Source organism: Mesocricetus auratus, unplaced genomic scaffold (genome assembly GCF_017639785.1).
Source record: "Mesocricetus auratus isolate SY011 unplaced genomic scaffold, BCM_Maur_2.0 Super-Scaffold_100008, whole genome shotgun sequence".
NCBI classification, from domain to species: Eukaryota; Metazoa; Chordata; class Mammalia; order Rodentia; family Cricetidae; genus Mesocricetus; species Mesocricetus auratus.
The window spans coordinates 8901445-9448563 of record NW_024429192.1 but is presented as its reverse complement, the minus strand read 5'-3'; the positions used below and the strand labels follow the sequence as shown (position 1 = coordinate 9448563).

Below are 547119 nucleotides of genomic sequence, written 5' to 3'. Positions count from 1 at the left end.
TTTTTAAACGAGAAGATTTGACCATAAAATGCATTAAAAACAATCCTCCCAAACTCCACAAGGTCAGGGGCCCACATCAATTGGAAAGAGCTCACTAGTTTGCAGTAGACTGGGTGCTGATGGGCATGGGCCGCTGACAGATGACTAAGCAGTTGCTGTAGGGGGTTGTGAGGTCAGCCGGAAGAGGCTGTGCTGGAGAAGCAGCTTCCAACACTACTCTCGCTATTCCTCTTCTGCCCCTTGGGAACAGCAAGCAGAGGGACCAGTACGGTTCCCCCAGATAATTAAAGAACAAAATCGGCGTGTGGCAGCTAACACAGAGAACTTCCTCTAAATTTCCCAGGCAGCCATGCTCGTTCTTCACCTCACCGGGTCAGCAGAAATCTGATCTGGCTCTCAGAAGCGACTCCAACAAGTCCGACGCTCTCAGCTGGTGTGTAATGCTCCATAGGAATTCCCCAACTCATCAATCTAGATTTTGAAACAGCTCTGTCAGATGTCCAAGCCACATTGTTCCCACTGGTTCGTGGCAAAACCCCATTACTGCTACTGCTGTGAAATTGTTAAGCTGTTTGTGACACTTCAGAAAGCACAGGGTCCAGCCACTCATATTTGCCATGCCGGTGTAAGATGAGGACAGGACGGTCCCCATAAGGAGTGGGCAAAGCGGACCAGTTGTGCCTGAGGACAAGGGGGAGGAGCGTTGCTGTGTGTCAGGTTTCTGTAGAAGATACTCAGGACATTCTATATCATGCATTCCCACAGGGCAGGTCCAACTGCCTCCCCCATCGCTTTGCAAATGAGAACAGGGAGTCCCTGCAAAGTGTGCAGCTGAGAAGGTGGCCAGGAGACCTTTGTGTGAGATGATGGGCTAGGAAAGAGTCAGCAGTGGAGGAAGACAGTGGAAGGATGCTTACATGTGGAGGGATGACATGTTGCGGGGATGGGCTGAAACAGCATCATATGTGCGGTAGGAAGGACAAACCAGAAGCCACTAGGTGATCTGTGAGCAGTCGCACCTCAGGACGGTTCCACAGGCCTCAAGTCTAGTTGCCAACCTGACCGACCAGAGGTGGAGACAAATCCCTTTGTCATTCTATAAGACTTGGAGGGCACTGGCTTTCTGGCTGCCATCTTGAGAGATAACTTGTTAAAATCTGACCTAGCAGGGGTGTAAGGAGGGGAGGCTGAGAGGAAGGAACTACCAGAGGGCATCGGGCCTCATCTTAGCAGGCCACAGGCTGAGTGTGAGAGAAAGCCCACCGGTAAGCCGGAGGTGGCGGAGGCTCGGCTCAGGGAAGTAGATGGTTGGGCATGGGCCTCCTCAAACTGACGAACCCTGGAGCTGGACCTCTCTGAGCCTGACTTCATTGGGAGGATCGGTCTCTGGAACTGCCAACCCGCCTTTCGCCTCTGCCGAACCAAAGGTGGTGGCCTTGGCATCCGTAGCTTCGTCCCTCCAGCAGGGTGACCGACACTCAGCAAGTCTTGGGAATAGACAGGAGGGTCCTCTCCCTGTACGAATCTCAGTTACCCTGCTGCTTCTCACACTCCATGTGGAAGAGGCCTCCTCTCCCCCAGCAGGAACGTTAGTTACCCCAAGGAGTATGACCTGGGGAGTCTGCCTAGCCCCCCCCCCCCACTGCAAAGCCAAGTGTGACAACAGAAGGACCTGGTGGGAAAGAAGGAAACTACCAAAGTGAAGACAGCTGTGGTGGACATCAGCTGTTTCTCCAGCACAGACTCAGCAACAGGAAAATAACCCCGGAGACAAGACTCGAGGTGGCCCTGTGGGCATTTACAGAGAGATAGCTTCAACTGTCCACACCTCCAGTTTCCCTCTTCTGACCTCCTGGCCTCCGTGAACACCAGGAAGACACGTGGTGCATAGACATACATGAAGGTAACACACCCATACACACAAAACTACATAAATCTAAAAGTCATTACAAAATATATAGACTATATAAGAACTGCAAAATTCAAACAACAAAGCCATCATTAAGTGGGCCAATCAGTTTAATAAACCATTCTCCAAAGAGGTACCAATAGCCAATAAGTACATAAAACATGGTCAACATTCTCAATCTACAGGAAAATGAAAGCTAATACTGCTTTGTGGTATCATCGCGCCCCAGACAGAATGGCTACCATTAAGCAAACAAAGGACCATAAATGCTGGTGAATTTGGTAAAAGGGAACAGAGAGTAGACACATAAACTGGTACAGCCACTGTGGAGACCCTTGTGGAGGTTTCTAAAAGAATTAACAACAGCACTACCGTGTGACTCAGCTAGATAAGTAACTCTTGGGTGCATGCCTGAAAGTTTCAAAGTCAACACAGCGTAGAGATATTCACACAACTTGCTTATGCCTTCATCATTCACAGCAGGTAGGCCCCACATAGATGTCTGTAAACGGATGAATGGACGAAGAGGATGTGAGGCCTGCACTACTGGAATTTTATTATGCAGTGGAAAGTGAAATCGCGACATTGACAGGATGTTGCATCTGGAAACCGTGTTAAGTGAAATAAGCCCGACTGTGACAAACGCTTCAGGCTGCTTGTCTCCCGCGTGGGTCCCAGATTTAAAATATGTATTCATGCATCCGAGTACGGGTTATGGAACTAGACAGAGGATTATGAGAAGGAAAGAAGAGCTCTTAAGGAGTTGGGGGAAGTGAAGGTCATGGGATAGATGTGTCGTGAAAACAAGGATGGGAAATATTTGTGGGGAGGAAGGGAATGACTGGAGAGGAGGGGAGGCAAGTTCACCAGGGAGGGCAGTGGGGAAAGAAGAGCAGGAAAAGCCATGATCACACGAGTGAGTGAAATGCCCAGTGTAGGCCATTGCTTTGCGTGATAACTTTAACGAGGAAAGCATAAACTCAACACGGCCATCCCGTGTATTTAGAAGGAAGACCTGATGTGCTGGTTTCCCACGTGACCTTGAACTCTCCAGACACTCGGAAATTACAAACATTATTTCAAATGATTCTTTTTCTCTGTCACCTGACATTGAGCTATGTTACTTGGTTTGATATCGAGGTGTGTTAGTTGGTCTGATGCATGACCATTTTTCAGAGCCACCAGCTCTGGCTAAATCTCATGGTGCCATTAGCATTGAATGCCTTGTGCATGGTGCCCCCTGGTGGGATATAAAGAGAATATCACCAGCTTCCTACAGTTGATACATTTACCAAATGTGTGTCTTCCTCAAGACTACTTCATTCATATTAAACTAGCAAGCCTGGCTACCAGGCTTATACTCCAGTGAGAACACACCTTCTGAGAGGCCTTCCTTCAGCAATGCTTCAGTTGACCCGAGATCTTCATTTCAAGAGTCAAGCAAACACGGTGGGAGATGGTTTACGCGAGGTGTCTCTCCTAAGTTTTGTTAGATGATGTTATCACACTGGGAGACTGCAGAACATTTAGAATGTGACGGCCTGGCTGACGGAGGTGGGCTTCTGGTGGTTGGCCACCGACTGTTGGATCCTACCACATTTCTTGCTGATTAGTCCTTGGTGGTGTGACTAACCCCTGCCACACACCCCATCTTTGTGGTCTCAGCTAACTGTGCCAGCGTGCTTTCCCTGTCGTGATGGACTGGAACTTCTGGATCCGTGAGCCCCAAGAGGCCTTTCCATCTCGACCTTGTTTCTGGGACACCTGTTGGTCACAGTGACATGCAGGTAATGACAAAGACTCCTCACGTAACCACACAGTGGGTAGAGTTAGGAAGGCGTGCCCGGGAGACAGAGGAGATCGGCCATGCAGTATGAACTCTGGAGGTAATAACTGCTCGTGGGTTGTCGGGATGTATGATTCCCAGCTGTGGTAAAGAAGGAGCTGTGGTCACAGGGGTCGCGTTTCAGGGAGAGAAGCTGTGTTGTTAGCTCATATGAGACTCACACCCCCTCCCTCTTATGGGTCATCTTCTTCTCATAAGAGTTGTTTATCCTGCTGTTTGTAGACAGCTAGGGTTCAGAAATCAATTTATATGGGCCAGGGACCGGCATTGAGAAAACAGAATATAAACTATCCGTGTGGATTACACATCATAAGTAAATATTGCCTTTTGAAAAACCTTAATAGATTGTACTTGTCCATGCTCACAGGGTCACTGCATGCCATATATATATATTTTTTTACTTTGGATCTTGGTAGCAAGCTTTTGGAAACCTAGATCCTATGTCTTTACTAGGGTGGAGTTATTGTAACCCAGGCCACCTGGCCCTGTCACTTGGGGACCTGGCAAAGGGTGCCCACCCCTGCGTGCAGGTGCAAAGGTCCCTTTTTAAGAGACAAGCTCCACTCACTACCACTCTCTTTTTCTGCCATCTCTCTGAGGAGGCTGACAGATTTCCCTCTGCCCCTCCCTCCCTCCCTCCCTCTGCCCCTCCCTCCCTTCCTCTCTCCCTCCCTTCTCTATCTGTCTCTGTCTCTGTCTCTCTGTCTCTGTCTCTGTCTCTCTCTGTTTCTTCCAGACAAATCTGTGTACACCTCTTCCTCCCTTTCCCCACACTTAACTAATAGACCTCTTAGTGGGTTTTGCTGTGTATTTTGTGGTCTGGGGTCTTATCATGCTTGCTCTTGCCTGGCCTCTTGCTAGATGCTTTTCCAAGTTTCCTTTTCTTTCTCTGGTTTGCTAATGAAGCAGCTGAACCAAGTATCTTACATGCCACAGAAAGTCGTTTCTCTCACCTCTAGAGGCTGGGAAGCCAAGCTCAGGGGACAGTATGGTAGTGGAGTCCGCTTCCGGATTGAGCCTCCTTTTGGATTGCAGACAGATATTTCCTTATTGTGTCTTCCTTCACATGGAAAAACAGGATAGAGCTCTCCCCTCCCATAAACCCTCTACTCCAGGGACCTGGTTACACCTCTAAGGATCCGACTCTAAGCTCCATTGCTCTGGGCGTTAAGATGCCAAAATACAGAATTTGGAGAGATGCGGTTACTTTGTGACACTTGGTCAACCCAGGACCTGCTTGCTGCCCATCCAGTGGGTGCTGGAGCTCAGGCCACGCACCGTGGTTTTGTCTCCTCTGGTGGAGAGCTAGAGAGGTGAGCTTGGAGGGTGGGGTGGCAGCTTGAACGTGGGGAAGCTGCTCTCTCTTTTATTTTGTAATTTATCCGTTTTCAACTTGATACAAATTATACTGGAGTATCTGAGAAGCTATGAAAGAACAGATTTAAACAAATCTCCCTTGCCCTACTTCTTCTGAGCCTGAAGGGAAAACTGTCCTGGAATGTCACTCCATAAAGACCTCCCTCCTAGGTGCTATGCTTCCAGCCCCCGAGGATCATATCCTTTGTTGAAAAAAGTCTCTTCCAAGTTTAGCACAGCAATTATTTATTCATGGGGAGGTTTTGTAGAAATTTTGCCTTCTATCCACAGAATTCAATAATTTAAATGATTAAAAAATCTACCACTGAATATTGAAAAAAGGTAGTCAAGTTTGAGCTGGTCTGAGGCAGGAGGATTATAAGATCTTGCCTGGATTGCAGAATATTTGGGCTACTTAGACCATGTCTCAACATGAAATGTGAAAGCAGTGCTGAGGACGTAGCTTAGAGGTACCCACTTGCCTGCCATGTGTCGTGACCTGGATTGAGTTCCCAGTAATGGAAAAGAAATGAGGTGCTTACATCTTGGGCTATGTGGGTGGGGTGCATTGCAGGCTGGCTCCTCCTTGGGGTTCACTGTGTGTTCTTCCTAGGCTGTTTGGGGTCAGGGCATGACTTCTTCCCATTTCTATCCAGTTCCCTATTGGGGAGGATCTACTTTGTCACCTCTTTGAAATACATAAAGCAGTTGCCATCAGTAACGTACCCCGCTGTCTCCTGTAGCTCAGGCTCCCACCCTGGAGGTGACCTTGTTTCGGGTGCAAGACAGCAGCAGTGTGTACTGGGCACCTGGGCCCAAGCTGTAATGACAACTGTGTAAGCACCAGGAGGTTTGGCTTCCCCTCAGCTGTCCTTTCTGCCATCTAAGGTCTCCTCTCCTCTGCTTGGAGCCGTGAGGAGCGGGAAGATGAACGCGTGCCTGACTCCCGATCAGCTTCCCTGTGTTACGGCACACAGGCTCAGTGGTCTCCCCACATGTTGCGACAGGGCGTTTCAAAAGGCAACACAGTGGTGGAGAGAACTTTAGGACAACAAGCTAGTTGGTGGAGATATGGTGGGGACTCTCTTTCTTAACGAATCTTCTCGCTGTCACAGTGATTAAGGGGATGAGGGATAGCAGACGGCTGAGCATCTTCACATGGGTAGAGGCTTGTGGCAAGACAATGTGAATTACTATTCATCAACTGTTCTTAAGGTGCTTTCCAGTTCTGCAAACCTCAGGGCAAAGATATCTCATACGCAGCTCCTGACATATCGCACAATGGACAGGTTGATGGTGACTGAACGTAATGGCATCACTTTAATATTTTCAGGGAGTGGGACACAAGAACTGGGCTCCACCCAGGTGCCCCCTCCTCTTTTCTTACCCCCCCAGGTCAGTGAAGTCCCTGTTCTCACTTGCTCTCCACCCCGCTGATGATGCACACACAGGCAATCTCTCTTCTCTCTCCTAATCTCCAAGGTATCTCAGTAGAATGAATGCCGGAAGCTCTCCTGCTCCCAACCACCCCTCATACACCATTGCTGTGATTGTAATACAATATTAACACAATATCACAAGAGATTCATATCCTCCATCCTTATCCACACCTTGAAGACTTGGGTCAAAGGCTCAGAAATGTCTGTAGACATGCCTGAACACACGGATGATGACCTTAGTGGATGAGATAGTGGGTCTATCTGGTTCATAGTCTAGCTGCAACACTAGCTCCCTAGTAGACACCTGTAAAAGTTTAACGGGCAGGAAAGAATCTAAAAATGCACAAAACAGAGAGGAGCTGTCCTGTGGTGAAGGCAGCAAAGGAAGACACTTTGTCTGTAATGCTTCTCCATGAAGAGTCAAGGGCAGCGTCCCTGCTCTGAAATGGTCTCAGAGCCTTCCTCTTTATGGTATTTTTGCTGCACTGTGGGGGAACTCGGACACTGAATGAACAGTGTGTTTTTCTGAACTAATTAGAAATTAAGTTGACTCTCTTCTCTGTCCCTCCCGCCATCCTGTGAGCACCAAACGTCACGGCTGTCTCTGTCTTTCCTAGTCCCTCCAGAGAGCCTCCAACTCTTGTGCTTCTGCTGTGGTCTGAATGTTCATGTCCTTCCAGAATTCACCTTGAAGTTTAACCCCCAGCTCAACAGTGTTGACACTGAGGCTTCCACGTTATTGGATGTGCATGTGTTGTCCTTATGAAACACAAAAGGGGGAATGTTCAGCCTTCCATCCTGTTCTCTCCTGCCTTCCACTGTGTGAAGACAAGGCGAGAGGCTCCATTATGGAAACAGGAATGTGGGCCTCACCAGACAGCATATCTGCCAGCACCTTGAACTTGACTTCCCAGCCTTCAGACCGGTGAGGAAAAGACCTCTGTGATTTGTAAGCGTCCCACTCAACTTGCATTTTGTTGGAGCAGGAGGCCTGCACTGAGAGACTTCCCTTCCTGCAGTCTGCCTGGGTGCCAGACACAGGTCAAGACAGAGCTCCCCAATGAGCTGTTTGTCAAGGAAAGCGGATCCTTGTCCCACCAGGAGCACTTTGCTTTGACTTCTTTAAGGTTCTCGTGCACTCAGGTAAAGCTTGACACAGCTTGGCCAGTCACTAGACCGGGAGTAAGTGTCAGCACGTCTACAACACTGTCTTTCAAGCCCTCAGTCATGGCAACCGCTAATTGTGGACATCTCAACTCTCCCATTCTGGAGTGAGGTGACATCAAGAGTGCCTATGTGACAAATATGTGCCTTGGGCGCCGTGATGAAACTGGGGGCTCTCTGGCCAGTGTGGACAGACCATTGCTTCCTGACTGAATAGCAGAGTGGACTGGGTCATGAATACTCTGGCTTCTGGGTCATATGCCCTGGAACACATTTTCATCTGGTGCTCACAGAAGCTTGATGTCCTTTTTTTTTTTTTTAACAATTTGTGTCTGTCCAGGGTCTATCAGTCTCAATTTTTTCAGTGTGTCTCCACTTGTTCAGACCCTCACACAAGTGGGATGATAAGAAATGTCCTCTGGATTTGGGGTCCTGTACCCACAGAGGTAAACATCTTCCTCTGAGTCCAAAAATTAGGATATTTATTCCCACTTCCAACTCTGGGCCACCGGAGAAAGTGGGATGCCAGGTTTGCAGTCAGTGGGATGCCTCCAACTTCCCCTAGCCATGGCTCTCAACAAGAGTGTGCACAGGACTCCTCATGTCCCCATTCTATAGCCCACCCCATGCCTGGCCTTGTCACTCGGAAGTCAAGGGCTTACAGCCGGATTCTTTTCGGCAGCAGGAGCTCCGTACACGGTGCCTTTTCTCTTCTCGTTTGTCTTTGTTTCCACAAAAACTGCCACAGCCCTATTCAGATAGCCCAAATAATAAAGGCCGTCAACAAAGTGCTGAAAATAGAGGGAAAAAGATGAGTCCATTATATGCAGTAAAAGCCTTAGAGGGGTCAGGCAAGATGGCTCAGCAGGAAAGACACCGGCCAGCAAGCCCGGAGCCCAGGGCCCACATGACTGCACAAGGAGAACACAGACTCCAGCAAGGTGTTCTCTGACTGCCACGTGTGTGTAGCGACACACACACACACACACACACACACACACACACACACACACGGACGGACGGACGGACAGACAGACAGATGGACAGACAAACAGACAGGCAAGCGGCAAAAAAGGTCAAGAGGGGTTGTTCTCCTTGAGTGTCTTCTGTCAGTAATTTTTCCAGGTTTTTTTTTCTGTTACCACAGACAGGAAGGAAACAACCTACTTTCAGATGTTAAATTTTGCTGCTTTGAAACTGAAAACTTTTCTTTTGAGGCTTAAGGCAGTTATTTCTGCAAAAAGATGGCTTTTGGGTTTATTAATTAAGTAGAATGTAGGGAGTGTTTGAAATATTATCATCTGGGTGACTTTCCTCTACATTTATAAATACTCTGCAGTCTCACCATAATTAAGATAATATGAAAAGCTTTTGAAATATGGTGATCGCTTAAAACCTGAAAATAACTCTTGTTAGTGGGAATCATTATCTCACTAGTTTTATAACCTAATAAAAATAAAAGACAAAGAAAAACCCTGGGCATTTTAACTTTGCAAAGTTGTATGTCTTCTGGGGGAAATGGCAGCATTTCCAAATTCCTGCTTAAGAAGCCTCATTATAGACATCGTCTTCTTTGAGATGTTCCAAAGACGTGAACCCTTCCATGCCCTTCTCAGCAGGAGCCAGAAGATGCAAAGTTCTATACAAGGAACACTTGGCTTGGATGGCCTACTTCACACTGGAACTGAGACGCATGGTAGAAATCCATAGTCTATGAATGTGTTCATTATTCGTCTCTCCAAGGACCCTTCCTCTTCTCTCTAGTTGGAAAGGAAGCACACAAAAGAATGTTGTAGAAGTTGTCAACCCTTCTACGTCTTCAGGAGTCATGTTAGAGTCTTTTGTGGTGTCAAGTCTGCTTATGGATATTGCTGCATAGTGTGACTGCAGCGTCATAAATCCTTTGGAGAACTCTCCAGATCTTCCTTTTCTGGGTGTCACCATTGTTTGGTATATTTTGAAGAAGCAGATACTGGAGTTGCTTAATGAACACTTGCCGGCAAATTGGTGAATAGCAAAATTAGACTCTCTGGAGGATTAGTATGGTGCAGCAATCACCCAACACACATTTCTGACCCCTTCACCCTTACCTTATCCACGGTTAATTCACATTGATTATGTCTTTTGACTTCTTCAAGGCTCTTCCTACCCTGGGCTAAAAGAGAATATCTTATTGTATTCTGTTCTAGGTTTTAAGAGTTAAAAGGAATCATGGTATTCCCTCAAGTCTCATTTATTCTCTCTCTCTTTTTAAAAATCAGAATTGTTTGGCTCAAACATGGAGTGCTAATCCCTGACCTGAGTTTCTGGTTGTGTAGGTGTAAAGTAGAGCTTACAAAGTTGTGCATATAGAATATATTCCCAGGATGGGAATGCTACTGGACTCAAGAACACATCGTTAGATTTGCTGGTATTGGAGTATATGCAACTTCCTAAGAACCAACCTTCCTCCCTGCCTCCCTCCCTCCCTTTCTCCCCCCCATCCCGTGTGTGTGTGTGTGTGTGTGTGTGTGTGTGTGTGTGTGTGTGTGTTGGGTTTGGCCAAGATAATATTTCCAGTGCAGACTATTGTAAGACAGCCATGGCAGTTCTGTTAAGGTCCCAGGCCCTAAAGATGTAAATAAAGGAGAGAGGAAGAAACAGAATTTCTGGTGTTCTTTGACAACTATGTGCCTCTCCCATTTAGATGTATCTGAAGTGAAATCTAGGGATGCTTCAGCATCCTATAGAGGCTTCTTAGCTGCCTTGTGCTTGGTGTCTACATGGTATGCTCTCAGATTGGGCTCTAAATTTTATGACCTGGTGGGATATGGTTAAGTCAATATTTGTTCATTCTGCAGCACACAGATACTTGCTTCTTACGTTTCATTGTTCTTCGTCATAAGGAACTCATGTGAATCCACTGGTTGAACTGCTTGCTGTGAAGTAATTGACTGTGAATTTTAATCCCATCACAGTCACTCACCTGCTGAAAGGGTGAACTTAGGTAGATACTTGAATGGATTCTAGAAATGTGTTCTTTTCTCTGCCAAATGATAGTGACAAGAAGCCCTTGCAGGTGGCTGGGTGGCTCCGTTTATTATAAACCTTGGAACAGAGAATGTCAGCTCAGGCAAGTAACAACACAGTGACATTTGGAGCACTGTGTGTATTAGGAAGTTGAAGGTTGATTTAAGCTTCTGAAAGGGCTGAGTGTGCCCCAGGTCTCAAGTCTTAGGTTTTAATGCCACACTGTCTATTTCATTTGATTTAATGTTTCCATTTATCACGTTTTCAAATATATCTAAGAAACCAAAGAATAGTAGGACATTTGATGATGCTATGAACCTTCCCCTAAAATCATCAATGCTGCCACTTGTGTTCAATCAATCCACATGCACCATTACAATGATGTCTCACCTGTGAATACTTCATATGACACTATAGACACAGGCTTTAAATAACATAATCACATATTATTATCATACCCGGTAACATTCTTATTTTAAACATGCTGGCCTTCTATGTTTTAATTCCTTGATCTTATTCAAAATAGCAACTTATTCAAGTTAGCACCTCCAAAAGTTCCTAATTAACTTTGATTTACATATCTTGTATTTTTAAGAGTCACTATTTTTATAATTTATAAAATGGGGTTGAATCTTGATGGTGACCTGTCTTTGATCTTACTATCTAACAGTATCTCTCCCCCTTTCTTCCCAAGCCATTTGTCTTGGTTGCTTTTTCATTGCCATAACAAAACACATGGCCAAGGCAACTTATAAAATAAAGCATTTGATTTGGGGGTTCACAGTTTCAGAGGGTTATAGTCCATGGCCTTCATGATGGTGAGAATGGTAGCAAGCAGGCAGACATGTTGGCTGAGAGTTTACATCTGACCCACAACCCTGTGACATACCTCCTCCAACAATGCGGCACCCCTAATCCTTCCCAAAACAGTTCCATAAACCGTTGACCAAGCATTCATACATGAGGAAGATATTCTCACTGAAATCATTGTACCATTTATCTGTTTAGCAGTTTCCTTTTTGATTTCCCACATCTTGAACTTCATTTCATCCAGTTGTGTTATTTGACTTGTTTGTATTTATATTTTTGTTTGTGCTTGTATGTGTATGCTATATATTCAGTCTTGATCCTACCATTCTCTTGCCTCAGTCTCTTCGTTTCTGGGATTATGGGGGTGCACTACCGTGTCCACTCAGCCAATGCTTTCTACTTCTTATAAACTGGTAATAAGTCTAAAAGCTGTATTGTATTTTGTTTTTGTTTTTATAAGGGCGAAAACTATTTAATGGTCATTATCAGGTATTCACTGTTGTATCATATCATCAGCCATGATTTCTTTGTGTTTCACTCTGAAATTGGTTATTGGTCTAATGTGATTAACGTTATCTATCCATTTTAAGATTTACCACCCACAGTCACTGATGACTGTTGCCTATGTCCATTCTTTCAAAGGGAGTTGCAAGATGGTGTTTTTTAAATTCATCTCTCTCTGAATCGATTGAAATTCTTGTGTAGGTAGAAACTGTATTTACTAAATTTCAGAATGAGCCCAGAAATGTCTAAACACTATTTTAGGTTTTCAAAAATATGATTTGAATATGAAATTTTCGTACTTATTCTCCATGTTGCTTTTTAATATTAAGCATCTTCACATTTTAAGGCATTTGAATATTTAATATATTCTAATCAGTGCGTATCAGCAAAGCAACCCGTTAACTGAGTGTTCCTTTTTTAAAGATTTATTTATTTGTTATGTATACAGTGTTGTTTCTTAGCTCCCTGCTTTGTTTCCTTTCCCACTGTGTTCCCACTTCTCCCCACTGGAGCTGGTACCCTCATTCCCAGCATCCTCCTCTCTCTCCCCACTTGAGCTGGTACCCTCATTCCCAGCATCCTCCTCTCTTTCCCCACTCGAGCTGGTACCCTCATTCCCAGCATCCTCCTCTCTCTCCCTTCTCGTGCTAGTACCCTCATTCCCAGCATCCTCCTCTCTCTCCCTTCACTCTCCTTTTTCTTGGGTGACTCCATTAATCCATGGCTTGTACAATATCACTCTGACTCAACACTCCAACCCTGACCTCCAACCCAGGCAAATTTTTTTAACACCATTGCCAACTGACAGTTCAACCTCGAGAAATCTGTCAGAACCTCGTGTGCTTTTTCCTAATAAATAGCACAACTGCTTCCAGTTGTTCAACCCAGAAATCCGAGTCACTCCTGATTTTTTCCTTTTCCCGTAAAGCCTTACCCTAAAGTATCTCGGCCCTGTCACATTTAATGTCTCTACTGCTAGCTAACTTTGGTCATGGCCCTTCCCTCACCTGGGCTGTGACAGCACCTCATGGATGTCTCCCAGCTCTCTGCTTGTTGGTCTAGGGTTAGGAGAGGTTCTTTTTCTCTTGTCCCCGCTGGTCCGCAGCCTTCCCTTGAGAGCCCCAAATAAACACACAAGATGCATGTTAATTATAAAACTGTTGGCCGGTAGCTTGGGCTAGTTCTGTCTTAATTATTAACCCATTTCTATTAGTCTATGTATTTCTACATGCCTTATCTTACCAGAGAATGCCAGGCAAATCCTACCCTCACTGGCTCCACATGGCAACTGTGTCTGGCTACATTTCCCAGAGTCTAGGACCCATTTTCCACCCAGTGCTTATAAGCAATCATCTTCTCTACATCATTAAGGACATCACATTTGTAAGCCTTCAGTGGCTTTTCATTATACTTATAATAAATGTAAATTCACACAGGCTGGATTGACTCTGTGTAGCTCTCTAACCCGAGGCTACCATAATCTCCCATTGTACCAGAGTCACTTTTGAAAATGCAATCAAGCCTTGCTTGCCTCAAGGTGTTTGTGTAAGCTGTTTCTTGGACTAAGGATGTTTCTTTCTGGCATTGTTGTGTACGAGTTCTTTGAAATCAGCTTCAGTATTGCGACAGTGGTGTGTTTTCTGACCAGTATAGCTAAAGGAGGCCTCTGGTAGTTAGTTTCCTTCTTATTGTGCTGAGATTATGTCCACAGCCATTTCAGACTTCATACAGATGTTTATGTGTTTGCTATTTTCTGTCTTCCCCACTGAATGCATTCTGCATGACGGCAGAGAATATCATGTTCACCTTTGAGCCCAGTGCCCAGTTCTACCACTCAGTAGTTATTGTATGGGTGAAGGAATTCTGTTGTTGTTGTTGGGTTACATATACTTCTTGTAAGAAGCAGTTCCTAAATTTTACTGTCTACAGAGCCAAGCAAGGCTCTGTAGAGTCCTCTGTGGAGCAAATCAACATGTTCCTGTTTCCAAAGCTCTTACATCTACCAGAGGGCACCACTGTGCATGCAGAAAATATAATTTGAGCTTTGTTTTTGTATAATATGATTCAAAATTAACACACTTTGCTTAATCTTACTGCAGAAGTAGAGAGCACCTTTGGATAGAGGAAGGGACAATTCTGGTTGTTGTTTCTGAAAGCCTCCTTTCGTCTTGAAGGCTGGCTGCAGTTTCCTATCACTTTTGTACATCTCTGTAGATGTTTTGTGTATGTGACATACATGTGCCCTAGAGTAGATTCTTAGAAGGGGCCTGGTTGGGCCAATGGGCAAGGGAAAATTTGAAGTGTATTGCCGAGTTGCTCTTTTTCCATAATGGACCTTCATATTTCAAAGCACCGTTGCAATTTCCTAGTACCATGATATCTGAAAATTTTACAATTTGATATTAGAAGTATCTCATTATCTTAATTTTAATTTCATTCACTATTACTCAAGTAAAGTTTCTTCTTCAATCTGTATTTACCAGTTAGTAGTTCTTTAAGATGAACCCTTTAAGTTCTCAACTCATGTTTATATGGAAATATCATATCTTTCTTTTTAACTTATAATATTTCTTTATTCATTATTGAAATTAAGTTACCATTATATATATGGTCAAAGTATAATTTCCCAGATTATCTTTATGTTTAATCTTTGTTATCCTTATGGTTTTGATGTTAAAATTGGAAATTTAAACCTTTAAACATCAAATTAATTAAAATTTTCTTACATATACTCATTATGTTAAAATTACTTTTAAAAAATACATAACTCAAACTTACAGTATTTGTTTTCATTTCTCTCATAGTTAAAATTGACTTCAGTGTAAAAACTGAAGTGGAAATGCAGGTTAGTAGATTTTTATATTTGCTTAGCCATAGTTTGCCAAATTTAAAGGCCAGTGCCAGGTGTGAGTTACCTCTTGCTGAGTTGTTGGTCAGGGGTTCCAAAGGGGACCCCCCAACAATTTAGGGTATTGCCATTGGTCTTGGCTAGACAAGAACTTGATGGTAAAAGCCTCTTGTTGAAGACATCACACGAACACATCGGTCACTGGACATGAAGGAATCAAGCTGGTACCGACCCAGAAGCTTCCTCTCCCTGCCGACTAGCTCTCAATACCAGAAGGTGCCACAAGAGCCTGCTGGGAGAGAAGAGTCACCTGTAGTCTAACCCAGCCGTGAGTCTTGTGAGCTACAGTTAAGACTGGCTTGGTAAAGCTATGCCCATGGATACAATTGTGGCATGGGTGTTTTGGGTGGGGTCCTCAACTGGTTTCTGATTAGATTTAAGACTCCATTGAGCCATCTTGGTCATACTCAAATACTATATCCCCCTCTCCTTGATTTGACTACTAAACTTATCCAAACATTAAAAACAGCATCCTGGCCGGGCGATGGTGGCGCATGCCTTTAATCCCAGCACTCGGGAGGCAGAGGCAGGCGGATCTCTGTGAGTTCGAGGCCGGGCTGGACCGATAGCCTCCGAAACAATATAGAGAAACCCTGTCTCGTAAAAACAAACAAACAAAAAAACAAAACAAAAAAACAAAACAAAACAAAAAAAAAACAGCATCCTGGTGTTTATAGGGACAAAGGCCAAAGGGTTACCCTGAATGGTAACTATTCATTCATCATTCATCTTGTATCCTCTACTGTGTGGTACATATTTGGCCTGTAAACACATTACAATTGGAGGATGAAGGTTGAAGAGATAGGGGTAACTTTCTGGAAATATGTTTTCAGAAGAACATGGGTTTTATTCTTTTCCCCCTTGCTTCGAGGTAGAATAAAAACACGAGACCTTGAGCTATAACACCCACAGTAGACAGGAGCACCACTCCTGGGGATCAGGGCAGAGGTGCCACGAGATCTGGCCCTGGTGCCTCTATATAATCACCAACCTCACCCAGGAGGTCTACTCTTGAACCTTTAGAGAAACAAACCAAGCCACAAGTGTTGAAGCCAGTGCTCGTCTGGTTGACCTCTGACCCAGGAGGCAGCTGTACCCTTGTCCCTGTCACACTTCCGACTCTGAGCTGTCCCTAAAGTCACTGCACTGAAAACGTGAAGACACCTTCATTAGCAGATGCCCTTCAGCTCTCAGGGACACCTGATGGTTTGTCCTTACCCCCTGTAACACTTTATGCTCATAGCATCTCCATGTTTGCTCCCTGTTAGAGTAGACTCCGCTTCACTGTTCTGAAACTGCAGGAAACATCTGCATTTTTCTCGCTTCTACACTTTTTATTATCTGTATCTGGATTTTTTAATGTTACTTAACCATTGAGACTAAATTCACCTGTGGTGTGGTTTTAAGTTCTTTGTAATATTTATTTCCTTGGGATTGTGACCTAGCTTCTCCTATCATAATGGCAGTTATCACTGGGATAGTTCTTTTCAAGGAAGGTGTGAGATACATGACCTTCAGTATCACTTTGCTTTCCTGTTGATAGTATAACAATTCTCAGATTTCAACATTTTCTTTATAGACGTCTATGCTATTCACATAGGGGTATTTGACCATCTTGTCTTCACTGGAAGCAGGTTTTATCTCAAATGAATATCTCCAAGATGCACTTTATCCTAAGTTGTAAAGATACAAAATGTGCTGTTCAACTGATTTATTTATATGTTCACCTACTTATTTTATGAATCCTGGGGGAGTGAGTCATTTTGCTTACATACTTATGGGGTTATAAGCTCTCAAACATTGGTTTTTGGTTTGCTTCTCACACTGTGGCCTAAGCTAGCCTTCTCCTGTCTCAGTTGCACAAATGCTGATATTTAGGGGCGTGACCTGTCACCCCAGCCTAACATTTTAGGCAGTTTCCCAACCCTGCCTCAAGATTGCACTGCTTGCTGGGCAGTGGTGGCTTACACGTTTAATTCCAGCACTCAGGAGGCAGAGGCAGGCGGGTCTCTGTGAGTTTGAGGCCAGCCTGGTCTACAAAGGGAGTTCCAGGACAGGCTTCAAAGCTACACAGAGAAACCCTGTCTCAAAAAACCAAAAGGAAAGGAAAAAGAAAAGAAAAAAAGAGATTGCACCACTCATCTCCTCATTTTGCCTTCTCCCCACTCTAAGATAAGCTGTGATTTCCACTTCATAAGATGTATTGGAGATGTTGTGGTGACATCTGCTTCCTACAGATTTTCTTTTCTGCCATTAATCTTTCAGTCTTTCCTCCAGCCCTCCCTGTGCCCCTCATCTGTCTCTATATAGCAGCCGTTTTACTTTAAACTTGGAGTTACAAATTTAACTCAATTTGTGCTTTCAATCTTTTCTTTGGTTCAGTTCAACCACCTACCTTGTAATTTTTTGTAGGAGTCTGGCTATTCCTGTGATATTTTGAAAGTTACCCATTTCCTGGGTAGCTTTCTTTTAGCGGGTAAGCTCTGTCTTTGAGGCTATAGTTGATACTCTCCTTTCTCTTACTCCGATGTGTCACAAGACCCCCAGCTCTTGTTCCTCTTCCTTAGTCATCACCGAGAAAACCATTCAGGCTTGATGCTTGCTGTAGACAATAGGAGCGGGTACCTTGTGTCTTCTGTGATATGTAGCGGAAGGCAGGCCTTTGTAGGTGGTACCTATTCGTTGTGTCTGCAATACTCACTGCTATTTTCTGTGTGATGAGGACACAGTACTTGTCTTGATGTGATGACCTTCTGAGAGTGGGATGCTGAAAACCTAAAGCGTATTCTGCCACTACAGTTCTTTTTTACCTTTTCTTTTCTTTGTCTCTCTGTTTGTTTATTTTACTCACTGGCTGCAGTTTCCCCTTCCTCTTCTCCTTCCAGTCCCTCCCCCATCTTCCTTCCGTTCCCACCCCCTAGTCCAATCCTCTGTTTCTGTTTAGGAAAGGGCAGGTCTCCCATGAGTATCAACAAAACACCAGTGACAGCTCATGCTGGAGAGGATGTGGAGCAAGGGGAACACTCCTCCACTGCTGGTGGGAGTGCCAACGTGTACAGCCACTTTTGAAGACAGTGTGGTCGTTTCTCAGAAAACTGGGAATCAACCTACCACAAGACCCAGCTATACCACTTTGGGGCATACACCCAAAGGATGCTCAGTCATATCACAAGGACAGTCACTCAGCCATGTTCATACAAATTTTATTTGTAATAGCCAGAACCTGAAAATAACCTGGATGCCTTTCAGCCGAGGAATGGATAAAGAAAATGTGGTACATTTATACAGTTGAGTATAACTTAGCTGTTAAAAAGAAGGATGCCAGGAAGTTCGAGGTAAATCGATGGAACTAGGGAAAAATCATCCTTAGTGAGATGTCCCAGACTGAGAAAGACAGACATGGTGTGTACTCACTTATATTAGTTGTAAAATAAAGGATAACTGTGCTATAATCCACAGATCCAAAAAGACTACGTAATGAGGAAGGTTCATGGGGGAAACACCTGTATCTCCTGGGAAGGTGAAATAGAAGACATTTCGTGAGTGGACTGAGGGAAGGTGGGGGTGGTGGGAACATGATTTTCGGTTGGGGGAAGATTGATGGGGTGAGTACTGAAAGAGACTACTGAAAAAGGGGGGCATTTCAGGGTCAGGAAAAAAAACTGGTATAAGGGAATCTCCCAGGAATCTACAAGGGAAACCCCAGCTAAGACTCTTAGTAACAGCAGATATACAGCCTGAACTGGCTGGCCCTCTCCTGTAACCAGATTGGTGCCTAGCCTAATTGTCCTCAGAGAGGCTTATCTAGCAACTGATGGAAACAGATGCAGACCCACAGTCAAACATCAGGCAGAGTTTGAAGAATCCTGTTGAAGAGAAAGAGGGAGGATTGTAGGAGCTGGAGGGGTCAAGGACACCACAAGAAAACTCACAGAATTAACTAACCTGGGTTCATAGGGGCTCACAAAGACTGAACCAACAGCCAGGGAGCCTGCATGAGAGTGACCTAGGAGATCTGCATATATTTTACAGTTGTGTAGCTTGGTCCTCTTGGGGGACTCCTAACAGTGGAAGCAGGGTTGTCTCTGACTCTTTTATAGGCTTTTGGGACCCTACTACTCATACTGGGTTGCCTTGCCCAGGCTTAATACATAGGGAGGTGCTCAGTCTTATTGCAAAAAGTTCCTTTTTTCTGGTTCCTATGCTCTCTATTTTGGGGAGTGATAGATTTTAGAAGTATCTAGGAAAATGACAGCAGAGGAGAATCGTTCTGATAGCATCAAAGCATGGTACCTGCTCTTTAGAGAAGTAGCAGCTTCCTGATCTATAGCCCAACACCTGTTGTATTAGTTCCTTTCCTGTTGCTGTGATAAGACACCATGACCAAAGCAACTTATAGGAGGAAGAGTTTATTTGGGCTTACAGTTTGGGGGGAGAAGAGCCCATCACGGTGGAGAAGCATGGTGGAAGGCAGCAGCTGTGGTTGCAGGAACACGAATTGGAGAGCTCACATTTTGAACTACAAGCATGAAGCAAGAGGGAACACTGTAAGTAGGCAAGGCTTTTAATTTCAAAGCTTGCCCCAAGTGACATACTACTTCCGGCTAGGCTTGACCACCTAACCCTTCCTGAACAGTGCCACCATCTGGGATCAACTGCTCCAATGTCTGAGACAAATAGGAAGTTCTCTGTGATGTCATTCCTGACCTAAACCACACAGTAAAGATTGTTTTCTGCATTTTCAAGGTTTTCCTGGTACAGCGCTCGCTGTTTGATAGATATTATCTAATTTGATCTTAGTCATGGCCCTATGATGTCATTGTTCCCTGATGTCCCTTTATGAGTGAAAAAGTTGTGTTGGAGACTTGGATAACCTGCCTAAGGTCACTGAGGAAGGAGGCCACAGGTCAGGGTTCTTAAGGCCTTCTGGGAAGCCAGGAAGGAATTTCTAATGACTCTCTGCTGCCATTAATTTTGGGTGAATGAGTCTTTGGCTTACTGTAATTTAAAAGTATGCATTATTGGGCAGATGTTCCACTTATACTCTGTTTTATAAAGGAAAGAAAAAAGCTTGCTTTTGTCATGGTATTATGGGATAGTTCTTTTGTCCTAGACTCTACTGTAGCCTCTGACCCAAGAGAAACCATCTAAGCACAAACACTCATTTTTCCCTACTTCATTTAAATTCCATCACCTGAAAGGGTCCAACTCTCCCTCAAGGTGAATTGTTTCTTTTTAATATTTTCTCCTAGGAAAACAATTTCTTTCCCTATTATAAATTCCGGTGATGTACTCTTAGAAAAATCAAACAGATATACTGAGTCTGATGACAGCATTGTAAGAGTGGATTAGGATTCACATTTCAATCCGGACCAAGTCATTCAGAGTCAGCCTTTTCACTCTTTATTTATTGACTAGCAGACAGACAGTAAATCAGAATAAGTGTTTTGAAGAGGAGGTGTAGGACAACTCAACGTTTCCTGCATTTGGGGACGTGGAACCATGAAGGAGAGGGAAAGACATTCCTTATCTACCTGGTGTTTGCCAAGTACAGGTTGAATGCTTTCGACCAGAAACAGTTCAGGCTTCAAAGATTTCAAATTCGCATGGATGAAACTAATTGCACATTCCTCGTTGGAAAAGTCTGAAATCTAAAATGCTTCAAGGTCTAACATCTTTTGAACATTAGAAAAGTTTGTAGCTTGTATGGTATGTTAATCTGTCTCTGCATAATTTCTATCCACTGTCACTACATCTCTGCTTTACGACCAAACAGAATATGATGAATTTCTACCTTAGGCATGGGAAGTTGACCATCTGGTAGCCTTCAGGTCACAGGTTGTTAAGGTGAATTTAGACTTATATTTAAGTGTAACAAGATTGACTGGTCATGTCGTGTGTCTAGAAGCCCATTAATCACTACATTTTCTTCAGCTCTGGATTAGGGATAGATAGCCGAAATTCCTCTAGATAAGGACTTCTTTAGTCATAAGGATGCTTTTTATCATTACTGTGCACAAATCCTTACCATCTAAGTGTATGCAAGGCACACATGCTTTATGTATGTTTTACTCCACGTAAAATACAGATATTAGTTTCAGTCTTCTGACGTTGCAATTTTAATAGGTCTCATGGCTGCATATCATACTGATTTTATAGGTGGGCAAGAAAGGCTTGAGAATGTTACACACTCTGTCCAGTTTCTACGGGAGCAGCCTGACGACTCCTCCCACCTCTAGAGCTGGCTTGTTCTGCCTTGCCTGATCTCCCTTGACCTGTGTGTTTGTGTGTGCAAAGACTCAGCATAAGGATGGAAAGGCCACCATCTTTTGTGCTGCATCATGACCAAGTGGGAAAGAGAAAATTTTAGCATTTATTGGCTTGATAAACACATCTTTCTCTTCTGTTTTTTTTTTTAAATGTGTGTGACCTTAAGAATGTTATTGAACTTGAGACCCAATTACCTTTTAAAATGGGGGTCATTAATGTTTAACTTGCAGTACTTGTGTGGTGATTAAGTGAATTAGCACTGGTCATTGTGCCTTGTGCCTTTGGCTCCCGGCACAGTACAGTGCTCTCTCTGTCGGTTCACTAGCTCACTCTGCTCTGCAAACCAGCTTTGTCATGTGTCAGGGATCACAGTAATTTTTAGAAAACTCCCAGATTTTTGAGTATGAATGAAATTGCTGTATAGATAAATATTTAAAGGATTATGCTGCTTTAGTAAAATGGCAGTTGTAGGTTTTCCTCCAAGATTTACAACTTCACTAGCTCCAGATACTTGAGTGGGCTTCTCTTATTGAGTGGGCCTTAGATCCAATTACAGAGCTGTTGGTTACCACCAAGACATACGTGTCACTATTGCATCCTTATGGATATCATGCTACGTTGGTCATTGTTTTAGTTCATAGGTATCATAGCTGCATTGCTTCCCTCCCTTGGAAGCTTGCATAGCACCTTCTACTACCATAGGAAGCTTTCAGGTCTGATCCAGTGTGGGTCCTATGGGTCCTGTGTTGGAAATATATGAACTCTTCATCAATAGAAACTTAATCTTACCTTCGACCTCTGGGTGCAACCACAGGCAACAGCAGTACCCTATAATGTTTTGGGAGGGATTTATCATAGTGGATGTTGAGTTCTTTTGTTATTTTAATGATCTGTACCTCTTGCAGGGAGCATTGTCAGCCCAGACAAGAAAGTTTAATTTAAACTATATATATATATATACAGACTTGTATATGTTAAATGTAATTGTATGTAGATGGATAATAAATAGTATGATTCCTCATAACATTTTCAGACGTCTTTACCTTCTTCTGTGTTCATCTCCCTCCCTCTCCTTAATTCAAGTACTCGTGTTTCTCTAGTTTCCCCCTTCAAATCGTGTGTACCCTTCTAATCCCCTCTCTGTGGCTCCCTGCCCCCATCCCATGGTCTCTTTTTACTGTCCTTATTTCTTCAATTACTCCAGGTCATGTGCTCACATCTGCAGATTTGGAGTTAGGAACTACAGATGAGAGAGAATATTTGTCTTATTGGGTCTGGATAACCTCACTCAATATGGTCTTTTCTGAAAAGGTCATGGTTTCATTTTTCTTTACTTAAAGCTGAATACTATTCCAAAGTGTTCATTATCCATTTGTCAGCTGAAGGACATTTAGTTTGTTTCCATTTCCTAGGTACTGTGAATAGAAGAGCAACAAATATGGCTGAACTTGTATCTGTGGAATAGGATGTCAAGTCTTTGGGCATATGCCAAGGAATGGTGTGTAACTGGATCACATGGTAAATTTATTTTCAGCTTTTTTGAGAATTGTCCATATTGACTTCCACAGTGTCTGTACCAGTTGTCGATCTCAAATAGCAATGGATGAGACTTTCCCTCTCTAGTGTCCTCTATTGCATTTGGGGGTGGGGGTAGGATGAAATCTCAAAGTTGTCCTGATTTGCATTTCCCTAACTTTTGAGATACTTTGGACTTAAGAAGCTCAGGTGTCTCAGGTGACTAAGCCATTTGCATCCTCTAGTAACTCTTTACATTTCCTTGTCCCTCACATCCTCATCTGTCTACAGCCTTAACCATCTTTACCTCCGCCATGTCCAATCTCCCTCCCGTAAGCAGATCCTGATGCTCCAGGCTTCCAAATGTACCCATCTTACTCCTCATGCGGCTGCTTTAAAGATTAGCACATTGTGCAATTCCATCCAACTCGCCCTCATATGTCTTTAGATTTTTTAAAAAACAGCTTCCTGCTGATGCCTTTATCTTCTTTCAGAGTTTTCTCAACATGTCAGTCAAAACAAACCAGTTAAGGCCCCTGGTCTCATGTCATATGAAACGCTGCGGCCCCTATAGTGTCATCTGGCTCTCCCATGTATCGTTCCTCCTCCTTTCTCCTCTCCTGCCTCCCTTTCCATTTCTCAGTCCCAACCGTGTGACATGCTATTCTCTGATCACAGTGAGCATGCTCCTGTCTGGGGCGCCTTTGTACAGACTGTCCAGTTGCCTTATTCCTTCCCAAACGCTTGTACGTGGCTTCAGAGATGCACTCCAGTTACACTTCCTGAGGCTATCCTTGATGCTCTCATCTGAAGCTGTGTCCCAACCCTTCCTACTCCATGTCTCTACAATATTTTTCAATGCCCATTTACCGCCATTTGGTAAAGAATATGACTTCCTACCGTGTGTCAATGACCAGTCTAGGCGTTCGGGATGAAACAGAAATACCTACCATCACAACCTGGCAAGTAACTTGTTAATTTATCTTGCTTTTTGACTGTCTCTCCTCTAGGAGAATAAAAGCTTCCCTGATAACTGGGGTCTGTCTGTTTTGGTCGGGCTCCATGGATTAGACCTTGAAGAATGCCCGGTAAATAACAGGTCCGCAGCAAACCACAGCTGTTCAGTGCCTCCCTCCCCTCCCTTTTTATTCTTTTTCTAAATAAAAAGGCGGCCTCTGCTTCCAAACTTCATTGACTTGGCTAGATTCCTGCAGTGCCCTCTGTTGGCCCTGGGAGAAACTGCAGTTTATGGGCACCTAAGGTGCAATTGAGTTCTGGTTAGTAATTCTATGATTCTCTGTGAAAGGGATTTATAAATCACGTAGCAACATTAATTCAACTTCTTGAGTATTTATTAAGCACACCCTAGCCCTCCATGATCATCTTCTTCCAAGACCAGAGGGTTCATAAGCAGCTGCCTGGGTGCTAAGGGCTGACGTTGGCGGCTCCACTAATCGCCTCTTCCTTAGGATGGGCATTTAACATTGCCGCTCTAGATTAGGGTTTCCCAGTGTCTGGCCTTTGACTTCCACATCCGTGCTAATCCAAGGAGTCATTCTCTGGAGGCAGTCCCAACGTCTTCACTCTTCACACTCCCCTAGGGAACTGGTTAGTGTTGAGGTTTGCTGTAACTTGCTGTACAAGATGTCCGTGTTAGAACAACTAGGTGCAGTGTTGGATCCCTGCATGAAGGCAGTGTGCCAGCATCCTGTGAGTAAGATGTTTGAAAGGAGATTAGAATCTTGGATTAAAGCCCAGGGTCTTGAGAGAGTTGTATTTCCTACCTGCTAGAATGGGAGAAGCCCTGACCCACAGGAACTCGGACTGTGACCTGATTTGGAAACAGGGACAGTATGAGTATAATTGGCTAGGATGAGGTCATCCTGGAAGATGGCGGTGTCTACAAAAGATCTATTCAGGGGACACAGAGAGGACACTTTGGGAAGACAGGGAGTAGGAGTATGCAGCCAGAAGTCAAGGACCAAAGATTGCCAGCAGATCACTAATAGCTAGGAGGATGCAAGGCAGGAATTTTCTACAGCTTTCAGAGGCGATGTGGCTCAGCCAACACCACGCTTTTTGTCTTCCAGATTCCAGAACTGTGAGAATAAGTCCCTGTATTTGAAGTCACCTAATTCACGGTAGCTTGCTACTTGAGCCATAAGAAACCACTAGCGGGGGCTCACCCCCCTTTAGACTTTTCTAACAGATGAGTGACAGCGCTGACAGGGAATGTGGATGAAAGATGAGGCAAACTCAGCAGCTTCAGGGAGCTTGAAATGTTGGCTTGAAGTTTCCCGGAGAATAAATAGGTCAGTGGAGGGACAGGAAGCCAAGAACAATGTCTACAGCTACAAAACTGATGTGGGACAGAAGGGCATTGTTGGACCATCGTTGAGGGGGTGGGGTGGGAGAGGGGACAGGGGAGCAGCGGGGAAACTGACTGCTCACAGGCAGAGTTCAACTGATACGATGATGGCTTTGCACACGACAATCGCATCAGTGGACTTAGTAGGTGTTTTAAGCACCTTGGCAACTTTGTGTATTCTAAGTAGGATTTGCTTCTTGCCTGTGCAGGTGTTGGGATTATCTTACTCATTTCAGAGATGTTCAAGAAGGTTAAATGAAAGTTGAGATGCTAAGCCTGGCTTCAAGCTCCGTGCTCCACGTTTTCAGTCACTATCCCCGTACTCTTTTGGGCCATGTATGGAAATGAAGCTAAGTTCTGACCTGAAGCAATGCACTGAGCAAAGGCAAACTTGAAACAGTTGGAAGCTTAAAAAATTATAATGTAGCAAACAAACAAACAAAATTATGATGTGCCTGAATAAGCATTAAATAAAAATAGAAAAATACAAATTGTTGTATGTGTAATATATACTATAGTGATATCTTGTTAATTAATTTAGTATAAAAGCATATCTTATTTATTTATTTAGGGTTTTTTGAGACAGGGTTTCTCTGTGGCTTTGGAGGCTGTTCTGGAACTAGCTCTTGTTGACCAGGCTGGTCTTTGAACTCACAGAGATCTGTCCACCTGCCTCTGCCTCCCAACTTCTGGGATTAAAGGCATGTGCCACCACCGCCCGGCTACAAACATACAGAAACATCTGGCCTGAACAAGGGGTTGCTCATGGTCCCCAGACTGATAGCTGGGAAACCAGCATAGGATTGTTCCAGAACTCCTGATCGTGGATGTCAGTTTGGAGGTCTGGTTAATCTATGAGGCCTCTGGTAGTGGATCAGTATTTATCCCTAGTATATGAATGGACTTTGGGAGGGATACTCTCTCAGCCTAGACACACCAGGGAGGGTCTAGGCCCTGTTCCAAAAGATACAACAGACTTTGAAGATCCCCCATGGAACGCCCCACCCTCCCTGGGGAGCAGAAAGGGGATGGGATAGAGGGTCAGTGGGGGGCAGGGGAGGAGGGGAGAGAGGGGGAACTGGGATTGACATGTAAAAGAAGCTTGTTTCTAATTTAATTAAAAAAAGGGGGGGGGGAAGCATATCATAAGATCAAAGCCAGACAAATCATATGTGAAATCAATAGAGGATTGCTACCCATTCTGTGTAAAATCTCTACACACCAATGGGGGGGGGAGAGGGGGGGAGCAAAGAAAGTGCACCAAAAAAGAAGGAATATCACAGGCAGCAGAATACAAATGACCATTAGCAATTCAAAAGGCTGCTTAATTCCATAGGAAGGAGGTGGAATCAGAAGTCACACCTCACTTACCATGTTGGTGGAAATCGGGACATCTGAGGGAGTTAAGAGTTGACGAGGATGCCAAGCTGTGGCTGTGCACTTGGGTCACAGGTGTGTCCATGGTGCAGCCACTTTGAGGTCAGTTCACCGTACTCGGCACCATGGGACCTGCACCTGTGTCTATGGTCAGTTCATGGTACTCGGCACCGTGGAACCTGCACGGAGCATGTCATAGCTCAACTTAAAAGGTGGTATTTCGCAAGTTGGCGAGGACCTTAAGTCAAAGACATTGATGAAAGAACTACATAAATATAATACTGCCTGGGAAAGCAGCTTACAGAATACATAATAACTAAAAACAGACAAAATCTGTTTAAATTAGAATTAAAATTGTACAATTAGAAGGAACTGTACAATGGGGCTAAAAACATACAACATAAAATTACTTGGGGGTACTTTTACGTGGCGTAAAAATGCTTCGGAGGTTTGCTGAATTTGAGATGGGAAAACAGGGCTTTGGCTGTGACCAGCTGGAAATATCTTCTAAAACAAGGTGATGGGGACATAAAAACATAAGTGGGTGACATTCCTCATTTCTTCTTTGGTGTCTCAAATATTTCCAAGTATTACTTTTCCTTTAGAAAGGAAAGGGACTGTCTGGGAGCCACCCAGTTTTGTGGAGGGAGACGCACACCTGAGGGTAGACTGTTGGGCTCCAGCTTAGCAGAGATAGGTAGTGGCCACCGTCTTCCCTTGGCTATTCTAGAATGAAAATGGGAAAATGATGAGGCCCCCTGGTCACCTTTGCTTCCTGTTGGCATCAGGGTCCTCATGGCTGTGTCCTGTGGTCCACCCCTCCTCATGGCTGGATTGGCTTCAGTGTGGTCAGTCCAGCTCTGGCTCTGAGGCCTGATAGTCTCTGTAGTCTTTGTGTTTGCTGAGCCTTCTCTTTCTTTTTCACTCAAGTAGCTTCAGCCAGCCCCAAGCTCTTTATGTAGCTGAAGGTCACCTTGGCCTTTAGAGTGTCATGTTACCACCTCCTGAGCTGTGGCATTACAGGCTTTGTTTCACCTTGTGTGTCTGTGTTGAGTCTCAGATGTGGGACAAACTGCTAACTGAGGTGCCTGTTTAGCATACCAAAGCAGACCTGGCTGTTCCCCCAGCATCCCTCTGTCCCTACCTGTTACAGGGTGTGGCTGGCATACCCCACCCTCTTCCCTGAAGTCTCCAGCCCAGGGGCTGGGCTGGGCTTCTCCCAGCAGAACTTCTCTTCTGGCCTCTGGGTCTCCTGGCTGTTCTCTCTTACCTCTTCCCCTTTCTCCTCACAGGACCCAGCTCAGGGTCATGGTCGCTCTGGACTCTCCCAGACGTCTCTGCCTCTGACTATGCTCTCCTTCTTATCTACAACAAACCCCTCCATCATGACTAGGAACAGCCACGTCCTTTTATATTTCTTTATTTCAGTCTCATTACATGCGGTGCTGGGAATTGAACCTAGGGTTTCGTGCGTGCTAGGCATGCACTCTGCCAACTGAGCTGTAGACCAACCCTGCCAAGTCAGTCTTTATTCAGTGTTTCTATTACCCATTTAAAAAAAACCTACTAGTGTGTGTGGACAAATGCATACCACAACCCAGCTCTGGAGGTCAGAGGACAACTTGCAGATGTCCGTTCTCTCCTTCCACCGTGTGGGACCCAGGGATCCAACTCAGAGTGTTAGGCTCGGCCACAGGCACCTTTACTGGGTGAGCCACCTTGCTTGCTCTGACAACCCTTATGTTTACGTGTTCTTAGCACACAACATCGTTTCACAAATAAGGTGCAATTGACACATGACTAATGGTCCCCTTCTCCCAACCAAGGAGTCCTTGAAATAAATAGTAAATATAAATGAAGGAGTGTGGTGTCTGGTGTCTCCCACCGGCTTTCAGCATACCTCTGGCAATCTGTCTGGTCTCAGCCAAGAAGAATAGTGGGAAGAGGGAAGCCTTTTCACTCTGGTTAATAAACCATCTGGGAATTGCTTACAGTCTTGCATACACCAGTGTCAACAGAAAATATTGTTTTCATTGTGGAACTTGCCACTTAATTTTTTTTTTTTGCCATGGCGAGCTTTGCCCAATATCTTAGTGTGGCGGACACAGTAAATCTGAGAACGGAATGTGACTTTTTTCTTTTAAATGTCAGTCTACTGTCACGTGACTCAGACTCAGTCATTCTCAATGAAGGGTCAATGGCAGGAATAAGAAGGAGCCTGCCCTGCCTCTGGTCACACATTTAGAAAGATCTGACGTAGGAAACACTTTCAAAAACAAAAGCATGTCTCTTGCTTAAGAAGATCTGTATTTTATAAAACCAGCTATTATGGTCACAGTTACAGGTAGATGCTTTCTAGGTAATTCATTAACTTTCTTTATTGTGGATTTTTGGGTTGTGCTGTCAACTGTTGATTATTTAAACCTGGTTCCTTTACCTGCATTGATTTTGGATACTGAAAAATGAAAAAAAAAAAACAGTCATGTTTTTGAACAGATTGCTTTAAATGGAAATAGGAGGGAGGCATGCGTTACCTGGACTCAGTGGGATGTGGTCAAGGGAAGTAATGTCGCCTTTGGGATGACGCCACACTGCCCTTGCCTTCTCCAGGGACTCTCCTTTGTGTGGTGCTGTGTGTGTGTAGTGCAGGAAGGCTGGCTTGCTTCTGGAGTTCTGTTTGCTCTTCAGGAGAGCTGCGTGAGGCACCGTGTGGCTTCCCACATTGCCCAACTAGGTGATGGGTTGTATCCCTGGCTCCCACTCCTTTAAAAGGATGCGAACTCCTTCACCAGCTATGGAAGAGTCCCATGGTGAAGAGTTCATACCTCACCATCTCTGAGGCAGGAGAAAGATCCCTCCATAAAAACCGTGCTTATTACCCAGAATCACTTGCGATTAACAGAGAAAAGGTGAGAAAGTCCTGCTTGGAATCTGAAATGCATTCTGTAAAAATAGATGTGTCCATCTTGTTCATGCTTCACATTAACACGTAAAACAGAGGCTGATAAGAAATAAATAGATGCTCATTAACCATGGAGACAAGAATTAATAGATGCAAGACTGACACAAAGTGTTAACTATTGTGTTCTTCATATTCATGCTCCTAAAGTTTCAGAATACGGTTTTCCTGTAGCAGAGGCTTCTGGGGAATAAGAACAGTGGGGAGTGCCTAGAAGCAGCTGGGAAGCTGGCAGGCCAGCGGCCCTAATCATCTTTTGTTTTATACGTACAAGATTAAAGGTTCCTTCCGAGTTTTGATTAAGGATGCATGGTTACAAGATTAAACGCTGCTGAGTCAGATTAGAAAAGGTTTAACTCCAATCTCAGGACTCATCAGAGCTCTGCCTGCCAACCCCTCTCTCCTTAAACTGCCTTTGCAACAGTGGGATTAGAGAGAACCCAACAGAGACTTCCTGTCCCAGGAGCACACAGCTCCTTTTGCTATTAAGCTGTCCTCATTCAGCTCACAAACAGTTCTCTTGTCAAGAATCAAAGCCCATTTCCCCTTGAAGTTCCTCTTTATACCCATGCCTGAATTCATTCCAGTGCCTCTACACTTATTTATTTATTTTGGCGACCCGAGGGGTCCTACATCAGGAGCAACACACACTCCTGTCTTATGCATCATCACGAAACGTATTAAACTTAGTACACTCGTCTGCTTCAGAGAAACACCGTCTTAATCATTCTAGTAATTATGCAAACTCTCCCACGGGGCTGACTATAGACATGCACTTTCCTTCTCCAGAAGCTTCTTGTCTTTCCGTGGAAGCCACACCGAAGGGATGGGGGCAGAATGTGCAATTAATAACTCCGCTGAGGAGAGGTTAATACGGTCGTCCTGCTCCCGAGACGTAAAGCTGCCATGACTTTATTAAGGCAGTAATTCAGGCACAGGCTTGCATTACAACAATATGGCAATTTTGAAAACATTAAAAAAAAGGGCCAGGGGGAGAAAAATATTTAATTTTGATTTTAGACCGGATCCTAGATTCTGAAGATGCATTCTCTTTATTTCCTTTTGTGTGTATGTGGCATGAGGGATTGACCCTAGAGCTTCTTGTGTGCTAGGTTGGCACGCAGCCAGCAGGCTATATAACTCCACCCCTTTTATGAATTTATTTTGAGAGAGGGTCTCTAGGCTGGCTTCAAACCTTGTGGCCCAGGATAGCTTTTAACTTGTGATATCCCGTTCTCTGCCTCTGAGCGCTGGGGTTAAAGGGAGGCGCCACTCACTAGGCCCGTCTTACAAATGTATTTTCTTTGCTGTTGAAGAATGCAAAGGACCAGGCTTGGCGGCAAAGGCCTTAACCCTTTAACCACACTCCTGCACTCGGGTGGCAGAGGCAGATGGATATCTGAGCTCCAGGCCAGCCAGGGCTATGCTACACAGAGAGAACCATCCTCAAACAATCAAAGGAGCAAATCAACAAATAAAGCAGCAACAACAAAGTATATGACCGATACTGGCTACCAGATAAATGAAAACAAAACAAACAACAACAAAACGAAAACCAAGACTGAGAGCTGAACTGAAGGAGGAAGGCTCAGAATTGGAGGCGGCTGAAATAAGATCTCCCTCCTCATATCCGATTTTGAGCTGCTGCTGTTAGATCAGGCAAGACCTCTGGTCTAGGAAAGAGCTGTGGTTTTTTTTTTTTTAATGCGATTCTTTCCTTTCTGTCTCCAGCGCCTGGCTCTTCTAGGGCTGGGGCCTGGGGAAGTGGAGGTTAGGACGAGAGAGAAGAGGTACTTTTACTTGGTTCCGGTTGTTTGTTCCTCTTGGCTGCTGATATTTTGATATTTCAAGCTTGCGGATGCTGGCTCACCGTGTCTCTGAGTGGGCTCTCCTGAGGGATGTTGTGGCATGAGATGCGACATCATTGACCTCGCCCGTCTCTCTCCACACTCTGCCACTGTGACTGAATTGCTCCTCACATTCCGTGAAGATATCTCATGCCTGGGCTCCCAGAACTCACAGAACACGTGGCAGGTGTAAGCACCCTTGACAGTCCAAACGCAGGCTGTCCCTACAGCTCCTTTCTCCCCCACACTGAACACCCATCTTCTGTAGCCTCCGGGAGCAGGCAGGCACAGGCTCTATGTTCACACACATCCCTCAACTCCAGTCCCTTCACATCAGGCCCAGATCCCCATGCTTGCACAGCAAGTGTCCTAAGCCACTGAGCCAGCTGCCCAGTCCTGAAATGTTAGCCCTGGAATTCGATCTTCTCCAGGGAATTAAGATTTTCTCAGTCGAACCCTTCATCCAAGGAGGGAAACGCTGCTATGGCCTGAACTAGCTCCACCCCTCACCTCTGCAATTCATATCCTTCCCACCTTAAAATGTTTCCATCAGTGTTTTTGTTTTGTTCTCGTAGCAATAAGAAAAGTGGCTCTTGCAGACGAACGCAGACGAACCATTTCCTTCTGGTTTCAGAACCTCATTTCCACCAGCTGGCAAGTGTCAGGTGGCTTCTTGGTTGCAGTCCTGCCAGTGCTTAGTGTACTCAGCTTTGCAGATTTACCTGGGAGAGAGAGACCACAGGAAACAGCGAATCATATAACACCCTTAGACATCCCAGGTTTCTGAGTGATGCATCGTGCCATGCCAGCCCACCCGATTTCAGAGCAGCCGCTCCACATGCCTCCCAGCATCCTCCACCAACCCCCTGGGAGGAATCTCTCTGAAACGACTTCTTCAAAGTCACAGAGTTCCCTTTAGCCTTGTTTAGGTGGGCCCAGACTTTCAGGGGAGCTTGCACCTTCAGAAATAACCTCTAGCACAAGGATGCTGCATGGTGAGTGGCGAGGAAAGGTATCTCAGACTCGCATTTTCTGAGTGTCGTTTCACCCAGGTGCCCCGAGTCTGCGCCCACCCAGTTCATTAACTTGCTAGTTACAGCCCTAGTTTTGTTCCTGCGGCTGTGACCAAATGCCCTGAAGAAGCAGCTTTAAAAGGGAAAGACTTTATTTAGCTCACGATTCCATCAGTACACGGAGGTCAAGGTAAGAATTAGCTACACCCACTTTGGGAGGAGAGAGAGAATGGATGCACACATTCCCACTGCTTGGTTTATTTTCTCTGCCCTTGTAACAATCCAGGGCTCAACCTGGATGATAGTGCTGCCCACGTGTAGGCTGAGACTTCCTGCACCAATTAGCAGTCAGGACAATCCCTGCCAGACACACCCACAGGCCGACCAGATCTACACAATCTCTCACCCGATCTAGACAATCTCTCATTGACGCTCTATCCAGTGGTGTCACATTGAGAAAACCATCACAGTTATCATCTTTCCCCTACTCTTACTTTCTCAGGTCCTTTATTGCAGATTCTGGAGATTCATGTAACTATTTGCATTTATCTTTGGGCTTGTTTCTTTGACAACCCTAAGATAAATGCTTTGACTGGGGGTAACTTTGCTTGGGTTTCATTTGGGATTGGATGGATAGATTGTTGCTTGTCACTGAAAAAACAAATCGCAGGCTTGATGAGGGTATAGGCAACTATTTATTGTGGAAGGTACTTACAAGAGAAACTGGCAACCCAGGCGAGTCAGCAGCTTTCCGAGACCGGACTAGAAGGCCAAAAGAGAGCATGCATCTTCCCTGCACAGCCCCTTATTCCCAAGTCCCTGCACCTGCAGCCACGCCCAAAGTAGGCGTGGTCAACGGCACAGGCATCTAAGATCCCTACAGTTGTTTATCCCTTTTTACCTTTTACTTAATTAAGAAATTATGCATGTATGTGATACAAACCTAGGACAGCGCCTCCACTCTGAAAAAGTTTGCACCTTGAGAAGTTTATATCCCATGCAAATTCACCGTCACAGACATCATTACAAAGATCTTTAAAATTCTTTTGTGGTTCCTCATATGTTAGGAGGAAGGGCATGGGCACTAGACAGCTTCCCGTACAAAGAGACTGTGGGTAATTTGACATTGTCTTCTCTACTTCAGGTCTAATATTGCACCGATAAAACTCCTTTACCCTCTGCTCTTATGCTATTTTTGAGTTCCAGCTTGGGTCTCTAAGGCAGCGCCCTCACACTTACTGCGGTGGCTTGGATGCAATTTTATTTTGTTTTGTTCTGAGAAGGTTTACTTCTATAAGAACAGACTCAGAAAGTGTACAAAGCTATTATCTCATGCATGATGGCAGCGGGTGCTTAAGAGTAGAGAGTTCAAATCCTGACCCTGTCACCACCTGGTGATCTTGAGCTGTTTGCCAGAATGTCAGGCTGTGGACTTATTTTATAGGCGGGTTTTCATAACTGCTGGCAGAAGCCGTTAGGACAGATAAGGCAGTGCATATGCAGTTCTTAGCAGAGTTTCTGGGACATGAATTAAAACCCAAGAGTATTAGTAATTATTAGTAATGGATAATAATGATGCAAAGGTATTTGGACTTTCTGTGTGGTCCCAGAAGATGAAGTAGCTGGTATTGGGATGGATCGGGAGACAGCTGAGAACAAAACACTTCATTTTAAATTTCTATCTATTCTTTGAAAGTTTCATATGGATATATAACATGTCTCATATTCACCCTTTTCATTCTCCCTCTTTAGTCCCATCCAGGCCCCTTCATCAAATCTCCTCCCCAAATTCATCACCTTCCCACTTTCATGTCCTCTTTATTAATTAATTGATTAAACCTGTTGAGTCCAGTTAGTGCTACTTATATGTGTGAAGGAGTTATTATTATCTTATGAGGCAGATCTCAGAAAAGTTTGCTGGTCACTCATCCAACTGAGAATGAGCTGGGACACTGGAAGAAATTGAGAGAAAAACCCAAGGACAGAAGACCGGTAAGTCTGTAAGGTGGTAGCTTGCCTAGGGTCTACTGCTTTTTCCCAGGGCATGTAGGAAATATCAAGTAAAACAGAGATCCATTGAGGCCTAAAGGGAAGGATGCAACTTGGACCTGTAGGCATTTGTGTCCTTGAACTCAATAGCAATAACCAGTAGACACGGACCTACTTGGGGTTGTGACCTAAAGTCCAGAGGTTTGGAGGTTTGGACCCAGACTTGACTCTTTAATTGACCACAGCTCTCTGGGAGCAGGGCTCAGGTTTATGCTTGTCTGTATTATTTATTCTACTTCACCCTGTCCATCATGTGTATATTTGTTTATCCTTCCAACTAAGACCCCTGTGTTTGTGTTTGTTTCTATTTCAGAAACAGCGTGGACAGGACTTTCCTATGACTGTCAGGCGGTTAAGGAGAATTTTCTCTCATTGCATTTATGTATTTTCTCTTTCTCATTTCTGAGATTCTAGCTTAAAAGGATGCAAAGAAAGGAAACATTGATTTGAATTTCAACTCACTGTAGTCTTCCTTTTGATTGTGAGCCTATCTTGAAAATTACAATTTGGATGGCATTTGTTTCATGACTTAAAATAATTTAGGATTATTTCAGCTGAAAATGCGAAATCAATGCCTTTTTGATGAAAAGAAGCGTCACATCTGAATAATAAATAAGCTGTTCTTTGTTTTCATAAACAGCTAGAGAAAAATCATAGACCGCTGTTATCGCTTGTCATTAAACTCATCCTGGAGATGTGCGGGGCCTCTTTTAAAAATACTTACAAAAAATAAGTTCATAAATGCAGATTATCCGCAGAGAAAAATGAAGTATAAATATAGAGAGTATGAATAATTTATCTGTTGTATAGAATAGCAGCGAAACTCATGGGATGTGAGGAAGTGAACAGCGCTTACAGTAATTACCAAATAGGAGATACTTGAATAAAGTCCTTAACTCTTATATTTATCTCAGGATAGTTTTCTAGTTATCACATGGGTGGTCCACCATCTCCTAGTGCCCTATAGCTTACATCAAGTATGAGTGACACATGCTTCCTGATGGTTACCTTGGGAAGGTGGGCAAGCACACCCCAGGGAAATCAATACTATAGCTTGCATCATTATAAAAATAGTGCATCTGATTTGAGTGTCATGACCGCAGCACTAAGTAGACTCATTTATAGCGAGAGATCTAACTGCATCTTGATTCCCACATGTGACACTCACTAATAAAAGGTATATCTCACTGAAATAGAGCTCTTCTCACCAAAGCTGGGCTCTGTTTGGCTTTAATTTTCTCACCTTTCCTGGAGAGAGAGGACGCATTGATTGTCTCGGGGGATTACTTGCATTTCAGCAGCTTCTTTCTGGACCATTAATTCTAGCAGGGTGTGCTAAACTTGCCGACGTCGAGTAGAGTCCTTCTGGTGAGACCAAAGGGAACAGAATTCTGGATGCCGACTGCCATGGAATTAGTGTGTAGACCTAGCAGGAGCTATGGGAAGCACCGGCAAGGAACGGCCCTCAACTTTTGCTTCAGGTGTGGACTGGGCCGTTTTCTTTTTCATCACTTTCTGTATGTAGATGTTCATTTTTTTCTGCACTTATATTCAATATGTGACTTATGTCATGAATATTTTATTTTTTATTTTTAAATAATTACCGAATTACAGATAGTAAACACAAGTCCCATGCATCCTTCATCCTATTTATTCCCAAGGCGGTATCTTGCATAACTACAGTATAAAGCCAAAGCCAGAAAATTTGTGAATCTCTACCACTACCAACATGTGCAACTCATCCGACTGTCACGAAGACTTCACTCACGCTCACCCCTCCTTGAACCACTGCCCCTTCTTCCCCCACCCTGGGAAGCAGCGTGGTTTTACTTTTTGTTGTTGTTTTTGTTTTTCTGTGCCTATAGTGTCGGCACTTTGGGGATGCTCCATAGCCGGGGAGTGGCTAAGAGGCCAGAGGAGGACAGTGGGTGCCCTGCTCTGTCACTCTGCACCTTGTCCCCCTGAGACATGGACACTCAGTGAACTGGGGGGGGGCCAGGCTAACAACCAGGCAGCCCCAGTGACCTCCACATGGTGGGTTATGGGAACACTTGCAACCACACCTTATTTTTTCTTTTGAGGGTTCTGAGGGTTTGAACTTAGGTCTCAATGCTTGCACAGCGAGCACTGTTACTTGCTGAACCCTCTCCCGGCCCACCGCTCTTTCATTGTAACTGCTCTGATACAGACGAATTAACATCTCACTACTGTGGTCTCATATATATATTTCTCTGAAATATGGCTTTCATATTGCCTGTATCCAACCAGCCTTTACTGGAGACCTACACAGATGAATTTCCTTCTGCGTCACCATAAGCAATAACTGACTCAGTGAATGATCTGCCTTCAAGGGTTCTATATTCACTCTGCTCACTTATTGAGCCATTAAGTGGCTGTGGAGAGTAGCCTACACATAGTCTCCTTTAGTTAAAGCAAATCCTCTGTATTTTGCTTCTGTAGAGGGAGGGAGAGTGGGAGAGAGGGAAGGATGGGGTGAGGGAGGGAAGGAGGGGAGAGAGATAAAGATAGAGATAAAGGTAGATAGAGACATATGATATAGACAGGCAGAAAGACAGACAGACAGACAGATTTTTAAGCCTGGGAATTGCATCCTGGCACGCAGTTTTTCACTGCTGCACACAATGTATTCTCGTCATCATCATCATGTGGCTGAGGCATCATTCATCAGAAGCGAGGATGCGAGAGAGGCATCTGCCTTTGCCCTTCAGGATGCTACTGAAACTCATCATCTGCACCGCCTTTCTCTGGGGAGGGCTTCAGAGGGGCATTCGGGATGCTGGACCTGGTGGCTTTGCATCAGTGATTAATGTAGCTACGTTTCTGTATGAGAACAAAGTGCTGCCTTCCGTATAGAAGACAACCAAAGAAGAGCATTCAGTGTGTTTATGAAGCAGGGGCAGATCGATAGACACCTTAGCAAAGCTCTGATCCTAGGAAGAAACAAGTTGAACAAACCTGATGGCACGGCAGTCAGTTTGAAAAAGGATGCTAGAGCTGAAGAAAATTCCATGGCCACTAAATTGTAGTGGTTGCAAAAGAAAGGTAAGTAATTAGAGCATAGATTAGGCTGTGACAGCACATGGTCCTGGGGAGATGGACTCACTGGCCTGGGGCTGATCTCAACAGCTGGGCAAACAGAACGGGGCACCCCAATCCTGGCACTACAGATCATCCTCCTGATATGTGGAACCTGAGTGTGACTTCCCAATGCTAGACTGGAGGCCTAACGATGCCATAAATCGCCGGGAGCCAGTCTTTCTGATTGACCAGTTACTTAGTAAATACATTTATTGAAGATCAGTGGTGTTTTTAGAAGTCAATTGCTAATTAGTGAAACAGACAAGAAGATGGTTAGGCAGTGCTGCCCAGCTGTGGGAAAAAGGTATGGGAAAAGAAATAAATGTTACTGGATAAGGACACCTACTGAAAGGCAGGTAAGATCTGAATAAAAAGCAAGTCAGCCATAGGAGATGTGTTTAGGTCAGACGTGGGGCGTGGAAGGTTGTTCACTGTCAATATGGTACTGTGAGCAGTCTAAATGCCTTCACGTTCTTCACATCTAGTCTCCCTCCCTCTCCTTCTCCACGTCTAGTCTAGATGCCTCCAACTTCTCCATGTCCAGTCTCTCTCCCTTCACATCTATATTTGCACACAACACTGGCTTTTAAATTTTTTCTCTATAAAACTCTCCCTTTGAGTTAAGGTTTAAATTGCTCTACCAAACCATGGTGTTCCTGTAGCAAAATACTTGAGGCTTATTATTTTGCGAGTAAAGACATTTATTTGGCTCATCACCTTAAAATATTTATTTTTATTTCATTTATATGAATATTGTATATCTGTGTGCAACATGTGCGCAGTGTCTGTGGAGGCCAGAGAAGGTGTCAGATCCCCTGGAACTGGAGTTACAGGTGATTGTTAGCTGCCCTGTGGGTGCACCGTACAGAACCCGGTGCTCTTAACCACTGAGCCATCTCTTCAGCCCTGGGCTCCTTTTTTGGGTGGGTGGGGGGTCTGTCTTGCATGTCCTGACAGCATGGTATTAATGTCCCTCCTCCCTGGCATTAACATTCCAGTTAAAGCACCATTAATTGCATCACAACATGCGGAGAAGTTGGAAGGGAAAAGACCCACGCATGTGGAGTGGTCTCAACTCCGTGCTTGCAAAGATGAACTCTTGCCTTTGCGGAAATAAGCATGGAGCATGATCCGTTCCTGGTTCTTGGCATATGGTCCCATGGCTTTACCTAACACCTCAATGCTGCCGCATCATGAAACAAACTTTTAGAACATGAACTTTGTTGTTGTTGTTTTTCAAGACAGGGTTCCTCTCCGTAGCCTTGACTGTCCTGGAACTCCCTCTACAGAGCAGGCTGGCCTCAAACTCACAGAGATCTGCCTGTCTCTGCCTCCCAAGTGCTGGGATTAAAGGTGTGTGCCCCCAACACCTGCACATGAATGTTTGAAGAGACAACCACATTCAAATCATAGCAGCTGTTTTGCATTCTTTACTCTTCTCTTGTTGGCAGGGGATTCCTTCACCCCCGGGGATGAGGGTTGGTGGTATGAGGGAGTGGTTACGGGGAAAAAGTAAGTCTTTTAAAATTAAAGGGTTACTGGTATCTCCATTTTTTTCCTGTGTTTTGATGACAAACACACAGAACACGGTCTACGTATCTTCCTGCCTAGTAGCTAGGTGAACACAAACATGAGGATGGACAAATGAAGAATAACCAAAAAGCTAATACTTCACAGTATCATCACTATGTGAGTATACGCTAATGTTGATCTTCTGTGACAACTTGATGGGTTTAGAATCAGCATGGATACAAACCTCTGGACCTTGTGGTGAGCCTGGGCGTGGATATCCAAGAACTCCGAGAAGGACATTCCTGTAGGTATGTGCGTGGTGATTCTGTGTGGTGGGCCCGGCATGAGGATCAGTGTTTACGGTGAGTTTCTGCGTCTTGGACTAAGAACGGGGTCAGTGAGTGCTTAATTGCAGAAGTAGGGGTGACAGGAGAGGCAGACGGGCAACCAGGATGTGCTCAAAGGAGGCTGCAACTCAGGCCCACACATGACTTTTTGCATTCATAAACCAACTGATTAATTGATTGATTTTTTTTAATTTTTGAGACAGTGTACAGAATTCACACTGTGATTTAGGTGGCAATCTTTCTGACCCAGAATCCCCAGTGCTGAGGCAGAAGTGGACCGCCATGCTCACCCTGGCTTTTGCTAAGCTCCGGAAGGCCTTGGTGCTGGGTTAGCCAAGCCCACCCAAGCTTTGGGGATGATCTTCCTTAATTAAAGTCAACTGAGCGAGGACTTAAACTGAATCTGCCAAATCCTTCCACAGCAATACTCAGATTAGTATCTGATTGAAAACACCAGTGCAGACAGGTTGACATAGCCAAGCTCCACCACAGAGGGTAGGGCTCTGCCGATGGGAAGGGACAACAGTGGTTTTGAGGGTTAAAAGCATGAATCCGCTCCAGTTTTACATTTAAGTCTATTGTGTATTCAAGAATTGTCTTTTAACAGGCTCGGGGAGAAAAACAGAGGACAGAAGACTTCAGTGGTGGTTTCTCCAGGCGTGGGAAGCTGGGTGTGAGCAGAGTTGATCTGAGGAATGGGGGCTGGCTCACCTTTGGAAAGACAGCAGCTGCCTCTGGCGGGGTGGAATTGGATCACGAGTAAATGTATCGCTGAGCTGGCCGGGGGGACATTGAAGACTTAAAGCAGCTTTGGTTGGCAGGTCCGGGGTGTAGTCTTCCATGGAAACTGCCTACCTTTTGGTAGTCTGAGCAGGTGACTGGAGGTGGTCAGGTGGGCGCCTGTTTATTTAGCAAATAGTGAAGATAATGGTGGGTCTGAGAGAAGTTCTGTGCGTTAGTGATTAAAGATCCAGCCTTCGTGTAAAATTCCAGGATCGCCAGGGATTCTACCCATCCCGCAGCAACATCAGATACATTGGTAAGAAGTGGGACGCGGCTTAGTCCTCTTTGCAGAGCCAGAAGTGGGTGTGGCATCCACGGGCTCAGCTGGTGCCTGGTGAGTGTGAGTTCAGAAAAGCTGAGTGTGGCCCTGTGTGAAGCTCTGGCGTTGGTGAGGGTGGCAAGCCAATCAGGTCTATCCCCGGAGTTTGTTGGGCGGCCAGTCTAGCTGATCCCCGAGCCTCAGGTTTAAATACGAGACCTTATTTCACAACGTAATGATGGAGAGCCAGCCACAGAGGAAAGGCACCCCACGTCCATGTCTGCCATCTATGTGTGCATGTGCGCATAGCCACACTGACAAGTACATATGCACACATACATTCCATAGAGACACACACACTACCACACACACACAATGGGGGGGGCAGATACATGGAACAAACTAACCAAATAAATAAGCAAAAGAATACTTCACTCCCTGAGCAAAGGTGTCTAGACCGTGCTGGTGAAACCCACAAAGACAGCTGACGGGACAAGGGGGAGCTCTTAAACCCCAGACTGATGGCTGAGAGGCCAACAGAGGACTGATCCAGACTCCATGAATGTGGTGTCAGTGAGGAGGCCTCAGAAATCTCTCGGGCCTTGGGTAGTAGATCAGTGTTTACCATGGCGTACGAATAAACTCTGGGAGCCCATTCCACATGGAGGGAGGGCACTCATGGGGAAGGGCCTAGGTCCTGCTCTGGATGAAACGACAGACTCTGGAGATCCTCCATGGAGGGCCTCACCCTCCCTGGGGAATGATGTTGGGATTGGATGGGGGGCTGGGGGAGGTCTGGTGGAGGGACAGAGGAGGAGGGGTGGGAGAGGGAGCTGGGATTGACATGTGAAGCATGCATGTATCTAAGACATAATTTATCTTAATAAAAATAAAAAAAGAAAAATGAAAATAAAAGAAAGTCATATGATATTGTATTACTGTGACAGATTCTATAGGTATGCCTAAATCCCAGCATTGGTTATATGCAATAAAATCCTATCTTTAAAAAGAAGAAAAAAGAATACTTCACTCCCAGAGGAAGAAAACGCCATCCTTGGCTGGTTGTGATGGAATTTCATGGCTGTTCTAGAACAGTCACTCTGTGTGTGTGTTTTCATTTCCATTACGTTTATAACTAGGAGCTAGCTTAAAGGTCTGTTTTTGACATTTGAAGAATGATGCTAGTGCCAAGGCTCATGACATTTATGTGAGTTTCCCAGGATCACATGGTCCTGCGAGACGTGAGCTACACTACTAAGAAGTACGAGGGGTATGAGGAAATGAATGAATCTCTCCCAGCAGTGGGGTGCATGGCTGCTGACCGTAGCACCTGGGGGACCTTTCTGAAATACTGGGAGTCATATAAACACACGGCACTCCTCCTTCTCTCTACAGACTTGCTCTGTGGGCACCACACAAAAGGAAAAATAGGGTGAAGCTACTCTCAATATGAGATTCTGTTTCACCAGCCTTTGAATTAGCCAAATGCTGCATGTCACTTGAGGTATAGGTCAGTGGAATTCTGCTCATCTGTATCCTCTTCAATGAGTCACTTAGTTTGTATCGAGTCACATGTAAAGGAGGAAAATGAAAACACCTTTCAACCCTAAGGTTCTATGATGATTGTGTAGCTCCTTGTGGGTCTGGAGAAATGGCTCAGTCAGGAAAGAGCTTGCTGCATAAGCGTGGAGGCCCGAGTTCTATCCCTGCTACTCACAGAAGGGCTGAGTGTGGTGTTCGGTGTCTTAACCTAGTACTGGAGAGGTGGAGATGGTGACCCCTGGTTCACTGACCAGCCAGCCTCGCCAAATCAGTGAGCTCCAGTTTTACTGAGAGACCACACTAAAAACAAGTGTGGGGGCTGGAGGGACGGCTCAGTGGTGAAGAGCACTCAACTGCTCTAGCGGGTGATCTGGGTTTAATTGCCAGCACTCACATGGTGACTCAAAACTGTCTGTAATTCCAGTTTTAGGGATCTAACACCTTTTTCTGGCTTCTTTTCACACCAAGCTTCCACAGTGGACCCACACAAATACACAGGCAAAAACCTCAAACACATAAAATTTAAAAAAAAAAAGAAGGCTGACCACAGTGGAGGAAGATATCTGCTTCCACATGTGTACATACACACATGTAAATATGTATGTACGCAAAATATATAACAATTTTGGGAAGTAATGGGAGGTATTGAATCAACAATTATTATTTGTATTCCAGGAAGATTTATTTATGGGTAAAACAAAGGGCGATTCAACTACTCTTGACAGTGGTTGAATTGTGTTAAAATCACCGGAGACAGAACTACGGCTTTTTGTCTTTCTGGGATATTCGAATCATTTCAACAGAGCTTGTAATTCCATTTCAAATCATGACTAACAATGAAAGGAGTTCGGGGGGTGAAGGATTATCAGAAGAGCAGAGAAGGAATCTGTAGCAAATCCTCAAGTCAATGATGTACCCAGTGTAGGAGTGTGTGTCTCGGGAGTGTGTACGGAAACCATCTCTTGGGACGGGTCTGATCCTGCCCCTGAGAGAGGGATGGCAGTCCACAGCTTTCCCAAAGCTGAGCCCACCAGCTGGTTAGGCTCCAGCCCCACCCAAATTTCACATATGTGGTCCTCCTACTGTTCCAGCCGTGGTTGTTTATGTTCCCAGATCCAGGATCTCCCCAGGCTCTCTTTAGGCATGTGTCTGCCCTGACTTGTTGTCTCCATGCCTCGGTGTTTGAGGTGAGCCTAGCAATCTCTATTGCTATTTGTCTGTGTTGCTAAAGACTGTGGGAAAATATGTGGATTGACAAAAGTAGTATGTCTCAGAGAAGGAATCCTAAATTACACAAATGTCAGCACGCTTAGCGTTCTCCAAACTATAAGTGGGGCTTGGTGCACAGTGGGCAGGATTCTTGGCAGACTCTGAATATCCCCTGCTTCTTAGGTGGTGGCTTTTCTTTCCCCTGCCAGGCTATTCATGTTGAGAACTTGCTGGGAGAAAACAGCACAGAAAAAAAACCAAAATAAAACAACAACAACAGCAAAACAAAAGCAAACCACCCTGACTCACACTGAGAAGAGACAATGGCAAGACCAGCTCCAAATATGTACAGACCATGTGGCTCTTGAGTTCTCAGTCAGCAGAGTCAGGCAAGTGGCCTTCATGGTCCCCTTCTGTGTGCTGCAATGGTGCTGTCTTCCTCTGTGGAGTGTAAAGTATTGAAATTGTGTGTGTGTGTGTGTGTGTTGTGTGAGTTCCTGTAACTAAACATAGGTACTGTTTCATATGAAAAAAGAGTGGAAAAGCAGAACCTGACCTTGAAACAGAAATTGGAACCTCTTCCTCCAGCACACACACACACACACACACACACACACACACACACACACACACAGAAACAGACACACAGATACACACAAACAGACACTCGGACACAGACACACAGATACACACAGAAACAGATACACACACACACAGAAACAGACACACAGATACACACACACAGACACTCTGACACACAGACACACAGACACACAGAAACAGACACACAGACAAACACCAGACATCAGACACACACACAGACACACACACACACACAGAAACAGACACACAGATACACACACACAGAAACAGATACACACACACACACAGACACACACAGACAGACACCAGACATCAGACAGACACACACACACAAACACACAGACAGACAGACACACAAACACACAGACAGACACACACACACACACACACCGTGGCTATAAGCCTGGCACAGACTGTGCCTTCATCTCTTGGAGAAATATCCTAGGTCCCAGGTTCATGCTCACAGGGATAAGCACTGAGATTGCCTTCATAACTATTTTTTCCTTATGGTTGTTCCGTTTAAAAATTCCACCCCACCCCAACTCCCCACAACAGAGTGGAAGCAATCCACATTCAGTAAGTGGGAGCTGCACTCTGAATCTGGGTCTTCCACCAGGCTAGTGATATGCTTTTGAATTCTCTCTCATGATGCTGGGCAGTGCAGCTGTCGGAAGCTCTGTCAGCTTCCCAGTAATGGGAGAGAAGCAGTCAATATTCTACTTTGCCCTGTTGCTGGCCCATGGCGCTCAGTAGGCAAGGTGCCTTCTCGTCTTTTATGTGCACAGTGGAATTAATGGGACAGGACTCCCAGAAAGCCAAGAAACATCTGTATTTCCTCACCATGCTTTACTCCTCTACCGCTACCCATGATTCTTTTGTTTTCTTCAGTGATGGAGGATAATGGGAAGTGGGAGGAAAGGTACCATCTTCTCATCTTGAGCAGAGACGGCAGATGTTTCCAGATGTCTCTTTCTCTTGGGAGAGATATTTATGGCTTCAATGCATATTTGTGCCCGAAGATCATAGTTCCACTTTTCTATCAAGGGGTTCCTCTACCAACTGGATGTTTGTACCTGTCACCTCCTGTCTAGATAGTAGACACAACACCTCGCGTCTGACTTCTTTATTTACTTTTGTCCTATCTTACCTCTAGATGTCGCTGCCAGTAACATCCTGTGTTTGCGATTTTGCACCCCAGCAGGCTACCACAACCAGACTGCTCCGTTTGGATGTTCTGTGATTGGCAAAGGGCCAGGTGTTCTCTGATTGGCTCCCTGCAAAGCCATCCTCCCGTCACTGCAGGCAGACCGGCAAAGTACGGGAGTATAGAAAGTCTGAAGCGTTTAGTGCTCCGTCCCCCCAACCTCCTGGTGTGGATCACTTGTCCCACAGGCCTTTGTGGTCCTCAGAAGGAGAACTTCCCCATGGGCTCATTGGGAGTGGCCTTATTTGGAGGAAGTGGGGGTGGGTTTTGAGGTTTCAGAAGCTGAAGCTAGGCCCAAGTTTCTCAATCTCTTCCTTCTGATTCAGATGTGGAACTCTCAGCACCATACCTGCCTGTGTGCCGCCATGATTCTGACCCTGATACTAATGGACTAAACTTCTAAACCTGTAAGCCAGCCCCAATGAAACGTCTCCCTGTGGTCCTGGTGTCTCTCCACAGCAGCAGAACACTGGCTAAGACAGTCTTCCCTTTGAATAAATAATTTTGTTACACGGAAATCAACCATGTACAATCAGGTCCAAACAATGACAAAGCTTAATGCTCAAAAATACTCTTCTATCCTCTAGAGAGAGGGTGACTGGCAGAGGCTTAGGGACCGACTGCAGGCATATCTTGGCATCTTACATAGATGCCACTCAGAAATCATGAGAGTGCTTGATCCTGGATCCTGCCTGACCTCTTTATTAAGTCTACCTTCTGCACATCTTATTATACTGAGTCCTTTCTGTGAGTTATTTTTGTGCTTCCACAGGTGTCTAAGCAGCCTTCTGCCTTCTGTACCATGTCGTCTGTTAACCCTATGTCCTGAGTTCCTGGTTGAACTAGAAATGATCCCCTTTTTCCATTTTTACCCATATCTGGAGCCTGCCCAAATATTCTATTTTATTATTTAAGGGTTAGTATCTATACCAAGTTTATTAAAATCAATCTTGGCATAAGTGGTTATTATTCGATGTAGTTTATGATTTTTATAATTAATAACAAAGTAAAAAATGTTTTTTGCAAACCTCCTCCCTCAGCACCTTTCAAAAATCTTACACATACTAACCATACTTTCCAGTTTGGCTCAACTGAAATGCTTTTTGTAACTGTACTTTTGATTGTATTCACGCGATGCATCAAAAAATGGGCTTGCATGAAGCACTTTCTTCGTATGGAACTTATGAATTGCAGAAGGAGCCTTCATTTTATTTCGAGATGCTTCATGTTTCAAGGAGAATCATTTCTGCTCCCTGGGAAGTAACTTGCTTTTTGCATACATTAAAAAGTCAGTTCCCTGGCTTTTTGGAGCCCACTCCCTATGGTGGGATACCTTGCTCAGCCTTGATGGGGGGGGAGGGGCTTGGTCCTGCTTTTACTTTGTATGCCAGACTTTGTTGACTCTTCAAGGAAGGTCTTGCCCACTCTTAGGAGTGGATGCAGGGAGTGGGAAGGGTGGGAGAAGGGGGGGGGAGGGGAGCTGGGGTTGGTATGTAAATGAAATTAATTTTTTTATTAAAAATGTGAGTTCCCATTAAATAAATTTAATCATAACCTTTTATGATTTTTTCATTAATCAGTTGTCATAGATGTATAGAAAGGCTTCTGAATTTTTATGTTGCTTTTGTATTCTGAAACTTTGCTGAATAAATTAGTTTTTTTTGCTTCTTTTTAATGGAAACTTGAGGTTTTTCTACATGGAGAATACATGATTTGTAAGCTGAGATGTTTACTTCCTCTCTTCCTATTTGTATGTCTTTTCTTTCTCCCTGCCTAAGGGCCCTAGCTAAACCTTTTAGTAATATATATATATGTATGTATGTATATATACATCTCATACGTATATTCATACATACACATATATACGTACACATATATAGTAAGTATATACATACCCTTACTTCTTACATACATAGGTCTATGTAAGAGGTATATATGTAAGAAGTAACACATACATATATACACATATATGTATATAGAAAGAACAATGTGGGCGAAAGACACAATGACCTACAACTTTCAGACTAGCCGAAGAAAACATACAAGGACTCTTAAAGATATTAGTATAGAAATAGTTTTCCGGTATGGGACCTCAAAAGTGAAACCGGATGACTGGGATTGCACCGAGAAGCTTCTGTGTGGCAACAGGGTGACAACAGGCCAGCAGGGTGAGCTGGTTGGCATGGAGAATGGGAGAAAATATTTGCCAGCTATTCACCCAGCTGGGGAACCAGGGATTTGTAGCAGGATGCTTGGAACTGGAGGCCATGGGTAGGTCCCATAATCCACACAGATAAACCAGTGCGGAGTGCTCCCTCCTGTGTGTGGAAGCTGAAACCACTGACTTGAAAATGCAGGGTTGACTTAGTAGATATCGGAAACAGTAAGGGGAGTTGTGTGGAGAAAGAGAGGTTGACACTAACAAAGGCATGGCATATGCATGCATGGAAATGTCACACTGCACCTCATTGGTATGTACAGTTACTGCATGTTGACTCTCTAAAGCCCGGCGATAAGGGCAAAGACAGATTTCAGCAGTATAAGAATAAAAATTTCGAGGCCAGAAAGAGGCGTCGGATCCCCTGGAGCTGTAGTTACAGGCAGTTGTGAGCCACCTTACGAGGGTGCCAGGAACCCAACTCAGGTCCTCTGAAAGAGCAGTCAGTGCTCACAGCTGTTGTGATCCATCCCCAACAAAGAAAAATTCTGCTGCAAGATAGTGTGTCCAGTTTTTAGTTTTAACATTCATATGGCAAAGTAGTTTATAAGGCAAGTTTTACCACGTAATGAAATATAACTGTTTTAGAGTGTTTTTTGAATAGACAATAGAAGTAATACTTATGCTATAATGTAAAGGGAAGCCTTCCCACCAGCCTGGTTCCAGAGCCGCATCAGTCCCAAATAAACACACAGGAGGCTATATTAATTATGAAGCTGTTGGCCTTGCTTGTTTCTTACTGGCTAGCTCTCACTTAAGTATTTATCCCATAATTGTTAATCTAAGTATTTCTCTTACCGGAGAACTTTCTGGGCGTCTTATCCCTATGGCAGTTACATCTTGACTCTGGGTGTTTCTCCTACCCAGAGTCCTCCTCGACTCCTAGTCCCACCTATCTTGCTTCCCTATTGGCCAACAGTGTTTTATTGACATATACCCAGGACTCCCCCATCACTATAATATTTAAATTTTTATTATATTTGTATATTTAGGGAGGGGCACTGCATGTGTGGCTTTGCTTTGTGTAGAGGTCAGAGCACAGCTTGAAGGAGTGGGTCTCCTACCACATGGGTCCTGGGGATCAAACTAGGGAGACAAGGACTTTCATCTGTGGAGCCTGCGCACCAGCACTCATACAAACGTATGAATCTGATATGCAGAAAATCACAATTATGTGTAAAAAAGTAAAGAAGGAGAAAATAAAACTGCAGATTCCATTTAGACAAGCGAAAAAGAAAATCAATTTTGCAGATGGTAACAGTGATCCTTCCTGTCTTGGTTAGTGGGGGTATGTTTGACTGATTTCCAATTTTTTATTTTTGGTATTTTCCACACTAAACATGTATTTCTTTTAAAATGTACAAAATAAAAAAATTAAAAATAGGGCACCCATACACAATGGTTCCCTTCTGCTGATTCACATAAATGTGTGATTTTTTTAAAGCAGAAACCCATTTGTGTAAAACCCACTTTTCCCATTACAGTTTGTCACTCCAGGCGGTTATTAAAGAGCCTTCCCACCTTCAAGAATATAAACCCATTCCTTCAGTTCTGCAGCCCGGAGTTAAAAGGTGGAGAGAGTCCCAACATTTCTTTTCTGAGAAAGAACATCAATTTCGGCACAGACTCTCTACCCAGCACTGAAAATGTCACAGGGAAATTGTAGTCCTTAACCTAAAAGCTTAAAATCTAAATTATATGGATGAATCAGTTCAGACTCATGAATAGTATGAAAAGGTCTTTTAATCGTAAAAACGCTGGACAATGGAATGAATAGTTGTGAGGTTGGCTATTTCAGTAGAAAATGAGATTTGCCCACCCTCCTCAGAAATATTTGAAACAGTGAAAGTTGCCTTTGGAAGTCTTTCAGACAGCGTGGAGGAAAATAGAGCTGGGCACGGGATGAAGATGCAGTGAGTGCGTAGGAGATGGAGGGTCAACTCCGGGCGACAGGAGTGGCTGGTGAAGTGTAAGCAGAGCTCTGATCACCAGTCTGTGAGTTCTCTCTACAGATCCTGTGACATAAGGACCACGTGAGAGGTTTGTAAGTTAGGGTTCTCAAGAGGCAGCTATGCTCACCACTATGCCTCCAACGCAGACAGTTAGGGCCTTTGGAAAGGAAGAGTCCACCTACTCATGGGGAACGGCACAGTCATGAACAGTAGGGGTCAATTATCTTTACTCATGTTGTGATCATTCAATATCAAAACAGAGGGTGTTTGCAATGGGTCCTGAGTGCTCTGTGGTGCTGGGCAGTAATTAATACAAAGGGAGTGTGCATTTAAGGAGTTCACCTAAAGGTATTACGTTAAACAAACAAACTCTCACCTCCAAATCACAAACCATCTAATCGTGTCTCTTTTACTTTTGAAAAGACCTTCCACAAATAGTACCCAGATGTTGGAATTGATGCTGCAACTTAGACAGGTGGGGGAAAATGCTTTTTCCCGGTGGCAGATTTTTCCTTCCCTCAGAGAACTCATCTACTGGCTAGTGAGGAAAGTGATCTCAGTGTGCAGTTCAGTTTAACCTTTGGGCTACTCTGAATTGCTGGACAGGCTGCCCAAGCAGTGTGTTGACCCTATATAGCATGGTAGTCTCAAAGGTCGTATGAAGTCCTTCTGCCCTAGACCCTGCCCTGAGATGCAGTCTAGTCATCTGTGGTATTTGTAACAGTGATCAGGGTGCTGCAAGTCATGTCCGGTCCTGGATTCTGCCCTCGATGATCTCTAGAATCTGTCTTGGGTGCTCCCTGGATTCTGCCCTGGGTACTCTCTCTGTTGGCTTTTGAGCAGATTTCCATTTTCTTTGAGTCTGGTTGGACCTTGTGTCTTTTTCACGTGATTACTTTTATCCTGAGTGGAGAATTGACACTTTTCAGGCTTTAAGTAGCAGCCCCATTTGTAGGCCGATGTTTCTCTCCTGCCCACCTGCTCCTGCAGCTGCTTTCCAAATAATTGACTTGCAGGCGTAATATGAATTATAAATGCTCAGCCAATAGCTCAGGCTTGTTACTAGCTAACTCTTACACTTTAATTAACCCATATTTCTATGCATGCTTTGCTACAGGGCTCGGTACCTCTTCTCAGTACGGTGTGCCTAGCTTGCTCTCTCTGTGTATGCTGGTGACTCTCTGACTCCACCCTTCCTGCCCTCCCTACACTTCCTGCCCGGCTACTGGCCAATCAGGGTTTTACTAAACCAGTTTGAGTGACAAATCTTTACAGTGCACAAGAGGATTATTCCACAGCACCATTTCCCTTTAACTCTCAAAAGCACACAGGAAATTTAGCTACTTGAACTAAATTTCCATGTGCCTACTTGTGTTGTGCGTGTGTGTGTGTGTGTGTGTGTGCGTGTGTGTGTGTGTTTTGTGGTGGTAAGAAAGTTGAGGAGAGAAGCCGGGCGTTGGTGGCGCACGCCTTTAATCCCAGCACTCGAGAGGTAGAGGCAGGTGAATCCCTGTGAGTTCGAGACCAGCCTGGTCTACCGAGCGAGTTCCAGGACAGGCTCCAAAACAACACAGAGGAACCCTGCCTCGAAAAAAACCAAAAAAAAAAAAAAAAAAAAAAAAAAAAAGAAAGTTGAGGAGAGAAAACAAGTTAATAAAATCAGAGTCTGTTAAGTGCTAGGCTTTCATTTGCTTCATAATCATATTCAGTCTCCATAAAATTCAGTGTTAATTGTTATGATCACTTTCTATTGTTCTTTAAAGGATTTATTTTTATTATTTGTCTATGTGTGTGTGTGTGTATCTGTGTGAGTAAATGCCATTTAGGTGTAGCTGCTTGTGGAGGCCAGAAGAGGGTTTCAGATCTCCTGGGCTGGAGTAACAGGCAGTGATGCTTGCTAGGAGTCAAACTCCCGTCCTCTGGAAGAGCATCAGCCACTCTTGGCTGCTGATCCATCTCTCTCCGATCCGCTGGAAGAGCATCAGCCACTCTTGGCTGCTGATCCATCTTTCTAGCCCCCTTTATAAACCATCTGGCATGTGTGTGAGTGTGCATGTATGCATGTGTGCCTGTTTGCATATGTGTGGATGCACATATGGGGTTGGTATCCAGCATCTTTCTTACTTGTGCTCTCCTTTGTTATAGCAGACTCTCTTGTTAAACTTGAAGCTCAGTGCTTTTGGCTAGTCTGGCTACCCAGGATGCTCCAGGTTTCCCATCCCTTCCCCTTACACCCTGGGAGTGCAAGCAGGTTGAGGGCGCCACTAACAACCAGCTTTTCACAAGGATCTGGTGATCTGAACTCCACTCCTCAGGCTTGCATGGCTTGCCGGCTGAGCTATCCTCAGAATCCTACCTTGTAATCAGTGAAGACAGATGTGACACACACACTCACACACACACACACACAGACACACACACACAGACATACACACACAGACATACACACAGGCACACACACAGACAGACACACAGACACACACAGACATACACACTCACACACACAGACACACACACAGACACACACAGGTACACACTCAGACACACACACAGACACACTCAGACATACACACAGACACACACAGACACACACTCAGACACACAGATACACACACAGACACACACACAAAATATAATAAGTAAAATATTAACAAGACAAAAAACCAATTTGGAGGAAATATTTATCAAGTCTAAATTATACTTGATTTTTAAAGCTTTTCTTTATATTTCCTACTTAAAATTCTTTGCTTTTATTTTTATTTTTTTGTTTTTTGGAGATGAGGTTTCTATCCTGGAAATCTCTCTGTAGACCAGGCTGGCTTCGAACTTACAGAGCTCCACCTGCCTCTGCCTCCCTCCCATTGAAAATTCTTATAAAAGTTCTGTTCCACCTTTCCAAGAATGTTTTCTAATTTTATCTTATTAAGAATGGGTCTCCCTTATCATGCTTGAGCCAGCTGCCTTTTACAGAATATATGACTTCTGTGGATTCCTAAAGTTATTTTATTGCCTCTAGTACATTTTCTTTAATGGATTCATTTGGCTCTTTTGATTATGCAATTATTCTCGTTACTTATAATGGATTTTTCAGCCCATGATATTGTTTTTGCATCTTATGTGAATCTTAATATTTACTCCTACAGATGTATTAGCAAAACAATTGTAGAAGAGGCATCGATTAATTTGGCTGTTCTGTGCAGTCCCCCTTCCTAACGGCACATTACATGGGTACTGCTGAATGATGAAAATACAAGCACTTGCTCAAGAGAAGCCAGAATACTGAGAGCAGACAGTTCTCAGAAGATCTAGACCAGGGCTTCTTTAGCTTTTGTAGGAGTACAACATGCAGTTATTAAGAATGGCATATGATATATATAAATGCAGATGTATGCACACATCTATTGCTAGTAGCATAATGGCCCCTTGGACCATCCTTTCGAACAGACCTGATTCTCTCATGTATTCTTAGTATATACTATTTTATCCAAACTGGTCTTTTCGTAATTTCAGAATCTATTAGAGTTAAATATCCGCTTGCATAATGGTGGGATGGAGTGTTGCCGATGGATACCTCCTCTGGTACTCCTGGATTCAGTACCATAGCTGAAGCAGTAGGATCAGATACTTTCCCAGTGACACAGGCAACACCATCCTGTAAGCCAGCTCAACCATCCCTACAAAAAACATCATCACACGTGTTACCTCACTTAACCATTTCCCTCCTGAATTTAATATAAACAACTTTCTTTTTTTCACGTTTTAGTTGTTTTATTTCTTTTTTAAATACTTTTTATTTTTAAATTTAAATTAGAAACAAGGTTGCTTCACATGTCAATCCCAGGTCCCTCTCCCTTTCCCTCCCCTCCTCCTACACTCTCTCACCAACCCCCAATAACCCCTCATTTCCCCAGGGAGGGTGAGGCCCTCCATGGGGGTGTCCATAGTCTGTCATTTCATCCAGGGCAGGGCCTAGACACTCCCCCAAGAGTTCAGGGTGAGAGTGCATCTCTCATTGTTGGATGGGAGTCCAAAGTCCATATGTATACCCTGGATAAATACTACTACCCAAGGCTCAATAGATTACCTAGGCCTCCTCACTGACACCAACATTCAGGGGGCCTTATCAGTCCCATGCTGGATTCCCAGGCATTAGTCTGGGATTCAAGAGCTAACCCTTGTCAGGTCAGCTATTTCTTAATAGTCTTAATCCCTTTGGTCATCAGTCCTCCCTCTTTGTCACTGGATTTCTTGAGTTCAGCTCAGTGCTTAGCCGTGGGAGTCTGCCTTTTCTTCCATCAGCCACTGAATGAAGGTTCTGTTTCCCAGACTCTCTGGCCATGGGATTGTAGGCTGGCACTCCCCAGATCTATGTCTAAAATCCATATATGAGAGAGTACATGCCATGTTTCTCTTTTTGTGACTGGGTTACCTCGCTCAGGATGGTTTCTTCTAGTGCCATCCATTTGCCTGCAAATCTCAGGATTCCATTGTTTTTTTTCTGCTGAATAGTGCTCCATTGTGTAAATGTACCACGTTTTCTCTATTCACTCTCAGTTTCAGGAGGTCCCATTTATTAATTGTTGATCTCACTGTCTGTGCTACTGGTGTTATGTTCAGGAAGCTGTCTCCTCTACCAATTCGTTCGGGGGTACCACCCACTTTCTCTTCTAAGAGGTTCAGTCTGGCTGGATTTGTGTTGAGGTCTTTGACCCATTTAGACTTAAGTTTTGTGCATGGCGATAGACATGGATCGGTCTGCATTCTTCTACATGCCAGCATCCAGTTATGCCAGCACCATTTGATGAAGATGCTTTCTTTTTTCCATTGTACATTTTTAGCTTCTTTGTCAAAGATCAGATGTTCATACATTGGTGGGCTAATATCAGGGTTTTCAATTCGTTTCCATTGGTCTACCTGTCTATTTTTGTGCCAAGCTGTTTTCAGGACTATAGCTCTATAATAGAGCTTGAAGTCAGGGATGGTGATGCTTCCGGACCTTGCCTTGTTAAACAGGGTTGTTTTGGCTATACTGGGTCTTTTGTTTTTCCATACCAAATTGATTACTGTTCTTTCAAGGTCTGTGAAGAATTGTGCTGGTATTTTAATGGGGATTGCATTGAATCTGTAGATTGCTTTTGGCAGGATTGCCATTTTTACTACATTGATCCTACCTATCCAAGAGCATGGGAGAGCTTTCCATTTTCTGAGGGCTTCTTTAATTTCTTTCTTTGAAGATTCAAAGTTCTTGCGATACAGGGCTTTCACTGGTTTGGTTAGCGTTACCCCAAGGTATTTTATGTCGTTTATGGCAATTGTAAAGGGTGATGTTTCTCTGATTTCTTTCTCAGACCTTTTATCATCTGTTTATAGTAGGGCTACTTATTTTCTTGAGTTGATCTTGTATCCTGCCACTTTGCTGAAAGTGTTAATCAGCTGTAAGAGTTCCCTGGTAGAGTTCTTTGCGCCATTCATGTAAACTATCATATCATCTGTAAATAGTGAAAGTTTGACCTCTTCCTTTCCAATTTGTATCCCCTTAATCTCCTTTTGTTGTCGTATGGCTCTGGCTAGAACTTCAAGTACAATATTGAAAAGGTATGGAGAGAGTGGACAGCCTTGTCTTGTTCCTGATTTTAGAGTAATTGCGCTGATTTTCTGTCCATTTAGTTTGATGCTGGCTGTTGGTTTGCTGTATATAGCTTTTATTATGTTTAGGTAAGTTCCTGTTATCCCAGATCTCTCCAAGAACATTCAAGAAAGTTTGCAAGATTGTGCCATATATTTGATACTTAACACCAACTCGTCAATTTCTAGTTTTAAACTTTAATTTGCCTGTGAGGTAAATAGATTTTCTTTCAGTAAGACGTCCATGGATGCACTCAGACTTTAGTGTAGTTTCTTTAGGGGAACATCTGCCTGGTGCTTCTGAGCAGCAGCGCTGCCCTATGAAAAGAGTTCTTTCGGAAGATAGTTCTTTTCATTGGACCCGAATCATCCCAGCATTCCTCAGAATGGTGGATACAGCTAAACCCTGAATCATTTTCCCTTCTTGTGAGTAATTCGTGTTATTCGTTGGATGCTGTACTGTTTACTCTTCACGTTTGATAGTCTAAGATGGGTCTGTCACGACGGATGTGTTCAGCCAAAGGATGGACTATTGCTATCACGCATCAGTTTAGCTTTCAATCTGGGGCTTTATTTTCCTTGTATTTCAACTTGTACTCTATTTTCAGCTCTACTTGCTGGATTCTGTGTCTCCAGACACCAAATTCCTTTTTATGGTGTGTTGCCTTTTGCTCCCTGTAATTGATGTCCTTGAAAAAAATACATTCTTTCTTGTTAATTTTTCATCTTGTCGGTGTTCAGTTGTGAAACGATACTGATTTAAAGCATCAGTTGATCGTCTCAGCTATACAATTTTTTTGTTTCACCCCGCCCTGTTTTATCATGTTACAGTGCCTGTTTTTGTTGTTGTTTGCTTGCTTTTTTTTTCCTCCTAAGTGTGTTGTAGAATAGCGCAGTTGAAGAAGAACTTCTGTCTCTTTGAGCTGTTTTTCTTCCAGGCATAACTGTCTTTTTGATCGTCTGCTTCTTAGACCACACTTGCCCTTTCTTCTGTCACACGTTTACACAGTTATTACCATCCTCTGTCTTCCCATCCTGCCCGTGATTTGACAGGCCTGTGCGGATACTCTTTGGTCTGATGTGGAGCTGGTGAGCTCTAAACCCTTGTTCTGTCACCTATATGACAATTGTGTTTCCTCTGTGTTCTTCAACTTGAACACACATTTTTTTGTTTGCTTGAGTGTTTTTGTCTACTCAAATTTTAAGGACTAAAGAATGCTGGCAGAGCAACTTTTGTTTTGGATACTCACCATGTATTCTGCCTTCAAGACTTTATTAAAGTATATCTTCAACAATCCAGCTTGGGGAACAGCCATATTTCCCTAGGAAGGTCAAAGGGGCCTTAAACTTTATTTTGTTTTTTTTTTTTAGTAAAATGTATTTGGGGCACTGGGGAGATGGATCAGTCAGTAAAATGATTTCTGTGCGCATATAAGACTTGGGTTCAATTCTGGCATTCACACAAGAAGCTGAATGTAGTAGCAATTTAAAACCCAGTGCCACTAAGGCAGAGACAGGTGTATCCCAGGATTTGCTTAGCCTAATGGAGCGCCAAGGTCCCAGGGAGAGGCCTTATCTCATTGGGATGGATTGTGGGGACCAACTGAAGTTGAATTTGTACAACTCTCTCTCTCTCTCTCTCTCTCTCTCTCTCTCTCTCTCTCTCTCTCTCTCTCTTCTGCAATGTGTACTTCATTAAAGAGAAGTACTTATGTTTTCTCCATTTAATTTGTTTCTTCTGAGGAGTATTTTACTTTCCAGTTATTTGATGGGAAGAATGATACAAATATATATTCAATCTCATTCTGTTTATGGTCAGGGGACTTGGGGAAGACTTTGCATATTTTGTGAGCCCATGAATACTTCTAAAATAGTGCAGTGCTCAGCAGGAGGAGATTGGTTAGGAAACTATGCTATGGTCCTCCTCTCCACGCTGGAGTACTGTGTCCCCTATAACCGTCCTTCCTTCTACTGCCTTGAAAATGCACAGCCCTACTTGTGCCTTTTATTACTGTTGGTCTGTCTGTTATACATGCCAGCAAAGATGCTGGAGATGTGAGAGAAGCTTGCATGGCAGGGAGTCAGGGATGGGGCAGGGAGTCTGGTATTCCCTCCTTATTGTATAGACAATGAGACAAACTACAAGTTTGTCTCAAGGAAGCTGGCTGGGCCTTTCCAGATCTCTCTGGCTCTTTAGAATCACTGCCAGCATGAAGTTCCAGAGCTAGTGCTCTGCGCCATGTCCAGATGACTGATATGAGCTTCTACAGACAAGACTCCACAGCTAAGGGCAAACTGGCCCCATTGCACATGCCCGCAGCTTCAAGTCAGTAACACAAGCTTCCAAGGCATGCGTAAATTGTTTGTTATGTAGCCTAATTATTGTGACTAGTTAAATAATCCCCAGTACCACCTTATCAATATCATCTGTGCATTCATAAAATGTCCTGCCTCAACCCCTCCACATCCTCACTCCTAAGGCCATGCTGATATCAGTGTATACACATCATGCTTTTGCTTCCTCATCTAAATGCGAGTCTTATGCAGTGGCCTTGTGTGTCTGCCTGTAAAATTTTTTGTTGATAAGGACAAGAACCTGGACCAAGACTTTGGCCTTCTGGGTCACCCTCTCCTACAACAGAAAAAAAAAACTTTTGGAGGCCTTCTCTTTCCATTCCAGACCATTGCTTTTTACGTGGGCTACCTTAACTCAGTGTTAATTAGCTCATGAAATTATCTATCTATCTATCTGTCTGTCTATCTATCTATCTATCTATCTATCTATCTATCTATCTATCTATCTGAGACAAGGCCTATCCATCCATTCCTGGCTGCCCTACAGCTCGCTATGTAGACCAGGCTGGTCTTGAACTCATGGAGATCTGCCTGCCCCTGCCTCCCAATACTGGGAATTATCTCATTAAATAAACAAACACCCACAGACATGAACACACAGGCATACACATACATTATTTACTGTGTTTGATACATTTTGAAAACTACAAGATGAAAGGTACTTTGGAAAAGACTTAACACACTTCTTTTGGTTTAACAGGCATGTTCTTGGATAGCTGTGTATAGAATCACATCTTGTAGATGGAAGAGTATTTAAAATACACGCTTATGTTCACTAAGGATAAAGGATGCCAAATATTGACCTGTGGCTATTATATTAATATATGATTTTTTCCCAAGGTAGAATAAAATTTTAGTAATTTAGTTTATAACGTGTGCTTTTTGTGCTTGAGTTTTGAGTGAAGCACGCCTATGCTTCAGGTTACTGAGAGGCCATGTAAAGCCTCCTGTGTAGAAAGTTAAGCCAGAGTGATATGTCATGTTGTTGTGATGGTTTATTGGGACTCTGTGGATCAGGAAAATGGGCTTGACAACACTGGAGTTTTCTAGATCTACAAGTCCATTTGAAAGCCCATTTCTCAAGCTTTTGGAATTTTGCTTTTCAGAGTGGCATTGCTCATTCCTTTTATGGCTAGTTACTCACTTAACTCATGTGGCTTCTAGTTAAGAAGGATGGTATTCTAAATACAGTGTCCTTGATGGAGTGCCCTGAGCTCCCCACAGGGGAGCACTGTGAATAACACAATTCTCCTACTGTTGACAGCCCAGAGTGAATCATTTTGCATTATGTATTTGTTCCCTCTTCCCCAAAGTCATCTTCTGAAGACATTTTGTGTGCTTGGTTCCCACTTCTGCTGGTACTGGGCATTTATTTGTGAGACTACAAGTCTTAACGCCTCTTTTCTTTTGTCATATCTAGTGAGCTTTGTTTTTGTTTCTCTTGTTGATGTGTGTTCTTTTGTTCCTGGAGATATGCAGTGCAGTAGTGTTAGCTCCTGAATATCATGTATGTATTCATTGTTTTAATCTTCTAGTTCCATGATTATTCCAATATATATTATACACAAATATCGATCAGTGACCTACCATGATAACTTATGATTTAAATCCCTTATGTGGGACTTAGAAATATGCATTTTAAAGCTCCTGATTAATTCTTAGGGAGATAATTCATTGACCACACCTTTAGAACCATAATGTAAGAACATTGATGATTTGGGAAAAGTAAGCAATAAGAGTGTACATTTTATCTCATTAGCTTTTAATTTGGCTAACATGCTAGAAGGTATGCAAATTGGATATTTGAAGGTTTTTTTTTATTAAAAAGACCTATTTTTTGTTTCCTGTCCTATATGGACCCATAGAAAATAGATTCATGTGAAAAATTCAACCACCACTGATGTTTCCCACCATAACGCATTTGATATGAAACAGCCAGGTGCTCTCAGGGTCATTCCAGGAACTGGTAGTGCAAGGGTCCTTATGTCAATTTTGCATGTAATCTTTATTTCATGCCTGTGTTTCTTCTCCTCTTGCATTCGGCAAATCAGAAGCTACATTGAAGTTTGCCATCCTGACTCAGATATTGGCAGTGTCTTTGAAGAATGTTTTCTTTCTCTGTCCTCAACAGGAATGTTCATGTTTTATTTTCCCATGTGGACTCTACAAGATGGAGCCAGATCTTTTTTCTGTAATTACATCTAGAGGCAGTTTGGCAATTTTCTTCCACAACTCATCACTAGAAATATATTCTGGAAGGAGACCACTTTTGCTCACTCCACTGGTTGCTGTGACCTCTATTTTCCTTCCAGAATTTGACTTATTAATACCATTTAGAAGCACCAGGAAGGCACACTGTGCATATTAATCAGAAAATACAAGCCGTACATCCTCAGAAGCCAGCATAGAGCATCTCTAGTTTGGATGGAGCTTGAGTGGTTTTAATGATTAGTCCTAGTAGCTTAGCTTCTGATTAGTAGATAGATCTTTATGGCTGCACTGAAGGGAACTGGCTTCTTTTTGCTTCTGCCTTCCTTAATGGAAACTAACACTAAGGTGCTCCTACACGTTAGTGTAGAAGAGAATGTGTGTCAGCACGCTATTTCTAATCCTGCCACCAAAGCCCCTTTAGATTGAGATTTAGATCGTCAAGCATTTGACTAACTTGCATCTGTTTATCTCTGGAGATAGAAGACTAGGAAAGAATGAACATACAGTCAATATAAGGCAATTTGGGGACCTGGTAGATTCAATGAAATTATTTTTGTCAGGAAAAGTCTGCTACTTAATTCACAGGCACTGAATCCCACATTTATCTGTGACACTGAATCCATCCCTAATAAGTGTTGTCTTCCCTGAGGCTTTTCTTGTTAGTCTGGCCTTCTTGCTCAAATTTCAAAGTTGTCATCCTCAATTCTGGCGAAGCTGATGCTTCATGTGCCTCATTCAATAAAGGTGGGGTGTGAGCAGCGTGAGCTATGGGTCCAGCATCTAATGCTTCATTAAGTATGCCTGGAAGAAAGTGTAAGAGTTTTATTTAACTTCATAGCCATCAGATACATTAAATCCCGTGAGTCTTAGTAAATTATTAAATAGCTATTGATTTTGTTGTGGTGAACATAGAGATGTATTGACTTTCCCCTTAGTCAATAGCTTCCAACAGCATAATAAATCTTGATGTTTACCGAAACATGCATTTTAATCTCAGTGTGTTGTATATATACATTTCAATGCACAGACATTTATTTTATGCTTCCTTTGAACGTTGCTGCAAAGACTATTTCCCCCTAAAGATCCTATTAATTTTGGGCTCATTTGTTCATCTCTTATGCCCTCTTTTTTTGTTTAACTACTTGATTTCAGTTTTTTTCCCTTGTTTGATAATGGGGGAGATATCAAGGTCTTGGAAGAAATCTATTTACCTTTAATGAGCAAATTGGGGATCTGTCTTCCTGATGAACCTGTGATTAATTGTGAAATGTGGCTGCCTGTCTCCTTCTATATTAAGCTTCAATGGAGGAAGAACTTTGAAGACCTTCACTCTCCAACTCTACACTATAATGCTTTATTCTGATATACCAGAATAAGACATTGATGGGGGGATGTCCTTTTGTATATGTCCCTCTTATTGGTTGATGAATAAAGCATAGTTTGTCCAATAGGACAGCAAGATAGGCAGGTCAAGGAGATGAGGAGAATTCTGGGAAACATAGTCAGAGTCAGATGCCATGGGAGACTGCAAAGGGGTAAGAGGTCCAGACCCTTCTCTGGCAAGATAAGAATATGTAGAGATATATAGATTAGTAAGTGTTGGCTAATAATTAAGACAGAGCTAGTAGATAAGAAGTCCTAGTCATCAGCCAACAATTTTATAGCTAATATAAGTCTCTGTGTGCTCATTTGCAGGATGACATGGCTGTGGGACCAGGCTGGTGGGAAGAACCATCCATAACAAAACACAATGAAGAACCATGTCTGAGAATCTGCCATACTTAGTTGTAGTCACTTTTCACTTAGGTGGTAATAACTAAACAGAAAGTGGAACTCATGTTTGGATAATATTAAATAATAAGCTACAGACTATAATGTAATGGGCATAAAAAGAAATCTTAATCCTATCATTTTTGCAAATTAAAACTCTACCAATAACATAATTGCCTTCATGAAAGACTCAAAGTGTTTCTGTGTAACTTAGAATATCAGTTGGTTGTTCAGTTACCATTCATTGACCTTGTACTATGTGTCTGTACACTACTGTCCTCTTGAGTTGCCTGTGTACTTGGATTCTCTCTGCTTCTGTTCTTACCTTCGATCCATGCTCCTTTACTTCTACATTCCTCAAATACTGTGTACCCCGTGATCAGTTGGGCAGCGGAAAGGACACTTGTTCAGCCAGTGGGATTTTCCTCTGTCAGTCGAAAACTGCATTCCATGTAGAAAAGACATGTTGACATGTGAGGAGGGTGAAAACAAAGGGACAAGGTTACAGGAGAGTACCTTGCCATGTTTTATACATACAGTCTGGGGAATGGAGGACTCAGGTCCATGTAGAGTGGGTTGCTGTAACAGCCAGCTCTGCCTACTAAGAACCTTGGCTTTCTTATCATGCTGCAGTTATAGACATTCTGTAGTCACCTACTGATGCAACGGTTCCCCGCCAGTGTTCTTGGAGCCATCTGTGGAAGCCCAGGGAGAGGTCTGCACCTTGACGGCTTATACGCTCACCTTCAGTGAACTGTGAACGCGACTGCATCTGCAAGTTGCAGTTCACCACTTGAAAATGAGCTAAGAAACTTGGAATTTTAAACCTGTGATGATCATCTGCATAAATGTACATATTTTGATAGCAGCGGAAAGTAAATGCCGAAGCTTGAGGAAGCTGTAGATTTGTCTGTGAAGAGAGGCCAGGACAAAAGTTCAAGTTGGCAGAGTGTCCCAAGGTTGTAAACATTCATGAAAAGGGCTGGGCAGCACATCCAAATCTTGCTTCATAGCATGTTGAAGCAATACCAGAGGGAAAGGCTTCCGAATTATTCCATTTAAGTATAATTTATGGCAATAAACCCAATGGTTTAGTCTTCCTACAGGAAGCAGGGAGTAAACATGAAAGCCTAGGGAGGTATTCACATAGAAAGAACTCGAGTCTATTGAATAAGAAGATACGTAGGTGGCTCCTGGTATTTAGAGCTGTTATGGTCCTATGGTAACTAGTTTCCTCTGGCCCTTTGCATTTAACCTATTAAAATAATAAATAATTTAAAACTTAGTAGCTTCGTCATGCCACCCACAATGGAAGTGAACAGTGGCTATATCTACCGGATACCATGTTGAAGAAGGAAGATGAAGAACATTTATTTCAGGAAGTTCTCTGAAGTTGTTTTGAGTTACAGCATTAACCGCTAGAAAAATGAACTATTTCTAATCATTTAGGAAGGAAGGGGTCACCTGGGTCATTGGCCCACTATGTCAAGTCAGTAACTAGACTCTACCTGTGGCAACAGTGAGGCAATTTCTATGCTTTAGACCCTAAATGCCCCCCATCCTGACTAAGATACTAAAGGTTTGGTTGGTCGCCAGGCTATGGTGTTACTGGTGCTTGTGAAACTTGTACGGGCAGTGTAGAAGAAAGCTAAGTCATTGGGCCATGTCTTGAAGTAGATGTTGGGACTTGAACCTATGACTCCCTCTTTGCTTTCTGGTGTCCACGAGATGAGCACCTTCCTCTAGCACACATTCCTCCAGGATGTGTGGCACTGACACAGGCCCAAAGTAACTTGGACAGACTTAAGCCTCTGGAGCCGTCATCTGAAAGCAGATCTCCCTCCTTTCTTGGGTACGTCATCCCCATTGTAGATGTTGACTAGGTTGACCTGGATGTGTTCTGGGGGGTTATTCCTTCTGGCACAATTGCTAACCTTTCTGGAGGGAGTGGTGATGGGAGGGTTGACCTCCTTGTCTTTCACCTTCTTATGGAACGCTCTCTTGACTCTAACAAGAAGTTTAAAGATTTGACTTCTCCCCTTGTCTTCCTCATTTTGGTTTAATATGTTGCCATATAGCCCATATCTCACTGTAAGGCTTGGTCTGGTGCTTCGTAGACCTCACCAGCAACCTTAGGCATATGCTTGAGGCTTTTTCTTGCATAAAAGTGCCTTTGTGAATGTCCCTGTCAGCCTCCAACTAAGTGTCACTTTCTGGAAGGATATCTCCCTCAGGATTCCTTTCACCACAGATAAGGATGCCAGAGTTGTCCCACAGTGTGAAGTGGTTGTTACCTAAATGGATCTAAAAAAAAAGGCTTAGGAGAGAGGGAGCTGCCAAGTATGCATTCAAGTGCTCACATAGAAAGCAGAGCACGAGGAATGGGCTTAAATTAAGGAAGATTTAGAATGGATTTCTGGAAACCTTGAACGACTTCTAGCATTTTTTTTTTGATCTGGGGGATGTTACTAAAAGTTCTTTTTGTCAATTTCACACATATGTACAATACATTATGTTTATATCCAGCCCCCTTCCTCTTTACCCTTCTCCTTCATCTTAACTAGTTTTTCTCCACTGTCATGTCCTGTTCTCTGTCTGTCTGTCTGTCTGTCTGTCTGTCTGTCTGTCTGTCTGTCTGCCTGCCTGCCTGTCTGTCTCTGTCTGTCTGCCTGCCTGCCTGTCTGCCTCTTCTCTGCCTCCCCCTCTTCCATCTCTACATGGAGTTTGATTACAGTTCCTTCTGTGTCTTGGGTAAGGAATAACTCATTGGTATTCAGGCAAGTACCAGTGGTTGCAGCACTTAAGAAAATGGAGTCCCTTTCCTTAGCACCTCTTTCCCTGTCAAAAGCTCCTCAGTGAGGAGTTCTGACTCATGGGTGCCTCCTGTATCCATGATGGAGCACCGGTATTTCATTGAGAGAAGATGGATATTTACTGAAGAGGTCCCATCCTGTCGCTGGTAAAATATCTTTCGAATAGGCCGTGTTTAGCACCGAGCCTGAATTTCTGGCTTCCAGAGCTGTGAGAGAACAGGTTTCAGTTATTTTTAACCATTAATTTTGTGGTAATTTTCTATAGCAGCTAGAGAAAACTAACATAGACTTTCCCTAAACCATTTTAAGAATTATCAGATAAGGCATTTATGTAAAATACAAAGTCCAAGTTGCTCAGGAGAGTTTCTCTTCTCGGAAGGGTTCCCTGATCTTTCCTCTTACACGGGCCTCTGGCATGGGCATTACACTAATCAAGATTAGGATCCTGTACTGTCTGTTCCAGCCTACCGTTTCTTTGAGAATGCAGTTGTTACTGTCTGCAGCGATCTTAGAGGCATGCCTATAACTTTTGCTTTGGATCACGTGCAGAAACCCTGCTTGCTGTCCTTTCCTCTAGAGACAGGTGACCTGAGATTACCGTCTGACTTCTCCATCCTCATTTGCATCTTAAACATATATCCATTTTGACACGTATGATATTATGTTTTTTTCATCTCCATTCATTCAACGGTGAAACTAAATTTAGGGTTTTGTAAGAAATATACTTGTATATTTCAAAACTGCAGAAGGTGCCAAAAGGTGTTTGTTGTGGTTTGCTATGTAGTTTTCCCTTTAAGTTTGTGTTTGAACGCTTGGCCTCCAGATGGTGGCGCTGTTTGGGGGAGGAGGTTGCGAACTCTTCAGGTGTGTCACTAGGGGGTAGAGCTTGAGATTTGGCATTCTGGGTGCACTTTCTGTTTGCAGATGCAATGTGACCAGCCAGCTTCCCTCTCTTGCTGCCATGCCACCCTGAAACGTACCCCCTCAGACTATAAGCAAAATAAAGAATAAAATAAACCTTCCTCCTCTAAATTACTTCTTGTCACAGTAATGGAAACAGCTCCCATTCCAAATCCATTCCTTACTGGTATCCATTTATAGGAGTAAAAAAAAATGGTTCCATTGTTCCTTTTTAGAAATCTATACATTTTCTTATACAAAGACAGGACAGGTAGACTGTATTTATTGCTACCTATTTACCATCTATCATTTGACTGCAGTCATGATATTCTGAGTCAAGCTATGATTGACCTCGTTACCAGTCAGAACTCAAAGATAATAGATGCATGCTGTTCAAAACTGTTAACCTCATGGCAATTGTTCAGGAAGAGGAAATTATAACAGCAACCAACCATATTGGTAAAAATACAAATATACAATGGCATGTAACATCTTTCCTTGTGAGATAACCATTCACAGATATGAAATATATTTTGTTATCTTTCTTTCAAATTTCTAGATTTTCTTCAGTGAGTGTGACCCTTTTCTTCCCACTTTTCCTTATGCTGTTTTTAATGAAGCGTTTAATAGTCTTGTATGACTTAATCCAACAATCTCTTTCTTTTAGCAGCTTCCTGTTTCTGACTCTTGCTATTGATAGTTCTTCTAAGTTGATAAAGGAATTCAGCTACTATATGATTTCCTTTACATCTAAATCCTAAATCCATTTAGAGATTCCCTTTGATATGATGTATGAATCCAAAAATCTTTTTTTTTCACATTACTAGTCAGTTATCCCTACTTTATATAATAAAATTTACATTTAAATCATATATCCTCAGGTGCTTCCTTTACCACTTAACAAATTACTATGTAAATTAGGATACATTCATCTTCTTTTAGATATATATATATATATACATGTATATATATTATCTAGAGACTATTGTTTTGAGTCTCAAAAGTTTCTAATATATACATACTGGTTTATAGGATCAATTTCAGACATTTCCCAGTTATTATGTTTAGTAAGTTATTATTAGTTAATTTTTTTTTGGTTTTATGAGACAGGGTTTCTCTGTTTTGGAGGCTGTCGGTCCAGCCTGGCCTCGAACTCACAGAGATCTGCCTGCCTCTGCCTCCCGGGTGCTGGGATTAAAGGCGTGCGCCACCAACGCCCGGCTATTATTAGTTAATTTTAAAATTAGCTTATACATTTTAGGACAATATGCTCTTATTGGGATTGTTTATGAATGAATTTTATGAAGTTGCTTAAGGAAAACTGGTGTCTTCACTGTACTTTTTGTAACTGGCAAACACAGTATGCCTTTTCATCAACTCAGTGACTCTGTGTTGTTCAGAAACATGTAGACTGTTTTCCTCATATGTTTTGAACACTCCTTGTTAGGTTTATTTCCAGATATCTTATCCCTTTTGGAATTATTGTTATTGCCATTATAAATAAGTCTTTTCCATTATACTTCCATAGCAGTATTATTTATACACATAGTAGTACTCTTTTCTGTACATTTTATGTACGTGTGTGTTACCATCTAGAATATCATGGATGTCTACCATAAGGTTTCTGAGCCAGCAGTGAGGTCGCAGTCACAGGGCTTGCCCTAGAGATATAATGGCTTAGTACAGAGCCAAAAATAAATGTGAAAACACAATGTGTAACTGCTCTTTGTAATAAAGGGTCTGAATAAAATGAAGCATATTTAGTAACATAGCATCATAATCTATGTGGATCTATCTACCCAAATTATGGAAATCTTAAAGCTTGAAAATGTCATGTCTTATTTCTGTAAAGTTCTGTAGAGTCAAGCAAATGCCCAGAAAACAAATATTTGTTGAACTCTCTGCACTTAATTTTCTGTGAGCTTTGGACTAACAGTGTCTTGAGTCCATTGGTCACCACAGTTACGTAGCCTGTAGTTGTTGTCCTCTTCTTCCTCCCCCTCTTCGTCTCCCTCCTCTTTCCTCTCCTCCTTTTTCTTCTTCTGATGTTTTGTCTCCATGCATCTAAGTGCACTGTGTGCACACAGTGCCTGAAGAGGTCAGAAGAGGGCATTGAATCCCATCAAGCTTGAATTATAGAAAGCCGTAAACTGCCACATAGGCGCTGGCACTCAAACCTGGGTCCTCTGAAAGAGATGCAAGTGTTTTTAACCACTGAGCCTTCCTGAAGCAGCCCATATTTTTCTTTTTCTTTCTTTTTTTTCATTTTAATCATTTTATTTCAAGTATATTTTAAAAATCATAAATGGGGTTTGTAATCCAAAGCTGAAACATGTATTCTTCAGAGTCTGACAGGTAATTCCAGACCATACTTTCCAAACCCAGGTTCTTTGCTATTTTTCAGATTTCTGAGGCCTTGTATTTAAACTGCTCTATTCTAAATGTACACGACTCTTGTATACTTGCTGATAAAGTTTTCTGAAAACTGTCCATCAAATATAAAGAATGGTTTCTATCCAAAGATTATCAGTGGAAAAACATGAAACATTATCAAGAATACAATTCTGTCAGAAGCAGTGCTGTTCTCTAGAACACAAGAGAACACAGAAGATCAAGTTAAACTATGCTCACAGGTTTTGGTAATACAGGCCTCCACCTACTTAATCATTATGCAAAGTCATCACTGAGATTTACTGGAGCACTCGAGAGAGCAACAGGTTACTTTTGAGGTAAAAAGCTGCCTTGGTTAACTTCTCTCAAATGTTTTAAATAAAAAGTTAATGGAAACATTTTTTTAATGGTTTGGACACTATATAGCATACTACTCATCACACAAGGAAATCAAAACTGTCCTCTTAGGAAATTTTCCATCTTTAAGATTATCATTTATTCACTTTTTTGGTTTTCAACCGCCTAACTCAATATTTAAATTTTTTTGTATTCTGTACTTCAATGCTGTAAAATTTCTTTTTTTTTTCAAATGATCTTTACAACCCAGACCAGACAGCAGCCCAGTGCTCTCAAGTCCCAGTTTACTATAACGCAGAAATGAAATGGACGGAAAGCTGAGGAGACTGCCTTTGCTCCTCAGGTGAGCAAACTTCCACTGTGGGAACAATCCAGAACCTCTGACTGTCCCTCACAATGAGAATACTTCCACTAGTAAGTCAATATATTATTCTTAAAAATTAAAGTTTGGTCACTACGAAAGACTGAACAAAAATGATCCTCTCCCACCACAAACAACCCCCCCCAGCTCTCTCTACTCACCCCTCCACTCCCCACACAAACAGAGGAGCAGCAGGAGCTGAAGCCTTTCCATTTCAAGTCTCAGTTCCTAAGACACGGCCGCTGCTTGCTTCAACTGAAGGTCTATGGACTCTATTCTCCGATGCGCCCCATTTATAAGTTTATTTCCATACACACATGCACGCACACACGCACACACTCATTCACTCTCAAGTAAGACACTTTTTTGTGTTTGTTGATAAATTATGAGGAATATGAACTAGGTGTGTACAAGGTTTTATAGGTACTTTGTAAACATCAGAGTCAATTGGGTCCTTTTCTCCAAAAGCCTGAAATCCTGTTATGCAACCAGAAGCCACTACTTTCCCAGACGCTGTTCACAAGCTGCATACTGGCGAAGCGCGGAGAAAAAGTCCTCGTAACTGATGTTCAGGTGAGAAGGCAAAGAGACGATCTCAGTCAATCTGATTTGCCAAGGAAGAAAGCCTAATGTGCTGTCCACAGGACCAAACTTCAACACTAAATCAGGATCAGGGAAACCATATGAACTAAGTAAGCTGTCTAGCAGATCTACATCCAAATCTGTGGGTCTTCTCTGCTGCTGAGCTACTAACTGGCAAAAGTCCTGGGCAGCTCGCACAATGTCTGCTTTGCCATCTTCTGGGGACAGCTCCTTCACAGCTGAAGGGCAATTTAAAACTTGATCGTCTTTGTTGTTACTATTTGCAAACTCTGGTGAGTATTTGGAACAACCTAGGCCCAAAAGTTCCTGCTGTTGTTTTAAAATTTCATCCATCAATCTGGAATTATTTCTCTTGAAAATACCTTGGTGGTCGTAGACGCTAATGTAGGAGATCCCCACGGCCATACACCACACCACGAGGCTCGCGATGTCCGAGAAGCTGGGCTCCTGCTCCACCTCGGTGATCACCAGGCCCATGTGCACTGGCAGCTTCTGCAGGGAGCGGCCGTCCGCGCGCCAGCGCAGCCAGGGATGGGTGGCGGCCGGCCCGGTTCCCCCGTGCGGGTGCCGGTGATGACGCCGCCCATATTTTTCAATCAGCCTAAATATTCTCTTTCTATTGCTGTGTTATCACAACGCTGGTCCACGAAGTGTGTGGAAAATGGCAGTTATGACTTGTGTCCAGGGCATCCTCAAGTGTCTCAATCCCCGGACAGTAGGCTTCTGATGCTCTACTGCAGCCCCGAGGATACAGATGATGCTCTGCTACAGTCCCGAGGATACAGATGATGCTCTGCTACAGCCCTGGGGATACAGGTGAGCTGAGTCAATGCTACCTTTGTAAAAATTTGACTGAAGTGCCAGCGTTAAACTTATGTTACTAAGCCTAGTTTCAGCTCGCCTTCTTCTGGGGATGGGTGTTAAGATTTACCTCTTTAATAACACCAGGGAAGCAAGAGGACACTATAATAGAGAAGATTCTGTGTGTAGGACTTTTAGACAAAGTTAAATAAAAATTGAGGGTTTGTTCTGTTTTTATATATTTATAGCCTGTGTAGCTCTGGAGGGAGGTTAGGTCCATTTGTAGGACTATATAATACGCAGCGACGTCATAAAGCACCGGAGAGGATGAGAAGAGGGCCCAGTTCAAAGCTGGAGTCAGTGGCAGACTGCTGGTAAGGAGGCTCAGGTGTAGTCTCTCATCTGTCATAAAACATACTGAGTATTAATATTCCTCGCAGTACAAGAGTTTGAAAAGTTCTAACAATGGCACATATATATTTCATGCTCACTCTGTTGCAGGGAATCTGCTTAAGCTTTGATGGAATCTCTGTAACTACTTAATAAGATGGGTAGGGGCGCTATTCAGTTTTACAGAGCAGCTATGACTAATGTTGGGAACTAGACAAATTACTCAGTGGCGTCTTTGAAAGGCAACCCCGTGCAGTGTGAAGAAGAGCCTTCTTGGGATCTAGACAGTGAACGCTGCAGTGGATATCGCATGTCTTATCTTTTGTAGCATCTGTGGACCCGATGGCCCCATGCCAAGCTCAGAGTGGTTGCATCAGGTCACTACCACAAGGAGCTATGCTGGCAAAGTATCATTTGGTGTGGGTTTTAGAGAAGAACATAAAATTTGCAAGCCTTTATACACCTAAAAAACAAACAAACAAACAAGTTGCAACTTATAATAGCAACTGGTTACTTGGGGACTTGGAAGTAGGAAGAATAACGGATGTGCTGATTGTAAGTCGGGGAGCTTTTGACACATAAGGATAACCACTGCCTTCCTCATCCTATAACTGCGATCTGTCCTAGGTGGACAAAGTGAGGTACGTCAGTCAGGTTATGCAGTGCTGTGCTTTGGAAACAAGTAAGTTTCCGAGCTGCATTACTTTGCACCTTTCCCAAGAGCTTTTTCATGTTCATTTAAAGGCTGACACTCCTGATAGCTGTTCTCCATTATCCAGTCATGACCTGGGGCAAGAGACTTCCAATGTAGCAAGGAAAAGAACAATTTTGGTAGTGGAAACCCACTCTTACATCATTCGAATGGGAGCAGAGAATGGGCATACTGTTCCTGCTCGCTCAGGTTCTGAGGCTGGGCCTCCATCACATAAATCCTCACTGAGCTCTGACCATCTGCACCTTACGGAGAATATGGCCTTTTTGTTTCTACTGGAAATTTATCTCCTTCTACCTTTTTTCCTTTTATTCCTTCAGACCAAATTAGGCCTCCTCAGGCAGCTCAGTCTTCACAGGGAGTCTTCTGAGAGTAAGTGATGGGGGTAGGCAGGAACAAAGAACAGACAAGGTAGATCCTCTTGGCCATCATTTCTCACTTACCTACCCCTAGCTTTCCCTCTTTCTTCTTATCAGTCATGTTAGAAAACAGTGAGTCTGTCCTCAGCAGACTTGGGTCTCTACAAATGTAAACTGTAATGGCATTTGTATTTCAGGGTTCATGATGAACACCAATGATGGGGAATGTTCTTCTGTACATATGTTTCTCTTATTGGTTAATGAATTAAACACTGATTGGCTGATTGGCCAGGCAGGAAGTGACACAGCTGGGCAGAATCAGAGTATAAGCAGGGACAAACAGGAAATCGCTCTCTTCTCTTCTCTGTGGACATGCTGAGTCAGTCACCATGTAGGACACGAGAGGAGTAACAGGTCCGGACCCTTTCCCCACTAAGAGAAGACCACGTGGAAATACCAAGATTTATTAGAAATGAGTTAATAATTAAGTCAGAGCTAGGGAATAAGAAACCATAGCCAACAGCCAATAACTTTATAACTAATATAGCATCTGCATGTTTCTTTGGGGCAGAGAAGGGCAGTGGGACATAGTTGGGACAAGAAAGCTCACATTACACACTGAAGACTGATGTGGTAGAGAGACTGTGTAATGCAGAAACACAAGAGAGAGAGAGAGAGAGAGAGAGGGCATCAAGATGAGGCATTCAAGGTGTGAGACCAGAGAGCACAGGTGTCTACGGGTGTAAAGAGGGGAAACCCTCTTTCTCAGGACCAGACCAAGTTCTGCGGTTGGACTCTGTAATCTCCCCAAAGGCCATGTGTGCACAGCTTGCCTGGCAGCCTGTGGATGCTATTGGTGGCTGTTGCAACCATTGCACAGTAGGGTCTACTTGGAGGAAGTGGGTCATAGAAGTAATTGAGAGGTTTCTAGTACCCTCACCCTCCTTCCCCCTCTCTTTGTATACTTCTAGGTGGACATGTTGAGCAGCTTTAAAATTATTGTTATTATTATTATTACTATTATTTCAATCACTCCTACCTGATGTGATTCTCTGCTTCACCACAGGCCCAGAAAACAGTGGACTTGTTACCTTCGAACCTCTGAAGGCATGAGCACAAATGAATATTTCCTTCTCTAAGTGGCTTTTCTCAGGTGTTCTGTCACAGACATGGGAAGCTGGCTAACACGGAAGGCAAGCGAACAGTAAACAAACGTAAGAGGGGATGCAGAAGTTGGAATTCTCACCCCTCCACCTCCAGTACTTCCCCCCACCCCTTTCCTAAACTTTTGACTCTCTCACACCTCGTGATATGAGTTCATTTCTATTCTTTGCAGCCTTTAGTTAACTTCTGCCTTTAGCCCTCTGGTCCCAGCATGGAGTGGAGGTATAGAATATCCCTAATTTGTGTCTGTGGCTGCAGGAGGTATGTCAATGTAGGTGGCACCCCAAATTGGTGTTAGTTTATAATTCTGTGTTTTCATAGAAACATAATAGAGTTGGAAAATACTGGGCTTCTATGTGCTCAGTACATGTCCGGCGCTTCATGTGTAAATACAACTGTTTAATCCTCTTCTAATGTTATTTACATGGAAGGGGTGTCACAAGGCAAGATTAAATGTCAGATTAGCCGCTGACCTAAATGGTCGCTGAGACTCCAGCCCAGAGCTCTTATGATCCTGTTGGAATATTTGCTCTACATTTTAGACAGATGACTCCAAAATGACAAGTTTAAGCAAGGAATTTCCTGAGTTGTGGCAGACACTGACTCCTTTCATCTCTCTTCATTCTGAAAATTTTGCTTCTATTTAATTCTATCATCTTCCCCACTCTTTCTGTATATTAACATAGGAGTCTCCCCCAATATCACATGGCTGGCTTCTTCCATTACAAGTAGCTAATGAGTCTTCATTCCTTATTTCATGAGGCTAAATAAATATAGATAACTCCAACAGGGCAGAATGAACTTCTCAGTGGTTGACAAGGGAATGTTTTATTAATTTGCTTTTAAATCATTGCAATCATGTCCGTTTGAATGTCTGATTCTTTTCTCCCAATAAAATGAGAAATGGTTGTTAAGTTTTTTTTCATGTCTCCTGTAAATAAACTGCAGCATCCTAATGGATGTACAGCCAGAATTAATCTCAGACAGAAATCACCAGAGACATACAAAGAAGATTATGCAAGTTTCCCACAGCATTTTGTCAAGAAGTACATTTTCATGAAGACAGCTTACATTTACATTCAATTGCTTTTGTGCTCTCTGCCACACATTTTCATTCTTAAAAATGAGAGGGAGAGAAAGAGAAAGAAATAAACAAAGCCTACTTGTATGCCACTTGGGAAAAATAGTATCAGGTAGTATCAGGCTTGTGGAAGCCATTGGAGTCACCTGCTGCTTCCTCCTAGCCACATAAGAATTCATCTTGCAATTTCATCCACTCAAGGGCATGAGCTTCCGAGTCTCTCCTTAGTAACTGATTTTGCTATCTGACAACACTTTCTGTCATGACGTTTTCTCTTACCAACAGTGGAACTGAGCCACCTCTTGTCTTTGTTTCCAAACCTCGAGGACCCAGCTGAATAATTGGTTTTATTTCTCCGTAATATCATCAGCGTTTTACAAAACTCATCAAACTAAGGATGCCTTTTGTTCTTTTTGCTTGCAGTCATTGTCTTTAAAAGGACTCTCTCTCTTGCTTCATCAGATTTTTTTTGATCAGGGCCAAATTTATTATTCCGCATATTTAGAAAAAATATATTTTTTTGCAAAGAGATGAATGCAAAATAACATGCATTTAAAAGCCAGGGTCTTTGCGGGAATTTCTAGGGAGTGGGCTGAGGAAAGAGACCATTCATGGAGAATATTAATGGCTGTGATTACAAAGAGGTGAGTAGCTGATCTAGGGCACAAGCAAATAAAGAGGAAAAGAGCTAACTGAGCGATCACATGTGTCTCAAGATTAATGGTGCGTATGTTAGAAGTGGATTTTGCTTGAAAACGAAAGCCACTTTGACTCTGAGCAAAGAGAAGTGAGTGGAGGGATAAAAAGCCATACTACCTACAGCCCGTGGATTAATCACCTAGCTCCTCGATGATCTCAAGGAGATTCAGGTGCAAGTGGGCTCCCAAGAATCCTGGTAATGAGCTGAATTTATGGTACTGTGTGAGGGTAGGACAGTTATTAGTCAGTAACAGGGATGGTGGGCCAATGACCTGATTGCTGGCCTATAATCAATCAGAGGTTGACTCCTGTGTACAGTTCTCCTGGGAGATTATTAGAAGCAATACATTGCTAAGGTCAGCCATTGGCTCATTGGGGGCCCATTAGTGGCTCACAGGGGGCAGGTATTCTATTCCTGCACATAGAGAAATCCTGTTTCCTGGAAAAGCAAAGAGAAATGACTGAAAGATCTATGCCTTTTTCTTGTAGTCTAAACCCAATACATCTCTGAAGCATATCTTGTTTAATTTAAAATAACTGGAGAGAAACTAATAGATGGTAAGGAATTCATTTATCAAATGTGTTTGACGATAATGTGTATCATACATAGGCTCATACTCATGTAGTAAGTATATTTTCAAAGAGGCTCAGAACATGGAGAACTCTGACTTAGATGCTAGGTGTAGGTGTGCACAGATCATTTGCCAACATAGTAAGTAATACTTAAAATGTGATTATTTTTTCCTCCCTGGCCCAGCAGCCTCGGCATTTAATACATTTTACTACCTTATACTTGTGAGTTTGTGGTTGTGTTTTCATGTAAAGTTTCTTGTCATAGTTAGGGTAGAATCTAATTGATGTGAGGAGACACCATGACAACAGAACCTTTAATAAAGGAAAACATCTAACATCTTAACATCACAGGTTAAGTCCGTTGTCATCACGGCAGGAAGCATGGTACTGGAGAGGAGCTGAGAGGTCTACATCCAGATCAGCAGGCAGCAGGAACCGAGAAGTGACACTGGGCCTGGCTTGAGCATTTGAAGCTTCAAAGCCTACCCTCAGTGATGTACTTCTTCCAACAAAGCCACACCTACTTCAGGATGGCCACACCTCTTAGTAGGCCACTCCTATGAGCCTATGGGAAGCTATTTTCATTCAAACCACCACAATTCTGTATGCAGTAGGAGGATAGCTGAAGGATAACTTCGTTTTATGGAAATATTCATTTTACTTTTAGTTATGTGTATGTAGTGTGTGTGTGTGTGTGTGTGTGTGTGTGTGTGTTTGTGTATGAGACTGTGCCTGAGGAGGCCAGGAGAGCAAGTCAGATCTCCTGGGGCTGGAGTCAAAGGTGGCTGGGAGCTACTGGGAATGGAGGCAGGGAAAGGAACTCAGGTCTCTGCAACAGCAGCAAGCACTCTTGAATTCTGAGCCATCTATTTTTGAATAATGTAAAGAGAGTGGCGGAGCTTATATAAAGATGCTTAGCACTAGGTTACGCTTGTAACTGTTGTTTTCTTTGCATGAAGTAAGTCATTTTGTTTCATTGTGCTCAGTTGAAGTAGCCTGGGCACTTTTAGTGTTGGAGTTCCCATAGCTTCTATTCACATTACAATGTAGCAAATCTATAATATGGGGTTCAAGTTGCTTTCACCAGCTTGGCATCCTGGCTCAGGTGTTGTTGGGAGAACTGATCTGCCAGTGAGAGCACTCAGTGTTCTGCTGTGTGTGTTCCCTCTCACTAGCAGAGGCAGGAGAGAACCAACTTGTCCTGTGAAAGCTGATTTAGCGGGATCAGTACATATACACACACAAAACAAAGCAAAGCTTACAACAAAGTCCCAGGAGTAAAAGACAGAGTCCTTAACCCTACTGAATCTCGGTTAGTCAGGGCTCCCTGCAAAACTAAAATACATCAAATCAAGCCAACAGAACAAAATATCCCCACCTTCTAGAAACTACCGCTTCTCCTCCTCATTTGGGGATTTGTAAGTCAGAGGTATTAGTGTGTTCTTAATTATTATGTTATCTGGCACTTGGCCACCCCTCCCTCCCCTTTCCTTCCCAAGGTTAAATATCAGTAGGTGTGTACAGAGGCCCAAATGAAAACCCATCACCCCCTTTCTGTCAGATGAAGGCATCCCCAACCAAGGTTATTTGCAAGAGAAGTCTCTGCTAAATTCTCTACCTGACTTCCCAGCAGGGGTCCAGGAGGGATGGAGATAACGCAGTAAAGAATGACCAGACTTTTAGAACAACACTTTGGGGCCCAGGGTTTCATTTGTTTAGCTTCATGCACGACAGCTCTTGGAACTATCTGCATGCATAATCCTTGTTTAAATTTTCATGTTTTCCATGTGCATCCTAACTGTTCCTTTTCAATGCAAGACTGTAATCCCACTACACACACACACACACACACACACACACACACACACGCATGCACACACGCACGCACACACACACACCCAACAACTATGAGGTAATGCACTTGCTAATGAGTTCCATTCACTCATTCCACACATCATCCTATACTGTGAAATATTACATTGTACTTGATAGGACTGTACAGTGCTGTTAATTTAAAAATATGAAAATGAAATTCCTCTTTGAGAAGCCTGTACGCTGAAGATGATGAGCTGGGTGCATGAAAACAGGCTGTCCTGGCTGACATAACTGAGCTGCCATCGCCTCTGCAGGCTTTTACGACTGGATTCTTGGCGGGGAGATCACAGTGTATCCTCATCAATTAGATTTTTTCAGTTACCTGCCGGGAAGTCTCACACACACTGGATGGGACAAGCAAGTTACTCTGACCACAGTGTGCTAAGGTGGCTGTGAATAGGGATGGCATGTTTTGGAATAATGTAAAGAGAGTGGCTGAGCCTATATAAAGACGCTTAAACCCATCCTGTCTTTGTTGCACCGTGCTGCTGCTGTGCTGTGGATGTCAGACGCAGGAGAGGAGGGGAGAGGAGGGGAGAGGAGAGGAGAGGAGGGGAGAGGAGGGGAGAGGAGGGGAGAGGAGGGGAGAGGAGGGGAGAGGAGGGGAGAGGAGGGGAGAGGAGGGGACAGGAGGGGAGAGGCAAGCCACAGGCGACCCCTTCCCTGCGAGTCTGTCTGCTTTCATCAGGGAAGATACATCTCTCCAGAGCCTCTTTTAGCTGCTCCGGCGATGTGACTTGATCCGTCTGCCAACTTTACAAGAGAGACCCGAGCAAGAAGCACGTGAACAGAATGGGAGGATTGTTAATTACTGTGACTCGGTCACTCTGCAGCGGACACCTGCATCAATGCACCGTCTCAGGACCTGTCCTTATGTGGCACGCCCCAGGACGCGTTTGACATCTAACTGATGTGTGGAAACCATATGATGGTCGAAGCTATGTCTTCAAACTCTGAATCCTGAGCTTTTCCTAGCAGGGTTCAGTGTAAGGCTTTTGAAGGTGGGTAGTGAGGGTGAGCTTCTGCTCCTTGGCAGCCGCGTGACCACGGACCAGTGGAGCCAATGCTACAGAGGTGGTCCCAGGCTTGAGGTGGTTTCACTGTTTTCTAGCTACCTGATGCTGTGAAGGTGATGTGTTACCCGTTACGCTACGGTAACCATGGCACCAGACAGTGTCTGCTCTTTGGGACGGGGCCTGTTGCCACCACAGGAGCCATCGGTCCTCATTCAATGAAGCACGAGTGGGAAGAATGGACACTGCCTACGGGCTACACCACAATATGCAGAGGAGGTGGTCCCGGACCCTGGAGATAGCACGTAGACTTATCTACACAGACCCCTAAAGGCTACAGGGGAAAAGATGCTTTAGGGATTTCATGGAGCAAATGAAAAGATGAGGGGATGGATGGATGGTCAGTCAGTCTTCCAATAGAATCTGAAAAGCCTTAGGCTGGCCTCTGCCTCTTTGTCTTACAACAATGAATGCCCACGTGTTGTTCCTCATGAGCCACGTATTGCGTGGGGTTCTTGTAGCATCCTGTCCAGGAAGGCTGCCTAGATAGGCAATAAGATCTCAGAAGAGAGAGCTTTAGGTATGGGCGGGTGCCTGGGGGCTGGAGACTGGAGCGAAAGTATCTAGGATAAGGTGCACGCACCAGGGGTCTTAGTCACTTCGGGCTGTTATCACAGGCTGCTAACAGACTGGGAGGCATAAACAACACACAGCTATGTTCTGCCACTAATGAGGTTGTCCTTTGACCCGCCGGAGAGCTATTTTCTCCCTTCATCACCGTGACAGGGCTATTTCGTGCTGTGTGTGCAAAGAGGGGAGTGGTGTCCGTGTCTTTGTGTAAGGACAGGAATCACATCCCAGCATCATGATCATAGCTAACACTAATGACTTCCCGCAGGCTCATCTTGAAGCAATGTCCTGTCGAGGGTTAGGACGGCCATCTAGGAATTCTGAGGTGGCACCCGGCTGGAGAAAACAGGCAGAGATCCCCACAGGGAGTATGTTCCCAGAATTCACGCAGGCATTCAGGACCGACTGCAGGCTAGACTTTCATACCTCCATTACCCTCCTGGAATTCAGCTGCGGAGTTCTGAGAAGCTGAAGCTAGTGAGATGGAGGAATTTAAAATGCCACGCAGGGGTAGAGAGAATCATCCCTTCTTCCTCCGGCCAACAGCTTCCTGCTGAAACCTGGTCCTGCTAGGCTGAACCAGCGTACAACACAATGTAATTTACTCAGAAAATATTGAGATCCTATGAAATAGCTCCACTGAATACATTTTAAGAGACGGTGAGAATGAACTATACAATTAAATGGTTTAAGATACGCTCGTTCAACCCAACCATTAGGTCTGTTTTTCCATACAATCCGGTACTAAGGGAAAACTTTAATTTTACAGAGCATTTTTTGGTGAGAAAATTAATGAGATGTCCCAGAACACAATCTAGATTTGAGAATTTTTATGGCTGGTTTTCTCTGTGCAAATACTTGAATTTAAAATGTTGGAGGATGTTGTAATGCCTAACGTGGCCGCTTGGTGGCAGCCGAACACGAGCGGTGAGGACTAGAGAGCGTTTTGTATGAGAAGCATTTTTATTCGACTTCCCAGGGCAGCGCTTATTCCTGTTACGGTGGAGGATCTGTTTTCTCCAACAATGTTTGTTTTGTGGCTGAGCCCTTGTTGGTTCCTCGATGCCACCTTTCATTCAGCTTTCCGGATACTATACTCCCCGGCTGTCTTCAAATTAGAGCAGTTGGGGCTCTCTTTGATGGTGTGGAGGGTCTACCGCCCTTCAGAAGTTCCTCCCTCTGACTCCTCCTTCCATTCCTTCATTTCTTCTTCCCCTCGTTTCCTCCTTTTGTTTTATTCAGACGCCGACCGACACGTGGAGGACGGACAGCCGTTCTTACTTTTCCCTGGTTAAGCTTTTGCAATACTACAGCTTTCCTGAAAATTCCTGCACACGTCAGAGACTATGATGTCTTCCCGCCCTTTAGTGTTTACCTACGACGTTATTCATGTCTACACACGTCATTAGCAGAACGGGCTCTCTCTCAATTTTTTAAATTTAATTTTATTTAATTAACATTTCTTTTCGTTTATTATACGTACCGACCACAGTTTCCCCTCCGTCCTCTCCTCCCGTTCCATCCCCGCACCCCACCTACTCCCTCCCCATCCGCTCCTCCTTAGACTCCATTCAGAAAGTAAAGGGTTGAAGGACTCCTGAGTGGATTTTAATGATGATAATGACATATTTAATATTTAGAACTAAGTGAAGTGCAGATCTCTACTACAGTCCTACCTAGTGCAGAGGACCATCCTATGCACAAACACAAGTGACCTCGTGACTTTGTGACCCAGGCTATGCCTCCAAGCCTTCTGGACTGAGAACTTTTGAGCTCCTAATCCCAACCAAAGTATATTGTAGGACTCCTGCGGGGGTTTTAGGAAAGCCGTTTATTCTTTAAGACTCATGTCTTGGCACTCGCCTATGGTTAGTTAACAGTGCTGTGGGTTGGCATTTGAACTTCTTCATGCCTTGAGTGTTCCCTGTCCCAGCAGGAACAGATATGCAGCCTATGTTGTGATTTGATCTTTTATTTTTATCCCTCTCATATAGGTTGTGTCTCTGGTCATTTCCATTCACTCTTGGGATTCACAACTAACTAGAAATTAAGCTCTATCTCGGACCATGAAACAGAGCTGTAGAAGTCTTGGCCGTGGCCACATTAGAACAGGGACTCATCATCAGTTGAACCACCCAATATATATTCAACACAAATACCCACATGAGTATGTGTGCATATGTACATACACATATGAATGTTTACAAAGAACTGGAGTGGAAAAGCAAATACACTGATGGTCAATGAAACCAGAGCTCCAACTGTTTCTCATTACATGTTTGCTGATGTCCAACTTTCCTTTCTAGACAAGAGTGTAAAACCCAAGGCAGGAAAGATATAAGGGTGATTATTTTACTTCTGATTTACATAAATGGAAACTTCTAGAACTGTGTTCTTATCAGTCTCACACGAATGGTTCATTGTGACCAATCTAGAATATGTATTTAATAGCAGCTTCTGGAGGACACTGGGATTTGTAGTTCAACAGACAAGAATCTCCACACTGGCGCTTATGATTCAAGTCCTGAGAGCAGCATATATCTGCCTTGGAATCTTGGAAAGATTAATTTCAGTTCCAATAATTTCTTTTCAGTTTCCTTCAGGAGCTTTGTGTGAAGTTTCAATATGCTGTCTGGGTTAGTGGGCATGGATACAGATTTATGCATTATGATACAGATACCTTTTTATTGCACATTAATACTGGGAGTATAGAGTTACCTTTACTATTTATTATATTTTTAGTAAGAGTGTCTTTAACAGCCCTTTGCATTGTTTTTGGTAGAAAGTTACTTTTGCTTTAGGGCTTCATTTTCCAAATAAAAACAGAGAGAAACAAAGACCTTAATGGGTTTTCTTATCACTAGACTATATCATTCTTTCCACGATACCCACCAACTGTAAACTCAATGACATTTCCTCATGTTAGCTTTCTGTTACACAGCAATGTCTAGAGAAGCTAATAAACAATTTGCTTTTTGTTTACAAAATACTTCAGTGGCCCAGGGTAAGACTGTGCCTTGGCTGAGGTGATTAGCAGGCAGGATGGATAAAGCTCAGAACATTGTTCAATGTCTAGATCAAGGTCACATTCTCAGAGCCAGCCTAAGTGTGCATGCAAATGACAGCTATTGCCTTGTCTTTCGCTTTCACACAGAAAAAGGCTTTGTTAACTATGATAATCAGACAGCTGGGAAGGTAACGTTTCCCTGCAATAATGTTGATGTCTTCTAAAGATTTGTTAAGGAAAGCATCCACCATCACTCAATTAAGTGGTGTTTATCTGCAGCAATCGTAACAGTGAAAGCAAAGAAATCAGGCAAAATTTTATTTTTATTAATAATAATGAAGGCTCCACTTACTGAATTCCTTCGTTTAACCCAAAAATTAGCTTTGTGATCTCAATAGTCAAATAAAAAAAAGACTTAAAGATTGTGTTTATGGCAATATATTTATTTCTGTGAAAGATGTCTTAGCAGGGATGGGCTGGCTGGAATTTTAGCAGTGTGGTTCCTTATTTAGACACAACGAGGAGTCTCTCCCTTAGTCAACATATGGGCAGCTACCCTCAAGTCATCTCGATGACACAGTGTGAAGTTGCTCTTTTGTTGAAAAATAAAAACCAATCGAACACTCAAACTGATTTCATGTCATTATCGACAGAGGGAAAATCTCTGACAGGAGACTGGGTGGGTTTTATTTGCTCACAAATCCAACCTGATGTTTTCTGTTTGTACGGCTTCTGTGAGCACTCTCAGAAAGTTTACTCAATTCACTTGTACTTAAGGTAATCCTGCGGGGGGTCCATTCCTGTTTATGCTTTATTAAAAATGTAAAGACTTCTGGAAGTTATTTACTCTGTATTTATGTACTGAATAAAGTGAATTAAATCTTTGCACAATACCTCATACCTCCCCAAAACAAATCCACAAAAACCTCAGAACTGTTAACTAAAGGCCAACAGAATGAAGTCTCAAATATCTCACAGATTACGTAGCCTTTAAGAACCCAAAGCGGTGGTGGTGCAAGACATGTGTATTGGGTACTCATTGTAAGGCCAGCACTGGCCCGCTAAAACCCACGGACAAAGATGCACACAGTAGAAAAGCACATTTTTTAAAATTTATTTTTTAGCATCGTTTTCCATTCATTTACATTTCATATCATGCGCTCCAACCCCGCCCCCCCCAGTCTTTCCATGTCCACCACCACTCCTGTATCCGAAAAAGAAAGTAAAAAATACAAAATTAAAATAAGCAATCCATCCCGCTGAAGCCACCGGGCACGACCTGCTTCTCTGTCAACTGCAGTTTCCTCCCTTGCACTCATCACGCCTGTCTTCTCCAGTGCTGTCTTGCGTCTGCCACTTGGCTCCTCGGTGTTTCTGGCCTCTCCATCACATATTCGTTTGTCGTAGGGGCTTTGGAAGTGGCGGTGTGCCCCCATAGCACACCCCTTTGCCCAGACAGCTTTACTTGCAAGTGTTCGTTGCAATGAGTCATCGGTCTGGTTCAGGGCCACTGGCTTCTGCTACACCATTGCTACTGGACCCTCCCTGTCCCGGCTGGTTTTGTGTGTCAACTTGACACTAGCTAGAGAAGAGGGAGCCTCCATGACGGCCAGGTGTAAGGCATTTACTCAGTTAGTGATAGACGGGGGAGGGCCCAGCCCATGGTGGGTGGAGCCATCTCTGGGCTGGTGGTCCCGGGCTCTGTACGAAAGCAGACTGAGCAAGCCAGGGTAAGCATCCAGGAAGCAGTTGCCCACCATGGCCTCCGCATCAACTCCTGCCTCTAGGATCCTTCCTTGTTTGAGTCCCTGTCCTGACTTCCTTCTAGGGCTATAACCCTGTGGAAGTCCAAGCTGAATAAACCCTTTCCTGCCCAACTTTCTTCTTCGTCATGGTGTTTTGTCGTAGCGATAGAAACCCTGACTGGGACGAATTGGTACCAGCGCAGTGGGAACTCTGCTGTGACAGAGGATCGATCGTGGTTGGACTTTGGAACTTTGGGCTAGAAGAGCCATTGAGTGTGAAGAGCTCCGTAGGGGGCTCTGTGGGAGCTTAGAAGATGAGAATAAGAGCCCTGCAGAGGATGGAAGAGGGTGGAGGTCTGGCTTGTGAGGTTTCAGAGGGAATTTTAAAGACGATCAGACCCATTTACTGTTTAGATCTAAGAACTTTTTGGTTCCCGTTAGCTGGGGCTGAAGAGTCAGCGCCACTAAAGCGGAACTTTGTTTTGCTGGGACAATTGACACTACTCAGGGGGAGCTAAGAAATTAGCGGTGACTTAGAAGAGACCAGCTTCACTGACGTGAAATCTTCTGAGAAGTGTCTTCTGAGAGCGCAGAGAAGCTATTTCCTGAGGTGGCTAAGGTGGTACCTCGTGCTGGCAGCCGGGCTTGGAAATAATGTGTTAGAGTCACCCTGATAATCCTGATTTGGAAGGCACAAAGGGCCACGGGGAGCAGATAAGGCTTGACACTGTGAGAGGCCAGGAGAGGCCATTGGTGAAGTGTAGCCTCAGCGGCAGTTGAAGGACTGAAGGGGTCATGCAGAGAAGTTGAGGAGAGCCTGAGAGGCCACTGGCAAAAGCGCAGCCCGGTTGCAGCAAGGAACCCCAGGATTTTGGAGATGCTGCTACCACGGGGAGACCATCAAGGACTAGCCTCAGTAGAGTGGAGCCAGCCGGAGCCTAGAAGAAGACAAGCTGTGTGTGGTGCAGGGCGGAGCTGGAGAGGTGGCCCAAGCCCCTTGGAGGAGCCCAGAAGATCGTGACCTAGTCCCCAGATGGTTGGACACTGAGTTATTTATACTGCTGGAGTTTGGTTTTGCTTGGTTCAGATTGCAATGGTGCCTTGGCTCTTCCCTCTTTCAAGAAGGTGTTTAATTCTGGTTTTTACAGGACCCCACAGATGAAAGACTTGAACTTTTAAAAGAGATTAGATGTTTTAAAGGAACTGAATTTGTAAGGACTGTGAGACTTAAAATTACTTATGATTTTAATGTGAGATCTTGGGGACGACTAAGAGAGGAAGGCTGCGGCTTCATAGTTGTGTGTTTGTGTGAAACTGACAAGGGGTCAGTTTTACTGGCTGTTTTTGTGTGTCAACTTGACACAAGCTGGAGTCATCAGAGAGGAGGGAGCCTCAGTTGAGGAAATGTCTCCATGAGAACCAGCTGTAAGACATTTTCTCAATTAGTGATCAGTGGGGGAGGGCCCAGCCCATGGTGGGTGGTGCCATCCCTGGGCTGCTGGTCCTGAGTTCTGTAAGAAACCAGGCTGAGCAAGCCAGGGGAAGGAAGCCAGTAAGCAGCTCCCCTCCATGGCTTCTGCATCAGCTCCTGTTTCTAGGTCCCTGCTCTGTTTGAGTTCCTGTCCTGACTTCCTTCTGTCCTGAACAGCAATGTGGAAGTGTAAACAGAGTAAACCCTTCCCTCCCCAACTTGCTTTATGGTCATGGTGTTTTGTCACAGGAATAGAAACCCCAACTAAGAAACTCACCAAAACTCATGTCAGATGTTCTTTTCTTATCCAGAGTCATAAAGATCCTATGGCTATGGTTCCACAGCATGGGTCCCTTCATGTACTCCAGAAGCTCACAGATGGGGTAGGTGTCGGGGTGAACCAACTCAAAGCCCCGGATCTGGGCCTGGGTGGTAGCTGAGTTGATCAGCCTGGGCCTCCAGCCGGGGCACTGCCCCTGCTACCAGAGTACGTATTAAAAGAATGTGTGCATACTATAAACTTTATGAATGATGGAGTTCCAGGAGGAGTCTAAGGGCAGAGGAGGACACATCTTAGAGTATCTCAGATGGTCACCAAATACTCACTCAAAAATGGAGACAACAGCATCTCCTTCACAGAGTGTTGTGACAAACACACAAAAAGGCTCATACATTTGAATATTGGGTTCCCATTTGGTGGAACTCTTTGGGAAGGGCTAGGTGGTGGGGACTTGTTAGAGGAGGTGTGTCACATGGGCCAATTTTGAGGTTTCAAAATACTCACATCATTTCCATTGAGTTCTCACCCCCTCCTGCTTATGGTGGTTAGAGACATGAGGTGTCAGCTGCTCCTGCCACCATGCCTTCACTTCCCTAGCAGGGACTCCAACCCTCTGAAACCACAAGACCAAGTAAATGTGTTATTGTATAAGTTGTCTTTACTGTGGTGTTTTATCACAGCGGTAGAAAAGAAATACAGCGTGTTTAATTGGGAAAAGGTAACCCAACTTGAAGGTTTAGAAAGAGTAGTTCTTGTCAGTACATCAACAAAATAGTGCCTGCCGTACTTTGAATTTCCTGGTCCTGGGAAGATACTCTTTGTCACGGAAGACCTTGTCTGGGATCGTGAGTAAGACTTGGAGTAAGGATGCAGAAGAGAGTGGTAGATCAAGAGGAGTGATGCTTCAGCCTGGCAAGATCTGTTCCATGGTGCAATAGTGGTACAAATGTTATAGGGGTAACTGACCACTTTTTTTTTTTTTACCGGATTTAAAGCCTTTACCACACGGGGAAATCCATACCTGCTACTGGAAACTGGATGAGGAACCCATAGCTGGGGAGAATATAGACCCTAGGGGAGAATATAATATTATTTTTCTGAATTGCCTTTTTACTGCTTTCCTTGGTAACCGTAGATCTACATAGGTCTCAACCCTCACCAGATAAACTCCTTTTTGTAGTGGATGATAGTGCAGAGAGACACAGTTGGTCAAATTACAGAGAATAGGAGGCTGTGTAGCTCTCAGTTCTAAATGAGACATCTATGTTACAACTCCTCCCCCCACCCTCTGCAAGGCTCAGGGATCACAGAAGCAGATACAGCACGAAGATGGTAAGAGCCTGGGGATGAGAAGGACTGCTGTAAAACAGTGCCTTCCAGACATGACAAGGCTGTCACACACATGAACTCAGTGATGTTACTGAACTGGCAAGACCTGCCCAAAATAAAGTTATTTGAAATTTCAGCATGGTTGGAAGAAGGGCTCAGGAGTCCCCACATCTAGATGAGGAGTTATTGTCAGTTTCTGGTTGCTTAGGGAGGGATGCTGCTTGTGTTCAGGGATGTGGTCCTTCCATGCTTTAGTAGTTGGCCCTATAGCCATGTGTATACCATCATCACCAACTGGACCCAGTGGGTTAAAATAAAAGAGCGTGAAGCTGGGAGGACAGAGTGATGTGAAGTCTGGAAGGGAGTTGGAAGGAAGTTATATCAAAATATATGGTGTACATGTACGGATCTCTCAAAGAATAAATGCATTTTAAAATGAAGACAATAGTTTTGCTCTATGCAAATGCTTAGACTCTAACTGTAGGTTCAGTTTTACCATCTGCCACCTACCAGCTTTGTGACTTTGGGTTTAATCTCTTAGCTTTGATTTCCTCATGTATAAGACTGGGTAAGATATTCATATATGCTCAGAATAGCTTATCCGATTAGAATGAGATTGATATCCAAAGAACTTAGTGTAGTTACAGGCATGCAGTGAACTTTCAAAGACAGTAAGCCGTAATATTCTCAGCGTCACGGACGTCAATCTCCTCCCACTCTGCTCTCCTGCACGTCTCCCGGAGTTAACTTTCAGTCTTCTGTGAATTCAGAGACGTGGCCAGGTTTCCCATGCTTTAGCGATGGTTCTGGAATTCTTTTAAGCTGTTATTATAGCGGTTTTGAAGGTTGATTTTGATGGTTCAAAGTGTCTGGTGGCTTTGATTTCTGAGCTCAAAGTGTTTAAACATCTTTCTGGGGGATCTCCACCCCTTCATCTTTGCATATCATCCATCATCCACAGAATCCTGTCTTGACATTATATCTAGAGGGTACTTGATCAAGTTTTGCTGATTTGAAGAGAGCTGGGTAAAAGAACCTTTAAAGAAGAAGCAGTTGTGGTGACTCAGTCTTAGGCAATCACAGAACCAGGGCAACTAAAGCCTGGGAATCACCAGGCTAGAAGCCAGCCTAGGCTACAAAGCGAATGTTAGGCCTGTTCAGGGTAGTGACCTTGTTTCACGAAAACTAAAAAGTAGGGGTCTGGAGTGGTCACTTGTTAGCTAAGAGTAATTGCATTGCTCAAGAATACCCAGGCTCAGTTATCAGCACCTAGATTGCATCTTACCGCAAGAGGTAGCATGGCCGAGTGGTCTAAGGCTCTGGTTTTAGATTGCATCTTACCACCATTTGTAACTCCTGTTCTAGGAAATCCGAGTCCCTTTCTGGATTCTGTGGATTCTAGGCATGCTCATGGACGTGCATATGGATGCATGCAGGCAAGCACTCATATACATATAATAAAATAAATAATTTAAAAAGTAGAAAACAAAAGTCAATAAAGAGAACACAAATTTGCCTCCCAAAATTTAATGTCAAAATGTAGGGCAGCATTCTAGATCACTCTTGGAAGATTATATCCAGAAATAGCATTTTGGTGTCATATGGCTAGGTTAGTCTTGATTTTACAGAACATTTCACTCAAACACAAAAGAACATGCCTTCTTCTTAGCACCTCATGAAGCTTTCTCTAAAATTGACCACATACTCTGACAGAAAGCAAGTCTAAGCATCTCAGCAGATACAAGAAAATTGAAGCAACGTCCTACATCCTGTCTGACCACCACTGATCAAAGCTGGGTATCAACAACAATAGAAACAACATAAAGCCTACAAACTCATGGAAACTGAACAACTCACCGAATAAAAAATGCACCAAGACAGAAACTAAGAAAGGCATTAAAGACTTTCTAGAATTGAATGAAAATGGATGCATAGCATACCCAAACTTATGGGGCATGAGAAAGACAATTCTAGAAAACAACTTCATAGTACTGACTGCCTATACTTAAAAAAAAGGAAAGATCTCACTCCTAGTAGTAATTTAATAGTGTAATTGAAAATTCTATAACAAAGAGAAGAAATAACACCCAAAAGGAGTAGATATCAACTGTTGGAGGTATCACCATTTCTGATCTGAAATTATACTGCAGAGCTATAAGTAGTAAAAACAGCAGGTATTGACCACAAAATAGAAATGCTGATCAATGGGATAAAACTGAAGACCCAAACATAAATCCACATGCCTATGAACACACCTTATTTCAGATAAAGAAGCCAAAAATAAACACTGGACAAAAGACAGCATCTTCAAAAAATGATGCCTGTCAAACTGGATGGCTGCATGTAGATCCATGCTTACCACCCGCACAAAATCAACTTCATATTTATTAAAGACCTCAACATCAGGTCAGGTACATTGAGCCTGAAGGTAGAGAAAATAGGGAATATTCTTGAACTTGTTGGCACAATTTCTCTATTTCTGCCTATCGACAAAGGAGCCTCAGCCCCCAGACCAGGGTCTGTGAATACTTCACTTCTTTTGTTCTGTTCTGTTCCAATTGCTTCTCGATACATAATGGCCAAACTGTAGGCAGAGGACATCATTCAGTTGAAAGAGTACTTGTCTAAAATGTGTAACCCTTGGATCTGACCACCAGAACCTCATAAATGGGTGTGGTCTACACGTATGTAATTACATCATGTAAAAGGAAGGTGCAGGAAAGTCCAAAGTTCAAAGTTATCATTGGCAAGTTCAAGACTACCCTAGGGGTTGGGCAGCTGACACTTAGGGATGGAGGGTGGCTGAGGAAGGAGTAGTGCAGTGTTTCCCCAGTCTCTGCTTAGTCGCTGGAAGCAGAGAGGAAGGAGAGGCCACAGAAGGGAGTCGGCTTAGAAGTGGGGATGATGCTGGGCCATTGAATTTCAAGAAGAGTCCGAAGCTGATTGGATATGGAGGAGACCGTGGAAAGGTGGAGGTCTGCCATTAGCCTGTCTGCTTCCTGGGTTGCCAGGGCCTGCGGGTTCCCAGAGAATGACCATTATTATTTTTTTAAGCTTTGAACTTCAGAAAAGTATATATTAAATTTATGATCAGAGTAGAAGGTTAAAAATGGATGGAGTGAGTTTTGGAGGAAGCAGTGGAAAGCTAGGCAGAGGGTCACCCATATGTTAACATAATGCTGATGTATTTCTTCACTTTAACCAATGTCAAAAACCAGTTTTCATTTAGGGGGAAACAAGAAGATAAAAGATTGCAAGCAAGTAAGGTACAGTAGAATGGATTCTTGACCACCTGTCAGGAGGCCTCTGGGGCCCAATGCTTTTGACTAGTGATGAACTTGGTTGAGCCACACAATTTCCTCTCCCACTTTGTGGTTGTAAGTGGTGATAAAAATAACCAGCCCCTTAGTATCTGAAGTAAAATAACAGTTATGACAGCACTTTAAGCATATAAAGATAATGCATGTTAAAATTATCATGGAGTGGGCCATTTTCAGCTCACAGTGCCTCTGTATGTCCCAGGCTATAAAGGAAAGTAGATCTACCTGCCTCTTTTAGGCCAGTGATTTTCTGACTATGGGTTTATGATCCTCTTCATCCCGGAGTGTGCAAGAGATAGCTTGTTTTAAAGTTAGATTTTTTTGGGAGGCTTCTGAAGATCTAAATTAGAATCCCTCACAGCAGGTTCACGCTAAGTAAATCTCAATCTCTCTCTTGATTTCTCTGTTTCTGTCTTCCTCTGTGTCCTTTTTCACTTTCCTTCCTTTCTCTCTCCCTCTTTATCTCCCCCGTCTTTCCACCTCTCTCCTCCTCTTTTCTCTATGTCCTTTTCTCTCGGTTCCTTTTTCTTCCTCTTTCCAGTTCTCTCTGTTGTCCCCTTCTCCCTTTTGTCTTTTCTCTCCTCCCTTCCTTCTCCCCACTGTAGTATGAGAACCTCGTCTGTCTGTCTGTCTGTGTGTGCACCACCCCCTTTATGTGAGTGACCATTTGCCCTCTGTCAAGGGAGCTCTCCTTGTGGAGTTCACTTCCAACCCCCACTCCTTGAAGCTGGTATAGGTTATTCCAGAAGTTCTCATTGAACTTCCTTTTGATGATATTTTAAGGCGCTTTAACTCCATGAGAGCTAATACTTAAACTATCGGCACTGGAAGGTTTTGAGAACTGTATCGTATGCTAGTCTTCCTTCCCCAAATAGATTTCAAGTTTCCTGAAGCGCAGAGATCTGGCCAAAGCCCCCACTGTCTGGCAAATGTTGAGCTCAGAGTCGGTGAATAAAAACTGAGTAGAGAGGACTGGAAGGGACAGGCATTCCAAGAGATGGATTATCTGTAAAAACAAACAAGCAAACAAACGTTCGTGTTCCCTCTACTCTTGGAGGTTGTCCTTGTTTTCACTAATATTTTACTTCCTTAGACTTTCCCATTATCTCGGAAACTTTCTGCTTAGCTCTTGTAAGTCCAATGAAATGCTCATCCGTGCATGAGCACGATGGGGAGTCTGCAGATGCAGACTGGTGGTGTGTAGGTTGCCTTTCAGGAGCTTCGGCAGAAGGCACCACATGGTTAGATCTGGGTACAGACTGTAAAAGTCGTTTTCTGGTTGTGCCTTTGTAATTTTACTTTCAGCTGAAATGTGCTCATTTCTGACAGTCTGGCTGCTGTAGTACAGTCACATCCTGGTGTCATTCTTCATCAATCTTGATCTATTTAAAAACACATTGAACTGGGTGTTGGTGGCGCACACCTTTAATCCCAGCATTCGGGAGGCAGAGTCAGGTGGATCTCTCTGGGTTTGAGGTCAGCCTGGTCTACAGAGTGGGTTCCAGGACAGCCAGAGCTACACAGAGAAACCCTGTCTTGGAAAACCAAACCAACCAAACAAAAACATATTAAAAGAAAAAACAGAGTATGATATAGTTTGAAGAACAGATAGAAGGATATCTTCAAAAGGCCGTTTACAAAGGATTGTGGTAAAGAGACAATGGGCCAAGGAGGTTGATGAGTGGCTGAAGTGCTTAATGTGCGTACCCAGACCGACGGGAAAGCAGGACAGCAATCGGCCTGCAATCCCAGCACCAGGGGAGGATAGACAGAGGGAAAAGGGTTCTGAGGACTTGCTGGAGAGGGAAGAAGGAGAAGCCAGCCCACATTGACCTTTTGGCCTCCACATAACATGTGCACCCTTCCCTCACGTACACACACACACACACACACACACTCACACACTCACACACTCACACACATACACACACTCATACACACACTCACATACATATACACACTCATACACATACACACATTCACACACACACTCACATACATATACACACTCACACAAATACACACACATACAGATACACACACACATACACACTACACACTTAGTAATAAACAAAGTCTTCCCTCTTTCTACTGCAAGGAGGCTCGGTTGAGGGCTGGTGTAGTCAAATATGAGTACCAGGGACACCTGTGGAGTCTGTGTGAAGTAGTGTGTGTGTGCCTGTTGAAATGGGTAGCAGAGACTGGAACCAGGAAAACGGAATCAGTAACAGTCTTCTGCCACAGTCACTTGTTATTTGGCTGTTGAGAAATCCCTTACCTATGAAAGCTGGTATTGAAATTTTAATTAGAAATTGTCTGTGTACCTGAGGGGCCAGCCAGGGTTTGCAGCCCTAGTATGTAGTTCACATATAAATGGTTTTGAATTAGAGTAATGAGTGTCTTACTCTTAGTTTCTGAGATCATGATACCTCACCCCATCCCCCACAACTCAATCTCATTTTGCTTTAATTCCCATAACTGCCCCATTAAGCTCAGAGGCAAGCATTGCTAACCTCAGGCACCATATTCCATGCTAACTTCCAAAGACTCCCAGGTGACTTACCTCATAATGAGTCATCAGGACCAATGCCTCTCCCCTCTGCCTGTCAGGAAGTTACTGGGAACATATGTGAAGTTTCCCATCTTTATAACAACTCTGTGGTATGTTTAGACTTTAATTACTGTAAAAGAATGTGTTTTTCATACATCAGGTTTAGTTTGAGGGCCCCCCTGTCAGTTTTTAGGGAAATTTGTTCCAATGTAGCCTGCCATTCATTCATGTAGGAAACTCAAAGGGTTCTTTTCAGAATTATTTAAGATGACCTTTTGTCCCTATCTGTGTCAGAGATGCTAGGAATGCTTTTGTTGTGGTAGAGAGGAAGAGTCAGTAATTTTGTACAGGACATTTAGTTATGGAAGTATGATGGCTCTATGTGTCAGTGAGGATTCCCAGAGACCCCTTGTTTGTATACCTACTCATTACCACCCAGAAAATTCCTGGGGGGCCACGCTCTGTGGAGCCTTTGCTCTGTTGTTACACAGAGCTCTGCACCAGCCATTTGGGTTTGGATTGTCGGTCTCGCAAATAAATGCTGAGCATCTGCCGTGCCCTTGGAGGCCGTGTACACTCCGCTTCCTAGATCTTGGGAGTAAGCCATAGCCGAGACACATTACTTTCCTGGTGTTGCCAGCTGGGGTTCTGAGTAGTTGGGCTGAGATATGAGAACTGCATAGAAACCAAGACAGAGCCTACATCCATGGCTGCTTAGTCGCATGCTTTCTTTAAGTCTAGAGGATACTCTCATCATCTTTTCTGGGCTTCATGCCTTGTCCTCCTTCACCCTATCCGATCCTCATTTAGACCTGCCAGCTCATTTCAGTGTGTTCTTGTACTGTACCTGTGACCTCAATGAGTGAATAAGAAGCGTATTAAATTCTGGAGCTTGGGCTTTATGGAGGCCCATCAAAAGCCAGATTTATAATGTAGTTTCGAAAGTATACTTCTGTTTTAAGAGGGTTGTCTTACAAGTACGGGACATGACTAGAGGAAGAATAAGGAAAAAGGGAAGAAGTTGTTGTTTGGAGTTTGCATGAAGGGAAAAATTCCAATACATTTTTGCTTGAGAGAGGAGCCTGAGGACCTCGGTGTCACTTGGGTGCCAAGCAAGCAGTATGGGAAGACCTAGCAATCTTTCCATTGGACATTTAGATATAAACCAGAAACGAGGGTCTTACAATTCTTCACTGTGTTGGGTTCTTTTGCTTGCAGGTAGAGTGAGATGGACTGTAATATGTGGGGCAGAGAAAAAGTCAACGAATTTTGAGTAAAACCATGCTATTTCTAATTATCTCACTTTAATTTTAGCTGAAAGAAACCCAGGAAATATAGTGTTTGAGCTCAATCAATACCAGAAAATTGGTTTTCAGTAGACACTGTTTCTTGATTCGTATCCAATTAGGATCCATTCGTTACAGAGTTAGGTAATGCCTGTTCTCCTGGTTCCCATTTGTCTCAGTCTTTGTTATGTAGAATCAATGGGCTAATAGACTGTGGATTCTGGATTAGGATGGGGCTTCCTTTGTTTCCCAGAACTGCCAAAAGTTACCACAGATTTGATGGTTTAGGACAACAGAAAAGCTTTCTTACAGTTCTGGAGACCAGGAATCCCAACGAAGGTCCATCTCTTCAAGACCATCGCCCCCCAAGAAGTCTTTCTTGTCTCCCAGTGTCTGATGGCTCTCTGGTGTTTCTTACTTGTGGCAACATGACTCTAATGTTTACCATCACTTTCACAACACCTTCTCCCTCTCATATACAGTTATTCCCTTCCTTTTCTCCTAAAAATAACAACACTCATTGAATTCAGAATCCATTCTAAATCCAAGATGTTTTCATGCTAAGATCCCAAACTCAATTAGATTTTCAGAGAGCTGCAGAGGAGTTATTTCCAAATGAAGCCGCAGTGCAGTTGTAAAGGTTACAACTTGGGATGAGCCTTTTTTATGGGACATCACTTACAGTTTCGTTTCTGTTGCTTTGAGGAGAAAGGGCTTATTTTAGCCCACAGTTTTGGATTACTGTCCATTACTGGAGAGAAGTGGAGGGGCAAGAACTTGGAGCAGCTGGTCACACAGCTCCACAGTCAGGGACAGAGGGAGAACACATGCAACCATGCTTAGCGCTCGGTTAGCTTTTCTCTAACCCAGGGAAGGTGCCACCCACATTCAGGTGGGTCTTTCTACCTTAATTAACATAGTGAAGGAAACCTCTCACAGACATATGCAGAGATCTACCTGATCTGACAATCCTTCAGCAAGACTCTCTTCTAAGGTGAGTCTAGGTTGTAGCAAGCAGTTATGCTAACCACCATGCCATCAATTCCACTGTAATGGCAAAGACAATTGGAAAATAAAGAATATAGGAATATGCAAGGAATAAGTAGCATTTACATCCTATTCCTTTTCTAGATTCTTACAGAGCCAGTTGTCCACCTTAAAAAGACTAGAGTAGGTTAACTAAGAATGTTAAGGTCTATCCTGTTTGGTTTTTATTACCAACTGACATAAATGGGAGTAACCCGGGAAAAGAGAACCATAGCTGAAGAATTGCCTGGATCAGATTGGCCTCTGGGCAAGTCTGTGGGCATTGCCTTGATTGTTAATTGTTATAGGAGGGCCCAGCCCCCTGTGGGCAGCACTAACCCTAGGCAGGTAGTCTGAGATATTGAAGAAAACTATATTTGCATGAACTAACCAGTGAGCAAGCCAGTTAGCAGTGTTCATCATGGTTTGTGCTCCAGTTCCTGCCCTGTGGTCCTTCAACGAGATTGAGACCGGGAAGTGCAAGCCAAATCAACCCTTTCTTCCCCAAGTTGCTTGCACAGTGTTTATCAAATTAGAGCATGGCATCTCTCTCTTTCTCTCTCTCCCTCCCTCCTTCCCTCCCTCTCTCCCACTCCCCCCCCTCTCTCTGTGTGAACTTGAGCACAAGCAGAACAACTTTGGAGTGATGTAAATTGTTATGCTGGGATCATTTAGGCAATATGGAACTTTAGAATGGTTACTAGGTAAGAAATGTGTTAACAGGATTTGAAGCAGGATAGACCTGTGACCTCTCAGCAGGTATAGAAGCCGGTGTGTTAGTTCATTCTGAAGGTATCTGTATCCACACAGGTAGTCAATACAGTGTATGCAAGGCTGGATGAGAAGTTCAAGAGCAAATTTCATCTCCGTTACGTAAGAAAAGCCAAAAACAGTCAAGAGATACTGGAGTGTGTCTAATGACGTTGCCATTAAGTTGGTAGGAACTAAGAACTATTATCATTTTGCTATTTACATTAATAAATCTTTTCCCATACTCCAGGAGCCTAGGAGGGTTTACTGTTAAAGATCTAAGAAAACATGCAGATCTGTCTCCAAAATGTGTGGAGAATCCTATGTGAGTGCTGCTCACTTGAGAGCTTAAAGTTACAGATTGCCTTGTTTGGAACACAACAACCTTGAGGAACTGTTGTGAAAGATGGTCACAGCCTAATGTCAGGAGCTTTGAAAGACTTTGGTGAGTAGGAGAATCATGAGGAATGGTTGGGAAGGAACAGTAATGGAAAGGGAAAATATTGTCTACAAATAATAACAGTTCATGGCCTAACAGGCATGGATTCCTGCAAGCCATTGTGCTTTAATTGGTGAGAGACATGAGTAGGACATGCGTCAGGGTGTGGTGCACCTTGGGCTGCTATCCAGTAAGAGTAAGTATTAGGAGCTTATGGCTCACTAGCAAGCTTTAGTACTGCAGGGTTTCTCTCAAGGCCACGAGGAGGGGGCAGAGCCTGTGGGAAAACCTTCTGCAGAAAGCACAAGGGTCCATGACAGGCACTCAGTCCTGACTTGGGTTTTGTTCTGCATCCCATTTTTGTGTCTTCAGTGTCCTCTCTTCTGAAGGATTCCTTCCTCCACCCCTGCTGTGAGCTGTGACACTTCTGCTTCTGGATTTATTCTTTACTCTATTTTTTTAAGCAGGAAAGAGACAAAGAAGTCATTGGCTTGTTCAGTTGAAAAAAATAGAAAATACCAGCACAGCATCCTTTTATATCTACCCTGCTGTCACTTTATAGGAGACAAGAACGGAAGGTCAATGGGTCCTAACAAAGTTTGTCAGTGGGGTTCAGAAAACTGTTTCTCCCTGGGGACTTGAGAAATTGGCTTGGTTGCTTATCAAGGAGCCCTGTTCACACAGAAGGAAAAGAGGTCAGCCAGTGGCTTGCACCCATGGGTAGTTCTTCAAGCCATCTGGGGTTCCTCCGATTTACTCCTTGGGCAGCTGGTTGTGTTTAGGAATTGCTTTTTAAGTAGTGGAAGATGAAGAGATATTTATAGGTCAAAGGAAAAGTTCTTGGGAACAGATGATGCCTGGGAACTCTGTAGGGAGAAGAAGGCAGAAGACAGGGCTTTCCTGGGTCAACCTGGACCATCACACGTCCCGGTTCTACTCTAGAAGGTTGGGGACAGTCTGATTCAAAAGAAAGAGTGAAGGATAGAGTGGAGCAGAAGGGTCGCTGTAGCTCGGGAAGTTCAGATAGATCCATCATCTTTGTAGCTGCTCTTGTAATGTTTTGCACAGGCAGAAGGGTCACTGTAGCTGGGGAGGTTTGGATAGACCCGTCATCCCTCACTGTCTTTGCAGCTGCCTCTGGAATGCTTTGGAGGCTCCAAGAGTGATGCCAAGATACCTTATCTCTAGTGTGTAGGTTGCTTTCATAGTTACTTATATACAAGATATTTCCTTCACTTGATATTATTCCAGGCCAACGCTGCATTCCTTAACTTTGGGTTTCTAGGCCCAAACACAATTATAGAGACACATATGTAGCTCAAAAATATTTGCGGTGTGATAAAAGGAAAGACGGACTACTTGGTAGCCCGTTTTGAATTTCACAGTTGTTTATCCATCGTTCATGATCGGAAATTCTTTCAACTATCAAGGAACGACATAGCTAAGTTAGGAGAAATAATAAAAATGTCCATGCCAAGGTACCATGAGACAAGAATATGTTAGATTTGAGTTTTTCAGATTCAACATCTGGTCAGGTGTGGTACTTTGGCTCTTGTTATACTACTGACCAGGGGTAAATTTACTGAATGGAGAGAAAAGGAGATAAGATGCAATAGCACCAACTCTGATTCTAGCCATCTTCTATGTGACTGACCCGAAAGAACAATGCCGTAAGAGGTTGCCTGCCAAGCTGCCCATTCTGTCTCTTGTTATAGAGAGAAAGGGGAGCTGCTGTCACAAGGGTTGGAGTATTCTTGGCCCATTATGTACCAGGAGATACTTTAGACTATGATGGGAAACCCTTTTGCAAGAGGGCCTTTGCTAAAAGACAAAAGTACAACAGATGTAATAAGAAAAAAACCGTCGTGGGCTTAATTGTAGCTCTAGAGCGCAGTCAGAGTCTGCACCTAAAAGTACTCAGAAGGCTCCATTGACCAACAGGAGCCAGCTATATTTACAGATAGATGGACAGAAGCGACATGCAAAAATGGGAAACATGGGAGAGCCAACACAGTTTCTTAAAGCTGTGTTTGTCCTGCCAATGTATGCAGTTGGTGCTTGCGATTAGATTTGGCTTAGCTATTTTTTTTTTTACAAGAATAGAGGACATTGTCTGCACATCAAGATAGGTTACAGCCCACTGTACACAGAAAACCCTTTAGGTTAAACAGTGTATCTGGGAAGGTGGCTGAGGTCAAATTTAACTCTGGGAAAGAACAGTAAGTCATTAGCATGCTAAGGCGCAGAACTATTTAGTGTACTTCGGCACCATCCATTACAAAACCAGTACGAACTGTGCATTCTTCAGGCAACCCTGGAGGGTGGCATGAGACAGATACTCAGTGTGTCCAGGATAACATTTGCAGGGCATCCTGTGTTCTGTACAAACCTCAGTTTTCTTTATATATTTCACCTCACTACCCATATTTCCACCAAGAATGTAAGTTACTTGATTTTTAGTTATTCACAAATAAGCATGGTTCTCATTTTGAAAATTTTCTTGCTTTTTTTTTTCTGTTGGGCCCAGCACTCACGGAGTCTCTGTGAGTTGCTTGTCAGCTGATAACCACAGGTGCATCCTGTTTTCTAGTCCTGGCTTACAGCCCCAGGCTTGCCCCACTGGCATCAACCTCTAATTATGAAAACACGAGCTCGTACACCTGGGTTTTTTTCCACTGTGCTGTAAGTCTGCATATAAGGCTGCTCCCTCCTTACAATACACACACACACACACACACACACACACACACACACACACACACACACACACACGGAGTTTATGAAGGTGAATTGAAAGGAAAAGACAAGTACGTTTTGTCTTTCATTTAAATCTCCAGGCTTTTTGCCCGATACATTAGACTTGCTTGTGGCGTAGGCACCACATTTTTCGCCTTTAATTTGCTTTCCTGGGAAGATTCCTTTGGCATAGGACAGCAGTATATTCTGTCTCACTTGTCATTTGTAGTAGGACATATATTATGATACGCTATGTAAGCAATAAGAAAATAGCATACGTTTACGTTTATCTTGTAGTGATATATAATTTATGATTTATTAAAGCTTGCCTGGGGTTTTAGAAAGCACAATCAGTCACAAGCCATAGAAGGTGGTGGCACACACCTTTAATCCTAGGACTCAGGATTAAGAGATAGACAGATCTCTGTGAGTCCAAGGCCACCCAGATCTACACAAGACTGATCCAGTCCTAAAGAGAAACAGCTCACACAAAGATGATCTCAGCACCTGGGATCACAACGCCTTTAATCCCAGCATTAGAGAGGTATAGAAGACATGAGCAAGGTCTCAGTATTAGATTAATTCTCCAGCCACATTGATAATAGGAACACTCCAGCCCTTTTAGAGATCAGAGCTCTCTGGAAGCTTGGCTGTGTTGTTTCCCTGATCTTCAGGTTGAACCCCAATATCAGTCTCTGGGTCACATCTATTAATTTGTGTTACAATATCTATTTTTTAACCTTTGTGAATAAGAGACTATACCCATTAGTATATGTGTTTCTGCCTCATCAAAATACATTGCTATGTTTGTGAGGTTAAATAAGTAAGTACATGTTTAACTGAATTATAGAAATAATCTGACCATCTAGCTACGGAAAAAAAAGAACCCTCCTGCACATCTCTGTTGTATTACATGCATTACATCCATACTCCTTTTGAGGGCGCTGTTTGATAGACGCTCCCACCCCCTTCCTGTCTCATACCAGTTCATCTTTCTCTTATTACCGTTTCTATTTGTTTAACCTAGAGTTGTATTCAGTAACATAGTGGTTCTATACATGCAAATCATATTCAAAACCACAGAAAAATAGCTTTTCATGTGAGGGGTGAAGTAGAGATCCCCTTGACTTAATGTCTTCAAAGGAGAAAAATAATGGGTAAGTTACACAATGCAGCCATTTTATTAAGCAAATGGTAAAAGGAAAATTAGACTTAATGTTCATAACAGCCTTTCCAGAGTGCTGAAAAGGGGCGGCTTGGGCACTGCCCAAGTCCTTGACGGATCTGGCATTTAGGCTTTATTTGTTAGTCATTTACTATGTCTATTTATATAGATTTTTATTTTTTGCTTTTCAGTCCAAAGCACCACCAGAGAGTATTTTCTTTAGGACACCAGCTGGTTCCTTTTCTCCTAAATGGGCACAGTGTTCCTGAAGATGAGGTCGCTAGCATGGAAGTGTGCCCTCTTTCTTTGTGAAGACTGTCTAAAATTGAAAATAACTTTTTTTCAAGTAGCAATTTATCATAGCAGGGGCCATGGCTCACCAACACTTATTGAGGACTGGGAATAGGGAAAAAGTATGAGGTATTATTTTCTGAAGAGCCCAGAAGATGGGGAAACTTTCGGAGATTGGCCATACTCTTTCTCTCACTTTCAAAGGGAAAAGGCAATCTTATTTAGTGGATAAAGAACTATAATGCTGTAATGTTTGTGTCCTGTGTATGTCCCACGGCACCTTCATGTGACTTTTCAGTGAACGTGTCTCAGGTCACACAGCTGCTTTAGGGTTGAGTTGTCTCCTTTAGGAGCAGATCCACGCTAACAATATTGCACTTGTGACATACACTTACAGAACAAGAGAGTGATGCGATTAATATGAAGCTCAAAGACAGACTAACTCTTCAACAGTCTAGGCAGAAACAATTTCATTTTATTGTTAATGATTCAGAAACTGTATACACCATAGTGGGGTAGCCAAAGGAGATGGGAGTCTTGCTAGTTCTTTAAGCAGATAACCACTCTTTTAGAGTGGATATTGCTAGTAATTTTAGTTCATGGAGCTGAAAACCTACAACTCATGGAGCTGAATGTCTTCTCTGAAGAAATCTGATTGGCCACATATTTCTCTAAACAGAGAACTGTTTGTTACATGTGAATCTTGGAGAAATCCTCACATCTGAACTTGTTGTCTTGAGATTCTGCTGTTTACTCTTATAAACAGTTGTTTTCCCCCAATAAACTCATTCATTTACTTCCTGTGGAGGAAGGGCAGTGGGACAGTGGTTTGTTTGTGTGTCTATATGTGTAAATGTTTAGCATATGTTTGTGTAATTATGTATATGTCTTCAAATGCATATGCATGTGGTGTAAGTATAGGACATGTCTGTGTAAATAAGTGTATAGTATATGTGTAGATATAAGTATGTATATATATGTATACACCCACACACACGTGCGCACGCACGAGCGCATGCGCACATACACATACACATTGATAAGTAAGTTGTGTGTGTGTCTGTGTGTCTGTGTGTGTATTTGGAGGGGGATGCTATGGGTCACCTTGGGAAGTTGGTCTTACTTTCTGGCAGTGTCAACCTGTAAGGACCTCTTAAATCAGCAGGAATCAATATTCCTTGGAAATACCTGAGAAGGAGCAACTTAAGAAAATTTGGTTGAGGTTTAAAAATCCACTGATGTTTGGAGCTGAGGCTGTAACCAGGTTGCACAGATGTATACATGAGAGATAAGGGAATTAAAAAGTATGTGTTCCAGAAGTAAACTGTAATGACTTGAAATTGACAAGCTTTCTGTGGGCCTAAGTCCCTGGAAGATAGGGTGTATTTAGGAAAATACTTAGGGACATAATGCCAATTTTGTTTGTTTATTTTTTCTCCTCCTATTTCATTTTTCTCCCTACTGCCTGTAATTCAATCATATCCTTGGGCCCGGGTGTATTGCCTAAGGGGAAAGAAGAAAAAGCAAGTGTTTCAAAAGTCTAAACCTTAGGGAAATGCAGAGGATTTGAAGCGAAGAAAATGTTATGAGAAAATACTTTCAGTTAGCCTTTGCTGCATGACAAACTTCTCCAGAATTTCACAGCTAACATAAACACCATTTATTGTTGCCTCAACTCTGCTGATATGAATCGGCCTAAGATGACTGTGGCTGGCATAGATTCTGGCTCAGCAGTCAACTTACACAGGGTTGCATGAGCTCTGTCCATGTCTAGGGATTGGCTGGTGGATGGGGGGTGATAATGAGGATAACCTTGAGCCTCCATCATTGTGCATTCTGGCTTTGATTTCTTCACACCTTATCAAGTGAGCATCCTCCCATCTGTCAATCACCTGCCTCCTCAGGCCTGCTCCAGAGCCCCTACAGCATGGCTTTCATTGGCCATAGGAAGGCATAATGGCATCCTGGATTTAAGGAGTGGCGAGGCAGCATCCATTCTGAAAGGAGGAGCCAATAAGATATCATTGCACAAGAGGGAGCCAATAAGACGTCTCACAAGAGGGATGCTCCTAGGGAGGGAAGGAGAATTGCAGCCGTCTGTCTGATCTGCTATACATATCATGAAAGAGCACGTAGCCCTGACATTGAGAGCTGGATGAAGCCGTATCTACAGCAGCGACACTGGAAGAAAAGACAGGTGTTCCCTTTCCCATTTGGGGAAGAGTGAGAATCAGGATGATGAGTGATGGTGTCAGTGCTTGGAACAATGTTTTTGCAAAAGAGTTGTGAAAAATATGTCGACTCCCATTTGTATTTGTGGTATCAGAGAGAGAAAAATGCCTGTAGAACCCAGATGCCCCTTGGGAAAGGGTGACAGGATTTGCAGAGAGGCAAATGGGCCATAGAGGCCACAACAGAACTACTTTCTCCCAGCAAGCCATGGCAAGTTGTGGATAGTTGGAGTCACTGAAGCAGGACATCTGTGACCAAGCACAGGTGACATCAAGGAAGTCCTTGGGGTGATGGTTCGGTGGGTTAACATTTGTTATGCAAGTGTGGGGACCTTGGTTGAATTCCAAAATTTCACCTAAACAGCCGGGGGTGGTGACAAGCTATTGGCGTCCCAGTGCTGTGGGTGTAGATGGGTAGAGACCCTGGGTACACTGGCCACCTAGCCCAGACTAAGTTATGAGCCCCACGAGCCACTGAGAGAGCTGATGCTGACCTCTGTCTCCTCATGCACATGCTCTCACAATGCAGACGTGCACTTCTTCCCCCAGGACACAAAGTTATTGAGTGGATCGGCTACTAGAGACAGAGATATCTCCTGTGCTCTTGACACACTAACACTTCGGCACAAGGAAGCCATGCATACAACAAAGACACATCCATAGGCGTGGGGCACTGAGGACAAAAGACATTGCGAGATTTTATGTTTGCCGTCCCACCAGTATAAGCCTTGTAAAGTGGTAGCTGAGATTCAGCCTGTCTTTTGTTGGAGTAAGACAACACACGTACAGTTTTTTCTTTAAATGACTATTATTTACTTGAAGATACTATTAAGGGGCAATAAATACATAGAAAGCATTGTCCCTGGGGCTCTGGCTAGTTGCTGTGGACAGTATGATAGGACAGGTTTCCTTGGCTTCAAGTCTGATCATTGTCCTACAGTCAACATATGACTCCATAGAAGACAATTCTTCCTGTCTTAGAAATATTCAGTGTGACAATGTTGTGCTATTGCTCTAGCCTTGAAATGAGGTATCTGAGGTATAGCTGGAGTGACTGAGGCCAACAGGGAAGGAGTGACGAGTGCCAAGTGGGACTGGAGGAGTCTGTGAGGAGTCTCAGCAGCGCCATGCTAGAAGTGATTTGTATTCAAGATGAGCGATGCTTCTGACACCAAGGCCAAGTCTTTGCAGAATGTGGAACCAGCACGGGGGATGGTGGGAATTTCTAGTTGTTTTTCATTATGAAGGTGCCAAAGTGTCTGAGCTTATGTTAAATCTAAAGGCATTGTTGCTGGAAATGGGAGGCAATGAAGCAGAACATCAAACAGACATTGATCGGATGCACCTAAAGAAGGTGAAAGGCGGAGCACGCTAAAACACACGCGACTTATAGAGCCCGGGCTCTGTAGAGACTTCCAGTTCGGGCTGGGGTGATGGGTTGAAAAAGCGAGAAGCGTTACCTAGCTGAAAGCAAGCTGTTTTATTCTTGGGAAAATGCAAAGCCTTGGTGAACAATAAGAGTTCTCAGTACAGCCCTGCGGGATTGAAAAGAGACAGACCCTTGGGCTGACTGAAGCAAAGACCAGGGAGGCACTCTTAAAGGAACAGGGCAAACCTGCCTGTGGGAAGCGATTGTGGACACAGCAAAAACCAGCATCGGGTTATTGTGTGTCAACTGTGGATTTCTTCACCTCTCAAGTCTCACCCCGCCCCCGCCCGATTTTCACGATGTATAAAATGGAGGTAAATAGTAATACGAGTGCTCGGCCCCTTGCTTGTCTTGGCTAGCTGTCTGGAAGGCTGCTCTTCTTAGTGGAGGTCTTGAGAGATGGAGGTTGTACTAAGACAGAGTGTGTTGAAATGGTGTGTATAAGTATAGTACTTAACGTGGGCCACAGTGAGGGGAATAAAGTACTTGCCTCAGGTACAACATGAAAGGGGTACCCAAAACTCGGTCTTCAAGGTAAACACTATTTTAATGTAATTTTTAAACAGGAAAAAATCAGTACAAAAAACAGCAGGATGAACAAACTTCCTGAGTTTTAAGTAAAGATGGGATCATGAAAAGCACCACGCTGAGCTATGTAGGCAGAAGGAAAGCCAGGACACTGACTCTTCTTTATCTGAAATTTTGGTATTTTTTTTTAACCAGGGCTTTTTGTATGATGGCGACTTTTAAAAGGTATGTGCACTTGTTACTTCCTCTGGTCACTGAGTTTGGACATCTGTTTACATTTTAAACCTTCATTTTGGTTTCCCTAGTTTTGCTGCTTGGTTTTGTTTTTGTCTGTTTTGTTCTTTCTTTTGAATTTAATCATTCTCAAACCCACTTTCTCAGCTCCTACTGTAAACTACATTTTTATATTTGAAAATACCTAGGCCAAGAAAGAATATGTATTTGTTTTGTATGACTCCTGTAACAAATTGTCACAAACTTGGGAGTTACAGACAGCTCATATTTACTCCTGCAATTATGGAGGTCATACATCTCCATGCAATTTCCTTGGGCTGGAATCCAGGTGTTGACAGGGTGATGCTCACTCTGGAACTTTCGAGAGAGTTCCCTTTTCCTGCTTTTCTAGCATCCAATGCATTCCTTGTCTTTGGTCTCATTTCAGTATCAGAGCCTTCATGGTCACATTGTCTTCTGTGGTCATCACCACTCCTGCTGTATTTATTATTTATTTATTTGTTTATTAGGGAGCAATTTTCCCCATCTTTTTTTCCAACTGTAATTCTTTGACAGAGCAAGTGTGATTAAGTTTAGGGTAGTCACCCAGATAGCTCATAATATTCTTCCTATCTCAATGTATGTCCCTTAATTGTATTGGGAAAATCTCCTCTGCCTTGTACAGTGCAGGCTGTGGTGACTGTGGCTTGGATGGCCTTGAGGACCACTGGTCGACCTCTCATCAGCTGGACAGCACAGGTTGGTTCCACTGATGTAGATCAACTTCTGTGCAGACTACTGATGTCTTACCAGGTGAGGAGAAGGTGACAGAATAACGTTCCACTTTCTTTGTGGGCCTGCCGAGTAGCTGGGGACATAATGAGGGATGAAATAGGTGAGATGGATAGTAATTATTATCCCTTTCCTTCATGCAGAGCCCTGTTTGAAAGATAAGGCAAAATAAAGCTTAGCATTTGGAGACACACAAATCTGACTCTTTTTAACTGAAGTTCCAAGGACAACAGCCTTATATACGGGACAGATTTTATGAGGCTGACTGCCTGACTAGAAATTTGTGATTGTGGAGAAGGGGAACGCATCGGAATATCTTTAGCCCTCGCCATAGCCATTCATTGCCCACTGTGTCTGACCTGACATCCTTGTGGCTATCGAGTAAAACCTTTTTGAATGTGTTAATAGACCACTAGCTCCTACAAACCCCAAAGCTAAGAATGTCATCAGGTGAGATCCGAGACTTACAGCGGGGATTTCCCTACACTTCTGTGACACACCTATGTGATATTTCATGCATTTGTAAAATGCCTTGATTTATGATTTCCTTTTTGTCTGTAACTGTAAAAACTCCATCAACTGTTTCCACATCGGAATGTGTTATTTGTGGGCAGGCTTGCCAATTGTGAACCCTGCAAGACACAATAATAACTTTGTTGGTAGGATAGGCCAGCTGGTGTAATAATGGCATGTGCATTACAAGAGTGACCAACCACTTTCTGAATGGCCTGCTCCACAAGAGGGACCTCATACCTAGCACTATTGTTGGGACAAGAATCTGTGACCCTCAGTCAGAGCATCCTACTATCATTGTGTTAAACCAACATAGTATTAGACCAACTTGTGATGGCTTATTACTATATCCATAGATTGGTTCATCTCTCAACTATCAACAGAGAAGCCTCTTCTTACAGGAGGTGATTAACATACATACCCACAACTGGTCAACATTCAGAGAATAAGAGAGTTCAGAGTGCTCAGTCTTAAGTGGGACATCTATACAAGCCTTCCTCCTCCAAAGGCTCAGGTATCATTGTGGAAGAGTGGGCAGAAAGAGTATAAGAGCCAGAAGGTTTGAAAGAGTGTAATGAAACTGTCTTTAGATCAGGTGCACATATGAGCTCACACTAGCCGTGAAAACATGCACAAGGTTTGGGCAAGATCAAGCCAGTCAAAAACTCTAGCATGGGAAGGGAGTTGATCATGAATCCCTGCCTCTAGATGAGGAGCTACTGACAACAGAAAATGGCTTCTGAGAGAGAGAGAGGAACTTTGTTTTTTTGATATGCAAGCCCCCATGAGGCTATCTATCCCTCATGCCTAAACAAAAAACGATAGTGCTGAGCGGACTAGTGGGTTAAAAACAATGACAACAACAACAGCAGTAACAATAACAACAAAACAAAAGCAAAACAAGAATACCAAGAACGCATGAAGTTGGGAGAGAATAGAGGTGGGGTGATGAGGGAAGAATTTGAACGGAGGGAATAGAGAGTGGGTTTGGTCAAAATACACTGTATGTGTGTACAACATTCTCAAACAAACAAAAAGCAAAATACTACATCGGTTCTGGGGAAATATGATTGTATTTGCTGTTTGGCATGCATATATATATGTATGTATACACACACACATATATATAATATATATGTATATCTATGACTGAGGATTATTTTTCTTTCACCCTCTCCTTTTCAGGGTCATGCCACTTAGGACAAGGTACAGTCTGTAGAGGGAGAGACTGTCTTTCAGGCTTTGCAGGCCACACAATCTCTGCTGCAGTGTGTATCTGCTCTGCTGTTGTATTAGTAGTTAAATATTATGTAAAGAAATAAACCTAACTATATACTAATAAAACTTTATGGACAAAGAATTTCCCATTCTTATATATTTTATACACACAATGAGATACTTTTTAAAAAATAATTATTATTATTTTTATTTAGGTTAGAAACAATCTTGTTTCACATGTCAATCCCAGCTCCCTCTCCTTCCCCTCCTCCCCTACCCTCCCCACCAGGTCCCCCAGTCCTCCACTCAGTCTTCACTCCAATCTCCAGGGAGGGTAAGGCCCTCCATGGTGGATGTCCAGTAACTGTCATTTCATCCAGGGCAGGGCCTAGGCCCTCCCACAAGAGTCCTGGTTGAGAGAGCCTCTCATATTGTGGCATGGGCACTCAAAATCTATTTGTATGCCAGGGATAAATACTACCCAAGGCCCCATAGATTACCCAGGCCTCCTCCCTGACACCAACATTCAGGGGGTCTGGGTCAGTTCCATGCTTTCCACACAGCCATCAATCTGGAGTCCAAGAGCTCCCCCTTGTTCAGGTCAACTGTTTCTGTGGGTTAAACCAGCCCAATCTTAACTCCTTTGCCCATCAGTTCTCTCTTTCTGACACTGGATTCTAGTTCAGTTCAGTGTTTGTCTGTGGGTATCTGCCTCTCCTTTCATCAGTCACTGGATGAAGGTTCTGTTTCCCAGACTCTCTGGCAAGTGGGATTGTATGCTGGCACTCCCCTGATTCATGTCTAAAATCCATAAATGAGTGAGTACATAACATGTGTCTCTTTTTGTGACTGGGTTACCTCACTCAGTATGGTTTCATCTAGTGCCATGCATTTGCCTGCAAATTTCAAGATTCTGTTTTTTTTTTCCGCTGAGTAGTACTCCATTGTGTAAATGTACCACATTTTCTCTATCCTCTTCAGTTGAGGGGCATCTAGGTTGCTTCCAGTTTCTGGCTATTACAAATAATGCTGCTATGAACATAGTGGGGCAGACATCCTTGTTGTATGAATGGGCATCTTTTGGGTATATGCCTAAGAGTGGAATTGCTGGGTCTTGTTGTAGACTGATTGCCATTTTTCTGAGGAATCTCCATACTGATTTCCAAAGTGGCTGTACAAGTCAGCACTCCCACCAGTAGTGTCCCTTTCTCCACATCATCTCCAGCACAGACTGTCATTGGAGTTTTTAATTTTAGCCATTCTGGCAGGAGTGAGATGGTATCTCAGAGTTGTTTTGATTTGCATTTCCCTGATGGCTAAGGATGTTGAGCTCTTTCTCAAGTGCCTCTCAGCCATTTTAGACTCCTCTACTGAGAATTCTCTATTTAGTTCTGCACCCCATTTTTTTATTGGATCCTTTGGTGTTTTGGAGACTTGCTTCTTGAGTTTTTTGTAAAATTTGGAGATCAGCCCTCTGTCAGATGTGGGGTAGTGAATGTCTTATCCCAATCTATGGCGTGCCTTTTGTCTTGCTGACTGTGTCCTTTGCTTTACAAAAGCTTCTCAGTTTCAAGAGGTCCCATTTATTAATTGTTGATCTTAGTGTCTGTGCTAGTGGAGTTATGTTCAGGAAGCAGTGCCCTTTAACAATTCATTCAAGGGTGCCTCCCACTTTCTCTTCTAACAGGTTCAGTGTGGCTGGATTTATGTTGAGGTCTTTGATCCATTTGGACTTAAGTTTTGTTCATGAAGATAGACATGGATCTATCCCAATTCTTCTACATGCCAACATCCAGTTATGCCAGCACCATTTGTTGAAGATGCTTTCTTTTTTTCCATTGTATATTTTTAGCTTCTTTGTCAAAAATCAGATGTTCATACATGTATGAGTTAATATCAGGGTGTTCAGGTTGATTCCATTGGTCTATCTGTCTATTCTTTGTGCCAATACTAAGCTGTTTTCAGGACTACAGCTCTATAATAGAGCTTGAAGTCAGGGATTGTGATGCCTCCAGATGTTGCTTTGTTGAATAAGGTTGTCTTGGCTATCCTGGGTCTTTAGTTTTTCCATACAAAGTTGATTATTGTTCTTTCAAGGTCTGTGAAGTACTGTTCTGGGATTTTAATGGGGATTGAGTTAAATCTGTATATTGCTTTCAGTAAGATTGCCATTTTTACTATGTTGATCCAACCTATGCAAGAGCATGGGAGATCTTTCCACCTTCTGGTGTCTTCTTTAATTTCTTTCTTTAAAGACTCAAAGTTCTTGCTATACAGGTCTTTCACTTGTTTAGTTAGCATTACCCCTAAGGTATTTTATGTTGTTTGTGGCTATTGTAAAGGGTGATATTTCTCTGATTTCTTTCCCAGCCCTTTTATCGTCTGCATATAGTAGACGATTTTCTTGAGTTGATCTTGTATCCTGCCACTTTGCTGAAAGTATTTATCAGTTGCAGGAGTTCCCTGGTAGAGTTTTTTGGGTCGCTTATGTAAACTATCATATCATCTGCAAATAGTGAAAGTTTGACCTCTTCCTTTCCAATTTGTATTCCCTTGATCTCCTTTTGTTGTCGTGTTGCTCTGGCTAGAACTTTAAGTACGATATTGAAGAGGTATGGAGAGAGTGGACAGACTTGCCTTGTTCCTGATCTTAGAGAAATTGCGTTGAATTTCTGTCCATTTAGTTTGATGTTGGCTGTTGGTTTGCTGTATATAGCTTTTATTATGTTGAGGTAAGTTCATGTTATCCCAAATCTCTCTGAGACCTTTATCATGAAGGGGTGTTGGGTTTTGTCAAAGGATTGTTCAGCATCCATTGAGATGATCAGGCAATTTTTGTTTCTCAGCTTGTTTATATGTTGGATTATATTGATGGCTTTTAATATGTTGAACCAACCTTGCATGCCTGGTATGCAGCCTACTTGATCATGCTGGATGAGTTTTCTGATGTGTCCTTGGACCCGATTTGCCAATACTTTATTGAGTATTTTTGCATCAATGTTCATGAGGGATATTGGCCTGAAGTTCTCTTTCTTAGTTGTGTCTTTGTGTGGCTTGGGGATCAAGGTTATTGAAGCCTTGTAGAAAGAGTCTGGCAAAGACCCTCTGTTTCTGTTGCGTGGAATACTTTGAGAAGAATTGGTATAAGCTGCTCTTTGAATTTCTGGTAGAATTCTGCACTGAGGCCATCTGGCCCTGGGCTTTTTGTTTTGGTTGGGAGACTTTTGATGACTGCTTCTATTTCCTTAGGGGTTATAGGTATATTTAAATTGATTATCTGTTCTTGATTTAATTTTGGCAAGTGATATCTGTCCTGAAAATTGTCCATTTCCTTTAGATTTTCAAATTATTTGGAGTACAGGTTTTCAAAGTAGGACCTGATGATTCTCTGGATTTCCTCAGTATCCATTGTTATGTCCCCCCTTTCATTTCTGATTTTGTTTTTTTGCATGTTCATACTCTGTTGTTTGGTAAGTTTGGATTAAGTTTTGTCTATCTTGTTGATTTTCTCAAAGAATCAACTCTTCATTACATTGGCTTTTTTGTATTGTTTCATAGTCTCTGCTTTATTGATTTCAGCCTTCAGTTTGATTATTTCCTGGTGTCTACTACTCCTGGGTGAATTTGCTTCTTTGTATTCTGGAACTTTCCATTGTGCTGTTAATTCTCTAGTGTAACTATTCTCCAGTTTCTTCATGTGCGCAGTTAGTGTTATGAACTTCCCATAAGTTTTGGTATGTTGTATCCTCATTCTAGGAAGTCTTTAATTTCTTTTTATATTTCTTCATTGACCCAGGAATGGCGCAATTGTGCAGTATTGAACTTCCCTGAGTTTGTAGGGTTTCTGCAATTTGTGTTGTTAAATTCCAATTTTAACGCATGGTGGTCTGATAAGGTGCATGGAGTTATTTCATTTTTTTTGTACCTGTTGAGATTTGATATGTTGCCAAGTATGTGGTCGATTTTTGAGAAGGTTCCATGTGGTGTTGAGAAGAAGGTATATTCTTTTTTATTTGGGTGGAATGGTCTGTTAATCCCCATTGGGTCATAACTTCTAGTTCCTTTGCTTCTTTGTCAGATACTTTTGATATTTTTAATTATTTGTAAGTGCTAATGTAGAGTGTATTAACTATTTCTAGTATGTTGAAAATGTAGGGACTGGTGGGCTGTGTCTTCTGGTCCCTTACCTGCTGAGATCACATTTTTATAGCTTATTCAGGGAGGAATGAGGAATGAGATGAGATGGCATAATGTTATCATATTTGGAGGTCTAGTTATATAGGCAGTATCTTACCCCTAATCTCATCTAGTCTAGGTGGCTAGTGGTCCACTAAGTTACTAAGTTCCAGAAGATTTTGCTTGATAATTTAAAGGAATGTTAGACACAGGGGTGAGCAATGAATGATAATTTGAGAGGCTAAAGATTTTATCCTTCTGCCTTGAAGTCTTTGGTTAGCTGAAGTATCAATCTTGGCCTGAGCCCTCCATTATCTTTATCCTTTTATTTTCTCGTACTTCTACTTTGAGTGTATTTCTTCCTCTTCCTTTCTCCCCAACAGAGTGTAAATTCCTTGTTCATCGTTGGCTCTTCAGCATCTTCTCACAGTGGTCCTCAGAGCTCCACAGATGTTTTCACGGGTAAACAATTATCTAAAATTGCATATTGACATTAGATACACTTAAAAATAGTGATACAGTATGATCTATCGTGCTTTCACATGCCACATACTTTTTGATCCAGTTAACAAGAAGGAACAGTTAGAATGTCTGCACTGAAAGATCCTTCTGTGGGGGAACAGGTCTTTCCTCTCTCATCCATCATGCTGACTCTATACTCTGCTAATCTGAAAATAAAGCAAACAAAGCATCATGCCCTGGAGATAAAACAGAGCACGAGTGAAACCCTGTCAGTGACCAGGCAAAGTTGAACACCCCAGGCAAACAATGACACCTTTGCCTTCTGATTACAAAGTGCAGCTTCCAAAGAGACTCTTCTTGATAAAACACCGCTGTTCACCGAGGAGGAAATGAGATGTCAGAATATTTAAAATGAACTTCTTACTATTTAAAGATTATATATATATATATGTATATATATGTATACATATCAGCAAAACAAATAATGCATTCAGAATCATGGAAAGACTTAGAATTTCTCTAGCACCCCTTCCATTTTGTTTAAGGTTTGGGCGCCATCTCTAAAGAATGTCTCTCTGTCTGTTACATTGTCATGGGAGAAGTTAATAGGATGTAAGAGCAGTTGCTATAGCTTTGAGAGACCCAGATGCCATCAGTGCTTGGTTTGGATGATTGTGGCTGTGGGATGTGCACACAAAATACTGTGCTGATGTTAGGTCAATGATGTCAAAGAACAATTGAGCAACTTGGCTTCTGTGTCAAGGGGAGTCACTTCTGCCATGCAAGCAATAGTGCATGAAGGCTGGGAAATTAAAGGGCCTAACCACCCGTCTACAACCATCCAAGCTACTTTATTTTTTCAAGTGAAGTGAAATCCAAACACAAATAGCCAGAAGGGTGAAATTTAAATTAAACTTCAGAATCGTTTTGTGTTTGAATCATGTATGGTGTTTCTAAGCCTGTTGATAATGTTGCTTTCCCAGGGAGCTTAAAAAAAATAACAGAATGCAAGAATCTCCCTTGATACTATAGTCTCAGTTTACATGCTGTGCACAGATTCACTTGGAAACACAAGAGTGTGATATAACCTTCTAGAAGGAGTTTCTTAGCTGCGACAGCCACATGTGAATTTCTCTATGATACCAACCTGATAGGCAATAGGAACTTAGGCTGGGTTAACTTGGGGTTTCTTATTAGGTAGCTGCACTTAGAAATACCAAGTTAAACACACACACACACACACACACACACACACACACACACACAACCACCCCGAGTATGTAGAAACTTGCTTGTAATTTTTATGCTAGTGAGATGGAGACAAGTTGTGTTATTTCTAGCCAACAAGTCTAGTTTTTTTGGGGAGTTTCAGGCCAACCAGTGACTTTGTCTCAAACAAGAACAAACAAAGGAACACATGGACAGAAGAAAATGACATGTGGGATGGCATTCTCATGATAGATAAGCATCTTGTTTTCTGTATTCTGCTTTATGTGTTGGATAAGCATCCCCAGGCTGTCAATTTCTCCCCTTAGGTCTCCTATCAGGAGATGGTCTTAAAAGGGAAGAGTGTTTCTTGCAACAATTCAGATGAAAAATCTTTGAGAACTATTTATTGTTTGAATCACAGACAACCTGCAGAAATTTGACTTTTAGGGAAGGTTGGAGTCTACTTTGGTACCATGCAAGCAATGACGCTGCTACTTGGGTAATTGCAATTATGAGCTTTTTCTCTGAGTCCAAGATTCTTTCTGTCTGTCTTGATGGGGGTCATTCTAACCAAAATGATCTAATATCTAGCAGTCTAAATTTTTATATACAATTCTTTTTTATTTTTAAAATAATCTTATTTTAATACCAATCCCAGCACTCTCTCCCTCCTGTCCCCCCACTTTCTCCCCACCCATCCACTCCTCAGAGAGGTTGAGGTCTTCCACGTGGAATTATCAAAGTCTGTCACATCATTTGGGGCAGCAGTCTTTTAAGGTAAGAAACTAAAGGGAAAAGGCTGGGTAAAATATATTCAAAAATCAACTCCTCCTGGGAGGAATCAGCAATGCCACTGATGTCTAAAGGTTCAAAGTAAAAGTCGTAAGTTTCTTGTCCCCTTTAGTCTATGTATAAATACATTTTTGTTTCAAATACATCTATCAGGTTTGCTACATAGATATATTTTACTTCCTTAAGAAGATTTAAGAAAAATATTGATACAGGATTTTATATAAGGACTTTAAATAGGAGGAAACTAGGAAAAAGGGATAAAAATGTGGAATCATAGTCTTTAAAAACAGTTGCTATTTCTTCAGGCAATTCTAGTGACAGGCACTGCTCAGACTCTTTTGAGAACACACATTCACTTTGCCCACAGCAGATGACAGCGCCAAGTCACTCACAACTTCTCCTCAGGCCAATGGCAATTTCCATCTTTGAGACTCGACTTTGAGTTTTTGCCTTGAAAGAAAAATTCCCTGTTTATTTCTTGACCAGAAATTGTCTTCTCTCCAGAGAGAAGCAAAGTGGAACAAAAAAGTTCTTATTTCTAGTCAGAAGAAACAGAAAGAATTTTCTTGCTGTTGGTAATCATCTATGATGACTTAAATCTTTCTATAAATGTTTGCATACTCTCCATTGTGAAAGGTTTCCTTGGTATGAGCAGAATTTATGTTTGATTAATGAATAGGTTGGAACAGTGTTCTGTTGAATAACTTCGAAGTCTTGGTCAAACAGTACTGAACAGAGTTTCCACTGTGGGAATCCTAAGTGAGTCTTCAGCCACGGTGTTGGAAGTCTGTCTACTCTTAGATAATGTGTCTAGACATTGGATCCAAGCTGCTAAAATCTGTGTCTTCCGAAGAAAAGCTTGGATTATCTTTAGCTCCAGGCAGGGAACCTCTGTATTCTTGAAATACATTTTTCTTTTTTGCTTTTACCTGAAGCCGTGAGCTATGTCAGATAGTTAATGTATCAAGGTGATTTTTAGCAAAGACTGAACTATGGTACCAGCTGGCCTCTGGAAGGATTGGCAAGCTGGGGTCAAGCATATGGGTGGTCTACAGTGTTTCTGTGACTGACTCTCTGTAGAAATGCTGGCTTTCAGGGTTTGGATGATGGTCCTTCATTGGCAGTACTTGGTACATACAGCAAAATGTTGGTGGCAGAATTAAACACTATCTGTGTGACATCACTGGAAGAGACCAAGTAGAACATTTGCTTGGTAGAGCCTGGGCTCTTGACTGCATACATTTTCCATCACTGATTTAATTCTTTATTCTTTGCTGTACATACAATGACTATGAGTGTCACACCTGGCCTGACTTCTCTGAGAACTGAATGTCTAGATGAGTTTGGTCATCTATACACAAAACTAGAGAGGAGATGAGAAAGGATAGAGGAAGAGGGATTCATATTAAATCTTCTTTCTTTGACAACCCGCAATGTTCCTGCTTCTGTTTGAGTCTTACTTATTACAGATTCCAGACCTGTAGATGAAAGGACCTCCATGATGAACCCAGTCTCAGCCACTGTTTAATTTCAAGTATGTGAGGGATTCTGAGCAACAGTTACCTAGCTGACTCCAGCCATCCCCAGATTTGTGAGTAAAGTAAATGATAGTCTTTTTGGGCCACTGCTTAGGCAAAATTCATCACTCTATAATAGATACCCAGAACAGGTTAAGGGGCTAGGAATGGAGAGGTATAGTCTTATCTTTGAAGACATGATTAGCAGAAGTTTAATAGCTTTGAGGCCATGCTTGGTGATGACACAAAGGATGCCAAGAAAAAGTTGTTGGATGTTGGAGGGTTTGCTGTTGACCATAGTCACCATGCTGTATGGTATATCTTTTAGACTTGCACTAGTAGAATTTTTGTCTTGGCAATCTTGTATGTGTTATCTGAGCTCATTGGAAAGATGGCTCTGGAAGTGTGGTTGACTTTCACATTTCAGACCCAAGTATGATTTTTCTTTTTGTCTTAGTCTCTGTCATTCTTTTTTAACAGCAAAGACTCAGGAGCTAGATGCTGGGGTGAAAATCTGCTAGCTCAGAGAGGCAGAGAAAGCAGCTAGCTGACCACTGATCTTCCTCCTCTACCATCGTCCCAGAAAAAGACTTTTCCTTATTCCATCTCAACCAAAAACTTCTCCAATCGGATATCCCTCCCTTCTACTTCCTGTGTGTCTCTCTCTTACCGCCATACTCCCTCTCACTCTGTAGCTCCTCATTGATTTTCTGCTTCTTGACCCACGATACAATATCCTGTTTATAATAAGCAGAAAGATCTTGAATTAGATGTGTGTGTTTAGGGCCAAGCCACGCCACAGCTAGAGGCAGGTTCCTCCAGTAAACCTTGCAATCTTGGGGTTCACAGTGTGATCAAATATCCTGTAACATGTTTGTTTCTATGTGTTCTTAAAGGCCCCTTGTCTATTGCTGAGACAGAGAAGGAGAACAGCCAAGCAGCTTAAGAGTAAGAACATGTTCTTGAGGAGAGCCAGTCGGTGAACCATTTCTAGTAGTTGTTACTATTGATAACCCTGTGATATAAAGATGCCTGCAGTTGGAAAGAAGGAAGAAAGGTCCACTATAGGAAACTCACCCAGAGCAAGAGAGTCCAGTTAGGAGCTCTGGCTGATGCCTTACTTTCCCAAGTTGGTTTCAGAGGGATGTTGTGAGCATTCAGATGGTTGATGTCATTTCTATATGTTGCTATTTGTTCCTTCACTTGGAAGCCTCACCTGAGGGGTCAGCCTGCTTTTCCCTGGACATTCTCTTTTGGAAACTTTAATTGGCTTGGTGGTGGGGAGGGCTGGGAGAGGCAGCTTCCTCAGTCAGTGTATGCAATATGGTATGTTCTGAGTACCTGATTTGATGTTTTGTGTGCTCTCTCTATTTTTTTTACTCTAGCTTAAAATATAATTAATAAATTCACTCACTCAAGACAAATATACGACTCTCATAAGTTCTCTGTACAGTACCGAGCACAAGCAGGGAAACCGGCTGTGAATTTGGTGGTGGCCTTAGCTGAGGTGATGAGGCTGGTCTTTTATACACAGTCCGCTCATTGGATCAAGGCAGGCTTTCACTCCAGATCATTTTTAAAGAACTCTCGAAAGCTGAGGCCATCCCTGCACTCACCCGTTGTGGAAGTATATCATTCAGTCTTGACATGGAGACGTAAGTAGCATGCTAAAGCATCTACTACAGGTGTATTGGTTGGTAGCTAGGGCAGGAGGACTCCCTTTCAGGGTGAAGCAGCCCCAGGGGATGAAACTGGGTGGATGTGCATGGAGTAGAAGCTCTGTTTGCTAATGAAATAGGAGGGTCTGGTCCCCTCTGGGTAGCACCATCTTAGAGCATGGGCTATATATATAAGAAATATTGCTCAATGTGAGTGAGTCTAGAAGCAAGCAAGTAATCAGTGTGCCTTCATGATTTTTGCTTCTGGCACTTTTACTGGCTTCCGTTGATGATGGTCTGTAACCTGTAAGATGAAATAAACCTGCTCGCTCCAAGTTGTTTTTGGTCACAGTGTTTGTTACAGCAGCAGAGAGCAAACTAGAATGACATTATCCTCTGTGCCCCATTCTGAACACTCTTACCATTGTTTTCTAACATGTTCTTTTTTGGTTTTGTCTGTCAAGGGATGAGCATACTGAACCATTCTCAAAGAGTAGCTTGACCTCCAGAAAGAACAATTGGTGTTATCAATAAGCAGCCTAGAACTGCTTTGGCAATTAAGTATCCATGTTTGTCAGTGATGGGAGAGGTTTGTTGTCAGAGATAAACACACAGGGAGGCATTTCATAGACTGACAATTTCCTCAACTACTCTTTTCTCTTTCTATGAAACATAAAGCTTCCCATATAAATTAGGAATCTAATCAGAATGGTATGCTCCATTCAACTGGGACGGGTTTAATTGGGAAATCCGCTTAATCAGGACATCTCCCAGGGAACTGATTTAAGTCCAATGATACATAATGGCTATGATTGCAGCTTTAAAGGGGGTGGTAATTCTCTTTAATTGAGCACTTTTGGATAGTTTAATGCTAGGTGTTTACAAATGTGTACACATGTGTGGCCTCTATGGTTTGACTTGTTTTCTTCTTTAGTGTATAAACACTGACCACTGGCACTTGTTCACATTTCCAAGACAAAGGGACTTAGGTCCCCAGCAATGTCCCAACCATTCCTTAAAGCAATCTGGGATTTGGCTGTAACAACCCATTTTGGAGTTTAGTTCTGGGCTGCTGAAATGTTTTCAGATAGCAGGATAGATCTCATTTCTGATTCTTGATTCTTGGCTCTCCTTGGCTTCCGAGAGAACTTCCTCTAGGACCTGATGTGACACAGGTTGACCTAATTTCTGGCAGCTGAGCAACATTTGAGAAGGACACATCACAATATAATGATAACTATGCCATGTTTTTGAGATATCCATTTGTCAGGGAAAGAAATTAAAATGAAAAAACAGGTAACTGATGCTATCAACCTTGACCATAGTTGTCTCTATCCTCTGCTATGCTTTTTTACAATGTTTAATTCTGTGATTTTATGGATGTAAAACTGATCATAGCTCTTAACTTCATACTATACTACACTGTTGATCAAGCATGCCAGCCTGCAAATTTATTCTTTACTGCTTCAGTCACAAGTCTATTTCTTCTCATCCCATGCCCACTGTCGTCTTCTTCCTGCCACTATAATTAGCGTGTTTAACATATATGATGATTAGCATGGCCGTCAACCTGACATGTCCAGTACTGCATGTGCCATGTGGGTGCTGGGAAATGAAGCCATGTCCTATGTAAGAACACTGCCAGAAAAATACTGTCTACTGAAGATTCATTAGAGGCGTAACTGCTACTTTTGCGTGTGTGTTTTCCAGGCAAGCAAAGAGCCATTCCTAAAGTTAGGTTTGGGATCAACTTCAATTCATATGTATTGAAACCTATTCTGCTCTTTGAACCAGGGGCTCAATCAGTTCTATTAAGACAGCATTCTCTCTGCCTCTCTGTCTTTTCCCTGTCTCTCTTTCCCTCCCTCCCTCCCTCCCTCCCTCTCTCCCTCCCTTCCTCCCTCTCTCCATCTCTCCTCCCTTTTTTGGGCACATGATCCCATTATGTAGATTTTTCTGGCTTGGAACTCACTGTGTAGATCAGGCTGGCCTTGAACTCACAAAGATATGCCTGCCTTTGCCTTCCGAGTGCTGGGATTAATTGTTTGTGTCCTGCAGATTCTGTTGTAATTATCTAGGTTAGAATATGCCAGAGCCTGCAGATCGCCTGGGAACTGCACAGAGCTCCCAATCCCGGCGGGAGCATCAGGTAAACAGGCCAGCTTCCCGGCCTGTGTTCCAGAGCCTGCAGATCGCCTGGGAACTGCACAGAGCTCCCAATCCCGGCAGGAGCATCAGGTAAACAGGCCAGCTTCCCGGCCTGTGTTCCAGAGCCTGCAGATCGCCTGGGAACTGCACAGAGCTCCCAATCCCGGCGGGAGCATCAGGTAAACAGGCCAGCTTCCCGGCCTGTGTTCCAGAGCCTGCAGATCGCCTGGGAACTGCACAGAGCTCCCAATCCCGGCGGGAGCAAAGCACCCCAGACTCCAGATCTTCTCTCCCACCAACGATTCCAGGAAAGGAGAGGAGGCTGGGAGTACAGGGAAGTAGCTGTCCCTCTGGCATCATCAGGTAAACAGGCCAGCTTCCCGGCCTGAGTTCCAGAGCCTGCAGATCGCCTGGGAACTGCACAGAGCTCCCAATCCCGGCGGGAGCCAAGCACCCCAGACTCCAGATCTTCTCTCCCACCAAAGAGACCAGGAAACTACAGGAACCAGGGAGACCAGGGGAGTAGCTGTTCCGGATCAGGTACAACAGGACCCAGCATAGGGTCCAGGGGACCAGGTAGGAGGCTAAGCGCCCCAGATTCCTGTTCTTCTTCTCTACCCACGGACCAGCATTTGGACAAGGCATAGAAGAACCACCAGATTACTGGATTTACTAGCACCCACCAAAAGGGAACTCTGGTCCCCAGACCAGGAAGGGGCTCTTTCTGCACCCACTAAAAGAAGAGATGGGAAAGAGACAATACAAAAACACAGTCAGCAACAGAAAAACAAATATGACACCGCCAGATTCTAGAGACTCCACACCAGCAAGACCCCAATATTCAAACGCGAAGGAAGCAGAAGAGAACGATCTTAAAAGCACTTTCATGAAAATGATAGAGGCCCTAAAAGAGGATATTGGAAAATCCCTCAAAGAAATGGAAGAAAAAACAAACCAAAAAATGCAAGAAATGGAAGAAAAAACAAACCAAAAAATGCAAGAATTGGAAGAAAAAACAAACCAAAAACGGCACGAAATGGAAGAAGAAATGAAGCAAAAAATGCAAGAAATGGAAGAAAAAGCAAAGCAAAAAATGCAAGAATTAGAAGAAGAAACATACCAAATAAGGCAGGAAATGGAAGAAGCAACAAAGCAAAAAATGCAAGAAATGGTAGAAAAAACAAAGCAAAAAATGAAAAAATGGAGGAAGAAACAAACCAAAAAAGGCAGGAAAGGGAAGAAGAAACAAAGCACAAAATGCGAGAAATGGAACAAAAAACAAACCAAAAAATGCAAGAAATGGAAGAAAGAACAAACCAAAAAATTCATAAAAGGCAACAAACGGACGAACAGATAAACAGAAAATTGCAAGAAGCAATGCAAATGCTGCAAGGGTTGAAAACTGAAATAGAGACACTAAAAAAAACACAATCTGAAGAAAGGCAGAAAATAGAAAAGCTGGACAAACAGTCAGGCACTACCAATACAAGCATTACCAACAGAATAGAAGAGATGGAAGAGAGAATCTCAAGTGTTGAAGATACATTAGGAGAAATGGATTTATCAACCAAAGAAAACCTTAAATCCAACAAATCCTTAACACAAAACATCCAGGAATTATGGGACACCATGAAAAGACCAAACCTAAGAATAATAGGTATAGAAGAAGGAGAAGAAATCCACCTCAAAGGGGCAGAAGGCATATTCAACAAAATCATAGAAGAAAACTTCCCCAACCTTAAGAAAGACATGCCAATGAAGGTACAAGAAGCCTACAGAACACCAAATAGAGTGGACCACAAAAAAAAATCCCTCGCCACATAATAATCAAGACCCCAAACATACAGAATAAAGAAAGAATATTAAGAGCAGCTAAGGAAAAAGGTCAAGTAACATATAAAGGCAGACCTATCAGAATTACACCTGATTTCTCCATGGAAACTCTGAAAGCCAGAAGGTCCTGGATAGATATTCTACCTACACTAAGAGACCATGGATGCCAGCCCAGACTACTATACCCGGCAAAGCTCTCAATCACTATAGACGGAGAAAACAAGATATTCCATGACAAAACTAGATTCAACCAATATGTGTCCACTAACCCAGCCCTACAGAAAATTTTGGAAGGAAAACTCCAACCCAAGGAAGCTAACTACAACCAGAAAAACATAAGCATTAGAGAATCCCTCTCTACCAACAGCCAAAAGAACAAAGGGGCGAAATTCCACCCATAATTCCACCAACAACAACCATCGCAAATCGAAGAAGGATGAGCAATCAATGGTCATTAATATCCCTCAATATTAACGGCCTTAACTCACCCATAAAAAGACACAGACTAGCAGAATGGATTCGAAGACAGAACCCTTCCTTCTGCTGCATACAAGAAACACACCTCACCCTCAAAGACAGACATTACTTGAGAGTTAAAGGTTGGGAAAAAATTTTTCAATCAAATGGACCCAAGAAACAAGCAGGGGTAGCAATCCTAATATCTAACAAACTAGACTTTAAAATAAAATCAATCAAAAGAGATGAAGGAGGTCATTACATACTCATCACAGGTGAAACCCACCAAGACGAAGTGTCTATCCTGAACATCTATGCCCCCAATACAAAGGCATCCACATTCGTTAAAGAAACATTATTAGAACTTAAATCTCATCTAAAGCCCCACACAGTTATAGTGGGAGATTTCAACACACCACTCTCACCACTAGACAAGAATACCAGACAGGAACTCAACAAAGAAGCAAAGGGTCTAATAGAAGTAATGACCCAACTGGGATTAACAGATATCTATAGAACATTTCATCCACATAAAAAAGAATATACCTTCTTCTCACCACCACATGGAACCTTCTCAAAAATCGACCACATACTTGGCAACATATCAAACCTCAGCAGCTACAAAAAAATTGGAATAACTCCATGCATCTTATCAGACCACCATGCCTTAAAATTAGAATTCAACAACAACACAAATTGCAGAAAACCTACAAACTCATGGAAATTGAATAATGCTCAACTGCACCATCCCTGTGTCAAAGAGGAAATAAAAAAAGAAATTAAAGACTTCCTCGAACTCAATGAGAATGAAGACACAACATACCCAAACCTATGGGACACTTTGAAAGCAGTGCTACGGGGGAAGTTCATAGCACTAAGTGCTCACATGAAGAAACAGGAAAACAGTTATACCAGAGAATTAACATCACAGCTAAAAGCTCTAGAACACAAAGAAGCAAACTCCCCCAGGAGGAGTAGACGCCAGGAAATAATCAAATTGAGGGCTGAAATCAACAAAGTAGAAACCAGGAAAACAATACAAAGAATCAATGCAACGAAGAGTTGGTTCTTTGAGAAAATCAACAAGATAGACAAACCTTTGTCCAAACTTACCAAACAGCAGAGAGTGAACACGCAAATTAACAAAATCAGAAATGAAAAGGGGGACATAACAACAGACTCTGAGGAAATCCAGAGAATCATTAGGTCATACTTTGAAAATGGATGACTTCCTGGACAGCTATCATTTGCCAAAACTAAATCAAGAACAGATAAGCAATTTAAATAGACCTATAACCCCTATGGAAATAGAAGCTGTCATCAAAAGTCTCCCAACCAAAAAAAGTCCAGGTCCAGATGGCCTCAGTGCAGAATTCTACCACAAATTCAAAGAACAGCTTATACCAATTCTTCTCAAAGTGTTCCACACAATAGAAGCAGAAGGGTCTTTGCCAAACTCTTTCTATGAGGCTTCAATAACCTTGATCCCCAAGCCACACAAAGATACAACCAAGAAAGAGAACTTCAGACCAATATCCCTCATGAACATTGATGCAAAAATACTCAATAAAATACTGGCAAATCGGATCCAAGAACACATCAAAACAATCATTCACCACGATCAAGTAGGTTTCATCCCAGGGATGCAGGGATGGTTCAACATACGAAAATCCATCAACGTAATCCACCATATAAACAAGCTGAAAAACAAAAATCACATGATCATCTCACTAGATGCTGAAAAAGCCTTTGACAAAATCCAACATCCCTTCATGATAAAGGTCTTGGAGAGATCTGGGATAACAGGGACATACTTAAACATAATAAAAGCCATATACAGTAAACCAACAGCCAACATCAAACTAAATGGACAGAAACTCAACGCAATTCCTCTAAAATCAGGAACAAAACAAGGCTGTCCACTCTCTCCATACCTTTTCAACATGGTACTTGATGTTCTAGCTATAGCCATACGACAACAAAGGGGGATCAAGGGGATACAAATTGGGAAGGAAGAAGTCAAACTTTCACTGTTTGCAGACGATATGATAGTTTATATCAGTGACCCAAAGAACTCTACCAGGGAACTCTTACAGCTGATTAACACCTTCAGCAAAGTGGCAGGTTACAAGATCAACTCAAGAAAGTCAGTAGCCCTACTATATACAGATGATAAAAGGGCTGAAAGAGAAATCAGAGAAACATCACCCTTTACAATTGCCACAAACAACATAAAATACCTTGGGGTAACGCTAACCAAACAAGTGAAAGACCTGTATCGTAAGAACTTTGAATCTTTAAAGAAAGAAATTAAAGAAGCCCTCAGAAAATGGAAAGATCCCCCATGCTCTTGGATAGGTAGGATCAATGTAGTAAAAATGGCAATCCTGCCAAAAGCAATCTACAGATTCAATGCTATCCCCATTAAAATCCCAGCACAATTCTTCACAGACCTTGAAAGAACAATAATCAATTTTGTATGGAAAAACAAAAGACCCAGGATAGCCAAAACAACCCTGTTCAACAAGGCAACGTCCGGAGGCATCACTATCCCTGACCTCAAGCTCTATTATAGAGCTATAGTCCTGAAAACAGCTTGGTATTGGCACAAAAATAGACAGGCAGACCAATGGAATCGAATTGAAAATCCGGGTATTAACCCACACACGTACGAACATCTGATCTTTGACAAAGAAGCTAAAAATATACAATGGAATAAAGAAAGCATCTTCAACAAATGGTGCTGGCATAATTGGAGACTGGCATGTAGAAAAATGCGGATCGATCCATGTTTATCGCCATGCACAAAACTTAAGTCCAAATGGATCAAAGACCTCAACATAAATCCAGCCACACTGAACCTCTTAGAAGAGAAAGTGGGTGGTACCCTTGAAAGAATTGGTACAGGAGACAGCTTCCTGAACATAACACCAGTAGCACAGACAGTGAGATCAACAATTAATAAATGGGACCTACTGAAACTGAGAAGCTTCTGTAAGGCAAAGGACACAGTCAGCAAGACAAAAAGGCAGCCCACAGAATGGGAAAAAATATTCACTAATCCCACATCTGACAGAGGGTTGATCTCCAAAATTTACAAAGAACTCAAGAAGCAAGTCTCCAAAACAGCAAAGGACCCAATTAAGAAGTGGGCTGCAGAACTAAATAGAGAGTTTTCAATAGAGGAGTCTAAAATGGCTGAGAGGCACTTGAGAAAGTGCTCAACATCCTTAGCCATCCGGGAAATGCAAATCAAAGCAACTCTGAGATACCATCTCACTCCTGTCAGAATGGCTAAAATCAAAAACACCAATGACAATTTATGCTGGAGAGGATGTGGTGAAAGGGGGACACTCCTCCATTGCTGGTGGGAGTGCCAACTGGTTCAGCCACTTTGGAAAGCAGTATGGAGATTCCTCAGAAAAATGGGAATAAACCTACCACAAGACCCAGCAACTGCACTCTTAGGCATATATCCAAAAGATGCCCATTCATATAACAAAGATGTCTGTTCCACTATGTTCATAGCAGCTTTATTTGTAATAGCCAGAACTTGGAAGCAACCTAGATGTCCCTCACCCGAAGAATGGATAGAGAAAATGTGGTACATCTACACAATGGAGTACTATTCAGCAGAAAAAAATAATGGAATCATGAGATTCGCAGGCAAATGGATGACACTAGAAGAAACCATCCTGAGTGAGGTAACCCAGTCACAAAAAGAGAAACATGGCATGTACTCTCTCATATATGGATTTTAGACATAGAGCTGGGGAGTGCCAGCCTACAATCCTATTGCCAGAGAGTCTGGGAAACAGAAACTTCATTTACTGGCTGGTTAAGTACTGAGCTGAACTCAAGAAAGCCAGTATCAGAGAGGGAGGACTGATGATCAAAGGGATTAAGACTGGGCTGGTTGAACCCCCAGAAACAGCTGACCAGACAAAGGTTAACTCTTGAATCCCAGGCATCAGCCTGGGAATCCAGCATGGGACTGATCAAGACCCCCTGAATCTGGGTGTCAGTGAGGAGGCCTAGGTAATCTATTGAGCCTTGGACAGCAGATCAGTACCCATCCCAAGTATACACACGGTCTCTGGACTCCCATAGAACAATGTGAGGTGCACTCTCACCCTGAACTCTTGGGGAAGGGTCTAGGCCCTGCCCTATATGAAATGACAGACTATGGACACCCCCATGGAGGGCCTCACCCTCCCTGGGGGAATGAGGGGATAACGGGGGGGGGAATGGGGGGAGGGCACGGGAGGAGGGGAGGGAAAGGGAGAGGGACCTCGTACTGACTTGTGAAGCAACCTTGTTTCTTATCTAAATTTAAAATGGAAAATAAAAAAAAAAAAAGAAAATGCCTTGCATTTTTTAAAAGGATCATGTGGTGGGGGTGGGGTTCCTGGTTTTATTTTGATTTCATAGTGTTTCTGTTTCTCAATATTGTCTCTGTATATATTCTATGTACTCCCTTGTTCTCTTTGTCTACCCAAAGGAAGTGGCTTCTTTTCCAGTGCCACTCCCTCAGGATCCCCAGACCTAAGCCGTTAGATAGGTGTGGCCAATGGGAGGGCATAGCTTGTCTCCTTCCCTGCTCACACAGATGACAGCACAGGATGTGTTCCTCTACCTGCAGCCACAGTGTGCGGTTGGGATTTTCTTTCCTATGATCTAAGCCATCTCTTTATTTTGGTGGCATTTTTCTTTCCTGATGCTCCTTTTGGAGGATGGATGATAATGCCAGCTTTTTGGCTCTCGCTCCATTTCCCCCTCCCCTCTCTTTTCAGGAAACCCTTTCTAAATTCTTGGGCGTGACACCCATTTCATGTTAAGACTGTGGCTGATAAACTTGGTAAATGGTCTGGTTCTAGATTAGTTGGCTTTGGCCAACTCAGACTTGAGTATTACAACTGAAAGATGGCAGCACATGAGGAGCCCCTGAGAGACTTTAGAAGGGGGTACTGCTTTATGACGCTGGGGCAGGCCCTTTGGTTATAGAGACTTCAACCAAACTTAGCCACACACAAGAATCTCCTGGGTACCATTCTTCTTTTTGGATTTGTTTTGAAGCCAGGTGAGGACTTTCTAGTGGAGTTTCATTCTCTGCATCTTAACCTCAGAGTTAAAAATCATAATAACAGCAATAACTGCCAATAAAATATGTGACTTTGTATGTGACATGGCATTTGTACTCTGGATAGACTTATTATTGATTCGTTAGAAAACTGAAGCCCCGAGAGACACAAGTAGGACTTACAAATAAACGCCACCTTGGGTCTATCTCACCCCAAGTCCTGAGCTTGAGGACAGTTCCTTTTTCTTGAATTCTAGACTTTTTACACTAACTTTATTTCACATTTTTCCTTCCCTAGGAGCAGCTTACAACACGAAGGACTCCACAGGAGCTAGAGTTGATTTCAGATGACACATTGGGCTTTGCTTCCATGATATTCTAATTTTGAATGACGCTTGTGTGTATATTTATCTGTACAAATGCTAATATAGAAAAAAACACACTGTTAGAAAAGATGGAAGATGTCTGTCTTCACTCTACATTACTTTCCTTTTTAAATGTGTTCTAGGCGGGGTGACCTTCAGAGTGATGATCACTGGACAATTGCCAAATACAGGTTGGTTTAAGCCAATGTCAGGCATCTGCAGAGATCAGAGAGTTGACCAGAAGTCAAATATGTAGTCCTATTACATTTATCTAATCTGAGTCTCATGTTTACAGTGGATGTGTTTCCTGTCTTGGGTTGAAGCTGCTTAGAAGGCCTCTCCTATAGGGCCTGAAGATCCTGGTAACTTTTTCTTTCCCCTCACCCTTAAAGTCTAGATTACCTTGTTGAGACTACCTTGTTGCCCTCCTCAGCCCTACTCAGTGCTTAAGGACTAATCCTCCACATAACTCTCTCCTATTCCATTTGACTGTGGCACTGAGCGTCTGCCATGATTCTTAGGTTAGAAGATTTTAGGATCTGTCTGGAGTTGAGCAGTGCACACATAAAAATCCTCACTAAAGAATTATCTTTGGCTTTCTGAAGAAAGAGATCTATTCAACCAGAAAGAGAGAAGTCCATTGAGAGGAATAAAAGCAAAATGTCATTTCTGGTGCACTAGCCAGCTTTCAAAATATCTTCTGTCTGATTCCTCTGAAAGTTGCAGAGCCAAAGAGTCAACCCTGAAAACATACAAGTAAGAAACAGTGTGCAAATGGAAGAGGATATATTTATGAGCATTAATGTATATGCATATGCATTCATGAATTCAATACCGATTAGTGGGAAAAAAGAAGCGATGAGTTTGAAGGAAAGTGGAGACGGGTATATGAGAGGGTTTTGAGGGAGGAAAGAAAAGGGAGAAATTATAATTATATTACAATCTCAAAAACCAATTGCTGGGAACCACCAAAGTGAGCTGATCAGGTACTCTTAAACTTTTTAAAATGCTACTTTAATCATGAATTGTTACCACCTGTTCTCATAACTCTCGGATATTGTATAGTAAAGCAAGAAGTGGTCCATTCATTTGTCATTGACTCAGCAAGGTTATCTAATTTTCATGAGTCATAGCTGCATTAAATAATTTTTAACAGCAAAACAAATATGATATGAATTGAAGATCTTAAGGCATAGCTCGGTAGTGGTGAAAGGCTTTTTGTCCTGGAGCCATATTTTGTCTTTGCCACAAACATGAGATGTAATATGCTAATATGGCTTCCTTTGATGCTTTGATGAGGTAATAATGTGTATTTTGAGAGATAACATCACGAAATGATGGAAGAATGCACTCCTGATGAACTCCAGCTGTTTCTGCTGATTAAGTCATTTACTGTCCCCATCACAGTTCTTGTCCCCATGTGGAAAAATGACTAGTCCCAAATCATCCCTTGTGCAGTCTTCTACCTTTTCACTAAGGTGGGCATGGTATTATCAAAGGTAGTTTCTCTCACAAGTACCCAACAGATGCGTGACATGTCAGTTCAGTATTACTTGAAGGCTTCCTTTCTCTCAAGTGGATTTATTTGAGATTTCCAGATTTTGATTCATGATAGTAACGAGTACACTTTCCCTGAATCCATAGAGAAAAGGACCAGCTTCCAATAACCTCACCATCTACCCTGTCTTTGGCATTGTGTCTGATGTAGATCACAGATTTCACAGGTTGAAAGGTTGGAAATGTCAGCAAAGGTTCAACTGAAGTGATAAAAAGCTTGAGCAGCGGACCAGTGTATGTGTTTTGTGACATTTGAAAAGTTGGCCGATGTCTCCTTATTCTCTGCTTCTAACTGTGGTACTAATTCAGTGATAAAGGGAGCAATCATATTTGATAGGGTTTTAAATGGTTTTTGATATAACATAGAGCAATAAGCCTGGCTGGATGTTTGCTAGATCTTATAGCTCATCCTTGTACTTGAAAGAAAGACAATGTCTAAACCTTCCCAGACAAATTGGAACCCATAAAATCCATTCAAGAGACAGTACTGGTATTCATTGATAATTGATGTCAGAATTTTTATCACAGTCATCAGGAATATTCTATGGGGTTACAGCTGACCTCCTTTGGATTACATCAAATTCCTTTCTTGCTGTGTATAAGTAAGTCACCTTTGTGCCTGACAGATTCCACCATCCTTATAATTATGAAGATTGCTGCTCTTCAACTGACCCCAGGGCCTATCCTGCAAGCTTTCCAACCTCCTGCCTTCCAATTTTCATTGCCCATTCCCTTCTGTCATCATTCATTTCCTTTTTTCCCTCAATATATTTTATTTAAATTAGAAACATGCATGTTTCACATGCCAATCCCAGCTCCCTCTCCCACCCCTCCTCCCTTGTCCCTCCACCAGCTCCTCCTCCAGCCCCCCACCCAATCCCCACATCATTCCCCAGAGATGGTGAGGCCCTCCTTGGGGGGAATCTACAGAGTTTGTTATTTCACCCAGGGCAGGACCTTGGCCTTCCCCATGTGTCAAGGCTGAGAGAGCATCCCTCCATGTGGAATGGGCTCCCAGAGTTCATTCATATGCCATGGTAAACACTGAAATACTACCCAAGGCCCCAGAGATTTCTGAGGCCTCCTCACTGACACCACACTCATGGACTCTGGATCAGTGCCCTGTTGGCCTCTTCAGACCGTATAAATCATTTTCCCTTTTAATTAATTATTTTTAATTTTTTTAAAAAAATGTATCTTGTGGGTGTGTAATGGTGTTAATTTACTAACATATTTAATAATTTTAGGGTTTAAGTTAGACTTGTACCTTTTTAAATCAATGATTATTCATATTACTAAGGCAAACACCAACTCTTCCATCCAGAAAGAGTCTCTATAGCCATGGAATCTTGCTTCAAATAGCTGACAATTCAGTAGGTTGTGTATATCTACAACAATAATAATTATAGAAGAGATCATAAATTTGAAAGGAGATAAGCAATGTAGGAGGAGAGAAAGGGGTGAAAAGCAGGGATAAAATGATGTAAATATAATATTCATGTAAGACATTCTCATAAAAATTTTTAAAAAGTTTACAAAATACACTTTATAAAAAAGATCTGATGCACTTGGTGAGTTTCTTGGGACTTAGAGAAGCCTATTGTCTAATTGGGGGGATATGATTTAGAAAACACAGAGGGTAGAGAGGAAAGAGATGATGAATACATGGTCTGTCAAGGAGAGTCTCACAATAAAGTAAATCTCTGCCTTTGGGAGGATAATTTATGAACCTGTGTTGGGTTCATTTGGATATTTAGCAGGTATAAATTCTATACCGTGGGACTTCATCAATGGGAGAAGTGCATGAGAGGCTGACTTAAATATGAGAGGAAATGCTCACCCAAGTTAGCAACACAAACCAAGAAGCTAAAACTATACAATGGAAAAAAGAAAGCATCTTCAACAAATGGTGCTGGCATAACTGGGTACTGCTATGCAGAAGACTGCAGATAGACCCATGTTTATCGCCTTGTACAAAACTTAAGTCCAAATGGATCAAAGATCTCAACATAAATCCAGCCACACTGAAACTTTTAGAAGAGAAAGTGGGAGATACTCTTCAATGAGTTGGTACAGGAGACCACTTCCTGAACATAACACCAGTGGCACAGACACTGAGATCGACAATTAACAAATGGGACCTCCTGAAACTAAAAAGCTTCTGTAAGGCAAAGGACACAGTCAACAAGAGAAAAAGGCATTCCATAGAATGGGAAAAGATATTCACTAACTCCACATCTGACAGAGGGCTAATCTCCAAAATTTACAAAGAACTCAAGAAAGGAAGTCTCTAAAACACCAAAGGATCCAATTAAAAGGTGGGGTACAGAACTAAACAGAGAATTCTCAATAGAGGAGGCTAAAATGGCCAAGAGACACTTAAGAAAGTGCTCAACATCCTTAGCCACCAAAGAAATGCAAATCAAAACAACTTTGAGATACCATCTTACTCCTGTCAGAATGGCTAAAATCAAAAACACCAAAGACAATTTATGCTGGAGAGGATGTGGAGAGAGGGGAACACTCCTCCACTGCTGGTGGGAGTGCCAATTCGTACAGCCACTTTGGAAAGCAGTATGGAGATTCCTCAGGAAATTGGGAATCAGTCTAACACAAGACCCAGCAATTCCACTCTTAGGCATATATCCAAATGAGGCAAATTCATACAACAAGGGCATCTGCTCCACTATATTCATAGCAGCATTATTTGTAATAGCCAGAACCTGGAAGCAACCTAGCAACTGAAGAGTGGATAGAGAAAATGTGGTACATTTACACAATGGAGTATTACTCAGCAGAAAAAAAAACAATGGAATCTTGAAATTCGCAGGTAAATGGATAGCACTGGAAGAAACCATCCTGAGTGAGGTAACCCAGTCGCAAAAAGACAAACATGGTATGTACTCACTCATATATGGATTTTAGACATGGATCAGGATAGTGCCAGTCTGCACTTTCACTGGTAGAGAGCCTGGGAAACAGGAAAGAACATAAAAGATATTCATGGTGCCCAAGAGAAGAGGATTGAGACAAGATCCTCTGAACAGATGGGGAACACGACGAGGGGTGGGAGGGAGTGGGAGCAGGGAAATAGAGAGGGGGAGAAGAGGAAGAGAGAGTAGGTCATGGGGGAACAGGAAGGTTGAGTGTGGGGGTAGGATCGGGGGAAGAGGGAATCATAGGTTAGAAGACAGATCAGGCACCATTGTGACCTCTAATGATCTAAAGGATGACACCAATTGGCAAGCTAAGCAATAGGGGAGAGATCTCCTGGGATGCCCATTCCTGATAATGAACTTGATGTCTGTAACCATCCTGGACCCTTTATCCAGTGACTGATGGAAGCAGAGGCAAACACCCACAGTTAAACACTGAACTGAATCCAAGGAACCCAGCGACAGAGAGAGAGGAGCTATGAGCAAATTGGCAAAGAATGGGCTGGCAAAACCAGCAGATAGAGCTGATCTGAACAGGGGAGAGCTCTTGGACCCCAGACCAACAGTTGGGAGGCCAGCATGGGACTGATCTGGACCCCCCCAAATGTGAGTGTCAGCGAGGAGGCCTGGGCAACCTATGGGGCCCTGAGCAGTGGATCAGTGTCTATCCCTGGTATACAAACAGTCATCGTGTGCCTATAGCACAAAGAGGGATGCTCTCTCAGCCTGGACTCTTAGGGGAGTGCCTGGACCCTACCCAGAGTGAAGTGACAGACTCTAGATATCCCCTATGTGGAAGGAATTGGCAATAGGCTGGGAGGATGGGGGGGATGGGGGGTGCGGGAGGAGGGGAGGGAGAGGGAACTGGGATTGACATGTAAAACAAGCTCTTTAAAATTAACAAAAATATACAAAAAAGATTACACCGTTTCAAAGGAGGCGGAAAGGCGAGTGAACCAAGGGCAGCGTCACGTAGCCCATTGGCTTTGTTACTACGTTTGAGACAAAGTTTTGCTAAGCTGACCACTGACTTGCAATCCTCCTGCCTCAGCTTTCCGATTACAGACACACGACCTCGCACACGGTGACCCTAGGCCTTTAAAATCAAGTCTAGATTTGATGCATTTGAGAGGGAGGAGGAATGTAGAAAAGGAGGGAGGGAGGGAGAAAGATAAAAATGAAGGAAGGGAGGGAGAGGGAGAGGGAGGGAGGAGAGAGAGAGAGAGAGAGAGAGAGAGAGAGAGAGAGAGAGAGAGAGAGAGAGAGGAGAGAGAGATTCATGTAAATGAGAGAGCACGCACACAAGTTGAACATAGTTGCAGATGTTAGTTGGTTGCGGTTTGCCGAAATTAACCTGGTTCATGGCCTCTGATGGTGTTATTTTTAGGAGGAAGTCAGAAAGAAATCATCCAGGAAATCTGTATGATGAGATCATTAAACATTTCAGCGAAAGATACCCTTGCAATTAATTTCATTTGCACCATGCATGCTTATGAACCGCTCTATTTGTTGTGAAAAGGTCAAAACTAATTATATATTTGTTATGATGAGCTGAGAATTCTAGCTGTCATCTGTTACTTTGGGTCCCTGGAGACAATGTAGACTCTTTCCATATCTGCACTGGAATTTTGACTGTGATTTGTTAAAGCTTTAATGAAAGTGTTTCTTTCATCGGTGCAATTTGGTTTATTATGCTTAATGTCACCAAATTACTTTTAAGTCTTGGGATGACTTTATTAAAAAGGGTCTAATTTTAATTTGTCGTTTTGAGTACAGAATTCATCATGGAGATAAGGAAAATCTGCTTTCTTCAGAGATGTTCTAGAAGTTTTGATAGATCACAAGTGTGGAGGATGTGGTTAACACTTTCAGTACTCTCTCTGAGGTCGGTTGCTTAAAAATCTTTAATCTTTGTGTGTTTTCTTTCCTATGTTTTACTGTATGTATTCAGATTCTTACTGGGGAATTTACCTGTGTGTGTTTACTCTGGGCAGATGGAGATGGAAATGAAGGCAAAACTCAACTGCTTCCACAATTATACCCTATAAAAAATTAAGTGTCTCAGTAAAACTTCACCTTGGAAATGTGATTGATATGATTTTGACTTTCTCAAGAAGGACACCAGGTGACACATACAAGAAATTCATTCATTATCTGATGTTTGTTTATTACCTACTGCATGAATGTGGATGACAAACTTATATGAAGTAGCTGAAAGTTAAAAGACATCTTCAGATCATATGATAAGGAAGAGATTCTACTCATTAGAAAGTTTGCAATCTCATTTGTCACATGAGATGGCCATAAAGGGAATAATGCTGAGATCATGTCATCTGTATGTTTTAAGTATGACCTGAATGTCTTGCCTTAGGAATGAAAATATTTAAAGATTATGTTGAGAGTGATAATAGAAGAAATTTGCAGCCCACTTGATGGAAAATGTATTTTATTAAATATTAAAGCTTAGAAATGACCTTTTACTATTTAAATGTCTTAGGAATATATGGCTATGCTTAAATGTTGCTCCTAGGTAAAATCAACATCTGTCTGTCTGTCTGTCTATCTATCTGTCTGTCATCCATCTTTCATCTATCAGTCTCTTTGTCTATTCCATTAAGAGATGGTGGGAAAGGACTAATTACCCAATGAATGGTTCTTTAAAAGTTGAATATAACTTTGGACTTAAGTTAAAAGCTAAGATTGCATTTTTTGAATGCCCAGTTTCTAAGCTCTGAAAGACTGAAGCTAGAAGCATCGTTCTTCTCAATAAGCACTCTGGGTTTTGAAGATACTTATCTTCTTTTCTTATATTAATGGCTTAGCTTCATGTGATAGAGAATATAACTTGATGTTCTGGCATCACGTGTTGAGGCTGATCAGGCACATGAGGGTGTGTATGTTGGGGATGGACTTGAACTTTGTGGACGACGCCTAATCTCTAGGAGTTAGGTGTGCACAAGATATGGTTGTGGCAGTGCTGTGGGCAGAACCACATTGTATTGTCTACCAATTGTATGTTAGTAATTATAAAGAATGGTATTTACTTATGATTGCTACCAATAGTATGTGATCAGTGTTGTTGACTTGTTGTAGAACCATTAAATGCAAGATAGCTAAAATTATAGTTTACATTATCTGATAATACACCTCCGATATGTCACTGAGAGCAGTGCCCAGAAGAGCCTAAGCAATAGGACACACACATACACACACACACACACACACACACACACACACACACATTCATGTATGTGCACATGCACATGTTATGTACAATTTTCTTTTAAAGTACAAATGAAATGTCAAGGTTACTTGGATGTTGGTTCTTGACAACCCTGGCTCATCCTGAGTTATGGGCACTCCTTCACTGTCAGGAGTGAGGTAGGGCAAAGGTTCTTTGGGGTCCATGTGGATGTAACAAGCCATGCTGAGCTTGGGATTCATGCTTGACTCCTGTTTGCCAAGGGCAGGAATGGACTGGTGCCAGGTCCCTGAGGGGCCCAAGCTGGGCCCTGGGGCTTGACAGTTTCCCTGTAATGCTGTGATCAGATTTTCCAGATTCTGAGATGTGGCAATGCTTTGCATACTGGACCAATATGCACCTTGCAGAAGAGGACCTAGAGACTCTGAGTTTCCTGTAATACTGCTGTTTGATATTCTTCGCTGACTTGATTTCTGCTTCCTTGTTGATGGGTATGCTGCAAGGTGAGATACTAAAAAACTCACTGGCTTGGATCATCGGCCCTCATCCCCCTTCTGATGACAGCTTTTGGCAATCTTTCCTCATCCCTGGTCCTCTCCCTCAGAGTCCCAGTATAAACTCAGGAATAACTGCAGGTCTAGTTCACATGTCCTCCTGTTTAATCAACACTACAGGTCTGAACTTCAGTACTTCAACACTGTGACTGCCACAAAGAGATTAATATCCCATGGTTTGTTATCTGAGGACTACTGTGATAGAAAGGGTGCCCTTAGCTGTGACTCCTTAGTTTCTAGCTGTGTAGAACTGTATAGGAAAAATTAGAATGTCTGGCTACTTGGCCATTAGAAAAGTGATGGGCAATAAGGAGAGCAGGAGAATAAATAATATTATTGAAAATAGACTACCTTTTTGCTGTGCAGAGACACCATGGCTGAGGAAACTTATAGAAGAACATTTTTTAACTCTTTTTATTTTAAATTTAAATTAGAAACAAGGGTGCTTCACATGTCAATACCAGGTCCCTCCCCCTTTCCCTCCCCTCCTCCCGTGCCCTCCCACTAACCCCTCCCCAATACCCCCTCATTTTCTCAGGGACGGTGAGGCCCTCCTTGGGGGTGTCCATAGTCTGTCATTTCATCCAGGGCAGGGCCTAGACCCTCCCACAAGAGTCCAGGGTAAGAGTGCATCTTTCATTGTTGGATGGGTACCCGAAGTCCATTTGTATGCCAAGGATATTTAATTGGGGGCTTGCTTGCAGTTTCAGAGGGTGAGTCCATGACCGTCATGGCAGTAGTCAGGCAGGTGAGGTGCTCCAGCATGTAAGCTGAAAGCTTAGATCAACAACTTGGAAAGAGAGGAGGAGGGAGAGAATGGACCTGGCATGGGCTTTTGCAACCTCAAAGCCCACTCGCAATGACACACCTCCTCCAACAAAACCACGCCTCTTAGTTCTCCCTAAATAGTCCACAAGCTGGGAATTAAACCTTCGAACATTGGGCCAACGCGTGCGCGGGGGGGGGGGCATTCTTAATCAAACCACTACACAAATAAACACATCAGACAATATCTGCTCACACCTACCCCAACCCAAATATCCACTAACTGAGGAGGCTCTTTGAGGATTGAACACATTTCTCTTACTGGACATTATGAAGTTAAACTTTAAAAGCAAGGTCCTCAGGTGCACCTGTGGCATTGCAGGAGGGCAGTACTCTACGGAGTCAGCCTACATGTTTCTGGCGTTATAGAAATTTGCCTGTCGGGATGGCGTGGTCATTTCTTGCCCGAGACTTACAGGACTTTGCTTCTGCCTATAAGCGTAGGATGCCCGCCTTCCCTCTGGTGGATTTACTGTTTCTACTTTGCTCTTCTTTCCTTCACAGGGAATTTTAAAAACTGCAACGTGAATGATTTTCTTTTCTTACACAGCAAGACCCCCGAGGATTAAATCTGCTATTGAAGTCCAGTTTTGTCTATTAACCCCCTCTCATCACTGTAGGGAGCCCCTCCCACAGACACGCCCGTACCATGGTGGAAAGGTCTGCTTTAGCTCGGCACAGCTTTGACACTCCTTGCTCTGGGTATCATGGACCACGTAATGTCTGCCTTCCTCTCATTCCTCTACGCTGGAAGAATGAGCTATTAATGAATTTGAGCAAGTACACAGTGACTTTTGCCTCTTTTAGCCGATGCTCCAACTTGGTTCCAACTATCTTGGGGAGAACCTGGTGCAGCATCTAGTGGACCTGATGTGTCCTTAAAGAATCACCCGCGTGGGTAGCTGCCTGGTGGTGTTTTCCCTGGATGGACGCTGCTAATGCATTCGTTTTTTTATTACTTGAAGCCATTGCCGAATCTTTGTGATAACGGCCAACTTTACATCCATTTTAGTAGCACAAAGAGCTAAATTAGAGCCGAATCTTTTGGGAACGAAAATAAAAAGCAGGGCCAAATCAACTTCACCTTTATTTGGTTTTCTTTAGCTGGCCCTCTTTACTTATGCCTTCTTCCAGAGTGAGAAGTCAGAACCCCAGGTGTGTGCTCGGCCACAGGGGAAGCAGCTTGTCACATTCCCTTCCTTCTGCCTCCAGGGCCAGGTGTGAGAGGTGAATGGGAAGTAAATCTTAACTGTGAATGTCACCATCCCTCTGATCCTGACCTTTCTCTCTCTTCCTGAGTCTCTCACCTGGGCAGTCTATTTCTTTTAGCAGAAAGAAATTGCTGAAGGAAGAAATGTTAGACCTAGCTTTTAACTAGCTTTGCCATTGATTTACCCCTAACCCCTCTGTGTGGCGCACTGCTCTTCAATGAGTCGGATTGTTCGCAGGATTTTTTTTTTCTGGACCAGGTTCCATATTCTCTGTAATTTTTTCCCTGGCTTCTTAGTTTCCATTCTTCATTGGAAAGAACACAGACTCACACGGAACCAAGGACATACCCAGAAACCATTTCTTTTTACATTTTTGCTTTTTTTTAATGGATAAAACATCAGGTGATTGTGGCTGCATTTATAGTTAGTTAAAAAATCCCTTTTGCCAATTTTACTTATTTCGATACGTTTTTAGCAGAATTTCACATAGAAAAGTTTATATGTTTTGAAAGAAAATTCAGTTATGAAATTGAGAGGGCAAAGGCTGTCTGACTTAGCGTCAGCTGCCATCTTGACACAGCATACAGCCACCTGAGAAGCAGTTTCAGCAAACATGTCTGGGGGGACTGCCTTGATTGCCAATTGATATAAGAGGGTCTGGGTCTACTGTGGGTGGCACCATTCCCTGAACAGTATAAGAAGGCTAGCTAGGCATGAGCCAGCAAACAGTATTCCGCCATGGTTTCTTCAGCAAACAGTATTCCGCCATGGTTTCTTCAGCAAACAGTATTCCGCCATGGTTTCTTCAGCAAACAGTATTCCGCCATGGTTTCTTCAGCAAACAGTATTCCGCCATGGTTTCTTCAGCAAACAGTATTCCGCCATGGTTTCTTCAGCAAACAGTATCCCTCCATGGTTTCTTCTCCAAAATCTTGCTTGAGTTCCTTCCCTGACTTCCCTCAATAATGGATCTGGAAGTGCAAGCCAAGTAAACTCTTTCTGTAAGTCCCTTTAAAAAATGAAACCGGAAGACTCTGACAATTGGAGACTTGAGTATCTATAAAGCAAGTTAGGCATGCAATACATTTTAAATATTACCATTCTATACACTTCCTCCAAATTACTGTAATAAGATGTGAAAAGATAAATATTTTCAAAAAATGTCTAAAACTGAAACAAAGAAAATTACTGAAACTGCAAAACTCAGTAATTCTGATGTAGTTTTTTAACGAAGTGACTCTTCTACCTTTTCCTTTCTAAAATAGCATTACTCTGCTCGGCTCTGGTTCAGAGGTCCTTTTGGGTCATGGAGGAACTTTCTGCTGTGAGCTTGCTTTTCTTTCTTCCAGTCCTCTTTCCTTCTGGTTTTCCTCAGCTAGAGCTGTGGTTGCATGTTGGGATCATCACATCCTACATTTTTAAAGTACTAAGCTCCATTTTCCACCTAACATTACAACTCAGTTGTTTCTTATGTTTGTGTTTGAACACGGTGCTTCCTCAGCCTTGGGCCCTGTGACCTCCATCTTATACTCCCATATTGTTTGATGATGCCTGGGTCATTCTAACCCTGGGCCCTGTGACCTCCATCTTATACTCCCATATTGTTTGATGATGCCTGGGTCATTCTAACTCTACAGGCAGGCTTTACTGTCCCAGGCTCAGATAAGTGCCTCTGTGTGCCTGCTCAGCTTCTGACGTCACCATCACCATTTTTGATTCTGCTTCCAGCAATAGAAAATTTCCTATTGTTTGTATGAGGATGAAGATCACATCTATTTTTTTCCTCATATGATTTCAGAATGTTGCCTTAGAATGTGGTGGACATTTAGTTTCTTTTTTTTTATTAATTTTTTTTATTTTCCATTTTAAATTTAGATAAGAAACAAGGTTGCTTCACAAGTCAGTTCCAGGTCCCTCTCCCTTTCCCTCCCCTCCCCCCCCCGTGCCCTCCCCCATCCCCCCTGTTATCCCCTCATTCCCCCAGGGAGGGTGAGGCCCTCCCTGGGGGTGTCCATAGTCTGTCATTTCATATAGGGCAGGGCCTAGACCCTTCCCCAAGAGTTCAGGGTGAGAGTGCACCTCACATTGTTCTATGGGAGTCCAGAGTCCGTGTGTATACTTGGGATGGGTACTGATCTACTGTCCAAGGCTCAATAGATTACCTAGGCCTCCTCACTGGACATTTAGTTTCTTAATGTAGTCTCCTTTTTTTTTTAAAAAAACATTCTTTTATAATGTCTTACTGATGTTTAAATAGTATATAAACCATGTATAAAATTAGATTTTGGAACAAAAAGATGAATTGCTTCCCTTTCTATGGCAAGCAGGTACCTCCTGTAAACTGAAAGCAATTATTTTTACATTCAGCCCCAAATGACTGTTTTATTAACAGATTGCTCAGGACATCAAGTTCTATAGCTAGTGATACTCAACACTCATCCCTGGGAATAAGGGGAGGAAATGGGGACAAACAGAGGCTCAAACTTGTTATGAAAAACAAAACCCACTTGTTTATTATTATTTAGAAAGCACACATAGCAATATATTGGGGGGAGAGAAAATGCAAAATAAGTGTGCATACAAATTCATCTGAAAAGAATCAGTTTCACTTCTGAATAGTATCTATGTGAGCTTCAAAAATTGTGCATTTCTTCTACCTCTATCCATGATGGGAGTTCTGGATAAAGATATGTGGAAACAGGTCTCTTACTCCTCAGAAATCCTTCCTCCACATATGAATAGTGGGCATGGCCTTCTTCTTAGACGGTTCCTACAGGTATGTTGTTGGATCACGCCACAGTCTCTTTTCTCTGAGTCCGTCTCTGATGACAAGTAAGGATACTTGTAAAGGAAGATTTGCCCTTAGTTCTTGACTTTTTCTTTAATTTTTTCTGATTCTTGAGTGAGATTCCCAGCTCTTCCATGATGGCGTTGAAAGAGAGACACTAGAGAGTACAAAATAAGAGTGTCAAGTGTCCTGGCACCCACGACCAACCTGCATTGCCTCGTATCTCTTGCCTACCGTTTGATGGACATAAGTTACTGCTTTTAAGGCAGGTTCATAAATAACGGCCAACTCCCATCACCTCCCCCGCCACCCACTGGCCATCTGTCCTTTATACTTAAGGAAACTGAGGCAGAAAGTTAGCTTAGCAGACTATGGTTTATATACAAACACACCAGTATAGACTTTCCCAGTTGAGAAAACAATATAAAATAAAACAAGACAAAACAAAACAATACCCCCCCCAAATCTCAAGACTCCCAAATTGACAACTTACCTTTGCCGAGACAGCAAAATAGAGTTAAATTAAGGCATTTCCCCCACTGAGATGATCCAAACATTGATACGTTTATCAAGGCATACGACACTTCAGTAACGCTATAGAAAATGAACAAACCTTCTCTACACCAAGGCTTTCTGTTTTGCTCCCATGAAACCTTACTTTGTTCCTAAAATAAAATCTAAGTCTTGATGACTTTCCTTTCTGATAAAAAAAAGGAAAAAAAACAATTTTAAATTGTATATTTTCTCGAAAAAACCCCAGAGATTCTGATGGCAGCAATGATGCAGCTGGGGTTGAAATGGAAAATAATGGCATTGAACTGCACAGCAAAAATAATGGTACCACACAAAGGGAGAGGGCAGGGTGGCAGAACAATGTTATGCACATGCAGAAAAATATGTATAGACACGAGTCTCCATCACAATGTCTATTTGCATGCACACTGTATCAACAGCCAACACAATGTAATTTGCTGTCATTTTTTCTATCCAAGATAAACTCTTCAGACACACTTCTGCCTTCAGGGATCTGCAGCTTTACTTTCTCATGAGGTTACTATGAAAATGTTCTCCAACGAGATAAGGCAGCCCAGAAGGACAAAAACTGCAGGATCCACTTATATGAAGTATCTGAAATTGTCCGACTTGCAGAAACACAAAGTAGAATGGTCACAGCTCGGCCAGGGGCTGGTGAGGGAAATGGGACAGCTGCTATTTGCTGGATGTAAAGTGTCTGTTAGGAGAATGAGTCATTTCCAAAGTCCTGCTTTTTGACTTCAGGGTGATAATTTAGATGGGGGGACAAGAGGGAGGAAGATGAGGAGTGTCAAGGATTTTGTAAACATTATTATGTAAGAACCTTATCCACACATTAAGTAGATGATCACGAATTATTACTGGGGATACTAAGTCCAAACAAAAAGGAAGTGCTGTCTAACTCCATTTACAAGGGCTGCTAGCTCTTAGTGACTTCACTGGAAACCATCTATGTTTAGATTTTATTTTTAATCACTGTAAGAGTTTTGTGAACTTTTCTTCATGAAAACATTCCACAAAATTAGAGTCTGGGTTTTATTTTAACTCTCACCAACTTAAATTTAACTATTCATGCCGTTTTGAATTCAAACAGTAAAAATGAACAAAAAATGTAGCTTCCATGAGCAAAACAGAGAAGAAAGTGTCGGTCGAATGCCCCCTTTTCTATTTTGTGTAGAGAAGTGGGTTTTATCCCAACTTTCAGTTATGGTTTTCTTTAAAAGACCATCTTCCTCCAAATTTTAGAATGCCTTAAAACACAGAAGCCTTTATTTTCTGATCAACCCTAAGTGCTCATTCTCTGATTTCAGTATGAGACTGAACAAACCTCATTTTATAAGTGATACTGGTCCCGTTGTCTTTGGTAACAAAAATTTTGACTCCTGATTTGTCTCTGAATGCCAAAAAGAAAATGGCAAGATATTAGGGCTGACCTTTCTGTTTCCAAAGTTTTGATGTGGTCATAAGGAAAGGTGACCTTTCAGGTCCCCTCAGGCCTGAGCACAAACAAAAGATAGACCTCATCCACAAGAGAGGAACCAGTGAAGGTCATTGCTCAGCCCAGAGGGCGTGCCAAGCAGCAAGGGGAGGGCTCTTGTTCATTAGCTCTCCAGCCTTGTATAATCTCAGAATCTTCATTAACTTCTTATTCTGTTTCTGGGTTTGGGATTTTAGGAACTTCCCCCTATTAACAGTGTCATGGAAACATTTTTTAAAGTGATGGTTTAGATCTCTAGATGCTACTTTTGACAGAAAGTTCTAAGCACTCCCACTAGCTGACTTTCTCCAGCTGCAGCAGTGTGAAGTCCGGGATTCCTAGGAGTGGTCTTCCTCTGCTTTGTGGAGAGAAGATGCTGCCACAGTCCTGCCCCCAGGCTTCTGTATTGCTGGCAGGTGGTGCTCACATTTTTAACAGCTCTTCATGGCCATGACTTAGAGTTTGTATTTGGCTGCTAGCACCAGGGTGCTGCAATTGAAACTTAGTTACACTGGAAAAATATTTTCTATTTTATTCAATCTCCTTGTTTATAAAATGGCACTAAGGTGGATATTTCTCAGAGGTATGATGAAAATTCAGTAAGCTGGTGTATGGGGGGGAGATGGAGAGGGAGAGAGAGGTATGTGTTTTTGTGTGTGTTAGAGAGAGGGGAAAGAAAGAGAGAGAGGTATGTGTTTGTGTGAGAGAAAAGAGAAAGAGAAGGAAGGAGAGAGACAGAGGAGATGGAGAGAGGGAGAGGGAGAGAGGTTTTGTGTGTGTGTGTGTGCACGCGCACGTGTGCGAGCATGCGTGTGTGAGTGTGTGTGTGTGTGTGAGAGAGAGAGAGAGAGAAAGAGACAGACAGATAGACACACACACACACAGAGAGACAGACAGACAGATAGACACACACACACACACACACACAGAGAGAGAGAGAGAGAGAGAGAGAGAGAGAGAGAGAGAGAGAGAGAGAGAGAGAGACTTCTCTTTCGAGGAAAGGAAACAAGGAAACTGAGCACCAAATTATTCTAGCAGAGACTCAAATAGTCCACCGGAACCTGCAGCTCTCCTGGCTTTTTAAAGGGAGAATGGTGTGCTTGGGGATTTGATTTTCCAAGTGCCTTCCTCTTTCTTGCTTCTCATGCTTCAAGCATTTCTCTAATATCCCCCTTCCTTCTCTTTCCTGCCTTATGTAATTTCTTTTGCCTTTCCTTTTGGAGAATTTCTTTTTCTAGTTGCTGACTTCATGGTGCCTCCTTTAGGTTAGCCCCAGGTGTTTGATTTCATGATGCTAGCGTGAGCCTGGATGTAAATAAGCAGCTTTCCCTGTACTTCTAGTCATCTTATTGTGGGTGTTGTCTGGAAGGGGTGAGGGCTGGTGCTCTGGCTGTACCTCGCTGGTAACATGAGTCTGGAGGTTCAATACCCAGAACTGTAGCAAAAAAAATCATTTCTCAGATGTTCATGTTGTCTTGCTTCTCAAATAAACTTTGTCAGAAAAATTCAAACAAAAAATGGTCCAGAAAAGACATTTCCCCACAATGTGTCAAGGAAAGTTCAATCAGTATTAGAATGAGTTCGTTCTTCCTTCCTTCCTTTTTTATTTTCTGAGTAACAACACTGGCTGCCCTGGAACTCTCTTTGCAGACCAAACTGGCCTCAGACTCACAGAAATCTACCTGCTTGTGCCTCCCACCTACTGGGATTAAAGGGGTGAGCTTTCTTGAATGGACTTCATCTTGATTATCAATCGACATACATTGTTAATGTCAACTTGGCTTTTTGTAAAGTTAGCATCTGCACATTTAGATGTTTTGTTCATTTGTACATTTAGACAAATGTTTAGGAGAACTATTTTGATGATCAAAATAGTTTTGACTTTTCCCCAACAACTTTTAAAGGAGCTGTAGCCAGGAGTCTAAGAAGTCTAGTCCGTAACACAGTAACTTTTTATGTTGCTATAGTTTTTTCCCATTAATTCAAATGCATAAAGTGCCCCGTGACATTGACATCATTAGTAAATGTTCACATTAAACATTGTTAAGAGAGATGCTATTAATATTGTTATTTTATAAATGTGAAACCATTCACTCTATTTGTAGACTTCCTATAATTTGAAGGCAAACTACGATTTGAAATTTCTTTGGAAACACCATTTCCAGTAAAATTTGAGATATGAAAGTAATAAACTTCTGTATAAATAAATAAACCACAATGGAATTATAGCTTTGACACAATGTGGTCAAGTTTCTGCCTTGCTTTATGTCAAAGTATCAATGGGTTTTTTTTAAAATGAGAAAGTCTGAGCAATAATGGTCTTAGCACGCTTTTATCTTGAAGTCTTCTGGCAAGTGAACCTAGGATGTTCAATATGGTAGGGGCTTAAAGACAGAAAACCTTTAAAAGAACTGGAGCAGAACAACACAGAGTACATGTGTCCTACCACGAGGCTTTGGGAACGTTGGCTGCCTGTTTGTACCAAGGCTTTATTTTGTCAGAGGACCACTACAGAGCAGAGAACAAACTTGAACTCTCCCCACCTCCACCATGTAGCAAAGGAAGGCATGCGAGCGCCATTCTTGGAGTAGTTATGGTAGTTATGCATGCACCGTCTTTTTTTTTTTTTGGATAACAAAAAATATTTTACTAAAACAGAAGTTTCCAGACAAGCCATACAAAATGGTCACAAGCTTTTCTCTTCTTCTTTTGGGGGTGGGGCAGAGAATCCATATTAAACAGCAAAGTCACAGTGTTATTAGTGAGGGCTCTGATGTTTATTTAATGTTCCTAGTTTGGTTCAGACAATGAAGCTTGTCCATCTACAGTGTCTAAAGTTAGACTTGGCTAGAGAGAATATTCTAAAAACCTGGTTAGCTGCATTTAACCACTGCAATTAGATCCCATAAGAAGGGGAGTGGGAAAGGAGAACATAAAATTAAAATAAAACTGTTTCCCCCCTTAAAAATAAAATAAAAACACCCATAGCCCTGGCAGCTACCCCTGACAACTACCTTCATTCACAGAGCTTTGTACTTAAACCATGATAGGGAAACGAATCCAAGCAGAGTCACTGCTTTTAGACATTTCACAACAACCCAGTGTTCTAGCCTCTGCTCATGCTTTGCAACAGTAAATCAGGACAAGACATAGATTTGCTAATGTGCATGTAATCACCAAAGATGAAGATGCCTGGGCTTTTATTCTGTAATGTTTCTAAGACTATGTCCATTAGATGCAAACAAAAAAAGGAAGAGTCTTGTCCAGGCTATCAAGCTGTAAACATGAGCCCTGGGTGCGCACAGGACTGCCAGCAACCTGTGAAACACAGTGACCTTCTTTCTGGTTTGTCTTTATTTAAAACTTGGCGTTAGAAACCTATTTTGCCGTCATAATAAATACACCGTGGGACAGCGTTCTTAATCCAAGTGGAATTTAACATTTTAAAGAAATTATGCACATAGGTTACCTGCCAGGGTGATGAAACCCATAAACCAGGTAGTAGGGGCAAATAACTTCACTCTGTTTTAACACTAGGGTTGATTTCATGGGGGGCATTGAGAACTTAGGCAAGGGAGGCAGCTCTGAGGCAATGCAGTGTTTTGATGTTAATTTAGGTGTTTCTTACCATGTTTATGGCTCTCAATTCTTTTTTTTCAAGCATTTAAAGTTGTAATGAGAATTTTGTAAGCATTGTCCTGGAGTTGGGGATGGTAGGTGTACATGGAGAGAATTTGGATCACTACATTCTTAAATTCACTTTGTGGAACTGTTAGGAGACGCTCTAGTCTTTGAACCTATTAGTGTGTTTGTAAGAATGGAAAAACAACCAAATACTCTGAATTGTAGAAGTCTACATTAGCGATCCAGTGTCAAGCTTTGAGAACACAGCACACAGGTAGGACAGAGAATGGTTCATGAAGGTACAGTTGTTTTGTCTGCTTTCAAAGGATTATAGCTCAACCAGGGGGTGAGCGAAGCTGCAGCTAGGTACTGGGAGTAACTGGGAAGGAGCTCCTTACCTTTCACTACCAACCATGCTTGAGTCAAATGCCCACGGGCACTCTGAAGGGCACTTTTGGGGCAAACAGAACTCTTCTAGCCCCAGAAAGGACACAAAAGCTACTGATGGGTGTATAGCAAAGGACCTGCTTCAGCCCGGTAACTAGAAGTAAAGAAATCTTCTGCAGTGGGAATGAGTTTCATGCAGACTTGGTGTACACACGTTAGCAACTCTCTTCCCTTGAAAGAGGCAGTGATGCGGACTTGTGCTCCAATATAAGCTGCTAATAGTAACTTTCTTGTCTCTGAAATCCGTGTCAGATGCCAGTATAGATAGTTTTTCACACCCTTGGCTTCTCTGTGGCTTCTAGCACTGAATGAAATGGTGGTCTTATAGTGATTGTCTCATAAGGAGGGCTTGTTTTATTTTCTACTGTTTTTCTTTAATTTTCCTACTTTTTTTTAAAAGATGAGGTAGGGCAAAAAAGATAAATTTCCAAAAGCTTTTTCCTCCTCAGTAGAATGGCTGACTCTACCATTGATCTACAAGTAGGGTTTTAATTGCTCACAATGCTTATTCATGGTGTCTTCAATTTTGAAGAACCAACTTATATCCACTGTAGTGGATATGTATTTTCTCAAGTCATAAACTAACTTGCTAGAAATTTGTGTTTTTTAAATGTGGTCCCAGAAAAACAAACAAACAAAAAAGCAAAACCAAAACAACTCAGCTGTATTCACTATGGGATCTTGTCAGATCAAGAAAATCCACTATCGGTTGGGAATATTTTCTTTTTGTTAATGGATCAGCTAACTTAGGCCTCTCTTTTTATGCCCGCCACTCCTTCAGCTTTTCTTTCTGAAGGTCATCTGCAACTAGGAGAGGCATCTTCAGGGCTTGGGAAGCACTGGTCTCCAAGCACTGTCTGTCTCTGGCTTTCACTGGTGTGACATCTGTCAGTTCATGGACACCAATCTATCTCTGCTAGGTACCTGAGATGTTCATTGTTTCAATGGTCACTCAAGGATGCGTGCACTGTATGTCTTTTCATTTAACCTCAATTCATTTAACCTGCTATGATTCTCTAAACATTTCTATTAGTCTTTTGTTTTTCTGAGAAAAGGCATGAGTTTTTTTTAAATGTTGTTTTTTGGTATGAGTTTGAGAAAGAGTTTTTGAAGACCTCCATAGACTTATTACCTACATATTGTTTTCCTGCTATTCTGAGACAGATGGAAGATTTCTCTACAAATCTTACCACTTCCTGGGCTATCCCCAGTGAAATCAGTGAAGGTATTTCTTTTCACTGTTCCCTTAGACCTCTTTTGAGATTTCGATTTTCCTGCCCTGGCCTGAGTTGGGAGTGGACTCTGGAATAGTCTTCAGAAATTCAAGTAGCACCTAAGCATCGGTAGTTTCCCATGAGTGCTCTCCTTTCCCTAGTTGTGAAAATTGTGTAGATGGGAAAATAGAATTGTCTATATTCCTCCAGGCTCTGGGTTTGGGTTCCTGCTACTTACAAACTGTTTGAATTGGAACCATTGATTCACTAAATGAAACCTCCGGGTCCTGCAGTTAAGTCATGTCTTACAAGAGCTCTGTAGTGTCACAAACTTTGAAAAGTCAACTTGGCACTCAAATTCTGAAGGTCTAGCTCCTCTTTAACTTGATAAAGCAAATATAGGAGGGTAAGATAACAAGTGCGTGCTACCCATTTCACTCTTTCCAGCACTCTTGGGTATGTTCTGCTTTTAGACTTGGGCCTTACCATGCGCCCAGGCCCATTTATTTCTCTTTTCCCAAGTTGTGTGCAATCAATTCTATGCTTCCAGGAACTTTCTATGCAGATGACTTCTTGTTGCTGTGTGTGTGTGTGTCTGTGTGTGTGTGTATGTGTGTGTTGATGGAATCGGTAGGTTCATCCAAGTTGAGAATGATCCCACTTTTGCAATAATCATTTGGAACAATTTACATATGATTGACAGTGTGGGCATCCCCTGACCCCTTGATGCTGTGTTCATGGGAGGCCTTTCTTTGAAGTACTAGCAGGGCAATGCAATCCCACTTATCATGTTAAAAATATAATGTATTCAACAGACACAGGCAGCCATTTTAAAACACACACACAAACACACACACACACACACACCCAGTATTTTATTTTCACACCACTTTTGTTATTTTAGTTCCTTTCCACTTTCTAGTATAATTTAAAAACCATTGTGGACATGGTAACCTCAAATTCCATCTTTCTGAAGTTGAGGAAACAGGTGGAGGGAAGCAAATTCACTTGCTCAGAATCACGTGGATGTTTAACAGGAGCATGGAGGACGGAATGATTTTAATTTTCAAGACTCCTGTCTTTTGTGCCACAAAGGACTTTTAGAGTTGGGCTTTTGAGACAGCATTATTTGTACCACAGTGCAGTGCAGGCATTTCTATAAAATGTCTCCTCATTTCTTTGATAACAATGTCTGGGTTTCTAGGCAAAGGCAGTATTCCCACCAATACAAAAATAGCAGGCTTCTGCACCATTTGTTAAATAAATTAATAAGAATGAGGAGAAAAAAATGAATCTGCAGAGACTTCTAAGTGCATGGAAAGGTGCCAACCTTGGTCAAAATCCTTGTATCTTAGTCCCTGTGCTTGTAAAAGACTCATATATCAGATCAGGGAAGACTTCTCTTTAGAAGCTGATTATTTATATATGAATATTTTAAATTTGAAAATGTCGTTCAACTGAAAAAATAGGAAGAAAGACAATTCTGGTTGTCTTAATTGTTGAGGGAATCACAGTAAATTCACCCAATCCCTTAGGTCTTTGTTATTATTTTTACTGCATATACACTGTGAGGACGATGCCCATTATTAGGTAGTTCAGGTCATTAGTTGAATTTGGCTTGACATTAATGAAGTACAAGTTTGGCGAGGTGTTAAACTATGCAGTTGTGCCACTGTGGTATTGACTTGCTCTTCTCAGAATGCTCTAAAAATTGTAAACAGGAACCTTTTGAAGTCTTAAGGAAGACCCTTCCTGTCCATGTTACCAGTTTCTACAGAAGGAATTTTGAAAGCTAAAATGATTTTAATATCTGTGCATCTGGACATAAAATTCCATGGATGTGAGAAGAACTGTGTGATGGTTCCTACATGGGAACTACAATGTTAGCAGCCATCAGAGGCATGGCGCTTCTCTCTCTCTCTCTCTCTCTCTCTCTCTCTCTCTCTCTCTGCAAGTGTTAATTAAAGATGCTATTTGCAACAGCTAGGGGATAGAAAGCAGTACAGAAAGAAGGCACCCTTTCCTTTTGCTTTTACATGTTGTTCAGGCTTTCTAGTAAAGAGGTTTTGTGGGGTAAACACCATGTACTTGGAAATTAATTGGAATTCATTGTGGTATTGCATTATAGCTCGTAAAGCATAAAGAGTATAATATGGTGGTTGTCAAATACAGTGAGGATTTCTGGAAATGATTTTCCTTGGATAAATTTATACTCATAAAAATCCAGTTTATTTTCACATTTCTCATGTAGCTTTGCTGAAAAAATGTTAAAATTAAATTTGTGATTTTAGTCTGTAACAGCATAATACCATAGGAAGCTTTATGTTTTTTCCTCTTTGTATTAGGTGACTGACGGATTTATGAAGAAACAAATTAGCATAATGTTGATATTATTGTTGATGCCTTTGTTCAGTCTTCTAATACCTTTTTACCCGACTTTCAGCAGTATTTTAAAAGTAAAACCCGCAACCTGCTACTGTTTTACAATTCACAACTGTTACTGATTTATAGCAATTCATCTAATTGACAAAACTGTTATGTTCAAGGTAGTTTTTATTAAAAATCTCATCCGTGCTAAGTCCCTTAAAGTGATGCTGCTATACTCAGGATTATTACAAAATAATTCATGTAAGAAAAATTATAAAAAATTCCTAGCATTCAAATTAGTTCAAGACTCATGTGTATGACCTAACGTTGGAGAAAATACATACATCCAAGCTAACTTTAATGGAAACTAATGCATACAACTAATTTTAAATATTCTTTTCCAGGCCTTACCTAGCATGCAGATTCCTGACTGTGTCCACCAAAGTGAACATATGGAGCTTGAGTGTAGAAATTGCAAATCATTCTGCCAGATGATTGTGATTTACACTAAAGTCTCTGACCTAATGATGTAAATACAGTCTGATGGCTTTTGTTCTAAATTTCACTTGAAATGCAATGGACCCTGCAGAGGTCAATATGGCCTTTGCAGTTATTTCCATGGCAACAAGAACTGGATGTCTGAAGGATGGACAAAAGAAGAGAAGAATAGAAAAGCCTTCAAAGGTTCAAAGCAGCAACAAACTTGATAATTTTGAATAGTGATAGCTCTACGTCTTACCAGGAAATGCAGAAATTATCAGCTGAATATCATGAAGTTTCTGTATTAAGATGTGCAGTTTCTTCTCCATATAAAGGCTCCATTGAATATCAGATGCTAAATATATATATATAATCTCTCTCTCTTACAATTGGTAGCTCTATTTTTAGCCCTAGTTATTTTATAAAAAGCAATGATTTATTGGGTCCAATTGCATCTATAAACTAGTGCTTAGATTACTGAATCTTAACTCTTTTTGACTATTATTATCAACAGAACATCTCAAATGATTACAATTCCCTCCCCTAACTTCTAAGAGTAGACTATCTGGAGAGAGGGTTCAGAGTTCCCACCGCATACATCCTCATATCTTACCTACTCGGGCCCTTCTCTAGTATAGTGACTTTGCCATTCATTTAACATGTGTGCAGGGAAACCTGGATAGAGTTTGCATCTCTACATTCATAATCCTGTTTTCTGAATCTGGGTTTGTTTCGAGGTGCTGAATTATTTTCTTATTGCTCATGTGGCCAGAGAGAGATTTAATTTTTCTTTGGGATGCAATATTTGTTGACTAGTATTTATTATCAAGTCTTTATAAATGGCTTTATTTTCTATGCCATTATATGACTTCATTTAATTCTCATGGAAAATATAGTAGTAACATTAGCTCTATTCTATAAATAAGGATATTGAAGCTTAAACAAGTTGAAACTTGACTCCAAATGATGATTAATTGTTGAATGGTTCATAAACCATACACAGTGCAAAGTGTCTTCCTCATCATCGTAGGCATTGATGTCATTGATATTATCAATCATTGATATCAATCACATGTCATTGATATTACTGTACCCGTGTTCCCTAGAGAGTCGTCTGGTCTTGCCAGGTGCTTTACGGAAAAGACGTTATGACCTAAGAGCTTGAGAGGTACTGAATAGGTTGGAAATTCTCTATCCATGACAACCTATTAAATATATTAAGATACCACCTTGTAGAGTGTGGTTCCCCTGGGTTATTTAATAATGAAAGCTTCATTGAGGAATCACTTTTCAGTAACACCTATTTTGAAAAATACTTCAAAGTAACCTTGTATCCTAGAAATTATTTCCTAGTGGTAGATGTTAGAAAACTGAAGCTAAGAAATAATTAATGAGTGACCTACAGTGATTCCACACATGGCTGTGCTTGAACCTGAGTTTGGCTAATTTATAGATTTATTAACTTTATAAATGAATTTTAATATCGTAACTCAAGGTTCAGAACTCTAATATCTGTTATTTCTGATAGTAAAGCTGAATTAAAATCACCAAAAGTGTCAAACCTAACATTGTATGGGCAAACATTTTGAAATAAAATAATGTGTAAATAGCAGAATTAGACATCATACAGTTTAATACAACATCTAAATACCATTTATTTATTTATTATGATGTTTTGAGATGGGGTCTCATGTAGTCTAGGCATCCCTGAAACTCTGTATGTAGTAAAGACTGTTCTTGAATTTGTAATCCTAATCATAGTTTTATGCTTGATTGGGACTGGGATGTACCCCACAGGGCTTCATGCATTTTAGGCAAGCATGATGTCAGCCAAGCTGTATTCCAAGCCTCTTAATGTTAACTCTTGCAGGAAATTACTTCTTTATTCACCTCTGAATCAGACTTTTAAAGGATGGTCTTTTTGGAAAGGTGAGTTTTGCTAATTATTGCCAGTCTAGTTTTCTTTATCATCAACCACTCAGAAACTTTTGTAGCCACTTTGTTATATTAAATAGTCTTCATAGATTCTGAATCAATTACTCATGAAACTAAGAGACACAGAGTCTGTATCTTGCCTGGTATCAGATTCTATTGCATCTGAAAATATGCATTCTGATCATTGACACACAGTAGACTTGTTCTACTTTGATAACAGTAAATAAATAATGATATAATTTTTTATGTATTTTCATAAGAGCTCATTTATTTAAAGAATGAAGCTGAGAAACAGTCAGTGCAGGAGTCAAATTTTCTGACCATGCTTTACTGAGAAAATATAAAGTTGGTTAGGAAGAGTTGTGACTAAAATCCTGGAACCCATTTAAAGCTAAGCCAAAAGGTCATGCAACATGACTATCCAGATGGTGAACAACTCCTTCTCTGCAGCATATTCCGCAGCATATTCCCGGGGGTCACCTGATATGATAAGAGGTAATCTCCTGGTGGAGACCAAAGCCCAACTGACCCCATATTGACAGGAGATGAAAGACAGTTCTATCCCTGACTCTTCAGCAAAGGGGAAATGAACCCAGAGAAAACAGCAGACGTTCCCTGTCACACCAAATTAAGCATGCCATTGGCTTCTATGTCACCAAGCCGAGTTAGTGTTGGGCTTATTCACAGTGCTTTGAATGCGGGTAGAAAATAAATCTTCAGAGATTAGTAAACCAATGCATATGGACATTCTCTCTGGTGTTTATTTTCTCCATCTTGCCCTTCCCCACTGCACCCTTGGAATGAATTAATAATGGTGGTGAGTCCACGGAAATGAGCACATTTGGCAAGGTCCAGAAAAGATGGCCCCCAGAAGAACTACTCTATCTTAGGTGAGTGGGAAGGGGGTGCAATGGCGTTGTGTGACAAGATGTTCATTGTTGCAGAGCGAGTGTGGGTGAGTATCAAACAGAAGACTCTGTGAAGTAGTTCATAGTTTCGGACTCTGCTTGGCTGTTCAAAGAAATGGTACAGCTTGAAAGCGAATATGGTCCTTAGTGGCTCTACACCTACAGGCAACTGCTAACTGCTGTTTGAGAGCCCGATGTAGTTGAGTTTCTGTCCAAATATCACTTTTGACTGGCCTCATCTCCCCGAGTGAGGCTAAAATTAGGCAATCCTGCTTTGCATTCAAGTTCAACCACTGTTTCAGAGATGTTTCCTGAATTTTTAAGACATGACATGAGGTTTGGGGCAAATTTCAAGGGTAAATTTCAAATCTTGTGACTAATTTAATTAAAAAGTAACAGCGTTATAGAGTTACTTGAATACTTATTGAGAAGGCAATAAGGGAGTTTGAAATATATAGGTCTAGAGAATGCAGGAGACAGGGAGAAGGGAGAAGGCAGGGCAAAGTCCACAAAGGTTAAAAAAAGGAGTTCACAAAATTAGCATTTCCCAAAGATGATGATTTTGGACAGAATAGTTTCCTGTATACACATGCATCCAGGACTCTACATTCCCCTAAAACCTGAAACAGGATATAGCACACATGTCTTCCAGAGGCCTGAGTGGGGGCCTGGAGTAGTGGATATACATTTGGCTAGTATCAAGAGAAAGGGCATGATGGCTACTTCTGCCTAGCAGATGCAGGCACAAACAACACTCGTTACAAACGGTTCTACTGGGAACGCCTTTGGAAAAGCTCAGTTACACAGTGTGGACTGAGGACTGTGTCCGAATCCCTTTTTCCTCTCGTAATAATTTGCCACATTCTACGTCTGTAGATAAAGTAGTCCCGGAAGTGGAGTTGGTCGGATGGGTTTGTTTACTCTGAAGTCCATAAAAGAAACAAAAAGCCTTGCATGCAAAAGAAATGGAAAAAACAAAGAGAGTGAATAAATAAAAAGCAGGAATGAATGTTTAAATGAAATGTTAACTAAAACGAAGCAGCAGTTATGAAGCAGCACATTAATGCATAATATATACAAGTTTTTATTTTCAAATTAGTAGCATAACACAAGACACCTCAAGAGCAAATTGAAAGTTAAAGCAGATCAGTCCATTCTACCTATTAATTCAAGACATTTTTCTAGAATGAGGTCCAAGACAGGGCGCTTGTATTCTCATAATTGCTTTTTGATTCTGGGGAGGGTTTCCATAGTGAAACAAGGTGATACTGACTCATCCCCAGTGTTGGGCACTCAAAATATGGTTTTCACATAAAGAAAGTGGTTCTAGTGTTTTGTTGTTAATCAAAACCGTCCATAAAATCTTCAGGACTCTGTGCAAAATGAACACATGAAGCCTTATCTTGAAAACGATTAAGACTTTCATAATGATGGTAGTAGAGCTCTTAGCTTTGGGATTCTAATGCTATCTTTAAACTAGTGGATTAATATTTTACAATGTCCTAGAGCTCTGTATTTTATTTATTTTAGTGAGAAATTATCTTAAATCACAGTCATTTGTGAGGTTTTCCCCCTCAAAGCATCTAAGTTCCAGGTATGGATGCCTTTAAAAATAAAATAGATAAAAATGGCTTGACTATTGAAATTGCCCATCATCTTATATGCAATTTTGAAAAATAAAGTCTCAAATATATTTTATTGTCACTTTGTGTTGTTTATCATGTTCATAGGAAAATTGTATGAATTATCTTTCCACACATTATATCTTGATGTAAGTAAATGCCCAATTTAAAAACACTGCTTTGTATTTTGATAGAAATTATTTTGCAAAGAATGCATGTGCTCAGATTATACACCGAAGGGCTGGTAACACTTCTCACAAGTGTCTTCTGTAATTTTGGATTTATGCCTCTCTTGCTCTTTCTACACTTTCTATCTTAAGAGCAAATAACTGTTGCAGAAATGAACTGAGCTTTGAATTTCTGCACTGTCATTCCAAACAGTGCTAATTAGATTTAGTGTACAGGACTCTTCCTCCTTCTCATTAATAAATGATAGAGCTGCCGTGCCAGCGGCACCTGGCAGGGATCCAATGCTCTTTGCTCTAACTCAGAAATGGCTCTTCTGGGCATCTAATTCAATAGACCCTGACAAAAAGGGAAAGCATCCTTCAGATTCTCACGTAAAGCAGCATGTTCTAAGTAAAAACTAACCAGTCTTAGAAAGAGAGGACTCACCTGCTCAATGTCATTGTTCTTCCGTGATTTGTAGATAAATTCTCCAATGGCTACAAACACGGAGAGGACTAGTCCCGCAGCCAGAACAATGAAGATGCCCCCAATGTTCTCCACTCCCAGAGCGCTGGCTTCTTTACTGTCTTCTTCAGGACAGCCGTTTCCACGCCACCATTTCTCTTTCATCATGTGCAGCTTCCCTTCTTCTTGCAGCTGAAGAATGGCTATCGTAATTTTATCCCGGTACGGAGAGCCTGAGAGTTGGGGGTGATTTAGATGTTGGTCATCAATGGGATAAGAAGGTATCAAGACATTTCACTATCTTAGTGATAAGTACTCCAGAGTCGTGAAACCCTAAGACACTATTAGCCAATGTTGGGAATTTCCAATCTTATATCTTGAAGACTCTAACTAGTTAGAAGAGGGAGAGGGGTGACATGTTGAGGTTCACTCTGGTTCAGGGTGTTTCTCATTCTAAATAAACATTAAGTAGGAATTCTACCACATTTCTGCTTCTGCTGAGTTCCTCGCCAAATCTTTTCTTACGTCAAGGGATTTGTTGTTTGATTCTACCTTTTCTGGCCTCTTGGTGATCTCTTCCTTCTGTTTCCCATCTTTACTGGAGGTCAGCTATGGCCACATTTCTGGCCAAGCTAACATTTCTAGTGGTGGATGAAATTTCTAGTCTTGTGTCCTTAATCTTCCCAGAATGCTCTCCTTCCCCAGATACACTGCAATAGGGAAACACTTTCAAGTCATCGGTGATGGAGGAGCCACGGAGTAGAAGGAACTTGGGCTCTAGGGTGGCTGCATGAAGCAGGTCCTTTCTCTTAGCCCAGATTGAGCTATGACAATCAAGGAATGTTTACTGTGCAAAACACTGAAACATTTCAGACGCTGTTTACAGCAGTTCACCCACAATGATTCATGTTCCAATTAGCATAAAGTACGTTCCAAATAATTATGAGGTGCTATACTATTCTATGGCAAGAACTTGGTAATATGTATGGTCTGTCTTCATGTAATTACATTGAAATTTTAGTTGTGAAGGGTTGCAAAGTGCGGAAGTGTATACATTAGGACATAGTATCTTAATTATCAATTCCTATGTTAATCAATGCAAAAGAGATAAAACAAGATTCCTTTACTCAATTATTTCCTTGGATGGCAACATTTTTGATAGTATTTCTTTTCTTCAGTAGTAGGAAGCTCCCTTTGCTTAAAAAATTTAAAGCCAATCCTGGTGGAGGCAAATTGAAAAGTCAAGGTTCTTAAAAGACAAGGGGGAAATCTTATGAATAATAAAGTCAAGACTGTTTGTTACATAGGTTTAAAAAAAATTAAAATCTGAGCGTATAATTAAGAACCAAGAATCCAAGTCAGCTCTCCTCATTTCTTTCTTTTTGTGATTCTTTTTTATTTAAATTAGGAACAAGCTTGTTTTACATGTCAATCCCTGTTCCCTCTCCCTCCCCTCCTCCCTCCCCTGGCTCCCACCAACTCCCTATCCCATCCCATCCCATCCTATCACATCCCATTTCAATTCCCCAGGGAGGGTGAGGCCTTCCATGGGGGATCTTCAAAGTCTATCACATCATTTGGAGCAGGGCCTAGGCCCTCCCCATGTGTCTAGGTTGAGAGAGTATCCCTCTATGTGGAGTGGGCTTCCAAAGTTCATTCGTAATCTAGGGATTAAATATTGAAGTTCTCCTAATTTCTTATGTCTCAGTGCTATCTGTGTCCCTCTCCACAGATGACTTATGTGCTATGCCACATCTTAAATTCAATAAGCTCAGAGTCAATATTTTGTCATTTATTTCCTTATAAGACTGAAGAAAATAATTGTCAACACTCAAAATCTACTTTAAGAGAGGAGTGAAATGCTTTAAAGGGAGACTATAGCTTGTGCATTTAGAGTATGGATTTTGGGGTGAGAAAATGGATTTTGAAAACAAAAAAAACCAAATAAGAGATATCAGCTATTTGCTTAAACTTTCTCAGAACAATGTGGTTGAGGCAAAATTAGAAGCATTAATAGCCATAGAGGGCGCAAGCAAATGAGAGAACCTGGAGTACTCTGCTTTAAATTTTAAGGTACATGGAGGAACTTTGATGAACCTGAGAGCAATACACCTGGCCATAGCTGCACAGTAGTCATAGTGATATACGTAGTGGGTATGCAATAAATGCTTACTGCCACTCTCCTCCTGCCTTCAGGCTGCATGAGACCTAACATATTACAGACAGATGGAGATCCAATCTCTGCTTAATGGTAGTCTCTAAGGAGGCAATTTCCAGTCTTCTAGTAAGTAACCTGCTTGAAACTTAACTGCTTTCATTCTCTTGAAGTCTGACTTCAAATCCCTCAGGAAGCCCATTTCTAGAGCCTCTGTCTTTAAGCAGCAGTTTTCAATTTTAGCTTGTGACTGAGCCAGCCTTGCCAATCTTCTCTTATGGGAGAGACCTCAGAGCCTCTGGGGACTGAGGGCAAGACTAGACATGGCAGAGACCTTCTCACATCTGCATATCTTTTAGTGTTGATCTTGGTTAATGTTCAAGTGGTCTGGTTGACATCAGAAATGACTTCTTGCAAATCATTTGAGAAAAATAATAGATGTGTACACGTGGGTCTTCCTGAATAGCAACTGATGTTCCTCAAAGAATAAATCCATCATAAAAGAAACATCGCTCAAATGTTCCTAGCAGCTGTAATCCCCATGGATGAGTTCACTCTGAAGCCCACCATCTGTTCCAATTATTCCCTCATTGTTTTTGCTTTAAAAGCATGACAGGTTTATCACCAGTATGAAAAATTTCCTGGAGTATATTTCTTTTCATCTAGGAAGGGGAGATGGAATCTCTTTTAACATTAGCATGCATTATAGGTAAAGTGGGCAAAAGAGAGAATCTGTTGAGGCCTCTCTGAGTAGTAGATATCATAATCTGTCAATGTAGACAGACCCATCACAGAGTCAGCCATTCACAGGAGGGCAGAAATCAATCTACAAAGTGCTGATTTCCCACAATCCCTGCACCACACCGCTGCCACACCGTCAGAAACTTTTGATTTCAAATATTCCATTCTTTTTTATTGTTTTTTCCGAGTTAAGGATAAAATCCGGGGCCTTGCACTTGCTTGGCAAGCACTCTACTACTGAGCTGAATCTTCAACCTCTAAATATTCTTTAAAAGGGATACAGATTAAAATTCTGTCCATGTACAGCTGTTCTCAGAGTGACACACATTCTTGTTTTCTACCATTTCTACCACACAGAAAATGTGGTGTCAAAGAGAGGTGCTGAAGGGATAGGATAGGGCTGTACACAATTCTTGTACACAAGTCTTGGGGAACTTGTGGAAGAGAGCCAGTGAGACTGTTAGTGCCAGAGGGCCAGAATTTCTGCTCTAAATTTGTACCTAGCTATGATGGGAAAGTTGATCCTCTGAAATCTCAAAATGGCTGCCTAAACAAGACCTGAACAATTCCAACACGTGTGTGACACTCCAATGTACATGAGGGGAATCTCATGGATTTTTATCCTAGATTAAGAGCTAATAGCAACTAATAATTCCCCAGGGAAGAGCTCCCATTTGTAATCCAGTAGTGATCAGTCCTAGAAACATACATGCAGGTAGCCCCGAACGTACTCAACAGGCTATATGTATATGTTTACTCATTTGTATGTCTACTTAACAGCAATGGTTATGGGAGAGGATTGGGAGGAGGCAGACATGGGAGAGGGAGGAAAGGGAGAGTTAAATGATGTAATTTACATTTATATTAAAATTTTTAAAATTAAAAAAAATAGACCAGAAAATGGAGCCTGTCTCCTATTACAGATCTTCACAAGCATGTATCCCAGATTGTTCATGGAATGCTGTAACCTTACTCTCCAGAGCTGGAGTCCTACCCTGTAACCAGGTCCTTTGAGATAGCCCAACTGGAGATTAGATACACTGTGGCTCACACTGACTTCCCAGAATTGTCCATTGGGTAATCTTCCTTTGAATGGATCAAATTGCTTATAGGAAACTGTACACTACAAGCTCAGTCCAACTCCACAAGTGTGTTTCCCAAGTGGAGACCTCCAGCAGCCTGTAGCCCTATGCTTCTATACTAGTTACCACCACACCCGGTGTTCTCTTGAAGTGCACGCAGGTAACCTATTCTCTAGCACACCCAGTAAACTATTGTTATACAAGAGCTAAAAGAAGGCCAAGAAGGTAGTTAGACTCCGTAGTGTAACTGTTCTTCTGAAGATGGAGAAGACAAGAGCAAAAATAAAGTTAGTTTGTTATAGGATATGTTAATATTTCTAACAAGGAAATAGTGGGGGAGCCAAGCTGGTTGTGCATTTGTTGTCAGATTATTAACATCAGGACATTTATTTCACCTGAACTACAACTTCGTTTTTTTGGTTTGGAAAATGAAAAATCTGACCATACTTCTTCTGAAAGTCCTATAGATCTACAGATGACCAATGGGAAAGGCTTCCTTTAGGCAAGTCATAGATGCTCACAGCCCGCTATTGAGAGCATTCCCTAGTCAAGTAAACCTTCTTGACTCATGATCTCTACTTGGCTTCTGTAAACACTGAAGTTTATGATCCCTGCCTGACATTGATGGTCACACTGCATAATTCCTGTCAAACACAGCGACAAGATACAAATGCAGGCAACAAGTCAGGTTTGCCCTTGGCTCTTATTTATCTACACTTTCTACTGGGCTAATGCATGGGTCTGGAAGGCCTGATTTCTCTTCTTTAGATTATCAAAGCTTCGCTTGAGAGGAACAAGAGGAACAGGGTCAGTAATAGTCCCCTGACCATAACACCTTTTCTGTCTATTCCTGCTACTGTCACAGAAGAGGATACCATATGAGTTACGTGGTCTTTCTAGGCAACAGAGTCCTGAGGAAGAACAGTGTTATTGAACTGAACAAATAGAAATATCTGCGGGCCAGGGTTAGGTAGTTATTTTTTGACTCTAGTTTATTGTCTGAGAAAAGTTTAAAATTTATTCTCTTTCCTTTTCTTTTGACAGGTATGGCATTGTTTTCTCATTTATTGAGATGGAAAAATAGCCTTCCACAGTTAATTTTCATCTATGTAGAATTAATTTCCTTATATTCTAACATAACTTAAGTCATCAAAGTAGGTATATGTAGATATTATAGGAAATTATTTATGAAGAATAATTAGGAAAATATGTTCTTTACAATGCTGATGGTAAAAATAAAAATCATGCAAGTCTTAAACAGTTATATTGTGGTAAGATCTAAAAAATAGTAGTTGAAAATTTATTTATTTATTTGTTAATTTATTTTTGGTTTTTTGAGATAGGGTTTCTCTGTATTTATTAGATTAAGTATCTGAGATTGCTCAATTTGAATCATGCCTTATTTTCTATGGACATTTCTCTTCCTTGTTAGTCTCCTAAAGACATTGCACACTTCTCAATATGTTGAATACAATCAACATTGCCCAACTAAGCTTTGGCTAATGCCTTGCTCCTCTTACCTATAGGGGTCCCCACTCCATAACCTTTGGAGTCTATGAGGCCCCCAATCTGAGTGAGGTTGCAGTTCCTCTGAGTCACATACTCAATGCTGGTGGACTCCATCAGCAGGGCGTAGTCGGTGGTGAGCACTCTTTGGATCCCTTCATCACTGTTTTTAACCAGTGCACTCTGTTCTCGACTGCTCATAAAAGCCCACATTTTCTCATAGGTGGATATCTTTGATTTCTGTAGAGAGAAAAAAGCACACCCACCAGCAGAATAGTGCTAAGAAAAAAAAATATGGCCTAAAGCCATTCACCCTCCTCATGGGTCAAATGATAAAGGGGAAACATTTTCTGTAGGTGAGGAACTGGACTAATGACAATAGGACTTCCACTTAACAGGTAACTGAGAAGAGCAAATTTTACTACAGATGAGTGTTGGCAGAGTTTTCTTGTCCCATCAAGACCCTCTGCCCTTCTCAGCCCCAAATAAGCACACAGAGACATATATTAACTTATAAACGGTTGACTAATGGCTTGGGCTTGCTATTGCCTAGCTCTGTCTTAAATGTTAAGCCATGTCTTAAATATTAACCCATTTTTATTAATCTAAATATTTCCACGTGGTCTTATCTTAGTGGAAAAGGGTCTGGACCTGTTACTCCTTTGGCAGCCTACATAGCATCTGTTTCTGGACCTTATCTGCCTACCTTTCCCAGAATTATCCTCATGCCCTAGTCCTGCCTATCTCCCTGCCTCTATTGGCCACAATGTTTTATTCATCAACCAATAAGAGAAACATATTTACAGAAGGACATCCCTGTCAGGAGAGAACATGAAGACACTTAGATCACCATGGAAGAAAAGGAGACCTTGTCAGATGGAGGTCATGTCTTAAGACCCTCTTCTTGACTTTGGTTAGGGAAGAAGGATCATGAATATCAACGACAGTGCTTGCTAATGAGCTGTTGACATTTGAGATCAGTACTTCACAGTCCACTAGGACAAAGCTGAGGCTCTCTCCTTCCAGGTCTCTGCTCACTTATTCTACTTCCCTTGCATCACTGGACTTCAGTGGTTGCTTTGTTGTTCCCAGGTATGGAAGCTCCAGAGCCTGGACATCACTAATTTGCTAGAGATAGCCTGGGATATGTCACTAGCATTCTCTCCTTTGTTTGTGGAAGAGGTACATCTGCGGCTAATTTTTCTGCAAACTAAGGAATGGAAATGCTCTTTTCTAGTTAATATTCAAATCAGAAGGATCTCCTTACTTTTTATGTATATGATTTCTCATTGCCAACATATTTTAGCTAGCAAGGTCTGCATATTTCTTTTTAAAGTGTTCTATGATTTTCATGTCTTTTATTCAGCTGTTTTGGTAGAATCAATAATAGACTATGTATATGGTATATTATATTTGCATCTATATATAGACACCATTGCCTCATTATCTTCTTTTCTTTGTTAAAATATACTGCATGCATTTCCATATTGCTTAGATATGAATTTCCATTCTTTTGAATAGTGATCTATGATTAGGCATTTTACATTTCTACTCTGTAATTTCCATAATGTTTCAAGTTTTTCCCCTGAAATTGTCTTCATTTGCATCAGTACACCCTTCCATTTATTTCAAAGATCAATGTCATCATGGGGATTACTGAAATTTTCAGGCTAAAGCTGGTTCTGACACATGTAGACTCCTTGGCAAGGGAGGGGCATATCATCCTATGTATGCAGAGAAGCTTACGACAGGACTCGGGGCTGGAGATGCAGAATGAAGTAGATCTGGAATCAGAGCTCTTGTAGCTTGTTTGTGCCCAAATGTTCTGGGAATTTTCTTGGCTCCTAAATCTATTTAAGACTGGGGTTCATAGAACAGGCCCCATGAATTGGGAGTGTGGAGACAGTTGGCTTTGGTTTTGATTGTTAGGCAATTGAAGAGCCCCATGAGAAAGATCTTATGAGACAGATAACAATTCCATGCACATACCTTGTACATGTGATGTTTTATGGGACTCATTTTGTCATAATGAAGCCCCCAGGACTTACTCTACAGGCCCAGGAGATCTGAAAATTGGAGCTCATGTCTCCACAACAAAGGTGTGTGCCGGGTGCCGGGCTGATACTTCATGTGTTGTGTGGTTTCAGTCTTAAAGAGTCTGATAGGTCTAAATTTTTAGTGAGGAGAAGAGCTATTTATGCAAAAGCAGGGAGGACACTCTGTCTTTTTTTTCTGCAGTGAATATACTATGTCTGGGAAAATTATTCCTTCATCAGAAAACTGTCTTAAACGGAAATCATTTTCTTTGAAGTATGCAAGTTTAAAGTTATCTGAGACTTCAGATATAGATTCATTTAAACTATCACTTTTACAGATGAGGAACTTGAAGTAAGATTGTCTGGAGACTTCAGAAAGAGACAGTGAAAGTTAGCATCAGACCTAATCCTAGTCTCGAGCCGTGTTCCTTCCCCTGCTCCATGTTGACTTGGGTAGGGTACATGTCAACATTGCCAAAGTTGTTTTGACTATGACTTTCATGTTATTTGATCTACAGGCAAAAACATAGCATTTATTAAAGGACTGGCATCCTCTGTACACCTTTTGGCTAGTTAGTCTTATGTTCTTGTTATAGCACAGACATCAGCTTCCATGTAGACATTTCACAGAACATTTATTTCTTCATTATTTTAAATTTTATTAAACTGACCCGTCTTAGTTAGAAAATCAGAAAATTTTCTCTGTAGAGGTAGGGAACAAAAAATAAATTGCCATGAGGAGGCCCTTAAGTCACAGAGTCATTTGGAGATAGTGGATTTTCCATTATTATATGTTTACCAAGAGAAATTTGCTGAGAAGTTTCTCTTACATATTCTCCATGCTCATGGCTCCGTCCCCCAGACCAGGTCCTTTGTATTACAGGTCCTGGGAGAAGTGCCACCAGAGGTCACAGTTGGTAGGCAGATGAGCCACTTCTAAAACTGAGGGTTCCTGCTGAGCCCCTGAGTTCTATCCACCATAATGCTATACTTGGGAAGGTTTATTTTTTCATTTGTCAGGCCCTGAATTAGCATTTTCAGAGTAAATTTGGTGAATGCTTTTTAACAATTTTCAAAATGAAAAAAATCTTAATACTTCTTAAAACTATGAGTATGCTTTACCAAAACTTATTGTAAATGTTAAAAGGCCAAATGAGGTGTTTGAATGAGAAGCCTGGGTGTTCTTCCTCTTCCCAGTCTGTCCCAATCCTAGTCAGCCTTCTAAATCACTCGGTAATACACAGAATATTACAGCATGGGGACAGTGATTGCCTCTCATTTCACTGAATATGTCAAAAGCCAATTAGAACTCCCATATCCTTAGAGGACACAGGCTTAGGTAAACTCCTTGGGACAGTTTAGCCTGATTACACATCTGTCTTTGTGCTGATAAACACGGGTGACAGATAATAAGCAGTTCTGGTCAGGTATCTGTTAGAAGGCAGAGTCAACATAACAATGTTCATGGTTGCTTATGTCTGACTCTGTACCTTACAGTGCATGCTGGCTGCGTGCTCACTCGGTGGTGACTTACGACGTGTGCATGGACAGTTAAAAGTTGTGGAGAACAGTGACAACGATGAGCACTAACAATGTTTACTGTGCAATATGCTCTGTTCTGAGCATGTTGCATGCACTCATTCATTTAATGAGAGAGGTGCCGCTGGGATTTCTGCTCTACAGATGTAGAAAAAGAGTATCACACTGAGAAATTACAAAGCTAGGGTTTCATTCCAGGATTCCTGTTCCAGAGTCTAGGTTCTTAATCAGAAGGAATTAATTATTCGTTTGAATACAAGATCCATTAAACTCATAGTCAGGTGAGTATTTCATCAGACCTAACTCATGTTCTAAAGAAACCACGTAAGTGTTTGTAAGCAGCATTCTGCTGTAGGAGGGATGTTGAAAAATCTTGCAGTTAGTATATGACATATGGAGAGGATTTACTGACTTTCAGCAGATCCTATTCATTTAGACAAAAATTCAGAGTCTCGAGATGTGCATCAGTTGGAATCTGGAAGGCAATGTTCATATTGTTTGTACTTTTCCTTGCCTTTTGTATCATTTTGCTTTCTCTATAGCTCTGTTTTCAGTTGCTGGGTTTTCATGGCAGGAAGTGAGATGGTGAGAGCTTGGCTGTGTAGATGCTTTTAAGATTGATAGGACCTCCATTTTATAGAAATAGCTTTCTGATGTTTCATTTCTATTGAGATAAGCATTGCTTACCACAGTATTTCTCCAACCAAGTTATAGGGCACCCACAGGGAAAATACCTGATCCCATTGTTTAGTAGAATCGATATCTGTGAAATACTGCTTTGGACCACAGTATTTGAAGGCCTTATGTTCACACATGACATGTTTGCACATGTTTCCTTTTAGTTGTTTCATAATCCTACACATGTACACACATTGTCGAGATTTTTCTCTTTGGCAAAATAATTCTGTATTAAGTCTTTGCAGTAGACTATTGAGAAATACTAATCTTAAAAAAGTACTCCTGAATATCAACAAAAGATATTGACAGCTTAGAGTCCAGTTTTATGAAGCCGACATACAGAGGAGAATACTTGCCTGAAAGACAATTGTTTCACTCAATATAATGAAATTTCATTAAATGATAATGTCTCATGTCATGTTGAAACGTGATTTAATTTAACGATAACCATCTGAAGGAAGACGATTAGAAGACATTGTCTGCCATGTAGTGGGGGCCCTGCCTTTCCAGGTATGATCATATTATGGGATTGTACCCTTACCTTTTATCAGTAGAAATTTGTGGCATTTGAAGACTCTCTGAAGTTTTATAATTTCATTGATTCCCTTCAGGGAATTCTCCTGGGAAGACTTAAACGTCTTTACTCAAACACTTCTCATATTTCCCCCCATCTACAGCTAAAGATTGGTGTATTATGAGCAATATGCCAGACTTCTTAAAAGGTTAGCTTAAATTGAACTTACAGACATTTCTTTCCAAGTGAATACATTTTTATCTTTTGACACCTATAGTAAAGGAACTTGCGTTTTCAAATAAGAAGATCTTATAGGAATAGTGTCTTTCTGTGTGGAAAAGGTTGAGGGATTTCTCTCATTTTCTGTTTCCCGGTGGTTTTGTCTGAACTCTGTCTCCCTGCTGTAGCATCAGTTCCATAGGTTCTGGGCTCAGTGACTTCCTTGAAACAGTCTTTGCTTTGCTGATGGCACTAACCACTCACTGGGATGAGATTATACCCATCACAGCTCCTAATCCCCACAGCTGGTCCGAAGTCCCTAGACCATGAAAGCCAGAAATGGCAAGCCTGTGATGATTTTTTAAAACCCATTTTATCCAAGCCATTTTAGACAGATTCTAGATCTAATCTCTGTAATCCCCTGGCTTGAGTCTGGGAAGACAGTGATTTGCTACAAGGAGAAGACTCTACTGAGAAGTACTTCTTACATGACCATTTCATAGCCAGTTTGGCCCATGGGACTTCTTCGTTCACTCCACTTCCTGTCTGTGCAATGTGAGCTTTACTGTATTTGGCAGGTTGTATGTGGCTTGTGTGTCTATTGTAATTCATGTCTCCAGACTTTGCGGAGGGTTTAAAACATTTCCTCCCCTATCTTCTACCACGCATACCTCGGTGCTGACACTTTGGAGACACGGGAAACATTTGGGCTGAGTTGAATTGAATTGCATTGCTGCTGCTCACCAACCACGTGGGATATAGTTCTGGAAATTCGGTGCCCATGCTCAGGAAAGGCTTCCAATGGACTTTCTGTCTGGCAAGGCCATTGGGTGTTTTTTTTTTCAGATTTTGGGTCTTGGTACTTGCTTGGGATTTAAGGGAAGGTGCACGTTCTAGAGATTAATGAGCAAAAAGGCTGAACAAGAACTACAGCAGAGTAATTCTAAGTCTATAGAGAGTGAGCCAGAGAGAACTTTTAGAGTTGAAAATTGATGATAGGGGCTGGAAAGATGGCTCAGCGGTTAAGAGCACTGACTGCTCTTCCAGAGGTCCTGAGTTCAATTCCCAGCAACCACATAGTGGCTCACAACCATCTACAATTCAATCTGGTGCCCTCTTCTGGACTGCAGGCATACATGCGGGCAGAACACTGTGTACAAAATAAATAAATCTTCGAGAAAAAAAAGAAAATTGATGATAATTGTGATAGCTTCTAGATTGCTCACCATTTGCTAAAGAATTACATAAGCATATTAACTTCATTAAGTCATGTAACTCTGAAAATCATGTCATGGTTTAGACGTTAGCTTCAATTTGCAGGCAGGGAAGTTAAGGTATGGAGAATTGAAGTAACTTGTCAAGATCTGCATAGCTAATTCGCTAGAGTCAAGATCTAAACCCAGACTGTATGGTTCTAGATGCTGGAAGTTTGAGTTTATATCCTAATGATTGATATTAGTCAAATTTCATAAAATGATCTATGATATTCCTTATGGGCAAAACATATATTAAAAAATACCTGTCATCCCCAGGATGGTAGTTTACAAAAGACATGGGTAAACAATTGTTTTCCAGTCCTTTATATCATTGTATAAAGATTATTTTGGGGTAATGGTGACACCAGAGTTAAGTCCATACCTTTATTTAATAAGGCAATTAATGGAGTTGCAACAAGGAGAAAGAACAGCCTTGTGCATATGTACCTTTTCTGGTTTCTATGAGAGCTAGAAGGTAGACTATCTTAGTACAATGTTTATGGAAGGAAAGGTTGTAACTGGATGTAGTGGCTATCGGTTCTCTTTGGTAGAAAGTACAGAAACAGGCCGTCTGAGTCCTGGAAAGATACAGCCAAGATGTGTCCACAGACTTGTGTACTGACTATTCTTTGATTCTGTCCCCTGTGGTGTTGACCTTGGCCCCAGGAAATCAGAAGAGCAGTGAGAGTATTACCTGTTTAGAGTATTGCATTGAGTGAAGGTAACTAGACATCTACCAGTAGACAGAGGGACAGCAGCATGGTCCTGGGTTGTTTTTTAACAAGCTTCATCCCAAATACTAACAAAATAGTTCTTCAAAAATTTCTTCTGGTCTATTGGATTACTGATTTATGAGTTTTTCCAGTTATAAATTTCTGTTACAAATAATTAAAGTCTCGATATGCAGAGCACAGTAGTCCTCTGATACCTAATTTCCCAAACAAACTCAAGAGGACACATGGTAAAGTACTTGGCCTTTCCCTAACCATGGCTTGCCATTTGCCCTTGTAATGAATGTCACATTTTATCAAATAGACTATTATATGATCCATGGTGATTAAAAATGTTCAGACTCAGAGTGCCCATGAACTTGTAAAAGTATAGTGTATAATAAGTATCATTAGTTACCTGACCTTGGCCAAAAAAAGTACAGTTGTTATTTTCCTTATAGGCCACTAGAATTTCAGGATGTCTGTTTAAAGCTTTCTGAAATTTTGTGAAATATAAGCTTCTTTTCAGTCTCCCACCACCATATGAATGGTCTTTGATGGTAACGTGTTTCCACATACAAATGACTCAATGAAGGAAAAATATAGAAGCCTCCTTCATCCCAGACATGCTCATGACCCAGTTTTTGCTTAAAAATGTCAGCTAGGGAATTGAAAAGATGACTCTGCAAGATGACACTTGCTGCTCACCCAGAGAACCCAAATTCAGTTCTCAGCACCCATACTGGACAACTCACAACTTCCAGTAATTCTAGTTCCAGAGGACCTTATGCCCTCTTATACCATCTTTTTGTTTCTATGGGCATTTGCACTCATGGACACACACACACACACACACACACACACACACACACACACACATATACACTAAACATATACATATTTAAAAAGTCAGATAATCCACACTTTACCTGAATGCAGATAATGGAAAAGAGAAACTCACTTGGGCTGTTTTAGAAACATAAATTTTGTTAATTAAAAAAATGAGAATTGAATACAGGTATTCTAGAATGTAAGGTATCATGCTGTTTGGAAGAACAATGTAGGTTTTTATTTAAAAATTTGCAAGCAATTTTTGGCCACACTTTGGAGACAACACTTTACTAAAATCATCCCTTGAGAATAGTCTGACAGCAACATTACGTGGAGAGTTTTTGTTATTAAATTGTTACAAGCTGCTTTATTTTAAATTGATATTGTATAAGTTCTGGGTTAGTGAGGTGACTTGGAGGGTAAAGGCTCTTGTCACCATCCTTGACATTCTGACTTCCACCCCTGGGACCGGTGAAAGGAGAGGGATGACTCCTGTAGGTTGTCCTCTGAGCTTAACATTCTCCACAGCATGCATGTACAAGCTCTCTCTCTCTCTCTCTCTCTCTCTCTCTCTCTCTCTCTCTCTCTCTCTCTCATACACACACACACATACACACACACAACAGATAGATACATAATTAAATAAAGAAGTGTAAAATACTTAAAAAAGAAACCTGAACCAAACCAAAACCCTTGCTTACAGCCTGGAAAGCAAATGTGAGGGTTTCAGTGCATTTTGTCTGATTATAGATTTTGTTAACTGTGGCCCCTACATCTGGAATGATTTGAGCCCACCAAGGAAATAAAGGGTCAGGTTGTTACCATTGGGATGCTGCAGAGGGCTGTTCTGTTCTTGGAAAAAGACACTTGCTAAACTGTGATGTAACATGAAAAAGTCTTTTTCGTCTCTCTCTTTCTGCTCCAGGTACTAGCTTGAATGTGCTAGGTTAGACGAAGTCCTACCACTCAGAAGAGGTTCTTGTGTTGCTGACGAGGTAAAGGCAGGGGAAAAGGGAGGCTGGGAGGCACAGCCAGAGTGACGTGGATGGGACTGGTTCCTTGTGCTGGTAACTACTGTCACCCAGTGACTGAACTCTCTGGATGGAACTGTCCAGACAGGCGAAAGGCTGGAATATTTCTTTCCTTTCTGGAACAATCTTGATTACAAGCTCTTAAACATGGACCCTCTGAAACTTTCTGATGGCTTGCCTCTCTCAAGGGGGAAAGCAAAATCAGATTCAGTCCTTGTTTTCTTTTTGCAAATAAATTCCTTCTTGATAAACAGAGTTCCTGGGCCACAGGGCAATGTGTAAAGTGAAGAACACTCTCCTTTTGTGGGTCTGTGTTTGTAGCCTCCTATCCTCCGTGTGTGTGTGTGTGTGTGTGTGTGTGTGTGTGTGTGTGTGTGTGTCTGGGGGTCTCTGTCTCTTGTTTCTTTTGGAGAATTTGATTACATGTTTACTCATTTACCACAAACATGTTTTCTAAATGCCTACTGTATAGCAGTTTGTGCCTTGGATGTGTTTTCCGAGTACCTGCTACGTACCAGTCCCTAAACCGGGTTCTATTGATGTAACAGTAAAACAAAAGACTAAGTCTTCACTCCTGAGGAGCAAACTCCCTAGAACTCTCTGAGGTTTGACCTAATTTTGGTAAAGTTAGGGCTGGTCTACTGTTCAGAGCAGCAGTCCTCCATTGTTGGCAGTGTGCTTCTGGAAGTCCTTGGGATCGCCCTGATTATTTATTGTCATCAGTTTCCTTTCTCCGTGGCAGCCATTCTGACTGTGGTGAGATGGGGCAGCAAAGGTGCCCGTTTCCCAATATTTATAGAGTCGATGATAATGTTGAGCAACATAAACAGTTTTGGATTGCTTTTCAGATACACCTGTTGTACTTTGATGTGTTTTTCTCTGTGTCACGTGCCTGACCAGTGACTTCCCTTATTTATGACAAGAACCACGATGAAAGTTGGCTTTTTGTGCTCTTCACAGTATTGATTTTGGAGAGATACAAAACTTTTTAGAAACTTGGAAAGTCTTGTACTCATGTATAATCCTTACATTTAAAATATCACTTTCTAAGGGAGACATAATCTCTGTGATGCATACATGTGCTAAATTAGTGACTTTGTCCTTAACATGAAAATATATTTTAAAAAATGTTTTTCTTAACACATAAGAAAACTATATGCCACTTTTTTTTAACGTTAGTCTGCTGTTTAACAAACATCTGGGTATGCTTACTACCCATGGGTTTCTGCTCTTATTGCAATTATTGCTAAAATTCTTCACTTAGGTAATGAATGGGCACTGCTGTACAGTGAAGCACCTGCTTTGTCCTCCTTCTGGCCATTTTTGTTTCTGGGTTAGTATACCTCACATGCCCACCCAGCTCCAGGCTGGCGGCTTCATCCTGGAGAACACGGGTGTGAACTTTGCAGAGGTTTCTGCTCTGGTTAAGAATGTTCTGTTTACTCACAACCCCATTTCCCTGCACCGCCAGCCTTTGCTGCCATTACTTCAAAAAATGAATTTATCAGGAAAAGCTGAAACTAAGTATGTCTTGTTGGTTCTGCCACTGTGTTCTCGCCCATCTCACTGCCCCCTTCCTCCCCCTCCCTTCCAGACTCCTTTTGCTCTCCTGTCACTAGCGTCTCAGTGTCCTTCTCCACTCCCTTGACACCTCTCCAGTTTCACAGCCCTCACTCCCCGCCATTTACAAACACATATTGACATTCACAGATAAGGGCACGCATGACAGGCAATATTCCACTGCTGTCATCCAGAATCTGTCTTCGTCCTTGCCAGCTCTATCCATTTTCTCACGAATACCACGATTTCAGTTTTTCTTTACAGCTAAAGGAAATTCCCACTGCGCGTGTATGCCGCGTTTCACAAGCCACTCATCTGTTGATGGCTACCAAGGCTGGTCCATCTCCTTGCTGTTGTGGACAGAGCTACCGTGAGTGTGGATGTGTAGGTACGTCTGGAGTAGGACACAGAGGCTCTTGGGTGTATGCTCATGAGTGGTACAGTTGGGGGGGGGGATATGGCAGTTCTATGTTTAATCTTCTGAGACCCCTATGTACTGATTTCCAGAATGGCTGTTTTATGTTATACTCTCACCTGGGCTGAGTAAGATCTCCTCTTTTCCCACACCCTTGTCAACATTTATCATTGCCTTTCTTTTTTCTTGTTGGCAGCCATTCTAACTGTGGTGAGATGGGACGCTGAAGTTTAGACTTGTATGTCTGTGGTCATCAGTGTTTCTTTTTATTCCTTTGTTTGTTTGTTTTTTTGAGATAGGGTTTCTCTGTGTAGCTTTGGAGCCTGTCCTGGAACTCACTCTGTAGACCAGGTTGGCCTCGAACTCAGAGAGATCTGCCTGCCTCTGCCTCCTGAGTGCTGGGATTAAAGGTGTGCACCACCAATGCCCTGCTCATCAGTGTGTCTTAGTAGAAGGCTTCAGCCCCTTTGCTGGAAAGAGCCAGACACATGACCATGCAAGGGGGTTGGCTCCTGGAACTCTTGTCTTTTCCATTCATAAAGTGAAGGGCCCCACCTCACAATTACTAAACCTACAGGTTCCTTTGGAATTCATTTTATGGAAGTTATAGCACCTGAACTTTGATAATAAAAGTACTAAGGCTTACTTCATAAGCAAGGCAAGAGTCAGTCTTATGACTGTTATCACTAATCAAAAAGACTTGGACAGTGAAATGAACTTGATCATAAAAGCCAACCCAGTTTAACATCATTTTCCTTTGATGCTCATAAAACATTTACGGCTCCTGCAGTGCTTCAGACATGGATAGCTCCCTGGGATACTGTTGGTTTTAATTCTACAACATAATTTCAATATCAATATCCTCTTTTGGTCACATGCTTCTATCTTATAAGTATCAAACAAAATGATGTTATTGAAATCTTCCTTTTTTAGAGACATCATTAGATTGCATCTGGGAAGTGTCATTATTCAATTATAAAGGCCAGAGAAGGGGCAATGCTGCTAAGATTGATGACTTAGTTTCAGTCTCTCAAACCCAGAGGCCTGAGAAAACCAGCTATAAAAGTTATTCTCTGACTGCCACATGTGTTCCATGGTGTGTGTATACTGTCACATGCACAATAAATACATACATACATGTAAAAACTTAAGGCCAGGGGAATATTAATGTGTAGACGTGAATGTATTAAATTGACAACCAGGCTGAGTGTGGTGGCCTATGTCTATAATTCTAACATTGAGAGGTGAAGGCAGGAGGATCATGAGTTCAAGGCTGGGATCAGCTACATACTGAGTTTGAGGCCACGCTCAGCTACAGGAAACTGTTTTAGAAGACAAAAAAAAAAAAGAATAAGCAAACAGACAAAACCAAAAATACAGATGGAAGGAGTGACTGAAGAAGAAGGTATTTGTGCTGAGGGTGCCATTCCTCATAATGGGGTATGACATTAAAAGTTAATTTCATTAGAAACATTGCCAATGTGATCTTTTCTCCAGATGAGGAGGCTTTTACTTCCTCCACCACCATCCCAGCATGAGTTGTGCACTAAGTAGGCTTTGCCAGGTTCTTACCTTGAAGAAGGTCATCGTTGAGCCATCTCTGACTGCTCCATATTCTATCTTGGTTTGTTTGGCCAGATCATCTGCGGAATCGATGGGAGATTCCATTCTCTCTACTGTCAAGAAGGCAGCCAGGTTGGCAGTGTAGGATGAAATGATGATTAGGGTGAAAAACCACCATATGCCTCCAACTATTCTGGTCGATAGAGCTTTGGGCATCAGCTCTGATCCTGTGACAGCACCATCAGAGTTAGGGTGTTACACTGAGTCAACAAGCAGCAGGAGACTCACATTGGTCATTATTCTAAGGGGGAGGGGCTCTTCAAAGACTGTCTTGTATGAAGATGAAATGAATGAGCTTTCTAGAAATGGAGCAAAATCCAAGAGATTCCTTCTTTAAGTCTCACTTATTAATTATGACTTCTGCTCACATGTAAGTAGTCAGAGTTGATGGCCTTAAGATGCTTTCAGCCCCAAGATAGACTGTTTAAAATATGTTCAGCTGCTTAAAAGTGAAGAGCTAATTCTAAGGCTCCTGACCTTACTGTAGCTTAATGCATTATTTAGAGGGAAATTATATTCTAGTTTTCTCTAAAAGGGTAACTTGTTTTTATTTAAGGTTAAACCATGTGGGGAACTTTCAAAAGGTTGCAGATCATTCCAGTTATAACATGCAACTTAAAAAAATGGGAATTTTCAGATAATGGGAGATGGAGATTAGATACACTTATTTGTGGATGGGTCCTATTTTGTTTCAAGCTACTGTTAAGGAAACACATACTTTTGTCCCCTCTAATTTACAGTCTTCTTTGACTGAAATAGAATATATTATTCAAAGGGTACATTTTTGCCCTTAAATAAAGAACTGTTTCAAAAAAATTGTTGTTTTCCCCAGTGCAGATATGTTGTGCCTGATAGGAATACTCATGGTAGTTATCATTCAGGTCACTGTTGCTTTTAAATGGTACCATGGAGATACTTAATATGTGTTTACAAACAAAAGACTCCTCTCTCTATTTGTTCTACTGGTCAATCATCCTGAAAGGAGTCTATCTCAACTTTGAGTTGTAGGTGTCCACATCCCAAGCAGCCAAGTTGGAAGGGACCAGGAGTACATGGATGCACTTCAGTTAGTTCATTTGCCTGGAATCTACTCTTGGCGTTGTGCTTAGTGTTACTTCTATGAACCCAAAGTCATGGCAGAGTTTATGTGTTCAGTTAAAGTGGGTCAGCGAGCAGCTCCCATTGAAAATCTCAGAGACCCAAAGTGTTTGTGTGTGGTGGATTGGACATAGGGTTGTAGTGATTCTTTTTTCACACTAACGATACTAATGGCATGAGATGGAAAGAAAATCTGGAGTTTACTAGTCTGCAAATGAATGAGCTTTTGCTCAGGTTTCATCTACAAGCAGACACACACATCAAAACCAGCTCAGAGCCAGGGCTGAAGAGATGCAGACTGGCAGAGTGTCTGGCCTGTGACTATAGAAATATTCTTTTAATACTCTTAGTGTCTCTGTGGTGTTTGGTTCCCTCTGATGAGATAAATGGTTCCACTGTAGTTTGCATTCTCTTCTTTTGTTTGTTTGAATTTCAGTGTGTAACATTACACAAATTTGTAGCCATTTCCATTAAATTGCCTCCAAGGAGTTAGCAAAATAATCTCTTGCTGTTGTTTTCATCTTCTCGTTTAAAAGGATTTGTATGCCTATGGGTTTGTACACTTAAAGCCCAAGGTTGCCTTGTATCTTTGCACTTAATTGATCTAGCCACCTTGTAGCAATGTGATATTATTTTAGATCTTTAGTTAGCTGCCATTAACATACCATTTATCTTATAAAATGTAACATTAAAGATACATTTTTTCTTGGCTCATAGGTACAAATTTTCTGCTATCATCCTTATGTTATTTTGTTGCATTTATGAAAGGAAAGCTTTCAACTTATCTGTATACATGCATAATTGTGTTTTGTATGGAAATAGACATGAGAAACCATTTGACAGGCAAATATAAATTTATGTTTTTTAACTTTAAAATAAATATTTTTGACTTTAGAAGAAATTCTTGGAAACTCAGGGCAAAATGTAGCAACCTAATGGGATTGCAATCTAAACTCTCATTATATGGTATTAATGAAATTTCTCAATACTCCTTTGCATTTAAAAAAGTCATATAATTTTGGGAATTTCTTAATTATTGTTATCTGATATATTCTAAAATGGCCTTCATCAAGGAGAGATGATTTGTGCATGTTCAGTACCCTATAGGATGAAATCATGAAAACAGTAATAGTATAGAGTAAAACACCACTGGAAAATATTCAGGATGAGACAATACTTGCTGAAGTCTCTTTAGTGCCTTTTATGGCAGACATGACAGCCAATCCTGATCCAGACTTTTCTCAGGCTCTGTAGAAAAGAGAAAGTCTGATCATCACATTAAAAAAAGAAATGAAACAGCGTGGTTTCCAATTTAATACAATGACAGGCTTCTGCACACTGGGGAGAGCATGACAGACAGTAGCTACCTAGTCCAATGCCTCATATCGAGGGCAGATGTACTAACAGTCACAAATACCGCACTTGCAAATTCGTGTTGCACCTGAGGAATGTTTGTCAACTTCTTGAAGACAAGCAGAGTCTGGCTGGGGCTGACTGTCATGTATCCAAGGTAGTGGTAACTAACAGACACCACATCCCACAGTTTGCTGTGGATGCTGGTAAACTCCAAGTGGGGAAAATATGTGAGTGAGGTTTTAAAAATGGATACATGTACACGGCAATAGGTACATACCTGCATAGGTCTGCAGCATGGTCAGTGAAACCTGTGTGTGTTTGTTTCTTATTCTATTGCTGGAAAAGTCAAGTTGTTGGGATGGGAGGAGGCCTCCTTTATCCTCAGAATAATTGCTCACACGATAATTACCCGAAACAATTAAGTGCACTGGATAAGGCGGACATAGCTTCTAATGGGGTGTCTTCCAGAATTTATAGTTCTGTCTTATGCTCTAAATTCATGCCAGTGATTTCTACTAAACCCGGTTGTGTCTACACCCATTTAATAGCCCCCACATAAACTATGCATAACTACAAAAAAGTGTTCAGTTCTGAAATTATGTGGTATTTGCATACTGATGACCAACGTAGATATTAATTTATAGTCTCTGTCTCTCTCTCTCCCTCTCTCTTCTGTCTCTGTATCTCTGTGTGTGGTTTTGGAGTCACAGAAGGTAAACATTTCAAATGATATGATAACAGCATCCTAATGAAAAACCCTAGGTTGACGTTCAAATCACATACATGCTTAATGTACGTCCCAGTTGGTTTTTATTTTTTTGCCAATTTATTTTGTAGCTTATTGTCAAGTGGAAAGATAACCCAAACACAACAGCATCTGTGACTTATGATTTTCTTAAATTAATGCATTTAATCTTGGAAATATTTGCTGGACCATATGTCTGAGATCAAAGCTGAAGAAAACCCACAAACAAGATGGATTTCTTCCAAAGATTAAAACAGCCTCTCCCTCCTCCACAGCAAAAACAAAAATCTCTGCGATTATAGAGAAAGGTAAAGAATATTACATTTCTTTGGTTTCAGTTTTATTTCTCCAACCTCTACAGTTTACTGTTGCTATGGTTACCAGTCGAAGGTGATCGTAGGACGTTATTGGGTGGCTAAGGGGAATCTCTATGGGGTTTCTCAGACTAGTAATTAGATGGAAGGTCTAGGTCCCGTTAGCAACAGGGAGAATCCAAGTGGATTCAAACTTCAATGGGTTTAAATTCCATTCCATTTAAATCGTCCACTTGTGAGTTTATGACTGAGAAGGAAAAGATGGGTATGTCTGTCTATGGAAATGCATTAAAAAAAAAAAGGTTTCATGATGTGTAATCATCCCTGTTAACAAGGTTTAGAGTCGCTTAGGAGACACATCTCTTGACATGTCTATGAAGATGTTTCCTGACAGGCTCGGATGAGAAGGGAAGACACTGAAGGTAAGATGCCCCTTTTTATAGGCCGGTGCTGTAGGCTTCATAAAAAGGAAAACGTCATACAAAAATGGATAAATTCATTGTTCTTTGTTTCATGACTGCAGATACAATGTGACTGTTGCCCCAAGTCCCTGTCCCCATGCTTTCCACGCCTGATTGAAAATACTCTTAACTACGTCACTGCAAACCCTTTAGCCCTTAAATTACTTCTAATCAGTTATTTTATTCCATCAATGAGAAAATAACTAATAGAGGTTCCTTATTCTTCACTACTTTGGGGAAAATGTATGTCCACTCTTTGAAAGAAGTGTTCCTCTTAGACACAGAGCAAAGAAGTGCCATTTAGACCCCGTTTCTATCTTCTGCTTGGGAACTTTTTATTTTCTATCCCTACCATCTAGCTTCATGGTGGAGTTTGCCAGCATGAAAGCTTGTCAGCAGACTGTGGGATGCGAGTGACAAAATGGGCAACCGGTGTACCTTGCTGCATGAGAGCTCCAACTCCAAACCAGAAACTATTTAGCAAAGTGAAATTGTTTTCCACCACGTCTGAGTCGGGGTTGCATGGGTGGGGGTTATACCACTCGTAGGGTGTAAACCTGTGATAATTACAGAAACAGTTTGTAAACATCAGATACACACAGGAAGCAGAGTAAAATCTGCCATGCAATGCAGAAAACCCAACAACTGAGCAGAAGCAACAGGACTGAAGACGGTGTGCAGACACTTCCAGCTCTACTGGAGTAAATGGAAAAGTCTTTGGGCAAATATTTGCCAGCTTCTTTTTTTCTCCTCTCTCTCTCTTTTTAATTTAAATTAGAAACAATCTTGTTTTACATGTCAATCCCAGTTCACTCCCCCGCCCCTCCTCCTCTGGCCCCACCAAAAAAAACCCTATCCCATCTCCTTTCTACTCCCCAGGGAGGGTGAAGCCTTCCATGGGGGATCTTCAAAGTATGTCATATTATTTGGAACAAGGCCTAGGCCCTCCCCCATGTGTCTAGGCTGAGAGAGTATCCCTCTATGTGGAGTGGCCTCCCAAAGTCCATTCCTACACTAGGGATACATGCTGATCCACTACCAGAGGCCCCATAGAATGCCTAGGCCTCTTAATTGATACCCACATTCAGGGGGTCTGGATCAGTCCTATGTTGGTTCCCCAGCTATCAGTCTGGGGTCCATGAGCTCCCCCTTTTATAGGTCAGCTGTTTCTGTGGGTCTCTCCAGCCTGGCCTTGACCCCTTTGCTAATCACTCCTCCTTCTCTACAACTAGATTCCAGAGTTCAATTCAGTGTTTATCTGTGGGTGTCTGCTTCTGCTTCCATAAGCTACTGGATGAAGGCTCTAGGACGGTGCCAGCTTGTTGCTTCAGAGTCAAATCCGTTAGTGGCTAGGATGGCACTCCTCAGACCCATGTCTACTGAATTCTGAGTTTTCATTCATTTCCATTTTACTGAGAAACTAGACAACTGTAAGGAAATGTTCCCACATCTCAAGTTTTGACTCTAGCAAGGTACAAGAGTGGTTTGGAATACATAATGATCACACGGTTGAGCTGTTATGTTGCTAGATACCGTGAGGGTCATGTGCCCTCTAGAGACATTATGGTTCCATGAACATGCACTATACAGAGTCTAGCATTTCACTAATGATGCAGAATAAAGAAAAAAATGAACAAAAAAGAAGGGCTGTATTTGAGAGTATATCACTTATTTCAAAGATACTATATAGCAATGCAAACCCCAATTCTTCAATGAAAAGGCACAGCTTAAATTTGGGAGGATTATAGCCCAGGTATAGGTATATACTATACATACTAATATAGTATATTAGTATTAACTTCAAGGATCAGACTGGGAAATTAGAAGCTCATTCTTCCCTTTTGATTTATTATTAATTGAATTGTTCTCTGAATTATGCCCTGAAGTCATGTAATCACCAACTCTGGTTAGGTGTGCCAAGTGTTTTCTGTGGCACCATTATTGCTCTACCTCCAAGAGACCGTGGCTGGTAAATTCTGGAAATACAATGAATCACCCAGGAAATCTGCACAAAGGATCTGACTTGACTCATGTGGCTTCAGTTTGCCTCTCAATAAAATGGGGAAACCTGTATGCTTAGAAGCAACATTTAGAAATAATAATATGGAGGGATGGTTACAATTTTTACTCCTTCCTATTTCTCTTATTATCTGTCTGACCTATCTAAACCAGAGGAGGCTTATGCTCCAGGGGTCTTCTGGGGAGCTACCCTAGCAAGGTATGCTTTTTTTTTTTATTAAAGACATTGCCAGATGTCCTGCAAAGTCATCTGTAATAATTTAAAATGCAACAATTCATAGCACTGGAAGCTTTGCTATTTGTCACTGTGTCCTTTTGAGGCAAGAAAAGGATTGTTAACGTAATGTTGAAATACTGTAACGCCAATGAGAACATACGGATGCTCTCCAAGCCATAAGGCCTCAGTAGTGAACAATATCAGGTTGCAGAGACATTAGGGAGAACGGGGTTTAAGGTGAATCTATTGTCTACAGTGAAAAGCAGGACATGCTGTGAACCATGCACAAAGAACTGGGAAGAGAGTTCCTCTTAATGAAAAACTTTCTTTAAAGCCCCAGATATTTTCTACAAAGTGTGCAGTGTCTTCTCACAGAGTCTTAGGGGCATTAGGACAGAAGCCTCATTATTTATTATACCATAATGTCATCCAACTCTTTCCTTGGCTTTTCCCAAGCTGCAGGGTACACCATGCACGTTCCTGTAAGCTTATGAACACAGCTTTAATTGACAGTGCATACCAATACATTTTAATTACTGTTGCAACAGTATAATTAAGTTTTGAATTTATACGCTCTTATAACCATATTAGTTTGCTGAGCTGAAAGAACAAATACCAATATTAATGACCCTAATAATTGAAACAGCATGCAGACTAAAGATGCTGTTACTTAAACAATATCATTGTCAGTTGTACAATAATTTTAAAATATTAATTTCAATAAATTAGGAAGATTATACATTTAAGAATACAAGCTCTTCGAATAGACCACAAAACCTGGCAACCACAGCCCCTGGCAGTCTGTTGTTTACCCACTAAATACACTTTGATCTGCATGTCCTTTGAATGCTGCTTTTTAATTTTTTCCATGTATAAACAATTAAATGCAAATAAATAAAAATGTTAAAATACTTTAATGCTGTGAGCAATTAATTGGACTTTCTAAGGAGCAGAGGGAAACTATCTGAACATCAGCACACTTCTCAGCTCTTCAGGAAGTTGCTAGCTCTTTCTCTCCAGGATTCCGAGTGACTTGGGAAGCAAGTGAACAGGGTAATATTGAATAACGACACAAGGCACTACAAGACACTGGCATTTTATGATGTAGAAAGACATGCTTGTTGTGTGGGTGCAGATACTTCAGTTTGAGAATCCTAGAGCGGGCTTGTTATAGCCACTGTGATAGCATGTCAGCACCAGGAGGCCTACAGGAAAGTCTAATAATGGTCTACAAAAGTAGTCATCTGGGAGCTCTATCCCCATATGATACTAAGTCAGGACTGATGGTCAGTAACATGACACATCATCTGAGTGTGCTTAGAATCTATGTCAAAATGTGAAAGTATGATTAAGTTTTCATGGGTATATTGATGTATGTTGCCTGCAACTCTAGCATTTGGAAGGCTGAGACCAGAGATTGCTTCCTATTTGAGATCAGTCTGTCTCCATAGGAAGTTCAAGAACATCCTGGATTGCAAGGAAAAGTCTTCCTTGTTTCAAACAAAGCAAATATAACAAATCCCAGTGTTGTGAATCTAGTGGATTTACACATGTGAACGTTTGCTTTGGGTTGGGGTTTAGACACATAAAGTTTACATTGAGTGCAGAGTTGTGACATAGTCCTAATTGAGGGGACAGTCTGCTTCTTGTGGCTGACAGACATTGCTTGCTTTGAAGATAAAAAGATCCATGTGTTTCAATGGAGAAGAGACTGTTTGAGCTTGTACAACCACTGAGTTTTACTGAAACCTTAGAATTTGCTTTCATTCTCTTTCCTATTTTTGCTTTTTGCTAAATGCCAGCTTTCAGGTCTTGATTTTAGTAAGACAAATGTAGATAACTAACGTAGGCAAGCCCTGTCTTAGGAAGTTTGGCTCATGTCAGTCCGATATCCATCACGAACCTAATTCCTTGGGGTTAAATATTTTTAGAAAGTCATCTGCCAAACCAAAACACTAACACGCACATTTGTTAGCAGTCATGCTTAACTGGCCTTTTATTTGTTTTCCTTAGTGTCTTCCATTAATGCTTTATAACTTTATAAATTCAGTTGAGTTCGACAAATGACTTTTAGCGATCTATTTAGTGAGGGTGTTAGCTTAAATGCCAGCGTTGGCTTTATTTTTCACTTTAAAAAGCATAGAAGAATATTCCTCATGATACAAATTTGAAAGCTTCTTTAGGGCAAAGGATAATTATTAGATCTGTTTTCATTTTCACGCCCCTGAATTCAGTTGGGATGCAGTACATAAGGGTCCCCTCAGCCTGTGAGCTTCTCAGGGCTTCTGGACTATGCTGACACACCATTTTCCTCCCAGCTTTGGCCAACTTTGCTATAGTAAGTAATGTGCTTTTCCATCGACATAACCTTGGCTACTTCATTTGCTAACATTAATTTTTGAAGAAACCATGGACTCAGGACATGAAAACTCACATTTATATTGCCCTCTGCCCCTTTAATTACTTAGTTAGGGGTGAATCCCAAGGAGAAAAATCTAACGATTCAGTATAATGGGGTGCTTTCCTTGTGAGATAATACTTTATTACCACATGGCTATCCCAGGGCAATATTTACTTCACCTAGAAACTGTGGCAAATCTCCAAAGGTCAACAACTGATTAAAAGTTGTTTTCAAGGATTATTTTCTTTAATTATCTTGAACATGGTCTCTTGACTTTAATATGACTGACATTTTGAAGTTGATAATTTTGTGTGTGTTGTGCACTGTGTGTGTGTATGCGTGTGTGTGTGTGTGTGTGTATGGAAATTTAGGTCAACTATTAAAAAACAAAAAATTTGAGATTTGGCAATGACACATTTTACAAAGTGTTAGAACTCCCAGACTTTGGTCGCCACTGAAGCTTAAATGTCCATAGATAGGTCACTTGTTCAGTTTGATTCTGTCTGTCTTGTGGTATAGTGATTTTATCTGAATTGAAATATGGGAAAGTCAAATTAATACAAAGGAGTTTCTTGTTTATTTAAATTGAATCTTTATGGATAATTAACTTTCAATACACACAGTAGTTTTACATGGAAACCTTGAAAAAATGCAGCAATGAGCAAAAGTAAAATTGTACTGAAAACCATGAATTGCTGAAATCTGTGACTGACAGACCATGGTCGTGGATTCAGCATTCTCAGACTCACCTTGCAATCACGAAGAGTACACAGCTGACTCCTAAGCAGGCCAGTAGCACATACATCCAAATGTCTGGAGACAGGGGGTTGAGGAAGGAGAAGACACCGGGATTGGTTCCATTGGGCTTCCGGTAAAGAATGCTAATGCCCAGGGTCATGAAGGGCTTGGAGAAGTCTATGACTTTCTCCCTTACATAAGTGATGGTGAGAGGAGCCACTGCCAGGTCGGCTCTCTGTAAAAACAGGTTCAAAACTGTCAGCTGTGTTGCCTTTCTTCTCTGCAAATGACTAGGCTGAGTACCTCTGTATCTCTATTTTCTAATCTCAACTACAAATGCTTTCTGTGCAAGAACTATAGCAGCGATAGCGTTTATTATCAAAGAGGAACCAGTCAGAATGAATGGGTAGGGTTGGGGTGAGGCACACACACACACACACACACACACACACACACACACACACACACAGAGAGAGAGAGGAGAGAGACAGAGACAGAGAGAGACAGAGAGAGAGAGACAGAGAGGGTGGGGAAAGATATTCTTAAAATTGCAGGACTTTATCAGGGACATGTTAAGAAAGGAAGGAATGAACAACTTGGCTATTATATATGCTGACAAGACGAGATTTTTCTCTGAGTCCTGATTCCCAAGTCCTAGAATTCTTGATTTAATTGGAAACCTCTCAAGCTTTAATATTTGGCATAAACAGTGAATGTGTCCATTTTAATCCCCAGTACTTATTTTACTCACCCTTCCAAAGAGGAAACTTCAAATTTGGTATTTTTTTCATTTTCCTTTTTAAATTTTGTATGTATGTGGCTAAAACCATGGAACACCAAAGTTATTCTTCAAGGCTTTTTGGTATAAAATTATTATTATTATTATTTTTTAATCAACTACCTTTTCCCTCCTCTTCCTTACCTGGGGCATTTATTTTTTCAGACAGTCAGGGGTAGTTTTGCTTACGTGGTCAATGAGTTCTTTAACCATCCCGTTCCACTCTCCTTTGTCATTTTGGGCTCCATATTTGCCGTCAGGAACCAGTTTAACGTCATAAAGGAAGCCCAGGATATTTGATAATTCCTTCAGCAGATCCAGGCAATATCCTTCAAATCTGTCATTTCCGTACAGGGGCTTGTCGGACTTCCTGTACATCACGTAGGGCTCTTCCTGAGTGAAACAAACCAGGTGTGAAAGCTCCATCACCATGAATGGAAAAGTGTGCCATCAGTAGCCTGAAGATATATGACATTTGAGGTTGGCTTTTAAGAGTGGAAAGTATTAAAATCGTTGCTTACATGCGTGCTTCTGCTACCCTGCTACCTTTGTCTATCACTGTTAGAGACTCTGTCATATATTTTTCCTTTCTTTCCCACCTCTTTAGATGTGAGCTTCTTGCACTCGTGTGTGTGTGTGTGTGTGTGTGTGTGTGTGTGATTAGTGGATGGTGCGACAAGACACATTTATGTTCAAATTTTGAATCTGAGAAGATGGAAAGTCTCAGAGGACAGTAGGGTCCCTTGTGCCTCCTCCAGGCATGACCGCATCCAGGCTTCCTTTTCAGAACTCTACTGCCCTTAGGCTTTGACCTAAGAGTGTCTATTTATAAATGAGAAATGGGGACCAGCCAATATAAGCCTTTCATTTTTCAAACAACATGTATACTAAATATTCTAATTTTTATCTTAACTTCATTCCAATTTCAATTTTTCTTTCTCCATATACTATTGGCTATTTCCGTGGTTTCTTCTTTCATCAATTCTATGGTCTTATTTGAAATCACCTTGGACTTCAAATCTGATAAATGCTTCCCTTAGATACTTACATGATAAATCCATTATTTTATAATTATTGACTATCTTGCTACCATGCATCTGTAAGCTTACAAATTCTCATTTGAGTACATAAAGGTTTGTTTTGTTTTATACAATTATAATAATTACTCTACTGATGAGATGTCCTGTGTATTTATGTTTATCATCAAATAAACTGACAGTTGGATCACGCAAATACAACAGAAAATTGTTACCTAGAATGACAATATAGGGGAGTTGCAGGACAGCCAATTCTACACACCAAACCTTGTAAAAAAATGAAACAAAACACCACCCCATCCTGTTTCTATAAGGTGGTTGCCACAAAAATAATGGCCAGAAGAAAACACAGAATAAGCCAACAACAGCAACAACAACAACATAAAAACCAGATCTGCTTCTGATAAACAAGTCTCACAAGGCATCTCCAAAGATAAATAACCGTAATACTAAGTAAAGAAAAGCATGCCTTCAAATGCAGAGTTCAGAGTGCATTGCACTTGCCTACATCCCTTGGGGGAAAGAAAGAGAAAAATGGTTGACCTGTGTGCAGTGGCTAGCTGGACATAAGATCAGGATTGCAATGGGACACAAGTCTTTTGGAGAGCTGTTAGTAGGAGGGTTATTTCCCGAGATGTGAGCTAACGGAGTGGAGCCATTGGAGCAGAGGGGTGGGGTAAGAATGGAAATGCAATGTGTTATTCAGGGACTTATTTGTTATATTAGTAAACTAGAGAAATGGAGGGCAGAGACAAAGAGGAGTCGCAGTGTTGCCACAGTCCAGAGAAGCTAGAACCTGGGTGCAGGGGAATTCACAGTGCAGGAAACATGCTTATAGAATGAAATGGGTGGGACTGACTGACATCACAGAGAGGTCACAGACAACAACCTCTCTACTCCCTGCCACTCCCCTCAGCCTGCTCCCATGCCACTTCCGAGAGTCTCCTCTTGCTGGAAACCCTCCATTAATTCAGCAGGCAGAGGACAATAAAGAGGCCCTGAGGGGGGCAGAGAGAGAGAGAGAGAGAGAGAGAGAGAGAGAGAGAGAGAGAGAGAGAGAGAGAGAGAGAGAGAGAGAGAGGGAGGAATGGAGAAGGGAGCTGGAATTCTAGTAAAATGAAGAGTCTGTAGACAGGGTGGCAGAGCTTACATTTCACTCCTTTAAGCATGCACAAATGCATGCTTTTAGTTTCCCAGTTTAAAAACCACAGGCATATGCAGACAGAACGGGCAGCCTGGAAAAGACAGTGGGAGGATCCTTTTAGGTCTCGCGTGGGAGTGCAGATAAAGAGGCCAGGACTTCACAGCTTACCAGAATAGTGGTGACAATGAGTGTTCGGTTGGCCAGCGAATCAGTGATATTGTTGGACCTGTCTCTGTTGCCATCCGTCATGTTCAGCCCACTGTTGGAGTTCCAAATGCCAATCTGCACAGAACACAGGGTATCAGAGGCTGCCTGTTGCCCACAACAGCACTTACGTTAAGACAGAGGGCCCACTATACCAGGAATGAGAACCAAAGCTTACATCCTGGTTTATCAGGACGCCGCCGTGCAGTGAAGGCTACTTGATACAAGGGAGTGACTCAATAGAAGGATGAGGGTGTAGACAGAAGGGAAGAAATTTGGGGTATTTAAGGCAGGTACAGGAGGCATTTCCATTTTATTTTCAATTAACTAGTTAATTGTTGGTTATTTGTGACAGGGTTTCTCTTTGAGACAAAGGTATCCCTTTATAGACAAGGCTGATCTTAAATTCGGAGATCTCCCTGCCTCTGTCTCCCAAGTATTGGGATTAAAGCTGTATGTCACCACAATGGCTTGGAAATTTTACTTTTGATCATTAAGCTCGTTGATGCTTTTACATTAAAAAATTAGGAGTAAACGACTATCAGATTTTTCCTCTATAGTGAGTTTTGAGTTCCTATTTCAATGTCAAGCAGAGCTGTAGGCATCAGAAGACATGGTGCATAACAGACAAACACTCTTGTTACATTCTGCTGGCATGGAACAGCATGCCACCACACTGTTAACACCCATTCCTTTAAAACATGTGCTTACAGGGATGAAAAGAGCAGGACAGGTTGGGGAAGGACTCAGAATTGGAAAAGGAACGACAGACAGAAGTAACTACATAGATGAGAGGTTGACAAAACTCAGGATCCACCGTCCTAAGGAGCCAGTGCTGAGAGAGGGGTCCCTCCATTGCAAGCCGGTAGGACCCAGGGCACACCTCCGTGCGGGAACCCCATGGCTTTCATTGTTATCACTTGTCTATCTGTCTTTGGTGTCCATTTGACCATGAACTTTTCCCGTCAGGAAATTTTATTTTTCATCTACTTTCAGTTTTTTTTGTATCACAGAGCCAGTGGTGATTACTGGCATCCAATAGACTCCATGACCTAAAAAATGGTGTTCTCTCATTTCTCCAGTGTCCTGGTCACCACTAATGTGTCAGGCCCTGTAAGACACATGCTGATCGTTACTGATGCCCAAATTTAAAGTTGTTCAGCATCACCTGACCTCAGAAAATGTGTCAGAGCAAAAGCAGAGGTGCTGAAAAACAGAACCTCCAAGAAGAGGGGGAGGAGAAGCTGTGGGAGCCAGAGGGGTGGCGGGAACCCAGAGAACACGGCCCGCAGAATCACCTAAGCAGGGCTTATGGGGTCTCACAGAGACTGAAGCAGAAATCACCTAGCTTGTATGGGTCTGCACCAAGTCCTCTGTGTATATGTTTGCTAGCCTGGTATTTTTGTGGAGCCCCTAACGGTGGGAGCAGGGGCATCTCTGACTCTTTTGCCTGTGCTCGGGACCCTTTTCCTCCTTCTGGGTTGCTTTTGTCCAGCACTGATGTGAGGATTTGTACCTAATCCTGCTGTAACTTGTGCCATAAGCCATTGATGACCCTGGGAGGTCTTCCTCTCTCTGTGGGGAGATGGGTGGCAGAGGCAGATGTGGGGTGGAGGATGGAGGAACTGGGATGAGTGCAGGGAGGGGACGTTTTGGTCAGGATGCATTGTATGAGAGAGGAATATATGAAAATAATAATAAAAGATATTACCTTCCAGCTATCTGTGTAAGGTGTGCATGAAATTTCACCCATATATGACATGAAAACAGAGATGATTTAGGGAGAGGTAGGGGACCAGTGGGGATGTAAGATAATGAGAACAGTGTACACTTGCATACATGTATGAAAATATTATAACAAAGCAATTGTTCTGTATGCTAATTCAAAGAATTAATGCAAGATGAAATCTAAATGTCCAGTTCCTGTATATGAAATATCAGCAAATTTCTAGTTTAGGCTTGAGTCCTATCCCGAGAGGTCTCCTTTGCCCATGAAAATATTTAAAAAATTAAAAATAAAATCCCAATTCCCCTTCTCAAGCTATTCTGGTAAGGGATACTCCACCCCTACATTGGTTTATTTAGCATCTGAGAGGATCCAGGAAAGAGCATTGTGCACATTTGCTATTGGCTTTAGGACAAAGAATGTGTCTGAAAATCAGGTGGGAATAGCCAGGCAGTGGCTGTGTGTCCTTAAACAGGATGCTAAGCTTTCTGGGCTCCTACTCTCCGTGGTTTAGGGTTGGTGAGAGATCAAATGGGATGGAAGAACTTGCCCATGTTAGGAGATGCATAAATAATAACACAAGTCATGTAAATGGCTTTCACAACCATCTCTTTAAGCTTACCTTGTTAAATAATTTAGAATTGCTAGTGTTTTTTTTCTTTTAATTTAGAAAACGTGAAAGGAAATGAGTTATGTCTGTGCTTGATACCTAAGTATCTTCCCTCTGTATGGGAATAGGTTTCCTTCTACAAGAAGGCACCCAGCTCGGTAAACAAAGCATGGGCAGTGCAGGGAGACTTTTGTTTAGGCATTGACTTTGCAGTTTACCAGTTATGTGTCCTTGGGCAGTGGATTAGGCCTTCTGTGCCTCAATTTTGTCTCCAGCAAAATGGAGAGGGAAGTGCTGTTAAAATTATTTTTAAAGATTTATTTTTATTTGCGTGTATGTGTGCCTCTATGAATGTATGCTGTATGTGTGTGAGTGTGTGTATGTGTGTGTGTGTAGTGTGTGTGTGTCTATGTGTCTGTGTGGTGTGTGTATGGTGCATGTGTATGTCTGTTTGGGGTGTGTGTATGGTGTGGTTGGTGTGTGTGTGTGTTTGGTGTGTGTGTGTGAGTGTGTGTGCCTATGTGTCTGTGTGGTGTGTGTGTATGGTGTGTGTGTGTGGTGTGTGTGTGTGTCTATGTGTCTGTGTGGTGTGTGTATGGTGTGTGTGTATGTGGTGTGTGTGTGTCTGGTGTGTGTGTGAGTGTGTGTGTCTATGTGTCTGTGTGGTGTGTGTGTCTGGTGTGTGTGTGTGTGTGTGTGTGTGTGTGTGTGTGTGTGTGTGTGTGTAGGAACCTATGGAGCCAAAAGAAGGAGTCAGAGTCCCTCAAGCTGGAGTTACAGGCAGTTGTGAGCATTTTGATGTGGATGGTGGGAACAGAAGTCTGTCCTCTGGAAGAGCTGTAAGTGCTCCGAATCACTGAATCGCTGAGACATCTCTCTAGTCCAGAAGTGCTTGCTCTCTCTCTCTCTCTCTCTCTCTCTCTCTCTCTCTCTCTCTCTCTCTCTCTCTCTCTGTCATTGTTCATAATCTACCTTTGCTTTCTTTTCTTTGATTGACTTCCTTAGCAACATCTGCTTGGCAGGAGTTTTTTTAGAGATATAAATTCTTTGAGAAAATTCTAAGAACTATAACACCCTCACACATGAGTATAAACTATTTTAATCTCCATCCTCCATCAGGGTTAATTTGTTGGAGAAATGAAGAGACAAATGGAGGAACACTGAGGGCAGCCACTGCCTATAGATTGGATATTAGAAGTTCAATGGGATAGGGGCCTGTATCTTCTGGAGCTGCTCAGTACTTTCCGGACTTCTTGGAGTGTGGTGTTCAACCTGTCTGTTAATAGTGAGTGTCTGTTTCCTTTTGTGAGCCACTATCTTGGGAAGGTGAACATATTCTTCTCAACCTTCCCTCCTCTAAGGCAGAACCCTGGCTCTTAGGAAACTCACATAACAGGGTAAACAAGTTGTCCATTCTTTTATCCAAAGCTATACTTTAGGTTGTATTGCATTAGAAAACTGCGTGTAAGGTGGGCCATGGGTACAATTTCAATTAAAGATTGACCTAGGCATTGAGAAGAATAGAATTCAGTTTCTAACTATTAGCGAACATGCTTGTGACTTTAGCCACTTTTGAAGTCCGAAGGCATTTTAACTCTTATTCTCATTAAGAGAATTAAGTATGTGTTTAAGTGAATTTTTCATATTTAAAAAAGGCATTATTGAATGCTGCCAGAATATTCTTTTCTAAAACAAAACTTAACACTTTAGACAAATATAGTCTCCTATTTGGCCTCTGGATGTTCTTCCTTTTCCCAGTGGAGGTAGATTGATAAGTGAAGTGCTAAGATACCATGGTGACTGTCCTGCCATTAACTACCTCTCAAAGTCCCGAGAGTACCGCCCATCCTCCATAAAGTGACGAAGAGGAAATGACTTCCCTGCTAGCTGTGCTGGGAGGAATCATTGACTAAAAATAAACCCAGTATGAGAATCAAGGAAAGGGCACACTGTTGTGCCGACTTTGCTTCTTAATTGAAATAAATGGACTGGCTGTCAGCAAGCCAGTGTCTCTGATGAGGTGGGAGTCTGTGGTGCCGTGATGCATGCCTGCTGGACAGGACTGTGCAGTTAACCAGATGCCGGCCTTGCGGCTGTGCTGTGCGACCAGGGAGGAGTGAGTGCCTTTATGAGGCAGGGCTTCTGTTTTCAGACTGTGAAGCAAAAGCCGACAGCAATAATTCAGTGCTGAGAAGCCATGGATGTGGCCTGGCTTCTCTCGTTGTCTAAATTGGCATGAGGAAGCAGCCATTTGGTGTCCAAGAAGTATGTGTGAATGATTCTCCAGGGAATATAGAGCCAGTTTAAAAAGTGATGAAATGGGGTATTTAAGAGAGAGTCAGATAGGGTAAGGCCTCCAATGGGAGTCAACAAAGCCTGGCACATTAAGCTGAAGCAGGACCAAGCTCCCTCCTCCTGCATCAAGGCTGGACAAGGCCTCCCACCATAGGGAATGGGTTCCAGAGAGCCGGTTCATGCACCAGGGACAGGTCAGGGAGGTGCAGGGAGGGAATGGGAGGAGAGGTGGGCGGGAAAACTGTGATTGGTATGTAAAAGAAATAAAACGATGAATTAGAGAGAGAGAGAGAGAGAGAGAGAGAGAGAGAGAGAGAGAGAGAGAGAGAGAGAGAGAGAGAGAGAGAGAAAGAGAGAGAGAGTCATTAGGAAATCCCGGAGTCACAGGAACAAAGAATCTAAAATGGCTGAATGAAATAACCAGACACGTATGGGAAAGAAAATTAGAGGTGTTTCTGTATCTGTATCTTGAGGCTCCTTAGCATATGTGTGTGTGTGTGTGTGTGTGTGTGTGTGTGTGTGTGTGTGTGTGTGTGTGTGTGTGGTCTTGCAAAGATTACCAGCTCCCAGGCTTGCAAAGAATTCGAGGTGAGCTAGCAGGTGCTTTCAATGAGATCCTGGTGTTGATGTACGCTCTGAGTTGTGACTGTGCCGGAGCGAACTCTTCTCTTAAAGACAGAATCTGCTTAGGGAAACGCAACCTGTTTACTGGGTTTGACTGAGTCCCTGGGCTGGAGCTCCACTGCTGAGAATAGTAGATGAACCCTGATCCACTCAGCTGATACCGTGAGCAGTGAAGGGTTAGCAGAGAGGATGAGGAAGAAAGTCACGGACTAGCAAAGCCAAGTTGTTACATCCTTACAATTCGGATGTACATGTTACAGTGAAATGGTGCCGCTAGGACGGTCCCTCTCCCTTGAGTTTAATGTCGGGGACTAGACTCTACCTCTAGATTATTTAGTTTAAATTAATTCAGCAATGCATAAAGTTGCAGGAGTCTCCAGCAATATGCTGCTTTCGGAGTGGTAGATAGAACCATCTATTTCCTACCAGTGCGGAAGCTAGCTCACCTCCGGTGGGCCTTTTGCAACTTGGTTCATTGATGAAACAGTTTATTAAGCCCATGGCTTTTAATACTTAAAAGGACATTTCTGAGATCATATACTGAGTCCTACCCAGGGGATGATGAGATTTCTGGCTACTAGAAGAACCGGTTTACACTGTGTGTGACTTAGCCAATCATTTGAAAGGTGGAAGCGAGCCTGACCAAGCTGGACAACCTGAAATAATTTAAAGTCCATCCGTCAATCACGAGAGATTGTAGCAGCTGGTTTTAAACAGCGTGAGGCAGGGAAAAAAGAGAGAGGTGGGAGAGAGGAGAAAGAATGGCGATAATGCATCGCTTGCCTGTCACTGGGGCGTTTCTCCATGGGAACCTTCCTGGGTCTAACATCTGCTTATGGAAATCTATGCACAGTCACTGGCAACAGGATCATGTACAATAAACTATGAAATAGTGGCTGCTAAAAGTCACAAGATAATCTCATTTCCCTTCAAAAGTTTTCCGATGATTTGTCCTCTGGAAACTGGTTCTAAAATAAGTTTCAAGACAGTGTACTCTGACAAACAAAGACAGCTCAGAAGAAAGGGGAGTTTCTGAAAACGGCTCTTATTTCCCAGTGATGACATTGAAAGGAAGTGCCCTTGCCTATCTGACTAGCCTGATGGATCATTCCCCTTAGGGGAAATACTCCGTGGCCCGAGAAGGTCTATAAATGGACCTCTGTCTATATCGCTGTTGCCTGCTTGCAGTCTTCACAGACACAGATCCTGTCCAGGGTGGAAACTAATCTAGAGGGGATATTCACCCACCCATATCATTAACCCACCTAATGTCTACTTGCATTTCCTGATAATGCTGAGGGCAAACACACTCTGCTCCCCACATCTGAGGAGTCTCAGCCCTGGTCTGCAGCTGGCAAGCTACCGATTTAGTAAGATGGTCAGGGTGCAGCCACCCCATCCCCAAGTGGCCTGCTGTTGTTATCAGGGTACAAACCTTCTTCCACACTTTATACAAGTGCTTAGACACTTCACCAGCAGCCTTGGTTTTCAGAGGGAGAAATAAAAACACACTTAATTAAAATGCAGCATGGAACCCATGAAGTATTTAGAGTGTATTACGCTCCTCACCCGTGGTTTGGAGCTTTGCATTTTAATTCATATAAACACCAACAATAGGTACAGCATGGAAAGGAAAATGCAGACTGGGTACCACAGAAGTTACTTGCTCCCTTCACATAACAGAAAGTAATTAAAACACATTTGCATGTTTACAGGTATGCTGCAGAGCTAAAGGCTTCCATTATGTTTAAAGAGAGTGTTGAAGGAATTTGGCATACAAATCAGTCAGTTATTCAGGACACACCCACCCACACACACACACACACTTCCTAAGCTACATGGAGAAATATGTTGAACGATGTATCCTTTGATTATGAATTTGCAGACAGTAGAAAGTTGGGTGTGAGTGATGGATGGTCTTTTGATAATGGTTCGCCTGTGAGCCCAGAGAAGCTGGCATGGAAAGCATGGGCATGTCTTCCCTTGGCTCTCCAGGGATATGTGTTAGCTTCCCCCATTGCCTTCAAGGCTCAACCAGCAGTCTCAGGAACTGAGCCAGAGTCACCTGAAGAAAAAAGTTATTGCAAACATTGAATAGATAAGAAACAAATAGAAAGTACTTTCATCAAAATTTGATTTTGCTTTTAATAGAAAAAACATGAGTAGAATGTGCATAATATCACTGTGTATATAAGTATACACATCACAATAGTTCCATCTCGTTCATCACCTATCTGAGTCAAAAAAAAGTTTCCTTAGGAGCAATACTTCTTCTGAAAAGGCAAAAAGGCAGAAAGGAGTGGCCCAGAGAAATATATATCCCTTTAAATGACCACAAGATTTTAGGTTATAATGAACACTCTTTTCTGTTCCTTCTGGTCCAAATACGCAGTTAGGTAGGGCAGGCAGATGTTTTGTTCTCTGTTAAACCAGCAGAGGAACACAGCAGGATAAAGATGATCAAAACTGGGGAGAGGGGAGGCAGCAGCATGTGGGAAACTCATAACATGTGTACTCTCGAAGCTGTGAGCTAATTGTTTTTCTCAAACATATCCACACCAGCCATAGCCTTCTAAAACATCCAGACTAATTAATCTTTGTTTCAACTAATGATGCTTGGGGTTGGAGTGTGAGGGGAAAAAGCAGTTGGAATCTGCCAAGGGAGAAACTTGTGTTCCAGTAAATGAAAACAATGACACAGACATGAAAGCTACCTTGCTTTAAAAATAAACTCAACTATTTTAAATTAAACAAGCAATAAGCTGTCAGAGTGCTCTTTTATACTGAGTACCATGCTTTGTGTGTTAGCCACTGCCACATGAACATGCATTGGCTTATGGAGTTCCGATGTCCAGGTAGCTACTTTGGGCTTTCAAAATCTTTTGTTCTATAGGATTCTGAAGGCAAATTCTCAAACTATAAAAGCCGATTGTAACTCAATGGACATAGAAGATATTAAATTGAAATAAAAATATATTTAGCAGCCAAATACTTTTATCATTATTACTTAACAGTTTACACTCATGTTAGTATAAATAATAACTAAAATAAAACTTCAAACTTGGAAATTGAGACTTCCAGCTAAAATAATCCTGAAGTGAGAATCCAGCATTAAAATTAAAATTTTAGCATTTGTCCTAAATTAAGGATGCAATGTTAATTTGCTCCAGTAAGCCTTTTCTAGACTATTTTATTCCATCCCTCTGTCTCCAGTCTCAAAATAGAGTTCAGTTAAAATTAATTTCTGAGTAACCTTTGGATGCTTTATCGTGTTACAAACCAGTTACAATTTCCACAGTTCCAAGTGTATATTCAACTTTGTAAGATCTCTGAGAAACAGGACTAAGGGTGCCAGTGTGTAAGGTTATGTAGGCAACAATACATATTTGCTTTATAGACCAACCATCGATGAACAATAGTTAATATTATTAGTTCTGTTTATAAGTTAAGAATCTGTCCCTTCCATGCTTACCTTCCAGTGTGAGAGAATGATCTAGAATGCAGAATGCTAAGGAATATGCTAAGAAAGTCATTTTTAAAAATCATTCTCCCACTTGTCTGTGCCATTTAGCTAAAACTCCTGAACAGTGAGTGCGCTTTAGTGAGTCCATTGGTGAATTTATTCATCATCAAGGAAGTTACCTTTTCAGTTCCTTCCTCCTTGAGACTGATAATGTCCAGGTCAAAATCCTTTCTCAAGCCATCGGTCTTATTGAAGGTGATACGCCCAGTTAAGCCATCCCACCGAGCCTGAGGACAGTTAGAGTATAGTGTTATTTTTAACAGTTACCACAATCATAAGCCCATCAACAGTGCAACGCCTCAGATTCATCCCAGTATCCAGCCCCTCAGCTGCATCGTGAATTCTAACCGTTGCTTTGGTTCACTGACTTGAAAGTGGAACACTTCACTGTTTTATTAGTTCTCATTTATTGTACCATCCCTAACATTTAAAAACAGTCAGTCCTGTAATAATGGCAATCCAGATGGACAGGAAGCAAAGAGTCATTCTAGGATCATCTGTTCGTCGATTGAAAGCATCCAAGAGGTCATAGCATTCTCTTTTCCAAGGTCAGTTTAAACACCCTCCAAGCTACTGCTGAAGGGAAATGACTTCCCCTGTTAAACAGATGGACAAATGTTGCATCATTGACATTACTGAAGTTTTAGGGTAGTCATAGTTTATATCTCTTAATATTTTGCAATTTTAGTTTCTTATGACTGTGATAGCTTGTAGAAACAACCAATGACATATGTAACTGGACACTTCCTGGAAACGCATTTCTCCACCCCATAACATATCAACTTTCATTTTTGTGTTGTAGTCACCATTTTCTTATTTTTTAGCCAAAGGCCGCCTTTGTGGAAATAAAAGCTACAAAATCAGCTACGGTGTTGAGGTTACTGCAAATGCTCGGCATTCGAGGGCAATTTATCAAAAGCTTTGGTTGAGTTGAAATCTGTACTGTGTTAAGGTTTGGGATTAAGTTCATTGTAGACAGTGAGCAGTCCTAACCCACCTCCTGATCTGTTTGGAAGGAAGTAGTTATTTTCATTAAGTTCTACAAAGTTTGGGGAAAGCTTTCTCCTGAAGGTGGCTTTTCTTTCATGGAGGTCATGTTGTGAATCAAATTAGCCCATTGTGAAGAATTTATGGAGCTCCCTGAAAATGTAAAGAACCAGTAGCATTTACCTCTTGATGTAGCCTATAGCTTGTAGCATAGTCTTAAAACCCAGCTTGGAAATCCAATTTTATTTCTATAGAGTGTGCCCATTGTGTAGCTTTGCTTGGGTTCTGTAGCATTAGCTTTATTCTTGAACTGAGTGTTTGTTCCAATCATCGCAGCAGAGTAATTTCCACTCCTTGCTTTCCTCCCTGCACATCCAAGCAGCATAAAAGTTCTCTTTTTATGTTCTGACAATGCCTCCTTCCCTGCTTCAAATATCTACAAAGACTCCCTGCCTGGGTTTTTATTGAGCTGTATCTTTTGACCTTCAAAGTCAGCGTTGCCAACATTACACATGTCTACCTGCCTTCCGTCCACAGATAAATTATATTTGTATGTATCCTTTGGACTTTGGAGATAATTACTGCTAATCATTTATTAAACACCAATTAAACTATTGATCAAGGTGAACATGCAATTTTTGTATGCCATAAATAAGTCCCATAAGGAACCCACATCTTGAAGCAGGGCTGAACCATGTACAATTTAGATAATGATATGCAATTATATTCTTCATAACTGTAATTTGCTTGCCTTATTTAGATGCATTGCTGAGGGCACGATTATAGTATACTTAGATGAAAACAATACTTATATAATTGTCCCATTTTAGGAGATAGCTTTAATATCTACCTTGCTAAATCTTTTGACAATTACCACTTAATAGCAAGTAAGTTAAATAATTTTATTGCCTTATTTTCCTTTGGGCATACCATCTAATGGACAAAAGTAAGAATGGAAAACTGAAGCCAGGTAGTGGTGAGCATGTCTTTAATCCCAGCACTCAGGAGGCAGAGGCAAGCAGATCTCTGTGAGCTCAAGGCCAGCCTGGACTACAGAGCGAGTTCCAGGACAGCCTCCAAAGCTATAGACAAACATTGCCTCGAAAAACATAGCAAAACAAAAAAAACCGAGAGAACAAAAATGTTTCACTAACCATTATGCCTTATCGTATGTCTTTTCTCAAGAAATTATTAGTTGTTATAGTTAAATATGTATATAGTATATGTATGTATACATGTGTTGGGTCTGTAAATGTCTAAAACCCGATTCTATGCTCTTAGAGTAGACAACTATAAATACCAATGAGTTAAAATGACTTCTTTACTTACTTTGTCTAGAGGTAATTTAAATATGTAAAGGCCTCCAAATCCTTCCTTAAATTTTCTCAGCACAGTCATTCTCCTATGCTATGGCGAATATTGTCTCCCATAGAAACACAGACAGTTATTTGATAGTAGAATGTCCCCTTGTAGGGAACATATTAAGAAAATAGTTTCACACACCTATGCTATGGCGAATATTGTCTCACATAGAAACACAGACAGTTATTTGATAGTAGAATGTCCCCTTGTAGGGAACATATTAAGAAAATAGTTTCACACATTTTTTCTTACTTTGAATGTTATAAACTATTATTTTTCTGAGGATTGGGAATAGAAGGTTCACAAAAATTCCCTCCTTAAATTAAAGGAAGAAAATACACACCCTGTCTCCACCCCCTCATTGCTGGTATCACCAGGCCTGGCAAGAAGTCATTCCTACATGACTATTATACGTGTCACTAAAACTTGACTGGAATTGGAAACTATGTCAAAACATTGGTATGATTTGAATTGATGCTGAGGAGAAATAATATTATTTTTTAAGTTTACTATGATGTAGGGTCCATATTAGCATTTCCATTTGAGGTATTCTGTGTAATAAATCAGGTGATTATAAAAGTTGTCATTTCATTGTTCCACAGGACAATGTCTTTCCTGGCAGCTTCTGAAACAACCCTTTTCTACCATCCTGTTGGTTCATATGCAACTGATTTGATATTGTACACTGTGTTGGAGACTGTCCGACAAAGGCACTCAAATACCCACACCCAATAGAGTAAGCGGTGTAGGTCATTCACACCTAGAAACATCCTTTTATATTTTTCCTAGTCCTAAGGCAAAATCTAAACATTTAATAGCTCCTAACCTCTGTCTGTATTGCTTTTCTATTCTTCCCTTCTCTCTTCTGATTATGTGCTCTAATTCTGAGCTTTGGTCAAACCTGTCAGTTCAAAATGAGTTTGGCTAACTCACAGCTTGAAAAATGTCTCCTCTGAGATTGAGATCAGAGGCTAATCTCAGCTCACTGGCCAGCCTCATTGATGGTTCAGAGAGCATTTAGTGTCTCAGGAACCTCTGGTTTGACCCACAACCAGGTGTACACAGTACTGGGTATTTTCCTGCTGGGATAGCCTCAAGAACATAAACAGGAGGTGTATGTGTGGGGAGGGTGTGTGGGGGGGTGTGGGGGTGTGTGTGTAAGCAGTTATTCTCCATCAATAGTAAGGACAATCAGGAATCTGGCACTTTGTTGTCAGATGATTATCTATAATGTAAATAAAAAGCTACAATATTAAGAGATGCCTGTGGGGATAGTAACTAACAGCTTCCTGATTAGATGTGATACCTTCTCCACAGGGGGAAAACATACTTAGTATTGTAAATCTGGCCAAGAAGCCAAGTCTGGGGAAGGCAGAGGCTCCAGAGTTAAATCTACCATTATTTTTCAAAATGGACATGGTATCAAACTTTTGGAAGAGGGAACAGAAAGACTTTAAGAGCTGAAGTTTGTCCAGGGCTGTTTTGTTGTGAAATAATGTTTTCTGCACATGACAGGACTGGTATATTTATATTTATAATTTCACAGCATCTATGGTTGCATGCTAAGACCTTCCTAAGACAAATCCAGTCAATATTCTTGCATAGAAGGTCGAAGGGCTCATGAAGCCCTACCCTTAGCTGAGGAGCTATTGAAAGTTGATGGCTAGTCATGGGAGGAGGAAGAGTCAACTTTCATTAAGGGTATCACTGTGGTTGGTCACCCATGCTAAAACGGTTGGCTCCACACTAATGGAATATGGCAAGAATCAACTGGACTCGGTGGGTTATTTCTTTTAAAAAATGACAAATTTTACATGGGATGGGCCTGGATTTAGAAGGAAATAGGGGGAGAACATACAGATGACTATGATCAAAATTGTATGAGTGTACGGCATTCTCAAGAGCATTAGTAAGAATCTATTTTAAAATATCACAGATAATGTTACCTCAGAAGCATTTTTGTGCAAAGATATAAGTTCAATGTGCATTTTGATCACATGAAATTGTTTCTTAAAAATTAGCTAATGAAATATTATGTGTCTTTCCTTTAATTCTTCTGGTATGAATTATATAGTTCAAACATACTAATTTCCATTTTTTTCTGATTGTCATAAATTTCTTATACTGGTCTACTGATTAGACTGGCTAGCATTTCCACACAATAAATAAAAGTATAAAGTTTTGTACACAATCTACTAAGTTAGAATTAGGACAGAATTTTATGTCAATACTAATTCTGTTCTGTGACAGATCCTTTAAAACTTAATTTTCAAGCTTCTGATTGATTATCAGATCTTGAGATATTAAATAAAGCTTGCTTGTGAATAATTGTTACGTATCTGGAAAATCACTCAGTAAAATATGCTGACACGTTTATTTTCATGTGCGCCATAGAGGTGATATACATTTATATATTTTTATGTCATAAATAAGATGCCACCAAGGGTTGTGTTAATTCACATGCTGATCATTGTTACGTTTAGGAATTCATTATAGGCTTGTGTGCAGCAAGGGAGTTGCATTCATGTATGTAAGACAATTAATGGACTGAACTTTCAATGGTGAAAAGATACATTACATTCCAAATAATGAATGAATACGAGCGATGGGAGAGCATGGGTGTGTATAGGACATAGAATTTGAGGAAATAGAACATCAAGAACTTAAATTTTAATACCTATATGCAATCTAAGTAGATGCAGAGAAATATGTTGAAATATAAGCAAAGCTTATGTAGTTTTTAAGGTCTTAATAAGATGTTTTGTGATACTTTCTCCCAATTACTCCAAAACACGAAATTTGAACTTACTCCCTTTCAAAAATGATTATCAGCCTTTGAGTATCTCTCCTCTCTTAATGAGAATACATAAAAATTAGTGACTTACCTTCCTTGTGATCTACTCTAACAGGATTCCATTCCTACTCCATTCCACCAGTTTGGAAAGTGCTTTTGACAATGAATGGAATATGAATCTCAGAGTCTCAGGGGAAGATGGGGTCAGATGCTCTGAACACCTGGTGTTCTGGGTAGTTATTGGTACAGTTGAGCTTTGATACTTAAGGCAACCTCATTTTGACAGATGCTAACATATTACATCTGCACATATAAATACATGGCCTCCCATTGGGTCATATGTGGGGAACCTTGGGTGATGCATCACTACTGTGATAATTGAGAACAAATGTAATTTAATCAAAGACAGCAAACCTATTGTCAAGGGTCAAGTGTTCAAATATGGAACTAAGGTCTAGAAAACCACTTCAAGGAACTGTTCTCTCATTTGCCCTATTGTTTTCGGGATTTCAGACTTATCAGAGGTAAGGAAAGTATTTTTCTGGCAAGTCATGGAATCTCCCACATGTTTAACACCTTGAAGAAAGCTAATCTCATCAAATTGTATAGAAATGCATAGGGATACTATACTGATGCGGTTCTTGGATTACTATAGTATACTTATACTGTCGAATGAATAATATTGTCCCTTTTCCAAGGCCCATGTGTTAATTCTATATATAGTCTGTGTGATACACTATGTCAAAGAGCTGTGATATAACCAAACTAAGAATGGATTATCTGACTCTGCCCACATAACCATGGAGATCTGTATCAGAAGGGCCCAGGAGGGGCTAGGCCAATACAAGATGAAGTGATAACAGTTGCAGAAGTCAGAGAGAGTTTTGAAAGATGATACACCACTGGCCACGAAGTCACAGGGAAATCTCTACAAGATGGGGTTTAGAGGATGTCTCCCAAAGCTGAGAAAGGTGAAGACATTCAGTTTTTCTTACAGACCCCCCAGAAGAAATCATGCTTCCAACCCTTGGTTATGGCTCCATGAGACCTGTGTCAGATTCCTGACTTCCATAATTGTAAAACAATGAAGTTGTGTAGCCCTGAGGTGCTTCAGTGGGTAAGGTGCATACAGCCAACCCCAACATGAGTTCAAAACCTGGGGGAAAACAAGCTGAAAGAAGAGAGCAACTCAAACCTGGTGTCCTGTGGCATCCACATGAACCCTGGGGCAGACATGCACGCACACACACACATACACTTATACATTCATACACTCAAACACACACTCACACACACTTATACATTAATACACACTCAAACACACACTCACACACTTATACATTCACACACTTAAACACATACACTCACACACTTATACACACACTCACACACACTTATACAGTAATACACACTCTAACACACACTCACACACTTATACTCATACACACACTTATACATTCATACACACTCAAACACACACTCACACCACTTATACACTCACACACACTCAAATACACACTCACACACATTTATACATTCACACACACTCAAACACATACACTCACACACTTATACACACTTACATCCACACACACTCACACACTTATACACACTCACATCCACACACTCATACAACAACACACTCATACACAATTATACGTACTAATACACTCATATAATTACACACGTTCACTTACATTCACACACACTCATACAACACACACTCACATACAATTACACGCATACTTACTCACACACTAATACATTCATACACACTTATACACACACTCACACACTCATACACTCATACACACACACTTATAGTCAGACATACTCACAAACACTAATACAACATGCACTCATACACAATTACACACACATACACTCACATCCATACAGATAAATAAATAAATGTAGGGATAACCTTGAGTTGCAATAAATCAAATAGTTTGTGGTAATGCATTTAAACATCAACAGGAACTTTAATCACTTTGTAATAAGAGAGTCAGTGAAAATAGCAAAAGTCATTTCAGGAAAAGAGAGACTTTTGAAAGTCAAGCTAAATACTAATTAGGAAATTTTCTCATAGAAATTATTTTGTGAACTCAGTAACTGCTTGAGGCAATGGCTTTGCCTTTGCCACCTAGTCTCCAATAGCCTATGTCGTTAATTAACATCTTATGCCTCCACATAAATTAATCAAGCCCAAATTCAGTGACAACAGACTTCCTGCAACATGAATAGTCCTCTGACATTATTTATGATGTAACCACAGACTGGTGAATTACCTAAATCTTGACAATAAAATGAAGGATGACTCTATGTTCTCCCAGTGCCCTATGGGACCACTAACAGCCCTGTGTACTAATGATGTAATTCTAGAGGCTTCTCCCTTTGTTGTTGTATTATTTTCTGTTGTTGAGGGTCCAGACTATGAAATTACATGTTAGCTAGTTATTGTTTTGTCTAACAGAAATGCAAGTAAGTAAAGTAAGAACACAGTTTTGACTTTAACTCAACAGGATAACTTCAGAATCTTCTGGAGGAGATACTGTTACATTGCTACTCTATGAATCAGCTTTAGTGTCTGGGTGCTCCCATCATTAAGAAGATCTGGGGTGTCTCTTCACTTTGGATTTGCCTGAGAGTCATATTGATAGCTTTGGGAGATGTGAAGAAATGTACTGTGCCATCTTGCATGACTTTTACAGGAGCTGAGGGCGTACATCATGTTAGCCCAGGTTCTTCAAGAGGACAGATCCTACAGGCAATGACTATCCCTGGAGAATCCAGAGACAGACTTCCTCATGCTTTCCCTATGTCACACTGCATGTCTAGGACGAGGTTGTGAGAAAATCATGGGACAAGGTTCCTTTCCTCACTTTAGGTTGTGACAATGAACTTTGCATATGCCATGAGGAGAGAGCCCACTCCAACCCAAAGTGAAAGAAGAAATAAAAAAAAAAACTTGTGAGTCACCACTGCAATCCTGAATTTCATTAGCTCGGTTGCTTGTTTCGTATCTGAGTTGCCCAGATAGTTGCCCAGATAGACTTATCTTAGCTCTCAAGGAATTACTCAGAGAGAAAACAAAACTTATCATCTGGCTCCTGGTATCCCATTTCTTTGCTTTGTCTAGCACAGAGCAGCTTGCCCGCAAAGTCAAGGCTAAATGGAGTTGTCTGCAGAAGGAGAATCAAAAGGAATCACTGTAGGGCAGCCCTTTCCCTTAGGGTCTTGAGTCTAGTCACCTGGAATTCAGCACAGGATTCTAATCTGCAAAGGGAAATTCTTAAGAGAAGTGTCTGAACTCTTGGGCTTGTATGCCATTGTGGTTGAAGTACTTCTGATTTGCTGCCAGACTGTTCTTGGTGCCATCATAACCGCTTCTGTTTGCCAACTACTTGGTAACACAGGGCTCCTGACAGACTTGCTCTCTGGGATTTTGGGTTTTTGAATCTAGTGTTTCAGCTGAGGGGCTTTTTACCAAAGACACTGGTGGCTTTTGCTGACTCAAAATTTTAATTGTAAGTGTAGGCATTTTGGACGGATTGGATGGGACAGGTGTTCGTTCTGGCACTTGGGAGTCACAGAATACTGAGTGTTACACAGCTCAGATGGGAAAGTATCCTGGAGCTCCGGAGCCAAGGACCACCACAGGCCACAATAAGTGTAGCAGCTTAAAGTCCTGCCTCAGGGAAAAGCTTCCCCAGTGTATCAGCTCTGCTCTGGCAGGAGAGGGTCTTCCAGGTTGGGATGTTTGCCCAGTGTAGTAGTAGTTTTGCTCTGGAAGGAGGGAGTTTCCTGGGCGAGGTTGCTACAGTTCATCTTTGCTCACTGCAGAGTGGAAAGCCTGCGGAGTTAAAATGTCCTCTGTATTTACCCCACACAGTCTTCCCTCCCCTGTATTTATTTTGACAAGTTCAAAATAGCCTCTTTCTTTTATTCTTTTGTTTTATATTGTCTTTACTTTTGCAAGGCACACCAGGTCCATGATATGACAGACTAATTTTAAAAAGCTAAGTGGGAAATTAGGTACTTTTCAAGTTTAGAACAGGAGGGGTTAGTAACGATAGGTTTCCCTTGTCTTCAGATCTGACCATTGCAAGCACACTGCACTGAGAAATTAAAAATCAACAGTGGCAACAACAACACTGCTAGGAGGCAGCTAATTGATTGTAGAATGCTGTTCAGAAACAAAGGTTTGTCATAAACCTGGCATTGTAAACAAGGTATTTTCCAGTGTAATGACAGCTAACTTAAAGTGTTAAAAATGTCAAACAGGAGCATGGTATTTTGGGGGGAATTTGACTTTGACATCAAACAATGTGAATTCAATGTTTGTCCCTTAGGTTGGTTAGCTATCGCCTCTGGGCAAAGTGTTTCGATCTTCATTCACAGCAGAGAGTGCTGTCTTTACCTAGATATTATAAAGACAAAACTGTGTAGTGCTTCAAAGCCTTAACAAAGAATTATTAGCCATGGAGCTCAGTAGAAACCCACTTTGCTTATTTTCTTGCTTTGTTTGTCCCTTGCTGACGTCTGGTTACTCATAGAGAAGCTCACAGTGAACTTGGCTCCATCTCCAGGCCCTATGCATGCTGCTCATTGGCCCTCCCAGCACATCGCTTATGTTAACAGAGTGACTCCAGTCTTTAAATGAACACATCACACTCGAGGTGGAGTCCAAAGATCCGAAGCTTCTTACATTAGTCCCGTTAGATGAAGGTTGGTCTTTTCGGCACACGTTGAGAACCACTGAAATATGACAGCGATGCTTGGCAACTCCACAAACCTGATAGTCTTTGCTATGTTTGTAGAACCACGACAACAAAGAATTAGCAATCAGATATTAGGCATGGAGCATTTTGATGATTAATTTCCCATCCCTGTCTCCTTTCCTCTGTCTGTCTATCAGTCAGTCTGTCTGTCTGTCTATCTATCTATCTATCTATCTATCTATCTATCTATCTTCTATCATCTATTAATACAGACATCATAATACTGAGAACGTATTGATAATGCTATGGAATTGAGAAGGTCAGCTACAGGTGATATGATCTGTGTTATATTTAGAAATTAGACACTGAAATATCCACTGGAGCTTAACAAGATTTAATAATTTTTACATTTTCACTGGCAGCATTGTGACCACAGTATTGGACATAAGCTCACTGAGTCTCATCATCCTTATAATCTAAGATATTATTTAAACCAATGCAAGCCACTCTGGGATAAATTATTTTGTTGAATTGTAAGCAAAGGAGATTTATGGAGTCTTCTCAGAGTCTGTTGTCTCTCAAAAGTAGATATGCTCACACTTGTTGAAGATGTAATTATTCTTGGATTAACTATTGTTTTCATGGTCCTTCTTGGACAGCTAGGTTGCCTTTCCTTACATAACCCAAAACTTACTTCTTCCTACTCCAACCCCAGGATTCATTCAATGGAACACTAGTCAGGTGATAGTTTAGTTTAGTGGTATGCCCCCTGAAGTCCAAAGTCTGTATGCTGGTGTGGGTCTGAAGGTGACTGTGTCCCTGTCCAAAGATCCCTGCATGTGGCTTGCAATGGAGGTGTTTAGAACTACCAATGACTACTACCTACGAACATTGTGTTCTAACATGAATTCATCCTCAGACTCTGTGCACACACATACTGTATACATTTGTTTCTTCAACTCTGTTTACTTGAAATGCCCTCAACCACCATGTTTTGTAGACTCTTCATTACTGATATAAAGCAGATGTTACAACAGCAGAGATGGGGAGTTTTCTACTGATATGTTTCAACAAATAAGGGGAGTGTCAGTCCCTAGCAAGTACTCGTGACATACTTGTTGAGTTAACAAAAGAATCAAGCAGGATCAGTTCAGATTCTATGGTTGGATGTTGTCTGAATAATTCCATTTGGAACATCTAGTTTTTTATTCTAGATTTTTCTTCTTTTTCCATTGTCATGTGTAGATGTGGGCATGTGCAGAGGCACACTTGTGTGAGAGAGTATGCGTATGTGGGTGCTTGTGGGATCCTGTGGTGGGAATCATCCTTGACAATTTTTCTACTTTCCTCAATGAGGCAAGGTGTCAATCAGATTCAGAGCTTGCTGAGAAGCTAGTCTTGCTAGCCAGCTTGCTCCGAGGATCCCCTGTTTCTACTTTGCTGGAATGGAGACAAACTGAAGATAGTCACACCTACTCAGCCTTTTCATGGGTATTAATAATCCATTTTGGTCTTCACCCTTGCCTGTCAAGTGTCTCAAACAGTGAGTCACCTCCCCAATCTATTATTATAAAGGTTTTAATTGTGTTTTGTTTATAGCCTATAATGCTCCACATAGCAGTCCCTTGTTAAAACTAATTGTGTGTATATCCCTCCAAGCTATGCTTTCTTAATGCTGAAGTAATTTATATTAGCCATTCCCTTTGTGCATAACATTGTTAGGTGTATAGTCTCTGTTTACTACATGCTAATGAAACTGCATTTCTGACCAAGCTATTTCAAAAACTCGTGTACTACTATAACTTCATACAATGCAGAAGTGACATACTTTGACAAGAAATTATTTTGCAATGACATGAGCCCTTCACTGTTAAACCTTCTCATAGCAGAGACCTTTCTGGTTTTACTTCAATCACAATATGACAGCCCTTTCCTCAACCTTTGGATTTCCTTATCAACACTTGTATAGTGTAGGAATAATTACTGTAATCCTGACATCTCCTTCCCCAGGGTTTCCACATATTCTTCTCTAACATGAAGATGTTGACAAGGGTGCTATGTGGGGTTTCCTATTCTGTTGTCCACTCTGGTTTGAGAGTTACTGAAATTATAAAAAGGCAGTCAGATAAACATGTGATCTTGAGGCCAGATCCATATGTCATAAGAACCCTTCTTGGACCTCTTTAAAAGCTTATTTTGCACCTTGCAATCATAAATAAAAAATAGGCAAAGAGGGACTCTAGTTCTACAAAGATTCAAGTAAACAAAATGAGCAAAGACTCCTTTAAAATGGAATCAACTTTCTTGTCATTCACTAGACATACTGAGCCCAATCCTAGAGGGATATAACATTCTCTTACTCACTAGGCAAGTAAACTTACTTTGTTGCAACATTATTTTTTCTATCCCCTCTTGGGGTCCCTTGTCATCTGTTGAAATGCTCTAATGGTTTGAACTCAAGTGCCCAGTCTCTGAAACTTCTTAACTGCCTGTTTTTTGGAGCTGTGCCCATTGGAGCATAGAGAAGGGATGGAGTTTGCCTAAAGCAATAGCATGATGCTTTGGCAGAAACTGCTGAGCAAGTCCTCCAGTTTTGCTTTTCCAATACCACATTAAACAATACTCTCAACCCAAACACTTTTCAGCATTCGTTTCCCCAGGATAAGGACTCCAGGGTTGAGATTCACACCGCTCCTGAAGAACATTCAGTCAAGTGAAGAAAACAGTGAAATAAATCCTGTGACATTTAATGAAGCCACTCAAAACTACAAAAAAACTTATTTAGACTGTGGTTATTTGACTTAATGACGCTTTAAAGCAATATGTGCTAATCATAGAAAAGGAAAGACACTCTTATCCTGGTGCCATACTCAAAGATGCTGCATTCAGAATTACTTTTAGGGAAAGCAACATACATTTCCCTGTCTACTGTGGGATAATTAAGATGGGCTAGTAAAAGTCAATAGTTTTGGTAACATTGCAGCTCAGTTTAATTGTGTTCATTAGATAGGATGAGCCTGTCCCCATTTCACTCTAGATTAGCATCGTTTTCTTCCCTTTGGTGGTGTACTGGTTGCTTTTTGTCAACTTGACAAAAATCTACTCATATTAGGGAAGAGGGAATCTCAGTTGAGGAATTGCCCTATGGTATTGAGCTGTGCTGAAGTCTGTGGGGTGGTTTTTTATTGTTGTGTAAGGGTCCGGCCCACTATGGGCTGTGTGACCCCTGGGTATGTGGTCCTGGGATGTATAAGAAAGTGAGTTAGCCTTGAAGGGCTTGCCTCTGTGGTTCTGCTTTAGTTCCTGCCTTCAGGTCCCTGCCTTGCCTGGGTTCTTCTCTTGGCTTCCCCTGATAATGGACTGGAAAGTGTAAATGGAAATGAACCCTTTCCTCTCCAAGTTGCTTTTGGTCATGGTATTTAATAAACAAGCAATAGAAAGCAAACCAGGACAAGTGTGGAGAAAGATTTGCTATCAGTCATCTGTGGTGATATCTTGCTTTTACAAATAAAGCCCACCTGAAGGTCAGAGAATGGATTTGGCTACTAGTTAACCATAGAGGTCTGGAGGTCTGTACAGACAGACAGGAAATAAGATAGCTTGTAAAAACAGGTTATAAGCAGGGAGGAACAGGAAACTGCTCTGGTCTGCAGAGAGGCTGAGGAGGTAAGGTGTGGTGGTGGCTTGTTCCATCTTCTCTTTGATCTCTCAGCATTTTCTTCTATATCTGACTCTGGGTTTTATTACTTAGACCAATTAAGATCTCCATTTACAGTCATCCCTAAGTAAAAATTTTAAACCAAGAAAAATCCCTAGAAGTTGAGTGGTTCAGATATCTATTTAGCTCTTTCTTTCAAAGAATATTAATAAAAGCATACATGTGATTTAATATTTAATAATGCTATTCCTACAACATTAAAAATACATGAAGCACCTTCCTGAGAGGGGAAGAGCCATTTGAGGAGGCCCAGCACCTTGCTGGGAATCAGGAATGAAGCAAGCAGAGTGAGCACTTCACAGTTATGCTACCTCCTTCAATAACAGAGATGGGAGAATCACTGTATTGTTTCATGTTTCCACCAACACTGATGTCCTTTAGGTTCTGCCTCCCGGTCATTATCTCCCCACAAGTTTGAGCAGTCATTACCAAAGCTGAATAACTCAAGATGTGCAACAGACTAAGAGCCATTCAATCAAACAATTAATAAAACATATTCTTGAAAGACACCTATACTGATGTTCTCAATTCTGACCTGACAAGACTTATACCTAACCACCACTCACCTCACAGTTACCTCCCCAGTGGCCTTACATATAGACCTAGACAGGCATGTGGCACAAGCTGCTTGCTTGAATACATAAGACAGGGTGCTAAGTTCTGCTTAATGATGAATTCACTGAACATAAAGGATAACAGATCATTTTATATCTGACATCAATATTTTGCTTAGAGTTAAAAATTATGCATTCACAAAATCCTGGAGAAGGCATCGGATTCAGATACTTTCCTCTGCATCTTTAACACATTTCAGGCCAAAGAGCATGCAAAGGGGCATTCTGGGCTGGTGTTGCACACTCAGTGTTTGACAGTCTGCAGAAGCTCAATTGATTAGATTACATTTATTCAAAGTCTGTTTATTATTATTGTTTCATGCTCATTTGCATTTTCTTTTTGTTATACAGGGACATTTGCCCCTCCCCCACATGCTGATTAACCTCTTAGTTCATGTATCACATTTTCCACCTGGAAGTAACCCGGTGTCACCTTGATAATTTCTGTTCTTCAGATCTCATTTCTGACATCCCTCCCTCCAAAAAGCCCTACCTGAACCTCAAAGACAGGTAAGGTGTCATCACTACACTGTCTTGTGTGGGATTGGTTGCCTGTCTGCTTCTCTTACTTAACTGAGTGCTTCACTAAGGACAGGTCATTAGTGCTTTCTAAGACTTGTACTTGTGTTCTTGCCGTACCACACACTCGGTGTTCTCAGTCACGCAGAATCAATGGCAGCTTCTTGAGTGGAGGGTGGATGATAGGGTAGAAGAGGAATAGACTTTTTTCATTCTTTCTATCCCAGATCCATGTCCGCTGGAAAAGTTCATCCAAGCAACTGGGTTTCATTGTTGGCATTTGTTGTACAGGGATTTAAAGTTGCCCTACAGGAAATTTCAAGGATGGGTGCTATTGATCGTACCTAGGCATCATAAGATGACCAAATACAGTCTTGCTTTTGGTCATCCCTCAGTCATTGGGATTTTTCTGTCTTGGAAGACACTGAGACATCGTTAAAGTTCCTTCTAAAGCCATGCATGCATAAAGCCAGTGATACATGTGGACTAGCTTGGACTCTGACAGACACCCTCACAGTACTGGTGTCTTGTAGATGAAAGCAGCTTTGTAGGTTTGGAATGATGGACACAACAGGCATTTCTGCTCTGAGAGGACTTTTCCTTGTAACAAATCACTAGGTGATTTCATGCAAGGTTTACAGCAGTTTTAATGGGACCAGGGGCATCACACGTAAAAGCATTTCAAAGAAGAATAAAATTGTAATTGCAACTCAATCAAGCAATTTGTTGAAAGAAATGGCTTGTTTCCATCATGGCCTCTTTTAACTCCATTAAAATAGAGGACATGCTCTACCCTCTGAGGTGAGCAATTTGTTGGACTTGCTTCCAGGGAAATCACCACCTGTCTTCATCTAACTTGGGGTGGTCTGGCCTCTGATGAACTTAAATCTCACTTGAGTATGATGCCAAGTTTGGGATGCCAGCAGTTTATCTTTTCCCAGAATAAAATCCATAAAACAGAGGCCTTACTACACAATATGGACATTATCCTGGGGCAGACTTTGAGGGTAAGATAAAACCAGCATATTTTACCTCCTTTCCTGGACTAAGCTTAAGTTTCTTAAAAGTTTTAAGGATGAATATATACACTTTCCCATTCTGCCTATTGCTCTAGAAAATCATTTAGCATCCTAAGTATTCCTTCTTGGCATCATATAAGTATAAGCTTTAGGGTATATTGACTAATCCAATTGTAAATTCATATAGATGACAAAGTGCCTTCTCACTTAAATTTTGAGAAGTGGAATTCCACAAAGCTTTCAAATTGAGAGGAGACAGAATTCTAGCCTTCAAGTCTCCATAAAGGAAAAGAACCACATAAGTTAAAAATCACTTCTGTATTGGAAGGAAGGCATGCTTGGATTCTCACTGAGAGGAAAATGAAGATGACACATAGGAACTGATTAAAGTGTTCCCTGTCTTCCCCACAACTATCAGGCACTTGTCTTGGCAGAAGTCAGAAAAAGTCAAATAAGACAAATGTTCAAGTGTTGGATATGAGGAAGGAGATATTACAAGGAGCATCTAGTCATAGGCTTCCTCCTAATACTCATCGTTGATTTCTTGGTTCCATCTGTGGAAGGACAGGTTGTTTATTTACATAATGTAAAGCCAAAGAGTCAAGTTTACCAGTTGTTTAGTTCATAAGAGCAGTGAACAAGTTTGCTATGAATCCCACATAAGGTAATCTTCCAGTCTTGATTTTCCCCAAAACTATCTGAATTTTAAAAGAGAGGCTCCTCCCACATTCTAGAGATAGCCTCAGTCTCAGGAAATTTTAGAGAGCTGCCCCGTCTAAACCCAATATAGCACTGAGTTTGAATGGTCCACCCGCCACCATGTAACCTTAGGTCTATGTATCCTCATTTCTTAATCAATAAATAATGTCATCCCACACTCAGATAACTGTAGCATTCTCTTCATGCTTTGTTGGGTCCCAGTGTCCTATGGCTGGAGAAGATGACTGCCTTATTGAATTCCTGACATAGAGGGGCCAGGAAATGTCTGAGAGTCAAATGGAATGCTATGTGTCCTATGAGTACTTCCTACTCAACAAATCTTACAGTAAACCTTTCCCAAAAGTGAGTGCTTGTTCTTGCTCCTGTTTTAGAAAAGTATTCCTGTTAAACTGGTCCTGTTTAAGTAGGGAACACTATACACTGGAGTGTATACTTCAGAATAAAATCCATGTGATTGAAGTTAGTTATTTTCCTTCCTCTTGTGGCAGCCATCACTATGGATTCACTCAGTTCCCCCCTTGCAGTACTGAGCCCCAGCTACAAGGAATGTTGGCTGCCCTTGACCTTCAGGAGTATGCCAGCAGTAATGTGCCCAGGAGATTGTGTTCCCAGCTCTCAGTAGTGTTGACCACCTGTTGCCAATGAGTAACATTATCAGGCACTACCCCAGGGGACAGTGTACATCTGGGTGAAAAAAATCCATGTTTTGAGGGAGACTTGTGAGGCTAGGTTGTCCTAGGTTCTTCCTCTACCCCATGTAGCTTCTCACACACCATTGTTGATTTCTTCAGAGACTGCTCCCATGGTTGGTTACCTGAGCAGGTTCCCATCTTTTATGCTGCACTTCCAGGGAAACTGAACCCTACTGTAGTTGTTTGAATGAAGATGACCCCATAGGCTCATAGAGATTGGCACTATTGGGATGTGTGACCTTGTTGGAGTATGGGCAGCTTCGTTGAAGGAAGTGTGTCACTAGAGGTTAGGCTTTGAGGTCTCAGATTCTCAAGCCAGGCTAATGACCCAATCTCTTCCTGCTGCATGCGGATCAAGATGTAGGACTCTCAACTCCTTCTCCAGCACCATGTCTGCCTGTAGGCCACCCATTCTTTCCATCATACAAAAATACACTAAACCTCTGAACTGTAAGCCTGTCCCAATTAAGAGTTACCATGGTCATGGTGTCCCTTCACAGCAATAGAAACCTTAACAAATACAGAAATTGATACCAGGGACTAAGGTATTCCTATGATAGACTAGACCATGTTTTTATTTGGAAGAATGTGGACTTTGAGACTCTAGGTTAGGAAAGCAGTGGAATGTTTTAAGTGCAGCTTAATGGGGCATACTAGTAGGAGCATGGAAGTCAGTGGTGCTGAACATGATTTGAACTGTTGGTGTCTGGCTCAAGGGATTTCAGAGAAGACTATTAGTATTATGTGGCCTAGAGATCATTCCAGTGGTATTTTGGCAAAGAACGTGGCTGCTTTTTGCCCTTGTCTGAAAAGTTTGCCTGGAACTAAAGTGAAGAGTTTTGGATTAGTTGTGTTGGCAGAATAAATTTAAAAGCAGCCTAGTTTTGACTCTGCTGTGCGGTTATTAGTGCCAACTCTAATGAAGATTCATAATGAAAAGGAGCAATCCTAGCAAGGAAAAATACAAAATGTGCAGTTTGAGGAGAAAAGGGGCCCTAGTAACTAGAATGGAGCTAAGTCCTGTGTTCAGGGAGAGAAACAAACTGAAGAAAGTCCTGATCTTAAGTGAAATAAAAGTAGTGGTGACCTCAAGACAAGATCTTACCCAGTTAAACCTCCAACTTGTAAAAAGGAGTTAAAGAAAAGTTTCAGTCCAGGCATTGTGGTGCATGATTGTAATCCCAACACTCAGAAGGCAAAGGCTGGAAGATCCATGAGCCTGGTCTACAGATTAAGTTTCAGGATAGCTAAGCGTAGACAGTGAAGGAAGTCATCCAAAGCAGAGAGCTGGTGAAGATGCAATTGAATGAGGGCCGGGTTCTAGACCCAGCAAGTAGCAGAACTTGGCAGCTCTGACCAGGATGGCCTTCAGATTGCTATGTAGCCCAGAATGGTATTCAACTTAATTCTGTCTCAGCCTTCTGAATACTGACATTTCAGTCATGCACTACATGGCACTCCCAGGTAAGTAATTTTTTCTTCATTTTTTATTTGTTTATGTTTGGTTGGGAAAGCAAATCTTAGGCCAAGAGTGCATCATTATTTTTTTAATAGAAAATGGAAGATAACCTTTGGTTTTCCTTTTGAAGACTTTGCAGTTTATATTTATTTTTATTTTACTCATCTTTTCCTTCCTCCTCTTCCCTCTTTTTATCTTCTATGACTTTAGGTATAATTCTAGCCAGAATGATTTTTTAAATATCTTTACTTCACCAATGGTATCATGAAGAGTCAAAAAGAGAATTGTTGAGCTTGAGTTTTTCATAAGTCATAATTCACTTAAATATGCACACCTGGAATTATTAAAGTGAGAATGATTAGAACATACTTTATAACTTAGTAAGCAAGATCAATCCTATGTGAGAGTCAAATTTATGCTCTTTGTCTTAAGTGTAAATTCCTTTAAGCTAAACTATGAAGAATAATTATCTAAAGATAAACTCAATATCCACAGAGAAAATTTTATTGCTTACTTTATTTTGACATGTTTTGTTCATGTGGTGATTTGAGTAAGAATGGCTCCCATAGGTTCCTATAATTGTCTGCAACATTTGAAATGATTAGAAGGAATATGAGGTGAGAACTTGTTGGAGGAAGTGTGTGACTCGTGGACTTTGAGGTTTCAAAAGACCATGCCAGACCCAGTCTCTCTCCATATCTGCCTATGAATCAGAATGTAGCTCTCAACCACTTCTCTAGCATCATATGAGCCATGCCTGCTGCCATGCTCCGCACCATGATGATGCTGAACTAAACCTCTGGAACTATAAGCCAGCCCCCAGGTAAATGCTTTCTTTTGTAAGAGTTGTCTTGGTCATAGTGTCTCTTCGCCGCATTAGAACAGTGACTAAAAAAGTTGTTAAGTCATGCTGGTTAAGTGTGAGAGTTGCATAAGTAATGATTCTCTCTGGTTAGCTCTATGGTATGTTTGCTTGATGATGCTCTGACACCATTTCTAATAACAGCCAGGAGAAAAGAAAACTTGCAACCTTTTTGAATTGTGCAAACTTAGTTAAGGTCAATAATTCACTACACTTACACATCTCCAAGATTCATTGGAGTTCTTTTAAAACATGTGGTAGCGATTACATTAGTAACTTATATTGATTCAGAAAAATATTTCTCAATTCTTTATCAGAAGTTTGAACACAAACACTGTCATCCCGTGACGAGATCATTTTTAGATCACAAACCACCACTATGTTAGTTTGAATACAGATCATTTGTCTACTCAAATAATGCTAGTACAGTCTTGTTAGATATTGGTTCAGAATACTTACTTTTAAGAGGGATAGAATATTTGGAAGGAAGTAAAAACAAGATCTCTCTTATAAGGCTGGCTTTTACTGTGATAGTAATTATAGGGCTACATTAGCTAAAGACCTTTTCTTTTTTTTACCTTGGAATCAATAAAAAGAAGGAATGAATGCAAAATCTTTAACACTGTTGTCCAAAAGGTTAGTTCAAAACCAATTTCCAAGACAAACTTTCAGATCATTTATTTACATAAAAGCTAACAGTAGATGCTTTCATCTGTCTCTCTGAGTGCTCTATTATACTGCATGTAAAGAAGTCGGTATTCAAACAGTACTTTCAAGTTGTAATTAGCTTAAAGTTCAAATGTCTGTTTTGTAATACCTTTAATGATGCAGCTGAAACCCCGGCTGCTGTGCCCCACCTTCTCTATTCTACTTTCCTGACACTTTCTGGTCCTCAACAAGAATCGGTGGCTTCTCTGACATCTTGGGGACCAAAGACCTTTCCTATATTTTCTTGGGTCTACTGATTTCTATGTGTGTGTTCTTACATAACTTCATTTGTGAATACTGACACAATTTAATGCACTGTTGGTAAGCACTGAGTTGGACAAACAAAGGATTCTCAGCAGCAAAGTTATATTCTTTTAGATGCTTAAAGGGCAACTTTTCCCAAAAAGACTTAAGAATGCTATGTCTCAGGGGGCAGAAGGTAAGAGGTAATGGGTTCTTAGAGACTTTAAAATTTTGAGGCATGATTAATCATGAGCCTCTCTCCCCTGCGGGATTGCTCTGGATCCTTAGAAGCACATGAAATGTCCTTAATAACCTGGACTTTGCTGCTATCCACCAACTCACTATAATTGAAATTCACTTGGCCACTGGATAATTTCCAAGTATGGAGACTCTTCTTCATCTTGCTGCTTGCCATTTTCAAACTCATTCTTCAAGCTTCTTGTCCTTTGAGGGGATATTGAAGCAACTCATGTGGAAAAGCACTATTGCTCTAGTGACCACCCTATCCTGCACAGCTATACTACCAGCATAAAGTGTACTCCAGGATAAGGCAGCTGCTTACCTTCTGTTTGTATTGACTTGGAATAAGCTACCCTTTTTGTGAGGGTGATATCCCATTTGTCTTAGGAGCACAGGTCTTGCTAAATATTTTATCTTATAATGTATAGCTCATTTTGGTTGTAGAATGAATGTTTCAAGGCCTTCTTGGTGAATGATATTTGTAAAATATATATTCTTTTTTTTTTGGTTTTGCGAGACAAAGTTTCTTTGTATTGTTTTGGAGGCTGTCGGTCAGCCTGGCCTCGAACTCACAGAGATCTGCCTGCCTTTGCCTCCCGAGTGCTGGGATTAAAGGTGTGCGCCACCACCGCCTGGCAAAATATATATTCTTGAATTCAATGATTCCACTCTGGAAAAGTTTCTGAGTATGTATAATATTACAGGCTGAATTATAGTCCCTCAAAATCCACATGTTGAAGCCCTAGCCCTAAAATGAATAGTATTTTTAATGGGGCCTTCAAGATGGCAGTAAAGATGAGTTGAAATCATAGAAGTGGCCTCTTATTTCAACATGACTAGGATCTTTAAAACAGAGAGGAAACACCAGCCACCCATTAACAGACGGAGACAAAGACATGTGACAACTTAGCAAATTCAAGCCATAGAGTTGGATATAGGAGAATCAACTCCGCTGACCCCTAATTCTGGTTTTATGGATTTTAGAACTGTGAGGACATACGTTTCTGTTGTTTGAGCCACATGGTCCGTGATATTTACTTTTGACATTCCAAACTAGCTAATAGAGTTGATGTGGTTGACATCCATTCTCCCACTTACTTCCTGTTACGAAAACTCTATGTTTATCGTAACTCTTAGCTAAGGATCCAGCTTTCTACCTAACTAGGCCAGCAACTCCAAGTTTGTTTCACCACAATCAATGACCCCGTTGCTAGCACCTATGCTTTCCTGTACCTGATAGCAGGGACGAACCGTGCACTTATACCATTGAGTATTCCAGGATCGCAACTTTCCTCCCACTAAAAGATATTGCTCCCCAGATTTCTCTTTGCTATGTGTTGTCTTTCATTATCTTCTTGTCCACTTCCAAATGGATGAACCATCTAAGCAGTATATACAAATGTTCAATATAGCTCATTTTTGGGAAGTATTTCCCCAGCCCACATCCCATGTGCTAGACCTTTTAACAGGATCTGTTTCCCTTCATTCTTACAGCTATATGAAGTAGAGGTCATCTACCTCATCCTGTAAGATAAAATCATGAGGATCCTAGAGCTAGTAGATAACAAAGCATTCTTTCAGACCCAAAAAGAGTGTTCTTTTGAGAAGGTGACCCAGAATAACAGAGTCATGTCCAAAGAATACATACCCTGAGTGTGAGCACCAGAAGCTGGGCTCATCTGTTTGTCTGTGACCATGGACTGTGTTAGTGCTACTTCTGTAATGTCTGCTACTTGATCTGGCTGCAATATTTAAGAATCTGTCCTATTTCCATTAAACTGTAACTCTCTACAACTCTGTGAAGTCAATCAGTGAGTAAAAAGTCACCCTGTTGGAGAATCAAGTCGCTGAATAAGAACTTCAGAAAAGTATTTTCCATCTAAAGCCTTTAAATTCTTTGTTCTGTAAGTGCCAATGAGAAGGATAGAACACGCAGTGGGACCAGCCATAGTTTTTTCATCAAAGAGTTGTGAACTCTCACAGACCAGAGGGACTCATGCAACAGAACCCTTGATTTTTATGATCCTCTGGGAAGAAGAAAACTGCTGTGAAGACTTAGGAAATTTGTATAATATTTTAAATACCACACGACTGTTAGAAAATTTTTGATAGTTAAAACATGTACGTAAACAAGGGAATATAGCCAAATGCTTGGGGGGTATACACATGAAGACTGTTGGGCAGGGGTTAGAGCTCTACTCTCCATTTCAGTTTTAGAATTGGAGATCAGACAGGCAGTTGAAGAATGATATTGAAAGCATTGGATTTGCAAGTAGGTTGCCACATTACACAGTTACTCAACTGCAGTAACCCTCAGTTTCCATATGAAATAGAGGCAAGGCAAGTAAGGTTGTGGTAAATACAATGTGAGTGCATGCTGAGGAGGCCATTGCTGTGCCCAAACCGTATTCCCTTTAATGGCATATATTGAAGAACTAACTCCAAATAGATTATGGCTGTGTATAGTCCTTATAGAGGTCTTACAGTGAGGACACTAGGATGAACCATCACCATTATTACCTGTGCCTTACTAAAAAGGGGAATTTGGAGAACTCTCTCTCTCTCTCTCTCTCTCTCTCTCTCTCTCTCACACACACACACACACACACACACACTAAACCTTTAACACATTGGCCTTTAAGGAAACATTGCAGACACAAATCGTAGTACACCAGTAGCAAGAGAAGAAGACTAAAACAGATTCTTCCCCATAGGCCTCACAAACAAGCAAGCAAGTGAAAGGAACTGGAAAGCAAACAAGCAAAACCCTACAACATCCCCGCCTTCACCATGACCTCATGTCAGAAACATTACAGAACTATATTTGATGTGATCTCCTCGTTGTTTGGTTTTACAAACAATGGCTCTAGGAAGCGAACTTGACACCAAAACATTGCCCAATTCTACTTACTATTGTTCAATACTTACTATTTCCTCATTAAGTTTCTTAGTGTTCTCAGACTTGCTTCCACAGTAACTCAAAAGCTGTGCACTTTTATCCAATACTGAATTTAGGTACCAGATTCAGGCACCTAACCTGTACCTGACTGTCTCAGAAAAGTCAGTTTTGTCACCTGGAAAGTTAACCCCATTTATCACCAGTCTGCCCTTTAGGTAAGTCATTAAGTGAGGACTGCTTGCCAATGGGCACACCAAAGATATCTATCATCAGGATATACTGGTCTCTGTGGATGTAAGGGAGAATGGGAACCTTGGACTAGTCCCTTCTTTTTTCCTATTTCCTTATAGCTGCATATCTTTGGTTTCTATTGTCCTTTGTAAGTTTAACCCATCAGGCTTGGGGTGAACAAAGAGCTCTCAGTGTGTTAGTTTTGTGTTTTCAAAGAGACCCTTTTCTGCTTTTTGTCTTTGACTCTCATGGAATATTCAAGTATTCCTCATGTTTCAGGCTGCTCCTTCTTGATGGGAGCCATGGTCATCTTTGTAGCATCCCAAAAGATAAGCAAATGGAACTACTATGTAAATAGAGAGGAAGAAAATAGTGTCCTGTTACAGAAGCCATGAACTGAGTAAACTCACTTTTTGCAACTGTGTGGGCAAACACCCTGGGGTGATTCTGCTGATCAAGTTCACATGGACTTTACTCTAGTGGGGTCCCATGTCTCTTTAGATGAGATTTCTGGCTGGTAAGACGGGAGGGCCCTTGAAGAGTAAGTAAATTTCCTTTTTAGTATTCAGAATGCTGACTATAGCATTAAAGTCTTAAAAATATTGATATTAAAATCAGAATATTGAGATTAATATTAATCATTATAGAGGTTGCTGAGTTGATATAGTTTTATTTCAAATGACCTAACTCCTCAGCGATGAGACCAAGGGCCTGGATAATGTCTTGACTCCCAATACTTAAGGGGATGAGTGTGTGTGTGTGTGTGTGTGTGTGTGTGTGTGCATGTGCCTGCCTGAGAAGCCTGGTGTCTTAACAAACATTCTGACAAATTTTTGTGAGAAGGTGTTACACTGCTAAACCTATACACCTTTCTTCCTTAAACAGAACAATCTTTTGCTGAATAATGGCTTTCTGAATCAAACACATAATGTAAGAAAAGAAAATAGTGCCACAGAGTCTAACTTGACATTATCTTCAGATTATCTTCAGAACCATTATGTTTTATACCATTTAGTAAGATAAAGATGTCAATACTCAAGAGAACTGGCAAGAGTTGACAAGCCCCACTTCTTTTGTTTGTGTTTCAAATAGGATTTTTATTAGTATGGTAGTGTTTGACAATTTGTTCTTTAGTTTTTGCTATTTGCTTCATATACTCTATATGAATATAATCTCTGTATTCTAATATATTCATATTCTCTAGTCATAATTCTGCTGATTGACATGAGTGGCAAGCACATTCTTTCCAGTCTGGGGATTCAAAAGAACAGTCAGTTTTGGTAAATAAATCCTAAGTGTAGCATCTTTATCAGGGAGCTTCCTGTTTTTAATGCCCAACTGCCTGAAGAATATATTCTTTCCACATGCAATATTTAAAATAGAATGTTGCCTTGTTGAAATGGCTACTGAATCCCATTTTAGAAGTATTGCAGTCACAGTACGGTTTATTCTTAATTTTATGTCTCACATTTGAAGGAGAAAAGAAAGTTATTTCACATGGATAATTTAAGAGGGGAAGATAGTTTTAATATTCTGATAAAACGTTACCTGTCAACTTTCTGCCATACCTCCTTAGGTCTTGTTTTCACTATTCTGACTGTTACCTTAATAGTTGGTATTGTAACTATTTTTATTTATTAATGTGATGATTATGTGTATGTGTGTGTGTGTTTGTGTACTCTCATGTTCTTGTGTGGATATACACACCCCATTGTGCACAAGGAAGGTAGAGGACAGCTTTATAGAGACAGGTTTAAACTTCAACATTCATGCAGGCCCCAGGGATCAAACTCAGGTGACTAGCTATGTATGTTAAATGCCTTTACCATGGATCCATTTGGCTGGTCTTCTATACATAATTGTTTTCCATTCTTTTGAATGCCTATTTGTTATTATATAAGTTAGCATATTGTATTAGCAACTTTTCCTCAGTTGATTGTCTCAGAAGGAGACATTTTGCTTACAACTTTGAATCCTCTTACTTGAACTTGACAGTTACTCAGAATATTTATGAATGCTAAGGCTGGAAGGAGTAGTGTTTCCAAATGTGACAGCCTTTTAGGTAGTGAGAGAAAAGGAGAGGCAAGACACCAGGGAAACCACTACCTTATGGACACCATCCCTAAAAAGGGCCACAGGATTACAGCGAAGAGCAACAGGCATCTGCACCCTTGTCATTCCTCGGGCCTGTTCCCTGTCCTTTGGAGAAGTGAACAGGCACACGCTACAGCCTGCAGATCAAAGAGGAAAGCCATATGAGAAGAGACAGCAATGTCTGTGAATGTGGAGGTGGAGGGACAGACAGATGGCTCAAAATCAGCTCTATATCTCAGTCCAACACTAAGGAGCTTTTTCTTGTATTTCTGAATGAGTTCAAAGTTTAGAAATTCCCTGTTGCCTATGAATGAAGTCAGTGACACCTGTCACTAGGTATTGACTCATAATTAAAATATTCATTCATTCAGTTAAAAAGTTTTACCTTACTAACATATAATGTAGAACTATGAAAAATCACAATGTGGAACAGTGAAAAGAGATCAGAGATGGTATTTTGTAGATTTCAAGAATTTGTGTACAATCGGCCCTGACTCCTGAATGGAAGCTTTGACGTGTGTAGCACATGGTGTGTAATTTAATTAGATTTTAACTAAAGGAGACTCACTCTGCACGTATTGTAGAAACATAGCCCTGGCGGATTCACTGTACAATTAGTGCCTTACCGGGATCCTCAGACTACCACATAGTGACAAATATCCTAAATTCGTTTTCTTCTAAGCAATGTAATCTGTGTCCAGTCACCCACAATTTGATGTTAGTTCTAGAAAACTCATACAAAAACAAATCTGAAGTGTACACAACAATGGCAGTGAAAAGAAATATCAGTCCAAGGAGGAAATGATAAATGGAACCTTTGGACCACACAGCTTGCTGGGGTGTCAGCTATTTCAGGAACTGAGATGATGCAGTTACTGTATTCCCATCTGTTCAATGTATAATTATTTTAACTATTATGCATGTTGTTTATAACTCATTATCTTGCAATAACAGCCTGCACAGTTCACTGCATAATTTAAAAATATAACAACTTTCCTTGCCAATATTGACTTCCAATTCTAAACCTGCTGACTTTAACTGTATCTTTTCCATGCACTCCAGGGAAAAGTAATTTTTATTTCTTTAGGGTTTATCTTAGAATATGCACCTGGATTTTCTTCAGAATAACCTAGTTTCCTGGCTCTGGGTCACACAGTGACTTCTCTTCTGGAATAGAATAAATCTGCTCTTGTACAGGCAAATCCATTAAATGAGTGGGATCACAGATCTGAGACATTCATATGCTCCAAAGTGGACAGGAATAGAGTGCTTGTCTAATTATCTGGATGATGTGATCAATAAAACCCAGAAAATCAGATTATTCTCTTTTGAAATATGAAAATTACTTGGATCATATTAACCAAATAATTGCCTTTGCAGTACAGAAGCTTATTGTTATAGCCAATCAATATGTTATTTATATAAGAAGATGAGCAGATGGCTCCCACATGGAACTGAATTCATATTTCACTCTAGTTAGTTTGGTCATATTTAAAGAAACATTCACTGATTTATTAGTCGCTATTCTATACCTACTGTATTCAGAAAGAGCGCCCCTATTAGGTAAAAAAGAAATGAATATGGCAAGGTTTTAGGTGTGAAGAGATAGAGGGTGCAAGTGCCTGTATGCATGCGTAAAGGGGCCAGAGCAGAATGTGAGGTATCATCCTCCAGCCATTCGTGTCTTACGGCCTTGAGATGGGGTTTCTCGCTAAGCTAGGATCTTGCCATTTTGGTTAGGCTGGCTTGCCAGCAGGCTCCCCAGATCCACTTGTTTCTGACCTCCCCCACACCCAGTGCAGGGGTTGCAGACATGCATAGGCATGCCCAAATTGTAATGTAGGTGCTGGAGATTTGAACTCGGGTCCCACGTAGTTTTTTGAACTATGTAACCTTCAAGTCATTCAACAACAAACAGTAAGCCAAATAAAATCTTCCCTCTCCTATGTTGCTCTTTGGGTGTTTCATTCCTTATAGCCACAGAAACCAAAGAAGAACAGGTCCTCATGCTTGCAGAGCAAGTGCTCTTAGTCAATGAGCCATTGCTCCAGCCCTGAGCATGACAAGATCTATTTCCAAGAAACTCAGTGCATAGGACACATAGAAACATTTCCATAATAAAACGCTATAAATTCAGTGGAAGGGGTATGTGCAGCATTGTGGAAGAAGGAGAAAAAAAACTGTAACAGTGAGAGGCAGCAAAAGATTACAAAGAAACAGTGTTTTCCAGATATAGCAGGACAGTTGCACATATAAACTCACAGCGGTTGTGACAGCATGTGCAAGATATGCACAAATTCAAGCCTCAAAACTCCCAGCATGGAGAAGGCAGTTGGCACAAAGTTCTACCCAAGCCATGGAGTTATTGTCATTAACAGCTGCTGGGGAAGGGAGAGGCAGCTTCCTTTAAGAATTTGGCCTTGGGTAGGTCAACCACAGTCAAATTGGTGCTCACACACCCAAGGATATATGGGCAGCACACATTGGAATTGGTGGGCTTTAAAAATAAAGTGGGATGTGTAAGGAAGGAAGGGTTGATCTGAAAGGAGTTGGGGGAGGGTTGTGAATACGACCAAAATACATTGTATGAAATTCTCAGAGAATCCATAATAAAAGTGTTTATATAGTAGTACTTTTGGAGAATGATCCAAAGTGTGTGTGTGTGTGTGTGTGTGTGTGTGTGTGTGTGTGTGTGTGCGTGTGTGCTGTTTTTTGAAATGCATTCTGGAAAATGTGAATCCTGAAGTAAACTGACATGTTCAGTTCAATGCCCTCAGAAGAGGTAGCAGCAGAAAGAGCATTCCCGTAGAAGGGATCAGAGGAGCACGGACGTGGGAAAACACCAAGGAACAAGCACTAGAGCTCAACCTGTGTGTGCCGGGATATGAAAGGGGAATGAGCTGAAGATTTGGTTAGTAAGTCTTTGCATACTTAAGCTGCTCACAACTGCTAGACTCAGTTTTCTCAAATAAGTTGTCGCGCACTGACAAGGAGTGTAGCGGCGATTGAGCTGGGGCTTGGTGAGAGTGGTCACAGTGACAGATGACTGACAGTAGCACTGGGAAAGCTAAGTGGATCTAGCGAGTAAGGTCCAGGGGTATCCCTGAGAACTGGGGGACTGCCAGACACCATGGATTTTCCTTGGAGACCAAGCTGCAGTGACAAATGATCATTTTAGGGGCAACGTTTCAGGGTAGGTATCATAAAATTTACCTTACCCTATAGTTTCCTCAAGTAGGTTTAGCTTGCAAATGCTATGGGAGAAGCTAAGATAATAGATGAAAGAATAATTAGGATCACCAATATTAAGGTCTGGATTGTCTTGTGAGGAAAGAGAATCCAAAAGCAGGTGAGAAAATGGGATTTAAGTAGAGTGAACATGAAACTGAGGATGCTGTGGGCCGTAAAAGATGATGGAGGAGACAGCTAAGTGGGTAAGGTGATCGTTGTACATCCACGAGGACCTAAGTTTGGATACCCAGAATCTAGGTAAGAAGCTGGGATTGACACCATGCATCTGTAACATTAGAACTGGGAGTGGGGAAGGGAGGAAAGATCCTTGAATCTCATTGGCCGCAAGATTGGTAGAATCTACAAATTCAAGTTAAGTGAGAGATCCTGCGAAAAGATGAAGGTGGACATTGTGGAGGAGGGTACCATTTGCCAACTGCTGCAGATATGCACACCCATAGTAACACACACACACACACACACACACACACACACACACACACACTATATCCTATGCACATGAGGAACTCAGTAAACCAGAAAGGCTGTAAGAGGCAGGGCTATTTAGCAGAGCAAATAGATCTCTACTTGTGTTAGGCAAAATCCTAAAACGAAATCCATGATCCATGTCCTTTACAAACCCCTCCCTGTTAACCTGGCAGAGTTCTCCTCCTTCTTCTGACTCTTTTCTGTATTTCTGATGAGTGTTTGTCTGTCTGGTCATTGATCAGATTCTTCGGAGACAATTATCTAGGGAGCTGGGGCAGATGGTTAGTCTCTTTTTATTCTTCTGCTCCCCTGCCATGGGAGGGCGCAGCCAAAAAAACCCTCAATATGTATCAAGCACCAATGACACTGACTTCACAGGCTGCAGAGTCATTAAAACTGCCTATCTATTCTTTGAAAGTATCCAGTGTCAGGTATTTCTGTTAAAGCATCACAAACAGGCACATATAAAATGATGCATGTACGCATATAAGTGGTAAAACGTATAAACTATGAAACTTTTTTTTCTTCAGGCCAGATTTCTTATTAAGGGAAAGACTGAAAAATATATAGCCTTTCTTTAATAGTATATGTCCTAAATGTGAGGGCCGAGAGACATGGTTATCCTTGATGTACTGCAAATAAGGAGCTATGCCGAGAAGAGCAACACTGAACTGTTGAATTCTTCAGTAGGTGCAGATACGTGAGTAGAAGTGTTTCCCAAAAGGTAGACATTTGACAGAGTCTGCGGCCCAGACCCAGAGCTATCAGGATAATCGTCCTGATAAGCAAAACCAAGCAACATATAGTAAGTGTTCCTTTGTGGATATAGTAGGATATAAGCACGGCAGAGCTTACCTTTCTCTTGGAAGATTTCAATGTTTTGTTTTGAGTGTGTGTGTTGTGCGGACAAGTTTGCACTTATGTGAACACATGTGTATTGGTGTGTGTGTTTGTGTGTGCACTTGTACATGGAAGTTAAAAGCCTACTTTGGATATCTTCCTTGGTCACTCTCCACTTTACTGGCCAAGGCACGATCTCTTACCGAACCCAGAGTTTACCGGTCCTGCCTAGTCTAGCATGCCAACTTGCCCTGTGAATGAATACTGTGTGAGTCTCCTTAGGGTTCCAGGTGGTTGTCATGCAAGTCCAGCTGCCATGAGGAGCATCACTTTGGTCCCCACTCATCAGGGCAAGTTTTTATATGCTTTGCCTTCCTCTCGACTCTCAATTTTTCTAAGAACCCAACTTTCACCCGGTTCTCATGTACAACAGCAAATAAAAAAAGTAAAAGTCCAAATCACAAACCAATATTGAAGCATCTGCAGGTAATTTGGTTAAAAAATCATTCTTTTAAAAACCTCAAATTTAAACTTAAGTTTATATATTTAAACTATAATTTTTATTTCACCAAAATAAAATTTTCACAGCAAAACTGTGACCGAAAGCTGCTCATATTTTATGGAATTCTTACTGTGTGTGTGTGTGTGTGTGTGTGTGTGTGTGTGTGTGTGTGTGTGTGTATTACATAGTCTTTTGGAAATAATTTTCATTCCTATGTAGTAAATTTATTTTAAACAGATCAATTAAGGAACTTGTTCTTAACTGAAGCATTAATTCAGAAAAAGTTATTAAGAGTTTAGCAGAATATAATTTCCTAGATTTATCCCAGCATCTTTTTTGATTGCCATGTTCTAAGGACACAAAGGTACAGTGATTTTTGTCCTTGTCCTAGGGAAAGACTGAACAGTGCTTGGATGATGTGTGTTAAGAGTTAACACCGAGAGTGGCAGGAGCTGTGAGACCTAATGAGGGAACCATCTAGAAACACAAGTTGGGGAGGCTATCAAGAAAAAATGAATTCAGAGTAAGAATTAGCCCAAGGGACAGCCAGGAGACAGATTTTCTAGTCTGAAGGTAACAAGACAAAAGGGGCTGTTATTAGGCAGATTCTAATCAGCAGGAGAAATCCATCAGTCTCCACTATATGAAGAACAGCATGATGGACCCAGGAAGTCACAGTTGCATCAATTGTAATGCAGGGCCAGGGACCCTGAAAATAGTGCACAATCCACTGGTGTCTGGGCTGTACCTTGGTAATGCTCTTCCTAGTATTTGTGATTGGAAATTATCTTCCTGGAAGCCTTGATACACTTATTCCCATAATGACGGCTTTGAGGTGCTCTCTGCAGCCAACTTACACACCGCCTCATCCATGGTATTTTGTTACAGTGCCTTGAAAACACTGCAACTCGAATTGACTGGCAATTGCTTAGTGTCTCTTTACTTTCCTGAGTAATCCCGTGTGTGGTTGTTATGGGAAGTCCTCCAGATCACCAGCTCTTTGTATTTGAGCACCTGTAAGTCACCTCGATTTCTAGGCCCTTCTGATCTCCCATTGCAATGTTTTACCCATATATATGCAAACAACTGCCACCTCGTCCTAGATTCTAGTAGAAACGATGATGGCACCAATGACAAAAACAGTGCTTACAGTATGTTGGGCAATGTCCTAAATGACTGACAACTGTTTTACTGATGGACATATTTAACCAAACTCTCCATTTGAAGACAGTGCCCTTTATTGAGCAGCAATTATATAGCATACATCTTAGTATTTTTTTATAGAGTATGTGCAGAGTCCACGTAAATATATGGAGTAGTTTTTATCCCTGTGTTGCAGAAGAAAGTGAAAAACCCTACACTAAATGACTAAATTTACACAGATAGGAAAGTGTATTTAATCTCAGACTTATGTTCACCATTTCAGAGAGCTAACAGCTTGATAGATTTATAAGACCCCACTACATGTGTTATCAGGATCACCAGTGCTAGAGAACATGGCTGGCCTTTGCTTTGTGTCTACTGAAATATTTATGGATGCATTAGTGTACTGAGTGTGTATTATCCCTTGATTTTTCAGGCAGTTTGTATGTACTCTCCAGCTCCTTTTATCCTGCACCTATTACTTAGTGTACTTGAGTACTTGTTTTGTGTAAAAGCCAATGAGATGAGATTGGGGAAATGCACAGCTTTTCGAAAGACATGCAAACAAATGTGACAGTATAATTACAGTTGGAAGTGAGGGGAAGAGTCAGGATCAGAAGGTGGGAGCCACTGCTTGCTTTCGTTAGACATAAGTCATGATCCTGAGAAATACGGCAATTCAACAAAGGCCGGGGAATTGAGCATGAGCATGTGGCTTGTTCAGGGAAACATCACGGGTTCAACAGGGGCTAGTGACAGTGAAGGAGATGAGAGAGACGCCACGGGGCTTCAAGAACAAGGTCACGAGAGAGCCTATAAATCCTGCTTAACGGTGCAGCATTTATACTGCGATATGAGGTAGCTTCAGACGAAGCCTGGTATTTCTCAGTCAGGTAGAATTTATATTAGCAGATGGTAGAGACCACAGCTTCTACTTGTGACAGCTAGTTAACATGATGTGGAGCGGGGGCTGGGGATATAGCTCAGCAGAACAGTTGTATAACACAAGTGAGGCCCTCTGTCTGATACCCAGAACCATACAAGTATTACTGTCCTGGTTAGTTTTTCTTGTCAGCTTGATACAACCAAGAATTAACCAGAGGGAGTCTCCACTGAGGGATTGCCCGTATCAGACTGGTGGGTGGTCATGTCTGTGGGGAATCATCATCATGGATGATTGATACTGGAGGACACAGTCTGCTCTAGGCGGTACTACCCCTGGCAGGTGGTTCTGAGTTATATAATAAGGCTCGTTAAGCATGAGTCAGTAAGCTGCATGTCTCTGGGGTTTCTGCTTCCATTCCTGCCTCTAGGTTCCTGCTCTGAGTTTCTGCACTCAGTGATAGACTGTTGTCTGGAAATATGACTGAAATACGACTTTTCTACACATAAGTTGCTTTTGTTCAGTGATTCATCTCAGCCGCACAAGAGCAAACCAATCCAGTGCCTTTACAAGGCAGAGTTGTGTTGAGTGGAAAATTATCATCTCCTAACACACATCTCTTTAACAAATCTCCAGGGAGTGGGCTCTGTAAGGTGTGGCATCACATTCCAAAGGGTCACCGGTCTCACCCCTTTTACTGTCAGCCCCAAATTCTCAATGGGGGTTGGTTTAAGGCTCTCATCTGAGAGGCTTCTTAACTTGTCCCAGATTATTGCCCTTGCAAGCTACCTCTACCTGGGAGCTTTACCTTCTGTGATGAGGTTGGTATTCACTCCATAAATTAATTCAGTGTGCTCATTCGCCCTTCTTACTATTTCCTAGTCTTTTGTTTTGGAAATCCTCTAGAAATGGAAAATGACTACAGGAAAAGACGTGGGGAAGTTTAAGGACATAGTACTTTAATTCATGTTTTATAATGTAATCTGACACCTGCAAAAATTTGGCTATGTTCTCAGGCAAAGAAACCCCAGCATATGTTTTTTTCTGTCTAATGTTTAGATGATCGCAGAACCTGCCTGTCCTCCAGCAGCCTGGGACATTAGTCCTGGTTCCCTACCCTACCACTATGCCATCTTCCCTGCAGGGATCATCACCCTGCCAAAGGTAGCATATGTCATGGTGACTCAGGAGCCAAACAGAGGATAGGAACAATGCTGTCAATATTTTTGTATTCTCCCTGGATGGCCTTCATTTCACGCCCAGCCATGGATCCTGAGAGTGAGGAGTTGTTCTTTCTAGTACAGAAAGAGAAAAATGTGTTCGTGTTGTCAATGTCGCCCCTTGTCTTGGCTCATTATTTCTTTAAACATGCCTCAATGTGGCTTGGCAATTTTACCTCCTCATGTAACGGAAGTGGAAGCGAAAAGGTACGTGGTGTGCTTTGGTTGTTTGATCTCGGGCTTTCTTAGGCCTTCTGCCTCTCCTCAAGCCGGTTTGAGATAAAAGGGAACCAGATGTTTTCTTGTTAAAGATCAAGGCAATCAGGATGGCAATTCAGGACATGACTGTGATCATCACCGCGGGGAGAAGCGAAGGCCACGTGACATTTTTCTATTAGCCACAGTATGTCAGGTTTATGTAGCTGTCAGAGAGGGTGATTTCATTTCAGGCCCACTAGTGATTTCTTTGTTGTTGTTGTTGCCAGTTTAAAATTCCTGGCACCATCCTCAGCAAACTGAATGAGGCTGTTATTATAAGTGTGCATTCTCATGCTAAGGGAAGCCAATGTTTCAGATGCCGGCTGGGCCCCTCCACTATTCTTTACCAATTGTAGCTTTGCTCAGTTTCAGTACAATAAAGCTGAGGAGGTCCGCCCCCATTTCACAGAAGGAAATTCCAGCTCAGGAAAGGTAAGTGTCTAATATTTGTTAGCTGGGCTTGTAGCTAAGCAGTCAGTAGGGACAGCATAAGAAAGGTGAGCTAAAATTTAAGGGAGAACTCTTCTTTAGTCTTGAAGAGGGCAGGGTTTGCTCCAGCAAGTGTATATCCTATTCTCAACACTGCAAGCTGTCTTCCCTTGGAGCTTGGAGTGCTATTTCTTTTTCCTTTTTTTCTTTTTTTTTTCTTTTTTTTTTGGTTTTTACGAGACAGGGTTTCTCTGTATTGTTTTGGAGGCTGTCGGTCCAGCCTGGCCTCGAACTCACAGAGATCCGCCTGCCTCTGCCTCCCGAGTGCTGGGATTAAAGGCATGTACCACCACCGCCCGGCGGAGTCTTATTTCTTTTACACACTCTCTACCTGACCCTTGGATTGATGACCGCAGCCTGCAAGGAGAAGCAGATGGGCAGCAGGAGGCGTGGTCTATGGGTTCTGAGGGGATCAGCAGACATCCAGTCCAAAGATGGTAGTGTCCTCAGGATACAGTGAGCCGTCCCCATTTGTATTCTTTCCCCTCATGTGCTTCTCAGTCAGTGGTTGGCCTCTGACTTTCTCTAGTATGGATAGGGAACAAGCTTCTGCGTTCCACAGAGACGGTTCCAGAGCATGGCACAGGGGAGTGTGCCTACTCAGTCAGATTTTCTTATTTTATATTGTCGAGTCCATAAATACCCAAATGTGCCTGCTGGTCTCAAAGGTACACTAAAGGCACACATATTTTAAGAGTCCTGGAATGTCTTGGAAAAGGAATTTTAATTGCTCCAGCAAACCAGATAAAGTAGATACAGCCTTCAATACCTGAATACTAGTGAAGAGCTGTGCCTTCCTAAATATCCTCTCCTCTTAAGAGCCTTTAGGACTCTGGGGAGGTTTTAAATAGAGGCACACTTTTCTCTTTTGTTAACAAAGGGAAATTCCTCTAATATAAAGAGGTCATTTGTTTAGACTCCAAAAGCATAAGACTTGGGAGACCACAGAGACCAAGAACCCACAATGTGAGCACTACCATCCCTTCAAGAACCCACAATGTGAGCACTACCATCCCTTCAAGAACCCACAATGTGAGCACTACCATCCCTTCAAGAACCCACAATGTGAGCACTACCATCCCTTCAGGATTCAATACCTCTAGGTTCTTATGTGTGGATAGTGAGGCATAATTGGAACATGACTGAAACGAAGGACAGTTAGTAGTAGTATTATGATTTAGTAGCTTGCTTGAGCATTTCTGTCCTATGTGAAAATACAGAATAGTTCCTACATATAGGCAAACTTCTGACACTGAGATCGGAGGTCAGTTGACAGTGACTGCTCCTCGGTTAGCATCGCTCTTCACCAGAAACACATTACAAGGGCATGTTACATGGCGTGAAGCAAATGGGGCACAAGGAAGGTCCACTTGCCTCTTTGATCAGGTTCATAAATCTGGGTCCAAGGCGCCATGGCTTGTGTCGATGGCACTGCAGGGAGCTGACCGTCAGCTGTGAGGCGCGATGGGAGGCAATGGCCACCATGTACACAGCATCATACATGAGAGCTGCTTCAGTCTGTGGAGAACAACATGGACCGTGCCATCAGTTCCGTCTTCATTACCTCCCTCCGCCCGCGCAATTGCCGTCCCTCCCTTGCTATTTGTCTGACCTTACAGGCATTTTCTTCTTTAGCTAAACAGTTTTCCGTCACTGATAGCTATTTTCCTGCAAAAGAAAACTTTACATCCCAGAGTAAATTAGAATCCTGCATTTGGTTTTGAGTTATTAAAAACAAAATAAAAACTCAGATCAATTACAAAAGACTTTATTCCAGAAACATATTTTGGAGTATCTTCTAAGTTGAGCTCAGTGTTGAAATCAACTACTTTGAGATTGAATCTACTAAGACTCATTATTTCAATGTCAGCTGTTGTCTCTCAGTAGCTTCTTCTTTCCCTCCCTCCCTCCTTCCCTCCCTCCCTCTCTCCCTCCTTCCCTCTCTCCCTCCCTTCATCCCTTCCTTCCTCCCTCTCTCTTCCTCCCTTCTTTTTTGGAGAAAACACATTCTTGCTGATAGAACCAATAGGGGATGCTATTGTTAAGGGTGCTTGTGTTGGTCACTTTCATTGGTCAGCCTTGAGGAGGAAAGTCAGATTCCTGGCATCAAATTCAATGGCAAGTTCAGAGAGGCCCTCTGAAGTTCAGGCCTGTGAGTCAGAACAAACTTGCACTTGCCCTCATGAGTTACCATGAAGGAGATTAATTCTCTTTTGGAATAGTTATCTTTTCTTTCTTTTCCTCATAAAATTCGCACTTGCTAAATTTTATATAATGCTCACAGCATTTTGTCAAATATACTGCCCTGTGGTTTTGGGGATAAAAATCTCATAATACCCTCATATTTTACTGGAGGGCTTTCTTTGCAACTTCAAATATATTAGCTCATTTGAAATTCTCAGTAATCTCCAAAGTAAGCAGAACACGTAGATAAAGTTACTTATTATATGTAAAACTGACCTCAGGCAAAATATTGATTTATGGAAGCAAATATGTATATAGCTGGAAAACTGACAAAGTTGAATCTGGAATACATGTTCTGGCAAAAAGTTTTGTATATGGTTTTCTGTAATTAGTTGATTCATCCAATATTTTCTGTTAATTATGTCTTAATGGAGGTGGAAAAAGAACATAAATGGTGGGTGAAATATCTTCCATCTCATTGGTTTTGAAGCAAGAGATTCCTTTATTCTGAACCCCTATTATTCTGTACAGTCTCTGTCATTGAAATGTTAAGTTATTTTTAATATTTGATTTAAAACCATGTGATATTTTTAAAGAGCAGAAACTATTCCAATTCAGCCTGTAGTACCTAAGCACAATTCATGATATAAAAACACAGTATAGTAAACATTTACAGAATGAGTTATTAGTGATTCATATATTAAAACAAAATGTATTCTTGTAAGAATTACATAATACCAAGATTTAACATAAATCATTTTACTTATATACTTGACACAGGGAAGTTAGGTTGATGGCATTAGCAGTGATAATTGCTAAGCTTAATTTTTTTATTAATTCAGGACTTATATAATCCACTTCGTTTATGACAAAACTGAGTCTTGTGGAGATTAGCTGGTACATACCTACTCTTGCTTATCACTTCCAGGGACAGTGGTTAGGCTCTACCTACCTTAATCTCACACCCATGTTCCTTATCATTCTGCTCTCCTTATTTGGTTTAATTGGAAGAAAGTGAGTTATTGGCAGGTTGATTTGTAAAATGGAATCAGTATTAACAGTGGACATTTACTGAGCACTAATTATACATCTGGCCCTGTTCAGAATCCTTGGGAAACATTGAACTTTTGTTCTTTATCCCTTTTACTTCTTTATGGAAAGAAAATTAAGAGATTAAATGGTGTCTATAAACTAATAGTGAGAAAGTCAATATTCAAATCCTTAAAGTTGGTGGTATATGCTATGGTCCCATCTTGTTCAGTTGCTTAGTGATAGCAGGGTAGCTTGATAAAAGCTAAAATCTGTTGTCCATATATTACATGCCAGTACCACAAGCATCTTGTTTATGCAGGGCATGTCCTTCAATTGTGAAACTTTAAAAAATTAGCTTATCTATTCTTTGATAATTTCATGCATACATACAATGCATTTTGGTCATATCCACCCCATTAACCTCTTTGGATTCATCCAGGCTTTCCCATCTCCCCATCTCAATTTCACAAACTTACGTTCCATTTTTACAACCGACTGAGTCTAGCTAATAATGTACATATGATCATGGGAGCATAGGCAACCTATGATGGGCCACACACCTGACGAAAAATGCCCCCCCAACTAGTATCCATAAACTGTCGACAGCTCCTCAGATAAGCGTGAAGCCTCAAAACCCTTTCATGTTGGAAGACCAGCTGGCTCGCTCTTGTACAAGTATGGTTTGTATAGCTACAATTGCTGTGAATTCATGAGTTCAATAATAGCCCAGTCATGTCCAAGAGACACTAATTCACATTCCTCTTTCCCCACCTCTGACTCGTATATGCATCTTGAAAGCTTGGGTAAAATGCACCCAAGAAAATCTTTTCACAAAACATAAGCATACTGAAAGATTCTCCTGGCAAATATATAATGTTTTGTTTATTAGAACAGTTTGCTGTAAGGGGTTAACCCAGGGGGTTTGGGGTGCTTAAGTTCTGCATATTCCTAAAGGAATCCTGGCCCATGACTGGTTGGTGGCAAAATATCTTGAGCTAAATTTCTTGAAAAGGATATGTTTGTATTTCTAGAGTGTGGGGCATGCAATATTTATGCTAAAAATGTGACAGTGGCAAATGTCACCTTTTGTTCCGAAGTGCTGGGCTATGCTGTACCAACTGAGGCCTGGAAGGGCTGGAGACTAAGGTCAATTATTTGGGTGCTCTGTGTGTTTGGGTGGGTTTCCTTGTTGGAAGCTTTTCACAGGTATAATCACACATCATTGCTGTGTGTCAAGCATTTTCTTGGGAGCTTCAATGGTATAAAACCCCTGTAAACCCAAGCATATTAGGGCTCTACCCTGAGTGAAAATTTCCTTTGCTGATTTTACATTTATTTTTTTCCTGTGATAAGCTGTTACTGAAAATAAGACAGCTCTGTATTCTTTGTGTAAATAATGAGGTAATTAGGACATGGTGGTAACTGACCACACAAACGAGTGAGATGTCCTATCACCTCGCAGACAAGGACAATTGGAATGCCATATCCCCAGTGGGGATGCTGTGAATAAAACCAGTCTTTAGGGAACAAATGGGCAAGAGGCATAGGTTTCTCATTACTCTGTAAATTCGCTAGCAGTTGTAGGTAAGGAAGGGATTGGGAAAGTTGTCCGTGGGAACTCTGTTGAGGGTGCACGCTGGTGGAAGCGAGGCTGCCACTGGGGAACCCCGCCACTGGGGAAATCCCAAGTACTGGAGGAAACATTGCCTATTTACATCAACAATGAGCATACAGCAGGTAGAATGCCCTGTTGGTGGTGAGATTTGGGAATGCATTTGGGAAGGTGGCAAAACTTTAGCACAAGCAGTCTAAAAACTCTGCAGTTAGGAAAGACATCCCAGACGTCATACTGAAGGTTTGGTGGTGTGGTTACCATGACCTGAGCCCCCGTGAATGTTTTCTGGTTTTAGGTAGAGAGCAGGAGAAATTGAGGAAAGAAGCTTGTAAATAGAGCAAGTAAACACTGGAAAATGCCTTTGGTCACACTAGGTTACAAGAGTGTCAGATACTGCTTCATCTTGGGCAACCAGCATAATAAAGAATGTGTCTCATGAATAAATAAGAACATAAATAAATAATACAATAATTCTTCTGCTCTAGTTTCTCAAGTAACCAAACTTTTGATGTATTAATTAACAATTCAATTGATAAAGCACTCTTTATAATCTCAAGTTTTTTTTTTTGTTTTTTGTTTTTTGTTTTTGTCAGTGGGGTAGATTAAGGGTTGATTAGACCTTTACCTGTCAGAATGTTCTTTGTTCTTTTATTGACTAAAAACAGCAAGTGTTATCAAGTAAATTCATTCCTATACCACAGAATGTGTATGTTACCTAAAATGTTTAGTGGAATGACACTATGTTGGTACTATACAGATTATATAGATTTACAGAGCAGCAAATAGACGTAGAGAGGCCACTTTCTTTGAGGACATAGCCAGTACCTAAACCCTGGTTTCCTTTGTCAAGATAAAGTTGCCTTTTCTACTAATTCATAGGAGTGTCTATGAAGATGTGGCTATCCGAAGATGCCTTTCCCATGGACCACAGTTACAGAACTATTAGATGTAAGAGAGTAGGATGATGCTCCCAACTCTGCCTCACACTAGGAGTGCATTTAGAAGCCAGGAAGGAAAATGACAAGTAGGGCTCTGTGGCTTCTGTTTCCTTGACATTACCGAATCACACACCATGCTTGTGTTTGAATGATGAGTGTTCCCCTAGGCTCAGGTGTTTGCATATCTGCTCCACAGCTGGTGGTGCTGTCCACTCTCTTTGCTTGATGATTGCAGTTGAAGATGTGATGTCTCCCCTGATTTCCTGGTCCAGCAATCTGTTGCTGCCCCTCCCCACCTTTATTGACTATCCCTCTGAAATTGTAATCACTGTCTCCCTTAAGTTGCCCATGGTTGTTGTGATTTATCAGAACATTAACTAACACATGTTATCAGGGGCTACACTCAGAGAAATTTTATTATGAATGTGTGCCATTCCATCTCACCATCAATACAAAACCTTATTGCTTGAATGAGCCTGTAGTACTGGGGGGGGGGAATTTAAAAAGCAAAAAGAAACAAAGTAGTCTTTACAAAAACCATTCTAGACTTTAGATATGCTAATCAACACTCCAGTTGGAAAAAAACACTCAAAAAATGTTGAGATGCTTCTGAATTGTGCATCTCACAGTTTTGAACTGAGCCAAGCAATGGTTTTCTTAACTCACTTCTTAAAGCAGGATTTTATTTCTTAATTAAAACTGTTTAAAAATCTAGATTCAAATAAATTGACTTTGGGTGTGATCGACTTCTTTATTTTCAGGTATAGATGTATTTTGACATATATGATGACATTCTTTGATGATGATTTAGTAAACAAAATTCTAAGAAAAGCTTTGAGAAATTAATTTTTTATTTTTATTCTTAATTAAATTAGAAACAAGCTTTCTTCACATGTCAATTCCAGCTTCTTCTCCCTCTCCTCCTCCCCGCCCCCTACTAAACCCCCTAACCTCCCACTCCATGCTGCCTCCACCTCCACAGGGAGGGTGAGGCCCTCCATAGAGGATCCCCAAAGTCTGTCATATCATCCTGGGCAAGGCCTAGGCTCTCCCCCATCTGTCCAGGCTGAGAGAGCATCCCTCTATATCCATTTGTACTCCAGGGATAAATATTGATCTATTACCCTGGGGGTCTAGATTAGTCCCATGCTGGACTCTCAGCCATCAGTCTGGGGTCCATGAGCTCTCCCTTGTTCAGGTCATCTTTTTCTTACCAAAAGCAACCTACTGATTCAATGCAATCCCTATCAAAATCCCAGCACAATTCTTCACAGACCTTGAAAGAACAATAATCAACCTTAAATGGAAAAACAAAAGACCCAGGATAGCCAAAACCCTGTACAATAAAGGAACTTCAGGAGGCATCAGTATCCCTAACTTCAAACTCTACTATAGAACTATAGTAATGAAAACATCTTGGTATTGGCACAAAAATAGACAGATAGACCAATGGAATCAAATTGAACACCCTGATATTAACCCACACACCTATGAACACCTGATCTTTGACAAAGAAGCTAAAACTATACAATGGAACAAAGAAAGCATCTTCAACAAATGGTGCTGGCATAACTGGATGTTGGCATGTAGAAGGCTGCAGATGGATCCATGTCTATCGTCATGCACAAAACTTAAGTCCAAATGGATTAAATACCTCAACATAAATCCAGCCACACTGAACCTCTTAGAAGAGAAAGTAGGTGGTACCCTTGAATAAATTGGTACAGGACACTGCTTCCTGAACATAACACCAGTAGCAAACACTCATATAGACAATTAATAAATGGGGCCTCCTGAAACTGAGAAGCTTCTGTAAGGCAAAGGACACAGTCAACAAGACAAAACAACAGCCCATAGAGAGGGTAAAGATATTCAGTAACCCCGCATCTGACAGAAGGTTGATCTCCAACATTTATGAAGAACCCAATAAACTAGTCACCAAAACACCAAATAATCCAAATAAAGAGTGGGGTACAGAACAAAACAGAGAATTCTCAATAGAGGAGTCTAAAATGGCCGATAGACACTTAAGAAAGTGCTCAACATCCTTAGCCATCAGGGAAATGCAATTCAAAACAACTCTATGACACCATCTTACTACTGTCAGAATGGCTAAAATAAAAAAAAAAACACCAATGACAGTTTATGCTGGAGAGGATGTGGAGAAAGAGGAAAATTCCTCCACTGCTGGTGGGAGTGCCAACTCACAGCCACTTTGGAGATCAGTGTGGAGATCCTCAGTAAAATGGGAATCAGTCTACCAGAAGATCCAGCATTTCTACTCTCAAGCACATACCCAAAAGATGTGCATTCATAAAACAAGAGCATCTGTTTCACTATGTTCATAGCAGCGTTATTTGTAATAGCCAGAACCTAGAAACAACCTAGATTCCTTTCAACTGAAGAGTGGATAGAGAAAATGTGTTACACTTACACAATGAAGTACTATTCAGCAGAAAAAAAACAATGGGTTTTTGAAATTTGCCGGCAAATGGATAGCACTAGAAGAAACCATCCTGAGTGAGGTAACCCATACACAAAATCACAAACATGGTATGTACTCTCTCATATATAGATTTTAGACAGGGGATTGCCAGCGTACAATCCACACCATCAGAGAGGCTAGGGAACAGGGAGGACCCTAAGAGAGATGCATGGTACCCTGGAGAAGAGGAATGGGACAGGATCTCCTGAGGGGATTGGGAGCATGGGGGATGGGAGAGGGATCTGGGAGAATGAGAAGGGGCAAAGGAGGACATGGAGAAGCAGGAAGGTTGAGTCTGGGAAGGATAGAAGAGAGCAGGATGAGAGATAATAATAGAGGGAGCCATTATAGGTTTGAGGAGAGATCTGGCACTAGTGAGATTTCCAGATCTTCAAGGATGACACCTACTGGCAATCTAGGCAATAGTGGAGAGGTTACCTTAATTGCCTTTCCCCAATAATGAGATTGATGACCACCTTATATGCTATCTTAGAGCCTTCATCCAGTGGCTGATGGAAGCAGGGGCAGATACCAAAGCTAAATGCTGAACTGAACTCCTGGAACCCAGTTGCAGAGAGGGAGGAGTGATGAGCAAAGGGGTCAAGGCCAGATTGGAGAAATTATCTTAAAAATAGAACCAGCATGGGACTGAACCAAGTCCCCTGAATGTGGGTGTCAGTTAGGAGGACTGGGCAGTCTATCGGGCCTCTGGCAGTGGAACAGTATTTATCCCTTGTGTATGAATGGACTTTGGGAGCCCATTTCCCCATGGAGGGATACTCTCTCAGCCCCTAGGCCCTTCCCCAAATGATGTGACAGACTTTAATGATCCCTCATGGAAGATCTCACCCTCCCTGGGGAGTGAATGGAGGGTGGGATGGGACCATGGTGTGGAGTATGGAAGGATGGGAGGGAGAGGGAACTGGGATTTATATGCAAAATAAGATTGTTTCTAAATTAAATAAAAATGTATAAAAAGAGAAAGAAAAATAGGTAAGTCTATGTGTAGTCAAAACAGACTTTCTCCCATTATATTATTTACTAATTCTTATATGCTCACATCTATAATCTATAAATTATGTGGCACATGTAAGAAAATGAGTATGATGATGGATATAGGCAATGTATCTGGAGGAACATCAGGATAATACATATGGTTTTTAGAGAACACAATTCTATTATATCAGTGGAATTATTTGTAATCACTTACTGACCTCGTTGCTTTTCTGTTTTGTGGTAAAATATCCTGAAAATTTAATTTATTTGCAATTCCAGGTTGCAGCCCATTGTCTTGGGGAAGTTAGGGCAGTAACAGTTAGGACAGCCTCCCCAAATCAAGAGCTGAGAGAAAATAAATGTGTTCATCTATGCTTCCTTTTTTGCCATTCAGCTACCTTTTTATTTTTCTTTTGCATAGTACCTCTGAATAGAGGATGGTGCTGCCCATAATAGGCTAGATTTTCCTTCATCAGGTAACAGTCAAGAAAAATCCCCATATCCCTATATACATGCCACATACCAACTTGAGCTAATAATTCCTCTTTAGGTTTCTCTTCCCAGGTGACTCTAGGTTGTGCCAAATTGACAGTTAAAACTAACCTCTGCAGTTACTAGTAATGCCATTTATAATGTTAGTTTGTAGAAATTAAAAATAATTTATTACTTTAGAATAATTTTCATCTTCATTAATAAGGCATGCTTCTTGATTGTAAGAACTTTGGCTTTCCAGATAAATATTTCAGGGCTATATGAATATTCTTCATTTAAACATCTTCTGTTTTGTACAATTTAATTAAATTTATTTTCTGCATAAATTATTTTATCAAATGCATAGTTATTGGAGCTTTCTTTGTGCCTTGACTTTTCTAATCCTGGGGATAGAGAATATTAGAGAAATAGAAAGTATCACTATCTAAATATTTGCGTTCTTGTACAGAAAGACACTAATCCAACAGAACAAAATATAACATGAGATGTTATGAGGGTTAGGTAGAAAATTAGAGAAGGTAAGCATGAAAATCACAGAGTGATGTATCAGAATATAACTCAGTTCACAGAAGGCCTTACTAGTGAAGAGGTATTTGAGTAGCCTGAATAGTAGTGGATGTAGGAAGTCAGGGCATCAAGCACTTGGCATGTAAGAATAGATGTACATATGATTCATACCCCCAGTGGTTTTTATCTTTTATCTTTATCCCCATCAGGTAACTTAAAGTCGAAGAATTCTTAGCATTGGACTTAGAATTAGGGCCATGGGGTATGCTCTCTTGATTTGAACATCCTTGGACATGGCTGTTTACCTCTCCATGACTTTGTTTCTGAATCTCTAAATTATCATCATTTAGGTGAAACAGACAGACTGAGGTTCCATAGTCATTCTTCGGATGAATATTGGTTGAAAGTATGGCTCCCATAATTAACTTCAAAGCTATTACACAGTTGTTTTGCCCAACTTTAGTGGGTTCTTTGTTATATCAATATTGTTTACTTATATTGGCATGCCCTGGCATAGCCATTATAGCTGCTTTTACAGAATTTTTATAGATTGTCACTTTTGGTTTTATAGATTCTCACTTTTCTTTTCATTAAAACGTCATGTGAGTATAGTGTGCGCGTGCTCGTGTGTGTGTGTGTGTGTGTGTGTGTGTGTGAGAGAGAGAGAGACAGAGACAGAGAGACAAACAGACAGAGGAGACTGGGTGCACACAGTATATTTGTAGACGAAGGAGGACAACCTCACATGTTTGTTCATACGTTTTACCCTGCTTGAGTTTTCTTTTTCTTTTTGTTGTTCTTTGAAAAATGAACTTAAGCATAGTTAGCCCAGGAGTCTCTGAGAGTTCCAGTTTTAACCTCCCAGTTTGCTATAGGAGAGCTCAGACTGTAGATGCACGCTACTGTCCCTGGCTCTATGTGATTTCTGGGGATTCAAGTTCCTCACACACATGTTCAGAGGATCTAACACTGCGTTATCTCTCTAACCATAACCCTTCTTTTAACATTATGACTACTACTAACATCATTACTACTAATAATGGGAATACAAGCATTTTCCAGGCTGGTAAATTTAGACAGATCTTGACGTCTTGTTTCAGTCGGCTCCCAGATTTGCCATTCTTTGTGTCCATTGGACCGCCATTAGCTCAGGGGATTGGCAACAACTCCAGGGAGCAGAGTTACCACGTGCCCACCTGAATCTGTGAAAACTCTACAGCTCCATGTTCCATGTTGCATGGTTTTCAACTCGGTCACAAATTATTCTGTCAGATCCGTGTACTACAACAAACTGGCACTTTTGTTTTTTAAATTAAGCCATTCTTGTGATGGATATTCAGTTTGGCATAAAGCTATGACATGACTGGTGTGAAAATAGCTTCCAACTCTCACTGCCTAGTGCTGCACACTGGGCATGGGAAAGACTTAGGAGAGAGCTAGATCGTCCTGTTACAGAAACCTGTCTGGAACCAGGGAACTGACAGTCCCCTCCCTTTCCTGCAGTCTAGTATTTCTCTACTTGTTTTCATCCAAAGCAATGTTTCAAGTCATTGAGGGCTCATTTATGCCCAAACACTCTCCATCATTATCTCCCAGATCACTGTGTGTTTTCAGAGTTATTTCAGGCTTGCAAAACAGCCAGGGACTCCGAACATAGAACCATCCAGAACCACTTAATTCACTCATCTATTTCCTCCATTTCATTTGTTCCTCACAGGAAAGCAAAAAATGAAGTTCCAAGTTCATTTTTCAATGAGATGATGCCTTTCAGTTATCAGTAAATTGCATCTTAAGAGCAAGAATGTTTCTCTGGATGATGGGAACAGAGAGTGAAATATTACACCAATTTAAAATGCTATTACCTGCTTGCATTCCCAATATCTTTCCCCTTAGTAGTACTGTTCCTACATAGGAAGCAAGTTTTTTATATTATTATTATCTCCTTCTATTTTCTTCACCCAGGGAGCCTCATTAGAGAAAGAAAGTAAAGGTAGATACATTTGACAGCGTGAGACAAATGATGCGTCCTCACAGTTCTCTATGAGGCACCTTGGAAGTTACTGTTCAGACATCTGCCTCTGACTCTTTGGGCATCTGTGTCAGGAGGGACATAGGGCTGGAGTTCAGCATGATTAGCATCTGCAGGAAGGCGCCCACATGAGGTTGAGATGGTAAGGACGTGACCCCACAGGCCATGTGGAGACCCAGTATTGTCTAACCCTGCCCCTGAAGACTGGTTCTGTATAATGATTATAAATAGGATGTTTCTCACTCCTTTGCATGCCTCCCCAAAGACACACCCTATGGGGGAACACTCTTTACGTATCCTTTCTTTTGTTCCTACTCTCTCTTTATTTGAGAAATGATGATAGCAACCTAGTATTTTTGACACGTGCAATTGGAAACATAAAGATTACAGCTTTTGACAATAGCCAGACACAAGCTTACAACTATCTAAAGAGCTTCTTTCCTTCTCTCTGGAATAGTCTCTCCCAAGGCATATGTTATAATAACATTTTACAGCATTAAAGGCATACAGTCTTTCTGCCCACATGCGCACCCTTCTCCACAATGATCTGAAACTTTGGGGCGGGGCAGAGGAAGTCTGGATGAATCTGATCAAATACATTCTACATTTATGTGAAACCCTCAAACAACAAATAAAAAACATATTTTAAAAATGAAATAAAACTACGACTCACTGTCATCATGCCATCAAGAAGACCAGTCTCAGGTCTGGGCGGGGCCTGCAACCTTTCCATGGACCACTTCTCAATGATGGATGACACGTGAGGGTTGTCAATATTCAGCAGCCGAAACCCAGTCATATTTACACCACTGTACCTGTAGAGTTCCAGATCTAAAGCGAACAAGTCCTGTGCAGTGTTACAAAGACAAAAGTAGAAATTAATTAGCATTATTGATGTTTTTGATATGAAAGAAAATAATAATTTCAGAAGCAACAGAAAGATGAAAACACAAACGGCAGTGTTGCCACACCCTGCCTATGAGAGAATGTTAAGTTTGGATAAATGAAGAAGAAGAATTTACCAGTAGTTTGTCTGGCTTTGGCCCTTGGAAATGGGATTTGAAAACTAAGAATTCTCTTCCTAGGATACAGTCTTTGAGGAGTTTGATGAAATCTTTATGTCCCTTTGCCTCTATTTTATTTTATAGCTGAAGGAAGAAGTTCTCAGTCGTGACAATACCACAAAGGAATCACTGGGCAGTGGCAGATCAGCCATGCTCAGCACACGACTGCTTCAGGGTGCTCTGGGTCCTGCTTCTGAGGGGAAATGTGGAATTGGCACGTGACTGTGAAGAAAGAGGACTTCTAGGCAGGAAGAATGGCATCCTGTGGCTCTCTGGTGACAATCTTATTTCATCCAGCAAACTCCGGACTCACTGGAGAAGGGATCAAAATGAGGGCTTTTAAAGAGAATATATCGAACCCTTTGTTTGTAGGCATGTGAAGACTTCCAGGAGGCTCATTTTGTCTTCAACCGAGTATAAGAAAATGTGCCTAACCCACCCCAGTGTTTTCCAGAACAGATGAAGCTGGATGTAAACCAGAAATGTATCACTAGATATATATTTAAAACAGAATGGTCATCTCAATTTTTATAAAAAACCTTTAGAGTAAAACCACACCACTAAAAATATTCCACATTAGAGAAGAAGCTAAGGAGGTCAGAAATAACAGAAAAAAACGTTCACGCCGACATTGTCTAGCAATGAAAAGGCATTCTGAAACGGAGTCCGATGAGGTTCAGCTGTGGTGAGGATGGCAGTTACTCAGGCAGTGGCACTGGATTCCATCACAATCCTTATAGAAGATGTGACTCTCTCACTCTTCTGTAAATGGCTTCTAGTTGCTGCCCCGTTCCCAGGATAACTTTGGATTGGGCAGTGGAGTTGTAAGAGCACAGCCCTGCTCTGCTAGCTCTGGGTCAAGAAAGCTACACTGCCTTTTTATATGTATTCATTCTTTAAGAGTCTGACTCTGGTGTGGGTATGTGCAACTGAGTGGAGGTGCCCGTGGAGTCTAGAAGAGGACATCTGATCACCTGGCAATGGAGTTGCAGCCAGTTGTGAGTCTCTTACTTCCCAATGTGGGTGCCGGGAATACCAAATACTCCAATCTTCTCTAAGAGCAGTGTGTGCTCCTAACCACTGAGCCATCTCTTCAGTCCTATACTGCCTTTTCAACATTATAATATATACCCTCTATCTCTCTCTATACATATATGTGCGTGCACGTGCGCACACACACACACATACATACAATATATATGTATATATATATATATATATATATAGAGAGAGAGAGAGAGAGAGAGAGAGAGAGAGAGAGAGAAAGAGAGAGAGAGTATGTGTGTAAAATTTGTATTTTCTTAGTGTTCAGAAAATTTTTGTTAATGCTTCTGGTCCAACTTGGCTAGAATATGAAAGTAATACGACAGAATGCAGATCATAATGTAGGTAAACACAAACCAATACAAAGAATAAGAGCTGGGACGATCATCTCTTTAGCACATTCAGTGAGTAGAGGGAAAGTTACTTAGTCACAGAAAATTCTAGCATGTGTGCTAAATCTCATATGAGGAATATTTCAAACGTGTGTAGAGTTTAGCTGTCCTGCAACTTGACATTTCTATGCAATACAGAAGGCAGAAAATTCCTATCTGATTGCCACATCTCCTATGAATGCAGAATGAGGAGGTCGGGAGAGTGAGGAGTGGACCAGAATGAAAACTGAGCAACGTGTTCTTCTTCCATTGAGGACCAGCCTTCCTAGGTTCTACGGTTCAGTCTCGGAAAGAGGTCCCAAATCAGCTCTTCTGGGTGTGTGTTGCTGAGGCTGAAAGGACTTTCAGAGAACTGAGGTCACTTGGTTTTCATGGTTACAGGGAAGGGTCCTATCTGTGAGTGGAGTAATGTTCTTCGCTGACACCGAAGTCACCTTCGACTGTCCTGAAAGTGGAGTTGATGTGGTCAGCAGCAACACGGAGGCACGAGGTCAACGAAGCGTGGGTGCAGGAAAAGCGTGGGTGCAGGAAAAGCGTGGGTGCAGGAAAAGCATGGGTGAAGGAACTTGCCTCCACGTTCTTCCCCTGCCCACCACAAGCTCGTGGCACGGTGTACTCTGTACCCTTTATGCCTTCAGGGATACTGCTAGAACATTTGCTGTGCTTGCTTTATGCTCCGGGCTCTGAATCCTTTGGTTCCCACACTCTTCAGCTTGGCCGATTATCCATTTTATTTGCGAAGACAGTAACTTAAAGACCACCCTACCCAGAACCTAGGCAGGTTATTCCTGATAAACCCTTAAAGATTACAAACAAAATGGCTGACCAGAAAGAGGAAAGATTATAAAGAAAACTTACACAAATTTTCTTCTCGTGTAAGAAAGTGGAATTTATCCTGCAGGTGTTTGGAGAGAGTTGTATATATTACGGGTCTATTTATTGACATCTGAGGTCAACTGAGGGGCAGCTATGATTTTGGCAGATTAATTAACTTTGGTAAACGCTCTTTAATTAAATAATCCCACAAAATTTAACTGTCAGAGATACTTCTGGACTTCTTAAACTGTGAGCCATTATTTTCCTCAGTGGTGCAGAATGATCAATACATGCAGTGCCTCCAAAATTTCACTGTTTGAAACTTTCCCAGGTCCCCTCCAGGTGACTGACTATCTTAATCCCTTGTCTCCTGGACACAGGCAGGAATGCAGCTTTATCACATCAAAGGATTCCAGGTCACACTTCAACACTCTTCTGAATGAACGTAGAAATTACAGAGGGTGCTTCTTTATGACTAGCTCCTGGTCTAATGGGATTTCATCACCTTTCTGATGGACATGCATTGATGATCCTTTTGTAAAAAGAAACAAAGATACCTGCTGCTCAGCATCACTGAGTTTAGAGGAATCTTGGGAAAGTAAAGAGAATCTCAATGACAATAGCCTGGAGGGGCTCTTTGTGAAATAAAGAATAAAATACATTCTTACTGGAAGCACTCACCAGGGTTGTGAAGAAGTAGTGATAGTATTCAGTCATCATGCCCATGAACAATATCTGCAACAGAGATATGAGGGAAAGAATCAGAAGTAAAATTATAATAGGAAGCAGAGAGCATCAGTATCATGTCTATAAAAACTCTTGAACACGGAATTTGGAAATCTGCACACCCAGTAGATTAGCAACCTGAGGCCAATTAGTGGTTGGTGAGGTGGCCCCTGAATTCCAATTCGTTTTATATCATTGGACTTACACTGATGTAATCGGTCTGATGATCAAATTTAAAAGTAGTTTCTGAGAAGCAAATATTATATTTGGAGTTGTGTATGATGACATAGGGCTTTGTCGTTTCTGTTCTGTAAGCTTCCAAAAGCAACCTCCTAATTTAAATGATTGGGTAGTCGTTATCCTTAGTACAATGCTTTTCTCAAATTAAAAGTCATTGTATGTTGACATGGTAATGCTAGTATGTAGATGTATTCAAATGAGGCTTCATAACTGAATGTGTCTCTGAAAACTTACCACATCTTTCTCCTTTTACCCAACATCACAAATAGATGAGGACCAGACTTAGACCAAATTCACATTACGTTTAATTTCTTTTATTTCAGCATCGTTTAATGTATCATGGTAGAACTAGCAGCCATCTATATTTCTAGGAATCTTTTGTACATTTCTTTTTCTTCCATTATTTTAATGCACAAAATGATATCATTATGACGTTGTCATGTATGCATATTATCATGCTTGCTGTTTTTCTATACCCTTCACTGTCCTTTCCATTCTCTATTTGCCCAAATTGTCCCTCTTTTGATTGTACACCACACACACACACACACACACACACACACACACATCAAGATTTCACAGTTGAGAGAAAATATGCTTTTTAGAGCTTATTCTCAGTTACATCTTTAGGATCTTGATATTTCCAGAGACTCCATAAACTCATACACTGTTTTATTTGTTGAGAGAAGAGGAAGGTAGCTATGAGGCAGAGTGGTAGAAGGCAGGTAGTTTATTGAGCAGTGATCCTACTTTTGTGCTCAATGCAGCAGAAAATGTTTCAGATGGCTTCCTACATCTTCTAAGTCACGGTATTATCTTCCTCATTGCTGGGTTTCATAAACACTATTTGGGTGCTACTTATTGTTCTTGGTTTTGGAATGAAGAAAAAATTCACAAGTTACATTTCTGAAGCACTCCTCCCAACCCCCGACACATCTTGCAAGCTCTGTATGCAAACCACACTCTCTCTGGAAGTTTTTAAGTCAGGGTTTCCTGAGCCCCATCAGAGAGCCATTGTGGGTCAGAACACCTAAGGTGGTAGAGCATCGCTGATCCTGGGGAACATCTACCTTGGCAATGAAAAAAACAAAGACGCTTAGAGCTTAGACTAAAGAGATGGATGAGAAAAGTATAGGTAAACTCAGCACGAGTTGCAGAGGTTCTGCCCAAAATTTGCAAACTTGAATGACTTCACGTGAAAAAGGATAAGAAACAAAGAGAAGAGTGCATTTAAAGGCAGCAGTAACAAAGTGTGGACACTCAGGAGACACTTGTCTCTGCTAACCTGGGAAGCAGAGGCCATTAAGTGAAGCTGTGATGTGTGAAAGTAAGATGAATAATGGGAAACTTGCTGGGATTCATGAGCTAATGGCACCTGAGTTGCTTCCTTGGTGCTAACAAGATCAGGCATGCAGGTTTTTTTTTTATTAAGGTGGACTTGCTTTAGCTCCATCAATAGCATTTAGAACTTTGCATGGTGAGGTGTTGTTGACTGGTTTCTTATATATAAAGAACAGGCAAGCCAGGATCAGGCAGGCATCCAGTTGCCCAATTTGGTTATTGGATAATGTAAAAGGAACTGTGTAAATTGTATGTTAAGATATGAATCTGGACACTGAATTTAAAGTATTATTTCTGGAATTGAAACTGAAATACAAATCCACCTGAGTGGAGCGTGTACAGCTTTCATTTTGACACATTTTTCTTTTTGAGCCTTGTAGACAGTTTTGATCCCCCGTTGTGAACATGAACACTTTTAAAAAAGAAAACAGTCATTTAAGTCATTATTTTATGATTGTTTTTATGATTCCTGGAGGCAAATACTCATTTGCTGTGTGTATTCAGTGTTAGAAATGGGATGCGGCAACAGAGTGAGCAGCAACTGGTGGGTGGGCCTGCTTCCATTGCAGAAGGGACCCTTGGGTCCTCCAGCTGGACTTTGCGTTTGATGAACCACACATGCTCTGATCTCTTTCCTAGCTAGGCATTAGGGTTAGTATCTCTCGACTTTATCCTGGTTTTCCTAGAAGTGACGAAACAAGTGCAGAGCCGTTGATCATAACCCTATCAACTTTGTGGACATTCCAGAATCAGAGGAGAGAAACCCTTCAAGATAAAGCAATGAGAAAGCCCCAAGACTGTTGGCTGTCCTTCACAGAGGCCTGTAGATTGGTAGGGATACAAAGTGCAGTCTTCTGAAAAGCTTGCTCTATAAGCACCACTTTACGACTTTTTCTTTGGATGTTGCTATTTCAACTACTATCAGGAAGGGTTTAAGAAAAATGTCACATCAGGATAAACGTCAGTTTTAAAAACAAAAATGTATAATCATGACATTAGAGTTTTCTAGTAGTTTTTCCCAGTGCTGAGTTTTCCCTATGACCGCCTTCTCTGAATTCTTATGCCATGTTTATCTGCTGAATTGCTAAGTGGTGTTCACTTTACTGAGGTAGCATTATAGGACATAGTTCTGCTTGAATTTAAACCAGTATGCATGCTTCTCTAAATTAACATTGCTTAGCACAACATTCTGCTTCTGTTTAAATCATTACATCACAAACAATTCTGCTGTGTAACAAATGTGATATCAATTGTGTCATATTTAGGTATACTGTCTGTTCTCCTTAATTTATTACACTAATATTGTCTTCTAATTATACTAGTTTCCCAATATAATTATTATCAAGTAAGTTGTGATGTCATATCATTGGCGTAGAGAGGGATAAATCTCAGTGAGGCATGGTTACACAAGGCTGAAATCTCAGCATTGAGGAGGCTCAGGGAATAGGTTTGCAAGGTCAAATCCAGCCTGAGCTACACAGGGCAGAAGATGGAGTAGGGGGAGGATGTGCTCACTAGTTTGGATGTCATTAATTCTGTTTGCTAAATTTCTGGTCCAATGGGCACATGACAGGATGGTAAGTCCTTGTGCTTATGTGAGGTCATGTACTGTCTCTAGCCAACAAGATGGGAAAGATAAGGACATTTGCCACCTTGATAGATCTAGCATATTGGAAGCTTGGTTATCAGCACTGATAGAAGCTATTCTTTTTTTTTTTTTTTGAGTGTCTTTTTTCTTCTTTCATAAGTACCAGAAGTCATGTAAATGATCATGCTAACACATTTGTTTTGATTTTTAGGAAAGTTAAGGCTACAATCATGAGCTCTGCAGTTAGAAACACAGGTATATATACTTGTATGCACAAATACCATCCAGGTTTATGTTTCTCTTAACCAGCTTTCCCCTTCCAATTCACCTTTTTAAATAGACATTGTCATTCTGTCTCAAATGTCTTTTTCTGGGCTGCTCTAATTCTTTATAGAATAATGATTTTATAAAGAAATAATCATGGTTGGGACAAGCTAGATATCTTATTTTTTCCCTAAAGAATGGTAGACTGTTTCAGTGTAATGTAGCTGGGTCAGGTTAGTGTAACAGGAAGTCCTTTGACCAACTCCATGCTCCAGCAACTCCAGTAACAACTTGATAGTGAGTCATACTCTGTATTACTTGAGGTTCAGATTTAAGAACTCAAAAGAGACTAATAGTGAAAGAGGCAAGATCTGCATCCTTAGGACATTGCATTATCCCTTCATTACACAATCCAGAAAGAGGAAGGATGGCGTTTGTCTCTCTGAATGATTTTACTGCTGAGGTAGGAAAGGCGACATGGCTATTATTTTTTTTAATTAATAAATATTTTATTTCATAATTCTAAAAGAATTATCAAAGCTAATAAAGTAACAAATCTAAGTTCTTAAAATAACTTTACCTAAACAATCAGCAGCATCAGTTACCCTGTCATGATTTTGTACTTTCAATATCTGAGGTCCTTTAATTTTGTTAATTTTCTTTTTTTTATTATGTAACAATCAACTCAATATAATTTTTATTATATAATATAAATGAATGTAAACAAATTTTCATTCAACATACTCATTAACCAAATGAATTCTCTATCTACCTCTGGAGGAGGCATAAATATATACCTGGGCCTGTTGGCAGTAAAAATGTCAGTACCAAATATAGATTTTAACAGATTAAAGTCAGTGAGGACATGGCTATTATTTTGCTTCAATTTTTACTTTCTTTTATTTGTATCTAGAATTGATCTGCATATGGTAGAACAAAAGCTCAATGCCATTTGGTTCCTAAAAGGACATTTCTAATGGTTCTACTAATACTAGTATTTTTGGGACACAGATACTACTCATCAACAATGGTAATACCACAGTGTTCCAACTGCCTTGTGAGGTTTTAGCAACAACTGTCAGGAACACTGTATGTAGTTCCAATGGTCTAGCTCTGTTATCCTTAAGATGAGCACTTAGAATTTGATGGGTGGCTATCAAGTACACTGAGCAACACAAAGTCCATACGATCATGTGTTTTCTAAGATATAACTGAGATTTAGATGTAGAGGACATCATTTATAGGGGCATAAGGTTTGTGGTTGCGGTAGAGTCATATTGTGAGAGAGGGAGCCAAGCATCTCTTAGTCTGAAGAGTACTGGACCTTCACTCTCTTCTGTTAAGTCAGTAACATGCTACAGAGACAGCAAAAGCAAGTATCATCCATGACTTACTCCCAACATCCATCATTAAGGGCAAGCCATATATCAAAAATCATGGGCATTATATAGTATCTATAGTATCAAAGCTTTAAAATAGAGCCTGGAGTTTGCCTGGTTAAGGGTTTGGGGGGTGTAATATTTGTATGGCTTTTTGTTTCTTCCCTCAAAAAATACATGTCCTGGAAGTTTATATTGATTAAACCAAAGTATATTGCTACTTTTATAGCTTTCTCAATAGAAGGATGAAGTTCCAGCTATCAGACATGGCTTCTAGTCAATAATTTCAAGTGAAATACTTCCAAATGTGTATCGTGTACTGTAGCTGAAGTAAGAACTTTTCCTCCAGACAGGAATCAGCTCTTTCTGCATAAAAGTCTTCAGAAACAGCGGGATGGCATCAAGTAGCAGGGGGACAATTTTAGGGTATACATTTGAGCTCCAGGGTGCATCTTTTTTTGTGACATTTACAGTCACATTCATACTTTCCTTTGAATGAGATAGTGCTTAGTCTATGTGAGCTGTACTGTCTGTCATCAGTAGAATAACTGAGGTATAAGCTATGATGCACGTTCATTGTCAGTGCTTTCTGCCACACTGAGTCATCTTCCATTCCTAAAGGACAGCTCACTGCAGAGACAATGGCAGTGGGTTCAGAGGTCCCGGAGATTCTGAAGAATTCCATTATCTTCGGAAAGAGACTGAGGTTCCCAGTAGGTGTCCGCATCCTGACTTGAGCACATATCTGCATGCTTATTTACATGGCAAAAGAGACTGTAGATGTTTAGGAGTTATGGGTTTTGAAGATGAGGTAGCTATCCTGGATTATCTGAGTGGACACATGGTAACCTTATCGGGTGGAAACAGGAGGACCATAGGCAGGAAGAGTGGTAATCAGAAGCAAAAGGTAAGAGATGATGTGATGTGGGGCTGCAGAGCAAGGGATGAGGCTAACCGTAGGAGATGAAGAGCACAAGGAGGCACATTTTCCACCTCTAGGAAGAAAGCAGCCTGCCTCCGCCTTCAGTCAAGGTTTACCCTCCAGAACTGCTGGGAGACTTCCGCTGTCTTGAAGCACCGTGTGTTTATCAGTAACAGTAGAAAGCAAATGCACTTCTTTTCATCTCTCCTTGATTGCAGTGCATGAGAACTCAGAGCTCTTAGTATGTGAGCATCAACTACATCCTTCAAGGAGAAAAATAAATTTTCTGTTTGAAGTTGATACAGTTCTATTTCTTTTATTGCTTCCCTTTACACGAGAGTGCTAACAGCATGGAAGTACCCTTAAACAAGCTGAACTCAGAGAGTCCAGAGATGTTTTGCTTATATTTGACAATGGCATTATACCCGTAAGAAAATCAACCCAGTTTTTCCCTGCTTCCACGATAAATGAAAGAAAAGGAAAGAACGTTACACAAAGTACCCACTGCGCTGTTTGGGAGGATCTCTTGGTCTTATTGTGTCCATAAGATTCTTTCTACAGAGCTGGGTTCAGAGGAGAGGAGAAGCTGACACTAGCGGATTTTAATAATCCGAATGGAAACAGGTGCCTTTCTGTTAGCTTTATAAAATGATTCTACTAGAAGAGATAGACTGCTTCATCTGGGTGCTCAACAGATGAGATTGTGCTGTTTCAAGGGTGCAGATGGTTGGAAGAAGAACATGGAGAAAAGATTATGGATGGTGGAAGAAGACAGGCAATCTGGCATAGAGGGGGAGGAACAGGTACTTTGGGAAGATGATATGAACCTAAAAAAGAGATATTCTGAGATGCTCAGAGGAAAGGATGCTGTGGAGGGAAATTAGTGAACATAGTCTAAATGGAAAAGTGGACCTGACACATGGCACACAATCACTCCATGATAAGCACTTTCCATAAAGGTGATAATAAAATCTGTCTGAAGATAACCTTTCAAAGGAGAGAGAGCAAGCTTAGGCATTCAGTGGTGATCTCTAAAATATCCATAGCCTAGTAATGTGCCCCGTAGCCTGGAACATTTAGACACACCAAGGAACTTTAAAAGATACCAGTGGTGCTAGGGTAAAGGTTAACAATTGAGCTTTCATTTATACCAGCTGGGAAAGTGAAAAATCCATTTTCTCAGATAGAGTGACATTATATCAGCCACTCCACGGCAGGTCTCATGTTCAGGAGTAGTTGATCAACATATAGTGTGTGTGTGTGTGTGTGTGTGTGTGTGTGTGTGTGTGTGTATGCTTTTATTTGGTTACAGTTTGGTGCGTTTTTGTTTTTACTTTTTGGGTGGTATTTTGTTTTCTTGGTTTGGGGGGATTGTATTTTGTATTTGTATTTTTCTTAAAGAATGAACTTAAAGTTAGGTAGGTAGGGAAGGGAGAGGATTTGAAAGGACTTGGGAGAGGGGAAGCATATGATTAAAATACATTAAATATAAAAATTGTTTTAAATAACAAAATATAATAGAAAAGGAAAAAGTACCACTTGTGAAGTTGCATCTTTAAATATTCTGTTATGTCTGCTGCAGGATGGGTTGTAGGTGTGCATAATCATATATTCTCCAGGTGAAACATGTTCTAATGTTGAGACCACTGGTCTATATTAATTAACCTTAGGGTCATCACTCCCATTTGACAAATGTTATAACATGCCCAATCATATATAGAGCAAGTAGATTTGAGGATGAAGGCACGGTTATAGTATTACAGTCCAGGTGTGGGTGCAGTTCTGGGCTCTGATCACTCTGTTGGTTTACTTATTGATCATAGGAAGCACAGTTAGTAGAAGAAACAATAATTTCACACAATCCACTTGTGAGTATTCTGGGAACCACATGGATGTTTGGTTAGAGCAAAGCTAGACTCACAGCAGTTGGAGTTTAGCCTTAAGGACTGTACCTGTCATCTTTGGGAGCTCCATGTGTTGACCAACAGCATCTGAGGAAGCCTGGATTCTGCTGTAAAGTCTTCTTTGGACTTTGGTAATAGAAGGTGGTTGTTTACCTTTGGTAGGCATCCAGATAGATATTGACTTGGCCTAAAGCAGTTCTTTAGATGTTAGAATTAATTAGCTCCAGCCTTCTTATGAATGGTTTTGGATACCTTTGTTGATATTTGAGAAGCGATTTAATCTCCTTAATGAATTCATCCTTCACTAAGAAGGGATGATTGTGGTCATTTATGTCAGTGGCAGAGCATTTGCTTAGCAAATGTGATCATGGGTCCCAGGACCCATTGACTCACTGCAATAAATACATATTCTTTGTAAAAATTTGTAGCTTGGGCTGGAGAGATGGCTCAGAGGTTAAGAACACTGACTGTCCTTCCAAAGGTCCTGAGTTCAATTCTCAGCAACCACATAGTGGCTCACAACCATCTATAATGAGATCTGGTGCCCTCTTCTGGCCTGCAGACATACATGCAGGTAGAATACTGTATGAAGAATAAATAAATATTAAAAAATAAGAAAGTATATTTTAAAAACTTTTAGCTTATTTTTCTCTTTTTGAAATAAAATTAAGAATTGATTAGTGTAGATATTTCTAAGTGCTAGATGCTGCTGTATCGTAGGCTGATGACTACAGGGGTGTGTATGGCACATGAAGTCATATGTCTTTGTCAAAGTGCTGCCTCAGGTACAGGGCAACACTCAGGTTTCAAACATGGCAGGATAAAGTCAGATGTTTTATTTAATGAACAGTATTTTGAGATGACAACTAGGAAAAAAGGATTTGTTGTAGAGATGGCAGAATAAAGATGGCAAGAGGATTGGAGAAAAGAAGATTGATTCAGAGACATATTCAGATGGTTGGGTATCCCATATTTGGAGGCAAATGAGCTTTCAGATGTCTGGTTTGCATTGGTGTATACTTGTGATCATCAAGAGAAGAGTTAGGAAGACAAAATGATTGAGTAGAGGAAGGGTTAATGAGCTGCAAGGTATTCAGTCCAGGATGGTGATTTAATAATACCTAGCATGGTCATTGGATTTGAAGACCTGATTTGACCTTTGTCATGTGTGAAGACTGGTTGCCACTTGCACTGAACTTCATTTATATATGAAGACAGATTTAGCTTTCATCAGATATGAAGATTTGGATAGATCTCCATTAGATATAAAGACCTGGTTTTCCATACATCAGATATGAAGGTTTTATTTCATCGCCATTACATTTAAAGACTTGGTTCACCTCTCTCAGAAATGAAGACATGGTTTGACCTTCCTTTTGAACCATTATATGTGAAGACTTGGCTCAGCCTTCATGTGGTATGAAGACCTGACTTGACCCTCATGAGACATGAAGATCGGGTTCTGTCTTCGGATTTGAATATTTAGTACAGTCTTCTTTAGAAATGGAGACCTGGATGTGCATCTTTTGGGTATATGCCTAAGAGTGGAATTGCTGGGTCTTGGGGTAGACTGATTCCCATTTTCCTGAGGAATCAATATACTGATTTCCAAAGTGGCTGTATGAGTTGGCATTCCCACCAGTAGTGGAGGAGTGTTCCACTTTCTCAACATTCTCTCCAGCATAAACTGTCATTGGTGTTTTCGATTTTAGCCATTTTGACAGGAGTAAGGTAGTATCTCAGAGTTGTTTTGATTTGCATTTCCCTGATGGCTAAGGATTTTGAGCACTTTTTAAAGTGTCTCTCAGCCATTTTAGACTCCTCTTTTGAGAATTCTGTAGCTCACTTTTTAATTGGATCTTTTGGTATTTTGGAGACTTGCTTCTTGAGTTCTTCATAAATTTTGGAGATCAGCTCTCTGTCAGATGTGGGACTAGTGAATATCTTTTCCCATTCGGTGGGCTGCATTTTTGTCTTATTGATTGTGCCCTTTGCCTTCAGTTTCAGGAGGTCCCATTTATTAATTGTGTATCTCAGTGTATGTGCTACTGGTGTTATGTTTAGGAAGCCATCTCCTATAAGAATTTGTTCAAGGGTACTTCCCACTTTCTCTTTTAAGAGGTTCAGTGTGGCTGGATTTATGTTGAGGTCTTTGATCCATTTGGACTTAAGTTTTGTGCATGGTGATAGATACGGATCTATCTGCAATCTTCTTACATGCCAGCATCCAGTTATGCCAGCACCATTTGCTGAAGATGTTTTCTTTTTTCCATTGTATAATTTTAGCTTCTTTGTCAAAAATCAAGTGTTCTGAATGACAGTTACTGGAGATCCACCATGGAGTGCTTCACCCTCCTTGGTGATCAGAGTGGAAATTGGGTGGGGGACTGGGGGACCTGGTGGGGAGGGGAGGAGGGGAGGGAGAGGGAGCTGGGATTGACATGTGAAACAAGATTGTTTCTAAACTAAATAAAAAAATAAAGGCCTGCACCTCCACAAAAAATCAAGTGTTCGTAGGTGTGTGGGTTAATATAAGATTTTTCAATTTGATTCCATTGGTCTACCTGTCTATTTTTGTGCCAATACCAAACTGTTTTCAGAACTAAAGCTCTATAATAGAGCTTGAAGTCAGGAATGGTGATGCCTCTGGAAGTTCCTTTATTGTACAGGGTTGTTTTGACTACCCTGGATTATTGTTCTTTCAAGGTCTGTGAAGAATTGTGCCAGTATTTTGATGGGGATTGCATTGAATCTGTAATGGCTTTTGGTAAGACTGCCATTTTTACTATGATGATCCTACCTATCCAACAACATAGGAGATATTTCCATTTTCTGGTGTCTTCTTTAATTTCTTTCTTTAAAGACTCAAAGTTCTTGTGATAGAGGTCTTTCACCTGTTTGGTTAGTGTTACCCCTAGATATTTTATGTTGTTTGTGGCTACTGTAAAAGGTGATGTTTCTCTGATTTCTTTCTCAGCCCGTTTATCATCTCTATATAATAGGGGTACTGATTTTTTGAGTTAATCTTGTATCAAGCCACTTTGCTGAAGGTGGACATCTGTTCCACTGTGTTCATAGCAGCATTGCTTGTAATAGTCAGAACCTGGAAGCAACCTATATGCCCCTCAACTGAAGAGTGGATAGAGAAAATGTGGTACATTTACACAATGGAGTACTATTCAGGGAAAAAACGGACTCTTGAAATTTGCAGGGAAATGGATGGCACTAGAAGAAACCATCCTGAGTGAGGTAACCCAGTCACAAGAAGACAAATATGGTATGTACTCACTCATATATGAATTTTAGACATGAACCAGGGGAGTACCAGCCTACAGTCCTACTGCAGAGTCCAGGAAACATAGAGGACCCTTAGAGAGATATGCATGGTACCCCGGAGAAGGGGACTGGGACAGAATCTTCTGAGTGGACTGGTAGCATAGGGGGAGGGGACAGGGAGCTGGGGTAAAGTGAGGGGGAGAAAAGAAGGGGAGGGGAGCATATGGAGGAAGCAGCAAAGTTGAGTTGGGGGAAGACTAGAGGAGAGCAGGATGAGAGCTACCATAATGGAGGGAGTCATTATAGGTTTGAGGAGAGATCTGGCACTAATGAGATTTCCAGAGATCTATGAGGATGACACTAACTGGCAATCTAAGCAATAGTAGAGAGACTACCTTAAATGCCCTTCCCCGATAATGAGGTTGACAACTTCTTTGTATGTCATCCTAGAACCTTCATCCTGTGACAGATGGAAGCAGAGGCAGATACCCACAGCTAAACACTGAACTGAACTCCTGGAACCCAGTTGCAGAGAGGGAGAAGTAATGAGCAAAGGGGTCAAGACACTGCCAATGAAACCCACAGAAACAGCTGACTTGAACAAGGGGGAGCTCATAGACCCCAGCCTGATGGCTGAGAGGCCAGCTTGGGCCCAGACCTTTAATGTGGGTGTCAATGAGGAGGCCTTGACAATCTTTGGGGCCTTGGGTACTAGATCAGTATTTATCCCTGGCATCCAAAGGACTCTGGGAGCCCATTCCTCATGGAGGGATGCTCTCTCAGGCTGGACACATGGGGGAGGGCCTAGGCCCTGTCCTGGATGATATGACAGATTTTGGACATCCCCCATGAAATGCCTCACCCTCCCTGGAGAGTTGAGTGGGAATTGGATGGGAGTTTGGGGGTTGCGGGGGGAGAAGGAGCTGGGATTGACAAGTGAAGCAAGCTTGTTTCTAATTTAAATAAATAAAAAAGAAAAGCAATGTAGACTTGGTTTTTTACATTGAGGGGTGGTCTTAGATGCACTGTCGTCATATAACGTAAAAGGTGATGCAGAGATTGAAAGTCAGGATAAAGAATCCTGGAGTCACTCTTCGTATGGATGGTGATGATCTACAATGGGTGGAATGTTTTATATATCAGTACCAGCCTGGCACTCTTGTATGTACTGTTGGATTTAACATCTTTTTTTTGGCATGATGTCAGACATGTGAATAGCCTCTCACATATAAAGGCATAAAATAACAAATCTTCTTATCCTCCGTCAACTTGATAATCTTATTTATTAGGCTGGGGGTTTTAAATGTATCTTATTCTTTGTTAACTGAATAGGAGTAAAATTCACATGTCACAGGCGAGGCCAGATTACAGAGAGCTTGATTAACAGTTGTGGGAAGTTGTAAGAAGCAGATGTGTTTTGCATACTGACATGATTTTTTGTCCTTATTTAGTCTAGAAGTAGATTTTAAAATTGGAGTCATGTCATGTACCCTTTTTCATATAGAAAAGGGCACATTCAGAAATGGTATATATACACAATTCTAAAGAAAACTTAAGTTCCCTGTTCCTACTGAAGACATAAGATGTGTCCCAATATACACAACTATAATTCTTTGCATGATTTTTTTTCTAAAATAGGCCTACGTCAAATACCAGGATGCATTTTTATCTTCTATTAAAGCCGAATTTTGATAGGGCTGGAATGAAGCATCGGCACATTTCTGAGGAGTATACATAGAAATGCATCTATAGCATTTTCATTGCTTCCAATTTCAAGTTGAAACTATTTCAGTCTTCTTCTCAATACACTTTTTGGAGGATTTGGAGAATCTTGAAGTGGCATTCTGAACAATATGAACATGGTTGATTGAAACACATTTTCAGTAAATTGCTGGCTATTCATAAAGGTCAACTAATTGTTGTATTATTTAGATAGCACATTCTTATCTGTGAACTGCTCCTTATAACTAAAACTAACTATATGTTCAAGGGCTATAAATAAACTTTAATATCAGCCTGAGGGAAACATAATTGGAATGAGAACATACTGCCAAAATAATTGTATAATATACAACAAATTATCACCCAGTTAGTGTAAATTGAGATACATCATGATTATGTCGTCAGGATTTATCCACAGTAATGAACTTATCAATTAGCTGGCTCAAAGACCATCAAAGGACTTGAGAAATTTAAAAGATAATGTATTGTGTAATTAAGTCTCCATTTCTTAGACAGTCTACTAAGTACAAGGCAGTGCACAAATTCTTTATATTTCAACACTTGTGAGAGAATCCAGGAGCATGGGAAAAGGAGGAAGCTCTAAGCTGAAGACCACTGACAACTCGGACAATGAGGGCATCAGGCTCTCTAGTCTGAAGTCCCAGCTCTGCCATCTCTCTCATTGTAGTGCGCAGATACTTTAAGCTGATAAAAAGAAACCCTTCTGTTCAAATGAATATCAAGTGCTAGCAAATGGGAAGTACCAAATGCATAGAAGTTATTTAATAATTTATGTTGGGAAAGAGTCAAACATTCCCAACTTGGCTACCAAGTTTCCACTCATTGTCGTTACAGGTTTCACTTATTGTCCCACTCTTAGTTTATAAAGAGATTTCATGGTTGCAAGCATTAGACGGATATGTTTTTGTGACCTCATTTTCAGGGTCTCCCTTTGGTGTGTTGCTACTGTTTGTGCAGTCTCTAGCACCTTTAATTTCAAAACTACTGAAACACAGAATGACATTTTCTGTCTCTAACGCATTCTATTACTGGCCTTGGGGCTATATGCATAGGCAAGGCATATATATATATGGACCTTCTGCAAAGATAGAAACAGTTGTGTATCTGAGAATCAAACAAGGCAACTGTCTGTAAGAAGTAGAGGCTAACATGACATGTACTCTAGATTTGACAACTGTAATAACTGATTGGTATCAGAAACAAACTAAATCCTTAGTTTGTTTAAATCCTTAGATAGGTTTCAAACCTCATCCTGCTGCTTACTTGCTGTGTGATGTTAGCCAAGTTGCGTAATCTCTCTGAGCAATCATTTTCTTACACAGAGATTTTTTATAATCTTCTTATAACAATGAAATGAATGCTACATCAGACATGTTCAGCATCAGTGCCTTGCATACAACAAGCGTTAAGCAACAGTAGTCCTTAAGCTATCTGGTCTACCCTGTATGTCTGTTATTAGAGAAGACAGACAAAGATTCCAGTCAGAAGGCACAGGTTTGTACCTCTCAGCACTGTGTGGCTATGCTCAGTGGTGTTTTGAGTTCTGAGAGACAGTGATGGTATGAATTTTCTCTAATCACCTCTGTTTGCCCTCATCACAGCCTGTGGGCACAACACATACAAGGAAAAAAATCAATGTGCAGATTTATTTGGTTAATCAACATTGCCATCGTACTTCTTAGTAGAGAGGCTAAGCATTTAAAAAAATTCATTTTCTTCGTGACCTTGTTTTTATGCTGATTGAATGAGAACAGAAAGGGGGGAAATGCCAGAGTATACACACGTGTTGATAGGAAATAAATGCAGTGTAATTTTATAAAGTATTTTCATTCTAAATGTTTTATGGCTCAATTATAATGTCCTGCTTTTCTCTGCTGCCACACAAGCCATGTGAGGAAGGGATTACTCTTCTAAAGCATATGCTTGTGTAATGATGGAGTAGGTTTTCTGCGTTGGAAACAGAATCTCAAGATCACTCCAGACAGTCTTCCAGCTCAGGGAGGTGGCTGAGCCCCACTGTAGCTTACCTGCCTGCCGGATGGAGTCACCCTCCCCCTACACCCCTCCCACTCCGTGGGACCTTCCTTCCCATCTATAAGCCACCAGCAGGCAGGCCACTATTCCAGAAAGCGGTTCCTTTGCTCACTTACTTTATAAAAGTTAAAAACGAATTTGACCCTCTCCTGTGGTGGAGCCACATGTTCCCAGGCGTTTCATTTGTTACCGCTGTAAGATCTCAGGACAGAACGAAGCTTGACTTGGAGGAAGCTGAAACTACGAGGAATGACTGACCCAAACGCTCCTTGGCCGAGTTGGAGGCACACAATTCTTGGCATAAATGTACCTTTTCCTTCTTGTGCCAGTGCCTAAGATTAAACTTAGGGTGTTGTGCATGCTAGCTAAGCATTCTACCAGTGAGCTCTGTCCCTAACAGGAGTGCTTTATTGAAGGTGGACAGAAGAAAGGTCACTTTGGAGATCACTTGCTGAAATATTCTAATGCAGTTCCTGACTCATTCATTTCTTTATTCAGTCGTTGCATGACACACTCGCTGTGTGATATACCATAGTAGGTGCTGAGGATTTAAGTAAAAAGAGAAAATGCCCTGTCCCTCTGAGATTTACTACCTAATAAGGAATACAGAGTAATCAAGGTAAATGTGTATTCAGGCCCCACATCCTCTATTTTGGGTATGCAGATCATTTGAGGCTGCAGTCTTGTAAGAAGTCTAGAAAGAGACAGGTTCAGGCCTTGAAGGACTTAGTGTTTTATACTGAAAACATGCTTAGTTCATAGAAGATGAAATTATTTCCTCTAAGCATCAGGTTTCAATTGGAATAGAAGAATGCTACTAATCCGGCTGGGATGATGGATCACTAAATGAGATGGCTGCTTACATCCCAGTCTGGAGTAAGGCTCAGGTTGAGAGTTCACATATAATGTCTCCCTACCCTTCTCTTCATCATAGAAACACATTTCCTGTCAGGCACTTCCTCAAAGGATAACTCCATGAGAAAAGGGGTGTGTGTGTCTCTGTGTGTGTGTGTGTGTGTGTGTGTGTGTGAGTGTGTGTGGTGTGTGATTGCCACTGGGGAGGAGTAGGACTTCGGACATTAGAGTAAGGAAGGGGCTCAGTAGATAGGAGAAGCCATCATGCTCTCAGACTTAGGGATGCTTGCTAGAAAATGATGCATGAATAAGGTGGGGTGGTGGCCTTGACCTGTGACCTGGCCCATGTGACCTGCCAGCTGTTGAGGGGAAACTGTGACTAATTGCAAAGGCAGTATGTTCACGAGAAAGCTGTGCTCTTCTCTAGTCTAATCAAGTCTTGGCATTTGAATCCTGAACTAATTTGGGGTAAATAACTTCAGATTCTCATCACATAGTACTTGTTCTATATGAATAGGAATAATCACCTTGCCGAGTGATTAGGGTGTTCAATAACTATAGACTCTTCTCCGTTTTTTTAAACTTTCACATAAATGTCAAATACCTCCCTTAAGGTGCATTTAATCCCCTTTTTAAAGAGGCATTAGCAATGAGAATGTGTGATGAAGGTGCAGGGAAGAGCAAGGAGGCCATGGAGACAGCGAGGGGATGCCAGACTGACCAGGAGAGTTCCTGGCAGTGATCTTCATACACAAAACCAGAAAGTTACTAATGCCAACCTCATAGGATAAACAGGGGCAAGTGGATGTGTTTTCCCTATACATTTTTGGAAGTCTGCAACTGACAGTCCGTTGCAAAAGAGGGTCCTTCGTGGTAACATGATTTCATAGCCTTTGACATCTGAGCGCCTGCAGAGATTATTTGGCAGCCTGGCTCCACACAGTCCAGTTGCATGGGCCTCTTTATTTAGCAGAGCTCTGGTTTCTTCTGTTCGTAAGCGAGAGTGCCAAACTCACCTCGGAATGCATGGCATGGGAGTGTAAGAAATCAGGCACCGTAATTGTCATCCAGCGAAGCCCTCTACCAAGGACATGAGCCTCCTTCATTTTCTTTTTCTTTTAGTGAACTGTAACCAGAATCAGCTTTAGATGGCTGAGTTCCCCAGTTCCCTGAGAGAACTCCTTAGACAGCTTTAGGCAAGGTACCTGTCTTGCTTCTTATAGGTCAATGCCCAAAGCTAATGGAGTCACTTAAAGAGAATCACAAAGAGTGCTTGGGTATTATTATTTTAACCAGAATAGCAAACTGAGTATTCAACATAACAGGCTCTGGTCTTCAGGCTAGCTCAGGTCCTCTGCAGCCAATGCAGAAGGAGTAGCTGCATTTGCAGGTTCTTTCCTCAAAACTACTTGCAAGTCATGAGTAAAAATGCTATCAGACTTGCTAGCCCCCAGGCTCAGGGGTCATTGTGAAAGAGGAAAAGGTTCGTGGAGCCAGAAGGAGCAGAATTCTCCAGTGAACCAGCATCTTTCTGCATGAAAGTGTATAAGGTATAAGTGACTGAGGGTGTGTGCAAGTGATCTATACAAGATCAAGCTAGCCCAAGATCACAGCATGGGTGGAGAGGGTCTAATTAGGTTGCGTCCCTAGGTGCTGGCAATTGATGACTTCTGGGGAAGGAATACCCAGTTTTCTTCAGGTATGTGTGGAGAGGTTACCCATGCTCCAGAGGATGGTCTCAAACCCATGTTCATTCATACAGGCAGCATGAAGTCAACTCAGTGGGTCTAAGTTTGGCTGTGTGTCTTTGCATCTGTTCCCATCAGTTGCTGGATGAAGCCTCTCAGGTGACGGTATACTAGGCTCTCGTCTATAAGTGTAGCAGAGTATCATTAGGAAACATTTATTTGACTTTTTCCCCCTAATGTGTTTGGTTCTATCCTAGGTCTCTGTGCTATCTAGCTTCTGGTTCTTGGTCCTCAAGGCAGTGTCAATCATGGGCTCCTTTTCTGTGGCATGGGTCAAGCTGAATCAGCCATTGGTTGGCCACTCCACAAGTTCTGTGATATGTTTACCCCAGCAGATCTTATAGACTGGACAGACTGTAGGTTTAAGCTTTTATGACCGGGTTGCTGTCTCAATCCCTCCACTGGATGCCATGTCTGGTTACAGAAAATGACTGGTGCAGGCTCCGTATTCCCCAATGCTAGGTGTCTTAGCTAGGGTTACCCTCCTAGATTCCTGGGAGTTTCCATTGTACTAGATTTCTCCCTCATCCTGAAATGTGGGGAATCCTAGGGAAATATGTGTGTGTTGGGGGCAGTATTGTAGGAGCAAGAGGGGTCAAGGATATGACAAGAAAACCGACAGAGTCAAATAAGCAGGGCTCATAGGGGCTCACAGAAACCGAAGAGATGAACATGGACCCTGTGTGGCTCTGAGCTAGGTGCTGTGCATGTACCTTATGGTTGTGTAGCTTAGTGTTCTTGTGGGACTCCAAGGGATGTCTCCGACTATTTTGCCTGCACTTGGGACTGTTTTCCTCCTACTGGGTTGCCTCATCTAAACTTAATATGTAATGTCCCTTATAGTATCTCGTTAGCCCACGGTCAGTGGGTATGTCTGGGAGGCCTGCCCTTTCTGAAGGAAAACGGGGGAGGAGTGGATATGGGGGAGAAGGGAGGTGGTTTGGAGGGAGCGACTGGGAGGAGAAGAGGGGGAAAAACTGTGGTTAGAATGTAATATATGAGAGGATGCATTTTTTTAATAAAAAGCAGCCGAGTAGCTTCTTGTGACTTCCACCAAACTTCACTGACACTCTTGTCACACAATGATCAGAAAAAGGAAGCCCAGTTTGAAAACCTAAGACGAAGGTGAAAGAAAAGCACTTGTACCAATGGCCAGAACTAAGAAGAGCCGGATTCCATTTCCTGCTTCTGTCCCCAGACCTCCATCACTGCCAGGCTTGGCTTTCATTTTAATTGTTTTTGAAATACATAATCCATAACCTACTATAAACATTATTTCTAAAAAAGGATCACTAGGCTTTCATTTATCAATAAAGAAGGAAAAGTCTCTCAGCCAGGATCCATGGCAGTCTTCTCTTATTTATCCCAGGCCTATCTTTTGGGAAAATTGTAGCTGGTTGTGTGAGTCAGATTGAATACCATGTACATATCACTAGAAAATTATTCTCTTGGATGTAACAAAGTCCCCACTCTCTGCTGTCAGGGGCTCCTGGGAAGGATTGCTTGTTTGCATTTTGGGAGTTGCACATAAAAGCTGGGTGTGATTTTTTCCAGTTCTGATCTATACCCCGTTGTGTACTTTAATCAGTTGTGTTAAGTTGTATAAATGAAGCCTTAATAATCAGGCAGTTCTAGGTAGCATCTTTTACAGCAATCATTCAGTAGATGAATCAGACAAATGGTTGGCTTTCCTAGCTGTGTACTTCTGGTGCAGTCCCAGCTCTCATTTTTAACTCAGCAGCAGCAGAAGTCCTCTACAAGTATGGTCATAGACTGTGTAGCCCCAGGATACATGCATGACTGTTTCAGAAGACAGCATCCTAGACATGCATGACTGTATCAGAAGACAACATCCTAGTGGTTCCAAAATCACAGTGCTTATTCACTGCGAGTTGCTAGTGCATGTAGGAAATTGTCATCCAGTTACAACCTTTAGTGTTTTAACCATGGTGCACAATTTATATAGTATACATTATTTTAAAATATTGATACGGACATTGGCTTATGTAATATATTTAAGCACAAAGACTACACGTTTTTCTCCCCCAATTTTCCTCCAGGTTTAATTCTTTGATATTTTTTATTATTGCTTCTATTTGAAATTCCTGACTAGTATTTCTAGATACACCTATATACTTTCTAGATGTAGTTTTGGCCCAAATGTACAATCTTGAGTACAGCACTCTAGTATCCCAAGTATGGCAACCCCAAACACGTGTGGCTCTTGCCACAAGTCCCTGGAATTAGAATCACTCTGCAGGGAGTACTGGAAATCAGTGCTTTATCTTTTACAAATTTTTAATTTTCTTTCTTGGGTGTTAGATCGAACTCCTCAGCAACTCAATTAACACTGCTTTATGATAATCATGAACATGACTGACATCTTTCATCTGTGGAGGATTTGTTAACTGCCTGTTTCTACCTACATCCTCTGGAGATGAAGGCAAAGCAGCTTACTGTCTGTCCATAACAAGAGAAGGATCTTCCTTAGGCTGAGATTGCTTAGAACTCTGCAGTGCAGGCCGCAGAGGTCTTGCAGCACACATTACTCAAATGAGGTGTGGCTTGCTGTTCTCAGAAGATGTAAAGAAAACAGATATTTGCATCACTTAGAATCTACCCTCTCCCTCCATCTGCTGCCACACAGTACATGCAGAGCAGTACACACACCTCACAATTGTCTTTGAGCCAACCATACCCTGGACTCCTTTAAAGGGGTCTGAAAATTACAGTCTTTAGCCTATACTGTGGCGGCTGTATCAGGCTGCACGGAGTGAAAACCAAAACCAACCACAATTTTTTTTGAGAAAGATGAAATGTATTTCTCCCAACTTTTACCCCTGTTATGGTGGAAGTTCCACCCAAACTCTCCTTCCTCTTTTATCTCCCTCCAAATTCTGCTACATCTCAGAAAGCCCACCAAATGATGACCCCCTCCCCCAGAGATGCTCAAGACCATTCCCCAGGGCATTTAAACTGCCTGTCTCCTCTCTGGGGGATTGGAAGGCCATCTGGGAAACGTGGGCTTTTCTAATTTGGTTTGATTTGGTCTGATTTGGGCTGCTGCATCGGCGGAGAGGCTTATAGGGGTGTAGAAACTTTCCAGCCCCCTCCACAGACCTCTTACCTGCTTAAGGATGTCAGCAGCCGTTTCGTGGGAACAATCAAATATCACGTAAAACTCTTTGCCTTTCTTCATCTCCTTGAGCAGCGGTTTGGCATCTTTATTCCCAGAGGGCAGCTGGCGGATTTTGATTTTAATGTTGTATCTGGAAGGAGCTTTGATGAGCTCTTGCAGGCGAATTAGACCTGGAAAATGACATCCAATCATGCACCAGAGATGGATCTGTGTTGTTTATTTGCCATTTACAGTCAAAAGCAGAACATTCCCAAAATGTATCAAGCGGCCACCAGCCTAAAGGTTACACTATTGACTTCCTATTCATCATCCCTCCTTCTCGGGTAGATTGCACTGATAGTTTCCATTTGTGGGTCTGTGTGGCTTGGAAGCACAATTTTCCCAAGTGCATTTCAAATCCATTTAGCATTCATCTGGGTTTTCAACCTTGTAGCCAACACTACAGGTCTTTAACATATCAAGTCTGTGACTATGAAACTTCAACAAACAAAACCTTGACTCAAGTTTCTAGAGGTACTCAACAAAATAGCACCTGGTATCATCTTTAGAGGCATATTTTAGAAAATCCATTCTCGTGAATATGTGTGTGAGTGTGCCTGCATGTTCATGTATCTGTCCCTGTGCCAGCAGAGGCCGGGAATGGGGATCAGATGCCCTGGATCTGGAATTCCCGGCAGCTGTGAGAGCTGACTGATGCCAATGCTGGGAACTGAAATCAGGTCCTCTCATAGAGCAGGCAGCACTCACAAGTGCTCAGTCATCTTTTCAGTCCCAACACCTGACATCTTTTAAAATCTCAGTGAATACAAGGATTTCTAGGGGCTGCTAATTTGTGTAAACTTACCATCAAATATTTATTTGTAGCATGTCATTCACCAGCTAATTGAGTGGCTTGCTTTGTATATGTATACTTTTTTGGTGTTATCCCAATAAAGAATCTGTAAATGGCTCCTTATATCTCTTGATAATATGTTAGAAAGTTGTGTTGGTTAAGTCCTTATCTGATTAAAATGTACTATAGGATTTGGGGTATGATAGTGAAAGCAAAAACGTCATTTAAAATGTAACTGCTGGTAGTTGTCGCAAAGTGTATGCAGCAGCCTAAATTGATGGAATATTTGCTTTACCATAGGTCTAGATTAACCCAACTTGCACTTTTCCCTAATAGGATACTAGGCAAGGTATGCAATCATAGAAAATCTCCACCTCATAACCCTGATGTGAACTGGTGTATGGTGTTTCTCTCTCTCTCTCTCTCTCTCTCTCTCTCTCTCTCTCTCTCTCTCTCTCTCTCTCTCTCTCTCTTCTCTCTCTCTCTGTCTGTCTCCCTCTCTCTGTTTGTCTCACTCAAGGACTCCTATCACATTGGAAAATTGACTTTTAAAAAAAGTCTGCAGTTCAGTGCCTTCAGGATTTGTTAGCCAGAGGTAATCAACAGAGAATATTAAACTTTATGAATGTTCAGATGGAAAATTGTATGGAAATTGTACATGGTACAGGATGGCACATGGATTCCAGCCCCTTCCAGACGTGAGATATTTGCTTCTCTCTCTGTTATTTTTTTTACTGCCCTCCCTTTAGTAGTCCCATTTATTTCAGCTTCTCCAACACAGGAGATAGGTTGGATTCTGAAGTGTAGCCAGTTTTTCACGACACTATTTTCAGAGTTAAATTGAGTGGAGTTGAGGGAGACTGTTGCAGAACCATGTTAGGAGTTAGTGCATTTTCTTCCACCCCTCTCTCTTTTTTTTCATAAAGATTAGAACAACAGCCTCCTCATCCTTCACTCCCTTTCTAATTGGCTAGAGCCAACCCTGAAACACTCCTTTTTTTTTTTTGTCTTACCAAGTTTCATTTTCTGAACCACCACCGAGTGCTAAGAATGCGGTTGGGGTTGGAATGGAGCATATATGTATTTGTTATTTCTTTGAGTAATTAAACCTCATAATAGCACTATGTAGCAAGTTATCACGTTTATTATTTCAGGTACAGAAACCAAGGCCCAGAGCAGTTAAATAACCTACTCGGGGCTATTGGGACAGCGAGCAGAAACCGTAGATTAAGACTATTTGTGAGTCTAGTGCTCTATCTTTCCATGTCTCTGGGCTACCTTATAAATACAGGCTATTGTTGCGGAGGGGATAAGGAAGCTTAAACAGGTTTCGTGAGAAGGAAAGGAGCCAGAGGCTGATTTTTCCTGTCTCCCCTTCTTCAGGCTTCATGCTCTGCTGTTATGCATTTATTTATTTATTTATTTATTCATTTATTAATTAGCTGCAGCATGACCACCTAGGAGAGAGCAATGTGGCCTTTAAATAAAGTGGGGGAAACATTTAAAAAGCACATTTCATGCATTGCAAAGAGCGCCTCCTTTGTTCTTTGCTGAAAGGAATGTCAACCCTGAAGAGCATCTCCCCAACCAGCACCCTGTTGGCATTTAGAGTTGAGGGCATCAGCTCCCACTTTATTCATTCACATTCGCATTCAAGGGGACATGTTTCCTGGATGCTCACTAGATCTTAGGCCTGGGCTGAACTCTGTAACTTCATTCATTCACATTCGCATTCAAGGGGACATGCTTCCTGGATGCTCACTAGATCTTAGGCCTGGGCTGAACTCCGCAAGGCCTCTGAAGCTTGGAGGAGATTTTTATTCCAGAAAGTATCCCTCGGTGGGTGCAGTTTCATCTGCCCCTTAATGTCATACGTTAAAAAGCTGGTTGGGCCTGCTGTAGGATGGACATGCTGGAGGTCACAGTCGTGCAGCAAGTTCAGGGCTTAAAGCCAAATCTGTCATCTGATGCCCAAGCAGGGTTCTTTCTCCTAGATCAATCAGTGACCCCGCCCGGCTTTTGTGTTTCGGGACGACTGATTGCATGGATGACTCAAAACTAACTGACTTGCTTTGTCAGCAAACAGAGAAAGCAAATTCTAGACCGGCATAAAAGCATCAGACCTTGTCTTGGCATGCGGTGACCATCCTCTCTCACGATGGTTTCCGAAAGGATTTTCATGCCGTGAGGGGGAGAAGAGCAGTGAGTCAATGCGGAGGGTCAATTTCTAATTGGAATGATTTTCTCTTTATAATAAAAACTTACCACGAAGCTTGTAAATGGGAAAACTCACTCCTGGGTCTGTAGGTAAGTGGGTTCTGGGGGAAGGAGGGATCTACAGACTGAAAGATGACAGAGCCGAGGCGTGACAAGGACAGTGACTTGGCACTGTCTTCCCGAAGCAATTGCTGCCTTAAGCCAAGTCTTTCTGCCCTCACGAGCCAACGATGCAGGATTTGCAATTTAAAATGCTTCCTCCCTTCACAGGACAGAACATTTGCTGAGAGATTTCCTTTATATTTGCATTTTGCAGCAATGCATCAATCATTTTCTGTTTCATTGTAATGACTAGTTAAAAAATTATTCGTTAAACAGGTAATGACCTTAGGGAAAGGAAACAGATTTAAGAGCAGCCCCTAGTGTTCTGACACCTTCATTTGGATGCCTGCCCTGATCAGGTGACCTAGCCCTGCCAAGATTTCTCTTACAGGCAATGCCAATGGTGTGTGCTAAACTAGAAATTTGGTGATTTTTCTAGCCTAGAGAGGTGGAGGCATCTTAGATGCCACCTTGAAATGTAGATCAGGGATGGACCAGACAAATCCAAGTGAGTGACATTATATAAAACTCTTATCTCATCTTGACTCTCCACAAGTATCAGTGTCATAAATGAGAAAGGAAGGTTCAAGACCAAAGGAGACCAAAGAGATGCCACAATGAAACACAGTGAACGCTGCTGGTGCAATTAGGGAAAAGAGAATTAACCACGAATGTGTTTGCTTGACAGTATTGTATCATTGCTAAGCTTCTTGCATTGATGGATTGTAGTGTGGCTGTAATGAAGAAAGTTAGTTTCTAAAGTAAGCACAACAATGTATTACTAGTGAGCAAAAAGTCAGAATATCTACAATATACTTTCCGGTGGTTCTATAGACCTCATAGTTATTATTACTCCTACTTTTTTCATGGTGCCGAAAACTGAACCAAGAACATTGATCGCTACCCATTGAAACTGTGACAAAGCACAGCATACTATTTAGCCCAGGATGACTTTGGGCTTCTGATCTTCCTGCCCCAGCCTATCACACAAGGCTCGTGGGAGAGCACCACCATGTAGTTATTTCTATGTCGAAAGAATGAGAGAAGATTAAAATGAACTTGGTTAGTTAAAAATGGTTGGTACATCTGGATGGAGGAGTGGGTGTACAAGTTTATTGCACAACTCTTGAGTCTTTTCTCTAAGTTCAAAGACAAAACTCATTGCTATGATGTAATATCAGGAGTGTTTTCTCTTATCCCCCATCCCTGGGCATGCAATCAGGAACTTAAAATTATGGAAGTGCTTTAGAGTCAAGCCAGTTTGTTTCCCATGGATGTGAGCTAGGCTGTATATAGAGATAACATTTAAAAAGTGTCTACACGGCCAATTCTAAATGCTTTGGCTGTCTCCTCTGTGTATGCAAATATGACACAGAAAAATGCTGATCTGCTTGTATATTGAGGAGCTGGCATGAGGGGAACATATGGGAGAGGAACAAAAACTCCTTCTATTTCCAGTGAATGTGCAGAAATGGTGTGTGTCTTGTGTGTCTTCTTCAACACTAACAAACCTTGCGATTTACACTGCCCCTGTTCCACAGTGTGCCTGCTTGCATCATAAATAGCCCACTGAACCTAGAATATTCTTTGGAAGTATACAGGTGCCAGAGCTATTTCATGGAGAAGAAAGTCAGACACAGTGAGGTTAATTGTCTAGATCAGCCACAAGAAGGAGTCTCAGACACTAGGAATTGGAAAGGACTTTAAAGGTTAAAGCCCTACTTGATGAAGGAATCCCCTCACATTGCTGTGAACGCCTCTCGGTGTGAGAGATTCTCTCCTGCACACCGCAGTCCAAACTACTCCTGGGTAGCTTTCATTCCATTTAATGAGTCTCAGTTCAAAAGAAAGTGCCTTAGTTTTCTTGAGTCTTAATCCAATTCCCTGTTCATTAAACCACACGAGTGGGATTGATGCTGTAAGGACGAGTGTAATAAACCAGTGGGACCTGAAGATCAGATCAGGCGTTTTAAATGTTAATTTCTTCCTCATTTGAACTTAGAAACATGCAAAATGGCATTTCACAAATGTGTGGGTATATTAATATACCCACATCTAATAGGACTCTTAAGGGCATCTATGTATAAATTGGGAGTCTTCCAGAGGGAAGAAAGAAATCAGAGCTGAGAAATGGAGATGAGAGAAAGAATTACCCGGGGAAGTGCAGCATGCCTTAGTGAAAAGCTTCGGAATATGGTTTTTAAAAATTACAACAACAACAAAAAGGTAAGTTGGAGGCATCAGGGAGCTCATGGAGGAGCCTTACCCGCATATTTTAGTTTCACTAATATTGCAGTAAACTCTGGCAATATCTTTTGGGCCTGGATTCTGAGTAATATACACGGTAGCTAAGAGCAATGTCCCTTGCATACAATATATAAAGACTGATTTCCTGAGCAGGATTCTGAGATTTTGCGGAGTTCTGGACAGGGGACTGGGATTGGCTATGTCAAAGTTTTAAACAATGGGAGGAAGAGAAATGAAGAACTATAAATTGTTGCGGTAGCAAGGTCCTTAAATCCCTCTGTTATTTCAGTGGGAATCATGGGTGACCACAAAGTGAGGGTGATTTAAGCAGTGTTGTGGATCTGACAACACAGTGGGCCGAGTTGTACACAATGAATGTGAAAATTCACTGTCTCTCATGTGATACTGACTGTGAACAGAATCCCCTTCAATTCTGTTGGTATCCTATGGGCAAATGCAAGAGAATCTATTGGACATTAAAAACTTTAAGTCACCCTTGTAGATTCCTGGGAGTTTCCATTGCACTGGGTTTCTACATGACCCTAAATACCCCCCCTTTTCAGTCATCTCTTTCAATACTCTCCCCCTCCAATTATCCCCCATGTGATTCCTCATGTTCCCATATCCATCCACCCTCAGTCTACCCAAGAGATCTCTTCCCAGGGAAATCTTAGTGTCCCTCCTTGCTACCAAGCCTTTCTGGGGCTGTGGATTGCAGTCTGGTTATCTTTTACTTTACATCTAGTATCTACTTATAAGTGAATACATACCATGCTTGTCTTTCTGTCTCTGGGTTTCTTTACTCAGGATGATTTTTCTAGTTCCATCTATTTGCCTTCAAATTTCATGATGTCACTGCTTTTAACAGCTGACTAATACTACACTGTGTAAATGTACCACAGCTTCTTTACCCATTCTTTGGTTGAGGAACATCCAGGTTGTTTCCATTTACTGGCTATTTCAAATAAAGCTGCTATGAACATAGTTAAGCAAGTATCCTTGTGGTATGACTAAGCATCTTTTGGGTATATACCCAAGACTCCTAGCAAAGGTGGATATGTAGCCTGAACTGGACATCTCCTGTGACCAGGCAAGACTTTCAGTAGAGGGATTGGGACACCAACCCAACCACATAACATTTGGCCTCCAGTCTGCCCTGCTTATGGGATGTTCTGGGGGAAGGGTAGTGCAGATGTTGTTGGAGTGGTCAACCAATGACTCATCCAGGCTGAGACCCATGCCATGAGAGTGAGTTCACCCCTTACACTGTCGGGAATGCCAGGACCCAGAGGCTGGATGACCTAGAGATCTAGGATAGAACCATATATAATCGGAGAGAAAGAATGCCAGAATAATGATGCCTAGTGATCTTCTATACTCATAGATTGGTGACTACCACAATTGTCATCAGAGAGCCTTCATCTGGTCACTGATGGAGACAGATGCAGAAACCCACAGGCAAACATTAGGCCCAGTCTACAAAATCCTGCTGAAGAGAGGGAGGAAGGATTGTAGGGGACAGAGGAGTCAAGGGCATCATGAGAAAACCCACAGAGGAAAACTAACCTGGGCTCTCAGAAGCTCACAGAGTCTGAACTCACAACCAGGGAGCCTGCATGGGACTGACCCAGGCCCTCTGCATATATGTGACAGTTGTGCAATTTAATCTTTGTCTAGGACTCCTAACAGTGGGAGCAGAGGCTGTTCCTAACGCTTTGACTGACTTTTGGGAACCTATTCCTCAAACTGGGTTGCCTTGTCCAACTTTAATACAAGCACATGTGCTTAGTCCTATGATAACTTGATATAGCAGGCTCTGCTGGTAGCCAGGGGAGGCCTGCCACTTTCTGAACAGAAACACTGGAGGCTTGGATGGGAGTGGAGTGGGGAAAGGAATGGGAGGAGAGGAGGGAGTGGAAACTGCATTTGGGCTGTAAAATAAATAAATAAATAAATTTAATTTTAAAAAAAGATCAAAGCTTAAGTCACTATTTGAATACAGTCCTGAAGCAGGTATTTTACCTGTTTCTGGAATGGTTGGGACCTTAATGATTTAACTAGGATTTCCAAGGGTATGTGACATGTTGGCATTCAAGAACCTAGTTATTATTTTTGTGTTTGTATTTCCCTATAGACTCTCTTAGGATTTATTTCTTTCAGCTGCTGACATTTCTTTGTATGTTAATCTCATTTCAAATTCATCCTTGCTGAATGTACATGTACACAATGGAATTTGATTCAGGCACAAAGAATAATGAAACCATGAAATTTGCAGGAAGAAAGGGATGGGAAATACCATACTAACTGAAATAACACACACTCAGAAAGATAAATCCTGTATATTCTGTCTCATAGGCAGATCCTAGGTTCTAGTTTCTGTGTAGGTGTGTTTATGTGGGAGTTAGTGTGCATGGAGTTCACTAAACTAGAAAGAAGCCCATGGGAAGAGGAGGAGAGACTTTCAATGACAATGGAGAAGGTATAGACTATATGTGTCACTCTTCTCTTGCAGTGAAGAGACACCATGACTAGGGCAACTCTTACAAATGAAAGCATTAATTAGGGTACTTCTTCACAGTATCAGAAGTATCAGAGAGTCAATCTATTATCATGGTGGGAGCATGGTGGCAAACACACAGGCAAGGTATTGGAGAAGTACATCCTGATGTGTGGGGAGGAGAGAGAGAGAGAGAGAGAGGGAGGGAGGGAGGGAGGGAGGGAGGGAGGGAGGGAGGGAGGGAGGGAGGGAGAGAGGGAGGGAGGGAGGGAGGGAGGGAGGGAGAGAGGGAGGGAGGGAGGGAGACAGAGACAGAGACAGAGAGACAGAGAGAGAGATTGGACGTAGCATGAGATTTTGGAAACACAAAGCCCACACCTGGTGACACACCTCCTCCAATGAGGCCACACCTCCTTATCTTTTCCAACAGTTCAAGGACTAAGTATTCCATTATACAAGTGTACCAGGGGTCATTCTCATTCAAACCACCACACTGATTTTAAAATAAAATAACAATTTATCCTTGGTCTAAAAGTGTCTATGTGTGACATGATGACTAGTTAACTATTGCAGACTGTCGGATAGGCATCTCGTACTCCTGTGATGGATTTTGAAAATGACTTAAGGAAATTATAAACTAACAAACCAAGGAATACATGGCAACAAGACACCTCTCAAGAACCATGTGCCGTGGATGCTGGACTGGGTTTTCTGTCAGGTACTCATTGCCTTGAGGATTCAGTGTTCTGTGTTCACAGTTGTGTCCACAGTCCAAACTACTCTCCTTAAATACAGACCCCTCTATTCACAGCTCCAGCTGATGTCTATCTGGGCCTCAAATTCAAATATAGTACGTTCATGGCCAAATCCTTGATACCTGTGACGGCTAATTGTCAATGTCAACAGGCCACAACCTACAATCACTTTGAAAGAGAGTCTCGATTAAGGAATCATCTAGAAGAGGATGATGGCCTGTGACATGTCTTTGGGTGGGGTTGTCTCGATTGCTAGTAGAAGTGGGAAGACCCAGCCTAAACATGGGAACTACCATTTCATGGGCTTGGTCATGACCTGTGTAAGAGAGAAGGAGTCAGTAATGTGCATGCATTTACTTCTCTCTGCTCTTGACAATGGATGTGACCAGCGGCTTGAGTTAGTGCCTTAGAAGATTGTTATCAACTATAAACTGGAACTATAAACTAAATAAACCCTTTCCTTCCCCAAGTTACTTTTGGTCAGGGAATTTAGCAGACAGGAAAGGAGGACAATATCCATCTGGCTTCCTGTAGGTTAGTGGCACCCAAGCCCTTTACCATCTCAGATGGCGGCAACTCTATCCATTGGCTCATGCTAAAGCTGGAGAGATTATCTTTTACCACGCTCCCTTTCTTCTGACCTCCACTGCCTCAAGATATTTTGATCATTATGTTTTTTTTAACCCACAGGTATGAGAAGTCATAACCTGTTTTGCCTTTACCACAACATTAATAGCTCCTAAGACAGAACATAGATTTCCTGTTCTTACCTACTATTTAAAAATAAACTTGCCATATGGCATTTGTCTCATGTCAAAGGAATGCAATATGTTTTCCTTGACATATGACTCAACTGGAATGCCAGCAAAGCTGCTACTTTAGGAGAGTTATGGGACTTTACTCCTTCCCTGTTACATTATTGCATTGAGGCAAATGTCTGCAGCTCAAAGTGCCTCCAGTTTCTCAGATAATTGAGGTTTATACTTCAAAGTCTGCGTCATATGGTAACAAAGGTAGTGATGGGTACATAAGACAGCCTTGAAAAGTTGTCAAAGCAGGAGAAAATGACTTGGGCAAGCTGGGAATATCCACGATGCTGCTTACACTGTTTCTCAAGGGCCCCTTGCCATTTGATCCATCATTCAAACATAAGCCTTACTACAATGCAAATGGAAGCAAGAGAAAAGGGGAATACAGGAAGAGATTGCAAATGGGGCCACATTCAGACAGACACTCAGCGTATTCGGCTCCCTCTAAAATGTCTCCAGTGCTTGGCTGCCCTCTCACTCCATGGCTAACACCTGCATTCGCTGTCTTGGTTTCTGTAGGGGCCATCTGGAAGGCTGCTATGACCACCCTCACCTCCCTAGAGTGTCTTATCAATACAACAGTCAGAATAATCCATTAATGTATTGTTGACTTGACCCGTTCAGTGCACTCTCCAATGGCTTTCCATTTCACACAGACCACAGAGTCTTCCAGGGGTCTCTAGTACCCCCACAGGATCCATCAATTCCTTTCCCCTGACCTCTTCTACAACCAGTGTCATTTAACTCAGCTTCAGTCACACTGATTTCATCATGAGCACCTATAAATACCAGACATTTTCACCAACATTAGCAGCAAGCTTCTCCTGACGACCTCTGCTACCACATGGCTTACGTGCTCACTGCCTTCAACGTTGTGCTCAAACTTCACTTTTGAAATGTGGAATGATCTCAGATGCACTCCAACTTCCAGATTTCCCCTATTATGCTACCTTTTCTTCTTTCACATTGTACACACACACACACACACACACACACACACACACACACCCTCACATATATATACATCGCATCACTCTGGGAGGGTGGAATCATGATGGAATGGTGCAACATGAGTTTGAGTCCTACAGGAAGCAATCCCCTGCAGCACTGGAATTAAACCATGTCGTCATAGGGCACTGCAGAAATCCACAGTAGGGCCCTTCTGTGACAAGAGTCTCCCTGTCTGAGGCCAGGGAAGAAGGTCTTTGAAAAGCAACACTCTCCCAAGAGTCCTATCAGTTGGATAGAAGCTCATGCTTTCAATTACGTCAAAGTTGCTCCCCTTGATCCTACATAGGGGTTTAGTTAAAACTTCATCGCATGGCCCTGCATCAGATAATGCAGATACCAACAGTGGCCACCTTTCTCCCAAATCCCATCTCTTTTCTGCTGCAGCTGCAACATTCAGACATTTAACCCTCACTCACGCATCCTGCACTTGAGCATTCTTCATGAACACATGTCTACAACTAAGCAAGGGCCAGGGCAGTCATGAATTAATTGAAAGAGGAAGGTCTAGGCTCAAGGTAAACCAGAAACTAGGGAAAGCTTGTGTTAAAGCCCCTTCTACTGTTGCTGAAAGATATATTAGGGACTAGACAGTGTACTTAAAGAAGTCTAAAATAACTATTCAAGATACTTTGCTCATATATTCTGATACCTTCAGACATGGAAGGTTTTTATTTTATGTGTGTGTAGGCAGATTGTGTGGGTGTGTTGTGTATCATATGTGCCTGTGTGTGCAGGCACACGGGCTCAGGCACACACATTATAATTCGTAGAAGATGCCAAGCGTCCTGTTTTACCACCCTCCATCTTACTCTCTTGAGACAGGTCTCTCATTGAAGCTGGAGCCAGGTGGTGGTCAGCACATCCAAGGTTCCCTCCTGTCCCTACTTCCTGCACACTGTGCTCCGGTTGTGGGTGCCAGTGTTTCCATGGCTTTCTATGAGGTGCATTGACCTGGGGTCCTCAGGCTTGCACACAAACATCTCTCTAGCTCCTCTGTATGGAAGGTTTTTGATGATGGGTGCATCACTGAGGTGCCTCTGGAGACTTATTGCAGCTCAGGGCCTTCTTCCCAGCAGCTCATTCTAACTGAGGCTCTGAATTCTCTCCCCAAGTATCGTCACAGCTTGGTCCTTATACTTTCTTGGGTTTTACTTAGATGTTTACTAATGAGTACTTCCCAGAGATCCTTACAGAAATTTACAAACTTCCTTCCTGCCTAGTCCCTCAAATGTCATTAGCTACTTTCTTTGTCTTCATAACATCCACTGTTATTTATATACTAAATATTCACTTTTGTGTTTTGTTTAGATAAACTCTAGGCTTGGACCTTCAAAAGGTCAGAGATATTTTTGCCTGTGGTTGGAACAATTTTGCTAATAGTAAATGCGTATAGTAAGGAAGCCTACTCTATCATTCTGTCTCCCTGCCTGTGGTGTGTGTGTGTGTGTGTGTGTGTGTGTGTGTGTGTGTGAGAGAGAGAGAGAGAGAGAGAGAGAGAGAGAGAGAGAGAGAGAGAGAGAGAGACTGGGGGAGGGAGGGACAGAGAGAGACAAACAGAGAGATACAGAGAGAGACATAGAGGGAGAGAGAGAAGAAAAAGTGAGAGAGAGAAAAGACAGAGAACATCAGAAACTCATCTCTAATGGTTCATCTGGATTTTTATCTTTTCAAACATGTATTCATTTTAAACATTACTTAAAGAGAGCAGTCAGAGTGTGGGCTCTGCTCGGGGTTCCAACTCTCTACATCCCCCTGCTTGGATCTTCCTGGGCCTACCCCTTACCTAGAGTGTCTCAGACCCACTTGCATCCATTGTGAGACACATCAGAGTATTGGACCTGCTTGAATGCACCAGGAAAGGAAGAGACCCCATGAGATCCCACTGGAAGAAGGGATGGGAAAAACGACAACATAAAAACAGAAAAAACCAATATGACCCCATCAGAGTCTAGGGATTCTACAACAGGATGACCTAAACATCCCAATGCAGATGCAGCAGAAGAGAATGACCTGTAAAACAACCTCATGGAAATGATAGAGACCCTCAAAGAAGACATGAGAAAATCCCTTAAAGAAATAGAAGAAAAATCAAACCAAAAATGCAAGAAATCAAAAACAAAAACCAATCCCCCCCTCACACACAAAAATAAAACAGATGAAGGAAACAATTCAATCAATTCAAGACCTGAAAACCAAAATAGAGACAATAAAGGAAACACAAACTGAGGGAATGCTGGAAATATAAAAGCTGGGTAAATGATCAGAAACTACAGATGCAAGCTTAACCAACAGAATACAAGAGATAGAAGACAGAATCTCAGGCACTGAAGATAAAGTAGAGGAAATAGATTCATCTATCAACGAAAGTCTCAAGTCCAACAAATCCTTAACACAAAATATCCAGGAAATATGGGACAACTTGAAAAGACCAAACCTAAGAATAATAGGTACAGAAGAAGGTAAAGAAGCCCAGCTCAAAGGTGCAGAAAACATAGTTAACAAAATCATAGAAGAAAACTTTCCCAACCTGAAGAAGGACATGCCTATGAAAGTACAAGAAGTTTACCTGAACACTAAATAGACTGGGCCAAAAAACATTCCCTCCCCACATAATAATAATAATAATAATAACAACAACAACAACAACAAACCAAACATACAGAATAAAGAAAGAATATTAAGGGCAGCGAAGGAAAAAGGCCAAGTAACATATATAGTCAAACCTATCAGCATCACACCTGACTTCTCCATGGAAACTCAGAAAGCCAGAAGGTCCTGAATAGACATTCTACAAACACTAAGAAACCACAGAATTCAGCCCAGACTTCTATACCCAACAAAACTGTCAATTACTATAAATGGAGAAAAACAGGAAATTCCATGACAAAATCAGATTTACCCAATACATATCCACAAATCCAACCCTACAGATAGTTCTGGAAGGAAAACTCCAACCCAAGGAAATTAACTGCATTAACAAAAACATAGGCAATAGATAATGTCACTCTACCAAAAGCCAAACATTAGGGGAAAATCTCACACACAATACCACCACCATGTACAAAACTAAGTACAAATAGATCAAAGACCTCAACATAAATTCAGCCACACTGGACCTCTTAGAAGAGAAAGTGGGCAGTTCTCTTGAACAAATGGGTACAGGAGACTACTTCCTGAACATAACACCAGTAGTAGAGACACTGAGGTTGACAATTAATAAATGTAACCTCCTGAAACTGAGAAGCTTTTGTAAGGCAAAGAACACAGTCAACAAGACAAAACAGCAGCCTACACAGTGGGAAAAGATCTTCACCAACCCCACATCTGACAGAGGTCTGATATCCAAAATTTACAAAAATCCAAGAAGCTAGTCACAAAAACACCAAAGGATCCAATTAAAAAGTGGGGGACTGAACTAAATACAGGATTCCCAATAGAGGAGTCTAAAATGGCCGAAAGACACTTAAGAAAGTGCTCAACATCCCTAGCCATCAGGGAAATGCAAATCAAAGCAACTCTGAGATACAATCTCACTCTTGTCAGAATGGCTGAAATCAAAAACACCAATGACAGTTTATACTGGAAAGGTTGTGGCGAAAGGGGAACACCTCTCTGCTCTTGGTAGGAGTGCCAGCTTGTTCAGGCACTTTGGAAATCAGTATGGAAATTCAGCAGAAAAATGGGAATCAGTCTACCACAAGATCTAGCAATTCCACTCTTACTTTTGGGCATATAGCAAAAAGATGCACATTTATACAATAAAGACATCTTTTTTACTATGTTCATAGTAGCATAATTTGTAATGGTCAGAACCTGGAAGCAACCTAGATGCCCCTCAACTGAAGAGTGGAAAAAGAAAATGAAATGACAGACTATGGACACCCCCATGGAGGGCCTCACCCTCCCTGGGGGAATGAGGGGATAACGGGGGGGGGGTTGGGGGGTTGGGGGAGGGCACGGGAGGAGGGGAGGGAAAGGGAGAGGGACCTGGAACTGACTTGTGAAGCAACCTTGTTTCTTATCTAAATTTAAACTGGAAAAAAATGTGGTACATTTACACAATGGAGTACTACTCAGTGGAAAACAACAATGGAATCTTGAAATTTGCAGGCAAATGGATGGCACTAGAAGAAATCACCTGAGTGAGGTAATCCAGTCACTCATATATGTGAGGTATGTACTCACTCACATATGGAATGTAGACATAGAACAGGAGATTGCCAGCCTACAATCCCACTTCAGAGAGTCTGGGAAACAGGGAGGACCCTAAGAGAGATATGCATCGAACCCTGGAGAAGAGGAATGGGACAGGATTTCCTGAGCATGGGAGAGGGGAGAGGGAGCTGGGAGAAGGAGAAGGGGAGAGGAGGACATGGGGAGCAGGAAGGTTGAGTTGGGGGAAGACTAGAGGAGAGCAGGATGAGAGATGCCATAATAGAGGTAGCCATTATAGGTTTGAGGAGAAATCTGGCACTAGTGAGATTTCCAGAGGTCTACAAGGATGACACCAACTGGCAATCTAAGCAATAGTGGAGAGACTACCTTAAATGCCCTCCCTGATAATGAGATTGATGGCTTCCTTGTATGCCATCCTAGAGCCTTTGTCCAGTGGTTGCTAGAAGCAGAGGCAGACATCCACAGGTAAACACGGAACTGAACTCCTGGAACCAGTTGCAGACAGGGAGGCGTCATGAGCAAAGGAGTCAAGACCGGGATGGTGAAATCCACAGAGACAGCTGACCTGAACAAGGGGGAGCTCATGGAGCCCAGAATGGTGACTGAGAGGCCAGCATGGGACTGATCCAGACCCCCTGAATATGGGTGTCAGTGAGGAGGCCTCAGCAGTCTATGGGATTGATATGTGAAGCAAGCTTGTTTCTAATTTAAATAAAAAATTTCTGAGAAAAAAAATAGAGAGCAGTCACCTTCTCATGACAATACCAAACAACTTGTAGCAAACTCACCGGGAAAAGAAGCCACATAGAGCTTAGCCACAGGAAGCAGCCATGGGAATCATCCAAAGGATCTGCATGCTGTGTTGTTTTGCTTGGTTTCCCCAGTATCTCAGGAACTTCACCTGCTCTGATTGGATATGTATATTAAGCCCATTTACTAATGGGGAATTTAAATGCAGTAGACAGGGAGGACAATTCAAATCCTAACATGGTTCTCTTAAGTTAGTCACTAAATAGACCTAGGCACGAGTGTGGTTTTCCCAGTGAAGTGTGGACTAGCTCTTCCTTGCTTGCTCCGCACCTGCTGTGTTAGGTGTTTGCCTAACGAAGTGTAATGACATGCTGTGACATCTTACCTTCTCTGGCCTGCCAGGCTCATGGTTTTCACTGTCCCACAAAGAAATCACTCTCAGAATGAGACCAGATTAAAGGAATTCTCAACTGTCTTAACCATTAGTTCCCATTAGCAGCACTGGGGCTCAGACCATGACTTCACAAAGTGTGACTCCTTCTAGTGCTGAGTCCCTTCAGCCAGAAAAGACTGGAAGGTCTCAGAAGCAACGGCTTTCTACACTTCCCCAACCTTCCTGTCCTCCCACTCCCTCCCCTGCCAAAGTCAGTGTAGACCCAGCAATCCTTTACCAAAGCACCACCTAGACACTCATTCTTTCCTCTGCCCATTGAGGAGTCCCAGTTCAGAAAGAAGTTCTCACACCTATGCAAGAACAACAACACAAAGGGAACACGGCACAGGGGCCAGGAAGAACTGGGCAGAAGAGCCTGTGTCCTCATCTGTGCTCTTCCATGTTTCATAAAACAGTAATTTTCAGGCTGTGCTATGCCCTGAATGATCCCTTATTATAAAATAGCAGTTTGCTCTTTTTGAGTGCGAATGTTGGGGTGGAACGCCTCTGCACCTTGTGTGAATAAACAACCAACAATGCAGCAAAATGCTAAGTTATTTCCACAGATGAAGCATAGCCATCTACGACATTGTCAAATTAATTTGGGAATGCATGCTTACATTGGTGTATTAAAACCCTTAAGCAAGGCCAGAGCTGGGGGCTTAGCAAACAGCAGCCATGTTTAGGGATCTGTGGTTAGCTCTGTAATAGCCAGCAATGGCCCTCTAGGCATCTGTATCAGCTCTGTGCCTGTGCCTTCAGCCAGGCCTCTTCCACCCACGCACCCTCTCAGTGACATTCTGTAGCAGTTATGTGATGGGGAATGTATGAGCTAAGAGTCAGGGTTGGGGATAAAGATCGCCACAGATGATCCTGTAATTGCCAATGGCCAAAATCCATGATCTTCAGCGGATTAAAGACAACATAATTGGTATAGCTTCCGGATTTATTATAAAAACACCTGCTTCTGACACAGGTCACCCAAGAAGGCCATTCTGAAGCGGGCCCTCCACTTTTTATCACCGGTACATCATCCATTTTGGCCACTCACATTTCTACACAGGTGTCCATTCTCTGTTCAAGTTAAATGCAAAAGTGGACAGAGCTTCAGGGACTGGAATAATAGCTTAGTGGTAGAATACTTTCCTGCTATGTTCTACACACACATACTCACACACACATACTCACACACACACACTCACTCTCACACACACACAGACACTCACACACACACTCACTCTCACACACACATACTCACACACACACACTCTCACACACTCACACACACTCACACATGTGCCTGCACCTAAACACACATTCTAAAGTCCAGGGTTCCCTGAGCCTTTTAGTGTTTATTCTGAAGGATTTTGTATCATGTGAAAATCTTGTTAAATAAATCCATTATTCCTTTATCTTGTTAATTTCTTTTAGGTGTAAGATTGTTAGTCCAGACCTTTATGATGGACAAGGAATAGTGTCACCTACTCGTGTCTTACACAGAAGAAATTTGCCAAGCGAGCTAAGATGCCACCTGGAGAAATGCACAGAGAATGAAGTAAAGCTTAACAACTATCTTAAAAAACAAAAAGGACTGAAAGAGCCCCTATGGAGCCTCATAGATGTGGATAAGCCTCAGCTTTTACAAATGTTTGCTTTTTGTTCTCTGTCTCTCTTACCTCCCCTTCTCTCCCCCCCTTGCTTCCCCTTCTTTATATTTTATATCAGGGAAAAAACAGAGACCAGGGTCAAGTCTAGCCAAGCATGTATCCCTTTATAAATAAAGTTTTATTGTCACATGCCATATTCACTCATCTACATATTGTATATGAACTCTTCAGCAAAGTAGCCATGTCCAAGACCATATGGACACAACACTGCACTGCACTATTTGCTCTGTATGTAAAAAGTTTGCCGGATCTGTGTTGTACATGACTAGCAGAGGCTATATTTTGCTGAACCAGGCCTTGAGAAAGCAGCAAGTGCTGAATAGACTTCATGCTGCATTTGGTGCTCAGCGTCTTGGCTTTCTGCTGTGTGTTAAGGGAAAGAAGCCAGGCTTCCAGGGGGGGGGGTCCTAATGAAGCAGAGAGAGATCCTGCAGACAGCAAGTTTTCAGGATGTCCCAGATCACCACAGAATGTGAGACTTGGACACAGGTGACTGATGTGAGCAGCTGGGAATGAAGGAGGGGGAGAGGTGAGACATGTCAGAGATCCACTCTTTCTGAAGGTGCTCTAGAGCTGTTCTGCACTTTAACTTGTAGAGAACAGAGTTCTGCTAGCAAGTTCTGAGTGGATTGACTGTTGTCTCTAGAGACTTTCACGCTGCTACCATTGACTTCGATGGGGGTAATGGAGCATTTTTGTCCCATGACATCTGTGCTGGCTTCAGGCTATTTAACAAACTCCTACTAAACAAATCCCAACAAAGTGCTCTTTAATGGGTACTTAATTCTGTTGTAGAGGTGGGTGCTGAGCACACCTAAGTCCTTTTTTTTCCTTCAGGTCTGCTGTTTCCTCCTTTTTATGACTTGGTAATTACTATACCAGAGAACCCTGAGTTAAGCACTATTAATCGCACTCCGAGTCACCGAATGTCTGCTTTTATTGATCTCAGTTGATCTAATTACTCTCTAGGTTCCAATTTAACAGTTAAATTGATTATTCATTTACATTTTTAATGCTGTAGGTGAAATCATTTTAACATGAATCATCTCTAGCTTACCGGGTAACGTATAGAGTCATTTGGGATTTTAATCTCAACAAGTATTTGTTGAGCATATGAGCCCAGAAGGGAGCAAGGATTTAAAAGGTCATTCCACTTTATGGTCAACCATGACCAAAATGACTTGCTGACATTTTTGCTATGCAAAATGGCTGTTAGTTATAAATGGCTTCCGTGGTGATAGTGGGTAGTTAGGACATCAGTTTTTATCTTCCCCTTACTAATTATATTTTGTCTACATACACCTTAAAATATATAATGCCCATATCGTTGTTTGAACTTGTTCTCAAACAAAGGTCTTTCTACGATTTATTTTTCTCTTAGATGATATTGACTTGCTGAAGATGTAGAGAGAGTGAGGAATCATGCCAAGGAGAACTCCTTAGAATGAGAGCTCTTAGTTTTATGTCATTAGCTCATGAAACTACTTAACAAACACAGGTAACATGGAAACATCTAACTTCATATGTGTTTGCAGAATTGTTTTCTACCCAAAGTTTCTTTAAATATGCTTTGTAGAGTTCATTTGACGATGTGCTTTCATCCTGCACACCAAGAAGGTGAAACTAAAAATTAACGGCCAGTGGCTTATCCTTCCCAACAGGAACCGTTTAGTGTATCATATTTATGAGTTATATGTCTAATCACCTATTGCACTTGCTTGTTTCTAAAAGGAGATGATGCATAGGAAAATACATAAGCAGTCACCTTTATCTGACTGTATAAAATGGAGGCCGAGTTTAATGCTGAGTAGAGGAGGCATGGTACTCAGTTTCTAGGGAATAGTATGTGCTAAGGCTTGCTGAAAAGGGCAGTGAAAAACGAAAAAAGTGCTAAAATACTTGGAAGTGCCTCCTTCTGCTGATTTTCACTGCCAATTCCATTAGTCTTAGTACAAACCTGGCAGATGAAGAAGAGAGCTATCCTAAATTCTTGACAAAAAGGTCAGATGGTCGATAGTATTATGTTTTTGTGCATGAAATTATTGAACTCTTTTCTGTGTGCCTGCCTTGTACTAGAAAGCACATTCTAAGCAAAGCCAGAAACACAGTCATTAAGAATGCATCATCTCATAACATGTATACACATCACTGATAATAGGATGCAGAATGCTTCAGTTTCCAAAGCCCTGCCCTTCCCTTGGTAGTCCTAGGAAGCTTGAGGGAAAGGTGACTTTAGAAAGTGGTCATGCACAATGAGTGAGTTCACCAACGAGTGTTGAGATCACCCTGGGTCCTGCCCTAAGTTACTATACTTTGCAAAAGCAGGTTGTTTGTTGCTTTTGTTGTTTGTTTGTTTGTTTGTTTTCAGACTGCTTTACCATGAGAGATCTCCTGTAGAAATTTTCTACTAGGCCCTTTGCTTTGGGTCTCTCAGACATCTTGGAAATTCTTTGCCTAAGCTCTTGCAGGCATTCTACAACTCACATATAGTCATATAGAGGTAGATGGACTGAATGATGTATAAAATATAATTTGATAATTAACATTACTAATCCAGATTGGAATAAACAAGAACAAAACTTGGGCTTGCCTCAGCCATAAATATCAAGGAAAAGGGGATTCTCAGGCAAATTGCTTCTGATGAATATGCTGTACCTTATGAATTTATTCTTCTCAATAAATTCTGACGTCGTGAAAAAACACAAATGTATTTGTTGATGTTTTAACATTGCACACTAAGCACAAGGAGGGGTCAGCCTCAGAAAGTGGACTTAGGAAGAACCTAGGGGTTCTTAAGAAATCCTGGGTTTTCATCATAGCTCATATGAACAGTATATGGGCAGTGAACTAAATTTGAGACTTATAATATGTAGACAAGGGAGACTCGTTGACTCACTTTAAACCAAAAGGAGGAGATGATAAGATAGTTAGGATCTGCAAGATACCTCATTTGGTAATTGATCTAGTGTGCAAGCATGGAGACATGGATCTGGATTTCTAGCAGCCAAGTAAAATGATAACTGTGGAGTACGCATTTGCAATCCCAGCATGGGTTGGGGGATAGGAACAGAGATAGAAGGATCCCTAGAGCTCATTGGTGAGGCAGCCTAGCTAAACCATTGAGTTCTGGCTAGGTTTAATGAAAGATCCTGCTCAAGAAAAAAAGGTAGAAAATGATTGAGGAAGACTGGTTTCAACCTCTGGCTTCTTTGCACACAAACACATAGCATAGCATAGCATAGCATAGCATAGCATAGCATAGCATAGCATAGCATAGCATAGCATAGCATAGCATAGCACACAGCACACACATGCTAAAAAGGGAACCAGAGATCCACCAAATCCTGAAATGTGAGCAGAAGTGCAAGCAAAGCTAATTTCCAATGGGCCAAGGCCAGAATAGTATCTATTGATGATTAGATGCCATCTTCTATTCATCCTAAAGCAAGCAGATAGAGCAACTATAGCTTACTGGTTTGTTTTAAAAGAGTTTATTGACTATGTCCCCTTCCCAGGGAAACCTTGCCCTCTCTGAGGAGTGGATGGGGGGTGGCATGGGACTAAGGTGAGGAGAGCAGGAGGAGGGGAGGGAGTGGGAACTGGAATTGGCATATAAAACTAGAAAAGAATGTTTTAAAATTAAAAAAAGATAAAAATTACAGAGAAAGCAAAAAATAAAAGAGTTTGTTGAGTATTCTGTAAGATGTCTTTAACTGCAGTACTGCTGTAGCCATAGCCCAAGTTCCCAAATTTTGTACTGGGCTCAAACCTGGGATTCACAGTTCCTTTCCCAGGAAATGGTTCACTTTATGGCGTAATGTCTAACTGAAGTCCGGTTTGTTGCCTGATGGCGATAACTTTTTATAGATAAATGCATAACTATTTTTGTTAGACACTTGAATTACGTCACTGCAATTGCAATTACACTCTCAGTAGAGTTGCACTGATGAAATCCCACAGTTAGTTCTGTAATTAAATCACAATGTACATCAACAAGTTATGGATCCTTAAAATCCTAAAGTTTAAATTTGCCAAATTTGTTGAATTTGCTCTACATGGCATTTAAAAATTCCTTTAGAATCCTCAGTTCTTGTGAGAGAATATTTCTATGCATACCACCTGACAAATCGCATGCGTGTTAGAATAAGCACGCCCAAGAAGGGCTTGTGTGAGCCCCTTACCTGTGCTGTCTTCATACACCACAGTCACTGTTCTCCAGTTGTAATAGAGGACCAGGTCCAGGACTGCCCTGCTGATGGCTGCATAATCTGGGTAGAGGTTGATGTAAAATGAGTCTTTGTTGTCCACCGAGGGGTGTTTCCAGCGAGTCTGAATGTGTGGAACTTCCAGAGCATTGCAAATAGACTGCACGGCGCTGACAGAGGAACTGTGGGATGGGCCAAAGAGGGCGGCCACACCAAGAGCCAGCTGGTCACAGGCTGATAATATCCGAAGACAAGAGAGGGGATGGTGAGGGAGGGGGGCAGGGTAGGGGGTGAGAAAGAGAGAGTTCTATGAATGCATGTTTTCCTTACAAGAATTCTCCACTCAACTATTAGAGACCTCTTACAATTCCCATCTCTGTGTTGATATCTGCTCTTGCCAGCTTCCAATATACTTTAGATAGTAAAATACTGGTAAATGTAAAAGTAAAGTCAATTAGCAATAAATCATAGGGCCAACTCCCTGCAAATAAAAATGAGTTACTGGTCTCAGTTCATTACCTCCAATCGGACGAAGGCTAACTCCTTTACTTGATCCCATGAGTACTCTGTGGGCTAACTAGCAAACCATTTGTCAAATGAAAGTCGTATGAATTAAGTTCTGTCATATGGCAGTGTGACAATGGAGAGATTAGTATGGTCAGAAGCCCCTTGGGTGGCTATGAAATGCTTTGACTGCCATATTTCTGAAACTCAGATAGGAATTTCAGACTATTGAAACATTGCTAAAGAGTACATATAAGCAGGAATGATACCTAATTAATTACAGAATAATGGGATGGCATGGCATAAAGGGATCTTTAGAAGACACTTGGGTCTGCCCCACTCATTTAATAAACAATGGACTTAATCATGGCCACTGGATAGTAACAGAGTTGAATCAGAGCCCGAGTGCCCCAGTTCAAGGTCAGGCCACCCCTTTCTCTCTCAATTATCAGTTAAACAAAATTAAATCACACATTTAAAATTTTATTTCCAGCATTTTTTTGCTATAAGAACAAAAGCATCCATTGAAGGAAATCAGAATATTTATAGTACAGGGAAGACCAAAGGCTCTGTTGTTAGCCCATCGACTTGGAATAATGCTTAATGATGTTTCAGGAAATGGAGATTGTTATTCAAACATCGTGTGACACACTGATGCTTTTACAGAATTAAAAAACACAACATTCTCCCTAAGGTTGTGCAAATTACTCGAGTGTGTTTTTACTGCCTGAAGAACAGATAGCTGAACGGGAATGGTGTCATTTCCCAAAGTCATCCTTATACATTTAAGTATTTAAACTCCTCTTAGTTCTTGACTATGATAAGTCATATTTCAGTATTAATATTTTTTCTCTGTATCTTAAATTACCTCTTTGATTCTAGATTCTGGATGGTGGAGCTTACCATCTACTACTAAAAGGTCTTGATATTTTTAAGATGTTTAATACGTACTGACCAAATTCCCTTCCAGAAAATGAGTTTATCCTCTCCTACCATGTAGAATAATGTAAGGGGGTGTAAGGGGGTACTAAATATAGGTTTACATGCATCTTTCATATTTAAATTGTAATTTTTTGAAATGAACTTTAGAGTTGCCAAGTGATAATACTTGAACACCGAAATTAAACAAATAGATCCATCTAAATAAAGGAATTTGTATTAGGAATTGTATAATTATGCAGGTTTACAAAATTAAGTGGTGAGCCCCATATGTTTTTGTAAGTTTCAAGGAGTTGATTTAGAGAGAATAAAGAGTAAAATTTTGTTGGCCATGTTGCGGCCATCTAAGCGGCAACTGATATTGCCATTTTAAGGACATATTCTGCACTGACTTTGAAGATGCACAGCTTTCTGCAATATACTGAAGTTACTGAGTTGTCACTGTCACAAGCTCACTTCTGGATGTGAGTTCATTAGCCCGACAAAGTATGAGCATGAGAGTGTGCAAATTGCCTTACCCAGTATGAGCAATGGATCGAGATTCCAGCCAATGTCTAGATTCTAGGATGCTAATATTTCTTGACAGAAAATCAATCCTTTAGGATTATGTTTGTTGGGGTGCTTAACTTACAAGTATGGTTGGATCTTCAGATTATAAGAAAATCTTCATTTTTAAAAAATTTTTTTTGGATTGAAGTATCACCGTTAAATGTCATTGGATTAGTTTTCTATGGCATTGTTCAAAAGTATAGAAGAGAAGAGAGAGAAAGATGCAGAGCAAAGAGAGAGATAGATCGAGTGAGTTTTATTCAGACAGTACATGTGTAAAGATGTCTTATGAGCTTTAAAATACTACTTGAATGTAACTATACATTTTTGTTATTGTTAATGGATAACTCTGACCTATAAGGCATTTCTAACATCTCTAACTCCATCCTTCTTTGTTTTTTGGCAGAATCTTGCTATGTGGCCCCCAAATTCATGCTAGACTGGGCCCAAATTCATCTTGATCTTTTAGTGCTGGAATACAGGCATATGCCACCATGCCTAGCCTCCTATCCTAAAAAAAACAGGGTTATTACACTAAGGTTATGGTATATGTGGTATGTATTATTGCAAGAATCTCCATCCAGCTGATGAAGAGAGCTTTACATTTTGCATGTAAGTAGCACTGTGATGTCTGCAGGCAAGTGTTTCAGGCAAACACATTCTCTGATGTAACTAGGTCAATTCTGTTAACCCTTAACACTCAGTTACTTGGGAACCACCAAACACATGGAGTTGATCATGCATGATTTGTGTCTGCAAAAAGGCAAAGTGTGTTCTGGAAGGAAAAGGATTCTTTATAGACGCAGATAAGCAGCAGCCTTTGGTTCCACAAAATCTTTAACCTCACGAGGGAGCAGTGCCTTTGTTAGAGGCTATGCTTCATGTGTATGGACTCAATAGAGACTTGTTTTAGGGGTGCCCAAGGGATGTCTAAACCAGCCCCTCCATTCCGTAAGACTCAGCCCACATGATGAAGCTTGCAGCCTGCTTATAAATTAGATTACTTTTGAGTATCTGTCTTCTGTTCAGAAGAAACAACAAAATGAAATTGTGATTTGTTTTCACAGATTTAATCTTCCTATTTTTATGATTTTGCAGAAAAGTGCAAAAGCAACAATAACAAAAAATGAAAAGATGTTAGATAAACCCAGCAGTTCGTAGCAGCATTTTATGATCTGGGGCTTGACTTATGCATGTCCTGGGTGCTTCTGCATGTTTGGTGGATGTGACCTTCCCCAAGATTTTATTTGACCGCACTGTACAATTTCATGGTGGTATCTCAGCTTCAGGAAGGAAAAACAGATCAAGCTTGACATTTTCCATTCACAGCTGAACCAGTAAATCATAGAGTGGAGGCCACTGAAGGATAAGCTGATCAGAAAGGCCCAGAAAACAGGGCAAGGCAGTGTCCATTAGGTGAGTCCAGATTGCGTTGATCAGTGACACTGGGGACCAGGAATTCCTACCACCCATTTGCAATAACACACCTACTTCAAAAAAAAAAAAAAAAAAGGGCAAGCTGTAAAAAGGTGGCCTGTGCAGCAGACTTATCACCCAAAGAAACGTTGTAAAGTAGAATAATAGTTACCTCTCCGGGAGGCTTCAAAACTATCAAAAAGATTAATTCTCTGGATGTCATAGGTTAATGTGACGTTAGGCATCAGGGTTCGGTTTCGGTTAATACTGGTGACTGCAAACTTGAAAGCTAATTCTTCCACATTAACGGGTTCATTCTCCACAGTTTCAAAAATACCTCCTGCAGAAGCAAAAGAGATTCATGAGAGACATCAGACATGTGCAATACCACTATTTCAAAAGAAGTTTGTAAAGTGTAAATAAAAGACCCAAGATAATGATTGCCAGGATGACCACAGTAGATACAGAATCTAGGCCGAATGATATCAGAATGTGTTATGTACAAACAAATAGTTCTAACTGCACATGCGTGCTTAAGGTTTTAAACCCAATATTGGAAAAATAATACCTCTTAGATGGTGGATATAGTCCCAACTTTTCACCAGAGAATCATAGTTAATAATACAGTAGAAAGCAGTTTTCTCTGATCTAAACACAATTTAAACTCTATTCTGGTAGGCAATCTCACCTAGGGATTAAAACATTTCTATTGAAAACAGAAACAGAGTTTCTAGGAGCTGGAGAGATGGCTCTGCAGTTACAAACACGTGTATATGGCTCTTATAGAGGACCCGAGCTCTGTTGCCAGCACCCATAGTAGACTGCTCATAACCATCCAAACACCAAGCTCCGGTACATCTGACTCACTGTCGGGTGACTGCATTCATGTGCACACCCACACACACATACTCATGGAGACCCCACCCACACACTCACGTTTGCACACCCATGTGCACACGCATGTGTAGCCCACACACTCGTGTACACACCCCACCCACATACACTCATATAGACCCCACCTCCACACACACTCATGTGCACACGCATGTGTAACCCACACACTCGTGTACACACCCCACATACACTCATGTAGACCCCACCTCCACACACACTCATGTGCGCACCCTGCACAACAAACGTTCATGTTTACACACTCATGTACACACACATGTGTACCTCCACCACCACTCACGCGCACACCCCACACATGCATACTCATGTGCACTCCCACACTCATGTGTACCCCCTACACTCATGTTCACGTCCTCACCCGCACACACTCATGTGCACGCCCCCACTCAAACACACTTACGTATGTACCCTGACCACACACTCACATAAACACCCAATCCACACATATTCATGTGCACACACCCCCACTCACACACTCATGCACACGCCTTACTCACACACTCATGCACATGCCTTACTCACACACTCATGTGCGTACCCCCATCTGCACACTCCTATGCAGGCTCCACCCCAACACAGTCTTGCGCACAACCCCACCCCACATACCCATATCCGTATCTTTCACATCTCCACCCACATGAATGCACATGACTGAAGCTCAAATAAATCAGTTTTAAAAGGCAGGCATTCTAGACCCTAACGCTAGTTAGACTGGTCAGGGATGAACTGGGACAAAATAGAGGAATCCTACCCTGGCACTTTTCAGAATGAAATGAAAACATGTTTTCTAGGTTTTATAGCTCAGATGTCTGGGGTCATATTCTATACATCCTAACATTCTGAAGCATATGGGTAGATCCAAAGAAGGGTAGTTTTCTCTGTTTGAAACATCATTTGAATATACCCCAAAGCAAGCTTGTGTTTTAACTCTGGTGAAACAAGTTCTTTCATGTCCTCGGTCTGTCATCTTAAACATGTGTGTCTGTTTCACTATAAACAGTATCATAGTGCTTGGGCTATATCAGAGACTGCAACTCTAGCTTTGCATGAGATATTGGTTTTGTATAGAGATATGGTTAGCTATATGTTCTTACTATTCTTTAACAGCACTCATGTATTAACTCAATAGACACAGAGCATCCCATTGAAGCTTTATAAGCTGACTTCTATTTATTAAGTACTTGATTTACCCAAGTCTTTGCTTCCTCTGAAAATAGGCCTTGACTCCTACCCATGGCATGCTGAAAGCTCATAGATTGCAATTTATCTACTCTCATTAGTCCTTATTAAGGGTCACAATTAGGTATTTATAAATCTAATTTTTTGTTGACTCAAGCAAATACACACAAACACACATACCAAAAAAATCTGAAATTAAAAGCACAGATAGTCATCATTTGCCTCATTTCCATTCATTCTTTCTCAGATGGAGAAATCCAGTGTACAGAATTTAACTAAATGTAATTACACTGGCCCTATTTTGAGAGATCAGTTTTTAAAAGCACATATATAGTTTTCTGTTGAATTGACTTTATTTCTTAATTAACTGCAGTGTTTAGTGAGGAGAGCTAAGAAGACCTATAGTAACCTAATTTGGCTTCTTTCAAATACATTTCTGGCATTTATAGATCAAAAGCTTGAATCATTCATGTATAGACTACTACTATGGTTCTCTATGAAACAATAGTTAAGAGTAAAAGATGTTAACTTTCACCTAAGGTCCCAGGGGAGACAGTTGTTCCAAAAGTAGTAGCAGCAAGTGCTTGTGTATTCCCTCTGTTGGCCACACATGGGGAATTAGGAATGGACTTCCATTGTTTTTGGGCGCCGAGACAAGATGGCGACTGAGAGGTGAAGAGGTCAGGCAGGAAGCACTGAGTGGTCATAGGTAGACTGATGTAAGATGGGTTTATTGTTGGGTCTAGGTGACCCACACTGAGGGCTTTTGCTATTAGAATCACCATAATAGTCATTAGCGATTGTTTATTTACTAGTCTATCCTCCCAGACCCAGCAAGGGCCCTGTGACGTTGAGTCCATGCCACTCAGAATCTGACCCCATCCAGACCAAGGCAGCTTAAGATACCCAGGCTGCAGCTATTTAGGGAGAAAGTGAACCTCAGCCTGTGAGGATAGCAGCAACTCAATGTACACGGCAGGCTGTGGGAGGGGATATATTCCCAGATAAAGAATGACCCTGGCCTTACTTAATTCTCCCTTGTGAATTTTAAGTGGAGGGAAGAAAGTCATACTAGGGTAGGTCTTCTGTGTAGTTTCCATCGAAACTTATAACCAGCAGACCAAGTAGGAGATAGTTTCCTGTTTTAGTCAATGAAAGAGAAAGAGATAACACACATTGTCTCCACATAGTTCATCTGCAAGACTCATCCCTGACAAACTCAGATGTGTGCATGTGCTCATGTTTTCACTTCATCAATCTATTTCTGCTTTTATCGCCTCTAAATGTGGATGACAATTCTCCATTGCTCCATTGGTCTATAAAGCAAATGGGTAAATTCAGCTCAATACTTTGAAAACACAATTGTTCTCCAGAAAGTGTGGATATTATTGAACATGTGATGGCAATCACATGGCAATCAGTTAATACCAATCTTGAAGCACCCTGCTCAGTTCAAAACTATTCCTCTGCTCTACAGTTGTCTTTTGCACACAACTGACTCGTCTTGTTTTAAGAAAAGCATTTGTTTATTTTTATGTATTTTGTGTGTAGGTGAACTCCATTTTGGCATTTTAAGGGAAATTGCTGTCGTTCATTTACTTAATGAGAATTATGCATGGCATCCCTAGTTCAGCACCCAACCATATTCTTCTCTCCTACAATGGGCATCTGAGAAATATCCCAAGTCTACAGTAATGTGAGGCATGAAGACTTCTAGAGAAGTACCAAGAACACAATATCTGCTAAGACAGGGAACTTGTGAACAGACTGGTCCCTCAGAAGGTGTGTGGAGACACTTACAGTTAGCTTCCTCTTTCTGTCCGCAGCTTCAGATTTAAGATGTGGAGTGTCTAATACATGGAGCAGAGGAACTCTTGCCTAGGGACACTTGCATGATTCATTTTTATATCTCTCTCCTCATCCCTCCCTCCCCCTTTGCTCTCTTCCCTCCCCTTCCCTTCCCCCTTTTTCTTTTGTTTTCCCACACTTGTCTTACTATCTTTTCTTCCCTCTCTCTTTTCTTTTCTTCTCTGTTCTTTTTCTCTCACTCTTACTTTCTCATATTTGTGGACAGCTCCCACCCCCATTTTTTGAGACAGGGTTTCTCTGTGTAACAGCATTGGCTGTGCTGGAACTCACTCTGTAGACCAGGCTGGAGACCAGGCTGGCCTTGAACACACAGAGCTGTGCCTGCCTCTTTCTCCCCTGTGCTGGGATTAAGGGCACGAGCTACCACTGCCCAGCCTGGATAGACCCTTTTAATGTGATATTTAAATCTTTGTGGAGCCAGCTTCTGGAGGCCAGGGTTCCCACTTCTCAGAAAGGAAGACTCCTCTTTCAGCCATTGCTCTGTTCCTTCTCTACTCTACTCTAGCCCATTTTCTCCTTGACTGTCCCTCTTTCTACTAAGGTTAAAGTACCTCTTTGACTTTTGAGTTCTCATTTGAGCTGAGATAACCACAACTTCTAGTCCTAAGAATTCAATGAGCTGTGGACAAAGTTGGAAAAAGTGAAGTTAACGTAAGGTACTTCAGGCCTTGATGTGTGTGGGAAAGACCATCCATCCATCCTTCCATCTGTCTGTCCGTCCGTCCGTCTGTCCGTCCACCCATCCATCCAATTTTCAAAATTGCTCAGGGAGCACTCTGAGAGGTCAAGATGAACAAGTTTCCCTTTTGGGCTGTAACCCTTGAATATGGCAGATGGTGCCCAGGAGGGCAGAACCTCAGAGGTGTGGGTGACTATGCTTGCTTTCAACACTTATGAGGAAGTAAAGTGTGAGAAGTGTTGGTGAACCAACTTTTGTCTTTACTGTAATGTGAGTCAGGCTGAGTGCTACAGATCACATATTCTTTCTTATAGCCTAGATGCAACTGGGCATAGAAACCTCTGCCTAATCGCAACAGGAAGGTGAGCAAGGGTCAAAGGGCATTATCAATAACGTCCTCCCACCCCAAACCACTTGCTGCTTAGTGACACCACTCAGGATCCTTTGAACAACTGACCAAACATAGGATAGCAAAGTAGAAGTTGGGGTAGGTAGAGTTGGATGGTAAAACTATTTATCCATGATTTATCCATCTTCTCAGCCCCTACATTAAAAAACAAGAAACTAGGTATGGTAGAATGTTTGTAATCTAGGGGAATCCTAGGAGCTCACTGGCTAAGCAGTCTAGCTAAATTGGCAAATGTCAAAGTTCAATTAGAGCCTTTGTCTTAAATAATAAGCTGGAGAGTGGTAGAGGGAGATACTCAGTGTCAGTCTCTGACTTCCACACCTGAATTCACTAACCCTACATCTGACAGAGGGCTAATCTCCAAAATTTACAAAGAACTCAAGAAACAAGTCTCCAAAACACCAAAGGATCCACTTGAAAGGTGGGGTACAGAGCTAAATAGAGAATTCTCAGTAGAGGAGGCTAAAATGGCCAAGAGACACTTAAGAAAGTGCTCAACATCCTTAGCCATCAGGGAAATGCAAATCAAAACAACTCTGAGATACCATCTTACTCCTGTCAGAATGGCTAGAATCAAAAAACACCGAAGACAATTTATGCTGGAGAGGATGTGGAGAGAGAGGAACACTCCTCCACTGCTGGTGGGAATGCCGACTCATACAGCCTCTTTGGAAATCAGTATGGAGATTCCTCAGGAAAATGGGAATTAATCTACCACTAGACCCAGCAATTCCACTCTTAGGCATTTATCCAAATGAGGCAGGTTCATACAACAAGGGCATCTGCTCCACTATGTTCATAGCAGCATTGTTTGTAATAGCCAGAACCTGGAAGCAACCTAGATGCCCCTCAACTGAAGAGTGGATAGAGAAAATGTGGTACATTTACACAATGGAGTATTACTCAGCAGAAAAAAACAATGGAATCTTGAAATTCGCAGGGAAATGGATAGCACTGGAAGAAACCATCCTGAGTGAGGTAACCCAGTCGCAAAAAGACAAACATGGTATGTACTCACTCATATATGGATTCTAGATATGGATCTGGATAGTGCCAGTCTGCACTTCCACAGATAGAGAGTCTGGAAAACAGGAAAGAACCTAAAAGATATGCATATATGCATAGTACCCAAGAGAAGAGGATGGAGACAAGATCCTCTGATGGGGAACACGGCGAGGGGTGGGGGGGAGTGGGACCTGGGAAGAATAGAGGGGTTAAAGAGGAAGGGAGTTGGTCATGGGGGAACAGGAAGTTGAGGGAGTGGGGGTAGAATAGGGGGAAGAGGGAATCATAGGATCGAAGACAGATCAGGCACCAGAGTGACCTCGAGTGATCTAAAGGTATAACATCAATTGGCAAGCTAAGCAATAGTGGAGGGACCACCTCGAATGCCCATTCCTGATAATGAACTTGATGTCTATAACCATCCGGGAGCCTTCATCCTGTGACTGATGGAAGCAGAGGCAAACACACAACTAAGCACTGAACTGAACCCAAGGAACCCAGTGACAGAGAGAGAGGAGTGATGAGCAAATTGGCAAAGAATGGGCTGGCAAAACCAGCAGAGACAACTGATCTGAACAGGGGAGTGCTCTTGGACCCCAGACCGACAGTGGGGAGGCCAGCATGGGACTGATCTGGACCCCCAAATGTGAGTGTCAGTGAGAAGGCCTGGGCAACCTATGGGGCCCTGAGCTGTGGATCAGTGTCTATCCCTGGTATACAAACTGTCTTCATGTGCCTATAGCACAAAGAGAGATGCTCTCTCAGCCTGGACTCTTAGGGGAGTGCCTTGACCCTACCAAGAGTAAAATGACAGACTCTAGATATCCCCTATGTGGAAGGATTTGGCAATAGGGTGGGAGGGAGGGGGGGAAGGGGAGTGCGGGAGGAGGGGAGGGAGAGGGAACTGGGATTGACATGTAAAACAAGCTATTTAAAATTAAAATAAAAAATGATAAAAAAAGAAAAACAAAACAAGGGGTGGGGGTAAGATGGGATCTTGAATTAATTTGAACTAAAAATCATTTTTTCATGCGTGTATGTCATTATTATAGCCTGAAGTACTTCCATCCCAAATTCATATACTGAATCCCCAACCAGTATCCAATGCTCAAGAACTGAGTATATTTTACAAGGTAATTAGGTTGGGATGGTTAGGACAGAACAGTAAGAGCCCTCCCTTATCTAGTCTGTTGTTAGAAGAAAAAGCAACTAGAGGGGCTGGAAGGATGACTCAGCAACAGAGAGCATCTGTTGCTTTCAGAACATCTGGGTTTGAGTCTCAGCACCCACATTACAGCTAACAGTCATTTGTAACCCCAGTTCCAGAAGATACCACACTTTGTTCTGGACTCTGCAAGCACTGACTGCTTGTGGTATATGGAGACACATGTACACAAAATACCCATACACATAAAATAAAAATGAGTAAATCTTTAAAAAGGAAAAAGAAACTGGAATTCATTGGCGTGCTGTATACACCTTCATATAATCATGCATAGCATAATCTCTATGAGGAGAAAATCATACCAAAAAATGGCATCTGCAGGCCACAGAGAAGGCCAGTCTGCCATTCCTTGATCCTGTACTCCCAGCCTCTATGACAGTGAGAGAATACATTTCTGTTTCTATCATTTAAACCACTTAATCTGGTTGGTTGGTTTGTTAATTGCTTGTTTTTGTTTGTTCTGTCCAGCTTTAGGAAGCTAGTCCATTCATCTTGTCTATTTAGCCGAAGGGTTTTTAAATGGAAAAAATTTAATGGCTTAGTGTCAATTAGTTCCATCTAAACAAAACTTTCTTCTTGGAACGGTAATATAAGATGGACAAAAGGAAAGACGGTATGATGCAGTTTAGGAGGCAGGACTCTACCGTCACAGTGCATTTCCATTGCTGCCGGGGTTCTTTTTCATAACCGTCACTCATGGGGACCACTGGGAACCACACATAGCAATCTCCTGCATGGAGAGGCGGTTGGCAGCAAGGAGTAATGGTGGGTGAGGGGTGAGGGGAAGTCAACCGAGAGCTTTTGATTTGCACCAAGTAATTTCATGTGGACTTAGAAGAGACTTGTCCACTATGAGAAATTCTACTCCTATTGGATTAACAGCAGGACCACTGCAAATAAAGGGCGGCTGAGAATAAATGTCCTATTGCATGAGCTTCTGAACACACAGGCCAGCAATGCTGCATATGTCAGCTTTCTGTCACTGCAATAAAACACCTGAGCTAATTCATTTATAAAGACAAAAGGTGTATTTTGGCTCAGCATTTGGGTGATTCTTGCCCATAATTTATTGGCTCCGTAGCTTTGGGTTTATGATGAAGCAATAGATCATGGTAAGAGTGCTTGGAGGGGAAACAGATTGCTTTGTGTCCAGAAAGCAAAGAGGGGAAGAGTAATGTCCCCTTTGAGGATATCATTCCGATGACCTAAGGACTCCTCATAAGGTTCCATTTCATAATGGTCCCCAACACCCTGAACAGTGCCACTCTGGAAACCATGCCTTTAACAAATTGATCTTGGAAGGCACATGCAACATTTGAACTCTAAAAAATAGTTTAAAAACTTTCCTAATTCACACACCATTCTTAAGGAATTATAATGGAAGAGGGCTGAACAAGCATTGGGAAGAGCCCAGCTTTGCCTGAGAGCCAACTATTTCTTCGTTTTCTTTTTGGCTTCCAAGAATATTCAGAGCTGTATCTGTAACCTGCCTTCTAGCCACAGTTTCTACAGAACACAGGAAAAATGATGTAGATATTGAGGACCTGGGTATAGCCAGATAGCCCTGGACTTTAAAGAATATAATATTGTTGCCCACCATATCCATCCTGGCTCCCTCTACATGGGGTTTAACTGGATGATGGATGGGAATTGTGTAACAAGTACTCACTTTCTCCCTCCAAAATCGTTAAGAAATCGAACCAGGTAATTTACTTCATTTAATGATGACAAAACCCAATGAAAGTCATGACTTTAAATCCTGTTCCTATAAAGGAATATTGTTTTGACTTGACTTACAATTGTAAATATATATCCCAATAGCCATTTTAGAAATGCATTAAATTTGTATTGTTCATGCATGCATATGAATAAAAATGCATATATTTAGATACACACAAAATTTAGTTGTTTTTGGTTGTGAGCACTGGGGACATACCTGTGTAAAAATGAAATGAATTGTAATAGCCAGGCATCACAGTGCTCTCCTGTCATCCCAACCCTTGGGAAGCAGAACCAGACAGTTCTGTGTGTTTAAGACCAGCATGGCTGACACAGTGAGTTTCAGGCTAGCCCTGGGCCTATAGAGTGAGATTCTAGAGAGAAAGAGGGAAGGGGGATGATGGAGGGAGAGGTGAGGGTGGGAATATGATTATGTGACTTTGGGTGCTTTTCTTTTAGAAGTTACTCAGAGGTAGGAAGAAGGGCATTGTCATGTCTACTGAGAGACCAGGTATGTCTTCACAAAAAGTATACCTGGGTAAGGATAGGAAAGAGCCGAAGCATGGCCTGAAGATACTGGGAGAAAGGTGCTCTGCAGAGGGGGTAAAGCAATGAAGGGGAGGAGCCTCTTTGGGTCAGTCTTAAAGAGTGGTGTGGCTGAGGTTGACTAAGCCAGACTGACTGGTAGAATGCAGTGAAGAGAAGGAGGTAGATTGGAGCAGATTACAGAGTGCTTAGGAAAGAGTGATAGGATTATGGATTTTATTCTGAGAGACACGGAAAGCTAGAAGTAGGCTTCGAACAGAGTGACTTTGAAAAGAATCACTGTGGCTTCGGTATTAGTGAGGGGATTGAGGAAACGGGCAAGAGCCTCGCACAGAAAGATCTGCTCTTGAACCCCTTCTACAAGAGGCTGCTTCCATAATTCAGCTGAGGGATGATGGTGTCTAAATTAAGACTGTTGTTATAGTCATTGTGAAAAGAAATAGTTGAACAGAAGGTAGCACTGGCAGGGTCACCTGACAAAGCATGTGAGATGAGAATGAAGGATGACATCATGCTTGCAGAATTAAGCAGTCATTGATGTTGCTGAAGAACAGGGCAGAGGGAGCTTGGCTTGGAATAGGATTTCTCTGTGATGCCTACACTTATTTAAGCGAAATGTCAGCTAGGAAGTTTGCTATGCTCTTGGAGATGCTATAGAAGTTGTTTCTTAATGTGGAAACTGCAATGGAAATAGTGTATAACACCATCATCCTGGAATCACTTAACAAGTGTAGACAAACCAAGGAGTTCCCAGAGCCAATAAGAAATTAGACTATGCACCAGGCGGTGGTGGTGCACGCCTTTAATCCCAGCACTCGGGAGGCAGAGGCAGGCAGATCTCTGATTTCGAGACCAGCCTGGTCTACAGGAGCTAGTTCCTGAACAGCCTCCAAAACCAGAGAAACCCTGTCTCAAAAAACAAAACAAAACATAAAAACCCAACAAACAAACAAACAAATAAACAAAGGACTATGCAGGGACTTGGATAACATCAGAAGAGAGGAGAACACTGTCAAATCGATGACTTTTGACTCTGGTCTTTAGAACTGCTAGAGAATGTGTTTCTGTTATATTATCTAGTCAAGTTTAAAGGGGAAGATGGAGGTATGGGAACTTTAGGGATCTGATTGGGCAGGTTGGGGCAGGCCAGACAAGGAGAATAAAGAAAGAAATATCTTGATGGGGGTGGCATTTTGAGGCTATGGAGAAACCTGGTGTCAGGGAAACTCCCAGGAATCTATAACGATGACCCCAGCTAAGACACCAGCAATAGTGGAGAGGGTGCCTGAACTGGCCTTCTCCTGTAATCAAATTGGCGACTATCCTAATTGTAACAGAGAGCATTCATCCAGTAACTGATGGGAGCAGATGCAGAGATCCAGAGCCAAGCACTGGGCAGAACTCTGGATTCCTGTTGAAGAAAAAGAGGAAGGACTGTGTGAACCCTAGGGGTCAATGTCAGCTAGGGAGCCTGCATGGGACTGACCTAGAGCCTCTGTCTGCATGTGTATGACAGTTGTGGGGCTCCACTCAGTGGGATCAGGAGTTGTCCCTGGCATTTCAGCTGACTTTAGGGAACTCAGTCCCTAAGGTGGGTTGCCTCACTCAAAGTTGGTGCAGGGGGACGTGCTTGGTTCTGCCTCAACTTGATGGGCCATAGTTTGTTGACTCCCATGGACGGCCTACCCCTCTCTGAGTGGAGACTGAGGAGGAGTGGATGGGGGGGGCGTGTTGACGGGAGGTGGGGGAGGAAACAGAGTGAGAGCAGGGAGGGGAAACTGTGGTCGTTATGTAAAATAAATGAAAAAAGTAAAAGAAAAGGTGTGTGTGGATGTATGTACATCTGTGCCCCTGCAAATGTACTTGTGAATGTGCATCTAGGTGTGGAGGGCATCTGTGTCTTCTTAAATCACTCTCTGCTTTGGGTTCGTGTTGCTGTTTTGTTTTGATTTTGAGAGGGGATCTCTAGCAGAGTGTCCCACCTCACCAGTTCAGCGGGGTTGGTCAGCTCTGTGCTGCAGAGATCCACCCCTCTGCCTCCACAGTGCTGGAGCTGCAGATGTGCTCTGCCACACCTGACTTTTTACCTGGGGACTGAGGATCTCAACACAGGTCTGCAGGCTTTTTTGGCAGACATTTTTATTGGGTAACCTATTTCAGCTGCCCGGAAGTAATTTTCTATAGCAGCTACAGAGTACTAATGTAGCGAACGGATTGATTAATTTTTAGTCTTTGTTTCACTTGGAGTGGATTCAGACTAACTACATTTGTGGGGTACAGTACAATATTCGAATGCATCTATATATGTATACATCCATTTGTAAAATATATACCAATCTGATTAGTGTGAGAAGCATGTCTCACACCTCCACTATATATCTTTGACTTTTGATGGAAACATTCTGAAACTTCCCATTGTAGGAAATTTAAATATATAATATGTTAGTAACAATGTAGTTGAACTTATTCTTCATGGCCAACTGTATTTTATAGCTGCCAACCATGCTTTGCCAATATCGGCTGATTTTAATTATCCCATTTCTCTTTCCAAAGAGTCATTTCACTCAGCACCTTCCACGGATGTTTCTACCCTCTGTGACTCTATGTTGCAAGTACACTACTCAGCTGTGTTATAGGATCCATTGGTAATTCCTATTCGTTCTACTTCCCTACTTTATTTGGAGTATACAGGGTCAGATCGGGATAGTATTGTTTGTGTTCTAATAAACCTTGCACACGCCTAACTAGCTGCTGTGTGTACACTGTGGCAACTTGTGAGGTCACTCAGAAAGCAAGGGTGACCTATTAAGTGATGATCTAGAAATGGAAAGCTTCCAGTGCTGGCTCCCGATTTGCATTCATGGAGAAGAACACCCATCCCAGAAGCTGTCAACAGAAAACAAGATGGCAATTTGATCTATTCCTTTGCTGATAGCTGCTCCTTAAATACACACTATTATATTGCCTCCCTTTATTGCCACATCCATAATTCTCTTTTATTGCATCATAAGCAATTTACTTGAGGCTCATATTTACTGCACCTTTAATTTCAAGGTTACACATTTAATTTCTAAGATTCCCTTTCACATTCAGCTTCTCTCTTCCTGCCTTACTTTTGGGCACAAAGACTGTCTTAATGATCTTATGTAGATGAATTTGGGTGGAAATTAGGTGTTCCATGACTTAATGGAAGAAAAATGGGTAAGGAGAGTTTTAAATCTTCCAGAAAGTCTTGAGCAGAGACAGAGTTATAGGTTAAAGACAAGTGGAGCCTCAGTAGTCTGGCTATGACCCAACCTTCTACAATAGCCTCATACATCAGTGTCTTTTGAACAGGAAGAATATATTTCATACCATACCTGAGATAACAGCCACATTAAAATATCTCCCCAATATTCAGAGAGATCTGCATATGTGCAGTATAAATGCCCTTCAAGAAGGAGGGACACATGTCTATGAGGGCAACTGGCATGTTTTAGAAAGTAGCTAGTAAGGGGAAGTGTTCTGCAGATGCTATAGGTCATTTTTCTTAAAAAATATGCTGCACATTAAAGGCAAAGACAGGCATTCAAAGTCAAAGATATGCTTATAACATCTTTCAATATTCAATTCATTTATGAAGCTTTATTGATTGTCTGTTAATGTGTAAGGCAATGCTAGCATTAGGGGATGACCCAGGATGAAGCCTACTTGGTTCTTTCCCTCAGAAAGATACTAGTCCTAAATGATGGCAGCCATGTGCAGTGGTCCATTAACCAATCAACAAAGTCCAACCACATACTTTGTCCCCTTTTATACATAATCTTTTCATACTCTGTCAGCCAGGGGTAAACTCTTTCTCTGTGAAAACACCGTAAAGTTTTCACATTTGGAGGAATTTCTTAAATCAAACCCAAAACTATCAGAGGATACACATATCCTACTACTGGGAAATGAAATCAACATGTTGAAAGTCATGTATTCGATTGCATCTATTTCAGCATCATTTACAATAGGATATAGGATGTAAAGAATAATAATGAATGAATGAAGAAAACTGATAAATAACACACACACACACATATATACGTATATATAATGAAACATGTATACATTGAAATCTGGGTTATCAAGGTGACTTAGTGGATAAAAAGCACTTGCCACCAAACTTGATGATGATATGAATTCTATCCCCAGGACCTACGTGGTTGAAGGACAGAAACAACTCAAACAAATTGTCCTGTACCCCACACAGACCATGGCACATATGGCAAACTCCCCCTGATAAATATATTTTTAAAAGATCATTTTAAAGGCATGAAAGCCTGTCTCAAAAAACAAAAAACAAACAGAAAATTTAGCCGGGCATTGGTGGCACACAGCTTTAATCCCAGCACTAGGGAGGCAAAGGCAGGCAGATCTCTGTGAATTCCAGGCCAGCCTGGTCTACAGCAAGTTCCCGGATAGGCTCCAAAGCCATACGGAGGAACTCCTTCTTGAAAAATCAAAACAAAAAACCAAAACCAAGAAAAATAAAACAAAAACAACAACAAAAAAGTGTGAAAGCCTGTAATTCGTGGTAATGTGTTTGGCTTGGAGAATATCTTGTTAACTGTGGTAAGTGAAGCCCTCAAAGATCAATGTTGCATAATCTCCTTCATCAGTGGAATGTTAAAATTTTGATCTTAAAGAATGTCAATAGAATGGTGACTCCCAAAGATTTGGGAGAGTAGATGGTCTGCGGATGAATAAGGGTTGGTCCTGGACGCAGTACTGTAGCTGGATAGAAGGAATGCTTCTGGAGTTCTATAGCACATCTTGCTGGATGTGGTGATTAGCAATTACCAGAGTAGTTCATAGAAGAGGATTTTGCTTGTACTTGTAAAGGCGGATAATTCCCTAAAGGTCGTCACTATCTCATATACACATAAACAAAGCCATAGTGTGTTTTATAAGCATATGCAAGTATTAAATGTTAATCAAAACCATTCTTAAGCCCAGAGCCCACATGTTCCTTGAGGGTAGGGTCAGTGTTAATGGGAACTTGCTGGGATTGTTCTATGGCATGCATGGACATTGTCCAGCATCCCCAGTGAAGGCCTGTGCAGTTGATTGGATGTTCAGTCTTGGGCCTAAGCACTCAGCCACATGAAGCCCTCTCTCCTGCCAACACAGCGGCCTGGGAGAGAAGAGTGGCAGTTGAGATATGTAGCGAGACCTACCGACTTTTCCCATTACTGGCTTTGTGGCAATGATTGTCTCCCAACCGCTACCTCCCATGGCCCCCCAAGCACTTTCAAAGCTCCATTCCCCCTGGCTGCTCACTCCTCCTCAGACTGCCAGCACCTTCATTTCATGCAGGGATGGCTGGTGTCCTAGTCAACTGTGGGTTCCAGGAAGCAGCCAGGAATATTGCCAGTGAAGTAATGCCAAAAACCTTTACCCTTATAAAAGTCTGGGATTGCTTTACTATCTCTTGAGAGCAGTTTTATTTCTAGCTTTTTAACATCTCATTTAAATGGCATGTATTCACATGAAAGGTCTCCTGATTCCATTTTTCTGCTTATTAATTAAATGGATAGAACATGCCAAATTCACAGCCCACAGTTCCAAGGGAGCCACATTATATGTTTTGTCCCAATTTTCTCCTTTACATTCCTCTGTTTCTGCTGTTTTTCAGCCGGAAATTTCTGCTTGCTGAGAAGAAAATGCTGTCGTTAAAGAAAATCTGGAGTTTGAAGCCAGAACAAATGGAGGCTCACACTGGGCAGCATTTATCAATACATAGGCGTGGTACACACTGAGCAGCATTTATCCATGCATAGACATGGAACACACAAAAGACCTTTCATGGCCAAAAATATTTGGTAAGCCCTGCCTAGTGCTCTCTTGGAAATTCACATTATATAGTAACGTGCATGTTACCCACAAGCCATGCAATAAAGAAAGCAATTCGACTCTCTTTAACCCAGTGTGTTTCTTAAATCTCTTTATTACAGGACGCGTTCCCCTGGAATTGTGACCAGTTGTCTTTATAATCACATTTTGAAAGCAATTTGATGCAGAGATCAGCTTACTTTCGAACCAAAATAATCTATATTCTTAAACAGTATTTTCATGTCATTTTTATGAAAAACTAGGTCTTATTCAGATACATAAACCTTCTAATTACAATGCTACCTCTGAAGATATATTGGATATGGGCCATCAGTTTTCACTTTCTTTTCACTTTTACAAAAAAGGAATAGTCTAAGCAAGATGATGACTCCTCTTTCTATGTGTAAAAAAAAACCTGTCGTTTGGGCAGTCTTATCTGGAAGATATATTACAGGCAGCGTGTATCTCTGATGCTCAGTGTCAATATTTTAAATATGTGAAGTGCTCAGCTATCTGCTCTCTTATATTTTCCCTTTCATGTCTTCTATTTAGGTTTAAAAATTCATTATATATTCCTAAGTGCTCCAATAGGTAACAAACACCCTTCTTACAACATATTCAGCTCACTGATACTAAAATTGTGCAAAATGCCTCCTTGAGGCACTAATATTTCATAATATCTAAGAAAGTGTCAGAACCTTAGACGTAAACCTTGACCTGTTTAGAGCTTTATCCTTTTAATAGTTTTGATTGAGACTTCAAATTTTTTATTGCTCATCAAGTTACTTGCTGTGGTTCTCAACCTTCCTAATGTTGCGACATCTTGGTTCATGTTACAGTGACCCCCAAACATAAAATTACTCATAACTGTATTTGCTGCTGTTATGAATCATTATGTAAACATCGGTGTTTTCTGATGGCCTTACTTGACCACTGTTAAAAGGTTGTTCCACTCTCCCAAAAGGGGTCGTGACACACAGGTTGAGGATCACCGCTCTACAGTCTAGCAGATTTCAGTTGAGGTGTGTGTGTACCTACTCTGAAATTCAGGATGATCAAGTGGGAACAGTTGGGGATACATTTAGCATTAAAGTACCTGCCTGACAAGTGCAAGCTGCTAGGTTCAGTCCCCTGTACTGCAAAAGGAAAACAAAGCCCATGTCGTCATTAACTGAAATGCAAGTTTAAGCTGATGTGAACTAGTAAACTCAATGGAGGTCATCTCTAAGGGAGCAAGCTTTAGTGAGGTAGGGGGTCTCCAGACGAGAGAGAAGCCCAGCACACCAGGAAAGCTAAGAACTCATCCACAGTAAGGCACAGCTAGACTTCATGTCGTTGAGGGCACTCTGCTGAATACAACAAATAGAAGCTTTGGGAAATATTCATGATTTATTTTAAAAGCTGCAAGTCTCCTTTACCCCTTATTTCCATGTCCTTAAAAACAGACTTGTCTCTCAACTCCTATAGTGAACACCATGGCCTGGAGAGAGTAGAGGCATTCTTGTTGCCTGAAATACTTTCATATCTTAACATATAAGTTAAGGTTTGGATGAAAAGAGAAGCAAATGCAGATACTAATACATTGTATGAAACAACAACTGTGGAAGATTTCAAAAAATTTCCTTTCATTATTTTTTTCTGAGTTTTCTTTATTCTTTTTCAATATAAAAAATAGTTTCATGTTTAGGTACCAACAAGAGAAGATTTTTTACTATGGAAACAGTAACATTTGCCACAGCATCAAAATAATATTTAGGAGTAAACTCAAAGAGAGGAGAAACCCATAGAAAGCTACATGACATTCATGAAAGTATTTAAAATCAAATACAGATGGGGCTATTTACCACACTCAGGAATTATGGAACTTACTATTATTTTAATGTTTATTCTTCTCAAAGGGATTTAGAAAGATAACGTAACCCCTATCAAAATCTCAGTTAAATTTTATACAGAGATAAAAGAATAATTCTAAAATTATTGTGGAACTAGTAATGACCCTGAATAGTGCACACAACATAAATAAAGAACAAAGCTAGGGACACCATGCTTCCTGATTTAAAACCTCATAAGAGAACCAACCGCCACCCACTGAAATAAAGCAGAAAAGGTTGAAACCTGACAAAGGTGTCAGATACAACCAGGAAAGGACAGTGTTTCAACAACTGGGGCTGAGACAGCCAACATTGACATACCGTACGAAAGGATAAAGTTATTCTACTTTTCTTTTGTTGTTGTTTTCCATATGAACTTGAGTATTGCTCTTTTTGGAAAAAAGAAAGGATACAGTTGTAGCGTTATCTACCAGACATAGAGGGCTGCAGAGGGTTAAGAGCACTGGCTGCTCTTCCAGAGGACTGGGGTTTGATTCCCAGCCCCCACGCGGCGGGGCAGCTCACAACCTCCTGTCACTCCAGTTCCAGGGGACTTGACATCCTCTTCTGGTCTATGCATATGGTGCACACACAGACATACATGTAGACAAAACAGCCAATGCACATTAAAAACAAATCTTCTACCAGATGTAACAATAAACTCAAGGTGTATGGAAGGTTTAAATAGACGTGCTGAAACTACAAAATATCTAAAAGAAAACACTGGAAGAGAGCTTCAGGATTTTAATCTGGGCAGTGATTTCCTGCCTGTGGCACCAATATTATAACCAATGGAAACAAAGCTATATCAAACTGAAATTTTTGCACAACCAAAGAAATCATCAGCAGCCTGCAAAGGCAAGCTAGAAAATGGAAAGGAAATATTTTCAAACCATGTGCCTAGTAAAATCTTAGCTTCTCTTTGCTTATTTTGAGAAGCAGATAAATTATCGATGGTCATATAATGATTGCTATATTGATTTTACATTGGCCTTTAATCACTTTTTCTCTATGCATAATATATTAAAATGTATATTGGATTTATTATATATGCAAATATACTTTACACATACACTAACCCACAAACCTACAAAGCCAGATAGCAGAAGCATGTCAATTTTGGGTCATCTTCCCCTTTCTGGAAACAGCTTAATTTCCCTCACTTTGAAGTTAGATTATAGTTCATTCTGTTATCTTGCTCATATGTGACTGACATAGTCTGGGCTATGCTGAATTTACAATGATCCTCAAAATACCATTGAAATGACTCAGATTTTTACCGTTTCGTAAACCATTGATACTATCTTGTTATCTCCCATCCTTTTCACATCCGGTGACATTCTAGGCAACTCTCCCTAAAATTACCCCAGCTAATTGGTGCATGCTTTACACACACTGTTTGTATAGATCATTGTTTACTTGATCCACTCTTCAGTCTTTTACTATTATAAAAAACTGATTATGAAAAAAAAGCTAATTATAGCTGGCATTCAATACATTCCCATGTTTAACTATCAGAAAGAGAATGGTCTTGAAATACAGTCATGAGGTTATAGGGTTTAAACAGTTCTCTAAGACTAGCAAGTGCCTTCATGCACCCACCATTGAAACGCCCAGGTGACTTCTGTCATTGTCCAGGATCTTGATGATTGTAGGTCAGTTTGTTCCAGGAAGGTCTTGCTATTTCTTTAATTTGTGTCCCTTTTGTTAGTATACAGGCGTCTGCACTGGCCTGTCCTTGGAGTTCTGACAGGATGCACCCTCAGCTGCAAGCCACTAAGAGCACCACCTGTGCACACTCACTATTTTCCCTTTTAAAAGGGCCCTGCCCACCTCATACCCCCTTTCTCTCCTTCTTTCTGTCTATTCCCCTCTCTCTCTGCCCCTCTTTCCTGTCTCCTGCTGCTCCTGTCCCCAAAGGACGGTCTCCTCCCCTCCTGTTTCCCCCCTTTATGATCCTTTTCCCCTAATAAAAATCCCTCCACTTGAACTCTGCCCCATGGTGTCATGTCTGTGGGTTTAAGTTGTTTTCTCCTGTTGGTTGCTTTTATTTCATGTCTTGGGACAATGACATCTACCTCATTCAGTCAATACATGATAAGGCCTTTGATTTTTTTTTAATTAAAAAGGTTTCCTCAGTATATTTAAAACTCCTACTAGCGTGGAGTAGGTTTTTACACAGCTGGATGTTTACATTTTAATGATGTTATGCAGTGATTTTGTTTCCATGAAATATGACTTGTTTGGGTTGGTGGTTGTTACGATTTCTGGTTCTCTCCTTTCCACCTGTATCGGTGGGTATAGCTAACTTGGAGCTGGATGGAGGTGGGTGGCCAGTTCTGGCCGATGACCTGTGAACAGAAGTCACCTTGACAGGCACCGGGCAGAAGGCTTCACTGCCGCGAGTGAGTCTCTAGCGCTCTTCTTTGTTCACCTCTGTCCAATGCAGAAGTGACAGTCACGCCTTCAGCCTGGGGGCTCCAAAGGGCCACACTGTGCAGCAGAGCCTGCCTGCACGCAGCTGTTTAAGGAAGAGTAGAGCTTTGGTCATCTGAGGGCGGGAAGGGAATGGCATTTGCCAAGCACCAGAATGGTGATGTTGGAATAAGCGAAAATCTCAAAAGCTGTTTCCGTGTCTAGAACCGATGAAAATTCACTCGCACGATTGCTGTTATAAGGTGTCTGTAAGCTCTCTGTGTCGCTGATGAGAGTCTTTGTATTCGTGTTTGTGTGAGCATAAGCATGCTTGTGCAACGAAGTAAGCGTGGATTTCAGGGGACAGTCTCACACGCAGGCTCACGCATTCACCTCACTTGTGTTAGGCTCTTCTAGGTCACAGCTTCCTCAGCCAGGCTGCCATCAGGAGATTGTGCTGTCGACATCCTATGTTGCTCTAGAAATTTTAGAAATATAGACACAACTATCGTGTCTGTCTTTTCACGATGTGGGTTCTGAGAATCTTAACCAGGCAAGATTCTTAGCCATTGAACCATCCCCCAGGCTTCTTGGGAGAATTTATAAGGCTATTTCATAATTTTGTTACTTAATCAATTAGAAGCTCCTTCCAGTGTGTGGCTTGAGGAAGGATAATACAAGATATTTGTGTTTAGTTGTTATAGATTTAAAAGTAAATTACAATATTTTTAATGGAATTATGCTTTCCTAACAGGTAAGTTTGACTTACAGTATTTTATTTTTCATTATTATTCATTTTTTGTGCATTTGTAATAAATCTCTCTACCTTTATGGATTCTAATAAAATACTTTAAGTTTCTGGATTTATTTTTTTCATAACATAACCACTTTCCAACACCCATCATTTCTGCTTTGCTTATTATATTGTCTATGATTTTTCGGAGTAAGATAATGAGAGCTAGTCTCCTTATTTTGTTTTTAATTTAAATTGAAATGCTTCTACTGTTAAACCATTACCTATTATTCGGAAGTTGGGTTGAAATAGATGCTATATTATTAATTTAACGTAGTACAAGAAATGAAAATTAAATTAAATGTGATTTGTATTCATACCTCCAACAATATGCATTAACTTTCATTAAATGTTTCTCAGAGTTCAATTTCCCTTCTAATGAGATATTTTATATGAGTGTATTTCTTTACATTACTCAATCTATGCAATTCTGGGGTAAATTACATTTGATCATGGGGAGCTTTTCATTTACTTTGTTGTTGAATTAGATTAAGTGATGTTTCATGTGATATTTTGCAATTTTATTAATAAATGATAGTGGCATATAAGCTTTTGTATATATAGGCCTTGTCCATTTTGTTATTAGAGTTATCTAATTTTAATGAGATGTAAAGGATGAGTTTCAAGTAATTCTATGTCTTAGAAAAATAATGAATTTCACCTAAGTTTAAAAGAACTCATTAGCAAAATTTTATGGCTTTAAATGTTTCTGTAAATTGTCCTTAGATAAATTTTTAAATGTTTACTGCTTATTCTTGAGATTACAGTGATTTATTTTAGATCCAATAAGAAATATTTTATATATTCAATATTTTATCTGTTTAAGGATTTTTTGGTATTTTAATAAAGTATTTTATATATTATACAGCTATTATGGAGACAAAATTGATTTAAAGATTTATGTAGGGAGGCATGTGTGCAGGCTGGCATTGGGCACTGGACCCTCTGGAACTGGAGTGACAGACAGATGTGCTTCCTGTGGGTGCTGGGAACTGGAGTTGGTAAGGCCTGCAAGTACTCTTAACTGCTGAGTTATCTCTCCAGTCCTAAAACGCAAGGTTTTATTGTGTGTGTGTGTGTATGTGTGTGTATTTTGTTTTGCTTTGTTTCAATTCTTGTTTTTTTTCAAATGTACTTTTTAAAAAAATTAGATTGAAAACAATCTTACATGGTATTTTTTAATTTTTTTAAACAATTTTTTTTTATTTTACATACCAGTCCCAGTTCCCCCTCCTTCCTGTCTTTCCACTCCCCCATCTTCTCCCCATCCCATCCACATTCACTCCTCGAACAGGGTGAGGCCTCCCATGGGGAGTCAACAAAGTCTGTTCCTTCATCTTGAGGCAGGATCAAGACTGCCCTCCCTGCCTGTATGTCGGCTGAGCAATGTAGCTCCATAGGGAACAGGCTCAAAAAAAAAAAAAAAAAACAGTTCATACACTAGGGATAAATCCAGGTCCCACTGCCGGTGGCCCCATGAACTGCCCAAGTCACACAGCTATCACCGACATTCAGAGGGCCTAGTTTGGTCCTATGCTGGTTCCCCAGCTGTCCAGCGGTCAGTCTGGAGTCAGTGAGCTCCCACCAGCTCAGTTCAGCTGTTTCTGTGGGTTTCCCCATCATGGTTTTGATCCTTTACTCTTATTAGCACTCCTCCCTCTGTTCAACTGGAAAGAGATACCTTGATAGAACGAGCCACTATGAGTTTAGTGGAAAACCTGGTACTGTGGAAATTCTCAGGAATTCACAAGGATGACCTCAGCTAAGACTCTAAAGCTAAGAGAGGATGCCTGAACTAGCCTTCTGCTGTAATCAGATTGATGACTCCCTTAATTGTCATCATAGAACATTCATCCAGTAACTGATGGAAGCAGATGCAGAGATCCACAGCTAAGCACCGGACCGAGCTTCCAGAGTCCAGTTGAAAAGGTACAATGTTATTCTTCTCGAAGAAACCATTAATAAAATGATTTTGGAGATTTTGCTTTGTGTCCAATCTGAACTTTTTGTCATGTTAGGTGTTTAAATTTACAGGTGTATCTATATGTTAAAATTTCATTCAAGCACTGTGTTTGAATATTTATTTTCATAATTTTGTCTGCATCTCAAGTATTTTTATTTGAGTTTTACATTCTCATTATTTTACAAGTATTTTTAATGCATACATTATTTCCTTATTGACTCAAAAGTTAGTAAAACTTAAATTGCAAGAATGCATAAGGCTTAGAAGTATTCCCCTTTTTGTTAAAAAAAAGCTATTCAAGCATATTACTGACAGTTTTGGAATTTTTTAATAAAGCCCTTAGCAAGTAAACATTTGTTTAGGCTTTTTCTAGTCATATCATTAATGATATCAAGATTTGCATATATGATTTTACAATGTTGTTTGCTGTCTTCATGTACCAGAATCACATTACACATGAAATACTGTACTTTTGTGATTTTTCTTCTTTCTTAGACAAGGTCTTACTATGTAACATAATCTGGCTTCAAGTTTCTGGTCTTCCTGCCTGAGGCTCCTGAGTCTTAGAATTGCACACGTGTGCTGCCCTGTGCTGCTTGTGTGCTTTTTGTTGCTGACCTTAATGATATTTTCCATGTTGCTTAATACTCAAAGTATTGATCTTTGTGATGACATTCCATCCTCAAGAATCAAATTTTGTTTAGATGATTACAATTATGCAAAACTTCCTGGTCTTTGCTAGAGACATAATGCTTCAATAAATACATCCTTGTGGAAAATACTAGGTTAGTATTTTGTTTTGTTCCTTTGATCCTTTCATATGAAACCCAGGTTAAAGACTGTGCTCATTTTAAGATCCTGACTCATGTTGTCAGTTTTAAAGAAAGAGTGAATTTGCTTCCATGCTCACTACCAATACATCCAAATGTACATTTCCCCAAATTTCTAAGTATTGTAAATAAAAAGGAATCAGTCCCCTAAGCAAAAAACTTGACAATGATGACTATTTAAATGCCCATTTTGTTGATTGTTAGTGAAGCTGATCATTTCCCATAAAGTACTGTTGTATTCCTCTGTCTTCCTCCCCCACCTCCCTCCCTCTTCCTCCCTTCCTTCTTCAATCTCTCCCTCCCTCTCCCCTCCCTCCCTCTCGCTCCCCTTCCTTCTTTCTTCTGGTTAATTCTTTATCCCTGTCTTTTCCATTTGAATAGGATATCCACATTTATCTCATGCATTTATGCATGAAACAAAGAAGTGCTCTTCTTGTGTTTCTTTGTAACTATTATTGTCGTCAAGAAAGTCTTACAGTTTTGTGTAATCCATTCTATCATCTCACGGAGAAATGATCTCCTTATTTTTGGAAACTGGCCATGCATGCTTTCACACCAAGGCTAATGCTGGGATGGAGGTGGAGGGGCTGTGTTATGCTGTGATCACAGTTCAGTATGTCAGCATGTGCCTAAGTCTCCTGTGATGGACTTGTGTACTAGGGCCAGGAGGAAGCTCTCCTATCTGCCCAGGTACCCGGACCTCACACTGAAAGCTCAGCAGCTGTCCACAGACAGGTTTTCTACATGTTCACTACTCAAATGGAGAAAAGGAACTGTGCTGAGGGGAGAGAACACTCGTGACTCAGAGGGAGAGCCAGAGACTGGTAGAGCAGTTGTCCTGTTTAAAAGGGCTCAAATCTTCACTTAAGGGAGTTTCAGTTCCCAACCACCAGATAGATATTCACAGGATGTAGCCACAGCCTTGTCTTCATATGTATATCAATCTCTGTGTAGTGCATTTTCTATGAATCTCAAACTAACTGGACTTCAATTTTTCTTTTTTTTTAATTTAGATTAGAAACAACCTTATTTTATATATCAATCCCAGTTCCCTCTCCCTCCCTTCCTCCCCTGCCCCCCTACTGACCCCCATCCATCCCCTTTCTGCTCCCCAGGGAGGGTGAGTCCTTCCATGGGGGATCATCAGAGTCTGTCACATCATTTGGGGCAGGGCCTAGGCCGTGTGTCTAGGCTGAGAGAGGATCACTATATGGGGAATGGGCTATTTTAAAATTTTATTTTTGTGATTTTTCCCATTGTCAAAATGTTACAAATTATTTTCCATTTTGACATCAGAAAGTGATGCCTTATATATTTTGTTCCTATTGGCTGTCAGATGGCTGGTATTATAATTTACTTATATTTCACTTTGGCATATAGAGTGAGGTAGGCATCTTTAAAATAATAAACTGACAGGAAATGCACCAATAGTTTTGTGTAATGAAACCAATTCAAACTGAAAATTCTGAGCAATTGGTTTTAATATCTTCTAAACTTTTAGAGGTAGGTTAATGAAGAGATGCAGAATGTTTGAGAAGTGTAGAAATGGAATGTTCTAGAAGAGCACTAAAAAGCTTTGAAAACTGGAACTTACTGGTTAAGTTAGGAGAGATATTCCTGGAACCACAGCTAAAATTTCCCACTGCCTTAGTTTTAACTCTGGCTCCCACTGTACAGACTAGGCATAGCATCTGCCCATACTGTACTGGTCTATGTTAGTCACCCTTCCACACCTTAATGTCCTGGTTCATTATTTTCATTTAAGATTAGGTATCTTCTGCTGGAACAAAGGATAATATTTGTAACCTCATTATCCTATAAGCTGTCGCATGTTCGGGAGCACTAAAATGCACTGACCACTCTCTCTTTCATAAGAACCCTATGATGTTGTTTGTCCTGTTAATACAGAACTCAAGGCATGCCAGTAGTGTGAGTGGGGGGTGGAAACCCTAGCTTTTACTGAGGGACATAACTGGTCTCAGTTTTACAGCACAGGAAGATAAGCTAGTGACTGCTGACTGGGATCTGATGGGTTATCAGTGACACTGGGCCTGCCATCATCACCAGCTAATGCAAGATAAAAGCAGCTTATGCAATTGTAAATGTACTGTCTTGGGTCGAAGGAACCCTTTGACTCAGAAGCCAGGGCTGGGGCTAGGATAAGGCAAGTTAAGCATCATTAACTTGGATGTATAGCTTATTGTTAATCAAGATAAGCAGTTGTGTGTACATGCGTGTATGAGCGTATGTGTGTGGGTGTCCTGTATGATCCATTTGAGTGTGTGCACACACTTCCTTGTGTGGTTGTGGAGGCCAGAGGGGCATATCAGATGCCCCTATACCTTTCCTTATTTTTGCGATCTAAAAAGCACTCGAGAGACAGATGCCATGTGACAGAGCTCAAGTGGACAGTTTTCATTTATTTATTTATTATTTATTTTTAAATTAGGGGAAAGGGAATGGGAAAAAGGGGAGGGGAAGGGGGGACCAGCCTCTGTGGACAGGAGCAGCAAAAGAGAAATGAGAGGCAGAGAGAGAGCTGAGGGGGAGACAGAGATAGCCAGAGAAGCAGAGAAAGAGAGAGAAAGGAACAGACAGAAAGGAGAGAGAGAGAGAGAGAGAGAGAGAGAGAGAGAGAGAGAGAGAGAGAGAGAGAGAGAGAGAGAGAGTGAAGTGGACAGGGCACAGGTGGTGCTCTTAGTGGCTTCAGTAGTTTAGAGCTATCTTGTCAGAACCCCAGGGCAGGCCAGTTCAGACACCCGAATAGTAACACTTATCCCTTCTCCTCTGTTCCCATAGCACTGGGGTTACATGTATGGATGTGATCCTACCCAGCTTTTTACATGTGTGTTGGAGAGTTGAACTTGCCTCCTGAGCCATCTCCCAGCCCCATGATAAATAATACCCTCACATTATATGTCCAAGATCAAGTTAATGCAAAAATTCACAATGGACAAAATAAGCATCCATCTTCTGAATGACATCAGGATCCATTACACTTCCACGAGTCATGTGACCCTGCCTCTGACTGGGAAGATGTAGGAAGCTGTGGCCCACAGTGACACCCTTTGAGCAAGGTTTTCCTGTACTGACCATTTCACTTATACATGTGAAGTATAATTGGAAGTCAATTCTATGAGCCTCTGTCTTCTCTTTGTCCTGGAGCGGCTCAGGCACTCTGCAAGGGTAAAGCAGAAAGCCAACTTCTCCACATGTATACTGTCAACTTACACTCCTTCTAGTTAACCACACTGCAAGGTAGACATAATCACAGCTGAGTTTTGGAATAGCAAGCTGAGGTAAGAGGTGTGAGGTTCCCAATGTCACACAGCCGATACATCATAAAACCGGGCGGTCACTGTGTTTGCAAATCCCTGTCTGTGCTTAGCATTCATCCCTGGGACACGTTTTAAAGTGCCATTGAAGTGAAATAGCAAACCTGAAAGAAATATTAAGGAAATGGTAGGTCGTCACAGCATGGTTTCCCGAGGACGTGTGTCACGAGGCTCTCGAGTGGCAATGAAACAGAGCGACTGCTTCGTCCACTGCAAGCCAGGGAGGAGAGGATGTAGCCAGGTCTCACCTTTGTCTGCAGGTTGCAGCAATGATTCCTAAGGATAGCATGGGTCCTGCAACCTGCAGAACGTTTTACTTAAACAATACCTCTATTATGCACAGGATGCAGCTTGGGAGACAGCAAGTGCTCTGTAGCACTCGACAATGGCTGGGCATGATTACATGTATTTATTGCTGCCCCATGGATGATGGATGTAACGCTGGCCAGTTGCCAGTGTGCTTTCAGAGAAACAGCCAACACGCTGATCAGAGCGGCATCTGCTGCAGGCAGAACAGGGCCTCTCAGCTATGCCCTGGTCACTGAATCATACCCTTTCAGTTTCCTCATGGAGATGTCATGAAGCCCGCCCCTCTGCAAATGACAATGTGCTGGAATTGCAGTGAGTGGGGATTGTTGTTGTTGTTTGGATTGCCTTTTCACTGTCCAGTCTAGCCTGTGGGAATAGAGAGAAGGACAGAGTGCATGTCCAGTAGCTACAGTAGGAGGATAGCACTAATGCTCACTCCAGATATGGAGCTTATCCCCATAATGAGTGTATTTCCCAGGGTCTTTCTATCCTAACCATCATTTCATTCAGTACCTCAGGGAATGCCCCCGTAGCCCTTTGTAAATCTATAGGGCATGGCACCCAAACTTCCACCTTTTCCATTAATAAAGTAAGTTTCAGTCAAGCATTGGTACCTGTACTTCATTAGCTTTTACAGTTCTGTGTCAGAAACATACCCCGGTAAAATTAGAAGTGGGTTCTCTCAGAACTTAAACACACAGGGTTCAAATGTTTGTCGAGTCCACAATGGAGGAGATTTGTCCACAGAGATGTTTGTTCTGACACTGTCCCTGAGCTTTCCTAGCTGTGCACAAGCCCGTGTCTGCTGTGACCACAGTGTCTGTCCTGTGTAAAAAGCTCTATTATGTCCATTAAGCCAATGCGATTCACGGTTTCCCATGGGAGTCTATTTGAATGAAGCTCTTCAATTGAAAACCAACTGACTTAATAATTCTCATTTTTGAGATATCTAAGCAATTTGCCCCTCTCCCTGTTACTAAGAGAAAATATTATTTACCTTGATTCACTTGCATAATGCATCATGCAGATCATAGACTATTTTGGAGATACAGGTTAGGAGCTCATTGTGAAAGTCTGCTTCCCCCTCCCCCACCTTTTCATTTTTAAAATACTTTTAAGTACTGAAGAAACACAAACTTCTCCAGATAGCATTAAAACTTGGACAGCCTGATTTCTAGTTAGACTGCCTTTGATCACATTTCTACATTTTAAATGAAGAAAATCATTTGATGAGCAAAGCCTCTGCTACATCTCTGTTTCAGGGCCCAAGCTTCCTCTATCATCGGAGCTATGTTCTTAAAGGCAAATGTAGTTTGCATTTTTTTCAGACAATCTATATGTTTCTTGGGCTCAGTCTATATTACAAATTACTGTTTGACTTTCTACATAAAATATTACCTAATCTACCTTGAGCTCTTTGGGCCCTGTGAACATAGTTTCTTTTCTCATCCCCACATTCTTGTATATATATGGAGTTTTTTCTCATTTTCTAGCTTCTGCATGTGAGCAGCAGTTATAACGCAGTTGTGTATCTCTGACTCAGAGAACCCTTCCTACCCTTTGTGCTTATGCTGGTGGCTTAGTTTGGGTTTCTATTCCTACGATAAAATGCCATAACCAAAATCAACTTGTGCAGGAGGTGCATTTGGCTTACACATCTCGAGTCACAGTCCATTGAAGGAAGTTGAAGCGGATAAACAAACAGGCACCCAGAGGCATGAATTGATGCAGAATCCATGAAGGAATGATGCTCACTCACTTTTTCAGTCTGCTTTCTTTTGGCACCAAGGACCACCAGCCCAGAGGCAGCACTGTCTACAGTGAACTGGTTCCTCCCACATCAATCATAAATCAAGAATATGTGTTGCAGGAATGTCTCATGGAAACATTTTCTCAGTTGAGGGTCTCTTTTCCACAATTACACTAGCTTGTGTCAAGCTGACATAAAACTAGCCATCACAGATGGTTTCTGTGCCCATTGGGTACAATTCTTCCCAATCAGGCACTAGGTTTGACTGCCTAATTTGAAGTTGATAATGCAGTACACTGGCTAGAAAAACGTACAAATGTTATATACAGCTGAACCTACAGAGGCTGAACCAAATCTCCCTAGCAACTCTTGGAAAGTGGTCAGCTAGGAGAACTCTAGGTTAGCACCTACATGTGGAGTGTTCCTTCAGCAGGGAACCCTGAGTGCTCTCTTTCTAGAAAGATCTTACCTGCATGCAACATTCCTAAGTGTTTTCTAAGCACATGCAGAAGTATCCCAGTTGTTAGAACTCATAGTGTAGAAATGTACCTACTGCGTCTCCATCATCCTTATCAAACAACACGTGTGCCTTTACTATAAACAAGCTTACATAACAAGTAAGCTGGGAGTCATCATCTCCAAATTCTCCATTTTGGCAATTGCTCCAGAAGGAAAGGCGATTTCATGAATGTGATCCTGAATCTCATCCACAGGGAAGGCAATGTTCATATCATAGGAGATGATGGATGTTGACCCTGCATCCAGGGTCTATACTATGTTGTTCCCTCTCCTTCGCAGGACCCCTTTCATCTCTCTCTGAAATACTTCATTCTCCTCCACACCCTGTTGTGCTCTCCCTTCGAGGAGGAGTAGTGACTCCTGGATCTCATGGGTTGATACACGTTCTCTTTTTTTTTGAAGTGAAAACACAGAATGTACACCCTTTCTTCTGCTAGTCTGCTGGCCTTTGCGATAGAACTCTCAGAGCACAGACAGCCTTCCCTTCTTTACAACACCTAACAGGAATTTGCCAAAGAGCCCACTTCATGAAAAAGGTAGGGAAAGACTTAGAGAGGCCTGTCATGTGATGTCTAATGCCTATGGCAGATTTATTTGTGAAAGAGAATTTCCACAAAAGGAGTCTTAGAAAACTGGGTTGATAGCAAGCAACAGTTTCAATGGCTATTAGAAAGAAATTCATAGACAATTTAAAGACATGAAACAAGAGTCACAGGAAATGCATAGGGGGAAAAGGGAATTAAAAAAATAGATCAAAGCAAGACTATCAGTAAACAAGCAAAATATTCCCTCCAAAGGACCTGTAGCATAGAGGGCTGGATTCTACTCATTCCTATCTAGAAATGTGAAATATCTACATGTTGGTGTTTATTCTATCCACACTAATCCAGCTCTTTCTGTAGCTCAGTCCCCTCCAATGTGTGTGTGCTCCTTAAATAGACTCTTTATCAAGGTTGCTTGAACTTCATGGGTCAAAAACATTGGAAGAAGACTTTTTTGTGACAAATTTGTTAGAGATACCATCTTCCTTCCTTCCTTCCTTCCTCATGAACTGTAAGAATAAATGTGAGTTTCTTAGAAAGTCTATTATAATTAGGTTTTATTAGACTTAAGTATTCAACACTAGTAAGTATGAAAATAACCCCAAAACAGAGTATGTTCATGGATGAGCTGCATCCCCTGTGGCCCTCATTGACATCGAGTGATCTAAATAGGAGATGTCAGTCAAACGATTAATACTGGCAACCTGTGGTTCTTTTAATTTAAATAACAACCTAGTTGTAAGGGATTTTAGAAAAATAGTAAAAACCAAACAAGATTAATCTTTAAATGTTCTTTTTTTGTAACATTTTAAATTCATTGAATAAAGAGTTAATGACTGAAAACACATAAGGTTATATATACTGGATGAAAATTACATGAAAGAGAATTGGGCAACTTGAATAATATTAATGGACTATATTTCCCACCAGCCTTTTGTCTTTGCTAACACTTTCTTTCATATTTTTCAATGAGGGAAGGAAAAAAAGAGTTGAATTAAATAAATTGAAATCAAAGCTATGACTATGAGTATTTTAGGAATACAAAACAGCATAGCGCTAAAAGCAGCTAATAGTAGGAGACAGAATGAGTGGATTTTTGGTGCATTTTTTAATATCTGTGTCCATTTTGAACTTCCTTTACATAACATCTACTACTTGATGATACATATTTCAAATATTTACATGGCTAAATGCATAATTTGGATGTTTTGCTTTTGGATGAACACATTAATCTCATACATTCATTTAACTGATTTTGAAATATGAGAATGCAAAGGTATATATAATAACTAAATTGGATAATGATTTTTTTCTCATCATCGTGAAGGAATTGATACAAAATATAGCTCCTACATCAAGGAATCAAATAATAACTGATCTTAGAACCAAATATGAGTGATCATGTCCCAAAAACACAGACTGAGGTTTCCTCAAATCCCATGTTCCAATATGGTTAACAGTTTCACAGTCACAGAGCAAAGATGACCATAACTTACAGTTTTCGAATGCATTGCTGGAAATGTGAGGGAGGTGGGTTATAGCAAAGTAGAGAGATCTCCACCACAGGCATCAGATGCTTTTGCGTTGGTGGAAGCTAATAATCTGTGAAGTCAATGCATCTGAAGGTGACACACAAAGGAGGTTTATAACTATCTAAGGGGCCATTATAATTTATTAAGGCATAAATTTACAACATTCCAGCCTTTCCATATTCTTTGCAATTGTGATAAATCTGTACAGATTGGCCAAGCAGGTGTGTCTTCTTTTCTTGTGTTTTTTTAAATTAAAAAATATGTAATATGTCTTTAGTTGAAAGGGAGTTATATCAATTTCCCCCTACTGTGTTTATCTAGCCTTTCTTGAACCTCTCCCGTATAACTCCCACTCTCAAGGTCATATGCCCTCTTTTTCTTTGGTTATTATTGTTTTATGTGTATGCCCATCTTGCAAGCGTGTGTGTGTGTGTGTATGTGTGTGTGTGTGTGTGTGTGTGTATGCGTGCGTGTGTAAAATCTGATGAGTCCGTTTTTTCTGTTTGTGTGGACTTGGTTTCAAGGGTTTCCACCCTGAATTGGACAAGCAATAAGGGGGCCCCTCCTTGGAAGAGGAAAAGTCTCCCTCTCCCAGCAGTCATCAATTGCTGTAGTTCTTTGTCCAGAGCCGGAACCCTGTGAAATTCCTTCCTTCCACATCAGTATGGCCACTGCTATTGCCATTGCTCAGGTCTTGTTTATGCAGCCATTTCCACAGGAGACTTTTTATCACAGACTTCCTGATATTCTGGCTCTTACAAAGTTGCAATGTCCTCAAATACTTAATTTTAATCGTTCATACAATGACATTTTTAAAAATCAATTTTTATTTTTCACCTTTTCATTATTGTTTTACAGGTGCAGTAAGATACTGGACTGCACCTATTTCCTTAATAGTTTAGAGCCAGAGAAATCATGAGGCTTGAGAAAAAGGAAGAGGAGTATGCTAAAACAGAAGAAGAGATTTCTAGGACTCTACCAAAAAAATGACCCTAAATTTACTCTATGTTATCAGTGAAGCTGAAAAAACCTATTTTGGTTTCTTATCACCTAGAATTCTGCAAGCATATTCATTATTGGGCCATTTGGATCAATGGGGCAGCCTTTACAATGTTTCTGGTGATACATAGCAGAATTAGGCTAATATTTTTATCTCTTTGTTTTTTCTAACTCCAATTTTGTTTTTACTGTTTGTATTTTTTAAAGCTAATGAAAATACCTTTAATCACTGGAAACTGCCCTTTCTCCTTTAGTATTAGCTTTCTAATTTCACCATCTTGTAGATTCAGGTAGTCATTAGGAAATAGCAGTCTGGCTCATAGATCTTGTCCTTCCCTTTCTGCTCATGAACAATACAATGAACAAGAATGACTGCCCAGGAAATCCAGTTTGAAAGGCAATGTCCTCTTTTGTACACATATCTTACTAGTTTCCCTAAGATTCCAATGAACTGTATGTATGTGAGATGACATCTCTAGTATGAAAATAACCTTAATACAAGACCCATGCTTATGGCCAAGTACTGATTCTAATAATCCCTTTACCACAAAGTCAGTCATAATAGTTGTTTGACTGCTCCTAATTTTCAAACAAATTAATTTTTTTAGGTAAATGACTGCCACACATTTACTTCCTATAGTAAAAAAGTCGTCTATATTGTGAGCCTCCTGTGGGAATGTAGAAGTGAGTTAGATCAGGTACCAGTGATTTTGTTCTTCTTGGCAATTATCAATCTGGCAGGCCTCATTTCTCCATCCACCGAGGGCTGTTTATACATTTGCAGTTGTACAATCTCGTCTTCATCAGTGACTTCTACAGCATTGAGTGCAAACAGCCTGCAACCCCCCTGTTTGGAGCTTTATAGAAGTGTTAAAATATGCAAGAACTGAGAGTACTAAGGAGAAGAGCCAAATGGATTCCACAACCAAATGCGGGAGAGACGTTTTGTGAGTCTGTTGGCTTCATTTTAAAGAACACTTTGTATTTTTAAGAACATTTTCACACTAATGGTTTCAAATTCTTTGCTCACATTGATGAAATAAACACTTTCCCATAAGTGTGGAACAATCAGAGAGAAAGACATGTGTGACCTATTTCCTCTGCACAAAACATACTGAATTAAGGATCTAAAGGAGCCTTAAGCAAACACTACTTCTAACCTTTATACAAAGGTATAAAACATCGTATTTTTCTTTCATTTCCATAAATATTTTTGAGAACTTCATACATGGGCAATGAATCTCTGTAGCTTTTGTTTCTACTGCTTCTCCCAACACCTCTGTATCTTCTAAATTCATAATTTCTTCTTTAATTATTAAATATTCACACAAGTAAATACAGTCTATTCTCTACTCATCCAGGGCTGAGCACTTCAGGAGATTGGATTAAGTCAATGACTTATCCCTGGAGAAAATAGCTTCTCCTCTCAGTAGCAAGTGACCATCTGTAGCTCTTTCTAGGAGTGGGGGCATGTTGATTTTGTCATGTCCACAATGGTATGTCCACCAATACTTTTTGAAGTGTGCTCTCAATACTTATCCTGTACCCACAGACAGATACGTGATGCTCTTGTCTTTCCTTCATCAATGAAGCTTTCATTTGCAATTGATGAAGACTGTTACAGAGGTCCACAATTGGTCAAGATACAGAGAATCAGTCACTGGGGAGCACCCACTCATGACTCTTCTATCTTCAAAACAGCCTACACCCAAGCCTCAGAGAAATCTCAATAATATGTCACCGGAACAAGGCTGGCATAATGACATCACGTAATGTTTTCTTGATTATCTTTTTATTAGATTTTCTTTCTTGGACATCATTTCAAGTGAACTGCGGTCACTAATTCCTTTCATTTCCCTATTCTCTCTCTCTTCCTCCCTCCCTCCCCACCTCCCTTCCTGTCTTCTTCATTTCCCTTCCCTCCCCCACTCTCTCTTGCCCCCCCTAGTGGAATTCCTTTATAAAACTCCTAAAACCTTAGCCACTTTGTCTCCTTCCAACTATAGTTTACTGGGGTCTGAGGGATGCCTCAGCACATAAAATCAACTGGCAAATGAGCCTGGTGATGTCAGGCGGATTCCCAGGACCCATGGTGGAAAAAGAAAAAAACAATTTCCCCATTAACCTCTACATGCATATGGTGCACCCACCCTGTCTGTATAACACACACACACACACACACACACACACAAAATGAAGTAAATGAAATAAAATAAAGAACGTTCTACTGCTACCTGGGATAGTAGAAATATTATTTTCACCTTATCTGACAGAACTTCATCAACAATGCGGAGGCTGGTAAACACCCATTCAAGTGTGCCTTGGCATGTGGTATAACAGCTCATCTGTAACATGCAAGCATGTAAAAGTAAGCACAGCATTCCAATGCTGTTCTTCCAGGGCAAAGAACAAATGAACCATTGTGTTTCATATTTTCAAACTTTCAGGTGTCTTCTTTTGGCTAGAAGAATATGAACTAAATCATCAGGGTGAGTTTTTTTTTTTTGTCTGTCTCTTTGATGGTTCTGTGGCTCAGTGAGGCAAAAAAGCATCTAAGGTATTTAAATACAAATGGGTTGATAAATCTGTGGGTCTTGCTGAAGCTCAGTGGGAGGCAAGCAGCTGAGGTTTTTAAATTCCACCCTCCTCTTCCTAGTGGTTTATCACAGGCACACTGAGCGGCTGCGTTCCACCAGGTGTAGCCATAATGTAGTGCGATTAGAGCCGTAGCTTCATTGTCAGAAACTTCATTTCAATGTCCATAAAACCATCCCGACACAAAGAGTGAACTGTAATAGCTTATAATTATGATAGTGCATAAAGTATGCCTCACAACCTATTACAAAGCCATAATTTTAGCATAAAAACCATAAACCAAGGGAACAAAACTTGAGAACTTCAAAATAAAATTACAGCTTTTTGTAACAGCCCAATAGAGCATACCTCTTTTCTACACAATAAATGATTATCTCATCTGCATCCCATATGCAAAACATGGGTGGATTTCTGATTCTCCCAGACTTCCCACTACAGCACGTTCCCACCGGCATCTTACAACTGGAGCGTTAATACATTTCCGGAAGCGATTTTAATAGCCACTAGAATGAGGTGTGGTTCGGGGTGAAAGGGTGGTTCTAATTCACTCATGTCAAAATGGGAAATTAGAAGGACAGGCTGATGTGATTTGCATGTAAGGGCCCCTCCCGTGACGGGAGAGAGGAAATGCCTGTCTGGATCATCAAATCAATGCAGTTCCAACAGAGGGAGATTCATCACTCCTGTGAACAGGTGAAAAACCAACGTTTAAGAATTGTATTTCATGAAAACAAACGTAGTTTCGATGCCAGAGCATTTAGCGGCTTGTCGGCTCCCTTGATCCATGCTTACAGTTTCTCCAGTGTACCTTCATTGTCTCACGGATGGCGTACAATTTACTTGCGGTTACGAAGCCCAAGCGAGCATTGAGCCTGGTCGTATATAACATGACGGTCATTTCTGGTCCAAAAGGGGACGTCAAAAGCACACATGCTTCAAAATGAAATAAAGCTGCCATCTGTTATGATTGTTGAAGTAATGTTCTACATAAGAAGGAAACTAAAATCCCTTATAATGTGATCCATGAGTGCTAACTACTGAATATTCTGGAGTCTTTTATTTTATGTGTTGCCAAAACATGGTTAAATTTTATGCAGTCTTAGATAGTTAACATATTTAGTTATTTGTTTGCTTTCAGTTTTATTTTTTGGGATCAAGACCAGAGAAATTCTGTACATTTGAACTACATTCCCAGTCCTTTATAAGTTATTTTTTAAAACAATCATTTGGATAATTTTTATGTCATTAAACTCTATAATATTATTTAATAGTTATAATACATGAGCTATTTATAACTCATTTAATATTTCTTAAGGACAAAGTTTATATTGTTTATCACTTTCTGAGATTGGAAGCAATGTTTTTCTTTGCAATATGTAGATGCATTAAAAATCATGCATATATACATATATCTATGTGTCCATACAACATGACTCTGCCAACTGTCTTTTAAAATTTTCTTTAGATACAATATATTCCGATCATATTTTTCCCTTCTCTAGCTCTTCCCAGATCCAACCCACCTATGTACCTATGTATTGATTAAACTTCTTGTTATTTATCCCTCTTAAAAATATAGAATAAAAATGGTCAAAACAAATAGAGAAAAAACATAAGACAAGAAATAACAAGATGAAACAAAAACAAAAGTACACTAAATAACCCACGGATTCCCATTCATGTTGGCCAACTACTCTAATCATGGAGCCTGACCTGGAGTATGGTTGATATACTTACTGATAATCCATGGGAGAAAAATGGTTGTGCTTTCCAAATCAAGTATTAGTTACAAGTAGCTTCTTCTCAGGGTAGGCTTTGTGCCCACTTCCCCTTCTGAGTGCTGGGACTTTTGTATGGTTGCACTCATGTAGGTGTTGTATATGCTGCTACAGTGTCGGTGAGAGCATATGTGTATCAGCCCTGTTGTCTCTGGACGACACCATTTTCTTGGAATCATCCACCACCTCTCTTTTCTTTCTAAATCAAGACAGGGTTTCTCTGATGGGAGATGTCATTCTGAAATCTGTCTCTTATTGGTTGTTGAATAAAGCACTGTTGGCCAATAGGGAAGCAAGATAGGTGGGACTAGGATTCGAAGAAGACTCTGGGCAGGAGAAACACAGGGAATCACGATGTAACCTCCAGAGGAGTAAAAGGTCTAGACCTTTTCTCCGGAAAGAGAAATGCTTAGATTAACAATTATGAGGTAAATACTTAAGTCAGAGATAGCCAGCAAAGGCCAACAGCTTCATAATTAATACAGTGTCTTGTGTATTATTTGGGGACTGCAATTGTGGCAGGGCCCAGGCGGATGGCGGGGCAGGTTGCTCTCAACATTTCTCTGTCTTGATTTAGCCTGGCTGTCCTGAAACTCTTTCTGTACAGGCTGGCCTCGAACTTAGAGCTATCCACCTGCTCTGCCTTCTGAGTGCTGGGATTAAAGTTGTGCACCACCACCATCTGGGTTTTATTTTATTCTTGTTTTTTTCCTTACAGTCTCTTCACATCATTTTCCTTACATATCCCTGAGCCTTTTGGGGAGGGCTTTGGTGAAAACATTCCACTTAAGGAAAAGGTCTCCAAAGTCTCTTTCTCTGCACATGGTCCAGTTGTGGGTCTCTGTGTGAATTCCCTCCTACTGTGAGAAGAAACATCTCCAATGAGAGTTGAGAGATACAGTGACCTGTGGGTACAGCAATATGCCATTAGGAGTTACTTTATTGTTGGTTCCTTCAGTAGGAGTAGGTTTTCTAGGCCTATGACCTACACAGTCTCAGGTTCTTGAAAAACCTTATCAGTGTCATGTATGAGCTTTATCTCATGGACTGACCATAATCCAATCAAATAGTGATTGACGACTCCAATAACATTTATGCCGTTGTTGAGCCATTATGTCTTGCAGGCAGGTCTGTGTTGCAGATTGCAGGGTTTGTAACTTGAGCCATGTCAATGAATATTTTCTCCACCAGTATTTTAGAAAATCCAGAACGATGAATATTTATGTGTAGGGAGTCAAGCTTCTAGATTGGCACCAACCTAATTTCACCATGTTTGATGACATAAGTAGTGTCTGCAGCAATATAGGACTTTGCCACCAGGTTGCAGAAGATAGCCAATAGCCTTGGAAATACCTTGTGTTATTTAGGTGGTCTATGGGATTCCTTTGGCCAAACAGTCAATGTGATATAGACCATTTCTGGAACTGGAGCTTTTACTTGGTAGCATAAGATGCCAAGTATGGGCACGACTTCCACTATCATATTTTAGTTTGGGATCAAATTTAAAACTGTTTAGAGTCAGAACTTTTGGGGACTCATATAAAATTTGGAGAGTTTCTCTATCACACTGGTACTTTTGAAAATAATGACTCAGATCATAGGAAACTGAACATTTTTTCCCTTACCATACAACTTGATATAATGGCAATTCATGTAGGCCATTACTTTAGAACTGTCTCTGCCGTGTTGACTAGAATAGAAGCTACTGTTTGTGTTAGTACTGAAGGGCTCAGGCCCTCACACAGGTCCTTGGTTTGACAACTCTGCAGCCATGATAGGCTGCAGAAAAGACACTGCAAATTGTAGGCCCTTGAGTCAGCAGAATGGTCTGTTTCTCCCCCCTTCCCCCACTTTGCTGGACCTTTACCTAGTTACTGAAAAAAAATCCCACAAGAAATCCTCCATGTGGTAAAGAACCAATCAGAGGCTAGGCTGGCAGGCATTGGATAAGGATGGAATGCAGTAACCACAGCAACAGCCACCAGAGGCAGTACCGCCTCTACAGTTAACTAGTCAATTTAGGACATGTAACCCGAGTCCGGAGGCCCATCAGTCCTGATACCCTTACTATGCACTTGCAGACCCTCAGACCCCGTCTTGCTCTACGCCAATAAATGTCCTGACCCACTGAGGTTGGAGGTCTCTCCTGCTCCACTGGCGCGTTGGAGAGACTAGAGACCCGAGTTTGAACTCACACGTGCTGTGTGTCTGCATGAAGGTGTACTTGTACCTACGTGTGCACGGCGCCCGCGGGAAGGTACAGAATACGCAACACCATTTGTGGCTGGTGCTTCTCCCTTTCTGCCACATGCGTTTCAGAGACTGAACAACTCGGGTTATCAGGACTGATGGCAAGTGCTTTTACTCACCCAGCCATCTCAGCAGCACAAGACGAGGTTTTTGAGAAGCCTTCCCTACACAGAAAACGGTAGTTCTGAGAATTCCAGGTTGAGTGTTCATTAGAGGTTTAAAGGGAGATTTGGGGCTTACGAATTCCGGAATGCAGTTATGGCTGTTTTTAGACAGTTGTGGATGCTTTATGAAAACAATTAGGATGCTTTACTAGTCCATTTTCAATTCTTAATCACCAGCTGAAATGAGGGAAATAGGTAAATACCAAAATGTATAGTTTTGAAGTGAATAAAATGAACATGTACGATAATAGCTGCATTTTGCAATGGCTTTATTACTTTAAGTATGGCCTCCCTTTCCAAGGAAGCAGAATTTATAAGAGCTACGGTAGTGCACTCAGTAATTTATAAGCATTGCCTAAATCCTAGTTGGCCAATCTATATATGAAGGAGCTGTTCAGTTCTATGAAGTACATAATTGGGATGTAAATTTATTTTTCCACTCTCCATGGCTTAAATAAGCCACTTATGATAATCATTGTATTTTTCACTACTACTCTGAACAAATTTTTATCCATTATGTTCTTTTAGGAGGTGCAGGCTTTAAAATATGCATGCAGAACCGTGCAAGCAGAGAGATCATGGTCTCAGTACCAGCTAAAAATACCCCAGGAAGGACACAGAGATAAAAAAATATATAAAATGTACTTTTGAGTATCAGTATTCTAAAGAATATTTTCCAATGTAAATGAGCTTTTCTCAATGAAAATTTCTCAGGTTTTGTCTCTGAGATTTTGAGTACCTGATTATACCAACCCCAGAGGACCTCTTCTGTGCAAATCCTCTTCTAGGCTGCCATTTGCAAGACAGTAGTCAAGTGAACATATATATATATATCTATGCATATATATATATACATACATATACCTCCCCATTCTCTTTTAGCTTATTTCATCAGCTTCTCTCACTCAGCCTGCCTCATAGTACTGGTGTTTTCTGTGTTTGTTATTGTTTTCTTTGTACTATTTTTTTCATTTTTCCCGTTCACTATTCTTGGGTGCTTACAATGCCTTCCTCCTCCTCCTGCTCATTCTCCTCTTCCTCCTTCTTCATTGTTTCAAGATAATACTTGTAGTCCAGGCTGGCCTTGAATTCACTATTAAGCGAGTCTGACCTTAGTTCTTGGTCAGATTATCTCACCATCCCAAGTCTCAGATTACAAGTGTGCACTGTGTCTGCTTATCGTTATTATGAGATTTCTTTTGTATATGTTTGCATGTGTACATGCGTGCCTGGATACTGATGAATATGCACAGTGTGTGTGTGTGTGTGTGTGTGTGTGTGTGTGTGTGTGTGTGTGTGTGTAGATCACAGGTTGATGTCATGTGTCTTCCTCAGTTGTTCTATACCCTATTTTTTGAGAAGTGGTCTTCTACTGAACCCGGAGCTCACTGATTTGTCTCTGTCTCCCCTGCTTCTCCCTTCTTAACATGGAGGGTGGCAAGTGCGATCAGAAGTTCACGATAGTGGTCCATTAGCTGTTGTTTCTCTCCAGGTGGTACATCCTAAATGAGCAACTTGTTGGGCTTCAGGAATAAGCATTAAGTATTTGATTTAAACGTTTGCGGTTTATTAACTGTGGCATTTATAGTTAAGGGAAAGGTCTTCCATTTGTTAAATGTCAAACATCTAATCATCATCACTTTTAGAAGGATCTACAATTGGCTTTAGCTCATGACTATTAAGGGGATATTTAAATAAGGAAAGGATTCTCCAGGGAATGGGAGATAATGGCTCTCCCCACTGGGAAACCCTCTGCGAATGTGCCAGAAGTGGAATAAGACTAGTGTGGCAGGCTAGTAAGGAGCAGTGCACTGGCTTTCTGCGAGATAACGTCTTCCTTTAATGATGTTCCAGTTTTGTGTGGCTGTAAGTTATAGATGATCAAACTATAAAAGTTTAATGGGTGACACCTGCAATTGATTTTTACTGTTGAACAGGACACATGTGAAAATATGGCAAGCATGCAGACATGTTCCCATTTAAGCATCAAGTGGCCCTGATATTAATTTGCCTGAAGGAGATGGGTGAAGGGTGTGTACTCCTGGATGCATCACATCTGGCGAAGAAAGGTTTTCTCCACCGTGTTGTTTCTTGGATGTTTTGTACTACCAAAGGGACATTCTCATGCATTTTGAGGATTTTTCTGAATTTTGACTTGCAACACATATTATGTGTATGTTGTATTTAAAATCTATGTACCAACATCAATGTACTTTATCCAGTGGTATCATGGTAAGTTCTTAAGAGTCAGCTTCATCAAATGCATGCATATATGCATAAAAATCTAATAAATTCCATGCATACTAGAATAGGCAGGAAAAACAATAAATCCTATTGAAATACATTAAATGATTTGTTTTAAAGTTCTTGTAGACAATTACTTCTATATATGTATATGTATGTGTATGTATATATTTATATATGTGTGTGTGTGTATTCTTGACCAAGCTCTATTCTATCTGCTTCATGAATTTATTTGTGAATTTACAACTAGAGGTGCTTCCAAATTCACTATTTTTTCTCAAAATATTACAATTAAACGTGTCATCTTGTGTTAAACTTTATTTTCACTCTTGCACAAATTCTTTTCATTTAAGCTGAACCCTCCAGTGGCTGAAGTGCCTAACAACATCACTCTTAAATGGGAACTATTAATATTTTTCATCATCACTTTCTTAAGTCTGCACACAGTGCATATGCCTTGGTTAACAGCTACAGATGTGTGGATTTAGTGTTTTCTATGATGAGCGTTTCACAGTTAAGTTTGCAGTAGCTTCAAGTTTGGTGATTGGTGCATTTATGTCAGTGCTATCCCTGGCTCTAATTGGACTGATTCACAGAGGTTTAATTACGTGAGAGAATGTGAAAGCTGCCACCCCTGGCAATTTTATCCCTGCCTGTCCTTTCAAGCTTCTGACCTTGCTCAGTAGGGTCTCCTGCTTTCCTTTGCCACTTTACCTGATTTTATACACTGCATCCCAGAGGATGCCTTTGATGCCTGTGTTAGATTACAGATTTCCTCCTTCCAAAATTATTCAGGCTTTTCTCCACATATTGAGATTTACACACAATGTCCTTGTGACCAACAGATAACACTTGTCCTCCACAGAGCACCCCCACACATTGCCTGGACAGTCTGAGGTGCATAGCCAGCTTGCTAGCATGTTCTGTAAAGGGCCTGATCTCCAACATAGTATTAGCTTCTCTGAGACTTCTGTAACTAATAATATGCTTTGATGCTCTAGGCAACTGTCCTCCCCCACCTTATACCTCTCCCACCTTATATATGACATTTCAAAGCATGAATCTGAACCTGCTATATTACAGATTCCTCTGTTTAATTTTTGTCTCCCAGGAAAGAACATGACTTCGTGAAATGAGTTTGTTTTGTTCACTGTTAAACTTAAAAGCCATAAAAAAGTATCAGGCATATAGCAGACATTGAGAAATCCTGAGTAGATCCATGTACCCTCATACTTTACTTTGAAATGCACTGGGAAGAGATCTGTTAGTATATGTAGTATAAGGGTTGTTCAGAGTGTCCAACTGACCAAGAACTGACTGGGTTTTACTGAATGAGGCTGCTAAGCCAGAAAGGAATCTCTTTTCAATTCCCATGGAGGTTGCATATGGGCAGATGGCAGCCTGATCCCATCAGTACTTTATACTTTTCTGTCCTCAATACATTTAATGTCATAACTTAAGTTGTTGTCTTCACTCACCACAACCACACCCCCTTTGGCTTGGTATTCATGTTGTTTATTCCGTTGGAAGAGAGAGGATGTGTAGATGCGACTGAGCATCTAGAGTGTATTACTTCATTGAGAGTGAGTCTATGGATAATTGTGTAGATGTGTAGATGTGACTGAGCAGCTAGAATGTATTACTTCATTGAGAGTGAGTCTATGGATAATTGTGTAGATGTGTAGATGTGACTGAGCAGCTAGAATGTATTACTTCACTGGGAGTGAGTCTATGGATAATTGCAATTGGAAATAACTTGGAAGATACGGACAGATGTGCAAAGCTAAGGAGACAAAGTAAAGGGATTTAACAAAGGTCTACGAATGCTAATACCAAAAGAAATTAAGCCTTTTCTTTGGACTCTACTATGACATAGTAATAAACTTAAGTCTAAGAATGTAGAAAGTGGTTAAAATTCATGGTGGCAATTTCACTCATAGAATCAAGGAATCAGCAAACTCGGGTACTTATAGAGGTATCGTTCATGATCTAAGCTTCAGCAAGGCAAAAGTAATATCAAAATGATCTCAAGTTTTGAAAGATTCGTTTATCACTGATAGGCAAACCAAGTAGAAGGCTAAAGTGACAGGGAGAGAGGTTATCTCAGTTCATTTGCATAATAGCAAAGCAACACTGTCACCTGACTAAGGGGGTTGTTTCATCCAAGTTGGAATTATTACTATAAGTGTTATCTTTGGATCTTTGAGTCTTTATCTGTGGACCTTGTAGTAGTTATCCCTTGGGAGAAAACTATAAAAATCAAATCAAATATTATATGAAAATAGGCCTCATTATCCTCAGGGACATGTTAAAGGAATTCATTAAAATGTGTGTCAAGTGGGGATTCCCATTGGAATTCACAGAAATATTTCTTAAAGCTTGAAGGATGCTTCACTGACATCATTATAATTTACTTACGGGAATACGACTGTTGTAAAATGATACACATGTTCGCACCTTTGGAACTTTCTCACCATTGCATCCAAATTACAGAAAATCCAGAGGTGCTTAACATTTCAGAAGGCAGCTAGACCTCTCCCAAAAGTGTCCTTTTACAGGTGGCCTGCTGCAAGACCCCTCTGGGGTGTCTCATCCTGTGGCTTTGGCAACACTTGGTACCGCAAAGTGTTTCTGCCTCCAACATTTCTGCTTGGAGCACCAAGAAACCGAAGGCTCACTTCCCAGTGGGTTGGGGGGGATTAGAGCTCTGTCTAAAAACGGATTCTATGGGTGGTGCCTCAAAGTGCACACTTGGCGTTTCTGCTAGCAGAGCTGAACATGTAGCCAAAGTATTGGACAGGAAATGCTCAGGCACCATGAAAAGACAGAGGAGGCTGGGAAAGTGGGGGAGCCAACCTAAGGGTAACTGAATCGAAGGGGAATGTTCCAGAAAGAGGCATGAAAAGGAAGCGGTTTCTAACACATCAGTTAGAGCTTTCTCATCCCACAGCCACATCCAGAAACAAGTAGATAAGTGTGAGCTTTACCCTCCTGTGTCCTCACTTAAAGCCTTGTGCCAATGAATTCAAGAAAATCTTGCCAACCCTTCTGGAGTGTGATAGGCTCATCACACAAAGTAGCAGTTAGCAATTAATGGCAGCTACCCACAGCCTACAATGAGGGTCCTTTGAATATTTTCTCCCTCCAGTTCTGGGGACCTGGGGTAAAATTGCTAGTGGCCACATACTGAAGTAGATATTCTGAGAAAGCCTTTCTGTTGAGCCCAGTTGTCATCTGCAGCACAAGTCTGGGACATATTTTAGGTTCTATGATATGACCTTGAGAGCGAACATATCTCTTTGTCTCCCACCAGGTTTCTCTTTATTTAGGACGATGTCGTTTGTATTACATCGATTTTGTTGAACACTCATCTGCTCCTTGGGAAAGTCAATGTATTTGATTATGGAAGGACAAACCCTTCAAAGGTGCCCGAGTAAGTTACTCAAAAGTGAAGGCTGGAGGTCTTGACTGAGGCAGTTGAGCAAGGAAGACCAGAAGTTGATGGCAATTAGGACCCAAACATATGTGTTCATCAACTTATTGTGTCATGTATTAACTTTAGATTTCAGTGACAGAAGTATTTCTTCAACTTCTTACAAACTAAACAATTGTTTTATACCTGTATATTTTGTGCATACATGTATGTGTATGTATGTGTGTGTGTACATCTGCATGAACCTGATTGTGTGTGTGTGTGTATGTGTGTGTGTGTGTGTGTTTACATATATGTGGAAGCCTAAGATTGGCATCAACTGCCTTGATCACTTTCCACCTATATTTTGCGACAGGGACTCTGGTTAGTTGGGAGCTCGGTCTTTGGGCTAGTCTGGCTAGCCATCTTACTCTGTGGATCCTCTGTCTGCTTCTTTTTGGGATTAAAGGCAGACAACACTGCTCATCAGCTGTTTTATATGGATTCCAGAGACTTGAACTCTGGTCCTTATACTTTTGCAGCAAACTCTTTACCCACTGAGCCATATCCTCAGTCCATAACTCTTATATTTTTATTAGTTTATTGTTCATCAAGACACAAACAACTTAGGAAGAGTAACAGGAGCAATCACTCACACAGGATTCATGTGCATGTCACTATTCTTAGAGTTCTTGTTTTCTTAATTAAGTCTTCACAACCATCATACTCGAGAGCTGAGAAATCTAGTTCAGATAAACAGGGAGATGGAAGTAGGAAGGATTTTATTATAGCCATATCATTTAATTACTTGAGCGATTTCAATACTAGATGACAGAATAAATAATGTTAGGTTACAGACCGTCCAACTGCCTTTCTCACTTTCCCAGAAGTCAGGGTACACATTATAAGCAGCCTCTCTCCCCAGATGGAGTTGGTAAAACAGGTAGTGATCTTACATTCTTAGAGTTCAGTTCTCTCCCTCTTAGTTGTAGCTGTAGCAAGTGCAGATTCCATCCCTAGATTAGGAATAGTCTTATAACTTTATTTTATCAGTGTCTTCCTGATATTTGAGATCTAGACCAGGCCAGGCTATGCTAGATTACAAGGTGTGAAGCTTGCCTATGCCCTCCAAAGCCCTTTGTCCCCTCTCCCTTCAAGAACTCATTGTTGTTGTCTATGGCCACAATGCTGTATCTCTCTTGACATTTTGGGAACTGATGGTTTGTCTCTCCCTACAGAACCCCCACAATGCTGTGGTGAGTGACTGCCTCTTCTAATGCTCTTTCACTTTGAGTTAGGACCATGGCTGTCCACAATATGTGACTCTTCAAATGGCTTCCTTGTAGTTAAGGACAGCTTACTGGTAGGAATCCATGTAGATTCATTCGAAGAAGGTGGAACACAATTATCCTTCAGAATGAACTCACAGTAAGCTCAAATATTTATTGATTCCTTGTTCAGAGAGATACTACTTTTTGAGTCACCTTCAGCATTCTCTTAACTGTTACAAGTCACAGTAAGCCATAAGCTTCCTTTCACCCTTTGTCTCCTGTTTACAGATTGGCCTTGTACTCATGGGGAAGTACTGGGGTTGGCTATATCACCATTTTTTGACTTATAGTAGTTTGCCCGAGGCTTTCAGGTTTATGAAGCACTGAAGCCATACACCCTCAATACAAACGACCCTTTGAATTTATATCTTTTGCTGGTTCACCATTTCCGTGTTTAACAGTAATGGTGAGCAGCTCCCCATCAGCCTGGTGATCATGAGTCAGACATTCAAGGCTCTTGTTCACTGTGTTGCTAAACCAGGACATGTGATAGTTTAGGGGAACCTTTGATTACTATAGTTCAACCTAAAATGCGATTATTAGGAAATAAGTGCATATCATAAGGGAGGGGGCATGTGCATTTGAAAACACTGGCCAGCTAAGAAATTTATTATTACATCCCTTTGTCATGATAAAGGCCTGTCACCCATGCCAAGGCAACTCTGAGGAAAACATGGTGATTCGCTCTGCTTTCCCCACAAAAGAGAAGGAAATTTCAACAAGGAGATACCCAGATTTCAGTACTTTCTCAGGGTCAACTCATAACACTGGTTCTGGACCTGGGTAGTTACAGGGATATTCAGCACACCAGCTCTCCCCTGTCCCTACCACCAGGGTGAGCTCTCCAGTGTTGCCCCAACTGCCACACCACCTATGATCTGTGGGAGCACATGAAGGGGCTGCTTCTGCAGACCCAAAGTGGCAGGATCTTCATGACACAGATAACAACAGGATAGGGAAGAGGAGTCCCAGTGTAGCAGAAACCAGAGGTCCTAAAGCAGACCAATGAACCAATGACTCTTTACAATGAATCCATGGACAAAACGGTTTACTGAGTGACCCATTGTATCACACTACAGCTTCCATAGTGACATTTTTCCCTTTTTTCTTAAATTTTGTTGTATTGGGAGCAGTTTCCAAGAGTGGATACAATGGCAATGAATGGGATCAAGATGCATGATTTGAAGTGACAAAGAATAAATAAAAAGAAAGCTTAAAAATGGCTGTGGTCAAAGTTGAATATCTTAAAAACTAACTCACAGAAGGGCAAAGGGACAAATTGAGAGCATGAAAGGAAGGGAGAAGGAGTTAGGAGAAAGAGAAGGAAAGAAGAGGAGGGTGGAGGAGGGCATGAGGGAGCAGGAAGACTGAGTTGGGGGAAAGAATAGAGGAGAACAAGAAAAGAGATACCTTAATAGAGGGAGTCATTATAGGTTTAAAGAGAAATCTGGCACTAGGGAAATGTCCAGAGATCTACAAGAATGATCCCAACTAAGAATGTAAGCAATAGTGGAGAGGCTACCTTAAATGCCCTTCCCCTTAATGAGATTGATGACTACCTTATATGCCATCCTAGAGTCTTTATCCAGTAGATGATGGAAGCAGAAGCAGACACCCACAGCTAAGCACTGAGATGATCTCCTGGAATCAGAGAGGGAGGGGTAATGAACAAAGGGGTCAAGACCAGGCTGGGGAAACCCACAGAAACAGCTGACCTGAACAAGGGGAACTTATGGACCCCACACTGATAGCTGGGAAACCATCATAAGACCAATCCAGGCCCCCTGAATGTGGGTGTCAGTTAGGAGTCCTAGATAATAATCTATGGGGAATCTGGTAGTGGATCAGTATTCATCCCTAGTGTGCTTTGGGAGACCATAGAGGGATACTCTCTCAGCCTAAACACAAATGGGAGGGCCTAGACCGTTTTCCAAATGATGTGACAGACTTTGAAGATCCCCCATGAAAGGTCTTACCCTCCCTGGGGAGCTTTTTGTGGCCCTTTTTCTTAGCCTATAAAACATTTCTTCAGGGGTTAAAGCCTATCTGCCCATGATTAGAAATTGGGGACTACAGTTTGTGTTGGTTCAGTATGGGGTTCAAACTTTGATGAGTTGATTGATACTCTATTCATCATTGATCTATTCTTCCTTGCAGTTAAACAGAAAGAGTGAAATTGTACCATGACAGAAGACATGAATAGCAGCAGGTAATAGTGAGGAGGGCGATAGTGAGATCCTTATGCAAATAGCTTCTGAAAGTGTTACGTCAGAGTATATGGTAATAAATATTCCATAAATTAGAATACAAAACGTCCTTCTTAGTTGTTCCCTTGGAATTACTAAACAGTTTTCAAGGGAACTTGGGCAATGGCTTAGTCAGTAGAATGCTTGCTACACAAGTGTGATAACTGAATTCAGACCTTCCCAAGAACACAAGGTGGGCATGGTGGCATATGCTTATAATTCCAGTTCTAGAGAAACAAAGATCAGAGGATCTCTGGAGCTCACTGGCCAAACAGCCTTGGTTGGTGAATGAACTCTAGGATCAGTCAGAGGCAATGTCTCAAAAACTAAGATCAATAGGGACTTTGATCTCTTACCTCACACGTTTACGTTTACACGTACAGACACAGATGGACAATACATAAACAGGAGGGTAATTTAAAGTCATATTCATTAAGAAGCACAAAGTCCTACTAAAAGTCTCATATTCTCGAAGGATATACAAGCTATCTTGACATATTGATTTCATACTTGGTTTTGAAGTTTGCTATTTGAGCTGAAATGTTGAAACGTGGAACTTTATATTAAGTTGTCAAATTTTAACTTATCCCACAGTTATGTCTTTGTTTTAGTGTAAAAATCTCATCAGTGATCTTATATGTTTATGTACGTGGAAAATTGTTTGTTGCTGTTCTTTCATTTGACAAATTCTTGAATCCTCATGTAATTTCTTATATTGGCTCATCATTAGGAAACTGCCCGATGTCACTCTGCAGGTCTTTGCTATGGAAGAAAAAAGAGTCCTGTGAAATATGGATGCGACACCTCAAAATTAATTTCCTGATATTCTGTCAAGAAAGAATCTCAACTACAACATGCCCCTGAATAAAATAAATGAGTTTAGGGAAACTCTGACAAGGAATTTACCTTTCTGAAAGGTATTTGGATACAAAAATTCCCCGTAAATGAAAATAGAGTCATTCAGGCAAACACAATTGAGTTTTATTTATTTCTGTTGTTAAAAAAGAATTAAAAGGAAGAAAGATTTCCATCATGTAATGCTCCTAAATTCATAAGGAATACCTTTGGCATGGAGTTTTGTGTTTTTGTTAGGAATGCATTAAGAGCCGAATTAAGTATGGAGAGAGGAATGAAGAAAGAGGACCAGACGGGCGTGCTCAGAAAATGAAGAGTACTGCATTTGAGACACAGTGAACAGATGTTCCAGTGCAGCATTCATTTTCAGGACCAGGGCTACATTTTATAATCACCGACTCACCCAAAGCATGTTTAATGGCAATCTGGAAGTAAAAGAGCCCAGCTCTATCTGAACACTTCCCACCCCTGACTGATAAGCCCTGCTGCTTGGTTCAGTAAATATAGATTTGTGAATTGACTTTACACAGAATTTGCTCTTTGGCACATAATATTTAAATATTTTTATGGGATCATATCGTGTTTTGTTAACATTGTTTACACCTCTACTGGTGCTTGCTCACCTTTCTTCTAGTAATTTTATTTGTCTTACACATTTTGGTTTTAATTTTACATATGCAGAGAATTCAGGTTTATATTCTCCCAAAAAGTGAATCAGTTTTTTCTCAGGCTTTCCTTACTAAGAATAAGATCTCTCATCTCCAGAGAACTAGAATAAGATGCCAGTGGGCAAGAACCTGCAATGGTCGTGTCCTTGCAGACACAAAAGGGTGGACAGATTCCCATGCACCACGCTACCTTCAGAAGTGCTATGGTCTCAGGGTGAGAGACTCTAGTCTCATTTTCATGAGGAAAGAAAAATCTTGAAATGAATTGATTGTGTCACTGCATTATGTAAGTCCAAGTGTGTGGAGAACTATTTCAGCCGGAGTTAAGGAGAAGGAGTTAATCCCAGGCTTCAAAACAAGTAATAACCTTGTAACAGTGAAAGCAGGAGTTTGACTATCCTGTCACTCCTCTTCCAGTTCCCTTAGATGGAGCCCCCTGAAGGTGCATTAGCTAAACTGAGGAATGGCATCACTATTCTTCTCTAAGTCTCAGATTGGAGAGAAAGGAGCAAGACTTCAGCCATTTAGGAAGTTGCATGAGACTTTATGTTAGAACTCAGTTCCAGACTTGTTTTGTCAGGACAAAGCAGGAAGAAAGCAAGGATTTATATTTCCAGCCCAGAGCTTATGGTGGAGCTTTTGGTCCTTTCTATATATACCGTGGAGACTTGTGCATCAGTGGGACAGCTCAAGCTTGTTCTCTGAAAATTTGGAGTGGGCTCTAGTCAGCTCTTCCTGACTGTGCTATGTGAGTCATCATTTAACATTTTAATGTTAGCTTTAACACAGTTTAATATTGGCCACTGTAGCCAAAGGACTGCCTCTATCATCCACAAATTATCCTTGAGCAGCATAGTATAGAGTAAGGTCCCACTTGCTACAAAGCTAAGACAAGATTTGCCTTGAGATCTCAGCTATTGACTAATACAATCTAATTCTGGATATACCATATTGACCTCTGTTTCCTCAGCCCAATGTCTATAAACAGAGTCTCTGGAATAGCTTCATTGTCATGTGAACACAAGATATTTCAGAACACTAGACTTTTGTTACAGCCAGAATTTCTCATGTCTAAGGCAAAGTTGGACTTAGACCTACCTATACTGGTCTTGGTGGATTTTAGAATGTGGTAGCCTTCTTGTATTGATGGCTAAGATGTGCCATAGTGGGATGGTCTTTCTATGATGAGTGTGTTCAGAATTTGACAGATAGCATTGTATCTGACCATCAGTGAATGACTATGTGTGAGTTTCTTGGGCCTATCACAGTTCTTTGGCAATTCATACCATACAAAAAGTTAATCATGAAAAGATTGACCTCCTTAGGTATTATCCTAGTTCATACTGAAACAGATTTACATCAGTTGAAGATTTGGGAAAGCATGGGATTGGCTCATTCTTTAGTATCACGACAGTATCAACATACCCATAATGGATTTGTGTAACCCTAGACTTAGGTGCTATCAGAGGTAATCAGCAGTTTACTCATAATTTCTAGAAAGATAAAAAAAGATCCAAACAAAGTCAGATTATGATCCTAACCTTCAATACCCAAATAATGTTGTGTGCCAATTAGCATTAAGAACTTTTAGTAAACAATAACCTCAATTAATGATCAAAATAAGACATCAGGAGCTAACCATATGAAAGAGTGTGGCTGGAATATAGCAACCAGTATAGATAAATTCTCTTCGAATGGAGAATTTAAAACATCTGTTTTAAGAAAACTTTGTAAGCTTCAAGAAAACAAGACTGTGATTCAATACCGTAGCAGGAAACTCAATAAAGAGAAGGAAACGATTTCAATAAATCAAACAGGAATCCATGAGATTGAATGTACACTGAGCACAAACCTGACAAGAGGTATCAGTGGTGGAAGAGAACAAAGAAAAGAAGAGGGATCATTTGACTGCACACATTTGGATGGGAAAACGAAGAATGAAGAGGAATGAAGGAAGCTTATGAGAACTTTGGGAAAACACCAAAATAGAAAATATGTTATGGTGATACATTGTTTATGATTTATAAAAGATCAAAATAGCAAAGCAGCCATATTAGTTAGCTATAGATGCCAGGCAGTGGTACTACACACCTTTAATCCACAACTTGGACATTGAAGTAGACCAATCTGTTAGTTCAAGGTCACACTGAGCTATAAAGTCCTAAAGAGAAACAGCTCACACAAAGGTGATCTCAGCACTTGGCATCACACGCATTTAATTCCAGCACTAGGGAGGTGTAAAAGGCAAAGGGTCTCATGTGGAGATTGATTTACCAGTCACACTGAGGAGAGGCAGCAGTCTGAGGCTTGGTGAGAGCTCATAGAGAGAGGACCAGTCCTTTCAATCTGAGGAGGTAAGAGGTAGTGGCTTGGCTGCTTGCTTCTCTGATATTCAGCTTGAAGCTTGAACCCCAATACCAGTCTCTGGATTTTTTCTTTTTTGTGCAACAACATGTAGGTTACATTATATTAAAAAAAGACACGAGAATGGCAAAGAGAAAAAAAGCTTATTCAAACACATAATAGAAAATTTCACAAATCTAAAGATGGACACAAATACCTAAGTTAAAAAGATTGAAGGTTACTAGCCAGGTAGAACTTCACCAAGACTTGTCCAAGACATATGGTCATCATTTCAAAGTGAAGGATAAAGAAAGAGTCCCAATGCACCCCTAGAAATGAGACACACGGGTGTCAGTCATCTTGACAGTAGATGTTTTAGCAGAAAACTTATAGACTGGCAAAGAATGATATGATATTTTTACAGTACTGAAAGGAAATAAAAATCTGCTACCCAGAATATTGTTCTGGGAGAACATAACATTTAGAAATGAAGGAGAGATAAAATATTCCCAGACTAATGAGAGCTGAAACAATATATCCACAACAGATCCTCCCTACAGGAAATGCTTAAGCTAAAAGAGAAAGCTTATTTGTAAAATAAGCCAGAACATTTAAAACTCACAGGGAAGATTAACTTCAGATATATCCAATATACTCTAATATTGCTGCATAAGTTACCCACTCCTTTAGTATATTTGAAAAAGTGAAAAGCAGGGTATTAATGTGTTGAGATAGGCAATATGAAAGATATAGACTAAATGTAAAAATTGATATTTCATGAGTCTATTTTCTTGCTTTTAATAGTTTTATGTTATTTTCAACTAGTTCATTATATTCAAAAGATGTCTATTAAAGTGTTATGATAAACAAAAGAAAACTGTCTGTTGGACATATCAGAGTCAGTGAGTAAGAATATAAAGCTTGCCATATTAATTACCTACCCATATTGAAGACTGTAAAAATAGATAAAATAACTACAGGAAACTAGTAAATGGATACAAAATGGATGTCATAAGATCCTGTCTTATGATATTTACTCACTCATAAGTGGGAATTAGACATAGAGCAAAGGATAACCAGCCTACAATCCACACTGCCACAGAAGCTAGAAAACAAGCAGGACCCTAAGAGAGACATACATGGACGCCCTCCCTCCAAGAAGGGTAAAGGGACATGATTTCCTGAGTAAATTGGGAGCAGGGGTGAAGGGAGAGGGAGGGAGGAGAAAGAGAAGGGGAGAAGGGGAGGGGAGAGGAGAACATGAGTGATCAGGAAGGTTGAGTTGGGAGAAGGATAGAGAAGGAGAGCAAGGAGATACCTTAACAGAGGGAGCCATTATGAGCTTAATGAAAAATCTGGCACTAGGAAAATGTTCAGGAATCCACAGAGATGACATCAACTAAGAATCCAAGCAATAGTGGAGAGGCTACCTTAAATGCCCTTCCCTTATAATGAGATTGATGACTACCTTAAATGCCATCCTAGAGCCTTCATCCAGTAGCTGATAGAAGCAGAAGCAGAGATCCACAGCTAAGCATTGAGCTGAACTCCAGTTGTAGAGAAGGAGGAGTGATGAGCAAAGGGGTCAAGACCATGCTGGGGAAACCCACAGAAACAGCTGGCCTGAGCAAGTGAGAGCTCACAGACCCCTGACTGACAGCTGGGGAACCAGCATGGGACTGAACCAGGCCCCCTGAACGTGGGTGTCAGTTGTGGGTCTTGGCAGTCTATGGTGCCTCTGGCAGTGGAACCAGTATTTATCCCTAGTGTACAAATGGGTTTTGGGAACCCATTCCCTATGGAGGGAAACTCTCTCAGTCTAAATACATAGGGGAAGGTCTAGGTTCTGTCCCAAATGATGGGTTAGACTTTGATGATCCCCCATGGGAGGCCTCACCCTCTCTGAGGAGTGGACAGGGAGTAGGATGAGGTGATGGGGGGAAGGGAGGATGGTAGGGAGAGGGAACTTGGATTGGTATGTAAAATAATATTGTTTTTAATTTAAATAAAAATTAGTTTTAAAAAGAAAAACACAAAACAACTATATGTATCATATAAGAAACACACTATAACTACAAGGACATATGTAGACTACAGATGGTAATTCCAAGCTTTGTATTTACCTGTTCTTGCTTTTAGATTATTCATTATGTGGGAGTTTTCCTCCATGTATGTATGTGTACACTAACACAGGCATGCTTGGGGCCTGTGGAGGTCAGAAGAGGTCATTGGGTCTCCTGTAACTGGAGTTATGGATGGTTGTGAGCCAGTGTGTGGCTGAAATTTCGGTATTTCCAGTGAAAGATGAGCAAGCAAAGAGATTGGTTCAAGTGTTATTTTTCATGATGACAGTATTAGCCAGTAGATTTTAATGTATACATATACATGCTTTTATTTTAATATTGTGATATTATCATACAAATTAACCAAAACTACAAGGTGCCATTGCACTTAGCCATTTCCTGCATTCCAAAATGAAAATCATAATTGATGGATTTACACTGAGTAAATTTCCTTTTCCGTATCACAATAAATTGTGTTATTTTATTTTTGTAATTCTCTGTGGTGAATCATAGTTTTCTTAAATTGACAAAAGTGGTTGCAGAGTGTCAGTGCATGACTGTAGTCTGCCTGGACACATTCAGGTACCAAGGAAGTGTGTGTTCTCAAGGAGAGTAAATCAGCGAGGAATCCTACCGGCAAGGACAACTTTCAGGGAGGATGTCCCATCCCCTCACACACATTCTGTCAGTGTCCCCAGTTCTCCTTATGGTCACTTCTCATGGTTATAGGGAATTCCTCAATGTGATCTGGCTTCCTATGTGGCTAAGTTTTGGAGAGAAGTTATTGGGGAAAAGAGGACAGGGAGAGCTGTGAACTTCAATAGTTTAAAACTTCGCATTAACGCTTTTCCCCAACAAAACTTCAGGATGCTTAATCTTTTCCTCATCTTAATTAATAAAATAAGCACATGCCCTGCGTGTTTCTGATATCTGGGTAGAAAACAGAAATATTAAATGTCTTAACGTTGCTCTTGTTGGCGTGTGGGTTCAGCTACCTGTTACTTTACCCAGCATAAGGAAAGGTCTCGTCAGAATTTCCATCATGATTTCAGCTGCACTATGGAGAGAGAAAAGAGGTTTGATTCAGTTTGCCTCAGAATGATTTCAGAGGATGCGCTCCCACATAGCACGTGTGGGAGAAGGGTCACGTCTTTGGCAAAGAGAAACAGACGTCCGTCCAATCTATAGCTTCCCAAACGGAAGAAACACACTCAATGAATGAGGACTCCTTTTATTCCCCACCAATCTGACAAGACGCTGGGACAGGCTTGGGTGACCCTGGACAAAACTTCATATACAATGATTTAATTACCCCCAAACTCTGCTAGGCGCGGTAGTGTGAAGCACTCACGATCAGAAGTACCCATCTGGCAAAAATCTTTTGTCCTTAGCCCACCAGAACACTAGCATACGTGATCATTCAAAACGCCGAACCCACTCGTGGACAGAACGCTCTCGTCCTTCCGAGAACATGAAAAGTGAGAATCAGCAAACGAAATCCAATGGGTGACCTCCTTTACATGTGTTTTCGCATAACTGCCTGGAATGGGCAGGGAAGAAAAATGCAGAAAATGCAGATCAGAAAACTAAAGCCCCAAGCTGCCGAGGACCAACAACAGTCTTCTGATCCTAATTTGACTTGGAGCAAAGGATGCATGAAGGTTCTGTAATGGGCTATGCCGCTTGGCAGCACTCTGACTTCACGCAACAAAGTCTCCCTGGAAGCTACGCCAAGTCTCCTTTGGTTGCCTATGATCAAAGCCACGGAGGAACCCTGCAACATCCTAGCTTCAGAAAGCCGGGGCAATCAGGATGCCGAGGGGATATTAATAATTCCTGAGTACATTTTTTAAGGTGAGTGGTGCTACTGACAGAGTTTTGTGATTGCTAAAATGATTTGTCTCTACCTTTTCTTCTGAGCTAAAAATTTGGCCTGCACTCCCTGATTAAGTCCCATTTTGTAGCAGCTATTAAATATGTTCAGTTGCCTTACATTCAATTTGTGCAGTTGATACCAAGATGTAGCAGTAGGTGTTGGAAGGCTTTCCAGAGTCGAATTTAGGAGACTCAACTTTTCCACAAATTGCATATAGTATAGTGAACGTGTCTATTAGCCTTGACCTTAGCTTTCTTATCTGGGAAAAATGCTAATGAACTTGTGTTTGCTTTAACGTTATTGGGATATGGTGATAAATAGGGATCCTGCTAGACTCTGAATGCCCTTATTTATAGAAAAGGCTACCATTCATAAGAATACCAGGGTGACATAGGTCTTTACCTTATCTTTTATTTTCCTTCTTTATCTTGAGGGGAAGTGCAATAATGTTAGTATGAACCAGCACACATTGTTTCAAGCTTTCAAATAAGAATTCACATGATGATATAGATCAACTGGGTATGTTTGATTCCTAATAGAAAATGTACCATATATGTGACTTAAATCAAATTATCGTTTTCTGTGTTTCATTTGTATAATAAAAAACTATTTGTAAAGTTTAAAGGGAGTCATAAGACTATGAAAAGTGAAAATTCTATGCACTATCTAGAGTACATAATGTTAATTATTGTCTTTATTCAGTATAGATTGTGCCTGTAGATGATTATGAAGAGTAATAGTTCTGATAAAACAAACACAATTATTTTGTGATGATGACATATCATATAGAATAAAGGGGGAATCAATGAACTGGGGAACAGCAATGGTCTCTGTTGACCATCCCACTGTCTTTTTCCTCTTCTCTTCCTCTCTCCCTTCTAACATTTCGTCTCCTTCTGTATCTCCTTCACTTCCTCCCTCCACTCTCCTTTCATCCATTTCCATACTCCCTCTCCCCCATAATCCTCTCTGCTACTACTCTCCTACCCTTGCTTCTTGAAGATACACCTCTTTGAATTTACAGTACCTAATCCTTGTCAGACTTTTCTAAAAGAAAGGCAAACTAACAGTCCAGGAGAACACTTCCATTGCCTTGTGCCCTAGCAGGACCCACTGAAGTGATGTCTCTCATATTAACTTGTTTGTCATTTTCTCACACAGTTTAAATCCTTGGTGCAATGAGGACCTTCTAAAACTTGTATTTTATTTTTCTCCCTGTGTAGTCTATGCTAACCTTTGACCTTTGTAGTCCAGGATGTTTGAAGATTTGTATTCTATTTGCTTCTGCCTTGGGATGACAAGAGTAAGTTACCATGCCTGGTAAGAAACTTTATCTTGATAAAGTGACTATTTGGACACATTATTTGGTTCTGGGTTGTGAGCCTAAAGGAGGTGGGAAAAATTTCAAAAGAGAAAAATCTGTTTTTGTCCTCAGGAAGCTTACTATTTCTTAGAGAAGATTAATTATTCAAGAAAAGAGGATTTTAGAGATACTCTGAACCAAAGTCAATGAAAGGGTGTTTGTGTGTGTGTGTGTGTGTGTGTGTGTGTGTGTGTGTGTGTGTGTTGTCCCTATACCGTAGTGCACCATCTGGTTACTTAAAGATTTGAGAAGGTGGAAACAGAGGAGTATGAGCAGAGATGGTCTTATGGTTCAGCTTTGATAGTGCAGCCTGTTATAGCTCCTGTTTGGAGAATTTGCTTCTTGTCAGGTGATAACATGCAGGAAGCAACAGCTCTTTCTCCAGAGAGAGAGAAAGAGAGACAGAGACAGAGGCAGAGACAGTGTTGTGAGCTTACAAGCTATCTTATTTCATCTTTTCTTGGTGAAAGGGAATATTGGTCAATGTATGAGCTAATAACAATTTTATAAATAAATTGTCTAGTGCAATGTAATAAATGGATACCCTCTCCTCCATAAATTATAAAATATTCTTTGATTAAAAAACAAATAATCCTTCATATCCATGACACAAATAGAAGTAATAAATGGGAAGAAATTTTCCCTCCTAGGAAATTGAATCATATACTTGGATTGCTTGGCTGCCTGTCAAGAAAATATCTTAACTGCTCATGCACTGAAATATCTTGGAGACAAACAGCACTCGTGACAGAAAGCCAGCAATGAAATCAACACAGGGCCCTCTGCAGACAGTAGGCCAGTGTGGCGAAGGCCTCTGGTGTCTATGGCATCCTTGTTACTGTCAGTTGTGTTAAAATTGCCCCAGTCAAACCACAGAGTATTTTACTACCTACCAAATATCTCCAGGGCAAGAAAGAAGAGTGGGAATAAAAACACAATAAAAACATCACTTTACTCTTTACTGGAAGAGCAAACTGTGTATTGGAAGGCATTTCTTTGAAAGCTAAGTACCTTTAAAAATAGCTCCTTTGCTTTACAGAATAAAAGAGCATCTTTGATTTCATTTACAAGTCAAATGTCTAAACCTTTTTTTAGTGGGATGCTGTAAAAATCTAAAGGAAAAGTAGTGTGTTTCTATAGGGACAGCACCATGTGTAAACAGGTTGTTTTGTGTACTGATGTTTGTGTATTGATATGAAGATACAACATTGTATGTCCATTGAGCCAAATCTACCTGTATATGTAAAAATCTGTGTGAACAAGAGAGGGGCACTTGGATCCTTCTTGAGGAGAAACAGATTCTACAGATTCGTGGTCTCTCTGTTGAGTAGGTGATTCATTGCCAGGACTATAGTATGTAGAGAGGACATAGGTGTTAGATTGAACATGAGAAGTGACATCTCCACATGTAAGTTGGTTTGCATAGTAAAACGTCTGCATAGATAAAACACCAGTAAGTGGAGAGACAAATTCTGTCTTAAGAAAATGAAATATGCTTTCTTGGATCACTTCCTTCTAGTGGAGCAAAGCAGAAATGGATGTATGGATGTATAAAATAACGAGAGAGTCCAAAGTAACAGATATGTCGTTGTGTGTGTGTGTGTGTGTGTGTGTGTGTGTGTGTGTGTGTGTGTGTGTGTGTGTGTGTGGAGACAGGTGCTTAGATATCACACCTACTGATAAGAACCTGGAATCCCAGCACATCAAGAATAAGAATGAATAAGGACATTTTTAAAAAGATTTATTCATTATGTATGCAACATCCTGCCTCCATGTATGCTTGCACACCAGAAGAGGGCACCAGATCTCATTAAGGATGATTGTGAGCCACCATGTGGTTGCAGGGAATTGAACTCAGAACCTCTGGAAGAGCTGTCAGTACTCTTAACCTCTGAGCTATCTCTACTGAACTGAATTTCTTGAACCTAGTTATAGAGAGGGAGGAGTGATGAGCAAAAGGATCAAGACAGGGCTGGTGAAACCCATAGAAACAGCTGACCTGAACAAGGGTTAGCTCTTGGACCCCAGACTGATGACTGAGAGGCCAGCATAGGACTGATCCAGACCCCCTGAACGTGGGTGTCAGTGAGAAGGTCATGGCAATCTATGGGGCCTCGGGTAGCAGATCAGTATTCATCCCTGGCATACAAATGGACTTTGGGAGCCCATTCCACATGAAGGGATGCTCTCTCAGGCTGGACACATGGGGGAGGACCTAGGCCCTCCTCTGGATGATATGAGAGACTTTGGAGACCTCCCATGGAGGACCTTACAATCCCTGGGGAGCAGAGGGGAGAATGGAGTTAGAGGATGGGGGGATTGGGATGGGGTGGGGGAGGAGGGGAGAGAAAGGGAGCTGGGATTGACATGTGAAGCAAGCTTGTTTATGACTTAAATTATAAAAACAGAATATGAAAGAAAATCTAGATTTCCTGTAGAAGATGAAGGTAGACTGGGGTCTGGAACAAAACACACATTGATTCAAGTCTTGCTTATTCCCACACATGGCTATATAACACTGTACAATTGGAAACTATAGGTTGATCATTTATAATTCTTAACTTGTAGGATATCGATTAGAAATGAATGTGGAGAAATACTTACATGCCAAGTAGCATTAGATCTGTTTGATGCGTCTAATTGACAGGGCTACAGAACACACTTATTTAACCAAGCACTAACCTAATATGGTTTGAGATGAAATGTATACCTTTTGAACACTTGATCCTGTAGACTAGGACCTCAGGTGGTATTATGGAAACTTCAGGAACTGGTGTCACTGGAGGCACAATCCTGGGGTTATGCCATCACTGTATCTTGACTCTTTCTGCTTCCTTGTGTTCCATGACATTAACACCTTCTTTCTTTCCTGACCCCTACAGTCATGCTACCCTGCCTTTTAATAGGGCCAGAAATATGAAGCCGCTGACCATGAAATGGATGCTCTGAAATCATGAGATAAGTTGAATCCCTCTTACTATGAATTTTTTTCTAGTATTTGGTCAAAGTATCGTGAATTCATCTCAGTGTTTCTGGGGAGGCATTTTATAGAAAATTTACCCTCAATATACACCAGCTAAAACAATTTGAGATCAGAATTATGTTTTCCTGGGTGCTGGGAAATTCTCCAGTAGGCCACAGAATGAGCTTCCACTAGAGGTGTCTGCCTTTCCTGATAGCCTGCCATGTAGATTTGGGCATGCCTACCCATTGCAAACATATAAACGTATAACTATTATCTATCAATGTGGTATCTGTTAATTTATATTGCTCTACAGAAGTGTTGACTGACAGAAGTAAGTGTCCTGAATATGTTTTCCCACAATCAAAATATGACGGTAACTATTTCAGTTTCACTGCAAAAGTTGGTGGAAATAAATATTTGTTTCCATTAACTTCCTTAGATTAAACTAAATAACAAAAATGTGCTCCTGAGATTGTTTTCAAGTCTTTTCCTGTTAGTCTGTGCATTCATAGACTTACAGAGTAGACATCACACATCCAATCTGATATCGAGGAGCTCTGACTCACTGAGAAGGGGAGAATTCGGGTGTCAGCATCAACACTGGATGCATAACTCGTCGATCTTGTCCCAGGCTCCGTTCTTGATAATAACCTGGGCCATGCATTCATTTCATCTTTGTCATAAGCTTAATCAGTGAGCACTGCTGTCATCTCACATTCCTATTGGGAGTATCTGAGGCATGAGGGTTAAAGTTCCTTGCTCTGTAACATGGAAAAGTCATGTATGTGGTTTTATACAGCAGTGTAGCTACAGATGGAAAGCTCTATGTGTATGTATATCTCTGTTCTTCGGGACACTGGAAGGCAGGGAGGTCATTGAAACAGAAATATACAAATTCATGGTGTATATATAGTTAATGATCCTGTTAGCGAGGCAAGACCAAGAGAAGAGAAAATGATTGGGGAGGGATCCTGAAAATAGGAGTGATATAATTTGCCCACATAAATACAATGTCTTAGAACTTTTTGTCTCTAAAAACCAGCTTGGTGCCCAGAGCATGCACCAAACACCTGTCTTGAATTGCTCTGTTATTGAGCTACATGGCCAGGTTAATCTCTCTCTCTCTCGCTCTCTCTCTCTCTCTCTCTCTCTCTCTCTCTCTCTCTCTCTCTCTCTCTCTCTGTGTGTGTGTGTGTGTGTGTGTGTGTGTGTGTGGTGTGTGTGTGTGTCGCTGGTTCTCTGTCTGTCTGTGGTGTATGTACATGTTCATGTGTGTGTATGCATGTAGAGAGCAGAAGCTGATGTTGGACATCTTTGTCAATTGCTTCCCACCTTATTTTTTGAGACAGAGTCTTTCACTGGACCAAAAGCCCCTGGGATCTTCATGTCCCAATATTCTCAGTCCTGGGATTGCAAGTACACACTGCTACCTTATCACACTTTCTATATGGATTCCAGGGGTTTTAACTCAGGTCCTCATGGCTGTACAGCAATCACCTTTACACCTCAGCTGTCTTCCCAGTCCTGGTACAGGCTTAGATCCCTGTCTGTCTGTCTTTTCCTTTGCTGACTATCTGATGCTGTTGCCTGTCCTCACTCCCTTCTGCTTTCCACCTCTATCCTCTTTGGAAGACAAGCAGACGCTGATGCTGGGATCTGTTTTTCCTAATCGTATGCTTACATTTCCACCGCACCATTTCTAACTTCTGAATAATTGAAGCAGCTCTTCTTGCCTTTTTGCAGTGACAGTAATGAAGAGTGCTACTGCTTACTGCGTGTCCCCACCTTTGATCAGAGACATTTGTCCCCCATGTTTACAGGTGAGGGAGCTGAGACCTAAGGACAAAGCCAAGGACCTGCTGATGGAGTCCATATTTTTTTCTGGTCCCCAAGGCTGCTTGGTTCACATCGTAATATACTTGTTTTCTTGCTCTTGGCATGCGCCGTATTGTTACTCTCTTATGTTTTGGGTGCTTTGATTGTTGTTTCATCTCCCACATACTTTGGTTCATGGCCTGTTTATTAGATTCCATGACTCCAACCCCCATCCCCAGCCCTCAAGGATGGGCAGGATGGCAGGTGAATAAAGGCGACTATTTCCTGGGTAGCTTAACTGCACATCACACAGAAAGTTTGGCTCAAGCAAGTCTCTTAAAAGTGTAAGCCAAGAGTGTCAGGCTTTTAACTAAGAAACACTGGGTGTTTTGTGCAACTTAAATACAAGTAAGCTTGGAGGGCAGGGAGACAATTGTTTTATTTGAGTCTGCCAGTGTTTGAAATTTTCCCATTTCACCATTAATGGTGGCACAGAATCACATCAGCCTTTAAGAGCAATCAGTGCTCCGTGGGGCGGCACCATGCTGCACCAAGATGCCTCCAAGGTTTTAATTCTCTCTAACAGCTTCCTACAATAAAACAGCTACTGAATCTGAAAGTCGTTGGGAGTGATATGGGTGCATCTTGTTTATACAGCATCTTGTGCAGGCTTTTCAAGACCTAGTGGCTTCAGATCGAGTCGTTTCCACACTGAAAGCTGAAGCCATTAGCACATGGAGACCTGTTTATGGATGACTGTCAATAAAGTAGCAAAAAATACCATTATCTTCTTGCAATTTTTTGAAATCATGCATTTGTTGAAAGTCTAATTAATTGGTTAAAGAAGTAAAAAGTTTGCTTCACATTAAATAAGAAAATAAATCCTGATTCTTTTCTTTTCATTCTGAGTTTTGGCTTTTTGTTTTTAACCAGGGACTGAACTCTTGACCTACTAGGCAAGAATACAAGTACTGAGCTATAAAGCCTGAGCACTTTTTTTATGTTGATACAGGATCTCTTTCAGTTGTCCCTGCTAACCTTGAACTCACTTTGTAGTCTAAGAAGTCCTTAAGTTTGTAATCTCCCTGGCTTACCTTCCTGAGCAGTTGGGATTACTGGCTTACTCTACCAGTTACAACTAAAATTCTAAAATTTATGTATAAACAGGAAATCACTATAGATTATGGCAAATATTAATTTAAAATACTTTTTAATTTTTCTATTTATTGATTTATTTTTATTTAAATTAGAAACAAGCTTGCTTCACATATCAATCCCAGCTCCCTCTCCCTTTCCTCCTCCCCAGCCCCCACAAATCCCCAGTTAAGTATTCTATGTTAAATTTTATTTATACCTTGCAATTAGAGTTAGAACTTTAGAAATACGTGTATTATATGAAATAAATGCACATTCTTCTGCCAATAATTTTCCTGCATAGATAATTTTGGAATGTGGTCAAACTGTACCTAGCTGTCTCCATATGATGCTATAGAACAGTCTAAGGGGACAGACTTCTCTAGTTCACATATTGGAATAGGAATGCCTGACCCATGGGCTCCTCTTCATATCATTTCAATCGAGCATTATCCTCGTGAGATGCCACTACTGACAACATCCTGAGGCTACCTCAAAGGCCAATTTAAAAGAAAAATTATAGCTATTTATTTATTTATTTATTTGTGAGTACTAGAGACAGAGCTATGCCAGATAAACACTCTATTACTGAACTATGTTAACAATAAAAGTGTATGTGTGTATATGCCTCCGTGAGTTTATGTGCATATCCTTATGCTTGTATAACAACCACTTAGCCTAGACAGCCTTCTCCCCAGACTGTCTGATTATTAACTTTTAAAGAAATAATAGATGCACTGTTTCATTCAGCAAATTGTTGGGAATTGCTTTTGAAGGTAAGTAGGTCATTTATGAGTCATCTACCCACTCTTCAATTATTGCAGCCATTTAAATGATAATTGCTATTTTAACTCCACTGGGACCCCGAGGATGATAGGAATGGAGGTAAATAACTTTCCAAGGGCACATTGTTGCATTATCTAATTACATAAGAGGAAGAGGGCAGTGTATGCCCATGTCTGCCTTCACATACTTAGTCTACTCTGTGAATTAGGAATTTCATAGCAGTGGCTCTAGGCCTGGATTACCACACTACACTCAAAGTCAGAGCCTCCACAGGATCACCTCAGCACCACAGAACCATGCCTTTCTCATCAAAGCAGTCTGCTCCCACTTTCTGTGTTATTTGTTCATTTCCAGATGAGCCAGCCTGCCAACATCTTTGGGGTGGAACTGGACGTACCTCCCACCACCCACATACACCTGGGATTATCGGTTGGAGCTTTAAGATTCCATTATCCCAGCTTTCTAGTTTGACAACAGCCCAATTCGTTTCTCCCAAATAGCACCTAGCAATTACTGCTAAGGAGTGCATTGTCTCTTCAGAGACACTGGGCCTTCAGGTTGTTGGAGGTATTTGCACAGAGATACCCACTTGTGGAGAGTGGGTGGAATTGAGATGGTGGACTTGCTGCTATTTCATTCGTGGGCAGAACGAGGAAAGGAGTGCCAGTGGGAAACCCTCTCTAACAAGGAGTGCCTCTTTCTGTCTTAGAAACACACAGATAGCACTAATTACCCTCTGAAGGGTAGAAATCTCACACCTGTCCCTGGACCAGGTAGAAAGGAATAGGGATTTGCAGGGTATCCCAATGTCACTTTCCTACAGCTGCTGGGACTCTCTGTAGGTAGAGTAATTAACATTAGCTGGAAGCATTAGTGTCCCCACATCCATAAAATAGTAATTTCCCTACTGGAAAGTTGTCTAAAATTTTGTGTCAGCTCACTTCCCTGTTTCCCCTCGATGGCAGTCAAAGAGACCACCATCAACAAAGAGCTAATTAACTTCCATAGAAATGACTTTCAGATCCAAAATTCAATGTCCAAATTCTCCTAAGCAAGATCAGTAAGGAAGTTTCTCACAAAACAAGCCCCTGAGCTTTATCCCTTCGAGCAAATGGCAGTGTGTCATATTACGAGGCTATTGGCGTCTATATTTCTTCACATTCCACATTCGGCAAATTTAAGAATGTGTAGCATATGCAGAAGCATCAGAATTGAGGCTATTGCAAACTCACTGTTGGTAGTTTCATCACAAAGGATAAATTATTATAAGCTAGAATAAAATGTATCTATCATCAATGTGTCAAATCCTGGAGCCTAGCACTATTAAAATTTTTGATTTGTAATATTTAGGACTTTAAGTTTACTGTTTTTATAATATTTATAAAATGTGTTCCAACACATCGCGCATGTTTAATACTGTATGGTTGGTTCCAAAACATAAAGCATTAAAGGTTGAGACACAACAATACTCCCAAGTAGCAAAGAAGTAGTGGCCCATCCCCCTTCAGCCACCCATGGCCTCCATATCTTCCCTTGTCTCCCACAGACTCTGCTTCCGCAGACACTTGCCTTGGAAGAATGGGAGAACCTGCTGGTGTGGCCATAAGAAGTCAATGTCTCCTATTTAGTTTTAAGTTATCCAATCACCTTGTATGAGCTTCACTGGCATCTGTAGGATTTCTCATTCTCACTTTTATTTTGTATTATAACACACACATGTTTTTGTACATTTTGCCTGCTTTTGGGAAGCAGAGATTGCATTCAGGTAGAGGGAATAACTTTGCTTCTTCACTGTGTGATTTCTGGCCAGTTTTTCTTTTCTTATTTTCCCACATTGAGAGGTTGTCTCACAGGCTTGAACTCTGATACTCGGTGCTCCAAGAAACAACCACAGATTTATTTAAGCTCTCACCATCTGTCTCCTTTTTATCATTCAGCTACAAACTCCAAAATCCCTCTCTCGTTAACTCCAAATTGACTATTTAAGGTTGCTTTGTCAGCCACCACTAACAGGTCCCTCAGAGAGAGGCAGCTTTTGTCTGTACCCTCTACTGCCACATATCTGGGGATGGTGTCATCTGCCTGTGCATGGAAAATCTGCCACCAAAGGAAACTAGGATGACAAGAGAAGGAGGACACCTGGAACATAAAAATGGAGGAGACAATGGAGGCCGTCAGGTCGGATAAAGGGGGGGAGGTCAGGGCTGTGAGGTAAGATTGGGGTGAAAGGAGAATTGCTGAAACATGCTTTGTTCAGAAATGCCAAAATGATACCTAACGCCCCACGTGCTGATTAAGAATCCATCACTGGCAAATGGGGATCTGCGTGGGCAGATGTGTCAGCCATGGGCACAGTGTCTCCGCTGCGTCCCTACCTTTTTTTAAACCACTGTTCTTGCCGGATGTAGAATTTATCTAAGGGGAGTGTTCTTGAGGAACTCAGCGTGCTCAGAGCGTTCTGCGCTTGGATAGAGACCTCAACATGAAATCTTTCTGGAGAGGTTGCTGTTGTTATACAGTAGCAGTCTAGAGCTGTTCTATCACACACACCAGCATCTGGCAGTTTCAGAAGACAGTGTTGGCTATCACCGTCGCGGCTGCTTTGCAAAGAAGTCAAGGGTACAGCTAAATAACCTCCGGTGTGTAAGACAACACCCACAATAAAGAACGATGCAAGCCCGCTGTCGATGCAAGCCCGCTGCTGTTGAGACAGAACCCCTGGCAGAGAGAGCTCTGGCCTCAGTCACCGGCGATGCGGGTCAGCAAGATTCTGCTGTTGCTTCTTTCCTATTCCACTTTGTCTTTAGAGAAGCCGCATTATAGCAAGGGGAAAAGAGTTTGACATCCACATTAGGATAGGGAGACCAGCAATTTCTTCCTTAGAAAATGAGTATTTGTTCCTAATTGTCCTTCCTAGATAGACCAAAACAAAAAATGACAGAAATACAAAATTGTTCTCATGTGGGAAGACCTCTATTTGGAAGATGTCTTAGGTACTGTGCTACCTAGGTTGACCCAAACCAAAATTTCATAGGACCTGGTTGAAAGGCAGGCAGACCTTTGAATGACATCAATGCCATGTTTTAGATTTTGTTCCATGGACAAGATCGAAGCCTGTGGTTCATCAAAGACTCATGGCATTGCCGGAACAACTCCATTTGCAATGGCTCTCATGGAACTGAGGCAAGCATCTGTGGGTGTGATATGTTGTATCGTGGAGACTCCCCCACCTGCATGGGAGGAGAGGGTAGGTGGCTTTTTTTTTGTCTTTTGTCTTTCAAAGGAGAGCATGTACTTTGAAAATAGACTTATTGCAAATAACTTCCCCACCCTCTTGAGGATACAGTGCTGAGCATTTTCTTCAAAGTAGTTCCATCTATCTATCTGTAAACAAGCTCACCCAACAGGTGGAAGGCTTACTGCTACTTTCTTCCACAGAGGCCGAGGAACCCGATTCCTTAGCTGGTTTAACGTTGAAATAAGACACTTTGCTATAGGAACCTCTTTTTCATTCTACATTTCTGCATCTGACTGACTGTTGAAATGCCCAAAGCAGTTGAGCAGCAACTTTATTTGTGGTGAGCCTGTGTGGTTCTTCTATGCTTTATCCATAGGAGGATGAGAATTGAGCTCAGGGCAAAAAGAATAACATTAGAGAATTAAAAGCAAGCCCCTGGAGCATCATTAAATCAGGGGAAAGGATCATACAGAAGGACAGGACAGTATGACTTATAAAATGTCCTCTAATTTCTGTATTCCTATTATGTATGTATACATATATATGTATATATGTGTGTGTGTGTGCATGTGTGTGTGCATTTGCATGTGACAATAATGGTAAGATAGGATTATTACTTATATGTTATAGCACCTTAATGGCATATACAATAATAATGAACTTCAAATGAACATCTCCTAACATAATTAATGTAGATGGAAATTCATTCCTCTGGAAATAGCTTTCAATGCCATTAAAAGAATATAGCATTATGAAATTACATTATGAATTTAGAATGACCTTAATATAGACAAAGAATTTATTCCAGATAAAGGATGCAAAGTTAAAGGAATTCCTAGGAAAACATCTGTAATGTACAGTCATTTTAAGCACAGAGCTCGGCACATTGTGGGAGGAAGCATATCCTTAATTTATTTACTTCTTTGAAGAGCAGGAGTCTCATGAAACAAGAGGACCATTTTAGATCTCTCCAAAGACCCTTAGATGCCAGCTTTTGATTGAGTGTTGTCAGAGTAGGCAGTTCAAGACTGCTTACTTTTGAATTTTGTAGAGAGACAGATCTCTTCCCTTTATTATGGTTTGCATTAATTTCTCTCAGTTGCAATTCTTGCTTTTATTTTATTTTTATTTTCATATGATGGGAAGTCCCTAAGAGACAGTATATTTGTATTTACTTCTGTGACTTGTTTTTCAGAGAAGTCTTTTTGGTGAGACTTTTAACATTATTCTGAAGCTTTTCCTGGAGAAAACCATCCCATCCTGCTGGAATTGTGGTACCCCAGTGCTGGGCCAGAAGTGATGATAAGGGATGGGGACAGACACTGCTCTTCCTCATTCAGGCCACTGTGCAGGAAAATGACAGGTGGGAGTTGTTAGGTTGAATCACCCATTCTATGGAGAATATGCTCCCTAGGAAACGGAGAGGCTTGGGGTCTGAGTGTGGGCCTGCTAAACATCCACAGCTTTGAGAAGCTCCTTATTCAGCATCCTTTTTTTTTTCATCTCTACAACCAGAAAATCTGACACACTCCTCCTAGTTCTTTGAAAGCCGGACACCAAGGCTTTTGTACAAGATTTTTTTATGTGCAACAGATTTGAGGGGCCAGGATGATAGGACTGGATGGTAAAATAGAAAGTAGGAAACGGCAGTCAAGAGTGAATCACTGAGTTCTCACAGCTATAGTTTCTCTCTCTCTCTCTCTCTCTCTCTCTCTCTCTCTCTCTCTCTCTCTCTCTCTCTCTCTCTCTCTGCGTGTGTGTGTGTGTGTGTGTGTGTGTAGGAATCTATAGTATCCTTCTATGGTATTTATTAATGGTTTGCCTCGGAACTGTCTATCCAGGACAGCTCCCACACTGAGCAGGTAATAACTGTATCTGTGAGTGCCAACACCTCCTTGTTGTGTGCAAAGAGTGCAAGAAACTAACACTTGAATCCCTCTTTGCAACTCACAGGCGCTGAGTAGGAGCTGAGAGGCTTTGGATAGAAGATCTGCAAGTCTGTTCTTCAAGATCAGGTCAAATATAATCTTCCTGTGGAGCTAAAAATGAGAAATCCCATAATTGCCGCAGGGATTAACTGGAAAATTCTGATGTCGTTTCAGCCATAGAGGTCACAATCAATAAGTCGATTATTATTGATTTTTTAAAAAGTTATTTTTGTTTCTATGATTGCTATGTCTGGTACATTATGAAGTACAGTAGAGGTAGAGATGGTGCCTCAACCATCTAGAGACGCCTTGCATGAAAGCTGGCAATGGGTGGATGGTTTTGGTGGTTGAATATGTTTCCCTCAAAAACTCATTTTGAAGTTCTAACTTAGAACCCCAAAACACGAATTCTCTGGGATTCTAAGGTTTCTGTAGAGGTAACGAAATTAAATTGAGGTCATTAAGGTTTTCCTTTCTTGGTAACCGTTGTATTGCTGTGAAGATGCAGCACAGCCAAGGTAAACTTTTAGGAAAAAGCACTTGATGGGGGCTTTATTTGAGTTTCAGAAGGTTGGTCCATAATCATCATGATGGGGAAGATGGCTTCAGACAGGCAGGAAGGACTTTGGAGCAGCAGCTGAGAACTTACATCTTATCCACAAACATTTGGCAGAAAAGAGGTGGGCTGGAGCCCACCTGCAGTGACATTTCTCTTCCAACAAGGCCATACTTCCCAAGCACTTTCACTAACTGGGAACCAGATATTCAGGCGTATGGGGCCATTTTCATTCAAACCACCGCAGTTTTCCAGCCCGTTAGGATGGATGTCAATATAAAAAGGAGAAATTCTGAAATAGATACCCATGCATACGGAAGGAAGGCAATTTAGATATATGGCATCAAGGTATGCTTAGGGCTACTAAACTCTAGGAGAACAGTTTAGGTCATATTCTTCCTTATGACTCTTATGGGGACTCACTCCCAACAGAGGCTTGGTTTCCCCCTCTGAGCCAGTCTACATGTCTACACTGCGCCACGGGGTTTTGGTATTTGTTACAGTGCCCCTAGGAAGCCATTACCATGTTAAACAAATACTCAAATTTGCTGAATAAAGGAAGGAATGAACAAATGTTAAAATTTGTTTGTTTGTTGTTTTGAATGTTTTCTCCTGTATATCTTTTAAGATCCAGGAAAAAAATCTCCAAACTAATGTAGTCCTTTCTCGCCATATTTGATGTGGCTAGATCTCTTAAAGTACACAATTGTTTCTCTTTCACCTGATAGAGACTCCAATTTTACCTCATCTTAATGGCTCAATAACTTCTCTTTATAATTGTGGCCAAGCACACATTTATTCGTCCAAACTGGAATGTGCACCTGACCCGGGCTCTCAACTTGTAAAGCACTTACTAGATGTCCACAGTTTTAGGCAAATGCTCTACACTGAGTTACACCTACCCTACCTCTCCCTTGTTAATAGCTGTCCAGGCTTGCTTCCTCAGAAGTTCTGCTATCTTCTGAGACAGTTTAACGACGTTTTTTAACTTTTACAAAGTGAAAAGGCCCTTTGGGTACCATCAGTTCTAGCAATGATCCTTGTTATCCCTTGAGATACTGGGAGACACAACCCGTAATATTCATCTGTAAATATACACACTCCCCCACAACTGACTCCAGGAAGAGAGCTGACTGCAGGAAGAGCAGGACTGCATCAAAGGCACATTTATCTTAGTTTGGAGACACTAAGACTAATAACTGACCAGATATTTAGAAACTGAAACTTCAAATGATTCCATTTGAGTGCTGTTGTGTACTTCCTATTTCATCATGAGTCACTAAGAATGACTAGTATCTATAACCAGTATGAGTGTTTATTCATCATTTATTTGATCTTAAAATGCTTTCATGAGAAGTTATTCAAGTATTTAGTTCCTCGATAGTGTTTGATGCTAAACTGAATAATTAGCACCACTTTATTCCAACATGATACAGAAACAGAACTATTTTATCTTAAATAACTTTCCTAAATTAGTAAGTGGGATGGATCAGGAGGGAATTACACACCAAAGGGTAAAGATAACTTAATGAATATGGATGCATTAGGAAATTTTAATTAAATATAGTCTCATAGTCTAATTTGTTCTGATATTTTATTAACATACTTCCACATGTAATACCATAAAATTTGTACACATAATCATGCAAAAGGTTCTAATCATCTGAAGTTTTGATGGCAGCAGTTAAGTGTTTAAATGAAAAGGAATGCAGGTATTTTCTTTTATCTGGATTATTGTAATTCCACTAAGATATTTTAAACACCTCCAAGTGTGTGTGTGTGAGAGTGAGTGTATGTGTGTGAGTGTGTGTGTGAGTGAGTATGTGAGTGTGTGTGTGTGTGTGAGTAAGTATGTGAGTGTGTGTGTGTGTGTGTGTGTGTGTGTGTATGTGTGTGTGTACTTGCCTTTCTTACAGGAGAGCATGGGAAGCAGCACTGGAAGAACCTGTCTTTTAATGTGACTGCTGGAGAGCTGTCTTAGGGGTTCTATTGTATTCTATAAAACACCTTGACCAAAGCAACTAAGTCAAGGAAAAGGGTTTATTTTGCTTACACTTCCACACCACAGTTCGCCATCTACAGAAGTCAAGGCAGGAACTGACACAGACGCCATAGAGCAGCGCCATTGACTTGCTTGCTCCTCACGGCTCACTCAGCCTGCTTTCTTCTACAGCCCAGGGCCACCCTCCCAGGAGCAGCACCAGTCAGAAAGACCTGGCTTCTCCCACTCCAATTACTGATTAAAAAGGTGCTGCAGTCTTCTCCACAGGCCATTCTGCCAGGAGTGTTTTCTCAGTTGCGTTCCCCAAATGACTCTAGCTTCTTTCAGTTGACATAAAGCTAGCCCGAATAAGATTTGAACTCATGTTTAGATCTGTACCCCATTTTTTATCTGGATTATTGGGTATTTTGATGTCTAGTTTCTTGAGTTCTTTATGTATTTTGGAGATCAGTCCTCTTTCAGAATGTAGATCTTTCTCCATTCTCTAGGCTGCCATTTTGTCTTGTTTACTGTGTCCCTTGCCATACAGATATAAGCAGAGAATCCTAAGCAGGAGAATCTCAAGAGGCTGAAATACACTTAAAGAACATCCTTAGTCATCAGGGAAGTGCAAATCAAAAAAATCAAACATGTTGCTGACAGCTCAAGTTGAAGAGGACATGAGTAAGAGAACACTCTTCCACTGCTGTTGGGAGTGCAAACTTGTACAGTCACTTTGGAAATTGGTATGGTGTTTTCACAGAACTCTGGGAATCAATCTACCTCAAGATCAAAATGCTTGTTCATACCACAAGGGCATTTGCTCAACGATATTCATAGCAGAATTATTCGTAATAACCAGAACCTGGAAACAACCTAGATTCTCCTCAACTGAAGAATGGATAAAGAAAATGTGGTACATTTACACAATACTACCAATGACGTCTTGAAATTTGCAGGCAAATGAAAATCCATGATGAGTGAGGTAACCCAGAACCAGAATGACTAATATGGTGTGTACGCACTCGTAAGTTGATATTAGACATAAAGAAAAGTGTAACCAGGCTACAATCCTCAACCCCCGAGAAGCTAGGAAACAAGGAAGACTCTAAAAGAGACATGCATGATGCCTCTGGGAGCAGGGATGGATGAAGGGGAGTGGGAGGAGAACATGAGGGAACAGGATGGTTGAGTTGAAGGAGGAACACGGAGGGAGAGCAAAGAAAGAGATATCTTGATAGAGGGAGCCATTGTAGGGCTAGGGAGAAAACTGGTACTAAGGCAATTCTCAGAAATCCACAAGGACAATCCCAGTTAAGAATCCAAAAGATAGTAGAGAGGGTGCCTGAACTGGTCTTCCCTTGTGATCAGATTGATGACCACCCTAATTGTCAGAACCTTCATCCAGTTACTAATAGAAGCAGATACAGAGATTCACAGCTAAGCTCTTGAACTCACTCTGTAGACAAGGCTGGCTTTGAAATCACAAAGATCCACATGCCTCTGACTCCAGAGTGCTGGGATTAAAGGTGTATGCCATCAACAGCAAGCTACTCTATGAATATTTTAAATGCCAATGATACATCTGGTACTAGTTGCCAAGAAGCTGCTACTGTAAGCCCCTCTCCTCAATTCTATCAACATTCTATTCCCTAGTTCTTCCTCTGGAGATACCTGGTTTCCTCCCCTTCTAGTAGGTAACAGACAGTTTCTTGACAAGAGGCTTGAAACACCCATCTCTAGTCTTACTAATGAAAAGGAAGATGGGGGAGGGGAAGTAGACCCTGTCTTTTTCTCAAAGCATCCTTGCCCTCTATTGAGTCAAAGTAGCAATGTCTAAGCACTGTGGTTGTTTGTCACAATGTCCATCTGTCATAGTCAATACAGTCAAAGGATGGGTGGAATGTATTTTGTTTTCACATTTGAAAGAGACTTTATGTCCCATATATGAGCCGTGGTTGACATGTACTTTTCTATTTATTTTATTAAAAGTGTGATATTAGTTGCAACTGGTTTTGGAAGTATCTAACTACTTCATAATGATGTTAAGCATCTTTGGGCATCCATTCATAACCATGTAGCTCATTTAAAGTTTCTCTATAAGCCAGGGCAATAACTTCCTACAGACAATTTTCACAAACCAAATGCCAGTAGTGACATAGTCTAACACTCTGAGCAAGGATCGATGCTCTGTCTAACCAAGAGCTCCCCATCTAACCAAAGGAAAACACATTGTCTTTCCTGTCCTATCTGGGGAGGAAAGCAATGAACTACTTTCATTTAAATTTCATTTTTATTTACTAAAATCTGATTTTCCTCATTAAGAGGGGACAGTAGTTAAACCCAGCTTGTAAATTTGCATATCTGAAATCCAAGGAAGAGAACTTTAAATGGTTCCGGCACCAACATTGTATGAAGTGCCACAAACAAATTAGACAGAAGCAGCTCTCACCATAGGGGGTCCATTTGCTTTACCACAGTAAGCTTACCGTGGCATTCTTAATTATGCATACTGCAAATATTATGTTCCAGAATTTTAAAGTTTACATGAATTTGTTACTTCATAGTCAAAGCATGGTCCTAGATTGAGATTTCTACTGATTGGAGTCCTTACTCTGTTGTACACTTAAATTGCTGCCTTTGGGGATTCAGGTACAGCTGACAATGAATGGTGACGGAGCTGAGGAAGAGGAGGCTGGCAAAAAATTCACAGGTTAAAAACATTGAAGTATTTTATCAGAAATTAGGTAAAAACATTGAAATTTATTATCAGAAATTCTGGGTCTGGGTCACAAATTCTCTGTAACCATTTCCAAAAATTATGTGGTGATACATTATTTATGATTTATTCAAGCTTTCCTGAAGATTCAGATAGCAAAGTCAGCCACAAGCCACAGAAGCCAGGCACACACCTTTAATCCCAGCAGTCAGAAGCTAGGAGGTGGTGGTGGTGAACATCTTTAATCTTAGGATTCAGGATTAAGAGATTGATAGATCTCTGTGAGTTAAAGATCATCCAGATCTACGTAAGATTGGCCCAGTCCTAAAGAGAAACAGCCCACACAAAGATGATCTCAGCACTTGGGATCACAATGCCTTTAGTCCCAACACTAGAGGGGTATAAAAGATAGGAGTGGGGTCTTCAGTAGTCAGTATCAGCATTCATTCTCCAGCCACAATGAGGATAGGAAAACATTGACGTCTCAGGATTCTCCAGACATGCTGAGGAGAGGTTACAGAATGAGGTTTGGGAGATCTTGTGGATCAGCCACTTCAGGCTGAGGTAGAGTGTGAGCTAGTGCCTAGCTGCTTTACTTTTCTGATATTCAGCTTGAAGCTGGAACCCCAATATTAGTCTCTGGGCCTTTTATTTTTCGTACCACAAATCGCATCTTGCATTAACTGTGTTAAAACAGAGCTGTAAGGAACCGTGATTTGTTAGCCCCGGGGTTATATTTGCTTTGGAATGTTCTGCGTGTAACTGAACTGGCAAATGACAAATGTACCAGGCACAGAGGCCTTGTTTCCTCTAGGGTTTGACTCATTTTGGCCCACAGCAGTATACCCTGGAAGTATTTCAGAGTGAGCTCCAGCAAATGTTTGATGACAAGCCTGGTCTTATGTCTTCGCCTGGGTTGGGTAAAGAACATCCCTCTTTGCTATTCCCAAGCTCCTTCCTCATGTACAGGAGGCAAACAGGTAATTCTTTTTGACATATAGCTACTTGTCTTTGGCCAAGATGGAGTCATGTTTTCCTCTGCCTTCTTGATCATCCCAGCCTACAAAGAGAGAACAAGCCACTTCATCAAATGCAGGCCGTGGCTTCACAGTCTTGTCTGGATTCCTGGGTATTGCTGCAGTCAGAAACAAGTGTGCCACGCTCTTCCCCCCATAGCTCATCCTGAGGATGATAAAAATTTGTGAAGCACACGAGGGAAAGGAATAAGGAGGTTCAATATCTCAGCACAGTTGTAACATATTCAGGGGGCGTGCATGGACACAGTGGGGGAATTCTGTCATGAAGGAAGACAGTTTGCCCGTGTGCAATCAGCTAGACATAAGAGCTGAACAGAAAGCTTTCTTGAGTCTTATCCATAGTGTATTTTTCAACATTTGTTTGTTTATTTTTTCATTTATTGTGTGTATATATACATTTACATGTAATGTCTGCCCTGGCACACATTCACACATTAACGCATTAGCTCTCTCTCTCTCTCTCTCTCTCTCTCTCTCTCTCTCTCTCTCTCTCTCTCTCTCTCTCTCTCTCTCTCTCTCTCTCTCTCCCTCCCTCCCTCCTGAAATGTTCAATGGAAAATATCAGAAATGGGTAATTAGTGAATTTTAATTTTTAAATTATGAACAGTTCCCTGCCGTGTCATGAGCTCTCACAGTATTTCACACACATGCTAGTGATCCCTTTGTGTAACATGTCCATGCTGTCTGGGTATACTACCTCCCATTAACTACTCGGAGATATTTCAGTTGTCACTTTGACTTTCATGCAGCGTTTTTGTTCGCAGAACTCTTATTTCACTTAATAATGCCCATAGGATTCAAGAATAGCAATGCTATTCAGACATGCCACTAGGAACCCACAAAATATTTCCCTTGAATGGAAAGCTGCAAGCATAAGGGGATGTTTCAAAAGAGAAGGATAACATCCATATAACTTTCAGAACCGTATGCCAGTAAACTTCTATTTCATTATTACTTTTATTGCCAGTCTCTCACTATCCATAATTATACGGGAAGAAATGCAGCCCTCAGCCTCGTCTTCACAGGTGCAGACATCCCCTGGGGGCCTTGGAGTAAACCCTGTATGGATGGGGGGAGCAGGGTATGGTAGTGAGAGGCACCTGGTGCTGCTGCTCTCTTCAGGCATGGGTAGCTCAGTGCATCAGCTCAGGTGTTAACCCCAGCAGCCAACCGGCTTGGTAGAGACTGATTTCTGCTACTCCTGGCAAAGTCAAGGGAGACTGTCTTTGTTGGTGGCATCTGTTTCCTTGCCAGACTCCTCCCAAATCAGAAGAAAAGAAAGAAAGAAAGAAAGAAAGAAAGAAAGAAAGAAAGAAAGAAAGAAAGGAAAAAAGAAAAGGAGCCAAGGCAAGGCTAGGAAGGCCAAGTTTCCAGCCTTACCTATGCACAACCCTGTCTAACTGTGCAGAATTTTACGCCTAGTTGGCTCAAGTTTACTCTTGTTACCATGGTGACCCGGAGCTCTCACTCTATCTCTGTCTCTCTCGGTCATTTTTTAACCTTTCTCCTTCTTCAACAGGAGGTTTTCAGTTTGTAGCTTCTCCTTGCAGGCCTCTCAAACCTTGGCTCCTTCTTCCCCACTAACAGGGTTCTTTCTCAGACTTGGAAGAGTTAAAAAGCTCCCTTCAAATGTGTTGTCCCTTGTTTGCATGTGACATTGCTTTGTTATCTCTTTAGCACAAGCCTCCTAGGAAACTGTACCTCAAAGCTTAATATACTCTAATCAAATATTTGAAGTGTATAATGTGGACATTAGCATACTTTTTAAATCAACAAAACACTATTCATGTAACCTGCGTAGACTTATTTGGATATGAAGATTTACAATAAAAGGGTCTGTAGGAGTTAGTGCCCAAGACAGAGAAAATTTTCAAAATTTCATTTGTGGGCTTGACTATAAATCTCCACAGCTTGCCACACCCCAATTACAGTCAAAGGAAATGAGCAGAGTGTTAGGAGGTGTCCTTGTCTCCTGGTGTGGAGCAGGTGTATGACATATAAACAGTCACACAGAGGAAGCTATTTTTATGCTTAGATTTCCTGTTGATAAAGCAAATGTATGAGCTTTAGAAGTTGCTAAAGTTGCCCAAATAAGATCATTCATATTTTTTGTTCCAGTGAACCGTTGTTCTTTACATTGTCACTCTCAGCAGCACCCGCTGATCTGGGACCTCAGGCAAAGAGCTGGTTAACATGCGCTTTTCCTTATGCTTTTAAATTGAGTGCTTCATAGTTCTAAGTCACGGCTCTGGATTTCTGCTTAGACTGTAGTCCCTACCTTTGTAGGCCTTGTCTATCATGCATGGCAGACAACAAAGTGCATAGAGGTTAACTCTTAAGAGAGAGAATCAGATTATTTAAACTAGCCTGGTTGTAAATCACAGTTAAGTTGAGAGATATCAACCAAGAAGAAAGCATCAAGAGTAAAGTATGCTGATTCTTCACTTGCACCCAAACTCTAAGGACAAGCTGAGGCTTGAGCTCTTCTTCATGTTCCCAAGGGGGTTCTCCTGTGTTTCTGGGTTCATCTACAAGGAAACAGCATCAGTATCACCCAGGATCAGCATTGTCTGGGTACCAACCTCCAGATATTCTGACTCAGGAGATAGGATGGACTTCAGAATCTCATTACCTAGCTCTCAGGTGCTGCTGAGGCTGTTCATCAAGGAAGAGAATTTTTCACTACTTAGGGAAGGATTCCCAAAGCAGGATCGGTAAGGTGCATGGGAAATGAGAAAACACATCACCTGAAAGCATTTGAGGCACAGTGCTTGGCATCTGAAAATGTCCAGCAGAAGAAAGAATATTTGGAAAAATGAAAGTTATGATTATGTCTGACCTGATGTTAACAGCTTTCAGATGCATCTATCATTGAAGTGGCAAAGGAGCAACAGATCTGGGTGATATTATAAACACTATCAAGGAGTTCGAGTTCATCTCTTAGTGAATGGTAACCCACTAGTGGTCTCTGAGTGGAGACAGACCCTCTTACAATTCTCATCTTGGAAAACTAATGCAGATAGTTTCCCCCACTCTTGAGTCTCTCCCAGATACTTCCAGTGGCAGAGTGAAGTGGAAACATTGATTTAAAAACTAATCCACAGAGATCTGTGCCTGGGGAGAGGTGCTCAGGTGTGGGACAACTTGTGCTTTGGGCTTAGATGGCTGGGTAGAGGGTAGGCGAGAAGCAACGCAATAGAGCCCGTGATGCACAAGGCATATGACTATCAGACTATCACCCCATGACCTTGAAATTCACATTCTTCATCAGGAAAAGAGGGCTACACACATATAAATCGTGGGGTGCTCTGCTGCCTGGGCTAAATAAAGTCACGAATGAGGCATGGACCTTGGTAAGCTGACCCTTTGATTCCTGTCTTCTCTGTTTTTTATCTGTTCTTGGTCCCAGTGGATGCGAAGCACAGACCTCCAAGGACGTCATTTCACACTACGGACAGTGCTCTATGGCAGCTATAGTTCCCTCCCTTCAATCTCCAGTATATAATTTCTTATTTTTAGTAAGGAAACAAGATAAACCAATGACAAACCATCACAGCACTGGAACCAAAAAGAAAAAAGATAGACTAGGGTAAAGCTATTGTTCTTTCCTCATGCTGCCATTGATGGAAAATAAGATTAAAAATTCAAAAATGGTTTCTGAAGAAAGCATTTCTGAAAATAAAGTCAAGTGTGGTTCCTTGAAGTGAAGGTGCTTCACCCCCCAAAAACGTTGTTTAGTACATGTGCTGGAACCCGCTCATTAAAGATGATTTATGAACAGGTCTAGTGTATCGTTCTTGTGCTAACTCTTATCAGAATGCTTCTTTGTGTGTGTTTAAGTCACAGAGGAAATTATTTGACTATGATAGAACAAATCTACTCAATGATCAACAATCGTCCCATAAAGCTTTATGCTATATAAGCCCTATCAAGAATGGAATCTGCCGACCATTGCACTGTTTTCTGCCTTCCTTCTGTAACTACAGTATGACGAAATTTGAAACCCACATTGTCAGACCATTTCCCAGCAGTGGGAGCTAACGAACTGTTATACACAAACAGGCTCACAGACAAAAGTTCTTAACTTTGTGTCTAAGTTTATATGAAGCATATTCTGCTTCAACCCCATCTAAGGAACATGCCCCGAGGGTTTACCTTTATGTTTTGTTTTAAGTAATTTTATTTCAATTAAAAGCAATTTTACATACCAATCCTGGTGTAAAAAATTAAATAAAATATATAAAAAAGAAAATAAAAAAGGAGGACTTCCAAAGAAGAGAAAATGATAGCAAAGTAAAAAGATTTGGAGAAATATTTTTAAAAATCCCCCTCCACGAAGCATTCCATTTTTGAATCATGAGGTAAATGGTTGCAGAGAATATGTATTTTTACTTGGTTTGAGTGTGTGGTAATCCCACAGATGAAAAGCTCAGCTAAGACCAGGACAAATCAGGCTTACGGGAAGGTCTCTGAAAACCAGCAGAGAGGTTTGCCTCCTAATTTGCCAAGAATTACTTCCAGTCCCTAAAGCATCATCCATACTGTTTTATTTATGTGAAAAGAAAATGCTATATTTTCTTAACTCTGCAAGAAATGGATGGGACATATCAGAGAGAAAAAAATACTATTGCTTATTTTCCACGAGTAAAATAATATTGGTGCCGGCAAGTATGTGTCTCTCTGTGTGAGGGGGCCCGTGATCTTCAGTGGCAGCTCTTGACATGCATCTTGACCATGGTGCGAAGTTGCATAACTGGTCTTTTCCTGGTGCTTGTTGTGTTGGCTATCCCAATCATAGTGCATTCGTCACGTGTGCCTCTGTGTTTGTGTGTGCTCCTGTGTCAGGCTGCACACATGTGGAGGCCACGGATTGACATTTGGTGTTCTCTCCAGCTCCTAACATGGCTATTATGTTATGATGTAAGGTCTCTCCCTGAATCTGTGGCTCACTGATTGACTGGAATAGTTGGCCAGCAAGTACCTGAGATTTTTCTGTCTCCACGTCATAGCCATGGAATTTTGGACACATGCCAACACACATTTTTGTGTGGGATCTGGGGGTCTGGGTCCTTATGCTTTCACAACAAGCACCTTAAATATTGAGCTGTCTCCTAAGCTCCACTATGTCCCTTTCAACAAAGTGCTGTGAGCCATCTGTGAAGAGAACTTCAGGTTGATACATGCAAAGAGCTATTTAAAGGAGTACCTGGTAGCGATGTGTACTCAATGTGTACCCCAATATGTGTTCTTACTTAATATTCATTTGATCAGATGACTTCTCAGCTAAATGGCTGAGTCGAACTAACTGGATGCTGAAAACTCCACTCATCTACTATGATAACATCTTTCCAAAGTTGTGACCTAATAAAAAGCAGCATCTTTGTGGCACAGTTTTGGCTGGGGATTTCTAGCTGACAAGGAAGAGGCACCTGGTTGGCAAAGGTTAAGGACGGATAAGGCTGTGACCGTGGGGTGCAAAGGCGGGCATTCTGTTCCGTAGAGCACTAAGTGCCTTGCATTAAGTGGGATTGAACTTCAGCTTTGCTACTGATTAGCCTCGTGCTCTTGGTCAAGTTTTCCAACTTCCGTGACCTCAAATTTGCTCATCTGTAAAATGAGGCTAATTATGCTTATCTCCAAGTAGGTATAGTGTCTTCACTAGGGGTACTCGATTAAATAGAGTGTGTGAATAGTTCACTAGGTAGAAGGTAGATTCTCTTTACTCTGAAATCAGTGCTAGATAGACTTTCCTGCCATACTTCTATTTGGGCGCTATCGCATTCAACAAGATCATTCTTTACAACCACAGTCTTGAGCTTAAGAAGACCTTTCCAGATTTACATGCTTAGAACTTAAAGTTAAATTTATGTGTCTTTTCACACGTGCATTCACTATTGGATGACAGCATTGTTGGCACATTTACAAACACGGAGACAGGAAAATGCAGGGCCACAGAGGACTCAGGAAAAACACTCATATTCTGAGCAGAAAGTAGGTGCTCTTCCTTGAATTATTCATGTTGCTAAATACCCCAGAGGTTGCCTAAGGCTTCTTTTCACTTTGCTAAGGTAAATCTGCCTGAAACGTGGAGACTTCAGTAGAGAATCTCTGCCTGCACCAGGAGACGTGGAAGCGGCTTGATCAAAGCAGCCTGGAAAACAAGCAGCTCTGGGACCTGGGTGGGGCTGAGGCAAGCATCCCTAGTGCGCTCAGCATCAGCTCGTTGAATGGTAAGCTTGTTTCTCAAGGTTGGGTATCGCCTTTAATTACTGGATAAGTGTCCTATAGATTTCCCATCCATCTTGATAATGTATTTCAGTATCCTGTAACTGAATCATTATTGCTTTTGTCGTTCTGTCGCACTCGCCCGGCATTTGACATATTGGAAGGCCGGGGGACATAATTGGATGTGGCGTTTATATGAATGTGACATCGAGAGAGCAGGGAAGAAGGTTCTGTACGCTGAGGATGATGTCTTCCCACAACCCCAAACCATGCCTCCTCTTCATCCCAGATTCACACATCTCCCGTGGTGGAATGGCCCCACAATGCAAAAGAGAAGTGTTGCATTAAAAACCAGAAACCAAGGCTGGGCAGATGGCTCGGAGGGGAAGGCGCTTGCCACACATGCGTGGGCACCCGAGTAAGTCCAACCCCCAGAAGACATGTGAAAAAAAACACACACATTACAATCCCAGTTCTGAGAAAGCAGAGACAGGCAGGTCCCTGGGGCTCTCTTCCCAGCCAGTACAGACAAATAAGCAAGTTCCATGTAAAGGTGAGAAGCTGTCCTGAAAAACAGTAAGAAAGAGAGTGACTGAAGAATATATCTCAACTTGACCTCCGGCCATCATGTGTATGTGCACGCGTGTGCACTCAAGCATGTGTGTGTGTGTGTGCATGCACCACATTTTCTGGTGTACTTTAAAAATCTGTGATTACATTTTCGAAAAATACTATCTAAGACAGTGTGGGTAGCATAACACTTTATAAAGAGAATTTCCTAAGCACCTCTATCAAAGGATAATAGTCTATTGAAAAGCATAGGACGGACTTGGAAGGCTTATTATTTTTTTAAATCAGTTAGTTCACTTTATGTTGTTGCACAGAAATGCCTGCATAAACTCCACCTGTGTGCAACAGGCAGTGCAGCAGGTTTGCAAACACGAATCTTACCACAAATGTGAGTGATGTAATTATGATGGCTCTCATGTTACTTGGTGACAGGGATGCTTCAGCTCCATCATAACTAGCCTTCTGACATGAAAGCTTGTTATAAGGTCCATGGTCATGCTCGAGTGTCAAGAGATGTCACAGTCATGGCAAGGTGAGTGCGGTGCACTCATCCTGAATGACAGCTCTATGAACCACTGGGAAGGAAATATGACCCCTATTAGAATCAACATGGAGTCTCCCGAGTTAATGATGGCAACAAGGAAAGCCATAAGATCAGAAGGCTATAAAGGAAGCATTCTTATGTCCAGTCGTCTAATGGGAATTACCACACAAAACCTCCTAGAGGTATACTGAGGCCAGAAGAACTGTATACAAACATTTCCGTTACGGAGATAATTCCTTTTACTATCTGGTCAACCTCAGACTGATAACACCGCCAATTCTAATCATGTGGCCAAGGATAATTATTTTGCAATATGTACTTCTTTCCCTCAGTCTTCACATTTAAAAAATTGTCCTTTATCCAAACTCCTTAAGTCTTCCCCAAATTTAATGTGTTTTGCATGTTTCCATGTATGTGTGCTGCTCTGCCCATGGCTAGTTATATCCCAATAAATATCTTTCTTTGTCAAAACCCGTGTTGATTAGCATTTTAGGCCAAAACTCTGTGTAGCTGCTTCCTAGTCAACATTAGAACTCATCCAATTTTTGTTAGAGTTCTCTTATACCCTAGTTTGTTTAAATAACTTCCCCACAGAAAATAGTTTCATTAGCTTTGTGCAGTGAAATTTGACCAGTAACTTGGTAGCTTAAAATGAAATCAGCTTATTCTCTCACAACTTTGGAGGCAATAAGTTAGAGATGTGGCACTCTTCCCCATCTCTGCACTTCCTCTGAGAGCTCTAGCGATAGGCTGCCCTTGCTTGTTACAGTTTTTCTTGGTTCCAAGCATGCCTGGGCTTATGGCCAAGTCGTTCTAATCTCCCCCTACACTGTCAAAGTCAAATGCTCTTTTATTTATTATTAGCTTTTTTTCTGGTCCCTCCTTTGTGTGTTCCTTATGGACATACTAATCATTTAAGCTCATTGAGTATTGCAGCATGCATCTCTCAATGTATTTAAGTTCATTGTATCTGCAAAAGCAACGTTTGCAGCTTCTGGGGTGAAGTTTTGTAGATGTCTTTGTTAGTTTCCCCTTCAGCTCACTGCGGCGGTGTTTTGAATTTTCCTCCACAGTTAAATTCTGCCTGTTTGAGAACTTAAAGGACATGAAAGCAAAGTGAGTCCTTCTTGTCATTGGCTTCTTTCACTGTTTGGCTTCGAAAAGTAAAAAGAGAGCATTAGCATAGAAATCTCTGGAACACCTCCACAGTTCATTAAGTTTGACTTGAGACTAGATTGGTTGGAAGAGGACAAAGATGATTGTGCTCTACCCAACAAAAGAGGCAGCTCATTGAATGGACACCTCCCAGCTTCAATTTCCAAGCTACAACACCTAACAACAACAAGATTCATTTGATACAGGAAGTTTCTGAAGAGTCTACCATTTCAAGAAACTTGGTCCATAGAAATTGAATCCGTACCCACTGAGCCCTCAGATAAGAGAGCTTCTTTGGAAAGAAACAATTGATGTGTAACATAGCTTTGAATAATAATAGCCTCACATCCACTGGCACAAGAGACTGGGAGTCTCATTGCATCTCTACATTCAGCCTTTTCATTTACCTGAGATTCATTGTGATGCATTTGTTTCTTCTTCTTTAATGAATGGATATTGCTTTCCTAAAATTTAAATTTGGTTTCGAATACATATTTATGATATCATTGTCTGTGCTCAAGCAGGTGATTTTAAGATGATCTATAAGTATAACCAGGCAAATGCAGTGCTCAAATGAATTCTGCCAAGATATTTCCCATTAATCTTGGGAGCACTGCAGATGCATTTATTAACACAGAGGACTTTGTATTCGAAACTCATGATCCTTTCTGACATATTAAGCCATTTTTAATTTGTTCTTATCATTAATAAACTTTTATAAAAAGATGTTAGATAAATCCAGGACTAGGCAGCATAGAGTGATTTGGGCCTCTTGGGGAAGCAATGGGAGTTATTAATCTTATATAAATGCTTACTTATTTTTCAAAGCTTCTGAGTATCAGTAAGACACGTGGACTATCTGGGGGAGAAGAGGAGGAAGACAATTTCCTGTTTATTTAATTGATACACTGTAACTTTTTTCTTGGCAGGTAGAGTCCATTAATGGAATCCACAGAGTGCAATAATTATTAGAAATGTCACCATGACATTTGATTAATTCAGTCTATTCAGTTTTGGAACACAAATCAAGTGTTTATTCTAACAACATAATTAATGACTCTTTCCTTTTTTGGTATTTCCAGTATATTTAGAACCCCCCCTCCACTCTGACCCTTAACATTTTTATTTCAGTGAATGGCTGAATTCCTTTTCCCTGTCTGTTTAAATTTGAGTCCATTGCCACAGGACAGAAAGATTATGTAGTAGCACATCACATGTCTATATGATCTCATCAGTGATCTGCTTATAAATATGAATGGTTTATACATTCCATTGCTGACTTACAGGGCTGGGAACTGAGCAGAGAAAGCCTGACTGCTATTCATTGTAACATTCCACTTTGATTCTCGTTTTCTCTGGGCTCCTATAATAAAGTACTTCTCCTGTCTCCATTAATTAATCCGTATGCTAAGTTTTTAAGCTAAGGCAATACCATGTACTAGATGATTTGTCCCATACTTTAGTCACAATGTTTAGGCACTAAAGGCAACATTCACTATTACAAAAAGACAGGGCTCAGCAATGGGAGACAAGCCAAGCACGCTCGAGCATGTATAGTATATCATATAGGGACAAGCACTGTGCAGGCAGATGATACAAGATGTCCTAGGATCTTGAATAGGTGAGTTGAATTGCTATGAAGAAACTTTCCTGTGCTACCAGATAGGTTTGTCAAGTAAATCCTTACAAAAAGGTAACATAGGGAGATACTCGGAGGCAAGGAGGAAGAAGGCCCTGTGAGGATCTGAGAAGTTTGCAGAGGGTAGGGAGCAAGACCAGCAGTACTGGAGCAGGAACACACCTGGTACAGACTGAGGAGGACAGGAAGCACACATCAAGTGTTTGGGAGATGACTTGGGATGTCAGCAGGAAACAGGGTGATGCAGGTAAATGCAGATTTTGACTGAACTGGAAAGCCACTGGAAACAGCCATGGTCAAACTGGCCTGAACCCTGTTTTTCTGAGCAGTGGCTACAGAAACTCTCTACCATTTGATTCCCAAGAATGACACGCTGACAACAGACAGTCCATTGCAGTATAAATTGGCAGTAGCTTCCCTTGTGGGTGATCCTCTTATTTACCTAAGGGAAAGACAGACACAACCAAGTTCTCATTCATTGTCTTCCAAGTGACTGGCTTAAATATTTGTTCCCACAGACCAACTGTACTAGGATGCCTAAATCTGAGTCGCCTAAACTTTAGTTGAGTGTCTCTTCATTACAAGATCCTGAACTTAATTTACCTCTAATTATAAGGAAGAATGTCAATCCACAATGCTTTATGAAAATCACCCACCAAGAAATACAATTTCTGCTCCTCTGTCCATCAAACCATCTGATCCTGATCCTCCCTCATATCTAGCTCTTTCCAGCTGAGATCACTAGTCTATATAAGAAAAGACCCCACTCCACCTCTTTTATTTTTTTTAGTTCCTTGCGGACTTCCTATCTAAACTTTCTCTATATTGCAGTAGCTATTATTCCACTATTCCAATATCTCTTTATTGCAAAGGTTTCCCTGGATAAGATCTAGATTTACTTAGAGCCAGATGTGTTTCTGCTAGAGATTTTGAACAGAGGTTGGACATGGGCAGGGTGAGGGTAGTTTGGGAATAAAGGGTTCTGCCTGGGTGCTGAGTGGAGAAAGTATGGAGAGCTACATAGGGGAAACGAGAGAGGTGCTGGGAGACAATTTGGAATTGTATTGATAAAATAGCTACATTGTTTTTGTTAGAATTATCCCTGCCCCTGCACTTTGTTTGATTTTTCAAAAACTCAGTAATTGTGAAGCTCATTGATAAACAAAGGCTGCCCGATGGAGGAAGCAGACAAGGAGACATACCTACAGGGGCCCTCTGTATCGTTTGTAAAATAGATGCTTCTAGGGAGGCGCCTTCAGAAATGACACAAGTAAAGAATGAGATCAGGATGACAATCTGAGGAGGCACCTGGGATGGTTCAGCAAGTTGTGTGCTCAAACAATGCTTTGTAGGTACCTCCTTTGTACACGTGATTCCAAAATCTTGACTATTCCAGTGAACAAAGACAAGACATGTGTATTTTCCTTTGGGGGATGTGCACCCTAGTTAGAAGTTGCTTGGTGGGGGCACCTGGGAAGATGATGGACTTAAACTGGATGATCTAAGGTGGTGACACAAACAGCAAGAAGCAGACAGAGGCCAAAGCATTAGTGAATAAAGGGTTTGGACTAGGTGAAGAGAGGAGACAGTATGTAGCACTGTGTAAGAGAACGAGAGGTGTCAAATCCTCCAGGGACCGGAAGACAAGAGTCATCTGGTAACAGGTATCAATGTGACTGATGTATCTACGCAGAGTGTGGTGTGAATTCTCATCCAAGGCAGACCCGCACTAGAGTCCACAGAGGGGCAGGAAATGAGTTTTATCCACAGCATTGTGAGGAGCCAGAACTATCTGAGAAAGATGGAGGCTGGAACCTGATCTTCATCACACCCTTGTCTCTGGGCGATGCTGGAAACAGAAGGGGACAGAGTGTGTCTTTACTAATACTAAGCTGGAAAAATACTCTGCTCAATATGAATGCAGCGCTCACTACAGCATTGCTTTGTAACTCCAGGGAAGGCAGAGAGAGAGAATGGGAAGACGAGTGTTCATTTACAGGCTAAAGTCGGGAACATTGAAAGGTTGCTTAAGTAACCACGGGGAGAGACAGGGAGAGGGAGACAAAGAGGGGGTGCTGTAAATGGTGTCTTTCAGGTAACTTAATAAGCCAGAGACAGTCAATACACACAATCGAGCTGCGGGAGCAGCGAGCCTCAAGGACGGTGAATAGATCCTCCGCTTTAGCAAAGAAGGGTGCTTAGTCTTCAGCTGCTAGGCAATTAGTGATGCTTTTAATAACCTAGTGAGAGAAATGGAAAACTCTGGAGTGACTAGCGAAGAGTTGGAGAGGGAGGAGAACAAAACAGGAGAATATAACAATTACTGGCGGGGGGGGACACACACAAGTGTGTGATATGGAGTTCATATGTTTGTCAAAAGATTCTCATATAAGTCTCATAATGTATTCATCTCTGAATAAGACTGTGGTGTGAAACACATGTATGACTTCCTTGTAAGTCTTTGCATGTCACATTAAAATATTACATCGACAGGCACTTATCAATGCAATGGGAGGTACATGAAAACAAAATGTGTATATACTCCATATTTTTAGGTTATTTTTAGGATATTCAGTTGATAGGATAAGTTTTTTTGTTTACACTAATTTTGATGACTATAACTCTGACTTACATAATATTGTTGTAAGGGAAGAGATTTCAAATTTTAGGGAAGTCATTTAGATACAAACTTTGGAATTCTACCCACATGCAAAATGGAAACTATTTTCCCTAGTAGTATATATTTAAATATGTAAATATAAAGGAAAGAATGAAACAACATTGGGTACATATATGCAGACTTAACTGTATGTGTGTATAAGTGCATATCTATCTATCTATCTTGATTACATAGATGCCACATTTGAGTTTATAGGAATAAATTCTTACTTCGGTTTAATCTGTGAAATAGAGAATTCCCAAGAAACATGATGGAATTGTGAATTCAGTCTTAGAAAATTACCCATGACTATCATTATTTGAAATGTCTTGTGTGCAAGGTGAGACAATTACTTCCTGCAGGTACATTTACTCTTTAAGACCATTGGGTTGTCATTTCTTACCACTGTGTAGTAATTTCCTAAAAGGCACAGCCCTCTGAATGTGCGGAGTCTCAGAGCATAGCTGAAAGCAAGCTGCTCCCTAAGTACACAGTAGGTGCTCCATAAATGAAGGCTAAATGGGTATAATTTGAGGAGCTGCCGGTGGTGCTCACAATTTAACTATGACCAAAATGTCCACTATGGTGAATTAAACACACCTGCTCAGAGCACTCCCTTCACTTAACTCGATGCAAGATGAAGCATGGGCTTCCAGAGGCAGCATGCTGGCTTGCTGCTAGGTTGTGCCATGAATTGCAAAGGCACTTATCCCTATGCATGACATGTCTTGGTAAGCAATGGCATTATAAATGGAAACACTCCCATTAGCAACACTTGCTGAACTTAAGTTTATGGCATAGAGAGTAATTGTTTTGCCGGGGAAAGAAAGGACATCTACTCATATTTTTATTACATCTGCTCAGGATGTAGAGGGAATAATTTCCACTCTTATAGCGCTGTGTAAAATCAAACCCACTTAATGCCAATATTTCCTACTACTCTGTAAAGGAAAGCATCTCCATTGCATGGGACCCTGTGTGATTCCTTCCTTCATATTCAGATTATAAATGACAGATGGTCTATAGAAGTAACCCAAAACACACACACACACACACACACACACACTAGTGCACATGCACACACACAAGTAGAGACTAAGTCATTCTAATACACATAACACGTCATTGTATTTAAATATAGTATACAGCACAACAGAGTAATTAATCAAATTTTGGAAGGACACATGAATACAAGGCAATTGCCTTTGCCTATCCTAGATAGCAGTACATTCTATGGCCCCCAGATTTTGATGCTCCCAGAGGCAATCTCTTAAAATAGAAGTCATGAATTCTATCATCTACTGCTTCAGACACACATGGAAGCTCTTCTCTGGGTTGTGGCAATTGAGTATGTCTTTCTCTGGTTAGCTTTTTAAGTTTTCAGACCCAGTGTCTCACTACATAGTGCAGGATAGCCACAAACTCACATTCCTAAAGTCTCAGGCACACAACGGGTGGGATTACTGGTGTTTGTCACCACAGCTGTCTCTTAAGTGTCTTAAATAGAGAACATTCTCTCTTGCCCATCTTGCTTTGCTATGTCTCTGCCTCTCACTCCCTCCCTGTCCCCTATCCTCCTCCTGCAATCGTGTCTCTGATGCTCCTTGATCTTTCTTAACCAGGACACTAGACTGAGATGGAGAAGGAAATCAGCCTTCTCTTACAGGCAGGGACTTCATTTCTTTAAACTGTAGCCAGACACACTACAGGAATGCCAGACAATCAGCTGAATTACTAAATAAGTTTAAATTTATTGCTTTCAAATGTATACATGAGACTCCGAGAAGCTGTAACAAGCCTGCTTCAAAGATTTGTTTATAATTTTATAATTTACATGTATTTGACTGTCAAATGTGTTAGTTTTTGGAAAATACAAGCGTTCTGCACACCTTGCTAGCCCTCTTTGTGAATTTTGTCCTCGTAGAAGAGTCAAAAGTGCATTTTAGCACAGCTCTTTCCAAATTCTGACAGTTTCTTGGCATAATAATGATGCAAAATTTGAAACGAAAGTGAGTGTAGAACACACGAAGAAGAACTAATGGTAATTAAAGGATGTGTTTGCATTGGAAAGACAAAGACAAACCTTTGGCTTTCCTTCCAAAATGACCCTCATTAGTGATTCATCTCTTTAAATGGTTTTGTTTTCTTGTAAACCAAAACAGTGACAATTACACCTACCTTTCAATGTTAACATTATAGGGAGATCATAATATTCACTCGGAATGATGCTTTGGAAAGTGGTTAAAAGAAATAGCCTGCATGCCCTTAACAGACTTTAGTGTACAGAAATAATCATTACCAAGTTAACAAAACAGAGCATTTGTCATCAAATAAAAGCATGGAGAGGTGGCTCAGGACTTAAGAGTGCTTACCACTCTTCCAAGGATGTGAGTTTGATTCTCAGCACTCAGGCTGTAACTCTAAGCTCTGGGTAACAGACACATTCTTCTGGCCTCGGTGGGTGCACCTTCACACATGTGTCAGACACACACACACACACACACACACACACGAATGAAAACAAATACTAACGTTTAGATCTGTGACTATTGCTTCTAGAGAAAGATATTTTGAACAGGCTGTGAATGTTTTCACCATGTTACACAGACTGTCAAACTGTCAAAGGATGTTGTTTTGGGTCTGGTCCCAGGGACAACTGTTCACTTACCGTCAGGCTGTGAAACACCACCAAAAAATGCACGTGGAACTGAAGCACAATGTTCCTGGTTACTCATGAGTCTGTGAGTCCACTAGACATGAGCTCTAGCTGTTGAGCAATATTTGAGCAGTTAGATGAAACTAATTAAGAACTAGATCTTGTTGGTGTGGTATTTCCAGCCTGGAGGAAATGCAGTTGAGCTTACTGAGTTTGGGTCATTATACAATTTAATTTTCATAGTTAGTATGAAGCTGCCATAAGAAGAAAGATGTCTCCAAGAAGCTAACAGTTCATTGCAAATAATGGTGTTTCACAGTCTTTCTAATCAGTCAAAGAAGGTTCTCTCTAGGTCCACTCTTTTGGACATAGTGACCATCTAAATTACTATGTGGAATTCAGCACTCCTTTGAGTTCTAACAGACGCTATTGTGACTGTCTTGGGCCAACAGAACGTCTCTCTGACACTTGGAGGCTCCTGAGTTCCTGATGTTGTGCTCCCTAGAATCTTGGCGATGACCCACGATTTCTGTTCTTCACTGATCGCTGACCCGGCAACACACATCAGTGTGAATGTGACCCTTCTGGAGACACTCTGCCCTTCTCCATTCCTGACATCCCAGCAACTGATGTCATTAGCACTCCAGGCCAGCCAGACTCACATCTCTGGCTAACTGTTGATCTATGGGACATGTTTGCTCATAACCAACACTATTTGCTAGGTCTGTTATTACATTAACTTCGATCAATGCAAACCTCTTTTATAATAATTTCCTAGTTACTAATAATTTCAACAAACTCTTCAAAAAGTACAATGGATAAACCTTCTAATACTCCTCAACTCAGTATGTCAATTATTCTGCAGTATAATTTCTGGTCACCTGAAGGGCAAATTTAGATGCAGTAGCTCTACATTTTTTATGAACTTATTTTACATCTTTTTGTTGAAAGATCTACAGGCATAATTCTTTGCATGTCACGAATCATCTCTGCTGATGTCTAACATATCAATTTTTCTCCTCTTGCTTGAAAAAAATCCCTGAATTTCCTCATGTCTACAGACTAAATGAATCATACAAGTTTCTCTAAAGTCATTGTGCCTTCAATTAATCTGACTATTCCCTGATGATTAGAAATGGTTAGATTTGTACATTAAGTCACTCCTATGATGAATATAATTTATTCATTTTTTGTTTCCAATTCTGAGACACATTTCTTCAATTAAAGGATATGGCTCAGATTTTAATTACATTAAATTCAGTGTGGATTTTGTAATTGTAGTTCTGCATATTAAGGAATATTATGCAAAGGTATCTACACATCTACATGTTTCAGAAAGCTGGAATTATATCTAACCCTCAGTGGACTACATGCAATAGAAAAAAGTTACCTGAGAAAATGGCCACCACCTCTTTGTTTTTATTGTATCTGCAAAGCTTAGTGTGGTTCTTGGGCTTTTAGAAACCCTTGGTTATTCTGAGTTTATTTGGGGATCAGATTACCATTTGGAAACAAAAATTGCCTTCCAGCCAATTTATTGACTATGGATAGGAATCAACCTTGTGCTTATGTCTTAAGTTGTTCACGGTTCATTTTCATCATTGAGAGGATGAAGTAATTGCATTAGAATTAACACAGAATACATTTTTTTCTATTTTTGTTGTTTAGTTTCCCTTATTTGAGACTTTCTGGAGCTGACAATCCACCTGACTCCACCTCCTGAGTGCTGGAATTATAGATGTGAGCAACCACTATGGGTCCATTTGTTTTTTTTTTCTGACAAAAATAGGTACTTTACAATTTATTTTATGATTGTCAGTGTTCAGAAGTTGACCTAACACCTCTTTATTGAGTACAGCCTGTTATGGGCTTTCAAATGCTTTATTATATAGTTAGCAAAACTGCATCTAAAAATATGTCACCAAAGTTTAATTCACTCATATTAGACTAGAGTGACAGTAAGTATTTCAAGTATCTATGCTACAAAGTGAAACTTTATACTTATCACATAGTCATTAGCTTACCCTCTGCCTGCTGGTGTTCTTACCTAAGAAAAAGTGTATGGGAAGGATCCCAGAAACATACTGTTCCAATGTGCTGTGTTGGAGAAGGCAGTAAAAGTTTCCTTAAGACTAGTTGAAGAATGTTTCATCTGTGCTTTGTGCCTTTGTTAAGGAAAGAGAGTCTGGTGAAATCACATAGAAGGCACTGACCAGAGAGCAAACACTGTTAGCCAAACCATTTCCAGTAATTATTCTGAAATGAATTTCTGATGCAACAGACTTCTGTTAACAGTGATATTTGGCTTCTATATAGATTTGATTATATAATCAACTCAACACTGGAGTGTAGGCACAGAGTAGCACAAGAACCATGCAAGGAAACTGAGCATATGTGTGTGTACCTTAGTTTCTCAGTCAGTCATAAATTCTTGATGGTACAAAATAATTCCTTCACTAAGTAGCTAAATTTATTTCTAGTCAGTTTGTGGTCAAGTTTTTAAAAGAAGTTAAAAAATCATTGATTTTTCTGAACAGGTGAAAAATACAATTCCATTTGAAATGTATAGAATTCAAACTTATAAGCCATACTATATCTGAGTTTGTTCTTTTTAATTAATAGTATTCTCTCTTTGTCTCTTTTAATAAAATAAATTTAATTTTTTCTCTTAAAATGTCCAAGTAGACATTGCATCTTCTGCTTTTGAGAAAATGAAATCTAGCCCCTTTTTCCATGATTCCAATAGGATCCATTTTCCATTTTTGAGCTTTTTAATTCCAATGAGTTAAAAGCTATCTTCTTTGATTTTCTACTCATGAGTCCCAAATGTTCTTTTAAAAACACATTATACAGGATAGATGGCATCTATTCACCATGATGATCCCTGAATACAGGCTCCAAGTAATTGACTACACTTATTAAATATCCTGTCTGTCTATTGTCTTTGATAATACACTTGCCTGTCTGTCTTGCATTGATCCAACCTGATAATAAGCTTTATTAGAACTCCCCTGTGAACATTCAGGGATACTATTGCTTCAGGTTCTTAAACGGACAAGAAGAAATGACTTACCAGCTTCTCAATTTAGGTTGTCCTAGTGACTGCACTGAAAAACCTATTAATAGCAGCAACAGAATTCAGCTCTGCTAAGTGTACCAAAGTTGGCCTTCATTTCATTGCGGCAAATGATAACTGAATACTTTGGATCAGTTTACACATATTCCTTTCCTTAACAAAAGCATAGCTTAGAGACAGACAAAGAAGAATTTAGATGTTTGGATTTTCCCCAGTAAAATTCTGGAACTTGAGCAAATGTGTATGAGAGCCCTAAGTGACCCGTAGTTTTAAGGTTGTGCCGTGTTAATTGGGAGGAGGGAAAGCAAGATGGTAATCACAGTACATCACAAAGCTCTTCATTTATTTCTCGAATTTCTGGAAGGATGTTAGCCTGATTTGATTAATAATTCATAGGAATACTTTCACCACTAGAGGAGAAAAGTAGTCATCAGTGTCACTCAGCCATTAGCCTGCTACAATAATGGCCTGCCTGGGAAGAGATGCTCAGTGATGCGGTAGTGGCATAACTGTTATAGGAATAACCAAATGCTTTCTGAATGTATTTAAAGGGCACTCCATGAAATTGAGACTATACATGTCACTGCTTAGGGGCAAAGAACATGTGGCTAAATGGATCATAGGCCTATGGGGAAATGTACTCCTATTATTTTTGCTAAACAACTATAATATTAAAAATGACTTCTAATCGTGTGTGGCTCAACTTTTATCAGAGAAGCTTCTTCATACAGCCCTGTTTAATATAGAGACACAAACATCATTATAGTACAGAAAATAAGTGTGATGTCTGCATTATACCTTCCCCTCCCCAAGGCTCAGATGATAGGTTGGGAAAAATTGATGCGAAATAATATATTTTAACATGATAGATATTGCCTTCGAAATCTACCATTGGCTGTGGTTGTTGGCACAAAGCCTGGAGCGGATCAAGACGGTCAACACTGTAGCATGGAGAGAGGAAAGGGGCTCATCAGACCCCACTCCTAGTTGAGGAGATATTGTCAGTTGATGGCAACTGGGAGGGGTGAGTTGGTTTTCTTTACTGGTATGACCTATAGTAGGATGCTCATGCTCCATTTCATGGCACTCTGTGTCCATGGACTCAGATTTAGAAGGGGTAGAAGAAGAGATGAAGTTGTGAGGGGTTGAGAGGATCCAGGAGGCACCAAAATGGGGCATTTGGTAGTGAACATAATCTAACTGCATTATATGCATGGGTGGTATTAACAAGAAAATAAGTAAAAAAATCTAAAAAGGTACTTAGTCTTTCCTCAAATAAACTATAGAGCACAGTGCTCATATTTTCCCCTTTGTGTCTTGGGCATAGGCGCATATTCTTGGTGCATTGTGTTCACAAGTTTCCCATTCTGTCTTGGGTATAGGTACCTTGTACATGTTATCAATGCATTGGCTTTAAGAATATGTCATCCATGCATTCATAATTAACATAACTTGAAAAGTCACAATTGGTTTTTAATAATTTAATCTGAAATGTAATGCATGTATTGTCATAATGCATTTGCTTTGTATGCATTTTCTTGTTTAGAGATTTTAGGTCATGTTTCCAGAGTTAGGACCCACCTTGAATTTGAACCCAGGTTCCTATTAATCCAGAGTCTAAAATTTTGTTCTTTAAACAAAACAACTTGGATTGGATAGACAATATTGAACATGCCCAAGGCCAAAAGTGTTTTATGACTGGAATTTTTCAAATCCTATAATATTTGTTTATACACAATGAAGTATCATGGCACTGAGGTCTCTGTCAAGACACAATTCATATGTTTTATGTACCTCATGAACTTAGCCAAGAGGTAATTTTGTAGAATATTTTAGTTTGCTTGTGATTTGACCTTGGTCTACCTGTGAGGTTAGACATGGAATTTTCAAGTTTTAATATTATGCCACTATTCAAAAAATGAATTTTGAAGCATTTCCTATGTCAGAGGTTTTGCCTGGGAATTTTCAATTTATAGTTATATTCTGGAGAAATTCCTCTTATAAATTTAATAAGAGGTCATCTGAAAGTCAAACAATCAGTAGCACCACAATGGCATGAATGAGCTTTCTTAGGAAGAAAATACAAAATTCATAAGAGCATTATCAGAACCCTTTTACAAACAAGACTGATGTTCTATATCACAAGCGTTCTAGGATTCTAGCTGATCTAGACAGTTACATAGGTTCTAATAGCTGAAAAAAGTCATTGCTCTCATATGCCGTGGCATAAGAACTTAATTCCCTTTAATGTCAATGCATGAAAACAACTCCCTTGTGTGTTATTTGGCTAACAAAATTGAAGTTCATAATCTGACTCCTTGCAAACCTTCACAGCCCGAAGCATCTATTCTTTAGCAGCTTGTTGTAGGTGTGCAGTAATTCAGTCCTGCCATTCATCTCCTTCCCAGTGTTTCATGGTTTATTCCTGAGGACAATAGGAGACTACAAACAGAGGAGAAGACCACCTTTCTCAAGGCCATTTACTCCATTTCAGTGTAAATGCTTTGTAAAAGGAAGTACCCAAATCAAGCATGGCAAAGTATTGTTTCTGTATTCTCACATATACCACAGAACGTGTTGTGCAAGGTGTCTAGTCATGGAATAATTTTCATTTTCCAGCAGTTAACTGACCTGTATTGCATTTGATGACTTTTCATTGCATGTATTGTGGGCTCATTGTTTCAAAACAGAATGCTTTTTGAGTTAAGACGACGCTAGAAAATGTCATAATGAAACCTATTAGCTTATAGACTAAGAGAAAATTCAAATAATGACTTTTACGGGGGGAGGGCCCGGAGAGGTGGCTCAGTGTTTAAGAATACTTGTTCCTCTTGCAGAGAATCCTGGTTTGATTCCAAGTACCTGCTTATGGTGGTTTACAACCATCTGTAATTCCAGTTCCAGGGTGATCAAACACATTCCTCTAGCCTCTGCCAGTACTGCATGGTACACTCATATGCATGCAGAAAAAGCACCAATACACATAAAATCTTTAAACGTGTCTTTGAGTAAAAAAAAATAAACTTTTGTCTCTGGAAGAAAACTTAGTATGGAGCCAACACTGTGGCCAGTGGTGTATGTAACACAAGTAGCAAAAACCATGGGCTTCAATCACAGAGATCATTTATTGAACTGTGACGTGAAAGCTGTCACAAATAACAGTGAATGAAAGGTAGCTAAGACACTGTATATCAACATATTCATGTAAGGTAGAGGAGCTGGTGAGGCTTGGGAGAGAGCCGGGGGATGGCCGAGCATGGGGGAAGGCCGACTCTGCAATGGGGAGGGGGACTCCATAATCTGTGCTGCATGGGTCAAGCGGCTGATGGGCGTGGGTCACTTTGACTTTCCAGTTTCATAACTCTGAGCCAACAACTAATTCACAAGAAGAGGGCCACGCTTTTGCTGAAAATAAACTCTACTGAGATCCAGATGCAGCAATCATTGTATTTTCCCCTCTTACTTCATGAAGGGAAGAAACAGAAGCAGACAGGCCTCAAATGCCTCATTCAATACCAGTCATCGACTAGAGGCAGAAATAGGCTTGGAACTCAGGAAGGTTACCCTGATTGAAATGCTTTTAACTTGTCCATTTCTGCCTCACCTCACTCTCATTCACAGAAGCACTACAGGACTTGTTCTTCTAAGTGGTACCATCACTTTTAAATTTAGCTGGACGAGTCTAAAGAGGGGGAAGTCACAGCCAATTCTTTTTAGTCAAGTTATCAATCAGAGACTCAAACCAACTATCCAAGTTGAGTTTAGAGTTCATTAATTTGTTGAAGCTTGAAATAGAAAACAATGGGCTAAATAAAACAAAATGAAATCTCGTATTTGTTGACTATTGAGTCTTCATTTTGGTTGACTACAGTTGTGTATTAACTGACAGCATTTGCAACAAAATTGAGGTGAAGCACTTCTTACAAAAAGGTACCTTGAAGGTGCAGGCTTGTGAGGTTCTGCAGTTTTTTCTGATATGTTTTCATACAAGCTGACACTTTTGGTAGTTCATTTATAGAGACACAAGTACTTTTGAAAACAATTGTTAACTCAGAGTGTTATACAATATATATTCTTCTTCCACAATTTTATACTTTACAAATGACAATGTTGTCCTTGTATTCTATTGGACTCTATTTACAGATGGAGTCTACAAAGTGAACTTGACCCTTTTAATTTTTTTCCCTTACAAGATAAGTAGTCATGAGGTATCACTGTGTCAATCACTGTGTTGGGAACAAAAGCCATAGGAAGAAGCTGAGAGAGAAATCCACAAACTGACAGGGACATCTCTACATTTGTGACTCACTCATGGAAAAATAAGTGGAGCCATTTCATAATCTGAGGTTGTTCTGCTGACACTAAAATTGAAAGGAAACTGTTGCCAGCAAGTGTGAGACCTGTGGCAACAGCTGGAAGCTAACCCCACATGCCCAAGAATATCTGAACTTTCTGGTGTCTCAGTCCAAAATTTCAGAGTGAGGCTGATTCTCTTTTCCTGCATCTAGATCACACTGGGTAGCATTTTGGAAAATACCTTTTTGCCCTTCATTAGTCACTATCTTTACACAGAGCTTAATTACCACAGGCCTTAATTACCACAGGCCTAATCACCTGGAGTATAGGTTTTGCTGTTTTTACCCACTGACTATTGCCTTTCTAGTCTTCTTTCCTTTTCTTTGTCTTTCTCTTCTTGCCTCCTCCTCTCCCTCTTTATTCTATTTCAGCCCAAAGCACGCGCACACACACACACACACACACACACACAGAGAGGGGGGGGGAGAGAGAGGGAGAGAGAGAGGGAGGGGGAGAGAGAGAGAGAGAGAGAGAGAGAGAGAGAATAAGTTACTTTACAAAGAATTGCTTTCTTTTTTTTCCTGCTTAGCCAACTGTTTCATCAAATAAAACATCTTCATCTGGCTTTCCTCCTCCTCCATACAAGTGTCCAGCTTGATGTACTGGGTATAATATTCTCCACACTGCACACAGTTCTCTCTAGGACCAAATTGGTGATTTCAGTAAGACCATCCACACTGCATGAAATGTGGTTTCCACCCTCCCACTCTATACCAGGCATGGAAAGAGAGACTCTAAGAGCCCTGGTTTAGGTGTTTAACATGTGAGAGCCACTTCAAGTTCTGCGTCTTTCAAGAAATGTGTCCTGACCAATGTAGCCCACAAAGAGTAGGTGCAGACATACTTTCTCAGTTACAATATGCAATTTTATTCACGGTTTTCTTTAACATTTTTATATGATCAAAAATGAGCTGCAGACTCCCTGTATAAGAGACTGTCAGTAAAGCATCTAAAACAGTGCGATAGGTATTGAATTCTTAGAACTTTAAACAAATAGCACCATTGTATGGTATAAGGCTCCAGCTTTATTAACACTCTAAGGCAGGGTTAAATGTAAGTACTTGTGATCAGAAGCCAGTGAGTGATAACCACCCCTTAGCAAAAAGTCTGGTGGTCAGAAATAAGACTGAGCTAGTTTAGGAATATAGCCCTAATTCCCCCACCCCACCTCTGAGAGGTAGCCACAGCTCCACTCTAAAATTTTGTCATGGTCTTGCAGGTGACAACTGGACCAGAACTTCAACTTCATTTACTTATAAAAAATCATTTTGTGTAATGCCCCAAAGGTATTTTGGCATAAAAAATGTGATAGTTAATAGTTGCTGCAAAGTTAATGTATACACTTTGTATTAGCTAAACGTTGTGGCATGATTTTAAGTGGAAAGCTAACTGGCAATTCTCTATATGCATTTCATAAGCAAGTGAACATGTTACAACCAAAGTTTGCACTTCTTAGGGCTGTTCCTCAGCATAGGAGGGAGAAGAGTGCCAACAAACTGCAGGCGATGGATTCTTGTGATCTCTGAGATTTTACTGGGTTTACACTGCTTTCTGAGTCCCCAAAACAACTTTGATGTGAGTTGACATCAGAGAGCCTCGCTGGAGCTCCTTAAAGCATGCAGATATGTGAGTGTCTGTGTCTGTGTCTGTGTCTGTCTGTGTCTGTGTCTGTGTCTGTGTCTGTGTCTGTGTCTGTGTATGTGTATGTGTATGTGTATGTGTATGTGTATACATTTACATGGGTGCGGGCAGAGACCAGAAGAGGGCGTCGGGTCTCCTGGAGCTGGAGTGATAGGCAGTTGTGAGATACCTGGTACGGATACTGGGTACTGAACTCTGGTCATCTGCAAGAGCAGCAAGTGCTCTTAACCGCTGAGACATCTTCCCAGTCCACCCTCCCTGAAAAGAGACACTTAAGATGTGCTATCATCAGTTTCCATCTGCAGGTCTAGTTTCCATGCCTAGCCTGAAAATGCTTGTTCCAAATACTTCATGAGAAATAATTTTAAAAAAACATAAATTTTAAAGAGTTGTCTTTAATTAGGTAATGGACTATGACACCCTTTAAAAACTCTGAATTCAGAAGAAGACAAAACAAAATGCAAAAATTTGTAATATGATTTAAATGGAGCAAATACAGAAGCAAACTCTAATTATAAAGTCACAAATAATAGTATCAGGCTATTGAGGCTAATGTCTTTAGCAGTGCATGGTAGGGCAAATTACTTTCAGTGCAACCGTGTCACTCTTTCTACAGAAAGGAATCGCATTTTCCACTTCTGGACTGCTCCTGTTGTAAAACCATAATAGTCATTTCCCGAATTTTCTCACACTACCATTCCCCTGTATAAATACCAGGTTATTTGTATAAAAAAGCAAAGGTACCTCAGAAAGCTATTGGTGCATTAAGGTCATCAAAGGTGATACTAAGATTTACTTAGTACCTGTAACGTGCCACATATCTGCTATAACAGCAGAACAAAACATCAGAAGTCAGTCCAGGGGAAGCTGACACCTAATTCATAATTCCATTCAGGTATCAGGTTCATTAGGATGAACAAAGGAGCATCAAGGCTTGGACACTGACATAGGAGGGAAAGCACAGATATAAACAATGCAGCATCTGAAGATCTAAACCTGATGGGGCACTGAAAGACAGAGAGACTTCAGTTAAAGCCAGGAGAGAAGCTTTGCTAAGAGTGACTCTCTCTCCCTCTCTCCCTCTCCCTCTCCCTCTCCCTCTCCCCCTCTCTCTCTCTCTCTCTCTCTCTCTCTCTCTCTCTCTCTCTCTCTCTCTCTCTCTCCTCTCTCCCTCTCTCCTCTCTTTCTTTTCTCTCTCTCTCTCCCCCTTTCTCCCTCTCCATTCTCTCTCTCTCTCTCCCTCTCTCCCTCTCTCTTCTCTCCCTCTCTCTCCTCTTTTTCCTCTCTCTCTCTTTCTCTCTCTTACACTCACACACACATGCACATACAACAACAATAATCAAAGATGAAAGAGAGCATCAACTTGAGAGTGGGGGCACTTGAAAAGTTTCCAGGGAAGGTAGTTGGGAGGGGCTGGAAAAGGAAAGGGAAGAGTAAGTGAAATAACTCTATATCAATCAAACATCTTTTTTTTAAAAAAAAGAGTAAGAATGAGAGAAAATGTCCCTGAAGAATCTGTGGATCGATCTCCCAAACAAGGACACATCTGACTTTTATCACCCTTCAACAATGGCAGGAACTTTCATGCCTCGTGCCTTAGTTCAGCACAGCAGAGCTAACGAGGAGCATAGAGAAACCAACTATTAGAAATAGAGAACTGACAAGATAATGCTCTGTCCCAGAGAGAAGCTGCAGGAAGGTGTGGTCTGATCCAGTGTGTAGGGTCTGGCTTAAAAGTGCAGACCTGGGTTCTAACAGCACTATTTTAAGTTTCCCACAAATACCATGAACTTGGGCTTTCAAGTCCAGTGAAGTACTATTGTTTATGCTTTGTGGACCACAGACTGAGGTACCAAGATAAAGAACTTGAATGAGATTGTGCTTCTAGGAGTATCTGGTGATGTTCAGATGCAGAGTTCTAACTACAAAACTTATCTTCCTAATATCATGCTATTTCACTTGAGGGCTCCTGGATAATGGAGTACACTTATTTTATTTGTCCCATGTTTCATTTTCTCAAATTCCTAGATCTTTGGTTTTTTTTTCTGGGGTTCGCAAGCATAATTCTGGGAACTTGAATCTACAGGAGTGGAGCCTCAGTGGTGAAAACAGATTAGCATATGTCATCCCTCTGCCATAGCTTTTCCAGCCACAAATGGGCTATGAAGTCGTCCGACACCCAAGACAGTCACCGAAGGCAAATTTCTTGGTAGAATATTAGAGGTGACTGGCACTGTCTCATTCGCAAATAGTGCATTTTGTGGCTTTGAAATTTAGACCAGCCTCAGCTGCATTGCTATGATGAAGGGATACAATTAACAAGAAACTGACGATATGGACAACATAGCAGAGTTGTGAGTCAATAGGCCAATCATCACATCATTGAAAGACATGCATAAAGCTACATTTGAAATTTGAATTGCTGTAGATTTCAGTGTTGTGAGCCAATGAAGCTCCATTAAATGGGAGCCTGATGCATTACATCAAACACAGGGGAACTCACCTGGCTTTTACACTTAAAGACCTAAGACAAAATTAATCATCTTCTTTCATATAAACAGTGCTATAATGCATAGAGTAAGAATGACGTATTAAAAAACACATTAACTCTGGTCCAGAGAGCAGCCTCTTTGCTTTTAAAATTGCTTTTAGTGTAGATCAGAGATGGCGCTGCAAAGGAGATTGACCTACCTCCTTTGACTCCATAGGAGGTACTTTGAGACAGCCCTGACAATGCTCTGGTCAAACCATACACTTTTTGCTGAGAGTGTTGGAGGTAGCTGCAGTCAACAGATTGAAATTTGCAAACAAAGCTTGTGATCACTGATACAGTCAGCTCCTGGTTTTTAATACAAACATAAACTTGGAAAATTTACTCGAAGTTTATTTAAAAAAATGAGAGGGAGTGGAGGAGGTAGGGGAAGCTGGGATTGGAAAGGAAAACCAAAAACAATTAATTTAAAAAAAACCTTGAAAACAAAAAGAGCATCTTCCCGTAGAGTATCAAAATCATGGGGTGGCCTTGCCATCTAAAAACAAACAAACAAACAAACAAAAAAGACACTGTGAATCAAATGAATCAAATCATATTAGAACAGGTGACACAAAGCAAAGCCCAGGTATAAACCTTTGTAATGAAGTAAAAGAAAGAATGAAATGTGCTCTGAAAGCTATTAAAGGCTCTAAATCTGCCACATATGTTTATTTTACAAAGCATATCACAACTCCATTGATGTTTTAATACTCACAAAGACTGTAATTCTGCTGCATAATGTATTTACATATGACCTCCAATGTGCTATAAATATTAGTTGAAATTTATTTGGAAACTGATGTTTTAATTTAGAAATGAATTTGTGATGTGATTGGGTGACCTGCCCAGGTCATCTCCAAACCAAACAATCAGTTAGTCAATAGTAAAAGAAGTATGTGATTCAAGTCAGCCATTTCTTGAATCCCAGACTGATGGCTTGGAATCCAGCATGGGACTGATCAAGACCCCCTGAATGTGGGTGTCAGTGAGGAGGCCTAGGTAATCTATGGGGCCTTGGGTAGTAGATGAGTATTTATCCCTGGTATACAAATGGACTTTGGGTGCCTATCCCACAATGAGAGATGCTCTCTTACCCTGGACTCTTGGGGGAGGGTCTAGGCCCTGCCCTGGATGAAATGACAGACTATGGACACCCCCCCCCCATGGAGGGCCTCACCCTCTCTGGGGAAATGAGGGGGCATGAGGGGGTTGGTGGGAGGAGAGGAGGGAAAAGGAGAGAGAGCTGGGATTGACATGTGAAGCAACCTTGTTTCTAATTTAAATTTAAAAATAAAAAATTTTTAAAAAAGAAGTATGTGATTAAGTTTGAAGGGATTTTGTTGGGGGTATTTTATTTTTGGAGCTGGAATCTTATGTATCTCAGGCCAGCCTAGTCTGAAACATTCTCTTCTTCCGCAGTCTGATAAAGGTCACATGCTCAAAGGGAACGATAAAAGTTCGTGGCTCATGAGAGAAAGTGGATGGACACTCATGACTCACAGAGCTTTTACATGGTGGCGCTCACCTTTAGTCCCGGCACTCGGGGGACACAGATAGGGGGATCTCCGTGAGTTCAAGGCCAGCCTGGACTACACAGTGAGTGAGTTCTAAGCCAGCCAGAGCTTTGGAGCAATGCCAGATGCTGACTAATCTCCACTCTCTTTTCCTTTTCTATGCAGAACTCAGTGGAAGCCGCTTTGGTCCTGAAGATCACAACTCGACAAAAGTCAGAGGAGAATTAGACTTAGAACTAAAGAAGTTAGGATTAATTTCTTTGACCCTGTGAAGCTGAAAGGGCTGCAGCATTTGACCCAGTAGGCATTTTGAGGTTTATTTGCCACATCAGACAAAACAGTCCTTATAATTATGATCACACACACACACACAAATAAACGTAGAGTAAATTAGCTTTTTTGTTTTTTCGGGACAGGGTTTCTCTGTATTGTTTTGGAGGCTGTCTTGTAACTCGCTCTATATAAAATGCTGGTCTCGAACTCACAGAGATCCGCCTGCCTCTGCCTCCAGAGTGCTGGGATTAAAGGCTTATGCCACCAACACCTGGCTGAGTAAATTAGCTTTTAAGTTTACACATTCCCTTTTAAAATTATTCCTTTAAAAGAGTTTTCAAATTCCATAATTACAAAAAAATCCATAATAGTAAAGAGGGGAATCAAAAACATTTTTTATTTATTTTTTTATTATTTTAATTTTAAATAGCTTGTTTTACATGTCTACAATATAATGTAATGAGAATTATAACATATGTATATACACGATGCAATGATTATTTTCTAAGTTCTTTAGATACTTCCTGTTACAAGACAATCCTCTTATGACTTTGTAGTAGGTGAGGGAAATGGTTTGGACTAAATTCTCAAAATGAGCATGGACCGTCAACACAGCAGTGAATAGACAAGCTGCCAGGGGTCCTGGTAGCTCAGGCTACTCCCATGGACTGGGCAACTGAGGCCTTTAGTGCCAGGAGGTATTACCTAGGAATGCCTGCGGATTTTTAGATAAGGAAAGCACAGGGTTGTTGGGCACTCAGAGTTGGGCTTATCCCCCCCCCCCCGTTATTTTCCTGCTGGGAAGATGAGTAACAAAATGAAGGCAGAGGAATGTGTGTACTTCAGTTCCCATACATTTCCAGAATATGGGGAGAAAGTTTTATTTTCAAATCAGAGCAGAAACGTCTGACAAGGCTTTGGGAAGCCCAGGGGGCAGGCAGGGGTGGGAGGGGAGGTAGAGCCAGAGGAAGATTAATTTCCGTCCCAAGCCCTGGTGATTTTGGCTCTCAGGCACAAGAGCATAGCTCACTGTTGCATTCCAAGAGTCAGCTCCCGCATTAAATAGCTGGAAAGGAATCAAAAACTGGCAGGGGCTGAACCGTGAGTGGGCTTGCCTCTGGCTCACAAGCCTAATACACAATTTCTGGTGTTACCGACGGGCAGTGGCAAGGACAGGGTTCTCTGTCGTGGGCCAGCCTTTTAGCGCAAGCATGCTGCTATCAGTCTGGCATGCTGTGTATGTTTGACCAGTTACAGGGCATTCGGAGAAAGGACCCGTTAACAGAAGAGGACTCGTTTGGAGATTGGGAGATGAATAGAGTCACACAAAGCAGAGGCTTTTCCTTCTGAACTCCAGCAGCATTTGGTGACAGTGTTCCTCACTTGTGCCTTGGCGCCATTCACTCACTTAGGGGAATTGTGTGCATGCCACACAGAGCGCTTACCCGTAATTCCTTTTGAAAATGCATCTTTCTGATGTTCAGCTTTCAAAGCTGGCCAGACCCTCCAAAGCCTGTTGGCTTTTGAGGTGCAGTCTATAATTTTCCTTAACCCCATTCTCCTGCTGCTATAATACGGCAGAGAAGTTGGAAGGAAAAAATATGAAGAGGCAATATACTTAAGACACACAGAGAAAGGCCAGGCTACTGCAAGTTCAGGGAGCTTGATGAATGCTCTGGATCTCAGGAGACCTTTACCTTCTGTGTGCTGGTCCTACCTAATGGTTGGCTTGCTGCTCTCTCTCTCAGAACTTCTTGTCCCTCACCCCAAACTTTCTTTGTTATAATTAATCAAAGGAATGTCTTTTCTCATTATGAATCATCCTTTCCATCAAGTTTCTATAAATGTAATGGAAGAAGAACTGACTGATGACAAACACTGTGGTTATATTAGTATTTAAAAACTGTAAAATGCTATAGGGAGGACAGCAGTCACAACACAATCAGCTAACACGGTCCCTGTGTTATGTCTTTTGAATCCATTGTTTTTGCACTGGCAGAAATGTCAATCCTCAAGAAGGCCTCCCTCTCCCTGGGGAGTGGGTGGGGAGGTGGGACAGTGGCCCCTGGGGGGGATGGGAGGATGGGAAGGAGAGGGAACTGGGATTGATTTGTAAAATAAGATTGTTTCTAATTTAAATTGGAACATTAAAAAATAAATTTAAAAAGGACATACCTGCTTTACTTATTTTTAATTCTTGCTTTCTTCTTCCACTAACACAGTGAAGAGAATAAATAATAAAATGAGTTAATTGCCTTAGGAAATCAATCCCGGATCAGGGTCACCGCAGGACGGGTGAGTGAGAGCGGGTGAGATGGAGGTGAGGATTGGGGGAAGGAGAAGGAGAGTAAAGGAAATGAGAGAAGAGAACCACAAGAGAGGAGAGGAGGCCGCAGATGGTCCATAATTGTGTCGTGAGGCTTGGTTCCAGCCTTGCAGTGCTCACAGGCACCTGTTAGCAGCCTCCTCCTTGAGGCCTGTAGACATCGCCGGATCCATCTACCTATCTACGGGAAGGCGATGTGGCAGCTGGCTGACTCTGGGGACAGCAGCACAATATGCTCCAAAAGTAATAACATTTCTTATTAAAAGGCAAGATGTCTTTAACTGACTCTCTTTGTCTCTTCTGGGACTCACAGGCAATTTTGACTGTTTATTTTTATGAGGCTTCAATGAACGAAAGCATTTGATTCAACTTCACAAGAGTTTTGTCGTTCATACTACTGCCGGTACCCAGTGGAGTCAGAGGGTGTCATTAGAGGCATCTTGGAGAAAACTTGGTAAAATCAGATTCTTTAGAAATGGACTCAAGCCTTAGTTTCAGGGGCGAGAATCTGAATGGGAAGGGGAGTGAAATTGGTTGAATTGCCCTTGGCTTTCAGGCATTAGACAAGGTCAGAAAACCAAAGTATGAACTATATGTTCACTCACATGCATACACTGCCCGTCATCACAAGCTGCTGAGTGTATCAGTATTTATATCACATACATGCTTTTTAAAGGATCATGATCTGGTTAAATTGTGCAATTGTGGGATATAAATGCAGTGCTATTTAGAGGATCGATTTCTTCTTTGTACCTTTACAGAACAGCTAGCTACACAAACATGAAATGGAGTCGAGGGCAAGAGCTCCTTGGGCCACACTTCCCCCCTTTACTTTGAGCACATTCCTTGGAGTTCACTAGAGAGAGTTACCAACATTTCTCCTCTTTCAGAGCACGTGTGTCATGCTAGAATTACTTATGATGCGACGTATAATACACGAGTCCTGCACATTCTCACTCCAAACCTTCCCATGCAACCAGTTATCTCCTGGATTTTCTCCTGAATTCCCACTCTGGATGCATCCTTCCTTCAGCTGTGCTGAAACCATGCAGCCTTGGTTTTTCCCAGGTTACTGTGAAAATTAACATCTTTGGGGACTTCTATTTATAATTATTCTTATCCCCCTGTCTCACTTACAATCTGGAAATGTCATTTGTGGTAAATGCAGGTGACGTCTTCTCTTAGTACACCCAGTCTCTGAAATGTCACCTCTCTGGAAGCTACCAAAGCTGTCATATCTAAAATAATGTTATTATTGAAAACAGATTCTTCTCTAATATAATGTGTCAGGATGGGTTTCCCCTGCCTTCACCCCTCCAAGCCCTCTCCACCTCTCCTTTCACCTGGATTCATTCCCCTTCCGTTTTCTCTTCAGAAAACAGCAGGCCTCCAAGAGACAACAACAGAACCTAACAAAGCAAAATACAATACAAAATACAGTAAGACAAGACAACCCAACAGGAGGAAAAGAGTCTCAAAAGAAGACAAAAGAGTCAGAGGCATACCTGTTCCCTCTGTTAGGAATCCCTCAAAAACACCAAGCTAACAGCCATAGCATACGACACTTATTTGTGTATGTGAAAGTCAGAGGGTAACTTGAAGGACTCTGACTCTCTTTCGACAAGCCATGTGACTCCTGGGGGTCTAAGTCAGGTGGTCAGACATGGCCAAGGCTCCTTTGTTCACCACACCATCTCTCCAGTCCCTGAATTGTCCCGATTTAAATAGCTAACCGACCTTATCATTCTTTCTCTTGTACCTGACTTACATCCTGCAGATTAACTACCTCCATGATTATTTTATGTAGTGGGAAATATGTATTCTCATTGACTTCATTACCAAATCTCCCAACAGAAAACAAACTGTGTAAGGTTTTCCACCCTTCTCACTACCATTAGCTGCAGTCTCTAGAGCAGTAGATACCCAATACATTTCTTCAATGACTGAGTGAAGGAGAGATAGACAGGTGCTATAATGGGAAAGTTAAGAAACTAATTGTCAAGTTTCCAGACAAGTATCTTTAACTGACCTCTTTATTCAAAATTATCAGAACATAAATCAGTGGCAGCCTTGACTTGCTTTTCTATTTATTTACTTCTTTTCAAAAGCAACCTTGATGTCTAACTTTATTTTTTTTAAGTTTCACAGGATCTGATTTGTTTCCAGTAAGTGATAACTGCATGTTGCAGCCTCTGTCTCAAAAGCTCCCTGGTGTGAATGCCATTGTGAGTGGATTAGAACACAGACATATTCTCTTCTGTGGCTACTTTAATTACCTTTGGATCTCACAGATGAAATATCCTGTGTCTGGCATCTAGCACTGGCTCACTTGTGAAGCAATGAAGAAATACACAGATGAGTGAATATGCTACTCTGATCCCAGACACGCCTGAGGGTGAGGTCATCTTAGAAGGCACGCTGCCAGTCAGCTCCCCTGGGTCTCATTAAAGGGCTGCCTCTGATCAGTGTGCTCAAGTTTCCACAGGCAAGAAACCCGCAGCAATGTTTTAGTTGACATATTTGACATCTACTTTAAGCATCTTGTTCTTTGTTCCTGGAAACACAGCCATCATGTTTGGTGTTTTAACTTTTAAGAAAAAATGTATATGGGAGAATAAAATATAAAATATTTTACATACAAAAAGACACACCAGACTTCTTAGTGAGTTTGTATAAATGCCATGAATAGAGTACTGTGCTCATCTGGGACAACCTGTGTGTTTCCCCAGGCAGCTTATTTAAACATTCAGTACTTTCTTATACACACACACAGAGAGAGAGAGAGAGAGAGAGAGAGAGAGAGAGAGAGAGAGAGAGAGAGAGAGAGAGAGAGAGAGAATACATTCTTATACACACATGTGAAAGTCTTTACAGTTAAAGGACATTATTCCGATCTTTGGTGACAGCAGTCATTGTGAAATTGTTGACATTCTATCCCTAAAGTACTGTAAGTGTTGACTTAAAAATAATTCAGTGTAATGTGTTACTAGTTTGAAGTAAAGCACCTGAGAATGAATTCTTGCCGTAAGAAGCAGAACTTGACACATTACTCAAACTATAATAGCATGTTTGTACCATTATGATTTAAATAAAATTACATCCTTCATAGATGAGGCTCTTACTTGAATGCCAGGACAAAGCAGAGATTGCAAAATGTCTAGGAATATGCAATCAGTCTCACAGAGTGTCATCAATCCACTTGTGTGTCTTGTTGAGGAAGGAAGCTTCACACACAGTATATTGGAAGTTAAGTTTACCAATATTGCTGAGTATTACGGGCACTGAGATAAGCATGGGAGCATTACATGAAATGATGTGAACTGAGCTGTAGTTTCAGTTTCACTGTCTCAAGAAGGAGACATTCAGTAGAGGCTATACATGAATATGTGCTGGGCATAGCAAGCCAATGACTCCTTTCTAGAACACACAGTGTGCATGACATATATCTATGCCTTCTTCATGCTATTTGAGTTGACTTCCTCAAATCTGGTTCTTGATCAGCTCTGATTCCCCATTAAGAAGCTAAGTCCAAACAGCAAAGTGACCCATCTACTCATCACATGCACATACTAAGCACAGCAACTATGGGCCAGACTTTAAAAGCCTTCTATTTCCATCCTTTTGATCACAGCATTTTGTGTTTCCTTTGTGCTGCAGGACGGACTGGTAGACAGATGCAGAGCATGTTTCTGTGAGCTGACTCTACATGGGTGTTCAATGTCACTTAGCTGTTTCTCCTGTTCTGATTTTGGGATGTCTGGTCTTAGAAGAGCACAAAAACAGACACAAGATATCCTATCAGGCTCCCAGGAGCCAGGGGTACACAGAGGCAGCTGTACCATTTACAGTCTAATTGGCAGGGTTGGAGATCACAGGAGGCCCAAAGTACACCAGGAGGAGATAAAGATGTGGCGGACCCCTGAGGAGGTGTATCAGGATCCTCTCTCTTCTGCTTCTCTCAATAATGATGTCAACTGTGTATTTCAGGTTGTGGGTTGTTTTGGTGACCAAAGGGGAAACACTTGGGAAGCTAGGTGAGAATGTAAGTTGGAGAAAGGACTCAGTTTCAACATTTCTGCCTGTGAGGCAAGTTTGACATAGTAGCAGAGAAGACTGCACACCAACTTGGAATGAAACACGATGGCTGAGCATAGGATTTCTAGGATAAACTTCCCACTCTTGGTGTTTGAAAACACTGGGGACAGACAGAATATGAACATCTAAATTCTGATAACAGAAGATCTCTTTCTGAGCTAACCATCCACTTGGTGGGTGTACTGAAAGTACCAAGTTACTCATCCACTCTGTAAAGTGGAGGTGATGACAATACCTACTCTGTAAGCTTTCTTTGTGGGTTAAACCTTGCCTCAAATAATCAGTCAATTGATCTTGGGTTTAATTCTATATTTCCACAGGAGGCAGTACAGTCAATGCATTGTATGAAGGCTACAGGTTCAAGTGTTCTATATAGTCTTTACCTCTCTCAGTCACTGTAGGAGGAAGCTGTGTGCCGCCATTAGCCATGTGACTTACTAGAGGCGCATACAGATGAGGTAATAAAAGAGCGGTTTACCACACCGCTAACCACACCCACTTTAGGCATGACTAAAGACGTATACGGATGTAGGCGGTGAACTACGTCACTAGTCAGGCCCACTTTTGGGCATGGCTAGGGGCGTTACGGGGAAGGTATAAAAGACTGAACAACGGAAGTCTTGGTCTCTTTTTCCGGCTTTCGGCTTCCAGTTCGGCAGCGGAAAACTACTCAGCTCCTCTGGGTTACTTGTTTGGTCTCTTGTGAGTAATTTCTACAATAAATACTTAGTTTTACTTTCAGTAAGTGTGCCGTTTATCATTGCAGCATCAAGTCACTTGGGGCAATACCCTTTCTTCCGTAGGCTTCAATTTCCTTATCTGTAAATTGAAGCCATTTGTAGTGACAGTACTACAATACTAGTACTAATATATGTTTAAAATTAGAGAGGAATCCCCTTAAAAGTCCTTAAAATAGTCTCTGCTACATTTAATTTACTCAGTGACATGAGCTGTGATTATTAGTAAAGGAAGCTGTTACTTGTGAAATGGCAGGACAATGAAGTAGATGGGTCATATAAGACTTATTTACATACAGAATCAGTTTTCTTACAGAATGAATGTTCCTGCTAATTGAAAAAATGAGAATCTATGGCTTGTGTTTTCTTTTTTTCTGTCTTAACTCTGAAACACTACTGTGAAAAGAATAAACATAAGAACATGTTTATGGAGAATGTCCTTTTCACTCTACTGTAAGTTTTGTTGGATTGTTAGAAAGATTAATACAGGGAAAATTAAAGCAGCCCCACAGCGATCACTGATCAATAATTAAAGGGGGAGGAGACTGAACGTGTAACAGCGGCCTAAGGCACAGAGATTTTTATTTCTAACCACATCCAAACTGACACCTTTGAAATTCTGTGACTGCATGGCTAGCACTGGTAGTAACAAATTACTAGCGTGGATACTGGATTGTTTTTAGCCATTACTCATTTCATCTCATAAGGCAATAACACACTACTGTGATAATGGTGACATGACTATTTGATCAGCATCTGGTGGATGGTTGAGCAGAAACTGAATCCTCTCAGTCATGGTCCCATCTTGAGTTTCTGTCCTCCATTCTGCCAGCAGTGTGCCCTGGAGAATAGCTGTTACCTCAGAGAAGTCACGTGACACTCGATCAAGCCAGGCAGAACCTGGCAAAGCCGCAGAGGACCTGCAGCCATCATGAGATATGGAGAATAAATTAAATATTTGCTTTTGTAAGCCACTGGGATTTAAGGGTTGTTGGTTGCTTCAGTGAAAACCGAATAACAAACAGCAAACCATGTTTTTTTACAGAGGACTTGCTATACACCCAGCGCTTGCACAAGTATTAAACATATTTTGCCCTCTATTCCAGTGGGCTAGATATTATTATTCATATTAATTACAGGAGGAATGGAGTAAAAAACTTTTGAATAATACACTGTATAATTTATTAGTAACCAAGTTGGCATGTAATGCAGGCCCATCTATGTCCAAATTCTAGAATGTTAGATTGCATGGGGCAGCACAATCTAAGGAAGGAAAGTGTTAGGGGAAACTTGAAAGTTAGGTGGGGACATGTCTCAGTTGGTAAAGTGCTTATATCTAGTAAGAATGAAGACACGATGGGCTCAATACTTAGAACCTACCCAATATAAAAAGAAGGTCAGGCATGACGGTACACAATTGGAACCCTTGGACTATCGAAGAGAGCAGAGACGGGGCAAAGGCTGTGACAGTCTGCTAATCCTCCCGGCTTTCACATTGAGTGCCAGGCCAGTGAGAGACGTTTCTCAGAAACCAAAGATGGCGGCTGGTGCCCTAGGAAAAATAGCCAATGCTGGCCTCTGACCTTCACACTACACACACACACTCTCTCTCTCTCTCTCTCTCTCTCTCTCTCTCTCTCTCTCTCTGACACACACACACACTCTCTCTCTCTCTCTCTATCTCACGCATGCATGTGTACTCATACACAAAATTACAACCGCACAAACACAAAGACATGAACACACATGCACAAAGACAGCCCCATTTAATGGGTTGGTTTCAAAGGTGAGGCACGTCAAAGGATAGGTGTTCAGTATAGCTCAACTTGAAATGCTCTTTTAAAGGCATGCATTTATTTATGTAGGGCAGGGAGATGGGGAGTGGGCTGGTGTGCAAATACCACAGTGCCTGGAAGAGGGCAGATGGCAATTCATCTGAGGGGGTTCTTTCCTCCCATTGTATGAGTTCTGGGACTCGAACTCATGTCCTTGGACCTGGCGGCAAGCACCTTTACCTACTGAATTATCTCATCACCCCTAAAAATTCTTAATAGAAAACAAAAACAAACAGCAAAAAACAATGGAGGCAATATTTTTCCATACCGATCCAAAAGCAAATAATGAACACTGAAATAACAAGAACGTTTATAGGATGGACACTTCTGCTCAGGTTTTGCATACTTGACATAGGCAATAAAACCCACACTGTACCCTGCCCGAGTGATTTAAATTCTCTTGGAGGAAAGAGGCCAGATTTTTCTTCTAATCCTTTTAGATTCTTAGCAAGGTCCCCAAAGCCCTTTCTACACAAACCCTGGCCTTAAGAAAGGCCCCCAGTGACTCCCTGGCTTTCTCTCCCTAGCCCAGCCTTGAGGATTTCTCTCCAGCTGACAAATGAATAATTCAGAATTAGAAGGTGCAACCAGAGCCACCCCAGTCCCCAGCCTCCCAACTTGGTCATACCCACATTATGGAAAAGCCATTCCAAAAGGCAAACAGCTTTTCATAATTGTTATTTAATGGATATTGCCGACTCCCGGGAGTTCTTTCTCAGTATCTATTTATAATTCAAAGGTCAGTGTAATACCACTGGCATACAGAAGGATTCTGGGAGATTTGTTCCCCTGATTGAAATTCAGATATGGTGACATAGTAGATTAGTCTGAGTCTCTTCTGGGGCTTCTTGGGTCACCGCTAGGAGGAATTTGACCTTGTCTTAATTCCAGGGCTTCACCAGTCACTAAGAAAATTGACCTATGAATGGGAAACACAGTCTGGAGTGCATGCTCACTCACTCTCTTGGCCTAGGGGCCAGCCCATCAACGGAAAGGCTGATGTTCTTCCATGGCCATTATCCTGCCCTGTAAGTGGCTCTAATATCACCTAAATAGGTTTCTCCTTAAGGTAATTTAAGCAGAAGAAGACAGCCCCAGAGAGTAATTTAGGACTCATGTACATACATATTTGCAAGATTTATATGGCAAGCCACATTTAAATTAGCAATGGCAGCCTCATTCCATGATATTATATATTGAAATATTATTCAACAAGAAAGCTATTTTCCAAGTAGGTATGGGTGATGATTATTTATTAGTTTTAAATGCATCCCTTTTTCCCATCTCACCAAACACCACTTCCATTTGAATGAGCTTGAAGCCCTTAAACACTAAAATTTATGCATAAAGACGGACTGCCTAGAGGCACACGTGGCTTGAGATGAGGAAGAGAAATAAGAGCATAAAGTTCACACAATCTTTGGAAGATGTCTGCTTATGTCAAAAGTAGAGACAAATTAAAAACCAAAATAAAACTTCCTGGACGACTTTCAGCATGGGCTGTCTGTATACATGTGAGAAGAGTAAGGGGGCAGGGGAGTCGGGGGAGAGGGACAGGGGGGAGGAGAGAGAACACAGAAACAGATTAGTTTTCATTTTCTTCTTTCTATTCTATTTTGTAGCATGGTATTTGGGGTTCACCGCTGAGGTTATTTCCAATCAAATCGCATTCAACCCTGGAACAATGTAAAGGTTGTCAGCATGAATGCTAGTGGGTTACGGGCCAAATATCCTCCAGGTTGAAATGGAGGATATAAAATTAACTTCTATAAGGTCAACATAATTCCTCCTCCTCCAGAGAAATTCTGACAGGAAAATTGAAGCTAGAGGTTTTAAAGGAGGAGCCAATGGAATCTGAAATAAAAACTCAGAGTAAAAAAAAAATTAAACTTGGGAAGAGAGAAAGCAAGGTCAGCCTTTCTTATGAGATCCTCATCATGAAAAAGGGAGGGGAGACAGTTGCTAGAACCCTCTCACCTCAGCGTGTTAAATAATGACTTAGACTCAGGACAAGTCTGAAGCGGACTCCAGGCATTTGGATTTGGTAAGTATATGAGACGTTTAAGGCAGATGTGAACAAAGTAAACTTTTTCTAGGAGTTTCTAGGTAGTCCTAGAAGATTAATTGCAACTACACACTTCCAAGAAGAGTGCTGACTGTGTCATACTGTGGGTTGGGTTTTGTCTTTATTTTCAAGGTGATGGAGAAGAACCAAGGTCAAAGATCAACCAGCTGGACACACACATCATCACAATCATCAGAGGCCAATGTTGTTCACTTAGTACTTGAAAATACACTTAACTAATCTTCAGTTTGTCTCTTCTGTTAATCACATTTGCTGCAATCAAGTTTCACTTCATCCTTTCACTGCAATTGCTTTTATAAAGGCCACCAGTAATGTGGGTTGCAATAAGTCAAGTGTCCATTCCCTGGTACTTATCTTCCGTGACTCATCATTAATAGCAATTGATGGGCTATTTTTCCTATATTAATACTGGAGCATTGAATGGGAGCCTGGGAAGAGTGGTTCCCGAGACATTCTAATAAGAGTTCCCTTTCTAAGGAAAACTGAAAAGATATATTGGCAAGAATAGATGGTGAATGGGCTTAAAAGAGGGAGAAGATATGACAGCTTGTATACCTGAGTTACAGCCATAAAGAGTCAAGGCCGTGATGGGCACTAGTAATATTACTATGTCCTAGTCACTTGGAAAAGCCTGGATTCCTTTTTGTGATAATTAAGTTAAAACTATGAATAGGGCTTGGGGATTACTGAACAAGTGTGAGGATCTGAGTTCATATCCCCAGAACTGACATGGCAGCTTGTATCTTTAATTCCAGAGCTGGAGAATCTCCTAAAATATAAGGACTAGATATCTTAGTAAGCACAGCAAGAAACAATAGAGACTCCATCTCAAGGTGGAAGGTAAGGACTGACACCTGATGCTGTCCTCTTTCCTCTGTAAGTATTACAGGGTCTATAAACACACACACACACACACACACACACACACACACACACATTCCAACACCCACACGCACACCCATACATATCAACCCCCTATAAACACACCAACACAACCACACTCACACACACACCCAGACATATGAATACACACACACACCAACACATACTCAACACACAAGTTAAAATACAAAAAAGTTATAAATATTCTTGAGTTGGAGTAGCATTAATATCCAGTATTCTTAAATGGATAGGAATTCAATTGCATTATTTATATTACTTATTTTATTCTTGGGTAATGAACTACCTAGGAAGTAAGTGTGTCAGGATCTGAACATAGGGAGAGTGCTGAGGTATGAGTTTTGTCACTTGCTGGGAAACTGAACAAATTCCTTTATAAAAGCACTAAGAGTAACTATTTTAGCAAATCTAGTGGCCATTACCCAATACGCTCTTATAGCCCTCCTTTCGCAAAGCAAAAAGAGGGGAGGCAATTGATTTCCCAGATCACATAAGTTGCTAGCACATAGCTGGATTGAAACCCATCTCCATGCTTTTTAGTAACCTCTTTATATGTGTATAATTTGAGCTGGGGAGGTGAATTTATAAACGTGGGACTGGGGGCACAGTGGAAGCTGTATGAGTGCCCCAACAACCATCTTCTCACAGACTCTTCAATATGAGCAGCTTCTAGCCACAAAGTCCCTAGACAGAGCTGACATTGGGCAAGAGACCACAGCATTTGGTTTTACCTAGTAAGAAAACCAAGTTGTAGATCTTAGCTAGAAGGACTTCCCTACGTCACAACTCCCTCAATCCAAAGAGCCTGGAGAAAGGCTTCTTGCTTTGAGAAGGAGAAAGAATTAAACTTCCATGTTCTACTTAACATCCAGTGTTAGGATCACTATCCTGAAATCTGGTGATGGCCATAGGCCTACAGACTAGACTATGTCCTGGGTTGGTGCCTATAGACTCAACAACTAGAACTGTAGTAGCCAAGCAACTGACTATTTCAACCACCACTATCTGAGCTTTAGGCAGTAGAAGGTACAGCTGGACTCTGGGTTCTGGAGAATGGGACAAAAAGTTGGTAAGGAACTGGGTATTACTGTGTAAAGCATGTCTGCTGTAGTCAGACTGAAGAACAGACAGACATCGACTGACCATACCTACCTCAGACGCCTTAGAGCCTCTCCATCCTCCATGGAATTGAGTAGACGTATGCACACAGGTGAGAGAGCCTCAGGCTTGATCTAAGTCATTGCCAGTCTTGGAGGGGGCCTGGAATGCCTCTAATCCAGCCAATGCAGGATCTAAGGCTGTGAGACTCGAAAGCAGTCCATCTCAGCTTCAGCTGGTAAATGTAGTGTCTTTCCTAGGACCAACCCAATGTCACACAGTATAGTGTCGAGAAAGACTTCATTTCCTGAGGAACAGGCTGTTAACAGCTGGACTTCGTCTTGGAATCTGAACTCAGTGCAGGGGAATATTAATACAAGGCATATCTCAATCACCTACACCCCTTCACCAGTCCAAACAGAAAGTAATGGGAGCTTGCCCATATGGAGGATAAATTTTCAGTAGATGTTCATATAATAAACACTGTAGGGTCTGTAGATGACACCATCTAATCTAAACTTTGCTTCAGTGTATTAAGGTACCTATAGATATGAAAACAAATAGGCACTTTTTATATTTCAATAAAATTTTATTGGTAAAAACTCAGAACCAGATTTGGCCCTCAAATTATAGCTTCCTGACATCAGCATATTGTAATAAAATGGATGCCATTGTGTTAAGAATATGTGTTTTTGTCTTGTGAGAATAATCCAAAGCTATTTTATAGCTATAGTAAGAATTCTACTAGATTCCAATATAATCACTTTTATTTTCAAATTTGAAATTACAAAATGGCTGATGGAAGAAGAGGCAGACTCCCATGGCTAAGTACTGAGCTGAACTCAAGAAAGCCAGTAACAGAGAGGGAGGACTGATGACCAAAGGAGTTAAGACTGAGCTGGTTTAACCCCAGAAACAGCTGACCTGACAAGGGTTAACTTTTGAATCCTAGGCTGATACCTGGGAATCCAACATGGGACTGATCATGACTCCATGAATGGGGGTATCAGTGAGGAGGCCTAGGTAATCTATTGAGCCTTGGGCAGTAGATCAGTATACATCCCGAGTATACACATGGACTTTGGACTCCCATCCAACAATGTGAGATGCACTCTCACCCTGAACTCTTGTGGGGAGGGTCTAGGCCCTGCCCTGGATGAAATGACAGACTATGGACACCCCCATGGAGGGCTTCACCCTCCCTGGGGAAATGAGGGGATAATGGGGGAGGGCTGGGGGGAGGACACGGGAGGAGGGGAGGGAAAGGGAGAGGGACCTGGAACTGACTTGTGAACCAATCATGTTTCTAATCTAAATTTAAACAAAAAATTTTAAAAAATGCCTTTTATGTCTGTCACATCAAGCTGAGGCAGGGCCAAGGCTGACCAAAGTTTCCCTTCATAGGGAATCTCCATGGGAGGCCTCACCCTCTCTGTGGAGTGGATGGGAAGTGGGGTGAGGGGAAGGAGTTACTATGGAGGGGGAACTGGGATTTCTATGTAAAATAAAGAAGATTGTTTTAAAAATAAAAAATGCATTTTTAGACACACACATATGTGCATACACACACACACTCACAAATTCTTTTTAAGTTGCATATGAGGGAGACCAGAAAAGACCAGGACATTGAAATAAATAGTCACACTGTTTGGAAGTTTGGTCAATGAGAAATAAATATATATGATAAATAGACATACTACAGTATGATAACCAAGAAGTATGGCTCTCAGAAAACACCAATGCATCAAGATGACTCCATTCCAAAGTCATCTATGCCTGAAAACTTGAGAAGCTGGGTGTCAGTGAGCTAGTACTTTTCAAGGATTTAAATATAGCTAAATTAAACTCAATTATTACTCAATATGCTGAAATTATTTGACAATTGATAAAATGTAAGGATATTCTAAGTGCTTTACGTAATCTATTTTCTTAAGTCCTCATATCATATAAGAATAACACAATATTATGGATGAAGACAGGATTTCATGGCATGACAACTTGTCCCCTGTCATACAGAAGGTCCTTTATTTTTAACTCCAAAACAAACACACAAATCCACCCTGTCTGTAATGTGTGCTTAGAAATAAGACTTCATAAATTTCAGAGGTCAGTCACCATCTAGTCTATCAGTTTTCTTTTACAGGGTTGATTTTAATTCATTTCCAATTAACCTTAATACAGAAACAATGGAAGGCCTGCACAGAACCCCACAAGCTGTCAAGAGTCTCACAGAAAACTGTGTCTTAGACATAAAGAAAGACACACTGGTAATGTCTCAGCATGTGTTCATGTGAGCTCACCCAGTCTCTGGTACGAATTCGTTAGAATGTGAAAGTCTGCATGGTGTATTTATAGCCTCCCATAGGGCTCTTTTTTTTATCATGTACCTAAGTGAGGTAATTGCTCCATGAGCATGTAGCCATGGTGGTATCACTCCACAGAGGCAGACACTGTTATCTTCTGTGATCTCTGGTGACTCCGTCACAGAACACCCTGCAGACTCCAAGCAGGTGTGTTCGCTGAATGAATGTTCGGTGATGACAAATACCTCCAAATTTTTCTGTCTGTGTTAGCACATGGTGCCACCGAATGCCATTTCACTCATTTCAAATGATCCGTTCTGCCACCCAGGCAGAAACACAAAGGGCGGATGTAGATGAATTGGAAGACGCCTTTGAGGCCCTTTCTGCGGTGGAGCACTGCCTGATGGAGCCGGGTCCTGTGTGCCGTCGGATATGAATTATTCATCCGCACTTGGCTCCTCCGTCGGCATACCTTTCATTCTGCCGTGTCTGCATGGTGAGGGTTGATTCGCACATCACACCCAGTAACGTTGATAATCAGAGCTGACTGGAAACATTTTTACAAGGAGGAAAAATGTGCGAGAAGACACTCAGGATAACCACAGCGGTAATTGGTTCTCCGGTTTCTAACTAAGCAAAGGATGTGCTGGAGGAGGAAAGAAAAGTGTCGCTTTTTGTCAAAATATTCATTGCTTAGGCAGTAATTCCCAAATAGAAACACCTACTTTCACACAAGGCCTAGGAAATATGAATCAGTTTGTGAAATCTGACACCACATGTTCCAAAATTGAGTACTTCACTGGCAATGATTGCAAGGCGCTGGATTGGAAAATCCGCAGTTATTCCAACCGCGAAAATGTATGAGTCAAAGTGTTCTGAATTAGTTACAGTTGTGTGTGTGTGTGTGTGTGTGTGTGTGTGTGTGTGTGTGTATACATATCTGAGGGGGGGAGGGAGAGTGTTTTTGTGTGTATGTATATATTGTTTAATCTTTCACACAGAAAAGGAACTATCGAAGATACAAACTTACAGGAGGCAAAAGTGAGCAGGTCAAATGAGAAAGGTAGGCAAATCCAATCAGAAATAAGTCCGGATTTAAAGGGATTGTGCCTAGTTTGGTCCCATGCAGGTTCCCCCAAGGCAGTGAACTCCCAGTGGCTCATGTCAGCTGTCTCTGTGGGTTTCCCCATCATCCGCTTGGTCTTGACCCCTTCGCTCATGTTACCGCTCCTCCCGCTCTTTGGCTGGGCTCTGGGAGCTCAGCCCGAGCTTGGCTGTGGATGTCTGCACCTGCTTCCATCAGCTACTGGACGAAGGTTCTATCGTGGGATTGGTATGCAAAGTGGGAAAAGATTGTTTTAAAATAAAAAATGATTTTGGAAACAGGTAAAACATAAAAATAAAGGGAATGTAGAGGGCCCCTTCTACTCCTGTTAGTCTCCTTTCAGTTTCCTCGGATAGACAGCTGCTTGTAAAAGAAACAGTGTTAGTCATACAGACTTTGAGGGACCCAGGATAGCATGGTGACAACGAGGGCCTAGCAGCACCTGCTTCATGAGGCAGAGATCTCATGACGGTGGTCTGCGCTTAACTCAGCCTATGTCCTCAGACTTCCCAGAGTTTCAAAAAGTGCTCCAGTAGCTCAGATACGGTCAAATTCAATGTGTGTTGAGTGAACAAAGGAACACTCTGAAATCTTCAGGCATAGAAATCACTTCAGTTAGTGAAGTTTAGATTAGGTTAGAAATTCTGGTAGTGATTACCGACACGTTGTGTGAGAAAGACTCTGATGGTCAAAATGGGAGAACCGAGGTTCTGATACAATGCATCAAAGGTGGGAAGGCACTTACCACACTAATTTGAGGGCACCCTACTCACTCAGGCCAAAGAGAATGAGTTAAAACTCAATGAGAATAGTAGCTTCCCAGGTCTGTGTCCATAGGAGCATTTTGTAAATAATTTTGGTGAAAGTGGGCTCCTTTCAAACATGTGCTATAACATTCTATTACCACAGTTTAACAAGATGACATGTATATTGACTGATGAGGTTCCAAGTGATTTCCCTGATATACTATTTGCTAGAGGCAAATCGTTCCCACTTAACCTATGTAAATGAAGAAAGAACTGGGTAGAGATGGAGTTTAATCAGTGTGCATTGCAGTGAGGGGCTCATCAATTCTTTGTTTTGATGGCTTCCTTTGCAACCATTCAAGTTTTTCTCTTGGCGTCTTTGGCGTCTTCTCAGTGCCCCAAGTGCTAAAGAGAGTCTGTAGCTGTCATGCTACTTGCAGCAAAGCTCTTCCATTCCTAGCATTCAATGTAGGGGCTATTCTTTTAGAGCCAGGGTTATAAAGATGCTCATTTTTACCATAAAGAGCCACAAACGTCTCCATGCCATGCACAGAAATCCTAATTTTGTATAGGTAAATATACCAGTCTCTATGGTTTCAGTTGTACAAGGAAGATGTTTCTGAAGGAAACTTTTATCTCCCACAATCAGAAGACAGAATGAGGACAGAGTATAGCTTCAAGCAATCAATCATTTTGATGATAACACTATGGGACACAAAATCAGACAATGCTGATAATCTTGAATCTCAGAGCTCCTCACAGTCTTGGAAGACTCGCTATCCACTCCATGAAAGTATCTGGTCATGAACCTTAAACCGGAGGTGCTAATTACTTTTTTCATTGCTGTGGCTAAATCGCCGACAAAAACAACGGAAGGGAGGGAGACTTCATCTTGGTTTAAAGTTCAGTCCCTCATGGTGGGAAGGCACGGTAGCAGGAAGCCACTGGTCAGGAAACCGTCTCATCCTTGGTCAAGAAACAGACACAGACTGAACAGAAAGTGTGGCTGGGCAGCAAAGGTTCAGAAATCTTCCCTAGCGACTCACTTCCTCAAGCCAAGTTTTACCTCTTGTGGGCTCCACAGCCTTCCCCACGAGCATCACCAGTTGCGGTCACACTGTTCAAACAAGAGATTCTGGGGTGTGCATGGGGGCGGGGCCCATTTCACATTCAATTCACTATAGCCATAAGTCATATTTCAGAGCAGGGCAATGCGTGAGAATTGTTGTTTCCTGTCTTTTACTTGACTTACTTTGTCAATGTGTTTTTTTTAATGGATGATTTTTTATTTAAATTAGAAACAAGGTTGCTTCACATGTAAATCGCAGCTCCCTCTCCCTCCTCTCCTCTCCTGGACACCCCCAGACCCCCCTACCCAATCCCCACTCTGTTCCCCAGGGAGGGTGAGGCTCTCCATGAGGGATCTCCAGAGTCTGTCATTTCGTTCAGGGCAGGGCCTAGATCCTCCTCCAAGAGTCCAGGCTGAGAGAGCATCCCTCATTGTGGGATGGGCACCCAAAGTCCATTTGTGTGCCAGGGATGAATACTGATCTACTACCCAAGGCCCCATAGATTGCCTAGACCTCCTCACTGACACCCACATTCAGGGGGTCTGGAACAGTCCCATGCTGGATTCCCAGTCATCAGTCTGGGGTCCAAGAGCTCCCCCTTATTCAGGTCAGCTGTTTCTGTGGGTTTCAGCAGCCCAGTCTTTACCCCTTTGCTCATCAGTCCTCCCTCTCTGTAACTGGGTTCCAGGAATTCAGTTCAGTGTTTAGCTGTGGGTGATTGCTTCTGCTTCCATCAGTCACCGGATGAAGTGAGATTTCCAGAGATCTATAAGGATGACACCAACTGGGAAACTAAGCAATAGTGGAGAGACTACCTTAAATGCCCCTTCCTGATAATGAGTTTGACGCCAATGTGTTTTTTTAAAAAGCCAATTTTCAATCCAGTCTAGTTAGAGAATTCCGACTCAGCGTAAAGTGGCTCTCAACAGCTACACTCAGCCGCCAGTCATAGAATGCTCACTTTTACTTCACTTTGTGGTACCCAGCTCTTGTGGTGACAGAGAGCCAGGGACAGACTTCTCCTGACAACAATGGCAAGCTGCACTCTTCAGCACTCTGGCAGGCTGAGGGCCACTGTTCTATTATTGTGTGCATTCACTTCAGGCTGTCTGTGTTCTGCCCTTTGTAAAGTAGTGAGTATAATTTTTTAGAGATAAAAGGAGAAAACATAAATCCACCAGCAGGAAATTGAACTGAAGCACTGGAAATTTTAAGAGAAAATGGTATTATTTCTTCATTTTTAATACAATGACAACCAAGTTATGGGAAATAACATTATTTGAGGGTCACGTAGGAAATGGATAGGCACATAGAAGCACTAAATTAGATTAACGGTCTCCAGAAATGTTTACGGCTCCTGAATGCAAACATACTGAATGGGTTATCTGCAGATGACAGTAGAATTTCTTCACTACCCAGTTGACTGGGCTTCATGCAACATGATTATTCGAGCAAGACACGCAGCAAATAAAGTTTCTGCTTGGCCCAACTAAACATGAGATGTTTCAATGTGTTCTGATTTTTCTGGAATACATGTATATCTTAATTTGTTAACATAAAAAAGATAGAAATCCTATATAAATAGCTAAATGATGGATACATGTATAGTTACAATGGTAGGGAATAAATGCCCACTATAAAGAACTAATAAGTCTAATAAACCAAGTTAGAGTAGTGCTATGCTAAAGTCAGGTCATAGTTTTTAATGACTGAAAAAAACCAGTCATTTTATGGGAGGTGCAGAAGATACAGGACTTAATTTTTTACTCTTAATTTCACATGAATTATAGTAGCGTCCAAGAGCAGGGATGAAGGAGATGTTTTGGTTTTGGACTCAAAACATCAAGAGACTCATGTTTTCAAAACTTCATATGGAGTTAGATATAAGCTCAAACTTCCAGCTTGACATACAGTCTGTTCTAAGTCAGCAACTGCTCTCTGGCTGGCTAGTCACCATTCCCAGGGGCCTTTGCGAGGTTGTTCACCCTGACGTAGTCTTTTGATCCGAAATCTTTCTCACATGTTTCTGTTCATTGGAAGGACATTCTCTGTGGACTTTTCTGTCCTTTAATTTTGTATTTGCATGGCTACCTCAAGGTTGAAATTTAAAACTATTCACTTCTGATCGTGATAATTATCTACCATACAACAATGTGAGTTTCTTGTTACAGGCTAGTGTGCACCCTCTGTTGAATATAGGCTTGACACATAGAAAATGCTCAACTCAGTGTTTATTCAGGGAAGAAATAACGAGTGGTCTCCCTTGGATTTCTGACTTTCCTTCATACTTAAACCTAAATTTTTCAGAACCTATAAGTAAGAAGCATACATAAGTGTAATGCGGAATCCATCACACTCAAAAGCAAGGAGACTGAGGATCTGTGGTGAGGCTAACTGCTTTCCAATAGTGGAACTTGGTGGAAAACCACCTTGTCTTAAAGAGCACAGCCTCCAGCACCAGGTGTGAAACATGCTGGGCACTAGGCAGGTTTCCTCAAAGAAGACGGTTTTCATTGGTAAGCTAGCATCTATCTTCCAGTATTTTAAATAGGAAGGAAAGTTAAAACAATTCAGAAAGAAACTGGGCATGATGGTACATATCTGTAATCCCATCATTTGAGAGGTGCAGGCAAGAGGATCAAGGTCATCTTCAGTACAGTGAACTTGAGGCCAGCCTGGGCTATGTAAGGACCATCACACACACACACACACACACACACACACACACACACACACACACACACACACACAGGACAAAGAGAATTCAAACTGAGGATAGACTTAATTGCACACTGTTAGATTCTATAGAGTAATGAGTGTTTCAAGTGCTAGAAAATGATCATTTTCCCCCCTGGATGTTCCAATTAAAGGAGAAAGGGGAAAATCTTGAGGACACAGAGTTTTCACCAAAAGCTTCTTCTATGTATCATGAGAAAAAAGACCCGGGGTTGAATATGGGTTATTGAGGCCTGCACATTGCCAAAGAACTTTCAGTTTGCCCCACCGGGGCTGCAGGAACTGGGGGCTATGTCCGATGTCAGTGTTTTGTGTTTTAAAGTAAGAATATCAGGGTATCCTGAGAAGAATGGCCATGGGAAGGAAGTGGAATGAAGGCAGATGTTGTAGAAAAGACAATATTACTTTACAGACACCTAGAATCTCTCTTGTTTGTACACAGAAGCAAAAAACAAAAGGTCAAACAGTCGCTTGTAGATATGACCCAAGATCCAGGATGGGTTCAGAGATCACAAGCCCCCCACCTCCATCCTCTCCTATACTGCTCTCCACGTTTAGAACTTGGGGAATTGCTATTTCTAGAGAAATCACAGATGACTGTGAGTTTGATGTGCAAAGCAATAAGAACTCTAAATTATGAAGTAATGACCAGTGAACTCAGTAAAAAATAACTATAGCAATATCTATCATTGGCTGTCTGAAAAACAAGAGAGTAGAATCATGAAAATAAGTTTTACCTCTATTACAAGTAGAGACCTAGAGTTTATAAAACTTAGTTATTTATAGCTAGATATTTTAGGTAAGTTGCTGTAGGTTTTCAATATTTATGAACAAGATATGAGCATTTTTAAAGGAGGTGAGCTACTGTACTTGAATAGGAAACATTAGTGGATCAATACCAAACTATAGGAGTTTTTATAATTGTATTTTCAAGGATGTGTACACTCAGTTATTAAAAATATTTATAAAACAAACATCACATCGCATAAGATTTTGCAAAATTTTGTATACTGCCATAATTATCTAGACCTGAACACAATTTGACAATGACTGTGAAATCCTGTTTACAGATTAGTATATCAAGGAAGCTGTTACAGAAGGCAAGGACGAAACTTCTTGCCAGCCTGTGTAAAGTGGAAGGACTGGAATAAATGTATTACTTGCTAAAATCAATGAAATATTATGAAGACAGATAGAAAGATATCTGTTCAGCATGTGAATACCAGCAAGTGGCAGTTCTTCTGGGTTTCATTTGCTTGAAAGCATAGTTCTGTTTAGAGTTCTACTGGAGGAAAGACAATCAGGATGAAATTCAGCATTGCATCTTTTAGAAAATAGTTGATATGATGGGAAATACAGTGTGAGGCAGATGAGTCTTCTATTTGCTCATGTGCAGGAACATGGACATGTCATGGACAGGAAGTAGATTATACTATGTCATCCAAGGGCTCCACTCAGAGGACGCTCAAGCAAGATTACTGGGAAGTTTCCATGGATCTCAATGTTGCCTAAAGTTTCCTTTGAGGTAAGGGGTGGGTTTCTAGGTAGTGAAATTAAAGAATGAAAATGTACTGTTACATTTCCTGAATCATTGCCTGTTTTTAATTTGGAGATGATTCTGCAATTTGGGAATGTTGCAAACCTTAGCTTTTACTCTAATCCACACTTGTAAAAAGCAAAGAAGACATTCTTTGACAGCATCAAAAATTACACTATATGAGGTTTGTAAATCCTATTACTTCCAGGAGTATCAGAATTCTTGTCAAACAGATCCTTCCCAAATTCTACCTTCCCATTTCATGTTCCAGCAACACATCAGAAAGCCTGTAACCTGTGAATAGTCTTGCCTTGAATGACTGTGTTTTTCTCCCCATGGTACGTCATAACTGAGACTCTTTCAAGTAGAAGAGCAAATACGTTAGAACCCTACTATTTATACAACTAGATATCCTGAAACCCATTTTGTTAGGAGGTGCCCATTGTTGGTTCCAGGAAATCCTCACTTAACCTGTCACAGCTATCATCCCAAGACAGCCACTCATTAGATGGATCAGATTTGACAGGAGGATAAAAGCATAGAGGAAATGATTTTGTTCAAAACAAAGCCAGTGATTGCTATGTCTCAAAATGTTTTCTTCGCCATGTCTGAATGCTTAATGACATTTTCGACTATTCTTTTCTTGAGCTATCAAGATAACTCTCAGTGTAGAACAAAACAACCTTAAGGCTGGGTCTCAAAATAGCTCTCACTATAGAAAACATCCCCAAACACAACCACCCTGTTAGCCACAATCTTTGTAAAATGCATATGCCAATGGGTAAAATACTGGTGAAAAGCTCGGCTTACCAAATGAAGAGGAAGAAATCCTTCCTGAGGGAGTGTCTGATTATGCTGGATGACTAAACTTTGTATTGGGATGGCATGGTACTAGTTTGCAATTGAGCATAAATATTTAAAATATGTATCTGTTCTTCTTTATACTTACTAATATAAGAAGACAAGGAAGCCATTACTGCCATCTAATTTGTACAAAACTGTATAGCATCATACTATGCAATTGGACAGGCTAGCATACATTAGACAGTGAATTACATTGAACCTTAGGATGATGGCTATAATAACTTTGCATTGTCAATTGATGTTAGATACCATTATTGAATTCATCAAAAAGGAACCATATAAATCAACTGTATACTTCTAAATATCTACCATGATTGTGTTTGCTTCTGTTGCCAATTTAAATTCCATAGTGCGGATTGTGAACATGTAATAATTATTTAACATGTCTGAGGATGGTACATGCTTCTTCTTTGAAGAACCCACTCTGATACCCGCTAAACTGGTATCTGGTATCCTTCTGATCCTTCTAGTAGGTGTGAGCAGCCCTCTTCACTCTCTCATTGAGTTTTCTCTAGAATTTAAATAATGATTCCATCCATGTCCATGAAAAAGTTAACAAGTCCAAATTTAGTAAGGGACCACAGACGGATATAAATCATTCATAAGATAAATACAAATCAGTTATCATTGGCTTTGTATAAATATTGTTGGGCCTAAGAAAGGCTTGGATGCGAGGCCCAGTTTAACCTCCTGAGCCTGGCTGGAGTTTAGTGACCTCTCTCTAACCTGTAACCTCCACGTGGGGGTGACTCAGCCAGATCTGATGCAAGATTGCCTCCTGCCTAGCTACCTGCCTGCTTGGTGGAATACTATTGGCCCTTAACTCCTCACATCACCTTACCCTATCCCAAGATTCCCATCCCCTACCACAGTCCTATATAAGTTCCTGCGTGTTGGAATAAATCGAGATCCTGCTTCGACAGACACCCGACTCAGTGTGGTTTTTTCTCCCTGGTAACTAATGGGAGGAGGGTCTGAGTCATCAACACTCACCATCCCAGGAAGAGGCTGGCTGGACCGGCCCTCCCCACACCTGCAGGGAGGACCCTGCAAATATAACCAGACAAATGCGCTCTCTCTCTCTCTCTCTCTCTCTCTCTCTCTCTCTCTGTGTGTGTGTGTGTGTGTGTTTGTGTGTGTGCCTCTCCACACTCTGATTATTGTAAAAGATATGTTGGTTTCTATTCAGAGATCCAACCAACCTGCCATGTTTTCTACAGTTGTTATTCTGCATCTTTTTCCCTTGGAAAGTTTTTCTAGAAATAAATATCAGTTGTTTGGAAGCTCACCTCATACCTAATGCCCATCTTTATCCCTGATGACAGAACAAACACTCAACTATGTAAATACTTCTTACTGTCTCCCATACTCTACTCTTCCTTAAACATCTTGTTGACTCCGTGTTGCATGATAAATTATTCTTATTTCTGGTCAAATTATTATAGGATCTTCTATGTAACTATTTGATCCCTTCTTCTTATATGTTTTGCCTCAGTAAACGTGCCAGTATGATCTTCCAAAAATACATAATACATCACAGAGCTAATTAAAAACACTTGTGTTAAGTCAAGTTTTGAATCATCTAGTTCACTGAGAACTTTGAGAAGTGAATATTGGGATTTGAATTGATAGACCAACAAAATGCAGCCAAAAATGCATTGCAGTTGACTTCCATTCATCTGCTTATTTTCACAGTGATTCGGAAGTGTGCTGAGAATGAAAAGTAAGATATTTTTGCAAGAGGATGACTTTGTTTCTTCTAAACAATGCAGTGAGAATAGAAATGAAGAGAGAGCAAATGGCAGAAAGAATTAACCTACCAACTGTGGGGTGCACCATTGAAAATGCAGGCAGCTTACTAGAAATCTTCAAGTCTTATCTACTTTGGGGAGGTTGTCAATTTAAGACTAACTTCAGAAGAAAAAAATCTTGTATTTAGTACCTAACCATGGGACACATTCTCCGACCTTAGACTGTTAAATATCCTTTACTTTTCATAATCAGAGTACCAACTTCATTATTGAAAATACATTATTCCTATCATTCTCATCAATCAGAAGACCATATTCGGTTGGCAAGAGCAGGTACCCTGCAGAGAAGTCAGCATTCAGTTTTCATGTCATAATTTTATGAAAACAACATTTGAACGCCACCAGTTGAAGAGTGTTAATGCTTCAGCATTCAATACAACAGGAGCTCATATTTTTTTTCACTGTCTATGGAGAACAACACTTTTCCAGTTTTATTCACAGTTTGAGACCTATTTAGGCTTCCAGGTGTCATTTTCCCAGATCAAGTATTTTATTCAGTGACTCCCTGAAAAGTAATACTGCAAGGAGGAGTGTACAGCAAAGGACATGTGGTATGTTCCATAGCACAGGTTTTATGAATCTTTATTCCAACTTCCGTTGACTTCCTTATTTTGTTATCTGTATTCTCAGTTCTCAGTGCCCTAGCTTTGTGAGTGCCATCGTGTAGTAGGGATCAAAAAATATCCATAAACTTTAAGAACCAGTCAGTGTCTTCTTCTGAATGTTGCTAGTTTCTTGTTTATACGATTTGTTAGATTGACTTGGAGATAAATGATGGGTACCAAAGCCCATGAAAGCCCCACATAATGACTGATGCAGCCTAGAATCTGAATCAGTGCCCAGAAGTTCAAACCAGTTCTCATACTGTGATGTGACCTTTTCAGAACCCAGTTTTACTGGGGGGAGGGAGGTGTTTGGGTTTTGTTGTCAGTGTTATTCCCCGCCCCCCCATAAGCTGATTTCCTCATACCTAAAAAACAGCAAAGAAAAGATGGCTGGCTTCTAAAATGAGCCACAGGATCACACAGCTGTAACACTGTCGTGTGTTGCAGTCACAGCTATGCTCATGTATTGAAGTTTGTTTAAAGTACGTGTTTTTAAATAAAAGACATAGGTGTAAGTTACCTAGACCCGAAGTTTAAGAAAACAACTCTTGCTATAGAGTACTGTTTCCCATTGAAAGCTTCAATAGATGTCTGGGAAAGACAGATCTCCATGCCTACACGAGAGAAAATCCCAGGAGAAGATAGATGGATTTTAATTTAGCGAGAATAGACCTACAAATTAATTCATTTGTCAGAGTTGGGGAGAGTGACTAACTACGGGCGATAATTCCGAGTGGCTCTCTACCTGTCCGTCACGCTGTCTGCTGCTGATTGAAATGTATGTGCTCACCTCTGGACTGAGTCTGCTTCCTCCCGACTATTCATTCCCCACAGACTCCTAGAAAGCTGGCTCTGTCAAGTCCATGTTTTCGTTTTATCTCAGCGAATGCACCGGGAGTGGAGCAGATACAGGCAAGTGACATATTCTGTCAGGAAAGTGACAATGGGAGTCACACTCATCCTCTCATTCTGCCATCTAGACAGACACTGCAACCCTCGAGTAAATACTGAGTGTTTGTAGGCCTTAACTGGACGCTTGCTCTGATACACATCTCTGTCATCCCATCTCCCTCCCATCTCCCATCTCCACGTCGGCTATATTTCACTTTATTTCCTAAAAATCTGAATATTTTTTTAAAAAATTCCTTGAGTATCTAGTGTTCTAATTTTTCTTACTATTGGGTGTGATACATTCCTACAATTCTCATTCTGTTGGCCAGTCACTGACAGTGACTAACACAGTGTCACTAACACATGGAGATCAAATTAAATCTTTAGGTGAGTTCTGTATAGCAACAAGAAGATGACTCCTGCTTCAACTCTAGTCTTTGGCTTGGCACAAACTCCTGATTTCCTTTAGGAAACATGTTTAACCAAAGAGATACAAGAGTTAAAGGGATGGTGGAATCTTAGGTAAATGATCCTATTACACTTTTGAAAATCTCCCCGTCTGGGTTTTAAGAATGGAATGTTGAAACTATACATTTCAAGCGCGGATTCCACCTCTTGGCTCCCTAACACACAGAAGCATTCTGTGTCCTGACATGCACTCTCATACCTTCTTCTTGTCACCTGCGAACATCCCTGAATGTCTCAAATCTGAAACACTCCTGTCACTACACGTGGAAAATTATGCACATGACTGCACTCTAAACCCAGCTGCAGTGAAAGTACGTATGAAATTACCTTCAGATTATTTTTATCGGTGTATATAAAACATAAATGCATTTCATGTTTAGGCTTGAGCTCCTTTCACCAGATATGTATATCAGTAAGTATACATAAAAACTCCAAAATACTTTTTAAAACAGGAGATCTAAAACATTTGTGATCCCAACCCTATCAGACAAGGACATACAATCTGTATACTGCTGTGTGGTATTCTGTTTGTGTTCTGACAAATAAAGCTTGCCTGTAGACCAGAGTGCAGAGCTAGCCACTAGTTAACCATTGAGATCTGGAGGTCTATACAGAGAAGAGACAGGAAGTGACAACACAGGGCTGAGACATGATCTCGTCCTTTTCAGTTTAAGGATTCAGAGAGATGATCCCTGGTTTTTATTGATAAGACTAATTAGGATCGTGATTCAGTATACCACAACTTTGACGCATTAGCTTATGTGTTACATACTCTTCCATCAAAACACACCGCAAGCTAATCTTTGTTGTTTTTGTTTAAAGATTCGGTGATGATAACTAATATTCTTATATTGCTTGTATGCATAGCAGTCTCAGCCATTTATATCTGGCTGCCCTGCCTTTGTTGTAACAATTGGTCATCTCTCTTAACCTCATTTTGAACCTCTTGACCGTTGCTGATAATCTCCTCTCCTTACTCTAGCTGGATCCCTCTTTGTCCATTGGTTCATTTAAGGGTACACATGACCATCCTCAACAGTCTTGCTCTTTCTTCCTGATCCGTTATTTGGCTTAGTTTACACACTCTTATATCCTTTCTCCCTACTTCATGCATGCATATAACCACACTACCTCACCTAGCCACAATTAACTGCTTATTAATAGCAGCATTGGTATTTCTGAAGTTATCTAGAACTAGACCCAAATTTTCTCGTTAAAAGAAACTTGGTCTTTACAATCAGTTCTCAGTAATTTAAGGACTGCTTTGGCAGTGATCTTCTTATCTCTTTCTTCTTCCACATCCATGCCCCGAGACCTGGGTGTCAATGCCCATTTCTAGGGACTGTAATTTCTCCTTCTTCCTGTATGGTGAGCAGTAACACACACTGCTGTTAGATTAGACCTCCCATGCACCGAGACCTCTGTCTGCCAGTGATAACGTCTGTGACTCCCTTCATGCACTGCATAAACTGTTCATGGCTCCATACTTTTGGTAATGGGTTCCAGTTTGCACTTTAAGTCTGACGGAAGCAGCTGCTCAAGTTCTGTCCCCTATTCACACACCCTGACAAGTGTGAAGGTCCCAGTCACACACAACCGTCTTTGTGCTCATAACACGGTTTTCATCTGGGAACCCAGATTTCTAGCCACTTGCTTGTGAGGCTCTCAGCCATCCTTTACATATGCAAACCATCTCTTACGAAATCACTTTTTTTGGCTTCCTGTGGCCAAATGGCTTCCTCTTTCATCTGCCCCTCAAAGTTAACTATGTCTACATGACTCTAAAATACCCGGCCTAAGTGCACCGTGTATACTTCAGCTTTCTGGTCTTTTCTGGGTTCCTTGAGTAAGCCAGGCTGTTTCTTCTTCCTGGAGCTTCATGTTAGCGGTCCTGTACACCTGGAATAGTTTTTCCCTCTTATCCTCATTACATTTTTTTCCATTCTAAATGTCAGTTCTCATGGAATCCACGTTCTTTACCCAATCTGAGTAGACTTTCAGAACTTTCTCCCATGGCCAAAGTCTTTATCACAACCGGATCAGATCAACTTTATGAGAGTCAGAAAGGATTCCAAATTCATTTTGTCAGCCAGTGTGTATCAAAGTCACATATGTAGTCCCTGGCATATGGCAGATGATAAGTTATTCATAGATAAGCAAGTGAGTGTATGATAAGGCGTCTTATTTATTTGTTTGTTTATTTATTTATTTTAAGACAGGGTTTCTGACCTGGAACTCACAGAGATCCTCCTACTTCTGCCTCCCTAGCGCTGGGACTAAAGTCATGCACCACCACTGCTGGGCGTGATGGAGTGTTTTGTTTGTACCTCCCCCCCCCCCGTTCTGTTCTGCTCCACATTGCACTTACCATTTTTGTAAGGTTTTTAGTCCTTGGAAGTAAAATACTTTGGATTGCTCATCTTGCAATCTCCTAACCCCTTAGCACCATACCAAACATTCATGAGACCGATAAATGTTTGCTGAATTAAATTGATTCAAATTAAACTTTCAGAGCAATATTAAGTTAGTGCCAGGACATCACAGATGGTAAATGACAATCTCCTCCCTAATAGCTTTCAAGGTTGATGATGAAATAAAATCAGTCGAGCATCCATCAGAATGGGAAAAGCTCATAAATGCTATATCTCTGTTTTAGCACCATTGTAGTGGTGTCTCCTTTGCAATGTAAAGACTTTTGTTCCGTGGGTCACTCTTTCCTTCGAGCATTAAACACTATTCTGTGGGCCGCTTTGGAACAGACAGGTGTGGGATGATGGCAGGAAGGAGGAAGGGCCATTACAGTAGTGTTTTTACGTTGTTGGCAATGCTCTTAAAACGATGAAAATGACACCGGTGTGGATTTTTTTGTTCCTTTTCCCTACTTACCTCCCTGACTGCGTCTCTAGACTACTAGGTAGAGAAAGTAAATTAAAAATGCATAGCAGTAAAGGTTCTGAAAACCCCCGAGCACTAGAAGAGCATCTTGAGAAAGCTGCCTCGGGGCTTTTTTAAGTGTTTATTTATGGCAGAAGCTACCCAAAGGTGGAAAGTGCCCAGGGGCATTCCTCTTTGGTCTCCATGCCTTCTGGCGCCCTCTGGTGCCTGAAAGGGAGAACTGCTGAAGAACACAGCAAAGGGTCTCTGACTTTGGCAGATGCTTTTACTACCGAGTGACAGAAGAGGACACAGATCCAAAATGTTATGCAAATTCTCACGCGGAGATTTCGGTTAATAAAAGTCGTAGTACCTATTGGAGGTGACACCTGCATTTTTGGGTTCTCTTTCAATGACTGGCATCCAGAAGTATGATGTCATCTCAGGGTCTCTTCACTTCATGGACTTTGTGCATAGGGAATGAAAATCCTCCATGTCAGACATTTAAACAGCATCTCCTTCATCATGGAAATAATCATCTCTTTGTCCTGAAGCTCAGTCAATGTCCACATGGATACGTGTACATCTTCTTAAGTCCCACAGCAGGAACAAATTCGATAGATGTAAGGCTTATCTTTTTTTTTTCAGAGAAGTTTTTTTTTAATCGTTTCATTTTAAGCTCTAGAACACTCTTCCCTTTGCCACTCTAAATCCAAACACAGCTGCCATCACATCCAGCTAGCGCAAAAGAAACCAGGGTTAGGTAAGGTTTCCAAGGCACCAAGAAGCCCTTGATAAGAGTAACGTTTGGGTCCCTACATTTTATTCCTCATCCTCTGGACACCCTCAGGTCTTTGATCTTATCAATGTTCCAGGCACTTCTGTGTCTTTATTCAGGAGAATCAGAACTACCATGTGCTCTTTATGTATACTTGTGTGTAACACCCTTAGATCATCAGTATAATAGGGTAATAATAGATCCCAAGAAAACTGACAATTAAAATGAATGAAAGCCAGAGACGACCCTTAAAGGCCAATGCCTTAATAGACCATACTTTCATAACAAAATTCAATTATAATACCCACACAAGCTAATTCACAAAATGTCATAATACTCCTCCTGTCAGTCTATATGAAAATCTTTGCTTACTTTAGGATCAATAGAGAAGATCAGTGATTAAAAATAACTGCAGTGTATATTGAAAGACATGAAAATAACATCATTCATACTAGGCTGTTTTGTTGCAAAGAGAACAGAAAGCAAAGAAAGGAACTAGTGATACAAGTAGCATCGTCTTTCCACAAACTGGTTCCCTGGAGGAGCCCACCTCCAGCCTGCTCTCTGTCTCTGCTTCCTCCTTTAGCCACATGTTGAAATGGGAACACTGAAGTCCCAGGGGCTTCAGCTGAACTGCCCAGTCCCTCCGAGCAGCTGTGTGATTATGATGTCCCTGGCACACATTTCTGTCTTCCACAAAACAAAGTCTGATAACTAATTTAATGAGCTTTGAGAAAACCATATGCAGCACCCCTATGCTCAGAGCAAAGTCTACTGGCTCACAATGTGGCTTCTCAGCAACTTGAACATTTCTCCTTAGGGAGTGAAGTATCTTTAGTCTTCCGCTTCCTTCTGAGCAACAAAACTCTGGCTGCAGTGCTAACATCCATTTGGATGAAACATCATGCTTTCAATATTATGGTTTTCAAGATACGATGTGTTTCCTATATCTGTATCAGTTTGCAGTATTCTCATTCCTTTTAAGGGATTCCCTGGCTAGACACATCTTTAATCTTTGTTTCCCTAGTTCTTTACAGGTGAGGATGAGTTTTCAAATTCAATTCCTTTATCTTTCCAGACAGTTCTCACATCTTTTCCCAGTTTCCACTTCCATGGTCAGCATCTAAGCTCAGGCCATATCCTGAACCTACACTTCCTTTTACTTTGTTTGATCTATTTGTTACTTTGGAAGGAGTTCCTTTAAAATCACTGAAGACACTGTTTTTAAATCTCTTTTTACCTGTGCTTCAACACTGACATTAAAATCCTTAGATTACTACCTTACCTAAATAGCCAATGTCCTTTTCATTCACACCGCACAGCTTCACCACTCTTACATCTGTTCTTGGGGCTTTGTTTACTCTGGTTTACTCACTAAGAAGACTTTCTGTTATAGAAATTTTATCCATTCCCTAAATCAGGGTGAAGTCCATACAGTGTGTTCAGATGTTCCTCATTCAGACATGCCCTTATACGCTTTCTAATAACTTCGGTTTGGGATCATATTTCTGTCTATTTCCATTTTGTTAGATGTAGGATACTCAAGAGTGCAACTAACATTTCCGTGAGCATGGAGACATTGCGGGCATGAAGCAAATGCAGTCTGAGAGTTCAAGTGGAGAAGGACCAGCCACGTGAGTTAGCATGTTGTTTAGGAAGCTTCACATATGCCTAAGTGTTTCTCGGTGGATGAATGCTCTTCAGAGACCAGTGTTGCATCATTTCAAGTGATGTAAGAGAGTAGTTCCTTATGTCAGTCTGCAACCTTTTTTCTTTCCAATCTTAGTACTTGTGTCAAATTACCACATTTCAACATTAGACTCAAGATTGCCAGTGGGATATATATTTAGTTTAGTGCTTCCTTAATTTATAAAGTGTGTCAAGCAAATATGCCATATTTATCAATAAACCATGCAGGGTGTCTAATAAAAAGCCTCTAGGAACATAACTCATGCTGATTAAATATCCTAAAAGTGTCAAGACTTCCATAAAATGAACGTATCTCCTCACTTTAAAATGTTATCTTGTGTCATCTTAAAAGTACTAAATTTTTACTTTTATTTATTTTTTGTGAAAAAGGAGTTGTGGACTCCTGGAAGAGTTTAAATGAGGCACTTTTATTCACCCTCCACTGGCAAGATGTTTTATACTCCCTAAATTTTCCACAATTGGAAGTAAAATGAGTGGAATTTGTACCTTGATGCATCTTTCTCCTTCATATTTATATTAAAAGTGCATTACTATTTAAGTGGCCACACAGAGATCATCGGCTTCCATAGTGTTTACACTTTCTTGAATAATTCTTTTAATTACAGAAGGCTATCCTGTTTACTGTAACGGTTAATAGCCTGCTTTCCTGAGTCTGCCATAACAATGTTGTCTGTGACAACTCAGAGTTTCACTGAATGTGGCACAATCGTGCTGGTAGATTAATGCTCTTTAGTTGGAGGGGGTAACGATGTGTCTTGCAAATACTGTAAGAGATTTCTTCATCTAGTGGTGTTTTATAAATTAGTATTGTTACTATAATTTTTTGAAGAGAAAGAACAAGCTGTATTGTTCCCCCTAGTCAACTGTAGATGGTCTGTGGGAATGTCTTGTTCCGTGACCTATTAGGGTACTCATAGTACATAGATAGTGAGTATTCACTGAGGTAACAAGTATTGGATGTCTATTATTACAATATATGCATTCTTCTAGGCAGTGGGGTAATTAATGTAAGAAAATCATGTGGAATTTTTCATTCATGAAGTAACGGTGGGAGAAAGGAGGACAATAAGAAATTAACCCACAGAGACAGACACAGAGAATGCTTGTGTATAATGTGGCAATTGGAGCTAACATTCAGAGCAATAGAGGTAACAGGGCATCTGTGGGAAGGTTAGCAATGTGAAACGGTGTTGAGGGGTCAGGGATGGCCTCACCTAGGTAACATCCATGCGAAGAGACTATAAGGAAATGAGCTTCTCAGTGCCTTCAAGAGAAATAACCGGGTATATTGAGAAATGAATGATGAGGGACAACAAGGAATTCAGTATGTCTATAATGGATTGCCTGGGGAGCAACCGGAAGGAAGAAAGAAAATGTAGACCTACACAATGATGATGCAAGGCTTATCAATCAAGTGTAATTCTCAGGAAAGTCTTAGGTAAAACAATTGACACAAAAGCCTTATTTCTCTTAAATTACACTCAAGCCCTTAGTTCACTGATCCCAAGACGGATGCCCCTCTAATACTATTATTTCCCCAGCAAGCTCCACTGTCCTGGTCATTTCTCTTCCTTTTTTTTTTTAAATAAAAAATGGGCAGTCTGAGTCTCAGGAGTCAATGCTTAGAGGCTGACTAACTGATAACTAAGGGATAGCAAAAATCCTTAGAAAGGTATTTGTAGCTTCATAAGGTTTGACCCCCAAATATTTGTATGTTAAGTTAAGGATGCTTCAACAATGGGCATGAACTTCAATTAAGAAAATAAATCATCTGGAAAACCAAAGTCACTTCAAAAGGACAGGAAATGGACTGTGTTTGGGCTTTGTGGCCCTTTCCAAGGTTTGACATTGGCTTTTGGATGTGATGCCATAGACTAACCTAGAACATTTCAGAACCCAGAGGTATACTACTCTCTGTTCTTGTATTATGCAGATAGCGGCAAGACCTCTGATTCCCAGCTTTCTAAAAACTGCTGTCTTATTGCCAATGACATCAACTACTTCATGGTAAGCAGCATGAAGCCAGAGATAGGGTGCACTGGGTGTCTGCTTGAAGCTTCAGGCGGCCAGCCAGCAGAAGGAACTACGAAGTGACATGAAAGCTCAGATCTGAATGACAAGGGGTAGAAGGAAAAGCTCTCCAGAAGGAAACCTAGCCTGAAGGGAAGCTTGGTGAGGGTGCAGGGGCTCTAAGTCAAGGCCTTAGGCAGCTTGGGAGGAGGAGGCCTGGAGAGCCTCACAGCAATGAACAAGCTTTGCATTTTACAGCTCCTCCGTGGGGAACAGACAAAGAGGGTCTTAAGAAGACAAGTTGTGCTCTAATTTGTTGTGTTTGTTAAAGGTTTGGGGCAAAGACAGGACCCTCCAGGAAGACACAGAACAGACAGATTGTCATGGAGGATGTCAAAGGGAGAAAGGAGTAATCCCCCCCCCCCCCGTTGATGACTGATGAGGGAAGGGAAAATGAAGACACTGGTGTGATTTGAGGTTGAGGAATCAGTGGAAGTAAGATGTGTAAGAAGAACGGAGAACAGCCTAAAGATTTGATTTGAGCAGCTGAGTGGGTTGAGGTATATTTATTGCCATACAGAATAGTATGTTTAGTGAGAAATACAAATTCATGTAACTGAAGAGAAGCAGAGGACTCACACACATCCCCAAATGTAGAATTGTGGGGCACAGAAGAGACAGTCATGCAAACACGGAGAACAGAATCTAAGGACTCAGAAGCTGAGATGCATTTTTTGATGGATTTATGCCGTTCATTGCACTGACTCTGTTAATACAGTAGAGAACAAAGCGGGGAGACTACAACGAGATGAGGTAACACAGCTGGGGAGGGGGGTGGTGGCTGTCAGGTGATGAACCACTTCCCGTGAATGAGACCTTAGATTCCATTATCCGAGATAAAATTGGAAGTCATTGGGTCCGTGGAAACCAGCCTTCTCTCATTTTCAGAAATATAATACAAGTACTGTATAGATGATGGACAAAGATGGTATTGAGGCAGGGGAATCAGTTAAGAAGCTATTGTACTGGTCCAGCAGGGGAATCAGTTATTGTGGTGGTCCAAGCAAGTAAAGACAGTGGCAGGGAATAGGGGGGGCAGATGCAAGCACACTGGTAAACAGTGGAGTTGAGACTCCCTTGCCATGGATGAAATTTACGGCAAATCTGTGCTCTCTTTCATTAGATCACAAAAGCCCAGAGATCCGTCATCATCTGGCAGCAGTTCAAAATTTACTCCTTTATTTGTATTCCAAGTCACCAAAACTTTTTCTTACAGGGAGTAAAATCAACAAACTTATTATTCGTAAAAGGATTTGGTATCGGGTCTATGCAGAAGATAACAATGGAAACAATGAATTAAGAGACAGATAATAGCAACTTTAATGCCAGTAGACACTAATGGCACTTTCTGGTAGGTATCGACTATTTACAGAAATCTTTCACACCAACAATAAACCGTACTTGTTCATTTTAAGAGAGTAAATTTTACATCGAGAACTCAAAGCAAGTAACGGGCACTCAAAACCAAACGACATAAATAAACAACTAAGTAATAACCTTGCAAAAAATATACTGTAACTTATTTTTCCCAGATCTAACACAGACACTTGTAAATTAAAGTCTTCAATGTTGGGTCAAGACTTTACTGAGCTATGAATAGTCTCCATATGTGGTACCAACCCTAAATGCCCTCCAACAGTTTCTGTGTTAGAGTTCTGGTCCTGAGGGTGATGTTCCCAAGGAAAGGTAGAGCCTTTGAAACAGTGCTTCTCAACCAGTGGGTCAGGACTCCTTTGACAAACCTCTGTCTCCAGATAATATTACAGATTCATAACAGTAGCAAAATTACAGTCATGAAGTAGCAACAAAAATAACTTTATGGTTGGGGATCATCACATGGGAAAGCATGTTAAAGAGTTGCAGCATTAGGAAGGTTGAGAACCACTTTAAGCCCTGAGACCCTAGTGGGAAGTCTTTGGATCCTGGAAACATTGTTACTCTCCAGAAGGAATTGTGAGATTCTAGCCTCTTGCTCCACTTAGTAGGCCCCAAGGCTCATGATCTGAGAGGATTTTTTCTTATTTTTTCCCCTACCATGCATTTATACAGTGATGTTTTGCCTGGCCACACATCTGAAGAACCAAAATCAATGTTTCAAGGATCAGAACCTTCGAAACTGTAAGCCAAAACACACCTTTTCTTTTTATAAATGTATCATCTCAGGCATTTTGTTATGGGTACGGAAAAGTAACCAACAGAAATCCCAATCCAAAAACTGCTAAATGTCCCTCTGCCCCTAGTGATGTGTGAAGATGCAATGAGGGGCCTTTCCTCTCAGAAAAAGGTGACATTACTTACAATGATGTCATTTGGACATGATGTGTAGTCTTATTTTCTCTCTTCACATACCTGTTTCATGAAGGACTCCACACATCCCTCTGGGGTCTCTTTGCTATTTCCTCAGCTTGGTACTGTTAGCGTGGTTCCCAACAGACAGTGACTTTCAGAAATCATGCTCTGCTAGGAAAATCCCGGTGTCTTCCCGTGGAACCTGAGTGCTGCATTTGAGAATATCCGGGGAGTCTACAGTCCGGCTTTCCTGCTGAGCTGCAGGACCTTGAGGAATGAGTTTCCGGGGCTGTCTGTCACGTTGCACGCAACACAGCACAGCCGATCACACAGATGGCTTTGCTCCCAGGTGGGTAGTCTAGCCTTTTGTTGGAGTAAAATCTCATTCTCTTTGAGGGAGACTTGTTCTATTATTAAATAAGTCTTTAGACTGGCATTATAAAAACTGACATCCCTGAGGGTCAAATCCATGACTTCTTGGCATGCCCTCCCATAGGATCAAAAGTTCCTTAGCCATGGCTCTGATAATTCCCAAGGTTTTCAGTGGGGTGATAAAAATAAATTCTAAAAGGATTTGATGATCATTAGTGTTTGGGGGAAATGTGTTTCAAATCATCTAGAGACCTGCAGTCCTTTTCCACCTTCCAAGGGAGAAAGGAATTAGAGACGATGCCATTATGCATGCTCTTGAACATAGGGGGCGCTGTTGCCCTCAGGGCTGGAGAAGGTGATTTTAACTTCATGAAGTACGAGCTCCCCTCTCCTGCCAATTCTCCTGCAGTGACCACCATGGCTCATTTCTCTGAGATACAGGGTGCCTTCCCACCGTGTACTCTAATCTGTCATGAGACAGGTCAGGCTTTGAATTCTGCCCCTGCTCTTTCCAGCTAGCAGAGTTCAGGCAGGCATGCTGACCGCTGAGTAGCTTTGCAGTAAGAACATCTTAACCCCCTAGGTTGTTGGGAGGCATGAATCAGCAACCACTTACCACATTTCCAGTACTCATTAGGGTACACAGCGGTTTGTCAATAAGTAGCAGCCGTTATTAATTACGTATGACCGATCACTCAAAGAGGAAGAGTGGAGCACACCATCAATAATTAAAAGAAGCAAGAGAACCCAGGAGGCGTCTCACAGAGGGGCATGCTACGGACGAAGAGTAAGAAATCAAGTCTTTTAACATTCCCTAGGACCAGGATGTAAGAGACCGGGGCATCTGAGTGAGATGCCTTGGCATCTACAGGATCCCCATAGGGACTCTGTAAGAAAGAGACTGTTTAAGTCCTTTGACTGCAGGAAATGTCCCAGCTGCAGCTCCAGAGTCTGGGCAGAGTTACAGGCAGCCGCTGTCACTACCATCCTGGGGAAGCAGTAAGATCTCTCTTACTGTTTTATGTCCCCAGTCTAAGGAAAGCAGGAGGAAGCTGAGCAAAGGAGATGGGGATTCTGTTCCTCGAACAGCTCTGGTCTCATCTCTGACATGTGAGAACTTCACCTGAGCTCCTTTCCAGAGTGACTCAAACCACACGAGGCGACACAAATGGGTCAAAGATGATATTACATGGAGTTCCAGGAGGGAGGCTGGCATGTATGTATGGATCTGGGATGGTATTACTTGTTGACAAATTCTCTAATTTGTTAGTTTCAATGCCGAGTTTGTAGTTGAAACATGAGGGCCACTTCAAAGGAAAGATGGTAATTCATGCATATCTTAAGTATTTATGTATTACAGAATTGAGAAAAAGACTTGCTTGTATCTGGCACTCTCCAACATGGTACCCAGTAGGGACATGTGGTTCTTGGGCACACACAAATGCCAGTTAGAACCCAAACTAAGTTTTTATGAGTAGAAGAGATCAATCTTGGACAATTAGCACAAATACAAGAACATAATAAATTTTGACATTATTATAGATTGTAAATGCTAACAGGTTTAGGAAATGTAATTAAAAATATAATACATCTTACATCACTTTCTCATTTCTTACACGATGGAGATTAGAAAATTTTAAATTACATCTGCAAATCACTTTCATGCATGGTTCTCTGGATTTTCTACGTAGACAATCATATCATCTGCAAACAGAAGTGGTTTTATTTTCACCTTTCTGAACTTAATATCTTCTATTTATTTCATTTCAGTATTATTTATTTATGATTTGTCATGGTGTTAAGAACTCCCAGCCACTTGTGAAATATTTGTGATGGCAGGGAACATCTTTCTCTTGCTCTCATACTTAGGAAAAAAAACACCCAGATTTTCATCACCCAGTAAAGACAACACTATAAATTTTCTGTATTTCTTTTCAGCAGAAGAAGATTATTCATATTTTCCCCTAAGCTGCCTGATTTGGTTGTAAATGAAGGCTGTATTTTGTCAAATGGTTTTCTGTTTCAACTTGATTGTGCGCGCACAGATTTATCCACAGGTGGTATGGATTACATTGATTTCCCCAGGTACTGAACTCGGGTTGTGTATTTAGAATAGACCCCACTTAGTCCTGTTGTATAACTATCTTTTAAATTATTGAATTCAATTTGTGAACAGTATGTGGAGGTTTAATTTTGAAGCAACTACAAAATCTTTGAGGGATAGATCTTTGTTCTATATTCTGTAAAATTTATATTGTCTGTGTCTTATTTCTATACCTGGTAAATACTGACCTCATAATTTTATTTCGTTTTATATAAAAGTATGACCTTCAGAGTTCCTCTCCTCTAATCTCTGTTTTTAACTACTTTGTCATTTTTATAAGAAAAATCATTTTAACACTAGGTATTCTAAGGTGATTATAAGATTCTAGTAGTGGTTGACATATTGCCGCATTTCCTGTTCACCTTTGTTCAATAAAATTGAATTTATTTGCTTCCTTGACCCAACTAATTTGAGGGTGAAAATATAGGGGCTGGAGGTCCTTGCATTCCATTCCCTGGGATGTCAGTTGTTAACACTGGGAAGGTGTCATGGTGGAGTTTCCCCTCCATCCCTCATGAATATGACATCAGCTGGATTTTGAGGCAGCTATTTTATGTGAGAGATGCTTGTAGTCTTTGCTTTACTGGGAGAATCCAAACAGCACTGCAGGACAGGAAGCCAAAGCAGCCCTTCCAAGTCATCTGCTCCTAATGAGCCCTTGGCTTGTGAAGAAGAATCCCTCAATGCCCTGTAGGCAAAGTGAAGACTGATGTGCTCCTACAAACACAGCACATTGCTAACTACTCAGCAGCAGATAGGGGTTTACGACAGCATAGACCTTGGTCTACTGGCAGTCTTCCAATGATGGTGGGCAACAGTATAAATATCTATAAAATTCGGCCTTTCCTGAGCCTAATGCCCTTACTATTGACAGGGCCTGTATATTTACGTTTGTGTGGGTATGTGTCTGTAAGAATGAATGCAAGGAAACACTCTATAAAATATTTAACCATAAAATTATTTGAATACTACTTTATAAAGCATTTCCAGAGGCTTTAAGTACATTATATATTTACATAGTGAGTTCTACATAACTTTGACAGATATCAAAATTAGGAGCTTTTAAATAAATGCTAACCGTTGAGCATGATTGTTCAGAATTCTGGCTGACTTAAGTATGTGGTGGAGGTTTAAAAATCACATCAAGGCCAAATGTGTTGATATGTTTGAGATGTTGAAGCAGGAGTACTGCCTTGTGTTCAGGACAAGCTTAGGCTACACAGGAAATTTGTGTATGTTGTGAGACTCAGTCTCCAGGAGAATAAAAGCATGGTTCTGATGACATCACTCAGTCTCCATGGTGCCTGATGGGCAAGGGGTCTTTCACTGGATGGTACTCCCAGTCCACTGGTCATGTGCACTAGTGATGATGTCTTTATTATGTCTTGATATGTGACTGACAACTAAAATAATAGAAATTAAATCAGGAAAAAAATCACCACTTTATGTCAACAAATTAAGAGTAGTTTTCCACTATTTTTGAATATTCTTTGCCATAAAAATCAAATTTAGCTTTCTGAGTCTTAAACATAACATGTAAGACATTTCTTATATATTATAATTTTCACAATCCTGTCAACTATTTTCTCTGAGTTTTTACCTCTTAAATCAAACTCAAAAGTTTACCTATTTGACTCAGTTTTCCATCATTTCTGCTTTGTTTGACGTTCAGAGAAATTCTCTTCTGCCTTTTAGCCTCTCTATTAAGTTTTATTTCAAGCACCATAATGCAATAACCAAGAGGCCTATCTTATTCTTTTACTTTTTAATAAAAGCCTGTTGTTAGTTCATGGATACTTTATCTAATCTTATCTCTCTGGAGATATTAATAATACCACAGTTTGAACTTTTACCTGTTTTATATATTGCTTTTATATTGTGTTTTTTTCTTGTTTGTTTCTTCTCTTTATCTTCAGTGTAGATTTTCCACAGCCAATGTTGATCCTTGCTGCTATTGACTCTGAGTAGTCCGAGTCCTGGAACTGAGGCTTCCATGAACCTAGATGGACTAACGCTTTGGAGATTTTCACCACAGTGAACATATGACAGTATCTGCAGATTTTTAAAAAAATATTGTTCTGTTATGTTGCAGATGCTGCTGGACTCCCTTGGTCCTACAATGTACATGAAGTTCCTCATAGCAAGGAATTATAGAGAGCCAAAATGTCACTGGTCTTACTTTGATCATTCCTAATGTACATTGGCCATGAAGCAAAGTCTACCCCTAATTTCCTTCCATATTTGTGTCTGTAGTAGAACCCTCTTTGTGCCAATCATGTTTAGCAAAGGGTAATCTCCCAACTCCCTGAGTACTTTAATTGGGTGAAATGATTCTTTAGACATTAATGTTCTATTACAACACTCAAAAGTCATATTCATTTTCAGTCTAAAATAAACTAATTATAAATTGCTCAATGTTAACTGTATATTTCTTATCCTTTTGTTCCCAGGACTCCAAATAAAAAACAAATCTTATGAATTTGTATCCTAGCAATGTGCACTGGCCTTGTTAGTCCTATTGTGGTAGCAGGCATGACTCCCCAAATGGGAAGATTTCTCCAAGAACACTTTGTAAACAGTGGCAAACTGAAACTCACTGAATGAATCACTGGGTATATGTCTGAATATCAGTGGAGTATCTGTGGTATTGTGCATGAGAATGGCTCCCACAAGCTCATATGCGTGAATGCTTGGTCCCAATTAGGGGAACTGTTAGGGAAGGAACAGGAGGTGTGGCCTTGTTGGCAAGGGGGTGTCATGTGGGGGGCGTGGTTTTGAGGGTTAGAAGACTTGCACAGTTCTCTGTGTGCTCTCTTCCTCATGCCCTGGATCGAGATGTGAGCTCTTAACTGCTGCTCCTGGCTTCTGTTGCCACGCCTTCTCTCTGCTATCATAGATGCCAACCCTCTGGTACTGTAAGCCCAATTAAACTCTTTCTTCCCTACGTTTCCTTGCTCATGGAACCTTATCACAGCAATATAAAAATAAGTGATCAAGTGTTTGTAATGGGAGAAGAAATGTATGACTTGATACTGTGTAATGTGATACGATTAAAAACAAATTGTGGCAGTAATTATCAAAATCAAATGTACACACGCCTTCCACCTAGTGAGATCTCTGTGTACATATTTGTAATACGAGAATCTCCCCATTTCCAATACATGAATCTATTTGTACAAAGTTTCATTGTTGTCTGCAAAAAATGGAAACAGCTTTGATATGTGATATGAAACAATGGCCAGGCAGATCATAAGAACCATTGTATTTGAATGCAGCATTACAAAGTGCGTCATTTAGAATAATGAAGGAAACTGATAAATGTCGACAGACTTGCACATATCATGTTTATCATTAAGTTCCAGGACAACATTTTTTAACGTGTTATTTGAAAAGGCAGACTGAAAACGATTCCTACTGTTATCTCTGAAAATTAGGGATGGAAGGCAGAAAGAGATGAATGTTCTACCTTCCAATATTACCTGTAGGCTCTTGTCTTTTCATGCTAACACTAAAGATTAATTTTTATAATTAACAACAGAAATATGATGGAGTCATGGAGCTGCTGTGGGAAAGATAGCACATTTCTGGGACTGGGAGTGAAATATTGAGTGAGACACTGTCAATGGGCAGAGCCCACACAAAGGGACGAAGCCATCAAAGATGATGGTGTGTCACTAAAAGCAATGAGCACAAACTCTGTGGCATTTTGAAAATAAAACGAGCCCAGTATTCAAAGTCAGCTCTGACATTTCTTATCACAAACTTCAAGCAGTTTGCAGAGTTGAGGGAAAAACATTTGCACAAAACACACTTGGATATCTGCATGCCCCCTTCCAAGTGCTGCACTCAGTTTGACTCTCCAGATGTCTAATTTTCTCTGCTCAGCAGCTTCAGGCAATAGCTGCGGCTCACTGGATATACTGTATACAGTATGTTTGCATTTAATATTTTATGACCGCACCAGTTACAAGCAAAGGGGTCCGAGAATGAAACTTGCAACTTGGACTTTAACCTTTAATGAATTGTGCCTAGTTTCTTGTCTCTGAGCATAAGGAGTGGCTTTTCAATCTCTTAGAACTACTTGTGCATACCCAAAGTACCCCCTTTGCTTCACCAGTCAGTCACAAGCATGCCAAAGGAAGCTGGAGAGTCAATGATTGAAAGAGAAGGTATTCTGACTTCTAGAAAAGCATGTGAGATCCTCCATTTGAGGTCCACTGGGTCACATTTTCATGAGTCCCTTACAGAGTTCTGCTCAGTATGAAGTTAAGAAGAACAGTGATGAGTTGCTTGTTTGCTTGCCTTGTACTAAAAATTAAAGAGAACATCTAGGGGACTACACAGTGTATTTAGTGAAAGGTAGCCCATGGGTGTGGGCAGTGAGATCATGCAGATACCACCTTGGGAGGAAAAACCAAATGAGGTCTACTTGGTGGCTAACTCTCCAAGCTTTAAGAGGGCTTTGGAATATTTTTATCTGAATTTTCTTGTTTTCCAAGTTCTTTTCCGACTGGAAGGCCCACTAAAGCTTCCCTGCTGTCATATTTTGCTTTATGTTTGTTTTAGTGATGCGTATGTTTCTCCTCAGTTTTTGTAGAAGTGATCTTGGGAAACCATTAAGTTATACAGCTGAGACCTAAATATGTACCAAGCTAAGCCCAATGAGGAATTCCAGCTAGAATTCATGATCTGGTCTCCCTCCTGTCTGCGTTGATCTTTTCTTTTGAGAAGTGTGTACTTAGCACCGGCAGTTAGTGTGGACCATGGACGTTGATGGTGGTGGTGGGAAGAGCTAGGCAGACTGGATGGGAAGTTCTTAGACATGACATGATCAAAATAAGGACTAATTGTCCCAGTTTCAGTTCACAGAAATTAGAGACTATCTGAGAAAAAAAGAGGCTGCAGACCGTGCAACATACCAAACGGAACAACACAAGGCCACACAAATACACCGACACTGACTTTCTGCTCATAAAGTAAGCCATCTTTAAAAGAGAAAATTGCTGTGAAATCTTGAAAAATCAGAAATAACACTACGTCACAGCTAATCAATCATTCTTTCAGTTGTCTTGAGCTCCCTTACAGTTTTTTTCTCCCTTCACACATGCCCACGCCACACGCACGCATTGCTGCAGAGGCCAAAAGAGGGCATCAGATATGTCCCTTGGAACTGGAATTAGATGAGCCATTATGTGGGTGCTGGGAACGGACCTCAGATGATCTGTAGGAACAGTCTGCATTCTCAAGCACGGACACCTCTCTCTAGCCTCCTGAAAATAGTGTTCTTTTCGGCTACTTTTATCTGCTTAGTACATTGTGTTACAATTCTAAACGTTATAAGCTGAACTTTTGAAAATTCTGAAAATTCAAGTTGCCAGATTTCACAATTTATTTTTGTAATATGGAACACCAAAATCCATATGAATTTCTACGAGGCCATACTTACCTAAAAGTTATTCATTGTGCATATGAAACCCAAATGTTTCTGAGCATCCTGTGTCTTTTCTTATGATTCCATATAAAGTAACAACCATGGGTTACTAAATCAGTCAAATGTCTTCATAATCTTAAGCTTCATTGATATGACCTTTGATACATATGTATTTTTCTTTGCCGGAAATGCATATGATAATTTTTTATCCTGGTTTCAAGTATTATTACATTTTATACCAATTTTCCAAAAGGAATACTGAGAAATTAAATTATTAGGCTCAAGGGCAAGAAAAAGGTTTCCTATCTGTGATATTAACTGCAAAATTATACCACCCTCATCTTTATCTTTCCAACACTATAATTACTTTAAAATCACAGCCAACTGAGAAGGTGAGTAATAACACACTTCTTTTTACACTAAATAGAATATATCTTAATTTAAGAGTTTCATGCTAAAATTCAATTTCATTATTTACATTTTTATAACTGTAAATTTCTGTGGAACCAGCCAGATATGTTTGCTTCTTATTATATAATGAATTTAAACCATTTTCATGTCCCACTCATCTCTCCTACTCCCCCTCCCTCTCTCTCTGGAATCCTTCTCAAGAATTACCCCTCCTACTCCCATGTCTTCGGTTAGTGTGTGGCCCCCTGAATTTAATTAGAATGTCTTGAGTTAGTATCGGAGGGAGGTTACTGGTTGGAACAAGGGTAACTTAGCAATGGTTGTAGTACTCAAAATAAAAGACCCCCCCCACAACAGTTAATCTCCTGAAGTTCCTCATGGACAGGGCCTCGTGGACTACTTCCTTAACTATGATGAAGTTTGGCAGACCCACTGGTATGGGTCTTGTTGCACTGAGGTCATGAGTGCAACAACTATATCATGTTCTTGGGACATCTTTTTGCTGGTTATCTCCCCATCCTCTGACTCTTAACAGGTTTGCCACTCCCTCTTCTGTGATTTGTCTGGAGCCTTGTAGAGGGTAGCACAGACATCCCACTTAGGGCCAGGCCCGCTACCTTTACTTGTTCTCAGCACTGCAGGCAGTTGCAGGTCTGTGCTTGCAGCAGGAAGAGGTTCCTCGGATGAAAGGTGGGGACTGCACTAATCTCCAGGGCAGAACTTGGACTAACTGTGTGTATTCCCTTGCTTAATACTCCCTGTATCTCTGTAATTAATGCTGCCATTAGCCAGCCTGAAAACTTGCCAGAGTTCACTTGACCTTTCCCTCAGCCCATTCTTGGTTTTTCTCAGTCTCTACAACATAGTCAAAATTATACTTGTTATACAAATATGTTTACCTCGTCTGTAAGTTATGCGCTGGCCGAACTTTTAACGACATCACCCTCAAGTGCCTTTGAGGCATGCAGTGTTTTTGGTATCTGGGACATCTGGTTTCCCAGCACACCTCCTATTCCTCACCAGACAGGTTTCTGTCTTAAGAACTAGCACACTGTTTTTTTTTTTTTAAGTTTACTTGGCATGTCTCAGATGCGGGTACTTGGCAAATTCTCTTCCCTTTGCCTGCAGAGTTCTACCCTGAGTCCCTGCTTAGGGCTCAACAGTATGGTCTCTCACTCACTTTACCTGGATGGATCTAACCACATTTGTGTGCCTGTGGCCTATAGCCTATAACCACAAGTCCCCAGAAGCAAGCTCTCTGGGGGCGGGACATGAGTTTTAGTTACTTGGTTTCATAGCTAATAAGATTGCAGATAGATCCATGTCTATCGACATGCTCAAAACTTAAGTCCAAATGGATCAAAGACCTCAACATAAATCCAGTCACACTGAACCTCTTAGAAGAGAAAGTGGGGGGCACCCTTGAATGAATTAGTACAGGAGAGTGCTTCCTGAATGTGACACCAGTAGCACAAACATTGAGATAGACAATTAATAAATGGGACCTCCTGAAACTGAGAAGCTTCTGCAAGGCAAAGGACACAGTCAGCAAGACAAAAAGGCACCCCACAGAATGGGAAAAGACATTCACTAACCCCACATCTGATAGAGGGCTGATCTACAAAATATACAAAGAACTCAAGAAGAAAGTCTCCAAAACACCAAAGGATCCAATTAAAAAGTTGAGTACAGAACTAAAATGGCTGAGAGACACTTAAGAAAGTGCTCAACATCCTTAGCCATCAGGGAAATGCAAATCAAAACAACTCTGAGATATCATCTCACTCCTGTCAGAATGGGTAAAATCAAAAACACAAATGACAGTTTATGCTGGGAAGGATGTGGAGAAAGGGGAACACTCCTCCACTGCTGGTGGGAGTGCTGACTTGTACAGCCATTTTGGAGATTCCTCAGGAAAATGGAATTCAGCCTGTCACAAGATCCAGCAATTCCACTCTTAGGCATATACCCAAAACAACAACAAGGATGTCTGTTACACTATGTTTATAGCAGCACTATTTGTAATAGCCAAACCTGGAAGCAACCTAGATGCCCCTCAACTGAAGAGTGGATAGAGAAAATGTGGTACATTTACACAATGGAGTACTATTCAGTGGAAAAACAATGAAATCTTGAAATTTGCAGGCAAATGGATGGCACTAGAAGAAACCATCCTGAGTGAGGTAACACAGTCACAAAAAGACAAACATGGTATGTACTCACTCATACATGGATTTTAGACATGGATCAGGGGAGTGCCAGTCTACAATCCCACTGCTATAGAGTCTGAGAATCAAGAAGGACCCTCAGAGAGAGATGCATGGTACCCTAGAGAAGGGAAATGAGGCAAGATCTCCTGAGCAGATTAGGAACATGGGGGGAAGGGGGAAGGGAGCCAGGAAAAAGATATGGGGAGAAAAAGAGGGGAGAGGAGAACATGGGGAAGCAGGAAAGTTGAGTTAGGGGAAGAATAGAGGAGAGCAGGATGACAGATACCATAATAGAGGGAGTCAATTTAGGTTTGAGGAGAGTTCTGGCACTAGTGAGATTTCCAGAGATCTACAAGAATGACACCAACTGGCAAACTAAGCAATAGTGAAGAGACTACTTTAAATGCCCCTCCATGATAATGAGTTTGATGACTATCTTATATACCATCCTAGAACCTCAATACAGTGACAGATGGAAGCAGAAGCAGATACCCACAGCTAAACACTGAACTGAACTCCTGAAACCCAGTGACAGAGAGGGAGGAGTGATGAGCAAAGAGGTCAAGACTGGGCTGGTTAAATCCAGCGAAACAGCTGACCTAAACAAGGGGGAGCTCTTAGACTCCAGACTGAAGGCTGAGAGGCCAGCAAGGGACTGATACAGATCCCCCTGAATGTGGGTGTAAGTGAGAAGGCTTAGGCTTTGGGTAGTAGATCAGTATTTATCCCTGGCACACAAATAGACTTTGGGTGCTCATTCCACAATGAGGGATGCTCTCTTATCCTGGACACTTTGGGGAGGGTCTAGGCCTTTCCCTGAAGGAAATGACAGACTCTGGAGATCCCCCATGGAGGACCTCGGTCTCTCTGGGGAATGAAGTGGGGATTGGGTAGGGGGCTGGGGGATCTAGAGGGGCAGGGGAAGAGGGGAGGGAGTGGGAGCTGTGACTGACATGTGAAGCAAGCTTGTTTCTAATTTAATTTAAAAGAAATCTTAAAAATTGGGAGACAAACATGCTGAGTCCCTCTATCTGTTGTGGTGGTCTGAATGATAAACGTCCCTCCATAGTTTTGAGCGGTTGGACACTTGGTTCCCAGTTGGTGGTGCTGTTTGGGAGGTTTAGGATGTGTAGCCTTGCAGGAGGAAGTGTGCCACTGAGGGTGGACTTGGAATGTTTAAAGACCCAAGACACTTCCAGTTTGTTTTGTGCTTGCATTTGAAGATAGGGACCCTCAGTTTTCTGCTCCTGCTGCCATGACTTCATTTGACCATCATGGACCTAAACCCTCTGGAACTGGAAGCCCTAATAAACTCTATAGGTTGCTGTGGTCATGGTGTTTTATCCTAGTAACTGGAAACATCTGTATCAATACTCTTCCTCTTCACACACATTCAGTGAGTCAGGTAATATCTCCACTCAGTTTCCACATGAGGTAACTAAGCTCAAATTTTTGCTATGTGAGTGGATCTGGCCTCCACCACCAAGAATCTTTTAGGGAAGCTTAGCCAGAATGGTACAGGTGTCACTACAGTTGGTGGCCTGGGAAAGTATAGTCTGTATAGAACACTGACTCAAAATTTTGAACTATACAGCTCTTGGTATTGGCACAAGATCTGCATGTAGGAGCAAATGAGAGCCAGCAGCCATGATCAAAAGCCAGTTTTTAAGGCAAATACTAATTGCATGGATTTGTTTCATGAAGTAGTATGTTCTGATACACAGATTTTATTGACTGGCTATATTGTGTGAATTAACATATTCACAACTCCGTGTCTTAGCACATGACATCACTTTGACAATGGGTGCTACTCACAATCCCTTCAGAACAAACTCTGAATTAATGTCCTGTATTCATATGTGGTCACAAAATCTCTTCAGAGAGGGGACAGGTTTAAAGACTACGAAGAAACCGGGCATGGCGGTACATACTCATAGCTCATAACCCAAGCCCAGCCTGAGGCAGGAAGACCTCAAGTTCAAGGTCATCCTGGATCACATCGCAAAATTTTGTTTCAATTAAAGTGCATGGAAGCCATCAATCAGATTAACACAAAGGAGATGAGGAGGGCAATCAAAGGATATGGAATGAAGGCCGGAAAAAGTGTATTTAAGAAAATTTAACCAAACTTTTAAATGAAGCAAATCCATTAAGGAGAGAATTAAAATGTTAAATTCTTAACGAAAGGAATTATAAAACGTCTGAGCTGTATATGGCCTCGGGGATCATATGGGTGAATGTTTACTTAAAAGAACTATCTAGAGATGTGGTTTAGAGGTGAAATTAAAGGTATTTTGTAAGATATTTTACAAAACATAGTGAACTGAATTGGCCAGCTTAAGTGAAGAACACAGAGTTTTTTTTGTGTTGTCTTGGGACGATGTTAACATGGTGGGTTCTCCCATGATTATGTATGAAAGGAATAAAATATCTCCCGGTATAATAGCTCAGGGTACAAAGTGGAAACACCACATGGTGTAAGTGTTCTCTCTGATGCTTACCAGGGATACAGATTTAGATAATGCCGCATCTTTTCGGAGCTTTAGCTGGTTCCATTGTCTATAAATCAACTATGTGAAGTTCTAAGGATTAAGTGGATGGAGCAGCCTTGGTTTCTGATGAGGTGAAAATCCCATTGGTCAGAGGCAGATTTGTTGTCATTGTTTGCTTGTTTAAGTAAAAAACAACAGGTTTGGAAGAACTTCTGAGAAAATATCAGAAAACATTGGTCTTATTAATTACTTCCTGTGGGGAATGTGGGGACCTGCTAAGAAAAGCCCAGACTATCAAATAAAGAATATGGACTTTCTCCTATTAGAAACCAGAGTTTATGACTGACCCTGGGAACAGTGTGTTGAAATTTAAAAAGTGGTGCAGGAGAGAAAGACACTGTATGACAGAGTTCACATGGAGGTTTTTTTTTTTTTTGTTATTGTTTATTATTGAGAGGAAGGGTTTTAGTATTTCCACATTTGTACTGGCCTGCCTTTGGAATTCTGACAGGATCTGCCTTCAGCTGCTGCTACTAGAAGCACCACCTGTGGGCATTCACTACGTTCCCTTTTAAAAGGGTCCTGCCCACCTCCAATGCCCCTTCTTTCTTTCTCTCCCTCTCTCTATCTGTTTCTCTCTCTCTTCGTCCCTCCCTCCCTCCCCTTCCTCTCTCCCACTGTTCTTGTCCCCAGAGGACAGTCTCCCCCCCGCTTATCTCTTTTTATAAACCCCTTTCCTCTAATAAAAAACCCTCTGCTTGAACTCAATGTTGCATGAGTTCTTTCTCTCTAGAAATGCTTTTTAAAAATGCAACAAATGGAATGGAAAGGGGGAAGGGGGCAGGCCAGCCTCTGGGAACAGGAACAGAAAAAGAGAAAGGAGAGGTGAGGAGACAGAGAGGATGGGGAGAGACAAAGAGACAGGCAGAGAGAGACAGAAAGGAATAGACACACACAGAGATTGAGAGAGATGGAGGGATGGGAGAGAGGGGAGGTGGGCAGGGCCCTTTTAAAAGGGAACACAGTGAATGTGCACAGGTGGTGCTCTTAGTGGCTGCAGCTGAGGGCGTATCCTGTCAGATCCCCAAGGGCAGGCCAGTACAGACGCTGGAATGCTAACACAGTGTGCAGAAACCTGTGTCTGAGACAGCATGTTAAGAATTGAATGTGAGAGACCAGAGTACAGACAACAGAAGGCAAAAGGACTCAGAGCTAGGGCGGTAGAAAGTGGTTCATGGTTCAAGAGGAGGGATATGTTAGAGCTGCCAAAAGCAGAATGTGCCAGCTGATCAACCACCCATGGGTCATCTCGCTTGTATGCACCATAAACCATAATGGATTCATTAATTCACTATTGGCATTTAAAAATACTGCCAAGTCAGCATTTCGGGTAAGATTTCCCTGTGGCTAAGGAAAGGTGCAGTATCGATTTTGCCATTTTCCTGTCAGAGCTCAAATAGTTCAGGCACTTAAAAGAAAAGTGTACATTTAGGTACGCTTTGTTTCACCAACATATTCTTCCTGTCTTGAAAAGGAATTCAGCTTTAGATGACCACATTCGGTTTTGCCTCAGCATCATTTTATCTGAGCTCCTATTGCAGCCGCCCCTGGGCATCTCAGGGCCAGATTGCAGGTCCGTGCTTTCGCAAATGCCTGCAGAAAACTCATAAAGTCTCTATGCCATCATTTCCACCAGGTTTTTAGGTAGAAAGCTATGATTCTCTTGTGCCAGTCAGCCATGTATTGGGATCAACAGCCAACAGTCCCCACGTGTCAAAGGATACCTTGTCATATCCTATGACAAGGTATCAGCTCAGCTTGGCTGCAAAGTGGGAGTGGCGTGAGCGTCTTTCTGAGTCTCTGCATAATACTGTGGCTTTATGTTTCTTAACATCCCTGCAGGCAGCACCCTGATGCTTTATGTTCTCAGTGCAGTGGCGTCTTCTTGCACTGAAGCCACCCCAGTGTTTCCCTTTAAATCTCCTTTTGGAAATGTGTATTCCAGCAGCTTCTCGCCAAGCCCCTCCCCCTTGCTCCTCCCCCGCCTGCCCTCTCTCTGTAGTATGGGGAATGATCCCAGGTTCTTGATTTTGATAGAGAAGTCCTCCACCCCTGAACTGAATGCCTGGTCATGTTTTATTTTCATTTTGAAGACAGGTCTCAATAGGTTACCTAAGCCGGCATTGACATTAAAATCCTCTCAACTCAGGCTCTGGGGTAACTGGAATTGCATCTTCACACATTTTTAAAAAACAGATCAATTATCTAAGTCCATCATAACTCAAATCTCATAATGAATTCTTCATAGATTTAGGCTGTCTTTGGTGAAGAAAATATGAAGTAAAATTTGGTGAACAATTTAGAAAACTCAACCTCTGGAGTACATGTCTGCTAGGATGTGTGATTAGCTAACTGCAAAGCTCGTACTTGGACTTCTGAACCAGGGAGTAGCAAATAAGCTTGCTAGGTGTCAAATCAAGGCACATGTTGCTTTTCCTCTTGGGGACAGTCTGCAGTTTCAGTTGGAAAGGCTAGGACAGCTGTCTGGTCTCTCATTCCCTTAGAGAACATAGGACTGTCCTGGCCAGGCACTCTAATCTAAGCTGCTGTGGTTCTAGGGAATGTACATAGATTTATCAGTGACAATTAAACCTCCATGTGAGAGTCAGCTTTCCTTCCTTCCTTCCTTCCTTCCTTCCTTCCTTCCTTCCTTCCTTCCTTCCTTCTCCTTCCCTCCCTCTTCAAATACAGTTGCGAAGGAAGATATATTTCCTAGCTTCTGTTAACTACTAAGGAGATGAACTCTAGACAGGCATCCTCACGGTCTGATTTTGTCTCTTTTTAAGGCCCAGTTTAACTGAGAGTATTTTTTAACATGTTTGTGTGTGAGGAAGATACCCAGCATTCACTGAGTGAATCAGCAGATGGTAATAATCTTGCTTACCTTTCCTTTTGTATTTACAGAAAATGGATTATTTTCCAAGAATTACACAAGTACAATTCCGTCTCCTTGTCCCACGTTCTGAAAGCTGCAGTTATCCCAACTCTGCAGATGCCCTGACTGTAAGAGAATCTACCCCCCAACCCATGCAGTTTTCATCCATCCACTCTTTCTGAAAATTATATGGAGAATGTGTGCATTTTATGTTGCCTTCTCTGTATCCATTCCACATTTCTAGTCAATCTTTCTATTGCCCAAGAAGTATGGTCTTATGGGATTGCACTAACATCATACCAGGGCTATTGGAACATGCTACAGCTTCATCCAGCGTCTTCTTCAGAGTTCATTTGGAGTCATGGATAGACACTCATTGAGGCACATTTTACTTTTTAGATCAGTCTGGAATGTTTAGGAAAATTCTTTCCTTTACCTCATATATGAAATAAAAAGCTAGAAGTTGACTGTGGTTCATCAACAATGTTCCCCACGGCAATTACTGAAGGCAAAAATCCCTTCTACATGTTACATTACAGCCTATACAATAACCTGCAAATTAGAGTGTGAGCAGAGGATATAAATAAAATAGATTCCAAAAAGAAAATGTTAACACAAAATACACACTATAGTGTATACTTTCAACTATATTTAGAGTCAAAATTTGCTAGACAGTCTGAAAGTTTATCATTTAGAAATCTGTATCTTTATATGTCTTGACAAAAATCAGTATTTATTTATGCATTTGAAGTAAAAGCATTATTCTCTCATTCCTTAGGAGCCTGCAGTAGTAAAGTATTTTATATTTCTTTTATATTTTATATCTTTAGAATTTCATTGAATATACCCAAGGAATAGTGCAGAGACAGAGTTTTCTTTGTAAAGGGATTTTAATTCTTAATTAATCATTTCTACAAATCTTTTGCAGAGGAGTTTTTGGAGGATTAATGAGAAAATGTTTCAAAGTATTTTCTCCTTAATTCCCCAAATCTTGGAGGACAGGCATGAGATGAAATGAGGATTATATTGCTATTGTTCACAATAAGAAAACTAGCATATTGAGTAATCCCTTAACACATTTTATCAGATGAAACATAGAAACCATGGAAAGTTAGATGAAAATTCACTAATCACTGCCCATCATGGTGGTTTTTGCAAAATATTGGAATTCATATGTTGAAATCTTATCTCATTAGGATGTATCTAGAAGGTAATGTCTCTGGAAGGCACTGGGTCTGGAGAGCAGAGTATATACAAAGGAGATTTGGATTCTTATCTGAAGGAGCCCAGAGAGTTCTCTTGTTGTCTACTATGTAAGCCCAAAGAAAGAAATAGATTCTGTAAACCAGGAAGTGGATTGGCTATAGTTGGGTTTTGAGGGTGCATGTGTGTGTGTGTGTGTGTGTGGTGTGTGTGTGTGTCAGTGTGTGGAGTGTGGGCTGTGGTCCCAAGTGTATGATCCTCCTATATCAGCTTCTTGAGGACCGGACTTGCAGGTGTGACCTATTCGACTTTGTTTACATTGGACCTTAAAATTCACCTAGGGACCCTATGTGAAAATCCTGTCCTCAGGACTGGCATCAATGGTAGTAGGGGGTAGAAAGATAAGGATTAATGAGACATTATTAGATCATTGTCAGGTCCTTAACGGGATTGCAGGGCCCTGGTCTTTCCCTCTTTTACTTCTAGTTTGTGATATTGTGATGTTTTGTTTTGTACCTAACTCCTACTGTCTTGCCACAGATTCAAAACAGCCAGACAACCAACCATCATCTGAGCTCTGTGAACCTAAATAAAGCTTTGGTTCTTTGAAGTAACCAACTTGTCTGATATTCCTTATAGTGACAGAAAGCTGACTAACTATCCCACAACCTCTACCACCAGATAATACAATTTCCAGCTCTTCTTGTTATACTTTCCAGGTCTGAGATGTGTGAGCAATAAATTTTGGTGCTTATAAACTAAATGGTTTATGTTGCTTCCTTAGAACAGCTCTAAGCAGGACAACAACAATGAAGAATGGATAGAGAAAATGTGGTTCATTTACACAATGGAGTACTACTCAGCGGAAATAAAAAGCAATGAAATCTTGAATTTCTCAGGCAAATAGATGGAACTAGAATAAACCATCAAGTGAGGTAACCCAGTCACAGAAAGACAAACAGGTAAGTACTCACTCATATACAGATATAAGACATAGAGCAAAGGATTAACAGACTACCAACCAAACCTCCAGAGAATCCAGGTAACAAGGAGATCCCTAGGAGAGACATACATGGTCCCATGGTGAAGGGGAAAGGGGAAAGACATTGGGAGTCTGGGTGGAGGGATGGGGGAGGTAGGAAAAAGAGGAGGGGAGAAGGGGGGGAGAAGAACATGAGGGATCAGGAAGTCTGAGTGGGGAGATGAATAGAGGTAAGCAAGAAAAGAGACACATCAATAGAGGGAGCCATTATTTAAAGAGTTTAAGTTTAAAGAGAAATCTGGCACTAGGGAATTGCACAGAAATCCACAAGGATGACCCCAACCAGGATTCTAAGCAATACTGGAGAGGCTACCTTAAATGCCCTTTGCTAGTGAAAATGATGACTGCATTAAATGCCATACTAGAGCCTTCATCCAGTAGCTGATGGAAGCAGAAGCAGAGACCACAGCTAAGCACCGAGCCAAACTCCCAGAATCCAGTTTCAGAGAGGGAGGAGTGATGAACAAAGGGGTCAAGACCATGCTGAGAAAACCCATAAAAACAGCTGGCCTAAGCAAGTGGGAAATCATGGACCCCAGTCTGACAGCTGAGGAACCAACATAGATCAAATCAGGGCCCCAGAATGTGGGTGTCAGCTGGGAGCCCTGGGAAGTCTACAGGGCCTCTGGCAGTGTAAGCAGGATTTATCCGTAGCGCAGGAATGGACTTTGGGAGCCCATTCCCCATGGAGGGATACTCTCTTTGCCTAGGTACACGGGGAGGGCCTAGACCCTGCCCCAAATGACTTGACAGATTTTGATGATCCCTCATGGGAGGCCTCATCCTCCCTGGAGAGTGGATGGGGGATGGGATGCAGGTGTTGGTGGGGGGCATGGGAGGATGGGAGAGAGGCAGAACTGGGATTGATATGTAAAATAAGATTGCTTCTAATTTAAATAAAATTTATTTTTAAAAAGTGAGGAAAAAGCTGCTGAATGGTTTTCTGAACTACTGATGTCCAGTAGCAGGATTAGGCAACCTGTTAGTTTGAATGTAATTGGTCCCCATAAGCCTACTGGGAATGGCTTACTAAGAGGTGTAGCCTTGAAGTAGGTGTGGACTTGGAGGAAGTGTGTCATTGTGGGAATGGGATTTGAGACCTTCTATGCTTAACTTATACCTAGTGTCCTTCCTGTTGCCTGGGGATCAAGATGTAGGACTTTTAACTCCTCCAGCACCATGTCTGCCACATTCTGCCATGTCCCACTATGATGATAATGGACTAAAACTATGAAACTGTAAGCCACCCCAATTAAACGTTTTCCTTTATACGATTTGCTGTGGTCATAGTGTCTCTTCACAGCAATAGAACCCTTAACTAAGACAGGCAGTGTAAAGAAAGAGATAATTTTGAGGTAACAACCACTGCTGGAATATACTCACATAAAACAATTGAGAAGGATCTATTGGGAAAACAGAAGTAAAAAAAAAAACACAGCAGGAATTGAATAGAAGTCTTCGAAGGAGGAGAAGTGTAAGAATAAACCCAGAACATGGGGGGGGGAGGTGCTAATGACAGTGGTTAGGAAGGCACGTGTGTCATTCTACTAAAAAATTTATTCAATTGTACCAAGTGCACATGGAAAACTCCCAGAGAGCTGGGCATTTGTTTAGATGGGTGCTTAAGTACACTTCTCAGAAAGTATGTCTTCCCCATGTTTCCGTTAGTTGAGTGGACTCTCATTCATTTCCTCAACAGTGTTGGCTCATAGATTTTCAGCTGTTGCCCCCAACACCCACCAAATTCGGCTAGTAGTGCAACTAATGGTCCCCTACTCCATCTTGAGACATCCTAGGCAAAACTGTAGCTCATTAAAGACTCATTTTATTCAAGGAACCAGAATGAAAAGCAAGGAAGGCAACTGCATAACTATTTCCCCCACTTGATTCCTTAGATAAGAGTAACAACAACTCTCCCTGCAGCCTCAGGTCTTTGAACAAAGTTTTAAAATCAAATAGAGCATGAACAAAACCTCAGGCAAACTATCCTGAAGGCCTGCTTGCATTTAGCCCCCTGCTGTTTGGTGGGTAGAAGAGTTTACATGCAGCCCTTACAACAACGAGTCCCTGAAACCTACAATCACCTTCATGTTATGGTAGGGCTGAGAATTTACAGAGCATAATTATCCTAAGAACCCTCATGAAGAGCCCAACCAACTAACTCTTTAGTGTATTTTAATCGTAAGTCCAGGCCTCTTTTAATGTAACCAAACAAGGAGGTATTAAACCCACAAAACCCTTTAAAGTTTGTACTATTAAACGTAACGTTTATATCAGTTTGTCATTGAACTAGAAAGGAATATTTACCTTTCATTTTGTCAGAAAAAAAATCTGCCTAGACCATGACTAAAGAATCTTAACAAGTAATTTCAAGGTACTTTGAATCAGAATGATTTTATTTCTCTGGGAAGAAAATGTAGCCAACTTCAGACATGAACCATGGTCCAGCAAGATAGCAAATTCCAATTTCTTATGATCAGAGAATCTTATTACCTTTATCCTCTTGCTTCCTTCCTGTTCACAGGGGAAGTTAAAAGTTGCTTCTCAGTTAGACTTTGTCTTGGTCTACGCCCTTTCAAAGGGAAGGTGATGCACTGGATTCGGGTCAAACACTGACCACATCTCAAAGAATGAAATTTTAAAGCCCCATTTTATTTCTGGCTGAGGTTTAGATTTCCCCATGTGTTGTTAAATGTGCAGATTGCAAAGTAGCATATTGTTAGTGGCAACTTTGCACAATAGTGGAGATCCGCAGATGGCATGTCTTTTCAAATATGATAAATGCCCAATTTGATGCTGATTTGTGGTGATCGGGAAAATGCTGCCAGCTCTTTAGTCTCAAGCACGTCTTGACAGCAGATCTACGGGGCAGGAAGCCCATTAAAGCTAAAGCAAGCACTCAAAGCAACAGTAGTGGCTGTCACCCTATTGCATGTGTCTTTGTATGTTGCACACGAATATAATGGAATTGTGTGAATAAAGAGTGAATAAACAGAAATGCTAAAGGTGCCATAGTGGCGGCGCTTACATCTCTGCAGTGGCCAGCAGCTATCTAACTGGGTTTAAGGCCCTCTTAACAGGAGGGAAATCATGCACGGTACTCTAAACCTAGTCAACATAGATCTTGAGGGATAACCTACTATTGACACTTTCCTAAATTAGTGCAGTTTTTAGCTACAGTCTAAATATTTGCCCTTACATCTACAAAGAAATATAACTCTCATTGTTCATCAACAAAGTTTATTTTTATGGCAGATAGAAGTCATTACAGAAAGCCACAACTGGTTGAAATACCCGGAACAACTGACTGTGGGTGTTGCTCATCCCCTACTTATTATAGCTACAATAGAACTTCTTCACCTCAAACTCAGGTAACATCACTGAAGAGGGAGAGGAGAGACTGTGAGACACAGAGGATCAGGAAGACTGCTGTCCACACACGCTGACAGCTCTACATGGGTGATAGAAATTTCTTGGGGTACCACCCTCAGCTGAAGAGCTATATCCCATAGCTGCTGACAGAGGGAGAATTAGTCTTTCACAGATATGTACCCTTCTGATTGGTTTTTTAATGCTAAGTGGGCATCCCTAAAATCGCATACATTCAAGTAACACTAGGTGGACTTAGAAAGGCTGCATCTATATTTTTACACATACACACACACACACACACACACACACGTGCGCAGTCGGTCATGACTTTGAGAGGGAGCTGGGTAGAAGACCTATGGAAGGGAGTGAGGGTGGGAATGATGCGAGCAAATGCAACTCAAAAAAGAAACTAGCTACGCTCCTACTAAAACCTCCTTTAGTAGATTAGGAAGCCCAAACCTAACTAGAAGTTACCTGACTAATGCAAGTTAAATTGGAAGATGAATCACTTCCTCTTCCAGGTCCTGCATGAATCATTTGACTAGGGTGGTTGGAATTAAACCTTAATTTATGAGATTGCAGATATGCACTCCCTTGTCATTCCAATATTTCCCAACATGGTATTGAAAATACAGTGTGATGTGTAATTCCCAAAATTCCCTACATCTTAAATGAAGGAAACACAGTGCAAATCAGCACAAAATGAAGAACGGTTGGTTAGCATGAAGACATTTGTTCGATAAGCATAGGAACAGAAAAACTTAACAATAAATATCAAACAGGAAGCTACGAAGAGCATTTGTTGTTAGGGGCTGAGAGAGACAGAGAGAGAGAGAGAGAGAGAGAGAGAGACAGACAGACAGACAGAGAGAGAGATAGACAGAGAGAGAGGGAGACAGAGGAGAGAAGACATTTAAGTGGTTTTTCTATTTTAAAAGTGACATTTTAGGAATGGCAACTCTTTAGATGGTAACCTGTAAAATGCATGGCTTCTATGGCCATCATGAGTTTCAGCTCCTCAGTTGAGTCCCACTCCTCCACACTGAACAATTGAAAGGTTCTGTGATGACCACCATATTACTTCCAGGCCTCTTTATTGACTTATTATGTTTTTTTAAAAGTATGCCCAATCCTTATACATTTCCAAAAACCCTCTAACACAAAATCTTTTACCAACTGTTTCCTTCCCCTATATTCTCATTTCTTCTTTCTAGCCTGGGGATAATTCCAGACTGGGAATAAGGTGAAAGAAAAGACTCCTGGTAGACAAAAAGTGCTCTGGTTTCCCTTCTAGTTCTGGGCTCTTATGGTGACAATGTGACCTATGGCTTGGCTCCTGAGAGGAAAATAACATAAAAGACTCCAAACCAATGCGTAATGTCTATAATCTCATTCTTAAGCTCTCCCAGTAAGGTAAATGCTCAATGACTTGCCTGTTTAGTCAAGGAATTAATCTTTTATAGGACCCCTCTCTTAATTGTGTTTATTTAGTTATTTTGATTGTTATTATTGTTGTTGTTGTTGTTTTGTGTGTGTGTTTGCAGGCATGCTATGGATGGGGACTAGATGGAGACCACATGACAACATTTCAGAAACCCATTCTCTTTTCCATCACATACTCTGGGGATTGCATTTAGGAAACAGTCCTTTCATGGAAGGCGCTTTAAACCACAGAGCACCTGTAGGCCTCTTTCTTTTCTCTTGCTAAAGTTGTTGTTACATGTGGAATGTTTTCTGACAATTGATGCCTTACTCAGTTTTTAGAGAAACAGGAAAAATGCCGCTTTTTCTAGGGTCTTTGATCTCAGTGACCCAAGACTATTAACCTCTCTCTTTAATCCAATGGATGTAAATTTATATTTATCAGTATATTTTAAAAGTTGAACTGAAGGTTAACATTTCATCCAAAGTATAAGAAGTAACCTTGTTCATCTCTGTAACTGTTGATATATTAGTATTTATCACACCAGCAGTTGACAAGTGCTTACTAACAGTAGTTACTTTCTTAGTTTGAAAGTGTTATTCTTAGTTCAAAAGAGTGATCAATGAAACATTGCTTGGTTACTTTTCATTCCCCAAATTTCTAAGGTCTTTGAAGGTACAGGCCCAGGTTTATACTTGGTCACATCTCCGTGTGGCTCTAACTTGGTGCTGGATTCATAGGCTCCTGACTTGTCTGTTGTTAGCACCTAAGTTGATTAGTAGAATCCTGTTCTACAATGTCAGTTTCACATGAAAAGCATTTTTGAGAGGCAGCTTGATTCCTTATCTGGTTTCAACGGTGAAGGTGGGTCAAATATAAAAAATTTCAGCCTGGGAATGTTTCCAGTTGTCTAACATTCAATAATTATTTTATTTACCTCATAAATTCCTAAGGTTCTGCATGATAGTGTGAGAATACTTAATACATGAGAAAAAGGATTGGGAGTTGACTAAAAATAATGGCTTCCCATCCAACCTTTTGCAAGTAAAGAATCCTAAAGTGTATAAACTCACACTGGTTCTACTTCATTAAGTTACCCCGCAGTACATTGACTAATGGCTGTTTCAGCTATGAAAGTCGTGGATAGCAAGCAAGGAGTTTTTAATAACAGCTCTGAAGCCCCAGACTTGCCACCAAAGGCAATCAATGTACATTTTCCTTCTGAGTAGAAGTAAAAAATAAAAATAAAATATAAAAGTCCTTCTGATCATCCAGAACAAGGTCATATGTAGATATCAGGGCTCACAGGATGGTCGTTGGCATTATCAGTTATTGTCTTATAAAGAAACCAGGATATAAACCTCCAGGAGTCTAAATGGAATAAAACACTTACGACATATTCATTCATAACATTATAAAATCACATTTGTGTGTTTCTTTTCAAAATCTACCTCCCCATCGTTGCAAACAGATTTGAACAGATAGATACATTAAAAGACCCTCAGGTCAGTGCTATTCTGAATATCAAGGAAGCCACAGAACAGTTAGAAAGAAAAATCCCTACAATGAAGCTAATAAAAAAGCCCCTACAGATTTCAATGGTTTTTCTTTCAGACTAGAAGTAGGAAGTGATATAGAATGGGGAGAGAGAGAATTTAGCCCTTGGTTAAACACTGTCTTATTTTCCATTTAGAGTCTTAGTGAATAAATACTTTGTCTCAGGAAATGCCTTTCCCAGGAAGCAGTCACAGAAAAGTGTTGTCTAAATTCTCACCTTTTCATTAATGAATATGTACAGAGGGGCCTCTCACTGTCTAATAACTTTGTCCAGTGGAATGGTCTGCTGTACCACCTTATACTAAGACTTATGACACACAGGTTGGAGATGAGCCACCCAACTCATCAAGAGAGCTCGAAGCTGTCTTCAGTTTGAATAGTGCTATTTATCTAAATTTATGACTGGTATACACAGAAGAACCTGAATTAGACCTTTAATTGCTACTTCTTGATCATTCGGTCTTCTTTTAATCATCCCCATTAGAATGATTGTTAATCTAGCAGTCCCAGGCAATTTGAAGAAAGTGTCAGTGGGAGATCAATGTATGAATCCCTCAAGACCTATTTGATGCTAATCTTTTCCTTTTATGAAACACTTTTCCTTGAGATTTAGAATGTTCTATTCTTAGGGTTTCAAACCCATCTGTAAAATGTTCATTAAAAATTCTATTTTTCCTCCTAGATGATACAAAAGTCAGGTAAATACTGGACACTGACTTGGAAAACAAACTTTAATATGTTAAGTAATATGGGCTGAATGCAATTTGTATCTAAGAGATCACAATTGATATAAATGAATTTTCTTTAAATCAGAGATAAAAATATAAGGGCCCTAGTCTATTTGGACTCATCTTACTCATCTCTTTCTTGGGATTACTTGCTTCTGTGACTTGACACAGGTTTGCTATGGATAGCATTGATGGGGCAAATCTGAGGATAAAGGTGTGTGATGCCAGTCTCTGTGGAGGCTAGAACAGAAGCCAGTGGAAAGTCAGTGTGCATGCCAACACACCAGCATAGAGATGGGGGGTTGGAGCTGGCAAACACCTTCCATTGAATGACCACCCCTTTGGCCCACTGCATGGAAACAGAGGGTGGCACTCCACACATATTTTGAGCATTTGCATTAACTTCAAGGGTGGGTTGAAAGCATTGAAATGTCTGATTTTTTGTGTTATTTTTCTTGGTTATAATGGATCAGTCACCCCTTCTTCCCTGGCTTATCAGGCTTTCTCTTATCAGCAGGCTAACAGAACTCTGGGGGAAACTGATCAACAAATACAGTCCTGGATTCATTAATATAAACATCAGCATAGATGTTCATTCTTAGAAACAAAGAGGAAGACCTTTGGGTTATGAGATGAATGATGACACCAGTGTCAGAGTTGTGTGGAGTCAGTGTGAGCTGAAGCAGTTGGAGGTAGGAAAACCATCAGATGAGAGTTCAAGAGAGGCTCTTTATTCTATTTATTTTTAGGAGATGATTAAAACAGCTCATTAACATTCCTTTAGTCCATCATCTCATTTACTTTATCACCAAAGGCATGTGGACTTATGCTAATTATCTGGCCGTTTTATAGGTACTGAGCAGGAGTCTCTCGCTCAGTAGGATAGACTGCTTTGATTTTAAATTGGACTATATTGAAGGCTACATTAACTCATTTTAAATAGCTGGATGCTCTGTATTAGAAGACTAGAAATCCACTGCCTCTGCCATACCTATTGTCCTTAAAAAGCAAACAAAACTACCACCTCCGCTCCAAAAAAATCCAACAGCAAGTTAGTTACATTCCTGGTACTTAATTTAGATATAACCCTCCACATAGCATGTTAATGTTTTTATATATTGTTAGATAATTACTAAAGTTCTTAGGGCAGTTATTACTCAAAGTAGTTGCTGTTGTGTTCTGTTATGTTAAATCCATACAAAGATATAATACAGCTGAGTGACTGAAAGCTGAGCAGTGAGATCACATCTCAGAACTCTTAATTCCATTTCCTTCCAGCTATGAGCTGAGAAATTTAACATCTCAAACTTTCAAATTACTGGACACAGAGTGTTTTTTTAATGGTTGATACAGATTATCATAGGTACATTTGCCATGCTCATTTGTCTCTGGTTTTCCAAAAATAAAGATTCCTAATTCATTGATTGACAGAAATCCATGATCAGAGAAAGGGCAGATGGGCATAAAGGAGCTTGATATATGGCAACAAGAATCCTTACAAAGATCTAGATACTGAATTTGTTGGCTCTTGTCCAAAGACACAAATGAAGGATCATTAGAAGAACCCATTCTAATAGTGAATGGGTCAAGTTCACATCTCCCTACCGAATGGAGGTAGAATTAGAAGAGAAGGAATTCATATTACCCTGAGCCTAATCCTGTGGTCTCTGGAGAAGCAGGGAGAGAAAAGGAGGACAGTTCTTCAAGCATCCCAGAGGGAACTTGACAACTGAAACCCTTCCTGCTCAACACAGTTGGGTTCATTGCCCATGCAGTCTTCCTGATGTAATTTTCTGAGTCCATGAATTTTTCTCAATAATATCTTCAAAATTAATAATTGGTTACTATTAGTGTAGTCTCCAATACACCATAATCCACTCCTCCTCTGAATGCAACAGTATGGTAAATCTTTCTTTAAGTAATTGCTGGTTGCTCTAAAATTTAATTCTGTGAAAAATTTCCCCTCTTTTTACAACACCATTAGGTGAGTGAAGGAATATCCCAGTTAAAACTCCCATGATTATTTAGGAATGCTACTAGAAGATTCTGAAATCATAATACAATGAGCCTCATCTCATTCAAGAAAATTACCATACCTACCTCACTTATCAGTTTGGAGTCATTGTACCCAGTCTAAATTCAGTATTTGTTTTTTCTTTGACAACACACAATATGATATCTCTTGTCTGAGTTAGACTTTAAAGTAAATTGCTAGTAAATATTTTTACATATTCTTCATCTTTCCAATTAAATGTCAAAAGGCACATGATGTTCTTCTTTATCCAAGCTCTAGATAGACCAAGCTCTGTATTGATTTGAAACTATTTCTCCCTAACATAAAGTTAGAATTGGTTTTTAAATTTACAGTCCTCTTTAATTGTGCGGAAATGACCTAGTCCAGGCAATTGACACATTGTAAACTTCATCCTGTTTCTGAGTTTTACTTTATGCTGAGATTTCATTGATGAGTACTTTTCCCAGAGATCATTATGCCTTCTCTTCATCAATTCTCAAGGAATAAGGGAGTCAGCTAATAATTACTGCCCCAGCCAGCAGAAATCAGGCATTTGACGTCTGTGTAATTGTAAGTACAGCTGTAGAACTGAGTTCTTCCTAAGAATATTATAGCCTAGTACGTGACACGAAGCATCAAAAGAATGTCTCTGAAATGTAGAACTAAGATTCGAGGTTTCTTTAACAGTAACTAGACTTGATTATTTGGCCTGGTCGCTAAGTGTCTATCTGTCTCCTCACACCCCAGGTTTTTCTCACATACGTTGTTTTCACTCATATACACAAAAACCTCACAGCAATATAAGATAACCTTGCTGCAAAAGCTAGCATTAAAATTGCAAATAGAAGAGGCCTGTTTGTATAATCAAATAACAGAAAACAGTTTAAAAAGCAGCTGATCAGTCTCTTTCTGTTATATACCATTATGGCCTGGGTCAAATAGTTATCCAAAAATATTGGGGAACCATAACACCTTAACTAGACTCACAGAAAGATCTTGATGTCACATTTCTTTTGACACTTAATTAAAAGGTTAGTCTACAGTTCATGCCCCAGTAGATTCCTTGGTTCATTAATGACTTCTGTCAGTAAAGAAACAATCAAGCAATTACTTTTAGATTATTCTGAGAAGAATGATCTGTATTTTATTCTTCTCCATATCTTCTGCATAAAGTTATTAAGAAAATGCCTCTCAACTCAGTTTTACAAAAAGTGAAGCATCTCTAATATGAATTAAATCACTCAGCATGGTCAAGAAACATACATAAATATTTTACACAGTGTTTTAATTTTAGGAGTCTGTTATGGGGGAGGGACTCAGTTTTTACTCTGTGTATAGAGACAGATAAGTGTTTTATGCTTTTATGTGGCGAATTCATTCTATTCTAATCACAATTACAGCCTGTGTACAACCCACAATGCATGCACTCATATTACAGATAGAAACGGGTTCTGTCTGTGACTAAACTTTATTTTCATCTGTATCAATAGCTGAAGTGATGCTTACCTGTGATCATCTATTCTTGCTGTAAAATCTTATTCTCTGGCAGAATTTTCTGACATTAAGCTTGTCAAAGCATTAGAACACTTGTCTAACATTTTCCAAGTCCCAGCATTCAGATTGCCTCATGTGGGCAGAAGGGTATGCAGATGTGAAGAAGGGTGTCATAATTTCTTTTGATTGGGAAATATTAAACGCATGAGTGAATTTGCAGTTAGTTATTCGTCTATAAATGTTAGAAAAAGTCACCATGAATTTAAAAGCTATGATTAATACTAAGATAGGTATATATATATGTATATATATGTATGTATATATTGAAATGGAAAATTATACAAAATGCTTCTATCACTTAAACATGAAGAGATTGTCATTGTGATCTATAAATCCATCATCATCAATCAATTCCTAGGATATCATCTCTGCACACGCTATAAACTCAATAAATATGAAAATAATTGGGGGATTAAAATGTGTTTAATTCTTACAATCAACCATTTCTGTGTTAACATATCTGTTTTACAGATGGGCCATAATGAGGCTAAAATAGTTTGTGACACCAAAACCTTCAGTGACCTAGTTTCTACCATATAATGTGACGAAGCAGGTCTTAATTAGTTAATTCTCAGTTGATACAGGGGAAAAAACCCACTAGAAATACAAAGGCCCCAGGGTGTTTCTTTGGAAGAGCTAACCAAAGAAAGTAACTTTTTAAAGGCTTCGAAAGCAGAGAGCAATGTCTTTAAGAAGCCAGGGGGTAATGCAAGGAGGTAATATGAATTCTTGGAACCAGCAGGTTTATTAGAGTTGTATCAAAAACAGGCAGTGAGAAGAGATGTTTCTATTTATATGTAGGGAGGAATAATTGGAAGAGAGATTTTAAACCTGTAATTAGAGACTTGGATTTGATACAAAGCAGACTTGGGGAAACGATTGATGTGATTAAAACAACAGCGGTGATGAGTACCGCGGCTGGGTGAAGGATGGATTGGCAGTCCTGGGCCTTCTGGCTGTCTACAAGGTTGGCAGAATACAATCCAGCCAGATCAGTTGCCAATGGTGGCATATTGTGCCAAGTCAAAGGAATGTGACTGAGACAGGATCCACAAATTGGAGCAATTACTCCAGCCTCCTCTCAGCACTTCACAGAACCCCAATGAGTGATGGCATGAAAACCTCTTCCCTTCTTTTTGTCTCTTTTCTTGAAACACTGCCTATCCAATAGAACTCAGTATAATTATTTTGGACGTGCAGTAACAATTGTTTTGTCATTAAATCACTTAAATACAAACAAAAAGTGGGTGCTATTTAAAATATAAATTATTTTAAGATAAAATGCATTGCAAATAAAACACATAAGAACACAGTTGTAGTTGCAGAGAAATTAAAGATAATACTGTCCAGGGCTTTCATGTATCAAACAATGGATTTGGGACTTAGAGTGGGTCTTTTCATTCATTTATCAGTCAGTACAAGCTGTGCTGTCAGATTCATCTTAACATTGAAACTGGCTTTCTGTGTGTTATGTGGATAACTTCAGAAAAGCCAATTCATTTTTTTCAATGTCTTCATCTATACAATAGAGGCAAATATGGTAGACAATAGAACACACACACACACAATACTCTTTTCCAAGTCTTTGTAGCTCAGTTATGCTCAGTGCTCTGTATGCAGGTTGCTTGTGTTTAATTCTCCCCCAACCCCTACTCATGAGTAATGAAAGCCCAGAAAAGTTCCATAATCTCTTTGCGCCTCAGTTTATTCCTTAATGGTGTGGAGTATGTAAATCTATATTTACACAGTATGAAATGAGAAGATACAGTCAAGTGTATTATCTGATTTCCCTTCAGCCTAGCTATAGGGCTTTTGTTATTGTCCTTGTTGGCTTTGGCTTGGACCTTCCAGGTGCTGGGTATGGCATTTGTTGTAGAATATGCAGAGGGAAAACACACACCTTGCCTCCAGTATTCATCTCTGGACATGAAGACACCACAGTGTGATAAAGGAAGCATTATATCTATTCTCTATCCCAGAGATTTCTCAGTGAGTCAGAAACATGTCATCGTGAGATCTGAAATCAGACTGGGGGTGAATGTTAGCTGACCACTGACAGAAGTGAAGGGAGATTCTTGAATGTTGGGAGCAGACTCTAAATCAGCAGGATAGAAAGCTCATGCCTGGAGCTGGAGAAAAGCCAATGGCTGTTGGCTTTACTTTTGTGGTTGGTAATAGATTGAACACGTAAGCAATAGCCAGAGGTGGGGGCACATAGTGACTTGATCAAAAAGAGTTCCATTAAATAGACTGCTAAGTTATGTATGCTTTATCCTGCAGCCAATATAATACTACAAAAGAATTTTACTCAGGGGGACAGTCTGATTAAGTTATGCCTGTCAAAAAATGGTAAGTGCCCCGAGGGTCCACACATATCTGAATATATGACTTTTACAATCACCTGTGATTATCTGAGTTTTCTTCTCCTACCACATGGTATATATTTAGCTTTCAACTTACAACATTGTGTGATGTCCATGCCCCAAATGGGTTCGGGATCTCTTCTCGTTTGTTGGTTAAATGTTGTAGAACTGTCAGTAGATGACAGAGACTACTAACAGTGCCATATATGTATTGATTCCTGTGTTCCTGGCAGCACTGCCACACTAGTACCAGAGTTAACATAGTCTTAATAACGGTGAATTGTGATCTGGTGCCCTCTGCAGAACCACCTGAGACATGGGCACTGCACACTACGTATCCCATCCAGATGGGATCCAGCCTGGCCAGAGTCTGCCAGCATCCTAGTCCCTTTCTCCACCCACAGGACAGGGGAGGGCCTGTTTCCAGCCCGCCTTCCAGGACCCTGTGCACAGCCAGTTGAGGCATGGGGACTGCACACTTCAGCAAAGTGGCAGGATATAAGATCAACTCAAAAAAAATCAGTAGCCCTACTGTATACAGACGATAAAAGGACTGAGAAAGAAATAAGAGAAACATCACCTTTTACAATTGCCACAAACAACATAAAATGCCAACCAAACAATTGAAAGACATTATCACAAGAACTTTGAGTCTTTAAAGACAGAAATTAAAGAAGACACCAGAAAATGCAAAGATCTCCCATGCTCTTGGATAGGTAGGATCAATGTAGTTAAAATGACAATCTAGCCAAAAGCAATCTACAGATTCAATGCAATCCCCATCAAAATCCCAGCACAAATCTTCACAGACCTTGAAAGAACAATTCTCAACTTTACATGGATAGCCAAAACAACCTTGTACAACAAAGGAATGTCCAGAGGCATCACCATCCTTGACTTCATCATCATCACTACCACTATCATCATCATCATCATCACCATCATCATCATCAACCTCATCAGTCATCATCACCATCCATCATCACCATCATCATCATCAACCTCATCAGTCATCATCACCATCATCATCATCATCACCATCATCATCATGATATATGTGTGCATACCATGGAGCACGTGTGGAACCCAAAAGAAAACTTTCTGAAGTCAGTTTTCTCTTTCTATTGTGGATTCTGAGAATCAAACTTGGGTTATTAGGATTTTGCAATAAGCCTTTTGTTCACTAAATCATCTTGCTCTCCATGATTTGGCTTTTAGAATAGTTTTAAAAATCAAAGGAGAAACTTTCTTGTTCCTACATCCATTGTTCTTTTAGTGGAAAGTCACAGAACACCTTCAGAAAGTGTTGATCAGTCTTCCAATACAACAGTCACATTTGGCTTGACCTCACTGATGACATTAGTTACATTGTATTCTGACATCCTCATTTAATATACACAGGGAAGTGTCCTGGAAGAGCTTAACATTCTACATTTGCCAATTATATGAGTATTTTCAGAATTTTTGTCTCTGACTTTTTCTGAAATGTGAAGTTTAAGGGATTGAACACACTAAGGGGTGTTAAAACACTAATTAGGTGTTTATCATCTTTAGCACAGCCTACTCATTTGTTTGTTGCTTGGTTGTTTTAGTTTTATTGACCTCCCTCCCTCTACCCTAGAATGACCAAGTCTTGCTGTCCATATATGACATACTCTTCCCTTAGCTGTGAACATGGTTGACTCCTTCACTTTCTGTTACTGCTCCCCCCAGTTATTTTCCACTATATAGCTCCGGCAGAGACAACACGCTGCTGAGTCTGGAATGGAACACTTGCATGCATATTGACAAAGGCTGGGAGGAAATACATCCAAAGAGAAGCTACATCTGTGAAGAGAATTACGTGTGAAATGTCCCCCTCATACATTATTGCTTTTGATGTAGTTTTGACATTTGAAATGCAATTAAAAATCCAATTTCTCAGTGAGATCTTCCCTGGGTACCTTCGGTAAAAATTTGAGTTTCACGCTGTAATATTTCATATCTCCCTTGTCTGCTCTATTTTTCTTCTTAGCATTTATTACAATCTGATATGCCATATATTTTACTTATTCATTCTGTGTACCAAACAGGAATGTAAGCTCCCTAGAAATGGCCCACGCTGTCTGTCTTGTTCCATACTGTATCCCTGGGCTGAGAACAATGCCCAGACGGAAGTAGTAACATAGACATGGATCTCAAATGAATGAATTGCTTAGGCACATGGCTCATCACAGTATCTGGTATGTGCCAAACACTCTCCAGATGGCAGATGTGCATGGGAGATATTTGGTTCCATATTGATGATGTGGTTGTTGAGTCGAACTTTCATTCTTTGTTCCAGAGAGGGGGGCAGGGAAAGAGTGAGAGTGGAGAGAAAAAGAGAGGGGGGGGCTTAGCAAATTAGCTTCTTTATCGAAACCAGATGTACTCACTCTGCCCAAACTCATTTCTAATGGGGAGGTCATTGGGTACAGTATTGTTTCTGAGTCTTTGACCAAAGTTTTCTCCACGACTGAAATCTCTTACCTCTTTGAGTTCTTTCAAATTCAATACTCTCAGAGTGAATGAGAAATGGATTTAAAATAATCATGGATCAAAATAGTTCTTCCTTTTATATGTAAACATGTATTTGTATATGTCTGATACACACATCTTGACCTTATCACATTGTTGACCTGTTTTCATAGCTTTGTTTCAGTGTGAAGATATTTCTAAGGTGTTATTAATGACTTAGAAGGCAGGAAGTGCATCTGTCAAAACCAAGCTAAGCTAGTCTGGTGGCAGGTTTTACCAAGAGGCACAGCAAACTCCCAGTTTAAATTACAAAGAGCTATTGATCCTGCCAGTAAAGCTTGCCTTAGAGTGAAACTGACACAGAGTAAACTTGGCATTGAAATATTACCTTAAAATACTGATACGTGAAGCAACCTTGTTTCTACTTTAAATAAAAAAAAATCCAAAAAAATATACTGAAAAGCATCATGGGGAATCCAATGATATAACTAAGGGCAACTGAAGAAAATGTAAAACTTGATAGTGATCCTCCTTTCAAACATGCAGTTTCCTATGGAGGTCAGACTCATTTTGCTTATAGTTAGCTAATGTGCTTTCTCACTGTATCAATTAATACACTCCAGTGATGATTGGGCAAAGTATTTGAGTCCAAACAATAACAAAAAAGCTAAAGAAATAATTTGAGTCCAGGCTGTATATATCCACAGCCCAGTGCTTAGAAATGAATGAATATGACAACTTCAGAGCTATGGGTTAGATTCCAGTTTCTGTGACACACCCAGTGGCTGATGATTCTGCCTCTGCTTTTGCCACATTGCCTAGCAGCAAAGCAACAGCATAGTAATTCCCTTTGCCTTGTACTTGGTCTGAACTATGAAGAAGACAAGTGACGGGGTCAAGTTACATGAAGCAAGGCTGATAAAATTCATTTTGACATGTTCTCGAATAAAACTGCCCTGGCTCTTACACTGTGAGATGGAATGACTGTGAGATGCCAGGAGGAGAGACGTTTGTAGTTATAGCTCACAGATGCAACTCACCCAGGAATGTTAAGCGACTTGAAGTGGCCCTTAAGCTGAGTTAAAAGGCCCGTCTTCTGAGTCTCGGCTCGGTTATTATTTCTCATAATTCTACCATTCACAGGTATCCTGAGCATCAATTCTTGCGTAACTACCAAAAAGATCCTGGTAGGATTATTTTGCACTCTTTTCTTTCCGATAGACCTAATTACTCCTTTCCTGATCTATCTACTTGACAGATATTTGAGAAGCAGCTCCTTGTACCAGGTACTATTCTGCCAGCACCAAGCCGCAACCAAAGCCTGCACTTCATCCAAGAAGGGCATAGGACAGTAGAACTGCTTAATCCACCCAGTAGTCTAGGAGCTGGAGCTACACTCCATTCTCCTCATGTTGCAGGAGAACCACACCCGGGGAAGGCAAAGTGTTGACATAGCAAGTGTTTCACCCTGAAGACACAGGCATGAGGAAGAGCCAAGGATTGGTTCAGTCCTAAGGTGCCTGTGTAAATCTACCGAAGCATATACAACAGAGGGCATTTTAACTATTTGAATCCAAAATAAGTGGGTCCACATGGAGAAAGAACCTGGTATTGCTGGGAAAACTACTGGCTTGTAACACCTGCGAAGCATACAGCTGCTAGATTATTGGACTAGATGGATTTTTCCCTTCCCAGAAACTGTGCTTATAAAGGAAAAGGGAATCAATGGTATCATATACTATATACTTTTTGTATGTTAGAAACCAAGTTGGCTGATTTACACATGACATGTTTTTCTTATGGATTTCTGTATAAAAATGCATGTGAAATCGTGCATATTCAGCTAAAGTTGATAGGGACACAAACAGGTATTAAATTGATTTCATATATTTTAGTTAATAGGGTAACTAGTGATGGGCAAAATAACTTGGTAAGTAGTGAATACTTTTAATCACACAGTCTAGTGGTTTTGGCATACTGTTACTACACCAGTGTTCTCTATAAGACCATTTCTAGCTGGTTTTGAAAGGAGTTGAAAAACTGTAGTAAGAAATATATTTCAAATCAAACACATGCAATGTTGCTCACAATCTCTTGAAATTATTCTGAAGGACTAAGGATTGACATAATAAATTTGTGATTAGGTCTGGAGTAAATCATAGTTTTGTGTCACTTTTGGATTTTCCTTTTTATTTAAGATCTACTAAGGTTTAGCTTTGATTAAGTATGCAGTCCTGCAACATCCAGGATTTCTTGATACATTTGCCCTCAATAATCCTTCCCAAGCCTAGTGATTACAGCTGATGTCTGTTTAGGCTGGTTTGTCTGACTGGACACATTTATTTGTAAATCCAGTTCTCAGCATTTTCCTTGAGTCTCTTTGGTCTTACCATGCAACCTCCCCCCGCCCCCAGCCCACTTTCGTAAGCCTCTGCAGTCGTACCTGCTAGAATGGTGAAGCACGATGCTTTAATATTTTTCTCTTTTGTAAATTTGCACCTAGTAAATGGACTTATTTCTTCTGTGCATTTAAGGCCAGTCAAGCTTTTAATCTCATAGGGTAGAATTTGGGTGACCACTTCAAGAGAACAAACGCGGCACGCTCAGGCAGCAATTGGTTTTATTTAGGGACATTTTGGCAGCGTATACCGCATGCTTCTTGTACCAAGGCTGCCCCTGCATGAAGTATGCTGGGATGCCAGGCCTTCCTGGCTGGGCCGTGATCAAAAGACGGTTGGCAGAATGTGCTGAAGGAGAATTGCTTCACCCAGATACACGCTTTCAACAAAGGTGTATCGTGTGGTCCGCATATTCATTCACCTAACAGTTTTTAAAATCACATTTGCAATCCAGGGGTTGAGCGTAGAGCTTCGAGTACTCTTGCTAAGTTCTCTGCCCACATCCTGTAGCCTTCCACGCCACTATGTTTTTAAAAAAAATTGAAACAGGGCCGGGAAAACCACATCTGACATCTCATGCTATCGCATTAGCCTCCCGAGTGGCTGTGACTATGCGCCTGCACCACCAGACACAGCAGCATTCTTAACCATGTATTCCGTAGTACTTACTCTGGTGGGTGTAGGGACACAAGAATAGTGATAATATACACTCCCCAAGGGCCCGAAAACTCACGTGAACACTCTTAATTTCGTGACAAATTAGAAAAATGCCTTTTTCTTCCTTTTAACTGAAAGCAGAAATACTTGGAGTTGATAGATAGTAAATTGCAAATGGTGTTCATAAAACCTGTAAGAGCAGGCACTGTCCTTGTTCATTTTCTGTAGACTGAGCTGAGCACAGTCCAGAACAGATCGATGAATGGGTACTTCAGTGTTTACAGAACAAATTGATTGATCCATGCCCCTGACTGTTCAGCTCTCATTGATCATACTTCTCATATCCCCTACAATCAGCATGGAATTAGCATTAATTTACATATGGGATTATTTTTTGTCCATTGACTGCACTGATTGAATTGTGCATTTTTCTGGCAGGGGATGGGATGGATTCTTCTGAACCCTGGGAAGCATGTGACACCCCTATGGAGAGACCCTGCTGAGCGGCTGAACCAAGAAGAACGCTGTGAAGGCTCACCTCCTCAGTGACCAGTGACTGGTCTCCATTCCTTCCTGTGCATCAACACTTGCTGCTTGCAGAACATGCTCAGGTAGCTTGGCCAAGAACTTAGCGCATTTCCCACAGTGTCTACCAAGACACGCCCCAGATTAACAGTCAGGCGAAGACCTGAGATTTTCAAGGGTGGCACCAGAGCAACAGCAGCTGCAATTATTGTTAGTGCGAGGGCTGCACCTGGGGCAGTTCAGGAGCCTGGGCATCCTGGGTGGTGTGGAACGGATTGGGGATTCAGAGCCAGAGCGGCTGCATATTCCTTTCTTACTAAGACCACAGTCAAGGGTACACAGCAGCACACAAACATGATTATTCATTTAATAAGTGGGGGCTAAATTTTGGATTTTTCTTGATCATGACAAAGTATGCAGAAACAAAACCAGCTATTACACACTCTGTATTTCCGGCCACAGAACCTGAGTTACAATGAGCGATATCTTCCCAGCTTGAACTAAGAGAGCCCGAGTCTCCAACGGGGCAGAAAATGTGCTTCCGGGCAAGAAGAATCAACAAGAAAGCCTTCTCAGAACCAACGTAAAGAAGACCTCTCTCTCTCTCTCTCTCTCTCTCTCTCTCTCTCTCTCTCTCTCTCTCTCTCTCTCTCTCTCTCTCTCTCTCTCTTTCTTTGGGTGGTGGGCTATGTATATATGGACTTTTGTAGGAGGATATTTTTAAAAAAGGAAAACATTTTCATTGCAGAAAAAATCAGTTTGGATACCTAAAAAAAATGTATACCATTGAGCGAAGCCCAGTGATGCAAGTATTGGGGAGGCAGTAGGAGGGTCACCTATGTGTTCTGTATCAGTCACAGTTGCATAGTTAGTGCCAGTCTGGAAGGAACCAATATATGCATATACATGTATGTATATTAAATAATACTAAGTATGATTTAGTAATAGTTTGGTATATAATGCACTTTAACTATTCTCATTTTATTACTGAGCATATATTTGATAGGTGTATATACATATATGTGTATATTTGATAAGTATATTTATATATATGTAATATATTTGATAAGTAATAAAATGTTATGGAATACCAGTGGAAAGATATTATGAAGGGAAATCATTTTGGTTCACTCCATATTTCCATTTTTTGTGTTGTAACTTATTGCAGAGCACTGCAAAACAGAGCTTTTCTCTGATGAAATGTGATCCCCAAGTGACCACCAGAAACAGCTGAGAAAGCTCTATATTTTGTATTGATTACCTGTATAGATCCAATTAAATATCAGGAAACAACTTTGCAAGTTATTGCTGTGGTGCAATCTATAAAACAGAGTTTCATAAAATGTAGTGCAAGTTAGGACACTGTGTATTTTGAAAAATTTGCAAGTCCCTTCCCTGACTGAGACACAGATGGCAATTGGTGGCTTCTGGGGGAAGGAGAGTGAGTGAATCTGATGTGTGGACACTGATACTCCTACATTCAAGTGTATCCTACCCACATGTGTGTATTGACAGCACTAACCAGACCCAGTGAGTTTCAAAAACTGAGTACTTGAATTTCGAAGTGAAAGGTGGTAAGGATGATATAGGATGAGTTGGAGGGTAGTGGAGAATTGATTTATTCAAAACACATTATATTTATATATCAAAATTTCAAGCAATAGATAAATAATTAGAAGTTGTTTTATAGGCAGTATTTAGGTTTTTTGGTAGATTGGTAGGTGTTATTTCCTCAGTTGACTACATGGTATTTAATTCCTAATTTACCCTGTTATAAAATTGATTTTATATTTTAAAGTTATACACAAAGTTTACCATCTTCAGTAGTATCTTTTTATCATTTTTATTTTAATTTTAAATAGCTTGTTTTACATGTCAATCCCAGTTCCCTCTCCCTCCCCTCCTCCCGCACTCCCCTTCCCCCCCACCCTCCCACCCTATTGCCAAATCCTTCCACATAGGGGATATCTAGAGTCTGTCATTTCACTCTGGGTAGGGTCCAGGCACTCCCCTAAGAGTCTAGGCTGAGAGAGCATCCCTCTTTGTGCTATAGGCACACGATGACTGTTTGTATTCCAGGGATAGACACTGATCCACAGCTCAGGGCCCCATAGGTTGAGTGGGTGGGGGTAGAATAGGGGGAAGAGGGAATCATAGGATAGAAGACAGATCAGGCACCAGAGTAACCTCGAGTGATCTAAAGGGATAACACCAATTGGCAAGCTAAGCAATAGTGGAGAGACCACCTCGAATGCCCATTCCTGATAATGAACTTGATGTCTATAACCATCCAGGAGCCTTCAGTAGTATCTTAAACATGCTTTCGTTAAAGAAAAAAAAACAAAGTATGCGTTTAGATGGTAAATAGAAATGACAACAAATGACAAATTTATATGTAGGTTTATAATCTTTAATAAATTATCCCTGGATGACATATAGATAGGCATAAGTTCTTTGAGGACATCGTGCCTGCTTTCTGCCTGCCACTCTATTTTAGGGACTCATCTTTTAGAAGGAAATTGTTCCTTGAGAATGCTCAGTGACACACAAGGTTAGAAGTTCATCACTACACGTCCAGTGTTACATATGTTTCTTGCAATTAAAACTCAACAAATAATCTGAGTTAGTATATTTGTAAAAAGAAACTTACTAGAGTTCTGAAAATGTATGGTTTCTTCTTTAGAGAAAAAATAAAAATGGAAAAATGTCAACCAAATAAACCAAACAGTATCTTGAACTTCTGCAATGTACACATCATGGTGATTCTGACATCTTCTTCTAAGCTCACATCAACAGAGTTGTAGTAAAATCTGGCATACAAATGACTTTTACATAATAAGCCCACAATTCACTTCAAGGGAGGGTATTAGGGATCAAAAGTAAAATCCAGTTTTGTAAAGCTGAAATGCATTTGTTCTTTTCTTCTTTATGGTCCTAACACAAGTTTTGAAGACTCATACGTGTGACACCATGAGAGAGGACCAGAAGGAATTTCTGGATTTTATTATGCAATCAATCTCTAGCTTTTATGAATGTATCTGATCCGTTGCATAGTAATTGGATGCTTAATATACTAAAGGATATAGCAAATATGTTCCCACACCTTAGCGCTAGATTCTCTGTCAACGAATTTTAGAAATGCTATTCTTATATTCGATTAGATGACTCCAACTCAGAAAGACATACTAGAATCTCTCACATATGAGAATCCTAGCATTAGTATATACATTTATGTATATAGATGGGTTTAAATTTGAGTAATGCCCATAGCACTAGAGAAGAACCCAAGGGAGGGCAGGAGAAAAGAACTGAAGAGGAGAGGAGTTGCAAAGGCAGTGATGAGACAGCATTTAGTACACAAGATGGACACAGGGCATGCAGGCTGAAGGGTGTGGGAGACAGAAGATGCAGATTCACTATTCTTTTAAAATCCCATAAATTCTAATTATATGTTACCTATATTGCCAAGAAAACCTGTTGGGTGGAGGGTAAGAGGGAGTTAGGAGGTAGAGAAGGGGAGAAGAGGAGGAGGAGGAGGAGGAGGACATGGGGGAGCAGGATGATTGATTTAGGGGAAGAATAGAGGAGATCAAGAAAACAGATACCTTAATAGAGGGAGCCATTATAGGTTTAAAGAGAAATCTGCCACTAGAGAAATGTCCAGAGATCTACAGGATGATCCCAACTACCAATCTAAGCAATAGTGGAGATGCTAAATGCCCTTCCCAATAATGAGATTGATGACTACCTTATATGCCATCCTAGAGCCTTTATATAGTAGCTGATGGAGGCAGAAACAGACACCCACAGGTAAACACTGGGCCAAACTCCTGGGACCCCATTGCAGAGAGGGAGGAGGAGTGATGAGCAAAGAGGTCAAGACCAGGCTAGATAAATCCACAGAAACAGCTGACCTGAAGGAGCTCATGGACCCCAGACTGACAGCTAGGAAACCAGTATAGGACAAAACCAGGCCCTCTGAATGTGGGTGTCAGTTAGGAGACCTGGGCAGTCTATGTGGCCTCTGGCAGTGGATCAGTAATTATTCCTCCTGTACAAATGGACTTTGAGAGCCTATTCCCAATAGAGGGATACTCTCTCAATCTAGACACATGGGGGAGAGCCTAGGCCTTGCTCCAAATGAGGTGACAGACTTTGATGATCCCCCATGGAAGACCTCACCCTCTATAGAGAGAAGATGGGGGGTTGGAGGGGCCAGGAGAGAATGGGAGGGAGAGGGAACTGGGATTGATAAGTAAAATAAGATTGTATCTAATTTAAATAAAAAATCTAGGGAAATAGAAGGAATGCTACAAGGGAAAAAAAAAAGAAAGAAAGAAATCAGTTGATGATGATTTGAAGTCTATGAATTCATCCTGAAAGAATTTGACTGTTATTATAAACATTTTTAATATTTGAGCTTAATTATATCTAAAAAATAACTATCAAAATGCATTTTACATGGAGGATTAAAATTAAACCTGAACAACATTAAAGTGGATGCAAGATCCACCTTTACCTTACACTGTGTCAAGACTGTCCCTCCGTCCATAACCTGCTGTGTAGATCAAGAACACAAGTTCTGGATGATAAGCACTCTAGTCAGCTATATAACTTTAAATATTCTTATTTTAGTGTTACCTGTTTAAAACCATTGGAATATATTCATCACTAATGTTGGGCCTACAATTATGCTTAGATGTTATTATTGCTTGGGAGAAAACTGACTTGCATTCACTTTCAGTATTTCTATCACAGATATTGAATCTTCATCTACAAACTGAATACGTGGAAACAGGTGATCAATTTAACCTAATTAAATATGATAATAGGTAATGTTTACTGTTTATTTACTATGCAGTAGACACTGCTGCAAGAGATTTCCATGTTATAAAATCATTAACATTTGTCGTTCGCATATACAAAGCCAGAACAAAAAGAAAAACTATCAATTAATTTTTTCATGCATATGTATATATACTTACTCTTGTGGTTTAATTTCAATAGAAATAGAACGAAGGTAAACACCTTTATTATTTCTGTATTTTAAAAATTATTTCTTTGTCAACATCCACCTGCTTTTCTTCACCTTCAATCTTTGCTAAAACTTCTTTCTCCACTCCTCAATCATGTTTTTTTTTCTACCTCATACTGTATCTTATTAGCTGGAACCAGTTCTGGTCCAATTTTCCACTGAGGTTCTTCACAGGCCTGGCCAAATCAGGTCTATCACAGGAAGAAAATGAAGTGCTCAGGCGTAGCTTAGGGGGTTTTATATCTACTCCACTCACAGAAGAAATTCAAAAGGGGAAGCATGTTTTTCAACCCAGTCCTGATTTTGAAACAATACTGCATGGACACTTGCATGAAGCTCAGAACACGCATCGATAATTCATGGCTTATGTTTGTTGGACTGCGTTATTACACATCTTAGGCAGCCAGTGTTAGTATTCAGGCATCTGTACAGGCCTGTCCTTGGGGTTCTGACAGGATACACCCTCAGCTGCAGCCACATAGCACATACACTGTGTTCTATTTAAAGGGCCCTGCTCACCTCTCATCCTTCTCTCTCTCTTTCTCTCTCTCTGTCTGTCCCCCTCTCTCCTCCTCCTCTCTCCTGATGCTCCTCTCTCTGGAGGTGGGTCTTCCCCTTTCATTTCCCCTTTTTATGACCCTTTTCCCTAACACAAAAAAAAATCTCTCCTTGAACCCTGTCACATAGTGTCTTTCTCTTGAACTCGGCTTTTCTTAAATTATATCAGTCAGTCCTAGAGGGTTCAAAGTAAACCCCTAACTAACGCCATTTACCCATTTACTTAGTGAAGATAAACAGTTACAGTTCCATTTCCCTGTTACTCCAATGAATGCAGAACCCTCAATAGGGAATTAAGCTTCCCTGTGAAAAAGATGCTCTATTCCACTTGATAAAGCATATATGGCCTCTGGCTACAAATTACCCAACAATGTCCTAAAAGTTTCTGCTCAGAACTTTGTCCCCCTTGATGACTTTGGTAGATCATTTTTCCCCTCCATGGAAAATACACATCTTAATTTTGAATACAGATTTTTTTCTAAGAATAGTTTAAAGAAAATATTATTTTAAAAAAACTTAATTTAGTTTTCATTTACAAAACCTCCTGAGTTTGTCTCACATTTTGTATCCGCTTTCAGAGAAATCTTTCCTTAATGATCTAGCTTGAAAAAAGAACTATTTTACTTTATTGCACAAATTAAATCACCCCATTTTGAAATCCAACTTTCTCTGAATGTTAAATACGGTATTTAGTAGTGGTGTTTGCATCTTCTAAATATAGGTATTTAATGATTCTAAGATAAAGAGAATTTTACTTTTTGCCCCATATTCTGTTTTCTTCTTGACTACAAAAATAATCAGCGTAATCATATGACTCTCCTACAATATTGCATGATGGTTATCATAAAGGAAACATAAACATGAAACTTGTGAGAACGCTGAATTGTCATGAATACATGATTACGTCATTAAATTCTGCTTTCTATAAGGCAAAACTATACTCATGAGATTGACAATGTTCGTGTACTTCCCAAAAGCCAATGCCTTTTAGCACGTTCAAACTGTAAAAGCGTTCATTTAGGTTTTGGAAACCTAAGCTAAGCAGTAGCAATTAGAGAAAGTAAACTGCAGATTACTTTGTCAAATAGGACGTGGTGTGGTTCTTTAAGCTTGAAAACCCTGAACAGTTGGCAAGGTGCTAAAGGAATTACTTCCTGAAAAAGCTCACAGGCATTCATTATCCCATCAAATGATCCATAAAGCCGAGATCCCAAGGAATGGGGAATCAGCCACTGTTATTGAAATAATTGTGGCTAACAGACCTTGCATAACTTTTGCCCCTCAAAACATTCAGGGGCTGAATTGGTGTATTTAAAAAGATATTTAATTTTCAGGCGCTCGGGAGGCAATGCCACATGGAAAGCTGAGTGAATACCTATACAAAGACACCAAAGAAACAGTTGGGGCTTGAACAAACATTTAGTAAAATAGGAAATTTCAAGTTAAATGCTTAAGAAGAGTCCTAGACAGATATTTAATACTTATAATACATTTCTAGGATACAAAACAATCTTGGATTCTCTTGTTAGCTTTGACTAAAAGTAAACATCATTTTAATTTCCTTTTAACCTTTGTTCTAGGAAAGTCAGTCCCCCTAAAGTGAAGATAATTTGTCATTCAGAGTGGTCTGAAGAGAGAGTGTTCCCCGAGCCTGAGAGATGAGTGTAATGGTTGATATTCACCTCTCATAAAACAAAAGTATGTTAGCTTTTTCCTTGACCTTGTGATGCTGTGTAATAATGCAGATTGAACTGGATTTGTAGGAAATTGATGTGTAAACAGCCAGAGGAGCTACAAATTTAATAGTAAGAAGCATTCAGTGAAGTAAGAGATAACCTTTTTTGTGTGTCTATGATACATATTAGTTTGCAAATAATTATTATAAAAACATTGTATTATATCTGTACTGATTTCATGCAAACTTTTTTTAAATCTGGGTGTGTTAAGTTTAAATACACCATTTATTCTGAAAAGAAGAAATCTGAAGTATGTTACAGACTGCTGTTTCATTTTATTAAAAACACATCTATGGAGAAACATTTTTTTAACAATAATGACTTCTTTGGGCTGAAGCAGTGCATTAAAAGTACACATGTATTAGAAGAGCATTAGATAGTCCACAGTATTTCAGTTGTCATTTAGCAACTAGATATATGAAAACACATCTAGACTACAAAAATATTGGTGAATACATACAGGCCCTTCTCTGTCTGCATAAACTTGACATGAATGGTCCACTGAATCCCTCCACTCTGCTGTCCTCTGTGAGATTTACTATAGTTATTAATGCTATATTGTGCACGAGGCAAACTTAAATCCCAGAGACATTGTGTTGCTTGCATGTGTTCACAAATCCAGGAAGAAGCAACGCTAAACAGTGAGACTTCAGCACATATCACTAAACATGAGTATATATGAACACAGGCAGGGTCAGTATTTACTGTCTGTAAACAGAACAATATTCTATAGAACAGCTGCTCACATCTGAGGAACTAGTTCAGCTTGAGGACGGCAAGGAGACACAGAGATTGCAGTAGTTTTTATTTAATGTCCTCCAATGTCTTGTGTATTGATGCCATTGCTGTCAGCCTACGTCACATTTGGGAAGTAATTAAATCTTTAGAAGATGGGTCTAGTGAAACTCAATCACCAGGGTGTGTGCTTGGAGTGGATCCTTGAAATTCTGAAAGTTTATAGCACTGTAAAAGGGCTCTTTCATTTTTAGTAAAAACACATCTTTGGAGGATGTAAAAGATTTGAGGAAAAAGGGTTTAATCCAAGACTTCAACACATAGAAATGCACAGTTTTACATTATAAGCTCACAGGATATGCTGAGCTGCAGACTGAGCCTATTTTGAAACCATTTACAGGAGAAATCCCGAGGACACATCGCTCCTGCATATGGATTACATAGACTTCGTCCCCTAGAGTTTTAGTTTAAGAAAATCAAGTGTTCACCTGAGATCTACTTATTTGAAATAAACAATTTCAACTATAGGATATTTGATATGGATTTACTTGGCCATTGTTCAAGTATCATGAAGTAACTTTTATTTCCATGGCTCAAATATCATATTCTTCATTGCATACAATTATAGACATATATATATATATATATATCCCCAAAACCTCAACATGTAGAAAACTCTTTTGTGAAATCAACAGTTTCCAACGTTGAGCATCAGCTCCCAGGCTCTGTGCTGCTTTGGAAACTCAGAAAAACATTGGTATGGAAAAAAAAACCACTGATACCAATTCCCATCTGTCACTCACTAGCCATGCAGCTAGATGTTGGTTCACAGCTGGAATATCCATGGCATCATCTATGTACTAGGTGAGCGAGGATCCGCCTACTGTGCTATTCCAAAAATCAAAATTAATTGCTCTCAGTGTCACTCGGAATATATTACAAGAACAACGTTCTTCCAGTTTTGATTAATGGTGTTAAGTCACAGTGAATGACTTAGCAGCAAGAGGCTGCCGTGTGCTGTTGCACACTAGGTAATTTAACAATAGCGAAGCACTGCTATCTCCAAAACACTAGAAGAGAGAATTGCAGAAGTCTTTACCAAAAGAAAATGATACACACTTGAAGATTTAGTTAGATTAGATGTATAAAATAACATTCTTCATTAGTATTTTCAATGTTTAAATACAATTCAAGTCTCATATTTCTTAACATTATTATTTCCCAAAGGGATGGTTGTGGAATTATACTCATAAAATTACCTAGATAAGTTCAAATGTGGGTGTTCTGTCTTCACACACACATTTGAGTATATGCAGAATGCAGGCATGATTCAGATTGTGTCATAATCTTTTAAGCTGCCTAGGCCTACAAGACAAGGTTCATGTGTGAAGCAAACATTGCCATGTTGACTTCCCATTTGTCACTTGATTCATGGCAAAAATGAGAATGTATGTTTTGTTTTGTTTCTGCAAAAAAAAAGAAAATGAAAAGAAAAAATAGATTAAAGTGCAAATGCAAACATTTTTTCATTTAATTTTTATCTGAAAATGTAAATAAAATTTAGTATGATAGAAAGAATAGTTTCACCGTACAGAGAAAACTGCTCATATGCCTCTGGAAGAAACTGTGTGGTTACTGACAAGCAAGTTGAGGCTTGCTTACATTTTCAGAGTACTGTTTCTTAATAAACCTCTTAATAAACGAGCAGATATAAATGTAGTTTTGAAAAGAAATTTAATTAAAAATGTCAAAAATGAATAAACCTTTATACTTTACACATATATTTTGATGAAAATTGAAAGAAAGATTTTGATGGAGGTGTATGATAGGAGAACAAATACTACTTCGGAGTTTTCCTTCACTTAGACCTTATTTTAACAATCATTAAGAGTGGTGAAATTAAAAAATACATTTTTCATACTTAAGCATGATTTAAGACTTAAAGTTTGACCGGGACTGTGGCAGAAGACTTAAATGACAATGTAGAGAAAGTAGATTTGTGTAATGCACATCATAAAAGTACCAGATATCATTTGTGTGAGATGCTGAAATTCCTTTGTTTGGGTGTGTGTATGCATAATTGTCCTGACTTCCAATTAAGGTAACATCAGATTCAATTAAATCTTTTGGTCATCTGAATAAGAATTATAATTTTTCATTGTCTTATTTTCTATGACTATCTTTTCTTCAAGTTATTGATATGTAAATAACTTAGAAGTGATAACTATTATTCAGGCGAAAATATACAGTCCTTAGAACAGACACTGGTGATTACACCTCTATTAGATATTTTTGCTTTTGTTTTTACTCAAGTTTTGTTTTGGTTTGCTTCTTGGGGGGAGTCAAAGCATGGATTTTTTTTTTTTTTTAATCATTTTTTATTTTAATTTTAAATAGCTTGTTTCGCATGTCAATCCCAGTTCCCTCTCCCTCCCCTCCTCCCGCACTCCCCTTCCACCCTCCCTCCCACCCTATTGCCAAATCCCTCCACATAGGGGATGTCTAGAGTCTATCATTTCACTCTTGGTAGGGTCAAGGCACTCCCCTAAGAGTCCAGGCTGAGAGAGCATCTCTCTTTGTGCCATAGGCACATGAAGACAGATTGTATACCAGGGATAGACACTGATCCACAGCTCAGAGCCCCATAGGTTGCCCAGGCCTTCTCACTGACACTCACATTTGGGGGGACCAGATCAGTCCCATTCTGGCCTCCCCACTGTCGGTCTGGGGTCCAAGAGCACTCCCCTGTTCAGATCAGCCGTCTCTGCTGGTTTTGCCAGCCCATTCCTTGCCAATTTGCTCATCACTCCTCTCTCTCTGTCACTGGGTTCCTTGGGTTCAGTTCAGTGCTTAGTTGTGTGTTTGCCTCTGCTTCCATCAGTCCCAGGATGAAGGCTCCCGGATAGTTATAGACATCAAGTTCATTATCAGGAATGGGCATTCGAGGTGGTCCTTCCACTATTGCTTAGCTTGCCAATTGATGTTATACCTTTAGATCACTCGAGGTCACTCTGGTGCCTGATCTGTCTTCGATCCTATGATTCCCTCTTCCCCCTATTTTACCCCCACCCCCTCAACTTCCTGTTCCCCCATGACCCACTCCCTTCCTCTTTACCCCCTCTACTCTTCCCAGGTCCCACTACCCCCCTCGCCCTGTTCCCCATCCATTCAGAGTATCTTGTCTCCATCCTCTTCTCTTGGGTACTATGCATATATGCATATCTTTTAGGTTCTTTCCTGTTTCCCAGACTCTCTATCTGTGGAAGTGCAGACTGGCACTATCCTGATCCATATTTAAAATCCATATATGAGTGAGTACATACCATGTTTGTCTTTTTGCGACTGGGTTACCTCACTCAGGATGGTTTCTTCCAGTGCTATCCATTTCCCTGCGAATTTCAAGATTCCATTGTTTTTTTCTGCTGAGTAATACTCCATTGTGTAAATGTACCACATTTTCTCTATCCACTCTTCAGTTGAGGGGCATCTAGGTTGCTTCCAGGTTCTGGCTATTACAAACAATGCTGCTATGAACATAGTGGAGCAGATGCCCTTGTTGTATGAACCTGCCTCATTTGGATAAATGCCTAAGAGTGGAATTGCTGGGTCTAGTGGTAGATTAATTCCCATTTTCCTGAGGAATCTCCATACTGATTTCCAAGATTTTATTTGGATTAAAGCAGTACGCTTGTAGTGGTTAGGGGATTTGGAGATGGGAGAAGTACTCAGGTTATAGGACAGTGACCAGCATCATGGATCTCTGCTGTCTAGATGACAATAGCCTACTGTCATATGTCCCTTGGGAAGGCACGGAAGATGCATCTCATTCCCATTGGTGCTCCTAGCTATACTGCCTAAGTTCTCAAAGTTCTCCATTTCCGCTCTGCAGGGGCTATCACCATTCAATAACACAGGACAAGAGCAGGCTTCATGTGTATCTAATTGGAGTATCAAAATTTTTGATGTTGTGATGTGACGTTAGCGTTGGCAGGTACTGGAGCACACCATAGATGTGCTGGAATGCATGAACAGGCTGAGAATACTTGCTAAGGAAGGTTTAGATAATATGCTATGACAACTCTCGGTTACCAACATGGTATTTGTTGTCTTATTACATAAGTGTTCTAACTTTTCTCCCTGTAGAAACAAGGTTGCCTTGTGTGTCTCTGCTCCCTGAAAGATAGATGTGTCCATGTGACTTACTTTGTCCAATGCAATGTATGTCACTTTGGAAGAAAAGCCTTTTCAGCCTTTCCTTGCCATGTTCTATATGGTCTGTCTGCTTATGTTAAACACCTATGATGAACACCAATTTTTGCATGTGCAAAAATTGAATGTGCTGGGATAAGCTACTGAGATAGGGGTGTTGTTCAACGGTATTACTAAACAAAATAAACACTGAAGCCACTGCTTCTAAATTACTTGCCAAATAAATCAGTGTCTGTGTCTTTCAGTCATTTCTGTCTGAAAATTTTTAATTTTTCATGCAATATTTGTTGTTTTTTGTTAATTTGCTAAGGGGGCAGATGATGCACTCAAAAGTGGTGTGAGAACATGATTGACAACTAAATAATGAAAACTTGGAGCAGTAGAAAAGTCTGTATGCAACTGTTTGGACAACATTTTCATACTGTGCACATGCATCCAGATCTCTGTCTCTGTCATCTCTCTCTGTCTCTGTCTCTCTGTCTCTGTTTCTCTCTCTCTCTCTCTCTCTCTCTCTCTCTCTCTCTCTCTCTCTTTCTCACACACATACACACTCACCACTCACATTTTCCTTCCTATTAGAAGAATCTGTTATTGTCCAGTACATAGGTATTTGATGACATAAACAGTCCTGAGCTGGTCATATGTAACAAGAGTCCTTATATACCTATTTAAGTTGCTGCTTGAACTTAAGTCATTTACTTAAACATGAAATTTGTGGTTTTTGTAAAAGTGTAAACACAAATTCACTAGGCGTATGCTGCTATATATTGCTTTAGCTAAATCTACAATTCATTCACCCAAGCTCACCAGGTGTTTGCTGAAATGGCTATCATGTACTGGACGCAGTGTTTTTTGGATACTTCTCCCTCTTTTCTTCAGCTACTGTAGCTTCTATCATTAATCCCTCCACCTGCAGGATGTCAGCATTTCCTCTGAAGAGAGTGAGGTCAGTGACTCAGCACTGCCATCCTCTGACGTGTTTATTGATAGAACATCTTGTGGTGTAAAGCTAACAGCAATAGCAATAAAAAATGCCAATTGGCAAGCTAAGCAATAGTGGAGAGACCACCTCGAATGCCCATTCCTGATAATGAACTTGATGTCTATAACCATCCGGGAGCCTTCATCCTGTGACTGATGGAAGCAGAGGCAAACACACAATTAATCACTGAACTGAACCCAAGGAACCCAGTGACAGAGAGAGAGGAGTGATGAGCAAAAAAAGAATGGGCTGGCAAAACCAGCAGAGACAGCTGATCTGAACAGGGGAGAGCTCTTGGACCCCAGAGCGACAGTGGAGAGGCCAGCATGGGACTGATCTGGACCCCCAAATGTGAGTGTCAGCGAGAAGGCCTGGGCAACCTATGGGGCCCTGAGCTGTGGATCATGGTCTATCCCTGGAATACAAACAGTCTTCGTGTGCCTATAGCACAAAGAGGGATGCTCTCTCAGCCTGGACTCTTAGGGGAGTGCCTGGACCCTACCCAGAGTGAAATGACAGACTCTAGATATCCCCTATGTTGAAGGATTTGGCAATAGGGTGGGAGGGTGGGGGGGAAGGGGAGTGCGGGAAGAGGGGAGGGAGAGGGAACTGGGATTGACATGTAAAACAAGCTATTTAAAATAAATAAAAAATTCAATAAAAAAAGTGGGCTGCAGAATTACATAGAGAATTCTCAATAGAGGAATCTAAAATGGCTGAGAGACATTTAAGAAAGTGCTCAACATCCTTAGCCATCAGGGAAATGCAAATCAAAACAACTCTGAGATACCATCTACTCCTGTCAGAATGGCTAAAATCAAAAACATCAATGACAGTTTATGCTGGAGAGGATGTGGAGAAAGGGGAACACTCCTCCACTGCCGGTGGCAGTGCCAACTCCTACATCTACACTGGAAATCAGTATGAAGATTCCTCAGGAAAATGGGAATCAGTCTATCACAAGACCCAGCAATTCCACTCTTACCCAAAAGAGGCAAATTCATACAACAAGGACATCTGTTCAACTATGTTCATATTATTTGTAATAGCCAGAACCTGGAAGCAACCTATATGCCCCTCAACTGAAAAATGGATTAAAAAATATGGTACATTTATACAATGGAGTACTACTCAGTTGAAGAAAAAACCATGGAATCTTAAAATTGGAAGGCAAATGGATGTAACTAGAAGAAATCATCCTGAGTGAGGCAACCCAATTCCAAAAAGACAAACATTGTAAAGGGAGGCTTTTTCCTTGAGAGAAGCCTTCCCCCCATCCTGGTTCTAGAGCTGCATCAGTCCCAAATAAACACACAGGAGGCTATATTAATTTAAAAAAAATGCCAACTCTCTAGGCTTTGCTCTCTGCCTGAGTGATGTTCACCCTATGATCACATAAATAAGTTTCCTAACCTTTCTGAACTACTACACCATCATCCACAGTTGCCTGTGACTATGATTGCACACTGTACAAGAAGCACCCAACTCCAGAAGTCATCTAGAAACTGAGGGTTAATCAGGATTCCTGACACCCTTTTTTTCCTTTTTCTCAGCAGCTGCTATTGTTTCTAGCAAGTAAGCACACATTGAAATGCTATGAGATATTAAAAGTATGCACCATGATAGTCTAAAATAAATTACTTTTTGTAATGTTAAACACAACTCTTCAAAGAGTCAAGGCACACTACAAACTGAGTTCTTTTATCTCATGAGTTTGTCCTTGCAATTTTGTTACAAGGAGTTATCTGCTTTTCCTTCTTTGAAACATTTATGTGAGTGCAATTGCACAGAGGTAGGAAACTCCCGAGTCTGATATTTACACAGTAAAATGATGTGCAGTATAGCAACAGCGAAACAGTGTTTCTGGATATCATTGTCCAAATTATAGTGTCAAAATTTTCAAATAAGATCAAATGTACAATGTACTGCAATTCTCTACAGGAAATAGATCTTGTTGTGATTTGCTGTATTTGCAACTAGCAAGTCAGTGTAACATCTAAATAAAGCATATTTCTGCTGAATGATGGGGTTATAAATACATATTAGCCTCAACTTTATTATGTAAGATAAAATATCATGTAACATGTGTCAAGTCTGCTAATATCCACATGATATGTAAAAATAGACACCAGTATCCCATGACCCTATGCCCATATCAGTGTGTGTGTGTGTGTGTGTGTGTGTGTGTGTGTGTGTGTGTGTGTGAGTGAGAGAGAGGGGGGGAGAGAGAGAGAGAGAAAGAGAGAGAGAGAGATTTGCTGCAGTGACCACATCAATTGAAGGCAACAAACATTTTTTGTTAATACTCATTCATCTTACTGTGAGTGTCCTTCTTGGATGAGCCCTATTTTCCTTTCAAATTAAAGAAATAAAAGTGGATTAAGACCTTAAATACTTTCTGGTATAATATTAATATTCATAAATCCAGGTACTTGGTTTCAGCCTTATAAATAACTATATCTAATAGGCCGTGGCATGATAATAGGAAGACAGTGTATTAGAATTACAGAGGTTTATGGATTGATAAATAAAACATGTATACATGTATAATCTGTACAGTCTGTATGTATCTGTTTTATGTATAACATCATATGTTCATATGCACACATATTTTACAAAACAAACTGGGACTGTCTACCACAACCTCAGTTCCTTCCATAAAACAGAATGATGTTTGTGTTTTCCTGTAAGTCAGTATGCATCTGATGTTCTGTCTTTGTGTGCAACCTGTTTAAGAGCGTGGATGTGATCTTTGCTGTGCATCATTTAGTACGCTCTCATTTGCACCCTGAAATATTTCATAAGCAAAGACTGAATTTCAACAAGGTCTAGGAAAAGATGCCCTTGCGTCATGATTTTGCCAGGTATTTTCCACAAAAGTAGCTATCCTTGGAGCAACCAATATCAAGATATATTCTCATTTAAATTTAATGAGGTGCTAAGCCCCCATGACTGAAATTAAAAAAAATAATAATTCAATGTGTTTAAACTATTGATCAAGTTTGCTTTTATATTTATTAATTTTGCTGATATTCGGTCAGTATTCGGCACAAAGAGATGTCAATCTCTGCATTATTAAAATTGTGTAAAGAGTAGCTTGTGTTCTATTTTTTACTCTGATATTGGAAGAAAGCATGAGAAATAATACACCCTATTCCTCAGATGTTTGCTGACTCTTGGATCCATGGGTGGTACATTGCTGTAACACTGCTTCAGTACTTTTCTAGTAAGCAGAATATAACATACCATCACCTTACTACAAGTGAAGCTAAGTGTTTATGTGAATGTTTATGACTTATGCCAAAAATGATTTTTGAAAAACTCGACATATTTAAAACTAGTACTTAAAAGTTTCATTGTAAGTCGAAACAATCTCAGAACATACAAATCCCAATGAATTTTATATTGTTTAGTACTTCATATGTTTTCATCAAATAATTCGAACTGAACAATATGTGTTTTATTTTGGGGAAAACATATCTGTGATACTACAAGCTTTAAACACTAGTCTCCCTTGTCAAATATGAAAGTCTCCAAAGGCAATTTCTGTTAAACTAAAGTAAGGAATGTGAATGATCTATTTAAAACACACAACAGTACTAGCATGTTTTTCCTCACGAAGTAAAGGATTAGCTTTGAGATAAAACTGTTATTTGAAGGGATGAGTGAATAAAAGAAATGATAGAAAGATAAATGATAGATGCATAGATGGATGCATGGATGCATGGATGGGTGCATGGATGCATGGATGCATGGATGTATAGATGATAGAGTGATGGTTAATACTGGTTGTCAACATGTATGAATCTAGACTTACCCAAGGGACGAAGAGATGTGGAAGAAGGGTCTAGACAGATTACCTTAATGGAAAAGACTCTCCCCAGTAGTACATGGCACCTTCCAATAGTGACCTAACAAAAGCCTGGTGGAGAGACATCTGTTACCTTTTTGTCTACTTGATTTTATAGCATGCATGTGAATCTACCATCTTCCCTGTTGCTGCTATTGTCACTGCTGCTGCCTCTACAATTGCCATCCTATCCTGACAGCAACACCTAGTTTCCTGAGGCTTTCAATATGGACTGAAGACCCATGGTACTCCAGTAATTCTTCAGGCCTTCAGTTCTAGGTTGGGACTGCAGAGGTATACAATATTTTGGGTGAGCTTCTACTGTGTTCTCAGCCTCCCTAGTGTTTATTTATTATTTATTACTTGGGAAACCAGTCAATATAATAAGCCCCCTTCTAATATGTATTTATTTTATTTGATCTGTTTCTCTAAAGAACCTTGAATAATATTGAAACCTAGATTAGACAGATGAATAACAGACAAATTGGTGATAGGTAGATAAATAGATACGTAGGTAGAAGACAGAGAGACAGACAGACATCTTGTCATGATCATGTCATACTGACTTTGAGTGGTTTTTCTAGGATTATTCCTCAGGGACATGACATTGAGTGATGCCCTAGGGTATTGTGCTAAGGTAAGACCCGAAGGGGTGGCAGATGTGCTCTCTCTCAGTAAATGGGAAAAAGACAATTAGGAAAGAAGTGAAAATGGAGACCCAGCAGAGCACAGGTGTGTGCTCAGTGGGACTTACTTCAGAAAAGAGTAAAAATAGAAATGGAGAATCTGCTTCCAGATTCTCTGACGTCTGTTGATTCTACTCCACCCCTGGAGATGGTTCAAGTTGATGCACAATGTCCTCCTGAGACACAGAGGTCGATCCACTGACCATTGTTGACATGAGCTAGCAAGATGCTCCTGCCCGTTCATTCTGGTTCTCTTTTAGGTTTGCTGTGCCTTGACCCCGTGCATGTGCCGTTTTCACATGGAGAATGTTTTTATCTGCTCTTGTCAATAGTACATTATCTTCCACAGAGTTTTTGTGGGACAGCTCCTTGGCTCTAGATTGCATCAAACCATTGTAGTTTTCTCCCTCCAAAATTTACCCACCAGGGTTTGTATCTGCTTCATTCATGTGTTTAATTCTACTTAAACATGTGATTTTGTTATGTTGTGTTTGGTCTCATCTACCTGTATCAGTTGCAGCTAAAAATTGAGTTGGCATTTTTACTGGAATGGCCCTCAGGGCTTGACTCAGTATCTGCATGCTGTCAGCTAGATGGAGCAATGAAAAGCTCTCAAACCAGGAAATTTCAAAACAGCAGGAGTTAACTCCTCGGTGACTTACACTAGAAAGTTGTTCTGATCTTGATATATTTTCAATATGTTAAATGATTTGAGTTTCATTGTGTATCAGTTTTGAAGTAGTACAAACTGTATATTTTGCAAGTAAATTCAAATATATAGTAAATCTCATAAGGGAATATAAAGTCATCCTTCAGCTGCTATGCAGGGGTTAGTATGCATAAATATCCAAGTCTCACTTATTTAAAATCTTCAACTAATACAATAACAAGAGAAAAATTTGATTGCTAGAAAAATAAAAAAATAAAAAGAACAGAAGGGACTAAAATGATAAGAATAAAAAACAAAGTTAAAAATACATATGTAGAAATATTAAAAATATTCAGTGCTCTTGATGTTTTTACATGGAAATATGAAGTATGCAACCCAATTAAAATAATAATCAAAAATGAAAAAGCAGAAAGCAAAAGAAATTAAGCAAATAAATTTTGAAATAAATTATAAATAGAGTAAATGACTGAGTACTTAGATTCAGAATGTTATTAAAAATAGAAATACATTGCTATTGGGAAAATATCTGCATAAACTTAACATTATGTCAGTTGTAACCACTTCATAATATACATTCTTGCTCTTATGAATCATGAGTGTGAAACACAGCATTTTATTATTATGTTACAGATTTTAATTAGATATAATCTTATTTTATGTATCAATCCAAGTTCCCTCTCCTTCCCATCCTCCCATGCTCCCCACAACCCCCCCATACCATTCCCCATCCACTCCCCATGGAGTATGAGGCCTTCTATGAGGGGTCATCAAAATCTGTTAAGTCATTTGGGGCAGGGCCTAGGCCCTCCCCCATGTGTCTAGGCTGAGAGAGTATCCCTCCATGGGGGAACGGGCTCCCAAAGTCTATCCATGCACTAGGGATACATCCTGCTTCCACTGTCAGAGGCCCCTAGACTGCCCAGTGCTCCTAGCTGGTACCCACATTCAGGGGCCTGGTTTGGTCATATGTTGGTTCCCCAGCTGTGAAATACCCTAGTGCCAGATTTCTCTTTAAACCTATACTTGCTCTCTCTATCGATGTGTCTCTTTTCTTCCTCTCCTCTATTCCTCTCCCCACTCAATCTTCCTGATCCCTCATGTTCTCCTCCCCTCTACTCTTCTTCCCTCCTCTTTCTCCCACCTCTTTCCCCCTCCACCATGCTCCCCATTCATTCAGGGGCTCTTGTCTCTTTCTGCTTTGCTGGGGGACCGTGTATGTCTGTTAAGATCCTCCTTGTTTCCTAGCTTCTCTGGTGGTGTAGATTGTAGGCTGGTAATCCTTTTCTCTATGTCAAATATTCATATATGAGTCAGTGCATACTATGTTTGTCTTTCTGTAACTGGGTTATCTCAGTTAGAATCGTTTCTTCTAGTTCCATCCATTGCCTCCAATGAGTAATACTCCATTGTGCAAATGTAACACATTTTCTGTATCCATTCTTCGGTTGAGGGGCATCTAGGTTGCTTCCAGGTTCTGGATATTATACATAATGCTCCTATGAACATAGTTGAACAGATGTCCTTGGTATTGGCACAAAGACAGACAGGTAGACCAATGGAATTGAACTGAGGACAATGGTATTAACCCATACACCAATGAACAACTAGTCTTTGACAAAGAAGCGAAAACTATATGATGGAAAAAAGAAAAAAAATCCTCAAGAAATGGTGCTGGCATAACTGGAGGCTGACATGCAGAAGACTGCAGATAGAGCCATATCTATTGCCATGCACAAAACTTAAAGTCCAAATGGATCAAAAACCTCAACATAAATTCAGTCACACTGAACCTCTTAGAAGAGAAAGTGGGAGGTACCCTCGAACGAATTGGCACAGGAGAGTACTTCCTGAACCTAATGCCAGTAGCACAGACAATGAGATTGGCAATTAATAAATGGGACCTCCTGAAACTGAGAAGCTTCTGTAAAACAAAAGGCACAGTCAACTCTACAGCAAGACTAAACGGCAGCCCACAGAATGGGAAAAGACTTTGCCAACCCTATATCAGATAGAGAGCTGATTTCCAAAATTTACAAAGAATCAAAGCATTTAATGCTGCTTTCTGATGTTATTATAAATAAATATACTTTGTTTTTAAAGCAGATAGTACATTCTGTTGAGACAGTGCTAAGGCTGATTTCTGCCTTGCATGACATTCTCCATATGACTTAAGTCAACATCTTTCTGTGAGATTGTATACCAAACAGCCTTGCCCTCCACAGGGCAGAAGAAAATACATTTTCTAATAATATGAAAATAACTCACAATATAGTAGTCTTTTGACTGATTAAATCAATAGCATTTCACTAAGGTTGATATTTCTTATCCTAAAGCCCAATGTCAGTGGAACTTCCAGAGAACGAAGATTAGACTCCTATTTAAAATTTATTTCACTTCCAAATGTCACCACTACTTTCTTCCTAACTTAATTTTTCTGAAAATAATGGAACTTGCATTTATGACTGGCAAACCCTCTTAGGTTGAGAAAGCAGGAACAACAATAACAAAAACAAAAATGGACTTAAAATCTACAACACAGCCAATCCCTCTGGCATTAAATATACATCCAATTCATAAGAACTATATTTTTTGATGTATATTCATCATCCTGGTTTTATTTTATTGTGAATGTCAAGAGTTTTATATGAAAGCTTATTGCTACAAGTTGATTTAATGCAGTGAAGTGATTGATTTATGTACATATATTCACACTGTGAGCATCAGAAATCCAAGTATTTGAGCCCTTTGGATGAATGACTTCCTGACAACTTACAGAATCTATAACATGTACGATGACATTTTGAAGAATGTAGTATATTTTAAGATAAAAAGATTCCATAATCTTGAATTATCATGAATCTGATATGTGAATCCAAGTCTATAACATTTTTCTCTCCCTCATTTCAAAATCAGGCATAATAGTGATCAATTATATCTGTTGATAAAATAAAGAGATATGTGTTTCTCTTAAAAATCACAAATAACCATATGTGAATAAAATCACGGCAACAGCAATCCTGGCCATGACCTTTAAGTGTTAACTTCATCCCCAGCACTATACTGATCATTTCCCACATATGTAGTCAAGTCTCCAGTTGCAATTGAAATAGATGTTACCACAGCACTTCACAGTATATACAAGAGAAAGGAAGACAAGCCAGACAGTTTGATGAAATCCTCACACACAGCGACACGTAGAGTTTAGATGTAAATGTATGTTTATATTTAGTACTTGGATCATTTGATACTACCAGTGTATGTTCACATCTCTTTTAATTAAGTTGAAACCTTTGAAAGCAAGGCAAAGTTTCATATCTTTTTGAATCTTCCATAGCATATTTTAAATGTGTTTTATGGATATTTGTTTATTAAACACATTCATAAAATTCACTGAAAGTAAGCAAGTAACAGAAAAATAAGCAAATGAACGAATTAATAATAAAAACCAAATGGATTATTAAGATGGTATATTAAGGAAAGCCTACAAATGATTGTGTGTAGATAGGAAATGTCAGGTGTATATATTTCAAGTTGAATTATCGTGTACCTTCAAGATTTTATTGTCCCATAGAGAGATTTTTTTCAACCCAGAAGTAGATGATGCAGTCATTGCAGGTTACTCAAGTGTATCTAGAGGGATTGGAGAGATGGCTCTGTAGATAGGGCTGCTTGATCCGAGTCTGACAACCTGAATTTTATCCCCAAGACTCACATGGTTGAAGGAGATGACAACTCTAGCAAGTTGTCCTCTGACATCCTCCCAGACACTGCATTACACACACACAAACACACACACACACAGACTTACTTGTGCAAACTCACATACATGCTTGCACACTTTCACACTCATTCATGCATACTTTCACACATGCATTCACTCACACACACTCTCATACACACTCACACTCACAGTCACACACACATATACACTTCTCTCACACACAGACTCATATCCATACTCAGAAAAGTTGCAGCGGTTTTGTAAGTATGTGATAGGCTAAGGAGAAGTTAACTCAGACTTAGTAAGACCTATAAGAGCCAGGTTGTCTATGCAATGACTGAAGGAGTGATAAGAGATAGCAGGAAGGGCTCAAAATGACCCAACCTTAAGAAGAACTCAGCAGGGAGGGAACAACAGGTATCACTGGCTGAACCATACTCTGTTATTAGTTTCTAGTCTGATGGTATTTTTTATGTCCCAAAGTGGTTGAAGGATGATGGGTGTGAGCAGGAGGGACCGAGGCTGTCTGTCCAGGGACAGGTTTCTTGTTAAAGGAAACATGGCACCGGAGATGTAAAGACAGACATCCCCACATGAAGGATGCACTCAGGCTCCTTACAAGAAGAACAACACAGGGGTGAGAGGGGAGGTGAATCTCAAAGAGGTGCAAAAGTGTGTGTCAGCATGCGGAGGTCTGCATGAGTTTTATCTTCTTGACTTTGGGAAACTGAAAACATGCTCTGGTCCATATTATTTTTCATAATTTTTCATGAAGCGGAGGCACCATTCTCTAAATCACCCATGGATTCGCAAGAACACACCACTTGCTGTCTCCTTACCAACATAGAGTATGCTTACTGGCGGATAATCTCTTTTGACTCATCCGTAAGCCATACTCTTAAAATGTCTATTTTTCTTACAAGGCACGAGATTGTCTAAACATACACTGTATTTGACAAGGCTCAAGTACATTTCAGCAGGGCAGCACTACAGGACAGCACTGATTTTCACAAGATACATGAATGAGTGAGGATTTCCTAGTGCCACAATTTTCTTAATTGGTAAAAATCAACAAGTTGTGAAAACTTTTTGGACCCTTAACTCAAGTGTTCTTTGATCATAGGAGTAGTCAAGAAGAGAGACAAGACCAGAGGTATAACAGAATAAGAATCAACAGAGATTTAGGTAAAGAGAAATCTTTTTCTTTGATTTTTCTCCTTCAGGAATTCTCTACCTTGCTCTCTTTGTTCATAGTTACTCACGGGATAATAAGAACATTCTATTTCAACCCTCCACTTCTTCAAAGAGAAGGATTAAATTTTAATCCCTGGGGAACATGGCCATTGGTTAAATAGAATGACAATTTTAATCAAAGAACTAGCTTCATTTCTCCCCACTATGCAGAAAGTGTCACCAGACAAACATATAGGACCCTGATGTGCACACACACCATCAAGCAAAAGGTATTTGGTCAAAGATCCAAATCATCTGTGAAGACATATATGTGTCCATCTTTCAACTGACACATGTCCCGTTTAACATTTTTTTTCTTCCCTAGTAAATCTGTGCTCTTCTTATAGATCACATGGAGTCATTTGGACACCAAGAGAGTGTCCTTGGCTTTCCAAAACTTTGGCAGTCTTTGCCTAAATTAACCCTCTAATTCATATGACTCACACTCTACAAAAGACTCATTATTTGGGTGAGTCGAATCCATACACATGAAATTTTTGCACTGCCAACTCCTTGAGGGCATAGTCACTGATGCGGATTTTGACAGTCACATTCATATGCATGTGAAATTCCTACAGATCCTGTGATGTGTAAGTCAAAGACCTCAAAAAGATTTTAGTTGTGTTGAGTGGCAGAATGACTCAGTACCATGCAACATTCTCTGGAGAGGGACCAGAGATCCTAACCATGGACAGTGCTGGCAAAGTTACATTTCCGAGTTGAGGTCAAATAGTACCAGTATCTTGCTTCAGGCCATACAAAGAAGGTGTGATTATTTTTCTCTGAAGTTTTCAAAGAATACACGCTAAACGTTTGTTAGGTATGTGCTAGTAACTAGTATGCTTAAGTTAAACTTTGGTACCATTTAACATTTGGGGAAGTTTAGTTTCTTTGCTGGGGGGGGGATCATGGCTGTATGGTTTGTGGGGTGTTATCCTTATACTTGGTCATAGGAGCTCTCCTTCCCCCTAAACAGAAACAAAGAAAAATGTCTCCAAAATTTGAAAATGACTTACAAAGGGGAGACATGTTATTTGTGGCTGAACAGCACTGTTTTAGGGAAAGATTTGAATTAGTATGTATTTCACAAATAATGTACTATTGCATCATGAGTACAAAGCTTCTGTAATCTGCCTCACAATGGAAAGGAAAGGTTGGCCTGTTAATCTTCATGGTGCAGCCCACTGAGAACATGATTAATTCAAACTGCTGTCATTCTTAATGGTCCTATTTTACAATTTTGCAAATATCTTGTTCTGTAATCATTCCCTGGGGTTTCTTAAGTAGAATCGAGTCTTTATAAATCAATAAATAATAGGCCAGCACAGGTCATATTAATAATATCTAAACTTCCATTCATATCCCTTATGCTTTTAATTAAGTCTTTTGAATCTGGCTTTGTTTCTCAGCACATAGCTCACTTTAACACGGGTATGCAAATTAATGTACACTGGAAGCATGAAGATGAAAATTAGGCAAGGTTCTGAAAGAAATCTAGTTGCAGTAAATTGAGAATTTTAATTTAATAACTGTTGCTCACAACACACTCATATCCCATTAGGTACAAGATAACCTAAAGCTGGGCTACTGATTATTTTGGGGGTAGTTATTTTTACCATTTTGTTTGCAGGCATATTGAAATAGTTCTGGGCAATACTGCTGTTCTGAAAATAGAAGTATATCAAAGACACTGGGAAATGAGTCAAATATATAGACCACATAGGCAATAAAACCAGAAAATATATTTATAAAATACTCTTTTTCCTCCCTAGATAATATCTCTTCCCATTTATTTGATTCTATACAGAAAATCTGCCCTCCATTTGCACAGCAGTTGAAAAGATACACTGAAAATAGTTAACTACTATTTTGGAAGAATAATGAAGTTATGGTAAATAGTATGTAAATCAAATCATATATGCCAAGCAATTAATATTTGAATCTTAAGGTGAAACAATGAAAACACTATCATATTCAAAATTTTGTAATAATTTCACTAAACATTTGCTTGATTCTTCAACATAGGACCAGCACTGTAGAAAAAACTTTAAGTCATGTGGATGTTATAACTGTCTCACCAATGTGTTGTTCTATTATTCACTATGCAATGGTCTACCTTACATAGAGCTTTTCAGTGTACAGAAGCGATTGTGTATTTAACAATTTTGGTAGGTGGTGGGAACCTCACAAAGAATTCCTGAGACAAGAAGTATTCTTGCCCAGGTAGACTTGATTCTTCTTTCCATGCCTTTTACATATCCATTTGATGCTATAATATGTATTTATTTATATTGATCTTGAAGGATAAATGGAAACATCATCCTAGTTTCAAAGTGACTGAAATTGAAATTTATACTGACTGACTTTCCTGTTAGTTGCCTTCTAGTTTTTGAAATTTGGTTTCCATTTGTAGACTTGAAACCATTTGGTTAACTTCTGGGGCTTTGGTGAATCTTATGAAGTGATGGTTATGAAGCATCTTTTAGCTTTAGAAAAGTCTTAATTATCAGCATGACACACAGAGCAAGACTTTCTTTTTTTTACACAAATCTGTGCTACCCAGAGAGTGATTACTTTTGTGTGTGTGTATGGGGTCTGGTGGGTTTGGATCAGTGACTTCCTTTACTGTTTGCTACTAATTTTTTAAAAATGATTTTCATGAATTCTTTAAAAAAATTGTGCCATGTATTGGATTATATTCACCCTTTCTTCTTCCTTTACTATCTACTAGTACTATATCTAACTGAACCTATTTTAACTTTTAGTAATCTCCTGACTGCAATTCTGTTCTTCATATATTTCTGGGTGTGGGTCTATCCAATTGATTGTGATAGGTGCTAACATATACACCACTAAAGAAAACAGTCTTACTCTCTATCTTTCAGAAGCCCTCAAATGTCCATAGCTCCTCATTTAAGGGGTGGAGCTAATGAACTGTTTCCCCTATGAGGTGGAATGTTAGAGTGATCTTGGACAGGTAACCAAAACTTCTGTATGTTCGTGAATATATCTATCCTGTCATGTACAGAAGATACTATTTTGCTCTGGTCCTCGCCTACCTTTGTTTATCAAAATCTTCCCCCCTCTTCTGTGATGATGCCTGAACCTTGTGGGGGATATTATATAAATGACCCATTTGTGGATGAGCACTCCACTGACACTTTGACCAGTTTCGAGTTTCCAAATTAGCCATCATCCGTTAAAGGATAAGGATGCTTGACTGGTGAGGAATGAGAACTGCACTAACACATTGGTATATATAAATTTAGAGGGCAGTGCTATGTAGGCAGCCATACCACCCCGAGTGCCCCTCCCCCAGCGCTCCTGATCTAGTCTGATGTCTACCTTATTGTCTGACACATGCCCTCATTGAATCCAGGGATCACTCATTGTCTATACCATCTAGACAGGGAGCCTCAACCATCCTCTTGTTTCTGTCTCCCTGGCTCGAGGATTACAGGCACATTTCACCATACCTGGCTTTTGACTTGGGATCCAAACTCAGATCCTCGTGACTGAATCATCTCTCTAGTCCCAGTAATCACCCTTGATACCCTAAAGGATTTGGTAAGTTGTCCTACATGATGCTGCATCATGTGGGCATGTTGACATGCATGTGAGCCAGTCTTTGCACAGAGCCTTTGATTCCTCCCTTTGACCCCATATGTTTTATGCTTGATAGATCCAGAAATAGAATGCTGATATGCCTATAGTTAACTGGTTTATAATTGCATTCCCTTTTTCAAAGGTCCTGAATATATTTTCTGCTTTTTCCCACACTCATATTATTATATTTCATCTGGAAATGCCAATTTTAAGATTTCCCAGTCAGCTATAGTGCATAAGTTCTACTTCTGTACAATTTTAAGTCTTAAATTTGTGGTAATGTATTCAAGGGAATAAACTGGATGAAAATTGGACAAAAGTTGCAAGATAAACATAAAAGAAGGGAGCTATCATTTACTCGATTTGTAGCTTGCTGAGGCATTTTACAGATGTGACAGGGATCCTTACATTATCAAGTTGCTTTTTTTTCCTGTTCAAGTATAGAGGTGTGGGTTTAAAAATGAATTACACTGTCGAGTTTAAATTATCATTCCCTTACTGTTTCAGCAAAATATCAGGAAATTCTACAACACTTAGTGGATTTTCTTTCCTTTTCCTTTTCCTTTCTTGTTTGTTTCAGGATCAACACAGGAATCTCACAAACTCTGCTTCAGGTTTTGTTTGCTTGCTTTGGAATTTTAAACACACTGTAGTTCTCCGGAGTATGGGATATAAAGAAACACAGACAAACTTGACATTCAGGACACAGACCAGCCAACAACATTTAAAGTTATTCCCCCCTCAGCCCTATAAAATCAATAGTACTGTTAGATAAAAGAGGCTTTTCTACAAAAAAAAAATGATTAGGATTACAGAGGAGCACCTGAAAGTTTCAGAGGGGATAAAGGAAGAGTTAGCTTAATTGTCAACGAGAATATGCAAATTAATTTCTAATACAAAAAGCATACAAAAAGGAAGTAATACAATATCAAAGCAAAACAAGAGAATATACAAAGAAGGAAATGACTTTCCAAGCTGGAATTTTACATCCTTGGGGGGGGGCATGGGTTCTGTGTCTGTGCCTGTGTCTATGTATCTGTGTGTATGTGATTAGAATTAACCACAATACAATGAGCTTTATTTTAAGATTGCTGTAAGATCAACTGCTCACATCCCTAAATCTCATCAGGGTAAACTATGAGGACTAGGCTGTCAGTCTGCATGTTCTCCCACAGGCGATACAGGTCCTGGTTTGCTTTTTCACTGCCTTGAGACACTCCATATTTAAATTACACGTCTCAGAGATCTTTATGCTCCCATCTTCCTGGTTATTTTCTTTCTTATAAAGGCTCTCATCAATCTTGACAATGTTTCTACCTCTGTTTTCCTATATAGATGAATGCCTATCACCCATTTGTGCATTTAATGTAAGTAACAAGTATTTTCTGAATGAAATGTTGGCCCTGCATCCAGGTATTTCATCTACATAGACATCAGGTGATCTATTCACCAATGTATCTCACTGGACGTTCTCAGATTCCCAGAAAGTCTCATCCTTACCTTCTAACGTTCACACACTTGGGTTGTAGTGCACACTCCATGACCATCCCCTCCCTTTGACTTTGCATTGTTCACCTGAAGGGAAGTTTGGTCAGGTGACCTGCAGTCTTCTGACTCTCCTGGTAGGCTATGAGAGCAAACCAAGATGCATGAAAATCTATAATGAGATGTCTTAGTGAGGTGCCCCTCCCTCCAGTGCTGGGAATCAAATCCTGGGGCTTGTACATGCTAGGCATATAGACTGCCTGTGTACCACACCTCCAGCCCCTATGGCAGTATTCTGACTCCTTGGAGAAATAATTACCTTGAGAAGTATCACTGGTTTCGTGCCCTAAACTTGTATTTAGCACTTTATAAGAAGCAAGTGTGTGACATGCACCACTGATTTCCTACAGGGTCATTACCTGCAGCATCATGTTGCCTCTTTTTATCTTGACTGTAAGATGAGTTTCCAGCCTGAAAATTCCATAAATTTCCTATCCTATCAAAAAACCCCTCAACTTTTGGATTTTGCTTGTTTTTTTTCCATCTTCTTGAACGTGAAGACACATTTTCTGGTCCCTTGTTGGCTACTCTTTTTTTCTGGGAAACTCCCCTGTCTTCATCTTATTTTATGCTGGTCTTTGCGTTGTTAGTGCACATTATCAGATTGTAATATATGTATCTGACTTCAAAACCTCTGAAATATTTTTAGAATAAGAGTAGCTATAAATATGAGTTAGTAAGTGAATAAAAAAGGGTGGAGAGAAGGCAGAAACAAATTAATCCTCAACTTCTGAAGGGAAAAGGAAAGGTCAAAAGCTATGAAAAACCCTAAAGTCTACTTGAAGGATGATCTCACAAAGATGAAACAAAAGACAGCACAGACTTCAGGGACACTGTAGCAAACTGGCTTCTGCATGCTTTCCAGGATCTGTGCTACAGTCTTGGCCTTCTATAAAGGCAATGTTAGTCAGGTGTCCCCCCTGCCTTCCTCAAGCCAGCTATAGGGTGAACATATGATTAACAGAGTTCTACACTGCAGGCAAGGCTTCCTTTCTGAACTCATAGTCATGAAATTGTCATGAAGTGAGTGGTATGTTATTCTTTAGACATAGTTCTTTAGACACCACACACACACACACACACACACACTTAACATATACATCTGAGATCACTTGTTTGAATTATCCCAATTAAGTGAGAGTAATAAAAATACTTTTTGACAAGAGTATTGGGATCTGACTCAGCAGTTAAGTCATTGGTTTGGGTTTGGTTCCTCAAACTCATATGATGGCTCACAACTTACTGTTACTCCTTTTTCAGGGTATCCAACTCACTCTTATGGGCACAATAATCATACACAAAAGTAGAAATTAAAGTTAAAAAATGGTGTTTCCAAGGTAAGCATTCTAAATTGTTATCTTGCCTCCCATTCATTTATGATAGCTAGTTTTTACCATGTACTTTTGAATATGAAGATACTTATTTACCTTGAAATGTAAGACAAGTTGATCAGAAATGCCTACATAAGAATATAAAGTTCCAAGAAATGTGAAAGTATTGTAATGGCCAATATCGATTTTTCAACTTCATTGAATCTAGACTCATCCAGCAGAAAAGTGTCTGGCTGTGCTTGTAGGAAAGTCTCTTACTGCACTGAGTTACTTTAGTGAAAAGATTCACCCCAACTACTGGCGGTGATATTAATGGGCTGGCGATTCAGACAAATAAAGAAGAGAAAGTCAGTTGACCAGAATCACTTAGCACTTGGCTTCCTGATGTTGAATGCAACGTGAGCAGACCCTCGAGCTCCTGCTGCCATGTCCTTTCCACTGTGACGGACTAAACCTCACACTGAGCCAACAGAAACTTTCCTGTCTTAAGCTGCTTCCATCAAGTGCTTTGTCACAAACCTGAGAAAAGCCACTAACAGACACAGACAGCTCAGCCCATTTCTATTAGGACTCTTCCACGGACATTTCCCCTGAGTGGCAGCATGTCCGTGGATGTGCTCCTGCAATCATTACCTCCCCCCACGACAAGATGATACTTTAGGTCACCTCCCCCATCCACCACGTGCTTTACAATACATTCCAATTTCACATTTCATGGACTGTCCTGATTGTCTTATTTAAATGAGAAACAAGCTTGCTTCACATGTCAATCCCAGCTCCCTCTGCCTCCCCTCCTCCTTCACTCCCCCACCTCCCCAGGCTCCCACTCCACTCCCCAGGGAGGGTGAGGCCCTCCATGGGGGATCTCCAGAGTCTGTCATTTCATCCAGAGCAGGGCCTAGGCCCTCCCCCATGTGTCCAGCCTGAGAGAGCATCCCTCCATGTGGAATGGGATCCCCAAGTCAACTGATATGCCAGGAATAAATGCTGATCTATTAATTGAGGCCACATAAATTGCCGAGACCTCCTCACTGACATCCACATTCAGGGGGTCTGGATCAGTCCCATGCTGGCCTCTCAGCCATCAGTCTGGGATCCATGAGCTCCCCCTTGTTCAGGTCAGCTGTTTCTGTGTTTCACAAGCCCAGTCTTGACCCCTTTGCTCATCACTCCTCCCTCTCTGTCACTGGGTTCCAGGAGTTCAGTTCAGTATTTAGCTATGAGCCTCTTCTTCCATCAGCCACTGGATAAAGGCTCTAGTATTGCATATAAGGTAGTCATCAATCTCATTATTGGGGAAGGGCATTTGAGGTAGCCTCTCCACTATTGCTTAGTTTGCCAGTTGGTGTCTTGTAAAGAGAAGCTTTTTCCTTGAGAGGAGCCTTCCCGCCAGCCTGGTTCCAGAGCTGCATCAGTCCCAAATAAACACACAGGAGGCTATATTAATTATGAAGCTGTTGGCCTTTGGTTGTTTCTTACTGGCTAGCTCTGACTTAAGTAATTACCCCATAATTGTTAATCTAAGTATTTCTCTTACCGGAGAATAGTTCCGGGCTTCCTACCCCATGGCGGTTACATCTCGAATCTTGTGTTTCTCTTACCCAGAGTCCTTCTGGACTCCTAGTCCCTCCTATCTAGATTCCCTATTGGCCAGACAGTGCTTTATTGACAAATTCACAAGACTTCCCCAACAGTGTCTTCCTTGTGGATCTCTGGAAATCTCACTAGTGCCAGATCTCTCCTGAAACCTAAAATGACTCCCTCTATTATGGTATCTCTCATCCTGCTCTAGTCTATTCTTTCCCGGACTCAACCTTCCTGCTTTCTATGTCCTTCTTTCCCCATCTCTTTCTCCCAGCTCCTTCTCAACTCCCTTCCCCCCATGCTCCCAATCCACTCAGGAGATCCTGTCCCATCCTCCTTCTCCGGGTACCTTGCATATCTCTCTTAGGTTCTTTCCTGTTTCCTAGACTCTCTGGTGATGGGATTGTAGGCTGACACTCTCCTGCTCCATGTCTAAAATCCATATATGAGTGAGTACAATCCATGTTTGTCTTTTTGTGACTGGGGTACTTCAGTCAGGATGGGTTCTTCTAGTGTCATCCATTTGCCTGCAAATTTCAAGATTCCATTATCTTTTTTTTCCACTGAGTAGTACTCCATTGTGTAAATGTACCACATTTTCTCTATCCACTCTTCAGTTGAGGGGCATCTAGGTTGCTTCCAGGTTCTGGCTATTACAAATAATGTTGCTATGGACACAGTGGAACAGACATCCTTGTTGTATGAATGTGCATCTTTTAGGTATATGCCTAAGAGTGGAATTGCTGGATCTTGTGGTAAACTGATTCCCATTTTCCTGAGGAATCTCCATACTGATCTCCAAAGTGGTTGTACAAGTTGGCACTCCCACCAGCGGTAGAGGAGTTTTCCCCTCTCTCCACATCCTCTTCAGCATAAACTGTCGTTGTTGGCTATCCTGATTTTTAAAATCATGTTGATTGGTATTATGATCTTCGAATTCTGAAACTCTTATGTATTTCATTTGCCAATTATTTTTTATTGCTCTGCATGAAAACTCCCCCCTTTCCAGATAAGACATAAGATGGAAATGAAGTTGTTAAGAAAATTGCAAGAGGAATGTGGGTAAGAAAACAGCTTGACTTCTGGGATCTCACTCCCTGTTGGCAGCCTCACTGTCCTATTCAAATGACAAAATGGTGCTTTTCAAATTATTGGAGATGCTTGATTAAATACTCTTACCTTTCATGTATTTAAAAGTTTTGTATGACTTTTTGTTTATATATTATACAGAATATCTTGCTTTTTAAAAGCTTATATGATGTTTATAAGTATTCAAAGGATGTGTTTACATATTAATGTAAATATCACACAGTAAATAACCATATACATGTTATGTATATCTTACATAGTTTATTAGTTTTGTAAATATATATATATGTATATATATATATTTAAAGAGTGAGAAAACAAAGGGAGAGACAGAGTGATGGAGATGGAAGTTCAAATCAACTCAACTTTCTCTTTAAAGACTCAGACAACTACAACTTAAACTTCTTTCATCTATTTAATTTGGAAGTTTTGATTCACATAAAACTCAGAGTTGAGGCAGATGTGTGATCATAGAAGGATCCAGCTCCCTGAATCTCATTACCATTAGAAGGTTGGAGTCAAGAATGGGGAAAGATGGATCACAGAGGTGAGACTTTCTAATGCCCAATCAGGAATGTGGGAAGAGAAGCAATGTAATTAGATGTCAACACCAAAATGGGAATCAAGATGGGGGAAGATGGATGGCTTGGAGGGACATTTAGAGAACTTTCATTAATGCTAGTCATAGCACAGCTGTATGTTTTCCTGAAGCCCTGTCTGAAATCATCCCAAAGATACTAAATGCCGATTTGGCTGAGGTTGGTTTGTATACTGCTGCAGCTGTTCACTACTACCTACAATCTGATGGACAGGGGAGTGACTTTACTCAGAGATATTATGACAAAAATCAAAGGAGGAATCCCTAAAGCTGGGAGAACTCTCATCACAGTGCCCTTTTCACTCTGCCTATCTGCATGCAAATGACTGCTTCAATCACCTAGCATCTGAAGAATGGCTGCTTTATTCAATCATGTTTAAATTGGACAAGAATAATGATAGGAATCAAAGTGGAAGAAATATCTCCAATCCACAGCCTTGACAAAACGAACGGATTGCTTCTGTCTTCATTCACCGTAAGTTCTTATCTATAAGTGCAAAGAACTACAGACAGCTAAGGAATTCTAGGAGCAGGAGAAGTGGTCTTCCCCAGGGAAGAACACATCAACCGATTACTCAATACCACAAGTGATCAGTCTCCAAAATAAGCAAAATAGACTGAGCTGGTTGTGCTTACACAACTTATGCATGTTTGTATAGATACATAATATACATATAAAAATAGAATGAATTTGAAAGAGTGGTAGGAAAAAGGAGGGAGTGATGTAATTATATTAGAATCTCAAAAATTAAAAAATAATTCTAAAAATGATAATTTGTATACCATGTGAAGTCATACACTCTAGTCTATATTGTTTTATAAGTATGTTTTCTATTCAAATAAATAGATTTCATTATAAAGGTTATATGTAGTGGCTTTTTTCATAGTTTGTATTATTATTTTCTTAGCTATTCTTTCCCATTGAACATTTACAATGGTTTATAAGGGGTCTTGACAGTGCAGCGAACATGTATAAAAACAGCCTTAGGGTTCAAATGTATCCTAAGAACAAAAAGAACACACACTGCCCAGGATTTGAAAGGTAAATATTGCCTTTACACTGCAGAGATGCCTCTTTTGACTGATCCATTGGTCAATCTTTTGCAATATAAACATAGCAGGGTCATCAGATTGACGAAATATGTAATACAGTTATTTAGAATTCAAAATAAAAAAGGCCTCAGGAAACAGTGCAGTTGGAAAAATGTTTCCTGGAGAGTAAGGGGACCTGAGTTCAGTACACACACACACACACACACACACACACACACACACACACACACACACACACACACGCAGGCACAAGTGTGCACACACACACACACATACACACACTCACAGTACATATATAAGTCATGCATCACAGCATATGCTTATCATCCCAAGCCTGGGCAGACACAGATGTTTGTTTTCAATACTTTCTGCATAGCCAGCCTTCGACTAGAGAACATCTCAAAAACCAAATGCATTCAACAAAAAATAAGGTGAATGACACCTAAGTAATAATACCAGCATGGCTGACTTCTGCCCTACACACAAATACACACACACACACATACACACACACACACACACATGTCTGCTATATTATGCACAATATAATAAAATGAAAGGAAGATAAATTAACCTTAAAAGTTGCAATTGAGTTTTTATTAAATAAAAAAAGACCTGATTTTTCCCGTCCTTCCCCAATTTGAATTATGAAGTACTTTATTGGCTCTGGGAATTGAGTATTGATTTTTTAAAGGCATATTTAAGCTACTTTGCTAAGAAAGGAATTCTTGCAAACAGACTGCTGTAAGTTTCCATTCAGGGACATCAGCACTTAAAGTCTTTAACAGAGTATGTTGCAATGCCTGAATCAATATTCATAGTTAAATTACATTTAATTAAGTATTAAAAAACATATAATAGTTGAAAACCAAGAAGTTAATGGGTAGAAGCAGTTAATGCCTGATTTTCTATAACCTATTTGCAGAGTTCTCGGGAAGACAAATGGACATTTTTTTGTCTATAGCAGTTTGATACAAAGTTTATTTTGTTAGTGATTTTCTAACGTTAATTGCTGTTGTCTTTATTTTAGTGAAATTCTTGGAAAACTCACTATATATAATACTATATAGAACACAATATTTTTCTGTTTCTCTTAATACATTTACTTACAAATCTTCCTTTACTGTGAGGAGTTAAATAGCAGAAGTCCTTACATTTTTGATACATGTTACTTAATAGGTTTTAATTTACTGAGAGGATAACTCACAGAATTTTCATATGCATTGCTCAATGTCTCTTGTAATTTACATTATAAACTGTTATAGCAAATTTGTCAAAATTAAGGAGCCACTAATCAGTATGTTTTTATTAAGAAGCGTTGAGTTTTCTATTAGAAGTGCTTAGATTTTACCTCACATCCTTTTCTGCCCTGGGGGTCTTAGGTGATGCCACTTCACACATTTTCTCACCTTGTGTCCTTAGCTCCTCTGTAGCCTGACTGTGTGCTCAGTGTTCTCTAACCCTGGTACTCCTGATGAGTGGTTATTAGAAGGAAGGGTTTCTACTGGAATCTGCTTGCTGTTTTATCATGACTGGCATGGGGAAGGAAGACCAGGCAGCCAAGTTTCCCTTTGTACCACACTACAATGAGTGTGAATACTATCAAGTCGTTACCCCTATCACATGCCTTCAGTTTTCTCTTTCCCTTGGGATATTTGACTCCCCCTCCCCATTTCATTATTTCTGCTCCCACGCCAGTGCAGACATTTCAGAGAGCAGCCAGTTGACTTTTGTAGCATTTTAACACACCACCAGGGCTTGGGAAAACACCTCCTTATTCGCTGTCACCTGGAGGTATTTCAGTGGTGGTGTATTGACTTCCATCACCACTTCTAGAACCATCCCTTGCTTTGAGGAATCCTGAGTGTTAGTTTCACAGGGAGACACTGGGATGTCACTGTTTCAAGCCTTTTCGGTTGACAGAGCTAGGAAGACCATGTGTGTATAAAATAAGACCCGTACAGCTTGAGTTTTAATCAGCCTTTAAATAAAACAGATATTCTGCCTTACCATGGACTGTTCTTGAATTTGTTCAGTGTATTAAGTAATTCACTTTAATCCTTACTCTTTTACACTGTTAAATAAAAAGCAAGTTATAACGACATTCCATTCTCCAAATTAATATCACTTAATCATTAGACTTCTAATAATGAAATAAAAAGGGCCTGAATTTAATCCCCAGAACCTAGATGTTGGAAGGAGAGGTGTAAATTGTCTTCTGACCTCTACACTCTCAGAATACTATGTACATACCCTACTACATTAAGTAAATAAATAATTTAAAGATCAAAACAGGTGTCTTTAGTCATAAGTTACAACGAACATTAGTCTCTAAACCTCCCTTAGAGTCTCTATACAAATGCATCATACGAAAAGGCAGCAGTACTTGAATCAAGGTCTAGCAGGGCTATGGTCCTGTGAGTTTTAGAAGTTATGAAATTTCAGTGTTCTGTTTTTAATCCTTTCCTCAGTGTTTTTTCTTCTACCGTGTTCTGGATTCATGAGTTTAGCTGAACACACTAAGAACCTTATGACAGTAAAAATGGGGTTGATTCAGGTTTAAACAGAAGAAAAGTTGTTTGTGTTTTTTTCCTAAAAATTTCAATGTATTTGTTCTATACGAGTACACTTCGTGATTCATTACACAAGGAAAGTTTCACACATTAGGTCAGAGAAAGGGATCATTCTAGCACACAGGCTTCCTGTCTTGCTCAGTAACAGAGAAAGTGAGGACGTGTCTTCAATGAGTTCTATGTCATATGCACTTTACAGATGTTAGCAGAGTTCACCTTCACATCAAGTCCACATGTCTGTCATTGACCTTCTAGTGTTAGATCAGTGTGAAAAACGACAGTCAGATGTACGGCTCTCCTTCTACTTGGATTTCTTCATCTCAGTCTTCTGATGCAAAAAGAATTTGCAAACTTTCAGGACGTAGGTACTATTCTCTTTATTTTGTTGGTAATAAATGAGATGGAAATGAGGAATGGTATGGGAATTTCTTCTGCTGTCTCCATATCACATTTCCTCTCCAACCTGATTACATTTGTTGAATGTTTCCTAAAGGGAGCATGTTTCGTTGCTCCTAGCAGCATCAAATACGATCCATATTTATTGTCAGTCATCTGCAAACAATTAAAAGAAATAATCTACTTCTATGCTAGATGCCAAGGTGGCATCTAGAGATGTGTAAGAACATACACTGATCAATACACAATACACCAGAGTTTAATGCAAGATACTCAAAATCAACGCCAGAAGAGCTAGCTTCCTATTGCCATATTCCTAACCACTAGCAGTATAATTTAGTCAAAGTCACCAAACTGCACTTTTTCTCAATGAAAACCAGAGGTCACAAGCAACAGAAAAGAAAATAAAGCAGAGAGGTATGTGGTATAAGCATCAGGCCTGCAAAAATCAATATTGGTCTTAAAAGCAAATGATACAGAGAGACTTGCAAGGCAAATGATCTGTTGATCTCAGGAGTGTGCTATGAGCAGCCAGGAACTCTATTATTTTTTGGTTCATACAGACCTTCACAATCCTTTTGAAGGATAGGGCATTTCAACTTAGTCTGAGGGCCAATATGCATCCCAAAGACCAGTGTCTCTCCAAGTATGGATTTGTCGAAGCCAAGCAGATCTTATAAAACAGTATCAGCTCTCCTCCAAACTTCCTTTCCAGGTTTGGCAATCTGCCTACAACCTACGCACTTGTGGGCCTTAGTGTAATCCTTCTTGCCTAGAAAATAAAGTAAACCAATGTGTGACCTGAAAATTCTCCAGTATAATACTTGAAAATAGTAAGAGTTTGACAAAAATTTAAATAACAGATTTTTAAATTTCCACAATGTAAGTGTCAAGGGACACTTTAGTCTATGCTTTCTGCTTGCTGTTGTATTTATTGCACCAGGTTTTATGTGTGTCTCATAGTGGAGAATAATTCACTGGATAAGTGTTGGATGAAGAACATTAACTCAATAAAAGTATCAAGAGCTCAATGAGTAGAGGTACATGTTTTTATTTGTCTCTGTTGTTTTGATTCCTTCTCCAAATAAGGACAATTCTAAGCATCTGGTTTTTATGCTGAACTTCACTGAAGCAAAAGCACATACAGTGCAAACCCAGGTGGAAACTTTGACTGTTGTCGTGTTTTAGTCTTTTAAAAATGGTGCTCCAGGGAATGCAAACAATCTACGTAAAACAATTTGGAGCTCTTAAAAAGTGTATAGGAACCTGAAGAATCGTATACCTGCAAGAGTTTTCCACATATTCATATAACTATGCCAATGTCTTTCTTTACATGGGATGTTTAAGTACATCGTATGGTATGCAATGTAAATGTTTTGTTGTAAGCTGCAACACTGGTGTTGTTTGACTGTCCTGTGTGAAAAAAGACAGTTCAGATGCCAATACCAAGAGCTCTAGGTGTGGGATTTAGACTCAGAAGCTCTAAATGTTTTAGAAAAACAGAGCACGTTAAATTTTAAATCTCTCATCATAAAGAAAATGTCAATAATAAAAAAAAGTTGAAAAAAAGACTATAGCAATAACACAACCGACATAGAGCTACTCCTTAAGAGCCTCTCATGTTTTATTTCATGTTCTGTTTCTATTAATTTTATTAATGGGACTCTGAGGCTCCTATTAGTCTTAATTCGATTTTTCAGATACAATTGCAAAGGCCTACTGAGGTTGCTAACTCTCACTGAGACACACACCCGGCAAGAGATAGTGGTGGAGTTCCAGCCTTCACTTATTCAACAAATTACTGTGACAGGAAGTCTGGCCACCTTTAACCATATGCTTTCCCATCAAGTTTATGGCTGTGAGCTGAAATGAGAACTAAATACTTTAGTAAATAAACCTTTCTGTTCTCGGTATAAACGGCAGTTCTGCTTTATGTTTGCACACGTGGGGTATCTGTCCATGAATGGCAGTGCACTGCGTTTGGATATTTTAAAGGATGTCTGTGATGGTGAGGCTCATAGGTCAGTGAAATGCATATGACAGCTAGCTGCTTCCTGATACACACCGAAATTTATCCAGCAAGTACACAGATTTCCCAGTTACTTTATGTTTGTCCTTTGTAAGATGCTGGGATACTTCAATGGGTTAGTGATTCTTATGGTACCACATCCTACAGGATTGCCTTTGGAGTTTTTCAGTTTTACAATTATTAACCATAGAGTAGTATTCCAAAACATATTCACAGTACATACATGCTAAAGCCTGGCATGCATGCATTTTCAGTAACTTCTAAGACTCTGTGTGTGTGTGTGTGTGTGTGTGTGTGTGTGTGTGTGTGAATTTTACCCTCAATTTACAGATTTCTCAGTAACTGAAGTTTAAACAGGTAGTCCAACAAAGCCACAAACCAATGTTCCACTGCCTTATCCATATAAAGGCAATTGTAAGTGTCCAGTGCTGATACTGGACTTTATTTCAAGTTACTGAACAACTATGCAAGTTGAAAACCAAGAGTTCCTATTTGTTGGTTGGCTGGGTTTTTGGTAGTTTGCCAAGAAGAAAACAAGAGAAGAAAACAAATACAAATTTATTTCTCCTCACAGAGTTTTGTCTAGTTCCATGTTCCTTTGATATTTTGACTTCAACATTGGGCTTGACGACTGGCAAGAAAGTAGCTGTCGAAGGCAGTTTCCTTTGCAATAAAGCTGGTTTCCATGGTGCTGAATTTTTCATTTAAAAGCTACATGTGGGTCCTAACATACAGGGTGTTAGTACCCAGGCCAGGGTCAGGTCACACAGGGCTATAGAAGGGAAGCATGCATGCTGCATACAAACACCAGCACATGCGATGTTGCTTCATGCACTCTAGCTCATATTTGAAGGAATGAAATTTGATTATTTTGAGGCATGTGTCATAAGGTCAGTGAATGATACTGGTTGTTTTCATTTTGAAAACAACTTTCACATGGCTGATTGTGATCTTTTGGGACTTGGCAGTGCCGTTTCTAACACAGGGTTGTCACTTTCAAAATGCATAACACAAAATTAAAACACTGATCACATTAATGATGGCTGGAAATTGTTACACACATCCATTGCTTTGTATTCTTCGCGTTATTGTCTTACTAAGCTAAGCACACTTGATTGCATCCAAAATCTGGGCTTGAGTATATCTTGGGCAAAGATTGTTGTAGTTATAATCGATCACGATTTTAAAAAAAAGTTTGGAAATCTATCACTATACAATCTAAAGATACAATAAATGCTTATTTTCCTCAATAGTCTAGAAAAAACATGCAAAGTTAATATTCAGAATTTTTTCCACTCCTTAAAACTAAACTTCATGTGACTAAAGAAAATACCCTTCAAACAGTAAGCTTATGGGGGGGGTCGTCATGCTCAGTGACGAAAGCAAATAAGTAAGCAGGAGTTTCTAAGTTTTTCTAAGGGGTTCGCTAGTTGAAGACCAGGACTAGTGGAGTCACCAAGAGACGCGGACTGCTTAAGAGCCTCGCTATGAGCATCTCTGCGAGTTGCCCTCAAAACCAGGCCAATTCCTAGAAAGAGTGTGGGCTAGAACCCCAGAGTCTCTTTTTTGCTATAGGAGAGATGGGGGATGCTGCCAGATCTATAGGCTGTCAACACTTCACCTATTGCTGGCCCTGTGACCATCTCTAATAAGAACAGGGACTATGAAGACACTGTGAGAATAGCAGCAGAGAACCCACATTAGTTTGAAAGGAAAAGTCAGAGGTTCCTCAATGCCCAAAGCCCAGACCTCTAGGAACCAAATCTCGACAGTGAGAGCTGTGCATGCAGGTACGTGAGTCCACAAGGACACTTTTGTTAGGAGTGCTGGCAGCTAGTTTGTTTGTGACTGCGGAATCCTGTCTTCAGTGTTCCGGGAGTCTCTTTTAAATCTCTTTGGAGATCTGAGCCTCATCCCCCCACCCAGGAAGTTGTCTGGTTTGGGATTAGATGCTGTGGCTGGAAAGTGAGTAAGATTGGGCAGGGAAAGGAAACTTTAGTGTTCGTTGGTCATCCTCCCAGATCCTTGCACTCTCGAACTCTCTCCAGTGTATACCTCAGACTTTGCAGACTCCATACAGAAGAATTCAATTTATAGATGAGAACTTGAAGGCTAACATGCTTTGCTATGTTCCCATGATGCTAGTGGGTCAGGGATTCTATCCTTAAGGTTCTGGTATGCTTGAGTGTGACCTGGACTAGTGGACTGATGAACATCCACTTAGGCATCCTGAAGAGAGATCTCACACCAACCCCCAATCGCCCAATTCAAATGGTCAAAGGCATGCTCAACCTGATGCCTAGAGTAGGAGCCTGCCTGCTTGAGCCTGGATTCCCCCGGACTCTGCTTGGATCTCAGGTTGAAAAACCCGCCAACCATACATTCCGGGAAAGCCTGGCACCTGCCAGGAGGGAAGCAGTGAAGCGACTCCCACTTTGTTGTGAGCTTTGGGTACACACTGATCCCCTACCACCCCCAGCTCGCATCCCCTGCATCGGCGCCCCTGTGCGCGCTGCCTTGCCCGGACCCGCTGCGCCCTCGCCCGCCACGCGGAGCGATCAGGACCCTGTATCCTACAACGTGGAGCGCTTCCGCGGGCTCACTCACCGATCCTGAGCACTTGCGGGGCGGTCTGAGGGAGGATGTAGCACAGGAAATAGAGGAGTGTCCAGCTGGTGTCCCTGGTCCAAAGCCCGGGCAAGATGAGGACCGTGCTGCGCTCCATCTTCCAAGCTTCTTAATTCATGCCGAGACACACTGGTGGCCTCATGTCCGGGAGATGCACCCAACTTGGGCTGGGTCCCTGCCTCATCCTCCTTGGGTGTTCTCAGGCTGCACACCAAGCGCCCTCTGCTCTCAGGAGACCGAGATGGAGGGAACCCGCGTGGGAACCTGGAGCAGCTTGCGAGACTGAGCTGCGTGAGGCTTAGTGCACTGGTCCTTAGCCCATCACTGCTTGCCCTCCTCCTCCTCCATGGGCCGCATACCTCCAAGAAGCAGCAGGATCCCGCTCCTGGAGCCCCGAAACCAGCTGAGGAAAGTTGTTACCTCGGTTTGCTGGAACGTCTCCCTCATTCGTCCTCTGGTCAGATGCAGAAGTGAAGGGTGGGGGAGTGGGTAGAGGGTGCAGGGTGCAGTGAGGAGAGGAGAGGGAAGGGGAAAGAAGACACCCAAGGAGAGAGGGAACTGGGTGAGTTGATGCAGCGCTCAGAACAAGCAGGATGAGCTCCAGCAGGTTAACTGGGATGTAAGCCCTGCTTTTGCTTCTTTCTCGGTCCTACTTCCCTCCTCCCCTCTTGGCCCCACCCTTTATTTACTGCCCGCCCCAGCCAACCCTACTAACCCAGCCAGACACACTCACACAATCGCGTGCATACGCGCACGCGCGTGCGGGGACACACACACACACACACACACACACACTCACACACACACACACACACCGCGCGCGCGCGCACACACATACACACACACACACACACACACATTTACACAACGCACGCACGCATGCAGTCGATCTCCAACTTTGTGCTTGCTGGGAAGTCCTCGGAGTGTTGCATCCCCAAGACAGATCAAATCTAACCCATTAGTCCCTAGGCAGGGAGAGTCCTGCTCTCCTCCGTGAATGACAGCCTTATTCCTAGGTGCCTATGTGGGGGTCCTAGAGATGACTAGCACATGATAGGAAATCACAGCCTCTGAGGGGGAGATTCAAGAAATTATCAGAGATTTCATTTTTAACTCTGAGGAGAATGAAGAGACAGGGAAAAGAGAAGGAAGGAGAAGAAGGAAAAGAAATGAGCACCCTTCAGTCTTTTTTAAGATTATAGTGACTCTTCCTATCTGGACCTGAGATAATGTCTTGAAAATTGCTTCCATTTACAAGCGCGGAGCTGAGAAAGAGGCAGCTTCAGGCACGTTGCTTTTCTTAATTTCTTCTGGCTGTCACGTTTGAACACTGGAAATAGGCTATTCTAACAATGTAGGTTTAGAGACCATTTCTCTGTAGAAGGACAAGGACACTTCCCTGGGGAAATCAGCATTTGCTCCTGTTGGCTTAATTTCCTTTGAGCTTTCTGAGGAATGTTCCATATAAATGTTTGCTGGTTCTGTATGAACACCTCAAGGTGCTCCCCTCCCCCAAGTAGAGACTTGGAAAGTTGATCTAAATTGAGTTAATTCATAAAAGGAACGCCCATAGTTATATGAGCCTATAATGTGAAGGAATTACAAACGTAGTGTATCTTAAAATTTATTTATTCCACATGTGCATATTGAGTAGCTTGTATCTGATGGTAGGGAAAACCCTCGCCAAACAACCAATCATGAGAAAAAGCACATCATCTCCAAGGAGGCTGTAGTGTCACTGATGGAAGCTAGTAGGCCACATTCTATGTGTGTGTGTGTGCACGTGCACACATACGTGCAAGGTTCTCAACTTTTCTGGATGTGAGTTGAGGAAATAGAACATGCACTCAGATAAGAGGATTTGTGCAGATTCGGGGTACAACTCAGCATGGAAAAGATCAAGGGCATAGGTGGCTATCTGCAGTAACCCCAATTTCTTGTATTGAAGAAAGGAGGCTTTCCTAGTGTTGGCTCAATGAGAAGAAATGCAAAAGTAAGAATAGTAGATGAAAATTGGAGAAAAAATCAACTCCAACTTATTTTAGACTGTTTCCAAAACCGGATAGAAGACTACAATGACATGATCTGTCTAAGAAGACAACCATATTCTTATTCATTGATCCACCTAGCAATAGATTTATCCACTGATTCATCCATCCATCTATCCATGCAATGCATTTTTTGAGGACCTAGGTCCTGTGAAACATTGTGCCAAGTCTTGAACACACAGCAGGAATATGGTTACTACTACCTTGAAATATATAGCCTTTAAAAAATGTGGGCTCTGTTGATACAGCTCAGTGGTAGAGCTCCTGCTTGGCACACATAAAGCCCTGGGTTCTCTCTCCAACCTTAAAAAAAGTCAGTTTCATATGGTAGGTGCAAAGAAAAGAAGAAGTTGACCTCATTTAAGAGTTCGTAAAGGGTTGTTATTGTACTGATCCTTTGATGAACGACTGGTAAATAATTCTTAAAGTAAGAATTTTAAAAAGCTGTTGGCTTATTTTTAAACTTGAGATTTTTATTAATCATTATCTATTTATTTTTACCTTGGGATATCCAAATCTAAGGAATAGTAGGTGAGGTCTTATGTGACAAATCTTGGGAACGCAAGGTCAAGAATTTAGTTGTCTTCTGCGTACCTAGTGTAGGTTCTAGTGTAGTCTAGTTTTTTTTTTCCTTTAAGTTTGCTAAGGCCTTTTTAAAAATCTCTCTCTAGTAGCTTGTGTGCACTTGCTCATATCTAAATTTTTCCTTAGGTTGGCTTGTACAGACTGTACCTTTTCTATTAAGAAGAGTACTGTAATTATAGCCAAGGGAATGTGTGTGACAGAATTGTACTCCACTTGTAGGTGAAATCAAGACAGGAAAGGGGCATTCCACTTGGTACTCCTGTGTTCTCACATCCCTTTAGGAAAAAAATCCCAGAAAACCAGAACTTCTAAAGATCTTGATGCCAGTGACATGGATACTACAGTCATCTTTTGTGGGAAAATTGTTCTGAATAGTTAGTTGTTACACTGACAGAAAACACGTAAAGCAGTGACAATTCAAGTTTAGTTTTTATTCGGTATGATTGTGAAATACTTGTTACTCAACACACCCTAATCAGTCTGACTAGTGTACTCCCCAAGCTGTAATATCCTTGTATGTAACATGAAAGTAATAATAATACACGAGGACCATTGAAACACTAAGACACCTGTCAGGATTATTTCCCACAACCCTTACTGCACAATATATATGAGTTCCTTTCTGCTCATTACATTTTGGCTAACGGAATACCTACCTAAATTACATTTTATTCTGTAAACAGTCCCAGAGAACAATGACCAAGACAATTTGTCTGCTGCAAAATGAATTAACAAAAGTGGTCCAACTAGTAGTATAGAATAGTAACTGGTCTCTGTGTTCTAATACTATTTAAGGAAGTTTTACTGCTTTTCAGATGTGTGACCTTTAGGGGATGAGAGAAATTTTCCTTCTCGTTGTTAGAGAGAAATTGGATTCTGCAGGCTTCTTAAAGAATACATGGCTCACTTATGTTTCCTTTCAGCATCATCTATAGGATTCTGTGAAGCTCAGCACCGAAATGCATCTCCTTGTTAAAATGCTTCCCTCTGCTAGTCATGCACGCCGGCTTGTGGTGCTGGGTTCCTCATGAGTAGTTGTCAGCTGCTACTAATTTGTTCTGTGCTTTTTCAGGAGGGATGGGCTTTGTGCATACATGAATCTAGTTACATTTTGGTTCAAATATGACCATGGTGATGACTTAAGATGCTCAATGGAATGCATACACTCTCATTCCGAAGTCTTATGCTTTGACTCACGCACCTTGGCTGATCACAAAGCATCACAATATGTTCACCGCATTGTGCTTCCTAGGTAGGTGGGAGACATTGCTTAGATTGAGACCCATTTTCAAGCACTGAATTGAAGCCCCGTATTTTTTTGGCTACATCTTTATCCTTTTTTTTTTTTTAACAAAGTGATGGCATGCATTTTTATGATGTTAAGCATGGTTTAAGCCAAGGAGTTCAAACTCCTTTTCTTTGCTAGAATCCTCTATATAAACCACCCATTCACACAGCCAACTTTAGCCACCATTTGCAAATGACACAGTATCTCACACTCATTTCAATGTGAATACAGCCTTCCCTCCAGCTGTTAAAGTCAGAGACTTGGAGGTCACTCTTGCTTCTGCCCTTCAGTTTCCCTGGCTGAGCAGTTCATTTTCATATGTTCAGGGTTAAGCTCTAAGCCATGTCTTTAATCTACTTCTCTGTAACGTTACTGCTATCACAGTAGCCTAGGGGTTCCTAACTTCACAACTTTGAACACTTAGGAAGAGAAACTCTTGGCTGTGGACGCTGTCCTGTGCATTCCAGATCGGAAAGCCACTTTCCTACACTCTCTCCACTAGATGTCAGTAGTACTTCCTCCTTAGTGACAACGGACACTATCTACAGTGGGAAAAGGCCCTTAGAGTACAAAACCACCTTGGTGGAACCACTACAGTAGCGCAAGTGATTATGACTTTTCCATATCTTTTGCCATCCTACCCTGTTCTATGTCTCCTCCCCTGGTTTACTTCTGTCTATTAGTACTGTTCATTTGACCTAAACTGCCTCCTCTTGTCCTATGTAATATTCTGCTTAGTTCCATCATGCTTACTATCAACTCTCTAATGGTTTTGTCTATTATATTAAATACTGAAATGCTGTTGACCCAGAACTCCAGGGTCTAGTACTATGTCTGGCACTTAGATGGGGCCTGGTTAACACTTATCCAATAAGTAAACAGGTGAATAAAAGATGCTGCCTCAAAGTCATATAGCCTACAATCCGAATATGTAATTTATATAATTATGATAGAACAAACTGAGTCATCAGCTAAAATTCTCTTTTAATTTCATTCATCTACATTGACGAGTTTAATATTTACTGTTATCTTCAGTTTATTAATACAGTGTGTCCTATCTAGGAGAACTCAACTACAATACTCAGTGTGTTTCTTTAGGTTTCAGCGAAACGCTGTGCAGAGTAGTTTTTTCTCAACATTTCATTTTCCACATCATGGTTGTCATTACACATACCTTAACAATTTTATTAAAATTTCCTTACAAGCACTGTTGTGTTCGTCTAAACATGGCAGGAAGCAGCTATAGTGAAAAATCTAAAAGAAAAAATAGCATCTTGTCTATTCATCCCTTTGCACTTATCATAACCTCCCAGCAGTGTAAAGAAACAGAGTCACATGGAAAATCTGAATCTGGTTGACACTTAGCTACTTCCATGCATAAGTAGAGCTCATAGGCAAGGAAGTCTGGAAATGGTGAGACCTGGCACTCTGTATCCCACAGCTCAGAGTTTTAGATAAGTCTTTAAGACTTCATTTCTTCAGTCATGGACTGAATACTTTTTCCCGAGTCTCTGTTTTCATACCCAAGAAGAGGCTAGCCTTTAAGAGCCTGTATAAATGGCATCCATTTGTGAGGATTCTAATTTTTGTTCTCCTGTTTATAGAAAAAACAGTGTTTTCCTTAAAACAATAAATGTATTCAGCTTGGCATGGTAACACATGCCTATGATACCAGCATTCTGGAGGCAGAGGGCAGTGGATATTTATGAATTTAGTCTACATAATAAAGTTCCAGCCCACCTGTGGCCTGATAGTGCGGCCTCATTTAAGAAAATCAATCTCAGATTGAACCTATTACGTTTTGCTTATAAGATATGCCATGGACAACTTTGTTGCTTTTACATGTGTTAACTTACTTATTCCATCTTAAAAAGTAAGTGCTGCTATTACACAAATCTTATAGTGAAGGAAAGCGAAGCACAGAGGACAAACCCCTTACTGGAAAATTCACAGCTAAATGATAGAGCTAGAATTCTATGGGAGTTAATCTGGCTCTAGATCCTATGTTGTTTAAATTAACCTGATATTCACACAATGTAAGGTTAGTCATTGAAAAAGGATCTGTAGCAGCATGAGTTTACTTGCCATGCCATATTATCACTGACTCTCATTCCATTATGACTGGAAAGCTGTGTGTGGGACAGGCATAGGGTGAATTGAATCAGCGGATGGCCATGGAATGTTGCAAGAACTGATTTTTCAGTGTCTGAAAGCTTTGAAGATGACGATGTGCCCAGTCTTAGCTCATATGTTTGTCTGCTCTGCTTTACAGACCATCTTAGGAGTTAGAGGGGATCTATCCTGCTCTCATAGAATGCATAGTCTTGAACAGTTAAACTCTGGCTTGTGTATGAGGCATGGGGCTGCAAACATTTTGTCAACAATGAAAGATTTCTGGAAACATGGTGACCGGAATTTAAAAATCAAAGGCATGAGAACCTGACTTGTCTTTGGCAAAGCTTGCTCACCTGTGTTGTGTTCTGCAACTTCTCTGTACTCTCAGTTCTGAACACATCACCTACATTGTACATTCCAATATGCCACTCGATGCTAAGAAACTCTGACAAAAACACCTACTTCAGAGTCAAGAACACTGCCTGCTGTGAACTGCTCTTAAAGGAATATTATCTTTTAATTATGCAAAATAAAGATTTTTAATAATTTCTTATTGTCATTTCTCAGCATGTACGTAGGAAATTAGTATATCCTTGGGTTTTAATTGTGTTTGACTATTTGCTTTTGGAAACTGCACTTTGAGATGCTGGCTTGTATTTGGCAAAACCCTATTGGTTAATAAATATTAATAAACATTGGCTAGGCATCAGCTAATTTTTTTATAATAATGATACTACATTTATTTCTACTATTTTGTGCCATATGTTTATGAAAAATGTAATTCCAAGCACTGATGTTTAGAAAATCAATCAAGTGTCAAACATCTCTAAAACTTATGAAGATATTCTTCCATGCAAAATATCAGTTTTAGCCCCAAAATATATTTATGTAAAAAAAAGTTTATCTACGTCATTAGGATGAAAAATTGCTTTCCTCATTAATAAATGGTAAACACATCTATCAAATAATTGCTTCCAAATAATGTTTTATAATCTTTTATTGGTAAACACTTGACATACTCAAGTACAGGTAAAAATTCCCCTAACAGAAACTACATGTGAGATGAAAAAGTCCAGGGAGTCCTGCTCTAGGGAAGCGTTTGAAATGTAAATATGTTATTGTCAGTTCTGTCTGTAATAGTGATAGCTATTTACAAAACTTTCAAAATACAAATATGCAAATTTTAGGTGTAGAATTCAAGAATGGCTTGCTGGAGTGTGCATATCATTTCATCACCAACCAAGATGGGAAACAAAGTACCACACAGACTTGTGGATCCTTTCCCTGCAGGTCACCACAGTCTTCACTTTGTTACCTGTCAGATACAATCTGTACTGGCTCAATCTTAGGAATCATCATGACCTTTGAGGTGTTCGTTATCGTAAAACTACCTGTTTCACTTAAGTGATCACTTAAGAGATCATGAAGGAGACAGAATGTGAGAAGAAATTCGGAATGCAGGAAGTGATTAAGGTGAAAGGCTCATGAAGGCTGCCCAGAGGAGAAAGCAGTCCCCTTTAAATAGCAGCTAGAAATTACCCAGGGGGATGTCAAAGAACATTCCAGACTGGGAGAAGAACCAACTGTTTCAACCATATACTTATCCTGACAGAAGTGTGAGCAGGAGACACTGACAACAGATAAGACGTCTGAGCAGATTCCAGGCCTCCCTGTAGACCTGTAAAGTTCTTCTGAATGCAACACACAGCCAGGACCCTGGTTCAACCATTGCTACCTGGGCTAATTTACCATTACTCACTCACCCCTCTCCCACTTGCCACAGTCATGGACATCATCGGGAAGGGCTACTGCCACCCTAGGCCTCTCACCAGCTTCTCCCACACACCCTCTTACTCCTCCCAGGCTGTCTTCATCTCCATGCACTAGGGTACTATTCCTTCTCACCTCAGTCCATCCCTACTGCTTCCCAGTCATACAGGACTTTGCAGGTGACAAGATTTGAATTTGCAGAATATTGAAATACCATTGTGATGCGGCAAAGAGATTTCAGTCTGGGAAGGCTAGAGAAGCTAAGTAGCATGGTGGGTATGGTCATAGCATAAAATATACATGTACATAAATGTGATAGAGCATCTCATTGATTTGTACATTTAGAATAACTGAATAACCAGAATAAGACTTACAATAAAAATAGGTAATATAGGAAAATAATTGATGTGCTGAAAGCACACACACACACACACCAGAAAAGTGAAAAAGAAGAAAGCAATTCCAGTTAAAAGAGGAATGGTAAATTGGTATACCTCATGTTCTTAAATAATGCATTCATGCTTTGATTAAAGTTTGTTTACACATAGCATTTTAACAATTATTATTTCCAGCAATTTTATATGCTCAAATTATTTCAGTTTTGTAATGATTAAAAGGGCATGGAGAACCCCTAAATAACCTATGTTAGAGAGGAAGTAATTGACTTTAGAAAGCTAAAACCGAAGCTCACTACTATTGCAACATTCTCATTTTTAATCAGCTCACTGTTGCGTATGGGCTTCCAATTTACGTCTCCTGACAACAAAACACATTAGGCTTCTTCGTATTTAAATCATATAAATTAAATAAGATTTCTAATTATTACATCTTGGTTTAATTTCTTTCCTCGTGCTCTCATACAGAAAACACCATCTAGTCTAAAATATTTTTATTTATCAGAGTGATGAATGCAAATAGTTTTAAGAGTTATATAGAACTAAATACAAACACAACAAATCAATAGCTCATCTTCTAGTTCCTTTACTCCTCAGCCCTCTCCATCTCTTGCAGCTAATTTGTTTGGAACTTCTGCATCTTGGTATTTCTTGCACTTTACATAATGTATGCAAATAGTTCCTGTTGGCTTTACCAGTCCAAAATATTGCCTTTTGACTTCTATCTCAGGACACGGGATTTTTACTCCTCGGCACATTAATAGGCTTTGCTTTCAGGTTTTCCCTTACTGCTCTGAGGTTGTCGGTTCAATTCTTACTCAAGGTGTATGTTCTACTCTGCTGACCCTGATGCACAGGTAAGCTCTCTTCTGTGCTATGCACAGTTCCCTCTTCTTATGATAAGCTTGGACTTCTTTCATAGGGTCTGATTCTAAGAATCCACTGGTAGCCCTTTCATAGTTCCTAACACCACTTCTGCCTACTGCTTTGGATATATCTCTTCATTCTCTCACCTTCTTTGGAGATATCCTCTGTATACGGCCCACTTTTCCATCGGCACTGAGTTCTCTTGTCTATCAATGAAGCTGCCATCTGACCCCTTGATTTTTCCAGCCATTAGGAATATCCATGCTTTCTCTTAGGGTGAATGCCCTGTTTTTTTGACCCTTATATATGACAAATAATATACCTACCATAATTCAGAGGTTACTATCTTTAAAATTTTCTTTCAGTCCTACCCTAACCAACCATAGATTCTATTTGTTACAATGACTCGCATTAATAAGTGTAATTAATTGTCTTTTCGGTTACATTATTATAGGAAACAGACATAGATTAAAATTAGTCAAAGTAAGAATTAAATAGGGCAGAGTTCAGAGAAGTTTTAAATGTGAAACATCTGAAATCCTTTCCTGCTAGAGTTAGACTGTATGACATGTAACAGTATGTGTAGATTGTCTTCACAAAGGATGCTCACATGATATTTGGCATCATAGATGTGCATGGACATGATTTATTGAAAAGTTCTTTGCCTACATGTTGAAATTCCATGTCTCCACTCCATATCGTAGGGCTGGTCTTTCTACCATTTCCAACCTGATGAGTATGGAAAGCTGTAGTCCTAAAGATACTATGAGGTATGACATTTATTACCTCTAAAATGCCAAGGAGCAAACAGAGCCAATACTTTGCTGTCATATGTAGTATGTGGTTACCTCCCTGTTTTGGCAGAAGAGCTGATAAACAAACTCATGCTAGGAAGTTGCTAATGGTGGGATGAGCATTTCCCACTGACACTTGGCAAGTGGGAGAAGACAAAGTGTTCCAGATTAGCCTGGGATAAACAAAGAAGCAATTCCTGAAAAGAAAGAAAGAAGAATGAGAGGAGAGAGGGTAGGAAGAAGGGTGAGATGGACGGAGGAAGGGAGGAAAGGAGGAAGGGAGGAAGGGCGGATCTTATCCTGAAACATCTTCCTCTAGCTGTTTGGTAGTCAACTTTAAGATATAACATCCTCCAGTTGACCAAGTTAGTTCCTCCTCCCCTGATTATTTTTACTTCTATTTACCCCACAAATACTCATTATAGTTTTAGTGGCATTTCTGGCAGGAAAGCATCCAATCCTCCACCTTTATCCAGAAGACCACCTCCCTCCCCCACCTCTCTCTCCTCTCTCTTTCTGTCTCTCTCTGTCTCTGTCTCTTGTCTCTCTGTCTCTCTCTGTCTCTCACACACACTGTCTCTCTGTCTTTCTCTCACTCACTCACTCACTCACTCTCTCTCTCACACACACACACTCACACACTCCACGATTAATTGCTGTGCCAGGTGATCTTAGTACTCCATCCATATGTTCTCAGTATCAGCTCTACACAGGAACATGGCTTCCTAGAAACAGCTGCGACTCTCTGCCTAGGAGTTCTGTTTCTTTCTTGTGTCTCTGATTGTGGTTCGGTTTGGTGCCAGAGAGTTAGTACCTTCAGGGTGCAAATCCCAAGAGTTATTCTATACCTTTTCTTTATTCTCCCCCTACTTGAGGAATAAGTTGCTTGTCACTGTATGTCCATTTCTTCCTTCCCTTCCTTGTTTCCTATCCTAATTCCTTTACTAGTCTTTCCTTGACCACTTCTCAATGTAACTAAAACTCCATAAATTGTGGTGTCACTGTCTGTTTATGAATAAACTCTATTTTATAATTTTGTATATTTTAATATATCATGCTAATTTTAGTTGTTTCATAGTTCGAAATTACACATTTATGATGTTGAGTTATTAATCTTTTTTCTACATATTCTTGTCAAAACAAGTTAGGAGATAGATAGGAGAATCTATGTGGACACTGTGATTGTTTACCAAAAGTGATTGCTCACTTTAGGAAGATAATGTGAGATATATTATAAGATATAAGTTGAGCTTCCCCAACCCAAAATCTGAAATCCAAAGGATTCCAAAATCTGTAACTCAGCCCATATAGGACACAAGTCTGACAGTTCAATGTTTACAAACTTGGTTTCATAAGTGAGCATAAAAAACACTGTATAAGATTATCTACAAAATACATACATAAGGTACACATGAAATGAAATGGACATTGTGTGTATAGTTAGGTTTCATCTCCAACATATCTCATTATGTATCTATAAACATACCAAAATCCAAAATTCTGAAATATAAAATATGCCTTTCAAGCATCTTAGACAAGGAAAAGTCAAGCTGTGGTACTTAACTAATGTATGTCCAGTTTTACTATGGTTGGGTTTAAGAGCATCCTTGCCTTAAATTTTCTGTAGCATAACAGAAAAATTGGAAAAGGTGAGTTCCATCATAAAAACTTACTAAATCCCAGTTGGGTTAAAACAAACTGTGCTATTTCTCTACAACTTGGGTTGCACTCCAAAAGCTCCATAATGAGGGGAACACATTAGAGTCCAGTGAGATGGACATTTGTCCCAGGGAAAGGTAAACAAATCTCTCACACCATTATAAAATTATTGAGCTGAAAATTCGCAGAGGAAAACCAGGTCAGCTTATCAACTTTATTCTCTGTTTACCTTTTAAAATCTTCAAAAAGATGAACCTTTGTAAAATGCTGTTCTGACATAAGTGTATTGTGCAGAATTACCGAGACAGTGGCTGTAAATCTTGAAATAAAACTGACTTTTGGATAGTTCAGCAATAACAGGTGAGAGCAGTTTTCCTCTTAACAGCAGTATATATCGGTGATATTTTAACTCTCTGTTTTCCTTTCCCCAAGCCAATCAGGGGCTGATATGTTCTATTCCTTCTTCTCCCCTTTTTAATATTTTCCATTTAAGACAACTCTTTTATTTTGTCATCCATCCATTTATCACACACCATGGGAAGGTGTCAAAAGGTGGAACATGGCTTACAAAGTCTCTGACAGTTACCCAGTAAACAATCCATGACATGTTCCTGACAGTAATAATGACTGGGACTACCTGTTAGTATTCAGGCATCTGTACTGGCCTGCCCTTGGGGTTCTGACAGGATACACCCTCAGCTGCATCCACTGGGAGCACCACCTGTGCACATTCTCTATGTTCCCTCCCTCTCCCCCTCTCTCCCCACTCTTTGATCCTCTTTCCTCCCTCCCCTCTCCTGCTGCTCCTCTCCCCAGCCTTCTCCCTTCCCTTCCCCCCATTTTTTTTCAAGACAGGGTTTCTCTGTATTGTTTTGGAGGCTATCCTGGACTTGCTCTGCAGACTAGGCTGACCTCGAACTCACAGAGATCCGCCTGCCTCTGCCTCCCCAGTGCTGGGATTAAAGGCTTGCACCACAAATGACCAGCTTCCCTTTCCCCTTTGTAAGATCCCTTTCCCTAATTTAAAAAAAACCCTCTGCTTGAACCCTGTCATATGGCATCTTTCTATTGCTCCCTACTTTTCCTAAATTGCAACACTACCTTGGATAGTGAGGAAGATTCATGGACACCCACTTCCTACTAACTGAACTACTCCTTAGACAGAAAAGGGAGGTTCATAAAACCAGGCAAGCAGATTTCCTTGTTGTATGAATGTGCATCTTTTGGATATATGCCTAAGAATGGAATTGCTGGGTCTTGAGGTAGGCTGATTCCCATTTTTCTGAGGAATCTCCATACTGATTTCCAAAGTGGGTGTACGAGTTGGCACTCCCACCAGCAATGGAGGAGTGTTCCCCTTTCTCCACAACCTCTCCAGCATAAACTGTCATTGGTGTTTTTTATTTTAGTCATTCTGACAGGAGTAAGATGGTATCTCAGAGTTGTTTTAATTTGCATTTCCCTGATGGCTGGGGATGTTGAGCACTTTCTCAAGTGTCTCTCAGCCATTTTAGACTCCTCTACTGAGAATTCTCTATTTAGTTCTGTAGTCCACTTTTTAATTGGATTCTTTGGTGTTTCAGAGACTTGCTTCTTGAGTTCTTTGTAAATTTTGGAGATCAGCCCTCTGTCAGATGTGGGGTTAGTAATATCTTTTCCCACTCTGTGGGCTGTCTTTTTGTCTTGTTGACTGTGTCCTTCCACTATGTTCATAGCAGCATTATTTGTAATAGCCAGAACTTGGAAGCAACCTAGATGCCCCTCAACTGAAGAATGGATAGAGAAAATGTGGCACATTTACACAATGGAGTACTATTCAGCAGAAAAAAAACAATGGAATCCTGAAATTTGAAAATGGATGGCACTAGAAGAAACCATCCTGAGTGAGGTAGCCCAGTCACAAAAAGAGAAACATGGTATGTACTCTCTCGTATATGGATTTTAGACATAGATTTGTTGAGTGCCAGCCTACAATCCCATGGCCAGAGAGTCTGGGAAACAGAACCTTCATCCAGTGACTGATGGAAGCAGAGGCAGATTCCCACAGCTAAAGACTGAGCTGAATTCGAGGAACCCAGAGACAGAGAGGGAGGACTGATGAGCAAAGGGGTTAAGCCTGGGATGGTTTAACCCCTAGAAACAGTTGGCCTGAACAAGGGGTAGCACTTGAATCCCAGACTGATGTCTGGGAACCCAGCATGGGACTGATCAAGACCCCCTGAATGTGGGTGTCATTAAGGAAGCTTAGGCAATCTATTGGACCTTGGGTAGTAGATCAATATTTATCCCTGGCATACAAATGTACTTTGCGTGCCCATCCTACAATGAGAGATTCACTCTCACCCTGGACTCTTGGGGTAGGTTCTAGGCCCTGCCCTGGATGAAATGACAGACTATGGACACCCCCATGGAGGGCCTCACCCTCCCTGGGGAAAGGAGTGGGGATTGGAGGGTGGTGATAGGAGGATGTGAGAGGAGGGGAGGGAAATGGGGAGGAACCTGGGACTGACATGTGAAGCAACCTTGTTTCTAATTTAAATTAAAATTAAAAAGAAAAAAGAAAAAAACCCTGGAAAATAAATACAATTTACTAGCCTAGGAAAGATGTAATTCACAAGATTTACAAATCCATTCCCCAAGCAGCAGCAATTGCCAACAAGGGGATTGCCCAAGGACCTGCCTGTGAATTGTGCTGGACACTCAAAGGATGCAACTTTTGTGAGTCCTCAGCAACACCAGAGTAGACTTTTTGACCAGAATCTGTTCTTGAGTACCTAATGCCTCTGTAAGCAATTTTTCCCTGTTCTCTGAAAGTGAGTCCAGTACACTCGTTGGCTAAATAACATGGACTTTGTTGGAATCACTACGTTAGTCTGTCATTTTGCTTTTCTCAGGAAAAAATTATGTGACAAAGGCAGAAGCCTAGTGTACAGGCTGACCTGCCTATCACTGTGGACTCTCCCCCATAATCATACGCTCTCCCATCATTACCCTACCTATTCCAGTGTCATGGGCAACATCATTGAAATGGGATATAGAATCCTGTATACACTATATTCACTACTTTATCCTTCATCACAAGCTCTCACTCTTATTCCAGGCAATTTTTAATGTAGATTGTGTCCAGGCCAGTGGGTATGAGAAGAAATGGAATGGCTAAGAAATGTTAGCGCTTTTTGGTTCACTTCTAAAGACTTTCGTGGGTTTATGGTTTGTTGTTTTGTTTTGTTAATGTGTTACTTTTCCAAATCCATTTTTTCCTGCTTAGCTTAAAGTTCTCGTCATTTGTATTGTTATAAGTGCTACTGCCATTTTAAGCAGGGCACTATGACTCTTTGGGGGGCAGGGAGAAGTTATAAGATGCATATAGGATTCTAAAAATGAGCTAGAAGTTTAGAGTTATAAACTGCTTATTTAAATCATGCAGACAAGTTATTTTAAACAAAATAGGAATCAAAATCAGGGCTAATTTAGTATTGCATTTTTGAGACCAGTGACATTTTATATCCCTATTTCTGTGTATTTCAATCTCCAAATGATTCTCTACTCCATAATTTCAGCTATTTCTTCCTATCTTATTTATGTTAGACTTATAAGACGTATTCATTTTTCACACATAGCTATAGGTAGTTGTAATATGAAAAATCACTAAAGAAATTGCTTTGATTTACTTGCTATTGTCTACAGCTTTCTTCAAACAAGTAGAGAAAAATGAGAGAGAAGGGGAGAAAAAAGAGGTGGGGAGAGGTGAGGAATAAGACAACTTCTAAAACTTCAGCAAAACTCACACACTCTGTAGAATAATGGGCATATGGCTATAAAGTGACGTTTCTTACTCAGTTGCAGCAACTTGTTGGCACAGGAGTTGGCAATTATAAGTATGTCCAAAAATCACAAATTGATTGTATAGTTAGTCATGGGTGCTGTTATTTGCCTCAAAAATAGTCTTTATTTTGCCATTCTTTTTTAAACCATACTCAGAATTAGAGAAGGGAGACAAAACCCAGCAGGAAGACACAACAAAAAAATCTAAAGAATCAGAGATGTGTTCAAACAGCCACCTGAATTTATTGCACATTTTAACTACAGAAATATTTTCAGGTGATTCTGTTGTTTGACAAAACGTGGGAACCACAGGATCTACAACACTTGCAAGCAAAACTCAACAGCTCTAATAATAGTTACAGACGTGAAAGCCAATTTGGATAAAATAAGACATTGACTCAAGTCCTCCCAGAGAAGATTTTTGAAAGTAAAGTTTACAAAAATCTGGCTTTTCCTTTGAGAAACTATAGACCTTTAGCACCTTGATTCATTTTCTGGGTTTCTTCAGTATTGGGAGAATTCCCATGCTGTGTGTCTCACCTGTCTAAAATCATCAATATAAAACCCCTTTCTTTCTTTTCTTCTGCATAGTAGCTAAACAGCTATGGACTTTTGACTAAATTGTGTTAGTTTGAGACTTCCCATCAAAGGCATTCATGCGAGCACTAGTGAGGTATATCTTCTCAGGGATCAGTCTAAACACAATCACATATCCCCAAACGCAGCAGGCACAGAAATTACCTTAGGATGCATAGCCTATTAATTCTCTGTGCTAAACAAACATGGCCTGAGCTGTATGGAATCATTATGCAATATCCTATATTACTTTCTTTTGTTTTAATGCTATTTTTAAAAAATCTATCAGCTTGTTCATGACCTCATATGATTAGATAATTAGATAGTGGCTGAAGAGATGTTACGAGGGATTGCTGCTTTTACCAAAGACCAAAGTTGAATTCACTACCCACACAGAGTGTCTACACCATCTGTGATTCAAGTTTTGTGGTATCTGACACTTCCTCTACGTTTTTTTTTTTGGATCACCTGCATACATGTGGCATACATTCACACACAGATAATTTAATCTTTGTGAAAAAGGAAACTTAGAGATGATTTTCATGTTGACATTATTTTCAGAACATGTAGGACGGATGGTCTTTCTCCCTAGGTACTGATAGTCTATGTTTGGACCTCACATTTAAACCTGTTTATAGATATTACATTCCTTTAACCAATCAAATATGATGATGATTTTTAAATTAATAAAAAGCAAGAAAGATGCATGTTTCTTACAATTTTGGCTTTGCTGGATTTTTTTGGTTTGGTTTTTCTTCCATTTCTTGCATTTTTTGGTTTGTTGCTCACAGGAGCATTCTTTTCTCTCTCTCCTTCAGTGAGGTCATACAAACAGTTGTCACCACCATCAGCACAGGCTCTGAAGAGAGCTTCCACAAAAAGAACACAGCCCATTTCAGTATAAATGGCACAGCACAGTCTCTCCTGTGAACATCACTGAAAAGCCAACACTCTGAACACAGTCATGCTACCTGCCTGGATTGTAAGATTCCCCTTAGGATCATTCTGTCATTATTATAAGTCACTAGGAAAAAAAAGCAGAAAGGAAAAATAGGCCTAAAAATGACATTGAAAGTTTTAATTTGCTCCCTCTCTCCTTGAGAAAACAAGTCTTGTTGACCTGCTTTGGGGACCAAAAGATCCTGTGAGGTCAGTGTTATCTAATACCCCCCACTTTCTGACTACCTAATTCTTCAGCTTTTTCTGATGTGGTAGCTTGGGCGTTAACCTCACTTAGTCTTCAAACTCTTATGTGAACAGATGTGTTCAGTTGCTATATGGAAAGTGTTGGAAAGAGTGTGGGGTTGGGTCAGGCTAAACCAATGTTGACATGATTCTTGCATAAACTAATGGTATATGATCCTACAGTGTGATGGTTGATGAAGTTGGATGCAGAGTTAAGATGTCTGGAATTAGCTTCACTGACTTGGAGTTGGTGAATGAGGAAGAAGATGCCAAGGATGATCCTCCAGCTTCTGGCTAGGACATTGGCTCACCATTAGTGACCTTGCATGGGACACATTATGACCATCAGCTCAATGGAACAGAGGTAAAAGTTTGATTTCATGCCTGGAAATTTGGCATTTCTTCAATACATTTTATTTTAGAAGTTTCAGGCTAGTGAGAGGCATAATTTCTATTCAGTACATTTTTAAATCCTTCCTCATCATATGTACTGGAATCTGAACTAGGAAGGACCTCAAGTTTAAGATTCAGGTTGATAAACAATTTTGTTTATTCTTCTAGAAGCCTCATTGAAAAGGTACGGGTAAAGGACTCAGACTGCATATCATAAATAAATCTATCGCTGAAACCACCTTTGCATAGAACTCTTTCCTTGAAAGTCAGTTCTCCATAACAATGTCTATTTATTTTCCATAGTTCTATAAACAAACAAACAAAAATCAATTGACTCTAATTACCATCCTCCAAAAATAATAAAACTCTGCATCTTTTATTTACATAGCGGGAGGACCTTCATCCTTAATGGTTTCTGTTTCAGTGTTTCCTGCCATAATATATGTCAATTTTACCTACCAAGCACATCATATTCTTAATCAAAAAATATATTTATATATATATTTGTATATATATTTGTGTCATATTGTTTCCTTTCTATTTTTCTAATGCAGAACCATTCAGGGATATGATAAAATCATATTTAAATCCATATGTGAAATCACAAGTGGATGGGATATCTTTATCTGTGAATTGTTGATGGCCTTTGTTTTTCTTCTTCAAAAGCACCTCTGTTTCAGACCATTTATCTTATATCTAACCAGTTGGAAATCAGGGTCATTTCTTCCCTTGTTTTGGATAACTTTACTTTGTTTCTTATCTTCATATGTTATTAATTGCTTGGAATATTTTAAGCTGTGCAATCACAGTCAAGCAGGACATCTAGTCTGTTATTCACAAAATGTTACCCTCAAGGTCAAGTGATAAGCATGTATAGGGGAGAGAACATTCTTGTCTTGAAACAAGAATATGTAAAAAAAGAAAAAGAAAAAAGAAAAACTAATACAAAGACCAGTTGTGATGCTGACTGCTATATGAACTCCAAAGTTTTCAGACTGTGTGTGTCCTACATTCACAACTTACACTCAGTAGATACTGGGGGTTGTAGCTGGAAAACTGTGAAAGAAGTAAAAGTCATCCAAATTGGAAACAATGAGGATAAACGTTCTTTGTTCACTGAGCACATGTTTTTATGTATTGGAAAATGCCAAATATATTCCTAAAAACTATTAAAGCTAATAGTTAGCTTAGGAAAGTGGAAAGATACAGAATCTGCAAATATAGTAAGGTGTTTATATACACCAGTAGCAATCAAGCTGAAATATAAATATAAAACTATTTATAGTAGGTATGAAAATATTTAGAAATAAATTCAGTCGAGAAACTGAAATATTCATTCAATGAAAGCTATATCACACAAATTGATGAAAAGAAATTGAAGAAAGTCTTAGTTACTTTTCTTTGTGAAGAAACATGTCAATTAGGTAATTTATAGGATATATAGTTTAGTTTGACTTACATTTTCAGAGGGTTAGTCTGTGACCATCATAACAGAAGGCAAGCAGGCATTCACTGGAGCGGTAGCTGAGAGCTCATATCTTGAGACTACAAACACAAGATGCAGAGAGACCCCTTCCAACAGGCCAACATCTCCTAATCCTTCTGAGACAGTTCCACCAACTGGAGAGCAAACATTGAAGTAGATAAGACTTACAGGGGCCATTCTCATTCACACCACCACAAGGAAGGACTATATCTTATGTCCATATATTTTAAAAATTATGATCTAATAAGGGACAGGTAACCTAAATATACAATAAACTCAAATAAGTTGATGGAAAACTACCAAATAGCTATTATGAAAATGAACAAAATACTTAATAACACAATTCTCAAGAAAAGATATTAAAAATGGAAAAGGTGTATGTGTTCAACAAAACTAATGAGCAAAGACTTAAAAATCAAAAATCACAGTGTATACTTCATTCCAGTAAGAATGGTTATTATAAAAATAGTTGAAAAGAGTATTAGGGCTGTCATGAGTGTGAAGGGAAAGAGACCACTTACATACCTCCAATAAAGGTACAAATTAGTTATGATGCATGCTTGAAAAAATGTAAGTTATCATATAATAAAATCTAATTAGTATGCACACAAAGGTAATAACAATAGTGTTGGTAAGTCATCAGTATTTCATAGTTTATTGCAGCAATATTCTCTATAGGATCAAATCTTATATTCAATGTATGTGTGAGGTCATGCAATTTTTTTTCTGTGCTTGGTTAGCGTTCTCTAATGTCCTTTAGGCTCTCCCGTATTATTAGCATGACAGAATGCCATAGTATCATGGCTGATTAGAAACCAATTTTGTACATATGTACGAGTTTGAGTGCTCTAAAGAGTCATTGAACAGCTTGTCTGTAGAGAATATTACTATGAATAGCTTAATACCTTGAGACTACCACCCAACAAAGGCATATATGTTTACACATTATCCTCACTAAATAGACATTTGCAATGATAATGTTAAATGAAAAGCTAAAATGATTACATTTGAATATTTGTAGGTGTTCACAAGAAATTTTAATCTAATATGTGGTTGCTTTAAATTAGGTTTTTTGTTTAAATAATATGTATAATTTGAGGATTTTTCACCATTAAATTAATGACTTAAATAAATAAAGAATAAATCTTACACACACCTGGAGGGAATCCCATTACTCTGTCAGTAAAGAGCAACTTCATGTACTGTAAAATGTGGCACACTCTTGACAAAACTATGTGGGGGAGTTTTTAGCTGTATCCAATAGGACAACTATACAGAAAATGAGAAATTTTCCTTTAATTACAATGACAGCAGGAATTCAGGAAGGCATAATTTTATGTAATTAAAATGGAAAAATCATTATTTAACTGGAGTCATGCTACATTTCTTGATGAAAACACAACAAGAATCTTTAATTTCAGATGAGTCAATAATTTTATTTTTATATCACCCCTGAGCCTGTTCTAATTAAAAAAGAATAGGGGATAAATTCCAGGAAGCATTCTAAACTTTCCTTGTCTAAGTTACAATTTTTTGCTTAAGATGTTTCCTCATAATACCAAAAATAAATATTTAAAAACAATAATTTAAAAACTATTATGAATATAGGGAAACAAGAATATTGACAAATTAATAAAGTACAGGAATGAGAGCTAGCTGTAGATACAGCTGTGCCATCTATTCTACATTCATGACTGTTAGCTTGCATAATGACATCATCAAAATAAAAAATTCATAATAAAAGCAGTGAATAAATAAGCCAAACGTAAAATTTGCAAACACATACAAAATAAAACAAAATTGCTCCAAAGCCTGCCCTCTTAGAGATACCATGGTTAACATTCCTTTCTAGAGTTTATCCATATCAGAATTTTTACTGGAGAGTTGTCATCATATCCCAAATATTTTGTCATGTGGTTTTACTATTTAACAATCTATCTAGAATATCTTTCATGTTAATAACTACCATACTCTTGTGAGATGCCATAATTTTACATGGTTTTACTAGCATGTATTGTGAGATGTCCTTAAATTGGGTATAGATGCTTGTATTTTTTAATTTCATAAATAATATTTTAATTGAATAAAATCAGAATTTAATGTGTTTGTTGGTTTCAATAGCTTAGTTTGAGATATATCTGTATGATATATCCACATATGTGTAATTTTTATGATCAATCAACTAATGAACATAGCTAGTACCTCGTCGATGTAATTTTTTAATGGTGAAGCATTAAAAAGGACTAATAATTTTGAAATACATAATATATTATTATAGAATATGTTTGCCATGCTGTACAATAGATATTTAAATTTCTTTCTCCTATCTGAAATTTTATTCTCTTTGACCAACAAGTATTACTGGCAGTTTCTATTAATGAACAGAAGTTTTACTGTGGTCATTTTCTTATCCTTCATGGTAGATTTAAGCAGTAAAATGTGCATTACAATTGGTTGGCAATTTCCTCAGCTTTGAGTCTCCTAATTGTGCATAAATTTAAGATTAAGATCCTTAGTTTATTGAGTAGGCAAAGCATACATAAAACAGTTTCACTAGACTGTGCCAGGAAGGAAAATATTATTAATTTTGTTCTATTGTACATTATACAGGAAAAAATCTTACTTGAGAAGAAAGAAGTGCCATTTGAAGGAATAGGAAGGAATAGAACTTTTAGCTCATCACTGAAATAGATCAAAATGTTATTCACTCCCACTATTGAATGTGTGGATGCTGCTCTAATCTTGGGGTGGGGAACATGAGATGAGAAAACTTGAAGCCTGGAACTTATTTCTTTCCATTTACTAACAATAATCTTGGGTGACAAGATTGGCTGACCTTAATATGCACCAGTTGCTTCATATGCATGACTTCTTTTAATCATGACACCCCTGTGAGTTGGGTAATAGTCCCCCCTCCTTTTTCAAAAGATGGCTTGCAGGTGGAATGCTTATGCAAACAGCCAGAACCATTAATGATTAAGAAATTTAGTCAGAAATGAAACCTGGGTATCTTAACTAGTAACATGTGCTAATTTCATATTCTAGTTTGTTTTTGTATGTTACACACTACTGCATAATATTATATATAATTTCTCTTTTTATCATAATGTGGCAATTTGAATTAGATTTATCTCCTATAGGCTCAATAGTTGGACACTTGCTCCCTAGTTGATGACTGCTTGGGGAGGTAATGTTTGCCCTGATGACAAAGATACCGCACGCAAGGTGAGGTTTGGGTGTGCATAGACTTACCCTATGTTAATCTCACCCATGTTAATCTCAATCAATCAATCAATCTCTCTCTCTCTCTCTCCCTGTCTGTCTGTCTGTCTCCATCATGACTGCAGTTGAAGATGTGATCTCTTATCTTCTTGATCCTATGCCATGACTGCTGCATGCTTCCTTGCCATGATGGCGATGGACTTGGCGGACTCTTATCCCACCAGACCAGAACTGTAAGCCAAAACAAACTCTCCCACATGTTGCCACGGTTACAGCCCTTCATAACTGCCACAGAAAACTAACCAATGCACAGCATTTGTCTTGCAGTGATTCAGTCAAGGGTAATTTGTCTTCGGTAATTTCATTCCTTATATTATTTTCTCTCCCAACATTTATCTAAGAGTAGTCATACATGCTAATAATGTATGACTCAGAAACAGACAGAAATAGCACTCCAAAAAATTAATACAACTGACTTGAGTCTTTGTGTTCCTGTAGACCACAACATGTTGAAAGAAACTCTGTTTCAGTTCTTTTTTTGAAGAACTTTATCCTCTCCACAATTTGACCACTGTTTATGGTAGTTATTTTGACTACTCAGAGGTTGGGAGAGCAGTTCTCCACAAAGAACAGTGCTCATTGGTTTACTTGCCTGCTCTTGGTTTCCATTCCCAAAGAACCCTCCCTGAGGCAAGGATGACAAGTGCATGCAGAAGAGAGGTGGACTGTTAAGGAAATGTAGGAAGGCATGCATGCAGATGAGATGCTCAGTCTCTCTGGGTGTGTCTGTGACATGAATAGACTGTGCTGGAGGGAGTGATAATACCTAAGCCTGCTTGGAACCTTATGCATGAGTACTGCTGTGCCTGGGGTCTAGTTAGGAAATTCCAAAGAGCTGTACTTGGAAGATTGAGTTAGGAGATGAATAGAGGAGAGCAAGAAAACAGACACATCAATTGAAGGAGCCATCGTAGGTTTAAAGAGAAATCTGGCACTAGGGAATTGTATGGAGATCCACAAGGATAACCACAACTAGGATTCTTTTTTTCCTCAAACAGGGTTTCTCTGTGGCTTTGGCCTGGAACTAGCTCTTGTAGACCAGGCTGGTCTTGCACTCACAGAGAAACGCTTGCCTCTGTCTCCTGAGTGCTGGGACTAAAGGCATGCACCACCACCGCCCAGCACATGACTAGGATTCTAAGAAATAGTGCAGAGGCTACCTTAAGTTACCTTAAGTGTCCTTCCCCTATAATGAGAATGTTGAGTACCTTAAATGCCATCCTAGAGACACCATCCATTAGCTGATGAAAACAGAAACAGAGATTCACAGCTAAGCACTGAGCTGAACTCTTGGAATCCAGTTGTAGAGTGGTAGGACTGATGAACAAAGGGGTGAAGACCATGTTGGGGAAACCCCCAGAAACAGTTGACCTGAGCAAGTGGGAGCTCATGAACTCCAGTCTGACAGCTGGGGAACTAACATGGGGCCAAACTAGGCCCCACGAATGTGGGTGTCAGCTAGGAGGACTGAGCATTCTATGGGACTTCTGGCAGTGGAACCAAGATGTATCTCCAGTACATGAATGGACATCTTAGCCTAGACAGATGGGGGAGGGCCTAGGCCCAGCCCCAAATGACTTGACAGATTTTGATGATCCCTCATGGGATGCCTCACTCTCCCTGGGTAGTGGATGGGGGAGGGATTGGAGGTTGGAGGGGCATGGGAGCGTGGGAGGGAGGAGGGATTAATATGTAAAATAAGATTGTTTATAATTTAAATAAAATCTATTATAAAAAATAGTCACAAGACATCAAATAAGGTACTTAGGCAAAGAGATGAAGGTGCTCACCATTGAGGAGATACACTGTTACATCAAAAGACATAGAGTTAAATGGATAAATCTTGGAAATTTGAGGAGCTCATGCTGTAAAACATACCTTCTGTGGTAAGAGTTACCCAGAAACTTGTACAGGATTTTCATTTTAGTGTTATCTTTGTTTTCATGGGCATTGCCATCTTCTAGCTTCTCTTCATAAACTTCCTATGGAGAACATTACCGAATCTCTCTAAAGATTATATTTCCTGCATTTACTTGCTGACACTATTGTGCCAAATTTGAGGTGTTTTCATCCCACCAGAGAAAATACTTTCAGATTCCATCAAACTGCAGAGAATTGTATCCTGTGATATCTCTACAAATACAATGGAAAAATACAGAGGTACACATGGTGGCTGTTTTATTCTAGCTGTCATCAAAGAAATTCTTTACCATAACATGAAGTTCTAATCCTTTTACAGCAGTAGACCATTTCCAACTTAACTTTCCTGAAACCCCCAAGAACCCTTAGAAATATTATAAAAATCCTCAAAGGGAAACATACTTGAAAACAACAGCTAACAAACTTTTGAATCAATACAATCTTAATTTTCTTTTCAAAACATAGATCTAGATCTAGAATAAAACAATTTCAGGAAGAAGTTCATCTAAAGAAATGAAATAAAAATAAGAAATGCAACTGTTTGTAATGTTTACTAGCAAACAGCTTTTGCTGAGCATTGAGATAATGAAAAAAGTGAAGAAAGGAACTTTGAGAAAATATAAGTAGTGGTCAAAAGGTCCAGTTTCCTGACACAATAAAAGTAGGGAAATTATACTACCAAGAATTAGACTTTCCTATAGCTTTCAAATTTATTTCTTGAGCAAAATAGTTTCTAGTGTTCTTGTACCTCTTTATTTCTCACTAAATTTCCTTTAAATATTTCTGGGTGATCAATTTGAAGCAAGTAAAGAACTCTTTTCATAGAAGCTCCTTTCTTCTGCAGTTCCTAATGTTTATTTCTGTTGCTACGAAGATACATCATGACCCTGGCAACTCTTAAAAGGAACACATTTAACTGGGCCTGGCTTTCAGTTTAGAGGTTCAGTTCATTATCATCATGGCAAGGAGCATGGCAGTATGCAGGCAGATGTGGTGTTGGAGAAGAAGATGGGAATCTCATATCTCCAGGCAGCAGGAAGTTGACTATGACACTGATCAAAGCATAAGTAAGAGAGACAGCAAAGCCTGACCCCACAGTAATACACTTCCTTCAACAAATCCATACCTAATTCAAAAAGGCCACATCTCCTAATAGTACCAGTCCCTATGAGCTTATGGGGGACCAATTACATTCAAATTACCACAATTTCTGATTCTGAAAACATTGCACATGTCTCTTTGGATTTTCCAGTTCCTGTTTTGGTCCTTTAAATAAAACTGTGAAATTATAGCTAACTACCTTGTGGTATTCTGAGTACCTGTTTAAATGAAAATTAATTTACTATTAAGCTTGTAAATAAATTTTGTTCCCTGATAGTGTTGAAAGGATACCTAAATGTATCAAGAATGGAATGGAAATTTCCATTTGAATATTCAGTACAGCAAATAGTTGAATTTTTAGGCTCTAAATAGAACAGAAAGTTACTTGAACTATTCGAAGTTAACATAGCTTTATATCAGACTAATATTGTCTCCTGACATCCTTTCTGCCTTCTTCCTTGAAATTACTTATAAAACAAAATATAATTGTTGACCAGAGAATTACATTGTTTCTTCCTAAAACTAGGTTTTGTCACATGACTGCATACTTGCTGGTGGAATGTGACAGTTAGTTCTAACTTTGGCCAGAGCCTTAGGAAAGTAAACGTATGTCCCATCGTACTGTTGCCTCTGCACTTGGGAGGACCACAGCTTTGAGGTCTCAGGGAGGACAATGCCCTACAAAAGGAAAACTATGAGGCGACTCAGGGTCCTGGCTAGCAACAGACACTGACCTTTACTGTCAACCTATGGAAGAATCTGAGTCAAAAATAAACCTTTATCTTCTTTCGACCCTATCCCGTGGAGTCCCTGTTAATGGCATCTTTGTATTCACACTAACGAATGCATTCCTCATAGGCAGGGGTGTTTTATCTTCTGGAACCACAGCAATTATCTCAAAGAAACTTTATTCTCCTCACTAGGCGTAGAAGGTTAGGAAGCAGAGTTGATTAATGCATGCTTCCAGTGTAGGCATTTTGGAGCAGCTCATTAAATACTGTGTTGAACTGTTGGGACCAAACATTTTAGAAAACAACATAAAGTTGCTTTGTTCTTCCTACCAAATGGAAAACCTTATTGATTGAAAGTAACTTAAGATGAGCTTTTAAATCTCAGAAGTAAAACAGTATCTGCTGATGAATCCATAAGTACAACTTGCAAGTCTATGGATCTGCCCACAAACACTCTGCTGGTGGGTGTGATGAATTAATATCTTACCCTGTGCCGAGAAGTCAATCTCTTTATAAGTGATGATTATATATGATAGGATAGTGGAAGTAAAAATCAAATCAGGGTTGGGATCGCTAAAGCTATAGTTTAGGATGATAGAAAGGATAATTGTTGAGAAGATATAAATGTATGTGTGTGTGTATGTGTGTATTACACATATTTTGAAGCAGTAAAATATAAGATTATGAATTACTGCCTCTAGTTCAATCAGAGAGATAGAAATAGAGGAAGGGGGGATTAATTGGGGCTACTGAGTTAGTGAGCTAGCTAAGTTAGTGAAGGGTTCAACATATAAATATAAGGGCATGAATTCAGTTCCCCATAACATACATTTTAAAAAATCCCCACCATATTTGGCCTTGTGTATATGAAACTCTAGCACTGAGGAGACAAAGACAGAAGGATCTCTAGAGCTAAATGACTACCTAGTTTCACTGAGTCAGTGAGCTCCATTTAAATGCAAGATGTCATCTCAAATATGTGGTAGAAATGTATTAGAAATGACACACAACGATGACTCTGATATCCTCATACACCCACACTCACACCCACACTGAAACCCCACCAATATATACACATGAATGTGAACACACACTTGTGCACACATGTGGAAGATGCTCATTTCGTTATGTTAGTTTTGAGGATACCCACTGTGGAGCTGCTGACGGACCGCTCAGGACGAACATCTGGCAGCTGTGTGTTCTTGCTAATTTTTGTCAGATCTCCAAGGAATGTCTTCTTGAATGGCCATATTAATGTAAGTTTGACGTTTGTTCCACCTTTTGCATTAGTTTCTTAGGTCTACAATAACACGTTGAGTCAATCATGATGCTTTAAAGTAATATATGGTTATTGCTTCCTATTTCTGGGAGATTGAAACCCAGAGCAAACTTTTCGGCAAGGATATCCTCCTCGTGAGGGTCTTGGGTATGATTCCTTCTTCCGTCTTTGTCTTTTATCTCCATTAGTCCCATATGCTCTGTGTAACACGGAGTTCCATTTCTCCCCTATCTCCATGTGGCCATTCTCTGTATCAATGAGCCTCAAAAACTTCTCAAATATTATCCGTTCCCTTCTGAAAGGATACCAGTTGCAGTAGATTGTAGTGTACCTTACTCCATTACGATATCATTTGAACATAAGCAATAATATATTCAATGACTTAGCTCATGAACATGACAAACTGAGTTTAAGAATTCAGGAAATTTTTTAGGAACATTATTCAATCCATAACATCCATTATAAGGACTTAATCTTACAATAGGAAAAATAGCAAACCAGTGAAATTATCCCATTTTATTCCTTTTTACATTTTAAAAATAAATAGGAAAAATCCAGCTTTATAACACAATGAAGATAATTATTAAAATGTGTTAAGTTACACTAATCTCATTCTATTTTAAATTAGAGGACAAACATATTGAATTCTCTTAGGCTGTTTTTGCTGTCCCTTTCTTGAACTCAGTCTGTGAGCTTTCTTCTTATTCTAGAAACAACATGGAGAAGCTAATAGTCCAATGTGAATGAGCTGGAGACTCCGCCATCCATTTTTGCCTGTCAAATTCAAGACCTCCTATACAGGTTGCCTCTTTAAGACAAATATAACAGTGGACTCAAATAAATAAAATAACAAGTTTAGCAAGGCCCCAAAAGTAAGTTAAAGATCTTATCAAGTGGTTTATCAAATTGATTTTAAAATAAGTTGTCTTATAAAATTATGCAGCATTTATAAATATTAGAGGCTAGAAGTAACATAGTTACCTTTTTGGTGTCTAGCTATTACATTTGGCTTTTCTTTTAATACAAAACTTGGGTTCTCTGTATGGGCTTTGAAGTTCAAGATCCTCCATTTCTCCCATTCCTAAAATAGCTTTATTTGTGTAGGAACCAGCGAAAATTTGTATAAATCTTATTTTTCCTGAGTTCCAACAGCCTGGTTGCTATCCTGAATTTTGTGGCACATCTGTAGTTATAAATATAGAATTTCAATTATGTAAATCACCTTAGCAATGTCTTTTTAAAAGTAAAAAAGAAGCAATTTATCCACCTTACATTTTAGTAATAGTCTTGTAAATTAGATCTATGCTAACAAAACCAAAACAAAAGCTGTATTGAACGCTTCCTTTTCAAAGCAAGGACTTTATGTAAGATGTGGGTTTCTTAAAGTGAAATAATTAGATGCCTAACTGTGCTGTAAATTCTACAAAATAAAATTTAAACCCATTGTTGCCCTTATCTCCCAGCTAAAGCTTAGATATTAACTGTCCCCCACAGGCCCATGAAATAAAAGCTCAGTTGGGACAGTAGTAAGAATAGAGCCGCTGGAAGAGTGGGAAATTATGCTGAGTTGGCCTTGCCAAGAAAGGTTTAAATCACTGTGGGAACACACTCTACCAAGTGTCCTAGGCTCTAACTCCTTTCTCTCATCTTTGATAGGATATCAACAGCTGTTGTCCATAATAATCTCTTGCCTCTTTGCCATGGCCTGTTCTCTTGCAATAGGCCCTTTGGGTCAGTTATTAAGTCACTGGAAATTATACGAGCATCAGTAAAATAAGGCTCATTTTATAGTGGGTTATCTCGGGTTTTGTTGTGTAGTTGAGGGATAACTAATAATATGGGTAACTTCTGTAATGGTATGTTTGAAAACCAGGACAGTAGCAAGCGTCACAAAGTATAAGGAGTAAGGTCATCAGTAGAATTCCAACTGTACTGCTATCAGACTTTCCTTTAAACAAATCTCTTCCCTTGTACCATTAGTTTTCAGTGTGCTACCTGCTTGAGAATGGCAGCATTCATTCATTTTCTGCCAAGCTCATTTGGAATGTATTATGGAAAGAACCCTTTTTCCAGGTCTATTTCCTGAGCATAGATCTTGAACATACATAAAATGTCTAACAAAATTTGTACAATATCATCTGTAATTCATATGCTGGAATCTTAATTACTGATATAATGGTATTTGAATTATGGCCTGTGGAGAAATTAAATTATGAAGGAGGTATCCTCATGAGTTGATTAATGATTTTCCTGAGGAAAGAGTTATATTTACCCATCTTTCAAATATGGTAAAATAGCAAGAAGACAGTTATTTTCAAAGCAGAATAAAAGATCTTTCACCTAACAATGGATTTTACTGAAACTTGTTCTTAGACTTTCCAGTCCCTAGAACTGTATGAAATACAATCATCTGCCACACTGAAAAACTTTGGTCAATGGTGTGTGGCACAACAAAAAAATTATAACAGAACTGAAAAATTTTGTCTCTAATGGTATTGCATGTATCATAAGTCATAGAAAAATATGAATTCATAAAGCAGCCCTGGAGATGGTTCTGCAAATAAATAAATTGTGTTTATACTCATTTATAAATATATAGCAATACAGTTATACACATTATATTATCTGTACATGATAAAAGTAATGCATGACTATACAATTTACTTACGCATGTTCTACTGTATTAATCATGATTCTCTAGAGAAAGGAAACTGATTACATATAATCAGGATTTATTAAAGGCTGTGGTCCAGCTAATCCAACAGTGATTGTCTCATGATGAAAAGACCAAGAATCCAATAGTTGTTGAGTTCACAAGGATGGAGGTCACAGCTGGTCTTCAGTATATCCCAAGAAATAGACTCTAATGCCCATGAAGGAATCAACTTTCCAACAAGACAAGGAGCAAGCAGGCAAGGAGCAGAGGCTTGCTTCTCTGTCCTTTATGTAGCCTACCACTAGAAGGTGTAGACCAGATTTAAGGGGGATCTTTCCACTTTAAAAGATGAAGATTTAGGGTCGGTCTCCTCTCTTGAAATAATTTAACCAAGAAAGAAATCCTTCACAGGTATACCCAGCCACCAGTCAAGTTAGTAACCAAGAATAATCACCACAGCCGCACTATGCTTTTCATTATTATGTTATTTTGAAGTATTCTTTAAAATACTGCCCTGCATTATATGAGCAACAGTTCATATAAACAATATTTAACTTGCTTCTTGATTGCACCACAAACATTTTCATGCATGTCCACAATCACCCACGGATGCATTTCTTACAATAGCTATTGTCTGTAAAAGTTTGTTCAAGCTATCTAATTAAAAAGGTGGAAATATTCTACCCTACTAGAAAAAAATGTCCTTAGAGATATGTATATTGTTTAGAACTATTTCACTGCTGGTAACAGAATTATGTAACTCTTAACATGTATGTATGACAAAATTTAGTGAAAGATAAAATATTTATAACAATCTAAAGAGTAACCACAGAACTACTAATCATTTCAGTGTGGTCAAATCCATTCATACATTTACAACAGCACAAATAAGGCTCCCCCACCCTGAACCATCAGTGTGGTCTTTTGTCTGGAGATGGCTTCCCTAGTGTAACAGATTTTGTACTTTTGCTTTCTTGTATATGTATCCTTCCCTTTAGTAATAAAACTTTTGCATGCTCCCATGCAGAAAGCATTCTGACTTTCACTGCAACAGTAGCATGAGCTAACAAAAACATAGTATCCATGAGAAACTGTGGGAAAGAAATGATAAAATTGAAGGCAGTGAAGGAGCCTTAGCTTTAATGTCAGGATCAGGAGCACAGGTTATTTCTCCCATTGCCATGATGACCCTGTTCCAGATTAGGTGCACAGACACCTAATATTTGCTTCTGAAGGCTCTTGCTTGACAATGTCATAGGTGTTTTGCAATTATTGAAGGAAATTTCTTAGTCATTCTTTTTATTTTCAGCATCCTTTTAGAGTCTACTATGTTGCTTTCAAGAAGGGGAAGCTAAGGCAGCCTCCTCTAACAACTCATGCTGCTTGTATCTCTGCACTCTCCCTTGGTCATATTAAAGATGACTTTGCCAGTAGCATCCTCTCATGTGTCAGCAACCGTGTGCACAGGGCTCTAAGCCTTCTGTGTTGTGAACTCTTGCTTTTATCTCTTTTCTCTTGTCATCCTTGACTTCAGCCTAAGTCACATGCTGCCTGCTGTCTCATGTTGCTGCATGAACGCCTTCCCTGATGGCTTCTTTGTGGCTTGGCCCTGCAGAAACACTGCTTTTTGTATATGTGCTATGAAGTGGGACAGGATAGCATATCTTGGTCAAAAGATCTCATTTCTCTCTCTGTTGACTGCAGTGAAAATTCAAGTTTCCATCAACAGCTGCAGAAACACACCCTTGGAGAAGTCCTGGTGACTCAGTATTTTCGAACCTTGCTCACACTGTCCAGTGCCTCAGGACTAAGGGATCTCAGGCTTCCCTAATGTCTTCTAGTGAGATCATTTTTGACGTGTCCTCCAGGAAACTCCAATAGATTGCAATAACTAAATCAATTACATGCTGCAATCCAGCCTTGGAAGTGAAGTTTGACAAGCTGGTAGTGTTTTTAATGATGATAAATTAGCTTTAAATGTAAGAAATGGGATGAATTTGTCATGTTTTATTCACATACAACATAGTATTTTCCAAACTTTGATACTAAGAATTTTTAATTAAAATTTGAAAACATAATTAAGACAGAAGGGAATGTCTTGATTTATCACTTTTCATATTTAACTGATTTCCTTTAATTGTACCTTTTAAAAGTAACTTAGTTTATTCTCGATCTTATAAACCATAGAGAAATATTATCTCCATATGTTAAAAATGCAGATCTGCTATTATTTTCTCTGTCTTCCTTAAATAATTATTTAGAATAAATTCATTGTTTATCATTTTAAATGAAGATTCATAATGTTTGAATGATTATTTTATCACAGCACACAACTTCCATTTTTATAAATTCCCTACATGAAAATATTGAGAGTTATTATATGACTAAAATTTTACTTTTGCTTTGAATTTAATAAACTATAGCTTTAGTAAAATGATACTTTTTGTATGAAATACAGCTCTCTTATAATCATTGTAGTGGTAGATTATTGACAAATATGAAGAAATATTCAGTATTTTGAAAAAGCATTATTATTTATTTTCCACATTCAACACTAAGGGATACTTGATCTTGGACCAGAAATGTTCAGTAGTCACTGTGTGAAATGTTTGGGTAAGAGATTTCCTGTACAGATCTGTCAATGAGTAAGACCTTGGCTTTATATCAACCTGTGGAGAAACAATTCCATGTCAGATAATTTTAATTGGTAGTATTTACCTTTTGATATCCAAGTTAAGCCTTTTGCAGCTACCACAGATATTAATAATTGAAAAGATAGATTTGTGAGTCCACATTTTAAAGTGGACTTTCCTCTCCTTGGACTATGAAAGTCTCTGCCAAAATCATTCTAAAATCTTCGATGAGTACACAGCACTAGGAGTAACAGATGCTACTCAGTTCCCTACACTTTGAAATCCCTATTTTTGTTAAGAATGGTGTAAATGCCCTACCTGGTGGCTATTTGGTTCACAAGATAACTATGTCTTGAAAAAGAATTGATAATCATAGGAGTGATCATAGTCACTATTAAGCTGAGACTTCTGGACTGAATTTCTTCCACAGATCATTGTAATGACTGCTCAGTAGCTCAGTGATGAGGGTATCACTTCTGTCCAGAATGGGGAACTTTCAGTTCAGAATATACATATGAACAAGAGATCAAGATTCTACCTTTAATCATTTCATATTTTATGTTGTTATGGAGGAAGGGTTCTTAAAAACTGGCAAGTTAAATGATTAGACAAACAGGAAATTATTGGTTAATAGGTTCTATCCAAATTATTAGAATTGAAAATAAATAGGTGATGTGCAGAATAACCACTGTATTTTGGCTTTAAAGGGGTCTTTATTAGGAAGTCAGATTCATACTTGTGTATAAATAATGAACAGGCTTGTTATCTGCCTACAGTTCAATTTACATCCAGAATATTGTTCAATCAGCTGGTAGTCTGAGCAAGCATATTAAGCATTGTGTAAAATATCTGGAAATAAAAGTTCTTGTGACAAGTCTGTGGAAGATTAGAGCCAAGCCTACTTCTTTTTGTAACTATGTAGAACCAGACTTTCTCTGCCAGACAGGGTGGGGTTAGCACCATATCATTTGTGAAAGAATATCTGTGTACGTGTGCAGGCAAAGGGAGCAGGGTATGGCTGGTAATGAAATGATGTCATCTAAAATGCATTAGAAAGAAAGTCATAGGCTTGAGATTTGAGGACACAGATGGAGACAAGGTGATGGCAAGCTCAAAGACACTCTAAGCTTTAGAGTTATAAACAAATGGAAACAGAAAACAAGAAAGATGGCAGGAAGATACGCACCTTTTACAGTGCTCTCTAAATTGCAGTTAAGACTGTGTGTTTATAGAAATGAATGATACTTTGACAGAATACCTATATCTGGATGTGATCCCCCCTTAGTCTTCTTGGTCCTCCTGAGAAGGAGGTCATATATGCCCTATCGGGAAATATGAAAAAGGCTGTAAAAACTCATGTATTTAATGCAATTACTTTATAAAAAGAAACTCTAATTACCTTATTATATATAATTAACTATCTTTTACTTATTATATATCTTACGTATATATAATTAAGAGGCTATTTGTGGTGTTTAGTTTAAAAGATTTTTCTTCTTAAACCTATTAACAATAATATTTTTGTCATCTTGCAACAAATGCTCATAACTAAATTTTAAAATTCATTGGCTAGTTTAGAAATGGCAGAATCATGATACCATCAATTCCTATGATTTAAATATATTGTTCCCTCTTAAGCATTCCTTATAAGTCAGACTCCAAAGTGTGTGTAGAAGAGACTTGTGATAGTGCTACAAAAACAGCTAAAGGAAACAGGCTTTTACTGAAGGTTCAGTGCCCTTTCATGACATTTTTCATATTGAGTTATTTATTATGAAACAAAAAAATAAGAGCACTTACAACAACAGAGTGAAAACTAGCTGCATTGAAGCAAACATAGGGAAATACATTAAAAAAAAACAAACCTGTAATAGTTGTTATAATGAGACCTCTAGGACAATATGGAAAAACTGGAAGTCACAGAGTATTCAATCACCAAAAAAATGTTTTAATGAGTAATAGCCAAAATTTTCATGAAAAAGAAAACCATATATACACATTGATTGAAGACTAGTCAACACCAGTAGGGTAAGACAAAGAAAACACTAATACTTTCCACTGAGTTTTTGTAAGACAGGGATAAAGATGCAAAAATCTAAGCTGCAGTTTGCCTCAAATGCATACATATTACATATAAGCTAACATATTTATAAGTAATGACAGCTGGTTTGAGAAAAGTAAAAGACTGTGATCAAACCAACAATACACAAAGTAAGTAGTAAGTAAAAGAATCCAGGTAAAAATAAACACAGTGTGTATTTCCATGTCAGCAAAAGTAAATTATGGTAAAAACAAATATTGATGTTTGCCTTTGTAACGGAACAATTCAAAATAAGATGGCGAAAAGACAACTTAGCCATCATGTCATTATTCTTTGTCTTGGTCTTGATCATATGATTTATCTATTTGTTAGAAAATACCATTGTTTACATTTAAAATAGTTGTACATCATATTGTGGGTGCATGATTTCTGAGTGAAGTTAGTTTTGTGACAGCGAGTAGAGGCAATCTTACCTAGTAGAGTGACGATGTCACTCTGGACCTGACAAGAAGACTGTCATCATTAGGCACCAGGTTTGTCTATAATTCTTTGAAATACTAGAGTACAGGAAAAACACATTAGTTTCCTTTTTCCCACCAACTAAAACATGTTGTTTTTTTCCCGAGAAACTCGTGTTGACAAAGAGGGTGAAGACTTATCTTAGTGACAGTTGATAACATTGGCTAATGTTCCCAAGCCTGTCCTTAGCAGAAAATTAATGCTGTTCAAACAAGAGATGCACACACCAGAAATCTTTACATAAAGTAGAAATATTTTTACAGCAGTTGAGACCACTGCTAGCTTTGGCTTTCCCACATGTATCTAATTCTTTAATGGAGTTTTCAGGTCTAGGAGAAGGCAGTTAATGTGGCCATTAGAGTCTTAGCTATCTAACTACTTAATGAAATTTTGAGAAAATCTAGATTATAATTAATTAATAATTGAATATTTGGAGAAGAGCTTTTAGTAAGGACATTCTAAACTGTTATCTAAAGAGAAAGCCACGCACTTTAAATGCCAAACTCATGGGAGGCAAAGATGTACTGTGCTACATTCAAGTTCAAAAGTAGAAGGTGTGTCTTCATTTAAATGGACATTATGGCCTTTAGTGCACATGTAGGAAATACATGTGATTATTAACTTCCCTGAAATGAGGAAGTAGTGTCAGGTGTGGGCAGACTTTTCACATTATGATATGATGTATTTGCCCTCTGCAAAGCTTACTTTTTATAATCAGGCAAACGTGTCATACACACACACACACACACACACACACACACACACCTAAAAAAATTTAACCAGGTTTGTGATTTTGTTCTGGACTACTTTCATGTGTATTCAAAGTTATCCTTGGCTGCCTATGGCCTACAGGCCACAGGCTGAAAATACCAAACTGGCTAATACTTCTGATTGGGATGGAAAACTTAATAATTTTTTGTGTTTTTTTGCGTAATCCTTGATGCTTCTAGAATAACTATTAAATGTTTTCTTATATGTAGGGGTGAGCCCCACAAAGCTATCTGCCTTAGGGGCAGGGATAAGGAAATTTAGGATAAAAGGAAGTGAAAGAGAAACGAATATCTTCTTCTCCTTCTTCCTCTGGAAGAAGGACGTGCTTCTGACCCTCCATCCTTTGTGTGTAAGTTCTTATTCTGGTAAATAAAAGTATTATATTCCCTATTGCATTGGCCTCTTTCATCAGCTGGTGTCAGAAGTGGGATTATAAGTTTTAATGTTTTATGGTAGGGCCTAAGTAGCTGACTTTTCAGTTAAGAGCTATGGTTGTTCATCCAGAAGACCCAGATTTGATTCCCAGCATCCACATGATGGTAACCAACCATCCCTAACTCCAGTAGCAAAGGACCCTCTGCTGCCCTGTTCTGGCCTCCTCAGGAACTAAGAGAGGA

At 40.8% G+C, this 547119-nt stretch overlaps 2 protein-coding genes and 2 long non-coding RNA genes across 12 annotated transcripts; 1 reads left to right on the top strand and 3 right to left on the bottom strand.

The window, feature by feature from the left end:
* Positions 1-68254: 68254 nt before the first annotated feature.
* Positions 68255-70420, bottom strand: LOC121141837 (dehydrodolichyl diphosphate synthase complex subunit Nus1-like). Its single transcript, XM_040750360.1, has 2 exons — positions 70353-70420; positions 68255-69079 (listed from the first exon to the last, which is right to left on the bottom strand). The coding sequence occupies exons 1-2, from the start codon at positions 70418-70420 to the stop codon at positions 68353-68355; spliced, it is 795 nt and encodes a 264-aa protein (XP_040606294.1). The 3' UTR covers positions 68255-68352.
* Positions 70421-102748: 32328 nt separating this feature from the next.
* LOC121141756 lies at positions 102749-104358 on the top strand. The gene is made up of 3 exons (XR_005878691.1): positions 102749-103124; positions 103534-103563; positions 104237-104358. It is a non-coding gene; the product is annotated as an uncharacterized LOC121141756 (long non-coding RNA).
* Positions 104359-138545: 34187 nt separating this feature from the next.
* On the bottom strand, positions 138546-511253 carry Grik1 (glutamate ionotropic receptor kainate type subunit 1). 9 transcript variants are annotated; one of them, XM_005073843.3, is made up of 18 exons: positions 510563-511253; positions 290242-290409; positions 286638-286895; positions 264949-265130; positions 244483-244536; positions 241159-241332; positions 229582-229725; positions 193390-193497; positions 191183-191227; positions 184457-184570; positions 182297-182500; positions 181341-181564; positions 176393-176511; positions 171930-172147; positions 159583-159808; positions 154067-154317; positions 139457-139543; positions 138546-139000 (listed from the first exon to the last, which is right to left on the bottom strand). In XM_005073843.3, the coding sequence occupies exons 1-18, from the start codon at positions 510678-510680 to the stop codon at positions 138845-138847; spliced, it is 2850 nt and encodes a 949-aa protein (XP_005073900.1). In that variant the 5' UTR covers positions 510681-511253; the 3' UTR covers positions 138546-138844. The 9 variants fall into 9 exon arrangements, 8 of the variants coding, with proteins under 8 accessions (XP_005073900.1, XP_005073902.1, XP_005073901.1 ...); XR_005878846.1 differs by having other exon boundaries at positions 138914-139000; positions 139337-139543; XM_005073845.3 differs by lacking the exon at positions 139457-139543.
* Positions 511254-526148: 14895 nt separating this feature from the next.
* Positions 526149-529700, bottom strand: LOC110341579. The gene is made up of 2 exons (XR_002383546.2): positions 529543-529700; positions 526149-527374 (listed from the first exon to the last, which is right to left on the bottom strand). It is a non-coding gene; the product is annotated as an uncharacterized LOC110341579 (long non-coding RNA).
* Positions 529701-547119: the final 17419 nt, after the last annotated feature.

Coding starts and splice junctions, on each gene's coding strand:
- LOC121141837 (XM_040750360.1), bottom strand. CDS start 70,420: ATGGAGAACAGCTATCAGGAGTGTCAGCCTTTAAATGAACATGAAAAA. Junction 69,080..70,352: donor GCTCTTGGGAAAGGTGCAAA/GTAATGCAGCTC, acceptor GTGATAACACAG/CAATAGAAAGAGAATATTTA.
- Grik1 (XM_005073843.3), bottom strand. CDS start 510,680: ATGGAGCGCAGCACGGTCCTCATCTTGCCCGGGCTTTGGACCAGGGAC. Junction 265,131..286,637: donor GGTGTATGAAGACAGCACAG/GTAAGGGGCTCA, acceptor GTCATTTTCCAG/GTCTAATTCGCCTGCAAGAG. Junction 159,809..171,929: donor CAACGATGACCTTCTTCAAG/GTAAGAACCTGG, acceptor TTCTCTCTACAG/AAATCAAAGATATCCACCTA.